This window comes from Paramormyrops kingsleyae, chromosome 4 (genome assembly GCF_048594095.1).
Source record: "Paramormyrops kingsleyae isolate MSU_618 chromosome 4, PKINGS_0.4, whole genome shotgun sequence".
In the NCBI taxonomy this organism is placed as follows: domain Eukaryota; kingdom Metazoa; phylum Chordata; class Actinopteri; order Osteoglossiformes; family Mormyridae; genus Paramormyrops; species Paramormyrops kingsleyae.
Genome location: NC_132800.1, coordinates 48964101 through 49540816, shown reverse-complemented (window position 1 = coordinate 49540816; position 576716 = coordinate 48964101). Strand labels below are relative to the sequence as shown.

Here is a 576716-nt window from a genome sequence, read left to right as displayed (position 1 = left end):
ATCAGAATTCCCTAAGACCCGTGCTTTGTATCGGCCCCTCCCATTTTGACAACAACAAACTACATGTCACTGCAGGGCTTTAGAGACTAACTACTCCAATAATTGCGTAGTGATATTGAAGATAGTCATCGACTACGCCCACTAATCATGGCAGCCTTAATACATATATCAACAAAAGTTTTAATACGTATTGTCTCTGTTTACGTGATAACGAAGACCTAAATATATATTTGCTTTAAATATGTGACTCATGTTACAGAAAATATAAGTAAACCATGAGGACAGAAAAGTCACGGAATAACAGGAATGACCGACATATAGTGCCAAACAGACAAGGTGCAAAGACTGTACTCATAGTACAAACAAAGTAAACGTAGTGCACTATGTAGGGTAAGTTGTACATTTGTTTGCACTTTGCAGCTTACCTTGCGTTGACTCTTTGTAGTACGGTCCCCACGACGGTGGTGGAAATATAAGGGGCTGGTTATCAGAGGGCATGGATTTTGTGGCAGTTTCTATATTGGCGTTGCTGGTGGAGGGAGCTGCATTTGAGGGTTTGTATTCAGCAATGGCTTGAATGCCCTGTGTATTAAGGCGAACTCGCGGACGATTACATCTCTCACACAGCATAGAATTAATAAGACTTGTTCACTGTCCTCCAGTTACTGTAATATTCTGGGAAGTTGTGATTGTTCAACTCCACTGCGCACAGTTAGGAGCAACTCCAACTCCACCTAGCAAACATACGTACGAGGTGATTGAGGTATGGAATGATTCTGACCCTGTATGGACGAATCATCCCCAAATTCTATTGCGTCCATGATTCACCCATATCATTGTGCCAAGGTTGAGCAGCACAACATGTTTTTCTAAGCCTCAGATCACAAGACCAGAGGATAGTGAGGATAGCTGAGAAGATCATTAGAGTCTCTCTTCCCTCCGTCATGGACATTCACATCACACGCTCCATCCGCAAAGCCACCAACATTGTGGATGACCCCACCCACCCCTCACATTATCTTTTCACCCTCCTAGCGTCTGGAAAAGCATTCAGGCCTTCACACCCAGACTCAGAAACATGGAGTCAGACTACTGAACTCTCAGGGACTGATCTGATACCACACACACACACACACAAACAGGTCTGTAATTATATCTTCGTGGGGACTCACCATTCATTTCTATGGGGAAAACTGTAATCCCAACATGACAACCTTAACCTCTACCCAGCCCTAACCTTAACCATAAGTAACCAAACCAAATACAAGACTTCTGGCATCTTTAGTTTTTTATTGTATTGACAGATCTTTGTGGGGACCTGAAAAATACCCCCAAAGCATCAAAATAACAGGTTTTTATCACATTGCGGGGGACATTTGGTCCCCACCATGTAATATAAACCTAATCCACACACACAAACAGACACACACACACACATGTGCGTGCACACACACACACACAGATTAGGTATCTGAGTCTTTGTGGGGATTCTCCATTCATTTTTATGGGCATAACCCCAATCCTAACTATGGCAATCTTAATCCTTAATCCCTACAGTAGTAAGCAAGAAGTAACAGTAAGTAACCAAACAAAATACAAGACTTTTGGAATTATTATTCCTTTGATTGCATTCACAGAATTTTATAAAACTGAGTCAGTTTTTTCTTTTGGGGACCAAAAACATGTCCCTACAAAGTCAAATTAACGTGTTTTTATAACACTGTGGGGACATTTGGTCCCCACAACATAATATATACATGACCACCCACCCAAACACACATAGACACACACACACACACACACACACACACACAGACTGGCTTACCTATATAATCTATAGATTCTTGAATGAAATATCTGCAAAGCAGCTATTATGGCATGGCCTTAGGTTTGAACATGCAGTTTTTAAGGACACTGCACTAACTATAAACGAAACACTGCACTAATTCTAAAATGGTTTTATGTGAACTTTATTTAACATAGAATAAAAAAGAAATCAAACCAAAATTTAGTCTCTCGAAAAACTTGTATATGACATATCTTCGAAATTTAAAATACCAGGATACAGAATTTGAATAACAAGAACTATAGTCTTCCTTCTCAAAAGCGTGAACAACTATCTGAAGACCTACTAGTTCCTGAATTGTTGATGTTGCCTATGAAATTCGCTGAGAGTTGACGTCGCCCTACCAAAGTCGCAAAAATGCTAATTGCGTCAACCAGCTATGGAAATACAGCGGCGGTACACCCCCAATACAGTGGTATTACGCATTACCGTAATGCTGCCTAGCAAAAACATAATGTCATAAAAAAAATTACAGACAGACATTATAGACAGAGCTGCGTGGTTTCCTATTGACAAGTAGATATATGATTTGGGGACTGAAAGGCGGCTAGATATCCAATCACGCCCAGCTACAGTAAGCACAAACTGAAGATACTACTCCTGATTGGACTAGCTTCAAATTCGTCCCGCCCTGACAAAAAATTCTTTGTTTTCATTCGTTGAACATAATGTCAATACATATCTTCATACTATTCGACCAATTAAAACTCTCGGTGGTTTCCATAGAAACAAAATAATTGCAGTTTAAAGACAAACTTTCTGACAGAGAGATGGCGCAGAGGTGAGCAGCATCTCTTCTTATGTTTCTTGCTATTTCTTCAGATTATGTTTTGTTAGCATATTTAATTCTATATTTATTTTTATGTCCTGATATAGTACATGCAAATTTTGCGGCACAATATCGTTGAAATATATATATAATTAGTTGTTTAAACTGTAGATGCTGTGGCCATTATTCTAAATATGGTTGTTTACATTTAAATGGTAAGAGAATATATTTGTGTTAAACTTAAAAACAATAAGTCTTATGGTTGATATGATTGGTTATACTCATCCGGCCTGTGATAATGCATTTCATCTGAAGATGTTATTCTGAAAAGATCGCCTATACGTTTACTTTTTAAATGTCCCATGTTCTTGAAGTAAGATTAACTTTTTGCTAGGTTCGGTATCATGGTGATGTTATAGCGTATCGAAGCAGCGTCATAATTTCGCAAGCTTTACTGTATTGTGAAGCAGTTTTAGCAATTCGGTCGTTACTGCCGGAGTAGCCTCGACGCCACGAGCAGCTAATGAAGGCTCCATCTCTTTCCATAGGCATTCTTGATGAATAGCATTTAGGAAAGAAGTTGAAAAAATACCGTGCCTAGTTTGGCTTTGCGAGTATCACATATGGCTAGTTAATTATTAGTTCTTATTTATTCACCAGAATGAGAATTGCGAGAGCTGTTTCCTGGACCAACGACCAGTACTGGGGAGCCTGGGACCTGTGGGACGAGGTGATCGACTGGGGAGATAAGGAAGGTTTGGAGGAGTACTCACCAGCGACACCCCCCACTGTCCAGACTGGGGAGGTTATGGGGGGACTGGGAGGTGTGACTGACTGGTGTAAGGGAGGGGAGGGTATGAGCATGAAAGGCTCTGAGACTCTTCAGAGCAATTACGGCCTGACATCTGAAGAGTGGGAAATTTATAAGACGTACTACCTTCAGAAAAAGAAGAAGGTCAGGAAGAATAGGAGCACTCAGGGGATAGATGAGGTAAAGGGTGCGATTAGTGGGGAAAAGGTGGAGCTGGCAGAGAGGGAAAAACATGTGGGGGTGACCTCCAGTGTACAGGTGGAGGCCGCAGACCTGAATGTAGGCATTAATAAAATGCAAAATGGAAGCAAGGGGAAGCAAAGTGAGGTGGGGGTGAATGTGAAGGTGGTTAAGGTGGAGGGGGGGATAATTTCCCTGAAGGCAGAGGATACGAAAGGAAATGTGAAGGTGGAGGCTGTGCAAGTCCAAGTGTGTGAGTTTGGGCTTGCAGAAGTAAATTCTGGGGATGTAAATGTTGAGATTGTGGGGGTAGAAGTAGGGGAGGTAATTATTGAGGGTGCGGACATGGTGAGTGATGTAACCATATTGGAAATTATAGTAAATGATGTACTAGTTGAGATTATAAATAGAGAAGGAGGTCAGGAGGAAACTGGCGGTGTAGAGATAGATGTGGGTCAGGTAGAGATAGAAGAGGTAGAAGTGGTGGGGAATTAATATAAAAGTTGAGCGTGTAGAGCTCATTACATAGAGAAGAGCCAAAATACGAAAAAGATGAAGTTGTGGTTCTGCTGCTGCTGTTTAGGAAACATTAAATAATTGAAACAGTATCTAAGATAATAAATCAAGTATGATAAATTTTGAGATATGTGGAATGTTTCATAATAATGTTTAACGTTTATTAAGAAAAAAATGTATATTTCTAAGTAGATTTGTAAACTGCTCTTTAAAGTATTAATTTTCAGAATTCCAGAATTTCCAAAATCTCCAGGTAATTTAATTTGATTTCATTTTGTTTAAACTGCACACACATAAAAATGATTAGCCCTGTTATGTATTTGTGTTTTATTTATTGTTTATTTATTAAGCACCCTATCCCTCATGGATGGCATGTTGTACAGGTCACCTGTGTTCCCATAAACTTTAACTTGTCTTGCAGTCTTGTTCCCCCCACACCCTCTGCTTTTTCCCTTCCTCTGTTTCTATCTTCACTCCAGGTCCAAGACGTTTCCAGCCCACTGTCCTTGGGAAAAGCCACCATCCGTGGCCACCGCTCCGGTTTCTCTGGTTCCTGTTCCTGCCCCCGTCCATGTCCTTGCCCTGCAGGTTCCCCTTCACCCTCAGGTCCCAGGCTTGTGGTACCGACGGTGTCCCTCCCCGCCCTATGGTCCCGACAGCGCCCCACTGCCTTACCATCCTGGCGATGCCCACAGTGCCTCTCGGCCCCAACCCTGCCTTCCCCTTGGCTCGATCTGGCCCTACTGGCCTCCCGAGACCCAGCAGGGGCTCGTGTCCCAGGGTCAACGCCCTGCTTTCTGGGGACCAGCAGACCCCCTAGCTCAGTCCTGTCCCCTCCTGCCTCAGATAAGTTTTTGCCCCAAGGTCCTGTCCCACCTTTGTTCTCCCAAAGCCCATTTCCAGCTCACCCTGTAGCGCCCCCATGTTTGTTCGCTTACCCTGCCTCAGTTCCTGCCCCAGTGCCCTGTCCCACCTTGACTCCTCCTGGGCCCATGGTTCTCCCTTGTCTGTCTGTTCTTCAGCTGTCCACCCTGTGTTAGTCTGTGTGTCAGTTGTGCCCTGCGTTCCCTGTCTTTTCTGGTTTCTTGCCCGTGTTTGGTTCCTGTTAGTGCGGTGCCCCTGTCTGAGCATCATGTTTGCCCTGCTGTGTACCCAGTGTGTCTCTATGGTGTTCTGTTGTGTTTTCGTCCTGGTCCTAGTTCTCTCTTACCCGATCGTGATCCATTTCTTTACTCCTGCGTGGTCTTGTCCTGTCGGGTCAGCAGTCCATATGGCCCTTTGCCCCGCTTGTGTCCTCTATCTGGCCCCGTTAACGGCCGTTCTCGTCTTCCCCGGCTCCTGTAATCCACACGAAATGTTTCTTGTCCCGTGTTATCACTCGTCTGTGGACCTGTCCTGCTGTGTGATGTACGTTCTATCATCCTGGTTGTCCCTAGTCTGTCCCCAGTTCTCCTAGTGGTGTCCCATCTTGCCCCCAGAGTGCCCTGTGCTGGTGTTGCCCCTGCCTATCCTGGTCTGTCTCGTCCCCTAATGGTGTTCGGTCTCTGCGCCCTTGTCCCGCAGCAGTGCCCATCTGGTGTCTTGTCCTGCCCTCTTCCACTGTGTCTCCCATCTTAGTGTACGTATAGCCTGCTGTCTTCCCCGCTGTCCCATCTGCTCCCTCACATGTCCTGTAAAAAGTGTCCTTCAGTCCTGCGATCCTCAGTCCAGTCATTGATGTTGCTGCCTGCATGTGCTCCCCAGTGTGTCCTGTGTCTAGTGTTCTTGCCTGATCCTCCCTACCCTGTTTGGACCCCTTGTGGTCTGTTTCCTTTGCCCTTCCTGTAGTGTAGTTTTCTTTAATAAAGCCCCTTTTGCTTTTCCTCCATGCCTGTCTTAGCCTCTGTCCTTGCCCTCGACGTGACACCATTACAGTGTGACCAGGTAAATGCTGCTAGCTGGACACCATACTATTGTAAATGCTGCTGAAGGCTTACCTCAGTTTATCATTATTGTCATCGTCTTGAGAACAGCAGCAAAAAGTGGGAAAATGATTAAAAAGTAAAGAACACTGTTCTTCTTAAGGTAAAGTCATTATTGGAACTGAAATTAGAATAATGAAATACATTCAACAGAATGGTTGTCCATCCATCCATCTTCTGAAACTACTTTATCCCAACCAAGGTCACAGGGAGTCTATCCCAGGAACAATGGGCACAGACAGGGACCAACCCTGGGCAGTTGCCAACACACCTCAGGGCACACGCACACACAACTACAGGGCCAGTTTAGACTAATCAATCAACCTATCCTGCACACTTTTGGACTGTGGGAGGAAACTGGAGCCCCCAGTGAAAACTCACACGAACAGCGTGCAAACTCTACACAGATAGGACCCAGGACCAAACCCAGGACCTTCTCGCTGTGAGGCAGCAGCACTAACCACCGCGCCACCCTGTTGAAATGGTCGTTTGTAAAATAATACATTCAGGTTATGTTATTGTAGATCTGGAACGTGGTGTTAAAATGTAGTGGTGAACTTAAGACTGCCCATTCAGTATCGCTGTTCTCCTAATGATAGACACAACAATTAATATTAAATATTTTATATAAGACATCCGGAGGCTGCAGGGCATCGTCCAAGCAGCAGAGAAGCTCATTGGCTGCAGCCTCAACCTCAGTGATTCACTATCTGCCCCAAGAACAAAAAGGCGACCTGGCGAGATCATGCCGACCCCTCCCACCTCAGCCATAATCTCTTCCAAATTTTCTTTTATTCCCCTCAAAACTGCATTGTGGAAAAAAGGGATGAGTACAGATTGGGCAGCAACAAATATTTAACAGACATGGTGACAATGAGTGACTTTGCTATACAGCAGAGGGACAGTGTTTGCTGGAAATTTGGGCTGACAAGAGTATCCAGGAAAAACTTGATGCAACTCACAAAAACTCAAAAAAAAAAAAATATTTGGTAAAATATGGGTCTATCTTCTTATATGTGTAGCACGAATAAATAAAAATGCCTGTGTGGCATACTAGCATGGCTCTATATGATGGCCATGTGTCTGCGTGCCCAAAATGACTCCAAATCAGCCATAAAATTAGGACAGTAATCATGAGCTCCATTGTGCTGTGCAATAGCACTTTTCTTCCTTCATTTTTTTCAAAACAAAACATTGCACAGTGATGATGAAAGCATGCTCAGACCTGGAACGTTAAGCGCAATGTGGGCACAGGCGAGTTGGGGAGTGTGGAGGGGGGAACAATCATGCTCAGGCATGATATAAGGCAACCGGGCCAAATGTGAGTACACCCTAACACTGACCATTTGTCAGGCTGAGCTCTACCTGGGAGGGTCCTGGAGCAGCTACTGGAAGAGGTGGTGCAACTCTACTCACCTCATCCACCTGACAGACAACCTCAGTGCCTCAATACCTACACTGGAAGAGCAGCGTGCAAGGGAACAGCAGGCCATGAGATACAGACACCATCACGAACGGCTACATAGCCAAAGACTCCACTCGCTCACAGAGAGCGTCGCTTGTGATGAAACCCAGGGCTTCATGACGAAGCATTTGTGTTATTTGTGATTATAGCATTATGTGATGTTTCCTCTGTTTATGTTAAAGTTCAGTGGTCAGTTTAACAGATAAACCACACACAGTTCCTTAATAACTATATTTTATTCTTCAAAACAAATATAAAAATGATTATGAAAAAATATATATTCTGTGAGCTTGCTGGAAAACAGTTTGTCCAGCATGAGCCAGCCTCATCCAGAGGGCTACTCTCCTGCTGTCAGTCATCCATTGCCATGTCAGAGCCAGCCTCGTCCTGAGGGCTGCTCTCCTGCTGTCCGTCATCCATTGCCATGTCTGAGGCAGCCTCATCCAGAGGGCTGCTCTCCTGCTGTCTGTCACCTTTTTCCAGCATGAGCCAGCCTCATCTAGAGGGCTGCTCTCCTGCTGTCCGTCATCCATTGCCATGTCTGAGCCTGCCTCGTCCAGAGGGCTGCTCTCCTGCTGTCCATCATCTAGTTCCAGGTCTGAGCCAGCCTCGTCCAGAGGGCTGCTCTCCTGCTGTCCGTCATCTAGTTCCAGGTCTGAGCCAGCCTCGTCCAGAGGGCTGCTCTCCTGCTGTCCGTCGTCTAGTTCCAGGTCTGAGCCAGCCTCGTCCAGAGGGCTGCTCTCCTGCTGTCCGTCGTCTAGTTCCAGGTCTGAGCCAGCCTCGTCCAGAGGGCTGCTCTCCTGCTGTCCGTCGTCTAGTTCCAGGTCTGAGCCAGCCTCGTCCAGAGGGCTGCTCTCCTGCTGTCCGTCGTCTAGTTCCAGGTCTGAGCCAGCCTCGTCCAGAGGGCTGCTCTCCTGCTGTCTGTCATCCATTGCCATGTCTGAGCCTGCCTCGTCCAGAGGGCTGCTCTCCTGCTTTCTGTCATCCATTGCCATGTCTGAGCCAGCCTTGTCAAGTGGGCTGCTCTCCTGCTGTACGTTACCATCTTGTTTGGCAGCAGGGCAATCACTAGCCATCTCAATGCCGCCTTCAGCCATGGTAGCAGTGTCTGTATCTCTTGGCGTAGTCCTCCTCAGCTTCTTCCAGAACCTGAGAAGAGTGCCTTTCTTTTTTGGGCCCTGAACATTTTTTTGTTTAGGGCCCTGCACCTTTGTGCAACTTAAACCCATAATGAAATTATGCAAACGATATAGCTCAGATTCTCTTTCACCAGTGCTTCCTTTGAGAGAGTCTCTAAGAATGAAATGTGAAGGTGCAATTGCTTCTTATATAGAAAAATCTTCCTTCGATGACATCACTGACCAGTTCCGGAATTCTGTTCTGTTGACATCACAGAGGGCCCTCCATATAAGGCATTTGTCATTTCATTGTTTATACCAGTATAGGGTATGCTGATTGATTAAAAAAATAATATAAAATTATTATTTAAAAAAAAAATACCTGTGTGTTTAGAAAAATAATACCTGTGTGCGTGTGTGTGTTTTCCCTTATCCTACCAATACTATCCACATTATTACTTAAAAGCTTGTTTGACATCCTTTAATGCTGGTAGTTTTCAGTAACTTCAATTAAACATGAATTGTGTTAATATGATGAAACTAATATGGGGTCATTTTGACCCCAATATAATATAATTGAAATTATCACATGGTCATTTAAACTTCAACACTTTTAAGTATGTATTGACTTGAAAGTAGGGTGTCATGGAGGCTTAGCTGGTGGCCCTGTTGTCTGTCACCGATGGGTTTGGGGCTTTGAATCTCATCACTCCTTGGCAGGGGTGCCGTAATGGCAGGGGAAAGTTACAATGATTCCAAGGGCCCCTGAATGACAGGCGGCCTAAAAAATTGGGAGAATAGCTGGATTGGTCTGGACTGGGGGGCCCAATATGATATGCCTTCATGGGGCCCACAATCTCTAGCAATGCCCCTGCTGCTCGGTGTATGCATGAATGTTTTCCTGCAGACATTGTTTAGGCTAATTGGTGCATCTACAATTTCCCATAGTGTATGAGTGTGTGTGTATATGACCTGTGATGGACTAGCATCCTGCCCAGGATGTACCCCAGCCTTGTGCCCTGTGCTGCTTGGCACGAGCCCCAGGTGACTCTGCCCAGTACAAACAAACTGATGGTTGGGTGATTTTTCGGGTCTGGACGGCACAGAGGCTCAGGACACATAAGTTACATCACACCTTTGGGGGCTGGGAGTCAAAGATCACTTTTGCTCTGTGTGTGAGGTTTGCATGTTCTCCTAGTGTTATATGAATTTTCTCTGGATCCTCTGTTTTACTCCCAAGATTGAAAGAGGTGTACTTAGGTAAATTAGTGTCTCTAAATTGGCTTGTGTGTGTGGGCGTGTGTGCGCCCGGTAATGATCTTTGCGGTAATGATGCCGGTCCTTGTTTTTGCTGCTCCAAGCTCCCTCGCAGACAGAACATCATCTTACCGTAGGAACAGCAGTATCTCAAGTTGTTGACGGAGCACATGTGGAAATCTGTGGCTGCTGCATCTGTGTCTTCAAATTTAGTCCTTGATTCTGTGTGATACTTTAAATTAGGACCCTAGAAAACATTAATTGAACAAATAGTTCCATTTATTACAGTAGCATAAGTGGAAATTTGTGTTTTTAAAAGCACTAATCAAACCAGAAATAGCAAACAATGATGCGACATTATGAGGAATAAATTGACATACTCATAAAAAATTGGAATGATAAAAAAAAAAAACACCAGATAGAGTGACAAAAATCCTCTCATTCAAGGCAGTAGGATGAGGGATTTACACACACACACACACACACACACATACATATTGTACTGCCATTGTTATGAGATAATCAATTTATTTATTTATTTATTTACTTTATTTTTTACATATTTTGCATATTCACTTGCCAGTGCTTTTAATGTTGATCAGTGTGTGTGTGTCGGTGTCTGTTTGGCTTTGCACAGATCACATTTGTTGATCAAAATGTCCCCAAAGTTTGGTAAAACTCGAAACTTACTTTTGGTTAAGGTTAGAGCTGGGTGGGGGTTATGTGTCCCGTCAATAGGATTAGAGTCTTTTTTCACCCATAGAAATGAATGGAAGGTCCCCATTTAGATAGGTACACCAATATGTGTGTGTGTGTGTCTGCGTGTTTGTGTGTGTGAGCAGGTATACCTTACCTTATCGGGACACAATGTCCCCACAACATGATGATTACCTGTTTTTTTCCCTTATGGGGACCAATTTCCTGGTCCCCATCAGGAAAAACTCAATTTAATAAAAATCTATGACTCCAATGAGAAAAAAAAAATTCAACAACTGTAGTATTTTGCTTGGTTACTTATTTAGCATTTTTCCCATAAAAATGAATGAGCAGTGCCCAAAAACATATGATTACATGACTGTGTGTGTGTGTGTGTGTGTGTGGGACTGCATAGCCTTGGAAAGCCAACCTACTCTCAGGAGAGTCTAAGCCCAACTTTTTCACAGAGTTACTGGTTTAAAATATTCAGAAAAATTGAGGAAGCAAAAACTTCCAAATGGTGAACAATGTGGGAAGCTGTGGGCAGCTAAAACTGTCTGCAGGGGTCCATATATCACAGGAATCATCGGCACGACTCTGGAGCTGTGACATTTTAAAATGAGACCGTTATAGTCCCCCTTTTCTTAAAAAGCATTACGGAAAATCAGATCAGTGAGATTTTAAACAAGAACCCAGTGTCAAAGCTGCGGGAAATCAAAAGCCAGGCCTATGGCCACCGCTGATTGTGAATAGGACTTGGCTTCAGTAGACTTTCAAATATTTCTGCGTTTTTGAAGTTTTTCAAAATTAGTGAAATAGTATTTTATAATATTCTTTTCACTATCAAGTGTGAAGAATACTTCAGTTTGATCCGAAACGGTGAGTACAGTCCAGCTTGAGAAGTAATTCTTTTAGAGAAGCAGATTAATATGGTCAATAATTTTTTGAATATTACTTAAATATACTACGCTTCACTAACTGTATATATTGTGCGTAATTAATATGCAAAATATGAATGGCATATGAAAGGTGTATTGGCTCACTGGATGGCTTCATACCTCCACTCTGCATGTTTGCAGTTTGCACACTCATTTGTGAGGGAGCCTAATTGGGAGAGTCTTCGGTTTAAGACAGGTCATAAACGGCTGCTTGTCTTGTACCCTCAGATTCATAATGGATGTGAAAACGTGCATTGATTTCTTGGAGGAAAGACGAGAGGAGAAACTGAGGGAGATGGTGGATTTTATATTGCATGAATTAGAAGATTTAGAAAATTCAGCTTCTGAGCTGGAAATGGAAATCAAGGGGTTTTTGAGTAAGTGTACAGAAGAGATTGTTGCCATGAGAGAGAAAGAGAAGAAAGACAAGGCAGAGGAAGGAAGTGTGAAAGAAAACGAGAACATGAATGGAAGGATGAGGAGCATGGAGCCTAGGCAAAGGAGAGAGGAGAAGAAGAGGTGTAAAATAGGAGAACAGACAGAGATGGAGAGTGAGGAGGTCCACTCAAAAAAGAGGAAGGGATCAATGGAATTCCCATTGATAGTGACTAGAGGAGGAAAAAATGATGAGGAAGGGGATCAGCATATTGAAGGATGTCGTATTTCTTTATGTGTCACACTAACAAGGACATTTTTATTTCTGCTTTTCAGAGCTCTTCACCCTGGAAGCCATATAAACATGGTGCCTGTGGTTTCTGACCCACCTCCTCAAAGCGACGGCCTCTCTCCTGAGCCCTTAAATGATTTTTGTTTTTTACTTGTATTTAAATATATACATAATAAAACTTGCACCTCTGTGTTCTATGCTTCCTTGCTCACAGCATTAACACGCTCTAAATAATCCTAAACTATATTTCAATGTTTAATTGGATTCAGCATGAACAGCCTCTACCATCCAGGCGCAAACAAATATGTAAAACATAGTATAGTGTGAACTTCTCCAACTTTCTTGATAAGAAACATGGTTCTTGTGGGAGTAACGCAAGTTTGCTGGGAGTGGTTGACCTAGTGAATAAATATAATGCAACAGCAAATAAATCGATGTGTAATTTACCTACAAAACATTCACTTATGTGCAATCAAACCAAATTAGTCGTAATAATGAAAACAGGCACAGCACTGTAATGTTAACATTACAACACAGAATAAATGGCTTAACGTAACAGGACAATATTAAGATAGCAAAAATGTATACAATAATATATGATGAATAATAAGCCAGCGATTTACTGTATGCTTTTACTTACCCGAGAATACACCAAGATACTTTGCCCACACTTTCCCCTCTACAGTTCATACCACAATGTTTATTATATTTTAGAGTAAAAATAAACAAAATATTAACACAAGCCAGATGCCATCCAAATTTCATCAAATTTTATCAACAAAGTTTAAAAAAACATAACAAAAATGTTAAGTACCCAGACAGAGTGATGGAATGAAATGAATCTGCACGTGGTGAAAGGTCATGTGACTGTATCGCAATAATTATAATATCAGATTAAACAGACAATTATGCAATTATTATTAATCTGAATAACTTTTAGTTTTGCTGATTTCACCATGATATGTTGCTATTTAGTACGGTTAAATGGAGTTTTAAACCCCTCTAAGGTACGAAATGACCCCAAAGAGTGTTTTAGGGTACTGCTTACTACAAAGTGTGCAAGAGTGTGTTCCAAGAGTGAGCAGAGCACTGCATCATGAGTCAAAGATCTGTTCACACCACTGCCTTGTTCTGTTCACATGCAGCTTTTGTTGTAGCTGCCAAATATCTGCACTAGCCCACATTGAAGGATTTGGTAACAGGTGTGGCTTCCCAAGTTATTCTTACCTTGCACCCAATCCCTCACTGTACACTAAGTGGGTATATAAAAATAAACAGATGAGTCTGAAACTCTTGCAGAAAATAGCTGTTAAAGCATTCATCGGTTTGTGTTTGTATAGTAATGTAAAACCTGTTATTTTGACAATGTGCGGACCACTTTATCAGTCCCCACAAGGGGAAACTAAGTTTTATAAAAATCCATGACTGCAATCAAAAAACTTTTCCTGTAGAAATGACATGAAAGTCCACACAAAGATATGAATACAAATGTGTGTGTGTGTGTTTTTTATTTCAAATTTCATAAAATGGTGCCTTCCTTTGGCAGTATGTTTAAATAATCTGTCCCTTTTCAATAACTGAAGTTCATGCAAAATCCACTGAGAACCACACAGCCCTGTTTGAGCACCTGCCCTTTAGACCGTGTGTGTACCTCACTAGCAGAAGGACATGTAGAGAATGGCAACAAGTAGAAGCTTATGGCATAAAAAGCAAGAGTATATTGGTCGTCCAAGATTAAAGCCATCAGTGCTGCTCCTCAAGCAGTAATAACACTTTACATTAAAGGAGCCCCCCTCTCAACATTTCATTTGGACTATAGACAAATATATTTTAAGAGGTGCTTCTCATTGAATGAAGGTAAAGCTCAGTTTTCAGGGATTTTATTCACAGGCCACACTGAAGGAAGGTGACCCAGCTATATACACCCAGTATGCACTGGGCCACCTGCCTACTGTAGAGCCCTGTCCTTTTGTGCTCTTCCTTCCCGTGCTCAGATGACCTCCTGCCAGAGCAGAGCCCATCACAACCACAACACTTCACTCAGGTGTCCTACTCTGTGTCTGAACTCCAAGAAGCATGGGGACACTTGAGACGGAATGGAAGTCCATCTCACATACTGTAGGCTATTTACAGACACGGGTTCTCCTACCTGCTTGCTGAACCAAGCCAAAGCTAATGTTACCATCTTTTAATCAGCAGGAGTTTTCACCACAAGGGGCGCTAAAAGAACATAGAATGCTTGTGTGGTGCATTTGCTAGTGATTAACACTGCGAGCCATTCACTATTAGTAGAAGTCATAAAATTACGATTTTGCCATCATTTCTGTAATGCAATTCCCAGTAGGCACTTCTCCATAATCTGGACCCAGGATTCATTTTAAAAATGGAATTTAGAAAGCAGCACTTCACTTTGATGTAAATATAGCACTACGTGAATGCTGATTTAATAAACAAGGATGTTGATCAGAAGAGGAACAGAAGGGATAAATAAACTCACCTAGTACTTCAGTATCCCTGTCACTCACATGCAGTCCATTCAGCCAGGGATAATTCTCCTCTTCTATGTTCATTGTTGTCATAAGATCTCTTTCATTCTATCATCTGTATGATCGTGGAGGTCCTCTGTACATGTTTGTGTGCTTTGTTGAATTCCTATTTTTATACATAGTATTCTGTGAAGTGTTTCTCCTTTAATATTATGTACTTCATGTTTGGCATTGGACCACAAACAATTCTGGTATGTTGGTACATAATGGCAGTAAAGTTCTGATTCTGATTATCCTATGAACAGATGAAATATACACTGCTGGTTGTGGGATTACCCCAGGAACAATCAGAATACACATCACAGATCCTGGGATTAGAGATTATCCCATGTAGAGGTAGAATACATATAATGCTTACTGGGATTAGAGATTATCCCATGTAGAGGTAGAATACACATTAGATTAGATTAGATTAGATTAGAGATTACCCCATGAACAGGCAGAATATACATCACAGTACCTAGGTTTACAGATTATGAAAAGGCAGATATAGTGCTGATATATGGGAATCACCGCCAGTAGTGGGTAAAATTAGGACACGCAACAAGTGTACAGAAACAAGTCCTGATTTTCAGAAGCAAAGCGGGGCTCGTGAAGATGCATGACAGTCTGTCTCCTCCCTGTCTTTAATCACTTGAACACCCCTCCCCCACAAACCTGTTTGATGTATGGCTCATTAGAACATGTGACCAGGAGCAGATGGCCAAAGGGTGTCATAATGGGGGAAACGTGACCAAACAAACTGTTCCATATGGATGGTGTGACACGGAGCCATCACTAACATTTCAGCAAAGGCACCTGCTGACCTGTAACTGTTGACCTGTGAGGTTAGTTGACAATCGTCTCATTCAAAGTGGAAGTACATCTCTGCCAGGGTGATCAGGGGTATGGGAAGCCAGGGGACAGAAAGCAACCTGCCTGGGGGGGTGGAGTGGGATGCAGGTAGCATGGGCAGACACACAGAAATCTCACAGCGGCAAACATACAGCTTTCCTGCCCCATTGGAGCATGATGGATTTATTCATTAAAGTTATGCTGTCCGGATCAGTGACAGGAAATTAACAGAGGACAGCCCAGTGATACAGGCTTCTGAACACATAAACTAAATAAACAGTAGTAGAGTGAACCAAGACAGCATATGTGACATGTTTGTATTCACATCTTTGTGGGGACCCTCCATTCAACAGGAGGATTATGAACCAAGGCGGTGTCTTGGACTGTGACAGCACAGTAACAACTCAATGACACAGAATTCTGAACAGACAAACTTTATAAAAAGTAGGATATTCAACTAAGAGAATGAATCACTGTCTGAGACACTAACATCACAATGACATCACAGGCTTCAGATCACACATTAAATAAACATGGATATTCAAGAGAATGAATCACTGTCGGTGACAGCGACAGCACAGTAACATTAGAGGCTTCTGAACACAAGAACCAAATACAGCCTGGAACCTGCACAGTGGGGTGATTTGGGTTTCACTCCAGAAGGCAGATGCGTGCAGGGATGCTAATTCAAATGTTAGCCTGCTTGTCCTCAGCTCAGTGTCGTGCAGCAGGGCTCTGTGAAGGGACCTTATTCTCCAGAGTGGTTTTAAAGGGGACCGTGCTTCAGAAACTGTTCCCACCTGTCATTAAGGGACTGCAATCCTTACAGTCTCAAGCCAGATGCCTGGCAGTTTGTTGGAATTTTTATATTATTTTAATATCAGTTTGTACCTGGGAAGTAATTTGTAAGAAATTTAAAACCAAATAATCAGAATGTCAAACAAATAAAGAAAAGTAGCTAACAAGCTGTTGCTGCTGTTAAACACTCTAGAGATAGACTTATAGATACAGGCTGGGAGATACACTTAGACCGACAGACACAGGTTGAGAGATGCACTTGATTGATGGATTCTGGCTGGGAGATACACTTAGACCGACAGACACAGGTTGAGAGATGCACTTGATTGATGGATTCTGGCTGGGAGATACACTTAGACTGACAGACACAGGTTGAGAGATGCACTTGATTGATGGATTCTGGCTGGGAGATACACTTAGACTGACAGACACAGGTTGAGAGATGCACTTGATTGATGGATTCTGGCTGGGAGATACACTTAGACTGACAGACACAGGTTGAGAGATGCACTTGATTGATGGATTCTGGCTGGGAGATACACTTAGACTGACAGACACAGGTTGAGAGATGCACTTGATTGATGGACTCTGGCTGGGAGATACACTTAGACTGACAGAAAACAGGTTGAGAGATGCACTTGATTGAAGGATTCTGGCTGGGAGATACACTTAGAGTGACAGACACAGGTTGAGAGATGCACTTGATTGATGGATTCTGGCTGGGAGATACACTTAGAGTGACAGACACAGGTTGAGAGATGCACTTAAATTAACAGTGACACAGAGATATTGAGGGGATCCACTCTTCAAACAGGATCTCTGTGCTCCAGTTGGGATCTATGGCCTCCAAGCACTCCGCTCTTACTGCAGCTCAGCCAGGCTGGGCTGGGCCCGGCGAGGGTGGCGGGGGCCACTCGCACTCGGCCTTCTGTATGAGGGAGATCTGAGTGATGTGGGGCCTCTGACAGCCGTTCTCTGTGTCCTGCTGTCCTGCCCGCCGGCAGCGTGTGTGACGGTAAAAGACCTGTTACAGCTAGTATGCATGGAGTGGGTCCTTGCTGAACCACAGGCAGGCCAGGCCTCGTTCCACATCAGTGTTGTGTGCAGACCTCCCTGTGAGCAAAAACAAATGGCTAATTTAACATGCGCTCTGACAGGCTCCTGAGGGCCAGTGGGCCCAGGGTTTGCTTGTCCTCCTCACAAGCTGGAACAGCCGGGAGCCCGATCTGGATGGGCCCACTGCCAGGCCTACAAGAGCCGGCACGCTCAGCCACAGGTGTGCGCCGTGGCACTAGCTACCTAACGGACCCAAACCTTCATCTATCAGCACCAAACTGAGGGCATCGGTGACCCAAAACACATCAGAACCATATATTCTGGGGAAGTCGGTATGCGAGGAAACGTACTGGACCAGTGAACACTCATCATCTCATCAGAGATCGATCAACCATGCTCTTCATGTGACACTATCATCAGTACATGTGGCAAAAAAATCCCAGGTGCCATTGTGGGTGTGGGCACTGCCCCCTGGTGTTCAGTGAGTGTGGGCTCGACATACCGACAGGCATGTTTGAGAGTCTGCCTAAATGAATTAATTTCCTCCTTTTTCAACAAAATCAACTCAATTAATTTGCTTAAGGAGCAAAACAGTTTTGAAAGGGTTCGATAATTTTACCTGGATAATGAAATATTTACCTGGATAATGAGAGAACAGCCAGGGAGGAACTCTGGTTGTCTACGATACATCTGTCCACATGGACGTAGATCCTAGCCAGATCACAGACTCCCTCTACAGCACTCAGCCAGGGGGCCGCTCTTCCAGGGAATGCTGAGAACATGAGACCCAAGAGGCGTGTTTTGGACAGAACAGGAGCAGTCAGTCACTGGGTATAATCAGTGAGATTGATGTGCACACCCACCAGGGATATGCACACAGCACTGTGTGTTCCTGTGGAGGGCTGTCATTTCGGGCTCTGCTATTGTGAGTTCCTGTGTGGAAGAAGAGAAGCCTTCCAAAGCAACACAGCACGGCTCTGTGAGTCACTGAAGGCAGTGTTACCCAAGCACACTGCAGCTCAGCGGCTCCACACGTGTCTCCAGCCCAGAGCATGCTGGGACTGCATGCAGACGACTCATGCATAGAATCAGCCCTCAATTTCTGGCACAGGGGCTCCATTACCATCACGCCTTAGGGTGTTCTGGGAGAGTGAAACACAGGGTCGACAGGGTCAAACAATGCATCGCCAGTGCTGGACCCAACACCATATTCAGTGTTGCTGGCGTGCCACAGGTTTCTGCTGGACCAGCAGTCTCCGCATGAGCAGCTCTCCATCCCAGCAGCATGGTGGGAAAACCGGCTGTGAGTGGCACCTTCACTCTGTACACAAACAAAGGCACAGACACTCACAGTCTATGGCTCACAGCAGATTTTTGGAGCCCTCAGGCATCCATTCCTGGGAAAGACAACATTCCATTTGCTGGGCTGCTTGGCCCGTCAGTGTTTTGATGAGCTCTCAGAGACTCGGCACTGAGGCTCGAAGTCCTGGTGCCTTTGTCTGAAGTTGCAATAGCGGCACCTTCACCAGCATTCACCAATGCTTCCCCGCACTTCCCCATGCATCCTGCTTTGGGACAGGTGGGGGGAGTCAGGGCGTGAGCGGTGTTTAGCACTGCTCTTAGTCCATCATCCAACGAGGTCAAGCTTCTTTCATTCACTTGGCAAAGGTGATTTACTGTCTGGCACTTTCTATAAATGTTAAGCTGACAGGCTGGAAGATTGAAACTACACCCCTTTAGCACCATCCTCCCATTTTTATTTATTATTTTTCAGATTAAAAATGTATTTATTTGTTCTGACAGAAGTTTTATAAAGTTTCAGCTGGCTATTATGTATATGAATTTCCTGATCTAAATGACTGGTTTGAAAAACCTTCAGGGTAGATCTTAAATGTCTCCTATTCCTATTTTAATCCCTGCTAATCAGTATTGTTTGTATCCAAGCCATGCAACAACAGATAGCAAAACTAAGATCTTTCCTCTTCTATAGCAACACAATAACTTATGTACGTCCCTCCTCAGCGTTCGTCCTACCAGCTGGGATTCCACCAATCAGGCCTCAAGTTTAGTGAGACATCATGGAGATCAGTTCTCAACTGAGGGCAACTCTGGTGGTGAAAATGTAGGACCACATAGTACTCCCTGGGGGGCATCTGGGGTCAAACGGTCAGGAGAAACACGCACAACGGATTCTGCCTGCGGCTGTCAACTTCAGCCTGAGCAGTGCCTATGGGTGTCAACTGGACCAGAGATGGATTAGGTCTGTCCAGAGATGCAGGGGCTCCGTAGCTCAGGCAAAATTGGTTTAGATCTGTCATTGACCTGCTGACAGAGGTGCATACTGGGAAGGCCACATATGAATCCATTCTGAGGGTGTGCTTGTCTTTTATACTTCCTGTTAGTGGTCAGACAGCAGATGAAATTGCAGAATGTGGTCTGCAGTCTGTTGAACAGTTCAGGTTAACGGAATATTGATCCAGAGCATGGATCCCAATGGAATCTGACTCCCAGCACAGCAGAGGCATTAAATATAAGGAAAGGAATGAATATTGCTGAATGACAGTTATGAAGAAAAGTGGGCCTAGTGGAGTATAACATATACCTAGCCAGCTCTCACCAACGCATAATGACTCGGTTCATTCACATTGAAAGGTATGACATGAAGCACTTCAGCGATTTCTACAGACACCGGGAAAACATTAAAAGAATTCACAGACATCTGAAAGCACCAAATATACCTATAGCCACTGGTATTAATGTCAGTTTTTCTATGATATATGGGTTAAACGGAGGGTTTTAAAAAGTGGCGTACTGCAGAGTAGACTTTGGTACAATCCAGAGGGATGGTCTCCTTTGTACTGAAGCCATTTAAAACTAATGTCTACTTAGGAGACATTACTCTATAAAGAGCAAGTTGAGGGAGGCGTAAAGACAATTTCTCCACAGGTATTAATAAAGTATCAGTTATTCTAATTATTTAAAATGACTTTACCTTAAGAAGCTTACTAACAGAACAGTGTTCTTTATTTTTTAAATCATTTTCCCACTTTTTGCTGCTGTTCTCTTTCAAGACGAAGGGAATAATGATAAACTGAGGTAAGCCTTCAGTAGCATTTACAGTAGTGTGGTGTCCAGCTAGCAGCATTTACCTGGTCACACTGTAATGGTGTCACGTCGAGGGCAAGGACAGAGGCGAAGACAGGGATGGAGGAAAACCAAAAGGGGCTTTATTAAAGAAAACTACACTACAGGAAGGGCGAAGGAAACAGACCACAAGGGGTCCAAACAGGGTAGGGAGGATCAGGCAAGAACACTAGACACAGGACACACTGGGGAGCACATGCAGGCAGCAACATCAATGACTGGACTGAGGATCGCAGGACTGAAGGACACTTTTTACAGGGCATGTGAGGGAGCAGATGGGACAGCGGGGAAGACAGCAGGCTATACGTACACTAAGATGGGAGACACAGTGGAAGAGGGCAGGGCAAGACACCAGATGGGCACTGCTGCGGGACAAGGGCGCAGAGACCGAACACCATTAGGGGACGAGACAGACCAGGGTAGGCAGGGGCAACACCAGCACAGGGCACTCTGGGGGCAAGACGGGACACCACTAGGAGAACTTATATATTGTCTTATTGTTATTGTCTTATTGTTTTTAAGTTTAACACAAATATTTTCTCTTACCATTTAAATATAAACAACCATATTTAGAATAATGGCCACAGCATCTACAGTTTAAACAACTAATTATAAATATATTTCAATTGTGCCGCAAAATTTGCATGTACTATATCAGTGTCACGATCCGCTCCGTCCGATCCCGATGTGTGCCACGCCCCCTCATTACCTTGTGTTCATTCCTGTTTGTGATCATCTGTGTCCTGTTTCATTTGATTAGTCCTGTGTATATTAGACCGCGTCTCCCCATGTATGCCAGATTCGGCATTGTATTGTCCGTGGATGTCTCTGCGTGCTTGTCATTTGCCAATTAAACCCCGTTACCTGACTTCCTGGCTGCTGTCGCCTGCTTCCCGGCTCGCCTCCGTTGCCGAACGTGACAATCAGAACATAAAAATAAATATAGAATTAAGTATGCTAACAAAACATAATCTGAAGAAATAGCAAGAAACATACGAAGAAATGCTGCTCACCTCTGCGCCATCTCTCTGTCAGAAAGTTTTTGTTCAACCTGCAATTATTTTGTTAGAACTATTGAAACCACCGAGATTTTTAATTGGTCGAAAAGTATGAAGATATGTATTGTCATTATTTTCAACGAATGAAAACAAAGAATTTATTGTCAGGGAGGGACGAATTTGTAGCTGGTCCAATCAGGAGTAGTATCTTTAGTTTGTGCTTACTGTAGCTGGGCGTGATTGGATATCTAGCCGCCTTTCAAGCCCCCGAATCATGTATCTACTTGTCAATAGGAAACCACGCAGCTCTGTCTATAATGTCTGTCTGTAATTTTTTTTATGACATTATGTTTTTGCTAGGCAGCATTACGGTAATGCGTAATACCGCTGTATTGGGGGTGTACCACCGCTGTATTTCCATAGCTTGTTGACGCAATTAGCATTTTAGCGACGTTGGTAGGGCGACGTCAACTCTCAGCGAATTTCATAGGCAACATCTACAATTCAGGAACTAGTAGGTCTTCAGATAGCTGTTCACGCTTTTGAGAAAGAAGACTATAGTTCTTGTTATTCAAATTCTGTATCCTGGTATTTTTAATTTCGAAGATATGTAATATACAAGTTTTTTGATAGACTAAATTTTGGTTTGATTTCTATTTTATTTTATGTTAAATAACGTTCATATAAAATCATTTTAGAATTAGTGCAGTGTTTCGTTTAAAATTAGTGCAGTGTCCTTAAAAACTGCATGTTCAAACCTAACGCCATGCCATAACTGCTTTGCAGATATTTCATTCAGGAATCTATAGAGGATATACGTACTGTAAGCCAGTCTGTGTGTGTTTGTGTCTATGTGTGTTTGGGTGGGTGGTCATGTATATATTATGTTGTGGGGACCAAATGTCCCCACAGTGTTATAAAAACATGTTATTTTGACTTTGTAGGGACATGTTTTTGGTCCCCAAAAGAAAAAACTGACTCAGTTTTATAAAATTCTGTTAATGCAATCAAAGGAATAATAATTCCAAAAGTCTTGTATTTTGTTTGGTTACTTACTGTTACTTCTTGCTTACTACTGCAGGGATTTTGGATTAAGGTTGCCATAATTAGGATTGGGGTTATGCCCATACAAATGAATGGAGAATCCCCACAAAGACTCAGATACCTAATCTGTGTGTGTGTGTGCGCGCACACGTGTGTGTGTGTCTGTTTGTGTGTGTGGATTAGGTTTATATTACATGGTGGGGACCAAATGTCCCCCGCAATGTGATAAAAACCTGTTATTTTGATGCTTTGGGGGTGTTTTTCAGGTCCCCACAAAGATCTGTCAATACTAATAAAAAACTAAAGATGCCAGAAGTCTTGTATTTGGTTTGGTTACTTATGGTTAACGTTAGGGCTGGGTAGGGGTTAAGGTTGTCATGTTGGATTACAGTTTTCCTCATAGAAATGAATGGAGAGTCCCCACGAAGATATAATTATAACCCTATGTGTGTGTGTGTGTGTGTGTGTGTGTGTGTGTGTGTGTGTGTGTTGTGTGTGTGGTATCAGATCAGTTCCTGAGAGTTCAGTAGTCTGACGCCATGTTTCTGAGTCTGGGTGTGAAGGCCTGAATGCTTTTCCAGATGCTAGGAGGGTGAAAAGATAATGTGAGGGGTGGGTGGGGTCATCCACAATGTTGGTGGCTTTGCGGATGGAATGTGTGATGTGAATGTGCATGATGGATGGGAGAGAGACTCTAATGATCTTCTCAGCTATCCTCACTATCTGCTGGTCTTGTGATCTGAGGCTTGGAAAAACATGTTGTGCTGCTCAACCTTAGCACAATGATATGGGTGAATCATGGACGCAATAGAATTTGGGGATGATTAGTCCATACAGGGACAGAATCATTCCATACCTCAATCACCTCGTACGTATGTCTGCTAGGTGGAGTTGGAGTTGCTCCTAACTGTGCACAGTGGAGTTGAACAATCACAACTTCCCAGAATTTTACAGTAACAGGAGGACAGTGAACAACTCTTATTAATTCTATGCTGTGTGGACGATGTAATCGCCCACGAGTTTGCCTTAATACACAGGACATTCAAGCCATTGCAGAAAACAAACCACAAATGCAGCTCCCTCCACCAGCAACGCCAATGTAGAAACTGCCACAAAATCCATGCCCCCTGATAACCAGCCCCTTATATTTTCACTACCGTCGTGGGGACCGTACTACAAAGAGTCAACGCAAGGTAAGCTGCAAAGTGCAAACAAATTTACAACTCACCATACATAGTGCACTACGTTTACTTTGTTTGTACTATGTGTACAGTCTTTGCACCTTGTCTGTTTGGCACTATATGTCGGTCATTCCTGTTATTCAGTGACTTTTCTGTCCTCATGGTTTACTTATATTTTCTCTAACATGAGTCACATATTTAAAACAAATATATATTTAGGTCTTCGTTATCACGTAAACAGAGACAATACGTATTAAAACTTTTATTGATATATGTATTAAGGCTGCCGTGATTAGTGGGCGTAGTCGATGACATGTTCTTCATGAATATCACTACGCAATTATTGGAGTAGTTATTCTCTAAAGCCCTGCAGTGACATGTAGTTTGTTGTTGTCAAAATGGGAGGGGCCAATACAAAGCACGGGTCTTAGGGAATTCTGATTAAATATACAGGCTTATTAATCCTGTTAATATAATTAGCATATGACCACTATTACTGTAAATAAATTCACAAACCGCAAAACTAACACCAATTGTCTGTCTACCTGCAAGGATCTGTCTGCAGACTGAAAAACTGGGGAATGAAGTGTAAACCGACCAATCAAACCACAATGGACTCGTTGGGGGAGGGATTAGACAGAGGGTGAATAGAGATGTGCATCATGAGAAAACAATATGTTCTTTTCGAACACTGAAGCATGCATACTCTATTCTAGTAGATCATAAATATAATATTATAAACTGAAAGTGAGCAAAATAATGCCCTTTAAGCAACAGTAGGCTGCTGTCCATGGTGCTGAAAACCTGGATTGTCAAATTTTACATTCAATTTTTTCACCTACTTTAACTGTAACCCTCTTATTTTGTTGGCAGTGATGCTCTGTGAAGTCTACAGAGGTGGGTATAGAAAGGATTAAAGTGGGTAATATGTGATTTAGATTAACTATTTTAAACCTGCATTGTAAAATAAAATGTGAACAGATGAAACACCAATACATTCAATCAATTAGTCCTTGTCTGAAATGGTCAAATTTTCCTTTTAAACAAGAGATCTTTTTTTTTTCAGAACAGTCTGGGTGCATCTTCTGTCCTACCAGACCGGGGTCGTGGTAAGAGCACTTCTTCTTAAGAAGTGGTTCTCAGTGGTTGGCTCACCATCTCCTTCGACAAGGAGAGAATTCAAATCATGTGGTTCTTCTGGATCTTCAAAAAAACCCAATCAAGACTCCAACTTAGCAACACCTGCAGTTTGTTGTTGCAAATAATAAAGTATTTGAGTGACTAGAGGGGATACCTGACTACCTAAGAGAGAAGCGGATTTATCCAGGACTGGGTCATGGACAACTTTGGCATCTGTTCCTGTAATGAGCTCATAATCATGGAGTTTAAGGATATGGCTAGATAGGTCCAGGAAGAATGAGCTTTGTGGGGGTGGGGGCATAAGCAGCAGCCAAACAGATCTTACTTCCCCCAACTCAGACAGGATACAGCAGAACCTGTGGTGAGCATCAGCCCCAGAATCGAGAGTGAAAATTTGAGGGGCAGGTTGGACATTTAATTAAACAACAGCAACAATGTAACAGTCATGCAATTTTGTGATTAATAACTGGGGTGGAGACAGCAACTCCTGGATGGGCAAACAAAGCAATCAAAGCTGCTACAGGGAAGCACATTGCACAGCAGCCATAGCGATCATGGTGACCTGCAGGAATTGGCCGGCGAACTCGGTGCAGTTCAATGGCGTTAAATAGGGAGAGTTCCAAGATACTGGAAGTCATCCATGGTAATATTCACATCCTCAGGAGTATCATATAAAACTTGTGTAAGCCTCAACTCCTTCAATGCCCTGATCGGGGCATTCATCGCTTTCCTATCTGCAGCTGTTTTAGCACTAAAATATTGGTAAAAAAAGAGATTCTCCTACAAAAAGTCAGAAAAGTCAAAGTGCATGATAATAGGAGGGGGACGTGAAGAGTTTTCTGACGGCCGTACAGCCTATGAGCACAGCGAATGGCTGACTGAAAGGCAGAGAGCTGAGGGAAAGTAGGGGCCTGAGTTACTGTATCACACCCAGCCAGGGCGTTGAGGGTGTCCGGCTTGGTGACCTCAGGATTAGGTCTCTGCCTTTTGCAGATGATGAGGTCCTGTTGGCCTCATCGGACCGTGACCTTCAGCTCTCGCTGCGACAGTTCGCAGCCAAGTGTGAAGCGGTTGGGATGAGAATCAGCACCTCCAAATCCGAGACCATGGTCCTCAGCCGGAAAAGGGTAGAATGCTCTCTCTGGGTCGGGGATGGGGTCCTTCCCCAAGTGGAGGAGTTTAAGTATCTCGGGGTCTTGTTCACGAGTGGGGGGACGATGGAGCGGGAGATCTACAGGCGGATCGGTGCGGTGTCCACAGTGATGCGGGCGCTGCATCGGTCTGTCAAGGTAAAGAAGGAGCTGAGCCAAAAGGCGAAGCTCTCGATTTACCAGTCGATCTACGTTCCTACCCTCACCTATGGTCACGAGCTGTGGGTAGTGACCGAAAGAACGAGATCGCGAGTGCAAGCGGCCAAAATGAGTTTCCTCCGCAGGGTGGCTGAGCTCTCCCTTAGAGATAGGGTGAGGAGCTCGGTCATTCGGGAGAGACTCAGAGTAGAGTCGCTACTCCTCCGCATCGAGAGGAGCCATCTGGTCAGGATGCCTCCTGGACGCCTCCCTGGAGGTGTTCCGGGCATGTCCCACTGGGAGGAGGCCCCGGGGAAGACCCAGGACATGCTGGAGGGACTATGTCTCTCGGCTGGCCTGGGAACGCCTCGGGATTCCCCCAGAGGATCTGGATGAAGTGGCCGGGGAGAGGGAAGTCTGGGTTTCCCTGCTGAGACTGCTGCCCCCGCGACCCGACCTCGGATAAGCGGATGGATATTCTTGTACTGTCCACTTTCTCCCGTGACAATGCAAATTTCCCACTTGTGGGACTAATAAAGGAGTATCTTATCTTATCTTATCTTATCTTATCATCTTAATTAGGGAATCTCCAGTGTGTGACTGCCCTCTAGTGGATAAACAAAATTCAACTACATAAGTCAATATTATAGTGTTTTCCAATCATTTTCACACTTGTCTCAATACCATGTCCACTTTTTCAAAACACTTCACACTGTGAACTTTACAAACATGCACCTGAGCATATCAGTTAACTTTCGGTGCAATATGCACTAAAACCACCAGAACACTTCACACTTCACCCAAAAGTGACACACGCTGCCAAACCTATAGCACACGCACTCTCTCACAAGATGACTTTGTCACACAAAGAACAATGCATGAAAAAACACAAACAACTTGAAGCGCTGCAAAATGCATATATATGATGTGTTGTTGTATCCTATATTTTCACACGTTTATTGCAAAGTAAAAGAAAAACGTATGCCATTTCTTACAGTAAACATTGTAATACAAACAAATAATACAGTAAATAAATTCAGCTGCGCAATACACTGGAAAAGAAAAATACATTACAGCCACCTACTGAAAGTACATTACATTCAATACAGAAAAAAACAAAACAAACATAGCCAAATAGCAAAGTTTGACTGTATACAGTTAAGTATACTGTTGTCCTGGACTAATCCATTTGGTCCCTTGCATTTGGCCATAAATTTTCATCGACATCACACTGAATATTTTCTCTTGCAATACACCAAGGAAAAAATCTCTTTGAGTGTCTTATCCAGCTCTGGATGTCCTCCACATGGATGTCCACACACCCAGCAGCCATTGCATCTAAAAGCGACATCTGATCATGTGGGCGATGGTCATATACCTTCCATCCCCATGCAGAAAAAAATCCTTCAGTCGGGTTGAGGAATGGAGAGTATGGTGGCAAGAATAATGACATCATCCAGGGATGGGCTATAAACCACTCTGTGACTTGGCGGGAATGATGAAAGGCCACATTGTCCCACACAATCACAGATACCAGTAAATTCTTCCTCTCCCTCCTGTGGGAGGTAAATGCTAAATCCTACAGTAGTGGGTTACAGTAAAGACAAACGTGCATCGATGCATCAGTTTTTTCCTGGAGACTTCCCTCAAATCACACCACTACAGTAATATATACACCAATCAAATGCCTTCAGTCAGAATGCTCTACATAGTGTATAGTACCTGTTGCTTTGCCTGAAAATCCTGACAATTGATGCCTCTGTGGATCTAGGCAGGTGGAGTGGAACTCTTAGACCCACTTTCCTCAGGGACAGACCATGATTTCCAACATGGTCAAATACTGTGGCTCTGATTTCATCAGTAGCCAAGATTCTTCCTCTTCCTCTCCGTTTGTGTCTTCTTGCTCTTCCTCTGCCTCTTACTGCATCCATTTTTCACTAGCTAAAGAAAAATGGCAATGGAAAATGCCAATCCAAAGATTTGCACATATGGCAAATTGGCACTAACCTCACAAATTACTAGATAGGTGCTTAGCTGAAATTATAGGCAGGTATGTGTTTTCATTCAGCTTTCCAGCTTCAAGCATTGTAAAGTGCTGTAGTTGTACAAAGTTTTGCTGGTGGCAAACACTGACTGAGAGAAGTATTCATGAAATTTGGGGGAAGTGGTGATTGAATGCATATTGTGTCAAAGCAATGCAAAAGCATACATAGTTTAGCTCACATAGTCCAATTTTATGGTGCATGTGTTAAGTGGACAAGGTAAAAAGTGGACATGGTATTGAGACACGCGTCAAAATGATTGGGAAAAAAGTGTAATACATTTAACCCCCATATGTTTTATGGCTTCACTGTGAGGCTTGACTTATTTCCCTCCTCAATGATCAGTTTAATATAACTGGTGAAGCTGTAAATTAGTTTAGTCATGACTTCAGAAGTTACCCTGACAAGGGATTCTGTACAATCAGAGATGGAGCTGCTGGTTGGGCTGGTCATCGCCTGCTTTTTCTGACTGATGTAGGTCTGAATGTAAAGTTTCAAACTGCTTAATATGTATTAATCTGTTTTATAATGTTCACACAAAAACAGCTTTTAATGTGTGTTGCACCTTACATCTCCTACTGTACAATGTGCTTCTGCATTTGATTCCTCCTTGACTGGGGGGTAAAGAGAAATAACTAGCAAGAAAGACAGAGAGAAACTTTTCGGAGGTGCTATTGTACAAAGTTGAACTGATTGTCCAAAGACTTCTTGCTGTCAAATTTAAATGTGATTTTTGTGTCTCTTTCAGTAAATTATCTTGAAATACATTGATATCTGAAGTTAACTGAGGCCCTTGCTATTCATTGTGTCCGACTCTCCAATCCTTACCTCTCCCTACAAACCTAGACACTGGTCCACTGTAATCTACCTGCATGATCGGGTCGCTCCTGTTGGTAGCAGGTTACATGTCAGACCACTGTAGATGCAGCAGTATGCATTGCAGCCTCTTATGTGCACGCAATGAAGGTACACTGGTGAAGCTTCTCCATGCCATACAGAATAGGGAAGCACTGGAGGCAGTGTGTGGCTCAGTGGGTTAAGCCTCTGTGGCTGTGATTGGAAAGTCACTGGTTCAAGCCCAACCTCAGCATGTCTGTGGCTGCTTTAAATGAGGCCCTTAACCCCCAGCTTCCTGGGCACTGCCATGGGTGGCTGCCCTTCACAGCCAGGTTCCCCTTTGCCTAAGGAGAGCAGTTTGGGGGAAGGATAAAGAGAATCTTTCCACAGGCATCAATGAAGTATCTATTGTTAGAGGCTCCTTTTCTATCTGAGCATATCCTTGCTCAGTTTGCATGAGTGCTCTGCTCCCAAAAGCCACTGGTTTCCTGCATTGTATCACAGCTGCACCCAAACTGGTGTCTGAAGCATCACACTGGAGAATCAAGTCTTCCTTGGGATCATAATATTTCAGTACCGGTGCATTCACAATGGACTCTCTGATTTTGGAGAATGCAGCATCCTGAATGTCTGTCCACTCCCACAAACTGCCTTCATGGGTCAATTGTCGCAGAGGCTCACACTGGTCTGAACGGTGGCTGCAAAACTTGGCTAAGAAATTTACCATTTTTAGGAGTCTTTGCCCCCCTGCTTTGGGCATCTGCTGGATTGCTTTGCCTTTTTCTGGATCAATTTGAAGTCCATCCACTGTCAGTAAATATCCTATGAATGGAACAGCGTCTGTCTCAGTCTTAGTTTACATTTAGCTTGATGTTTTCCTCAGTACATCTGTCTATAAATTACGTCAGTGTTCTGTCACGATCTTTCTCTGCCAGTTCCATTGTGTCTCCCTCACCTGTGATTGAAATGCCATCTGTAATCACATGAACTCCCTCCAAGCCGTTCCAGGGCTCAGTCATCTTTGGAAAATCTCTGGAGCAGTGCTGATGCCCATAGGTATGCACAGCCACCTGTACCTGCCACAAGGGGGCGAGAAAGTGGTCGGGTAGCTGAAGTTTTCCTCCAGCTTGACATGCCAACAGCCATTTCTGATGTCACACACTGAAAAGCTTCTTTAGATCTAGCAAGATGTCATCAATGGTAGGGAGAGGAAAATGGTTCCTCTTCAGTGCTTTATTCAGTGGTTTAGGGTCTGTACACACGCTGAGCTCACCGTTTCGCTTCTTTGTGAATTCTGCTCTAAAATAGCTGTTAATTACTACAGGAATTTTGGTGGTAATGTCTATTAAAGAATGTTTACAAATATCATAAATTGGATTAAAGAAGTAACTGGAGCAGTTGAATAGTTCTGCAGTCTCTGTCATTCAATTCAATTCAATTTTATTTATATAGCGCATTATCACAACATTACATTGTCTCAATGATCTTTACATTTCTGCCTCGTAAGGACCCCCCATTGAGTAAGCCAAAGGCAATGGTGGCAAGGAAAAACTCCCTAAGAGGAAGAAACCTTGGGAGGAACCAGACCCAAAGGGGGAGCCCATCCTCCAGGGGCCAGCAGATGAGTCAAACAAACAAGATGAAATGACTAAGCTAATACAGACAAGATGAAATGACTAAGCTAATACAGGGGTTGAAATATATGTCTCAATGCAGCGGCCGACCGGTGCAGGCACGTGGTGCTTGATGCACGATGGCAGGATTAATAGACACACAGCCGCAGGGTGGATGGCGAGGCATCGTGTTGAGCCAAGGGCAGGCAGGTTGGAGGGTAGGTGCCGGAGGTGGAGGTAGTTGTCTTGCAGGCCGCAGAGGCATAAACTCTTCAACGACATTGTGCTCCAGGGAGCACACCCCAGAAGGGGTGAGGGAGGAAGTAAGAATAATTGTGTATTAGCCAGAGTTGAGGAAACCAGAGGCAGTGCAAGCAAAACGATCGAGTGCAATATTCGTCTAGGCTCCGGCAGATCTGGGTATAGCAGCATGAGAAATAGGGAGAGACAGGCGGGAACACAGGCATGGGGACTCCCTGAACATCAGCACTCTAGTGTAGAGCCAGAGTGACAGCACTGACGCCTCAGTTTATCCAAAGCCAATGACACCGATCCCCACCCAGCTCTTCACCTCATACTGTTAGTCTGACTGGGAGTGAGCGACTAGCTGGAACCAGAACTAGGTTTCCTATACGCTAAGCTATACAAGTGCGTTTTTAATCTAGACTTGAAAAGCGAGAGTGTGCCTGAATCCCGCACATCCGCCGGGAGACCATTCCACAGCTGCGGAGCTCTGTAAGAGAATGCTCTGCAGCCTGCCGTAGCCCTGTCTACTTCAGGAACTAATAGATATCCTGCTCCTTGTGAACGAAGCAGGCGAGGAGGGTTGTAAGGGACCAGAAGATCATTGAGATATTGTGGTGCAAGGCCATTCAGAGTTTTGTAAGTCAATAGTAATAATTTGTAGTCAATCCTAAACTTGACCGGTAGCCAGTGCAGGGAAGTATGTAACTGGGGGGAAACGGAAAGCCCCAAAAAATCATATTATAAGTAGGCACTGTAATAGGCCTACCCTTTGTTGTCTGTATTTAAACGCCAGGAGTATTAGGAATAAAATTCATGATTTAGAGGCTCTTATCTCATCAGACTCTTATGATATTATAGCAATAACTGAAACGTGGTTGAGTGATAAGGATGGACAAGAATATAATATGGATGGTTACACATTGTTCCGTAAAGACCGTATAGGTAAGAAGGGAGGTGGTGTTGCAGTATATGTAAAGGAAAACTTGCAGGCAAGGGAGCTTACTGATATAAGTAAAAGTACGGAAGCTATATGGGTAAAATTAGATGCTACAAACTCAAATAGCCTAATTGTCGGTGTTTGTTACAGAGCACCCAATGTAGCTGTTGAGGAAAGCAGATTGTTATACAGTGATATTAGGATTATGAGCAATAAAAATGATGTGGTAGTTATGGGTGATTTTAATCTACCGGGGATGCAGTGGGACATTGTTGCTGGCTCTTCTGAAAATGAACTTGACATGGTGGGATTAGTACAGGATTGTTTTTTTACTCAGTTTGTTAACACCCCTACCAGGGGAGATGCCATTCTTGATCTTGTTTTGTCTAATAACCAGGACAGGATTGGTAAATTAGATGTTTTAGAACCACTTGACAGTAGCGATCATAACATGGTTAAATTTGAGGTTAAGTTTAGTGCCCGAAGAGCAAAGTCCAAATCAAAAATATATAATGTTAGGAAGGCTAACTTCAATTGTATGAGATTAAAACTAGAAACTGTGAACTGGATGGAGTTAATTAACAAAACTGTTGAAGAGGCATGGGGATTTTTTAAAAGCACATTATTGCAAGTACAAGAGGACTTCATACCTGTTTCTAACAAGAATAAATCAAGGAAATTGCAACCTAGGTGGTTTAATAGGGACATAAAGTATAAAGTAAGGAGGAAAAGGGCTTTGTTCCAGAGATGGAAAATAACTGATGATGACATAATAAAGCAAGAGTATCTAAATCTACAGGCTGAGTTAAAAAATGACATTAGACGAGCTAAAAGGAATGTCGAAAGGAAGATCGCATTGGAGGCTAAGGATGACGTTAAAAGTTTCTTCCAGTATTTTAACTCTAAAAGAGCTCTAAAAGCTGAAATCACTAATCTGCAGGATAGTAAGGGTCTTATAATTGAAAACGACATTGACATAGTAAATGAGTTCAATGATAGTTTTGCACGGGTATTCACTGTTGAGGACACTAGTAACTTACCAGTTCTTATTACTAATCCAACATCGTCTATAACTAATATATATATAACTGAAGCTGATGTTTTGCAAAGCCTAGCTAAGCTCAAAATAAATAAATCACAGGGCCCTGATGGCATCTTACCTATAGTGTTAAAAGAGATGAGGGATATTATTTGCCAACCCTTAACATTACTGTTTCAAAAATCCTTATCTGAAGGTGTGGTACCTTCTGATTGGAAGCATGCCAACATAACGCCCATTTTCAAAAAAGGGGATAGAAGTAATTTGTCAAACTATAGGCCAATCAGTCTAACTTGTATAACTGGTAAAGTTATGGAGGCTATAATCAAAGAGAAAATGGTAGATTACCTGGACTCAAATAACATTTTGAGGGATAGCCAGCATGGATTTAGGAGAGGTAGATCCTGTTTAACAAATCTGTTGGAGTTTTTTGAGGAAGCTACTCAGGAAGTTGATGATAAGAAGGCCTATGATGTCATCTATTTAGATTTCCAAAAGGCTTTTGATGTTGTTCCCCACAAGAGGCTCTCACTTAAACTCAAAGCGACAGGTATTTTAGGAACTGTAGCGACTTGGATTGATAACTGGTTAACGGATAGGAAGCAGCGAGTAGTTATAAGAGGCTCGATGTCACAGTGGGCCTGCGTTCATAGTGGGGTACCGCAGGGTTCAATTTTAGGACCACTTTTGTTCCTTATTTACATAAATGATATAGACACCAATATATACAGTAAACTGGTGAAATTTGCAGATGACACCAAGGTGGGTGGTGTAGCAGATACTGAACTAGCGGCTCAGCAGCTACAGCGGGATCTTAATTTAATTAGTGACTGGGCTGACACCTGGCAGATGAAATTTAACATAGACAAATGTAAGGTACTCCATGTAGGGAGCAGAAATATAAAGTACAGGTATTTTATGGGACCTACTGAAATAAAGGTAGCTGATTATGAGAAAGACCTTGGTGTGTATGTAGATGCTTCCATGTCTCATTCTCGCCAGTGCGGGGAAGCAATAAAAAAGGCCAATAGGATGTTGGGGTATATCTCCAGGTGTGTGGAGTTTAAGTCAAGGGAGGTAATGCTAAGATTATACAATTCCTTGGTGAGACCTCACCTAGAATATTGTGTACAGGTTTGGTCACCATATCTTAAAAAGGACATAGCGGCCTTAGAAAAGGTGCAGCGTAGGGCCACAAGAATGATTCCTGGTCTTAGAGGAATGTCATACGAGGAAAGGTTATTTGAGCTAAATCTGTTCAGCCTCAAGCAAAGGAGACTGAGGGGGGACATGATTCAGGTCTATAAGATTCTAACAGGTTTGGATGCTGTTCAACCGAATAGTTACTTCAGCATTAGTTCAAATACAAGAACTCGTGGCCATAGGTGGAAATTAGCGGGAGAACATTTCAAACTGGATTTAAGGAAACACTTCTTTACACAGCGTGTAGTCAGAGTATGGAATAGTCTTCCTGATAACGTAGTGCAAGCTGAATCCTTGGGTTCCTTTAAATCAGAGCTAGATAAGATTTTAACAACTCTGAGCTATTAGTTAAGTTCTCCCCAAGCGAGCTCGATGGGCCGAATGGCCTCCTCTCGTTTGTATATTTCTTATGTTCTTATGTTCTTATGTTCTTAAGACAGGATAGGGCTAATGTGATCAATTTTTTTAGTTTTTGTTAGAACTCTGGCAGCTGCATTTTGTACTAACTGAAGTTTATGTAGGGATCCAGATGGACAACCCGAAAGGAGGGCATTGCAGTAGTCCAATCTAGAAGTTATAAAGGCATGTATTAGTTTTTCTGCATCTTGAAAGGACAGCAACTTCCGAAGCTTGGCTATGTTCCGTAGATGATAAAATGCCGTACTGGTAATGCTATTTATGTGAGCACTGAAGCAGAGGTCGGAGTCTACCAGGACACCAAGATTTCTGACCACTGTTTTAAATTGAGTAGGGAGGCCGCTAGGGTTGGGGTTTACAAACTTATTGCGGGCCTCCTTAGGACCGATTAAAAGAACCTCAGTTTTTTCAGTATTTAACATGAGGAAATTCCTTGCCATCCAACAACGGATGTCTAGCAGACAGTCGGCTAAAGAAGAGAGCTGGGATGCGTCACTAGGTTTAACAGATATATACAATTGTGTATCATCAGCATAACAATGAAAATTAACACTGTAATTTCTAATTATGTTACCAAGCGGTAGCATATATAGATTGAACAGTAGGGGGCCCAGCACTGATCCCTGCGGGACACCATATCTTACTTTAGTGGCTATGAATGACTCATTTTTTACATGGACAAACTGGTAACGATCAGTGAAATACGAACGAAACCACAGTAGTGCTGTCCCTTTAATGTCAATCAATGTTTCCAACCGGTCCAAAAGAATATTATGGTCTACAGTATCGAATGCTGCAGTTAGATCCAGTAAGAATAATAGCGATATACAGCCACGGTCGGAAGCCATAAGCAAGTCGTTTATCACTTTGACTAAGGCCGTTTCTGTGCTATGATTGGGTCTGAAACCAGACTGATATAGCTCGTTAGCATTATTATCTTGAAGAAAGGAGGACAGCTGGTGAGCAACAACTTTCTCAAGAATTTTAGAAATGAAGGGAAGATTTGAGATGGGTCTATAGTTTCCTAAGTCACTAGGTTCAAGATTTGGTTTCTTTAGGATAGGTCTAATAACAGCCATTTTAAAAGATTTAGGAACATATCCAAGACTAAGAGATGAGTTTAACAAGTTTAACAATGTAGTGCTAATCAGTGGTGCAATTTCCTTAAGTCGATTGGTGGGTATTGGGTCATCAAGGCTAGTAGTGGGTTTGCAAGAGGAAATTAACTGAAGGAGTTCTGTCTGCACTACAGGAGTGAAACATTCAAAGATGTTATCATTAGTACTAATAACACTAGCACTAGCAGAGGATTGGTGGTTGTGTGCAACCGTGGGCGTGCTCGTGATGGTATGTCTAATCGTGGTTATTTTATTATTAAAAAACGCAATAAAGGCATCACTACCAAGAGCTTCTGGGACATGTGAGTTTAACATTGAACGATTCTTTGTTAACCTAGATACAGTTTCAAATAGGAATTTAGGATTGGTTTTGTTATTTTCTATTAGTTTAGAGAGATACATAGACCTAGCAGTCATTAGTGCATGTCTATACTTAGACAGGCTCTCTTTCCAGGCAAATCTAAAAACTTCTAATTTTGTTGACCGCCATTTGCGTTCTAGCTTTCGTGAAGCTTGTTTAAGTTCACGTGTACGGTTAGAGTACCAGGGGGCAGGTTTCTTATCCCTATGTTTTATTTTCTTGAGTGGTGCTACATGATCAAGAGTGGTACGAAATGATTCTACCATGTTCACGGTTACCTGTTCAAGTTCATTTACACATGACACTTCAGAGGTTAGGTTAAAGGACTGTGGGAGCTGTTCCAGAAAAGTTGCAGCGGATAATGAGGCTATGGAACGTCTAGTATCGTACCTCTGGTCTGGGGCCTTAGGGGAGTTATGTTGTATTTGAAATGTTAAAAGGTAATGATCTGAAAGTAGAGGATTCTGAGGGATAATTGATATGTGTTCTACCAGGACACCATGACTAAGAATCAGGTCTAGGGTGTGGTTACAGGCATGAGTTGGCCCAGTTACATTCTGATGTACACCGACAGAGTCAAGAATGGCAGTAAATGCTTTTGTTACTGGATCACTTTCATTTTCCATATGAATATTAAAATCACCAACAATCAAGGCCTTGTCGGTAGTAACCACCAAGCTTGTTAGCTTGTCATTGCCACGCCATGACAGAATGACTCCCTAAGCAGGATGATCCCCAGACTCTGTGACACCCCGTCTGTTGGGATTCGTGTCCTTTGCTCCTGCAGGTGACCCAGTGGTGATGGGGTCAGAGCCCCAGTCCTTGGTATCTGTTTTGGTCCCAGCACCCAGCCTCCTGCCTTGGCCCAAGCCACTGGCCTACGTACCTCAGTGGATCGTCAACAGTCCACTAATTGATCCATGGAGCGATAGTGACTGGAGGAGCCCAAGGAAGAGGAAGACCTTACTGGGCTTCTTGTAGTGACGCAGACAACCTGCCCTTACTGCTCCCTCTTGTTGCCCAGAAGGTCCGGCTCCCTGGAACTCAGCCATGGAAGGCCACTCAACACATCACTTCTCTGCGACATGGTGCCTCAAAACTCTCCACAAATTCTTCCATTGACTCCCCAAAGTGCACAGCTGCTTTGCTTGCTTTCTCTGGACATTGAAATAGGAGATGGCGGAAGGCAGCTGACCTGATATCACTAAACCCAGTTCAGGTAGTGTCCAGTCCCAGTGAAATCACTGCAGCTTCGCCCTGTGGAAGAATAATTAGTTAAAATTTGTCTATTACTATTACTAATAAACTGGTCTTTGTTCATTACTGAAAATGTAATCGAAGTTCCCTTCAAATGACTCAATATTTCTTGTAGGTGATTGTGTAATCACCTGGGTTACCCCCTTAGATACTACATCCCATAATTATCGTCATCCTGACCTTCTGTAGGCATTAATCCCATGTCAGAGTGTGTCTGCACAGCTATTTCCTTCCATTCTCTCACACAAAGTGCATCACAAAGCCTCTTTTGTTCAAACCATGGCTCCCTTGTTTAATACTACAAATTCTATTGTCATCATAAGCAAATATACATGCCTTGTGCATAGTAAATCTTTTAGTGTCCAAGCAGCATAAAGAAAAATTATGATGCATTTTATTATGAGTTTTATGCTGCATATAGTAATAATAATAGAATGACTTGCTGAAGTATTTGGTGCTAAACATTCAACCGTGTGGTTTTGTCACTTCCTGTTTAAAGTGTCCACTCCCCTTTCACTCTGCCTGCTGTGTGTGAGAATAGAAACGACAGAGATAGTGAAAGTACAGAGGATGAGGAAGTGAGGGTCAGTCTCCACAGATCTGGGCTCAGTGACACACACACACATATGGATCCTCTGATGCTCCTGTTTCTTCTCATTGCTGGGCTCACAGGTGAGTGTCTCTCATTACAGTGGTACTGAGTAGAGATCTCTCTCCTGCTGCTCACACACTGTCAGCTGCAGTTTGGAGATCATGATGTCAGTTGTGAATTATGGCAGTCTTAATAAAAACATCTTTGTCTTGGAAATTGGAAATACATATTATATTCTTAGAAATGTACCCTGAATCAGGTAATTGAAACTATATACATAATATCTAAATATACTGCATGATATATATAAAGACTGTCAGTGCAGATAAACTGCTCCTGCCTCTTGTACCCTTTGGTTTTCTATGAGGCCTGTGATTGATCTTACTGGTGTCATTTCAGCAGCACAGGTGGTTATGTGAGCAGACAGCCGGGATGCCATCAGTCATTTCTGTGTGTACAGACAGAGGGGTCTAAACACCCAGCTTCATGTATTACTGCAGAAGGTCTCAGTGCTTATCAGGGGGCAAGATCAGTGTTAGGGGTCAAGGCTAAACCTGGTTGTCTTTCACTCTGCAGCAGATTTGGAGAGCTAGTTACCCTCTAGCTGGTAGAGACTGGGGGCAGCGTGGGGGCCTCACACCTCCAGGCTTGTGGTTTTGGTATCTGGCCCAGCTTTCTGTGGGCAGTTTGCATGGTCTTCCTGTATCTATGCTGGTTTCCTCTCAGTTCTCCGGTTTCCTCCCACAGGTCAATGTCTTTCCATGTAAAGGGCAGCCAATAGCGACATTTTTGCCTCTCTAGACAGCACTTCAGTGCATTCAGTCGTGCTACATGACACCTTTCTTGATGGTGAACTGTGTGCAGGTAGGTAGGTTGGTCTATCTCTCTAATCATGTCTAATCATGCAATATCAAAGAAAAGGACAGCCCCAGACAATTGATTTAATTATTGTGATAACTCAAAAAGTATTTGACAGATCTTTGGATAATAGAGGATCCGTGACTGATTTAATTTTGTGACGAAGCGCTCCAGAATTGAAGCGGTGTCACGTAGTGATGGCACATGAAAGGACAGCCATAGGTGTAGATTCAGTGAACCTGGTTACATTGAGACAAGTCGCCCAGTGTTGGGCTTTTAATAACAATGATTGTTGCATAGGTGGGAGGAGTGTGTGGGGGATACAGGTTGTTAAGGGTAGGGGTGTGTGAGTAGAGTGGGGACATTGAGTTGGATTTTCATGCCTTATAGTCAGAAGCCCATGTCTTCTGTTGCCCTTGCCGTGGTTCCCCAAAATCTCTCTGTCTCTTTAGTTTATACAGATATTAGATATCTGACTCATACCCCTGCCATCTCAGCACTGCTGACTGTTGGCTTTGAATGTGACCATGACTGCGTCTGTGTGCAGTTTGCAGGCTTCCTCTGTTCACATTGCATTTCTCCAGCTTCCAGTGCCCTGCAATGGATTGACATGCTGTTGAAGGTTTACCTCACTTTACACTGTGTGCTTCCTGCATTAGGACCTAAATAATTATACTAATGATTAAACAGCTATGGTGAAACATACGACTCTTTCAGGCGACAGTGATACCCAACTAATGTATAGCGTTTGTTTTTAAAATGAAATGAGAACAGATTAAAAGAGAGCTGAGCATCTCGATTGACTAACATTCCCACAGTGCCTCTTCAGGAGTCCTTTTAGACACCAAGTTCTGTGGTTCCAATTAGCACCATGAAGGTGCACAATGATATTCATGGGTATCATGGTCTGCAGCCAAATCACAATTATTTAACACTTTTTCTAGATTTTACATGTCTGCAGTGTTGGAACACACAATACACACAATATATATGCGGTGGGGCAACTTTTGCCCCCACTGTCTAAAAATGGGGGCATTTGCAATATTTGGGGTCACACTTTAAAAATTGTACTTAGAGCACAAAGTTTATGTTTTATGAGAGAAGAGCCCAGATTAAAATGCATACAGTAATCAGCTCCTTGTGCCAACATGAGTAAATAAGAATAATATTCCTATCAGGGGTTTTGCGAGGATGAGACTGAAGCTTTACCCTTTGTTTCTGCTGAGAGACATGCGGCGTGACTCATTTCTCTGCGCGTACAAGTTATCTTTGATCAGCGTTCATGGTTTGAGATTCAGATCGAGCTTTAGGTAATTATTTTCGAACTGGTTGGTTGGACTTCTAAGAAATTCGAGTTCTAATGAGTTCGAGAACTGAGGTACCACTGTACTAACAAATAGAAAACACAAAATACTGTACATGTATGACGTAATTGCCAGTTTATTGGTAAAATATTTTTGTTAAAGCTTTTTAAAAATTACATAATAATATAAGTGATATAAAAACCAGTGAGAATCCAAATACTATCTACAACTTCATAGAGTATTATACTCAATGCAGCCTCTGCAAATGTTTCCGGAATGTAGCCATAGCAATTTCTTCTGATGTAGCAGCAGATCTCCATCATGATCTCCAAACTGCAGCTGACAGTCTGTGAGGAGCAGGAGAGAGATCTCTACTCAGTACCACTGTAATGAGAGACACTCACCTGTGAGCCCAGCAATGAGAAGAAACAGGAGCATCAGAGGATCCATACATGTGTGTGTCACTGAGCCCAGATCTGAGGAGACTGACAATCACTTCCTCATCCTCTGTACCTTCACTGTCATGGTCGTTTCTATTCTCACACACAGCAGGCAGAGTGATGGGGGAGTGGACACTTTAAACAGGAAGTGACAAAACCACAAGGCTGAATGTTTAGCACTTCAGCAAGACATAACATCCAACCATCCATCCATCCATCTTCTATAGCTGCTTATTCTGTGCAGGATCCTGATGGCCCACAGTCTGGGCAGCAACCACTCGCAGGGAAAACACACCATTCACACACACATGCACACCTATGGTAACTCCAATAAACCTCAGCATGTTTTTGGGCTGTGGGGGGAAACAGGAGAACCCAGAGGAAACCCCACACTGACACGGGGAGAACATGCAAGTGCAGGGGGGACAATAAAACAAAATTAAAGTCTTCAGCTTGCTTGGTTTCTTGTGTCATTCATGTGACTCACAGCTGTTTTCTACAGATACACATATAAAGTGTGAAATGAAGAGCTGAGAGGGAGAGACACTGCAGAAAGCAGTGAAAGCCAGTACATACTGTCAGAGGTTACAATCTTTACGGTGTGTGTTTCTGCGTATTTCTTATCAATTGCAGGAAAACATTTTTCATGTTGCCTTTGTCCTGCAGTTTGCAGGAATAAATATTGTAATAATATTAGGAATTTTACAAATTTGGCAATATCAAATACAGTGATACCTCGGTATACGTCCTTAATCTGTTCCAGATCCTTGGACTTATACCAAACAGGATGTATACCAAACAAATTTTTCCCATAAGAAATATAAGGAAAATGATTAATCCGTTCCCATGAAAAAAAAATCCTATTGTTATTGGCATATTATATATTGATGGGGTTGTATAAAATAACTTAAACATTGCTTAATACTAAAATACATAAATATAAAAGCAATTAGATGAAACAAATGAAAAGAGAGTTATAGCGCGGGTTGTTCACTGAATGGTAGCAACTGGCGTACTGACGCTGGTGGGCAGTCGTGGCTTTGTCTTGAGAGGTAAACAAGGGAAGCGCGTGGTGTCCTGACTCATTATGACCCATACAAGTTCTAGCACATGAGTCGTATTCCAAACAAAGGCCATATACCAAACAAAATTTTCCGTGTCCAAGCAGGACGTATATCAAGTTGGACTTATTCCAAAGTGGACGTATACTGAGGTACCACTGTAATGGATAGTTGAACTTTACAAAGAATCATTGTAGCTCACTGGGTATAGAAATACATGTAAATGAAGCATGTAAGTTGATGTTATTAATGAGCTGTGTAACTTCCTTCTTTCTCACACATGAACATAAGCAGCTAAGATATTTTCAGACAGACACTTATTCTGAAAAGCAGAAATGTCGTCATACAGGATGTGAGGGTGAGACTCTGCAGAAACACTGTGTGCTGCATACAGAGGGTCTGACCTCAGGCCTTTGTTTCAGTCTTTGTTATGTTTTATACAGTTTGTTAAGTTCCACTGCAGTAGGTCCTTTTAATCTCAGTGGATCAGTAGGAAACAAGAGGCCCATTAGGATCGTGTTTCTGTGTGTGTACTCACACTTGGCCCAGTAGCCTCGCACCATGCCTGAGCAGGATTATCCCTCCTCCCACTCCCCGCTGGTCTGCGGTCACATTGCACTTAACATTTCGGGCCCCACCGCACTTGCGTCATCTTTGTATAACTTTTTGTGTTGAAGTGAAAATAGGAAACGCGCAATCGTACAGCACAGTGGAGTTTATGACTAATGTCCTTATATTGTGGCTTATTTGGGGTTGTTTTGGGCATGATGACAAACAGCCCTCATATAGATTTATCGAGTATGTAATGCAGCTATTTTTACTTATACGTGCTGCATGTATAAGAAAACAGTCCCACGTTTTACTAAATATCTAAGATTTTTGTGTTTTGCATCCAGCTGTTCCTAGACACTCTCATCAGCAGAAATTTCCAGCAAACACTGCACCTCTGCTGCAGACTAAATTGCCAGTTGCATCCTTGATGTGTCTCTAACACTGTGATGTGTATGAGTATGTGTATGAGTATGAGCATTGGTGCCTGTAATGCTGTGATGTGTAAAGGTACAGTATGTGTATGAGTATGCCTATTGGTGTCTGTAACGCTGTGATCTGTATAGGTACAGTATGTGTATGAGTATGCCTATTGGTGCCTGTAATGCTGTGATGTGTATAGGTACAGTATGTATATGAGTATGCCTATTGGTGCCTGTATCGCTGTGATGTGTATAGGTACAGTATGTATATGAGTATGCCTATTGGTGCCTGTAACACTGTGATGTGTATGGGTACAGTATGTATATGAGTATGCCTATTGGTGCCTGTAACGCTGTGATGTGTATAGGTACAGTATGTGTATGAGTATGCCTATTGGTGCCTGTAACGCTGTGATGTGTATAGGTACAGTATGTGTATGATTATGCCTATTGGTGCCTGTAACGCTGTGATGTGTATAGGTACAGTATGTATATGAGTATGCCTATTGGTGCCTGTAACGCTGTGATGTGTATAGGTACAGTATGTGTATGAGTATGCCTATTGGTGCCTGTAATGCTGTGATGTGTATAGGTACAGTATGTGTATGATTATGCCTATTGGTGCCTGTAACGCTGTGATGTGTATAGGTACAGTATGTGTATGATTATGCCTATTGGTGCCTGTAACGCTGTGATGTGTATAGGTACAGTATGTATATGAGTTTGCCTATTGGTGCCTGTAACGCTGTGATGTGTTTAGGTACAGTATGTATATGAGTATGCCTATTGGTGCCTGTAACGCTGTGATGTGTATAGGTACAGTATGTGTATGATTATGCCTATTGGTGCCTGTAACGCTGTGATGTGAATGGGTACAGTATGTGTATGAGTATGCCTATTGGTGCCTGTAACGCTGTGATGTGTATAGGTACAGTATGTGTATGAGTATGCCTATTGGTGCCTGTAACGCTGTGATGTGTATGGGTACAGTATGTGTATGAGTATGTCTATTGGTGTCTGTAACACTGTGATGTGTATAGGTACAGTATGTATATGAGTATGCCTATTGGTGCCTGTAACGCTGTGATGTGTATAGGTACAGTGTGTATATGAGTATGCCTATTGGTGCCTGTAACGCTGTGATGTGTATAGGTACAGTATGTGTATGAGTATGCCTATTGGTGCCTGTAATGCTGTGATGTGTATGGGTACAGTATGTATATGAGTATGCCTATTGGTGCCTGTAACGCTGTGATGTGTATAGGTACAGTATGTATATGAGTATGCCTATTGGTGCCTGTAACGCTGTGATGTGTATAGGTACAGTATGTATATGAGTATGCCTATTGGTGCCTGTAACGCTGTGATGTGTATAGGTACAGTATGTATATGAGTATGCCTATTGGTGCCTGTAATGCTGTGATGTGTATAGGTACAGTATGTATATGAGTATGCCTATTGGTGCCTGTATCGCTGTGATGTGTTTAGGTACAGTATGTATATGAGTATGCCTATTGCTGTCTCTAATCCAGACCCTAATGGTGTCTAGGGGGGCAGCGTGTGGCTCAGTGGCACTGAGTGTGCAGCTCAGAGGCAGACATCCCTCCTTCATCAGCTTGAGGCCTGAGGTCAGTCTCACCTTCTGTGTCATATTTTGGTTTTATTTTATCTGTATCCATTCCTCATTGGAATACCAGGGTCTCTCTCTGCTGTGCTTTCCTTACAACTTTGCTATTTGTTTTTGTAGCACTCAATATATTAGCCCCACAATACAGTTCAGATCTGCTATTCCCAAATTAATTTAATTTTAACATAACTTTTTAAATGTGTTGCTTATTGTACATTTCAATTATTTTTTATTATCTTATTTCTTGTATGCATGTTTCCATGTAATTTTATTTATATACTTTACTGTGAATGGAGAACTTGCTAATCAGTTCTCTCTAGCCTGGAAAGCACTTTGGGTCAATTCCTGTTGATTTTAAATACGCTCTACAAATAAATGACTTGCATATGGCTGCCCTCTAATGGATAAACAAAATTCAGCTACTCAAGTCAATATTAATACATTTAACCTTAGTATGTTTTATGGCATTACTGTGAGGCTTGACTGTATTTCCCTCCTCAATGATCAGTTTAATCTAGCTGGTGAAGCTGAAGGCAGAGATGGAAATTAGTTTAGTCATGACTTCAGAAGTTACCCTGACAAGGGATTCTGTAAAATCAGAGATAGAGCTGATGGTTGGGCTGGTCATCGCCTGCTCCTTCTGACTGATGTAGGTCTGAATGTAAAGTTTCAAACTGATTAATAGGCATTAATCTGTTTTCTAATGTTCACACAAAAAGAGCTTTTACAATGTGATTCTGCATTTGATTCCTCCTTGACTGGGGGGTAAAGAGAAATAACTAGCAAGAGAGACAGAGAGAAACTTTTCAAAGTTGAACTGATTGTCCAAAGCCTTTTTGTTGTCAAATTTTAAATCATCTATTACTCACTGTAATCCTTTCTATACCCACCTCTGTATGACTTCACAGAGCATCACTGCCAAAGAGTATTCTTAAATAAACTTCAGCTGGTACAAAATGCGGCAGCCAGAGTTCTCACAAACACTAAAAAATTTGATCACATCACCCTAGTCTTGTGGGGAAGATGGTGGCGCAGGAGGTAGTGCTATCGTTCGGCAACTGAAAGGTTGCAGGTTCGAGCCCTGGTTCCTCCTGACCCCATCAAAGTGTCCTTGAGCAAGACACTGAACCCCAAATTGCTCCCGGTGTGCAGGTTGGCACCTTGCATGGCAGCCTCTGCCACCGGTGTATGAATGTGTGTATGGATGGGTGAATGTGAGGCATAAATTGTAAAGTGCTTTGAGTACTCGTAAGAGTAGAAAAGCGCTATATAAATGCATTCCATTTACCAACAAAATAAGAGGGTTGCAGGTGAAAAAATTGAATGTAAAATTTGACAATTCAGGTTTTCAGCACCATGGACAGCAGCCTACTGTTGCTTAAAAGGCATTATTATGCTCACTTTCAGTTTATAATTTTATATTTATGATCTACTAGAATAGAGTATGCATGCTTCAGTGTTCAAAAAGCACATATTGTTTTCTCATAATGCACATCTCTATTCACCCTCTGTCTAATCCCTCCCCCAATGAGTCCAGTGTGGTTTGATTGGTCGGTTTACCCTTCATTCCCCTGTCTTTCAGTCTGCAGACAGATCCTTGCAGGTAGGCAGACAATAAGGATTGTGTTATGAGGTGACCTCATCATGTCATGGAAGTAAGGGCTGGAATTACAATGAGGTGTTTTAGGCAGATGAGAGATGAGTGGTTTCTGTGCTGAGAGTTACTCCCTTTGCTATGTACTTTGCATCTAAAGACTTTGCAGACCGTTTACATGCAGCTGAAGCCATGTAACACACTAATAGAAAGGGAAAAGCATAATAGGTCCCATTTACTGAGTGTTACAGCAATATGCAATATATTATTTTATATATAAATTTCTTTTGATGTTGACCAGAAGTTATGTGATACCTCCCCCCCCCCCCCCCCCCCCCCCCTTATCAGATAAGTAAGAGCTGCTGTCAGCTGAGACAAGCTGGTGTGATTCGTTTCAATTCAATATTATTCGTGTCGCGCATTTTCACAACATTACATTGTCTCAAAGCACTTTACCTTATCCCTGCCCAAAGCCCACAGAGAGCAAGCCAGTGGCAAGGAAAAACTCCCTAGAAGGAAGAAACCTTGGGAGGAACCAGATTCAAAGGGGAAGTCCATCCTGCAAGTGCTGGCAGAGGAAGTGATATGAGCAAAATGGCAAAGTCCCAGTTCACACTGTCCATATTTTAAGATTAAAATGAGTAAAAAGTGGGCGGTCCTGATTTCGTGTCTTACATCACACTGCAAGATGGTCACTGATTGGTGGGCTCTGAGAGGAAGCTGTGATCTGAAAACCACAAACCATTTACATTTCATTTTGAAATATTTTAAAAATATTAATTCAATCAGAATATTTATTAAATAAAAATAATTACGAAAATACATTAAATATATATTTAAGAATTAATAAGCAACGCAATAAGACTTTTACTTTCACTAATTAATAAACCAATATTAAACTTTGACCAGCAGGTGGCAGCAAAGCACGTGTGAAGAAGAGGCCATCAGCGGTACAAAGCACTGGCTGTACAGGTTCCAACACTGCAGACAAACCTCCCTGTTTAACTGACTCCTATGGTATGACTAGACAGATTGAGCAGGGCCGCATGAGAGAGGTCTCACTGCAGTTAGTGTAACCATTTATTTTACAACTCATCTGTCTCATTCTGCTTCATAAAGGTCACACCCCACTTCCAGCTTCCTCTGACGCAAGGAGATTCGTGCACAAATGGCTACAGCTTAAACTGAAACAATAATGATATATAAAAAGACATTTCATACAAACACAGCATAACCTTGCTGATAAAGCCTTGCGGTTTGTGCATTTATTTACACTAATAGTGGGTGTATGCTAATTATATTAACAGGATTAATAAGCGTGTATACTTAATCAGAATTCCCTAAGACCCGTGCTTTGTATCGGCCCCTCCCATTTTGACAACAACAAACTACATGTCACTGCAGGGCTTTAGAGACTAACTACTCCAATAATTGCATAGTGATATTGAAGATAGTCATCGACTACGCCCACTAATCATGGCAGCCTTAATACATATATCAACAAAAGTTTTAATACGTATTGTCTCTGTTTACGTGATAACGAAGACCTAAATATATATTTGCTTTAAATATGTGACTCATGTTACAGAAAATATAAGTAAACCATGAGGACAGAAAAGTCACGGAATAACAGGAATGACCGACATATAGTGCCAAACAGACAAGGTGCAAAGACTGTACTCATAGTACAAACAAAGTAAACGTAGTGCACTATGTAGGGTAAGTTGTACATTTGTTTGCACTTTGCAGCTTACCTTGCGTTGACTCTTTGTAGTACGGTCCCCACGACGGTGGTGGAAATATAAGGGGCTGGTTATCAGAGGGCATGGATTTTGTGGCAGTTTCTATATTGGCATTGCTGGTGGAGGGAGCTGCATTTGAGGGTTTGTATTCAGCAATGGCTTGAATGCCCTGTGTATTAAGGCGAACTCGCGGACGATTACATCTCTCACACAGCATAGAATTAATAAGACTTGTTCACTGTCCTCCAGTTACTGTAATATTCTGGGAAGTTGTGATTGTTCAACTCCACTGCGCACAGTTAGGAGCAACTCCAACTCCACCTAGCAAACATACGTACGAGGTGATTGAGGTATGGAATGATTCTGACCCTGTATGGACGAATCATCCCCAAATTCTATTGCGTCCATGATTCACCCATATCATTGTGCCAAGGTTGAGCAGCACAACATGTTTTTCTAAGCCTCAGATCACAAGACCAGAGGATAGTGAGGATAGCTGAGAAGATCATTAGAGTCTCTCTTCCCTCCGTCATGGACATTCACATCACACGCTCCATCCGCAAAGCCACCAACATTGTGGATGACCCCACCCACCCCTCACATTATCTTTTCACCCTCCTAGCGTCTGGAAAAGCATTCAGGCCTTCACACCCAGACTCAGAAACATGGAGTCAGACTACTGAACTCTCAGGGACTGATCTGATACCACACACACACACACACAAACAGGTCTGTAATTATATCTTCGTGGGGACTCACCATTCATTTCTATGGGGAAAACTGTAATCCCAACATGACAACCTTAACCTCTACCCAGCCCTAACCTTAACCATAAGTAACCAAACCAAATACAAGACTTCTGGCATCTTTAGTTTTTTATTGTATTGACAGATCTTTGTGGGGACCTGAAAAATACCCCCAAAGCATCAAAATAACAGGTTTTTATCACATTGCGGGGGACATTTGGTCCCCACCATGTAATATAAACCTAATCCACACACACAAACAGACACACACACACACATGTGCGTGCACACACACACACACAGATTAGGTATCTGAGTCTTTGTGGGGATTCTCCATTCATTTTTATGGGCATAACCCCAATCCTAACTATGGCAATCTTAATCCTTAATCCCTACAGTAGTAAGCAAGAAGTAACAGTAAGTAACCAAACAAAATACAAGACTTTTGGAATTATTATTCCTTTGATTGCATTCACAGAATTTTATAAAACTGAGTCAGTTTTTTCTTTTGGGGACCAAAAACATGTCCCTACAAAGTCAAATTAACGTGTTTTTATAACACTGTGGGGACATTTGGTCCCCACAACATAATATATACATGACCACCCACCCAAACACACATAGACACACACACACACACACACACACACACACACAGACTGGCTTACCTATATAATCTATAGATTCTTGAATGAAATATCTGCAAAGCAGCTATTATGGCATGGCCTTAGGTTTGAACATGCAGTTTTTAAGGACACTGCACTAACTATAAACGAAACACTGCACTAATTCTAAAATGGTTTTATGTGAACTTTATTTAACATAGAATAAAAAAGAAATCAAACCAAAATTTAGTCTCTCGAAAAACTTGTATATGACATATCTTCGAAATTTAAAATACCAGGATACAGAATTTGAATAACAAGAACTATAGTCTTCCTTCTCAAAAGCGTGAACAACTATCTGAAGACCTACTAGTTCCTGAATTGTTGATGTTGCCTATGAAATTCGCTGAGAGTTGACGTCGCCCTACCAAAGTCGCAAAAATGCTAATTGCGTCAACCAGCTATGGAAATACAGCGGCGGTACACCCCCAATACAGTGGTATTACGCATTACCGTAATGCTGCCTAGCAAAAACATAATGTCATAAAAAAAATTACAGACAGACATTATAGACAGAGCTGCGTGGTTTCCTATTGACAAGTAGATATATGATTTGGGGACTGAAAGGCGGCTAGATATCCAATCACGCCCAGCTACAGTAAGCACAAACTGAAGATACTACTCCTGATTGGACTAGCTTCAAATTCGTCCCGCCCTGACAAAAAATTCTTTGTTTTCATTCGTTGAACATAATGTCAATACATATCTTCATACTATTCGACCAATTAAAACTCTCGGTGGTTTCCATAGAAACAAAATAATTGCAGTTTAAAGACAAACTTTCTGACAGAGAGATGGCGCAGAGGTGAGCAGCATCTCTTCTTATGTTTCTTGCTATTTCTTCAGATTATGTTTTGTTAGCATATTTAATTCTATATTTATTTTTATGTCCTGATATAGTACATGCAAATTTTGCGGCACAATATCGTTGAAATATATATATAATTAGTTGTTTAAACTGTAGATGCTGTGGCCATTATTCTAAATATGGTTGTTTACATTTAAATGGTAAGAGAATATATTTGTGTTAAACTTAAAAACAATAAGTCTTATGGTTGATATGATTGGTTATACTCATCCGGCCTGTGATAATGCATTTCATCTGAAGATGTTATTCTGAAAAGATCGCCTATACGTTTACTTTTTAAATGTCCCATGTTCTTGAAGTAAGATTAACCTTTTGCTAGGTTCGGTATCATGGTGATGTTATAGCGTATCGAAGCAGCGTCATAATTTCGCAAGCTTTATTGTATTGTGAAGCAGTTTTAGCAATTCGGCCGTTACTGCCGGAGTAGCCTCGACGGCACGAGCAGCTAATGAAGGCTCTATCCCGTTCCATAGGTATTCTTGATGAATAGCATTTAGGAAAGAAGTTGAAAAAATACAGTGCCTTGTTTGGCTTTGCGAGTGTCACAGATGGCTAGTTAATTTTACGTCTTGTTTATTCACCAGAATGAGAATTGCGAGAGCTGTTTCCTGGACCAACGACCAGCACTGGGGAGCCTGGGACCTGTGGGACGAGGTGATCGACTGGGGAGATAAGGAAGGTTTGGAGGAGTACTCACCAGCGACACCCCCCACTGTCCAGACTGGGGAGGTTATGGGGGGACTGGGAGGTGTGACTGACTGGTGTAAGGGAGGGGAGGGTATGAGCATGAAAGGCTCTGAGACTCTTCAGAGCAATTACGGCCTGACATCTGAAGAGTGGGAAATTTATAAGACGTACTACCTTCAGAAAAAGAAGAAGGTCAGGAAGAATAGGAGCACTCAGGGGATAGATGAGGTAAAGGGTGCGATTAGTGGGGAAAAGGTGGAGGTGGGAGAGAGGGAAAAACATGTGGGGGTGACCTCCAGTGTACAGGTGGAGGCCGCAGACCTGAATGTAGGCATTAATAAAATGCAAAATGGAAGCAAGGGGAAGCAAGGTGAGGTGGGGGTGAATGTGAAGGTGGTTAAGGTGGTTAATTTCCCTGAAGGCAGAGGATACGAAAGGAAATGTGAAGGTGGAGGCTGTGCAAGTCCAAGTGTGTGAGTTTGGGCTTGCAGAAGTAAATTCTGGGGATGTAAATGTTGAGATTGTGGGGGTAGAAGTAGGGGAGGTAATTATTGAGGGTGCGGACATGGTGAGTGATGTAACCATATTGGAAATTATAGTAAATGATGTACTAGTTGAGATTATAAATAGAGAAGGAGGTCAGGAGGAAACTGGCGGTGTAGAGATAGATGTGGGTCAGGTAGAGATAGAAGAGGTAGAAGTGGTGGGGAATTAATATAAAAGTTGAGCGTGTAGAGCTCATTACATAGAGAAGAGCCAAAATACGAAAAAGATGAAGTTGTGGTTCTGCTGCTGCTGTTTAGGAAACATTAAATAATTGAAACAGTATCTAAGATAATAAATCAAGTATGATAAATTTTGAGATATGTGGAATGTTTCATAATAATGTTTAACGTTTATTAAGAAAAAAATGTATATTTCTAAGTAGATTTGTAAACTGCTCTTTAAAGTATTAATTTTCAGAATTCCAGAATTTCCAAAATCTCCAGGTAATTTAATTTGATTTCATTTTGTTTAAACTGCACACACATAAAAATGATTAGCCCTGTTATGTATTTGTGTTTTATTTATTGTTTATTTATTAAGCACCCTATCCCTCATGGATGGCATGTTGTACAGGTCACCTGTGTTCCCATAAACTTTAACTTGTCTTGCAGTCTTGTTCCCCCCACACCCTCTGCTTTTTCCCTTCCTCTGTTTCTATCTTCACTCCAGGTCCAAGACGTTTCCAGCCCACTGTCCTTGGGAAAAGCCACCATCCGTGGCCACCGCTCCGGTTTCTCTGGGCCCTCCTGCCCTGCAGGCCCCTCGGGCCCCTCTGGTTCCTGTTCCTGCCCCCGTCCATGTCCTTGCCTTGCAGGTTCCCCTTCACCCTCAGGTCCCAGGCTTGTGGTACCGACGGTGTCCCTCCCCGCCCTATGGTCCCGACAGCGCCCCACTGCCTTACTGTACCATCCTTTCGTCCTGGTCCTAGTTCTCTCTTACCCGATCGTGATCCGTTTCCTTACTCCTGCGTGGTCTTCTCCTGTCGGGTCAGCAGTCCATATGGCTCTTTGCCCCGCTTGTGTCCTCTATCTGGCCCCGTTAACGGCCGTTCTCGTCTTCCCCGGCTCCTGTAACCCACACGAAATGTTTCTTGTCCCGTGTTATCACTCGTCTGTGGACCTGTCCTGGTGTGTGATGTACGTTCTATCATCCTGGTTGTCCCTAGTCTGACCCCAGTTCTCCTAGTGGTGTCCCGTCTTGCCCCCAGAGTGCCCTGTGCTGGTGTTGCCCCTGCCTACCCTGGTCTGCCTCGTCCCCTAATGGTGTTCGGTCTCTGCGCCCTTGTCCCGCAGCAGTGCCCATCTGTTGTCTTGTCCTTGCCTCTTCCACTGTGTCTCCCATCTTAGTGTACGTATAGCCTGCTGTCTTCCCCGCTGTCCCATCTGCTCCCTCACATGCCCTGTAAAAAGTGTCCTTCAGTCCTGCGATCCTCAGTCCAGTCATTGATGTTGCTGCCTGCATGTGCTCCCCAGTGTGTCCTGTGTCTAGTGTTCTTGCCTGATCCTCCCTACCCTGTTTGGACCCCTTGTGGTCTGTTTCCTTTGCCCTTCCTGTAGTGTAGTTTTCTTTAATAAAGCCCCTTTTGGTTTTCCTCCATGCCTGTCTTAGCCTCTGTCCTTGCCCTCGACGTGACACCATTACAGTGTGACCAGGTAAATGCTTCTAGCTGGACACCACACTACTGTAAATGCTGCTGAAGGCTTACCTCAGTTTATCATTATTCCCTTCATCTTGAAAGAGAACAGCAGCAACAAGTGGGAAAATGATTAAAAAGTAAAGAACACTGTTCTGTTAGTAAGCTTCTTAAGGTAAAGTCATTTTAAATAATAGTAGTTACTGATACTTTATTAATCCCTGTGGGGAAGTTGTCTTTACGCCTCCCTCAACTTGCTCTTCATAGAGTAAGCTCTCCATAAAGGGCAGCCACCCATAGTGGCGCCCAGGGAGCTGGGGGTTAAGGGCCCTGCTCAAGGACCCGCAGACATGCTGAGGATGGGTTTGAACCGGTGACCTTGTGCTTACAGGCACACAGGCTCAGCCCACTGAGCCATGAATACAGGTATGAGATTCGCTGCTGAAAGTTGCAACACTGGCACAAAGCTTCAGCAGCAGAGATGTATGCGTGTGCCATGTTGTAGCCGATCAGTGTAAACACTACCCAGACGTGCTCTTGTTTATTTCAATCACAATGGGCGTATTCACATATTTCTTTACCCAGTACCAACTGTCGGATTATCATGTTATTATCATGGGAATAGCACGATTTGCAAGTGGGCAGGCGATCAGAGCTGCTTCGAGACGCCAAGTCAGTCACTCTTGTTCTTCCTATTTGTATTAGGAAGCTGTAAAAATATATTTAGTTTCTACCTATACATATTTGAAACATAGACCGTCCAAGGTTTCTGAGGGTGTTTTTTATATGACAAAAACTCGCAGAGTTATTTAAACGGTTTGGCGAAATTTCTATCAGATCTTGCCGGCGGGACGGCCGACTCCAGAGGGTTAATATAGCCCCTTTTGGTTTTCCTTCATGCCTGTCTTCGCCTCTGTCCTTGCCCTCGACGTGACACCATTACAGTGTGACCAGGTAAATGCTGCTAGCTGGACACCACACTACTGTAAATGCTACTGAAGGCTTACCTCAGTTTATCATTATTCCCTTCGTCTTGAAAGAGAACAGCAGCAAAAAGTGGGAAAATGATTAAAAAGTAAAGAACACTGTTCTTCTTAAGGTAAAGTCATTATTGGAACTGAAATTAGAATTATGAAATATATTCAACAGAATGGTTGTCCATCCATCCATCTTCTGAAACCACTTAATCCCAACAAGGGTCACAGGGTGTCTATCCCAGGAACAATGGGCACAGACGGACCAACCCTGGGCAGTCGGCAACACACCACAGGGCACACGCACACACAACTACAGGGCCAATTTAGACTAATCAATCAACCTATCCTGCACATTTTTGGACCGTGGGAGGAAACTGGAGCCCCCAGTGAAAACTCACACGAACAGCGTGCAAACTCTACACAGATAGGACCCAGGACCAAACCCAGGACCTTCTCGCTGTGAGGCAGCAGCACTAACCACCGCGCCACCCTGTTGAAATGGTCGTTTGTAAAATAATACATTCAGGTTATGTTATTGTAGATCTGGAACGTGGTGTTAAAATGTAGTGGTGAACTTAAGACTGCCCATTCAGTATCGCTGTTCTCCTAATGATAGACACAACAATTAATATTAAATATTTTATATAAGACATCCGGAGGCTGCAGGGCATCGTCCAAGCAGCAGAGAAGCTCATTGGCTGCAGCCTCAACCTCAGTGATTCACTATCTGCCCCAAGAACAAAAAGGCGACCTGGCGAGATCATGCCGACCCCTCCCACCTCAGCCATAATCTCTTCCAAATTCTCTTTTATTCCCCTCAAAACTGCATTGTGGAAAAAAGGGATGAGTACAGATTGGGCAGCAACAAATATTTAACAGACATGGTGACAATGAATGACTTTGCTATACAGCAGAGGGACAGTGTTTGCTGGAAATTTGGGCTGACAAGAGTATCCAGGAAAAACTTGATGCAACTCACAAAAACTCAAAAAAAAAAAAATATTTGGTAAAATATGGGTCTATCTACTTATATGTGTAGCACGAATAAATAAAAATGACTGTGTGGCATATTAGCATGGCTCTATATGAGGGCCATGTGTCTGCGTGCCCAAAATGACTCCAAATCAGCCATAAAATTAGGACAGTAATCATGAGCTCCATTGTGCTGTGCAATAGCACTTTTCTTCCTTCATTTTTTTCAAAACAAAACATTGCACAGTGATGATGAAAGCATGCTCAGACCTGGAACGTTAAGCGCAATGTGGGCACAGGCGAGTTGGGGAGTGTGGAGGGGGGAACAATCATGCTCAGGCATGATATAAGGCAACCGGGCCAAATGTGAGTACACCCTAACACTGACCATTTGTCAGGCTGAGCTCTACCTGGGAGGGTCCTGGAGCAGCTACTGGAAGAGGTGGTGCAACTCTACTCACCTCATCCACCTGACAGACAACCTCAGTGCCTCAATACCTACACTGGAAGAGCAGCGTGCAAGGGAACAGCAGGCCATGAGATACAGACACCATCACGAACGGCTACAGAGCCAAAGACTCCACTCGCTCACAGAGAGCGTCGCTTGTGATGAAACCCAGGGCTTCATGACGAAGCATTTGTGTTATTTGTGATTATAGCATTATGTGATGTTTCCTCTGTTTATGTTAAAGTTCAGTGGTCAGTTTAACAGATAAACCACACACAGTTCCTTAATAACTATATTTTATTCTTCAAAACAAATATAAAAATAATTATGAAAAAATATATATTCTGTGAGCTTGCTGGAAAACAGTTTGTCCAGCATGAGCCAGCCTCGTCCTGAGGGCTGCTCTCATGCTGTCCGTCATCCATTGCCATGTCTGAGGCAGCCTCATCTAGAGGGCTACTCTCATGTTGTCCGTCATCCATTGCAATGTCAGAGCCAGCCTCGTCCTGAGGGCTGCTCTCCTGCTGTCCGTCATCCATTGCCATGTCTGAGCCAGCCTCATCCAGAGGGCTGCTCTCATGCTGTCCGTCATCCATTGCCATGTCTGAGCCAACCTCGTCCAGAGGGCTGCTCTCCTGCTGTCTGTCACCTTTTTCCAGCATGAGCCAGCCTCATCTAGAGGGCTGCTCTCCTGCTGTCCGTCATCCATTGCCATGTCTGAGCCAGCCTCGTCCAGAGGGCTGCTCTCCTGCTGTCCGTCGTCTAGTTCCAGGTCTGAGCCAGCCTCGTCCAGAGGGCTGCTCTCCTGCTGTCCGTCGTCTATTTCCAGGTCTGAGCCAGCCTCGTCCAGAGGGCTGCTCTCCTGCTGTCCGTCGTCTAGTTCCAGGTCTGAGCCAGCCTCGTCCAGAGGGCTGCTCTCCTGCTGTCCGTCGTCTATTTCCAGGTCTGAGCCAGCCTCGTCCAGAGGGCTGCTCTCCTGCTGTCCGTCGTCTATTTCCAGGTCTGAGCCAGCCTCGTCCAGAGGGCTGCTCTCCTGCTGTCCGTCGTCTATTTCCAGGTCTGAGCCAGCCTCGTCCAGAGGGCTGCTCTCCTGCTGTCCGTCGTCTATTTCCAGGTCTGAGCCAGCCTCGTCCAGAGGGCTGCTCTCCTGCTGTCTGTCATCCATTGCCATGTCTGAGCCAGCCTTGTCAAGTGGGCTGCTCTCCTGCTGTACGTTACCATCTTGTTTGGCAGCAGGGCAATCACTGGCCATCTCAATGCCGCCTTCAGCCATGGTAGCAGTGTCTGTATCTCTTGGCGTAGTCCTCCTCAGCTTCTTCCAGAACCTGAGAAGAGTGCCTTTCTTTTTTGGGCCCTGAACATTTTTTTGTTTAGGGCCCTGCACCTTTGTGCAACTTAAACCCATAATGAAATTATGCAAACGATATAGCTTAGATTCTCTTTCACCAGTGCTTCCTTTGAGAGAGTCTCTAAGAATGAAATGTGAAGGTGCAATTGCTTCTTATATAGAAAAATCTTCCTTCGATGACATCACTGACCAGTTCCGGAATTCTGTTCTGTTGACATCACAGAGGGCCCTCCATATAAGGCATCTGTCATTTCATTGTTTATACCAGTATAGGGTATGCTGATTGATGAAAAAAATAATATAAAATTATTATTTAAAAAAAAATACCTGTGTGTTTAGAAAAATAATACCTGTGTGCGTGTGTGTGTTTTCCCTTATCCTACCAATACTATCCACATTATTACTTAAAAGCTTGTTTGACATCCTTTAATGCTGGTAGTTTTCAGTAACTTCAATTAAACATGAATTGTGTTAATATGATGAAACTAATATGGGGTCATTTTGACCCCAATATAATATAATTGAAATTATCACATGGTCATTTAAACTTCAACACTTTTAAGTATGTATTGACTTGAATGTAGGGTGTCCGGGAGGCTTAGCTGGTGGCCCTGTTGTCTGTCACCGATGGGTTTGGGGCTTTGAATCTCATCACTCCTTGGCAGGGGTGCCGTAATGGCGGGGGAAAGTTACAATGATTCCAAGGGCCCCTGAATGACAGGCGGCCTAAAAAATTTGGAGAATAGCTGGATTGGTCTGGACTGGGGGGCCCAATATGATATGCCTTCATGGGGCCCACAATCTCTAGCAATGCCCCTGCTGCTCGGTGTATGCATGAATGTTTTCCTGCAGACATTGTTTAGGCTAATTGGTGCATCTACAATTTCCCATAGTGTATGAGTGTGTGTGTATATGACCTGTGATGGACTATCATCCTGCCCAGGATGTACCCCAGCCTTGTGCCCTGTGCTGCTTGGCACGAGCCCCAGGTGACTCTGCCCAGTACAAACAAACTGATGGTTGGGTGATTTTTCGGGTCTGGACGGCACAGAGGCTCAGGACACATAAGTTACATCACACCTTTGGGGGCTGGGAGTCAAAGATCACTTTTGCTCTGTGTGTGAGGTTTGCATGTTCTCCTAGTGTTATATGAATTTTCTCTGGATCCTCTGTTTTACTCCCAAGATTGAAAGAGGTGTACTTAGGTAAATTAGTGTCTCTAAATTGGCTTGTGTGTGTCGGCGTGTGTGCGCCCGGTAATGATCTTTGCGGTAATGATGCCGGTCCTTGTTTTTGCTGCTCCAAGCTCCCTCGCAGACAGAACATCATCTTACCGTAGGAACAGCAGTATCTCAAGTTGTTGACGGAGCACATGTGGAAATCTGTAGCTGCTGCATCTGTGTCTTCAAATTTAGTCCTTGATTCTGTGTGATACTTTAAATTAGGACCCTAGAAAACATTAATTGAACAAATAGTTCCATTTATTACAGTAGCATAAGTGGAAATTTGTGTTTTTAAAAGCACTAATCAAACCAGAAATAGCAAACAATGATGTGACATTATGAGGAATAAATTGACATACTCATAAAAAATTGGAATGATAAAAAAAAAAAACACCAGATAGAGTGACAAAAATCCTCTCATTCAAGGCAGTAGGATGAGGGATTTAAACACACACACACACACACACACATATTTGTACTGCCATTGTAATGAGATAATTTATTTATTTACTTTATTTTTTACATATTTTGCATATTCACTTGCCAGTGCTTTTAATGTTGATCAGTGTATGTGTGTCGGTGTCTGTTTGGCTTTGCACAGATCACATTTGGTGATCAAAATGTCCCCAAAGTTTGGTAAAACTCGAAACTTACTTTTGGTTAAGGTTAGAGCTGGGTGGGGGTTATGTGTCCCGTCAATAGGATTAGAGTCTTTTTTCACCCATAGAAATGAATGGAAGGTCCCCATTTAGATAGGTACACCAATATGTGTGTGTGTGTGTCTGCGTGTTTGTGTGTGTGAGCAGGTATACCTTACCTTATCGGGACACAATGTCCCCACAACATGATGATTACCTGTTTTTTTCCCTTATGGGGACCAATTTCCTGGTCCCCATCAGGAAAAACTCAATTTAATAAAAATCTGTGAATTTGCTTGGTTACTTATTTAGCATTTTATTTACGGCATTTTTTTTTTGAGGAAGCAAAAACTTCCAAATGGTGAACAATGTGGGAAGCTGTGGGCAGCTAAAACTGTCTGCAGGGGTTCATATATCACAGGAATCATCGGCACGATTCTGGAGCTGTGACATTTTAAAATGAGACCGTTATAGTCCCCCTTTTCTTAAAAAGCATTACGGAAAATCAGATCAGTGAGATTTTAAACAAGAACCCAGTGTCAAAGCTGCGGGAAATCAAAAGCCAGGCCTATGGCCACCGCTGATTGTGAATAGGACTTGGCTTCAGTAGACTTTCAAATATTTCTGCGTTTTTGAAGTTTTTCAAAATTAGTGAAATAGTACTTAATAATATTCTTTTCACTATCAAGTGTGAGGAATACTTCAGTTTGATCCGAAACGGTGAGTACAGTCCAGCTTGAGAAGTAATTCTTTTAGAGAAGCAGATTAATATGGTCAATAATTTTTTGAATATTACTTAAATATACTACGTTTCACTAACTGTATATATTGTGCGTAATTAATATGCAAAATATGAATGGCAAATGAAAGGTGTATTGGCTCACTGGATGGCTTCATACCTCCACTCTGCATGTTTGCAGTTTGCACACTCATTTGTGAGGGAGCCTAATTAGGAGAGTCTTCAGTTTAAGACAGGTCATAAATGGCTGCTTGTCTTGTACCCTCAGATTCATAATGGATGTGAAAACGTGCATTGATTTCTTGGAGGAAAGACGAGAGGAGAAACTGAGGGAGATGGTGGATTTTATATTGCATGAATTAGAAGATTTAGAAAATTCAGCTTCTGAGCTGGAAATGGAAATCAAGGGGTTTTTGAGTAAGTGTACAGAAGAGATTGTTACCATGAGAGAGAAAGAGAAGAAAGACAAGGCAGAGGAAGGAAGTGTGAAAGAAAACGAGAACATGAATGGACGGATGAGGAGCATGGAGCCTAGGCAAAGGAGAGAGGAGAAGAAGAGGTGTGAAATAGGAGAACAGACAGAGATGGAGAGTGAGGAGGTCCACTCAAAAAAGAGGAAGGGATCAATGGAATTCCCATTGATAGTGACTAGAGGAGGAAAAAATGATGAGGAAGGGGATCAGCATATTGAAGGATGTCGTATTTCTTTATGTGTCACACTAACAAGGACATTTTTATTTCTGCTTTTCAGAGCTCTCCACCCTGGAAGCCATATAAACATGGTGCCTGTGGTTTGTGACCCACCTCCTCAAAGCGACGGCCTCTCTCCTGAGCCCTTAAATGATTTTTGTTTTTTACTTGTATTTAAATATATACATAATAAAACTTGCACCTCTGTGTTCTATGCTTCCTTGCTCACAGCCTTAACACGCTCTAAATAATCCTAAACTATATTTCAATGTTTAATTGGATTCAGCATGAACAGCCTCTACCATCCAGGCGCAAACAAATATGTAAAACATAGTATAGTGTGAACTTCTCCAACTTTCATGATAAGAAACATGGTTCTTGTGGGAGTAACGCAAGTTTGCTGGGAGTGGTTGACCTAGTGAATAACTATAATGCAACAGCAAATAAATCGATGTGTAATTTACCTACAAAACATTCACTTATGTGCAATCAAACCAAATTAGTCGTAATAATGAAAACAGGCACAGCACTGTAATGTTAACATTACAACACAGAATAAATGGCTTAACGTAACAGGACAATATTAAGATAGCAAAATGTATACAATAATATATGATGAATAATAAGCAAGCGATTTACTGTATGCTTTTACTTACCCGAGAATACACCAAGATACTTTGCCCACACTTTTCCCTCTACAGTTCATACCACAATGTTTATTATATTTTAGAGTAAAAATAAACAAAATATTAACACAAGCCAGATGCCATCCAAATTTCATCAAATTTTATCAACAAAGTTTAAAAAAACATAACAAAAAAGTTAAGTACCCAGATAGAGTGATGAAATGAAATGAATCTGCACGTGCTGAAAGGTCATGTGACTGTATCGCAATAATTATAATATCAGATTAAACAGACAATTATACAATTATTATTAATGTGAATAACTTTTAGTTTTGGTGATTTCACCATGATATGTTGCTATTTAGTACGGTTAAATGGAGTTTTAAACCCCTCTAGGGTACGAAATGACCCCAAAGAGTGTTTTAGGGTACTGCTTACTACAAAGTGTGACTTCTGGTAAGAGACATTGCTGCAGAATTTTTCAAATATTTACTCCTCTGGGGTACATTTGCAGCTAATAATTTAATTTGGGATCCAGTCTGTGTGTTTTTTGCGTGTTTTGGTAGTTTTTGGATTAAATGTTGTATTATTCATTTTTAAAAAGTGTTTCTGGCAATGATTTGACTTGTATTTCGCCATATATGTGGAATCAATTTTACTGTTATTGTCAGTCTGTGCTTTTGTCACACAGAAGCTGGAGAAGAGCCAGCAAAGTACTATTTAGTTTGTTCATTAATTCTGGAATAACAAAGGCTTTTCGCAAATACTCCTGGACCTTACTTGCGTCTTTACTTCCCTTATTCATTATCTTGTTAGCTATTTGCTAAGATCAGTTGCTTTTGGGAAATCCAAACTTGGTCATTTTACGACGATCTGATTGGTTGAAATGCATGGAGACTAGAGAACAGTTATCTGTGTTGATATGCATAGATTAGTAGTATTGAATTGATGCATTTCCAATAACTCAGAACTTGAAAATTTCCAACCTCCTACTTGGAAAATGTATTATAGAATGATTGAATGGAATAGATTTATGCAAATTTATGCAAGTTAATGCTAATTCCACTAGTGTTTGATGCTCATGGACATACTAGCAGAAATTAGCTCTTAGTAAATCATGATGTACACTGTGTGAACAACCATCTGCAGTGGAAAATTGAAGCGAGCTGGAATCATGCTGCAACTGTAGTCTTTTTGTGGAGTGGGCCGGGTACAGTCTGCTTCTTGTACGCCAGTGGAAAAGCGCTGTGAATCAATGGATCTCTAGAGAGGAGAGTGAGCAGAGCACTGCATCATGAGTCAATGATCTGTTCACACCACTGCCTTGTTCTGTTCACATGCAGCTTTTGTTGTAGCTGGCAAATATCTGCACTTGCCCACATTGAAGGATTTGGCAACAGGTGTGGCTTCCCAAGTTATTCTTACCTTGCACCCAATCCCTCACTGTACACTAAGTGGGTATATAAAAATAAACAGATATGAGTCTGAAACTCTTGCAGAAAATAGCTGTTAAAGCATTCATCGGTGTGTGTTTGTATAGTAATGTAAAACCTGTTATTTTGACATTGTGCGGACCACTTTATCAGTCCCCACAAGGGGAAACTAAGTTTTATAAAAATCCATGACTGCAATCAAAAAACTTTTCCTGTAGAAATGACATGAAAGTCCCCACAAAGATATGAATACAAATGTGTGACTGTGTTCAAGCTATTTGCTGAAGGTAGTTGTAGATTTTGGGATGGATGGAACTTATTCAGGAATCCTGTCTCCCTTTCTGCTTATGCTCTACAATTTGGACAGCTAGTGCAACACCAGTTCTTGCAATCTACAGAAGTTCTTCGACTCCTCCATTGTAGGACGCATCAGCAATGGATATAAGTCTGTAGGACACTGGTGGAGAACTTTTTGTTGTGGTGCAGGGAGAACAAGCAGGACATCAGCAAGACAAAGGAGTTGGTGATGGACCTCTGGTGTAAAAATGTGTGTAGTGAACTGCCACGGATGTTTTACCAATCCATTGAGGCCGGTGTACTTTTACACTGTGGACTGCCAGGAAGCATTATTAGTTGAGGCGACACCAAATGCCTGACCACACTCACCAGGAAAGCCCAGCTCCCTTACAGGACTGACCCTGGACCCCTTGGAGACAATTCTGAACATCCTCCCCATGGGGTGCCCTCTTGGAGCACCTTTTTCCAATGGCTCACAATGGTGCTAAGAAGGACTACTGAGGATCCTTCCACTTTGCACACTTCAGATACTACAACGCCCCCTTCAGATGTGTCCCTAGCATTGCATCTTTAAAGCAGTTGCCACCAACTGCAGCACCCAGATGGAACTAAGGCCCAGCCATTCAGAGTTCACATCAAGTGACACAGTACAATGAAACGATTGCGTCTGACAGGTAAGTGTATGCCTCAGAAAATTAAAAGGCTGAAAGAAGTATTTTTAGAGGGATTATAAAATGGTGCCTTCCTTTGGCAGTATGTTTAAATAATCTGTCCCTTTTCAATAACTGAAGGTCATGCAAAATCCACTGAGAACCACATAGCCCTGTTTCAGCACCTGCCCTTTAGACCGTGTGTACACCTCAGTAGCAGAAGGACATGTAGAGAATGGCAACAGTTAGAAGCTCATGGCATAAAAAGCAACAGTATATTGGTCGTCCAAGATTAAAGCCATCAGTGCTGCTCCTCAAGCAGTAATAACACTTTACATTAAAGGATCCCCCCTCTCAACATTTCATTTGGACTATAGACAAAGGTGCTTCTCATTGAATGAAGGTAAAGCTCAGTTTTCAGGGATTTTATTCACAGGCCACACTGAAGGAAGGTGACCCAGCTATATACACCCAGTATGCACTGGGCCACCTGCCTACTGTAGAGCCCTGTCCTTTTGTGCTCTTCCTTCCCGTGCTCAGATGACCTCCTGCCAGAGCAGAGCCCATCACAACCACGACACTTCACTCAGGTGTCCTACTCTGTGTCTGAACTCCAAGAAGCATGGGGACACTGGAGACGGAATGGAAGTCCATCTCACACACTGTAGGCTATTTACAGACACCGGTTCTCCTACCTGCTTGCTGAACCAAGCCAAAGCTAATGTTACCATCTTTTAATCAGCGAGACTTTTCACCACAAGGGGGCGCTAAAAGAACATAGAATGCTTGTGTGGTGCATTTGCTAGTGATTAACACTGTGAGCCATTCACTGTTAGTAGAAGTCATAAAATTACGATTTTGCCATCATTTCTGTAAGGCAATTCCCAATAGGCACTTCTCCATAATCTGGACCCAGGATTCATTTTAAAAATGGAATTTAGAAAGCAGCACTTCACTTTGATGTAAATATAGCACTACATGAATGCTGATTTAATAAACAAGGATGTTGATCAGAAGAGGAACAGAAGGGATAAATAAACTCATCTAGTACTTCAGTATCCCTGTCACTCACATGCAGTCCATTCAGCCAGGGATAATTCTCCTCTTCTATGTTCATTGTTGTCATAAGATCTCTTTCATTCTATCATCTGTATGATCGTACAGGTCTTCCGTACATGTTTGTGTGCTTTGTTGAATTTCTATTTTTATACATAGTATTCTGTGAAGTGTTTCTCCTTTAATATTATGTACTTCATGTTTGGCATTGGACCACAAACAATTCTGGTATGTTGGTACATACTGGCAGTAAAGTAAATTCTGATTCTGATTTTCCTCAGATGGAATATACACCGCTGGTTGTGGGATTACCCCAGGAACAGTCAGAATACACATAATGCTTCCTGGGATTAGAGATTATCCCATGAACAAGCAGAATACACATCACAGAACCTAGGTTTACAGATTATGAAAAGGCAGATATAGTGCTGATATATGGGAACCAAATACAGCCTGGAACCTGCACAGTGGGGTGATTTGGGTTTCACTCCAGAAGGCAGATGCGTGCAGGGATGCTAATTCAAATGTTAGCCTGCTTGTCCTCAGCTCAGTGTCGTGCAGCAGGGCTCTGTGAAGGGACCTTATTCTCCAGAGTGGTTTTAAAGGGGACCGTGCTTCAGAAACTGTTCCCACCTGTCATTAAGGGACTGCAATCCTTACAGTCTCAAGCCAGATGCCTGGCAGTTTGTTGGAATTTTTATATTATTTTAATATCAGTTTGTACCTGGGAAGTAATTTGTAAGAAATTTAAAACCAAATAATCAGAATGTCAAACATACTGTATAAAGAAAAGTAGCTAACAAGCTGTTGCTGCTGTTAAACACTCTAGAGATAGACTGATAGATACAGGCTGGGAGATACACTTAGACTGACAGACACAGGTTGAGAGATGCACTTGATTGATGGATTCTGGCTGGGAGATACACTTAGACTGACAGACACAGGTTGAGAGATGCACTTGATTGATGGATTCTGGCTGGGAGATACACTTAGAGTGACAGACACAGGTTGAGAGATGCACTTAAATTAACAGTGACACAGAGATATGAAGGGTTCCACTCTTCAAACTGGATCTCTGTGCTCCAGTTGGGATCTATGGCCTCCAAGCACTCCGCTCTTACTGCAGCTCAGCCAGGCTGGGCTGGGCCCGGCGAGGGTGGCGGGGGCCACTCGCACTCGGCCTTCTGTATGAGGGAGATCTGAGTGATGTGGGGCCTCTGACAGCCGTTCTCTGTGTCCTGCTGTCCTGCCCGCCGGCCGCGTGTGTGACGGTAAGAGACCTGTTACAGCTAGTATGCATGGAGTGGGTCCTTGCTGAACCACAGGCAGGCCAGGCCTCGTTCCACATCAGTGTTGTGTGCAGACCTCCCTGTGAGCAAAAACAAATGGCTAATTTAACATGCGCTCTGACAGGCTCCTGAGGGCCAGTGGGCCCAGGGTTTGCTTGTCCTCCTCACAAGCTGGAACAGCCGGGAGCCCGATCTGGATGGGCCCACTGCCAGGCCTACAAGAGCCGGCACGCTCAGCCACAGGTGTGCGCCGTGGCACTAGCTACCTAACGGACCCAAACCTTCATCTATCAGCACCAAACTGAGGGCATCGGTGACCCAAAACACATCAGAACCATATATTCTGGGGAAGTCAGTATGCGAGGAAAGGTACTGGACCAGTGAACACTCATCATCTCATCAGAGATCGATCAACCATGCTCATCATGTGACACTATCCTCAGTACATGTGGCAAAAAAATCCGAGGTGCCATTGTGGGTGTGAACACTGCCCCCTGGTGTTCAGTGAGTGTGGGCTCGACATACCGACAGGCATGTTTGAGAGTCTGCCTAAATTAATTAATTTCCTCCTTTTTCAACAAAATCAACTCAATTAATTTGTTTAAGGAGCAAAACAGTTTTGAAAGGGTCCGATAATTTTACCTGGATAATGAAAGCCAGAGAACAGCCAGGCAGGAACTCTGGTTGTCTACGATACATCTGTCCACATGGACGTAGATCCTAGCCAGATCACAGACTCCCTCTACAGCACTCAGCCAGGGGACCGCTCTTCCAGGGAATGCTGAGAACGCGAGACCCAAGAGGCGTGTTTTGGACAGAACAGGAGCAGTCAGTCACCGGGTATAATCAGTGAGATTGATGTGCACACCCACCAGGGATATGCACACAGCGCTGTGTGTTCCTGTGGAGGGCTGTCATTTCGGGCTCTGCTATTGTGAGTTCCTGTGTGGAAGAAGAGAAGCCTTCCAAAGCAACAGAGCACGGCTCTGTGAGTCACTGAAGGCAGTGTTACCCAAGCACACTGCAGCTCAGCGGCTCCACACGTGTCTCCAGCCCAGAGCATGCTGGGACTGCATGCAGACGGCTCATGCATAGAATCAGCCCTCAATTTCTGGCACAGGGGTTCCATTACCATCACGCCTTAGGGTGTTCTGGGAGAGTGAAACACAGGGTCGACAGGGTCAAACAATGCATCGCCAGTGCTGGACCCAACACCATATTCAGTGTTGCTGGCGTGCCACAGGTTTCTGCTGGACCAGCAGTCTCCGCATGAGCAGCTCTCCATCCCAGCAGCATGGTGGGAAAACCGGCTGTGAGTGGCACCTTCACTCTGTACACAAACAAAGGCACAGACACTCACAGTCTATGGCTCACAGCAGATTTTTGGAGAACTCTGGCATCCATTCCTGGGAAAGACAACATTCCATTTGCTGGGCTGCTTGGCCCGTCAGTGTTTTGATGAGCTCTCAGAGACTCGGCACTGAGGCTCGAAGTCCTGGTGCCTTTGTCTGAAGTTGCAATAGCGGCACCTTCACCAGCATTCACCAATGCTTCCCCGCACTTCCCCATGCATCCTGCTTTGGGACAGGTGGGGGGAGTCAGGGCGTGAGCGGTGTTTAGCACTGCTCTTAGTCCATCATCCAACGAGGTCAAGCTTCTTTCATTCACTTGGCAAAGGTGTTTTACTATCTGGCACTTTCTATAAATGTTAAGCTGACAGGCTGGAAGATTGAAACTAGACCCCTTTAGCACCATCCTCCCATTTTTATTTATTATTTTTCAGATTAAAAATGTATTTATTTGTTCTGACAGAAGTTTTATAAAGTTTCAGCTGGCTATTATGTATATGAATTTCCTGATCTAAATGACTGGTTTAAAAAACCTTCAGGGTAGATCTTAAATGTCTCCTATTCCTATTTTAATCCCTGCTAATCAGTATTGTTTGTATCCAAGCCATGCAACAACAGATAGCAAAACTAAGATCTTTCCTCTTCTACAGCAACACAATAACTTATGTACGTCCCTCCTCAGCGTTCGTCCTACCAGCTGGGATTCCACCAATCAGGCCTCAAGTTGAGTGAGACATCATGGAGATCAGTTCTCAACTGAGGGCAACTCTGGTGGTGAAAAGGTAGGACCACATAGTACTCCCTGGGGGGCATCTGGGGTCAAACGGTCAGGAGAAACACGCACAACGGATTCTGCCTGCAGCTGTCATCTTCAGCCTGAGCAGTGCCTATGGGTGTCAACTGGACCAGAGATGGATTAGGTCTGTCCAGAGATGCAGGGGCTCCGTAGCTCAGGCAAAATTGGTTTAGATCTGTCATTGACCTGCTGACAGAGGTGCATACTGGGAAGGCCACATATGAATCCATTCTGAGGGTGTGGTTGTCTTTTATACTTCCTGTTAGTGGTCAGACAGCAGATGAAATTGCAGAATGTGGTCTGCAGTCTGTTGAACAGTTCAGGTTAATATTGATCCAGAGCATGGATCCCAATGGAAGCTGACTCCCAGCACAGCAGAGGCATTAAATATAAGGAAAGAGATGAATATTGCTGAATGACAGTTATGAAGAAAAGTGGGCCTAGTGGAGTATAACATATACCTAGCCAGCTCTCACCAACGCATAATGACTCGGTTCATTCACATTGAAAGGTATGACATGAAGCACTTCAGCGATTTCTACACACACCGGGAAAACATTAAAAGAATTCACAGACATCTGAAAGCACCAAATATACCTATAGCCACTGGTATTAATGTCAGTTTTTCTATGATATATGGGTTAAACGGAGGGTTTTAAAAAGTGGCGTAATGCAGAGTAGACTTTGGTAGAATCCAGAGGGATGGTCTCCATTGTACTGAAACCAAAACAGCCATTTAAAACGAATGTCTACTTAGGAGACATTACTCTGTAAAGAACAAGTTGAGGGAGGCGTAAAGACAATTTCTCCACAGGTATTAATAAAGTATCAGTTATTCTAATTATTTAAAATGACTTTACCTTAAGAAGCTTACTAACAGAACAGTGTTCTTTATTTTTTAATCATTTTCCCACTTTTTGCTGCTGTTCTCTTTCAAGACGAAGGGAATAATGATAAATTGAGGTAAGCCTTCAGCAGCATTTACAGTAATGTGGTGTCCAGCTAGCAGCATTTACCTGGTCACACTGTAATGGTGTCACGTCGAGGGCAAGGACAGAGGCTAAGACAGACATGGAGGAAAACCAAAAGGGGCTTTATTAAAGAAAACTACACTACAGGAAGGGCAAAGGAAACAGACCACAAGGGGTCCAAACAGGGTAGGGAGGATCAGGCAAGAACACTAGACACAGGACACACTGGGGAGCACATGCAGGCAGCAACATCAATGACTGGACTGAGGATCGCAGGACTGAAGGACACTTTTTACAGGGCATTTGAGGGAGCAGATGGGACAGCGGGGAAGACAGCAGGCTATACGTACACTAAGATGGGAGACACAGTGGAAGAGGGCAGGACAAGACACCAGATGGGCACTGCTGCGGGACAAGGGCGCAGAGACCGAACACCATTAGGGGAACGAGACAGACCAGGGTAGGCAGGGGAAACACCAGCACAGGGCACTCTGGGGGCAAGATGGGACACCACTAGGAGAACTGGGGCCAGACTAGGGACAACCAGGATGATAGCAGGTACATCACACACCAGGACAGGTCCACAGACGAGTGATAACACGGGACAAGAAACATTTTGTGTGGGTTACAGGAGCCGGGGAAGACGAGACAGGCTGTTAACGGGGCCATACAGAGGACACAAGCGGGGCAAGGAACTATATGGACTGCTGACCCGACAGGACAAGACCACGCAGGAGTAAGGAAATGGATCACGATCGGGTAAGAGAGAACTAGGACCAGGACGAAAACACAACAGAACACCATAGAGACACACTGGGTACACAGCAGGACAAACATGATGCTCAGACAGGGGCACCGCACTAACAGGAACCAAACACGGGCAAGAAACCAGAAAAGACAGGGAACGCAGGGCACAACTGACACACAGACCAACACAGGGTGGACAGCTGAAGGACAGACAGATAAGGGAGAACCATGGGCACAGGAGGAGTCAAGATAGGATAGGGCACTGGGGCAGGAACTGAGGCAGGGCAAGCAAACAAACATGGGGGCGCTACAAGGTGAACTGGAAATGGGCTTTGGGAGAACAAAGGTGGGACAGGACCTTGGGGCAAAAACTTAACTGAGGCAGGAGGGGACAGGACTGAGCTAGGGGGTCTGCTGGTCCCCAGAAAGAAGGGCATTGACCCTGGGACACGAGCCCCTGCTGGGTCTCAGGAGGCCAGTAGGGCCACATCGAGCCAAGGGGAAGGCTGGGTTGGGGCCGAGAGGCACTGTGGGCATCGCCAGGACCGTAATGCTGGGGGGCGCTGTCAGGACCACAGGGCGGGGAGGGGGCCGTCGTTGGGACCACAGGGTGGGGGGGCACCGTCAATACCGCAAGCCTGGGACTGGAGGGTGAAGGGGAACCTGCAGGGCAAGGACATGGACGGGGGCAGGAACAGGAACCAGAGGGGCCCGAGGGGCCTGCAGGGCAGGAGAGCCCAGAGAAGCCGGAGCGGTGGCCACGGATGGTGGCTTTTCCCAAGGACAGTCGGCTGGAGACGTCTTGGACCTGGAGTGAAGATAGAAACAGAGGAAGGGAACAAGCAGAGGGTGTGGGGGGAACAAGACTGCAAGACAAGTTAAAGTTTATGGGAACACAGGTGACCTGTACAACATGCCCTTGATGAGGGATACGGTGCTTAATAAATAAACAATAAATAAAACACAAATACATAACAGGGATAATTATTTTTTATGTGTGTGCAGTTTAAACAAAATGAAATCAAATTAACTTACCTGGGGATTTTGGTAATTCTGGAATTCTGAAAAATAATACTTTAAAGAGCAATTTAAAAATCTACTTAGAAATATACATTTTTCTCTTAATAAACATTAAACATTATTATGAAACATTCCACATATACATCTCAAAATTTATCACACTTAATTCATTATCTTTGATACTGTTTCAATTATTTAATGTTTCTCAAACAGCAGCAGCAGAACCACAACTTCATCTTCTTCGTATTTTGGCTCTTCTCTATGTAAAGAGCTCTACAAGCTCAACTTTAATATTAATTTCCCACCACTTCTACCTCTTCTATCTCTACATGACCCACATCTATCTCTACATCGCCAGTTTCCTCCTGACCTCCTTCTCTATTTATAATCTCAACTAGTACATCACTTACTATAATTTCCAATATGGTTACATCACTCACCATGTCCGCACCCTCAATAATTACCTCCCCTACTTCTACCCCCACAACCTCAACATTTACATCCCCAGAATTTACTTCTGCAAGCCCAAACTCACACACTTGGACTTGCACAGCCTCCACCTTCACATTTCCTTTCGTATCCTCTGCCTTCAGGTAAATTATCCCCCCCTCCACCTTAACCACCTTCACATTCACCCCCACCTCACCTTGCTTCCATTTTGCATTTTATTAATGCCTACATTCAGGTCTGCGGCCTCCACCTGTACACTGGAGGTCACCCCCACATGTTTTTCCCTCTCTCCCACCTCCACCTTTTCCCCACTAATCGCACCCTTTACCTCATCTATCCCCTGAGTCCTCATATTCTTCCTGACTTTCTTCTTTTTCTGAAGGTAGTACAGTATGTCTTATAAATTGCCCACTCTTCAGATGTCAGGCCGTAATTGTTCTGAAGAGTCTCAGAGACAATGCCAGCATTGCCTTTCATGCTCACACCCTCCCCTCCCTTATACCAGTCAGTCACACCTCCCAGTCCCCCCATAACCTCCCCAGCCTGGACAGTGGGGGGTGTCGCTGGTGAGCACTCCTCCAAACCTTCCTTATCTCCCCAGTCGATCACCTCGTCCCACAGGTCCCAGGCTCCCCAGTACTGGTCGTTGGTCCAGGAAACAGCTCTCGCAATTCTCATTCTGGTGAATAAACAAGACATATAATTAAGTAGCCATATCTCATACTCGCAAAGCCAAACTAGGCACTGTATTTTTTCAACTTCTTGAAACTCCGGCAGTAACGGCCGAATTGCTAAAACTGCTTCACAATACAGTAAAGCTTGCGAAATTATGACGCTGCTTCGATACGCTATAACATCACCATGATACCGAACCTAGCAAAAGGTTAATCTTACTTCAAGAACATGGGACATTTAAAAAGTAAACGTATAGGCGATCTTTTCAGAATAACATCTTCAGATGAAATGCATTATCACAGGCCGGATGAGTATAACCAATCATATCAACCATAAGTCTTATTGTTTTTAAGTTTAACACAAATATTTTCTCTTACCATTTAAATATAAACAATCATATTAAGAATAATGGCCACAGCATCTACAGTTTAAACTACTAATTATAAATATATTTCAACGATATTTTGCCGCAATATTTGCATGTACTATATCAGGACATAAAATTAAATATAAGATTAAATATGCTAACAAAAAATAATCTGAAGAAATAGCAAGAAACACACGAAGAGATGCTGCTCACCTCTGCGCCATCTCTCTGTCAGAAAGTTTGTGTTTAACCTGCAATGATTTTGTTTCTATGGAAACCACCGTGATATTTGTAATTGGTCGAATAAAATGAAGTTATGTACGGACACTATGTTCAACGAATGAAATCAAAGAATTTATTGTCAGGGCGGGACAAATTTGAAGCTGGTCCAATCACGAGTAGTATCTTTAGTTTGTGCTTAATGCAACTCGGCGTGATTGGATATTTAACCGCCTTACAAGCCCCCAAATCAGGTATCTACTTGTCAATAGGTAACCACGCAGCTCTGTCTATGAAGCCTGTCTGTAATTTTTTATGACATTATGTTTTTGCTAGGCAACATTACAGTAATGCGTAATACCGCTGTATTGGGGGTGTACCGCCGCTGTATTTCCATAGCTGGTTGACGCAATTAGCATTTTAGCAATATTGGTAGCGCGACGTCAACTCAGCGAATTTCATAGGCAACATCTACAATTCAGGAACTAGTAGGTCTTCAGATAGTTGTTTAGGCTTTTGAGAAAGAAGACTATAGTTCTTGTTATTCAAATTCTGTATCCTGGTGTTTTTAATTTCTAATAATATGAACGATGATATGTCACATATAAGTTTTTTGAGAGACTAAATTTTGGTTTGATTTCTATTTTATTTTATGTTAAATAAAGTTCATATAAAATCATTTTAGAATTAGTGCAGTGTTTCGTTCAGAATTCGTGCAGTGTCCTTAAAAACTGCATGTTGAAACCTAACGCCATGCCATAACTGCTTTGCAGATATTTCATTAAGGAATCTATAGAGGATATAGGTAAGCCAGTCTGTGTATATGTGTGTCTGTGTGTGTTTGGGTGGGTGGTCATGTATATATTATGTTGTGGGGACCAAATGTCCCCACAGTGTTACAGGGCTGTCAAATTTTGAAGACAGGCAAGAGTGACATTCCACAGGATGACTTTTCATTGGTTGTTGTGTTGTATTTTACCCAGATACAATCGTACTATTTTCTGATTGGCTATTGTGTTGGCCCTTTCTTTTTTTTTGATTGGCTGGTAAGTGACAGGCTCTTGGGGCAAATCTTGTCCGACTTCATAAAAGAGGCGTATTTCCGACGGGAAGCGACGTTTTTCTTGACGTTTCGTGACGTTTTTATCCGAGTTCCGACTTGGAGAGAATTAATCGAACGCACCATAATGTCACTCAACTCAGAATTTCCGAGTTCCGAGAGAAAAACGAACGCACCATTAGACTCCAGCGGAGACACGCTTGTTTTATAGTGAGGCGCTACTGTGCCCTGGTCTGGGGAAAAATTGGGCTCTGCGGCATATTAGCCTACAAATTATTTTTCCGCGTGAGAAATACAATGTGTGGCGGGAGTGCGTGACAAAAGACTGAAAAGAGTGACTATCACTCTCAATGCGTGACACTTGAGAGCCCTGGTGTTATTAAAACATGTTAATTTGACTTTGTAGGGACATGTTTTTGGTCTCCAAAAGAAAAAACTCACTCAGTTTTATAAAATTCTGTGAATGCAATAAAAGGAATAATAATTCCAAAAGTCTTGTATTTTGTTTGGTTACTTACTGTTACTTCTTGGTTAGTACTGTAGGGATTAAGGATTAAGGTTGCCATAGTTAGGATTGGGGATATGCCCATACAAATGAATTGAGAATCCCCACAAAGACTCAGATACCTAATCTGTGTGTGTGTGGATTAGGTTTATATTACATTGTGGGGACCAAATGTCCCCCACAATGTGACAAAAGCCTGTTATTTTGATCCTTTGGGGGGCATTTTTCAGGTCCCCACAAAGATCTGTCAATACAATCAAAAAACTGAAAATGCCAGAAGTCTTGTATTTGGTTTGATTACTTATGGTTAAAGTTAGGGCTGGGAAGGAGTTAAGGTTGTCATGTTGGGATTACAGTTTTCCCCATAGAAATGAATGGTGAGTCCCCACGAAGATATAATTACAGACCTGTGTGTGTGTGTGTCATGCCTGTCAAGTTTTGGATTGGAAAATAAGGGAAATTTTCCGGCACCCACCGCGAGCCATCCCACCAGCCCAACCAAGCTACAGTATCCCTTACATTTTAAGACAGATGTACAAGAAATCTAAAATAACCACTTGTCATTTACATTTTATTTTCATTACACATTTTCTCTTAATTTCTCATGTTCACTCATGTGGCTCTCTGGCATTCACAAATGACTTATACAGATTTGTTGCAGAATTTGTATCCTTGTTGAAGACGTCACAGAAGGTGAAAGTAACGTTGTTTTTAGCACACAGCATTGCCATTTAAAATTCCGCATTTATGACCTGGTTAATGTTGTGAATGACCTGAAGACTACTGCAGGTGGCAGTTCTCGCGAAGCTACTGACAGTTCAGTTTGGAGAGGCAGATGAATTTTTTTTTAAATGATCTTATAATACGGGAGATTTATGGGAAAATACTAATACGGGAGGACGGCAGGAAAGAGAGGTAAAATACGGTAGTTTCCCGGCCAAAACGGGAGACTTGACAGCTATGGTGTGTGTGTGTGTGTGTGTGTGTGTGGTATCAGATCAGTCCCTGAGAGTTCAGTAGTCTGACGCCATGTTTCTGAGTCTGGGTGTGACGGCCTGAATGCTTTTCCAGACGCTAGGAGGGTGAAAAGATAATGTGAGGGGTGGGTGGGGTCATCCACAATGTTGGTGGCTTTGCAGATGGAGCGTGTGATATGAATGTCCATGACGGAGGGGAGAGAGACTCTAGTGATCTTCTCAGCTATCCTCACTATCGTCTGGTCTTGAGATCTGAGAAAAACATGTTGTGCTGCTCAACCTTAGCACAATGATATAGGTGAATCATGGACGCAATAGAATTTGGGGATGATTAGTCCATACAGGGACAGAATCATTCCATACCGCAATCTCCTCGTACGTATGTCTGCTAGGTGGAGTTGGAGTTGCTCCTAACTGTGCGCAGAGGAGTTGAACAATCACAACTTCCCAGAATATTACAGTAACAGGGGGACAGTGAACAAGTCTTATTAATTCTATGCTGTGTGGACGATGTAATCGTCCACAAGTTCGCCTTAATACACAGGGCATTCAAGCCATTGCTGAATACAAACCCACAAATGCAGCTCCCTCCACCAGCAACGCCAATATAGAAACTGCCGCAAAATCCATGCCCCCTGATAACCAGCCCCTTATATTTCCACCACCGTCGTGGGGACCGTACTACAAAGAGTCAACGCAAGGTAAGCTGCAAAGTGCAAACAAATTTACAACTTACCTTACATAGTGCACTACGTTTACTTTGTTCGTACTATGAGTACAGTCTTTGCACCTTGTCTGTTTGGCAGTATATGTCGTTCATTCCTGTTATTCAGTGACTTTTCTGTCCTCATGCTTTACTTATATTTTCTCTAACATGAGTCACATATTTAAAGCAAATATATATTTAGGTCTTCGTTATCACATAACCGCAGACAATACGTATTAAAAATGTAAAAACTTTTATTGATATATGTATTAAGGCTGCCATGATTAGTGGGCGTAGTCGATGACATGTTCTTCTTCAATATCACTACGCAATTATTGGAGTAGTTAGTCTCTAAAGCCCTGCAGTGACATGTAGTTTGTTGTTGTCAAAATGGGAGGGGCCAATACAAAGCACAGGTCTTAGGGAATTCTGATTAAATATACTGGCTTATTAATCATGTTAATATAATTAGCATACACCCACTATTAGTGTAAATAAATGCACAAACTGCAAGGCTTTATCAGCAAGGTTATGCTGTGTTTGTATGAAATGCCTTTTTATATATCATTATTGTTTCAGTTTATGCTGTAGCCATTTGTGCACGAATCTCCTTGCGTCAGAGGAAGTTGGAAGTGGGGTGTGACCTTTATGAAGCAGAATGAGACAGAAAAGTTGTAAAATAAATAGTTACACTAACTGCAGTGAGACCTCTCTCATGCGGCCCTGCTCAATCTGTCTAGTCATACCATGTGAGTCAGTTAAACAGGGAGGTTTGTCTGCAGTGTTGGAACCTGTACAGCCAGTGCTTTGTACCGCTGATGGCCTCTTCTTCACACATGCTTTGCTGCCACCTGCTGGTCAAAGTTTAATATTGGTTTATTAATTAGTGAAAGTAAAAGTCTTATTGCATTGCTTAAGTCTTAAATATATATTTAATGTATTTTCATCATTATTTTAATTTAATAAATATTCTGAATGAATTAATATTTTTTTAATATTTCAAAATTAAATGTAAATGGTTTGTGGTTTTCAGATCACAGGTCCATCTCAGAGCCCACCAATCAGTGACCATCTTGGAGTGTGATGTAAGACACGAAATCAGGACCGGCCACTTTTTACTCATTTTAATCTTAAAACATGGACAGTGTGAATTGGGACTTTGCCATTTTGCTCATATCACTTCCTCTGCCAGCTCTTGCAGGATGGGCTTCCCCTTTGAATCTGGTTCCTCCCAAGGTTTCTTCCTTCCTTTTCACCTACTTTAACTGTAACCCTCTTATTTTGATGGCAGTGATGCTCTGTGAAGTCATACAGAGGTGGGTATAGAAAGGATTACAGTGGGTAATAGGTGATTTAGATTAACTTTTTAAAATTTGACAACAAAAAGGCTTTGGACAATCAGTTCAACTTTGGACAATAGCACCTCCGAATAGTTTCTCTCTGTCTCTCTTGCTAGTTATTTCTCTTCACCCCCCATTCAAGGAGGAATCAAATGCAGAATAACATTGTACAGTAGAAGATGTAAGGTGCAACACACATTAAAAGCTCTTTTTGTGTGAACATTATAAAACAGATTAATACATATTAAGCAGTTTGAAACTTTACATTCAGACCTACATCAGTTAGAAAAAGCAGGCGATGACCAGCCCAACCAGCAGCTCCATCTCTGATTGTACAGAATCCCTTGTCAGGGTAATTTCTGAAGTCATGACTAAACTAATTTCCCGCTTTGCCTTCAGCTTCACCAGCTAGATTAAACTGATCATTGAGGAGGGAGATACAGTCAAGCCTCACAGTGAAGCCATAAAACACACTGGGGTTAAATGCATTGCACTTTTTTCCAGTCATTTTAACACGTGTCTCAATACCATGTCCACTTTTTCCAAACACTTAACACATGCACCATACCATTGGACTATGTGAGCTAAACTATGTATACTTTTGCATTGCTTTGACTCAATTTGCATTCAATCACCACTTCCCCCAAATTTCATGAATACTTCTCTCAGTCAGTGTTTCCCACCAGCAAAACTTTGTACAACTACAGCCGATTTTTCAAACGTTTAGATAATCTGTTCAAAACAGTTAACTTTCAGTGAATTTCAATGAAATTTTACTGCACTGTAAATTGAAATATGCTGCATTTTGACAAAGGACACTATGCACTTGCACTAACACAAATAATTATGCTTTTAGCAGAAACTTCGTAATTTTGCTTGCTGCTTTGTTACCATTTATACAAATGAGGTCATAGAGTAAGTAAGTAAGTAGTCTTTATTTATATAGCACCTTTCACAGGCAAAAGCCACAAGGTGCTTCACAACATAGTAAACAAAGAAAAACATAACAAAAAAAGCCAAGACCACACAAAAATCATAACTGCCCATAAATAACTATTTGAACGCCTGGACAAATAAATGAGTCTTTAGTTCTCTCTTAAAACTGACGACAGATTCCATTAAACGCAAAGAGGAGGGAAGATCATTCCAAAGCCTAGGAGCTACAGCCTGGAAAGAACGGTCACCTCTAGTGCGAAAATAAGTGCGAGGAACTTTCAACAACTTTCCATACACCTCAAAGCACGCGCAGAGGTGCAGGGGTGGATCAAGTCGCTAATATAAAACGGAGCCTGTCCATGTAAGGCTCTGAAAACCAGAACCAGAATCTTAAACTTATATCTAAAAGACACAGGCAGCCAATTAAGTTGTTTTAAAATAGGGGATATGTGAGTGCTCCTATTTAGTGCGAGTCAAGATTCTCGCTGCAGAGTTTTGTACTAATTGCAGACAAAGGAGCTCCTTTTTATTCAGGCATGAAAAAAACTATTACAATAGTCTAAACGTGAAGACACAAAAGCATGAATGAGAAGCTCCAAATCATCTCGTGAGACCATTGATCTAAGTTTGGAGATGTTCCTAAGCTGAAAAAAACAGTTTCTCGTTAGCTGCTTACAATGCTGCATAAATGAAATTTCACTGTCCAATATAACTCCCAGATTTCTAAGGCTGGACTTCACAGACAGGCCTAGATTACCCAGGAACTGTTTAATCCCCGGGATTGAATCAACAGGGGCAATAACCAGAGTTTCAGTTTTGTCTGCGTTTAGCTGAAGGGAGTTTATGCTTAGCCATTTTTTTAATTCCACTAAACAATGAAACAAAGAATCTAACTTATGCATCTCAGATGGTTTAAAAGAGCAATACAGCTGAATATCATCGGCAAATAGGTGGAAAGAAACGTCACTGAACTGTTGGATGATCTTACCCAAAGGGGTCAAATACAGCAAAAAAAGAACAGGACCCAGGACAGAGCCTTGGGGCACTCCACACAATAAATCCGCAGACTCAGACCTTATTTGGTTTGCTGTAACACTAAAACTACGCCCTGATAGATAAGAAGAAAACCACTGTGAAACTGTCCCTGATAAACCTATTTGATCCTTCAGTCTCATCAGCAGGACCTGATGATCAATTGTATCAAAAGCTGAAGACAGGTCCAAGAGAACCAGAACAGTGTGTTCTCCAGAATCAGCAGCCATCATAATGTCGCTGGACACTTTCAGTAAAGCCGTTTCCGTAGAATGGTATTTACGAAAATCGGACTGAAACGGTTCAAAGATGTTATTTTGATTCAGGAAAGAAGACAACTGTTCATAGACCACCTTCTCAAGGAGCTTAGAAAGAAACGGAAGCTTAGAAATAGGCCTAAAGCTGTTGGGGTCCGTTAGATCTAAGCCTACTTTTTTCAATAATGGCTCCACTATGGCATGTTTAAAATTATTGGGAAACACACCGGTTGACAGGGAGAGGTTAACCATTTTGGTAACACACGGGCCTATGGACTAAAACACTTTTCCGAAGAGCCTACAAGGGAGGACGTCGGATAAACTATGGCTATGGCTCATCAAAACACTGACGGGCCAAGCAGCCCAGCAAATGGAATGTTGTCTTTCCCAGGAATGGACGCCAGAGGGCTCCAAATATATGCTGTGAGCCATAGACTGTGCCTTTGTTTGTGTACAGAGTGAAGGTGCCACTCACAGCTGGTTTTCCCACCATGCTGCTGGGATGGAGAGCTGCTCATGCAGAGACTGCTGGTCCAGCAGAAACCTGTGGCATGCCAGCAACACTGAATATGGTGTTGGGTCCAGCACTGGCGATGCATTGTTTGACCCTGTCGACCCTGTGTTTCACTCTCCCAGAACACCCTAAGGTGTGATGGTAATGGAGCTCCTGTGCCAGAAATTGAGGGCTGATTCTATGCATGAGCCGTCTGCATGCTGTCCCAGCATGCTCTGGGCTGGAGACACGTGTGGAGCCGCTGAGCTGCAGTGTGCTTGGGTAACACTGCATTCAGTGACTCACACAGCCATACTCTGTTGCTTTGGAAGGCTTCTCTTCTTCCACACAGGAACTCACAATAGCAGAGCCCGAAATGACAGCCCTCCACAGGAACACACAGCGCTGTGTGCATATCCCTGGTGGGTGTGCACATCAATCTCACTGATTATACTGATTTAGCACCACAACAGATCACTGTCTCAAAGTGTAATCAAACAAAGACAGAAAAAGTCCACTTCCCGCTTGATCTCGGTTATCAACCGAATCGATGGATCCCCTCAATGGCAATTCGTTTGAGACAAGGAATCCAATAATGTCTACAATGGCAGAGACATACAGGCGGTTTCGAGAGAGCTGATCGGAATTAACCACAGTTGAAATCTCACTGCCTGTAGAACATCGCAACTGTCTCTCTTTCCAAAAAGCCACACACGTTTGATGTTCTTTACTATTGGCATGTCTGTTAAACCCTTTTGCAGTGTCCGTAGCATATTTCCAGTTACTAAAACCCAAAGTTGTGAATGAGTTAGTTTGCTCTGCTCACCCAATTGACCAATCAAGTGCCTGGATTTGAAAATCTAGTCTAGAACGTACTGACACGTATGTAAAACGTAGACTTTATTTTTTAACTATAGTGGTCTAACTTATATATTAGTCTTCAAAAATGAATATTACTTTTTTTTTTTATTTTTTAAAAGTTCAATTAGGGCTTATTTTAACAGAGGGGGCGGCATTTTCCCTCTGATGGGGCGACGCCACCTTACCCCCCGTGGTGCCGGGCCTGATTACAACTCACTGCTGAAATTTTATTATAATTGAACCTGCTGGGGCTCTTAAACTGATTGACAGGTCTGTAAACTGGAGGGCGAACTTTTACATCAATTAAATATATTATGTATCAGTGATAGCCAAATTAAGCTTAAAGGGGCAAGTCCCCCGAAAAACAAAAAAAGGATGTATTTTAGGGGGGCCTTTATTTATATTAGCTTTATTTATGTTAGCTTTCAAAGTTTAGTTTTCTAGTTCAGCACTAGTTTCCATTTGATTCATCCAATGGATGAACATTTTTCTTCTTTGCAAAGTCTATTTGTGGGAGTTTTGAGACTTGAGTTTAAAGCTGCAGCAGAGTGTTTGATGTTTGGAGTTTTGTGTCTGGAATCTAGACAATGTGAAACATAATATTTTAATAATATCCCACAGTCCAGTTTAGGGTATCATTTTGCCTCAAGTCCATTGTGCATGTGTATGCGTATACAGGAACATGGTATATGGGAACGCAAGTAAGGGCCTTATGTGTGTGTATATTAAGGTGTAATCTAGAATGTGTTCTATGAAGCCCATGTGGATTGTAGGGACCTGCTTGTCCACTCTCACCTTTCAGAAAAGCCTCTTGGTACGGAAGGTCCTTACTAACAGGTGTAACCATGTTACTGTAAACACAGACACACACTAGATGTGGTGTTGAGTATGGTGTGAACCAGGATGTTATATGAGGCCCTGATGATTCATAGGGACCTACTTCTCCTGTGTGGTTCAACATCTATACCTTCTAAAGAGGTACATCTGAAATGTCAGCTTTGGGATTACTGTAACTACAATAATATGAAATAAATTAATGGTATTCAAGTACTTGATGAATTTATAAATAGTCATTAAATAGTGTAAAAGAAACTTTATAGAAATTTGTAGTACATTTACAAGACGACCAAACCATCACCCTTCCCCCATGTCATGATCCAATTGTTTCACTGTAGACATTGTCATATGCGAAGAAGTTACACATCACCCAACCCTATTCTGTACAATCAGGGACGGATTACGGACCGGGCCAGCGGGACCGCTGCCCAGGGGCCCTTGGGGTGCAGGGGGCCCGTGGGGCCCCTAGCCCAAAACAATTTGCAACGCTTATCAACAATGTATTTTCGTTTGTCTATTTTAGAGGGCCTACATTCTTTGATCCTCTGCCTACAAGGGCCCCTGACCCTATAGGGCCTCTGATGGAAACATGGATGGAGGGTGTAGGATCACACATGCACATATCACAGGGCCTAAATTCCAGGTGGCCTGAGACAAGGCCGAGCCTGGTACGAGAGGCACCAAAGGGGGGGTTACACACACAAACACACACACACACAGATAACCAGGGAGGCCAGCACTCCAACTTTTATTGCCCAAAGATTTAGGGACCTACAGACAAGCAGAGTGGACTTCACGGACAGGGGTCCCTCGACTTGGCACACAACCCCCTCCCCATACACTCTGCCTTACATCTCACTCACCCAACAGACGAACACCCTAAAGGAAATTTCATTTAAGTTTGCTTTTGTATACCCTGTATATTGATTTACTCACGACTACTAGTCTCAATATACAGATACGTTATGTTTGTATGTGTCCTTAGACAATCTTAGTGTTTTGTGTGCCACCCTTATAACCATGTTCACGGAGTATCACCTATTTCACCCCTTTGCACTTGAACACATATAAATTTAAATAAATAGATAGGTATAGCTACCATTGTATGTATGTTCTCATGGTATACCAGAAGAATCTGGAAAGTGAGTGTAACCAATGTGTCCTAACTTTTAGAGAGTCTGCTTTGTTAAACCCCCCCCCCCCCCCTTCTCTTCCAACATTCCTTTGTGGTCCTTATCTGATCTTGGTGGACGGTTACCAAGTTTCTTTGTTTCTACCATGCTATGTTAAAAGAACTGAATTTAGGTGTATCTTATCCATTCTGGAGAAGATGAATTGGCATAAGCCACACCAAACAAAATATGTTGTTTCCAGATGTGCAACTTATATTGTTATTACCACAAACTAACGGCCACGCCTATCTATGGATAAGATGTGCTGTTTGTAATATGAATATTTGATGTAATATCTGCACAAAGTGTAACATCTGTTGAGGTGCAACCCAAAACACCTGTATCCCATACTGATGTGAATGAGTCACATAGATAAAATAATTAATTGTTTAATCAATTAATGCAGATGGTATGAGGTATGTACCTGTGAAGCTGGTATGGCATGTTTGGTATCAATCTGATTGTTAATCACCCCTGATTCCAAATCTGGTCAGTGATTACCATAAAAGTGGATGTATCAAAAGTTATAACAGCTTAATGAAAATCATCAGTAAAGGTAGAATCAGGCGGGCCATAAATCACAAGATAGATAAATATAAATCACATAGATAAAATAATTAATTGTTTAATCAATTAATGCAGATGGTATGAGGTATGTACCTGTGAAGCTGGTATGGCATATTTGGTGTCAAACTGATGGAAAATCACTCCTGATTCTAAATCTGGTCAGTGATTACCATAAAAGTGGATGTATCAAAAGTTATAACAGCTTAATGAAAATCATCAGTAAAGGGAGATTCAGTTGGGCCATAAATCCCAAAAGGACTGATACAGACCCCCTTCTGAAAGCCCGCCAAATGGATGGCCAGCCATTGGGCCAGGATTCGAATTCCTGGTCATCCCTATTCATGAACTTTAGACCATAAAAACCTGGACCTCAGAACAAAGCAGCGCAGAGAACACCCAGCAGCCGTACGGAAAAGACCATCAGCCCGGGAGACAAGAAGCCCACCAGAAACCCTCCGGTGAAGGCCCAGCTGAACAGAGAACAGCACCCAAGACAAAGCTTCACCAGGAGAGAGAATCCAAAGGGGCTCCACTCCACTGCTCCAAACGCCGCGCCTTCCTGAGTGCCATCAGCTCAGCAGCTCTGCCATCAACTGCCAAGACCCCCCCCCCCCCCCACTCTTCAACCAAGTAAACCAACTTCCTTTCATTCTAACAACTTAAGCTGTTCTGTTAACCTGCTATAAGACTTTAGGGTCGTGTTTCCACAAACTGTGCTTGCTTTGCAGAACAGTATTTCCCATTTAAGGTTACTCATTTAAATCCGGTCATTGCATTTTCATAATTACATTGTTTGTTTTATTCCGTTATTTCGTGTTTGTTGTTTGTGTTAGGTGTAATGTCTGTCTTATTTTAGTTGTAGTGTTAGCTAGGAATAAATGCATGTCTTTTACACAACTTTAGCCTCCGTCATTGTGTGTCTCATAATAAGTTCCTGCCTCTGTGCGATCTTGCTACACGCTCTGAACCTCAAACTCGCCTGAAACATCGCGAGACTCTCTCTCATCGGCCATGAGGGGGGGGGGCTCTGCTACCAATCGTTTACATTATCTGGTGACGCAGCTCGGTGGACGAGCCTTCTAACCCAGGTTACTAAGTGATATTGGTAATTAGTGAATCCCATTTAAGTCTCACATTAACAGACTCACAGGGGTACCGCAATCGAGTTTGGAGGAGCCGACCATTTGGCATAACGATTGATTAATAATCAGCATTAAATAATAATTAATTAAACTTTAATTAATTCAAACATATTGGTGGAGATATTAAAATTTACCTGAGCTAATAATTCCTACAAGGGCGTTTGGCTGCCAAGGGCCCAGGGGCCCACACAACCCATAATCCGTCCCTGTGTACAATGAATTATGAATGCAACAATACCACCGTTTTTTCCCCATTATGTTTTCTATTTGTTGATTTGCTTACGGTATTCAGGTTAACCATTGAGCCTGCTGATGCTGTATTTGTTCTTTGTTGCAGATGACCATTGAGAAGACTCCAACACCGTGTCCAGAAAAGGTAAACTGGTGATGCAAAAGCTTATGCAAAGATTTTATTTGCCCGTGTAACTTTTTTATACCCTAACCTGACTAATGCAAGTCTAACCCTCGAGAAATGTGAAAATGGAAACACTTATGAATTAACCCATGTACTTACATTATTTTTTTTTAATCAATTTACGATTAAGTACGACACAGTATGATTATTTAAAAGAGACTTTTGATACTGGCCATATTAAGATCTAACAGCTTGTAAAAGTTTTGAAATACAAATATACATCAACGACCTTTTATCATTGTGTAGTAAAAGTCGGATCATAGATAAATATAAATATCACTTCACAGATATTTATAGTAGTCTGTGTCATTTGATATCGTTCACAGTACAATTAATTGGTTTAATATTAAAAATTTTAAAAAATTTTTTACAGTGCTTTCATATGACACAGCTATGCTGAACTTGCAAAGGTTACCCTTGCACAAATCATGGTTTTCAATAGAAGACGTGCTGAAGAAAATGCCACTCCAGAGTTTTCACGAGAGAGACCAAACAGACCTCCATGAAGACATCGCTATGGGATTGTAACAGACTGAACAGAAGCTCTGCAACTATTTCAGACGGATTGAGATTGTGGGGAAAAGGGGCAGGAAAGTTGCTATTCTACTTACACCAATCATGGTGGATGCCTTGTCACTATTGGTCAGTAAGAGAACTGAATGCAGTGTCTGTGATACAAATATATTCTTGTTTGCAAGACCTAAATCATTGAGCTACTACAGAGGGCAGGACTGTTTATGCATCCATGCAAGTTGGTGTGGAGCAAAAAATCCTGAGCACCTCAGGTCGACCCAACTGCGAAAACATGTGGCTACACTGTCACAAGTGCTCAATTTAAAAAACAATGAACTGGACCAACTCGCAGATTTCCTTGGTCATGACCTCCATGTTCATCGCGAGTTCTACAGGTTACCCATTCCCACCATGCAACTGGCTAAAATTTCCAAGCTACTTTTGGCAATGGAAAAAGGGCAGCTTTCCAGTGTGCAAGGGAAATCGCTTGATGACATCGAAATTGATGGTTAGTATTAAAACTGGTACAATTTAAAGAGAAAAAAACCTTGCACACGCATTCATATCTCTTTAATAATCTTTTCCAGGTGAAATTGAAGTAAGTGACTCTGAAGTTGTTGACAATGATGAAAGTGAATCTGAGGACAATGTGTCTGCAGTAACACAGTCTGTCACCAGTGAACCTATGGTTGATGCAGAATGTGAATTACCCCTCCATAATTGGGGGGTACTGCCTTCATAACACTTCTATGACCATTATGGTCTGCTACCGCGTCAATACAAATAGTCGCCAACCAAGATCAATGTTAAGAGTGCAAGATGCGCCAGGGGTGTTTACTAACATGTATGCAACAAACGGTCATGGTCTGGACATGCGACAAAATCAGAATCAATGCAGAAGATCTCATTATCCTTATCCCTATCCAAAAGAACTTGGTTTTGATAACTCCCAGGAATTATCCTAGGAGTAGTATACTAGTAAAAGTAATAAGCCTATACATTTACAAACAGCCTGGTCTGGTCCAGCAGTCTGGTGTTATTCCTGCCCTCTCAGTCCCCCCAGCTCCAGCAGCCTTCAGAAATAAATATTTACCTGTTGGGCTAATATCTGTCTTGATGATGCAGTAGATCTTAAAGTACAGCCTCATTTCTAACTCACCTCTTGGTCCTGCGTGCTGTCCTCATCCTGCCATCTTCCTGCTCCCTGCTCACTGTCCTCATCCTGCCATCTCCCTGCTTCCTGCTCCTGTGCCTCTCCTGCCTTCTGCTGATCACCACTTTCCTTCATACACATTAACAGTTTGTAAAACTGCACCTATACTTCTGGTGTTCTGTAGCTCTTAACACTAATATTTCCTACTTACTCTTCTTTTACCACCGAAAAAGTGTCTGATGTCTCCATCTTTCCTTTTCCTCGTAGTGTGTCTGTGAATAAAATCTAATCTATACTTAACAAAGCAGTATCTGGGCTATCAGATGAAGCTTCTAAAAATGTCTAGAAATATGAAATAGTGGAATGCAGAATCAATACCACTAAAATTCAAATAATAGGGCTTATTATTTGCTAGATAATCTTTTTACGTTGGCCCTATAGGTTTCACTTATAGTAATGTGTTTTCAGATCATAACGTTAGATGTTAATAACAAACCACACAGGCTAAATGGCAAATTAATTTCAGAAAGGCACAATTTATTCATGATAAAATGAGAATGAAAACATAGGGAGTTCATCTCCTTGGAAAATGACCATGATCGATTTTACCTCACCAAATAAGCCTGTTTTAAATAGAGATCTTTGCTTATCTTGCTAGTTAAATTGACTAACGTTGACTGTACCGGCCTCAGAAGTACAATGGTAAGTAATTCAACTTATAAAGACGTCAGCTTGCATTAGTAGAGGAAACACTTAAACGAAGAAATGAAGGTTGTAAAATAACAGATTTTCAACAGGCTAGACTTCTGCTGGCTATTTACACTTACCAATGCACGACAAACAGCACCATGACAGACAAACACAATGAACAGGTCAGTAAATGAGAATGAATGATGCAACCGACTGGCTAAGCTGCTTCTAGCGCCGAGGTGGTTAAAATAGTACGGTGTCTGAAATAGTTTTACATAGAAATTTTCCTGCAAGGTGAGTTTAGCTTTTTTTTTTTTCTTTACAACAAAAGAAAACCCCCCCAAACTGCTATTTTTGTCTCTTTGGCGGGGTCTAGGTCTTGATCGGGGGGTACTGTACCCCCCAGTTCCCCCCGTAATTCGAACCATGTGTCTATGCTGCTGAAATGAGCCTTGCATATTGCGAGTTGGACCGAAATCATCTTAGTGAATTTCAGTTTGGTATTTGTAAAGCTGGCCTATCCAGCCATGCAAAAGGTTAAACTTCTTAATTAACTGTATGCAGTGGTGTAAAATTCAGCTTTCTTTCTTTTGACATGAATTAACCTACATTAATTAATTACCCCCAGCAACTGCCACCCTCTGCCAGCTGTGCCCCCACCCCAGGCACTATGGTAATGGTCACCCAGCTCACTGCACTCTGCACCTTACATGCAGTTGCACCTGCTTTTTATACTGGACTGATAAGCACCAGTCACTTCATGCTGCAGTTTCTTCTTCCCTACGGTCCTCATATGCATGTATATTGTCATGTATAGGTTAAGGAAAACGCTTAACGTAAAATAAAGTCCATATTCCTTGTATTTCGGTTTTGATATTTCGTCAGGTGAAAGTGTTTATGACCAGATATATGTGTGAGAAGTTTGGTGATTTTTGGTGGCTGTCTTGGTAGTTTAAATTACATAAAGCCTTTTCCTTATGGGCGTCAATGGAGGGGAAAACGCTTAACGTACTGTAGTATAAAGTCCATATTCCTTGTATTTCGGTTTTGATATTTCGTCAGGTGAAAGTGTTTATGACCAGATATATGTGTGAGAAGTTTGGTGATTTTTGGTGGCTGTCTTGGTAGTTTAAATTACATTAAGCCTTTTCCTTATAACGGGCGCCAATTAATGGAGGGGAAAACGCTTAACGTAAAATAAAGTCCATATTCCTTGTATTTCGGTTTTGATATTTCGTCAGGTGAAAGTGTTTATGACCAGATATATGTGTGAGAAGTTTGGTGACTTTTGGTGGCTGTCTTGGTAGTTTATAAATTACATTAAGCCTTTTCCTTATAATGGGCGCCAATGGAGGGGAAAACGCTTAACGTAATATAAAGTCCATATTCCTTGTATTTCGGTTTTGATATTTCGTCAGGTGAAAGTGTTTATGACCAGATATATGTGTGAGAAGTTTGGTGATTTTTGGTGGCTGTCTTGGTAGTTTATAAATTACATTAAGCCTTTTCCTTATAATGGGCGCCAATGGAGGGGAAAACGCTTAACGTAATATAAAGTCCATATTCCTTGTATTTCGGTTTTGATATTTCGTCAGGTGAAAGTGTTTATGACCAGATATATGTGTGAGAAGTTTGGTGATTTTTGGTGGCTGTCTTGGTAGTTTAAATTACATAAAGCCTTTTCCTTATGGGTGTCAATGGAGGGGAAAACGCTTAACGTAGTATAAAGTCCATATTCCTTGTATTTCGGTTTTGATATTTCGTCAGGTGAAAGTGTTTATGACCAGATATATGTGTGAGAAGTTTGGTGATTTTTGGTGGCTGTCTTGGTAGTTTAAATTACATTAAGCCTTTTCCTTATAATGGGCGTCAATGGAGGGGAAAACGCTTAACGTAGTATAAAGTCCATATTCCTTGTATTTCGGTTTTGATATTTCGTCAGGTGAAAGTGTTTATGACCAGATATATGTGTGAGAAGTTTGGTGATTTTTGGTGGCTGTCTTGGTAGTTTAAATTACATTAAGCCTTTTCCTTATAACGGGCGCCAATGGAGGGGAAAACGCTTAACGTAAAATAAAGTCCATATTCCTTGTATTTCGGTTTTGATATTTCGTCAGGTGAAAGTGTTTATGACCAGATATATGTGTGAGAAGTTTGGTGATTTTTGGTGGCTGTCTTGGTAGTTTAAATTACATTAAGCCTTTTCCTTATAATGGGCGCCAATGGAGGGGAAAACGCTTAACGTAAAATAAAGTCCATATAACTTGTATTTCGGTTTAGATATTTCGTCAGGTGAAAGTGTTTATGACCAGATATATGTGTGAGAAGTTTGGTGATTTTTGGTGGCTGTCTTGGTAGTTTAAATTACATTAAGCCTTTTCCTTATAACGGGCGTCAATGGAGGGGAAAACGCTTAACGTAATATAAAGTCCATATTCCTTGTATTTCGGTTTTGATATTTCGTCAGGTGAAAGTGTTTATGACCAGATATATGTGTGAGAGGTTTGGTGATTTTTGGTGGCTGTCTTGGTAGTTTAAATTACATTAAGCCTTTTCCTTATAACGGGCGCCAATTGATGGAGGGGAAAACGCTTAACGTAAAATAAAGTCCATATTCCTTTTATTTCGGTTTTGATATTTCGTCAGGTGAAAGTGTTTATGACCAGATATATGTGTGAGAAGTTTGGTGATTTTTGGTGGCTGTCTTGGTAGTTTAAATTACATTAAGCCTTTTCCTTATAATGGGCGTCAATGTAGGGGAAAACGCTTAACGTAGTATAAAGTCCATATTCTTAGCATTTAGGTTTAGATTCTTTGTCAGGTGAAAGTGTTTATGACCAGATGTGTGTGTGCGAAATTTGGTATTGCTTATAATACTATAATAAATGCTCTGGGCCTCGGTACTAATAACAATACAGTATTCACATGTAATAATATACCTGAGTGATTTTCAGACATTTCACATACCTCTTTGCTTTAATATTAGGGGAAACATTATTTCCTGATAGACAGGGGAAACTGAATTGCCCAGAACACCTGTACCTCTGAGGAGGGGGCAGTGTAGCACGGGCGGGGCGCATGTCCCAGCATGCCCCACGTGCAGTTGTAAATAGCCCTTCTTGTATTGTTGTTATTAATGTTAAGTCAAGGGAGGTAATGCTAAGATTATACAATTCCTTCGTGAGACCTCACCTAGAATATTGTGTGCAGGTTTGGTCACCATATCTTATAAAGGACATTGCGGCCTTAGAAAAGGTGCAGTGTAGGGCCACAAGAATGATTCCTGGTCTTAGAGGAATGTCATACGAGGAAAGGTTAGTTGAGCTAATTCTGTTCAGCCTCAAGCAAAGGAGACTGAGGGGGGAAATGAAGCCTCAGACCCCAGGGGGTTAATGGTTCCATTTCCTTATTGTTGCTCGTGTGTTTACCCGAGTCTTGTGTGTACCCGGTCCGATCCTCGTGTGCAATTAGCTTACGTAAATCTCCCACCGTGTGTGCATCCTACAGTTCGGCATCTGACAACCTTGTATTTCCTATATGTAATAGATTCGGTGCTCGTTGGGTGTCTGATGTATTCCTTTCCATGACCGATAATAAAGAGCGCGCTCTCCCCGGCAAGCGAGTGTCTGTGTCTCTCTGCTCCCGCGATGCCTTGGTCTGCCCGAGGCCACAGAAGTATTGTCTCATTTTATCAGTGTGTAACTTGGTGGGAATCTTACCTTCAGACAAAATAGATGCAAAGGCCTGTATGACCTCAGCACCCATCTCTGCGCATTTGGAGTGGAAACCTCTGTATCACCATCCGTAATAAAATTTGAATCCCCTAATCAGAATATCTCTAGCAAACTGAGTTTTGTGTTACAGTATATGTACAATACAATAATTTTAGTGATTCTGTTTTTTTTTTTTTTTAAAGGTTGCATATCTGAAAGTCTGACCTGTATGTTTTGGCTAAAGTAAATGATAATAGGAGGAATAAAACTCACCAACCACTCAGCATGTAAGTCAGCAGTACACTTTATTTTTGTTTTCATGGCACTTATAAACATACATGAGGCTGCTGTATTGGCTGACCTGTCCTCCACGTCCCTCTCCAGGTCCAGTTTACAATTCTTTCATGGCTGGACTGTGGTCGGTCTATCCAGTTCTGTGTCTGACTTTGTGCCGTTTGGGAAAGGTCGTCTTTTGTTAAATTGCCTTATACGCCTTTTCTGCTTCTCAGGAGCCTTCCCCAAATCACTTTCTGATTTTGTTTGTCTCCGGTCCATTTTAGACCTCAGCCTGGGTGGCCCTGCCCAGTCTGACTGGGTGCCCCTGCCCAGTCGGCTTCTGATGATTCTGCGTCGAAGCTGCTGTCTGTCTATCTTTTCCATGTCTGAGCCAGTCTCATCCGGAGGGCTGCTCTCCTGCTGTCCGTCATCTTTTTCCAGGTCTGAGCCAGCCTCCTCAAGTGGGCTGCTCTCCTGCTGTCCGTCATCTTTTTCCATGTCTGAGCCAGTCTCATCCGGAGGGCTGCTCTCCTGCTGTCCGTCATCTTTTTCCAGGTCTAAGCCAGCCTCGTCAAGTGGGCTGCTCTCCTGCTCTCCATCATCTTTTTCCGCATCTGAGCTATACTGTAAAAGAAAAAATCCGTAAAAAAACGGATAATGTACTGGCAGAAAATTACCAGAATTCTGTAGATTTACAGTATGTCTTCTGTACCATTCAGACACTTCTGTAAATCCTAAAGCGGAAAATTCTGTAGATTAACAGTGTATCTTCTGTACCATTCAGACACTTCTGTAAATCCTAAAGCGGAAAATTCTGTAGATTAACAGTATGTCTTCTGTACCATTCACAGACACTTCCATTAATCCTAAAACGGAAAATTCTGTAGATTTACAGTATATCATCTGTACCATTCACAGACACTTCCATTAATCTTAAAGCAGAAAATTCTCTAGATTTACAGTATATCATCTGTACCATTCTCAGACGTCAATCTTTAAGCCAAAGTTTTTAATGATGAAATAAGTCATCATTGGCAAGTTGAAATGCAAAGCTATTAACCTATATTTGCTGGTGAATACATATTCTCTTCCACTCTTAAAACAATGTTAAAACACAATAAATTAACAATATATGAATCACATTTGAATGTATAAACACATAATACAACCACATTATCAAATAAATCCAACACAATATATACAAAGTAACAAGTTCATTTCTTCAGGGAAACTTTTTTCAAGTAAACATCTGTAACTCATGTAAACATATTGCACATTAAAAATGCTACAGTAACGCCACATAACATGTTCACAATGCAAAGCACCACTAGAAGTATTAAAACAACAAACTAAACCAGTCGATTTAACTAGCTTTGTACTCAAATTTTCCACTGACTTTCAAAATTATTCAGTTCGTAGAGGAATTTCAGCAGTCTAGGTGGAATGTGCTGCTGCTTTGTTCCCTTTTTTTCTGACTTTGTTCCTCGTTCGGGATTTATTCCAATGAGAACTCTGCAAAAAATAGAAAAAAAATTAGCTATACACAATTAAATTAATGATCTTGAACTATGTAGTAGCATACAGACTAATATGAGATGTAAAAGTACTCATCTACTTCATGACAATTGGAATTAGGGCTGCAATAATTAGTCAACACAATTAACCATATTAATTCTAAAAATTGTTGTATTATAAAAACAAATTATCCATTTTCAGGGCCACAGCACCATAAGTCACCACAGTAACGCAGTGCAGGAACTGCTGGGGCCATATAACTTCCAGTGTCTCATGACTGCATTCTGATTCTAGCGTAGAACAACACTTTAAGGCAGACTTTTTAAATCAGAGTTTCATACCACTACTGTGCAACATGAGCGTCTGAAACACAAACCCAGTAGTAGTGTTAGATCTCCGTCCATCTCTGCCCCATTCCTGTGTACCTTAAGACATGGCTACTTTAATATTAGTTTAAATACTAGAACTCGTGGCCATAGGTGGAAATTAGCAGGAGATCACTTTAAACTGAATTTGAGAAAACACTTCTTTACACAGCATCTAGTTAGAGTATGGAATAGTCTTCCTGCTAGTGTAATGCAAGCTAAAACTCTGGGTTCCTTTAAATCAGAGCTAGATAAGATTTTAACAACTCTGAGCTACTAGAAAGAACATGGTTTGATTACAGTTCTGCTCAATTTGTTGATCAATTTGTTCACATGGGGAGTGTTTTAATTTCTTTACTGTTCCTACAGAGAACAGCTGATTTCAGTGGAATTACCACTGTCACCATTCTCGTGCATCTCTCTGCCATTCTGAATATCAGTCAGGGTTATTGTTTAGCATCTTATCAAGACTAAACGACTCATACAGTAGATGTGATTCACCAACGAAACACCTGCCGAAAAGACCAAGTGGACGTCAGTCATCAGGTTTATTAGTTTAGCAAATCATTCTGAACTGCAACACTTGTAGGTGGGGGTCTGAGATGTGGTCGCTATGGTTCAACTCAGCATGGCATCGCTATAGTCACTGAGCTGAGATCAGTGGGAGGTCCTTTAAGACCTTTAGCGTGTCAGCTATTGGCTAGTACTCACAACCGTGTTTTTCATGCTGTTCAGTGATATGCAGCTTCCAGACTAAACTGAAGAAAGAATCAGCAGCTAATCACCTCCTCCTTGTGATTGGACTCATTTCAACCAGCTAATCAATTTAATTAAACACAAATACTGTATGTTGTTGCATATACAGATTTTGGGTGCAAATGTGCCTAAATTGGTCACACTCTGGAGCCCTGTTTTATCAATGCATTTCAACACAATACATTTAATCTCGAGGAAAGCAGAATTCCACAATGTCATATATGCAATAAACAGCTACAAAAATATGCTCAATTAACCACATTTCAAAATGTGTTGTGCTTACCTTTGTATGAATTCCAGGGTAAGTGACATTTGTTTGGGATATTTTATGTTACAGACATAAAACAAAGAAAAGGCATAGCTCAAGGCGACAATGGGGGAGCTGATGTGATCGTTAACAACTTCATTATCCACTACAATCTTGAAGCGCCCATCACCTTAATATAAAGACAGACATTGTCCACTTAAGAAAATCACTCCAAACATAGTTTAAATTATGTATACTCAATTCACTTTGCCAAAATGCACTGTTTGCATATATTCTTGACATATGAACAGCAAAGGAGTTAAATGAGAAAAATCTTTTTCCACAATCTTTATACCCACATTTAAAATGAACATTGTTAACATGTCTGTGTGATCGGCGGTGCTTCAGGTATTCAATCAATGAGATGCATTTAAAGTCACAATCATTACAAGTGAACATAACTGACCGTCTTATCTAATCTTTCCCCAAGAAAAGTTAAATAAAAAGGGGAAAAAGACTCAGAATCTTCAGGACAAAGAGAAGAATAAATGATTTGCAAATAGAAAAAAAAATGCCATGCCTTAAGTATAAAGCTCTCAGGTGACGCAGAACAGATACTGAATGTAATATATTTATATATATAATATATATCTCAAGAATATCACTATAACAATATGCCATCCCTTACGAAACAAAAATATATTGTAATGTATGAAAAATATACTGCAATATATTAAACAGTATATTGTAATACATTAAGTGACGTGAAATATATGATGTATTTTCAAATGTATGACTTAATATATTGTTTTTTATATTACATTTATATTAAGTACAAATAAGTGGGTAATACTCATATCTAATTCAATTACTGCTCTATTAATGCATGACAGATAATGTGGGCCATGAATTTGCAATTTGAAAATAAAAAAATTATTACACAGAAATACAACAAAAATAATTCATAATAAACAGACCAAAACTAAAGTCATCCTATTTCAATTGTGCAAATGCATTTAAACAGGTTAAAATGACCTAATACAATTTTATAATTTTTGTCTTTCCACCATGACAATAAAGAGCAATGGTTGAGCAACACACAAAAAGCTCTAGATTGCTATTGAAGCAATACACTATCATTGTTAGGACATTAACTCATATATGAATATGAATACATGAGCAGTTTAATCTTCAAAGAAATATCTTGGTGGAATGCACACATAAAGACTTGCATGCTGCGGTATGTTAATAAGCACGCATTTGCTTTTGAAAAATTTCACATTGAAAGCCAACTTTCCTCCCCTTATTTCTCTTTTGAGACACATAACATGTGGCAAATCACACAGAGTGCTGTGCGCTCTGTCATATACGCTACCAATAGCAAAACATTCCTTGCTTCCTTGTTCTTCAATAAACAGGTATTTTTCAACATTTGCAATGTCTCCACTTTGTAACAGAACAGTGAAACTGTTTCTTTTCAAGACTTTTTTGAAGTCCTCTGAATAGTACAGTTGCCCATTCACAATAATTCTATTAAATATCTGAACAACTGTGTCTGGTGTAACTGATGCATGTTCTCTAAGAGCAAGCTCCTCCTGCCTTGTAGGTTTTCTTGAATAATGCATCCCAACAGCGGCAACCTTAGCTGTTACTTCTTTAAATCTCTTCAATTTCTTTTGAGTAGTTAATCTGTCAAACAACTCTCTGCATTCTTTTGTTGCACTTCTCAAAGTATCTTTACTCAGAAGTGGCAATGCCTGTCTTAGACTGAATTCTTTCATTATCTGAAAAGGGACACACTGGGTTCCATGGAACATTTTTAGTATTTCACCATTAAATGACTCAAATATGTATCCCGAATGAGCCCAAAGAGGTCCCCAATTGTGCACTGAATCTGGTAGGTGAAGACATAAATGGACATTAAATGTAACATTTTCGATACCATATAAACTTTCAAATGTTTTGACAAAGTCCACCACAAGTTTTTCACATCTTTTAACTTCTTCTTCAGTGATAATGTCTTTGCATAACAAAAACATGAATGTGACCAGGATTAACCAATGCTGATAAAATGCTTGTGGTAAAACACCTTTCAGCACAAAAACACTGTAAAACAAAAGCCAATTTTGCCATTCACTGGCCTTCCAAAACCGTCTGTGCTGCAGAGACCTTGGTACCCTAGTTACATTACATGGAGGCTTGATTGCCAGAAGCTGCTGATCAATTTCAGCCATTCTGCTTCCAATATAGAATGGTTTGTCATGGTTTTGACTATCAAACCATAGACCTGCCATCTGTCTCACAACACCAAGATGCACACTATGCATGTGGTCAGGAGGCATGCTGGATATCACATCAAAATGTGGAATATTAACGAGACACGTTGGTCCTTTAACACCAAAAACAGGCTTTGAAGTTTTTAGAGCTTCTCTTGCAACACCAGGGTGTAGACAGAAGCTACACCCATACTGACCGTTAAATTGGGTCATATTTTGCAATATGGGCCTTGCCACTGAGTCGCACATTATCACAGCTGCAATCACCCTGCAGTGTTCAGGAGAGCCCATATTTCTGATTGTAAATCCATGTCTTGACAGCCTCTGACACTCCAAAGTAAAAGGTCTCAAATATGTATTCACATTTGGTTTTCTGTTTCCAAACCACAAACTGAATAATAGAACATTTTTTTTACGAACTGGATATGGAAGCTCATTAATCATTCCCTGTAAAGGCCAAATACTATATGCAGATGACTTAAACACTGGTACACCATCACAGTTAAGAGCAGGGCTAGACATAAGGATTTAGGAGGGCACAGCCACTTTGGCCTTGGCTATTCATATTTTTTCTAGGGCACAAGGCCATTAAGCCTGGGCACAAGGCCAAAATCTGGAGTAAAAATGTTTTTTCATTTATTTAAATTTCATAGGACACCTCGGGCCTTGTGGAGGAATTTTATTTCCATAAAGGATGCATTTTTTTATTTTCAAAAAAGCAGAAACTTTCCAAAAAGGCATTGGGCCAATACTGAGTCACTAATTACCAATTACTGTAATTACCAAGTTTAGACAACCTACGCAATACGACCTTCGATTTGAGACAGAATATATATATATATATATATATATATATATATATATATATATATATATATATAGCTTTATTTCAAAAAACAAAATCCAACAATAAAGGAGCCGTCAATATTTTTGTATTTGTTTGCTCAGAACACCCGTATTCTTTTAGTGTACATGGCAATTGACTTGACGTTCGTTTTTTGCACACTGCACGCTACCAGTCCTATATCCTCCCAGCAGAGCTTGGTACTTCTCTGAGTCAAATCTGCTCTGCCTCGGCAAATGTTTTTTTACAACACCATCTGACACTTACCTGAACAAAGTAGATAATTTTCAACATTTTGCGGCAGTAGCCGCGAGTTCAGCTTGCTTTCTTTTACGTTCTCGATCTTTGCGAGGCATGGTGACAGCATAAGCAGCAGACGACAACTACACGATGATTACCGAAGAGGACACCTATCTGTTATTCGGAAACCGTCGGATGGCTTTTCCAATCAAAAACGTAACCCCCGATGATGCACCATTGTCATTGCTGTGGCTCCATAGTAGGCTGGACGATACATACCGTACCAGCCAATCATGCGACGAACACATGATCGTATTAGTCCAGAATTCATTGCGGTTCATTCAGTAGTTGGGAATTACGAGATGTGCGGGTCGACCTCGTTTCTCGTATCGAAGGTTGGGTTCGGGTTCAGTACAGATGCATCGATTGTTGACGAGGTAAAGTGAACCTTGTCGTGCGCAAGTCTTTTGTGTAATGAACGTTACTTTCGGTAAAAAGGGGGCATACGGCCAGACAAACATTAAAGGCAGGCCAATCTTGGCCGTAAGGTACTTCAATTTTGAGGAGGTGTGCGGCCAATTTTGAAAGGCACGACGGCCATTGGCCGCGGTGCCGCGGCTTATGTCTAGCCCTGTAAGAGTCAATGAATATCCTTGGAAATTCTTGGGGGGTTCATGTTTTCTGAACTTGTGGTACATTTTTCCACTAATCATGTCTTTGTAACAGTTGGGATTATCAATGCCACTTTGATTTTCTGACAGACATTCTACAATATCTTCTCGTTGTAGAAGGTTTCGTAGCTGGGATTCAATTGGTAAGTATATAAAGAAGTTGCCATTTTTTAAAGAATTATTTCTATTCCAAGAAGTGCTACACACCTCGCATTGCCCCTCACCACCCTCCTCACCTATGTAGTGCTCACACAGAGAGCAGTATAGATGAAACTGTATGCTATCTTTCACTGGCTTTAATGCTTTAAGAAAAAGATGCTTAGAAGTTGACAGGATGTGCTCTGGACAGTGAATACTTATCAAATCCAACAGGTCAGACAGTGCTGCACCAGTTAACTTGTGTCGTAGTGCAAATGACAATATGAGCAAGATGCTTTCATCCTTTGTAATCTGTGATGATGGATAATGGAGAGATTTGCTCACAGGGGGACACTCTTCACTGTTGTCCTGTGAAACACTTAGCTTACTGGCAAATACCACACTGTCTGCTTCTGAGTACATAGAAGATGTTTCACTCCCTTCCAGAAAAAAATCTGATTCCTGGCTGTTATCAAGATTGTTAAAATCTTCGAAAATGTCTCCCACTACATCAGATGCACTGGTAATTTGTGATGACTCCGTCATCAAATTAATGTTCTCTGATCCATGATCGTGGCTACACTGAGTATTCATATTATTTAAATCAGTCAACTCTGTGCTATATTCTAAATCATTCACTGGATTCAAGAGCCCTTTTGGTAAAACATCCATGTCACCTTCTTCTGAAAAGGCATCTTCAAACAAAAGTGGAGAACTTGGAAAATCAGTTGTACAAACAAATTCTCTTGATTTCTCTACTGAACTTAAAGAAATAGTGTCTTGAGAAACTTCTGAAACTTTCCTACTATTATGGTGACAAAGGTCCTTTTCATCGTTATCCAAACCAGGGTGTTCAGGGTCATCTTCAGTGAAGCATCTGCTCGAGTTCTGCCAATATGTTTTTCAGAAAGAGTAAAGCAACATGAATATTAATAATTTATACTGAGAGAATAAGACATACTGATAAAGAATCATGATTGATTAGTGTCGGCTGTAAAATACAAGAAATGTGACATTATATTAGATATCTTAAGTAAATTCAAAGGTTCCCAAACAAAGTGAGTATATATTTGTAGTTTCTAATTATTTAATGTGTCCCTGGTAATATGAACATCTTAAGAATGTCTAACATGCTTTTAGTGGATGCAAAGGAAGAATTACAAATAGGAAGGAAATTGACATCAGAGCTTCAAATAAACAATATGCGCTTCACGAAATGATTTACAGAAATAATGTACTCTTTTCACTTACAGTTGTTATTTTAGATGATTCAGATCCAGAGGCAGGTACCAAGACAGTCCACTCAGAGGTTCCCAGTCATCCTCGGAGATGCTGTTTAAAAACTTAAGAAACAAAAGAAAAATTAGATATATAATATGCTTTAATAAATTAAAAAATTAAAAATTACCAGTGGTTATTGCTAAATAGTTTCCAATGCTGATTTGCTGGTTATCTTAGCTAAAAGAAATATGTAATTTTATATTTACTGACAGCTTAACTCATTAATTGGATACAGTATATATGGGTGTAATAAAGTTAGTAATACTGCATGAAGAATTATGTTTAAACAATTTAATAGAAACTTACCGTTGTTTCAGATAATTCATTTCCAGAGCCATCTACAAAGGACAATCCACTCAGAGGTGTCCAGTCACTCTCAGCAATCTCATCATTGAAGAACTGCTGAGAAGTAATAGTTGTTCAACATTTCTTAATGTTTATGTGTACATGTAGTGTTGGCCTAGTGGTTAGGACACTCGCCTATATCATACACACTATGTGATCTGTAATCCTTTTTATTTCCTTCGTTGAATGAACTTACAAGATTCTGACATGATGAAGTTGATGGCTGAGGCTCGCTACCAATATCTGAGTTTTTTTGGGTTTTTCTGCGAAAATAAATACAATTTAATAATTTTATATGAGCGTACTTTTTCAACCCTGTTAAACCACATCAGAGTGATATTTTATAATTTATTTGTAATTTATCAGTAGCAGAAATGCATCTTGTGCAACACAAAAGAACACAATTATTACATAACAAACCTCTTTTTCCATCTAAGCGTTCGCGACGGAATTTCTGCACTGCAGTTAGGTAAAATGTACTTCCTTTTCAAGTTTTCCATACTAATCCTATAAAAAGGCAATGTTAATAAAAGACAAATATGAAACAGAACAATTATCTATTACACACCTCTCCACGTACTGAGAGGCTCGACGCAGGACGCGGTTTCCTACACGCGCATGCGCAGACAAATAGTACTACGTTAGTACTTGGCGCGCAGAAAATGCAGCGACAAACGGAGATGCAGAAATTCGCGTTGGTTTCCTGGAACGCTGGCCCAGATAAAGACGCGGTTAGTGTGATCGAAACCAAATGGATAGTAGACTTTGATTCAACTGACATTTCAAAAATATATCTTGTGGAATGCCGACGACCAAACTCAAAGCGACCCGTTAACGGATGGCCTGTAGAGGAAGCGAAGGTGCTGCAATTGTCAGGTAAGTTCAAGGTTGTTTGGTAGCTCATTATTATATTCCAAATTGTTAGCTAAAGTGATAATTTGGATGATATTTTAGACACTAACTTTATAGCAGCTTAGTGATACGGAGCTTCAAAGCATCTTTTGTCAATTACTTGCAATGCAACACGAATGCTAGCTAGCACGTTGCTAAGTCAGGGTTAGGCAAATTTAGCTACGCCAAAATCTGCTTTTCCTCTGCTTTCCCTGTCGTTGTATTGTGGTTTTTAGACATTTAGTACGATGATAAATATAATATAACTCATTTATATGAGTGTATATATGTAACTCATTTATATGTTTCAGATAAAGAAAGTGCTCTCAGATCGACTGAGCGGGAAATGACTAAGGAACCCTCTCCAGTAGGGCTGGGTATCGTTCCAAAATTTTCGATACCGATACCGATACCTTGAATTCGATACCGGTTCCGAACGATACTTTTTTCGATACTTTTATTTTAAGAAATATATTTTAACAAGATTACATAACACATAATCTCAGAGAAACTTTGGTTTTATTTTGGTTTGGAACAACATTAGGGTGAGTAATTAAAAACAGAATTTTCATTTTTTGGTGAACTAACCCTTTAAACTCAACAGTTCTTCTTCAGAAAAATTAGCATGTCTGCTTTTTCAGGAGACAGACAAGCCCGCTCCTGGCTGATAATGTCCCCAGCAGTGGAAAATGTACGCTCTGAGGGTGTGGATGAGGCTTGCACGCAAAGATACCTTGATGCCAATTCTGAAAGCATTGGCAGAGTGTCCTTCATGTCCCACCACCAGGTTACTGGATTTACTGAGGACAGTGTAGACGGAAGCAGTCTGTACTTATTTATCTCTGCCTGAATCCTCTCTGTAGTGCTGCTGACAGTGGTCTGCATTCTTGCTTCAACAGCCATGTCCTCCACAGCAAACAGCTCCTCAAGGGCAGAAAGCTTTGGCCTCTTCTATTTACAAATAAGTAAAGAAATAAAGAAATATAAAACTCTATAAAGATAAATGCAAACAAGTTAATTTTCTTCTAAATTAAAAAAATTAAATAGGAAAAAATAGGATTTCTTTATATTTTCTTACCAGTGCTGTTGTTGCAGATGCACCGTCTTCATCAGAGCTGTCATCTTGGTTACCTGCTCTCTCTTCAAGTGAGGTCAGAGTCTATTTTCAATAACAAAAATGGGTCACACATATTGATCTACAATTCAAGAGGAGTAGAAGATTACCAATATGAATTAACACCTGTTCTGAGGTCCTTTTCATTAGCTCCTCCTCCAGTCTGGTCCACACTTCATTTGTCACTTTTGACTTGAATCTGGGATCTAAGGCTGTACCCTCCTCCAAAAACTGTCTGATACTGCCATCCTTCAAGACAAAATCACTATGAATCACTGAATAATTCTAATGAAAACAAGTGCAAATTCAACAGGATTACAATGCACACCTGGTATCTTTTTGAGAGGTCATTCCAGATAGTGTCCTTGATGGTCTTTGTGAAGGAGGAGTCCTCTTTATTCACTGTGAAGTGGTGCTGGAGTTTATTTAAGATAGGCAGAATCTGACCCAAAGTTGGGCTCCTTTCAGCAGAGACGCAGAGGGTTGAAGTGTAAAGTATCTTTGTAACTTTGACAAACTCTTCTGCTTTTCTAAAATCCTCATCAGAAACTCTCTGCAGTCTGTAAAATATAATCACATTCATTAGCTGGACTATAGATTCATGAGCCAAATCGTTCACACTGAAAATGGAATAAGCATTTAGAATAAGAACTGTTTTTGCCTGTCCTTGTCCATTAATTTCTTAAGACGATGGTCCATGGAGGTGGCCTGGATGGCAGGGAACTGCTCCAGGAATCGCTCCACCATGAGGAATAAGCTATTCCACCTTGTTTTCACATCAAGGATGACCGCATGTTCTGGAAGACCTAAAGTGAGAAAGAGAAATTCATGTTTGTGTGTGTGTGTGTGTGTGTGGTTATCAAAGTGGCTGTTTAGTTGCAGAAATGTTTTACTGCATGATTTAGCAAAGGATTTTTATTAACTATTTGGCCAAAGAGTTTTGCACTAATGCACTATTCTGATTTCTACCTACCGAGAAGACGCTGCTTCTCTTTAAGGATAGGTTTAGCCAGGCTGGATCTTTTTAGCCACACCACCATTGCTCTGATCCTTCCTGCCCACTGTGAGACTGAGGTAATTGTGTAAAGCTTCTGAGCAGCAATATTGAGAGTGTGAGCAAAGCAGCAAATTTTTTTAATACTCATCTTTTTTACTGCTACATCCATGTTAGCTGCATTGTCCACTGTCACAGCAACTACTCTGTCCTTTATATTGAATTCATCAAGAATATCTCCTATCTCTTCTGCTACAATGTCCCCTGTCTGGGATGTGTATACCGCCCTTGTATGTAGGACCTTCTCTTTCATGGAACCCTCTCTCACATAGTGAACTGACACTGTCAGGTAGTGGTCCTGTGCAATGCTGGTCCAGCCATCAGCAGTCACAGCCACATCCCTCACATCTTGCAACTCTTTCTTGACATTTTCTTTTTCAACTGCATACCATGCAGGTATGAGGGTATTTGAGAGCATGTCTCGGCTGGGGGACTGATATCTGGGGTTTAAGGTGCTTATCATCTCCCTATAGTTGACATCAAACACAAAAAAGTAAAATTAGCATTATTTTATCATTGTTGCTTACTATAAAAAGTTTAAAAAATTATCTAGGTTAAGACTACCTACAAACCTGGCCAACAGCCTTAATGGTACAATTACAACATAATTTACAGCTTACTGTACTTACCTCCACCATGATGCCTCCACAGTAGAAAAAGGCAGCAAACCTTTAACAATAAAATTTGTAACGGCCCTGTGGCATTCATCTTTCCTTTCTTTGTTCATTTTTACTTTTTCTGCCAGTGTAAATGGATTATCACTTGATGGTCTCCGATTTCCATGGTCAGCACGAGCAGAGACTATAACATTAATGTGAAGAAAACATGAAAGCTAAACTGTTAATGCAGCCAAGGATAAGGACATTTAAATAAGAAGTTTAATGTGAGGTAAACTTCATCATTTACTGTTAACCTTAAAGCATTTTAGTATCAACTTAGCTAGGTATTTAAAGTCATCGAAACAGTACATAACGTTACACAGCGTACGTTAGGTCCGAAAAAGGATTAATACATTGACCCCGCACAAACTTAAACTTAACTTTAACGGTGCACAAGCATGAAGTGCTAAAAGTTAACTGATTTTGTATGTCTGTTTACCTGTCAGAGCCCAAGCCATCGCGCCGTTATCCTCATCAGTCACGGAGGACGACGCTTGTGGTGGGCATGTTGTTGGAGGCCCTGAGTCAGGAAAATACTGAGAGGATGATGATGACTGCACCGGCGTGATCTTCTTGCAGTCAAACACGGAGCAACTTTCTGCTCGTAAATTAATTCCGTGTACTGTCAGGTGTTTTATCATATTTGACGTGTTGCCAGTCTTGGACGCGATAACCTTTTTACAAATATTGCATCGCACGCTGTTGCCGTCAATCTTGACATAATGTAGCCATACTTTTGATCGCTTAAACATTGTTTGCGTTAAATTTATGCTACTGTATGCTTTAAAGTGTAGTGTACATTACAGCGTCACAGTAGACAAGCTCTGGGCGAGTGGGCGTAACCGCCATAAACTATTAGGTGCGTTCGAGATGCACTACACTAGCCTGCCACCGGCTGACGAGAGCTGCCCCTTGCAGTCGGGGGAGGAGTAAAGAAACGGCCGTCAGGTCGGACACTTATAGGTTTCCGTAGTGTGCTGAATCAATGTCATTATGGCAGACCACGCGATTTTTGCCTTGATCGTAGCGGAAGAAGTGGATGCGATTGAAATTCCCATGTTTTTGCATGAAAATCTTTATGGACAGCAAAGGTGTTATTTAAATATTATTAAGTTGTATTTCAGTGTTACTTTTACGGCTGCAGCACCGATCAAAGTCGGACAAATGATCTTACCAGAATGCATTGTTTTGTAAGGCGGCGCTGCATGAAGTCAAACGCACCTATTGATTTTCAAGGCAGCCTTGCCGCAGCCAATCACCAGCATTTGATCCGGGCACATTAAGGATGCCGCACGTTTTGTAGCTCACTGACGTTGACAAGATTATACCCTTAGGTATCGAAATTTGGTACCGAACGAAAATGATTTTTTCGATACTCGATAGTATCGAGACGATTCGGTCGGTGCTTAAAAAGTATCGAACTCGATACCCAGCCCTACTCTCCAGTTATGAACATAAGACGAATTAGGAAGCCAAAACGGCTGGATTTTGAAGAGGACACAGAAGAAGGAGCCCGTTCATTGTCTCACAACATTAAAAAGGTAATTTATCGGCTGTGCTGCTTTCAACTCAGCCCCGTGTAAAGTTTGTGTGAACAACTGACTGAAAAATTGATGTTTCAGTATCTTCTGACAGTCATGTGTTTGGTACCAGTCAGAAGGTTTGGAAATTAAATTTTCATATTTAATTAGATTCTGTTTAATTAAATATTCAAGAATTACTGGTTGGTGGAAAAGCCAGCTTTTTGTGCTCTGCTGAGATGGACTTGAACTTAAAAAGATGTTAAATATTTTTGTTCTGGTTGTACGTCATAATGTCAGTTCCTCTCTTGACTTTGATAGGGAGATACACAATTTAGGTTTAGCGAATGAGAATCTTTCATAAGAAAATTTTATGAACATGTAAATGTAACTGAAGCACATGTAAGTGTATTTAACAATACATTGTCAGTCATGCACATATGTAATGTATTGTACATTTAATTAAAGTCAAATATTTCTTCATACAGAAGAAGGTCACACATGCAGCTCAGGTAAGAGCAGCAGAAGAGATTCTTTCCAACCTGCACACTGACACACAATCAGCTACGTCTGAAGAAGAAGCAACTCGTTTATTTTCTGTCAACATTAAAAAGGTAAATTGTGTATATAATGCATAATGATGGACTGATGATACTTTGTGTTTGGTGCCTGTCAAAAGTTTGGAAAGTTGTAATCTTAGTTTTTCTTGTAATTTTTTAATCTAAAACAAAGGGAATTATGCTGGGAATTAAGACCAGAAGGTTTACACTGCATGAAAACTATCATATTTTAGATTCTTCTTAACTGTTATATACTGCTCAAATAAATTTACATAAATTCAAATTGGCAGAAATTGAATTGAATTCTTCTGCCTTGCTGAAATGGATTTGAACCTGTGTAGATGCAAAATGCTGACAAGATTTGTTTGTATGTCATGGGCTGATATTTGTGCCACGAGAAACTGAATATGAATTTTGTATATTTGAATCTGCAGTTAAAAACTGAATCTGAATTTAATAGTTTGAATGTGAATTCCAATAACTTGAAACAGCATTTATCCTACCTTGAAAGTTTTCAGTTCGCAAATTCAATTTCAGTCCATTGTAATGTTTCATGTAATCAGTAATAGGCAATTTTCATTACCAAAACACACTAGCAATGTAGGTGTTTAAGAAAGGAAAAGAGTCAAGAACACCACAAAAATGTCATTGCATGGACATAACTGTATTGGTCATATTTACATTCTCTATGCATTATGAAGTGCTAAATAATATTACATACTCACATAAAATTAATACTGATTTCCGCCTCATATCGGCGAGATGAATATTAAAAAAAATATTTAGCATAAACACGGCTAGAAAGCCACATGAGATGAACAGACGAGCCATAACTTAAACTAAACTAGAAGTACAATTCATATCCCTAGCTAGTTTTGCATTAGCCTACCATATTAACATAAACTAGCTGTGCCAGAAATAGTTCATTTAACCACATATACTAACCAAACGTACAGTATGGTTAATGAACTAAAAACACCAGCATTTGTTTTTCTGACATCCCGGCACACGCCTCCTCTTTACCCCGACCTGCAGAACTGTCATAAACATAGAAATGAGTTGCGTTGTGAATCTGCGGTCGATTACTTTTCTTCAAGGACCCGTATGTGTGTCACAATAGATTGAAATTGAATTTGCGAACTGAAAACTAATAATATGAAACTGATAAATGATGTTTCAAGTTATTGGAATTCAGATTCAAACTATTAAATTCAGATTCAGTTTTTAACTGCAGATTCAAATATACAAAATTCATATTCAGTTTCTAGTGGCACAAATATCAGCCCATAGTATGTCACCATGGGTAATGGAGAAAGGAATAGATTTCCATCCACTTTATTAGGGAGACACGCAATTTAGATATAGAGCATGATTGTTGCTTGTGTTGATCCTTTTGCACATTTTGTCAACATGTAAATGTTCTTTATTGAAACATTTATGAATCATAAATCTTTAAGGTGTTTTGTAAGTTAATGTAAATAATACATTGAATCAGCACCATACATTTGTGTTGTACTGTACATGTAATTATAGTTAAGTACTTGTTAATACAGAGGAAAGCCACAAATGAACCTCCTGTAAGAGGTGCAGAAGAGATTCTCTCCAACGTGTGCGCTGACATGCCATTAGCTGCCTGTAGTGAGAGCTCAGACGATGGCAGGATTAAGGAGCTGCAATCACAAATTAAGTCCTTACAAAAGGAAAATGCCAAACTCCGTAACCTGGTAACTCGAGGCAAGTAGTTTTTTGTTTTTATTTTTGTTTAAGTCAAGTTGTGCTGTCTTTGTTTATTAATTAATTTGTATTAATTTTCCAGGTCAAGTGTATTGCAATAAAGTTGCGTTAAAGTCATTTGTGTTTGATACCACATTGGACAAAATCGAGACCACAGTTTAGTACAAGAATAGTAATCTTATTTTGAGTCAGTAATACAACATTACCATGGTTTACAAGAGAAAAAAAAAAGCTACTTTTTGCATTTTGACATCAACAACTACAAAATAATTAGTGAATTTCTACATTTTCTCAGTAGCTTACAACCGCTGCCTATTTTTTAAATACAGAAATACCCGGACTGCTGACTGACATGAAAAAAGTGCTGAGCATTCATCTTCCAAGGGCTGAAGATAGTGATAGAGTTACACCACCAATGGCACCTAAACAGGTGGGTAAAGAATAACAAAATGATGAAAATTGAGTAAACATAGGGCAGGATATTATTCAGGATATTTGTGCCAGTGTAGCTTCAGAAAAATGTCCAATTGTGATTCCATTCCAATATTTAGGGTTAACGTGAATTAGAACCCAGTGAATTTGCACATACATAAAGTATTATAAAATAATGATTGTTTTTAAAACAGTTTGTAATAGTTCCGATAAAAATGTTCCTTGCTTTTAGTTTCAGATGTCAAATTCAAATTGTATCTGTTGTGTTTTTGAAGGTAAAACTTGGAAGCGATGACAGCACTTGTGTTTCACCCCATTGCTGGGAGACTGCTAAGGCCCAGAGGACTGCCAGTGGTATGGCTCGGGTGTTGCTGTTAGGCCTCTTCAGTGTAGATGTACTGTTACGGTCCAATCTCACTGGAGGCAAGAATAAGATTGACCCAACTGCAGAACGTCGAGAGCCCCTGGATAAAATAAAGCTGGATGCACTAATTGGTATGTACTTCCTTTAGTATTCACATTCAATGCTGCGAAACCCATATAGCTGAAGTGCATGCTTTGTCATGGTGAACCCCAGTATCATTTATAGCCCATACTTTATCCAGGCCCACATTGTGAAATGGTAGGTACTGGGAGACAAAGCACACCTGCTGCATGAGTCCAGCCAACATTTGATTATATAGGGAAACACATTTGGAGAATGCCGCTCAGTGATGTTTTCTCCCCAAAGAGCCTCATGGTTAATATGTGCTCATTTGAACTCAAAAATAGAGATCTGCTATTTTTATGCACTTCTTGATTAAAACAATAAAATTTTCCTGGGTATGAATATTGCATGAACAGGGCTAGACATAAGGATTTAGGAGGGCACAGCCACTTTGGCCTTGGCTATTCATATTTTTTCTAGGGCACAAGGCCATTAAGCCTGGGCACAAGGCCAAAATCTGGAGTAAAAATGTTTTTTCATTTATTTAAATTTCATAGGACACCTCGGGCCTTGTGGAGGAATTTTATTTCCATAAAGGATGCATTTTTTTATTTTCAAAAAAGCAGAAACTTTCCAAAAAGGCATTGGGCCAATACTGAGTCACTAATTACCAATTACTGTAATTACCAAGTTTAGACAACCTACGCAATACGACCTTCGATTTGAGACAGAATATATATATATATATATATATATATATATATATATATATATATATATATATATATATATAGATATATATAGCTTTATTTCAAAAAACAAAATCCAACAATAAAGGAGCCGTCAATATTTTTGTATTTGTTTGCTCAGAACACCCGTATTCTTTTAGTGTACATGGCAATTGACTTGACGTTCGTTTTTTGCACACTGCACGCTACCAGTCCTATATCCTCCCAGCAGAGCTTGGTACTTCTCTGAGTCAAATCTGCTCTGCCTCGGCAAATGTTTTTTTACAACACCATCTGACACTTACCTGAACAAAGTAGATAATTTTCAACATTTTGCGGCAGTAGCCGCGAGTTCAGCCTGCTTTCTTTTACGTTCTCGATCTTTGCGAGGCATGGTGACAGCATAAGCAGCAGACGACAACTACACGATGATTACCGAAGAGGACACCTATCTGTTATTCGGAAACCGTCGGATGGCTTTTCCAATCAAAAACGTAACCCCCGATGATGCACCATTGTCATTGCTGTGGCTCCATAGTAGGCTGGACGATACATACCGTACCAGCCAATCATGCGACGAACACATGATCGTATTAGTCCAGAATTCATTGCGGTTCATTCAGTAGTTGGGAATTACGAGATGTGCGGGTCGACCTCGTTTCTCGTATCGAAGGTTGGGTTCGGGTTCAGTACAGATGCATCGATTGTTGACGAGGTAAAGTGAACCTTGTCGTGCGCAAGTCTTTTGTGTAATGAACGTTACTTTCGGTAAAAAGGGGGCATACGGCCAGACAAACATTAAAGGCAGGCCAATCTTGGCCGTAAGGTACTTCAATTTTGAGGAGGCGTGCGGCCAATTTTGAAAGGCACGACGGCCATTGGCCGCGGTGCCGCGGCTTATGTCTAGCCCTGCATGAATGTCAATGATTGAAATATCATAAATTTTGTATTCTCTGTCATAGACACTGTTCTAAAGCACCACCCAGATGCTAAATCTGGTGAAGAGCGGAAGACCATCAACACAAGAATTTGTGAACTGAGACACCAAATGAAGAGCAAGACAATGGAGTCTACATCTACTGCAAACATTAGTATTGTGTAGTTGATTTTTCCAATTAATCAGAAGGACTCTGTTTAAAAAAAATGTTACTTAGGATATAAATTTGATAATTTCAGGCAAATAATTTGTATAACTTTAATTACAGCATATTTCTGTAAAAAATCATTTTTATATTATTTGATGTTTTAGCAATTGCTCTCAAAGTCTTGCTGAATGTTTTTCCAAAGATTTGTAAAGGTCTAAATAAATGTTTTTTAGAAACAGACTTGTGGCAGAAGGATTCTTATTTATAAACTTTTTGTTTTTTTCTTTGTTATATTTTAAATTTAAATATATTTAGAATTTGATAATACACAACTTGAGACTTGTGACGACTTTTAAATATGTTCAAACGTAATGTATGAGGTTTAGTGTGGAACTTGTCACATTGTTTCTAGGTTGAATTTCAGGAAAACATTGTTATACAATAAATAACTGCAAATATATCATTAGATGTATGATGTGAAGTAGTTTATCATATTAATATATTTATATGATTCCTAATATATTTTGAAATATATTTGAGTAAATGTATTTTTCAAACTGCACATCATACATCTAACAATATACTGACATATTAGTTATAGTGTAGCTGCAAATATATTATTAAATGTATAATATGAAATAATTAAAAAATATATTAACTCAAAATATATTCTAGAATATATGAGGGATCATATAAAGCAATATATTGCATTAAAATATATTGTTCATGTAAATCTCAATATATGAAAAGCGGCAATTGTTTATGTATTTTCCAATACATTATAATATATGAAAACATATATGTATTCAATACATTTTCTCATATATTATAGTAGTATGCATATTTTTCTTATTGAAATATTTGAATTTGTGGCATGAATACTACAATTTCTGAATACAATTCCATAACTTTAGTTGCATAGAAATATTCAAATTGTTACTAAATGTCCAATGTTGTTAAGCAAAATATATTGAAATTTTCATATATTTAAATATATTTTTGTTTCGTAAGGGATAAACGACCCACTTTGCAAAATAGTGAGGACAGTTACATAGATGCACGCAGCGTTCCTCCGTGAAAAATATTAAGGCAAAACCTGGCTAACGCGGTCATTAAGCGAATATGAATAATATACGCCAACGTTAAATACTACCTTTCTGGTAACGTTAATGGCAGACACGAGTTAATGCAACCTGCAGAACTCTTTACAACTAAAAAAGTATTGCTCGTGGCAGAAACAATTTAAATAAAAACTTAATCTTAAATAAAAATCTTAATTTTACCAGAGAAACGTGAAAGGTTTCCTCAGTCCCCGAACCAGGACAGAGGTGAAGACAGGCATGGTGGAAAACCAAAAGAGGCTTTATTAAAGAAAACTACACTACAGGAAGGGCAAAGGAAACAGACCACAAGGGGTCCAAACAGGGTAGGGAGGATCAGGCAAGAACACTAGACACAGGACACACTGGGGAGCACATGCAGGCAGCAACATCAATGACTGGACTGAGGATCGCAGGACTGAAGGACACTTTTTACAGGGCATGTGAGGGAGCAGATGGGACAGCGGGGAAGACAGCAGGCTATACGTACACTAAGATGGGAGACACAGTGGAAGAGGGCAGGACAAGACACCAGATGGGCACTGCTGCGGGACAAGGGCGTAGAGACCGAACACCACTAGGGGACGAGACAGACCAGGGTAGGCAGGGGCAACACCAGCACAGGGCACTCTGGGGGCAAGATGGGACACCACTAGGAGAACTGGGGCCAGACTAGGGACAACCAGGATGATAGAACGTACATCACACACCAGGACAGGTCCACAGACGAGTGATAACACGGGACAAGAAACATTTCATGTGGGTTACAGGAGCTGGGGAAGACGAGAAAGGCCGTTAACGGGGCCAGATAGAGGACACAAGCGGGGCAAAGAACTATATGGACTGCTGACCCGACAGGACAAGACCACGCAGGAGTAAGGAAACGGATCACGATCGGGTAAGAGAGAACTAGGACCAAGACGAAAACACAACAGAACACCATAGAGACACACTGGGTACACAGCAGGGCAAACATGATGCTCAGACAGGGGCACCGCACTAACAGGAACCAAACACGGGCAAGAAACCAGAAAAGATGCAGGGCACAACTGACACACAGACCAACACAGGATGGACAGCTGAAGGACAGACAGACAAGGGAGAACCATGGGCCCAGGAGGAGTCAAGGTAGGATAGGGCACTGGGGCAGGAACTGAGGCAGGGCAAGCAAACAAACATTTGGGCGCTACAGGGTGAACTGGAAATGGGCGTTGGGAGAACAAAGATGGGACAGGACCTTGGGGCAAAAACTTATCTGAGGCAGGAGGGGACAGGACTGAGCTAGGGGGTCTGCTGGTCCCCAGAAAGCAGGGCATTGACCCTGGGACACAAGCCCCTGCTGGGTCTCGGGAGGCCAGTAGGGCCAGATTGAGCCAAGGGGAAGGCAGGGTTGGGGCCGAGAGGCACTGTGGGCATCGCCAGGACTGTAATGCTGGGGGGCGCCGTCGGGACCACAGGGCGGGGGGGGACACCATCGGTACCGCAAGCCTGGGACCTGAGGCTGAAGGGGAACCTGCAGGGCAAGGATATGAATGGGGGCAGGAACAGGAACCAGAGGGGCCCGAGGGGCCTGCAGGGCAGGAGGGCCCAGAGAAGCCGGAGCGGTGGCCACGGATGGTGGCTTTTCCCAAGGACAGTGGGCTGGAGACGTCTTGGACCTGGAGTGAAGATAGAAAGAGAGGAAGGGAACAAGCAGAGGGTGTGGGGGGAACAAGACTGCAAGACAAGTTAAAGTTTATGGGAACACAGGTGACCTGTACAACATGCCCTTGATGAGGGATACGGTGCTTAATAAATAAACAATAAATAAAACACAAATACATAACAGGGCTAATCATTTTTATGTGTGTGCAGTTTAAACAAAAATAAATCAAATTAACTTACCTGGTGATTTTGGTAATTCTGTAATTCTGAAAAATAATACTTTAAAGAGCAGTTTACAAATCTACAGTACTTAGAAATATACATTTTTCTCTTAATAAACGTTAAACATTATTATGAAACATTCCACATATACATCTCAAAATTTATTACACTTAATTCATTATCTTTAATACTGTTTCAATTTAATGTTCCCCAAACAGCAGCAGCAGAACCACAACTGCATCTTCTTCGTATTTTGGCTCTTCTCTATGTAAAGAGCTCTACACGCTCAACTTTAATATTAATTTCCCACCACTTCTACCTCTTCTATCTCTACCTGACCCACATCTATCTCTACACCGCCAGTTTCCTCCTGACCTCCTTCTCTATTTATAATCTCAACTAGTACATCACTTACTATTATTTCCAATATGGTTACATCACTCACCATGTCCGCACCCTCAATAATTACCTCCCCTACTTCTACCCCCACAATCTCAACATTTACATCCCCAGATTTTACTTCTGCAGGCTCAAACTCACACACTTGGACTTGCACAGCCTCCACCTTCACATTTCCTTTCGTATCCTCTGCCTTCAGGGAAATTTTCCCCCCCTTCACCTTAACCACCTTCACATTCACCCCCACCTCACCTTGCTTCCCCTTGCTTCCATTTTGCATTTTATTAATGCCTACATTCAGGTCTGCGGCCTCCACCTGTACACTGGAGGTCACCCCCACATGTTTTTCCCTCTCTGCCACCTCCACCTTTTCCCCACTAATCACACCCTTTACCTCATCTATCCCCTGAGTGCTCCTATTCTTCCTGACCTTCTTCTTTTTCTGGAGGTAGTACGTCTTATAAATTTCCCACTCTTCAGATGTCAGGCCGTAATTGCTCTGAAGAGCCTTTTATGCTCACACCCTCCCCTCCCTTACACCAGTCAGTCACACCTCCCAGTCCTCCCATAACCTCCCCAGCCTGGACAGTGGGGGGTGTCGCTGGTGAGTACACATATACATATGCTTGGATTGTGATGTAAGACACGAAAAACCTCACGCTTTTGAGAAAGAAGACTATAGTTCTTGTTATTCAAATTCTGTATCCTGGTATTTTTAATTTCGAAGATATGTCATATACAAGTTTTTTGAGAGACTAAATTTTGGTTTGATTTCTTTTTTATTCTATGTTAAATAAAGTTCATATAAAACCATTTTAGAATTAGTGCAGTGTTTCGTTTAGAATTAGTGCAGTGTCCTTAAAAACTGCATGTTCAAACCTAAGGCCATGCCATAATAGCTGCTTTGCAGATATTTCATTCAGGAATCTATAGAGGATATAGGTTAGCCAGTCTGTGTGTGTGTGTGTCTATGTGTGTTTGGGTGGGTGGTCATTTATATATTATGTTGTGGGGACCAAATGTCCCCACAGTGTTATAAAAACATGTTAATTTGACTTTGTAGGGACATGTTTTTGGTCCCCAAAAGAAAAAACTCACTCAGTTTTATAAAATTCTGTGAATTCAATCAAAGGAATAATAATTCCAAAAGTCTTGTATTTTGTTTGGTTACTTACTGTTGTTCTTGCTTACTACTGTAGGGATTTTGGATTAAGGTTGCCATAGTTAGGATTGGGGTTTTGCCCATACAAATGAATGGAGAATCCCCACAAAGACTCAGATACCTAATTTGTGTGTGTGTCTTTGGGGTTTTTTTTCAGGTCCCCACAAAGATCTGTCAATACAATAAAAAACTAAAGATGCCAGAAGTCTTGTATTTGGTTTGGTTACTTATGGTTAAGGTTAGGGCTGGGTAGGGGTTAAGGTTGTCATGTTGGGATTACAGTTTTTCCCATAGAAATGAATGGTGAGTCCCCATGAAGATATAATTACAGACCTGTGTGTGTGTGTGTGTTGTGTGTGGTATCAGATCAGTCCCTGAGAGTTCAGTAGTCTGACTCCATGTTTCTGAGTCTGGGTGTGAAGGCCTGAATGCTTTTCCAGACGCTAGGAGGGTGAAAAGATAATGTGAGGGGTGGGTGGGGTCATCCACAATGTTGGTGGCTTTGCGGATGGAGCGTGTGATGTGAATGTCCATGACGGAGGGGAGAGAGACTCTAATGATCTTCTCAGCTACAGTATCCTCACTATCCTCTGGTCTTGTGATCTGAGGCTTAGAAAAACATGTTGTGCTGCTCAACCTTAGCACAATGATACTGTATGGGTGAATCATGGACACAAATAGAATTTGGGGATGATTAGTTCATACAGGGACAGAATCATTCCATACCTCAATCACCTTGCACGTATGTCTGCTAGGTGGAGTTGGAGTTGCTCCTAACTGTGCGCAGTGGAGTTGAACAATCACAACTTCCCAGAATATTACAGTAACAGGAGGACAGTGAACAAGTCTTACTAATTCTATGCTGTGTGGACGATGTAATCGCCCACGAGTTCGCCTTAATACACAGGACATTCAAGCCATTTCAGAATACAAACCACAAATGCAGCTCCCTCCACCAGCAACGCCAATACAGAAACTGCCACAAAATTCATGCCCCCTGATAACCAGCCCCTTATATTTCCACCACCGTCGTGGGGACCGTACTACAAAGAGTCAACGCAAGGTAAGCTGCAAAGTGCAAACAAATTTACAAGCTACCCTACATAGTGCACTACGTTTACTTTGTTTTTACTATGAGTACAGTCTTTGCACCTGGTCTGTTTGGCAGTATATGTCGGTCATTCCTGTTATTCAGTGACTTTTCTGTCCTCATGGTTTACTTATATTTTCTCTAACATGAGTCACATATTTAAAGCAAATATATATTTAGGTCTTCGTTATCACGTAAACAGAGACAATACATATTAAAAATGTAAAAACTTTTATTGATATATGTATTAAGGCTGCCATGATTAGTGGGCGTAGTCGATGACATGTTCTTCTTCAATATCACTACGCAATTATTGGAGTAGTTAGTCTCTAAAGCCCTGCAGTGACATGTAGTTTGTTGTTGTCAAATGGGAGGGGCCAATACAAAGCACGGGTCTTAGGGAATTCTGATTAAATATACAGGCTTATTAATCCTGTTAATATAATTAGCATATGCCCACTATTAGTGTAAATAAATGCACGAACCGCAAGGCTTTATCAGCAAGGTTATGCTGTGTTTGTATGAAATGTCTTTTTATATATCATTATTGTTTCAGTTTAAGCTGTAGCCATTTGCGTCAGAGGAAGTTGGAAGTGGGGTGTGACCTTTATGAAGCAGAATGAGACAGAAGAGTTGTAAAATAAATGGTTACACTAACTGCAGTGAGACCTCTCTCATTCGGCCCTGCTCAATCTGTCTAGTCATACCATGGGAGTCAGTTAAACAGGGAGGTTTATCTGCAGTGTTCGATTGTCTCCTGGGAACCTGTACAGCCAGTGCTTGGATTGTGATGTAAGACACGAAATCAGGACCGCCCACTTTTTACTCATTTTAATCTTAAAATATGGACAGTGTGAACTGGGACTTTGCCATTTTGCTCATATCACTTCCTCTGCCAGCACTTGCAGGATGGGCTTCCCCTTTGAATCTGGTTCCTCCCAAGGTTTCTTCCTTCTAGGGAGTTTTTCCTTGCCACTGGCTTGCTCTCTGTGGGCTTTGGGCAGGGATAAGGTAAAGTGCTTTGAGACAATGTAATGTTGTGAAAATGCGCGACACGAATAATATTGAATTGAAACGAATCACACCAGCTTGTCTCAGCTGACAGCAGCTCTTACTTATCTGATAAGGGGGAGGGGGAGGTATCACATACCTTCTGGTCAACATCAAAAGAAATGTATATATAAAATAATATATTGCATATTGCTGTAACACTCAGTAAATGGGACCTATTATGCTTTTCCCTTTCTATTAGTGTGTTACATGGCTTCAGCTGCATGTAAACAGTCTGCAAAGTCTTTAGACGCAAAGTACATAGCAAAGGGAGTAACTCTCAGCACAGAAACCACTCATCTCTCATCTGCCTAAAACACCTCATTGTATTTCCAGCCCTTACTTCCATGACATGATGAGGTCACCTCATAACACAATCCTTATTGTCTGCCTACCTGCAAGGAACTGTCTGCAGACTGAAAGACAGGGGAATGAAGGGTAAACCGACCAATCAAACCACACTGGACTCATTGGGGGTGGGATTAGACAGAGGGTGAATAGAGATGTGCATTATGAGAAAACAATATGTGCTTTTCGAACACTGAAGCATGCATAGTCTATTCTAGTAGATCATAGATATAAAATTATAAACTGAACGTGAACATAATAATGCCCTTTAAGCAACAGTAGGCTGCTGTCCATGGTGCTGAAAACCTGGATTGTCAAATTTTAATTTATTAATTTAATTTGCACTTTATTAATCCCCGTGGGGAAATTCTTTTTACGCCTCCCTCAACTTGCTCTTTGTAGAGTAAGTTGTCCACGAAGAGCAGCCACCCATAGCAGCGCCCAGGGAGCTGGGGGTTGAGGGTCTTGCTCAAGGAGCCGCAGACGTGCTGAGGCTGGGCTTGAACCGGTGACCTTGTGATTACAGGCACACGGCTTAGCCCACTGAGCCACACGCTGCACCCAATTTGCAAACAATAAGGATTACATTCAATTTTTTCACCTGCTTTAACTGTAACCCTCTTATTTTGTTGGCAGTGATGCTCTGTGAAGCCTAGAGGTGGGTATAGAAAGGATTACAGTGGGTAATAGGTGATTTAGATGAACTTTTTTAAATTTGACAACAAAAAGGCTTTGGACAATCAGTTCAACTTTGAAAAGTTTCTCTCTCTCTCTCTTGTTAGTTATTTCTCTTTACCCCCCAGTCAAGGGGGAATCAAATGCAGTATCACATTGTAAAAGCTCTTTTTCTGTGAACATTATAAAACAGATTAATACATATTAATCAGTTTGAAACTTTACATTCAGACCTACATCAGTTAGAAAATGCAGGCCATGACCAGCCCAACCATCAGCTCTATCTCTGATTGTACAGAATCCCTTGTCAGGGCAACTTCTGAAGTCACGACTAAACTAATTTCCAGCTCTGCCTTCAGCTTCACCAGCTATATTAAACTGATCATTGAGGAGGGAAATACAGTCAAGCCTCACAGTAATGCCATAAAACATACTAAGGTTAAATGTATTAATATTGATTTGAGTAGCTGAATTTTGTTTATCCATTAGAGGGCAGCCACATGCAAGTCATTTATTTGTAGAGCGTATTTAAAATCAACAGGAATTGACCCAAAGTGCTTTCCAGGCTAGAGAGAACTGATTAGCAAATTCGACATTCACAGTAAAGTATATAAATAAAATTACATGGAAACATGCATACAAGAAATAAGATAATAAAAAATAATTGAAATGTACAATAAGCAACACATTTAAAAAGTTATGTTAATTAAAATTAAATTAATTTGGGAATAGCAGATCTGAACTGCATTGTGGGGCTAATATATTGAGTGCTACAAAAACAAATAGCAAAGTTGTAAGGAAAGCACAGCAGAGAGAGACCCTGGTATTCCAGTGAGGAATGGATACAGATAAAATAAAACCAAAATATGGCACAGAAGGTGAGACTGACCTCAGGCCTCAAGCTGATGAAGGAGGGATGTCTGCCTCTGAGCTGCACACTCAGTGCCACTGAGCCACACGCTGCCCCCCTAGACACCATTAGGGTCTGGATTAGAGACACCAATAGGCATACTCATATACATACTGTACCTAAACACATCACAGCATTAGAGGCACCAATAGGCATACTCATATACATACTGTACCTATACACATCACAGCGTTACAGGCACCAATAGGCATACTCATATACATACTGTACCTATACACATCACAGTGTTACAGGCACCAATAGGCATACTCATATACATACTGTACCTATACACATCACAGTGTTACAGGCACCAATAGGCATACTCATACACATACTGTACCTATACACATCACAGCGATACAGGCACCAATAGGCATACTCATATACATACTGTACCTATACACATCACAGTGTTACAGGCACCAATAGGCATACTCATACACATACTGTACCTATACACATCACAGTGTTACAGGCACCAATAGGCATACTCATACACATACTGTACCCATACACATCACAGTGTTACAGGCACCAATAGGCATACTCATACACATACTGTACCCATACACATCACAGTGTTACAGGCACCAATAGGCATACTCATATACATACTGTACCCATACACATCACAGCGTTACAGGCACCAATAGGCATACTCATACACATACTGTACCTATACACATCACAGCGTTACAGGCACCAATAGGCATACTCATACACATACTGTACCTATACACATCACAGCGTTACAGGCACCAATAGGCATACTCATATACATACTGTACCTATACACATCACAGCGTTACAGGCACCAATAGGCATAATCATACACATACTGTACCTATACACATCACAGCGTTACAGGCACCAATAGGCATACCCATATACATACTGTACCTATACACATCACAGCGTTACAGGCACCAATAGGCATAATCATACACATACTGTACCTATACACATCACAGCGTTACAGGCACCAATAGGCATACCCATATACATACTGTACCTATACACATCACAGCGTTACAGGCACCAATTGGCATAATCATACACATACTGTACCTATACACATCACAGTGTTACAGGCACCAATTGGCATACTCATACACATACTTTACCTATAAACATCACAGCATTAGAGGCACCAATAGGCATACTCATACACATTCACATCACAGCATTAGAGACACCAATACTCATACACATCACAGTGTTAGAGACACATCAAGGATGCAACTGGCAATTTAGTCTGCAGCAGAGGTGCAGTGTTTGCTGGAAATTTCTGCTGATGAGAGTATCTAGGAACAGCTGGATGCAAAACACAAAAATCTTAGATATTTAGTAAAACGTGGGACTGTTTTCTTATACATGCAGCACGTATAAGTAAAAATAGCTGCATTACATACTCGATAAATCTATATCAGGGCTGTTTGTCATCATGCCCAAAACTACCCCAAATAAGCCACAAAATAAGGACATTAGTCATAAACTCCACTGTGCTGTACGATTGCGCTTTTCCTATTTTCACTTCAACACAAAAAGTTATACAATGATGACGCAAGTGTGGTGGGGCCCGAAATGTTAAGTGCAATGTGACCGCAAACCAGCGGGGAGTGGGAGGGGGGATAATCCTGCTCAGGCATGGTGCGAGGCTACTGGGCCAAGTGTGAGTACACACACAGAAACACGATCCTAATGGGCCTCTTGTTTCCTACTGATCCACTGAGATTAAAAGGACCTACTGCAGTGGAACTTAACAAACTGTATAAAACATAACAAAGACTGAAACAAAGGCCTGAGGTCAGACCCTCTGTATGCAGCACACAGTGTTTCTGCAGAGTCTCACCCTCACATCCTGTATGACGACATTTCTGCTTTTCAGAATAAGTGTCTGTCTGAAAATATCTTAGCTGCTTATGTTCATGTGTGAGAAAGAAGGAAGTTACACAGCTCATTAATAACATCAACTTACATGCTTCATTTACATGTATTTCTATACCCAGTGAGCTACAATGATTCTTTGTAAAGTTCAACTATCCATTACAGTGGTACCTCAGTATACGTCCACTTTGAAATAAGTCCAACTTGGTATACGTCCTGCTTGGACACGGAAAATTTTGTTTGGTATATGACCTTTGTTTGGAATACGACTCATGTGCTAGAACTTGTATGGGTCATAATGAGTCAGGACACCACGCGCTTCCCTTGTTTACCTCTCAAGACAAAGCCACGACTGCCCACCAGCGTCAGTACGCCAGTTACCATTCAGTGAACAACCCGCACTATAACTCTCTTTTCATTTGTTTCATCTAATTGCTTTTGTATTTATGTGTTTTAGTATTAAGCAATGTTTAATTTATTTTATACAACCCCATCAATATATAATATGCCAATAACAATAGGATTGTCTTTTCATGGGAACGGATTAATCATTTTCCTTATATTTCTTATGGGAAAAATTTGTTTGGTATACATCCTGTTTGGTATAAGTCCAAGGATCTGGAACAGATTAAGGACGTATACTGAGGTATCACTGTATTTGATATTGCCAAATTTGTAAAATTCCTAATATTATTACAATATTTATTCCTGCAAACTGCAGGACAAAGGCAACATGAAAAATGTTTTCCAGCAATTGATAAGAAATACGCAGAAACACACACCGTAAAGATTATAACCTCTGACAGTATGTACTGGCCTTCACTGCTTTCTGCAGTGTCTCTCCTTCTCAGCTCTTCATTTCACACTTTATATGTGTATCTGTAGAAAATAGCTGTGAGTCACATGAATGACACAAGAAACCAAGCAAGCTGAAGACTTTCATTTTTTTTAATTCTCCGCCCTGCACTTGCATGTTCTCCCCGTGTCAGTGTGGGGTTTCCTCTGGGTTCTCCTGTTTCCCCCCACAGCCCAAAAACATGCTGAGGTTTATTGGAGTTACCATACTGCCTGTAGGTGTGCATGTGTGTGTGAATGGTGTGTTTGCCCTGCGAGGGGTTGCTGCCCCATGCTGGGTTATTCCCGGCCTTATGCCATAGCTTCCAGGATAGACTGTGGGCCATCAGGATCCTGCACAGAATAAGCAGGTATCGAAGATGGATGGATGGATGTTATGTCTTGCTGAAGTGCTAAACATTGAGCCTTGTGGTTTTGTCACTTCCTGTTTAAAGTGTCCACTCCCCCTTCACTCTGCCTGCTGTGTGTGAGAATAGAAACAACCATGACAATGAAGGTACAGAGGATGAGGAAGTGAGGGTCAGTCTCCACAGATCTGGGCTCAGTGACACACACGTATGGATCCTCTGATGCTCCTGTTTCTTCTCATTGCTGGGCTCACAGGTGAGTGTCTTTCATTACAGTGGTACTGAGTAGAGATCTCTCTCCTGCTCCTCACACACTGTCAGCTGCAGGTTGGAGATCATGATGGAGATCTGCTGCTACATCAGAAGAAATTGCTATGGCTACATTCTGGAAACATTTGCAGAGGCTGCATTGAGTATCATACTCTATGAAGTTATAGATAGTATTTGGATTCTCACTGGTTTTTATATCACTTATATTATTATGTAATTTTTAAAAAGCTTTAACAAAAATATTTTACCAATAATCTGGCAATTACTTCATACATGTACAGTATTTTGTGTTTTGTATTTGTTAGTACAGTGGTACCTCAGTTCTCGAACTCATTAGAACTCGAATTTCTTAAGAGTCGAACCAACCAGTTTGAAAAAAATTACCTAAAGCTCAATCTGAATCTCAAACCGTGAATGCTGATCTAAGATAACTTGTACGCGCAGGGAAATGAGTCACGCCACATGTCTCTCAGCGGAAACAAAGGGTAAAGCTTCAGTCTCAGCCTCGCAAAACCCCTGATAGGAATATTATTCTTATTTACTCATGTTGGCACAAGGTGCTGATTACTGTATGCATTTTAATCTGGGCTCTTCTCTCATAAAACATAAACTTTGTGCTCTAAGTACAATTTTTAAAGAGTGACTCCAAATACTGCAAATGCCCCCATTTTTAGACAGTGGGGGCAAAAGTTGCCCCACCGCATATATATTGTGTGTATTGTGTGTTCCAACACTGCAGACATATAAAATCTAGAAAAAATCTTAAATAATTGTGACTTGGCTGCAGACCATGGTACCCATGAATATCATTGTGCACCTTCATGGTGCTAATTGGAACCACAGAATTTGGTGTCTAAAAGGACTCCTGAAGAGGCACTGTGGGAATGTTAGTCAATCGAGATGCTCAGCTCTCTTTTAATCTGTTCTCATTTCATTTTAAAAACAAACGCTATACATTAGTTGGGTATCACTGTTGCCTGAAAGAGTCGTATGTTTCACCATAGCTGTTTAATCATTAGTATAATAATCTTGATCCTAATGCAGGAAGCACACAGTGTAAAGTGAGGTAAACCTTCAACAGCATGTCAGTCCATTGCAGGGCACTGGAAGCTGGAGAAAAGCCATGTGAACAGAGGAAGCCTGCAAACTGCACACAGACGCAGTCATGGTCACATTCAAAGCCAACAGTCAGCAGTGCTGAGATGGCAGGGGTATGAGGCAGATATCTAATATCTGTATAAACTAAAGAGACAGAGAGATTTTGGGGAACCACGGCAAGGGCAACAGAAGACATGGGCTTCTGACTATAAGGCATGAAAATCCAACTCAATGTCCCCACTCTACTCACACACCCCTACCCTTAACAACCTGTATCCCCCACACACTCCTCCCACCTATGCAACAATCATTGTTATTAAAAGTCCAACACTGGGCGACTTGCCTCAATGTAATCAGGTTCACTGAATCTACACCTATGGCTGTCCTTTCATGTGCCATCACTACGTGACACCGCTTCAATTCTGGAGCGCTTCGTCACAAAATTAAATCAGTCACGGATCTTCTATTATCCAAAGATCTGTCAAATACTTTTTGAGTTATCACAATAATTAAATCAATTGTCTGGGGCTGTCCTTCTCTTTGATATTGCATGATTAGACATGATTAGACTACCTGCTTACCTACCTACGACCAACTCTGCCTTGCACCCCTCCCCCCAAGAAAAAAAAATCGCCCTCATCTCACTGTGGAGGGACAGTGCTGTTTATAGTCCTGATTTTGCTGCTATGTGCTCCAGCTCTCTCTCCATCACACACAGACGCACCTCTTACCCAACGCACAAATGCAGCTACCAAACAGTCAGTTAAGAATAAAGAGAAACTAATTCTGAGAACAGTGGGAGGAAATGATCTGAAGATCATGTGGTTTTGAGGCTGGCGTTTCGCCAGCAGCTAGGAGACTCCTCTACGCAGGAACTGACTGCTGAGGGCACCGCGAAGGGTGCAAGGAGTGTGCAGACAGGGCACGTTCACCATCAAGAAAGGTGTCATGTAGCACGACTGAATGCACTGAAGTGCCGTCTAGAGAGGCAAAAATGTCGCTATTGGCTGCCCTTTACATGGAAAGACATTGACCTGTGGGAGGAAACCGGAGAACTGAGAGGAAACCAGCATAGATACAGGAAGACCATGCAAACTGCCCACAGAAAGCTGGGCCAGATACCGAAACCACAAGCCTGGAGGTGTGAGGCCCCCACGCTGCCCCCAGTCTCTACCAGCTAGAGGGTAACTAGCTCTCCAAATCTGCTGCAGAGTGAAAGACAACCAGGTTTAGCCTTGACCCCTAACACTGATCTTGCCCCCTGATAAGCACTGAGACCTTCTGCAGTAATACATGAAGCTGGGTGTTTAGACCCCTCTGTCTGTACACACAGAAATGACTGATGGCATCCCGGCTGTCTGCTCACATAACCACCTGTGCTGCTGAAATGACACCAGTAAGATCAATCACAGGTCTCATAGAAAACCAAAGGGTACAAGAGGCAGGAGCAGTTTATCTGCACTGACAGTCTTTATATATATCATGCAGTATATTTAGATATTATGTATATAGTTTCAATTACCTGATTCAGGGTACATTTCTAAGAATATAATATGTATTTCCAATTTCCAAGACAAAGATGTTATTACTTAAGACTGCCATAATTCACAACTGACATCATGATCTCCAACCTGCAGCTGACAGTGTGTGAGGACTAGGAGAGAGATCTCTACTCAGTACCACTGTAATGAGAGACACTCATCTGTGAGCCCAGCAATGAGAAGAAACAGGAGCATCAGAGGATCGATACGTGTGTGTGTCACTGAGCCCAGATCTGAGGAAACTGACCCTCACTTCCTCATACTCTGTACTTTCACTATCTCTGTCGTTTCTATTCTCACATACAGCAGGCAGAGTGAAAGAGGAGTGGACACTTTAAACAGGAAGTGACAAAACCACAAGGTTGAATGTTTAACACCAAATACTTCAGCAAGTCATTCTATTATTATTACTATATGCAGCATAAAACTCATAATAAAATGCATCATAATTTTTGTTTATGCTGCTTGGACACTAAAAGATTTACTATGCACAAGGCATATATATTTGCTTATGATGACAATAGAATTTGTAGTATTAAACAAGGGAGCCATGGTTTGAACAAAAGAGGCTTTGTGATGCACTTTGTGTGAGAGAATGGAAGGGAATAGCTGTGCAGACACACTCGGACATGGGATTAATGCCTACAGAAGGCCAGGATGACGATAATTATGGGATGGAGTATCTAAGGGGGTAACCCAGGTGATTACACAATCACCTACAAGAAATATTGAGTCATTTGAAGGGAACTTCGATTACATTTTCAGTAATGAACAAAGACCAGTTTATTAGTAATAGTAATAGACAAATTTTAACTAATTATTCTTCCACAGGGCGAAGCTGCAGCGATTTCACTGGGACTGGGCACTACCTGAACTGGGTTTAGTGATATCAGGTCAGCTGCCTTCCGCCATCTCCTCTTTCAATGTCCAGAGAAAGCGAGCAAAGCAGCTGTGCGCTTTGGGGAATCAATGGAAGAATTTGTGGAGAGTTTTGAGGCACCATGTCGCAGAGAAGTGATGTGTTGAGTGGCCTTCCATGGCTGAGTTCCAGGGAGCCGGACCTTCTGGGCAACAAGAGGGAGCAGTAAGGGCAGGTTGTCTGCGTCACTACAAGAAGCCCAGTCACCCCATCACCACTGGGTCACCTGCAGGAGCAAAGGACACGAATCCCAGCACAAGGGGTGTCACAGAGTCTGCGGATCATCCTGCTTAGGGAGTCATTCTGTCATGGCGTGGCATGACAGAACTATTCAACTGCTCCAGTTACTTCTTTAATCCAATTTATGATATTTGTAAACATTCTTTAATAGACATTGCCACCAAAATTCCTGTAGTAATTAACAGCTATTTTAGAGCAGAATTCACAAAGAAGCCAAACGGTGAGCTCAGCCTGTGTACAGACCCTAAACCACTGAATAAAGCACTGAAGAGGAACCATTTTCCTCTCCCTACCATTGATGACATCTTGCTAGATCTAAAGAAGCTTTTCAGTGTGTGACATCAGAAATGGCTGTTGGCATGTCAAGCTGGAGGAAAACTTCAGCTACCCGACCACTTTCTCGCCCCCTTGTGGCAGGTACAGGTGGCTGTGCATACCTATGGGCATCAGTACTGCTCCAGAGATTTTCCAAAGATGACTGAGCCCTGGAACGGCTTGGAGGGAGTTCATGTGATTACAGATGGCATTTCAATCACAGGTGAGGGAGACACAATGGAACTGGCAGAGAAAGATCGTGACAGAAGACTGACGTAATTTATGGACAGATGTACTCAGGAAAACATCAAGCTAAATGCAGAGTGAGACAGACGCTGTTCCATTCATAGGATATTTACTGACAGTGGATGGACTTCAAATTGATCCAGAAAAAGGCAAAGCAATCCAGCAGATGCCCAACACATGTTAAGGGGGGCAAAGACTCCTAAAAATGGTAAATTTCTTAGCCAAGTTTTGCAGCCACCGTTCAGACCAGTGTGAGCCTCTGCGACAACTGACCCATGAAGGCAGTTTGTGGGAGTGGACAGACATTCAGGATGCTGCACTCTCCAAAATCAGAGAGTCCATTGTGAATGCACCGGTACTGAAATATTATGATCCCAAGGAAGACTTGATTCTCCAGTGTGATGCTTCAGACACCAGTTTGGGTGCAGCAGAGCACTCATGCAAACTGAGCAAGGATATGCTCAGATAGAAAAGGAGCCTCTAACAATAGATACTTCATTGATGCCTGTGGAAAGATTCTCTTTGTCCTTCCCCCAAACAGCTCTCCTTAGGCAAAGGGGAACCTGGCTGTGAAGGGCAGCCACCCATGGCAGTGCCCAGGAAGCTGGGGGTTAAGGACCTCATTTAAAGCAGCCACAGACATGCTGAGGTTGGGCTTGAACCAGTGACTTTCCAATCACAGCCACAGAGGCTTAACCCACTGAGCCACACACTGCCTCCAGTGCTTCCCTATTCTGTATGGCATGGAGAAGCTTCACCAGTGTACCTTCATTGCGTGCACATAAGAGGCTGCAATGCATGCTGCTGCATCTACAGTGGTCTGACATGTAACCTGCTACCAACAGGAGCGACCCGATCATGCAGGTAGATTACAGTGGACCAGTGTCTAGGTTTGTAGGGAGAGGTAAGGATTGGAGAGTCGGACACAATGAATAGCAAGGGCCTCAGTTAACTTCAGATATCAATGTATTTCAAGATAATTTACTGAAAGAGACACAAAAATCACATTTAAGCCTGCACTGTAAAATAAAACGTGAATAGATGAAACACCAATACATTCAATCAACTAGTCCTTGTCTGAAATGGTCAAATTTTCCTTTTAAAACAAGAGATCTTTTTTTTTTTCAGAACAGTCTGGGTGGATCTTCTGTCCTACCAGACCGGGGTCGTGGTAAGGGCACTTCTTCTTAAGAAGTGGTTCTCAGTGGTTGGCTCACCATCTCCTTCGATAAGGAGAGAATCCAAATCATGTGGTTCTTCTGGATCTTCAAAAAAACCCAATCAAGACTCCAACTTAGCAACACCTGCAGTTTGTTGTTGCAAATAATAAAGTATTTGAGTGACTACAGGGGATACCTGACTACCTAAGAGAGAAGCAGATTTATCCAGGACTGGGTCATGGACAACTTTGGCATCTGTTCCTGTAATGAGCTCATAATCATGGAGTTTAAGGATATGGCTAGATAGGTCCAGGAAGAATGAGCTTTGTGGGGGTGGGGGCATAAGCAGCAGCCAAACAGATCTTACTTCCCCCAACTCAGACAGGATACAGCAGAACCTGTGGTGAGCATCAGCCCCAGAATCGAGAGTGAAAATTTGAGGGGCAGGTTGGACATTTAATTAAACAACAGCAACAATGTAACAATCATGCAGTTTTGTGATTAATAGCTGGGGTGGAGACAGCAACTCCTGGATGGGCAAACAAAGCAATCAGAGCAGCTACAGGGAAGCACATTGCACAGCAGCCCATAGCGATCATGGTGACCTGCAGGAATTGGCCGGCGAACTCGGTGCAGTTCAATGGCGTTAAATAGGGAGAGTTCCAAGATACTGGAAGTCATCCATGGCAATATTCACATTCTCAGGAGTATCATATAAAACATGCTGACTTCCTAAGGAAAGCTTCTGGTGTGCAGGTACGATCGGAAAAGGTGTAAGCCTCAACTCCTTCACTGTCCTGATCGGGGCGTTCATCGCTTTCCTATCTGCAGCTGTTTTAGCACTAAAATATTGGTAAAAAAAGAGATTCTCCTACAAAAAGTCAGAAAAGTCAAAGTGCATGATAATAGGAGGGGGGCGTGAAGAGTTTTCTGACGGCCGTACAGCCTATGAGCACAGCCAATGGCTGACTGAAAGGTAGAGAGCTGAGGGAAAGTAGGGGCCTGAGTTACTGTATCACAGTAACTCAGCTGTTCTGTACCAGACCAGAAGGCCCTGCAGCAGATGATGAAAACTGGCCAGTACATCATCGGTGCAGAGCTCCCCCCCCCCACACATGTATAATATTGTACAGCTTTCTGGCAGTTTTGCACTATTTTTTATTTTTAGATGTCAAGATGAATTCTGTTGTTTGAGTTATTGTACTTTCTGCAATAACAATGAAGTTGAATCTCATCTATTCTGATCTAATCCCACAGTTGTAATGATTTACAGAATTAGAACATTTCTGTGCACTGCTGCCACACGGTGGACACAGAAAAGACTGCAATCAATTCTAAAATCAGTCAGTCAGCCCAGACGTCTTTACTCTGAGTATAACCTCTTACCTGACATTAATCCATAGGAGATGCCCGTCCATCTGAGGGCTCATACACAGTTACGGGCAGAACTACATGCTGTCAAATTATAGTGAATTTGTACATTTTCCTAGGATGTCTGCTGTTAGTTATTATAAACAGGAAGTGAAAAAACAACCAAACTAAAGTAAGTGATTCACACCTGGTGGCCCATCAGAGGATGAAGAGGAGCATCAGAGGAGCCTTTTTATGTGTCTCACTGACCTCAGATCTGTGGAGACTGACGCTCACGTCCTAATTTTCCGTAACTTCACTGTTTCTCTGTCTTCTCTATGCTCACATACAGCAGTCACAGTAAAGAGGGAAGGGTCACTTTACACGTCACACAGGAAGTGATGCAACAACAATGATGTTTCATACACAATGGGGTCCCTGGTCCTCCTCAGTTATATCCAGGTTTTCATGGTTCATCATCATGAGTTTGACACTGTAATATTACTTGTCAGGGTCGGTGCCCGTCTGGCCCTGTACTCTGTGCCTTTTCCCTGTCTGATGTTGCCTTAGTCAGGCCACCGCGTGGCTCAGTGGGCTGAGTGTGCAGATATCAATGTATTTCAATCCCTCCTTCATCAGCTTGAGGCCTGAGTTCAGTCTCACCTTCTGTGCCATATTTTGGTTTTATTTTATCTGTATCTATTCCTCACTGGAATACCAGGGTCTCTCTCTGCTGTGCTTTCCTTACAACTTTGCTATTTGTTTTTGTAGCACTCAATATATTAGCCCCACAACACAGTTCAGATCTGCTATTCCCAGATTAATTTAATTTTAATTAACATAACTTTTTAAATCTGTTGCTTATTGTACATTTCCATAATTTTTTTATTATCTTATTTCTTGTATGCATGTTTCCATGTAATTTTATTTATATACTTTACTGTGAATGTAGGATTTGCTAATCAGTTCTCTCTAGTCTGGAAAGCACTTTGGGTCCACTCCTGTTGATTTTAAATACGCTCTACAAATAAATGACTTGACTTCCTGAAGCATCAGATCCCTTTATTAGGGAATCTCCTGCATGTGGCTGCCCACTAATGGATAAACAAAATTCAGCTACTTAAGTCAATATTAATACATTTAACCTTAGTATGTTTTATGGCATTACTGTGAGGCTAGACTGTATTTCCCTCCTCAATGATCAGTTTAATATAGCTGGTGAAGCTGAAGGCAGAGCTGGAAATTAGTTTAGTTGTGACTTCAGAAGTTACCCTGACAAGGGATTCTGTACAATCAGAGATAGAGCTGATGGTTGGGCTGGTCATCGCCTGCTTTTTCTAACTGATGTAGATCTGAATGTAAAGTTTCAAACTGATTAATATGTATTAATCTGTTTTATAATGTTCACACAAAAATAGCTTTTACAATGTGATACTGCATTTGATTCCCCCTTGACTGGGGGGTAAAGAGAAATAACTAACAAGAGAGACAGAGAGAAATTTTTCAAAGTTGAACTGATTGTCCAAAGCCTTTTTGTTGTCAAATTTAAAAAAGTTCATCTAAATCACCTATTACCCACTGTAATCCTTTCTATACCCACCTCTGTAGGCATCACAGAGCATCACTGCCAACAAAATAAGAGGGTTACAGTTAAAGTAGGTGAAAAAATTTTATGTAAAATTTGACAATCCAGGTTTTCAGCACCATGGACAGCAGCCTACTGTTGCTTAAAGGGCATTATTATGCTCACTTTCAGTTTATAATTTTATATCTATGATCTACTAGAATAGAGTATGCATGCTTCAGTGTTCGAAAAGCACATATTGGTTTCTCATGATGCACATCTCTATTCACCCTCTGTCTAATCCCACCCCCAATGAGTCCAGTGTGGTTTGATTGGTCGGTTTACCCTTCATTCCCCTGTCTTTCAGTCTGCAGACAGATCCTTGCAGGTAGGCAGACAATAAGGATTGTGTTATGAGGTGACCTGATCATGTCATGGAAGTAAGGGCTGGAATTCCGATTGAGGTGTTTTAGGCAGATGAGAGATGAGTGGTTTCTGTGCTGAGAGTTACTCCCTTTGCTATGTACTTTGCATCTAAAGACTTTGCAGACCGTTTACATGCAGCTGAAGCCATGTAACACACTAATAGAAAGGGAAAAGCATAATAGGTCCCATTTACTGAGTGTTACAGCAATATGCAATATATTATTTTATATATAAATTTCTTTTGATGTTGACCAGAAGGTATGTGATACCTCCCCCTCCCCCTTATCAGATAAGTAAGAGCTGCTGTCAGCTGAGACAAGCTGGTGTGATTCGTTTCAATTCAATATTATTCGTGTCGCGCATTTTCACAACATTACATTGTCTCAAAGCACTTTACCTTATCCCTGCCCAAAGCCCACAGAGAGCAAGCCAGTGGCAAGGAAAAACTCCCTAGAAGGAAGAAACCTTGGGAGGAACCAGATTCAAAGGGGAAGCCCATCCTGCAAGTGCTGGCAGAGGAAGTGATATGAGCAAAATGGCAAAGTCCCAATTTACACTGTCCATATTTTAAGATTAAAATGATTAAAAAGTGGGCGGTCCTGATTTCGTGTCTTACATCACACTCCAAGATGGTCACTGATTGGTGGGCTCTGAGAGGGAGCTGTGATCTGAAAACCACAAACCATTTACATTTCATTTTGAAATATTTAAAAAATATTAATTCAATCAGAATATTTATTAAATAAAAATAATGACGAAAATACATTAAATATATAATTAAGAATTACAATAAAACCGGTCTAAGTCGACATGCACTCGCGGGACCAGCTTAAAAGTGACGACTTAGAGAATTGACGAGATACTTTGGCGACTTATGTCTATCAAAATACCGCAGGTAAACATATAAGTAGTTTTATTTTTACCGCTTCTTCCCGCTACTCTGTTATTTGTTTAATTTGCTTCCCTTTTCAGTATATATAAAAAAGAAACGGAAAATAAACAAATATGTTTCGTTTTATTTTAGTTTAATTAAATGTAATGATGAACATGGACACGAACGGGGAGCTTTTCAGAACATGACATCCCGTCCAAGCACCAGGCTGATTACTTCTTGGGGTGTCCGGTTACGTCCCCCGGCACTCAGAGCGCGGCAATTGTAGTTTCTGTAGACGATTCGCCTGTAAATTGTTATTATTTTAATACCTTAATACCTTGAATACCTTACCGCCCGCACCCGCATTCACCCATCGAATCTTGTCCCACGCCGCACTCGGCGGCGGGAATGCAGCGATTGGGGTGTCGACTTACAGGTAGGAAAATCCATTCATTTGTGTTGTTCGGGACCGGGATTTAGGTGACGACTAAGGGAATTTGACGACTTACAAGCGGCGACTTACACAAGGAATTTTAAAGGGAACATCATTAGGAAAATGAGCGTCGACTTGTGCACATTGACGAGTTAAGGTGCTTTCAGACCGAACGCGGCATGCGCTGCGCTTTGCTCTGAAACCCATTATTTTCTATGGCTTGCGCGGCGCTGCGCCGAGCAAAGCGCAAGCACCTTGTGCGCGCACCGCGGTCAAAGTTGAAATTTGTTGAACTTTGACCGCTGCCCGCCGTGACGCATTTTCGCGCGACCAATAGAATCAAAGCATAAACGCGGGCTAGTGTTCGGTCTGCCCCTTCGAAGCACACACACACACACACATACACACACGATGGAGGAAAAACTGATTTTAGCAGTGTCTGAGTGTCCAGAAATATACAATACCACACTCTCGTCTTACCGGGATGTGGGGAGGAAGATAATATGTTGGAGAAAGATTTCTCTAGATATAGGCATGCCAGGTGTGTTTAGTTGCTTATTGTTAGCAGTATATATGACTGAAATAGCATGTGATGTCTACAGGCTAATTTAGGTTTATTAATTGAAATAATGAGGTATGGTTTTCATAGGTATAGGGCTTCAGGATACCTCCTTGAAATGACCCTTTGCTGTTTGAGATGTCTTAAAACATATTTTATCTTTAAACTTGACATATTTAGAGGACGAATGTAAAAAGACCTGGAAGAATCTCAGGGACAGGTATATAAAGGAGAGGAAGAAAGTCAGGGAGAAGAAGAGTGGTGCAGGGGCAGAACATAAAACAACCTGGAAGTTCTTCCTGATCATGAGCTTCCTGGAGCCTTATGTTAGGGAGAGGGCCACCTCCTCCAATATGTCCCCACCCTCAGAAAGTAGACCCTCCAGTCCCCAGGCCACCTCAGCTCCTTTGCCAGCATCATCAGATGGTACCCCTTCTGATGAACCTTTCAGTCTTTATTTGACTGAAGTGCTCCCCACCACCCAGACTACCTCTTCACCTCTGGCTGAGTTGGCACCTGAGCCTTTATTTCTGGCCCCTGCTGCATCCCAGGAGCCTGGCCCATCCCCCTGCATCCCAAGGGCTTCCACAGCACCCTCTATTTTGGGGTCAAGGCAAAGAATGAGAAGGAAGAGGGATGAGTTTGAGGACAAACTTTTGAAAGTTATTGAACAGCCCACAGATGAGGACGAGCTATTTCTTTTAAGCCTAGCCCCTCGTTTGAGAAACCTGCCACCAGAAAGGAGAAGTGAAGTAAAAATAGAGTTCCTTACAATTTTACACAGGGCAGAGTTTTCAAAGTGAGTTCCTAAAGTAAATTTGTTCTTGAGTGTTTATCATTGTTATTGTTATTTATTCATGTTCATTGTTGAAAGAAATGAGTTCATTATTTTTTTTTATATATTTTGATTATTTATTTAGATGTAATTGTCACGATCCGCTCCGTTCGATCCCGATGTGTGCCACGCCCCCTCATTATCCACGTGTGCTTCCCCGATCATGCCCAGCTGTTCCTTGTTATTTCGGCTTGTCTTCTGTATTTAGTCCGTGTCTGAGTCAGTCTTCCCCAGATCCGTCATTAATGTTCGTTAATGTTTATTGGTGTCTTGGTCCCGTCCACCCGAAATAAACCCTTTGCCTGCATTCTCGGCTTGCCTCGCTTGCTTCCCGGCTCGCTCGCTCACCCAGCGTAACAGAATGACGGATCTCCACAACAATTCACCGCAGCAAGCCGAAAACCAACGGATCGGCTTGCTGCAAGAGGTGATATACTGGCTGTCCCAACCCGAGGTCCAGGAAGACCCCGTTGCCCGGGACCTAGCCAGCCGGAGCGGAGACCTCCTGAGGGAGGCACCCCCACCCGGAAACGCGTACCCCCTGCAAGAGGTACGCGAGAATCTTCGGCTGCTACTACAGCGCGTTACAGACCGGAGAGCCCAGTTGGTCGCGTTGTGCTGCGCTGGGGCTGCTGTACCGCCTTCTGTCCCCACAGAAACGGCGCAGCCGCTTCCTTCCACCGCCACAAGCCGGAGGCGGAAGAAGAAAAGGAGAGAGCAAAGACAGGAAGAGAGACCGGCGATCTTTCTGAGGGCTTGCTCTCTCTCCGCTACCATCACCCCGGGCGTCATCTCCGCTTCTAGTTTGCCGGTGCCTGCGACACCTCCTGCTGGCCGCACGCCCAAGCCTGTCTCGCCTGACCTGCCCGTCTCGCCTGTCCTGTCCGGCCAGCCCTGCACGCCCGCAGCGCCCCTTGCTGACCACTCGCCTGCCCTGTCCGGCCAGCCCTGCTCGCCGGCCCAGCCCTGCTCGCCGGTCCAGCCGGCCCAGCCCTGCTCGCCGGCCCAGCCCTGCTCGCCGGCCCAGCCCTGCTCGCCGGTCCAGCCGGCCGCGCCCGCGGCTCCGGCTGCCCCGCCTGTTGCCTCTTTAGAGGCCTTGACTTCTGTCCGCCCAGCACCGACCTCCCTCTTGACTCCCTCACCCTTGCCTCAGCAAGGCCGACACACCCCAGGACCGCGCCTGTCCGTTTCCCGTAAGGGACGGGGACACAGGCGTTGGGTCCTGGTCCCGCCTGCCCTAACCCCTGGCTCGCCCGTGCGCCCCCTGGCCGTGGCTCGGTGGCTGCCTGCGGATCCTGCGGCTCCGGCTCGGCTGCCGCCTCCGGGTCCCCCCGCTTCGGCTGGGCGTCGGACGGCGCCTTCCCTGGCTCCGGCTGCGCCTCCGCCTGCGCCTCCGCCTGCTGCGGCTTCCCCCTCCTGCCTGCCTGTGCCAGTGTTCCCTCCTGCTCCCTCCTTCTTTCCTTTGTCGGTCCCTACGTCTGTCTCCTTGTCCCCTGTGTGGTCCCCTCCTGCTCCGGCCTCCCTTCTGCCTGTGGCCCCTGTGGCTGCCTTCCCTCGCCCGCCTGGGTTCCCTTGAGCTCGCCCTGTTCTTCCTCCTCCCTTTGTTCCATCTCCTCGTCCCTTTGTTCCTCCTGTCTCGGTTCCTTGTCCCTCTGTGTCTCCTCCGTCCCCTCCTGGTCCCTTTGTCCCTCCGGTTTTTGCTGCTCGTCCCTCTGTGCCTCCCGTGTTCACTCCCGTCCCTTTTGTTCCTCCATTTTCTGTCCCCTCTCTGTCTCCTTTCTTTGTCTGCCTGTCCGCGTTCCCTGTCCTCTGTCAGGTCTTGTCGTTTTTCTGGTCCTTGTTCCTGTTCTGTGTCTCTGTCCTGTTTCCGGTGTCTCGTTGATGTTTTGCTTTTGTCTTCCAGGTCCTGTTCCCCGGTCTCGTCCGTCGCCTCCTCTCGGGCGCGCCCGGTGTGCGCGCCTTTGGGGGGGGTTCTGTCACGATCCGCTCCGTTCGATCCCGATGTGTGCCACGCCCCCTCATTATCCACGTGTGCTTCCCCGATCGTGCCCAGCTGTTCCTTGTTATTTCGGCTTGTCTTCTGTATTTAGTCCGTGTCTGAGTCAGTCTTCCCCAGATCCGTCATTAATGTTCGTTAATGTTTATTGGTGTCTTGGTCCCGTCCACCCGAAATAAACCCTTTGCCTGCATTCTCGGCTTGCCTCGCTTGCTTCCCGGCTCGCTCGCTCACCCAGCGTAACAGTAATGTGCATCAGCAACATTATTATTATGGTTATTATTAAAAGGTGGTGTAGCAGACAATCCATGTTGCATTCTTCTGGTGAAGTGATTTTTACTAACTTAGTTGAGATCAAAATGAGATTACATACAGTAGGGATGAACTTCCTTTAACTATGAATGCAAAAGATAGTCTTCTTGACCAGCCCTTTATACGAGTAAGTAAGTGGCTCTTAAAAGAGCCTTTGTTTTATTGTGAAGAGGATGAGCAGCAGCAGCAAGTGGGGGTTGCATATCAGGCTGTAGTGTTTTGCCAGGGCACCCCTCCAGCGGCTGAGGAGAAGTAGCCCTTGAAGGCCTCCCGTACAGCTATGGCCTCTTGGGTGGAGTTTTTGGCGCCCACTCTTCTCACAGGTTGAAGTGAAGGGATCTTCTCTTCTTCTTGTGAGATGCGAGCTTCTGTTACACAATTCCACCTCTGGAAGTTGTGAAGGGCCACAGTTGCTTTCACAATGGCATCCACATTTACAGGGCCCACTCCAATTACCCGGTGGTAGATCCTCCACTGTGCAGCAAGAATGCCAAAGGCATTTTCAACAACTCTCCTGGCACGTGAGAGGCGGTAGTTGAAAATCCTCTTTGGCTCGGGGAGGTTTCTTCCGGGATAGGGCCTCAAAACATTCCTCCTTGTAATAAAATGAGAATAAGAAGGACAGATTAAAATTTAACAATATACACCATCAAGAAAGTGCATGAGTACAGGTCATGACCAACAATTACCTGAGGGGAAAAGCCTCATCTCCCACAAAAACATGAGGCATGGGTCCTAGGTGGTCAGCACCTGGGAGAGGAGAATCCTCAGGCAAATCCAGCCTCCCTTCACGCAGGGCTTCTCCAAAGGTGGAGGCAGCAAGGGTCCCTCCATCACTGCTCCGACCAAAAGCTCCAACATCCACCACCCTAAAAAGATACCTTGCATCCACAACCGCCAGAAGTACAATGGAGTATGTTCCCTTGTAATTAAAATACTGGGAACCAGAATTATGTGGTGCTTGTACTACCACATGCTTCCCATCCATTGCCCCCACACAATTGGGGAAGTTCCACCTCTCCTTGAAGCCATGAGCAATCTCCTGCCAATCAGAAGCAGATGGTACTGGCAGATATTCATGTTCCAGGCTGTCCCAAATGGCTTTGGACACATCTGGCACAATCTCTGCCACAGTGGAGATGCCCACCCGGTAACTGGAGGCAATGGTGGTGTAGGAGTCACCGGTTGCAAGGTATCTGAAATGAATGACGTCAGATAATTTAGCTATGCATCCAAACGATTTTTTAAATTGCATGGAGCATTTTTTCATCTTTACATATTTATTATTACATGTCATTTAGCTGAGGCTTTTATCCAAAGTGACTTACAGCAGAGGTTTACTATTTTTCCATTTTAATGTGTGCTTCCTGGGATTTAAACCCACGACCTTTGTTGCAAGCTATAGGCATGTCTGTAGTGAAAACCATTACTACATTTAGATCACTTTATGCTAACATATATAGCATACCCATGAACAAAAGTGGACAGTATTTCGGCGGGAAATCTGAATGCCGGCAATTTAATTCAAAGCATTATTAATGCAATTCAATTAGATACTGTACTGATATAATTTTTTTTTCAACTAAAATACCAACCTCAAGCAAATTGCCAGAAGCTCCGTTGGAGGAATTGGCTCTCGGTAATTTGTCTGCATCTTCGTGATGCTAGGTCCCACTCTGCTTAGCAGGCTGTCGAACTGCTCCACGCTGAGCCGAAAGTAGACCTGGAACCGGTCGCTGTGAAAACGGAGCTCCTTTACCAGCCTGAATTCCCCAAGCTGCTCTCTGGATAGGAGGGTCTCATGGACCCACATCCTATTCTTCCTACGTGCTAATAGAGCTAGTGCTAGTGCTTTTCTTCTATACATTGTCGTGACTGACAACATGGCCGGGACAACAAAACAGGAGAGTTTAGAAAACCATGCCTACTTTTTGCGCTGAGCTCCGCGGCAAGCGCGGCGCGTTGAGCGCAACTCGCTGTTTTTTGAGAGGAGGCGCAAACCTCGCGGCGAGCGCAGCGCATGCCGCGTTCGGTCTGAAAGCACCTTTACGAGCCGGCGACTTAGACCAGTTTTACTGTAATAAGTAATGCAATAAGATTTTTACTTTCACTAATTAATAAACCAATATTAAACTTTGACCAGCAGGTGGCAGCAAAGCACGTGTGAAGAAGAGGCCATCAGCGGTACAAAGCACTGGCTGTACAGGTTACAACACTGCAGACAAACCTCCCTGTTTAACTGTCTCCCATGGTATGACTAGACAGATTGAGCAGGGCCGCATGAGAGTGGTCTCACTGCAGTTAGTGTAACCATTTATTTTACAACTCTTCTGTCTCATTCTATTTCATAAAGGTCACACCCCCCTTCCAGCTTCCTCTGACGCAAGGAGATTCGTGCACAAATGGCTACAGCTTAAACTGAAACAATAATGATATATAAAAAGGCATTTCATACAAACACAGCATAACCTTGCTGATAAAGCCTTGCGGTTTGTGCATATATTTACAGTGGGTGTATGCTAATTATATTAACAGGATTAATAAGCCTGTATATTTAATCAGAATTCCCTAAGACCTGTGCTTTGTGTTACGTGCTGCTGTTTTTACCCCGCCTCCACGTTCGAACTCCGCCCACGACCATGCCCGCTCGACCTGTCCTGGCCCGCCTCCACCTCCGGACCCCGCCTTCGGTTCCTGTTTGGCCTTCGTCATTTCCGTCCGGAGAAGGATAAGAGCCGGTCCAGGACACCCTTCGAGAGCTTAGCTCATTACTTGATTATTGTTGGATTGCTTTATTGGTTTGGATATTTGTGTATGACTTTTGATTTCCTTGACTTACGATTCTTTGCCTTACCCCTTTTTGTACTTTCGCCCGGTTTTGCTTGCTTTTCTGGTTATCGATCTTTTGCTTGTTTTTTTGGTTTACGTCTTCGCGCGCCCCTCAAACATTGACGCTTTGCTGTGTGTATGTCTTGTGTGATTGTTTGGTGCTTAGGGAGTGATTGCCGGTTTTGTTTGGAAGTTTTTGTGACTGTTTTTGGATAGGGAGTAAGGAGTATCACTTGTTGTTTGGTTTTACACTTAGTTAAGTTAGAATTGGGTTGTGTTGGATAAGTGGGTTTTTGTTTATTATTTTGGCGATAATCACTCTTGAGTCTTTCTGCACTAGACCATTTGTTCTGTGTCTGTCTTGCGTGAATAAAATATAAAAACTATAAAAATATCCCCTTTGTCCACGTGTGTTCCCTTGTACACCACACCCTGTGTTCCCCTCGTTCCCCTTTCCCCATTCCCTTCCTCTGTTACACCCTAACCCTAGACTAGGGTCGTAACAGAAATTGGGGGCTCGTCCGGGATATTTTCCAGTCCAGGATCCTCCTATCCAGGATTTTCCTGTCTGGGATATTCCCGTTTGGGTTTGTTTTGTCCGGGAATTGTGTCGTCTGGGATTGTCCTGTCTGGGATTTCGTCATTCCTTTGTGTTGTCTTTCCGTTACTTTCGGTTTTGCGTGGCGGATTGACTTTAGTGGGAATAGTTGGTGTACTTGGGGTTGTAGGATGGCTGCCTTTGATTTACTTGAGTTTACCCTGAACCCCACGCAGGAACACTTTGATACATGCAGGAAGGCTGACCTAGTAGCCATTGCGGGTTTTTTCAACGTAAGAATCCCGATTTGTGCGTCGAAGCAGGAAATTAACTCTTTCATTGTCGCCGCCTAGTGGTTCGGACGCATACGTCCAAATTTTCAATAACAAAAAAAAATGACGTTCAATAAAAGAAACAAATGTATCAAATCAACCAAAAACGGCTTGTTACACTACAAAAAACCTTTCAGATAATATCTGTAGAAAGTTGCGCAATTTTTGTGCCATGGTTTTTTTGTAACAAGTAAAAATAAAATGACCATGGTAGCCATCTTGAAACGGGTCGAGTGTCGGGAAGTAAAATATAAGTGTTAATAAAATGAAAACTAAGCACTTCAAACTATTTCTTTCACGGCCAATACTTCATAAACCGTCACAGTATTAAGACAAAACACGCATTTTTCCATAAATATGACTGTAATGCTCTCAAATAGCTTGCTCACTCATCGCGGAAAAATGTCAGTCGGCATTCTGTACATTCGTGCAATGTTTTTTATCTTCGGAGTTTTAGAAGAAAACCAATGAATAAAATGACAAAGTTACCCTCGTTTGAAAGCTTGATCTCTTATGTACATAAATCAATCACTGTAATCCTTCATTGTCAAGTATTTTTTCAGATATATGCTCTGCTTCCCTGCTAGCACATTATTTTTTACGCACTGAACCTTTGCCCATGGTTATGTTTCACCATAATAAACTTTTTACATGAACATCAAATTACAGTGTCATTTGCTTCATCCAATAGAGGTGTGTCTAAGGTTTGCAAAATGGTATGGGATGTGCTGATTGGGCATTGTTTTTCGCGCTGGGGACATGAATGCGCAACTTATTATCTGCAGGTGCAGTATTTGTGGGAGTGTCTCGATTACGCATTGCGCACGTAGTCTCCGTGAGTTTACCCAGTTATTTTCGGACAACAACTTTTTTGACTGAAGAAAAATGGCTCGGATGACTTTCACTGTTGAGAAAGCACAGAAGATGATTTTGAAGAGTGGTTCGGGGGAAGAAAGTGTCGCTTTTATCCATTGATTCGATGGAGGAGGACGCTTTTTTGCGCGGAGAGGATGCAACGCTCGACAGAAGCACATTTATTTACAGTTTACTCTTTTATTCTATAGATTTTTATAATTCCGTGATTCAGTAAATTACAATTAACATTTGCTTTGGTAACACTTGTATTGTGGTACATTGGGAAAAGTTCCGCATCGCCTTTGTCAAGCTTTGAAGTGTGCAAAGTAATGCAGCGCTTTTGGCTTTCACTTGGGCAAAGTTACGCCGGGGCTTTGTTTGGGCAAAGTTATGCGGGGCACTTGTCGGCCTTGTTTGAGCAAAGTTATGTACAGTACTTGTCGGCTTTGTTTGGGCAACATTATGTACGGTACTTGTCGGCTTTGTTTGGGCAAAGTTATGCGGGGCACTTGTCGGCTTTGTTTGGGCAAAGTTATGCGGGGCACTTGTCGGGCTTTGTTTGGGCAAAGTTATGCGGGGCACTTGTCGGGCTTTGTTTGGGCACAGTTATGCAGGGCACTTGTCGGGCTTTGTTTGGGCACAGTTATGCAGGGTTAGGGTTAGAAACAAAATGTTTCTTATGACCCATAAGTGGTAATGCATTTAGAAAGAAAGACGCTATCCCAAAACACTGCTAGTTACACTGCGGCCATTTTGGATAGGTTTTGGATAGGTTTGGCACAAGTCGTGTGAATAAAATATAGATTTTCCTACAAATGTGTGGTGATTTTGTGTGACAAAATGTTACTTATGACCCATAAGTGGTAATGCATTTAGAAAGAAAGACGCTACCCCAAAAAACACTGCTAGTTACACTGTGGCCAGTTTGGATAGGTTTTGGATAGGTTTTGGATAAGTTTGGCACAAGTCGTGTGAATAAAATATAGATTTTCCTACAAATGTGTGGTGATGATGTGTGACAAATTGTTACTTATGACCTATAAGTGGTAATGCATTTAGAAAGAAAGTTGCTACCCCAAAAAACACTGCTAGTTACACTATTGCCATTTTGGATAAGTTTCAGATTAGTTTAGGTTAGGTTTTGGATAGGAAAGGCTCCCAGTTGCACCATTTGCTCTTTCCTCTGTAAAACCTGTTGGGCTGCATCAAATGATATGAAATTGGGCACACATGTAGAAAACAAGTTTGGGAACCAGATTTTTAAAATTGGACCTATTCCATCATGTAGTTTTTGAAATATTTACAAAAATCCAAGACACAAAGACAGGTTTTTGTATTTTTCCAGCTGTTATTCATTTCGTTATTGAACTTCCTACAATCAATTGTAAAGGGGTCAACTTTGATTTTAGGTATCAGGCATGTGTCTGTGACTTTTATATCTGAAGTTATAAGGTAATTATTCCAAAGAGGGAAGAAATGCCCCCCCATGCAAGGGGCCCCTGGTGCCCTCCATAGAGTTAAGCGGGTCCTGCACGACGAATTAGTCATGCAAGGTATTCTGCCCGAGCCAGGTGAACTTTCGGGTGTTGCACCTTGCCCACACCGGTCTCCTGCGTCGGCGGAAGCAGAAGGCCCGGTGCCAGGGGTTCGCATGGATCCCAGAAGTCCCGGCTCGTCTAAGGAGGAGATTCTCCTCACAATTCGACTCCGAGAAACCGAACTGGAGATTAAGAAACAGGACTGCCAAGCCCAGCTCTTACGAATTAGGGCTTTGGAATTGGAGGCAGAACGCGATGCTAACGTGCGTAGGGCAGGGGCCGGTCCAACACCGCCTGTGCCTCGCCCACGTAAGGTAAGCTCGCCTCTTGATGCCGACCACTCCACTGCTCGTGCCGGTGTAGGTTCACTGGACGAGAGAGTGCGTCCTAATGCTCCATCTCCCCCGGTTTCTACTCGATCTCCTGAGAAGGAACCTATTGGCTTTGATGTAAGCCGACACATTGGACTTGTGCCCATTTTCAGGGAGAATGAGGTAGACGCTTACTTCCCCATCTTCGAACGCATTGCGACCACCTTGAATTGGCCCAGGCATCTTTGGTCATTGCTACTGCAGTGCAAGCTTGTGGGGAAGGCTCAAGAGGTCTGTTCAGCCCTTGGTCTGGAGCAAAGTCTTGACTATGACACTGTAAAGGCTACCGTTTTGAGAGCTTATGAACTAGTGCCTGAGGCATATCGGCAGAACTTCAGAAAACTTGGCAAATCCGCTACGCAAACCCACGGGGAATTCGCTCGGGAAAAGTCAGTATTGTTAGAGAAATGGTGTGCTGCTAGCAACGTGACTGACTTTAATCAGTTAAAAGAACTGATCTTGTTAGAAGAATTTAAGAATTGTGTACCCGACCGTGTAGTCATTTACTTGAACGAACAGAAAGTTACGACTCTTGTTGAAGCCGCTACTTTGGCTGATGAATTTGTATTGACGCACCGCACTGTGTTTACTCCTACCCCTTTGCCTTGCAAACTTAGTCCTCGACCCATACCGGAAAAGCCTACTCCGGTAACCTCGTCTACGGAAACCCGTAGTTGTTATTACTGCCATGAGATTGGTCATCTCATTTCGGTTTGCCCTGCGTTACAACGCAAGAACGCTCGGCTAAATGTGAGAAAGGTTCTTGCAACTGATTGTGTTCCCGTCTCTGATGCTCCGATCTCACCTAACTCTGTGGAACCCTCCTTCCAGCCGTTTGTATTCCCTGGTTTTATTTCTCTGATGAACTCTGATGTTAAGTGTCCTATTATGATCCTACGGGACACTGGTGCTGCTCAGTCCTTCATTTTGGAATCTGTGTTGCCCTTTGATAACTCGTCTTATGCTGGTTCTGATGTGTTAGTTCAAGGTATTGAACTAGGAACCATGAGAGTGCCTCTCCACCAGGTTTGCTTAGAGACTAATGATTTTTCGGGTGTTGTAAAGGTTGCTGTTCGTCCTCGTCTTCCTGTTTCTTTTCATCTTTTATTTTGGGGAATGACATTGCGGGAGGTAAGGTAGTTCCTCTACCTGAGGTAGCGTCAGAACCAGAGAGTGGCTCTGACAACTTAGAAAATGATTTCCCTGATGCATTTCCCGCTTGTGTCCTTACTCGTGCCCAAGCTCGGCAATTCGCAGACATCGACCTGGCTGATTCCTTCATGGCTGAACGAAAGGTATCTATTCCGTCCCCATGTGCTAGTCCCCCACTTGTAAAAGACCCAGAATTACCTCAAGCTATAGATGATGTGTGTACGCGAAAGGATTTGATCGCAGCTCAGGGAGCTGACCCGACTCTTAAGGAGTGTTTTGGTTCGGCCGTAGAGAAAGCGACCTTAGCAGACCATTCAGTGGCTTACTTTATTGATCGTGGTCTGTTGATGCGGAAGTGGACACCCCCTCAGACTCCTTTGGATTGGGCTATTCTATTTCAGATAGTGGTTCCGTGTTCCCATAGAAACCAGGTACTAACTTTGGCCCATGACCACCCATGTTCTGGACATTTAGGTATTAGAAAGACGCTCGCTCGTGTAGTAAGATATTTCTATTGGCCTGGTATAAATTCAGAGGTTAAGAAATACTGTCGATCTTGTCATATTTGTCAGCTGGTAGGAAAACCAAATCAGGTAATTCCCCCTGCGCCCTTGCGTCCTATCCCCGCTATCGGAGAACCCTTCGAACATGTTGTTATTGATTGTGTGGGTCCTTTGCCTAGAACTCGTTCTGGATATGAATACATTTTTACCCTTATGTGTGCCGCTACTCGTTACCCGGAAGCAATACCAATTCGAAGTTTACGTACCAGAGGTGTGGTAAAAGCTCTAATTAAATTCTGTACCACCTTCGGGTTACCTAAATACGTCCAGTCTGACCAAGGTTCAAATTTTACGTCCCTGTTATTTTCCCAGGTGTTGCAGGAATTGAATATCACCCGGAGTCCCAAGGTGCTCTTGAGCGGTTTCACCAGACATTTAAAACAATGTTGCGGACTTTTTGTTTAGAGGCAGGAAAGGATTGGGATGAGGGAATCCCCCTACTCCTGTTTGCCATTCGGGATACCATACAGGAATCCACCGGATTCAGCCCAGCTGAGCTCGTGTTTGGACACACCGTGCGCGGACCGTTAAAGGTCCTCCAGGAATAGTGGTTGTCCCCCGATTCGCCCCATCCAAGTAAGAACGTATCGACGTTTGCTAAATCGTTGCGTGAACGCCTTAGTGCGGCCCGGGAACTGGCCAAGCGTTCACTATGGTCATCGCAGACAGAGATGAAGGCTCGATTCGATATAAACGCTAGAGAGCGTACTTTCCGGGAGGGAGATCGAGTGTTAGTTCTTTTACCCCTGCCTGGTTCGTCGTTGCAAGCGCGATTTTCAGGTCCCTATAGAGTAAAGGAAAAGCTTAGTCCTCTGAACTATGTGGTTGAAACCCCAGATCGTAAACGAAAAACCCGATTGTGTCATATTAACATGTTGAAATCGTATGTCGATCGTCCAGATTTTGTTCCTTCGTCCATCCCCGTTGTGCTCCCCTCTGCCCTCGTTCATGTGCCGGTGCGAGACTACTCGCCGGAGATCGATGATCTCCACCTTGGCCGGAATTGTTTGCCCTGCGCCCGTTTGCCGAATTCAGAGGCCCTCGAACATCTTATGGAGAGACTTGATCATTTGCCCCGCGCCGCTAGTTCCGATGTACAAACCTTGGTCCGTAGATTCCCCTCCTTGTTCTCCGACACCCCTTCGCAAACCCCTGTGCTGGTGCATGATATTGACGTGGGAGATCATGTCCCTATTAAACAACACCCTTATCGTGTTAGTCCTAGGAAGCGGGAGCAGTTACAGAAAGAGACAGATTACTTGTTAGAAACGGGTTTCGCGATCCCTAGTTCTAGCCCGTGGAGTTCCCCTTGCCTACTCGTTCCAAAACCTGATGGTACATTCCGTTTCTGTACGGATTATCGAAAAGTAAATGCTGTGACTAAGCCAGACGCTTTTCCCCTTCCCCGAATGGAAGACTGTGTAGATTGTATTGGTTCCGCTAAGTTTGTCACAAAACTCGACCTTCTGAAAGGTTACTGGCAGGTTCCCCTAACCCCTCGTGCTTCGGAAATTTCTGCATTCGTTACCCCAGATACCTTCCTGCAGTACACCGTGATGTCATTCGGTTTACGAAATGCCCCGGCTACGTTCCAACGGCTTATGACTAAGGTTCTAGGAGATGTACCAAATTGTGAGGCATACTTAGACGACGTAGTCGTATACTCGGATTCGTGGGAGCATCATTTGACAACGTTAGAGCAGGTGCTTATGAGACTCAGGGATGCTTCCTTGGTATTAAACTTAGAGAAATGTGAATTCCCTATTCCTAAAACTAGAAAGGACCTTCGTCGCTTCCTCGGCATGGCAGGTTACTATCGATGCTTTTGTCGAAACTTCTCCGATGTTGTGTTGCCCCTCACAAACTTGCTTCGTAAAGACGCCCACATGACTTGGTCTGCTGAGTGTCAGTCAGCTTTTGACGCGGTAAAATCATTGCTCTCCAGTTCTCCTGTGTTAGCTACTCCTAACTTCAGTAAACCGTTCAAGCTTGAAGTTGATGCCAGTGGTACCGGTGCCGGCGCCGTCCTCCTCCAGGAGGATGATGCAGGTCTAGACCATCCTATTTGCTATTGGTCAAAAAAATTTGTTAAACACCAATTGGCATATAGCACCATCGAAAAGGAAGCCCTTGCGCTATTGCTTGCCCTACAACAGTTTGAAGTCTACGTAGGTGACAGTGTTCAGCCGGTGGTCGTATTTACGGACCACAATCCTCTGCTGTTCCTGAATCGGATGCGAAACAATAACCAACGTCTCATGCGCTGGTCTCTGATTGTGCAGGCTTTTAATCTGCAAATACTCCATAAAAAAGGAGCTAGCAACCTGGTGGCGGATGCCCTCTCACGTTCTTGGTGACTTTGTATTGGAATTTGTGATGTATATTATGTTTGTGTTTGTGAACCCTACGAGGTTCACACTTTTGGGGGGGGGTGTTACGTGCTGCTGTTTTTACCCCGCCTCCACGTTCGAACTCCGCCCACGACCATGCCCGCTCGACCTGTCCTGGCCCGCCTCCACCTCCGGACCCCGCCTTCGGTTCCTGTTTGGCCTTCGTCATTTCCGTCCGGAGAAGGATAAGAGCCGGTCCAGGACACCCTTCGAGAGCTTAGCTCATTACTTGATTATTGTTGGATTGCTTTATTGGTTTGGATATTTGTGTATGACTTTTGATTTCCTTGACTTACGATTCTTTGCCTTACCCCTTTTTGTACTTTCGCCCGGTTTTGCTTGCTTTTCTGGTTATCGATCTTTTGCTTGTTTTTTTGGTTTACGTCTTCGCGCGCCCCTCAAACATTGACGCTTTGCTGTGTGTATGTCTTGTGTGATTGTTTGGTGCTTAGGGAGTGATTGCCGGTTTTGTTTGGAAATTTTTGTGACTGTTTTTGGATAGGGAGTAAGGAGTATCACTTGTTGTTTGGTTTTACACTTAGTTAAGTTAGAATTGGGTTGTGTTGGATAAGTGGGTTTTTGTTTATTATTTTGGCGATAATCACTCTTGAGTCTTTCTGCACTAGACCATTTGTTCTGTGTCTGTCTTGCGTGAATAAAATATAAAAACTATAAAAATATCCACAAAAAAAAGTAGACCACACCCTGTGTTCCCCTCGTTCCCCTTTCCCCATTCCCTTCCTCTGTTACACCCTAAACCCTAAACTAGGGTCGTAACATTTGTATTGGCCCCTCCCATTTTGACAACAACAAACTACATGTCACTGCAGGGCTTTAGAGACTAACTACTGTACTCCAATAATTGCGTAGTGATATTGAAGATAGTCATCGACTATGCCCACTAATCATGGCAGCCTTAATACATATATCAACAAAAGTTTTTAAATTTTTAATACGTATTGTCTCTGTTTATGTGATAACGAAGACCTAAATATATATTTGCTTTAAATATGTGACTCATGTTAGAGAAAATATAAGTAAACCATGAGGACAGAAAAGTCACTGAATAACAGGAATGACCGACATATAGTGCCAAACAGATAAGGTGCAAAGACTGTACACAAACAAAGTAAACGTAGTGCACTATGTAGGGTAGGTTGTAAATTTGTTTGCACTTTGCAGCTTACATTGCGTTGACTCTTGTAGTACGGTTACCATAACGGTGGTGGAAATAATAATAATTTAACCTTTATTGTCCCTCATGGGGAAATTCTTTTTATGCCTCCATCAACTTGCTCTTTGTAGAACAAGCTGTCTATGAAGGGCAGGAGCCAGGGGTTAAGGGCCTTGCTCAAGGACCCGCAAACATGCTGAGGCTGGGTTTGAACTGGTGACTTTGTGATTACAAGCACACAGGCTTAGCCCACTGAGCCACACGCTGCCCCCACATATACAGTGAGGTCAATAAGTATTTGATCACCCTGTGATTTTGCAAGTTCTCTTACTTAGAAATCATGGAGGGGTCTACAATTTTCAGCATAGGTGCATTTCCACTGTGAGAGACAGAATCTAAAAAGAAAAATCTGGAAATCACATTGTATGATTTTTTAACAATTTATTTGTGAATTACTGTGTCAAATAAGTATTTGATCACTTGAGTCAAAAAAAAAAAATATTTAGTACAGAAGCCTTTGTTAACAATTACAGAGGTCAAACGGTTCCTGTAGTTCTTCACCAGGTTTGCACACACTGCAGGAGGGATTTTGTCCCACTCCTCCATACAGATCTTCTCTAGATCTGTCAGGTTTCGGGGCTGTCGCTGAGCAACACAGAGTTTCAGTTCCCTCCAAAGATTTTGTATTGGATTTAGGTCTGGAGACTGGCTAGGCCACTCCAGAACCTTGATATGCTTCTTACGGAGCCACTCCTTGGTTTTCCTGGCTGTGTGCTTTGGGTCATTGTCATGTTGGAAGACCCAGCCACGACCCATCTTTAATGCTCTGACTAAGGGAAGGAGGTTTTTGCCCAATATGTCACAATACATGGCCCCGTTCATCCTCTCCTTAATACAGTGCAGTCGTCCTGTCCCCTGTGCAGAAAAACACCCCCAGAGCATGATGCTTCCAGCCCCATTCTTCACTGTAAGTATGGTATTATTGGGATGATACTCATCATTCTTCTTCCTCCAAACACGGCGAATGGAGTTAAGAGCAAAAAGTTCTACTTTGGTCTCATCTGACCACAAGACTTTCTCCCATGACTCCTCTGAATCATCCAGATGGTCCCTGGCAAACTTCAGACGGGCCTGGACATGGGCTGACTTAAGCAGGGGAACCTTCCGTGCGATGCAAGATTTTAAACCATGACGTCTTAGTGTATTACTGATAGTAGCCTTGGAAATGATGGTCCCAGCTCTCTTCACGGCATTGATCTGATCAGCTCCTCCCATGTAGCTCTGGGCTGATTCTTCACCATTCTTAGCATCATTGAAACCCCACGAGGAGAGATCTTCCGTGGGGCCCCAGTATGAGGGACAATGACAGTCATCATTAGCCTCTTCCATTTTCTGACAATTGCTCCAACAGTTGTTCTTTTTTCACCAAGCTGCTTGACAATTGCCCCGTAGCCCTTTCCAGCTTTGTGAAGGTCTACAATTTCTCTTGTCTCTTGTGTCTTTTGACAGCTCTTTGGTTTTGCCCATGTTGCTACTTAGACTTTGGCTGATTGTGGGGTGCACAGGTGTCTTTATGACAGCTAATGACCTCAAACAGGTGCTACTAATTTAGAATCATGAGCAGAGTGTAGCTGGACTATTTAAAAGCAAAATAACAGGTCTTTGAGGGTCAGAAATCTGGCTGATAAGCAAGTGATCAAATACTTATTTGACACAGTAATTCACAAATAAATTGTTAAAAAATCATACAATGTGATTTCTGGATTTTTCTTTTTAGATTCTGTCTCTCACAGTGGAAATGCACCTATGCTGAAAATTGTAGACCCCTCCATGATTTATAAGTAAGAGAACTTGCAAAATCACAGGGTGATCAAATACTTATTGACCTCACTGTATAAGGGGTTGGTTATCAGGGGGCATGGATTTTGTGGCAGTTTCTATATTGGCGTTGCTGGTGGAGGGAGCTGCATTTGTGGGTTTATATTCTGCAATGGCTTGAATGTCCTGTGTATTAAGGCAACTCGCGGATGATTACATCGTCCACACAGCATAGAATTAATACGACTTGTTTACTGTCCTCCTGTTACTGTAATATTCTGGGAAGTTGTGATTGTTCAACTCCACTGCGCACAGTTAGGAACAACTCCAACTCCACCTAGCAGACATACGTACGAGGTGACTGAGGTATGGAATGATTCTGTCCCTGTATGGACTAATCATCTCCAAATTCTATTGCGTCCATGATTCACCCATATCATTGTGCCAAGGTTGAGCAGCACAACATGTTTTTCTAAGCCTCAGATCACAAGACCAGAGGATAGTGAGGATAGCTGAGAAGATCATTAGAGTCTCTCTCCCCTCCATCATGGACATTCACATCACACACTCCATCCGCAAAGCCACCAACATTGTGGATGACCCCACCCACCCCTCACATTATCTTTTCACCCTCCTAGTGTCTGGAAAAGCATTCAGGCCTTCACACCCAGACTCAGAAATATGGCATCAGACTACTGAACTCTCAGGGACTGATCTGATACCACACACAACACAACACCCACACACACAGGTTTGTAATTATATCTTCGTGGGGACTCTCCATTCATTTCTATGGGGAAAACTGTAATTCGAACATGACAACCTTAACCCCTACCCAGCCCTAACCTTAACCATCAGTAACCAAACCAAATACAAGACTTCTGGCATCTTTTGTTTTTTATTGTATTGACAGATCTTTGTGGGGACCTGAAAAAAAAAACCCAAGCATCAAAATAACAGGTTTTTTATCACATTGCGGGGGACATTTGGTCCCCACCATGTAATATAAACCTAATAGACACACACACACAAACACACACACACACAGATTAGGTATCTGAATCATTGAGGGGATTCTCCATTCATTTGTATGGGCATAACCCCAATCCTAACTATGGCAACCTTAATCCTTAATCCCTACAGTAGTAAGCAAAAAGTAACAGTAAGTAACCAAACAAAATACAAGACTTTTGGAATTATTATTCCTTTGATTGCATTCACAGAATTTTATAAAACTGAGTGAGTTTTTTCTTTTGGGGACCAAAAACATGTCCCTACAAAGTCAAATCAACATGTTTTTATAACACTGTGGGGACATTTGCTCCCCACAACATAATATATACATGACCAGTGACACCCACCCAAACACACACAGACACACACATACTGTACACACACACACACTGGCTTACCTACACTCACCTAAAGGATTATTAGGAACACCATACTAATATGGTGTTTGACCCCCTTTCGCCTTCAGAACTGCCTTAATTTTACGTGGCTTTGATTCAACAAGGTGCTGAAAGCATTCTTTAGAAATGTTGGCCCATATTGATAGGATAGCATCCTGCAGTTGATGGAGATTTGTGGGATGCACATCCAGGGCACGAAGCTCCCGTTCCACCACATCCCAAAGATGCTCTATTGGGTTGAGATCTGGTGACTGTTGGGGCCAGTGTAGTACAGTGAACTCATTGTCATGTTCAAGAAACCAATCTGAAATGATTCGAGCTTTGTGACATGGTGCATTATCCTGCTGGAAGTAGCCATCAGAGGATGGGTACATGGTGGTCATAAAGGGATGGACATGGTCAGAAACAATGCTCAGGTAGGCCGTGGCATTTAAACGATGCCCAATTGGCACTAAGGGGCCTAAAGTGTGCCAAGAAAACATCCCCCGCACCATTACACCACCAGCAGCAGCCTGCACAGTGGTAACAAGGCATGATGGATCCATGTTCTCATTCTGTTTACGCCAAATTCTGACTCTACCATTTGAATGTCTCAACAGAAATCGAGACTCATCAGACCAGGCAACATTTTTCCAGTCTTCAACTGTCCAATTTTGGTGAGCTCGTGCAAATTGTAGCCTCTTTTTCCTATTTGTAGTGGAGATGAGTGGTACCCGGTGGGGTCTTCTGCTGTTGTAGCCCATCCGCCTCAAGGTTGTGCGTGTTGTGGCTTCACAAATGCTTTGCTGCATACCTCGGTTGTAACGAGTGGTTATTTCAGCCAAAGTTGCTCTTCTATCAGTTTGAATCAGTCGGACCATTCTCCTCTGACCTCTAGCATCAACAAGGCATTTTCGCCCACAGGACTGCCGCATACTGAATGTTTTTCCCTTTGCACACCATTCTTTGTAAACCCTAGAAATGGTTGTGCGTGAAAATCCCAGTAACTGAGCAGATTGTGAAATACTCAGACCGGCCCGTCTGGCACCAACAACCATGCCACGCTCAAAATTGCTTAAATCACCTTTCTTTCCCATTCTGACATTCAGTTTGGAGTTCAGGAGATTGTCTTGACCAGGACCACACCCCTAAATGCATTGAAGCAACTGCCATGTGATTGGTTGATTAGATAATTGCATTAATGAGAAATTTAACAGGTGTTCCTAATAATCCTTTAGGTGAGTGTATATCCTCTATAGATTCCTGAATGAAATATCTGCAAAGCAGAAATTATGGGTTTGAACATGCAGTTTTTAAGGACACTGTACTAATTCTAAAGGAAACACTGCACTAATTCTAAAATGGTTTCATATGAACTTTATATAACATAAAATAAAATAGAAATCTAACCAAAATTTAGTCTCTCAAAAAACTTGTATATGTCATATCTTCGAAATTAAAAATACCAGGATACAGAATTTGAATAACAAGAACTATAGTCTTCTTTCTCAAAAGCGTAAACAACTATCTAAAGACCTACTAGTTCCTGAATTGTAGGTGTTGCCTATGAAATTCGCTGAGAGTTGACGTCGCCCTACCAATGTTGCTAAAATGCTAATTGCATCAACCAGCTATGGAAATACAGCGGCGGTACACCCCCAATACAGAGGTATTACGCATTACTGTAATGCTGCCTAGCAAATGTCATAAAAAAAAATTACAGACAGACTTTATAGACAGAGCTGCGTGGTTGCCTATTGACAAGTAGATACATGATTTGGGGGCATGAAAGGCGGCTAGATATCCAATCAAGCCCAGCTACAGTAAGCACAAACTAAAGACACTACTTCTGATTGGACCAGCTTCAAATTTGTCCCCCCCTGACAATTAATTCTTTATTTTCATTCGTTGAGCATAGTGTCCGTACATATCTTCATATTTTTCGACCAATTAAATATCTCGGTGGTTTCCATAGAAACAAAATCATTGCAGGTTAAACACAAACTTTCTGACAGAGAGATGGCGCAGAGGTGAGCAGCATCTCTTCTTGTGTTTCTTGCTATTTCTTCAGATTATTTTGTTAGCATATTTAATCTTATATTTAATTTTATGTCCTGATATAGTACATGCAAATATTGCGGCAAAATATCGTTGAAATATATTTATAATTAGTAGTTTAAAATGTAGATGCTGTGGCCATTATTCTTAATATGATTGTTTATATTTAAATGGTAAGAGAAAATATTTGTGTTAAACTTAAAAACAATAAGACTTATGGTTGATATGATTGGTTATGCTCATCCGGTCTGTGATAATGCATTTCATCTGAAGATGTTATTCTGAAAAGATCGCCTATACAGATCTGGCCATTAAAAATGCGTCTATTTTCACGCGGCATCCTGCAATTCGGCACGCGTGATCACGCGTCTCCCTGCAAGGGCTTTTTCAGATTTTTTTAAAACGTTGTTGCGCTTCATATAATATCCACCAGGTGGCGCAAGGAACAACATTCTGTAGCCAAACACCATGGCCAGCTCTAGGGGGCGCCAGCGCGGGATCTGACAGATTTCTCGCGAGACCATTTAAATAACTCCGCAAGTTTTTGTCATATACACATTTAAAAAACACCCCCAGAAACCTTCTACTTTCCAAATATATATAGGTAGAAACTAAATATATTTTTACAGCTTCGTGATACGAATAGAAAGAACAAGAGTAACTGACTTAAGCGCCTGTGTCTCGAAGCAGCGTCATAATTTCGCAAGCTTTACTGTATTGTGAAGCAGTTTTAGCAATTCGGCCGTTACCGCCGGAGTTTCAAGAGGTTGAAAAAATACAGTGCCTAGTTGGCTTTGCGAGTATCACATATGGCTAGTTAATTATATGTCTTGTTTATTCACCAGAATGAGAATTGCGAGAGCTGTTTCCTGGACCAACGACCAGTACTTGGGAGCCTGGGACCTGTGGGACGAGGTGATCGACTGGGGAGATAAGGAAGGTTTGGAGGAGTACTCACCAGCGACACCCCCCACTGTCCAGGCTGGGGAGGTTATGGGGGGACTGGGAGGTGTGACTGACTGGTGTAAGGGAGGGGAGGGTGTGAGCATGAAAGGCAATGCTGGTATTGTCTCTGAGACTCTTCAGAACAATTACGGCCTGACTTCTGAAGAGTGGGAAATTTATAAGACGTACTACCTTCATAAAAAGAAGGTCAGGAAGAATAGGAGCACTCAGGGGATAGATGAGGTAAAGGGTGCGATTAGTGGGGAAAAGGTGGAGGTGGCAGAGAGGGAAAAACATGTGGGGGTGACCTCCAGTGTACAGATGGAGGCCGCAGACCTGAATGTAGGCATTAATAAAATGCAAAATGGAAGCAAGGGAAAGCAAGGTGAGGTGGGGGTGAATGTGAAGGTGGTTAAGGTGAAGGGGGGGATAATTTACCTGAAGGCAGAGGATACAAAAGGAAATGTGAAGGTGGAGGCTGTGCAAGTCCAAGTGTGTGAGGTTGGGCCTGCAGAAGTTAATTCTGGGGATGTAAATGTTGAGATTGTGGGGGTAGAAGTAGGGGAGGTAATTATTGAGGGTGCGGACATGGTGAGTGATATAACCATATTGGAAATAATAGTAAGTGATGTACTAGTTGAGATTATAAATAGAGAAGGAGGTCAGGAGGAAACTGGCGGTGTAGAGATAGATGTGGGTCAGGTAGAGATAGAAGAGGTAGAAGTGGTGGGAAATTAATATTAAAGTTGAGCTTGTAGAGCTCTTTACATAGAGAAGAGCTAAAATACGAAGAAGATGAAGTTGTGGTTCTGCTGCTGCTGTTTGGGGAACATTAAATAATTGAAACAGTATCAAAGATAATGCATTAAGTGTGATAAATTTTGAGATGTATACAGTATGTGGAATGTTTCATAATAATATTTAACGTTTATTAAGAGAAAAATGTATATTTCTAAGTACTGTAGATTTTTAAACTGCTTTTTAAAGTATTATTTTTCAGAATTCCAGAATTACCAAAATCCCCAGGTAAGTTAATTTGATTTCATTTTGTTTAAACTGCACACACATAAAAATGATTAGCCCTGTTATGTATTTGTGTTTTATTTATTGTTTATTTATTAAGCACCGTATCCCTCATCGAGGGCATGTTGTGCAGGTCACCTGTGTTCCCATAAACTTTAACTTGTCTTGCAGTCTTGTTCCCCCCACACCCCCTGCTTGTTCCCTTCCTCTGTTTCTATCTTCACTCCAGGTCCAAGACGTCTCCAGCCCACTGTCCTTGGGAAAAGCCACCATCCGTGGCCACCGCTCCGGTTTCTCTGGGCCCTCCTGCCCTGCAGGCCCCTCGGGCCTCTCTGGTTCCTGTTCCTGCCCCCGTCCATGTCCTTGCCCTGCAGGTTCCCCTTCACCCTCAGTTCCCAGGCTTGTGGTACCGACGGTGCCCCCCCCACCCTGTGGTCCCAACGACAGCCCCCTCCCCGCCCTGTGGTCCCGACGGCGCCCCCCTACCTTACGGTTCTGGCGATGCCCACAGTGCCTCTCGGCCCCAACCCTGCCTTCCCCTTGGCTCGATCTGGCCCTACTGGCCTCCTCGTGTCCCAGGGTCAATGCCCTACTTTCTGGGGACCAGCAGACCCCCTAGCTGAGTCCTGTCCCCTCCTGCCTCAGATAAGTTTTTGCCCCAAGGTTCTGTCCCACCTTTGTTCTTCCAATGCCCATTTCCAGTTCACCCTGTAGCACCCCCATGTTTGTTCGCTTGCCCTGCCTCAGTTCCTGCCCCAGTGCCCTATCCCACCTTCACTCCTCCTGGACCCATGGTTCTCCCTTGTCTATCTGTCCTTCAGCTGTCCACCCTGTGTTGGTCTGTGTGTCAGTTGTGCCCTGCGTTCCCTGTCTTTTCTGGTTTCTTGCCCATGTTTGGTTCCTGTTAGTGCGGTGCCCCTGTCTGAGCATCATGTTTGCCCTGCTGTGTACCCAGTGTGTCTCTATGGTGTTCTGTTGTGTTTTCGTCTTGGTCCTAGTTCTCTCTTACCCGATCGTGATCCGTTTCCTTACTCCTGCGTGGTCTTGTCCTGTCGGGTCTGCAGTCCATATAGTTCCTTGCCCCACTTGTGTCCTCTGTATGGCCCCGTTAACAGCCTGTCTCGTCTTCCCCGGCTCCTGTAACCCACACGAAATGTTTCTTGTCTCGTGTTATCACTCGTCTGTGGACCTGTACTGGTGTGTGATGTACGTTCTATCATCCTGATTGTCCCTAGTCTGGCCCCAGTTCTCCTAGTGGTGTCCCGTCTTGCCCCCAGAGTGCCCTGTGCTGGTGTTGCCCCTGCCTACCCTGGTCTGTCTCATCCCCTAGTGGTGTTCGGTCACTGCGCCCTTGTCCCGCAGCTGTGCCCATCTGGTGTCTTGTCCTGCCCTCTTCCACTGTGTCTCCCATCTTAGTGTACGTATAGCCTGCTGTCTTCCCCGCTGTCCCATCTGCTCCCTCACATGCCCTGTAAAAAGTGTCCTTCAGTCCTGCGATCCTGTAGTGGAAAATTACCACCAAGCATGATGTCTGATGGTTACTAAGGAAGTTAGGCTGCAAAATAAGGTTGCTATGCTCGAAGAAACAGATGCAAAAGACTGGGGAGGGGGTTTTAGACTTTACCCATGTTAAGCTAGACAAGAGATGAATTTTTATTCCATATATGGTAAATATAAGATGCTTGTGCTAGACGAAAAGCTTGTCCTGAGCATAGAATGTGCAAAAGCAGACATGGGTCTTCCGGTTGTGGTTGCAGAGAAAGGTCATTTGTCTGTCAATATAAAATGAAAGCAGCTGCGTCTGCTTTTTGGAGAACTTCTCAGAACTGTCTGTGGAGAGTCTCCCCGAGCTCGCATAGAAAGATATCTCAATAAATGAAACCAAGCTAAACCATTGGACTCATCTGTTCCTTCCTACCTCCAAATTTCCATAACAGACTTGGGGGCTTGTCCGGGATTCGGTTGCACGGGGACCGCCAGGACCTTCAGAAGGACGCGAGTCCTAGAAGGACGACGAGGTACCCGTCTGGAGTCGAGGACAGAGAATTTTAGCCTGACCCATCGCAGTTCCTGAGGCCTGCGGTCCCCCGTCACTCCGACCGGACTAAAAGGTAGGACAAATTTTGTGGAATAGAAAATTGTTGCGGTATCTTTCTAAAGATTCGACTGGGAGAGTCGCAAAATAACCAGTTTCGACTGGGAGAGTCGTAAAATATCCAGGTTCGACTGGGAGAGTCGTAAAATAACCAGTTTCGACTGGGAGAGTCGTAAAATAACCAGTTTCGACTGGGAGAGTCATAAAATATCCAGGTTCGACTGGGAGAGTCGTAAAATAACCAGTTTCGACTGGGAGAGTCGTAAAATATCCAGGTTCGACTGGGAGAGTCGTAAAATATCCAGGTTCGACTGAGAGAGTCGTAAAATATCTGTATCACGTGCGGTGAGATGTGAAATGTGTTTTGTCTGCAGACTAGATAAAATAAGATTGTATGAATGTAACGTGCACGGTATGAATGTGTAAGGCTTGTGGTTTGGATGAGTGTGCCGAGAGTGAAATTATAAACCTGACAAGTCAAGAATGTCAAATAAAAGAGCTCATAAATATTAAACAAAATTAAGCAGAAATTAAGGTGTAAAAGGTTCCGCAAACATATAGTTTAACGGAGAGGCTGAGACAAAGACCTCCGTGTACTGTAGATTATCCCCACGACTGCTTTGTCCCTATTATCAGAACTGCACCCCGAATTGAGATTTATGTTACTGGGATGTGAATTTGGCATACATAAATTATACAAAAATAACTGTTTTGTGATGTCTTTTGTAAAAGTCTGCATTGTTGCAATGAAGAACTTGCTTTGCAAAATAACACAGGCATAGAAGTTTTCTACTGTGTGACGATTTTAATATATATATATTCTTTCCCTGCAAAGATAACAAGTTTACCTTCTTTTCTTTTTTTTTTCTTTATGTAAAGAAGACTGGCTTGTCTAACATATTCTGTGCATGTTTGTTAAGTAACCTATCTTTAAAAAAAAAAAAAAAAAACTACTGAAAGTCTGGTGCGACAAAATGGGAAATAACAGTAGCAAGTCAAATTGGGCTCCTGATCCGGCTTATGATCCGGAAGGTGAAACAGCATTTGAAAGGGACATGCGTAAACATGATAAGGGAAATAAGGGTTTACTACGGGGTAAAACATGTAGGGAAGCAGTAGAGGAAAGAACTGGAAAGGACTTTTCGGAGATGTGTGAAATGTGGGCGAACTGGACAGGTGGCAAGTGGCCAAGAGATGGGTCTTTCGACCCTGCGAAAATAAGGATGGTAAGAAGAAAGATAAAGAAGCGAGAAGGCTGTTGTGGATGTTGTAGAAGTAGTGAAGGTGAAGAGGAATGTTTGGAAATGTGGGAAAATGTGGCAAGACAGATCGAAATAGAGGCTGAGAGACGCAAGAATGAGGGAATCATGAAAAAAATAGGTGAGGAAAAAGCAAAGGCAGTCCAAGCACAACAAAGTTTGAATATGTTGTTAAAAGAGAAAGAAGATAGAGGCAAAAAAAAGAAAGCGGAAGACAGCTGCATCTACCCACCCCTCCCTTCAGCGCCGCCAGCTCCCCCTGCTCAGGAAATCCTGCCACCTCCAGCGAGACAGGATCCGCCCCCTGCATACTCACCAGCGCAAGCCGCAAGAGCTGCAGATTCGGCAGAAGATGAAGAAGACACTCCTCCCCGAAGGAGTGAGCGTATTCAACAACGCATGCAACAGCCTCTGAATGAAGAGCAAAGGGCACCTGTTGGAGTGCCAAGACAGTTCCCCTTGGTGGAAATGCCAAACCCCAGAGATGACGGGATGGTACAGATGCAGAGGAACTGGGATCTAAGTGAACTGAAGGAGGTGGTCAACAGTCTGCCAGACCCAAACCAAGTGGGAGGGGCCCGTTTCTGGGATGAAGTCCTTGCATTGGATGGAATTTACCAACCCAGTGGAAGGGAATGGGAACAAGTTCTCCGGAGGAAGCTGAAAGGTGACTGGGCCGCAGTGAACGCTGATTTTGGAGGAAATGCCATGAACACTCGGGCTAATCCATTCACTGCAGACATGGCAGCACTGGGAACCAGAATTAAGGAAAAATATAAGAAGACTCCAGACTGGAACAAAATCCAAAAGGAAAAACAAGGATCTGGAGAAACCGTCTCCCAGTGGGAAGCACGCTTGGATGGGCTAATGAAAGACCACTCTGGGATCGACAATGACGAAGCAAGTAGGAACGCCATGAAGACGCTCTTTGTGGCGGGCCTCCGACCCAAGGTCCAGCAGATGGTGAAAACCACATGCCTGGGATGGAGTCAGGTAGAGTGGCAAGAACTAAGACGTCACGCTATACATGCAGAAGAGGTAACCCAGGACCAGAAAGAGAGGCAGGCCTCGACTCTGCAACTGGCCCAGCTCCAGTTAGCCCAAGCCCAGCTCCAATACCACCGGGGTGGACCTAACAACAGAAGGGGCCGAACCCCGAGAGAAAGAGGCGGCTTTTGCAGTCGAGACCGGAGACAGTTCCACCGCACCCAACCCCGGGGTGATGACCAAGAGGGATGTTTCCTCTGTGGAAAACAAGATCATTGGAGAAAGGATTGTCCCCAGAATAATGGTCAACAGTGGCCGCCTCCATAGAGGGGAGGAAGAGGAGGAAGCCGTCAGGGGCCCCCACCCCAGTGGGGTACAGATGGCCCGCAATGAAGAGGCGAGGGGACTGAGGGACCAGGAAACGGCCAGTTCCTGTCCCTTACAGAGACATCAAGGGAGGACCCCACGATAACCCTCGAGATTGACGATCATGCTGTTGTCTTCTTAGTGGACACAGGAGCTACCAAGTCCACAGTGAAAGACACAGACCTCCCTGGAGTCCCTAAGTCTGGAAATCATGTGACAGTTGTGGGGTCCTCTGGCCTACCCCACACCTTCTTAGAGACTGTTCCGTTATCCATTGCCACATGGTCCGGTCCTGTCCATCACGCCTTCCTGTTGAATAACCACTGTCCAGTTAACCTTTTGGGCAGAGACCTACTGTGTAAACTGCAATGCAAAATTGATTTGGACGAGAGGGGAGTCCACCTGACCTCTCCCCCACTTGGATTGTATGTCTCCCAAGAAAGTAAGCCATGCTACGCCGCATGGGTCCTCACTGATCACACCATTGGTCGAGAAAAGGTGCCACACTCACTTGAACAACCCCCTATCCTCCATTGCACGGCTCTCTATAGTTCACACTGCGACCATGAGATAAGGGAATGGATGATGTTTTTCCTGGAAGAACAGAAACCCCCTGAGACCGTGTTAATGAAGTTTCTGTATGTAAGCGCGTCCATGGCCGGCATGTCTGTCCAGCTCAACCAAGATCAAAGTACATGGATCTTCGATCATCATATGCCCCATGTGTCACTGGGAAAAACTGACGCCCACCAATGGAAAGACCTAGGCCCATGGATCAAAGACTGCGAAGACAGACAAGACTGGATTCCAGTCGAGGATGGCCGAAGTATTACTACTGATGGAACCATTGAAAGACATACCATCTCCCTCACAGTAGATGTCAGGAGAGAAGCGTTCCTCTCTGAAGAACATCGCCAGACCACGAACCTACCAGCCCCACCAACTGAACCTGAGTGGCTGTCTGAGATACCAGAAACCCTATGGGCAAGTGGCAAGAATGACTTTGGGAGAATCTGCACCACGGCACCACTGCAAGTCCAGCCAAAGTCCAACCACAGACCAGTAAAAGCTCAGTACCCACTCTCACCTGAGGCAGAGAAGGGTATCACCATGGTGCACCAAGAACTGGTACAAAAGGGGGCTCTGAAGGAAATTCCCTACTCCCCCATTAATTCTCCGATCCTGCCTGTGAGGAAGGCAGATGGATCCTGGCGGTTTGTACAGGACCTGAGGGGGGTGAATGACGCCATACATCCCCGTGCACCTATTGTTCCTAACCCAGTAACTATCCTATCATCCATACCACCTCAGGCTCAGTGGTTTTCTGTTATTGATCTAGCAAATGCATTTTTCTCTGTCCCTGTTCACCCAGACTCGCAGTACTGGTTCGCGCACACCTTTAGAGGCAAGCGTTATACGTGGACAGTGATGCCCCAGGGGTACACTGAGTCACCTAGCGTTTATGTTCAAGAATTAGGAAAGAACTTAGAGGGGTTCAAGCCCCCGGGCGGGAGCACCCTAATTCAATATGTAGATGACCTGCTGTTGTGTTCCACCACTAGGCAGAGTTGTGAGCAAGATACCAAAGCGCTGTTGCTGTTTCTAGCCCAAAATGGCCATAAAGCCTCAAAGGCAAAACTGCAGTTAGTCAAACAGGAGGTTCAATATCTCGGACATGTCCTCAATCACCTAGGCAGACGCCTAGGTCTAAAACGGGTAGAAGGGATTCGCAAGGCCCCCATCCCAGATACTAAAAGGCAATTGATGAAATGGATGGGAATGGTCGGCTACTGCCATCCCTGGATACAGGATTTTGCTGAAAGATCCCAACCTTTACTAGACCTTATGCATGGGGGACAAGGACTTAGACCTAATGACAGACTGGACTGGACGACTAAGGCTGAGACGGCGTTCTCTGACCTTAAACAAGCGCTATGCGATGCGCCCGCTTTAGGAGTACCAAATTTTTCCAAGCCATGTCAATTGTATGTGGATGAACGGCATGGTTTCATGACCGCCGTCCTTGGCCAGATTCATGGTGACAGGTTGCGCCCCATTGCGTATTATTCTAAACGTCTGGACACGGTGGCCAGCTCTCTGCCAGCCTGCCTCAGAGCTGTGGCAGCCACTGCGGAGGCAGTCCTCATGTCTGCAGATTTAGTCCAAATGCATCCCCTTGTGGTGCACACCTCGCATGCTGTGCATGCCCTAATAACGCAGGCTAAAACATCTCACCTTACCACTTCGCGTCTGATTCACTACCAAAACATCCTGCTTACTCTCTCCAATGTGACCCTCCAAAGGTGTTCCACAATAAACCCGGCCACACTTCTTCCCACTGAAATGGAAGGTTCCCCTCATGACTGTGTTGAGGTTGCTCAATCCCTCGCTAAGCCTAGATCAGACCTGGGTGAAGACCCATTGCCCAATTCTGAGTTCATTTTTGTGGATGGGTGCTCCCTTAGGCTCCCTGATGGGAGCCCTTCTACCTCTTACGCTGTGGTTGCGTCAGAGGGCCAATTGCTGTCTGGAGGTAAGTTACGGTCCACCTGGTCAGCACAGGCTGCAGAGCTGTTCGCCCTAGCCCAGGCCTGCCGCCAGTTCGCAGGTGAGGATGTCACGATATTCACAGATTCCAGGTATGCATTCGGGGTATGCCATGACCATGGAGCCCTCTGGAAACAGAGGGGCTTCCTCACCAGCACAGGTAAACCAATACAGCACCATGAGTTAGTCCGAGACCTCCTTTCTGCCATCCAACTGCCTCATTCCATTGCTGTGGTTAAGTGTAAGGCTCACACGGGGTGCTCTGACCCGGTCAGCATTGGTAACTCCTGGGCCGATTGGTGGGCTAAGAGTGCAGCCCTACACACTGATGCCCCAGTGGCGCTCATGCCTTCACGGGTATTACATGACACTCACACCCTCCTTGATGTCCAGTCGGGTGTGACAGAGGGGGAACTGGGTAAGTGGAAGAAAGATGGTGTGAAAGGGCCAGATGGGCTACGGAGACAGAGGGAGACGCAGTTACCATTCATTCCAAAATCGGCATATCCGGGCCTGGCTCGAATGACACATGGATTAGACCATGCTTCAAAAACGGCTATGGTACAAATGCTGGCCAAAAGGTGGGCTGCACCAGGTTTTTCTGCCTATGCCCAAGAATTCGTAAAGAGATGCTACCTGTGTGCCCAACACAATGTTGGAAGGCCAGTATCTGTTACACAATCAGTAACGAAACCTTCAGAAGGTCCGTTTCGGCATTTACAAATGGACTTCATTGAGCTCACCCCATGTAGGGGATACAAGTACTGTCTAGTGATCATAGATCTATTCTCCAGGTGGCCGGAAGTTTTTCCATGTCGCAGAGCAGATGCCCTGTCAGTTGCAAAGAACCTCCTTCGGGAGATACTACCTAGGTGGGGAGTACCAGGAAAATTAACTACGGATAATGGCTCCCATTTTGCAAATCAAGTCATTCGTCACCTAGGTCAGTGGCTGGGGATTGATCTAAAGCACTACTGTGCTTACCAGTGCAGAGTGGTGGAATAATGGAAAGAGCAAACCAGACGATTAAAGTAAAATTGGCAAAACTGTGTGCTGAAACTGTACTTGACTGGGTGACCGCTTTACCTCTTGTTCTCACGGCCATGAGGGGACGAACACATAGTGGAACGGGGTTAGCCCCATTTGAGGTGCTCACCGGGAGACCAATGCCGCTCCCATACCCGGGAGGCACGCTCACGTTAGAAACTGTTGATGGCGATTTACTACCCTATGTGTCTAGTTTACAGATTTCCTTGAAGAGGATCCATAGCCAGATCAGGGCTGCTCAGGTCGGACCAGAGCCAAATTAGCCAGAGACCATAGGACCAGGAGAGTGGATCCTGATCAAGGACCTGCGCCGGAAGCATTGGCATCAACCGAGGTGGCGGGGACCATACCAAGTCCTTCTCTCTACACCTAACGCCGTGAAGGTTGACGGTATCTCCTCCTGGGTCCATCAGTCGCACTGCAAGAGATCTTTAGTCCTCCTGAAAGACTATGATTTGGAGACGTAGATTGGGGTATTGGGCCTCAGCTATAAGCATTATTATTGGTTGTGTAATTTTGTGTTCTATCATTGCTTATGTAGGGTATATGTATGATCATGTGAATCTAAAGGAAAGCAGAGATGATAAAAAGGGTGTAGGGACAAAAACGTATCATATGCCTCAACTGAATTCGTATTGGCAATTTGCAAATTTCTCGGTGATGCAACAAAACATTTCTGGCCATTGTTTGGTATGCACTTTGATTCCTCACTCAGTGGAACAGCCGTTTCCCCTACGGACGGCTCCGGGTACTGTGTCAGGCGTGGTGGCACTGATATTTGCGCCTACCCAGAACATCACGCGCCCAGGAAAATCAGGAAAACTAGACATGACAGTATCGCCTGGGGTTACTCGGTTTGTCCTGTGCGCCAATTTCACGAGAGGATGGACAAAGTCCTCTGTGCCACTACCCTCAGTGCTCGCCTCACAGTGTAAAAATATAATTTCACGTCATGTCCCCAATAGCGGGATGCCGTTTGATAGTTTCCAGGGGGAAGATTCCCGAATTAACATGTCACTTTTCTATAATCAGGATATAACTAACCACTCCGCATTGAATGTTACCCAATTCCGGCTGGATATCACTCTTCACCAGCGCGTAAACCCTTGGATATATGCCACACTCCCAGAAGGTAGGGTGTGGCCAAATTGGCTGACCACAAAGGGTCAAGATTGGTATTGGGAGTGTGGGAGCTCCATCTACCTATGGTTACCATCTAATTGGGTAGGTGTTTGTGGTCTTGTGCAATTACAAGCCGCAGTCCATATGGTGTTCACAGGAAACACTGGCCCCCTCCATGTCCGGACGAAGCGTTTTCTTAAGGCCATAGATAATAATGACTTTCCCCCACCTGAGCATCAGCTCTATACAAAGCTTCAAAAGTTTGGAATGAGCCTGTTTCCCCAGTACGGCATGACACAGGTTTGGAACCAATTAGAGACCACTCATTACCAATTGGCCAAGTTCGTTAATGCCTCCATTGTTGCATTCACTGCAGTGAAAGAGGAACTCACGGCTGTCCGTTTAATGACCACCCAAAATAGATTAGCCCTAGAAATACTGCTAGCCAAGGAAGGAGGAGTTTGCGCTATGGTGGGAGACCATTGCTGCACGTACATTCCCCCAAATGACGAGGACAACGGCAATTTGTCACAGGCCATCGCCAAAATGCATGAGGTCGCCCATGCGCTGTACAGTCAGGAGTCTCATGATAATGGCATATGGCCATGGCCCCTGAATGTGTTTCAGGCATGGTTTGGGAAGTGGACCTTGATTATCCTCTCTGCTCTCCCTATTGTTTTATTGCTTGTCTGTGTGTGCTTATTTGTTCCATGCTGTATACCATGTTGTTCTACTATGGCTCAATTTCATCAACGGGCGTCACATCATCAGATGGTACAGCTTATGCAGGACGTTCCACCGCAGAGGAAGAAGCAACAGACAGCACGTTCTGCTGCCTCCCATGCCCAGCTGGAATGGACTGCTCCTGGGAACCCTTACTCCTTGGACGAGGACGACGTCAGTGTGTGATACAAGAATGATTTTGTATCAAAGGGGGGAATGTAGTGGAAAATTACCACCAAGCATGATGTCCGATGGTTACTAAGGAGGTTAGGCTGCAAAATAAGGTTGCTATGCTCGAAGAAACAGATGCAAGAGACTGGGGAGGGGGTTTTAGACTTTACCCATGTTAAGCTAGACAAGAGATGAATTTTTATTCCATATATGGTAAATATAAGATGCTTGTGCTAGACGAAAAGCTTGTCCTGAGCATAGAATGTGCAAAAGCAGACATGGGTCTTCCGGTTGTGGTTGCAGAGAAAGGTCATTTGTCTGTCAATATAAAATGAAAGCAGCTGCGTCTGCTTTTTGGAGAACTTCTCAGAACTGTCTGTGGAGAGTCTCCCCGAGCTCGCATAGAAAGATATCTCAATAAATGAAACCAAGCTAAACCATTGGACTCATCTGTTCCTTCCTACCTCCAAATTTCCATAACAATCCTCAGTCCAGTCATTGATGTTGCTGCCTGCATGTGCTCCCCAGTGTGTCCTGTGTCTAGTGTTCTTGCCTGATCCTCCCTACCCTGTTTGGACCCCTTGTGGTCTGTTTCCTTTGCCCTTCCTGTAGTGTAGTTTTCTTTAATAAAGCCCCTTTTGGTTTTCCTCCATGCCTGTCTTCGCCTCTGTCCTTGCCCTCGACGTGACACCATTACAGTGTGACCAGGTAAATGCTGCTAGCTGGACACCACACTACTGTAAATGCTGCTGATGGCTTACCTCAGTTTATCATTATTCCCTTCATCTTGAAAGAGAACAGCAGCAAAATGTGGGAAAATGATTAAAAAGTAAAGAACTAAATAAATTATATGTATGAAAGCTAACTGGCGGACACTGTCCTGGGTGATGGAGACAGACCAACTACAGTTCCATCATTCTCAGGTTTTATTGTCACACATGTTTAGAGGAACAGTGTGAAATCTACAGTTCAGGGCAGGAGACATGCGTGGGGTGGACAAGAGGACAAGCAAGACAAACTGGTGCAATAAAAGATAATAGTGGAACATAAGAACAATTTAACAATAAATAAGTAATAATTAGGATGTAATTGGGTTAAAGATGTGTAACAGATCACAGTATAGTGAGTAATATTGATAAAGTTCAGAACTGGAGACTGCAGTAAAGTGCAATGGGGACAGATACAGGTATAGTGACGTGGTGACCTGGGGGAGGAAACTGTCTCTGAATGGGTGGGGATGTATTGCTTTCCAGCGGGCAGGAGTGTGAAGAGGGTGTGAGCAGGATGGCTGGTATCCCAGAGGATGGGTTTGGCCCTCTTCTGGCACTGAGAGAGGTAGATGGCAATGATCAATGGCGATGATCTTCGAAGCTTTTTGGACTTTGTAGTTTGAGGTTCTGAGCAGTTAGGATACCCAACTACACTGTAGTCCTGATGCTCTCCGTGGTACAGTGGTAGAAGCCCAGCAAGGTTTTGGATCCCAATCCAAAGCTCTTTAGCTTCCAGAGGACGAACAGCCTCTGCTGTACTTTTCTGTGGATGCAGCAATTGTTAAGAGACCAGAAGAAGGAGTCGATGATCTGGTTTCATATGGAACTTAGGTTTTCCCAAGCAGTAAAGGAGAGTTAAGGCCTCTGTTGATGTTCAGGAAGACGTTATGGTCATGGCATCACGCCTTCAGGTCCCTCCTGTAGGCAGCTCCTGTCTGGCACTGGGACCTACTTGGCTCATGTCTCCTAAGTAGACATTGTTTTAAATGGCTGTTTTGGTTTCAGTACAAAGGAGACCATCCCTCTGGATTGTACCAAAGTCTACTCTGCAGTACGTCACTTTTTAAAACCCTCCCTTTAACCCATATATCATAGAAAAACTGACATTAATACCAGTGGCTATAGGTATATTTGGTGCTTTCAGATGTCTGTGAATTCTTTTAATGTTTTCCCGGTGTCTGTAGAAATCGCTGAAGTGCTTCATGTCATACCTTTCAATGTGAATGAACCGAGTCATTATGCGTTGGTGAGAGCTGGCTAGGTATATGTTATACTCCGCTAGGCCCACTTTTCTTCATAACTGTCATTCAGCAATATTCATCTCTTTCCTTATATTTAATGCCTCTGCTGTGCTGGGAGTCAGCTTCCATTGGGATCCATGCTCTGGATCAATATTCCATTAACCTGAACTGTTCAACAGACTGCAGACCACATTCTGCAATTTCATCTGCTGTCTGACCACTCACAGGAAGTATAAAAGACAACCACACCCTCAGAATGGATTCATATGTGGCCTTCCCAGTATGCACCTCTGTCAGCAGGTCAATGACAGATCTAAACCAAATTTGCCTGAGCTAAGGAGCCCCTGCATCTCTGGACAGACCTAATCCATCTCTGGTCCAGTTGACACCCATAGGCACTGCTCAGGCTGAAGTTCACAGCCGCAGGCAGAATCCATTGTGCGTGTGTAACCACTTAAAGTTAATTCAGGGTCGCGATAGCAGTTTACTACCAATTCCAGATTTATTAGAAGAAACAAATAGATTCTGGACTGAAATACATCTTCTTTCACACTATAAAAGGTAACAACAAAACCAAAAAAATAATAATAATAAAATAACACTCGAAATAGCACTTATTTTACCTGTAAAGCAATATGCTTGGATACAATTACAGACAAATGCAAAGGTTTAAATTGCAATTTGGAATTTGCACATATGTAAAATAAACATTGGTAGACATGAAAACAAATGAGTCATTCACCTCAGTTAAGCTTGTAAAGAGCAGTTAGTGACCTGCCCGGAGAATAGAGAATGTAAAAAAAAATATATAATTCCGCTCAAGAATTGTCCTTCAACAAAAAAAAAAATTGTGCAGGAAGCTGGCCAGCAAAAAAAAAAATTATAACTGTGAGTTGCAGATTACCTCATATGAAATGGGAAGAAGCGGGAGGGAAATGTATGTTTTGCCTTGGAATGGTCCAAGAACCCCACTGACAATGGCCAAGAGAATCCTCTTCTTTTGCTAGCAGGAAAATATAGTGTCACTGAAAATGCGACAGGCGAGGAGCAGAGCACGCAGACAGAGCGCACACACACTGCCTCTGGTGCAGGTATATATATATACGAAAAGCCCACGAATTCCCCACTCACATATTAAGAAAACGACACAGAAACACACACATACAGACTAAAGGATCTGACATTAAGTCTTGAAGTCATGTTACAGTTTTTTCCAATTGCTAAAGCACAATTTTGACAACAAGGCTCATTTTTGCAAATCATTTAGCACAATTCACAAAACACCTCACCCAAAGAGCAAAACACCTCACATATTCTGCAAAATGAAGCTCTTCAGTCAAAACTATATAAACACTTATGAAAACCAAACTTTTGCCCCAAATAGTAAACATTTCTTTCCCATGCCTAAATTTTTCCTCCAACCAACCAAACACCAATATGTAAAATCCAAAACACTTTTATCTCTTTAGGGACTGTCTGAACTGCAAATGCTGAGAATTGGACACAGAGACATATGTGCAGAAATAAATTAGGTTCAAACAAATAATTTATTTAGCTACAATTTGCAACAGAAAAACCAACAAAATCCATATTACTGTACAATTCAACAAATTCTAAACCTTTGAAAACAGAATGAGAAACGTGCAAGTGAAAAAACAAATGAACAACGAAACAAGATTTATGCAGCGTCATGTCTTCTCAGTGGATCTGGCCACAGCACCTCATCCACTTCACATGCGACATCTTCCCTTGCTAGACAGCGAGGAAAGAAGCGTCGGGAGTGTCTTATCCATCCCTGGATGGCTCCTATGTCAACTTCCTCACATGCCTCCTCCATTGCTTGTAGAAGCCCCTCACGCACATGGGGTTGATGATCATAGACCTTCCAACGCCATGCTGAAAAGAACTCTTCTATTGGGTTCAGAAATGGAGAATAAGGGGGAAGGTAAAGCACTATAAAATGTGGGTTGTTGGCAAACCAATTTTGCACCATGGCTGCACGATGAAAAGCCACATTGTCCCACACTACAACATATCTGTGCTGTTGCCCTTCATCATCTGTGTGGTTTGCCTGTTCTACGATGTCTCTCAATCTGTCCAGAAATGTCAGGATCAACCCTGTGTTGTATGGACCAAGAATGGCATGGTGGTGTAGAACTCCATGTCCTGTGATAGCAGCACACATTGTGATGTTTCCCCCACGTACACCAGGAACATTCACAATAGCTCTGTGACCTATTAGGTTTCTTCCCCTTCTTCTGGTTCTGGGAAGGTTGAAGCCAGCCTCATCAATAAAAATGAACTCATGTGGGATCACATTTGAATCCATTTCCAGCACTGTCTGAAAACAAAAAAAAGATTACATAAGCAGTGGTTTAGGTTTATGTTTAGTACTGGAGAAATGCAGCATTATATGTAGTGTCCTGTAGTCTAATAGTTACCTGCACATAATTGTGCCTCAGTTCTTTGACTCTTTCGGAGTTCCTCTCAAAAGGCACCCGGTATATCTGTTTCATTCGTACCTGGTGTCGCTGGAGAACACGAGCGAGGGTAGACAAGGCAACTTGCCTAATGTTGCCAAAAACTGTGTCGTCCCTCACGATGTGGCTTTGAATTTCCCTAAGTCTTATGGCATTATTGGGCAAAACCATGTTTATGATCTCTACCTCCTGTGCCTCTGTGAACATCCGACCTCTTCCACCACGTCCTACTTGTCTCTCAGTCCTTAGAGAAGACAACAATGTATATATTGGTATGCAGCTTCTCTTGCTTATAATGAAGATTATGCAGTAGTATTGTACAAGTAAAGAACACATACACATATACTGTAAATATAGAATGCAGTATTAGCCTACTCTATATACAATATACATAGATACTTTGAATTGCTGTATATATACAGAGTGGGTGTTACAGATCATACCTGTTCTCAAGTCAAAATGTACGGATGACAGAAGCAACAGTAAATCGACTCAGGTTGGGTTGGACTCTCTGTCCAGCCTCTCTCATTGTCAATCCATGATTTATAACATGGTTGACTAATGTTGCCCGAATTTCATTGGAGAGTGCTTGTCTTCTTTGTCTTTATCCTCTTTCACCTCTCTGTGCACCCCTACCCCTACCCCTACCCCTACCCCTACCTCTACCTCTACCTCTTCCTCCACCTCTTACGTGTCCTCTACCTCTAACGTCTCTTCCTCTCCCTCCGGCTTCCATTGTTCTTTAGTGTTGGTAAATCTGTGGAGTTTTATAGTTCTCACATTCTGATTGCTGAGTTAACTAATAAGCAGTCAGGTGTTTGACCAGGTGACATTTGTTTTAGCCTAATGGGCACATGAGTGTGGCTTTCTGATTGGGTGTGTTTGGAAATGGCTAAAAGTGTCTTGGTGTGAGATTCCTGTGTTTTCTGTAGGAAAATGTGTGCACTCTAATGCAAAAGAAGTCAAGTTAATTGCTTATTGTGTTCAAAGGTGTGATTTGTGTTTTGAATATAGCAAATGTGAGGAGAGATTTTGCTCTCTGAGTGTCAGTTTCTGCAGTTGAGCTTTACATTAGATTTTAGTGTGTTAGCAATTGGAAAAAACTGTAAATGACCACACTGCTAGTATGCAGGGAATTCACTTAGACTCTCCGAATGCTTGTTGGGACGTCCAGCCACCTCTGCTGTTTAGGTCCCTGTATGAGAAAATCCCCAGGTGATGCTTTAACCCTGACAAGGTTATTCAATATCTTTGTTCACATTGACATGTTACTGGTTCATGTGGCATCACTGAGATTGTATGAAATGTACTAGACATAGCTGAACACTGTCAGCTAACAGAGCTGACTTTCACAGCACCTGTGTCTGTCACGCCCGCATTGGACCAACCACACCTGTGCCAAGCCGCACCGGCACGGTCCCGCCTACACCGATCATCATCCCCGGGGTTCTAACCCACTGCAGTTCATTTCACATGACTGGCACTTAGTGTTTATACAGCGCAGTTACTCCACTAGCCCACTGTGAAGTACTGAGGTACTGAGTATCTGCACTGTACCCAGAGTTCCTTATCATATCCATTACTGTGTTGTGTGTGACCCATGTTTTCTGTTCCTTGGACCTACGATTCTTGCCTGTTTGTTTCTCAGGATTTGGTCGCCTCACTGATCACGTTCCCATTAACGACCTTTTGTACCTGCGTTTTGTCTCCTGGATCCTGTTCTGGCTTGTGTCTGTTTCATTAAAGCAGCCATCTCTGCACTTGGATCCTCTCCCTGTAATCATTACAGTGTCATTTTCATTTTCAGAAATTTTAATATCTTATGATGTCTTGGTCCAAGGTCCACAGTCCACTGATCCAGAGGGAGATACACTTGGATATAAACCAGAGACGCCGTAGAAGGACAGAGTTCCTGCCCTGTGATTCAGGTACACGCTATAGTGACCACAGTCCCGCTCCTATCAACCTCCCAGTAGCAGTGCCCAGTCAGACCCTCTGTACACAACATTTGGGGGAGTCAAACCTCTCCTGGTGATCAGGATATGACTGTGTCTTTCTCTTCCATGTCACCACTCTGTTCCCCTCAGACAGATGGAGGTTTCTGTTTGCTGTGTTGGGGTCCAGTGTGAGCCGACAGGAATCTGATGGAGGAGAAGATCAGAAGGTGATGGTTTGGTCTCATTCACTCCTCATATTAAACAAGAGTGTTTACTTTTTGGTATGTATTAAAGCTTTGCATTTACACAAGAATATATAAATAAATGTATGTTTAGCCGTTCATGTGTAGAAGGTCATATTCACACAAGGATGCCTCAGAGAACAACATGATAAGCAAAATAATATTAAACATCAGCAGGCACATTGCAAACAGATTCAAAAGCTCCTGACATAAATAGGTCATGTTAATGTGAAAGGCCAGGAGGCAGAGGGAGAGAGAAAGAGAAGCTCCCCTAGCAGAAGAAAACGAAACACAATAAAACACACTCCACCTCATACAGGGAGAGAGAAGTGTGTGTGTGAACAGACTCACAGTGTAAGAATTCTGCTCTGGTCCTGGGCACTAATACTGGTAGGATGGTGTCTTGGGTAACTGGAAGGAGACAGAGAGAAACAGGGATGTGAGTAAAAGGAATTTACTTGTGGGAGATGGACTTCACTCACTGTGGAGACAACATCAGCAGGGTATTATGATTATGAGGGACAATAACAGGAATTTTAACACTCCGCTAATCATTCTGAGTAAAACCATACAAAGTTCAAGGTTTCTGGATTGCATAATTTCTAAGAAACATGATTCCTGTGATCTGTGTTTTTCAGCCTGTAGAATGTGAAGCTCTTTCAAAGGTCTTCAAAAAGAATTATCGTTATTGGAATGAGAAACTGTCTTGGTCACACCAACGTGAGGCTGACTGTACTGCATACTCTCTCTGCATGGTCTATATTAACATGAACAGACTGGATAGAGGTTCAGCAACTGACAGACTGGTGTAAGTCCAACAATCTGTCTCTAAATGTGGATAAAAAGAATGAGACAGTTGTTGACTTCAGACAGGCCCATGCTGTCCACCCCCTGCTGCACATTATTGCACTGTTTACTATATTTATCTTTAATATTATATTTTACTCCTACACAACACTCTGCTGCTCCATAATTGGCCATTTGAAACATTCCATCTGTCTTTACATCTACATTGTGTGTCAGTGATGTTAATGTGTCCCTCACTCCTGCACTTGTCCTGTCTATGCACTTTATGTATATATGTACCTCGCACTGCAATCCAAGAAACGTTATTTCACATCACTGTATGCAGTGTGCTGTATATGGTTAGAGTGACAATAAAATCCCACTTGACGGCAAACATTAACTTAATTTTTATGAGTACAACAGATACTGACATAGTTTTCCCCCAAACATACATTTCCCTCCCGCTTCTTCCCATATAATCCTACAATTTTATGATGTAGATAGAAACTGGGTAGAATGCAGAAAAGTAGGAGTTACACTGAGAATTAATCTCTTTGTCCATTTAGACTTTTGTTAGTCTTTTGTTTGCTTTTTCTGCAGATGAAGCAGATCTACAGCAAAAAGCTGATGGGATTTGCAGCTATAAGGTGGTATCAGTTGTAACATGCAGGCATGTGCAGCTACAGACAGACTGTGTCAGGTTTAGACAGAACATAATTGCAGATTTGATTGTGTCAGGAAGGACAGTCAGGAGACCAGGTTCACAGTGATTATTAATTTGCCACCAGAAAGTTAAAATATCGAATCTAGGCTGAAAGCAAAGGGGCAGCTTCAGCCAAGCCCAGGAACAGAGAGATAAAACACTGGAAAGGTGCCCAGCAGTTGGTGTCTGGCTGCTCTGCTCTGGACGTGCTGCTGGGGGACAGAGGAGGAGGTGTCTGTGAGCCGCCCTGCCAGCCTGTGCTGTATGAGGCCCGGGACAGCGGGAGTCTCTGTGGGTAAATGAAAGTGAAAGTATTTTAGAGCTGGAGTTTCCATTTTGTCAAGAAACACGGATAAGATTCTGGAATAATATAAAGACATTTCATATTTCAAGGTAAGATTATATTTAACAGATACAATCAATAATAAAATAAGCATGTATTACACACTTATATCCAATGACGGCGCCGGTGATTTAATGTTGCAGGTGCTATGGGATTTCTCCATCTTTCTGTGCACAGTGGGCTTGTTTTTCGGCTTGATTTCTTCATCTTACTTTGACTGTGGACTTATTTTGGGCTTGTCTTCAGGGTTGAGGTTGCTTGTTTGTCTCATCAGACTTGACAACAAATTTCTCAAACAAATTTCTCGGCAGGTACGGGCGTTCAAGCCTATATTTTGACTACATAGCTACGTGCCCAACTATAAAATGTATACCTATCAGCTATGTAGGATAATTAAATAAATTCTAACTTGTAGCCCCCTGTGTATTTTGGACAAAAAAGTACAATTTGGGTAGGCCTATAAAAACAGCGAACTTCAACCCTAAAGCCCAAAATATTCTGTTTTTTCTCCCAGCAAACAACATATTAAAATATTATACATATTATGTTAAAACATAGATTTGTTCAGCAGAGCATCAGTGACCTAAAACCAAAATGACACTTGTTTGCTGTTCACACAGTGTACATCATGATTTACTTTGTGCTAATTTCCCCTTGTCTGTCTGTGGGTGCTTTCATACTGAAGTTCTGCAACATGGTTCCTGGTTCAGGTTCCCAGACTGTCTCTACCAGGGACTTTTGTAGCTCGTGGCCACTTTCATGTGCCACTTTCACACCACACAATAGGAACTGGGACCTTCGTGCTAAATAAGCATGGGAGATGCAAAAAAAGCTAAGCTAAGCTTTATAATTTCATACAAAACTACACCAACACCACAAAACATTGGAGAATGAATAATATTCATGGCAACTGTACAGGCCATATGAGATGTTCAGCTTCATTTTCACGTTCATCAAACCACTCTGTCACCAGTCTTTCCTGATACATGGCACCAACTTCAGGGTACAATGTTTGACCCATGGGGTGAACATGGTCCTCCAGAATGGTTTAGTTGTCCTTGGCAGTGACACACACACATCTAGAACAAGTCCTGGGCTTATGGAATGCCATGGTATTTCAGTTCAGACCATCACTGATCCTGGACGTCCCTTTCAGACAGCATCCTCTAGCGTCCACAATTACTCCTGTTGGATATGGTCCGTCCTTCGTGGTGGCATGCCAACATTGCCCTGGATACCGTGGTTCTTAGTACAGTGAGACGCACACTAACAATTTGCCCTCTTTTGAATTTAATATGTCTAATAGTATAAAATGTCTGAAGTTATGTTGTGTGGAGTGAAGCATTTCATGTAGAGCTTTGCTACTGCTCTGCTAATTCAACCTTCACACTCTGCTCTTACTGATAGAATGTGCAATCAGTGAAGTTTGGCCAACAGGCTGTGCATATATTGGCATGAAAATTCAAACACTACATTGGGCAATGTTTCAGTTTCATTGTCCAACCCCTGTATGTATCTGTTTATGCTTGGTATTCACAAAGGCCCCATCAGGAGTCATCTGGCCCAAGCCATAATGGACCCATGTACAGAAATATTGTGTATATCTGCATTTTAGGTACTTTCTGACCGCATGAATTGTTTCCAAGAACCAGGATTTTTTCAGGAACCAGGAACTGTCATGTTCCCATCACAGGATCTCTGTCCAATTGTAGTTCCTCAGTGGTAATTCTGGAACCTTTTTTTAGTCTCTACTCCAGACTAGATGCTTCTCATTTGAACATGAACAACTGGGGTGAGCCTTATACCTATAAATTTGCTGATTGGTTGTCCACAAGCACCAATGAAAACATGGGAGTGTGGGGAAAGGAGAAAGTAGTGAAGCAAAAATTGAGCAGATGGAATAGTTCCTGTATCTCGATTACATCGAATGCAGTAATGAATACCTTATTGTTTGCATCTCCGTATTTTTGCATTGGAAAGTTTGATCAGTAACAGGTTTTACTTTTATGTAATATCACCGGTGCTGGCTCCGAAACTCGCCAGCCCTTCGTAGCGGAATAGTGTAAAATTGTTTTTTTATTCTGTGGAAATTGAAGGATTGATCTGCTTTCTAGATTTAATAATGAATTATAAATATATCAAGGGTCATAAAAATAAAATATAAATAAAAGTCTGTGTCCCACAGACATTTTTTTTATTGTGTGGTCGATACCCCAGAAAACTAACAAATAATAAAAAACAAATAAACTAATTGTTCATCCTGCATTGTGTCAGACTCAACAGAACACCAGAGGCGGAACCCAGAATGCGGGAGATAATGGTTTTATTAATAAACCGAAAGCTGGCAAGTCCGAAGGGCAAGACGAGAGGCATAGTCAGGGACGTAGCGAATAGGTCGAAAGCCGAGGGGGTCAATCCTACACAGGCACACCGGACAGGGGGACAGGGGGACAGGCAGGACAGGAGGCAGGATGACAAGAGGTCCGGGACAGGCAGGCGACAAAGACAGGGCAGGCAGGGCATGCGGGGCAGGAGAGAGAGACAGGAGACAATAGACCGCTCAGCAAGGCACATTAAGACAGTGGCAACAATACTTCGTAAGGAATGCTGGTCAGGACCGCCCTTTTAAAACTGAGGGGCTGTCCCTCTCCGTGTTGCTTCCGCTGTGGAGCGTGGTCCCAGGCCCCGATGTGACACATTGTGTTGGGCTGGCGATGTAGTTAGGTGTCAAAGCAACATTAGCTGCAGGACCCCTATTGTTTTTCACTCATTATTTTATATGAAATTATGTGAGAAGTTAAACCAATTTAGTTAAACCTATTTAGCATAAAGGTCACAGTTCTTGTTGTGTGGTGACAAAGTGACACATGGAAGTGACCAGGAACTACAAAAGTACTCAGTCAAGACAGTCCATGAAATTGGAACTAGGAATTAGATTTCTGACCTTCAATGGTAAAACACCTAATGTTTGTTCCATTTTTATAAGGACAAAATATTCTGTAATTCAAAATAATAATAAAGGGAAAAATATATTGCTCAAGAATCATGAGAGAAAACTGCAATCTCGATTCTAAGTGAAGCCAAAAAAAGCATGTAACATTAGCTAAATAACAACAAATCTAAATGCCGAAAAGGTACGTACAGTGCATACAGGCATACAGCTGCAGACACCCATGGTTGCGGTAATTCCATCCATCCATTTCCTATAACCACTGGTCCTATGCAGGGTTGCGGGAGTCCAGAATATATCCTGGAAGCTATGGGAGCAAAAGGGAAAATAACCCAGGATGGGGCACCAACTCATCACGGAATTCTCGTAATTATTCAAATATAAGATAATGACCTATGTCACAAAATCCCTGGAATTCAGCCCTCAATTACTTTAGTAAGTGTAATACTACATACAGTATGAAACGTGTCAGAGTGACAGAATGGAGACCTCATGTGTAAATTCAGTGTAAAGTGTTGAGTACTAGCAAGCCCGTCTCTGGGGGGGCAGGATAACCCAACTTATTCAGGGCCCCAGCTGAGGCCAACATAAACCAAGTATTACAGACCATAGTGCTGAAACTGCTTGGTCATTGTGATGTAGATGTAACTATAATGAAGAATAATAACTAACCAATTGCTGTCAATCTACAGTGTGACTTTTCTAGACTAGCCAGTGCAAAACAGTAGCGTGGCCATGCAGGTTACATTAGCCTGAGCTATGTGATCATATGTCCAAGACAGGATTTACATTAAGTGTATTTCCAGTGTATTTTTAACAAAACTCATGTATCAGCACAAACCTCAGTTTTGGGTTCACAGTTTGGTGCAATTTCGGTGGAGCAATTTCATTTTCACAGAAGCCCCAGCAGGAGTCATCTGGTCTGGATTGACACAAAAATGGGGGGAGCTGCTTCTGAAATTAGCCGCCCTGTGGAGTGTAAAACAAAGAGAACTGAGAGGTAAGACAGAAACTGTGTCTGACTGAACTGCTTTTCAAACCGACATAAAAAAATCTTCCCAGCATTTTTGAAAGAGATTAATCAGTTTTAACTTAATAAATTTCCTTGAGAGTTCAGTGATTCGGGTATGTAGGGTAGATGATTCATGCTTATCATTCATTAAATGTAGTTTCCTTTAAAAATCTGCATTTAAATGTATTCCCTGGACATTATCCTCTGCTGCCACCTAGAGCTGCTGCATCAATTTTTCAAGACATCTTTGGGGCACAAGATGATTTTCTGAAAATTCTAAGATTATAATTTATATTTTTATAAAAAGATTTCCAGTACAGTAGGAGTCTGATAGGTGCTCAGTAAAACTTATTATGGGGAACTCTGGGAAATTTATTGTGGGGAATCTCATTTGAGGTTAATTTTATGGTGTTCCCACTTATGGAATACAGTGTTGTCATTCCTACAGCATCTAGGTTTGCATTTCCCAGCAGAAGTGACAATATTTTCCAAAAATACATATTCTCAAAAATATGGCATTGAGTATTTTTTTTTTATTTAATGAATTGTAAATAGCAGTGATCATAGGAGTAATACCTGAATAAGACAGGAACACTGTCAGGGTCGTGTTGTGAAGAACATTGTGATTTATGGTAAATGATTGTTACAGTCCACTAGCTGCATGTCTCTTTGGGTCTATAGTCAAGCCATAATATAAAAGCAGAAAGGGTTCCTAGCTAGGGCTGGCTCAGTGTGGAACATGTTAATGTGTGTAGATGAATAAAATGACCTCGGCATCTTCTTTCTCCTCCTTTTTCTTCCACAGTCAGACAGTTCTTTTATACTAGAGGCAACAAACAGATCATCCATCCTATCAAAAATGGTCATAAATAATTAAGTAGAGCATAAACAAACAAATACATAAGCAAATAGTTCAACAAACAGGAATTAAAAGCAACAACAGCCCAGTCTAGCAACTGAGGTTGTAATAATGATACTAAACCTTTCATACTGAAATCTTATTTTTAGGTGAGACTATTTCATATTAAAGTTAACTGTAAGCAAGCCTGATTGCATCATGAGCATCATCATATTAACAGATAGTTAAACAACTGAAGATTTAATGTGACCTTGTCCACATTGTATGGATTATATTTATATAATGAGGATCTTTCCTCTCACTGTCCACAGTGTCCTGATGGAGAGAGCAGGCTCACCTGTACCCAGCTGTGTTTCCATGAAGAGTGACATGTCAATGAGCCACCCAATCAAGTTTGGAGAGGGACCTTTTCCTACAAATCAAAGGTAAATGTGCATTTATGATGTAGATATAGATGTAGATTCTTTATTTGTCACATTTAGTTATAGCTGCTACAACATACAGTGAAATGCTTTTTCTGGCAAAAAGTACCCTGGCTGTGCTATACATACAAAGGAAAGTACTAACATCACAGAAAGATAAAGTGCATATAGTATATATAATACACATAGGTATACATAACATAACATTGCACTGTGAAAGTATAAATATAAAGTATAAATTGCACCGTGAAGATATAAATCTTGCTATAAAGTGCAGATATGCAAATATTTTATAAGTTATGGAACTGGATAGTAGTAGAATGTGTGTATCGTCCGTTATGTGCTGTGGTTGAGGAGTCTCATTGCTTGTGGGTAAAAACTCCTCCTAAACCATTCAGTTCTTGACTTCAGGCTGCAGAGGCGTTTCCCTGACCTCAGTGGCCTGAACAGTTTGTGGGCGGGATGGCTGGAGTCCCTAGTGATCCTGGTGGCCCAGGATCTGCACCTTTCGGCATAGATGTCCTGCAGGGCTGGTAGAGAGGTTCTCATGGTGTGTTCCGCTGTGCACATTACCCTCTGCAGAGCTGGTAGAGAGGTTCTCATGGTGTGTTCCGCTGTGCACATTACCCTCTGCAGAGCTGGTAGAGAGGTTCTCATGGTGCGTTCCGCTGTGCACACTACCCTCTGCAGGGCTGGTAGAGAGGTTCTCATGGTGCGTTCCGCTGTGCACACTACCCTCTGCAGGGCTGGTAGAGAGGTTCTCATGGTGCGTTCCGCTGTGCACACTACCCTCTGCAGGGCTGGTAGAGAGGTTCTCATGGTGCGTTCCGCTGTGCACACTACCCTCTGCAGGGCTGGTAGAGAGGTTCTCATGGTGCGTTCCGCTGTGCACACTACCCTCTGCAGGGCTGGTAGAGAGGTTCTCATGGTGCGTTCCGCTGTGCACACTACCCTCTGCAGGGCTGGTAGAGAGGTTCTCATGGTGCGTTCCGCTGTGCACACTACCCTCTGCAGGGCTGGTAGAGAGGTTCTCATGGTGCGTTCCGCTGTGCACACTACCCTCTGCAGGGCTGGTAGAGAGGTTCTCATGGTGCGTTCCGCTGTGCACACTACCCTCAGCAGGGCTTTCTGCTGCTGTACAGTGCAGTTCCAATACCACATTATTAAAATACCTCTGTAGCTTCTTTCTTCTCCTTTTTCTGCCATAAACAGCCAGTTCTTCCATAATAGAGGAAAGCAATAAATCATCTCTCCTATCGAAAATGGTCATAAATAGTGAAGAAGTAGAGTGCAAGCAAACAAATTAATAAATAAACAAATTAATCAATAAACAAGAAAAAACAAGAATAGCCAAGTCTAGTGAAGGAGGCTGTAACAATGATACTAAACTTTTAATATCTGTATCTTAACTTTAAGTGAGACAATTTATTTCACATTAAAACTAACTGTTAACAAGCCTGTTTGCATCAAGACCTTCATGGGATATAAAAGTACATGAAGACAGAGCAGAAGGCTAAACAGCTGAAGATTTAATTGTGACCATGTCCACAGTATATAGATTATATTTATATAATGAGGATTTTTCCTCTCACTGTCCAGTGTCCTGATGGAGAGAGCAGGCTCACCTGTACCCAGCTGTGTTTCCATGAAGAGTGACAGGTCAATGGACCGACCAATCTACTTCAGAGAGGGACCTTTTCCTACAGATCAAAGGTATGTATACATTTAAACAAACACAAGACACCCCCTGCAGATACCCTTCTGTCACACATCACTCCTGCCACTCTTCCCCACCCACTCCACCCTGCCTGTATCCTCTTCTTCATTTTTTTATTTCACTCCCCATTACTTTGGACAGTTGACCCCAAGTATCTAATCTCATCCACCTTCACTGCTCCTACTCCTGGCCACCACACCATTCCTCCACCTTCCCTCTGATTTACACACATGTGCTCCATCTTGCTCCTACTGACTTTCATTCCCCTTCCCTCCACCTCTCCAGGCTCGTCTCAATCTGTTCCCTCCTCTCACTACAGATCACAATGTCATCTGTGAACATCATAGTCCATGGGGTCTCCTGTCTGATTGCATTCCTCAGCCTGTCTATCACCATTACAAACAAGACAGGACTAAGAGCCAATCCTTGATGCAATCCCACCTCCACCTTGAACCAGTCCATCATTCCTACTACACACCTCTCTGTTGTCACCCTGTCCTCATACAAATCCTGCACCAGCCTCACATTAACGGTGCATGTAAATAATTAATTACTATATCCTGTTAAGTCATCAGACAAAGGACCTTTGTCTTTCCATAAAATGCCTATTTTAGTGGCGGCACAGAGGGAAGTGCTGTCCATTGTTTAATATTATTATTACTCTGTATTCGTTCATTTATTCGTGAATATAGCAAACTTTTACGTTGTAATTTTTGTACAACTATTACGTAACTTTTTGGTGAGCAATGGCTAACAAAATGATATAAAGTACAGTGTATTACCTGATACAGTATTTTCTATAAAATAGCATTATCACCAACAAGCGCTGCTACACAGCAAATGCGAGGCTGACACTGAAGCGTTACCTTCTGTTTCCGCTCAGAGAAGTGCCGTGTAACTAATTTCCTGGTGTGTACAATTTATATTAGGTCAGCATTCACGGTTCGACTTCTGATATTCAGATCGAGTTCTAGGTCAAACTGGTTTGTTCGACTTTCAAGAAATTCAAATTCTAGTGAGTTCGAGAACCAAGGTACCACTGTACTGAACAATGGTGCTCTTACACGGAACGTTTTGAGTATTTTATCGAAGCGAATGGTATTGAGGACACTAAAATCGTGCCGACATTCCTAAGCATAATCATTCAATCTGCTATGCTGTCTGATTCACCCAGATAAGCCCGGGACCAAGCGTTACTGGGATATTGTAGCCACCCTGACAGTGCACTTTTCTCCTAAGTCCCTTGTAATTGCAGAGCACTTCCGTTTCCATAAGAGGAATCAGGAGGAAGGGGAAACCGTGACCATGTTTGTGGCAGCTCTAAAAAGGCTGACGGAGCACTGCGAATTCAACGAGGTGCTAAACGACATGATCAGAGACAGGCTTGTCTGCGGGCTGAGGAGTGAAGCCATCCAAAAACGCCTGCTAACTGAGGGGGCGTTGTCCTTGGAAAAAGCCATTGATATTAGCGTGTCCATGGAGTTAGCTGCTAAGGAGGCTCATCAGCTAAGCACAACTGGGACATTACACAAAATCTCCACTGAAGCAAAGAGTTCACAGAACAAATGCTACAGATGTGACAAAACAGGGCATAATGCAGCAGAGTGCTGGAGTAAGGACGTTGAGTGCAGAAGGTATAAAAAAAAGGTCACCTGGAACGAGCTTGTAAAAGCAAAAGAGTGGACAATAAATTAAAACACTACAACAAAACAAAATACCACAAAAAAAGGGACAATCAGTCTATAATGTGCAAACAGACGAGACCCAAACAGGACATAGCAGCTCATCGGATGAGACAACCGTGTATGTACTGTCCATTACGGGAGGCGCTGTGGGGTACTGGGTCACCCCGTTATTAGACGGGAAAGTGGTGCATATGGAAATTGACACAGGTGCAGCAGTTTCCATAGTTCCTGAGACTGTTTATAAACAAACGCTACGTCATCTGCCATTGCAGCAGTCCAAGCTCATCCTGAAAACCTATACTGGCGAACCGGTACCGACCAAAGGAGTCCTGGAGGTCACTGTACAGATAAATGGGCAGACTGCGAAGCTGCCATTATGTGGTGGAAGGGAATTTTCCATCGCTGCTGGGGCGGTCATGGCTGGAGAAAATTGCCCTGGACTGGCCATGAATCCATAGGCTGGGCAAAAAGGACTCGCATGTCTCAAGGGTACTGTGCAAACATGAGGAGCTGTTTAAAGAGGAACTAGGTAATATAAGGACATTAACCCCTGGGAGTCTGAAGGTGTTTTGGAGCCCTGAAGAGATTCTGACATGTCCTGACATTTGTGTATTTTTCAGTTACTTATAAACATATAAATGTCTAAAGTCTGATAACACTGTATTCAGCAGAAACTGGGCTACAATAATATATGAGCAGCATGTATGTAAAAGTCTTTATATTGGAGAAAAAAACAGCTATGCGTGATTATTGAAAACAACAAAAAAATAAGTCACTGAAATTAGACCACAAAACACATTCATGACATTTGTGTACCAGACTTTTGTGACCTGGATCTTGTAGTGTACAGGTTTTACTTCAAAATGATGTGACAATCATCTCACTCACTCATTTACAGAAAACAATACATTCATTTAAATTTTCTAAGACACTTTTTGTTTAGAAAGGCCATATGCGAGGAGGTGGGAATGATCATGAATAATGCTATAGTTCACACCAGAGAAGACAAAGACCTGCATAATGAGCTGTATAATTACCCCTTTCAGTCAGGTATGGGACAGAGGAAAGTGCTACAAGAAAATAATTTGAGGACAGAAACATATTTCTTTGTTTGTGGTTTATTTAGCATGCGTGTCCCGATGTGAGGTGCTGGTGAAGGCAAGGGTGATGCAGACACATTCCTAAAAACAAACAAATAAAAAAATGTTAGCCTAAAAAAACACCCGAAATGTTTGTGCTAAATAACATTACCGATAGCAGTGTTATAGGCTAACCAAAACGGAGCCAAATATATATTAGCAACCATAATCTAAAGCTCTCCAAAACAAGTTGAAATACATTAGAACATTTACAAACATCTGTAAACTCCATAAGGAAATAAGCCACCAGGAAATAACATGTTTGCTACATGAGGCAGCATGTTAGCAGAGTTATCTACATGCTACACTAAACTATGTAAATGGCATTGAAAGCTAGCTGAAGTGAGGAAAATATTTACTAATATTAGTTTAATATTATCAGAATAAGAGTTATATAAGACTTAATAACTTACCCATTGTCATTGCAGCTTTCTGTCTGTGTGTTTTTAAGCCGGTGTCCGGGGGCGTGGCCTTGTACGTATAGTGCCCAGACTGTTTTCCATGTGAATGGCGTGTGGGGGTGCCCTGCCTCGGGTCATTAGCAGATAATGAAGTGCGACAGAAATTCTGTGCCTCTCCTTGGTTTCACATGGATTACATAAACTGAAAATATTTATTTTTCATTTAAATTGCTTTATTTAAAAGTAGACACTTTAAGCTTTCTATAGATATATTTCTCATGTCTGTCTGTGCAGTATTCGCGGAGTTTCAGTTCATTTTAGTCAAAAAGATTGTCACGGAGACTGATACGGCTGAAAGCGCACCCTGTTTATTTTCTTTATTTTACAAATGTTACAATGTTTCGTGGATATTGTGAGTATACATGAATAAAAGTAGACCATTTACAGATTAAAATGATGTACTACACTTACGTGCATGATCAAACATGACGACGCATTTTAAGTTCTTTTCACGGTTACCAGAAAAAAATGCAAGTGTCCCCGCCGGCGGGTCTGCCGACTCCCAGGGGTTAAGGTTAACCTGAAGGTTAAAGTGGATAGCACACCCAAGTTTATGACAGCCAGACCAGTCCCTTACACAATAAGGCCGAAGGTAGAGGCAGAGCTAGAATCCTTGGTAAAAGAGGGAATGTTAGAGCCTGTCAGTCAGAGCAACTGGGCGACACCAATTGTACCGGTTCTTAAAAAAGATGGCTCCGTAAGGATTTGCGGCGATTTCAAGGTCACCATAAATGTTAAAACCATATCTTCCAAAAAGGAATGAACTCTCAGTACAAGCAGGATGCCTCCTATGGGGAAATCAAGTGATCATACCACCAGCCTTGAGGAAAATACTCCTGCAGCAACTACACATAGGCCACTGTGGAATGGTGCGTATGAAGGAGCTTGCCAGAAGCTACTTCTGGTGGCCCGGACTAGATAGACAAATTGAAGAGACCGCAAGAACATGCCCATCATGCCAAACTAACCGCTGCATGCCACCACCAGCCCCTCTACACCCATGGGACTGGCTAGAGGAGCCGTGGCAGCGTGTCCACATTGACTTTGCGGGGCCATTCGAAGATCGAATGTTTCTGGTGGCAGTAGATGCACATAGTAAATGGCCAGAGGTGTTCATCATGAGGTCTACTACTACGGAGAAAACCATTGAAAGACTCGGCGAAATGTTCAGCCGATTCGGCTTCCCCGAGCAGCTTGTGAGAGATAATGGCCCTCAGTTTGTGTCACAGGAGTTTGGAAGGTTCCTCGAGCTAAACAGGGTTCAACACATTCGCACTGCTCCATACCACCCATCCACCAATGGATTAGCTGAGAGATTTGTTCAGAGCTTGAAAAATGCTTTAAGGTCTTCACGAGGACAGGGCTCTCTGCATCAGCGATTAAACAACTTCTTGTTATCCTACAGAAATGTTGCACATTCAACTATCAAAGTGGCTCCTGCCACACTTCTCTTGAATAGACAACTCCGGACAAACCTTGACCTGCTGAAACCACCAAAGACTAAGCAAACTGTGCTCCAGAAGCAAAGAGGACGAACCGCATAGGAGCGGGGTTTCCACCCAGGTGAACATGTTCTAGCACGTAACTATAATCATGAACCAAAATGGGTGCCGGCCACAGTTACGGCACAAACAGGTCCCATGTCCTATACAGTCAAAACAGCAGAGGACATTGTCTGGAAAAGGCATAATGACCAGCTGCTTGCTGAACCTGGCCTTCCACAGGAAGCTTCACGGGGGCATGGTGGTGGGGCCTTTGACCGGCTTCACCCGACCACACACACATCCACCTGCGACACACCACCTGCAGTGGATCCTATGTCGGATGGACCCATCCCTTCGGCTAAGTGAAACACAGAACAATCAACGGGCCCCTTACTTAAATCGACGGCTTCTGTTGGTAGCAGTCTGGCCTCACCAGACTGCAACGCGGTCCACCGCTACCCCAAGAGAGAACGCCGGCCTCCAGAACGATTTGTAATGTAGAGACATACCCAGAGGAACGGGGCAGAATAATCCCCAGGGAAATGTCAGGGTTGGGGGCAGTCTACCCCCTCCTCCCTTAGTACATATATATAAACAAATAACAAAAAAAAAAAGAAGTAAATTAGGAGTTGAGAGGTTTATGTTATTTATATCTTACCGTTTCTGTGCTGTTCTGACATAAGGTGATGCACTGTTGTTAGCATGGAACTTATGGTATGAGTTGGAGGGCCAACAGGATGTTGGGTGTTTGCGGTGGTTCTTGCTAATTAAGTGGGAAGGAGTATGTTGTATATCGTCATTTGTTGTTGTGTGCAGCCGATCTTGTGTGTGTGTGACTCCCAGAACCGGAAGTTGAGAGATTAATAAGAAGGATCAGTCACCTCCATTAATTCGGGCTAGACTCCTTATTATAGGGGCACCAGGGAAATTATACAGTAAAACTGGTCTAAGTCGCCGTCTTGTAACTCGTCAATGTGCACAAGTCGACGCTCAAGCAAAAGTCCCGATTTTTCCTGATGATGTTTCCTTTAAAATTCCTTGTGTATCTCGCCGCTTGTAAGTCGTCAAATGCCCTTAGTCGTCACCTAAATCCCGAAGAACACAAATGAATGGATTTTCCTACCTGTAAGTCGACACCCCGATTGCTGCATTCCCGCCGCCTGCTTCTCACCGCCTGCTTGTCACCATGGCGATGTAGAAACGGGGAATCCCCACCTATAGCACTAGTCGCTCCCTGGTCTTACTGTAAGTCTCGCGTGTATAGTGCGGTGTAGTAGAGGTATGGTGTTATATTTACTAGTCGGCAAAACGGCGAGATAGACATAAGTCGTCAAAGTGTCGACTTACAGTAGGTGTATCTCGTCAATTCTCTAAGTCGTCACTTTTAAGCTGGTCCCGCGAGTGTCGACTTAGACCTGTTTTACTGTATACCCATATTTCCACCATACTCAGGAATATAACACCCATGACATATGACAGCCTCTGTGTGTCTGTGCCCTGTGATGGACTAGAATCCCCCCCAGGATGAACCCGTATCCTAGGCCTTCTGCTCTCTGAAATAGACCCCCCCAACTCTGCCTGCCCCGGAACTGGGATAATTGGCTAGAGGATGGATGGATTAATGGATGGATATTTGTGTTTTATTCACAGGGACCGAGTGAAAAGATGTAATTCACACCCATATAAAGGAGACTTATCATCCATCTTCAAGGTCTGCATTTATTACTGAAGTATATTTTCTTATTTTATCTAAATTGGCAAATGACCCCGATCAAAAGTTTACATACCCTAGTTCTTAATACCTTGTATTGCCTCCTTTAGCATCAATGACAGCCTGAAGTCTTTTGTGATAGTTGTGGATGAGACACTTTATCTTCTCAGATGGTAAAGCTGCCCATTCTTCTTGGCAAAATGTCTCCAGTTCCTGTACATTCTTGGGCTGTCTTGCATGAACTGCACGTTTGAGATCTCCCCAAAGTGGCTCAATGATATTGAGGTCAGGAGACTGAGATGGCCATTCCAGAACCTTCACTTTTTTCTGCTGTAGCCATTGACAAGTTGACTTGGCCTTGTGCTTTGGATCGTTGTCATGTTGGAATGTCCAAGAGCGTCCCATGCGCAGCTTCCGAGCTGATGAGTGCAAATGTTCCTCCAGTATTTTCTGATAATGTGCTGCATTCATCTTGCCATCAATTCTGGCCAAGTTCCCTGTGCCTGTGTAGCTCACACACCCCCAAAACATCAGCGATCCACCTCCGTGTTTCACAGTAGGGATGGTGTACTTTTCATCATGGGCATTGTTGAGTCCTCTCCAAATGTAACGTTTATGGTTGTGGCCAAAAAGTTCAATTTTAGTCTCATCACTCCAAATAACTTTGTTCCAGAAGTTTTGAGGCTTGTCTCGGTGCTGTTTGGCATATTGTAAGCGAGCTATTTTGTGGCATTTGCGCAGTAATGGCTTTCTTCTGGCCACTCGACCATGCAGCCCATTTTTCTTCAAGTGCCTCCTTATTGTGCATCTTGATACATCCACACCACTTTTTTTCAGAGACTCCTGTATGTCAGCTGAAGTTATTTGTGGGTTTTTCTTTGCATCCCGAACAATTTTCCTGGCAGTTGTGGCTGAAAGTTTTGTTGGTCTACCTGATCGTGGTTTGGTTTCAACAGAATCCCTCATTTTCCACTTCTTAATTAGGGTCTGAACACTGCTGACTGGCATTCTTAATTGCTTGGAAATCTTTTTATATCCTTTTCCTGTTTTATGAAGTTCAACAACCTTCTCCCGCAGATCCTTTGATAATTCTTTTGCTTTCCCCATGGCTCGGAATCCAACAAAAATCAGTGCAACACTGGATGACTCATGTCAGGAGCCTAGAAACTCACTGACTTTTTATACACACCCACTAATTACAAGCAAACAGATCACAGGTGAGGATGGTTACCTTTAGTAGTCATTTACACCTGTGTGTGTCAACCTGTGTCTATGTTATCATGCCAAAATTTCCAGGGTATGTAAACTTTTGATCGGGGTCATTTGGGTATTTTCTGTTGTCATTATGATGTAAAAAAGGCAAACACAATTGTTTGATAATAAATGGCTTCACCCAACCACTAACCACGAGTGACAGAGAGGTTATTGTGTTATCATTCATATTCTCTGAAAAATGGCCAAAACATCACAAATTCTGCCAGGGTATGTAAACTTTTGAGCACAACTGTACATCTTCTACAGATGTATAATAAGTAGGGCTGTCAAAATTAACGGGTTAACGCGGATTAATCCATCACCATGATTAATCTGATAAAAATTTTTAATGCAATTAACCCATCTGCAGCGCAGAATGATTCAAAATCACTGAAATGTCTCTGTCAACCCATTTCGGGTAGTTTTAGTGTGTTCCATTTCCCCTCGGAACTTGTATTCCGAGTCGGATTCCGGAGTTTTGAAGCCGGAAGTGACTACATGCGCTCCCGTTTCTCGGACATCCGAGAAATATCTCGGAGCAGCACAGAGGATCCCGAGTTCAGAATCCAAGATGGCTGCGCCCTTTATCAACAGAAGGGAAAGTTGTAGTCTTATACTGTTTAAGCACTACTTCTCATTTGTGGCTCATTAAATCGGTCGCACACGCTATACCGTCCAACTTATCTGTGGATGTGTTGCTATGGAGTTTTATATGTAAAGCACCGCGCGTAATGTGTTATCAACTGATATTGCTAACAATTGCAATTAACCGGGCTAGAATTGGACTTCATGATTAGTTGGATTATTTGTCGGATTTATGGTAGTTCGTGCTAATTGTAAGCGAACGAAGATAAAGACCATTTAAACTGAGGTACCTTAAATCCGACAAGTTGTTCCGGCTAAGCAAAAAATCTTGCTTTTTGATATGGGTCCATGGTATTGCATTTCTGTGGCAGATGGAATGCATCCGACTCATGTTCAAGATGTTCAATAAACATGTTAAGTGCATATATATTCCCTTTTTTCTTGAGTCTGTTTGCTCATGCAAAATTAATGTGATTAATATAGATTAAAAATGAATGATATTTAATCATGATTAATCAAAATTAATCCACAGGAACCCTGTGATTAATCTGATTAAAAATTTTAATCATTTGACAGCACTAATAATAAGTAGTTCATCCTGTAAGAGATGATATTTACAACTAACGCTGCGTTCCATTTACCTCGGAGGTCGGAAGTCGGAGCTGGGAATGACGTCACACCTGAGTTAACCTCATTCCAGTACAGCAAGTCAGAAAGCCATTTAGCAAACCAGGGACCTGTTTCAAAAAGCAAGATTTCTTTGCTTAGCCAGATAACTTGTCAGATTTAATGTGCCCCAATATAAAAGGCCTTTATATTTGTTCACTTACATTTAGCCTGACTACCTTACATCTGACAAGTTACCTTGCTATGCAAGGAATCTTGCTTTTTGAAACAGGTCCCTAGCCAGGCTAATTATTAGTTATTGTTAGCAATAGGAGTTGATAACAACACAATATGTGGTATTTTGCGCATAAAAACACCCTAGCAACACATCTACAGATTAGACAGTAGTTGGACAGTACTGTGAGTACAACTGATTTTATGAGTCACAAATAAGAAGTAACTGCTAATAAACACTATAAAACTACAGCTTTAACTTCTGTTGATAAAGGGTGCAGCCATATTGAATTCTGAGGTCAGGGTTGTCTAGATTCCTTGGACTCTTCTGACTTCAGGGAGCATTCCAGTTGAAATTTCCAACTAGCAGCTGCTGAAGACCTTCATCTGATCTAATAAATTTCTTCAGATCAAACCCATCCAGCTCCTTATCTGACACTAAGTTATGAATTCAAATGCAATGCAGCATAATTCACAAATTAAATTATAAAAAGATATGCTGCCAGGAGTGATAATGATTAAATTGGAACTGTTTATTTCAGTTACTGGAGAAAAAGGCTCAAGCGTTTCTGAAAGATGAGCTGATGAAATTGAAAAGGTACCTGGATCAGAATGACCCAGAATGCTCTGAGCCTCAGCTGGAGGAAGACAATGACCTGGACAGTGATGGTCAGATGCAGAAGACCTGTGGTAGAGAGGGAGCTCTGAAGATCACACTGTACATCCTGAGGACCATGGAGCAAAATGATCTCGCTGACATGCTGGAGAAGAGTAAGAGCTCATTCAGTGTGTGTTTGATTTGCCACAGAAATATAATTTATGAAAAAATGTGTCTTACATTTCAGTTTACCATTTAATTTAATTTGATTTGGCTTATGAATAAAAACACGTTTTTCAAAAACCTTGTGCATTTTATTTTCATTTTATTTCAGGGCATCTTCTGTTGCAGCGTCAGCGCAAAATCAAATGTAACCTGAAGCAGATATTTGAGTGTGTATTTGAAGGGAAAGCTAAGGAAGGACAGCCAACACTTCTCAAAGAGATTTACACAGAACTCTACATAACTGAAGGGGGAGCTGGAGCAGTCAATGATGAACATGAAGTGAGACAGATTGAAACAGCATCCAAGAAAAGGGCAACAGAAGATACTGCAGTCAAGTGCCATGATATATTTAAACCCTTAAATGGGCGTGTGACACCTATCAGAACTGTACTCACTAAAGGGGTGGCAGGTATCGGGAAAACAGTCTCTGTGCATAAATTTATTCTTGACTGGGCAGAAGGAAAAGCAAACCAGGACATTCACTTCATATTTGCTCTTCCTTTCCGGGATCTGAATTTGATTAAGGATGAATACAGTCTGATTGATCTGCTTCACCACTTTCTCCCAGAACTGAAATCGCTTGAATCCACTGAGCTGTTTAGGTACAAAGTTTTGTTGATCTTTGATGGTCTGGATGAATGTCGCCTTCCTCTAGATTTTCAGAACAATGAAAGCTGGTTTGATTTAACAAAGAAAACGTCACTGGATGTGCTGTTGACTAACCTCATTAAGGGGAATCTGCTTCCATCCGCTCTCCTCTGGATAACCTCCCGGCCAGCAGCAGCCAATCAGATATCTCCTGAATGTGTCCACCGGGTGACAGAGATACGAGGTTTCAATGATGCTCAGAAGGAGGAATATTTCAGAAAGAGATTTATTGATCAGAGCTTGGCTAGCAGGATTATCACACATGTGAAATCATCAAGGAGCCTCTTCATCATGTGCCACATACCTGTATTCTGCTGGATTTCAGCCACTGTTTTTGAAAGGATTTTTAGTGAGATTGACAGTGGAGAAATTCCAAGGACCCTGACTGAAATGTACACACACTTTCTGATCTTTCAGGCGAGTTTAAAAAATGAGAAGTATATGGAAAATGGTGGAACCAAGCTTAATAATTGCTCTAAATCTAGCAAGGAATTACTTTTAAAACTTGGTAAATTGGCTTTTCATAACCTTGAGAAAGGTAATCTCATATTTTATGAGCAAGATCTGGCAGAGAATGGCATTGATGTCACAGAGGCTTCAGTTTACTCTGGAGTGTGCACAGCAGTCTTTAAAGAGGACTATGGGTTGTACCAGGAGAAGGTGTACTGCTTTGTGCATCTGAGCATCCAGGAGTATCTCGCTGCTTTATATGTGTTTCTGTCAAACTCATCAGCTGACCTGCTGAAGACTGCAGTGGATGAAGCATTAAGGAGCAAGAATGGACACTTGGACCTCTACCTCCGCTTCCTCCTTGGCCTCTCAACAGACTCCAGTGAGATTCTGATACAAAGGCTACCGGCACAGACAAGAACCAGCTCACATAACATTAAGCAAACGGCCCAGTATATCAAGAAAAAAATACAGGAGAATTTATCTCCAGAAAGGACCATCAACCTGTTCCACTGTCTGAATGAACTGGGTGACAATTCTCTAACAGAGGAAGTACAAAGATACCTGAGTTCAGGAAGTCTTTCAGCAGCAGACCTCTCACCTGCACAGTGGTCAGCTCTGGCCTTTGTGTTACTGATGTCAGATAAGGAGCTGGATGTGTTTGATCTGAAGAAATACATCAGATCAGATGAAGGTCTTCAGAGGCTGCTGCCTGTGATCAAGAAATCTAGGACAGCTCTGTAAGTGATCTTACATCTGTCTGTTACTAAAGAAGTACAGATGTTATTCATTATACTGCTTTTATATCTTATCAAAACAATTAGATTGTATTTATATAGACCACTCAGGAATTCTTTTTGATTCTGGATACTGCAGGATATGTATATTTTTTTACATTCTTGGTGTGGTGTGTGGTTCAGTAGGTTTGGACTCTCTGCCTGCGGTCAGCAGGTCACCTGGTTTAAATACCTGGCTGGCAGAGTGATGCTGGTTTTGGGCCCTTGAGCAAGGCCCTTACCCCCCAGCTTCAGGGGTGCTGGATGCTGGCCAACCCTGTGCTCTGACCTTACAATGTATTCTTACCTGTATGTATGTGTCATAAAGAGCAAGATCAGAGAGATGACAACACTATTTTACCAGGGGGATGACTAAGGAGGATCTGAACCCGAGGCAGGGTCTTAATCCAAAACCCTAGAACCCCGATCGGCTGTAGTGCTGATCATTGAGCCCCAGCGCTGCCCAGAGCTTTATAAAAAATACTTATGCATATATTACATTCTCAGGGTAATTCATCCTGTAAGGTCATTAAACAGCAGTTTGGTCTCAGCTCAGAGTCTCAAGCAAAAACTATTTGTGTTTCTGACTAGGACAGGGAGACAACAAAATAATATATATTTAAATTTCCCAGTTAATGAATGGATTTTAGAGCATGTTCACTCTCATGACCTTATTCAAACTGGCTCTGTAAGAAAATACACAACAGTATTTGGGAATGTATGACTTATGAAAATGTACAGCAAATTGCGAAAATACACAGTAAACTCAAAGGAGAAGATGTATTGTACCTAAATCTGCTCATCTACGTACATTGATCCAGTCCTGATTGACTAAATTTTTCATGGTATTTGTGCTTTGAACTGAAAATATTCATTGTATTCTTCATACCGGGAAACATGAGGAACATCAGAGGATTGTCTAGTTCCTTTTGAAGTATATGCTGCATCACTTATTGCATTTTAAAATAAAAATGTTTATTTTGATATTTTATTTGATATATCTGTGTGTGGTGTATGTATTTTTATCTTAAGATGTTTCGTTTTCCAGCCTGAACAGCTGTAGACTCACAGAGACATGCTGTGAAATGTTGGCTTCAGCTCTCAGATCATACTCCTCTCAGCTGAGAGAGCTGGACCTGAGTGACAATGACCTGCAGGATTCAGGGGTGAAGCTGCTCTCTGCTGGATTGGGGGATTCACACTGTAAACTGGAGATACTGAGGTCAGTAGTGATTTCACACTGTAATCTGTAATTATTGAAATCGTTATTGAACTCACATTTGCTAAAAAAATTAATGCTTCTAGTGGTGAGGTGTTTTTATTTATTGGAGAGTTTTGTCTGTCTCTCTGCAGGGTGTCAGGCTGTAGAGTCACAGAAGAAGGCTGTTCTTCCCTGGCTTCAGCTCTGAGGTCAAACCCCTCACACCTGAGAGAGCTGGACCTGAGTGACAATGACCTGCAGGATTCAGGGGTGAAGCTGCTCTCTGCTGGACTGGGCGATTCACACTGTAAACTGGAGATACTGAGGTCAGTATTACTGGGTATTCCATACTGTCATCAGTAATTACTGAAATCTTTATTGGAGTCTCACATTTACTTAAAAGTAATAGTCATAGAGGTGAGGTGTTTTAATTTATTGGAGAGATATTGTCTGTCTCTCTGCAGGCTGTCAGGCTGTAGAGTCACAGAAGAAGGCTGTTCTTCCCTGGCTTCAGCTCTGAGGTCAAACCCCTCATACCTGAGAGAGCTGGACCTGAGCTACAATCACCCAGGAGACTCAGGAGTGAAGCTGCTCTCCGCCCTACTGAAGGATCACAGCTGTAAACTAGAGAGACTAAAGTGAGTACAGAATGTGTGTCTGCTCCTGCTATATCCTCCTGAGACCCAAGGAAAAAAGTGTCCTTCAATTTAAGTTATTTGTCTTTGGAGGAAATAAGACATCTTGCAATTTAGATTTTTTTTAATGTATTTTTATTTTTAATTTCACAGCATGTCCTCTTTAGTACACAACAGGAATAACATTTTCTAACATCAGTGAAAAGATAGATGCAAAAATAAAATGTCCACTACAATGGACATAAATGAGTGGGTGGGGTCTCAGGAGGATACACTCATTTATGTGGAGAAAATACAACAATTAAATAAATGGATACAGCAGTACTATGTCATTCTGCTTCTGATATAGTGTGGATCACAGTGCAGAGTGTAGGACCAGACCAGGGATCCAGAAATGTAAGTTTGTTTATATGTTTTTATTCTTAATACCATTATTACTACTACATGATACCATTCGCACAATTATTGTGATGTGTGTGTGTGTGTGTGTGTGTGTGTATGCGTGTGTGTGTGCGTGTGTATTTAAAAAGGGGCTGGTTTGGGTTTAAAGATGACTACATTCTTCAATAAAAATTATACTCTGGGAACTTCTGTAGAAATATATTAAATCTTTTTTTGAGATTTGTTAGTATTGTCCTAAGACAGTACCCGTAATCTCCCCAAACTGGCTGTGACACCGAACATCTCCTCAGTCTGCGCTAGTGAGGGGAATTTCGCCTCTTTTTAGAGCCGGATCATTTGGCTCAGCTCACCAAGAACAGCTGGCTCTTCCGGCTCCCAAACGGCTCTTTGTTTTATTCCTTCTGCCTCAGCCATATTCAGCGCTGCTTTGACCCATGATTGATATGTGTACCTTATAATTTCCTTAACACCATAATTTTACATTAAATGTAAAAAACAAACACTACTATACATGTATTGAACATTTAATAAGTTGGAAAATTTGTTTTTGTGTTCGACCTATCAATAACAGTCTGTCAGGGCCAGCACCGGTTTGTCCCAGTCTTACGTGTCTTCTCCCCGTTTGGCCAGCAGGTGTCGCTGGCCATCCTGTCCTCCCCGTAGTCAGTCTTTAGTGACCTCAGAACTCAATGAGCTGAGCACGCGGCTACCTGTAAACCCCTCTGTCATGCATTCTAATCTTGCCTTCTCTGTTTTTTGTATTTTGTTCCGTAGTGTTTCATTTGCATCGTTTCTTGTGTTTTTGGTGACTTATACTCTGTTTTGGTTTTTTGCTTTGTGCCTTGGTTTTGTTTTACCTGCCTTCATTATTTTCCCTGTGTAAGATTATGTTTCTTTATTTCTCTGTCAGTTTCTTATTTTCCCTGTTGATCTCAGTTCCTTGATTTAATTATTAGTTTTACCTGTTTCCTGTTTTCTTGTACCAGTGCTTGTGCATTCAGCCCTGACTGCTCGTTGTATTGCACCCTCCCCGATTGGTTAATTGTTCTCACCTGTCCTGCATTATTCTCATTATCCCTCTACTTAAGTTCCTGCCTTAGTTCAGTTCCCTAGTGGGTCATTGTTTGTTAGCGTTGTAGAGATGGCAATTCCGAATCATCAAAACAATTTCGAAACTGTTTGAAAAGTTTTGAAACACTAGTTGTGCACAGCCTGCTGGCAAAAACCGGAACTGCAGCTGTAGCAAATATGGCAGAATAAAAACCTATTGCTGCAAGTTTTGAATGTCACGAAGCTTGAACAGTCAAAAATGTGCATAATACAATAAAATCTCTTTTTGATTATTTTTATATTCTGTCATGGGTAGCTTATATCTGCAATTAGTGTGTGATAACTTTTTGCCAACCGTATTTCAACTAGTACGAATCATAAACACGTTAGATTATTAATGTCTCTTGTGTATGGTCGTGAAACCTCTGTTGCACTAATATCAGAAGCAGAGAAGAGGATGTTAGCAATATTTTGGACAAGTCTGCACATCCACATCAGTGGCCTCTATAATGGAGCATATTTAGCCACTGGCTCATTCCACCATGCTGTGCTAAAAATGCTACTGGGGATTATCACTGCCCGAAGCCGTCAGACAACTGGTGACTGACATCACAATTTCTCCAGACATTACATTCCCCATCCATAGCCATAATTCGTCAGGAAGCATCCACTCTTGTTATAATACAATCCGGTGCCTTGTGTGCTAACTGCACATAATTTATTTGCAGATGATTATTATTCTTATGTTTAAATATTCACGTTTAGTCTCACATTCTGCTCAAGATTTTACATCCATTTGTGTACTATGTACTGTTTAAATCTGCTGCAATATGTTTACTTTGCTCACACCATTTGTACAGTCTTTGTACCTTGTCTGTTTGGCATTATCTGCATTATTTGCATGTTTGTATGCACCAGAATTTCCCCCAATCAATACAGTCAATAAAAACCTAAATTGGGTCTTATATCATTTATAGAGATTATTTGTTCCCATGGTTGTGTATTGTTAAAACACAATTTCTGTATTTACATACCATCCGAGTATTTAATGTGCATAGTAATTAATTAGGTACTGAGGTTAGAATACTCATCCTATCTAGGTTTTGTAGCAATAGGAATTGCATATAGCTAGTTATGTGTTTTGCCCGGAGGTTTTAGAGTGTAACACCAGTGTGATGGGGAAAGTGACATCTGAGCATGTGATGAGAAAACATGTAACTGCTGCAGCTGAGAGTAAAAGTTAAATAAAGATTCCCGGTGATGGGGATAAAGTTCAACGGACCATCTTGTGTAGTTTGTAAGAAGAACAAGATGAAACATGGTGGCAGCGGGGTCTCAAACGAACTCCCCAACGATTTAGCTAAGAGGAGCGGAGGAGAAAGTACCGTAGCAGCTAGGCTAACTAGTCTCGGATGAGCTAACGGCTCGACATGCCAGGTGAGACGCAGAAGAGGAATGCCCTGCAGTAGATAGAATGCAGGGATTAAAGCCGCCCGCACCGTGGAATATGGATTCAAATAACCTGTCTAAAGTGTGGAAGACATGGAAAGAAGAGTTTTCACTCCACACGGAACTAGCTCTGCCAGACACATAGGAAAAGGCAAGATTAAAGCTGTTTTACTATCTTATCGGGGAAAACGGAGGAGAGCTCTGCGCAATACTGATCGGATCTGAAGCAAGAGTAACAGTAAGCGCCCTGATGAGAAAAATTGATGAACACTGTAATCCTAAAGTTAATAAAACTGTCGAGCAATACAGATTTTTTGCACGTAATCAGGCTCCTGGAGAAACTGTTGATAAGTATGTTATGGACTTGAAGATGCTGGCGAGCACCTGCAACTTTGAACAGCTAAAAGACTCCCTGATCAGAGACAGAGTAGTCTGTGGCACATGCAACTCCAGTTGGAGAGAATGGTTACTCAGAGAAGAGAACCTCACCTTAGACAAATGTCTGGATATTTGCAGAGCAATGGAGGTTTCTAAAGAATCCAACAGAACCATTGAAGGACATGATTTAGAAGAGTTGTATGTAATTAAACAGAAAGAAAGAAAAGGACAAGATATGGGGAAATCCTGCAAATATTGTGGAAGAACACATGAAAGATGCAAATCAAAATGCCCAGCCTATGGAATGAGCTGCAAAAAATGTGGAAAAGGAAACCATTTTGCCATAATGTGCAGAAGTAAAACTAGACAGAGTGAACACAGACAGAACGTTCACACAGTGGCAGAGCAGGACTCGGATTCTGGAGAGGACATAATGACTGTCACGGCTGTAACACAGAGCACGGAAAAAGTGAACCAGATTAAAGAAGCAGACAGGAAAAAACAAGAACAACTGTTTGCAGGCATGATGATTGGCAACAATCTGGTTAAGTTTCAGATTGACTGTGGAGCAACTTGCAATGTTATTCCTATCAACCTGTTGAACCCGGATGTAAAAATGTAACACACAGACAAGGTTCTCGTGATGTACAATAAGTCAAGACTGTCCATTAGTGACATGCAAGGTCAAGCTGATAAATCCAAGAAACAACAAAAAGTAGAGTTCCAAGTAGTAGGAGAGGACTGTAAAACACTTTTACTGGGCAGAACTGCGAGTGAAGCGATGAAGCTGATTCAAGTCGAATATGACAACATATACACTTTGGACATCTCAGTTACAACCGCGACTTCTGAGAAAAGTACTTGGTTGTTGGAGGAGATAAAAGCTAAGTTTCAAGATGTGTTTACGGGAGATGGTTGCTTAGAAGGAGAATATAAGCTGGAAATTGACCCAACAGTGCAGCCTGTCAAACTCCCTAAACGCAAGGTCCCAGTGGCAATGATGAAACCACTGAAAGAGGAACTGATGAGTCTCGCAGACAGAAAAATAATAGCACTTGTGGAATGCAGTACTGAATGGATCAGTGGCATGGTGACTGTGAAAAAACCAAATGGCAAACCCAGGATATGTATTGATCCAAGACCACTGACCAAAGCTTTGAAGCGCAGTCATTTTCCATTACCAACTATTGATGATGTCTTATCTGATGTTTCGAAAGCCAAAGTCTTCACAGTGTGTGATGTGAAACATGGCTTTTGGCATGTGAAGCTCATTGAAGAGTCGAGTCATTTCACCACATTCGCAACACCATTTGGTCGTTTTCGTTGGCTGAGAATGCTGATGGGGATCAGCCCAGTGCCAGAGGTGTTTCAGCGCAAACTGATGCAAGCGTTGGAAAACGTACCTTGCACTTACATCATTGCCGATGATATACTGATCACTGGAGAAGGTTTGACTGTTGAGGAAGCTGTGACAGATCATGACAGTAAACTGAGACTCTTTCTGGGAAGATGCAGAGAGAGGAACATCAAATTGAATGTGGACAAACTCAGGCTCAGGAGACAGGAAGTACTATACCAATTGGATTTCAAGTAAAAAATAATTGCCAAACTACTCGCTAAAACTAACAACGCCACAAACACACAACACGCATTGATTTGTCACGTGACTGATATTTCGAAACATTTCGTAAACTCCGTATCGAGACCGGGGGGGTATTCCATGAAAGTAGCTAAAGAAAGGCAGACTTTACCGAAAAAGTCTGACTCAACCTAGCTCCATCTCTAAACTTAGCCTCATGTTGTTCCATGAACACAGTTCAGTTTTAACTAATCAAGGCTCATTCAAGACAGACTTGCATAGTCTCACTTAGTGCGCACACCCGCGATATTTAAAAAGCCCAAATAAATAGATGAACGATAGATCGACCAGATGAGTTGGAAAGCCTGTAAAATGAGAGCGGTGTTTCTTTCCGCCGCAGAACAAATGCTGCTGATGGAGCTGTATGAAAACAAAGATGTAGTCGTTAAAAAAAGCCAATACTGTGGCCATTTCAACCAAGGAGTCCTCAACAGATAGTTGACATGAGTGTTTATTTGGTTAAACAATTTAGATGAGTATGACAAGAGTGATTTGGCAAAGCGCGTCTCTTGGTCGTCGGTTCCATCGACTCTGAAGCCGACAGATCTGGCTGGGCGACCAGGCAGGAGGCGAAGGAACCAACCCCAAAAGTCAACCCTCTGGGGTCGAGTATGTCGTCGGCGACATCGCATACTTTTCGCGTCTATTGCAGTTTATATCTCGCTGAAATCTTAATGTAGAATCATGAAAAAAAACGCTGGCTAAATCCGTAATCTGTCTTCTTTTCAAAACGTTCATTGTCGGAAGTGTTAATTTTTTTTTAATTAGGTTAAATCGGCAAAAATGTAAACCATGTTATCTTACTTTGTTTTACCTGCATCAGGGGTGTGTAGTACCGCTCTCACCCGAAGATCGCTATTCACATTCTAAATAGCCGCATTAGCGCATATTCAAATCGCATTCGCATGGTAATTTGATTAACAGCGCAACGGTGAAACGCGATCCAGATACGTCCCCATCAACGGCATAAATGCTTGGATATGCTTAGCGCTTTGCCAGTGGTATGGAGCCGCTATGTTACTATAGGGGTGTTATGGAGACGCCAAGCGCTTCTATACGGGAGGTCGTTGTTAATACGACGAAGCATTATGGATACGTTTAGCGTTTTGCCAGCGGTATGGAGCCGCTATGAATGCGGGGGCGAGTGTCGAGGAGACAACAGTGTTCAATGGCATTATAGATGATAAGTAATGGCAAAACATTTCCAAAAGGGTATAGCTTAAACCACCACCAACGGCTATCTGAGTGATACTTACGTCCGATGAAGCGATGACTCGCTGTGCCTCGAGGATCATGGAGGTATCTGCACGAATGTATGATACAAAGGCGGAGGAGGACCATCGTCCTAGGTCGTTTCAATATCTATGGCGGAACTCCCTGATGAGATGCAGCGGAAGCAGCTCCAATCCAAAAGGAGTGCCCAGAATAATGAGTGTGAGGGATCCCACAAATAAATAAGAGAGTCTTTAGATGAGAGGTGAACCAGGGGTAAGACATGGGTGTGCCGTTAGGAGTTAGGAAGAGTGAGTCTGAAGGAGTTAAACGAAGTCTTAGACAAAAATATTTTATTGTGGAGTCAAAAGGACAATACGAAGTATTACTGCGTGCAATGTAGAGCGTAGACCCAGCACCACCTGAATTTGATTTGGTACTGCTTAGAAAGACAGAAAAGAATGAGGTTGAAAAAGAAATAGCGGAGATCAAAGGGTCCGATTAGGGAGATATTTGGTGTAGGTGAATTCCCCAGGCTGCATAAGACCGTAAAAAGCAAGAAGAAAAGCAGCTTCTAGCAGCAGAGTGTCAGTGAAGAGAGAAAAACATTCTCGACTGAGAACAGTGATCATTGATTTTGATCATTGATGGGAAGTCTTTTATCGATGGAAGTCGGAGAAGATTTCTTAAAGCCTCTGAGTAAGAGACGAACAGAGGGATTAGAAAACAGACTGGTTAAGGAAGGGTTAGTGCATCTGGCATGGAATTGAATACCTGCCACCAAACCGTGAACTGACACTGGACTAAGGCGTTTGGGCTCAAAAGAGTAAGAAAAGTGCAAACAACAGATGAGGAAAGAGGGAGTACAGGCAGGTCAAAGGTGCGGCAGAAAGAAGTGAAAGCCCTCCAGGCAGAGTCGTAGGATTTTAAGGTAGAAGTAGAGAGATAATATCCACCGAAACCGACAGATGGTGCCGCGTCTGTGTATAAACATAGAGAGTGGGACGTATCTGTAAATTTATTGTAAAAAAACGAAATGCCATTCCAATGATCGAGAAACGCGATCCAGAATTTAAGGTCAGAAAAACAGCCGTCATCTAAAATAAGCATGTCATGCAACTCGGAAACCGATTTAGACAGATCGAGTGGGCACGATATAGAAGCAACCCTACAGGATAATACGCATGGTGAAGTTTAAGTGCCCCAAAAGAGAAAGCAATTTGCATTTGGAGACCGAGGACGAGTGCAGGAACGAGTGGCAGATTTCAGGAATGTGATTAAATTTGTCCATCGGTAGATAAGCTTTCATTTCATTGCTGTCTAACACGATACCCAAAAATTCCAGGGAAGTGAGCGGACCAATGCAAAATAAAACCGTTGTTGCCATTTAACACCAAACAAGGGCCATTGGGAAGGATGGATTGGAATTATTTTTAGGCCATCCGAAATATCAGCTTTAGCGAGCAAAGAGACTTTACCCGCCAACATAATCAAATTTATTGCGTCATCAACCAAAGCATAATAAAGCGAAAAGGGGAAAAGAGGAATGAGGCTATTAACAGTTGCGAATGAACCGGAGCGAGGGCTAGACATGTCAAAAATCAAGAGCTTTTTTCCCGAGTATTTCCGAGTGGCTACACCGATAGGGCTGGTATGAAAAATAGAAAAAGGGGGAGAAAAGAAGGGGCCGATCAAGTAACCTTTATTAGCTTCTCTATCGAAAAGAGAAGAAACTGTTTCAGGGTCTTGCACGGCAGACTGCAGATTTCGAGCAACGAAGATTTTGGACAGATCAGCAATAACGCCCACTTTTTAAAGCCTTGAGTCAAACCAGTGAGTAAATAATCCACAAAAACAGAATCAGGGTGAGCGGAAAGAGCAGAGGAAAGAGCCTGGACATGGACAAGAGTAGAAGGATGAAGTTTTAGAAGGTCTTTGAATTTGAATTGCTCTTCCCTCCCTGCGAAGGACAGAAACTCTATGGGTGGAGAGGGCAGACCATTTTTGGATGAGGGTCCTGGCACAAACTCACACACAAACATGCAAAAAATGACAGTTACCCCATGAACACACTACTTCATTAAAATTATTACATATAGGCATGTCGTTGAAATAAATTACCTCACGCCCTTTCTTGTCGGTAGCAAAAGTTCCAGGTGAGGTGGATGAAGGGATTGTCACGGGTCGGAGAAGGTCAGAACTCGTGGCGACAGTCGCAGAGGTGAGGACCGATTTTGGGCAAAATTCCGGCAAATGACCCTGACTATGGCAAAGCGAACACAGGAGGGCTTTATGTCCACCAAAATGATGGACAAGAAGGTCGGAGTCCAGGCACGACCTGTCAATACGGGTGTTCGACAGTTGAATAAACAAAGACGCTTTAGCTGAAAACGATTTGTGATATTCATAAAATACAGAGCCCCCATATCACAAATTCAAGTCACAAATCAAAGATAGATAAGTGTCCAGTTCCTTAAGCCGATCCGGGAACACGGAGCAAATAATGTCTCTATAGATGCCAAATGTGACAACAAATTCGGAGATGGACAGGTTACGGTGTAATCAAGGATCTGAAGCTTTAAGCAACACAGAAACGTCGCCACAATCGACAACACGCCTGTTGCACTCAGGTGAAGGTACAAGCAAAGAAACCAAGTTAATGTCTTTACCTTGGAGGATGCGAGATTGCATACGGGAAGGGACCGCGGTGGAGGGAGATATGAACGGTCTACCAGAGGGTGCAGCCGGGACAGCGGTGGCCAGGGAGAAGCTCACAGATGCCGGAGGGGCGTCTGGCATGACGGAGCTGGCAGGTGGAATGGGCACCGGATGGGCTGGCATACGCGATGAGGATTCCAAGGTGTGCAGGCAATCACGGAAGGACTCCATGGTGCGGGTCAGGGACGAGATTGCCAAATGAAATTGAGAAGCCAATGTGTCGGAGTCAGCAGGACGGGGGCGCTTCGGGCAGGAGGAGCGAATCCGGGTGGCAGACCTCTTGCGTCCACGGGACTGTCGAGCAGGGGGGTCCGGAGAAGCGGGCAGCCTAGCGGGCGAAGAGGGCGCAGTCGGCGAAGGAACAGCGGGCGCTTGCGGAGAGGAGGTGGCCGATGCAAATATGGGCGATGAGGATCCTGGCACCCCGGGGAGGTGAAGGGCGATCTGCATGATTTCTGAGCGGGAGAGATCGGGAGCGACAGATCATTGACGGATGTCCCGGCTCGGAGACAGCTGAGATAGTCGCGCGCTTCTCTGCAGGGAACGGGAGGCGCCAAAACCTTCACTGAGAGCGGGTGAAGGATAAACGAAATCCCCAAAAGGAGGCGGAACGTCGGAGTCAGACATGACCCAGACAGGGAGGAGCCTAGACAGCGAAACACGGATCAAGGCAGCGAACCGAATAGCTGTAACGGCAAAGAAGTGGGTTAGACTTACTCTTTATATATAACCTGGATTGATGTGATTGGCACACTTGCATGCATTAGGTCTCATTGTTTGAACTTTCATATTCACTTTCATAAACACAGTCAGGGAGTTGGCTTGGCAATGAATTGCACAGACTAAATGCACAAGTTACGTAAATGTTACAAGTGCTTAGTACAGTGGCATGGTGGTACAGTGGTCTACTGTATGCTGTCGCCTTATAATGCGAAAGTTGCTGGTTCGATTCCCATAGTCAACAGGGAACCTTCTGGGTTGATTTTACCTGTCATTATTACTGTATAATTATGGGCCTATTCATGTAATGAAAGGCCCATATTGTTCTTCACCTAGTAAATTACATTTTGCCAATTTGCGCTGAGCCTGTGAAAGGCATGGAGCTCACGTTGGGGCCAAATCGTAGGGCTTACCTTGCCGGACGGATTGACATATCGTTTGTCTCCGTACTGCTTACGGATTGCGTGCAATTCCCTCTCAAAGTGGAAAAAAAACTTTATTATTTATTATTATGGGCCTATTCATGTAATGAAAGGCCCATATTGTTCTTCACCTAGTAAACTACATTTTGCCAATTTGCGCTGAGCCCGTGAAAGGCACGGAGCTCACTTTCATGCCAAATCGTAGGGCTTACTTAGCTGCACGGATTGACATATCGATTGTCTCCGTACTTCTTACGGATTGCGTGCAATTGCCTCTCAAAGTCGAAAAATAAAAACTTTATTTATTATGGGCCTATTCATGTAATGAAAGGCCCATATTGTTCTTCACCTAGTAAACTACATTTTGCCAATTTGCGCTGAGCCCGTGAAAGGCACGGAGCTCACTTTGGTGCCAAATCGTAGGGCTTACTTAGCTGCACGGATTGACATATCGATTGTCTCCGTACTTCTTACGGATTGCGTGCAATTGCCTCTCAAAGTCGAAAAATAAAAACTTTATTTATTATGGGCCTATTCATGTAATGAAAGGCCCATATTGTTCTTCACCTAGTAAACTACATTTTGCCAATTTGCGCTGAGCCCGTGAAAGGCACGGAGCTCACTTTGGTGCCAAATCGTAGGGCTTACTTAGCTGCACGGATTGACATATCGATTGTCTCCGTCCTTCTTACGGATTGCGTGCAATTGCCTCTCAAAGTCGAAAAAAAAACTTTATTATTATGGGCCTATTCATGTAATGAAAGGCCCATATTGTTCTTCACCTAGTAAACTACATTTTGCCAATTTGCGCTGAGCCCGTGAAAGGCACGGAGCTCACTTTGGTGCCAAATCGTAGGGCTTACTTAGCTGCACGGATTGACATATCGATTGTCTCCGTCCTTCTTACGGATTGCGTGCAATTGCCTCTCAAAGTCGAAAAAAAAACTTTATTATTATGGGCCTATTCATGTAATGAAAGGCCCATATTGTTCTTCACCTAGTAAACTACATTTTGCCAATTTGCGCTGAGCCCGTGAAAGGCACGGAGCTCACTTTGGTGCCAAATCGTAGGGCTTACTTAGCTGCACGGATTGACATATCGATTGTCTCCGTCCTTCTTACGGATTGCGTGCAATTGCCTCTCAAAGTCGAAAAAAAAACTTTATTATTATGGGCCTATTCATGTAATGAAAGGCCCATATTGTTCTTCACCTAGTAAACTACATTTTGCCAATTTGCGCTGAGCCCGTGAAAGGCACGGAGCTCACTTTGGTGCCAAATCGTAGGGCTTACTTAGCTGCACGGATTGACATATCGATTGTCTCCGTCCTTCTTACGGATTGCGTGCAATTGCCTCTCAAAGTCGAAAAAAAAACTTTATTATTATGGGCCTATTCATGTAATGAAAGGCCCATATTGTTCTTCACCTAGTAAACTACATTTTGCCAATTTGCGCTGAGCCCGTGAAAGGCACGGAGCTCACTTTGGTGCCAAATCGTAGGGCTTACTTAGCTGCACGGATTGACATATCGATTGTCTCCGTACTTCTTACGGATTGCGTGCAATTGCCTCTCAAAGTCGAAAAATAAAAACTTTATTTATTATGGGCCTATTCATGTAATGAAAGGCCCATATTGTTCTTCACCTAGTAAATTACATTTTGCCAATTTGCGCTGAGCCTGTGAAAGGCATGGAGCTCACGTTGGGGCCAAATCGTAGGGCTTACCTTGCCGGACGGATTGACATATCGTTTGTCTCCGTACTGCTTACGGATTGCGTGCAATTCCCTCTCAAAGTGGAAAAAAAACTTTATTATTTATTATTATGGGCCTATTCATGTAATGAAAGGCCCATATTGTTCTTCACCTAGTAAACTACATTTTGCCAATTTGTGCTGAGCCCGTGAAAGGCACGGAGCTCACTTTGGTGCCAAATCGTAGGGCTTACTTAGCTGCACGGATTGACATATCGATTGTCTCCGTACTTCTTACGGATTGCGTGCAATTGCCTCTCAAAGTCGAAAAAAAAACTTTATTATTATTATGGGCCTATTCATGTAATGAAAGGCCCATATTGTTCTTCACCTAGTAAACTACATTTTGCCAATTTGCGCTGAGCCCGTGAAAGGCACGGAGCTCACTTTCGTGCCAAATCGTAGGGCTTACTTAGCTGCACGGATTGACATATCGATTGTCTCCGTACTTCTTACGGATTGCGTGCAATTGCCTCTCAAAGTCGAAAAATAAAAACTTTATTTATTATGGGCCTATTCATGTAATGAAAGGCCCATATTGTTCTTCACCTAGTAAACTACATTTTGCCAATTTGCGCTGAGCCCGTGAAAGGCACGGAGCTCACTTTGGTGCCAAATCGTAGGGCTTGCTTAGCCGGACGGATTGACATATAGTTTGTCTCCGTACTGCTTATGGATTGCGTGCAATTGCCTCTCAAAGTCGAAAAAAAAACTTTATTATTATTATGGGCCTATTCATGTAATGAAAGGCCCATATTGTTCTTCACCTAGTAAACTACATTTTGCCAATTTGCGCTGAGCCCGTGAAAGGCACGGAGCTCACTTTGGTGCCAAATCGTAGGGCTTACTTAGCTGCACGGATTGACATATCGATTGTCTCCGTACTTCTTACGGATTGCGTGCAATTGCCTCTCAAAGTCGAAAAATAAAAACTTTATTTATTATGGGCCTATTCATGTAATGAAAGGCCCATATTGTTCTTCACCTAGTAAACTACATTTTGCCAATTTGCGCTGAGCCCGTGAAAGGCACGGAGCTCACTTTGGTGCCAAATCGTAGGGCTTACTTAGCTGCACGGATTGACATATCGTTTGTCTCCGTACTGCTTACGGATTGCGTGCAATTGCCTCTCAAAGTCGAAAAAAAAACTTTATTATTATTATTATTCTTCCGTGATTTTCGGCAATTAATGCGGGTCGTACCGTAGCGTGCAGCCAGGCAAGCTATATATCAAAAGTGAGTCCTTCATGGTGTGAGGTGTGCTATTACTTTTCTGCGCAGAATATGTTACCATGGCGACGTTATTCACGTTAAGACACACTTAAAATCCCATAGGAATGCATTGAATGCTAACTTTTACCTAGCATTAGCCTGACTAACCATGTGAATAGTAGTAAGGCGCATCTTTTTTCATGGGAGTGAATGGCCCATTGGCTTCAATGCATTTCAGTCAAAGTTGTCCCACTCGGCCAGCCTTCATACCACAGCAACAAGACTCGGTATTCAACCTCAGGCCTCATCACCCAACACCCCAAGTCCAACATCTTGACCCGCACTCGTCTTTCATCCCTCGTTCTCTCCCATTGACTTCAATGCATTTCAGTCAAAGTTGTCCCACTCGGCCAGCGTTCATACCACAGCAACAAGACTCGGTATTCAACCTCAGGCCTCATCACCCAACACCCCAAGTCCAACATCTTGACCCGCACTCGTCTTTCATCCCTCGTTCTCTCCCATTGACTTCAATGCATTTCAGGCAAAGTTTTCCCATTCGTCCAGCGTTCAAACCACAGCAACAAGACTCGGTATTCAACCTTAGGCCTCATCACCCAACGCCCCAATTCCACCATCTTGACCCGCACTCGTCTTTCATCCCTCGTTCTCTCCCATTGACTTCAATGCATTTCAGTCAAAGTTTTCCCACTGGGCCAGTGTTCATACCACAGCAACAAGACTCGGTATTATACCGTAGGCCTCATCACTCAGCACCGCAAGTCCAACATCTTGACCCGCACTCGTCTTTCATCCCTCGTTCTCTCCCATTGACTTCAATGCATTTCAATCAAAGTTTTGCCAATTAGCCAGTGTTAATGCCACAGCAACAAGACTTGGTATTCAACCTCAGGCCTCGTCACCAAACACCTAGCAACTGCCTAGCAACCACCTAGCAACACCTTAGCAACCACCTAGAATTGCATAGCAACACCATAGCAACCATCTAGCTATGCCTAGCAACCAGCTACTGAGACCATAGCAACGCCTTCTGACATCATAGCAACCCACTTGCAGCACCTAGCAACCACCTAGCAACACCATAGCAACCACCTAGAATTGCATAGCAACCATCTAGCTATGCCTAGCAACCAGCTACTGAGACCATAGCAACGCCTTCTGACATCATAGCAACCCACTTGCAGCACCTAGCAACCACCTAGCAACACCTTAGCAACCACCTAGAATTGCATAGCAACACCATAGCAACCATCTAGCTATGCCTAGCAACCAGCTACTGAGACCATAGCAACGCCTTCTGACATCATAGCAACCCACTTGCAGCACCTGGCAACCACCATGCAACACCATAGCAACCACCTATAATTGCATAGCAACACCATAGCAACCATCTAGCTATGCCTAGCAACCAGCTACTGAGACCATAGCAACGCCTTCTGACATCATAGCAACCCACTTGCAGCACCTAGCAACCACCTAGCAACACCTTAGCAACCACCTAGAATTGCATAGCAACACCATAGCAACCATCTAGCTATGCCTAGCAACCAGCTACTGAGACCATAGCAACGCCTTCTGACATCATAGCAACCCACTTGCAGCACCTAGCAACCACCATGCAACACCATAGCAACCACCTATAATTGCATAGCAACACCATAGCAACCATCTAGCTATGCCTAGCAACCAGCTACTGAGACCATAGCAACGCCTTCTGACATCATAGCAACCCACTTGCAGCACCTAGCAACCACCTAGCAACACCTTAGCAACCACCTAGAATTGCATAGCAACACCATAGCAACCATCTAGCTATGCCTAGCAACTAGCTACTGAGACCATAGCAACGCCTTCTGACATCATAGCAACCCACTTGCAGCACCTAGCAACCACCTAGCAACACCTTAGCAACCACCTAGAATTGCATAGCAACACCATAGCAACCATCTAGCTATGCCTAGCAACCAGCTACTGAGACCATAGCAATGCCTTATGACACCATAGCAACCACCTTGCAACAGCTAGCAACCACCTAGGAACACCATAGCAACCACCAAAAAATGCATAGCAACACCATAGCAACCATTTAGTTATGCCTAGCGACCAGCTACTGAGACCTTAGCAACGCCTTCTGATGCCATAGCAAACACCTTGCAGCACCTAGCAACCACCATGCAACACCATAGCAACCACCTATAATTGCATAGCAACAACATAGCAACCACGTAGCAATGCCTAGCAAACAGCTACCAACACACTTGCAATGCCTAATAACAACATTGCAACCACCTAGCAATGCCTAGCGGCACTTCGGAAACCACCTAGCAGCACCGTAGCAACTAACTTGCAAATCTTAGCAATCACCTAGCAGTACACAGACCACCCATTTTATTAGTAGCACAGGCTCTTCCACGGTCAGCGGAATAGGCCCATCTCAAAATTTCTTCAGGAATTTTCGTTTCTAGTTATTATTATTATTCTTCCGTAGATTTTCGGCAATTAATGCGGGTCGTACCGTAACGTGCAGCCAGGCAATCTATATATCAAAAGTGAGTCCTTGGTTGTGTGAGGTGTGCTATTACTTTTCTGCGCAGAATATGTTACCATGGCGACGTTATTCACGTTAAAACACACTAAAAATCCCATAGGAATGCATTAAATGCTAACTTTTACCTAGCATTAGCCATGTGAATAGTAGTAAGGCGCATCTTTTTTCATGGGAGTGAATGGCCCATTGGCTTCAATGCATTTCAGTCAAAGTTGTCCCACTCGGCCAGCGTTCATACCACAGCAACAAGACTCGGCATTCAACCTTAGGCCTCATCACCCAACACCCCAAGTCGACCATCTTGACCCGCACTCGTCTTTCATCCCTCGTTCTCTCCCATTGACTTCAATACATTTTAGTCAAAGATTTCCTACTCGGCCAGTGTTCATACCACAGCAACAAGACTAGGAATTCAACCTTAGTCCTCATCACCAAACACCTCAAGACCACCATCTTCACCCGCACTCGTCTTTCATCCCTCGTTCTCTCCCATTGACTTCAATGCATTTTGGTCAAAGTTTCATTATTTGGCCACTGCTCCTGCCACAGCTACAAGACTGAATAATTAAATTAATAAGTAAAAGCACCAGCTCTTCCCGGGTCAGCAGAATAGGCCCATCTCAAAATTTCTTCAGGAATTTTCGTTTCTAGTTATTTATTATTATTATTCTTCCGTGATTTTCGGCAATTAATGCGGGTCGTACCGTAGCGTGCAGCCAGGCAATCTATATATCAAAAGTGAGTCCTTCATGGTGTGAGGTGTGCTATTACTTTTCTGCGCAGAATATGCTACCATGGCAACGTTATTCACATTAAAACACACTTAAAATCCCATAGGAATGCATTGAATGCTAACTTTTACCTAGCATTAGCCTGACTAACCATGTGAATAGTAGTAAGGCGCATCTTTTTTCATGGGAGTTAATGGCCCATTCACTTCCATGCATTTCAGTCAAAGTGGTCCCACTCGACCAGCGTTCATACCACAGCAACAAGACTCGGAATTCAACCTTAGGCCTCATTACCCAACACCCCAAGTCCACCATCTTGACCCACACTCGTCTTTCATCCCTCGTTCTCTCCCATTGACTTCAATGCATTTCAGTCAAAGTTGTCCCACTCCGCCAGTGTTCATACCACAGCAACAGGACTCGGTATTCAACCTTAGGCCTCATCACCCAACACCCCAAGTCCACCATCTTGACCCGCACTCGTCTTTCATCCCTCGTTCTCTCACATTGACTTCAATGCATTTCAATCAAAGTTTTGCCAACTAGCCAGTGTTAATGCCACAGCAACAAGACTTGGTATTCAACCTTAGGCCTCATCACTCAACACCTTAAGACCACCATCTTCACCCGCACTCGTCTTTCATCCCTCGTTCTCTCCCATTGACTTCAATGCATTTCAGTCAAAGTTTTCCCACTGGGCCAGCGTTCATGCCACAGCAACAAGACTCGGTAATCAACCTTAGGCCTCATCACCCAACACCCCAAGTCCAACATCTTGACCCGCACTCGTCTGTCATCCCTCGTTCTCTCCCATTGACTTCAATGCATTTCAATCAAAGTTTTGCCAATTAGCCAGTGTTAATGCCACAGCAACAAGACTTGGTATTCAACCTCAGGCCTCATCACCAAACACCTAGCAACTGCCTAGCAACCACCTAGCAACACCTTAGCAACTACCTACAATTTCATAGCAACACCTTAGCAACCATCTAGCTATGCCTAGCAACCAGCTACTGAGCCCATAGCAACACCTTCTGACAACATAGCAACCACCTAGAATTGCATAGCAACACCATAGCAACCATCTAGCTATGCCTAGCAACCAGCTACTGAGACCATAGCAACGCCTTCTGACATCATAGCAACCCATTTCCAGCACCTAGCAACCACCTAGCAACACCTTAGCAACCACCTAAAATTGCATAGCAACACCATAGCAACCATCTAGCTATGCCTAGCAACCAGCTACTGAGACCTTAGCAACGCCTTCTGACATCATAGCAATCCACTTGCAGCACCTACCAACCACCTAGCAACACCTTAGCAACCGCCTAGAATTGCATAGCAACACCATAGCAACCATCTAGCTATGCCTAGCAACCAGCTACTGAGACCTTAGCAACGCCTTCTGACGCCATAGCAAACACCTTGCAGCACCTAGCAACCACCTAGCAACACCATAGCAACCACCTAGCTATGCCTAGCAACCAGCTACTGAGACCTTAGCAACGCCTTCTGACATCTTAGCAACCCACTTGCAGCACCTAGCAACCACCTAGCAACACTATAGCAACCACCTATAATTGCATAGCAACACCATAGCAACCATCTAGCTATGCCTAGCAACCAGCTACTGAGACCATAGCAATGCCTTCAGACGCCATAGCAAACACCTTGCAGCACCTAGCAACCACCATACAACACCATAGCAACCACCTAGCAACACCATAACAACCATGTTGCACCACCTAGCAACCAGCTACCAACACCCTTGCAATGCCTAATAACAACATTGCAACCACCTAGCAATGCCTAGCGGCACTACAGCAACCGCCTAGCAGCGCCATAGCACCAAACTAGCAACATCATAGCAATCACCTAGCAGTGCACAGACCAGCCACTTTATTAGTAGCACAGGCTCTTCCTCGGTCAGCAGAATAGGCCCATCTCAAAATTTCTTCAGGAATTTTCGTTTCTAGTTATTATTATTCTTCCGTGATTTTCGGCAATTAATGCGGGTCGTACCGTAGTGTGCAGCCAGGCAAGCTATATATCAAAAGTGAGTCCTTCATGGTGTGAGGTGTGCTATTACTTTTCTGCGCAGAATATGTTACCATGGCGACGTTATTCACGTTAAAACACACTAAAAATCCCATAGGAATGCATTAAATGCTAACTTTTACCTAGCATTAGCCATGTGAATAGTAGTAAGGCGCATCTTTTTCCATGGGAGTGAATGGCCCATTGGCTTCAATGCATTTCAGTCAAAGTTGTCCCACTCGGCCAGCGTTCATACCACAGCAACAAGACTCGGCATTCAACCTTAGGCCTCATCACCCAACACCCCAAGTCCACCATCTTGACCCGCACTCGTCTTTCATCCCTCGTTCTCTCCCATTGACTTCAATACATTTTAGTCAAAGATTTCCTACTCGGCCAGTGTTCATACCACAGCAACAAGACTAGGAATTCAACCTTAGTCCTCATCACCAAACACCTCAAGACCACCATCTTCACCCGCACTCGTCTTTCATCCCTCGTTCTCTCCCATTGACTTCAATGCATTTTGGTCAAAGTTTCATTATTTGGCCACTGCTCCTGCCACAGCTACAAGACTGAATAATTAAATTAATAAGTAAAAGCACCAGCTCTTCCCGGGTCAGCAGAATAGGCCCATCTCAAAATTTCTTCAGGAATTTTCGTTTCTAGTTATGGGCCTATTCATGTAATGAAAGGCCCATATTACTCTTCACCTAGTAAATTACATTTTGCCAATTTGCGCTGAGCCTGTGAAAGGCACGGAGCTCACTTTGGTGGCAAATCGTAGAGCTTGGTTAGCCGGACGGATTGACATATCGCTTGTCTCCGTCCTCCTTACGGATTGCGTGCAATTGCCTCTCAAAGTCGAAAAAAAACTTTATTTATTATTATTCTTCCGTGATTTTCGGCAATTAATGCGGGTCGTACCGTAGCGTGCAGCCAGGCAATCTATATATCAAAAGTGAGTCCTTGGTTGTGTGAGGTGTGCTATTACTTTTCTGCGCAGAATATGTTACCATGGCGATGTTATTCACGTTCAAACACACTTAAAATCCCATAGGAATGCATTGAATGCTAACTTTTACCTAGCATTAGCCTGACTAACCATGTGAATAGTAGTAAGGCGCATCTTTTTTCATGGGAGTGAATGGCCCATTGACTTCAATGCATTTCAGTCAAAGTTGTCCCACTCGGCCAGCGTTCATACCACAGCAATAAGACTCGGTAATCAACCTTAGGCCTCATCATCCAACACCACAAGTCCAACATCTTGACCTGCACTCGTCTTTCATCCCTCGTTCTCTCCCATTGACTTCAATGCATTTCAGTCAAAGTTTTCCCACTGGGCCAGCGTTCATGCCACAGCAACAAGACTCGGTAATCAACCTTAGGCCTCATCATCCAACACCACAAGTCCAACATCTTGACCCGCACTCGTCTTTCATCCCTCGTTCTTTCCCATTGACTTCAATGCATTTCAGTCAAAGTTTTCCCACTGGGCCAGCGTTCATACCACAGCAACAAGACTCGGTATTCAACCTTAGGCCTCATCACCCAACACCCCAAGTCCACCATCTTGACCCGCACTCGTCTTTCATCCCTCGTTCTCTCCCATTGACTTCAATGCATTTCAATCAAAGTTTTGCCACTTGGCCAGTGTTAATGCCACAGCAACAAGACTTGGTATTACACCTCAGGCATCATCACCAAACACATAGCAACTGCCTAGCAACCACCTAGCAACACCTTAGCAACTACCTACAATTTCATAGCAACACCTTAGCAACCATCTAGCTATGCCTAGCAACCAGCTACTGAGAACATAGCAACGCCTTCTGACATCATAGCAACCCACTTGCAGCACCTAGCAACCACCTAGCAACACCTTAGCAACCACCTAGAATTGCATAGCAACACCATAGCAACCATCTAGCTATGCCTAGCATCCAGCTACTGAGACCTTAGCAACGCCTTCTGACATCATAGCAACCCACTTGCAACACCTAGCAACCACCTAGCAACACCTTAGCAACCACCTAGAATTGCATAGCAACACCATAGCAACCATCTAGCTATGCCTAGCAACCAGCTACTGAGACCTTAGCAACGCCTTCTGACATCATTGCAACCCACTTGCAGCACCTAGCAACCACCTAGCAACACCTTAGCAACCACCTAGAATTGCATAGCAACACCATAGCAACCATCTAGCTATACCTAGCAACCAGCTACTGAGACCTTAGCAACGCCTTCTGACATCATTGCAACCCACTTGCAGCACCTAGCAACCACCTAGCAACACCTTAGCAACCACCTAGAATTGCATAGCAACACCATAGCAACCATCTAGCTATGCCTAGCAACCAGCTACTGAGACCATAGCAACGCCTTCTGACATCATAGCAACCAGCTTACAGCACCTAGCAACCACCTAGCAACACCTTAGCAACCACCTAGAATTGCATAGCAACACCATAGCAACCATCTAGCTATGCCTAGCAACCAGCTACTGAGACCATAGCAACGCCTTCTGACATCATAGCAACCCACTTGCAGCACCTAGCAACCACCTAGCAACACCTTAGCAAACACCTAGAATTGCATAGCAACACCATAGCAACCATCTAGCTATGCCTAGCAACCAGCTACTGAGACCATAGCAACGCCATCTGACATCATAGCAACCCACTTACAGCACCTAGCAACCACCTAGCAGCACCATAGCAACCACCAAAACATGCATAGCAACACCATAGCAACCATCTAGCTATGCCTAGCAACCAGCTACTGAGACCATAGCAACGCCTTCTGACATCATAGCAACCCACTTGCAGCACCTAGCAACCACCTAGCAACACCTTAGCAACCACCTATAATTGCATAGCAACACCATAGCAACCATCTAGCTATGCCTAGCAACCAGCTACTGAGACCATAGAAATGCCTTCTGACGCCATAGCAACCACCTTGCAGCACCTAGCAACCACCTAGCAACACCATAGCAACCACCTAGAATTGCATAGCATCACCATAGCAACCATCTAGCTATGCCTAGCAACCAGCTACTGAGACCATAGCAACGCCTTCTCACATCATAGCAACCCACTTGCAGCACCTAGTAACCACCTAGCAACTCCTTAGCAACCACCTAGAATTGCATAGCAACACCATAGCAACCATCTAGCTATGCCTAGCAACCAGCTACTGAGACCATAGCAACGCCTTCTGACAACACAGCAACCACCTAGCAACACCTTAGCAACCACCTAGAATTGCATAGCAACACCATAGCAACCACCTAGCTATGCCTAGCAACCAGCTACTGAGACCTTAGCAACGCCTTCTGACATCTTAGCAACCCACTTGCAGCACCTAGCAACCACCTAGCAACACCATAGCAACCACCTATAATTGCATAGCAACACCATAGCAACCATCTAGCTATGCCTAGCAACCAGCTACTGAGACCATAGCAATGCCTTCAGACGCCATAGCAAACACCTTGCAGCACCTAGCAACCACCTAGCAACACCTTAGCAACCACCTATAATTGCATAGCAACACCATAGCAACCATCTAGCTATGCATAGCAACCAGCTACTGAGACCATAGCAACACCATTTGACAACATAGCAACCACCTAGCAACACCTTAGCAACCATCTATAATTGCATAGCAACACCATAGCAACCATCTAGATATGCCTAGCAACCAGCTACTGAGACCATAGCAATGCATTCTGACATCATAGCAACCCACTTGCAGCACCTAGCAACCACCTAGCAACACCTTAGCAACCACCTAGATATGCCTAGCAACCAGCTACTGAGACCATAGCAACGCGTTCTGACATCATAGCAACCCAATTGCAGCACCTAGCAACCACCTAGGAACACCTTAGCAACCACCTACAATTGCATAGCAACACCATAGCAACCATCTAGCTATGCCTAGCAACCAGCTACTGAGACCATAGCAACGCCTTCTGACATCATAGCAACCAACTTGCAGCACCTAGCAACCACCTAGCAACACCTTAGCAACCACCTAGAATTGCATAGCAACACCATAGCAACCATCTAGCTATGCCTAGCAACCAGCTACTCAGACCATAGCAACGCCTTCTGACATCATAGCAACCAGCTTACAGCACCTAGCAACCACCTAGCAACACCTTAGCAACCACCTAGAATTGCATAGCAACACCATAGCAACCATCTAGCTATGCCTAGCAACCAGCTACTGAGACCATAGCAACGCCATCTGACATCATAGCAACCAACTTGCAGCACCTAGCAACCACCTAGCAACACCTTAGCAACCACCTAGAATTGCATAGCAACACCATAGCAACCATCTAGCTATGCCTAGCAACCAGCTACTGAGACCATAGCAACGCCATCTGACATCATAGCAACCCACTTGCAGCACCTAGCAACCACCTATAATTCCATAGCAACACCATAGCAACCATCAAGCTATGCCTAGCAACCAGCTACTGAGACCTTAGCAACGCCTTCTGACATCATAGCAACCCACTTGCAGCACCTAGCAACACCTTAGCAACCACCTATAATTGCATAGCAACACCATAGCAACCATCTAGCTATGCCTAGCAACCAGCTACTGAGACCTTAGCAATGCCTTCTGACATCATAGCAACCGACATGCAGCACCAAGCAACCACCTAGCAACACCATAGCAACCACCAAAAAATGCATAGCAACACCATAGCAACCATTTAGCTATGCCTAGCAACCAGCTACTGAGACCATAGCAACACCTTCTGAGGCCATAGCAACCACCTTTCAGCAGCTAGTAACCACCTAGCAACACCATAGCAACCACCAAAAAATGCATAGCAACACCATAGCAACCATTTAGCTATGCCTAGCAACCAGCTGCTGAGACCATAGCAAGGCCTTCTGATGCCATTGCAAACACCTTGCAGCACCTAGCAACCACCATGCAACACCATAACAACCATGTAGCAATGCCTAGCAACCAGCTACCAACACCATTGCAATGCCTAATAACAACATTGCAACCACCTAGCAATGCCTAGCGGCACTACAGCAACCGCCTAGCAGCACCATAGCACCAAACTAGCAACATCATAGCAATCACCTAGCAGTGCACAGACCAGCCACTTTATTAGTAGCACAGGCTCTTCCTCGGTCAGCAGAATAGGCCCATCTCAAAATTTCTTCAGGAATTTTCGTTTCTAGTTATTATGGGCCTATTCATGTAATGAAAGGCCCATATTGTTCTTCACCTAGTAAACTACATTTTGCCAATTTGCGCTGAGCCCGTGAAAGGCACAGAGCTCACTTTGGTGCCAAATCGTAGGGCTTACTTAGCTGCACGGATTGACATATCGTTTGTCTCCGTACTGCTTACGGATTGCGTGCAATTGCCTCTCAAAGTCGAAAAAAAAACTTTATTATTATTATTATTCTTCCGTGATTTTCGGCAATTAATGCGGGTCGTACCGTAGCGTGCAGCCAGGCAAGCTATATATCAAAAGTGAGTCCTTCATGGTGTGAGGTGTGCTATTACTTTTCTGCGCAGAATATGTTACCATGGCGACGTTATTCACGTTTAAACACACTAAAAATCCCATAGGAATGCATTAAATGCTAACTTTTAACTAGCATTAGCCATGTGAATAGTAGTAAGGCGCATCTTTTTTCATGGGAGTGAATGGCCCATTGGCTTCAATGCATTTCAGTCAAAGTTGTCCCACTCGGCCAGCGTTCATACCACAGCAACAAGACTCGGTATTCAACCTCAGGCCTCATCACCCAACACCCCAAGTCCAACATCTTGACCAGCACTCGTCTTTCATCCCTCGTTCTCTCCCATTGACTTCAATGCATTTCAGTCAAAGTTGTCCCACTTGGCCAGCGTTCATACCACAGCAACAAGACTCGGTATTCAACCTCAGGCCTCATCACCCAACACCCCAAGTCCAACATCTTGACCCGCACTCGTCTTTCATCCCTCGTTCTCTCCCATTGACTTCAATGCATTTCAGTCAAAGTTTTCCCATTCGTCCAGCGTTCATACCACAGCTACAAGACTAGGTATTCAACCTCAGGCCTCATCACCCAACACCCCAAGACCACCATCTTGACCCGCACTCGTCTTTCATCCCTCGTTCTCTCCCATTGACTTCAATGCATTTCAGTCAAAGTTGTCCCACTCCGCCAGTGTTCATACCACAGCAACAACACTCGGTATTCAACCTTAGGCCTCATCACCCAACACCGCAAGTCCAACATCTTGACCCGCACTCGTCTTTCATCCCTCGTTCTCTCCCATTGACTTCAATGCATTTCAGTCAAAGTTTTCCTATTCGGCCAGTGTTCATACCACAGCAACAAGACTAGGTATTCAACCTCAGGCCTCATCACCCAACACCCCAAGACCACCATCTTGACCCGCACTCGTCTTTCATCCCTCGTTCTCTCCCATTGACTTCAATGCATTTCAGTCAAAGTTGTCCCACTCCGCCAGTGTTCATACCACAGCAACAACACTCGGTATTCAACCTTAGGCCTCATCACCCAACACCGCAAGTCCAACATCTTGACCCGCACTCGTCTTTCATCCCTCGTTCTCTCCCATTGACTTCAATGCATTTCAGTCAAAGTTTTCCCACTGGGCCAGCGTTCATACCACAGCAATAAGACTCGGTATTCAACCTCAGGCCTCATCACCCAACACCCCAAGTCCAACATCTTCCCCCGCACTCGTCTTTCATCCCTCGTTCTCTCCCATTGACTTCAATGCATTTCAATCAAAGTTTTGCCAATTAGCCAGTGTTAATGCCACAGCAACAAGACTTGGTATTCAACCTCAGGCCTCATCACCAAACACCTAGCAACTGCATAGCAACCACCTAGCAACACCTTAGCAACTACCTACAATTTCATAGCAACACCTTAGCAACCATCTAGCTATGCCTAGCAACCAGCTACTGAGCCCATAGCAACACCTTCTGACAACATAGCAACCACCTAGCAACACCTTAGCAACCACCTAAAATTGCATAGCAACACCATAGCAACCATCTAGCTATGCCTAGCAACCAGCTACTGAGACCATAGCAACGCCTTCTGACATCATAGCAACCCACTTGCAGCACCTAGCAACCACCTAGCAACACCTTAGCAACCACCTAGAATTGCATAGCAACACCATAGCAACCATCTAGCTATGCCTAGCAACCAGCTACTGAGACCATAGCAACGCCTTCTGACATCATAGCAACCAGCTTGCAGCACCTAGCAACCACCTAGCAACACCTTACCAACCACCTAGAATTGCATAGCAACACCATAGCAACCATCTAGCTATGCCTAGCAACCAGCTACTGAGACCATAGCAACGCCTTCTGACATCATAGCAACCAGCTTGCAGCACCTAGCAACCACCTAGCAACACCTTAGCAACCACCTATAATTGCATAGCAACACCATAGCAACCATCTTGCTATGCCTAGCAACCAGCAACTGAGACCATAGCAACGCCATCTGACATCATAGCAACCCACTTGCAGCACCTAGCAACCACCTAGCAACACCTTACCAACCACCTATAATTGCATAGCAACACCATAGCAACCATCTAGCTATGCCTAGCAACCAGCTACTGAGACCATAGCAAGACCTCCTGATGCCATAGCAAACACCTTGCAGCACCTAGCAACCACCATGCAACACCATAGCAACCACGTAGCAACACCTAGCAACCAGCTACCAACACCGTTGCAATGCCTAATAACAACATTGCAACCACCTAGCAATGCCTAGCGCCACTTCAGCAACCGCCTGGAAGCACCATAGCACCGAACTAGCAACATCATAGCAATCACCTAGCAGTGCACAGACCACCCATTTTATTAGTAGCACAGGCTCTTCCACGGTCAGCGGAATAGGCCCATCTCAAAATTTCTTCAGGAATTTTCGTTTCTAGTTATTATGGGCCTATTCATGTAATGAAAGGCCCATATTGTTCTTCACCTAGTAAACTACATTTTGCCAATTTGCGCTGAGCCCGTGAAAGACACAGAGCTCACTTTGGTGCCAAATCGTAGGGCTTACTTAGCTGCACGGATTGACATATCGTTTGTCTCCGTACTGCTTACGGATTGCGTGCAATTGCCTCTCAAAGTCGAAAAAAAAACTTTATTATTATTATTTATTATTATTATTCTTCCGTGATTTTCGGCAATTAATGCGGGTCGTACCGTAGCGTGCAGCCAGGCAATCTATATGTCAAAAGTGAGTCCTTGGTTGTGTGAGGTGTGCTATTACTTTTCTGCGCAGAATATGTTACCATGGCGACGTTATTCACGTTAAAACACACTAAAAATCCCATAGGAATGCATTAAATGCTAACTTTTACCTAGCATTAGCCATGTGAATAGTAGTAAGGCGCATCTTTTTTCATGGGAGTGAATGGCCCATTGACTTCAATGCATTTCAGTCAAAGTTGTCCCACTCGGCCAGCGTTCATACCAGAGCAACAAGACTTGGTATTCAACCTTAGGCCTCATCACCCAACACCCCAAGTCCAACATCCTGACCCGCACTCGTCTTTCATCCCTCGTTCTCTCCCATTGGCTTCAATGCATTTCAGTCAAAGTTGTCCCACTCGGCCAGCGTTCATACCACAGCAACAAGACTCGGTAATCAACCTTAGGCCTCATCACCCAACGCCCCAAGTCCTCCATCTTGACCCGCACTCGTCTTTCATCCCTCGTTCTCTCCCATTGACTTCAATGCATTTCAGTCAAAGTTTTCCTATTCGGCCAGTGTTCATACCACAGCAACAAGACTAGGTAATCAACCTTAGGCCTCATCACCCAACGCCCCAAGTCCTCCATCTTGACCCGCACTCATCTTTCATCCCTCGTTCTCTCCCATTGACTTCAATGCATTTCAGTCAAAGTTTTCCTATTCGGCCAGTGTTCATACCACAGCAACAAGACTAGGTATTTAACCTTAGGCCTCATCACCCCACACCCCAAGTCCAACATCTTGACCCGCACTCGTCTTTCATCCCTCGTTCTCTCCCATTGACTTCAATGCATTTCAGTCAAAGTTTTGCTATTCGGCCACCGTTCATGCCTCAGCAACAAGACTTAATATTCAACCTCAAGACTCATCACCCATCAACTAGCAACACCTTAGCAACCACCTAGCGATGCCTAGCAACACCATAGCAACCACCGAAAATTGCATAGCAACACCATAGCAACCACATAGCTATGCCTAGCAACCACCTAGCAACCAGCTACTGAGACCATAGCAACGCCTTCCGACACCATAGCAACCACCTAGCAACACCATAGCAACCACAGAAAATTGCATAGCAACACCATAGCAACCACCTAGCTATGCCTAGCAACCATCTAGCAACCAGCTACTGAGACCATAGCAACGCCTTCCGACACCATAGCAACCACCTAGCAACACCTTAGCAACCATCTACAATTACATAGCAACACCATAGCAACCACCTAGCTATGCCTAGCAACCACCTAGCAACCAGCTACTGAGACCATAGCAACGCCTTCTAACACCATAGCAACCACCTAGCAACACCATAGCAACCACCGATAACTGCATAGCAACACCATAGCAACCATCTAGCTATGCCTAGCAACTAGCTACTAAGACCATAGCGACGCCTTCTGACATCATAGCAACCACCTTGCAGCAGCTAGCAACCACCTAGCAACACCATAGCAACCACCAATAAATGCATAGCAACACCATAGCAACCATCTAGCTATGCCTAGCAACCAGCTACTGAGACCATAGCAACGCCTTCTGACATCATCACAACCACCTTGCAGCAGCTAGCAACCACCTAGCAACACCATAGCAACCACCAAAAAATGCATAGCAACACCATAGCAACCATTTTGCTATGCCTAGCAACCAGCTACTCAGACCATAGCAACGCCTTCTGGCACCACAGCAAACACCTTGCAACAGCTAGCAACCACCTAGCAACACCATAGCAACCACCAAAAAATGCATAGCAACACCATAGCAACCATTTAGCTATGCCTAGCTCCCAGCTACTGAGACCATAGCAAGGCCTTCTGATGTCATAGCAAACACATTGCAGCACCTAGCAACCACCATGCAACACCATAGCAACCACGTAGCAACGCCTAGCAACCAGCTACCAACACCGTTGCAATGACTAATAACAACATTGCAACCACCTAGCAATGCCTAGCGGCACTACAGCAACCGCCTAGCAGCACCATAGCACCAAACTAGCAACATCATAGCAATCACCTAGCAGTGCAGAGACCAGCCACTTTATTAGTAGCACAGGCTCTTACACGGTCAGCAGAATAGGCCCATCTCAAAATTTCTTCAGGAATTTTCGTTTCTAGTTATGGGCCTATTCATGTAATGAAAGGCCCATATTGTTCTTCACCTAGTAAACTACATTTTGCCAATTTGCGCTGAGCCCGTGAAAGACACAGAGCTCACTTTGGTGCCAAATCGTAGGGCTTACTTAGCTGCACGGATTGACATATCGTTTGTCTCCGTACTGCTTACGGATTGCGTGCAATTGCCTCTCAAAGTCGAAAAAAAAACTTTATTATTATTATTATGGGCCTATTCATGTAATGAAAGGCCCATATTGTTCTTCACCTAGTAAACTACATTTTGCCAATTTGCGCTGAGCCCGTGAAAAGCACGGAGCTCACTTTGGTGCCAAATCGTAGGGCTTACTTAGCTGCACGGATTGACATATCGTTTGTCTCCGTACTGCTTACGGATTGCGTGCAATTGCCTCTCAAAGTCGAAAAAAAAACTTTATTATTATTATTATTCTTCCGTGATTTTCGGCAATTAATGCGGGTCGTACCGTAGCGTGCAGCCAGGCAAGCTATATATCAAAAGTGAGTCCTTCATGGTGTGAGGTGTGCTATTACTTTTCTGCGCAGAATATGTTACCATGGCGACGTTATTCACGTTTAAACACACTAAAAATCCCATAGGAATGCATTGAATGCTAACTTTTACCTAGCATTAGCCTGACTAACCATGTGAATAGTAGTAAGGCGCATCTTTTTTCATGGGAGTGAATGGCCCATTGACTTCAATGCATTCCAGTCAAAGTTGTCCCACTCGGCCAGCGTTCATACCACAGCAACAAGACTTGGTATTCAACCTTAGGCCTCATCACCCAACACCCCAAGTCCAACATCTTGACCCGCACTCGTCTTTCATCCCTCGTTCTCTCCCATTGACTTCAATGCATTTCAGTCAAAGTTTTCCTATTCGGCCAGTGTTCATACCACTGCAACAAGACTAGGTATTCAACCTCAGGCCTCATCACCCAACACCCCAAGACCACCATCTTGACCCGCACTCGTCTTTCATCCCTCGTTCTCTCCCATTGACTTCAATGCATTTTGGTCAAAGTATTCCCACTGGGCCAGCGTTCATACCACGGCAACAAGACTCGGTATTTAACCTTAGGCCTCATCACCCCACACCCCAAGTCCAACATCTTGACCCGCACTCGTCTTTCATCCCTCGTTCTCTCCCATTGACTTCAATGCATTTCGATCAAAGTTTTGCCACTTGGCCAGTGTTAATGCCACAGCAACAAGACTTGGTATTACACCTCAGGCATCATCACCAAACACATAGCAACTGCCTAGCAACCACCTAGCAACACCTTAGCAACTACCTACAATTTCATAGCAACACCTTAGCAACCATCTAGTTATGGGCCTATTCATGTAATGAAAGGCCCATATTGTTCTTCACCTAGTAAACTACATTTTGCCAATTTGCGCTGAGCCCGTGAAAGGCACGGAGCTCACTTTGGTGCCAAATCGTAGGGCTTACTTAGCTGCACGGATTGACATATCGATTGTCGCCGTACTTCTTACGGATTGCGTGCAATTGCCTCTCAAAGTCGAAAAAAAAACTTTATTATTATGGGCCTATTCATGTAATGAAAGGCCCATATTGTTCTTCACCTAGTAAACTACATTTTGCCAATTTGCGCTGAGCCCGTGAAAGGCACGGAAATCACTTTGGTGCCAAATCGTAGGGCTTACTTAGCTGCACGGATTGACATATCGTTTGTCTCCGTACTGCTTACGGATTGCGTGCAGTTGCCTCTCAAAGTCGAAAAAAAAACTTTATTATTATTATTTATTATTATTATTCTTCCGTGATTTTCGGCAATTAATGCGGGTCGTGCCGTAGCGTGCAGCCAGGCAAGCTATATATCAAAAGTGAGTCCTTCATGGTGTGAGGTGTGCTATTACTTTTCTGCGCAGAATATGTTACCATGGCGACGTTATTCACGTTAAAACACACTAAAAATCCCATAGGAATGCATTAAATGCTAACTTTTACCTAGCATTAGCCATGTGAATAGTAGTAAGGCGCATCTTTTTTCATGGGAGTGAATGGCCCATTGGCTTCAATGCATTTCAGTCAAAGTTGTCCCACTCGGCCAGCATTCATACCACAGCAACAAGACTCGGTATTCAACCTTAGGCCTCATCACCCAACACCCCAAGTCCACCATCTTGACCCGCACTCGTCTTTCATCCCTCGTTCTCTCCCATTGACTTCAATGCATTTCAGTCAAAGTTTTCCCACTGGGCCAACGTTTATGCCACAGCAACAAGATTCGGTATTCAACCTTAGGCCTCATCACCCAACACCACAAGTCCAACATCTTGACCCACACTCGTCTTTCATCCCTCGTTCTTTCCCATTGACTTCAATGCATTTCAGTCAAAGTTGTCCCTCTCGGCCAGCGTTCATACCACAGCAACAAGACTCGGTATTCAACCTTAGGCCTCATCACCCAACACCCCAAGTCCATCATCTTGACCCGCACTCGTCTTTCATCCCTCGTTCTCTCCCATTGACTTCAATGCATTTCAATCAAAGTTTTGCCACTTGGCCAGTGTTAATGCCACAGCAACAAGACTTGGTATTAAACCTCAGGCCTCATCACCAAACACATAGCAACTGCCTAGCAACCACCTAGCAACAGCTTAGCAACTACCTACAATTTCATAGCAACACCTTAGCAACCATCTAGCTATGCCTAGCAACCAGCTACTGAGACCATAGCAACACCTTCTGACAACATAGCAACCACCTAGCAACACCTTAGCAACCACCTAGAATTGCATAGCAACACCATAGCAACCATCTAGCTATGCCTAGCAACCAGCTACTGAAACCTTAGCAACGCCTTCTGACATCATAGCAACCCACTAGCAGCACCTAGCAACCACCTAGCAACACCTTAGCAACCACCTAGAATTGCATAGCAACACCATAGCAACCATCTAGCTATGCCTAGCAACCAGCTACTGAGACCATAGCAACGCCATCTGACAACATAGCAACCACCTAGCAACACCTTAGCAACCACCTAGAATTGCATAGCAACACCATAGCAACCATCTAGCTATGCCTAGCAACCAGCTACTGAGACCATAGCAACGCCTTCTGACATCATAGCAACCAGCTTGCAGCACCTAGCAACCACCTACCAACACCTTAGCAACCACCTAAAATTGCATAGCAACACCATAGCAACCATCTAGCTATGCCTAGCAACCAGCTACTGAGACCATAGCAACGCCTTCTGACATCATAGCAACCAGCTTGCAGCACCTAGCAACCACCTACCCATACCTTAGCAACCACCTACAATTGCATAGCAACACCATAGCAACCATCTAGCTATGCCTAGCAACCAGCAACTGAGACCATAGCAACGCCATCTGACATCATAGCAACCGACTTGCAGCACCTAGCAACCACCTACCAACACCTTAGCAACCACCTATAATTGCATAGCAACACCATAGCAACCATCTAGCTATGCCTAGCAACCAGCTACTGAGACCTTAGCAACGCCTTCTGACATCATAGCAACCCACTTGCAGCACCTAGCAACCACCTAGCAACACCATAGCAACCACCAAAAAATGCATAGCAACACCATAGCAACCATTTAGCTATGCCTAGCAACCAGCTGCTGAGACCATAGCAAGGCCTTCTGATGCCATTGCAAACACCTTGCAGCACCTAGCAACCACCATGCAACACCATAGCAACCATGTAGCAACGCCTAGCAACCAGCTACCAACACCCTTGCAATGCCTAATAACAACATTGCAACCACCTAGCAATGCCTAGCGGCACTACAGCAACCGCCTAGCAGCACCATAGCACCAAACTAGCAACATCATAGCAATCACCTAGCAGTGCACAGACCAGCCACTTTATTAGTAGCACAGGCTCTTCCTCGGTCAGCATAATAGGCCCATCTCAAAATTTCTTCAGGAATTTTCGTTTCTAGTTTATTATTATTATTCTTCCGTGATTTTCGGCAATTAATGCGGGTCGTACCGTAGCGTGCAGCCAGGCAATCTATATGTCAAAAGTGAGTCCTTGGTTGTGTGAGGTGTGCTATTACTTTTCTGCGCAGAATATGTTACCATGGCGACGTTATTCACGTTAAAACACACTAAAAATCCCATAGGAATGCATTAAATGCTAACTTTTACCTAGCATTAGCCATGTGAATAGTAGTAAGGCGCATCTTTTTTCATGGGAGTGAATGGCCCATTGACTTCAATGCATTTCAGTCAAAGTTGTCCCACTCGGCCAGCGTTCATACCAGAGCAACAAGACTTGGTATTCAACCTTAGGCCTCATCACCCAACACCCCAAGTCCAACATCCTGACCCGCACTCGTCTTTCATCCCTCGTTCTCTCCCATTGGCTTCAATGCATTTCAGTCAAAGTTGTCCCACTCGGCCAGCGTTCATACCACAGCAACAAGACTCGGTAATCAACCTTAGGCCTCATCACCCAACGCCCCAAGTCCTCCATCTTGACCCGCACTCGTCTTTCATCCCTCGTTCTCTCCCATTGACTTCAATGCATTTCAGTCAAAGTTTTCCTATTCGGCCAGTGTTCATACCACAGCAACAAGACTAGGTAATCAACCTTAGGCCTCATCACCCAACGCCCCAAGTCCTCCATCTTGACCCGCACTCATCTTTCATCCCTCGTTCTCTCCCATTGACTTCAATGCATTTCAGTCAAAGTTTTCCTATTCGGCCAGTGTTCATACCACAGCAACAAGACTAGGTATTTAACCTTAGGCCTCATCACCCCACACCCCAAGTCCAACATCTTGACCCGCACTCGTCTTTCATCCCTCGTTCTCTCCCATTGACTTCAATGCATTTCAGTCAAAGTTTTGCTATTCGGCCACCGTTCATGCCTCAGCAACAAGACTTAATATTCAACCTCAAGACTCATCACCCATCAACTAGCAACACCTTAGCAACCACCTAGCGATGCCTAGCAACACCATAGCAACCACCGAAAATTGCATAGCAACACCATAGCAACCACATAGCTATGCCTAGCAACCACCTAGCAACCAGCTACTGAGACCATAGCAACGCCTTCCGACACCATAGCAACCACCTAGCAACACCATAGCAACCACAGAAAATTGCATAGCAACACCATAGCAACCACCTAGCTATGCCTAGCAACCATCTAGCAACCAGCTACTGAGACCATAGCAACGCCTTCCGACACCATAGCAACCACCTAGCAACACCTTAGCAACCATCTACAATTACATAGCAACACCATAGCAACCACCTAGCTATGCCTAGCAACCACCTAGCAACCAGCTACTGAGACCATAGCAACGCCTTCTAACACCATAGCAACCACCTAGCAACACCATAGCAACCACCGATAACTGCATAGCAACACCATAGCAACCATCTAGCTATGCCTAGCAACTAGCTACTAAGACCATAGCGACGCCTTCTGACATCATAGCAACCACCTTGCAGCAGCTAGCAACCACCTAGCAACACCATAGCAACCACCAATAAATGCATAGCAACACCATAGCAACCATCTAGCTATGCCTAGCAACCAGCTACTGAGACCATAGCAACGCCTTCTGACATCATCACAACCACCTTGCAGCAGCTAGCAACCACCTAGCAACACCATAGCAACCACCAAAAAATGCATAGCAACACCATAGCAACCATTTTGCTATGCCTAGCAACCAGCTACTCAGACCATAGCAACGCCTTCTGGCACCACAGCAAACACCTTGCAACAGCTAGCAACCACCTAGCAACACCATAGCAACCACCAAAAAATGCATAGCAACACCATAGCAACCATTTAGCTATGCCTAGCTCCCAGCTACTGAGACCATAGCAAGGCCTTCTGATGTCATAGCAAACACATTGCAGCACCTAGCAACCACCATGCAACACCATAGCAACCACGTAGCAACGCCTAGCAACCAGCTACCAACACCGTTGCAATGACTAATAACAACATTGCAACCACCTAGCAATGCCTAGCGGCACTACAGCAACCGCCTAGCAGCACCATAGCACCAAACTAGCAACATCATAGCAATCACCTAGCAGTGCAGAGACCAGCCACTTTATTAGTAGCACAGGCTCTTACACGGTCAGCAGAATAGGCCCATCTCAAAATTTCTTCAGGAATTTTCGTTTCTAGTTATTATTATTCTTCCGTGATTTTCGGCAATTAATGCGGGTCGTACCGTAGCGTGCAGCCAGGCAATCTATATATCAAAAGTGAGTCCTTGGTTGTGTGAGGTGTGCTATTACTTTTCTGCGCAGAATATGTTACCATGGCGACGTTATTCACGTTAAAACACACTAAAAATCCCATAGGAATGCATTAAATGCTAACTTTTACCTAGCATTAGCCATGTGAATAGTAGTAAGGCGAATCTTTCTTCATGGGAGTGAATGGCCCATTGACTTCAATGCATTTCAGTCAAAGTTGTCCCACTCGGCCAGCTTTCATACCACAGCAACAAGACTCGGTATTCAACCTTAGGCCTCATCACCCATCACCCCAAGTCCAACATCTTGACCCGCACTCGTCTTTCATCCCTCGTTATTATTTATTATTCTTCCGTGATTTTCGGCAATTAATGCGGGTCGTACCGTACCGTGCAGCCAGGCAATCTATATATCAAAAGTGAGTCCTTGGTTGTGTGAGGTGTGCTATTACTTTTCTGCGCAGAATATGTTACCATGGCGACGTTATTCACGTTAAAACACACTTAAAATCCCATAGGAATGCATTGAATGCTAACTTTTACCTAGCATTAGCCTGACTAACCATGTGAATAGTAGTAAGGCGCATCTTTTTACATGGGAGTGAATGGCCCATTGGCTTCAATGCATTCCAGTCAAAGTTGTCCCACTCGGCCAGCGTTCATACCACAGCAACAAGACTCGGTATTCAACCTTAGGCCTCATCACCCAACACCCCAAGTCCAACATCTTGACCCGCACTCGTCTTTCATCCCTCGTTCTCTCCCATTGACTTCAATGCATTTCAGTCAAAGTTGTCCCACTCGGCCAGCGTTCATACCACAGCAACAAGACTCGGTATTCAACCTCAGGCCTCATCACCCAACACCCCAAGTCCAACATCTTGACCCGCACTCGTCTTTCATCCCTCGTTCTCTCCCATTGACTTCAATGCATTTCAGTCAAAGTTGTCCCACTCGGCCAGCATTCATACCACAGCAACAAGACTCGGTATTCAACCTCAGGCCTCATCACCCAACACCCCAAGTCCAACATCTTGACCCGCACTCGTCTTTCATCCCTCGTTCTCTCCCATTGACTTCAATGCATTTCAGTCAAAGTTGTCCCACTCGGCCAGCATTCATACCACAGCAACAAGACTCGGTATTCAACCTCAGGCCTCATCACCCAACACCCCAAGTCCAACATCTTGACCCGCACTCGTCTTTCATCCCTCGTTCTCTCCCATTGACTTCAATGCATTTCAGTCAAAGTTGTCCCACTCGGCCAGCGTTCATACCACAGCAACAAGACTTGGTATTCAACCTCAGTCCTCATCACCAAACACCTAGCAACTGCCTAGCAACCACCTAGCAACACCTTAGCAACTACCTAGAATTGCATAGCAACACCATAGCAACCATCTAGCTATGCATAGCAACCAGCTACTGAGACCATAGCAACGCCTTCTGACATCATAGCAACCCACTTGCAGCACCTAGCAACCACCTAGCAACTCCTTAGCAACCACCTACAATTGCATAGCAACACCATAGCAACCATCTAGCTATGCCTAGCAACCAGCTACTGAGACCATAGCAACGCCTTCTGACATCATAGCAACCCACTTGCAGCACCTAGCAACCACCTAGCAACACCTTAGCAACCACCTAGAATTGCATAGCAACACCATAGCAACCATCTAGCTATGCCTAGCAACCAGCTACTGAGACCATAGCAACGCCTTCTGACATCATAGCAACCCACTTGCAGCACCTAGCAACCACCTAGCAACACCTTAGCAACCACCTAGAATTGCATAGCAACACCATAGCAACCATCTAGCTATGCCTAGCAACCAGCTACTGAGACCATAGCAACGCCTTCTGACATCATAGCAACCCACTTGCAGCACCTGGCAACCACCATGCAACACCATAGCAACCACCTATAATTGCATAGCAACACCATAGCAACCATCTAGCTATGCCTAGCAACCAGCTACTGAGACCATAGCAACGCCTTCTGACATCATAGCAACCCACTTGCAGCACCTAGCAACCACCTAGCAACACCTTAGCAACCACCTAGAATTGCATAGCAACACCATAGCAACCATCTAGCTATGCCTAGCAACCAGCTACTGAGACCATAGCAACGCCTTCTGACATCATAGCAACCCACTTGCAGCACCTAGCAACCACCATGCAACACCATAGCAACCACCTATAATTGCATAGCAACACCATAGCAACCATCTAGCTATGCCTAGCAACCAGCTACTGAGACCATAGCAACGCCTTCTGACATCATAGCAACCCACTTGCAGCACCTAGCAACCACCTAGCAACACCTTAGCAACCACCTAGAATTGCATAGCAACACCATAGCAACCATCTAGCTATGCCTAGCAACTAGCTACTGAGACCATAGCAACGCCTTCTGACATCATAGCAACCCACTTGCAGCACCTAGCAACCACCTAGCAACACCTTAGCAACCACCTAGAATTGCATAGCAACACCATAGCAACCATCTAGCTATGCCTAGCAACCAGCTACTGAGACCATAGCAATGCCTTATGACACCATAGCAACCACCTTGCAACAGCTAGCAACCACCTAGGAACACCATAGCAACCACCAAAAAATGCATAGCAACACCATAGCAACCATTTAGTTATGCCTAGCGACCAGCTACTGAGACCTTAGCAACGCCTTCTGATGCCATAGCAAACACCTTGCAGCACCTAGCAACCACCATGCAACACCATAGCAACCACCTATAATTGCATAGCAACAACATAGCAACCACGTAGCAATGCCTAGCAAACAGCTACCAACACACTTGCAATGCCTAATAACAACATTGCAACCACCTAGCAATGCCTAGCGGCACTTCGGAAACCACCTAGCAGCACCGTAGCAACTAACTTGCAAATCTTAGCAATCACCTAGCAGTACACAGACCACCCATTTTATTAGTAGCACAGGCTCTTCCACGGTCAGCGGAATAGGCCCATCTCAAAATTTCTTCAGGAATTTTCGTTTCTAGTTATTATTATTATTCTTCCGTAGATTTTCGGCAATTAATGCGGGTCGTACCGTAACATGCAGCCAGGCAATCTATATATCAAAAGTGAGTCCTTGGTTGTGTGAGGTGTGCTATTACTTTTCTGCGCAGAATATGTTACCATGGCGACGTTATTCACGTTAAAACACACTAAAAATCCCATAGGAATGCATTAAATGCTAACTTTTACCTAGCATTAGCCATGTGAATAGTAGTAAGGCGCATCTTTTTTCATGGGAGTGAATGGCCCATTGGCTTCAATGCATTTCAGTCAAAGTTGTCCCACTCGGCCAGCGTTCATACCACAGCAACAAGACTCGGTATTCAACCTTAGGCCTCATCACCCAACACCCCAAGTCCACCATCTTGACCCGCACTCGTCTTTCATCCCTCGTTCTCTCCCATTGACTTCAATGCATTTTGGTCAAAGTTTTCCCACTGGGCCAGCGTTCATACCACAGCAACAAGACTTGGTATTCAACCTTAGGCCTCATCACCCAACACCCCAAGTCCACCATCTTGACCCGCACTCGTCTTTCATCCCTCGTTCTCTCCCATTGACTTCAATGCATTTCAGTCAAAGTTGTCCCACTCGGCCAGCATTCATACCACAGCAACAAGACTCGGTATTCAACCTTAGGCCTCATCACCCAACACCCCAAGTCCACCATCTTGACCCGCACTCGTCTTTCATCCCTCGTTCTCTCCCATTAACTTCAATGCATTTCAGTCAAAGTTTTCCCACTGGGCCAGTGTTCATACCACAGCAACAAGACTCGGTATTATACCGTAGGCCTCATCACTCAACACCCCAAGTCCACCATCTTGACCCGCACTCGTCTTTCATCCCTCGTTCTCTCCCATTGACTTCAATGCATTTTGGTCAAAGTTTTCCCACTGGGCCAGCGTTCATACCACAGCAACAAGACTTGGTATTCAACCTCAGGCCTCATCACCCAACGCCCCAAGTCCACCATCTTGACCCGCACTCGTCTTTCATCCCTCGTTCTCTCCCATTGACTTCAATGCATTTCAGTCAAAGTTTTCCCACTGGGCCAACGTTTATGCCACAGCAACAAGACTTGGTATTCAACCTCAGGCCTCACCACCAAACACCTAGCAACTGCCTAGCAACCGCCTAGCAACACCTTAGCAACTACCTACAATTTCATAGCAACGCCTTAGCAACCATCTAGCTATGCCTAGCAACCAGCTACTGAGCCCATAGCAACACCTTCTGACAACATAGCAACTACCTAGCAACCCCTTAGCAACCACCTAGAATTGCATAGCAACACCATAGCAACCATCTAGCTATGCCTAGCAACCAGCTACTGAGACCATTGCAACGTCTTCTGACATCATAGCAACCCACTTGCAGCACCTAGCAACCACCTAGCAACACCTTAGCAACCACCTATAATTGCATAGCAACACCATAGCAACCATCTAGCCATGCCTAGCAACCAGCTACTGAGACCATAGCAATGCCTTCTGACATCATAACAACCCACTTGCAGCACCTAGCAACCACCTAGCAACACCTTAGCAACCACCCAGAATTGCATAGCAACACCATAGCAACCATCTAGCTATGCCTAGCAACCAGCTACTGAGACCATAGCAATGCCTTATGACACCATACCAACCACCTTGCAACAGCTAGCAACCACCTAGGAACACCATAGCAACCACCAAAAAATGCATAGCAACACCATAGCAACCATTTAGTTATGCCTAGCAACCAGCTACTGAGACCATAGCAACGCCTTCTGACAACACAGCAACCACCTAGCAACACCTTAGCAACCACCTAGAATTGCATAGCAACACCATAGCAACCACCTAGCTATGCCTAGCAACCAGCGACTGAGACCTTAGCAACGCCTTCTGACATCTTAGCAACCCACTTGCAGCACCTAGCAACCACCTAGCAACACCATAGCAACCACCTAGAATTGCATAGCAACACCATAGCAACCATCTAGCTATGCCTAGCAACCAGCTACTGAGACCATAGCAATGCCTTCTGACGCCATAGCAAACACCTTGCAGCACCTAGCAACCACCATGCAACACCATAGCAACCACCTAGCAACACCATAGCAACCATGTAGCAACGCCTAGCAACCAGCTACCAACACCCTTGCAATGCCTAATAACAACATTGCAACCACCTAGCAATGCCTAGCGGCACTACAGCAACCGCCTAGCAGCACCATAGCACCAAACTAGCAACATCATAGCAATCACCTAGCAGTGCACAGACCAGCCACTTTATTAGTAGCACAGGCTCTTCCTCGGTCAGCAGAATAGGCCCATCTCAAAATTTCTTCAGGAATTTTCGTTTCTAGTTATTTATTATTATTATTCTTCCGTGATTTTCGGCAATTAATGCGGGTCGTACCGTAGCGTGCAGCCAGGCAATCTATATGTCAAAAGTGAGTCCTTGTTTGTGTGAGGTGTGCTATTACTTTTCTGCGCAGAATATGTTACCATGGCGACGTTATTCACGTTAAAACACACTAAAAATCCCATAGGAATGCATTAAATGCTAACTTTTACCTAGCATTAGCCATGTGAATAGTAGTAAGGCGCATCTTTTTTCATGGGAGTGAATGGCCCATTGACTTCAATGCATTTCAGTCAAAGTTGTCCCACTCGGCAAGCGTTCATACCAGAGCAACAAGACTTGGTATTCAACCTTAGGCCTCATCACCCAACACCCCAAGTCCAACATCTTGACCCGCACTCGTCTTTCATCCCTCGTTCTCTCCCATTGACTTCAATGCATTTCAGTCATAGTTTTACCACTCGGGCAGCATTCATACCATAACAACAAGACTCGGTATTCAAGCTTAGGCCTCATCCCCCAACACATTAAGACCACCATCTTGACCCGCACTCGTCTTTCATCCCTCGTTCTCTCCCATTGACTTCAATGCATTTCATTCAAAGTTGCCCAACTCCGCCAGTGTTCATACCACAGCAACAAGGCTCGGTATTCAACCTTAGGCCTCATCACCCAACACCCCAAGTCCAACATCTTGACCCGCACTCGTCTTTCATCCCTCGTTCTCTCCCATTGACTTCAATGCATTTCAGTCAAAGTTGTCCCACTCGGCCAGCGTTCATACCACAGCAACAAGACTCGGTATTCAACCTCAGGCCTCATCAGCCAACGCCCCAAGTCCACCATCTTGACCCGCACTCGTCTTTCATCCCTCGTTCTCTCCCATTGACTTCAATACATTTCAGTCAAAGTTTTCCCACTCGGCCAGCGTTCATACCACAGCAACAAGACTCGGTATTCAACCTCAGGCCTCATCAGCCAACGCCCCAAGTCCACCATCTTGACCCGCACTCGTCTTTCATCCCTCGTTCTCTCCCATTGACTTCAATACATTTCAGTCAAAGTTTTCCCACTCGGCCAGCGTTCATACCACAGCAACAAGACTCGGTATTCAACCTCAGGCCTCATCACCCAACGCCCCAAGTCCAACATCTTGACCCGCACTCGTCTTTCATCCCTCGTTCTCTCCCATTGACTTCAATGCATTTCAGTCAAAGTTTTGCCACTTGGCCAGTGTTAATGCCACAGCAACAACACTTGGTATTAAACCTCAGGCCTCATCACCAAACACATAGCAACTGCCTAGCAACCACCTAGCAACACCTTAGCAACTACCTACAATTTCATAGCAACACCTTAGCAACCATCTAGCTATGCCTAGCAACCAGCTACTGAGCCCATAGCAACACCTTCTGACATCATACCAACCACCTAGCAACACCTTAGCAACCACCTACAATTGCATAGCAACACCATAGCAACCATCTAGCTATGCCTAGCAACCAGCTACTGAGACCATAGCAACGCCTTCTGACATCATAGCAACCCATTTGCAGCACCTAGCAACCACCTAGCAACACCTTAGCAACCACCTAGAATTGCATAGCAACACCATAGCAACCATCTAGCTATGCCTAGCAACCAGCTACTGAGACCATAGCAACGCCTTCTGACATCATAGCAACCCATTTGCAGCACCTAGCAACCACCTAGCAACACCTTAGCAACCACCTAGAATTGCATAGCAACACCATAGCAACCATCTAGCTATGCCTAGCAACCAGCTACTGAGACCTTAGCAACGCGTTCTGACATCATAGCAACCACCTTGCAGCACCTAGCAACCACCTAGCAACACCATAGCAACCACCTATAATTGCATAGCAACACCATAGCAACCATCTAGCTATGCCTAGCAACCAGCTACTGAGAGCATAGCAACACCTTCTGAGGCCATAGCAACCACCTTTCAGCAGCTAGTAACCACCTAGCAACACCATAGCAACCACCAAAAAATGCATAGCAACACCATAGCAACCATTTAGCTATGCCTAGCAACCAGCTGCTGAGACCATAGCAAGGCCTTCTGATGCCATTGCAAACACCTTGCAGCACCTAGCAACCACCATGCAACACCATAGCAACAATGTAGCAACGCCTAGCAACCAGCTACCAACACCCTTGCAATGCCTAATAACAACATTGCAACCACCTAGCAATGCCTAGCGGCACTACAGCAACCGCCTAGCAGCACCATAGCACCAAACTAGCAACATCATAGCAATCACCTAGCAGTGCACAGACCAGCCACTTTATTAGTAGCACAGGCTCTTCCTCGGTCAGCAGAATAGGCCCATCTCAAAATTTCTTCAGGAATTTTCGTTTCTAGTTATTATTATTATTCTTCCGTAGATTTTCGGCAATTAATGCGGGTCGTACCGTAGCGTGCAGCCAGGCAATCTATATATCAAAAGTGAGTCCTTGGTTGTGTGAGGTGTGCTATTACTTTTCTGCGCAGAATATGTTACCATGGCGACGTTATTTACGTTAAAACACACTAAAAATCCCATAGGAATGCATTAAATGCTAACTTTTACCTAGCATTAGCCAAGTGAATAGTAGTAAGGCGCATCTTTTTTCATGGGAGTGAATGGCCCATTGGCTTCAATGCATTTCAGTCAAAGTTGTCCCACTCGGCCAGCGTTCATACCAGAGCAACAAGACTTGGTATTCAACCTTAGGCCTCATCAGCCAACACCCCAAGTCCAACATCTTGACCCGCACTCGTCTTTCATCCCTCGTTCTCTCCCATTGACTTCAATGCATTTCAGTCAAAGTTTTCCCACTGGGCCAGCGTACATACTACAGCAACAAGACTCAGTATTCAACCTCAGGCCTCATCACCCAACGCCCCAAGTCCACCATCTTGACCCGCACTCGTCTTTCATCCCTCGTTCTCTCCCATTGACTTCAATAGATTTTAGTCAAAGTTTTCCTACTCGGCCAGGGTTTATACCACAGCAACAAGACTCGGTATTCAACCTTAGGCCTCATCACCCAACACCCCAAGTCCAACATCTTGACCCGCACTCGTCTTTCATCCCTCGTTCTCTCCCATTGACTTCAATGCATTTCAGTCAAAGTTTTCCTATTCGGCCAGTGTTCATACCACAGCAACAAGACTCGGTATTCAACCTTAGGCCTCATCACTCAACACCCCAAGTCCAACATCTTGACCCGCACTCGTCTTTCATCCCTCGTTCTCTCCCATTGACTTCAATGCATTTTGGTCAAAGTTTTCCCACTGGGCCAGCGTTCATACCACAGCAACAAGACTTGGTATTCAACCTCAGGCCTCATCACCCAACGCCCCAAGTCCACCATCTTGACCCGCACTCGTCTTTCATCCCTCGTTTATTATTATTATTCTTCCGTGATTTTCGGCAATTAATGCGGGTCGTGCCGTAGCGTGCAGCCAGGCAAGCTATATATCAAAAGTGAGTCCTTCATGGTGTGAGGTGTGCTATTACTTTTCTGCGCAGAATATGTTACCATGGCGACGTTATTCACGTTAAAACACACTTAAAATCCCATAGGAATGCATTGAATGCTAACTTTTACCTAGCATTAGCCTGACTAACCATGTGAATAGTAGTAAGGCGCATCTTTTTTCATGGGAGTGAATGGCCCATACACTTCAATGCATTTCAGTCAAAGTTTTCCCACTCGGCCAGCGTTCATAATACAGCAACAAGACTCGGTATTCAACCTTAGGCCTCATCACCCAACACCCCAAGTCCACCATCTTGACCCGCACTCGTCTTTCATCCCTCGTTCTCTCCCATTGACTTCAATACATTTTAGTCAAAGTTTTCCTACTCGGCCAGTGCTCATACCACAGCAACAAGACTAGGAATTCAACCTTAGGCCTCATCACCAAACACCTTAAGACCACCATCTTCACCCACACTCGTCTTTCATCCCTCGTTCTCTCCCATTGACTTCGATGCATTTCAGTCAAAGTTCTCCCACTCGGCCAGCGTTCATAACACAGCAACAAGGCTCGGTATTTAACCTTAGGCCTCATCACCCAACACCCCAAGTCCACCATCTTGACCCGCACTCGTCTTTCATCCCTCGTTCTCTCCCATTGACTTCAATACATTTTAGTCAAAGTTTTCCTACTCGGCCAGTGTTCATACCACAGCAACAAGACTAGGAATTCAACCTTAGGCCTCATCACCCAGCACCCCAAGTCCACCATCTTGACCCGCACTCGTCTTTCATCTCTCGTTCTCTCCCATTGACTTCAATGCATTTCAATCAAAGTTTTGCCACTTGGCCAGTGTTAATGCCACAGCTACAAGACTTGGTATTAAACCTCAGGCCTCATCACCAAACACATAGCTACTGCCTAGCAACCACCTAGCAACACCTTAGCAACCACCTATAATTGCATAGCAACACCATAGCAACCATTTAGCTATGCCTAGCAACCAGCTACTGAGACCATAGCAACGCCATCTGACAACATAGCAACCACCTAGCAACACCTTTGCAACCACCTAGAATTGCATAGCAACACCATAGCAACCATCTAGCTATGCCTAGCTACCAGCTACTGAGACCATAGCAAGGCCTTCTGATGCCATAGCAAACACATTGCAGCACCTATCAACCACCTAGCAATGCCTAGCGGCACTACAGCAACCGCCTAGCAGCACCATAGCACCAAAGTAGCAACATCATAGCAATCACCTAGCAGTGCACAGACCAGCCACTTTATTAGTAGAACAGGCTCTTCCACGGTCAGCAGAATAGGCCCATCTCAAAATTTCTTCAGGAATTTTCGTTTCTAGTTATTATGGGCCTATTCATGTAATGAAAGGCCCATATTACTCTTCACCTAGTAAATTACATTTTGCCAATTTGCGCTGAGCCCGTGAAAGGCACGGAGCTCACTTTGGTGCCAAATCGTAGGGCTTGATTAGCTGGACGAATTGACATATCGTTTGTCTCCAGGCTCCTTACGGATTGCGTGCAATTCCCTCTCAAAGTGGAAAAAAAAACTTTATTATGGGCCTATTCATGTAATGAAAGGCCCATATTGTTCTTCACCTAGTAAACTACATTTTGCCAATTTGCGCTGAGCCCGTGAAAGGCACGGAGCTCACTTTGGTGCCAAATCGTAGGGCTTACTTAGCTGCACGGATTGACATATCGATTGTCTCCGTACTTCTTACGGATTGCGTGCAATTGCCTCTCAAAGTCGAAAAATAAAAACTTTATTTATTATGGGCCTATTCATGTAATGAAAGGCCCATATTGTTCTTCACCTAGTAAACTACATTTTGCCAATTTGCGCTGAGCCCGTGAAAGGCACGGAGCTCACTTTGGTGCCAAATCGTAGGGCTTACTTAGCTGCACGGATTGACATATCGATTGTCTCCGTCCTTCTTACGGATTGCGTGCAATTGCCTCTCAAAGTCGAAAAAAAAACTTTATTATTATGGGCCTATTCATGTAATGAAAGGCCCATATTGTTCTTCACCTAGTAAACTACATTTTGCCAATTTGCGCTGAGCCCGTGAAAGGCACGGAGCTCACTTTGGTGCCAAATCGTAGGGCTTACTTAGCTGCACGGATTGACATATCGTTTGTCTCCGTACTGCTTACGGATTGCGTGCAATTGCCTCTCAAAGTCGAAAAAAAAACTTTATTATTATTATTATTCTTCCGTGATTTTCGGCAATTAATGCGGGTCGTACCGTAGCGTGCAGCCAGGCAAGCTATATATCAAAAGTGAGTCCTTCATGGTGTGAGGTGTGCTATTACTTTTCTGCGCAGAATATGTTACCATGGCGACGTTATTCACGTTAAGACACACTTAAAATCCCATAGGAATGCATTGAATGCTAACTTTTACCTAGCATTAGCCTGACTAACCATGTGAATAGTAGTAAGGCGCATCTTTTTTCATGGGAGTGAATGGCCCATTGGCTTCAATGCATTTCAGTCAAAGTTGTCCCACTCGGCCAGCCTTCATACCACAGCAACAAGACTCGGTATTCAACCTCAGGCCTCATCACCCAACACCCCAAGTCCAACATCTTGACCCGCACTCGTCTTTCATCCCTCGTTCTCTCCCATTGACTTCAATGCATTTCAGTCAAAGTTGTCCCACTCGGCCAGCGTTCATACCACAGCAACAAGACTCGGTATTCAACCTCAGGCCTCATCACCCAACACCCCAAGTCCAACATCTTGACCCGCACTCGTCTTTCATCCCTCGTTCTCTCCCATTGACTTCAATGCATTTCAGGCAAAGTTTTCCCATTCGTCCAGCGTTCAAACCACAGCAACAAGACTCGGTATTCAACCTTAGGCCTCATCACCCAACGCCCCAATTCCACCATCTTGACCCGCACTCGTCTTTCATCCCTCGTTCTCTCCCATTGACTTCAATGCATTTCAGTCAAAGTTTTCCCACTGGGCCAGTGTTCATACCACAGCAACAAGACTCGGTATTATACCGTAGGCCTCATCACTCAGCACCGCAAGTCCAACATCTTGACCCGCACTCGTCTTTCATCCCTCGTTCTCTCCCATTGACTTCAATGCATTTCAATCAAAGTTTTGCCAATTAGCCAGTGTTAATGCCACAGCAACAAGACTTGGTATTCAACCTCAGGCCTCGTCACCAAACACCTAGCAACTGCCTAGCAACCACCTAGCAACACCTTAGCAACCACCTAGAATTGCATAGCAACACCATAGCAACCATCTAGCTATGCCTAGCAACCAGCTACTGAGACCATAGCAACGCCTTCTGACATCATAGCAACCCACTTGCAGCACCTAGCAACCACCTAGCAACACCATAGCAACCACCTAGAATTGCATAGCAACCATCTAGCTATGCCTAGCAACCAGCTACTGAGACCATAGCAACGCCTTCTGACATCATAGCAACCCACTTGCAGCACCTAGCAACCACCTAGCAACACCTTAGCAACCACCTAGAATTGCATAGCAACACCATAGCAACCATCTAGCTATGCCTAGCAACCAGCTACTGAGACCATAGCAACGCCTTCTGACATCATAGCAACCCACTTGCAGCACCTGGCAACCACCATGCAACACCATAGCAACCACCTATAATTGCATAGCAACACCATAGCAACCATCTAGCTATGCCTAGCAACCAGCTACTGAGACCATAGCAACGCCTTCTGACATCATAGCAACCCACTTGCAGCACCTAGCAACCACCTAGCAACACCTTAGCAACCACCTAGAATTGCATAGCAACACCATAGCAACCATCTAGCTATGCCTAGCAACCAGCTACTGAGACCATAGCAACGCCTTCTGACATCATAGCAACCCACTTGCAGCACCTAGCAACCACCATGCAACACCATAGCAACCACCTATAATTGCATAGCAACACCATAGCAACCATCTAGCTATGCCTAGCAACCAGCTACTGAGACCATAGCAACGCCTTCTGACATCATAGCAACCCACTTGCAGCACCTAGCAACCACCTAGCAACACCTTAGCAACCACCTAGAATTGCATAGCAACACCATAGCAACCATCTAGCTATGCCTAGCAACTAGCTACTGAGACCATAGCAACGCCTTCTGACATCATAGCAACCCACTTGCAGCACCTAGCAACCACCTAGCAACACCTTAGCAACCACCTAGAATTGCATAGCAACACCATAGCAACCATCTAGCTATGCCTAGCAACCAGCTACTGAGACCATAGCAATGCCTTATGACACCATAGCAACCACCTTGCAACAGCTAGCAACCACCTAGGAACACCATAGCAACCACCAAAAAATGCATAGCAACACCATAGCAACCATTTAGTTATGCCTAGCGACCAGCTACTGAGACCTTAGCAACGCCTTCTGATGCCATAGCAAACACCTTGCAGCACCTAGCAACCACCATGCAACACCATAGCAACCACCTATAATTGCATAGCAACAACATAGCAACCACGTAGCAATGCCTAGCAAACAGCTACCAACACACTTGCAATGCCTAATAACAACATTGCAACCACCTAGCAATGCCTAGCGGCACTTCGGAAACCACCTAGCAGCACCGTAGCAACTAACTTGCAAATCTTAGCAATCACCTAGCAGTACACAGACCACCCATTTTATTAGTAGCACAGGCTCTTCCACGGTCAGCGGAATAGGCCCATCTCAAAATTTCTTCAGGAATTTTCGTTTCTAGTTATTATTTATTATTCTTCCGTAGATTTTCGGCAATTAATGCGGGTCGTACCGTATCGAGCAGCCAGGCAAGCTATATGTCAAAAGTGAGTCCTTCATGGTGTGAGGTGTGCTATTACTTTTCTGCGCAGAATATGTTACCATGGCGACGTTATTCACGTTAAAACACACTAAAAATCCCATAGGAATGCATTAAATGCTAACTTTTACCTAGCATTAGCCATGTGAATAGTAGTAAGGCGCATCTTTTTTCATGGGAGTGAATGGCCCATTGGCTTCAATGCATTTCAGTCAAAGTTGTCCCACTCGGCCAGCCTTCATACCACAGCAACAACACTCGGTATTCAACCTCAGGCCTCATCACCCAACACCCCAAGTCCAACATCTTGACCCGCACTCGTCTTTCATCCCTCGTTTATTATTATTATTCTTCCGTGATTTTCGGCAATTAATGCGGGTCGTACCGTAGCGTGCAGCCAGGCAAGCTATATATCAAAAGTGAGTCCTTCATGGTGTGAGGTGTGCTATTACTTTTCTGCGCAGAATATGTTACCATGGCGACATTATTCACGTTAAAACACACTTAAAATCCCATAGGAATGCATTAAATGCTAACTTTTACCTAGCATTAGCCATGTGAATAGTAGTAAGGCGCATCTTTTTTCATGGGAGTGAATGGCCCATTGACTTCAATGCATTTCAGTCAAAGTTGTCCCACTCGGCCAGCGTTCATACCACAGCAACAAGACTCGGTATTGAACCTTAGGCCTCATCACCCAACACCTCAAGTCCAACATCTTGACCCACACTCGTCTTTCATCCCTCGTTCTCTCCCATTGACTTCAATGCATTTCAGTCAAAGTTGTCCCACTCGGCCAGCGTTCATGCCACAGCAACAAGACTCGGTATTCAACCTTAGGCCTCATCACCCAACACCCCAAGTCCAACATCTTGACCCGCACTCGTCTTTCATCCCTCGTTCTCTCCCATTGACTTCAATGCATTTCAGTCAAAGTTGTCCCACTCGGCCAGCGTTCATGCCACAGCAACAAGACTCGTTATTCAACCTTAGGCCTCATCACCCAACACCCCAAGTCCAACATCTTGCCCCGCACTAGTCTTTCATCCCTCGTTCTCTCCCATTGACTTCAATGCATTTCAGTCAAAGTTTTCCCACTGGGCCAGCGTTCACACCACAGCAACAAGACTCGGTATTCAACCTTAGGCCTCATCACCCAACACCCCAAGTCCACCATCTTGACCCGCACTCGTCTTTCATCCCTCGTTCTCTCCCATTGACTTCAATGCATTTCAATCAAAGTTTTGCCAATTAGCCAGTGTTAATGCCACAGCAACAAGACTTGGTATTCAACCTCAGGCCTCATCACCAAACACCTAGCAACTGCCTAGCAACCACCTAGCAACACCTTTGCAACTACCTACAATTTAATAGCAACACCTTAGCAACCATCTAGTTATGGGCCTATTCATGTAATGAAAGGCCCATATTGTTCTTCACCTAGTAAACTACATTTTGCCAATTTGCGCTGAGCCCGTGAAAGGCACGGAGCTCACTTTGGTGCCAAATCGTAGGGCTTACTTAGCTGCACGGATTGACATATCGATTGTCTCCGTACTTCTTACGGATTGCGTGCAATTGCCTCTCAAAGTCGAAAAAAAAACTTTATTATTATTATGGGCCTATTCATGTAATGAAAGGCCCATATTGTTCTTCACCTAGTAAACTACATTTTGCCAATTTGCGCTGAGCCCGTGAAAGGCACGGAGCTCACTTTGGTGCCAAATCGTAGGGCTTGCTTAGCCGGACGGATTGACATATAGTTTGTCTCCGTACTGCTTATGGATTGCGTGCAATTGCCTCTCAAAGTCGAAAAAAAAACTTTATTATTATTATTTATTATTATTATTCTTCCGTGATTTTCGGCAATTAATGCGGGTCGTACCGTAGCGTGCAGCCAGGCAATCTATATATCAAAAGTGAGTCCTTCATGGTGTGAGGTGTGCTATTACTTTTCTGCGCAGAATATGCTACCATGGCAACGTTATTCACATTAAAACACACTTAAAATCCCATAGGAATGCATTGAATGCTAACTTTTACCTAGCATTAGCCTGACTAACCATGTGAATAGTAGTAAGGCGCATCTTTTTTCATGGGAGTTAATGGCCCATTCACTTCCATGCATTTCAGTCAAAGTGGTCCCACTCGACCAGCGTTCATACCACAGCAACAAGACTCGGTATTCAACCTTAGGCCTCATTACCCAACACCCCAAGTCCACCATCTTGACCCACACTCGTCTTTCATCCCTCGTTCTCTCCCATTGACTTCAATGCATTTCAGTCAAAGTTGTCCCACTCCGCCAGTGTTCATACCACAGCAACAGGACTCGGTATTCAACCTTAGGCCTCATCACCCAACACCCCAAGTCCACCATCTTGACCCGCACTCGTCTTTCATCCCTCGTTCTCTCACATTGACTTCAATGCATTTCAATCAAAGTTTTGCCAACTAGCCAGTGTTAATGCCACAGCAACAAGACTTGGTATTCAACCTTAGGCCTCATCACTCAACACCTTAAGACCACCATCTTCACCCGCACTCGTCTTTCATCCCTCGTTCTCTCCCATTGACTTCAATGCATTTCAGTCAAAGTTTTCCCACTGGGCCAGCGTTCATGCCACAGCAACAAGACTCGGTAATCAACCTTAGGCCTCATCACCCAACACCCCAAGTCCAACATCTTGACCCGCACTCGTCTGTCATCCCTCGTTCTCTCCCATTGACTTCAATGCATTTCAATCAAAGTTTTGCCAATTAGCCAGTGTTAATGCCACAGCAACAAGACTTGGTATTCAACCTCAGGCCTCATCACCAAACACCTAGCAACTGCCTAGCAACCACCTAGCAACACCTTAGCAACTACCTACAATTTCATAGCAACACCTTAGCAACCATCTAGCTATGCCTAGCAACCAGCTACTGAGCCCATAGCAACACCTTCTGACAACATAGCAACCACCTAGAATTGCATAGCAACACCATAGCAACCATCTAGCTATGCCTAGCAACCAGCTACTGAGACCATAGCAACGCCTTCTGACATCATAGCAACCCATTTCCAGCACCTAGCAACCACCTAGCAACACCTTAGCAACCACCTAAAATTGCATAGCAACACCATAGCAACCATCTAGCTATGCCTAGCAACCAGCTACTGAGACCTTAGCAACGCCTTCTGACATCATAGCAATCCACTTGCAGCACCTACCAACCACCTAGCAACACCTTAGCAACCGCCTAGAATTGCATAGCAACACCATAGCAACCATCTAGCTATGCCTAGCAACCAGCTACTGAGACCTTAGCAACGCCTTCTGACGCCATAGCAAACACCTTGCAGCACCTAGCAACCACCTAGCAACACCATAGCAACCACCTAGCTATGCCTAGCAACCAGCTACTGAGACCTTAGCAACGCCTTCTGACATCTTAGCAACCCACTTGCAGCACCTAGCAACCACCTAGCAACACTATAGCAACCACCTATAATTGCATAGCAACACCATAGCAACCATCTAGCTATGCCTAGCAACCAGCTACTGAGACCATAGCAATGCCTTCAGACGCCATAGCAAACACCTTGCAGCACCTAGCAACCACCATACAACACCATAGCAACCACCTAGCAACACCATAACAACCATGTTGCACCACCTAGCAACCAGCTACCAACACCCTTGCAATGCCTAATAACAACATTGCAACCACCTAGCAATGCCTAGCGGCACTACAGCAACCGCCTAGCAGCGCCATAGCACCAAACTAGCAACATCATAGCAATCACCTAGCAGTGCACAGACCAGCCACTTTATTAGTAGCACAGGCTCTTCCTCGGTCAGCAGAATAGGCCCATCTCAAAATTTCTTCAGGAATTTTCGTTTCTAGTTATGGGCCTATTCATGTAATGAAAGGCCCATATTGTTCTTCACCTAGTAAACTACATTTTGCCAATTTGCGCTGAGCCCGTGAAAGGCATGGAGCTCACGTTGGGGCCAAATCGTAGGGCTTACCTTGCTGGACGGATTGACATATCGTTTGTCTCCGTACTGCTTACGGATTGCGTGCAATTCCCTCTCAAAGTGGAAAAAAAACTTTATTATTTATTATGGGCCTATTCATGTAATGAAAGGCCCATATTGTTCTTCACCTAGTAAACTACATTTTGCCAATTTGCGCTGAGCCCGTGAAAGGCACGGAGCTCACTTTGGTGCCAAATCGTAGGGCTTACTTAGCTGCACGGATTGACATATCGATTGTCTCCGTCCTTCTTACGGATTGCGTGCAATTGCCTCTCAAAGTCGAAAAAAAAACTTTATTATTATTATTTATTATTCTTCCGTAGATTTTCGGCAATTAATGCGGGTCGTACCGTATCGAGCAGCCAGGCAAGCTATATGTCAAAAGTGAGTCCTTCATGGTGTGAGGTGTGCTATTACTTTTCTGCGCAGAATATGTTACCATGGCGACGTTATTCACGTTAAAACACACTAAAAATCCCATAGGAATGCATTAAATGCTAACTTTTACCTAGCATTAGCCATGTGAATAGTAGTAAGGCGCATCTTTTTTCATGGGAGTGAATGGCCCATTGGCTTCAATGCATTTCAGTCAAAGTTGTCCCACTCGGCCAGCCTTCATACCACAGCAACAACACTCGGTATTCAACCTCAGGCCTCATCACCCAACACCCCAAGTCCAACATCTTGACCCGCACTCGTCTTTCATCCCTCGTTCTCTCCCATTGACTTCAATGCATTTCAGTCAAAGTTGTCCCACTCGGCCAGCGTTCATACCACAGCAACAAGACTCGGTATTCAACCTTAGGCCTCTTCACCCAACACCCCAAGTCCACCATCTTGACCCGCACTCATCTTTCATCCCTCGTTCTCTGCCATTGACTTCAATGTATTTCAGTCAAAGTTGTCCCACTCGGCCAGCGTTCATACCACAGCAACAAGACTCGGTATTCAACCTTAGGCCTATTCACCCAACACCCCAAGTCAACCAACTTGACCCGCACTCGTCTTTCATCCCTCGTTCTCTCCCATTGACTTCAATGCATTTCAGTCAAAGTTTTCCTACTGGCCCAGCGTTCATACCACAGCAACAAGACTCGGTATTCAACCTTAGGCCTCATCACCCAACACCCCAAGTCCACCATCTTGACCCGCACTCGTCTTTCATCCCTCGTTCTCTCCCATTGACTTCAATGCATTTCAGTCAAAGTTGTCCCACTGGGCCAGCGTTCATACCACAGCAACAAGACTCGGTATTCAACCTTAGGCCTCATCACACAACACCTTAAGACCACCAACCTGACCCGTACTCGTCTTTCATCCCTCGTTCTCTCCTATTGACATCAATGCATTTCTGTCAAAGTTTCCCTATTTGTCCACTACTCCTCTCACTGCTACAAGACTAAATAATTAAATCAATAAGTAAAGGCACCTGCTCTTCCTCGGTCAGCAGAATAGGCCCATCTCAAAATTTCTTCAGGAATTTTCGTTTCTAGTTATTTATTATTATTATTCTTCCGTGATTTTCGGCAATTAATGCGGGTCGTACCGTAGCGTGCAGCCAGGCAAGCTATATATCAAAAGTGAGTCCTTCATGGTGTGAGGTGTGCTATTACTTTTCTGCGCAGAATATGTTACCATGGCGACGTTATTCACGTTAAAACACACTTAAAATCCCATAGGAATGCATTAAATGCTAACTTTTACCTAGCATTAGCCATGTGAATAGTAGTAAGGCGCATCTTTTTTCATGGGAGTGAATGGCCCATTGACTTCAATGCATTTCAGTCAAAGTTGTCCCACTCGGCCAGCGTTCATACCACAGCAACAAGACTCGGTATTCAACCTCAGGCCTCATCACCCAACACCCCAAGTCCACCATCTTGACCCGCACTCGTCTTTCATCCCTCGTTCCCTCCCATTGACTTCAATGCATTTCAGTCAAAGTTTTCCCATTCGTCCAGCGTTCATACCACTGCAACAAGACTTCATATTCACCCTTAGGCCTCATCACCCAACGCCCCAAGTCCACCATCTTGACCCGCACTCGTCTTTCATCCCTCGTTCCCTCCCATTGACTTCAATGCATTTCAGTCAAAGTTTTCCCATTCGTCCAGCGTTCATACCACAGCAACAAGACTTCATATTCACCCTTAGGCCTCATCACCCAACGCCCCAAGTCCACCATCTTGACCCGCACTCGTCGTTCATCCCTCGTTCTCTCCCATTGACTTCAATGCATTTCTGTCAAAGTTTCATTATTTGGCCAATACTTCTGCCACAGCAACAAGACTAAATAATTAAATCAATAAGTAAAAGAACCAGCTCTTCCTCGGTCAGCAGAATAGGCCCATCTCAAAATTTCTTCAGGAATTTTCGTTTCTAGTTATTATTATTATTCTTCCGTCATTTTCGGCAATTAATGCGGGTCGTACCGTAGCGTGCAGCCAGGCAATCTATATATCAAAAGTGAGTCCTTGGTTGTGTGAGGTGTGCTATTACTTTTCTGCGCAGAATATGTTACCATGGCGACGTTATTCACGTTAAAACACACTAAAAATCCCATAGGAATGCATTAAATGCTAACTTTTACCTAGCATTAGCCATGTGAATAGTAGTATGGCGAATCTTTTTTCATGGGAGTGAATGGCCCATTGACTTCAATGCATTTCAGTCAAAGTTGTCCCACTCGGCCAGCGTTCATACCACAGCAACAAGACTCGGTATTCAACCTTAGGCCTCATCACCCATCACCCCAAGTCCAACATCTTGACCCGCACTCGTCTTTCATCCCTCGTTCTCTCCCATTGACTTCAATGCATTTCATTCAAAGTTGCCCAACTCCGCCAGTGTTCATACCACAGCAACAAGGCTCGGTATTCAACCTTAGGCCTCATCACCCAACACCCCAAGTCCAACATCTTGACCCGCACTCGTCTTTCATCCCTCGTTCTCTCCCATTGACTTCAATGCATTTCAGTCAAAGTTTTCCCACTGGGCCAACGTTTATGCCACAGCAACAAGACTAGGTATTAAACCTTAGGCCTCATCATCCAACACCACAAGTCCAACATGTTGACCCGCACTCGTCTTTCATCCCTCGTTCTTTCCCATTGACTTCAATGCATTTCTGTCAAAGTTTTCCCACTGGGCCAGCGTTCATACCACAGCAACAAGACTCGGTATTCAACCTTAGGCCTCATCACCCAACACCCCAAGTCCACCATCTTGACCCGCACTCGTCTTTCATCCCTCGTTCTCTCCCATTGACTTCAATACATTTCAGTCAAAGTACTCCCACTCGGCCAGCGTTCATACCACAGCAATAAGACTCGGTATTAAACCACAGGCATCATCACACAACACCTTAAGACCACCATCCTGACCCGCACTCGTCTTTCATCCCTCGTTCTCTCCCATTGACTTCAATGCATTTCAATCAAAGTTTTGCCAATTAGCCAGTGTTAATGCCACAGCAACAAGACTTGGTATTCAACCTCAGGCCTCGTCACCAAACACCTAGCAACTGCCTAGCAACCACCTAGCAACACCTTAGCAACAACCTACAATTTCATAGCAACACCTTAGCAACCATCTAGCTATGCCTAGCAACCAGCGACTGAGCCCATAGCAACACCTTCTGACAACATAGCAACCACCTAGCAACACCTTAGCAACCACCTAGAATTGCATAGCAACACCATAGCAACCATCCAGCTATGCCTAGCAACCAGCTACTGAGACCATAGCAACGCCTTCTGACATCATAGCAACCAGCTTACAGCACCTAGCAACCACCTAGCAACACCTTAGCAACCACCTAGAATTGCATAGCAACACCATAGCAACCATCTAGCTATGCCTAGCAACCAGCTACTGAGACCATAGCAACGCCATCTGACATCATAGCAACCCACTTGCAGCACCTAGCAACCACCTAGCAACACCTTAGCAACCACCTATAATTCCATAGCAACACCATAGCAACCATCTAGCTATGCCTAGCAACCAGCTACTGAGCCCATAGCAACACCTTCTGACAACATAGCAACCACCTAGCAGCACCTTAGCAACCACCTAAAATTGCATAGCAACACCATAGCAACCATCTAGCTATGCCTAGCAAACAGCTACTGAGAGCATAGCAACGCCTTCTGACATCATAGCAACCCGCTTGCAGCACCTAGCAACACCTTAGCAACCACCTAGAATTGCATAGCAACACCATAGCAACCATCTAGCTATGCCTAGCAACCAGCTACTGAGACCTTAGCAACGCCTTCTGACATCATAGCAAACCACTTGCAGCACCTAGCAACCACCTAGCAACACCTTAGCAACCACCTAGAATTTCATAGCAACACCATAGCAACCATCTAGCTATGCCTAGCAACCAGCTACTGAGACCTTAGCAACGCCTTCTGACATCATAGCAACCAACTTGCAGCACCTAGCAACCACCTAGAATTGCATAGCGACACCATAGCAACGCCTAGCAACCAGCTACTGAGACCTTAGCAACGCCTTCTAACATCATAGCAACCCACTTGCAGCACCTAGCAACAACCTAGCAACACCATAGCAACCACCAAAAAATGCATAGCAACAACATAGCAACCATTTCGCTATGCCTAGCAACCAGCTGCTGAGACCATAGCAAGGCCTTCTGATGCCATTGCAAACACCTTGCAGCACCTAGCAACCACCATGCAACACCATAGCAACCATGTAGCAACGCCTAGCAACCAGCTACCAACACCCTTGCAATGCCTAATAACAACATTGCAACCAGCTAGCAATGCCTAGCGGCACTTCGGTAACCACCTAGCAGCACCGTAGCAACTAACTTGCAAATCTTAGCAATCACCTTGCAGTACAGACCACCCATTTTATTAGTAGCACAGGCTCTGCCACGGTCAGCGGAATAGGCCCATCTCAAAATTTCTTCAGGAATTTTCGTTTCTAGTTATTTATTATTATTATTCTTCCGTGATTTTCGGCAATTAATGCGGGTCGTACCGTAGCGTGCAGCCAGGCAATCTATATATCAAAAGTGAGTCCTTCATGGTGTGAGGTGTGCTATTACTTTTCTGCGCAGAATATGCTACCATGGCAACGTTATTCACATTAAAACACACTTAAAATCCCATAGGAATGCATTGAATGCTAACTTTTACCTAGCATTAGCCTGACTAACCATGTGAATAGTAGTAAGGCGCATCTTTTTTCATGGGAGTTAATGGCCCATTCACTTCCATGCATTTCAGTCAAAGTGGTCCCACTCGACCAGCGTTCATACCACAGCAACAAGACTCGGTATTCAACCTTAGGCCTCATTACCCAACACCCCAAGTCCACCATCTTGACCCACACTCGTCTTTCATCCCTCGTTCTCTCCCATTGACTTCAATGCATTTCAGTCAAAGTTGTCCCACTCCGCCAGTGTTCATACCACAGCAACAGGACTCGGTATTCAACCTTAGGCCTCATCACCCAACACCCCAAGTCCACCATCTTGACCCGCACTCGTCTTTCATCCCTCGTTCTCTCACATTGACTTCAATGCATTTCAATCAAAGTTTTGCCAACTAGCCAGTGTTAATGCCACAGCAACAAGACTTGGTATTCAACCTTAGGCCTCATCACTCAACACCTTAAGACCACCATCTTCACCCGCACTCGTCTTTCATCCCTCGTTCTCTCCCATTGACTTCAATGCATTTCAGTCAAAGTTTTCCCACTGGGCCAGCGTTCATGCCACAGCAACAAGACTCGGTAATCAACCTTAGGCCTCATCACCCCACACCCCAAGTCCAACATCTTGACCCGCACTCGTCTTTCATCCCTCGTTCTCTCCCATTGACTTCAATGCATTTCAATCAAAGTTTTGCCACTTGGCCAGTGTTAATGCCACAGCAACAAGACTTGGTATTACACCTCAGGCATCATCACCAAACACATAGCAACTGCCTAGCAACCACCTAGCAACACCTTAGCAACTACCTAAAATTGCATAGCAACACCATAGCAACCATCTAGCTATGCCTAGCAACCAGCTACTGAGACCATAGCAACGCCTTCTGACATCATAGCAACCCACTTGCAGCACCTAGCAACCACCTAGCAACTCCTTAGCAACCACCTATAATTGCATAGCAACACCATAGCAACCATCTAGCTATGCCTAGCAACCAGCTACTGAGACCATAGCAACGCCTTCTGACATCATAGCAACCCACTTGCAGCACCTAGCAACCACCTAGCAACACCTTAGCAACCACCTAGAATTGCATAGCAACACCATAGCAACCATCTAGCTATGCCTAGCAACCAGCTACTGAGACCATAGCAACGCCTTCTGACATCATAGCAACCCGCTTGCAGCACCTAGCAACCACCTAGCAACACCTTAGCAACCACCTAGAATTGCATAGCAACACCATAGCAACCATCTAGCTATGCCTAGCAACCAGCTACTGAGACCATAGCAACGCCTTCTGACATCATAGCAACCAGCTTGCAGCACCTAGCAACCACCTAGCAACACCTTAGCAACCACCTAGAATTGCATAGCAACAGCATAGCAACCATCTAGCTATGCCTAGCAACCAGCAACTGAGACCATAGCAACACCATCTGACATCATAGCAACCCACTTGCAGCACCTAGCAACCACCTAGCAACACCTTAGCAACCACCTAGAATTGCATAGCAACACCATAGCAACCATCTAGCTATGCCTAGCAACCAGCTACTGAGACCTTAGCAACGCCTTCTGACATCATAGCAACCCACTTGCAGCACCTAGCAACCACCTAGCAACACCATAGCAACCACCAAAAAATGCATAGCAACACCATAGCAACCATTTAGCTATGCCTAGCAACCAGATACTGAGACCATAGCAACACCTTCTGAGGCCATAGCAACCACCTTTCAGCAGCTAGTAACCACCTAGCAACACCATAGCAACCACCAAAAAATGCATAGCAACACCATAGCAACCACATAGCAATGCCTAGCAACCAGCTACCAACACACTTGCAATGCCTAATAACAACATTGCAACCACCTAGCAATGCCTAGCGGCACTTCGGTAACCACGTAGCAGCACCGTAGCAACTAACTTGCAAATCTTAGCAATCACCTAGCAGTACACAGATCAGCCATTTTATTAGTAGCACAGGCTCTTCCACGGTCAGCGGAATAGGCCCATCTCAAAATTTCTTCAGGAATTTTCGTTTCTAGTTTATTATTATTATTCTTCCGTGATTTTCGGCAATTAATGCGGGTCGTACCGTAGCGTGCAGCCAGGCAAGCTATATATCAAAAGTGAGGTGTGCTATTACTTTTCTGCGCAGAATATGTTACCATGGCGACGTTATTAACGTTTAAACACACTTAAAATCTCATAGGAATGCATTGAATGCTAACTTTTACCTAGCATTAGCCATGTGAATAGTAGTAAGGCGCATCTTTTTTCATGGGAGTGAATGGCCCATTGGCTTCAATGCATTTCAGTCAAAGTTGTCCCACTCGGCCAGCGTTCATACCAGAGCAACAAGACTTGGTATTCCACCTTAGGCCTCATCACCCAACACCCCAAGTCCAACATCTTGCCCCGCACTCGTCTTTCATCCCTCGTTCTCTCCCATTGGCTTCAATGCATTCCAGTCAAAGTTTTCCCACTGGGCCAGTGTTCATGCCACAGCAACAAGACTCGATATTCAACCTTAGGCCTCATCACCCAACACCCCAAGTCCACCATCTTGACCCGCACTCCTCTTTCATCCCTCGTTCTCTCCCATTGACTTCAATGCATTTTAGTCAAAGTTTTCCCACTGGGCCAGTGTTAATGCCAGAGCAACAAGACTAGGTATTCCACCTCAGTCCTCATCACCCAACACCCCAGGACCACCATGATGACCCGCACTCGTCTTTCATCCCTCGTTCTCTCCCATTGACTTCAATGCATTTCAGTAAAAGTTTTGCTATTCGGCCAGCGTTCATGCCTCAGCAACAAGACTTAATATTCAATCCCAGGACTCATCACCAAACACCTAGCAACTGCCTAGCAACCATCTAGCAACACCTTAGCAACTACCTACAATTTCATACCAACACCTTAGCAACCATCTAGCTATGCCTAGCAACCAGCGACTGAGCCCATAGCAACACCTTCTGACAACATAGCAACCACCTAGCAACACCTTAGCAACCACCTAGAATTGCATAGCAACACCATAGCAACCATCCAGCTATGCCTAGCAACCAGCTACTGAGACCATAGCAACGCCTTCTGACATCATAGCAACCAGCTTACAGCACCTAGCAACCACCTAGCAACACCTTAGCAACTACCTACAATTTCATAGCAACACCTTAGCAACCATCTAGCTATGCCTAGCAACCAGCTACTGAGACCTTAGCAACGCCTTCTGACATCATAGCAACCAACTTGCAGCACCTAGCAACCACCTAGCAACACCTTAGCAACCACCTACAATTGCATAGCAACACCATAGCAACCATCTAGCCATGCCTAGCAACCAGCTACTGAGACCATAGCAATGCCTTCTGACATCATAACAACCCACTTGCAACCACCTAGCAACACCTTAGCAACCACCTAGAATTGCATAGCAACACCATAGCAACCATCTAGCTATGCCTAGCAACCAGCTATTGAGACCATAGCAATGCCTTATGACACCATAGCAACCACCTTGCAACAGCTAGCAACCACCTAGGAACACCATAGCAACCACCAAAAAATGCATAGCAACACCATAGCAACCATTTAGTTATGCCTAGCAACCAGCTACTGAGGCCATAGCAACGCCTTCTGATGCCATAGCAAACACCTTGCAGCACCTAGCAACCACCATGCAACACCATAGCAACCACCTATAATTGCATAGCAACAACATAGCAACCACGTAGCAATGCCTAGCAACCAGCTACCAACACACTTGCAATGCCTAATAACAACATTGCAACCACCTAGCAATGCCTAGCGGCACTTCGGTAACCACCTAGCAGCACCGTAGCAACTAACTTGCAAATCTTAGCAACCGCCTAGCAGTACACAGACCACCCATTTTATAAGTAGCACAGGCTCTTCCACGGTCAGCGGATTAGGCCCATCTCAAAATTTCTTCAGGAATTTTCGTTTCTAGTTATGGGCCTATTCATGTAATGAAAGGCCCATATTGTTCTTCACCTAGTAAACTACATTTTGCCAATTTGCGCTGAGCCCGTGAAAGGCACGGAGCTCACTTTGGTGCCAAATCGTAGGGCTTACTTAGCTGCACGGATTGACATATCGATTGTCTCCGTCCTTCTTACGGATTGCGTGCAATTGCCTCTCAAAGTCGAAAAAAAAACTTTATTATTATTATTTATTATTCTTCCGTAGATTTTCGGCAATTAATGCGGGTCGTACCGTATCGAGCAGCCAGGCAAGCTATATGTCAAAAGTGAGTCCTTCATGGTGTGAGGTGTGCTATTACTTTTCTGCGCAGAATATGTTACCATGGCGACGTTATTCACGTTAAAACACACTAAAAATCCCATAGGAATGCATTAAATGCTAACTTTTACCTAGCATTAGCCATGTGAATAGTAGTAAGGCGCATCTTTTTTCATGGGAGTGAATGGCCCATTGGCTTCAATGCATTTCAGTCAAAGTTGTCCCACTCGGCCAGCCTTCATACCACAGCAACAACACTCGGTATTCAACCTCAGGCCTCATCACCCAACACCCCAAGTCCAACATCTTGACCCGCACTCGTCTTTCATCCCTCGTTCTCTCCCATTGACTTCAATGCATTTCAGTCAAAGTTGTCCCACTCGGCCAGCGTTCATACCACAGCAACAAGACTCGGTATTCAACCTTAGGCCTCTTCACCCAACACCCCAAGTCCACCATCTTGACCCGCACTCATCTTTCATCCCTCGTTCTCTGCCATTGACTTCAATGTATTTCAGTCAAAGTTGTCCCACTCGGCCAGCGTTCATACCACAGCAACAAGACTCGGTATTCAACCTTAGGCCTATTCACCCAACACCCCAAGTCAACCAACTTGACCCGCACTCGTCTTTCATCCCTCGTTCTCTCCCATTGACTTCAATGCATTTCAGTCAAAGTTTTCCTACTGGCCCAGCGTTCATACCACAGCAACAAGACTCGGTATTCAACCTTAGGCCTCATCACCCAACACCCCAAGTCCACCATCTTGACCCGCACTCGTCTTTCATCCCTCGTTCTCTCCCATTGACTTCAATGCATTTCAGTCAAAGTTGTCCCACTGGGCCAGCGTTCATACCACAGCAACAAGACTCGGTATTCAACCTTAGGCCTCATCACACAACACCTTAAGACCACCAACCTGACCCGTACTCGTCTTTCATCCCTCGTTCTCTCCTATTGACATCAATGCATTTCTGTCAAAGTTTCCCTATTTGTCCACTACTCCTCTCACTGCTACAAGACTAAATAATTAAATCAATAAGTAAAGGCACCTGCTCTTCCTCGGTCAGCAGAATAGGCCCATCTCAAAATTTCTTCAGGAATTTTCGTTTCTAGTTTATTATTATTATTCTTCCGTGATTTTCGGCAATTAATGCGGGTCGTGCCGTAGCGTGCAGCCAGGCAAGCTATATATCAAAAGTGAGTCCTTCATGGTGTGAGGTGTGCTATTACTTTTCTGCGCAGAATATGTTACCATGGCGACGTTATTCACGTTAAAACACACTTAAAATCCCATAGGAATGCATTGAATGCTAACTTTTACCTAGCATTAGCCTGACTAACCATGTGAATAGTAGTAAGGCGCATCTTTTTTCATGGGAGTGAATGGCCCATTGGCTTCAATGCATTTCAGTCAAAGTTGTCCCACTCGGCCAGCGTTCATACCAGAGCGACAAGACTTGGTATTAAACCTTAGGCCTCATCACCCAACACCCCAAGTCCAACATCTTGACCCGCACTCGTCTTTCATCCCTCGTTCTCTCCCATTGACTTCAATGCATTTTGGTCAAAGTTTCATTATTTGGCCACTGCTCCTGCCACAGCTACAAGACTGAATAATTAAATCAATAAGAAAAAGCACCAGCTCTTCCCCAGTCAGCAGAATAGGCCCATCTCAAAATTTCTTCAGGAATTTTCGTTTCTAGTTATTATGGGCCTATTCATGTAATGAAAGGCCCATATTGTTCTTCACCTAGTAAACTACATTTTGCCAATTTGCGCTGAGCCCGTGAAAGGCACGGAGCTCACTTTGGTGCCAAATCGTAGGGCTTACTTAGCTGCACGGATTGACATATCGTTTGTCTCCGTACTGCTTACGGATTGCGTGCAATTGCCTCTCAAAGTCGAAAAAAAAACTTTATTATTATTATTATGGGCCTATTCATGTAATGAAAGGCCCATATTGTTCTTCACCTAGTAAATTACATTTTGCCAATTTGCGCTGAGCCCGTGAAAGGCACGGAGCTCACTTTGGTGCCAAATCGTAGGGCTTACTTAGCTGCACGGATTGACATATCGTTTGTCTCCGTACTGCTTACGGATTGCGTGCAATTGCCTCTCAAAGTCGAAAAAAAAACTTTATTATGGGCCTATTCATGTAATGAAAGGCCCATATTGTTCTTCACCTAGTAAACTACATTTTGCCAATTTGCGCTGAGCCCGTGAAAGGCACGGAAATCACTTTGGTGCCAAATCGTAGGGCTTACTTAGCTGCACGGATTGACATATCGTTTGTCTCCGTACTGCTTACGGATTGCGTGCAGTTGCCTCTCAAAGTCGAAAAAAAAACTTTATTATTATTATTTATTATTATTATTCTTCCGTGATTTTCGGCAATTAATGCGGGTCGTGCCGTAGCGTGCAGCCAGGCAAGCTATATATCAAAAGTGAGTCCTTCATGGTGTGAGGTGTGCTATTACTTTTCTGCGCAGAATATGTTACCATGGCGACGTTATTCACGTTAAAACACACTAAAAATCCCATAGGAATGCATTAAATGCTAACTTTTACCTAGCATTAGCCATGTGAATAGTAGTAAGGCGCATCTTTTTTCATGGGAGTGAATGGCCCATTGGCTTCAATGCATTTCAGTCAAAGTTGTCCCACTCGGCCAGCATTCATACCACAGCAACAAGACTCGGTATTCAACCTTAGGCCTCATCACCCAACACCCCAAGTCCACCATCTTGACCCGCACTCGTCTTTCATCCCTCGTTCTCTCCCATTGACTTCAATACATTTTAGTCAAAGATTTCCTACTCGGCCAGTGTTCATACCACAGCAACAAGACTAGGAATTCAACCTTAGTCCTCATCACCAAACACCTCAAGACCACCATCTTCACCCGCACTCGTCTTTCATCCCTCGTTCTCTCCCATTGACTTCAATGCATTTCAGTCAAAGTTTTCCCACTGGGCCAACGTTTATGCCACAGCAACAAGATTCGGTATTCAACCTTAGGCCTCATCGCCCAACACCACAAGTCCAACATCTTGACCCACACTCGTCTTTCATCCCTCGTTCTTTCCCATTGACTTCAATGCATTTCAGTCAAAGTTGTCCCTCTCGGCCAGCGTTCATACCACAGCAACAAGACTCGGTATTCAACCTTAGGCCTCATCACCCAACACCCCAAGTCCATCATCTTGACCCGCACTCGTCTTTCATCCCTCGTTCTCTCCCATTGACTTCAATGCATTTCAATCAAAGTTTTGCCACTTGGCCAGTGTTAATGCCACAGCAACAAGACTTGGTATTAAACCTCAGGCCTCATCACCAAACACATAGCAACTGCCTAGCAACCACCTAGCAACAGCTTAGCAACTACCTACAATTTCATAGCAACACCTTAGCAACCATCTAGCTATGCCTAGCAACCAGCTACTGAGACCATAGCAACACCTTCTGACAACATAGCAACCACCTAGCAACACCTTAGCAACCACCTAGAATTGCATAGCAACACCATAGCAACCATCTAGCTATGCCTAGCAACCAGCTACTGAAACCTTAGCAACGCCTTCTGACATCATAGCAACCCACTAGCAGCACCTAGCAACCACCTAGCAACACCTTAGCAACCACCTAGAATTGCATAGCAACACCATAGCAACCATCTAGCTATGCCTAGCAACCAGCTACTGAGACCATAGCAACGCCATCTGACAACATAGCAACCACCTAGCAACACCTTAGCAACCACCTAGAATTGCATAGCAACACCATAGCAACCATCTAGCTATGCCTAGCAACCAGCTACTGAGACCATAGCAACGCCTTCTGACATCATAGCAACCAGCTTGCAGCACCTAGCAACCACCTACCAACACCTTAGCAACCACCTAAAATTGCATAGCAACACCATAGCAACCATCTAGCTATGCCTAGCAACCAGCTACTGAGACCATAGCAACGCCTTCTGACATCATAGCAACCAGCTTGCAGCACCTAGCAACCACCTACCCATACCTTAGCAACCACCTACAATTGCATAGCAACACCATAGCAACCATCTAGCTATGCCTAGCAACCAGCAACTGAGACCATAGCAACGCCATCTGACATCATAGCAACCGACTTGCAGCACCTAGCAACCACCTACCAACACCTTAGCAACCACCTATAATTGCATAGCAACACCATAGCAACCATCTAGCTATGCCTAGCAACCAGCTACTGAGACCTTAGCAACGCCTTCTGACATCATAGCAACCCACTTGCAGCACCTAGCAACCACCTAGCAACACCATAGCAACCACCAAAAAATGCATAGCAACACCATAGCAACCATTTAGCTATGCCTAGCAACCAGCTGCTGAGACCATAGCAAGGCCTTCTGATGCCATTGCAAACACCTTGCAGCACCTAGCAACCACCATGCAACACCATAGCAACCATGTAGCAACGCCTAGCAACCAGCTACCAACACCCTTGCAATGCCTAATAACAACATTGCAACCACCTAGCAATGCCTAGCGGCACTACAGCAACCGCCTAGCAGCACCATAGCACCAAACTAGCAACATCATAGCAATCACCTAGCAGTGCACAGACCAGCCACTTTATTAGTAGCACAGGCTCTTCCTCGGTCAGCATAATAGGCCCATCTCAAAATTTCTTCAGGAATTTTCGTTTCTAGTTATTATGGGCCTATTCATGTAATGAAAGGCCCATATTGTTCTTCACCTAGTAAACTACATTTTGCCAATTTGCGCTGAGCCCGTGAAAGGCACGGAGCTCACTTTCGTGCCAAATCGTAGGGCTTACTTAGCTGCACGGATTGACATATCGATTGTCTCCGTACTTCTTACGGATTGCGTGCAATTGCCTCTCAAAGTCGAAAAATAAAAACTTTATTTATTATTATTATTATTCTTCCGTAGATTTTCGGCAATTAATGCGGGTCGTACCGTAACATGCAGCCAGGCAATCTATATATCAAAAGTGAGTCCTTGGTTGTGTGAGGTGTGCTATTACTTTTCTGCGCAGAATATGTTACCATGGCGACGTTATTCACGTTAAAACACACTAAAAATCCCATAGGAATGCATTAAATGCTAACTTTTACCTAGCATTAGCCATGTGAATAGTAGTAAGGCGCATCTTTTTTCATGGGAGTGAATGGCCCATTGGCTTCAATGCATTTCAGTCAAAGTTGTCCCACTCGGCCAGCGTTCATACCACAGCAACAAGACTTGGTATTCAACCTTAGGCCTCATCACCCAACACCCCAAGTCCACCATCTTGACCCGCACTCGTCTTTCATCCCTCGTTCTCTCCCATTGACTTCAATGCATTTCAGTCAAAGTTGTCCCACTCGGCCAGCATTCATACCACAGCAACAAGACTCGGTATTCAACCTTAGGCCTCATCACCCAACACCCCAAGTCCACCATCTTGACCCGCACTCGTCTTTCATCCCTCGTTCTCTCCCATTAACTTCAATGCATTTCAGTCAAAGTTTTCCCACTGGGCCAGTGTTCATACCACAGCAACAAGACTCGGTATTATACCGTAGGCCTCATCACTCAACACCCCAAGTCCACCATCTTGACCCGCACTCGTCTTTCATCCCTCGTTCTCTCCCATTGACTTCAATGCATTTTGGTCAAAGTTTTCCCACTGGGCCAGCGTTCATACCACAGCAACAAGACTTGGTATTCAACCTCAGGCCTCATCACCCAACGCCCCAAGTCCACCATCTTGACCCGCACTCGTCTTTCATCCCTCGTTCTCTCCCATTGACTTCAATGCATTTCAGTCAAAGTTTTCCCACTGGGCCAACGTTTATGCCACAGCAACAAGACTTGGTATTCAACCTCAGGCCTCACCACCAAACACCTAGCAACTGCCTAGCAACCGCCTAGCAACACCTTAGCAACTACCTACAATTTCATAGCAACGCCTTAGCAACCATCTAGCTATGCCTAGCAACCAGCTACTGAGCCCATAGCAACACCTTCTGACAACATAGCAACTACCTAGCAACCCCTTAGCAACCACCTAGAATTGCATAGCAACACCATAGCAACCATCTAGTTTATTATTATTATTCTTCCGTGATTTTCGGCAATTAATGCGGGTCGTACCGTAGCGTGCAGCCAGGCAAGCTATATATCAAAAGTGAGTCCTTCATGGTGTGAGGTGTGCTATTACTTTTCTGCGCAGAATATGTTACCATGGCGACGTTATTAACGTTTAAACACACTTAAAATCTCATAGGAATGCATTGAATGCTAACTTTTACCTAGCATTAGCCATGTGAATAGTAGTAAGGCGCATCTTTTTTCATGGGAGTGAATGGCCCATTGGCTTCAATGCATTTCAGTCAAAGTTGTCCCACTCGGCCAGCGTTCATACCAGAGCAACAAGACTTCGTATTCCACCTTAGGCCTCATCACCCAACACCCCAAGTCCAACATCTTGACCCGCACTCGTCTTTCATCCCTCGTTCTCTCCCATTGACTTCAATGCATTTCAGTCAAAGTTGTCCCACTCGGCCAGCGTTCATACCACAGCAACAAGACTTGGTATTCAACCTCAGGCCTCATCACCAAACACCTAGCAACTGCCTAGCAACCACCTAGAATTGCATAGCAACACCATAGCAACCATCTAGCTATGCCTAGCAACCAGCTACTGAGACCATAGCAACGCCTTCTGACATCATAGCAACCCACTTACAGCACCTAGCAACCACCTAGCAGCACCATAGCAACCACCAAAACATGCATAGCAACACCATAGCAACCATCTAGCTATGCCTAGCAACCAGCTACTGAGACCATAGCAACGCCTTCTGACATCATAGCAACCCACTTGCAGCACCTAGGAACCACCTAGCAACACCTTAGCAACCACCTATAATTTCATAGCAACACCATAGCAACCATCTAGCTATGCCTAGCAACCAGCTACTGAGACCATAGCAACGCCTTCTCACATCATAGCAACCCACTTGCAGCACCTAGTAACCACCTAGCAACTCCTTAGCAACCACCTAGAATTGCATAGCAACACCATAGCAACCATCTAGCTATGCCTAGCAACCAGCTACTGAGACCATAGCAACGCCTTCTGACAACACAGCAACCACCTAGCAACACCTTAGCAACCACCTAGAATTGCATAGCAACACCATAGCAACCACCTAGCTATGCCTAGCAACCAGCTACTGAGACCTTAGCAACGCCTTCTGACATCTTAGCAACCCACTTGCAGCACCTAGCAACCACCTAGCAACACCATAGCAACCACCTATAATTGCATAGCAACACCATAGCAACCATCTAGCTATGCCTAGCAACCAGCTACTGAGACCATAGCAATGCCTTCAGACGCCATAGCAAACACCTTGCAGCACCTAGCAACCACCATACAACACCATAGCAACCACCTAGCAACACCATAACAACCATGTTGCACCACCTAGCAACCAGCTACCAACAACCTTGCAATGCCTAATAACAACATTGCAACCACCTAGCAATGCCTAGCGGCACTACAGCAACCGCCTAGCAGCGCCATAGCACCAAACTAGCAACATCATAGCAATCACCTAGCAGTGCACAGACCAGCCACTTTATTAGTAGCACAGGCTCTTCCTCGGTCAGCAGAATAGGCCCATCTCAAAATTTCTTCAGGAATTTTCGTTTCTAGTTATGGGCCTATTCATGTAATGAAAGGCCCATATTGTTCTTCACCTAGTAAACTACATTTTGCCAATTTGCGCTGAGCCCGTGAAAGGCACGGAGCTCACTTTGGTGCCAAATCGTAGGGCTTACTTAGCTGCACGGATTGACATATCGATTGTCTCCGTACTTCTTACGGATTGCGTGCAATTGCCTCTCAAAGTCGAAAAATAAAAACTTTATTTATTATGGGCCTATTCATGTAATGAAAGGCCCATATTGTTCTTCACCTAGTAAACTACATTTTGCCAATTTGCGCTGAGCCCGTGAAAGGCACGGAGCTCACTTTGGTGCCAAATCGTAGGGCTTACTTAGCTGCACGGATTGACATATCGATTGTCTCCGTACTTCTTACGGATTGCGTGCAATTGCCTCTCAAAGTCGAAAAATAAAAACTTTATTTATTATTATTATTATTCTTCCGTAGATTTTCGGCAATTAATGCGGGTCGTACCGTAACGTGCAGCCAGGCAATCTATATATCAAAAGTGAGTCCTTGGTTGTGTGAGGTGTGCTATTACTTTTCTGCGCAGAATATGTTACCATGGCGACGTTATTCACGTTAAAACACACTAAAAATCCCATAGGAATGCATTAAATGCTAACTTTTACCTAGCATTAGCCATGTGAATAGTAGTAAGGCGCATCTTTTTTCATGGGAGTGAATGGCCCATTGGCTTCAATGCATTTCAGTCAAAGTTGTCCCACTCGGCCAGCGTTCATACCACAGCAACAAGACTCGGTATTCAACCTTAGGCCTCATCACCCAAAACCCCAAGTCCACCATCTTGACCCGCACTCGTCTTTCATCCCTCGTTCTCTCCCATTGACTTCAATACATTTTAGTCAAAGATTTCCTACTCGGCCAGTGTTCATACCACAGCAACAAGACTAGGAATTCAACCTTAGTCCTCATCACCAAACACCTTAAGACCACCATCTTCACCCGCACTCGTCTTTCATCCCTCGTTCTCTCCCATTGACTTCAATGCATTTCAGTCAAAGTTTTCCCACTGGGCCAGTGTTCATACCACAGCAACAAGACTCGGTATTATACCGTAGGCCTCATCACTCAACACCGCAAGTCCAACATCTTGACCCGCACTCGTCTTTCATCCCTCGTTCTCTCCCATTGACTTCAATACATTTCAGTCAAAGTACTCCCACTCGGCCAGCGTTCATACCACAGCAATAAGACTCGGTATTAAACCACAGGCATCATCACACAACACCTTAAGACCACCATCCTGACCCGCACTCGTCTTTCATCCCTCGTTCTCTCCCATTGACTTCAATGCATTTCAATCAAAGTTTTGCCAATTAGCCAGTGTTAATGCCACAGCAACAAGACTTGGTATTCAACCTCAGGCCTCGTCACCAAACACCTAGCAACTGCCTAGCAACCACCTAGCAACACCTTAGCAACAACCTACAATTTCATAGCAACACCTTAGCAACCATCTAGCTATGCCTAGCAACCAGCGACTGAGCCCATAGCAACACCTTCTGACAACATAGCAACCACCTAGCAACACCTTAGCAACCACCTAGAATTGCATAGCAACACCATAGCAACCATCCAGCTATGCCTAGCAACCAGCTACTGAGACCATAGCAACGCCTTCTGACATCATAGCAACCAGCTTACAGCACCTAGCAACCACCTAGCAACACCTTAGCAACCACCTAGAATTGCATAGCAACACCATAGCAACCATCTAGCTATGCCTAGCAACCAGCTACTGAGACCATAGCAACGCCATCTGACATCATAGCAACCCACTTGCAGCACCTAGCAACCACCTAGCAACACCTTAGCAACCACCTATAATTCCATAGCAACACCATAGCAACCATCTAGCTATGCCTAGCAACCAGCTACTGAGCCCATAGCAACACCTTCTGACAACATAGCAACCACCTAGCAGCACCTTAGCAACCACCTAAAATTGCATAGCAACACCATAGCAACCATCTAGCTATGCCTAGCAACCAGCTACTGAGAGCATAGCAACGCCTTCTGACATCATAGCAACCCGCTTGCAGCACCTAGCAACACCTTAGCAACCACCTAGAATTGCATAGCAACACCATAGCAACCATCTAGCTATGCCTAGCAACCAGCTACTGAGACCTTAGCAACGCCTTCTGACATCATAGCAAACCACTTGCAGCACCTAGCAACCACCTAGCAACACCTTAGCAACCACCTAGAATTTCATAGCAACACCATAGCAACCATCTAGCTATGCCTAGCAACCAGCTACTGAGACCTTAGCAACGCCTTCTGACATCATAGCAACCAACTTGCAGCACCTAGCAACCACCTAGAATTGCATAGCGACACCATAGCAACGCCTAGCAACCAGCTACTGAGACCTTAGCAACGCCTTCTAACATCATAGCAACCCACTTGCAGCACCTAGCAACAACCTAGCAACACCATAGCAACCACCAAAAAATGCATAGCAACAACATAGCAACCATTTCGCTATGCCTAGCAACCAGCTGCTGAGACCATAGCAAGGCCTTCTGATGCCATTGCAAACACCTTGCAGCACCTAGCAACCACCATGCAACACCATAGCAACCATGTAGCAACGCCTAGCAACCAGCTACCAACACCCTTGCAATGCCTAATAACAACATTGCAACCAGCTAGCAATGCCTAGCGGCACTTCGGTAACCACCTAGCAGCACCGTAGCAACTAACTTGCAAATCTTAGCAATCACCTTGCAGTACAGACCACCCATTTTATTAGTAGCACAGGCTCTGCCACGGTCAGCGGAATAGGCCCATCTCAAAATTTCTTCAGGAATTTTCGTTTCTAGTTATTATTATTATTCTTCCGTAGATTTTCGGCAATTAATGCGGGTCGTACCGTAACGTGCAGCCAGGCAATCTATATATCAAAAGTGAGTCCTTGGTTGTTTGAGGTGTGCTATTACTTTTCTGCGCAGAATATGTTACCATGGCGACGTTATTCACGTTAAAACACACTAAAAATCCCATAGGAATGCATTAAATGCTAACTTTTACCTAGCATTAGCCATGTGAATAGTAGTAAGGCGCATCTTTTTTCATGGGAGTGAATGGCCCATTGGCTTCAATGCATTTCAGTCAAAGTTGTCCCACTCGGCCAGCGTTCATACCACAGCAACAAGACTCGGCATTCAACCTTAGGCCTCATCACCCAACACCCCAAGTCCACCATCTTGACCCGCACTCGTCTTTCATCCCTCGTTCTCTCCCATTGACTTCAATACATTTTAGTCAAAGATTTCCTACTCGGCCAGTGTTCATACCACAGCAACAAGACTAGGAATTCAACCTTAGTCCTCATCACCAAACACCTCAAGACCACCATCTTCACCCGCACTCGTCTTTCATCCCTCGTTCTCTCCCATTGACTTCAATGCATTTTGGTCAAAGTTTCATTATTTGGCCACTGCTCCTGCCACAGCTACAAGACTGAATAATTAAATTAATAAGTAAAAGCACCAGCTCTTCCCGGGTCAGCAGAATAGGCCCATCTCAAAATTTCTTCAGGAATTTTCGTTTCTAGTTATTATTATTATTTATTATTATTATTCTTCCGTGATTTTCGGCAATTAATGCGGGTCGTACCGTAGCGTGCAGCCAGGCAAGCTATATATCAAAAGTGAGTCCTTCATGGTGTGAGGTGTGCTATTACTTTTCTGCGCAGAATATGTTACCATGGCGACGTTATTAACGTTTAAACACACTTAAAATCTCATAGGAATGCATTGAATGCTAACTTTTACCTAGCATTAGCCATGTGAATAGTAGTAAGGCGCATCTTTTTTCATGGGAGTGAATGGCCCATTGGCTTCAATGCATTTCAGTCAAAGTTGTCCCACTCGGCCAGCGTTCATACCAGAGCAACAAGACTTGGTATTCCACCTTAGGCCTCATCACCCAACACCCCAAGTCCAACATCTTGCCCCGCACTCGTCTTTCATCCCTCGTTCTCTCCCATTGGCTTCAATGCATTCCAGTCAAAGTTTTCCCACTGGGCCAGTGTTCATGCCACAGCAACAAGACTCGATATTCAACCTTAGGCCTCATCACCCAACACCCCAAGTCCACCATCTTGACCCGCACTCCTCTTTCATCCCTCGTTCTCTCCCATTGACTTCAATGCATTTTAGTCAAAGTTTTCCCACTGGGCCAGTGTTAATGCCAGAGCAACAAGACTAGGTATTCCACCTCAGTCCTCATCACCCAACACCCCAGGACCACCATGATGACCCGCACTCGTCTTTCATCCCTCGTTCTCTCCCATTGACTTCAATGCATTTCAGTAAAAGTTTTGCTATTCGGCCAGCGTTCATGCCTCAGCAACAAGACTTAATATTCAATCCCAGGACTCATCACCAAACACCTAGCAACTGCCTAGCAACCATCTAGCAACACCTTAGCAACTACCTACAATTTCATACCAACACCTTAGCAACCATCTAGCTATGCCTAGCAACCAGCGACTGAGCCCATAGCAACACCTTCTGACAACATAGCAACCACCTAGCAACACCTTAGCAACCACCTAGAATTGCATAGCAACACCATAGCAACCATCCAGCTATGCCTAGCAACCAGCTACTGAGACCATAGCAACGCCTTCTGACATCATAGCAACCAGCTTACAGCACCTAGCAACCACCTAGCAACACCTTAGCAACTACCTACAATTTCATAGCAACACCTTAGCAACCATCTAGCTATGCCTAGCAACCAGCTACTGAGACCTTAGCAACGCCTTCTGACATCATAGCAACCAACTTGCAGCACCTAGCAACCACCTAGCAACACCTTAGCAACCACCTACAATTGCATAGCAACACCATAGCAACCATCTAGCCATGCCTAGCAACCAGCTACTGAGACCATAGCAATGCCTTCTGACATCATAACAACCCACTTGCAACCACCTAGCAACACCTTAGCAACCACCTAGAATTGCATAGCAACACCATAGCAACCATCTAGCTATGCCTAGCAACCAGCTATTGAGACCATAGCAATGCCTTATGACACCATAGCAACCACCTTGCAACAGCTAGCAACCACCTAGGAACACCATAGCAACCACCAAAAAATGCATAGCAACACCATAGCAACCATTTAGTTATGCCTAGCAACCAGCTACTGAGGCCATAGCAACGCCTTCTGATGCCATAGCAAACACCTTGCAGCACCTAGCAACCACCATGCAACACCATAGCAACCACCTATAATTGCATAGCAACAACATAGCAACCACGTAGCAATGCCTAGCAACCAGCTACCAACACACTTGCAATGCCTAATAACAACATTGCAACCACCTAGCAATGCCTAGCGGCACTTCGGTAACCACCTAGCAGCACCGTAGCAACTAACTTGCAAATCTTAGCAACCGCCTAGCAGTACACAGACCACCCATTTTATAAGTAGCACAGGCTCTTCCACGGTCAGCGGATTAGGCCCATCTCAAAATTTCTTCAGGAATTTTCGTTTCTAGTTATTATTATTATTCTTCCGTAGATTTTCGGCAATTAATGCGGGTCGTACCGTAACGTGCAGCCAGGCAATCTATATATCAAAAGTGAGTCCTTGGTTGTGTGAGGTGTGCTATTACTTTTCTGCGCAGAATATGTTACCATGGCGACGTTATTCACGTTAAAACACACTAAAAATCCCATAGGAATGCATTAAATGCTAACTTTTACCTAGCATTAGCCATGTGAATAGTAGTAAGGCGCATCTTTTTTCATGGGAGTGAATGGCCCATTGGCTTCAATGCATTTCAGTCAAAGTTGTCCCACTCGGCCAGCATTCATACCACAGCAACAAGACTCGGTATTCAACCTTAGGCCTTATCACCCAACACCCCAAGTCCACCATCTTGACCCGCACTCGTCTTTCATCCCTCGTTCTCTCCCATTGACTTCAATGCATTTCAGTCAAAGTTTTCCCACTGGGCCAACGTTTATGCCACAGCAACAAGATTCGGTATTCAACCTTAGGCCTCATCACCCAACACCACAAGTCCAACATCTTGACCCACACTCGTCTTTCATCCCTCGTTCTTTCCCATTGACTTCAATGCATTTCAGTCAAAGTTGTCCCTCTCGGCCAGCGTTCATACCACAGCAACAAGACTCGGTATTCAACCTTAGGCCTCATCACCCAACACCCCAAGTCCATCATCTTGACCCGCACTCGTCTTTCATCCCTCGTTCTCTCCCATTGACTTCAATGCATTTCAATCAAAGTTTTGCCACTTGGCCAGTGTTAATGCCACAGCAACAAGACTTGGTATTAAACCTCAGGCCTCATCACCAAACACATAGCAACTGCCTAGCAACCACCTAGCAACAGCTTAGCAACTACCTACAATTTCATAGCAACACCTTAGCAACCATCTAGCTATGCCTAGCAACCAGCTACTGAGACCATAGCAACACCTTCTGACAACATAGCAACCACCTAGCAACACCTTAGCAACCACCTAGAATTGCATAGCAACACCATAGCAACCATCTAGCTATGCCTAGCAACCAGCTACTGAAACCTTAGCAACGCCTTCTGACATCATAGCAACCCACTAGCAGCACCTAGCAACCACCTAGCAACACCTTAGCAACCACCTAGAATTGCATAGCAACACCATAGCAACCATCTAGCTATGCCTAGCAACCAGCTACTGAGACCATAGCAACGCCATCTGACAACATAGCAACCACCTAGCAACACCTTAGCAACTACCTAGAATTGCATAGCAACACCATAGCAACCATCTAGCTATGCCTAGCAACCAGCTACTGAGACCATAGCAACGCCTTCTGACATCATAGCAACCAGCTTGCAGCACCTAGCAACCACCTACCAACACCTTAGCAACCACCTAAAATTGCATAGCAACACCATAGCAACCATCTAGCTATGCCTAGCAACCAGCTACTGAGACCATAGCAACGCCTTCTGACATCATAGCAACCAGCTTGCAGCACCTAGCAACCACCTACCCATACCTTAGCAACCACCTAGAATTGCATAGCAACACCATAGCAACCATCTAGCTATGCCTAGCAACCAGCAACTGAGACCATAGCAACGCCATCTGACATCATAGCAACCGACTTGCAGCACCTAGCAACCACCTACCAACACCTTAGCAACCACCTATAATTGCATAGCAACACCATAGCAACCATCTAGCTATGCCTAGCAACCAGCTACTGAGACCTTAGCAACGCCTTCTGACATCATAGCAACCCACTTGCAGCACCTAGCAACCACCTAGCAACACCATAGCAACCACCAAAAAATGAATAGCAACACCATAGCAACCATTTAGCTATGCCTAGCAACCAGCTGCTGAGACCATAGCAAGGCCTTCTGATGCCATTGCAAACACCTTGCAGCACCTAGCAACCACCATGCAACACCATAGCAACCATGTAGCAACGCCTAGCAACCAGCTACCAACACCCTTGCAATGCCTAATAACAACATTGCAACCACCTAGCAATGCCTAGCGGCACTACAGCAACCGCCTAGCAGCACCATAGCACCAAACTAGCAACATCATAGCAATCACCTAGCAGTGCACAGACCAGCCACTTTATTAGTAGCACAGGCTCTTCCTCGGTCAGCATAATAGGCCCATCTCAAAATTTCTTCAGGAATTTTCGTTTCTAGTTTATTATTATTATTCTTCCGTGATTTTCGGCAATTAATGCGGGTCGTACCGTAGCGTGCAGCCAGGCAAGCTATATATCAAAAGTGAGTCCTTCATGGTGTGAGGTGTGCTATTACTTTTCTGCGCAGAATATGTTACCATGGCGACGTTATTAACGTTTAAACACACTTAAAATCTCATAGGAATGCATTGAATGCTAACTTTTACCTAGCATTAGCCATGTGAATAGTAGTAAGGCGCATCTTTTTTCATGGGAGTGAATGGCCCATTGGCTTCAATGCATTTCAGTCAAAGTTGTCCCACTCGGCCAGCGTTCATACCAGAGCAACAAGACTTGGTATTCCACCTTAGGCCTCATCACCCAACACCCCAAGTCCAACATCTTGCCCCGCACTCGTCTTTCATCCCTCGTTCTCTCCCATTGGCTTCAATGCATTCCAGTCAAAGTTTTCCCACTGGGCCAGTGTTCATGCCACAGCAACAAGACTCGATATTCAACCTTAGGCCTCATCACCCAACACCCCAAGTCCACCATCTTGACCCGCACTCCTCTTTCATCCCTCGTTCTCTCCCATTGACTTCAATGCATTTTAGTCAAAGTTTTCCCACTGGGCCAGTGTTAATGCCAGAGCAACAAGACTAGGTATTCCACCTCAGTCCTCATCACCCAACACCCCAGGACCACCATGATGACCCGCACTCGTCTTTCATCCCTCGTTCTCTCCCATTGACTTCAATGCATTTCAGTAAAAGTTTTGCTATTCGGCCAGCGTTCATGCCTCAGCAACAAGACTTAATATTCAATCCCAGGACTCATCACCAAACACCTAGCAACTGCCTAGCAACCATCTAGCAACACCTTAGCAACTACCTACAATTTCATAGCAACACCTTAGCAACCATCTAGCTATGCCTAGCAACCAGCGACTGAGCCCATAGCAACACCTTCTGACAACATAGCAACCACCTAGCAACACCTTAGCAACCACCTAGAATTGCATAGCAACACCATAGCAACCATCCAGCTATGCCTAGCAACCAGCTACTGAGACCATAGCAACGCCTTCTGACATCATAGCAACCAGCTTACAGCACCTAGCAACCACCTAGCAACACCTTAGCAACTACCTACAATTTCATAGCAACACCTTAGCAACCATCTAGCTATGCCTAGCAACCAGCTACTGAGACCTTAGCAACGCCTTCTGACATCATAGCAACCAACTTGCAGCACCTAGCAACCACCTAGCAACACCTTAGCAACCACCTACAATTGCATAGCAACACCATAGCAACCATCTAGCCATGCCTAGCAACCAGCTACTGAGACCATAGCAATGCCTTCTGACATCATAACAACCCACTTGCAACCACCTAGCAACACCTTAGCAACCACCTAGAATTGCATAGCAACACCATAGCAACCATCTAGCTATGCCTAGCAACCAGCTATTGAGACCATAGCAATGCCTTATGACACCATAGCAACCACCTTGCAACAGCTAGCAACCACCTAGGAACACCATAGCAACCACCAAAAAATGCATAGCAACACCATAGCAACCATTTAGTTATGCCTAGCAACCAGCTACTGAGGCCATAGCAACGCCTTCTGATGCCATAGCAAACACCTTGCAGCACCTAGCAACCACCATGCAACACCATAGCAACCACCTATAATTGCATAGCAACAACATAGCAACCACGTAGCAATGCCTAGCAACCAGCTACCAACACACTTGCAATGCCTAATAACAACATTGCAACCACCTAGCAATGCCTAGCGGCACTTCGGTAACCACCTAGCAGCACCGTAGCAACTAACTTGCAAATCTTAGCAACCGCCTAGCAGTACACAGACCACCCATTTTATAAGTAGCACAGGCTCTTCCACGGTCAGCGGATTAGGCCCATCTCAAAATTTCTTCAGGAATTTTCGTTTCTAGTTTATTATTATTATTCTTCCGTGATTTTCGGCAATTAATGCGGGTCGTACCGTAGCGTGCAGCCAGGCAAGCTATATATCAAAAGTGAGTCCTTCATGGTGTGAGGTGTGCTATTACTTTTCTGCGCAGAATATGTTACCATGGCGACGTTATTAACGTTTAAACACACTTAAAATGTCATAGGAATGCATTGAATGCTAACTTTTACCTAGCATTAGCCATGTGAATAGTAGTAAGGCGCATCTTTTTTCATGGGAGTGAATGGCCCATTGGCTTCAATGCATTTCAGTCAAAGTTGTCCCACTCGGCCAGCGTTCATACCAGAGCAACAAGACTTGGTATTCAACCTTAGGCCTCATCAGCCAACACCCCAAGTCCAACATCTTGACCCGCACTCGTCTTTCATCCCTCGTTCTCTCCCATTGACTTCAATGCATTTCAGTCAAAGTTTTCCCACTGGGCCAGCGTACATACTACAGCAACAAGACTCAGTATTCAACCTCAGGCCTCATCACCCAACGCCCCAAGTCCACCATCTTGACCCGCACTCGTCTTTCATCCCTCGTTCTCTCCCATTGACTTCAATAGATTTTAGTCAAAGTTTTCCTACTCGGCCAGGGTTTATACCACAGCAACAAGACTCGGTATTCAACCTTAGGCCTCATCACCCAACACCCCAAGTCCAACATCTTGACCCGCACTCGTCTTTCATCCCTCGTTCTCTCCCATTGACTTCAATGCATTTCAGTCAAAGTTTTCCTATTCGGCCAGTGTTCATACCACAGCAACAAGACTCGGTATTCAACCTTAGGCCTCATCACCCAACACCCCAAGTCCAACATCTTGACCCGCACTCGTCTTTCATCCCTCGTTCTCTCCCATTGACTTCAATGCATTTTGGTCAAAGTTTTCCCACTGGGCCAGCGTTCATACCACAGCAACAAGACTTGGTATTCAACCTCAGGCCTCATCACCCAACGCCCCAAGTCCACCATCTTGACCCGCACTCGTCTTTCATCCCTCGTTCTCTCCCATTGACTTCAATGCATTTCAGTCAAAGTTTTCCCACTGGGCCAACGTTTATGCCACAGCAATAAGACTCGGTATTAAACCACAGGCATCATCACACAACACCTTAAGACCACCATCCTGACCCGCACTCGTCTTTCATCCCTCGTTCTTTCCCATTGACTTCAATGCATTTCTGTCAAAGTTTCATTATTTGGCCAATACTTCTGCCACAGCAACAACACTAAATAATTAAATCAATAAGTAAAAGCACCAGCTCTGCCACGGTCAGCGGAATAGGCCCATCTCAAAATTTCTTCAGGAATTTTCGTTTCTAGTTATGGGCCTATTCATGTAATGAAAGGCCCATATTGTTCTTCACCTAGTAACCTACATTTTGCCAATTTGCGCTGAGCCCGTGAAAGGCACGGAGCTCACTTTGGTGCCAAATCGTAGGGCTTGCTTCGCTGCACGGATTGACATATCGTTTGTCTCCGTACTGCTTACGGATTGCGTGCAATTGCCTCTCAAAGTCGAAAAAAAAACTTTATTATTATTATTATGGGCCTATTCATGTAATGAAAGGCCCATATTGTTCTTCACCTAGTAAACTACATTTTGCCAATTTGCGCTGAGCCCGTGAAAGGCACGGAAATCACTTTGGTGCCAAATCGTAGGGCTTACTTAGCTGCACGGATTGACATATCGTTTGTCTCCGTACTGCTTACGGATTGCGTGCAGTTGCCTCTCAAAGTCGAAAAAAAAAACTTTATTATTATTATGGGCCTATTCATGTAATGAAAGGCCCATATTGTTCTTCACCTAGTAAACTACATTTTGCCAATTTGCGCTGAGCCCGTGAAAGGCACGGAGCTCACTTTGGTGCCAAATCGTAGGGCTTACTTAGCTGCACGGATTGACATATCGATTGTCTCCGTCCTTCTTACGGATTGCGTGCAATTGCCTCTCAAAGTCGAAAAAAAAACTTTATTATTATGGGCCTATTCATGTAATGAAAGGCCCATATTGTTCTTCACCTAGTAAACTACATTTTGCCAATTTGCGCTGAGCCCGTGAAAGGCACGGAGCTCACTTTGGTGCCAAATCGTAGGGCTTACTTAGCTGCACGGATTGACATATCGTTTGTCTCCGTACTGCTTACGGATTGCGTGCAATTGCCTCTCAAAGTCGAAAAAAAAACTTTATTATTATTATTATTCTTCCGTGATTTTCGGCAATTAATGCGGGTCGTACCGTAGCGTGCAGCCAGGCAAGCTATATATCAAAAGTGAGTCCTTCATGGTGTGAGGTGTGCTATTACTTTTCTGCGCAGAATATGTTACCATGGCAACGTTATTCACGTTAAAACACACTTAAAATCCCATAGGAATGCATTGAATGCTAACTTTTACCTAGCATTAGCCTGACTAACCATGTGAATAGTAGTAAGGCGCATCTTTTTTCATGGGAGTGAATGGCCCATTGACTTCAATGCATTTCAGTCAAAGTTTTCCCACTCGGCCAGGGTTGATGCCACAGCAATAAGACTCGGTATTCAACCTCAGGCATCATCAACCAAAACCATCAGACCCCCATACTGCCCCGCACTCGTCTTTCATCCCTCGTTCTCTCCCATTGACTTCAATGCATTTCAGTCAAAGTTTTCCCACTGGCCCAGCGTTCATACCACAGCAATAAGACTCGGTATTCAACCTCAGGCCTCATCACCCAACACCCCAAGTCCAACATCTTCCCCCGTACTCATCTTTCATCCCTCGTTCTCTCCCATTGACTTCAATGCATTTCAATCAAAGTTTTGCCAATTAGCCAGTGTTAATGCCACAGCAACAAGACTTGGTATTCAACCCCAGGCCTCATCACCAAACACCTAGCAACTGCCTAGCAACCACCTAGCAACACCTTAGCAACTACCTACAATTTCATAGCAACACCTTAGCAACCATCTAGTTATTATTTATTATTCTTCCGTAGATTTTCGGCAATTAATGCGGGTCGTACCGTATCGAGCAGCCAGGCAAGCTATATGTCAAAAGTGAGTCCTTCATGGTGTGAGGTGTGCTATTACTTTTCTGCGCAGAATATGTTACCATGGCGACGTTATTCACGTTAAAACACACTAAAAATCCCATAGGAATGCATTAAATGCTAACTTTTACCTAGCATTAGCCATGTGAATAGTAGTAAGGCGCATCTTTTTTCATGGGAGTGAATGGCCCATTGGCTTCAATGCATTTCAGTCAAAGTTGTCCCACTCGGCCAGCCTTCATACCACAGCAACAACACTCGGTATTCAACCTCAGGCCTCATCACCCAACACCCCAAGTCCAACATCTTGACCCGCACTCGTCTTTCATCCCTCGTTCTCTCCCATTGACTTCAATGCATTTCATTCAAAGTTGCCCAACTCCGCCAGTGTTCATACCACAGCAACAAGGCTCGGTATTCAACCTTAGGCCTCATCACCCAACACCCCAAGTCCAACATCTTGACCCGCACTCGTCTTTCATCCCTCGTTCTCTCCCATTGACTTCAATGCATTTCAGTCAAAGTTGTCCCACTCGGCCAGCGTTCATACCACAGCAACAAGACTCGGTATTCAACCTTAGGCCTATTCACCCAACACCCCAAGTCCACCATCTTGACCCGCACTCATCTTTCATCCCTCGTTCTCTGCCATTGACTTCAATGTATTTCAGTCAAATATTTCCTACTCGGCCAGTTTTCATGCCACAGCAACAACACTCGATATTCAACCTCAGGCCTATTCACCCAACACCCCAAGTCAACCAACTTGACCCGCACTCGTCTTTCATCCCTCGTTCTCTCCCATTGACTTCAATGCATTTCAGTCAAAGTTTTCCTACTGGCCCAGCGTTCATACCACAGCAACAAGACTCGGTATTCAACCTTAGGCCTCATCACCCAACACCCCAAGTCCACCATCTTGACCCGCACTCGTCTTTCATCCCTCGTTCTCTCCCATTGACTTCAATGCATTTCAGTCAAAGTTGTCCCACTGGGCCAGCGTTCATACCACAGCAACAAGACTCGGTATTCAACCTTAGGCCTCATCACACAACACCTTAAGACCACCAACCTGACCCGTACTCATCTTTCATCCCTCGTTCTCTCCTATTGACATCAATGCATTTCTGTCAAAGTTTCCCTATTTGTCCACTACTCCTCTCACTGCTACAAGACTAAATAATTAAATCAATAAGTAAAGGCACCTGCTCTTCCTCGGTCAGCAGAATAGGCCCATCTCAAAATTTCTTCAGGAATTTTCGTTTCTAGTTATTATTTATTATTCTTCCGTAGATTTTCGGCAATTAATGCGGGTCGTACCGTATCGAGCAGCCAGGCAAGCTATATGTCAAAAGTGAGTCCTTCATGGTGTGAGGTGTGCTATTACTTTTCTGCGCAGAATATGTTACCATGGCGACGTTATTCACGTTAAAACACACTAAAAATCCCATAGGAATGCATTAAATGCTAACTTTTACCTAGCATTAGCCATGTGAATAGTAGTAAGGCGCATCTTTTTTCATGGGAGTGAATGGCCCATTGGCTTCAATGCATTTCAGTCAAAGTTGTCCCACTCGGCCAGCCTTCATACCACAGCAACAACACTCGGTATTCAACCTCAGGCCTCATCACCCAACACCCCAAGTCCAACATCTTGACCCGCACTCGTCTTTCATCCCTCGTTCTCTCCCATTGACTTCAATGCATTTCATTCAAAGTTGCCCAACTCCGCCAGTGTTCATACCACAGCAACAAGGCTCGGTATTCAACCTTAGGCCTCATCACCCAACACCCCAAGTCCAACATCTTGACCCGCACTCGTCTTTCATCCCTCGTTCTCTCCCATTGACTTCAATGCATTTCAGTCAAAGTTGTCCCACTCGGCCAGCGTTCATACCACAGCAACAAGACTCGGTATTCAACCTTAGGCCTATTCACCCAACACCCCAAGTCCACCATCTTGACCCGCACTCATCTTTCATCCCTCGTTCTCTGCCATTGACTTCAATGTATTTCAGTCAAATATTTCCTACTCGGCCAGTTTTCATGCCACAGCAACAACACTCGATATTCAACCTCAGGCCTATTCACCCAACACCCCAAGTCAACCAACTTGACCCGCACTCGTCTTTCATCCCTCGTTCTCTCCCATTGACTTCAATGCATTTCAGTCAAAGTTTTCCTACTGGCCCAGCGTTCATACCACAGCAACAAGACTCGGTATTCAACCTTAGGCCTCATCACCCAACACCCCAAGTCCACCATCTTGACCCGCACTCGTCTTTCATCCCTCGTTCTCTCCCATTGACTTCAATGCATTTCAGTCAAAGTTGTCCCACTGGGCCAGCGTTCATACCACAGCAACAAGACTCGGTATTCAACCTTAGGCCTCATCACACAACACCTTAAGACCACCAACCTGACCCGTACTCATCTTTCATCCCTCGTTCTCTCCTATTGACATCAATGCATTTCTGTCAAAGTTTCCCTATTTGTCCACTACTCCTCTCACTGCTACAAGACTAAATAATTAAATCAATAAGTAAAGGCACCTGCTCTTCCTCGGTCAGCAGAATAGGCCCATCTCAAAATTTCTTCAGGAATTTTCGTTTCTAGTTATTATGGGCCTATTCATGTAATGAAAGGCCCATATTGTTCTTCACCTAGTAAACTACATTTTGCCAATTTGCGCTGAGCCCGTGAAAGGCACGGAGCTCACTTTGGTGCCAAATCGTAGGGCTTACTTAGCTGCACGGATTGACATATCGTTTGTCTCCGTACTGCTTACGGATTGCGTGCAATTGCCTCTCAAAGTCGAAAAAAAAACTTTATTATTATTATTATTCTTCCGTGATTTTCGGCAATTAATGCGGGTCGTACCGTAGCGTGCAGCCAGGCAAGCTATATATCAAAAGTGAGTCCTTCATGGTGTGAGGTGTGCTATTACTTTTCTGCGCAGAATATGTTACCATGGCGACGTTATTCACGTTAAAACACACTTAAAATCCCATAGGAATGCATTGAATGCTAACTTTTACCTAGCATTAGCCTGACTAACCATGTGAATAGTAGTAAGGCGCATCTTTTTTCATGGGAGTGAATGGCCCATTGACTTCAATGCATTTCAGTCAAAGTTGTCCCACTTGGCCAGCGTTCATACCACAGCAACAAGACTCGGTATTCAACCTCAGGCCTCATCACCCAACACCCCAAGTCCAACATCTTGACCAGCACTCGTCTTTCATCCCTCGTTCTCTCCCATTGACTTCAATGCATTTCAGTCAAAGTTGTCCCACTTGGCCAGCGTTCATACCACAGCAACAAGACTCGGTATTCAACCTCAGGCCTCATCACCCAACACCCCAAGTCCAACATCTTGACCCGCACTCGTCTTTCATCCCTCGTTCTCTCCCATTGACTTTAATGCATTTCGGTCAAAGTTTTCCTACTAGGCCAGAGTTTATGCCACAACAATAAGACTCGGTATTAAACCTCAGGCACCATCACCCAACACCTTAAGACCGCCATCCTGACCCGCACTCGTCCTTCATCCCTCGTTCTCTCACATTGACTTCAATGCATTTCTGTCAAAGTTTCATTATTTGGCCAATACTTGTGCCACAACAACAATACTAAATAATTAAATCAATAAGTAAAAGCACCAGCTCTTCCTTGGTCAGCAAAATAGGCCCATCTCAAAATTTCTTCAGGAATTTTCGTTTCTAGTTTATTATTATTATTCTTCCGTGATTTTCGGCAATTAATGCGGGTCGTGCCGTAGCGTGCAGCCAGGCAAGCTATATATCAAAAGTGAGTCCTTCATGGTGTGAGGTGTGCTATTACTTTTCTGCGCAGAATATGTTACCATGGCGACGTTATTCACGTTAAAACACACTAAAAATCCCATAGGAATGCATTAAATGCTAACTTTTACCTAGCATTAGCCATGTGAATAGTAGTAAGGCGCATCTTTTTTCATGGGAGTGAATGGCCCATTGGCTTCAATGCATTTCAGTCAAAGTTGTCCCACTCGGCCAGCATTCATACCACAGCAACAAGACTCGGTATTCAACCTTAGGCCTCATCACCCAACACCCCAAGTCCACCATCTTGACCCGCACTCGTCTTTCATCCCTCGTTCTCTCCCATTGACTTCAATACATTTTAGTCAAAGATTTCCTACTCGGCCAGTGTTCATACCACAGCAACAAGACTAGGAATTCAACCTTAGTCCTCATCACCAAACACCTCAAGACCACCATCTTCACCCGCACTCGTCTTTCATCCCTCGTTCTCTCCCATTGACTTCAATGCATTTCAGTCAAAGTTTTCCCACTGGGCCAACGTTTATGCCACAGCAACAAGATTCGGTATTCAACCTTAGGCCTCATCACCCAACACCACAAGTCCAACATCTTGACCCACACTCGTCTTTCATCCCTCGTTCTTTCCCATTGACTTCAATGCATTTCAGTCAAAGTTGTCCCTCTCGGCCAGCGTTCATACCACAGCAACAAGACTCGGTATTCAACCTTAGGCCTCATCACCCAACACCCCAAGTCCATCATCTTGACCCGCACTCGTCTTTCATCCCTCGTTCTCTCCCATTGACTTCAATGCATTTCAATCAAAGTTTTGCCACTTGGCCAGTGTTAATGCCACAGCAACAAGACTTGGTATTAAACCTCAGGCCTCATCACCAAACACATAGCAACTGCCTAGCAACCACCTAGCAACAGCTTAGCAACTACCTACAATTTCATAGCAACACCTTAGCAACCATCTAGCTATGCCTAGCAACCAGCTACTGAGACCATAGCAACACCTTCTGACAACATAGCAACCACCTAGCAACACCTTAGCAACCACCTAGAATTGCATAGCAACACCATAGCAACCATCTAGCTATGCCTAGCAACCAGCTACTGAGACCATAGCAACGCCTTCTGACATCATAGCAACCAGCTTGCAGCACCTAGCAACCACCTACCAACACCTTAGCAACCACCTAAAATTGCATAGCAACACCATAGCAACCATCTAGCTATGCCTAGCAACCAGCTACTGAGACCATAGCAACGCCTTCTGACATCATAGCAACCAGCTTGCAGCACCTAGCAACCACCTACCCATACCTTAGCAACCACCTACAATTGCATAGCAACACCATAGCAACCATCTAGCTATGCCTAGCAACCAGCAACTGAGACCATAGCAACGCCATCTGACATCATAGCAACCGACTTGCAGCACCTAGCAACCACCTACCCATACCTTAGCAACCACCTACAATTGCATAGCAACACCATAGCAACCATCTAGCTATGCCTAGCAACCAGCAACTGAGACCATAGCAACGCCATCTGACATCATAGCAACCGACTTGCAGCACCTAGCAACCACCTACCAACACCTTAGCAACCACCTATAATTGCATAGCAACACCATAGCAACCATCTAGCTATGCCTAGCAACCAGCTACTGAGACCTTAGCAACGCCTTCTGACATCATAGCAACCCACTTGCAGCACCTAGCAACCACCTAGCAACACCATAGCAACCACCAAAAAATGCATAGCAACACCATAGCAACCATTTAGCTATGCCTAGCAACCAGCTGCTGAGACCATAGCAAGGCCTTCTGATGCCATTGCAAACACCTTGCAGCACCTAGCAACCACCATGCAACACCATAGCAACCATGTAGCAACGCCTAGCAACCAGCTACCAACACCCTTGCAATGCCTAATAACAACATTGCAACCACCTAGCAATGCCTAGCGGCACTACAGCAACCGCCTAGCAGCACCATAGCACCAAACTAGCAACATCATAGCAATCACCTAGCAGTGCACAGACCAGCCACTTTATTAGTAGCACAGGCTCTTCCTCGGTCAGCATAATAGGCCCATCTCAAAATTTCTTCAGGAATTTTCGTTTCTAGTTTATTATTATTATTCTTCCGTGATTTTCGGCAATTAATGCGGGTCGTACCGTAGCGTGCAGCCAGGCAAGCTATATATCAAAAGTGAGTCCTTCATGGTGTGAGGTGTGCTATTACTTTTCTGCGCAGAATATGTTACCATGGCGACGTTATTAACGTTTAAACACACTTAAAATCTCATAGGAATGCATTGAATGCTAACTTTTACCTAGCATTAGCCATGTGAATAGTAGTAAGGCGCATCTTTTTTCATCGGAGTGAATGGCCCATTGGCTTCAATGCATTTCAGTCAAAGTTGTCCCACTCGGCCAGCGTTCATACCAGAGCAACAAGACTTCGTATTCCACCTTAGGCCTCATCACCCAACACCCCAAGTCCAACATCTTGACCCGCACTCGTCTTTCATCCCTCGTTCTCTCCCATTGACTTCAATGCATTTCAGTCAAAGTTGTCCCACTCGGCCAGCGTTCATACCACAGCAACAAGACTTGGTATTCAACCTCAGGCCTCATCACCAAACACCTAGCAACTGCCTAGCAACCACCTAGCAACACCTTAGCAACTACCTAGAATTGCATAGCAACACCATAGCAACCATCTAGCTATGCCTAGCAACCAGCTACTGAGACCATAGCAACGCCTTCTGACATCATAGCAACCCACTTACAGCACCTAGCAACCACCTAGCAGCACCATAGCAACCACCAAAACATGCATAGCAACACCATAGCAACCATCTAGCTATGCCTAGCAACCAGCTACTGAGACCATAGCAACGCCTTCTGACATCATAGCAACCCACTTGCAGCACCTAGGAACCACCTAGCAACACCTTAGCAACCACCTATAATTTCATAGCAACACCATAGCAACCATCTAGCTATGCCTAGCAACCAGCTACTGAGACCATAGCAACGCCTTCTCACATCATAGCAACCCACTTGCAGCACCTAGTAACCACCTAGCAACTCCTTAGCAACCACCTAGAATTGCATAGCAACACCATAGCAACCATCTAGCTATGCCTAGCAACCAGCTACTGAGACCATAGCAACGCCTTCTGACAACACAGCAACCACCTAGCAACACCTTAGCAACCACCTAGAATTGCATAGCAACACCATAGCAACCACCTAGCTATGCCTAGCAACCAGCTACTGAGACCTTAGCAACGCCTTCTGACATCTTAGCAACCCACTTGCAGCACCTAGCAACCACCTAGCAACACCATAGCAACCACCTATAATTGCATAGCAACACCATAGCAACCATCTAGCTATGCCTAGCAACCAGCTACTGAGACCATAGCAACGCCATCTGACAACATAGCAACCACCTAGCAACACCTTAGCAACCACCTAGAATTGCATAGCAACACCATAGCAACCATCTAGCTATGCCTAGCAACCAGCTACTGAGACCATAGCAACGCCTTCTGACATCATAGCAACCAGCTTGCAGCACCTAGCAACCACCTACCAACACCTTAGCAACCACCTAAAATTGCATAGCAACACCATAGCAACCATCTAGCTATGCCTAGCAACCAGCTACTGAGACCATAGCAACGCCTTCTGACATCATAGCAACCAGCTTGCAGCACCTAGCAACCACCTACCCATACCTTAGCAACCACCTACAATTGCATAGCAACACCATAGCAACCATCTAGCTATGCCTAGCAACCAGCAACTGAGACCATAGCAACGCCATCTGACATCATAGCAACCGACTTGCAGCACCTAGCAACCACCTACCAACACCTTAGCAACCACCTATAATTGCATAGCAACACCATAGCAACCATCTAGCTATGCCTAGCAACCAGCTACTGAGACCTTAGCAACGCCTTCTGACATCATAGCAACCCACTTGCAGCACCTAGCAACCACCTAGCAACACCATAGCAACCACCAAAAAATGCATAGCAACACCATAGCAACCATTTAGCTATGCCTAGCAACCAGCTGCTGAGACCATAGCAAGGCCTTCTGATGCCATTGCAAACACCTTGCAGCACCTAGCAACCACCATGCAACACCATAGCAACCATGTAGCAACGCCTAGCAACCAGCTACCAACACCCTTGCAATGCCTAATAACAACATTGCAACCACCTAGCAATGCCTAGCGGCACTACAGCAACCGCCTAGCAGCACCATAGCACCAAACTAGCAACATCATAGCAATCACCTAGCAGTGCACAGACCAGCCACTTTATTAGTAGCACAGGCTCTTCCTCGGTCAGCATAATAGGCCCATCTCAAAATTTCTTCAGGAATTTTCGTTTCTAGTTATGGGCCTATTCATGTAATGAAAGGCCCATATTGTTCTTCACCTAGTAAACTACATTTTGCCAATTTGTGCTGAGCCCGTGAAAGGCACGGAGCTCACTTTGGTGCCAAATCGTAGGGCTTACTTAGCTGCACGGATTGACATATCGATTGTCTCCGTACTTCTTACGGATTGCGTGCAATTGCCTCTCAAAGTCGAAAAAAAAACTTTATTATTATTATGGGCCTATTCATGTAATGAAAGGCCCATATTGTTCTTCACCTAGTAAACTACATTTTGCCAATTTGCGCTGAGCCCGTGAAAGGCACGGAGCTCACTTTCGTGCCAAATCGTAGGGCTTACTTAGCTGCACGGATTGACATATCGATTGTCTCCGTACTTCTTACGGATTGCGTGCAATTGCCTCTCAAAGTCGAAAAAAAAACTTTATTATTATTATGGGCCTATTCATGTAATGAAAGGCCCATATTGTTCTTCACCTAGTAAACTACATTTTGCCAATTTGTGCTGAGCCCGTGAAAGGCACGGAGCTCACTTTGGTGCCAAATCGTAGGGCTTACTTAGCTGCACGGATTGACATATCGATTGTCTCCGTACTTCTTACGGATTGCGTGCAATTGCCTCTCAAAGTCGAAAAAAAAACTTTATTATTATTATGGGCCTATTCATGTAATGAAAGGCCCATATTGTTCTTCACCTAGTAAACTACATTTTGCCAATTTGCGCTGAGCCCGTGAAAGGCACGGAGCTCACTTTCGTGCCAAATCGTAGGGCTTACTTAGCTGCACGGATTGACATATCGATTGTCTCCGTACTTCTTACGGATTGCGTGCAATTGCCTCTCAAAGTCGAAAAATAAAAACTTTATTTATTATGGGCCTATTCATGTAATGAAAGGCCCATATTGTTCTTCACCTAGTAAACTACATTTTGCCAATTTGCGCTGAGCCCGTGAAAGGCACGGAGCTCACTTTGGTGCCAAATCGTAGGGCTTACTTAGCTGCACGGATTGACATATCGTTTGTCTCCGTACTGCTTACGGATTGCGTGCAATTGCCTCTCAAAGTCGAAAAAAAAACTTTATTATTATTATTATTCTTCCGTGATTTTCGGCAATTAATGCGGGTCGTACCGTAGCGTGCAGCCAGGCAAGCTATATATCAAAAGTGAGTCCTTCATGGTGTGAGGTGTGCTATTACTTTTCTGCGCAGAATATGTTACCATGGCGACGTTATTCACGTTAAGACACACTTAAAATCCCATAGGAATGCATTGAATGCTAACTTTTACCTAGCATTAGCCTGACTAACCATGTGAATAGTAGTAAGGCGCATCTTTTTTCATGGGAGTGAATGGCCCATTGGCTTCAATGCATTTCAGTCAAAGTTGTCCCACTCGGCCAGCCTTCATACCACAGCAACAAGACTCGGTATTCAACCTCAGGCCTCATCACCCAACACCCCAAGTCCAACATCTTGACCCGCACTCGTCTTTCATCCCTCGTTCTCTCCCATTGACTTCAATGCATTTCAGTCAAAGTTGTCCCACTCGGCCAGCGTTCATACCACAGCAACAAGACTCGGTATTCAACCTCAGGCCTCATCACCCAACACCCCAAGTCCAACATCTTGACCCGCACTCGTCTTTCATCCCTCGTTCTCTCCCATTGACTTCAATGCATTTCAGGCAAAGTTTTCCCATTCGTCCAGCGTTCAAACCACAGCAACAAGACTCGGTATTCAACCTTAGGCCTCATCACCCAACGCCCCAATTCCACCATCTTGACCCGCACTCGTCTTTCATCCCTCGTTCTCTCCCATTGACTTCAATGCATTTCAGTCAAAGTTTTCCCACTGGGCCAGTGTTCATACCACAGCAACAAGACTCGGTATTATACCGTAGGCCTCATCACTCAGCACCGCAAGTCCAACATCTTGACCCGCACTCGTCTTTCATCCCTCGTTCTCTCCCATTGACTTCAATGCATTTCAATCAAAGTTTTGCCAATTAGCCAGTGTTAATGCCACAGCAACAAGACTTGGTATTCAACCTCAGGCCTCGTCACCAAACACCTAGCAACTGCCTAGCAACCACCTAGCAACACCTTAGCAACCACCTAGAATTGCATAGCAACACCATAGCAACCATCTAGCTATGCCTAGCAACCAGCTACTGAGACCATAGCAACGCCTTCTGACATCATAGCAACCCACTTGCAGCACCTAGCAACCACCTAGCAACACCATAGCAACCACCTAGAATTGCATAGCAACCATCTAGCTATGCCTAGCAACCAGCTACTGAGACCATAGCAACGCCTTCTGACATCATAGCAACCCACTTGCAGCACCTAGCAACCACCTAGCAACACCTTAGCAACCACCTAGAATTGCATAGCAACACCATAGCAACCATCTAGCTATGCCTAGCAACCAGCTACTGAGACCATAGCAACGCCTTCTGACATCATAGCAACCCACTTGCAGCACCTGGCAACCACCATGCAACACCATAGCAACCACCTATAATTGCATAGCAACACCATAGCAACCATCTAGCTATGCCTAGCAACCAGCTACTGAGACCATAGCAACGCCTTCTGACATCATAGCAACCCACTTGCAGCACCTAGCAACCACCTAGCAACACCTTAGCAACCACCTAGAATTGCATAGCAACACCATAGCAACCATCTAGCTATGCCTAGCAACCAGCTACTGAGACCATAGCAACGCCTTCTGACATCATAGCAACCCACTTGCAGCACCTAGCAACCACCATGCAACACCATAGCAACCACCTATAATTGCATAGCAACACCATAGCAACCATCTAGCTATGCCTAGCAACCAGCTACTGAGACCATAGCAACGCCTTCTGACATCATAGCAACCCACTTGCAGCACCTAGCAACCACCTAGCAACACCTTAGCAACCACCTAGAATTGCATAGCAACACCATAGCAACCATCTAGCTATGCCTAGCAACTAGCTACTGAGACCATAGCAACGCCTTCTGACATCATAGCAACCCACTTGCAGCACCTAGCAACCACCTAGCAACACCTTAGCAACCACCTAGAATTGCATAGCAACACCATAGCAACCATCTAGCTATGCCTAGCAACCAGCTACTGAGACCATAGCAATGCCTTATGACACCATAGCAACCACCTTGCAACAGCTAGCAACCACCTAGGAACACCATAGCAACCACCAAAAAATGCATAGCAACACCATAGCAACCATTTAGTTATGCCTAGCGACCAGCTACTGAGACCTTAGCAACGCCTTCTGATGCCATAGCAAACACCTTGCAGCACCTAGCAACCACCATGCAACACCATAGCAACCACCTATAATTGCATAGCAACAACATAGCAACCACGTAGCAATGCCTAGCAAACAGCTACCAACACACTTGCAATGCCTAATAACAACATTGCAACCACCTAGCAATGCCTAGCGGCACTTCGGAAACCACCTAGCAGCACCGTAGCAACTAACTTGCAAATCTTAGCAATCACCTAGCAGTACACAGACCACCCATTTTATTAGTAGCACAGGCTCTTCCACGGTCAGCGGAATAGGCCCATCTCAAAATTTCTTCAGGAATTTTCGTTTCTAGTTATGGGCCTATTCATGTAATGAAAGGCCCATATTGTTCTTCACCTAGTAAACTACATTTTGCCAATTTGCGCTGAGCCCGTGAAAGGCACGGAGCTCACTTTGGTGCCAAATCGTAGGGCTTACTTAGCTGCACGGATTGACATATCGATTGTCTCCGTACTTCTTACGGATTGCGTGCAATTGCCTCTCAAAGTCGAAAAAAAAACTTTATTATGGGCCTATTCATGTAATGAAAGGCCCATATTACTCTTCACCTAGTAAATTACATTTTGCCAATTTGCGCTGAGCCTGTGAAAGGCACGGAGCTCACTTTGGTGGCAAATCGTAGAGCTTGGTTAGCCGGACGGATTGACATATCGCTTGTCTCCGTCCTCCTTACGGATTGCGTGCAATTGCCTCTCAAAGTCGAAAAAAAACTTTATTTATTATTATTCTTCCGTGATTTTCGGCAATTAATGCGGGTCGTACCGTAGCGTGCAGCCAGGCAATCTATATATCAAAAGTGAGTCCTTGGTTGTGTGAGGTGTGCTATTACTTTTCTGCGCAGAATATGTTACCATGGCGATGTTATTCACGTTCAAACACACTTAAAATCCCATAGGAATGCATTGAATGCTAACTTTTACCTAGCATTAGCCTGACTAACCATGTGAATAGTAGTAAGGCGCATCTTTTTTCATGGGAGTGAATGGCCCATTGACTTCAATGCATTTCAGTCAAAGTTGTCCCACTCGGCCAGCGTTCATACCACAGCAATAAGACTCGGTAATCAACCTTAGGCCTCATCATCCAACACCACAAGTCCAACATCTTGACCTGCACTCGTCTTTCATCCCTCGTTCTCTCCCATTGACTTCAATGCATTTCAGTCAAAGTTTTCCCACTGGGCCAGCGTTCATGCCACAGCAACAAGACTCGGTAATCAACCTTAGGCCTCATCATCCAACACCACAAGTCCAACATCTTGACCTGCACTCGTCTTTCATCCCTCGTTCTTTCCCATTGACTTCAATGCATTTCAGTCAAAGTTTTCCCACTGGGCCAGCGTTCATACCACAGCAACAAGACTCGGTATTCAACCTTAGGCCTCATCACCCAACACCCCAAGTCCACCATCTTGACCCGCACTCGTCTTTCATCCCTCGTTCTCTCCCATTGACTTCAATGCATTTCAATCAAAGTTTTGCCACTTGGCCAGTGTTAATGCCACAGCAACAAGACTTGGTATTACACCTCAGGCATCATCACCAAACACATAGCAACTGCCTAGCAACCACCTAGCAACACCTTAGCAACTACCTACAATTTCATAGCAACACCTTAGCAACCATCTAGCTATGCCTAGCAACCAGCTACTGAGAACATAGCAACGCCTTCTGACATCATAGCAACCCACTTGCAGCACCTAGCAACCACCTAGCAACACCTTAGCAACCACCTAGAATTGCATAGCAACACCATAGCAACCATCTAGCTATGCCTAGCATCCAGCTACTGAGACCTTAGCAACGCCTTCTGACATCATAGCAACCCACTTGCAACACCTAGCAACCACCTAGCAACACCTTAGCAACCACCTAGAATTGCATAGCAACACCATAGCAACCATCTAGCTATGCCTAGCAACCAGCTACTGAGACCTTAGCAACGCCTTCTGACATCATTGCAACCCACTTGCAGCACCTAGCAACCACCTAGCAACACCTTAGCAACCACCTAGAATTGCATAGCAACACCATAGCAACCATCTAGCTATACCTAGCAACCAGCTACTGAGACCTTAGCAACGCCTTCTGACATCATTGCAACCCACTTGCAGCACCTAGCAACCACCTAGCAACACCTTAGCAACCACCTAGAATTGCATAGCAACACCATAGCAACCATCTAGCTATGCCTAGCAACCAGCTACTGAGACCATAGCAACGCCTTCTGACATCATAGCAACCAGCTTACAGCACCTAGCAACCACCTAGCAACACCTTAGCAACCACCTAGAATTGCATAGCAACACCATAGCAACCATCTAGCTATGCCTAGCAACCAGCTACTGAGACCATAGCAACGCCTTCTGACATCATAGCAACCCACTTGCAGCACCTAGCAACCACCTAGCAACACCTTAGCAAACACCTAGAATTGCATAGCAACACCATAGCAACCATCTAGCTATGCCTAGCAACCAGCTACTGAGACCATAGCAACGCCATCTGACATCATAGCAACCCACTTACAGCACCTAGCAACCACCTAGCAGCACCATAGCAACCACCAAAACATGCATAGCAACACCATAGCAACCATCTAGCTATGCCTAGCAACCAGCTACTGAGACCATAGCAACGCCTTCTGACATCATAGCAACCCACTTGCAGCACCTAGCAACCACCTAGCAACACCTTAGCAACCACCTATAATTGCATAGCAACACCATAGCAACCATCTAGCTATGCCTAGCAACCAGCTACTGAGACCATAGAAATGCCTTCTGACGCCATAGCAACCACCTTGCAGCACCTAGCAACCACCTAGCAACACCATAGCAACCACCTAGAATTGCATAGCATCACCATAGCAACCATCTAGCTATGCCTAGCAACCAGCTACTGAGACCATAGCAACGCCTTCTCACATCATAGCAACCCACTTGCAGCACCTAGTAACCACCTAGCAACTCCTTAGCAACCACCTAGAATTGCATAGCAACACCATAGCAACCATCTAGCTATGCCTAGCAACCAGCTACTGAGACCATAGCAACGCCTTCTGACAACACAGCAACCACCTAGCAACACCTTAGCAACCACCTAGAATTGCATAGCAACACCATAGCAACCACCTAGCTATGCCTAGCAACCAGCTACTGAGACCTTAGCAACGCCTTCTGACATCTTAGCAACCCACTTGCAGCACCTAGCAACCACCTAGCAACACCATAGCAACCACCTATAATTGCATAGCAACACCATAGCAACCATCTAGCTATGCCTAGCAACCAGCTATTGAGACCATAGCAATGCCTTCAGACGCCATAGCAAACACCTTGCAGCACCTAGCAACCACCTAGCAACACCTTAGCAACCACCTATAATTGCATAGCAACACCATAGCAACCATCTAGCTATGCATAGCAACCAGCTACTGAGACCATAGCAACACCATTTGACAACATAGCAACCACCTAGCAACACCTTAGCAACCATCTATAATTGCATAGCAACACCATAGCAACCATCTAGATATGCCTAGCAACCAGCTACTGAGACCATAGCAATGCATTCTGACATCATAGCAACCCACTTGCAGCACCTAGCAACCACCTAGCAACACCTTAGCAACCACCTAGATATGCCTAGCAACCAGCTACTGAGACCATAGCAACGCGTTCTGACATCATAGCAACCCAATTGCAGCACCTAGCAACCACCTAGGAACACCTTAGCAACCACCTACAATTGCATAGCAACACCATAGCAACCATCTAGCTATGCCTAGCAACCAGCTACTGAGACCATAGCAACGCCTTCTGACATCATAGCAACCAACTTGCAGCACCTAGCAACCACCTAGCAACACCTTAGCAACCACCTAGAATTGCATAGCAACACCATAGCAACCATCTAGCTATGCCTAGCAACCAGCTACTCAGACCATAGCAACGCCTTCTGACATCATAGCAACCAGCTTACAGCACCTAGCAACCACCTAGCAACACCTTAGCAACCACCTAGAATTGCATAGCAACACCATAGCAACCATCTAGCTATGCCTAGCAACCAGCTACTGAGACCATAGCAACGCCATCTGACATCATAGCAACCAACTTGCAGCACCTAGCAACCACCTAGCAACACCTTAGCAACCACCTAGAATTGCATAGCAACACCATAGCAACCATCTAGCTATGCCTAGCAACCAGCTACTGAGACCATAGCAACGCCATCTGACATCATAGCAACCCACTTGCAGCACCTAGCAACCACCTATAATTCCATAGCAACACCATAGCAACCATCAAGCTATGCCTAGCAACCAGCTACTGAGACCTTAGAAACGCCTTCTGACATCATAGCAACCCACTTGCAGCACCTAGCAACACCTTAGCAACCACCTATAATTGCATAGCAACACCATAGCAACCATCTAGCTATGCCTAGCAACCAGCTACTGAGACCTTAGCAATGCCTTCTGACATCATAGCAACCGACATGCAGCACCAAGCAACCACCTAGCAACACCATAGCAACCACCAAAAAATGCATAGCAACACCATAGCAACCATTTAGCTATGCCTAGCAACCAGCTACTGAGACCATAGCAACACCTTCTGAGGCCATAGCAACCACCTTTCAGCAGCTAGTAACCACCTAGCAACACCATAGCAACCACCAAAAAATGCATAGCAACACCATAGCAACCATTTAGCTATGCCTAGCAACCAGCTGCTAAGACCATAGCAAGGCCTTCTGATGCCATTGCAAACACCTTGCAGCACCTAGCAACCACCATGCAACACCATAACAACCATGTAGCAATGCCTAGCAACCAGCTACCAACACCATTGCAATGCCTAATAACAACATTGCAACCACCTAGCAATGCCTAGCGGCACTACAGCAACCGCCTAGCAGCACCATAGCACCAAACTAGCAACATCATAGCAATCACCTAGCAGTGCACAGACCAGCCACTTTATTAGTAGCACAGGCTCTTCCTCGGTCAGCAGAATAGGCCCATCTCAAAATTTCTTCAGGAATTTTCGTTTCTAGTTATTATTATTATTCTTCCGTGATTTTCGGCAATTAATGCGGGTCGTACCGTAGCGTGCAGCCAGGCAATCTATATATCAAAAGTGAGTCCTTGGTTGTGTGAGGTGTGCTATTACTTTTCTGCGCAGAATATGTTACCATGGCGACGTTATTCACGTTAAAACACACTAAAAATCCCATAGGAATGCATTAAATGCTAACTTTTACCTAGCATTAGCCATGTGAATAGTAGTAAGGCGAATCTTTCTTCATGGGAGTGAATGGCCCATTGACTTCAATGCATTTCAGTCAAAGTTGTCCCACTCGGCCAGCTTTCATACCACAGCAACAAGACTCGGTATTCAACCTTAGGCCTCATCACCCATCACCCCAAGTCCAACATCTTGACCCGCACTCGTCTTTCATCCCTCGTTATTATTTATTATTATTCCGTGATTTTCGGCAATTAATGCGGGTCGTACCGTACCGTGCAGCCAGGCAATCTATATATCAAAAGTGAGTCCTTGGTTGTGTGAGGTGTGCTATTACTTTTCTGCGCAGAATATGTTACCATGGCGACGTTATTCACGTTAAAACACACTTAAAATCCCATAGGAATGCATTGAATGCTAACTTTTACCTAGCATTAGCCTGACTAACCATGTGAATAGTAGTAAGGCGCATCTTTTTACATGGGAGTGAATGGCCCATTGGCTTCAATGCATTCCAGTCAAAGTTGTCCCACTCGGCCAGCGTTCATACCACAGCAACAAGACTCGGTATTCAACCTTAGGCCTCATCACCCAACACCCCAAGTCCAACATCTTGACCCGCACTCGTCTTTCATCCCTCGTTCTCTCCCATTGACTTCAATGCATTTCAGTCAAAGTTGTCCCACTCGGCCAGCGTTCATACCACAGCAACAAGACTCGGTATTCAACCTCAGGCCTCATCACCCAACACCCCAAGTCCAACATCTTGACCCGCACTCGTCTTTCATCCCTCGTTCTCTCCCATTGACTTCAATGCATTTCAGTCAAAGTTGTCCCACTCGGCCAGCGTTCATACCACAGCAACAAGACTCGGTATTCAACCTCAGGCCTCATCACCCAACACCCCAAGTCCAACATCTTGACCCGCACTCGTCTTTCATCCCTCGTTCTCTCCCATTGACTTCAATGCATTTCAGTCAAAGTTGTCCCACTCGGCCAGCATTCATACCACAGCAACAAGACTCGGTATTCAACCTCAGGCCTCATCACCCAACACCCCAAGTCCAACATCTTGACCCGCACTCGTCTTTCATCCCTCGTTCTCTCCCATTGACTTCAATGCATTTCAGTCAAAGTTGTCCCACTCGGCCAGCGTTCATACCACAGCAACAAGACTTGGTATTCAACCTCAGTCCTCATCACCAAACACCTAGCAACTGCCTAGCAACCACCTAGCAACACCTTAGCAACTACCTAGAATTGCATAGCAACACCATAGCAACCATCTAGCTATGCATAGCAACCAGCTACTGAGACCATAGCAACGCCTTCTGACATCATAGCAACCCACTTGCAGCACCTAGCAACCACCTAGCAACTCCTTAGCAACCACCTACAATTGCATAGCAACACCATAGCAACCATCTAGCTATGCCTAGCAACCAGCTACTGAGACCATAGCAACGCCTTCTGACATCATAGCAACCCACTTGCAGCACCTAGCAACCACCTAGCAACACCTTAGCAACCACCTAGAATTGCATAGCAACACCATAGCAACCATCTAGCTATGCCTAGCAACCAGCTACTGAGACCATAGCAACGCCTTCTGACATCATAGCAACCCACTTGCAGCACCTAGCAACCACCTAGCAACACCTTAGCAACCACCTAGAATTGCATAGCAACACCATAGCAACCATCTAGCTATGCCTAGCAACCAGCTACTGAGACCATAGCAACGCCTTCTGACATCATAGCAACCCACTTGCAGCACCTGGCAACCACCATGCAACACCATAGCAACCACCTATAATTGCATAGCAACACCATAGCAACCATCTAGCTATGCCTAGCAACCAGCTACTGAGACCATAGCAACGCCTTCTGACATCATAGCAACCCACTTGCAGCACCTAGCAACCACCTAGCAACACCTTAGCAACCACCTAGAATTGCATAGCAACACCATAGCAACCATCTAGCTATGCCTAGCAACCAGCTACTGAGACCATAGCAACGCCTTCTGACATCATAGCAACCCACTTGCAGCACCTAGCAACCACCATGCAACACCATAGCAACCACCTATAATTGCATAGCAACACCATAGCAACCATCTAGCTATGCCTAGCAACCAGCTACTGAGACCATAGCAACGCCTTCTGACATCATAGCAACCCACTTGCAGCACCTAGCAACCACCTAGCAACACCTTAGCAACCACCTAGAATTGCATAGCAACACCATAGCAACCATCTAGCTATGCCTAGCAACTAGCTACTGAGACCATAGCAACGCCTTCTGACATCATAGCAACCCACTTGCAGCACCTAGCAACCACCTAGCAACACCTTAGCAACCACCTAGAATTGCATAGCAACACCATAGCAACCATCTAGCTATGCCTAGCAACCAGCTACTGAGACCATAGCAATGCCTTATGACACCATAGCAACCACCTTGCAACAGCTAGCAACCACCTAGGAACACCATAGCAACCACCAAAAAATGCATAGCAACACCATAGCAACCATTTAGTTATGCCTAGCGACCAGCTACTGAGACCTTAGCAACGCCTTCTGATGCCATAGCAAACACCTTGCAGCACCTAGCAACCACCATGCAACACCATAGCAACCACCTATAATTGCATAGCAACAACATAGCAACCACGTAGCAATGCCTAGCAAACAGCTACCAACACACTTGCAATGCCTAATAACAACATTGCAACCACCTAGCAATGCCTAGCGGCACTTCGGAAACCACCTAGCAGCACCGTAGCAACTAACTTGCAAATCTTAGCAATCACCTAGCAGTACACAGACCACCCATTTTATTAGTAGCACAGGCTCTTCCACGGTCAGCGGAATAGGCCCATCTCAAAATTTCTTCAGGAATTTTCGTTTCTAGTTATGGGCCTATTCATGTAATGAAAGGCCCATATTGTTCTTCACCTAGTAAACTACATTTTGCCAATTTGCGCTGAGCCCGTGAAAGGCACGGAGCTCACTTTGGTGCCAAATCGTAGGGCTTACTTAGCTGCACGGATTGACATATCGATTGTCTCCGTACTTCTTACGGATTGCGTGCAATTGCCTCTCAAAGTCGAAAAAAAAACTTTATTATTATTATTATTCTTCCGTGATTTTCGGCAATTAATGCGGGTCGTACCGTAGCGTGCAGCCAGGCAATCTATATATCAAAAGTGAGTCCTTGGTTGTGTGAGGTGTGCTATTACTTTTCTGCGCAGAATATGTTACCATGGCGACGTTATTCACGTTAAAACACACTAAAAATCCCATAGGAATGCATTAAATGCTAACTTTTACCTAGCATTAGCCATGTGAATAGTAGTAAGGCGAATCTTTCTTCATGGGAGTGAATGGCCCATTGACTTCAATGCATTTCAGTCAAAGTTGTCCCACTCGGCCAGCTTTCATACCACAGCAACAAGACTCGGTATTCAACCTTAGGCCTCATCACCCATCACCCCAAGTCCAACATCTTGACCCGCACTCGTCTTTCATCCCTCGTTATTATTTATTATTCTTCCGTGATTTTCGGCAATTAATGCGGGTCGTACCGTACCGTGCAGCCAGGCAATCTATATATCAAAAGTGAGTCCTTGGTTGTGTGAGGTGTGCTATTACTTTTCTGCGCAGAATATGTTACCATGGCGACGTTATTCACGTTAAAACACACTTAAAATCCCATAGGAATGCATTGAATGCTAACTTTTACCTAGCATTAGCCTGACTAACCATGTGAATAGTAGTAAGGCGCATCTTTTTACATGGGAGTGAATGGCCCATTGGCTTCAATGCATTCCAGTCAAAGTTGTCCCACTCGGCCAGCGTTCATACCACAGCAACAAGACTCGGTATTCAACCTTAGGCCTCATCACCCAACACCCCAAGTCCAACATCTTGACCCGCACTCGTCTTTCATCCCTCGTTCTCTCCCATTGACTTCAATGCATTTCAGTCAAAGTTGTCCCACTCGGCCAGCGTTCATACCACAGCAACAAGACTCGGTATTCAACCTCAGGCCTCATCACCCAACACCCCAAGTCCAACATCTTGACCCGCACTCGTCTTTCATCCCTCGTTCTCTCCCATTGACTTCAATGCATTTCAGTCAAAGTTGTCCCACTCGGCCAGCATTCATACCACAGCAACAAGACTCGGTATTCAACCTCAGGCCTCATCACCCAACACCCCAAGTCCAACATCTTGACCCGCACTCGTCTTTCATCCCTCGTTCTCTCCCATTGACTTCAATGCATTTCAGTCAAAGTTGTCCCACTCGGCCAGCATTCATACCACAGCAACAAGACTCGGTATTCAACCTCAGGCCTCATCACCCAACACCCCAAGTCCAACATCTTGACCCGCACTCGTCTTTCATCCCTCGTTCTCTCCCATTGACTTCAATGCATTTCAGTCAAAGTTGTCCCACTCGGCCAGCGTTCATACCACAGCAACAAGACTTGGTATTCAACCTCAGTCCTCATCACCAAACACCTAGCAACTGCCTAGCAACCACCTAGCAACACCTTAGCAACTACCTAGAATTGCATAGCAACACCATAGCAACCATCTAGCTATGCATAGCAACCAGCTACTGAGACCATAGCAACGCCTTCTGACATCATAGCAACCCACTTGCAGCACCTAGCAACCACCTAGCAACTCCTTAGCAACCACCTACAATTGCATAGCAACACCATAGCAACCATCTAGCTATGCCTAGCAACCAGCTACTGAGACCATAGCAACGCCTTCTGACATCATAGCAACCCACTTGCAGCACCTAGCAACCACCTAGCAACACCTTAGCAACCACCTAGAATTGCATAGCAACACCATAGCAACCATATAGCTATGCCTAGCAACCAGCTACTGAGACCATAGCAACGCCATCTGACATCATAGCAACCCACTTGCAGCACCTAGCAACCACCTAGCAGCACCATAGCAACCACCAAAACATGCATAGCAACACCATAGCAACCATCGAGCTATGCCTAGCAACCAGCTACTGAGACCATAGCAACGCCTTCTGACATCATAGCAACCCACTTGCAGCACCTACCAACCACCTAGCAACACCTTAGCAACCATCTATAATTGCATAGCAACACCATAGCAACCATCTAGATATGCCTAGCAACCAGCTACTGAGACCATAGCAACGCGTTCTGACATCATAGCAACCAACTTGCAGCACCTAGCAACCACCTAGCAACACCTTAGCAACCACCTAGAATTGCATAGCAACACCATAGCAACCACCTAGCTATGCCTAGCAACCAGCTACTGAGACCTTAGCAACGCCTTCTGACATCTTAGCAACCCACTTGCAGCACCTAGCAACCACCTAGCAACACCATAGCAACCACCTAGAATTGCATAGCAACACCATAGCAACCATCTAGCTATGCCTAGCAACCAGCTACTGAGACCATAGCAATGCCTTCTGACGCCATAGCAATCACCTTGCAGCACCTAGCAACCACCATGCAACACCAAAGCAACCACCTAGCAAGACCATAGCAACCATGTAGCAACGCCTAGCAACCAGCTACCAACACCCTTGCAATGCCTATTAACAACATTGCAACCACCTAGCAATGCCTAGCGGCACTACAGCAACCGCCTAGCAGCACCATAGCACCAAACTAGCAACATCATAGCAATCACCTAGCAGTGCACAGACCAGCCACTTTATTAGTAGCACAGGCTCTTCCTCGGTCAGCAGAATAGGCCCATCTCAAAATTTCTTCAGGAATTTTCGTTTCTAGTTATTATTATTATTCTTCCGTAGATTTTCGGCAATTAATGCGGGTCGTACCGTAACATGCAGCCAGGCAATCTATATATCAAAAGTGAGTCCTTGGTTGTGTGAGGTGTGCTATTACTTTTCTGCGCAGAATATGTTACCATGGCGACGTTATTCACGTTAAAACACACTAAAAATCCCATAGGAATGCATTAAATGCTAACTTTTACCTAGCATTAGCCATGTGAATAGTAGTAAGGCGCATCTTTTTTCATGGGAGTGAATGGCCCATTGGCTTCAATGCATTTCAGTCAAAGTTGTCCCACTCGGCCAGCGTTCATACCACAGCAACAAGACTTGGTATTCAACCTTAGGCCTCATCACCCAACACCCCAAGTCCACCATCTTGACCCGCACTCGTCTTTCATCCCTCGTTCTCTCCCATTGACTTCAATGCATTTCAGTCAAAGTTGTCCCACTCGGCCAGCATTCATACCACAGCAACAAGACTCGGTATTCAACCTTAGGCCTCATCACCCAACACCCCAAGTCCACCATCTTGACCCGCACTCGTCTTTCATCCCTCGTTCTCTCCCATTAACTTCAATGCATTTCAGTCAAAGTTTTCCCACTGGGCCAGTGTTCATACCACAGCAACAAGACTCGGTATTATACCGTAGGCCTCATCACTCAACACCCCAAGTCCACCATCTTGACCCGCACTCGTCTTTCATCCCTCGTTCTCTCCCATTGACTTCAATGCATTTTGGTCAAAGTTTTCCCACTGGGCCAGCGTTCATACCACAGCAACAAGACTTGGTATTCAACCTCAGGCCTCATCACCCAACGCCCCAAGTCCACCATCTTGACCCGCACTCGTCTTTCATCCCTCGTTCTCTCCCATTGACTTCAATGCATTTCAGTCAAAGTTTTCCCACTGGGCCAACGTTTATGCCACAGCAACAAGACTTGGTATTCAACCTCAGGCCTCACCACCAAACACCTAGCAACTGCCTAGCAACCGCCTAGCAACACCTTAGCAACTACCTACAATTTCATAGCAACGCCTTAGCAACCATCTAGCTATGCCTAGCAACCAGCTACTGAGCCCATAGCAACACCTTCTGACAACATAGCAACTACCTAGCAACCCCTTAGCAACCACCTAGAATTGCATAGCAACACCATAGCAACCATCTAGCTATGCCTAGCAACCAGCTACTGAGACCATTGCAACGTCTTCTGACATCATAGCAACCCACTTGCAGCACCTAGCAACCACCTAGCAACACCTTAGCAACCACCTATAATTGCATAGCAACACCATAGCAACCATCTAGCCATGCCTAGCAACCAGCTACTGAGACCATAGCAATGCCTTCTGACATCATAACAACCCACTTGCAGCACCTAGCAACCACCTAGCAACACCTTAGCAACCACCCAGAATTGCATAGCAACACCATAGCAACCATCTAGCTATGCCTAGCAACCAGCTACTGAGACCATAGCAATGCCTTATGACACCATACCAACCACCTTGCAACAGCTAGCAACCACCTAGGAACACCATAGCAACCACCAAAAAATGCATAGCAACACCATAGCAACCATTTAGTTATGCCTAGCAACCAGCTACTGAGACCATAGCAACGCCTTCTGACAACACAGCAACCACCTAGCAACACCTTAGCAACCACCTAGAATTGCATAGCAACACCATAGCAACCACCTAGCTATGCCTAGCAACCAGCGACTGAGACCTTAGCAACGCCTTCTGACATCTTAGCAACCCACTTGCAGCACCTAGCAACCACCTAGCAACACCATAGCAACCACCTAGAATTGCATAGCAACACCATAGCAACCATCTAGCTATGCCTAGCAACCAGCTACTGAGACCATAGCAATGCCTTCTGACGCCATAGCAAACACCTTGCAGCACCTAGCAACCACCATGCAACACCATAGCAACCACCTAGCAACACCATAGCAACCATGTAGCAACGCCTAGCAACCAGCTACCAACACCCTTGCAATGCCTAATAACAACATTGCAACCACCTAGCAATGCCTAGCGGCACTACAGCAACCGCCTAGCAGCACCATAGCACCAAACTAGCAACATCATAGCAATCACCTAGCAGTGCACAGACCAGCCACTTTATTAGTAGCACAGGCTCTTCCTCGGTCAGCAGAATAGGCCCATCTCAAAATTTCTTCAGGAATTTTCGTTTCTAGTTATGGGCCTATTCATGTAATGAAAGGCCCATATTGTTCTTCACCTAGTAAACTACATTTTGCCAATTTGCGCTGAGCCCGTGAAAGGCACGGAGCTCACTTTCGTGCCAAATCGTAGGGCTTACTTAGCTGCACGGATTGACATATCGATTGTCTCCGTACTTCTTACGGATTGCGTGCAATTGCCTCTCAAAGTCGAAAAATAAAAACTTTATTTATTATTATTATTATTCTTCCGTAGATTTTCGGCAATTAATGCGGGTCGTACCGTAACATGCAGCCAGGCAATCTATATATCAAAAGTGAGTCCTTGGTTGTGTGAGGTGTGCTATTACTTTTCTGCGCAGAATATGTTACCATGGCGACGTTATTCACGTTAAAACACACTAAAAATCCCATAGGAATGCATTAAATGCTAACTTTTACCTAGCATTAGCCATGTGAATAGTAGTAAGGCGCATCTTTTTTCATGGGAGTGAATGGCCCATTGGCTTCAATGCATTTCAGTCAAAGTTGTCCCACTCGGCCAGCGTTCATACCACAGCAACAAGACTCGGTATTCAACCTTAGGCCTCATCACCCAACACCCCAAGTCCACCATCTTGACCCGCACTCGTCTTTCATCCCTCGTTCTCTCCCATTGACTTCAATACATTTTAGTCAAAGATTTCCTACTCGGCCAGTGTTCATACCACAGCAACAAGACTAGGAATTCAACCTTAGTCCTCATCACCAAACACCTTTAGACCACCATCTTCACCCGCACTCGTCTTTCATCCCTCGTTCTCTCCCATTGACTTCAATGCATTTCAGTCAAAGTTTTCCCACTGGGCCAACGTTTATGCCACAGCAACAAGATTCGGTATTCAACCTTAGGCCTCATCACCCAACACCACAAGTCCAACATCTTGACCCACACTCGTCTTTCATCCCTCGTTCTTTCCCATTGACTTCAATGCATTTCAGTCAAAGTTGTCCCTCTCGGCCAGCGTTCATACCACAGCAACAAGACTCGGTATTCAACCTTAGGCCTCATCACCCAACACCCCAAGTCCATCATCTTGACCCGCACTCGTCTTTCATCCCTCGTTCTCTCCCATTGACTTCAATGCATTTCAATCAAACTTGTGCTATTCAGCCACTGTTCATGCCACATCATCAACACTTAATATTCAACCTTAGGCCTCATAACCAAACGCCTAGCAGCACTGTAGCAACCACCTAGCGATGCCTAGCAACACCATAGCAACCACCTATAATTACATAGCAACTGCATAGCAACCACATAGCAACGCCTAGCTACCAGCTACTGACACCATAGGAACGCCATCCCACAACCTAGCAACCACCTTGCAGCACCTAGCAACCACCTAGCAACACCATAGCAACCACCTAGAATTGCATAGCAACACCATAGCAACCATCTAGCTATGCCTAGCAACCAGCTACTGAGAACATAGCAACGGCTTCTGACATCATAGCAACCCACTTGCAGCACCTAGCAACCACCTAGCAACACCTTAGCAACCACCTAGAATTGCATAGCAACACCATAGCAACCATCTAGCTATGCCTAGCATCCAGCTACTGAGACCTTAGCAACGCCTTCTGACATCATAGCAACCCACTTGCAGCACCTAGCAACCACCTAGCAACACCTTAGCAACCACCTACAATTGCATAGCAACACCATAGCAACCATCTAGCTATGCCTAGCAACCAGCTACTGAGACCTTAGCAACGCCTTCTGACATCATAGCAACCACCTAGCAACACCTTAGCAACCACCTAGAATTGCATAGCAACACCATAGCAACCATCTAGCTATGCCTAGCAACCAGCTACTGAGACCATAGCAACGCCTTCTGACATCATAGCAACCCACTTGCAGCACCTAGCAACCACCTAGCAACACCTTAGCAACCACCTAGAATTGCATAGCAACACCATAGCAACCATCTAGCTAAGCCTAGCAACCAGCTACTGAGACATTAGCAACGCCTTCTGACATCATAGCAACCCACTTGCAGCACCTAGCAACCACCTAGCAACACCTTAGCAACCACCTAGAATTGCATAGCAACACCATAGCAACCACCTAGCTATGCCTAGCAACCAGCTACTGAGACCTTAGCAACGCCTTCTGACATCTTAGCAACCCACTTGCAGCACCTAGCAACCACCTAGCAACACCATAGCAACCACCTAGAATTGCATAGCAACACCATAGCAACCATCTAGCTATGCCTAGCAACCAGCTACTGAGACCATAGCAATGCCTTCTGACGCCATAGCAAACACCTTACAGCACCTAGCAACCACCATGCAACACCAAAGCAACCACCTAGCAACACCATAGCAACCATGTAGCAACGCCTAGCAACCAGCTACCAACACCCTTGCAATGCCTAATAACAACATTGCAACCACCTAGCAATGCCTAGCGGCACTACAGCAACCGCCTAGCAGCACCATAGCACCAAACTAGCAACATCATAGCAATCACCTAGCAGTGCACAGACCAGCCACTTTATTAGTAGCACAGGCTCTTCCTCGGTCAGCAGAATAGGCCCATCTCAAAATTTCTTCAGGAATTTTCGTTTCTAGTTATTTATTATTATTATTCTTCCGTGATTTTCGGCAATTAATGCGGGTCGTACCGTAGCGTGCAGCCAGGCAATCTATATGTCAAAAGTGAGTCCTTGTTTGTGTGAGGTGTGCTATTACTTTTCTGCGCAGAATATGTTACCATGGCGACGTTATTCACGTTAAAACACACTAAAAATCCCATAGGAATGCATTAAATGCTAACTTTTACCTAGCATTAGCCATGTGAATAGTAGTAAGGCGCATCTTTTTTCATGGGAGTGAATGGCCCATTGACTTCAATGCATTTCAGTCAAAGTTGTCCCACTCGGCAAGCGTTCATACCAGAGCAACAAGACTTGGTATTCAACCTTAGGCCTCATCACCCAACACCCCAAGTCCAACATCTTGACCCGCACTCGTCTTTCATCCCTCGTTCTCTCCCATTGACTTCAATGCATTTCAGTCATAGTTTTACCACTCGGGCAGCATTCATACCATAACAACAAGACTCGGTATTCAAGCTTAGGCCTCATCCCCCAACACATTAAGACCACCATCTTGACCCGCACTCGTCTTTCATCCCTCGTTCTCTCCCATTGACTTCAATGCATTTCATTCAAAGTTGCCCAACTCCGCCAGTGTTCATACCACAGCAACAAGGCTCGGTATTCAACCTTAGGCCTCATCACCCAACACCCCAAGTCCAACATCTTGACCCGCACTCGTCTTTCATCCCTCGTTCTCTCCCATTGACTTCAATGCATTTCAGTCAAAGTTGTCCCACTCGGCCAGCGTTCATACCACAGCAACAAGACTCGGTATTCAACCTCAGGCCTCATCAGCCAACGCCCCAAGTCCACCATCTTGACCCGCACTCGTCTTTCATCCCTCGTTCTCTCCCATTGACTTCAATACATTTCAGTCAAAGTTTTCCCACTCGGCCAGCGTTCATACCACAGCAACAAGACTCGGTATTCAACCTCAGGCCTCATCAGCCAACGCCCCAAGTCCACCATCTTGACCCGCACTCGTCTTTCATCCCTCGTTCTCTCCCATTGACTTCAATACATTTCAGTCAAAGTTTTCCCACTCGGCCAGCGTTCATACCACAGCAACAAGACTCGGTATTCAACCTCAGGCCTCATCACCCAACGCCCCAAGTCCAACATCTTGACCCGCACTCGTCTTTCATCCCTCGTTCTCTCCCATTGACTTCAATGCATTTCAGTCAAAGTTTTGCCACTTGGCCAGTGTTAATGCCACAGCAACAACACTTGGTATTAAACCTCAGGCCTCATCACCAAACACATAGCAACTGCCTAGCAACCACCTAGCAACACCTTAGCAACTACCTACAATTTCATAGCAACACCTTAGCAACCATCTAGCTATGCCTAGCAACCAGCTACTGAGCCCATAGCAACACCTTCTGACATCATACCAACCACCTAGCAACACCTTAGCAACCACCTACAATTGCATAGCAACACCATAGCAACCATCTAGCTATGCCTAGCAACCAGCTACTGAGACCATAGCAACGCCTTCTGACATCATAGCAACCCATTTGCAGCACCTAGCAACCACCTAGCAACACCTTAGCAACCACCTAGAATTGCATAGCAACACCATAGCAACCATCTAGCTATGCCTAGCAACCAGCTACTGAGACCATAGCAACGCCTTCTGACATCATAGCAACCCATTTGCAGCACCTAGCAACCACCTAGCAACACCTTAGCAACCACCTAGAATTGCATAGCAACACCATAGCAACCATCTAGCTATGCCTAGCAACCAGCTACTGAGACCTTAGCAACGCGTTCTGACATCATAGCAACCACCTTGCAGCACCTAGCAACCACCTAGCAACACCATAGCAACCACCTATAATTGCATAGCAACACCATAGCAACCATCTAGCTATGCCTAGCAACCAGCTACTGAGAGCATAGCAACACCTTCTGAGGCCATAGCAACCACCTTTCAGCAGCTAGTAACCACCTAGCAACACCATAGCAACCACCAAAAAATGCATAGCAACACCATAGCAACCATTTAGCTATGCCTAGCAACCAGCTGCTGAGACCATAGCAAGGCCTTCTGATGCCATTGCAAACACCTTGCAGCACCTAGCAACCACCATGCAACACCATAGCAACAATGTAGCAACGCCTAGCAACCAGCTACCAACACCCTTGCAATGCCTAATAACAACATTGCAACCACCTAGCAATGCCTAGCGGCACTACAGCAACCGCCTAGCAGCACCATAGCACCAAACTAGCAACATCATAGCAATCACCTAGCAGTGCACAGACCAGCCACTTTATTAGTAGCACAGGCTCTTCCTCGGTCAGCAGAATAGGCCCATCTCAAAATTTCTTCAGGAATTTTCGTTTCTAGTTATGGGCCTATTCATGTAATGAAAGGCCCATATTGTTCTTCACCTAGTAAACTACATTTTGCCAATTTGCGCTGAGCCCGTGAAAGGCACGGAGCTCACTTTGGTGCCAAATCGTAGGGCTTACTTAGCTGCACGGATTGAAATATCGATTGTCTCCGTACTTCTTACGGATTGCGTGCAATTGCCTCTCAAAGTCAAAAAATAAAAACTTTATTTATTATTATTATTATTCTTCCGTAGATTTTCGGCAATTAATGCGGGTCGTACCGTAACGTGCAGCCAGGCAATCTATATATCAAAAGTGAGTCCTTGGTTGTGTGAGGTGTGCTATTACTTTTCTGCGCAGAATATGTTACCATGGCGACGTTATTCACGTTAAAACACACTAAAAATCCCATAGGAATGCATTAAATGCTAACTTTTACCTAGCATTAGCAATGTGAATAGTAGTAAGGCGCATCTTTTTTCATGGGAGTGAATGGCCCATTGGCTTCAATGCATTTCAGTCAAAGTTGTCCCACTCGGCCAGCATTCATACCACAGCAACAAGACTCGGTATTCAACCTTAGGCCTCATCACCCAACACCCCAAGTCCACCATCTTGACCCGCACTCGTCTTTCATCCCTCGTTCTCTCCCATTGACTTCAATACATTTTAGTCAAAGATTTCCTACTCGGCCAGTGTTCATACCACAGCAACAAGACTAGGAATTCAACCTTAGTCCTCATCACCAAACACCTCAAGACCACCATCTTCACCCGCACTCGTCTTTCATCCCTCGTTCTCTCCCATTGACTTCAATGCATTTCAGTCAAAGTTTTCCCACTGGGCCAACGTTTATGCCACAGCAACAAGATTCGGTATTCAACCTTAGGCCTCATCACCCAACACCACAAGTCCAACATCTTGACCCACACTCGTCTTTCATCCCTCGTTCTTTCCCATTGACTTCAATGCATTTCAGTCAAAGTTGTCCCTCTCGGCCAGCGTTCATACCACAGCAACAAGACTCGGTATTCAACCTTAGGCCTCATCACCCAACACCCCAAGTCCATCATCTTGACCCGCACTCGTCTTTCATCCCTCGTTCTCTCCCATTGACTTCAATGCATTTCAATCAAAGTTTTGCCACTTGGCCAGTGATAATGCCACAGCAACAAGACTTGGTATTAAACCTCAGGCCTCATCACCAAACACATAGCAACTGCCTAGCAACCACCTAGCAACAGCTTAGCAACTACCTACAATTTCATAGCAACACCTTAGCAACCATCTAGCTATGCCTAGCAACCAGCTACTGAGACCATAGCAACACCTTCTGACAACATAGCAACCACCTAGCAACACCTTAGCAACCACCTAGAATTGCATAGCAACACCATAGCAACCATCTAGCTATGCCTAGCAACCAGCTACTGAAACCTTAGCAACGCCTTCTGACATCATAGCAACCCACTAGCAGCACCTAGCAACCACCTAGCAACACCTTAGCAACCACCTAGAATTGCATAGCAACACCATAGCAACCATCTAGCTATGCCTAGCAACCAGCTACTGAGACCATAGCAACGCCATCTGACAACATAGCAACCACCTAGCAACACCTTAGCAACCACCTAGAATTGCATAGCAACACCATAGCAACCATCTAGCTATGCCTAGCAACCAGCTACTGAGACCATAGCAACGCCTTCTGACATCATAGCAACCAGCTTGCAGCACCTAGCAACCACCTACCAACACCTTAGCAACCACCTAAAATTGCATAGCAACACCATAGCAACCATCTAGCTATGCCTAGCAACCAGCTACTGAGACCATAGCAACGCCTTCTGACATCATAGCAACCAGCTTGCAGCACCTAGCAACCACCTACCCATACCTTAGCAACCACCTACAATTGCATAGCAACACCATAGCAACCATCTAGCTATGCCTAGCAACCAGCAACTGAGACCATAGCAACGCCATCTGACATCATAGCAACCGACTTGCAGCACCTAGCAACCACCTACCAACACCTTAGCAACCACCTATAATTGCATAGCAACACCATAGCAACCATCTAGCTATGCCTAGCAACCAGCTACTGAGACCTTAGCAACGCCTTCTGACATCATAGCAACCCACTTGCAGCACCTAGCAACCACCTAGCAACACCATAGCAACCACCAAAAAATGCATAGCAACACCATAGCAACCATTTAGCTATGCCTAGCAACCAGCTGCTGAGACCATAGCAAGGCCTTCTGATGCCATTGCAAACACCTTGCAGCACCTAGCAACCACCATGCAACACCATAGCAACCATGTAGCAACGCCTAGCAACCAGCTACCAACACCCTTGCAATGCCTAATAACAACATTGCAACCACCTAGCAATGCCTAGCGGCACTACAGCAACCGCCTAGCAGCACCATAGCACCAAACTAGTTATGGGCCTATTCATGTAATGAAAGGCCCATATTGTTCTTCACCTAGTAAATTACATTTTGCCAATTTGCGCTGAGCCCGTGAAAGGCACGGAGCTCACTTTGGTGCCAAATCGTAGGGCTTACTTAGCTGCACGGATTGACATATCGTTTGTCTCCGTACTGCTTACGGATTGCGTGCAATTGCCTCTCAAAGTCGAAAAAAAAACTTTATTATTATTATGGGCCTATTCATGTAATGAAAGGCCCATATTGTTCTTCACCTAGTAAACTACATTTTGCCAATTTGCGCTGAGCCCGTGAAAGGCACGGAGCTCACTTTGGTGCCAAATCGTAGGGCTTACTTAGCTGCACGGATTGACATATCGATTGTCTCCGTACTTCTTACGGATTGCGTGCAATTGCCTCTCAAAGTCGAAAAATAAAAACTTTATTTATTATTATTATTATTCTTCCGTAGATTTTCGGCAATTAATGCGGGTCGTACCGTAACGTGCAGCCAGGCAATCTATATATCAAAAGTGAGTCCTTGGTTGTGTGAGGTGTGCTATTACTTTTCTGCGCAGAATATGTTACCATGGCGACGTTATTCACGTTAAAACACACTAAAAATCCCATAGGAATGCATTAAATGCTAACTTTTACCTAGCATTAGCCATGTGAATAGTAGTAAGGCGCATCTTTTTTCATGGGAGTGAATGGCCCATTGGCTTCAATGCATTTCAGTCAAAGTTGTCCCACTCGGCCAGCGTTCATACCACAGCAACAAGACTCGGCATTCAACCTTAGGCCTCATCACCCAACACCCCAAGTCCACCATCTTGACCCGCACTCGTCTTTCATCCCTCGTTCTCTCCCATTGACTTCAATACATTTTAGTCAAAGATTTCCTACTCGGCCAGTGTTCATACCACAGCAACAAGACTAGGAATTCAACCTTAGTCCTCATCACCAAACACCTCAAGACCACCATCTTCACCCGCACTCGTCTTTCATCCCTCGTTCTCTCCCATTGACTTCAATGCATTTTGGTCAAAGTTTCATTATTTGGCCACTGCTCCTGCCACAGCTACAAGACTGAATAATTAAATTAATAAGTAAAAGCACCAGCTCTTCCCGGGTCAGCAGAATAGGCCCATCTCAAAATTTCTTCAGGAATTTTCGTTTCTAGTTATTATTATTATTCTTCCGTAGATTTTCGGCAATTAATGCGGGTCGCACCGTAGCGTGCAGCCAGGCAATCTATATATCAAAAGTGAGTCCTTGGTTGTGTGAGGTGTGCTATTACTTTTCTGCGCAGAATATGTTACCATGGCGACGTTATTTACGTTAAAACACACTAAAAATCCCATAGGAATGCATTAAATGCTAACTTTTACCTAGCATTAGCCAAGTGAATAGTAGTAAGGCGCATCTTTTTTCATGGGAGTGAATGGCCCATTGGCTTCAATGCATTTCAGTCAAAGTTGTCCCACTCGGCCAGCGTTCATACCAGAGCAACAAGACTTGGTATTCAACCTTAGGCCTCATCAGCCAACACCCCAAGTCCAACATCTTGACCCGCACTCGTCTTTCATCCCTCGTTCTCTCCCATTGACTTCAATGCATTTCAGTCAAAGTTTTCCCACTGGGCCAGCGTACATACTACAGCAACAAGACTCAGTATTCAACCTCAGGCCTCATCACCCAACGCCCCAAGTCCACCATCTTGACCCGCACTCGTCTTTCATCCCTCGTTCTCTCCCATTGACTTCAATAGATTTTAGTCAAAGTTTTCCTACTCGGCCAGGGTTTATACCACAGCAACAAGACTCGGTATTCAACCTTAGGCCTCATCACCCAACACCCCAAGTCCAACATCTTGACCCGCACTCGTCTTTCATCCCTCGTTCTCTCCCATTGACTTCAATGCATTTCAGTCAAAGTTTTCCTATTCGGCCAGTGTTCATACCACAGCAACAAGACTCGGTATTCAACCTTAGGCCTCATCACCCAACACCCCAAGTCCAACATCTTGACCCGCACTCGTCTTTCATCCCTCGTTCTCTCCCATTGACTTCAATGCATTTTGGTCAAAGTTTTCCCACTGGGCCAGCGTTCATACCACAGCAACAAGACTTGGTATTCAACCTCAGGCCTCATCACCCAACGCCCCAAGTCCACCATCTTGACCCGCACTCGTCTTTCATCCCTCGTTTATTATTATTATTCTTCCGTGATTTTCGGCAATTAATGCGGGTCGTGCCGTAGCGTGCAGCCAGGCAAGCTATATATCAAAAGTGAGTCCTTCATGGTGTGAGGTGTGCTATTACTTTTCTGCGCAGAATATGTTACCATGGCGACGTTATTCACGTTAAAACACACTTAAAATCCCATAGGAATGCATTGAATGCTAACTTTTACCTAGCATTAGCCTGACTAACCATGTGAATAGTAGTAAGGCGCATCTTTTTTCATGGGAGTGAATGGCCCATACACTTCAATGCATTTCAGTCAAAGTTTTCCCACTCGGCCAGCGTTCATAATACAGCAACAAGACTCGGTATTCAACCTTAGGCCTCATCACCCAACACCCCAAGTCCACCATCTTGACCCGCACTCGTCTTTCATCCCTCGTTCTCTCCCATTGACTTCAATACATTTTAGTCAAAGTTTTCCTACTCGGCCAGTGCTCATACCACAGCAACAAGACTAGGAATTCAACCTTAGGCCTCATCACCAAACACCTTAAGACCACCATCTTCACCCACACTCGTCTTTCATCCCTCGTTCTCTCCCATTGACTTCGATGCATTTCAGTCAAAGTTCTCCCACTCGGCCAGCGTTCATAACACAGCAACAAGGCTCGGTATTTAACCTTAGGCCTCATCACCCAACACCCCAAGTCCACCATCTTGACCCGCACTCGTCTTTCATCCCTCGTTCTCTCCCATTGACTTCAATACATTTTAGTCAAAGTTTTCCTACTCGGCCAGTGTTCATACCACAGCAACAAGACTAGGAATTCAACCTTAGGCCTCATCACCCAGCACCCCAAGTCCACCATCTTGACCCGCACTCGTCTTTCATCTCTCGTTCTCTCCCATTGACTTCAATGCATTTCAATCAAAGTTTTGCCACTTGGCCAGTGTTAATGCCACAGCTACAAGACTTGGTATTAAACCTCAGGCCTCATCACCAAACACATAGCTACTGCCTAGCAACCACCTAGCAACACCTTAGCAACCACCTATAATTGCATAGCAACACCATAGCAACCATTTAGCTATGCCTAGCAACCAGCTACTGAGACCATAGCAACGCCATCTGACAACATAGCAACCACCTAGCAACACCTTTGCAACCACCTAGAATTGCATAGCAACACCATAGCAACCATCTAGCTATGCCTAGCTACCAGCTACTGAGACCATAGCAAGGCCTTCTGATGCCATAGCAAACACATTGCAGCACCTATCAACCACCTAGCAATGCCTAGCGGCACTACAGCAACCGCCTAGCAGCACCATAGCACCAAAGTAGCAACATCATAGCAATCACCTAGCAGTGCACAGACCAGCCACTTTATTAGTAGAACAGGCTCTTCCACGGTCAGCAGAATAGGCCCATCTCAAAATTTCTTCAGGAATTTTCGTTTCTAGTTATTATTTATTATTCTTCCGTAGATTTTCGGCAATTAATGCGGGTCGTACCGTATCGAGCAGCCAGGCAAGCTATATGTCAAAAGTGAGTCCTTCATGGTGTGAGGTGTGCTATTACTTTTCTGCGCAGAATATGTTACCATGTCGACGTTATTCACGTTAAAACACACTAAAAATCCCATAGGAATGCATTAAATGCTAACTTTTACCTAGCATTAGCCATGTGAATAGTAGTAAGGCGCATCTTTTTTCATGGGAGTGAATGGCCCATTGGCTTCAATGCATTTCAGTCAAAGTTGTCCCACTCGGCCAGCCTTCATACCACAGCAACAAGACTCGGTATTCAACCTCAGGCCTCATCACCCAACACCCCAAGTCCAACATCTTGACCCGCACTCGTCTTTCATCCCTCGTTCTCTCCCATTGACTTCAATGCATTTCAGTCAAAGTCGTCCCACTCGGCCAGCGTTCATACCACAGCAACAAGACTCGGTATTCAACCTTAGGCCTCTTCACCCAACACCCCAAGTCCACCATCTTGACCCGCACTCATCTTTCATCCCTCGTTCTCTGCCATTGACTTCAATGTATTTCAGTCAAATATTTCCTACTCGGCCAGTTTTCATGCCACAGCAACAACACTCGGTATTCAACCTCAGGCCTATTCACCCAACACCCCAAGTCAATCAACTTGACCCGCACTCGTCTTTCATCCCTCGTTCTCTCCCATTGACTTCAATGCATTTCAGTCAAAGTTTTCCTACTGGCCCAGCGTTCATACCACAGCAACAAGACTCGGTATTCAACCTTAGGCCTCATCACCCAACGCCCCAAGTCCACCATCTTGACCCGCACTCGTCATTCATCCCTCGTTCTCTCCCATTGACTTCAATGCATTTCAGTCAAAATTTTCCTATTCGGCCAATGTTCATACCACTGCAACAAGACTCGGTATTTGACCTCAGGCCTCATCACCCAACACCCCAAGTCCACCATCTTGACCCGCACTCGTCTTTCATCCCTCTTTCTCTCCCATTGACTTCAATGCATTTCAGTCAAAGTTGTCCCACTCGGCCAGCGTTCATACCACAGCAACAAGACTTGGTATTCAACCTCAGGCCTCATCACCAAACACCTAGCAACTGCCTAGCAACCACCTAGCAACACCTTAGCAACTACCTAGAATTGCATAGCAACACCATAGCAACCATCTAGCTATGCCTAGCAACCAGCTACTGAGACCATAGCAACGCCTTCTGACATCATAGCAACCCACTTGCAGCACCTAGCAACCACCTAGCAACTCCTTAGCAACCACCTATAATTGCATAGCAACACCATAGCAACCATCTAGCTATGCCTAGCAACCAGCTACTGAGACCATAGCAACGCCTTCTGACATCATAGCAACCCACTTGCAGCACCTAGCAACCACCTAGCAACACCTTAGCAACCACCTAGAATTGCATAGCAACAGCATAGCAACCATCTAGCTATGCCTAGCAACCAGCTACTGAGACCATAGCAACGCCTTCTGACATCATAGCAACCCGCTTGCAGCACCTAGCAACCACCTAGCAACACCTTAGCAACCACCTAGAATTGCATAGCAACACCATATCAACCATCTAGCTATGCCTAGCAACCAGCTACTGAGACCATAGCAACGCCTTCTGACATCATAGCAACCCATTTGCAGCACCTAGCAACACCTTAGCAACCACCTAGAATTGCATAGCAACACCATAGCAACCATCTAGCTATGCCTAGCAACCAGCTACTGAGACCATAGCAACGCCTTCTGACATCATAGCAACCCGCTTGCAGCACCTAGCAACCACCTAGCAACACCTTAGCAACCACCTATAATTGCATAGCAGCAGCATAGCAACCATCTAGCTATGCCTAGCAACCAGCTACTGAGACCATAGTAACGCCATCTGCCATCATAGCAACCCACTTGCAGGACCTTGCAACCACCTAGCATCACCATAGCAACCACCAAAAAATGCATAGCAACACCATAGCAACCATTTAGCTATGCCTAGCAACCAGCTACTGAGACCATAGCAACACCTTTTGAGGCCATAGCAACCACCTTTCAGCAGCTAGTAACCACCTAGCAACACCATAGCAACCACCAAAAAATGCATAGCAACACCATAGCAACCATTTAGCTATGCCTAGCAACCAGCTGCTGAGACCATAGCAAGGCCTTCTGATGCCATTGCAAACACCTTGCAGCACCTAGCAACCACCATGCAACACCATAGCAACCATGTAGCAACGCCTAGCAACCAGCTACCAACACCGTTGCAATGCCTAATAACAACATTTCAACCACCTAGCAATGCCTAGCGGCACTACAGCAACCGCCTAGCAGCACCATAGCACCAAACTAGCAACATCATAGCAATCACCTAGCAGTGCACAGACCAGCCACTTTATTAGTAGCACAGGCTCTTCCTCGGTCAGCATAATAGGCCCATCTCAAAATTTCTTCAGGAATTTTCGTTTCTAGTTATTATTTATTATTCTTCCGTAGATTTTCGGCAATTAATGCGGGTCGTACCGTATCGAGCAGCCAGGCAAGCTATATGTCAAAAGTGAGTCCTTCATGGTGTGAGGTGTGCTATTACTTTTCTGCGCAGAATATGTTACCTTGGCGACGTTATTCACGTTAAAACACACTAAAAATCCCATAGGAATGCATTAAATGCTAACTTTTACCTAGCATTAGCCATGTGAATAGTAGTAAGGCGCATCTTTTTTCATGGGAGTGAATGGCCCATTGGCTTCAATGCATTTCAGTCAAAGTTGTCCCACTCGGCCAGCCTTCATACCACAGCAACAACACTCGGTATTCAACCTCAGGCCTCATCACCCAACACCCCAAGTCCAACATCTTGACCCGCACTCGTCTTTCATCCCTCGTTCTCTCCCATTGACTTCAATGCATTTCATTCAAAGTTGCCCAACTCCGCCAGTGTTCATACCACAGCAACAAGGCTCGGTATTCAACCTTAGGCCTCATCACCCAACACCCCAAGTCCAACATCTTGACCCGCACTCGTCTTTCATCCCTCGTTCTCTCCCATTGACTTCAATGCATTTCAGTCAAAGTTGTCCCACTCGGCCAGCGTTCATACCACAGCAACAAGACTCGGTATTCAACCTTAGGCCTATTCACCCAACACCCCAAGTCCACCATCTTGACCCGCACTCATCTTTCATCCCTCGTTCTCTGCCATTGACTTCAATGTATTTCAGTCAAATATTTCCTACTCGGCCAGTTTTCATGCCACAGCAACAACACTCGATATTCAACCTCAGGCCTATTCACCCAACACCCCAAGTCAACCAACTTGACCCGCACTCGTCTTTCATCCCTCGTTCTCTCCCATTGACTTCAATGCATTTCAGTCAAAGTTTTCCTACTGGCCCAGCGTTCATACCACAGCAACAAGACTCGGTATTCAACCTTAGGCCTCATCACCCAACACCCCAAGTCCACCATCTTGACCCGCACTCGTTTATTATTATTATTCTTCCGTGATTTTCGGCAATTAATGCGGGTCGTACCGTAGCGTGCAGCCAGGCAAGCTATATATCAAAAGTGAGTCCTTCATGGTGTGAGGTGTGCTATTACTTTTCTGCGCAGAATATGTTACCATGGCGACGTTATTCACGTTAAAACACACTTAAAATCCCATAGGAATGCATTAAATGCTAACTTTTACCTAGCATTAGCCATGTGAATAGTAGTAAGGCGCATCTTTTTTCATGGGAGTGAATGGCCCATTGACTTCAATGCATTTCAGTCAAAGTTGTCCCACTCGGCCAGCGTTCATACCACAGCAACAAGACTCGGTATTCAACCTCAGGCCTCATCACCCAACACCCCAAGTCCACCATCTTGACCCGCACTCGTCTTTCATCCCTCGTTCCCTCCCATTGACTTCAATGCATTTCAGTCAAAGTTTTCCCATTCGTCCAGCGTTCATACCACAGCAACAAGACTCGGTATTCAACCTCAGGCCTCATCACCCAACACCCCAAGTCCATCATCTTCACCCGCACTCGTCTATCATCCCTCGTTCTCTCCCATTGACTTCAATGCATTTCAGTCAAAGTTTTCCCACTTGGCCAGTGTTAATGCCACAGCAACAAGACTTGGTATTAAACCTCAGCCCTCATCACCAAACAAATAGCAACTGCCTAGCAACACCTTAGCAACTACCTACAATTTCATAGCAACACCTTAGCAACCATCTAGCTATGCCTAGCAACCAGCTACTGAGACCTTAGCAACGCCATCTGACATCATAGCAACCCACTTGCAGCACCTAGCAACCACCTAGCAACACCTTAGCAACCACCTACAATTGCATAGCAACACCATAGCAACCATCTAGCTATGCCTAGCAACCAGCTACTGAGACCTTAGCAACGCCTTCTGACATCATAGCAACCCACTTGCAGCACCTAGCATCCACCTAGCAACACCTTAGCAACCACCTAGAATTGCATAGCAACACCATAGCAACCATCTAGCTATGCCTAGCAACCAGCTACTGAGACCATAGCAACGACAGCTGACATCATAGCAACCCACTTGCAGCACCTAGCATCCACCTAGCAACACCTTAGCAACCACCTAGAATTGCATAGCAACACCATAGCAACCATCTAGCTATGCCTAGCAACCAGCTACTGAGACCATAGCAACGACAGCTGACATCATAGCAACCCACTTGCAGCACCTAGCATCCACCTAGCAACACCTTAGCAACCACCTAGAATTGCATAGCAACACCATAGCAACCATCTAGCTATGCCTAGCAACCAGCTACTGAGACCATAGCAACGCCTTCTGACATCATAGCAACCCACTTGCAGCACCTAGCAACCACCTAGCAACACCTTAGCAACCACCTAGAATTGCATAGCAACACCATAGCAACCATCTAGCTATGCCTAGCAACCAGCTACTGAGACCATAGCAATGCCTTATGACACCATTGCAACCACCTTGCAACAGCTAGCAAGCACCTAGCAACACCATAGCAACCACCAAAAAATGCATAGCAACACCATAGCAACCATTTAGTTATGCCTAGCGACCAGCTACTGAGACCATAGCAACGCCTTCTGATGCCATAGCAAACACCTTGCAGCACCTAGCAACCACCATGCAACACCATAGCAACCACCTATAATTGCATAGCAACAACATAGCAACCACGTAGCAATGCCTAGCAAACAGCTACCAACACACTTGCAATGCCTAATAACAACATTGCAACCACCTAGCAATGCCTAGCGGCACTTCAGCAACCGCCTAGAAGCACCATAGCACCGAACTAGCAACATCAGAGCAATCACCTAGCAGTGCACAGACCAGCCACTTTATTCGTAGCACAGGCTCTTCCTCGGTCAGCAGAATAGGCCCATCTCAAAATTTCTTCAGGAATTTTCGTTTCTAGTTATGGGCCTATTCATGTAATGAAAGGCCCATATTACTCTTCACCTAGTAAATTACATTTTGCCAATTTGCGCTGAGCCTGTGAAAGGCACGGAGCTCACTTTGGTGGCAAATCGTAGAGCTTGGTTAGCCGGACGGATTGACATATCGCTTGTCTCCGTCCTCCTTACGGATTGCGTGCAATTGCCTCTCAAAGTCGAAAAAAAACTTTATTTATTATTATTCTTCCGTGATTTTCGGCAATTAATGCGGGTCGTACCGTAGCGTGCAGCCAGGCAATCTATATATCAAAAGTGAGTCCTTGGTTGTGTGAGGTGTGCTATTACTTTTCTGCGCAGAATATGTTACCATGGCGATGTTATTCACGTTCAAACACACTTAAAATCCCATAGGAATGCATTGAATGCTAACTTTTACCTAGCATTAGCCTGACTAACCATGTGAATAGTAGTAAGGCGCATCTTTTTTCATGGGAGTGAATGGCCCATTGACTTCAATGCATTTCAGTCAAAGTTGTCCCACTCGGCCAGCGTTCATACCACAGCAATAAGACTCGGTAATCAACCTTAGGCCTCATCATCCAACACCACAAGTCCAACATCTTGACCTGCACTCGTCTTTCATCCCTCGTTCTCTCCCATTGACTTCAATGCATTTCAGTCAAAGTTTTCCCACTGGGCCAGCGTTCATGCCACAGCAACAAGACTCGGTAATCAACCTTAGGCCTCATCATCCAACACCACAAGTCCAACATCTTGACCTGCACTCGTCTTTCATCCCTCGTTCTTTCCCATTGACTTCAATGCATTTCAGTCAAAGTTTTCCCACTGGGCCAGCGTTCATACCACAGCAACAAGACTCGGTATTCAACCTTAGGCCTCATCACCCAACACCCCAAGTCCACCATCTTGACCCGCACTCGTCTTTCATCCCTCGTTCTCTCCCATTGACTTCAATGCATTTCAATCAAAGTTTTGCCACTTGGCCAGTGTTAATGCCACAGCAACAAGACTTGGTATTACACCTCAGGCATCATCACCAAACACATAGCAACTGCCTAGCAACCACCTAGCAACACCTTAGCAACTACCTACAATTTCATAGCAACACCTTAGCAACCATCTAGCTATGCCTAGCAACCAGCTACTGAGAACATAGCAACGCCTTCTGACATCATAGCAACCCACTTGCAGCACCTAGCAACCACCTAGCAACACCTTAGCAACCACCTAGAATTGCATAGCAACACCATAGCAACCATCTAGCTATGCCTAGCATCCAGCTACTGAGACCTTAGCAACGCCTTCTGACATCATAGCAACCCACTTGCAACACCTAGCAACCACCTAGCAACACCTTAGCAACCACCTAGAATTGCATAGCAACACCATAGCAACCATCTAGCTATGCCTAGCAACCAGCTACTGAGACCTTAGCAACGCCTTCTGACATCATTGCAACCCACTTGCAGCACCTAGCAACCACCTAGCAACACCTTAGCAACCACCTAGAATTGCATAGCAACACCATAGCAACCATCTAGCTATACCTAGCAACCAGCTACTGAGACCTTAGCAACGCCTTCTGACATCATTGCAACCCACTTGCAGCACCTAGCAACCACCTAGCAACACCTTAGCAACCACCTAGAATTGCATAGCAACACCATAGCAACCATCTAGCTATGCCTAGCAACCAGCTACTGAGACCATAGCAACGCCTTCTGACATCATAGCAACCAGCTTACAGCACCTAGCAACCACCTAGCAACACCTTAGCAACCACCTAGAATTGCATAGCAACACCATAGCAACCATCTAGCTATGCCTAGCAACCAGCTACTGAGACCATAGCAACGCCTTCTGACATCATAGCAACCCACTTGCAGCACCTAGCAACCACCTAGCAACACCTTAGCAAACACCTAGAATTGCATAGCAACACCATAGCAACCATCTAGCTATGCCTAGCAACCAGCTACTGAGACCATAGCAACGCCATCTGACATCATAGCAACCCACTTACAGCACCTAGCAACCACCTAGCAGCACCATAGCAACCACCAAAACATGCATAGCAACACCATAGCAACCATCTAGCTATGCCTAGCAACCAGCTACTGAGACCATAGCAACGCCTTCTGACATCATAGCAACCCACTTGCAGCACCTAGCAACCACCTAGCAACACCTTAGCAACCACCTATAATTGCATAGCAACACCATAGCAACCATCTAGCTATGCCTAGCAACCAGCTACTGAGACCATAGAAATGCCTTCTGACGCCATAGCAACCACCTTGCAGCACCTAGCAACCACCTAGCAACACCATAGCAACCACCTAGAATTGCATAGCATCACCATAGCAACCATCTAGCTATGCCTAGCAACCAGCTACTGAGACCATAGCAACGCCTTCTCACATCATAGCAACCCACTTGCAGCACCTAGTAACCACCTAGCAACTCCTTAGCAACCACCTAGAATTGCATAGCAACACCATAGCAACCATCTAGCTATGCCTAGCAACCAGCTACTGAGACCATAGCAACGCCTTCTGACAACACAGCAACCACCTAGCAACACCTTAGCAACCACCTAGAATTGCATAGCAACACCATAGCAACCACCTAGCTATGCCTAGCAACCAGCTACTGAGACCTTAGCAACGCCTTCTGACATCTTAGCAACCCACTTGCAGCACCTAGCAACCACCTAGCAACACCATAGCAACCACCTATAATTGCATAGCAACACCATAGCAACCATCTAGCTATGCCTAGCAACCAGCTACTGAGACCATAGCAATGCCTTCAGACGCCATAGCAAACACCTTGCAGCACCTAGCAACCACCTAGCAACACCTTAGCAACCACCTATAATTGCATAGCAACACCATAGCAACCATCTAGCTATGCATAGCAACCAGCTACTGAGACCATAGCAACACCATTTGACAACATAGCAACCACCTAGCAACACCTTAGCAACCATCTATAATTGCATAGCAACACCATAGCAACCATCTAGATATGCCTAGCAACCAGCTACTGAGACCATAGCAATGCATTCTGACATCATAGCAACCCACTTGCAGCACCTAGCAACCACCTAGCAACACCTTAGCAACCACCTAGATATGCCTAGCAACCAGCTACTGAGACCATAGCAACGCGTTCTGACATCATAGCAACCCAATTGCAGCACCTAGCAACCACCTAGGAACACCTTAGCAACCACCTACAATTGCATAGCAACACCATAGCAACCATCTAGCTATGCCTAGCAACCAGCTACTGAGACCATAGCAACGCCTTCTGACATCATAGCAACCAACTTGCAGCACCTAGCAACCACCTAGCAACACCTTAGCAACCACCTAGAATTGCATAGCAACACCATAGCAACCATCTAGCTATGCCTAGCAACCAGCTACTCAGACCATAGCAACGCCTTCTGACATCATAGCAACCAGCTTACAGCACCTAGCAACCACCTAGCAACACCTTAGCAACCACCTAGAATTGCATAGCAACACCATAGCAACCATCTAGCTATGCCTAGCAACCAGCTACTGAGACCATAGCAACGCCATCTGACATCATAGCAACCAACTTGCAGCACCTAGCAACCACCTAGCAACACCTTAGCAACCACCTAGAATTGCATAGCAACACCATAGCAACCATCTAGCTATGCCTAGCAACCAGCTACTGAGACCATAGCAACGCCATCTGACATCATAGCAACCCACTTGCAGCACCTAGCAACCACCTATAATTCCATAGCAACACCATAGCAACCATCAAGCTATGCCTAGCAACCAGCTACTGAGACCTTAGCAACGCCTTCTGACATCATAGCAACCCACTTGCAGCACCTAGCAACACCTTAGCAACCACCTATAATTGCATAGCAACACCATAGCAACCATCTAGCTATGCCTAGCAACCAGCTACTGAGACCTTAGCAATGCCTTCTGACATCATAGCAACCGACATGCAGCACCAAGCAACCACCTAGCAACACCATAGCAACCACCAAAAAATGCATAGCAACACCATAGCAACCATTTAGCTATGCCTAGCAACCAGCTACTGAGACCATAGCAACACCTTCTGAGGCCATAGCAACCACCTTTCAGCAGCTAGTAACCACCTAGCAACACCATAGCAACCACCAAAAAATGCATAGCAACACCATAGCAACCATTTAGCTATGCCTAGCAACCAGCTGCTAAGACCATAGCAAGGCCTTCTGATGCCATTGCAAACACCTTGCAGCACCTAGCAACCACCATGCAACACCATAACAACCATGTAGCAATGCCTAGCAACCAGCTACCAACACCATTGCAATGCCTAATAACAACATTGCAACCACCTAGCAATGCCTAGCGGCACTACAGCAACCGCCTAGCAGCACCATAGCACCAAACTAGCAACATCATAGCAATCACCTAGCAGTGCACAGACCAGCCACTTTATTAGTAGCACAGGCTCTTCCTCGGTCATTTATTATTATTATTCTTCCGTGATTTTCGGCAATTAATGCGGGTCGTACCGTAGCGTGCAGCCAGGCAAGCTATATATCAAAAGTGAGTCCTTCATGGTGTGAGGTGTGCTATTACTTTTCTGCGCAGAATATGTTACCATGGCGACGTTATTAACGTTTAAACACACTTAAAATCTCATAGGAATGCATTGAATGCTAACTTTTACCTAGCATTAGCCATGTGAATAGTAGTAAGGCGCATCTTTTTTCATGGGAGTGAATGGCCCATTGGCTTCAATGCATTTCAGTCAAAGTTGTCCCACTCGGCCAGCGTTCATACCAGAGCAACAAGACTTGGTATTCCACCTTAGGCCTCATCACCCAACACCCCAAGTCCAACATCTTGCCCCGCACTCGTCTTTCATCCCTCGTTCTCTCCCATTGGCTTCAATGCATTCCAGTCAAAGTTTTCCCACTGGGCCAGTGTTCATGCCACAGCAACAAGACTCGATATTCAACCTTAGGCCTCATCACCCAACACCCCAAGTCCACCATCTTGACCCGCACTCCTCTTTCATCCCTCGTTCTCTCCCATTGACTTCAATGCATTTTAGTCAAAGTTTTCCCACTGGGCCAGTGTTAATGCCAGAGCAACAAGACTAGGTATTCCACCTCAGTCCTCATCACCCAACACCCCAGGACCACCATGATGACCCGCACTCGTCTTTCATCCCTCGTTCTCTCCCATTGACTTCAATGCATTTCAGTAAAAGTTTTGCTATTCGGCCAGCGTTCATGCCTCAGCAACAAGACTTAATATTCAATCCCAGGACTCATCACCAAACACCTAGCAACTGCCTAGCAACCATCTAGCAACACCTTAGCAACTACCTACAATTTCATACCAACACCTTAGCAACCATCTAGCTATGCCTAGCAACCAGCGACTGAGCCCATAGCAACACCTTCTGACAACATAGCAACCACCTAGCAACACCTTAGCAACCACCTAGAATTGCATAGCAACACCATAGCAACCATCCAGCTATGCCTAGCAACCAGCTACTGAGACCATAGCAACGCCTTCTGACATCATAGCAACCAGCTTACAGCACCTAGCAACCACCTAGCAACACCTTAGCAACTACCTACAATTTCATAGCAACACCTTAGCAACCATCTAGCTATGCCTAGCAACCAGCTACTGAGACCTTAGCAACGCCTTCTGACATCATAGCAACCAACTTGCAGCACCTAGCAACCACCTAGCAACACCTTAGCAACCACCTACAATTGCATAGCAACACCATAGCAACCATCTAGCCATGCCTAGCAACCAGCTACTGAGACCATAGCAATGCCTTCTGACATCATAACAACCCACTTGCAACCACCTAGCAACACCTTAGCAACCACCTAGAATTGCATAGCAACACCATAGCAACCATCTAGCTATGCCTAGCAACCAGCTATTGAGACCATAGCAATGCCTTATGACACCATAGCAACCACCTTGCAACAGCTAGCAACCACCTAGGAACACCATAGCAACCACCAAAAAATGCATAGCAACACCATAGCAACCATTTAGTTATGCCTAGCAACCAGCTACTGAGGCCATAGCAACGCCTTCTGATGCCATAGCAAACACCTTGCAGCACCTAGCAACCACCATGCAACACCATAGCAACCACCTATAATTGCATAGCAACAACATAGCAACCACGTAGCAATGCCTAGCAACCAGCTACCAACACACTTGCAATGCCTAATAACAACATTGCAACCACCTAGCAATGCCTAGCGGCACTTCGGTAACCACCTAGCAGCACCGTAGCAACTAACTTGCAAATCTTAGCAACCGCCTAGCAGTACACAGACCACCCATTTTATAAGTAGCACAGGCTCTTCCACGGTCAGCGGATTAGGCCCATCTCAAAATTTCTTCAGGAATTTTCGTTTCTAGTTATGGGCCTATTCATGTAATGAAAGGCCCATATTACTCTTCACCTAGTAAATTACATTTTGCCAATTTGCGCTGAGCCTGTGAAAGGCACGGAGCTCACTTTGGTGGCAAATCGTAGAGCTTGGTTAGCCGGACGGATTGACATATCGCTTGTCTCCGTCCTCCTTACGGATTGCGTGCAATTGCCTCTCAAAGTCGAAAAAAAACTTTATTTATTATTATTCTTCCGTGATTTTCGGCAATTAATGCGGGTCGTACCGTAGCGTGCAGCCAGGCAATCTATATATCAAAAGTGAGTCCTTGGTTGTGTGAGGTGTGCTATTACTTTTCTGCGCAGAATATGTTACCATGGCGATGTTATTCACGTTCAAACACACTTAAAATCCCATAGGAATGCATTGAATGCTAACTTTTACCTAGCATTAGCCTGACTAACCATGTGAATAGTAGTAAGGCGCATCTTTTTTCATGGGAGTGAATGGCCCATTGACTTCAATGCATTTCAGTCAAAGTTGTCCCACTCGGCCAGCGTTCATACCACAGCAATAAGACTCGGTAATCAACCTTAGGCCTCATCATCCAACACCACAAGTCCAACATCTTGACCTGCACTCGTCTTTCATCCCTCGTTCTCTCCCATTGACTTCAATGCATTTCAGTCAAAGTTTTCCCACTGGGCCAGCGTTCATGCCACAGCAACAAGACTCGGTAATCAACCTTAGGCCTCATCATCCAACACCACAAGTCCAACATCTTGACCTGCACTCGTCTTTCATCCCTCGTTCTTTCCCATTGACTTCAATGCATTTCAGTCAAAGTTTTCCCACTGGGCCAGCGTTCATACCACAGCAACAAGACTCGGTATTCAACCTTAGGCCTCATCACCCAACACCCCAAGTCCACCATCTTGACCCGCACTCGTCTTTCATCCCTCGTTCTCTCCCATTGACTTCAATGCATTTCAATCAAAGTTTTGCCACTTGGCCAGTGTTAATGCCACAGCAACAAGACTTGGTATTACACCTCAGGCATCATCACCAAACACATAGCAACTGCCTAGCAACCACCTAGCAACACCTTAGCAACTACCTACAATTTCATAGCAACACCTTAGCAACCATCTAGCTATGCCTAGCAACCAGCTACTGAGAACATAGCAACGCCTTCTGACATCATAGCAACCCACTTGCAGCACCTAGCAACCACCTAGCAACACCTTAGCAACCACCTAGAATTGCATAGCAACACCATAGCAACCATCTAGCTATGCCTAGCATCCAGCTACTGAGACCTTAGCAACGCCTTCTGACATCATAGCAACCCACTTGCAACACCTAGCAACCACCTAGCAACACCTTAGCAACCACCTAGAATTGCATAGCAACACCATAGCAACCATCTAGCTATGCCTAGCAACCAGCTACTGAGACCTTAGCAACGCCTTCTGACATCATTGCAACCCACTTGCAGCACCTAGCAACCACCTAGCAACACCTTAGCAACCACCTAGAATTGCATAGCAACACCATAGCAACCATCTAGCTATACCTAGCAACCAGCTACTGAGACCTTAGCAACGCCTTCTGACATCATTGCAACCCACTTGCAGCACCTAGCAACCACCTAGCAACACCTTAGCAACCACCTAGAATTGCATAGCAACACCATAGCAACCATCTAGCTATGCCTAGCAACCAGCTACTGAGACCATAGCAACGCCTTCTGACATCATAGCAACCAGCTTACAGCACCTAGCAACCACCTAGCAACACCTTAGCAACCACCTAGAATTGCATAGCAACACCATAGCAACCATCTAGCTATGCCTAGCAACCAGCTACTGAGACCATAGCAACGCCTTCTGACATCATAGCAACCCACTTGCAGCACCTAGCAACCACCTAGCAACACCTTAGCAAACACCTAGAATTGCATAGCAACACCATAGCAACCATCTAGCTATGCCTAGCAACCAGCTACTGAGACCATAGCAACGCCATCTGACATCATAGCAACCCACTTACAGCACCTAGCAACCACCTAGCAGCACCATAGCAACCACCAAAACATGCATAGCAACACCATAGCAACCATCTAGCTATGCCTAGCAACCAGCTACTGAGACCATAGCAACGCCTTCTGACATCATAGCAACCCACTTGCAGCACCTAGCAACCACCTAGCAACACCTTAGCAACCACCTATAATTGCATAGCAACACCATAGCAACCATCTAGCTATGCCTAGCAACCAGCTACTGAGACCATAGAAATGCCTTCTGACGCCATAGCAACCACCTTGCAGCACCTAGCAACCACCTAGCAACACCATAGCAACCACCTAGAATTGCATAGCATCACCATAGCAACCATCTAGCTATGCCTAGCAACCAGCTACTGAGACCATAGCAACGCCTTCTCACATCATAGCAACCCACTTGCAGCACCTAGTAACCACCTAGCAACTCCTTAGCAACCACCTAGAATTGCATAGCAACACCATAGCAACCATCTAGCTATGCCTAGCAACCAGCTACTGAGACCATAGCAACGCCTTCTGACAACACAGCAACCACCTAGCAACACCTTAGCAACCACCTAGAATTGCATAGCAACACCATAGCAACCACCTAGCTATGCCTAGCAACCAGCTACTGAGACCTTAGCAACGCCTTCTGACATCTTAGCAACCCACTTGCAGCACCTAGCAACCACCTAGCAACACCATAGCAACCACCTATAATTGCATAGCAACACCATAGCAACCATCTAGCTATGCCTAGCAACCAGCTACTGAGACCATAGCAATGCCTTCAGACGCCATAGCAAACACCTTGCAGCACCTAGCAACCACCTAGCAACACCTTAGCAACCACCTATAATTGCATAGCAACACCATAGCAACCATCTAGCTATGCATAGCAACCAGCTACTGAGACCATAGCAACACCATTTGACAACATAGCAACCACCTAGCAACACCTTAGCAACCATCTATAATTGCATAGCAACACCATAGCAACCATCTAGATATGCCTAGCAACCAGCTACTGAGACCATAGCAATGCATTCTGACATCATAGCAACCCACTTGCAGCACCTAGCAACCACCTAGCAACACCTTAGCAACCACCTAGATATGCCTAGCAACCAGCTACTGAGACCATAGCAACGCGTTCTGACATCATAGCAACCCAATTGCAGCACCTAGCAACCACCTAGGAACACCTTAGCAACCACCTACAATTGCATAGCAACACCATAGCAACCATCTAGCTATGCCTAGCAACCAGCTACTGAGACCATAGCAACGCCTTCTGACATCATAGCAACCAACTTGCAGCACCTAGCAACCACCTAGCAACACCTTAGCAACCACCTAGAATTGCATAGCAACACCATAGCAACCATCTAGCTATGCCTAGCAACCAGCTACTCAGACCATAGCAACGCCTTCTGACATCATAGCAACCAGCTTACAGCACCTAGCAACCACCTAGCAACACCTTAGCAACCACCTAGAATTGCATAGCAACACCATAGCAACCATCTAGCTATGCCTAGCAACCAGCTACTGAGACCATAGCAACGCCATCTGACATCATAGCAACCAACTTGCAGCACCTAGCAACCACCTAGCAACACCTTAGCAACCACCTAGAATTGCATAGCAACACCATAGCAACCATCTAGCTATGCCTAGCAACCAGCTACTGAGACCATAGCAACGCCATCTGACATCATAGCAACCCACTTGCAGCACCTAGCAACCACCTATAATTCCATAGCAACACCATAGCAACCATCAAGCTATGCCTAGCAACCAGCTACTGAGACCTTAGCAACGCCTTCTGACATCATAGCAACCCACTTGCAGCACCTAGCAACACCTTAGCAACCACCTATAATTGCATAGCAACACCATAGCAACCATCTAGCTATGCCTAGCAACCAGCTACTGAGACCTTAGCAATGCCTTCTGACATCATAGCAACCGACATGCAGCACCAAGCAACCACCTAGCAACACCATAGCAACCACCAAAAAATGCATAGCAACACCATAGCAACCATTTAGCTATGCCTAGCAACCAGCTACTGAGACCATAGCAACACCTTCTGAGGCCATAGCAACCACCTTTCAGCAGCTAGTAACCACCTAGCAACACCATAGCAACCACCAAAAAATGCATAGCAACACCATAGCAACCATTTAGCTATGCCTAGCAACCAGCTGCTAAGACCATAGCAAGGCCTTCTGATGCCATTGCAAACACCTTGCAGCACCTAGCAACCACCATGCAACACCATAACAACCATGTAGCAATGCCTAGCAACCAGCTACCAACACCATTGCAATGCCTAATAACAACATTGCAACCACCTAGCAATGCCTAGCGGCACTACAGCAACCGCCTAGCAGCACCATAGCACCAAACTAGCAACATCATAGCAATCACCTAGCAGTGCACAGACCAGCCACTTTATTAGTAGCACAGGCTCTTCCTCGGTCAGCAGAATAGGCCCATCTCAAAATTTCTTCAGGAATTTTCGTTTCTAGTTATGGGCCTATTCATGTAATGAAAGGCCCATATTGTTCTTCACCTAGTAAACTACATTTTGCCAATTTGCGCTGAGCCCGTGAAAGGCACGGAGCTCACTTTGGTGCCAAATCGTAGGGCTTACTTAGCTGCACGGATTGACATATCGATTGTCTCCGTACTTCTTACGGATTGCGTGCAATTGCCTCTCAAAGTCGAAAAAAAAACTTTATTATTATTATTATTCTTCCGTGATTTTCGGCAATTAATGCGGGTCGTACCGTAGCGTGCAGCCAGGCAATCTATATATCAAAAGTGAGTCCTTGGTTGTGTGAGGTGTGCTATTACTTTTCTGCGCAGAATATGTTACCATGGCGACGTTATTCACGTTAAAACACACTAAAAATCCCATAGGAATGCATTAAATGCTAACTTTTACCTAGCATTAGCCATGTGAATAGTAGTAAGGCGAATCTTTCTTCATGGGAGTGAATGGCCCATTGACTTCAATGCATTTCAGTCAAAGTTGTCCCACTCGGCCAGCTTTCATACCACAGCAACAAGACTCGGTATTCAACCTTAGGCCTCATCACCCATCACCCCAAGTCCAACATCTTGACCCGCACTCGTCTTTCATCCCTCGTTATTATTTATTATTCTTCCGTGATTTTCGGCAATTAATGCGGGTCGTACCGTACCGTGCAGCCAGGCAATCTATATATCAAAAGTGAGTCCTTGGTTGTGTGAGGTGTGCTATTACTTTTCTGCGCAGAATATGTTACCATGGCGACGTTATTCACGTTAAAACACACTTAAAATCCCATAGGAATGCATTGAATGCTAACTTTTACCTAGCATTAGCCTGACTAACCATGTGAATAGTAGTAAGGCGCATCTTTTTACATGGGAGTGAATGGCCCATTGGCTTCAATGCATTCCAGTCAAAGTTGTCCCACTCGGCCAGCGTTCATACCACAGCAACAAGACTCGGTATTCAACCTTAGGCCTCATCACCCAACACCCCAAGTCCAACATCTTGACCCGCACTCGTCTTTCATCCCTCGTTCTCTCCCATTGACTTCAATGCATTTCAGTCAAAGTTGTCCCACTCGGCCAGCGTTCATACCACAGCAACAAGACTCGGTATTCAACCTCAGGCCTCATCACCCAACACCCCAAGTCCAACATCTTGACCCGCACTCGTCTTTCATCCCTCGTTCTCTCCCATTGACTTCAATGCATTTCAGTCAAAGTTGTCCCACTCGGCCAGCATTCATACCACAGCAACAAGACTCGGTATTCAACCTCAGGCCTCATCACCCAACACCCCAAGTCCAACATCTTGACCCGCACTCGTCTTTCATCCCTCGTTCTCTCCCATTGACTTCAATGCATTTCAGTCAAAGTTGTCCCACTCGGCCAGCATTCATACCACAGCAACAAGACTCGGTATTCAACCTCAGGCCTCATCACCCAACACCCCAAGTCCAACATCTTGACCCGCACTCGTCTTTCATCCCTCGTTCTCTCCCATTGACTTCAATGCATTTCAGTCAAAGTTGTCCCACTCGGCCAGCGTTCATACCACAGCAACAAGACTTGGTATTCAACCTCAGTCCTCATCACCAAACACCTAGCAACTGCCTAGCAACCACCTAGCAACACCTTAGCAACTACCTAGAATTGCATAGCAACACCATAGCAACCATCTAGCTATGCATAGCAACCAGCTACTGAGACCATAGCAACGCCTTCTGACATCATAGCAACCCACTTGCAGCACCTAGCAACCACCTAGCAACTCCTTAGCAACCACCTACAATTGCATAGCAACACCATAGCAACCATCTAGCTATGCCTAGCAACCAGCTACTGAGACCATAGCAACGCCTTCTGACATCATAGCAACCCACTTGCAGCACCTAGCAACCACCTAGCAACACCTTAGCAACCACCTAGAATTGCATAGCAACACCATAGCAACCATCTAGCTATGCCTAGCAACCAGCTACTGAGACCATAGCAACGCCTTCTGACATCATAGCAACCCACTTGCAGCACCTAGCAACCACCTAGCAACACCTTAGCAACCACCTAGAATTGCATAGCAACACCATAGCAACCATCTAGCTATGCCTAGCAACCAGCTACTGAGACCATAGCAACGCCTTCTGACATCATAGCAACCCACTTGCAGCACCTAGCAACCACCAAGCAACACCTTAGCAACCACCTAGAATTGCATAGCAACACCATAGCAACCATCTAGCTATACCTAGCAACCAGCTACTGAGACCATAGCAACGCCTTCTAACATCATAGCAACCCACTTGCAGCACCTAGCAACCACCTAGCAACACCTTAGCAAACACCTATAATTGCATAGCAACACCATAGCAACCATATAGCTATGCCTAGCAACCAGCTACTGAGACCATAGCAACGCCATCTGACATCATAGCAACCCACTTGCAGCACCTAGCAACCACCTAGCAGCACCATAGCAACCACCAAAACATGCATAGCAACACCATAGCAACCATCGAGCTATGCCTAGCAACCAGCTACTGAGACCATAGCAACGCCTTCTGACATCATAGCAACCCACTTGCAGCACCTACCAACCACCTAGCAACACCTTAGCAACCATCTATAATTGCATAGCAACACCATAGCAACCATCTAGATATGCCTAGCAACCAGCTACTGAGACCATAGCAACGCGTTCTGACATCATAGCAACCAACTTGCAGCACCTAGCAACCACCTAGCAACACCTTAGCAACCACCTAGAATTGCATAGCAACACCATAGCAACCACCTAGCTATGCCTAGCAACCAGCTACTGAGACCTTAGCAACGCCTTCTGACATCTTAGCAACCCACTTGCAGCACCTAGCAACCACCTAGCAACACCATAGCAACCACCTAGAATTGCATAGCAACACCATAGCAACCATCTAGTTTATTATTATTATTCTTCCGTGATTTTCGGCAATTAATGCGGGTCGTACCGTAGCGTGCAGCCAGGCAAGCTATATATCAAAAGTGAGTCCTTCATGGTGTGAGGTGTGCTATTACTTTTCTGCGCAGAATATGTTACCATGGCGACGTTATTAACGTTTAAACACACTTAAAATCTCATAGGAATGCATTGAATGCTAACTTTTACCTAGCATTAGCCATGTGAATAGTAGTAAGGCGCATCTTTTTTCATGGGAGTGAATGGCCCATTGGCTTCAATGCATTTCAGTCAAAGTTGTCCCACTCGGCCAGCGTTCATACCAGAGCAACAAGACTTGGTATTCCACCTTAGGCCTCATCACCCAACACCCCAAGTCCAACATCTTGCCCCGCACTCGTCTTTCATCCCTCGTTCTCTCCCATTGGCTTCAATGCATTCCAGTCAAAGTTTTCCCACTGGGCCAGTGTTCATGCCACAGCAACAAGACTCGATATTCAACCTTAGGCCTCATCACCCAACACCCCAAGTCCACCATCTTGACCCGCACTCCTCTTTCATCCCTCGTTCTCTCCCATTGACTTCAATGCATTTTAGTCAAAGTTTTCCCACTGGGCCAGTGTTAATGCCAGAGCAACAAGACTAGGTATTCCACCTCAGTCCTCATCACCCAACACCCCAGGACCACCATGATGACCCGCACTCGTCTTTCATCCCTCGTTCTCTCCCATTGACTTCAATGCATTTCAGTAAAAGTTTTGCTATTCGGCCAGCGTTCATGCCTCAGCAACAAGACTTAATATTCAATCCCAGGACTCATCACCAAACACCTAGCAACTGCCTAGCAACCATCTAGCAACACCTTAGCAACTACCTACAATTTCATAGCAACACCTTAGCAACCATCTAGCTATGCCTAGCAACCAGCGACTGAGCCCATAGCAACACCTTCTGACAACATAGCAACCACCTAGCAACACCTTAGCAACCACCTAGAATTGCATAGCAACACCATAGCAACCATCCAGCTATGCCTAGCAACCAGCTACTGAGACCATAGCAACGCCTTCTGACATCATAGCAACCAGCTTACAGCACCTAGCAACCACCTAGCAACACCTTAGCAACTACCTACAATTTCATAGCAACACCTTAGCAACCATCTAGCTATGCCTAGCAACCAGCTACTGAGACCTTAGCAACGCCTTCTGACATCATAGCAACCAACTTGCAGCACCTAGCAACCACCTAGCAACACCTTAGCAACCACCTACAATTGCATAGCAACACCATAGCAACCATCTAGCCATGCCTAGCAACCAGCTACTGAGACCATAGCAATGCCTTCTGACATCATAACAACCCACTTGCAACCACCTAGCAACACCTTAGCAACCACCTAGAATTGCATAGCAACACCATAGCAACCATCTAGCTATGCCTAGCAACCAGCTATTGAGACCATAGCAATGCCTTATGACACCATAGCAACCACCTTGCAACAGCTAGCAACCACCTAGGAACACCATAGCAACCACCAAAAAATGCATAGCAACACCATAGCAACCATTTAGTTATGCCTAGCAACCAGCTACTGAGGCCATAGCAACGCCTTCTGATGCCATAGCAAACACCTTGCAGCACCTAGCAACCACCATGCAACACCATAGCAACCACCTATAATTGCATAGCAACAACATAGCAACCACGTAGCAATGCCTAGCAACCAGCTACCAACACACTTGCAATGCCTAATAACAACATTGCAACCACCTAGCAATGCCTAGCGGCACTTCGGTAACCACCTAGCAGCACCGTAGCAACTAACTTGCAAATCTTAGCAACCGCCTAGCAGTACACAGACCACCCATTTTATAAGTAGCACAGGCTCTTCCACGGTCAGCGGATTAGGCCCATCTCAAAATTTCTTCAGGAATTTTCGTTTCTAGTTATGGGCCTATTCATGTAATGAAAGGCCCATATTACTCTTCACCTAGTAAATTACATTTTGCCAATTTGCGCTGAGCCTGTGAAAGGCACGGAGCTCACTTTGGTGGCAAATCGTAGAGCTTGGTTAGCCGGACGGATTGACATATCGCTTGTCTCCGTCCTCCTTACGGATTGCGTGCAATTGCCTCTCAAAGTCGAAAAAAAACTTTATTTATTATTATTCTTCCGTGATTTTCGGCAATTAATGCGGGTCGTACCGTAGCGTGCAGCCAGGCAATCTATATATCAAAAGTGAGTCCTTGGTTGTGTGAGGTGTGCTATTACTTTTCTGCGCAGAATATGTTACCATGGCGATGTTATTCACGTTCAAACACACTTAAAATCCCATAGGAATGCATTGAATGCTAACTTTTACCTAGCATTAGCCTGACTAACCATGTGAATAGTAGTAAGGCGCATCTTTTTTCATGGGAGTGAATGGCCCATTGACTTCAATGCATTTCAGTCAAAGTTGTCCCACTCGGCCAGCGTTCATACCACAGCAATAAGACTCGGTAATCAACCTTAGGCCTCATCATCCAACACCACAAGTCCAACATCTTGACCTGCACTCGTCTTTCATCCCTCGTTCTCTCCCATTGACTTCAATGCATTTCAGTCAAAGTTTTCCCACTGGGCCAGCGTTCATGCCACAGCAACAAGACTCGGTAATCAACCTTAGGCCTCATCATCCAACACCACAAGTCCAACATCTTGACCTGCACTCGTCTTTCATCCCTCGTTCTTTCCCATTGACTTCAATGCATTTCAGTCAAAGTTTTCCCACTGGGCCAGCGTTCATACCACAGCAACAAGACTCGGTATTCAACCTTAGGCCTCATCACCCAACACCCCAAGTCCACCATCTTGACCCGCACTCGTCTTTCATCCCTCGTTCTCTCCCATTGACTTCAATGCATTTCAATCAAAGTTTTGCCACTTGGCCAGTGTTAATGCCACAGCAACAAGACTTGGTATTACACCTCAGGCATCATCACCAAACACATAGCAACTGCCTAGCAACCACCTAGCAACACCTTAGCAACTACCTACAATTTCATAGCAACACCTTAGCAACCATCTAGCTATGCCTAGCAACCAGCTACTGAGAACATAGCAACGCCTTCTGACATCATAGCAACCCACTTGCAGCACCTAGCAACCACCTAGCAACACCTTAGCAACCACCTAGAATTGCATAGCAACACCATAGCAACCATCTAGCTATGCCTAGCATCCAGCTACTGAGACCTTAGCAACGCCTTCTGACATCATAGCAACCCACTTGCAACACCTAGCAACCACCTAGCAACACCTTAGCAACCACCTAGAATTGCATAGCAACACCATAGCAACCATCTAGCTATGCCTAGCAACCAGCTACTGAGACCTTAGCAACGCCTTCTGACATCATTGCAACCCACTTGCAGCACCTAGCAACCACCTAGCAACACCTTAGCAACCACCTAGAATTGCATAGCAACACCATAGCAACCATCTAGCTATACCTAGCAACCAGCTACTGAGACCTTAGCAACGCCTTCTGACATCATTGCAACCCACTTGCAGCACCTAGCAACCACCTAGCAACACCTTAGCAACCACCTAGAATTGCATAGCAACACCATAGCAACCATCTAGCTATGCCTAGCAACCAGCTACTGAGACCATAGCAACGCCTTCTGACATCATAGCAACCAGCTTACAGCACCTAGCAACCACCTAGCAACACCTTAGCAACCACCTAGAATTGCATAGCAACACCATAGCAACCATCTAGCTATGCCTAGCAACCAGCTACTGAGACCATAGCAACGCCTTCTGACATCATAGCAACCCACTTGCAGCACCTAGCAACCACCTAGCAACACCTTAGCAAACACCTAGAATTGCATAGCAACACCATAGCAACCATCTAGCTATGCCTAGCAACCAGCTACTGAGACCATAGCAACGCCATCTGACATCATAGCAACCCACTTACAGCACCTAGCAACCACCTAGCAGCACCATAGCAACCACCAAAACATGCATAGCAACACCATAGCAACCATCTAGCTATGCCTAGCAACCAGCTACTGAGACCATAGCAACGCCTTCTGACATCATAGCAACCCACTTGCAGCACCTAGCAACCACCTAGCAACACCTTAGCAACCACCTATAATTGCATAGCAACACCATAGCAACCATCTAGCTATGCCTAGCAACCAGCTACTGAGACCATAGAAATGCCTTCTGACGCCATAGCAACCACCTTGCAGCACCTAGCAACCACCTAGCAACACCATAGCAACCACCTAGAATTGCATAGCATCACCATAGCAACCATCTAGCTATGCCTAGCAACCAGCTACTGAGACCATAGCAACGCCTTCTCACATCATAGCAACCCACTTGCAGCACCTAGTAACCACCTAGCAACTCCTTAGCAACCACCTAGAATTGCATAGCAACACCATAGCAACCATCTAGCTATGCCTAGCAACCAGCTACTGAGACCATAGCAACGCCTTCTGACAACACAGCAACCACCTAGCAACACCTTAGCAACCACCTAGAATTGCATAGCAACACCATAGCAACCACCTAGCTATGCCTAGCAACCAGCTACTGAGACCTTAGCAACGCCTTCTGACATCTTAGCAACCCACTTGCAGCACCTAGCAACCACCTAGCAACACCATAGCAACCACCTATAATTGCATAGCAACACCATAGCAACCATCTAGCTATGCCTAGCAACCAGCTACTGAGACCATAGCAATGCCTTCAGACGCCATAGCAAACACCTTGCAGCACCTAGCAACCACCTAGCAACACCTTAGCAACCACCTATAATTGCATAGCAACACCATAGCAACCATCTAGCTATGCATAGCAACCAGCTACTGAGACCATAGCAACACCATTTGACAACATAGCAACCACCTAGCAACACCTTAGCAACCATCTATAATTGCATAGCAACACCATAGCAACCATCTAGATATGCCTAGCAACCAGCTACTGAGACCATAGCAATGCATTCTGACATCATAGCAACCCACTTGCAGCACCTAGCAACCACCTAGCAACACCTTAGCAACCACCTAGATATGCCTAGCAACCAGCTACTGAGACCATAGCAACGCGTTCTGACATCATAGCAACCCAATTGCAGCACCTAGCAACCACCTAGGAACACCTTAGCAACCACCTACAATTGCATAGCAACACCATAGCAACCATCTAGCTATGCCTAGCAACCAGCTACTGAGACCATAGCAACGCCTTCTGACATCATAGCAACCAACTTGCAGCACCTAGCAACCACCTAGCAACACCTTAGCAACCACCTAGAATTGCATAGCAACACCATAGCAACCATCTAGCTATGCCTAGCAACCAGCTACTCAGACCATAGCAACGCCTTCTGACATCATAGCAACCAGCTTACAGCACCTAGCAACCACCTAGCAACACCTTAGCAACCACCTAGAATTGCATAGCAACACCATAGCAACCATCTAGCTATGCCTAGCAACCAGCTACTGAGACCATAGCAACGCCATCTGACATCATAGCAACCAACTTGCAGCACCTAGCAACCACCTAGCAACACCTTAGCAACCACCTAGAATTGCATAGCAACACCATAGCAACCATCTAGCTATGCCTAGCAACCAGCTACTGAGACCATAGCAACGCCATCTGACATCATAGCAACCCACTTGCAGCACCTAGCAACCACCTATAATTCCATAGCAACACCATAGCAACCATCAAGCTATGCCTAGCAACCAGCTACTGAGACCTTAGCAACGCCTTCTGACATCATAGCAACCCACTTGCAGCACCTAGCAACACCTTAGCAACCACCTATAATTGCATAGCAACACCATAGCAACCATCTAGCTATGCCTAGCAACCAGCTACTGAGACCTTAGCAATGCCTTCTGACATCATAGCAACCGACATGCAGCACCAAGCAACCACCTAGCAACACCATAGCAACCACCAAAAAATGCATAGCAACACCATAGCAACCATTTAGCTATGCCTAGCAACCAGCTACTGAGACCATAGCAACACCTTCTGAGGCCATAGCAACCACCTTTCAGCAGCTAGTAACCACCTAGCAACACCATAGCAACCACCAAAAAATGCATAGCAACACCATAGCAACCATTTAGCTATGCCTAGCAACCAGCTGCTAAGACCATAGCAAGGCCTTCTGATGCCATTGCAAACACCTTGCAGCACCTAGCAACCACCATGCAACACCATAACAACCATGTAGCAATGCCTAGCAACCAGCTACCAACACCATTGCAATGCCTAATAACAACATTGCAACCACCTAGCAATGCCTAGCGGCACTACAGCAACCGCCTAGCAGCACCATAGCACCAAACTAGCAACATCATAGCAATCACCTAGCAGTGCACAGACCAGCCACTTTATTAGTAGCACAGGCTCTTCCTCGGTCAGCAGAATAGGCCCATCTCAAAATTTCTTCAGGAATTTTCGTTTCTAGTTTATTATTATTATTCTTCCGTGATTTTCGGCAATTAATGCGGGTCGTACCGTAGCGTGCAGCCAGGCAAGCTATATATCAAAAGTGAGTCCTTCATGGTGTGAGGTGTGCTATTACTTTTCTGCGCAGAATATGTTACCATGGCGACGTTATTAACGTTTAAACACACTTAAAATGTCATAGGAATGCATTGAATGCTAACTTTTACCTAGCATTAGCCATGTGAATAGTAGTAAGGCGCATCTTTTTTCATGGGAGTGAATGGCCCATTGGCTTCAATGCATTTCAGTCAAAGTTGTCCCACTCGGCCAGCGTTCATACCAGAGCAACAAGACTTGGTATTCAACCTTAGGCCTCATCAGCCAACACCCCAAGTCCAACATCTTGACCCGCACTCGTCTTTCATCCCTCGTTCTCTCCCATTGACTTCAATGCATTTCAGTCAAAGTTTTCCCACTGGGCCAGCGTACATACTACAGCAACAAGACTCAGTATTCAACCTCAGGCCTCATCACCCAACGCCCCAAGTCCACCATCTTGACCCGCACTCGTCTTTCATCCCTCGTTCTCTCCCATTGACTTCAATAGATTTTAGTCAAAGTTTTCCTACTCGGCCAGGGTTTATACCACAGCAACAAGACTCGGTATTCAACCTTAGGCCTCATCACCCAACACCCCAAGTCCAACATCTTGACCCGCACTCGTCTTTCATCCCTCGTTCTCTCCCATTGACTTCAATGCATTTCAGTCAAAGTTTTCCTATTCGGCCAGTGTTCATACCACAGCAACAAGACTCGGTATTCAACCTTAGGCCTCATCACCCAACACCCCAAGTCCAACATCTTGACCCGCACTCGTCTTTCATCCCTCGTTCTCTCCCATTGACTTCAATGCATTTTGGTCAAAGTTTTCCCACTGGGCCAGCGTTCATACCACAGCAACAAGACTTGGTATTCAACCTCAGGCCTCATCACCCAACGCCCCAAGTCCACCATCTTGACCCGCACTCGTCTTTCATCCCTCGTTCTCTCCCATTGACTTCAATGCATTTCAGTCAAAGTTTTCCCACTGGGCCAACGTTTATGCCACAGCAATAAGACTCGGTATTAAACCACAGGCATCATCACACAACACCTTAAGACCACCATCCTGACCCGCACTCGTCTTTCATCCCTCGTTCTTTCCCATTGACTTCAATGCATTTCTGTCAAAGTTTCATTATTTGGCCAATACTTCTGCCACAGCAACAACACTAAATAATTAAATCAATAAGTAAAAGCACCAGCTCTGCCACGGTCAGCGGAATAGGCCCATCTCAAAATTTCTTCAGGAATTTTCGTTTCTAGTTATGGGCCTATTCATGTAATGAAAGGCCCATATTGTTCTTCACCTAGTAAACTACATTTTGCCAATTTGCGCTGAGCCCGTGAAAGGCACGGAGCTCACTTTGGTGCCAAATCGTAGGGCTTACTTAGCTGCACGGATTGACATATCGTTTGTCTCCGTACTGCTTACGGATTGCGTGCAATTGCCTCTCAAAGTCGAAAAAAAAACTTTATTATTATTATTATTCTTCCGTGATTTTCGGCAATTAATGCGGGTCGTACCGTAGCGTGCAGCCAGGCAAGCTATATATCAAAAGTGAGTCCTTCATGGTGTGAGGTGTGCTATTACTTTTCTGCGCAGAATATGTTACCATGGCGACGTTATTCACGTTAAAACACACTTAAAATCCCATAGGAATGCATTGAATGCTAACTTTTACCTAGCATTAGCCTGACTAACCATGTGAATAGTAGTAAGGCGCATCTTTTTTCATGGGAGTGAATGGCCCATTGACTTCAATGCATTTCAGTCAAAGTTGTCCCACTCGGCCAGCGTTCATACCACAGCAACAAGACTCGGTATACAACCTTAGGCCTTATCACTCAACACCGCAAGTCCAACATCTTGACCCGCACTCGTCTTTCATCCCTCTTTCTCTCCCATTGGCTTCAATGCATTCCAGTCAAAGTTGTCCCACTCGGCCAGCGTTCATACCACAGCAACAACACTCGGTATTCAACCTTAGGCCTCATCACCCAACACCCCAAGTCCAACATCTTGACCAGCACTCGTCTTTCATCCCTCGTTCTCTCCCATTGGCTTCAATGCATTTCAGTCAATGTTTTCCCACTCGGCCAGTATTGATACCACAGCAACAAGACTCGGTACTCAAACTCAGGCCTCATCACTCAACTCCTTAAGACCACCATCTTCACCCGCACTCGTCTTTCATCCCTCGTTCTCTCCCATTGACTTCAATGCATTTCAGTCATAGTTTTACCACTCGGCCAGCATTCATACCATAACAACAAGACTCGGTATTCAAGCTTAGGCCTCATCACCCAACACATTAAGACCACCATCTTGACCCGCACTCGTTTTTCATCCCTCGTTCTCTCCCATTGACTTCAATGCATTTCAGTCAAAGTTTTCCCACTGGGCCAGCGTTCATACCACAGCAATAAGACTCGGTATTCAACCACAGTCATCATCACACAAGACCTTAAGACCACCATCCTGACCCGCACTCGTCTTTCATCCCTTGTTCTCTCCCATTGACTTCAATGCATTTCAGTCAAAGTTTTCCCACTGGGCCAGTGTTCATACCACAGCAACAAGACTCGGTATTATACCGTAGGCCTCATCACTCAACACCGCAAGTCCAACATCTTGACCCGCACTCGTCTTTCATCCCTCGTTCTCTCCCATTGACTTCAATACATTTCAGTCAAAGTATTCCCACTCGGCCAGCGTTCATACCACAGCAATAAGACTCGGTATTAAACCACAGGCATCATCACACAACACCTTAAGACCACCATCCTGACCCTCACTCGTCTTTCATCCCTCGTTCTCTCCCATTGACTTCAATGCATTTCAATCAAAGTTTTGCCAATTAGCCAGTGTTAATGCCACAGCAACAAGACTTGGTATTCAACCTCAGGCCTCGTCACCAAACACCTAGCAACTGCCTAGCAACCACCTAGCAACACCTTAGCAACTACCTACAATTTCATAGCAACACCTTAGCAACCATCTAGCTATGCCTAGCAACCAGCTACTGAGCCCATAGCAACACCTTCTGACAACATAGCAACCACCTAGCAACACCTTAGCAACCACCTAGAATTGCATAGCAACACCATAGCAACCATCCAGCTATGCCTAGCAACCAGCTACTGAGACCATAGCAACACCTTCTGACATCATAGCAACCAACTTAGAGCACCTAGCAACCACCTAGCAACACCTTAGCAACCACCTAGAATTGCATAGCAACACCATAGCAACCATCTAGATATGCCTAGCAACCAGCTACTGAGACCATAGCAACGACATCTGACATCATAGCAACCCACTTGCAGCACCTAGCAACCACCTAGCAACAGCTTAGCAACCACCTATAATTCCACAGTAACACCATAGCAACCACCTAGCAACACCTTAGCAACCACCCAGAATAGCATAGCAACACCATAGCAACCATCAAGCTATGCCTAGCAACCAGCTACTGAGACCATAGCAACGCCTTCTGACATCATAGCAACCCACTTCCAGCACCTAGCAACCACCTAGCAACACCTTAGCAACCACCCAGAATAGCATAGCAACACCATAGCAACCATTTAGCTGTGCCTAGCTACCAGCTACTGAGACCATAGCAAGACCTCCTTATGCCATAGCAAACACCTTGCAGCACCTAGCAACCACCATGCAACACCATAGCAACCACGTAGCAACACCTAGCAACCAGCTACCAACACCCTTGCAATGCCTAATAAAAACATTGCAACCACCTAGCAATGCCTAGCGCCACTTCAGCAACCGCCTAGAAGCACCATAGCACCGAACTAGCAATATCATAGCAATCACCTAGTTATGGGCCTATTCATGTAATGAAAGGCCCATATTACTCTTCACCTAGTAAATTACATTTTGCCAATTTGCGCTGAGCCCGTGAAAGGCACGGAGCTCACTTTGGTGCCAAATCGTAGGGCTTGATTAGCTGGACGAATTGACATATCGTTTGTCTCCAGGCTCCTTACGGATTGCGTGCAATTCCCTCTCAAAGTGGAAAAAAAAACTTTATTATTATTTATTATTCTTCCGTGATTTTCGGCAATTAATGCGGGTCGTACCGTAGCGTGCAGCCAGGCAAGCTATATATCAAAAGTGAGTCCTTCATGGTGTGAGGTGTGCTATTACTTTTCTGCGCAGAATATGTTACCATGGCGACGTTATTCACGTTAAAACACCATAGCAACCACCTATAATTGCATAGCAACAACATAGCAACCACGTAGCAATGCCTAGCAACCAGCTACCAACACACTTGCAATGCCTAATAACAACATTGCAACCACCTAGCAATGCCTAGCGGCACTTCGGTAACCACCTAGCAGCACCGTAGCAACTAATTTGCAAATCTTAGCAATCACCTAGCAGTACACAGACGAGCCATTTTAATAGTAGCACAGGCTCTTCCACAGTCAGCGGAATAGGCCCATCTCAAAATTTCTTCAGGAATTTTCGTTTCTAGTTATTATTATTATTCTTCCGTGATTTTCGGCAATTAATGCGGGTCGTACCGTAGCGTGCAGCCAGGCAATCTATATATCAAAAGTGAGTCCTTGGTTGTGTGAGGTGTGCTATTACTTTTCTGCGCAGAATATGTTACCATGGCGACGTTATTCACGTTAAAACACACTAAAAATCCCATAGGAATGCATTAAATGCTAACTTTTACCTAGCATTAGCCATGTGAATAGTAGTAAGGCGAATCTTTCTTCATGGGAGTGAATGGCCCATTGACTTCAATGCATTTCAGTCAAAGTTGTCCCACTCGGCCAGCTTTCATACCACAGCAACAAGACTCGGTATTCAACCTTAGGCCTCATCACCCATCACCCCAAGTCCAACATCTTGACCCGCACTCGTCTTTCATCCCTCGTTATTATTTATTATTCTTCCGTGATTTTCGGCAATTAATGCGGGTCGTACCGTACCGTGCAGCCAGGCAATCTATATATCAAAAGTGAGTCCTTGGTTGTGTGAGGTGTGCTATTACTTTTCTGCGCAGAATATGTTACCATGGCGACGTTATTCACGTTAAAACACACTTAAAATCCCATAGGAATGCATTGAATGCTAACTTTTACCTAGCATTAGCCTGACTAACCATGTGAATAGTAGTAAGGCGCATCTTTTTACATGGGAGTGAATGGCCCATTGGCTTCAATGCATTCCAGTCAAAGTTGTCCCACTCGGCCAGCGTTCATACCACAGCAACAAGACTCGGTATTCAACCTTAGGCCTCATCACCCAACACCCCAAGTCCAACATCTTGACCCGCACTCGTCTTTCATCCCTCGTTCTCTCCCATTGACTTCAATGCATTTCAGTCAAAGTTGTCCCACTCGGCCAGCGTTCATACCACAGCAACAAGACTCGGTATTCAACCTCAGGCCTCATCACCCAACACCCCAAGTCCAACATCTTGACCCGCACTCGTCTTTCATCCCTCGTTCTCTCCCATTGACTTCAATGCATTTCAGTCAAAGTTGTCCCACTCGGCCAGCATTCATACCACAGCAACAAGACTCGGTATTCAACCTCAGGCCTCATCACCCAACACCCCAAGTCCAACATCTTGACCCGCACTCGTCTTTCATCCCTCGTTCTCTCCCATTGACTTCAATGCATTTCAGTCAAAGTTGTCCCACTCGGCCAGCATTCATACCACAGCAACAAGACTCGGTATTCAACCTCAGGCCTCATCACCCAACACCCCAAGTCCAACATCTTGACCCGCACTCGTCTTTCATCCCTCGTTCTCTCCCATTGACTTCAATGCATTTCAGTCAAAGTTGTCCCACTCGGCCAGCGTTCATACCACAGCAACAAGACTTGGTATTCAACCTCAGTCCTCATCACCAAACACCTAGCAACTGCCTAGCAACCACCTAGCAACACCTTAGCAACTACCTAGAATTGCATAGCAACACCATAGCAACCATCTAGCTATGCATAGCAACCAGCTACTGAGACCATAGCAACGCCTTCTGACATCATAGCAACCCACTTGCAGCACCTAGCAACCACCTAGCAACTCCTTAGCAACCACCTACAATTGCATAGCAACACCATAGCAACCATCTAGCTATGCCTAGCAACCAGCTACTGAGACCATAGCAACGCCTTCTGACATCATAGCAACCCACTTGCAGCACCTAGCAACCACCTAGCAACACCTTAGCAACCACCTAGAATTGCATAGCAACACCATAGCAACCATCTAGCTATGCCTAGCAACCAGCTACTGAGACCATAGCAACGCCTTCTGACATCATAGCAACCCACTTGCAGCACCTAGCAACCACCTAGCAACACCTTAGCAACCACCTAGAATTGCATAGCAACACCATAGCAACCATCTAGCTATGCCTAGCAACCAGCTACTGAGACCATAGCAACGCCTTCTGACATCATAGCAACCCACTTGCAGCACCTGGCAACCACCATGCAACACCATAGCAACCACCTATAATTGCATAGCAACACCATAGCAACCATCTAGCTATGCCTAGCAACCAGCTACTGAGACCATAGCAACGCCTTCTGACATCATAGCAACCCACTTGCAGCACCTAGCAACCACCTAGCAACACCTTAGCAACCACCTAGAATTGCATAGCAACACCATAGCAACCATCTAGCTATGCCTAGCAACCAGCTACTGAGACCATAGCAACGCCTTCTGACATCATAGCAACCCACTTGCAGCACCTAGCAACCACCATGCAACACCATAGCAACCACCTATAATTGCATAGCAACACCATAGCAACCATCTAGCTATGCCTAGCAACCAGCTACTGAGACCATAGCAACGCCTTCTGACATCATAGCAACCCACTTGCAGCACCTAGCAACCACCTAGCAACACCTTAGCAACCACCTAGAATTGCATAGCAACACCATAGCAACCATCTAGCTATGCCTAGCAACTAGCTACTGAGACCATAGCAACGCCTTCTGACATCATAGCAACCCACTTGCAGCACCTAGCAACCACCTAGCAACACCTTAGCAACCACCTAGAATTGCATAGCAACACCATAGCAACCATCTAGCTATGCCTAGCAACCAGCTACTGAGACCATAGCAATGCCTTATGACACCATAGCAACCACCTTGCAACAGCTAGCAACCACCTAGGAACACCATAGCAACCACCAAAAAATGCATAGCAACACCATAGCAACCATTTAGTTATGCCTAGCGACCAGCTACTGAGACCTTAGCAACGCCTTCTGATGCCATAGCAAACACCTTGCAGCACCTAGCAACCACCATGCAACACCATAGCAACCACCTATAATTTATTATTATTATTCTTCCGTGATTTTCGGCAATTAATGCGGGTCGTGCCGTAGCGTGCAGCCAGGCAAGCTATATATCAAAAGTGAGTCCTTCATGGTGTGAGGTGTGCTATTACTTTTCTGCGCAGAATATGTTACCATGGCGACGTTATTCACGTTAAAACACACTTAAAATCCCATAGGAATGCATTGAATGCTAACTTTTACCTAGCATTAGCCTGACTAACCATGTGAATAGTAGTAAGGCGCATCTTTTTTCATGGGAGTGAATGGCCCATTGGCTTCAATGCATTTCAGTCAAAGTTGTCCCACTCGGCCAGCGTTCATACCAGAGCGACAAGACTTGGTATTAAACCTTAGGCCTCATCACCCAACACCCCAAGTCCAACATCTTGACCCGCACTCGTCTTTCATCCCTCGTTCTCTCCCATTGACTTCAATGCATTTTGGTCAAAGTTTCATTATTTGGCCACTGCTCCTGCCACAGCTACAAGACTGAATAATTAAATCAATAAGAAAAAGCACCAGCTCTTCCCCAGTCAGCAGAATAGGCCCATCTCAAAATTTCTTCAGGAATTTTCGTTTCTAGTTATTATGGGCCTATTCATGTAATGAAAGGCCCATATTGTTCTTCACCTAGTAAACTACATTTTGCCAATTTGCGCTGAGCCCGTGAAAGGCACGGAGCTCACTTTGGTGCCAAATCGTAGGGCTTACTTAGCTGCACGGATTGACATATCGTTTGTCTCCGTACTGCTTACGGATTGCGTGCAATTGCCTCTCAAAGTCGAAAAAAAAACTTTATTATTATTATTATGGGCCTATTCATGTAATGAAAGGCCCATATTGTTCTTCACCTAGTAAATTACATTTTGCCAATTTGCGCTGAGCCCGTGAAAGGCACGGAGCTCACTTTGGTGCCAAATCGTAGGGCTTACTTAGCTGCACGGATTGACATATCGTTTGTCTCCGTACTGCTTACGGATTGCGTGCAATTGCCTCTCAAAGTCGAAAAAAAAACTTTATTATTATTATGGGCCTATTCATGTAATGAAAGGCCCATATTGTTCTTCACCTAGTAAACTACATTTTGCCAATTTGCGCTGAGCCCGTGAAAGGCACGGAGCTCACTTTCGTGCCAAATCGTAGGGCTTACTTAGCTGCACGGATTGACATATCGATTGTCTCCGTACTTCTTACGGATTGCGTGCAATTGCCTCTCAAAGTCGAAAAATAAAAACTTTATTTATTATGGGCCTATTCATGTAATGAAAGGCCCATATTGTTCTTCACCTAGTAAACTACATTTTGCCAATTTGTGCTGAGCCCGTGAAAGGCACGGAGCTCACTTTGGTGCCAAATCATAGAGCTTGGTTAGCTGGACGGATTGACATATTGATTGTCTCCGTAATCCTTACGGATTGCGTGCAATTCCCTCTCAAAGTCGAAAAAAAACTTTATTATTTATTATTATTCTTCCGTGATTTTCGGCAATTAATGCGGGTCGTACCGTAGCGTGCAGCCAGGTAATCTATATATCAAAAGTGAGTCCTTCATGGTGTGAGGTGTGCTATTACTTTTCTGCGCAGAATATGTTACCATGGCGACGTTATTCACGTTAAAACACACTTAAAATCCCATAGGAATGCATTGAATGCTAACTTTTACCTAGCATTAGCCTGACTAACCATGTGAATAGTAGTAAGGCGCATCTTTTTACATGGGAGTGAATGGCCCATTGGCTTCAATGCATTTTAGTCAAAGTTGTCCCACTCGGCCAGCGTTCATACCAGAGCAACAAGACTTGGTATTCAACCTTAGGCCTCATCACCCAACACCCCAAGTCCAACACCTTGACCCGCACTCGTCTTTCATCCCTCGTTCTCTCCCATTGACTTCAATGCATTTCAGTCATAGTTTTACCACTCGGCCAGCATTCATACCATAACAACAAGACTCGGTATTCAAGCTTAGGCCTCATCACCCAACACATTAAGACCACCATCTTGACCCGCACTCGTTTTTCATCCCTCGTTCTCTCCCATTGACTTCAATGCATTTCAGTCAAAGTTTTCCCACTGGGCCAGTGTTCATACCACAGCAACAAGGCTCGGAATTCAACCTTAGGCCTCATCACCCAACACCCCAAGTCCAACATCTTGCCCCGCACTCGTCTTTCATCCCTCGTTCTCTCCCATTGGCTTCAATGCATTCCAGTCAAAGTTGTCCCACTCGGCCAGCATTCATACCACAGCAACAAGACTCGGTATTCAACCTTAGGCCTCATCACCCAACACCCCAAGTCCAACATCCTGACCCGCACTCGTCTTTCATCCCTCGTTCTCTCCCATTGACTTCAATGCATTTCAGTCAAAGTTTTCCCACTCGGCCAGCGTTCATGCCACAGCAACAAGACTCGGTATTCAACCTTGGGCCTCATCACCCAACACCCCAAGTCCACCATCCTGACCCGCACTCGTCTTTCATCCCTCGTTCTCTCCCATTGACTTCAATGCATTTCTGTCAAAGTTTCCCTATTTGTCCACTGCTCCTGTCACTGCTACAAGACTAAATAATTAAATCAATAAGTAAAGGCACCTGCTCTTCCTCGGTCAGCAGAATAGGCCCATCTCAAAATTTCATCAGGAATTTTCGTTTCTAGTTATTATTATTATTCTTCCGTAGATTTTCGGCAATTAATGCGGGTCGTACCGTAACATGCAGCCAGGCAATCTATATATCAAAAGTGAGTCCTTGGTTGTGTGAGGTGTGCTATTACTTTTCTGCGCAGAATATGTTACCATGGCGACGTTATTCACGTTAAAACACACTAAAAATCCCATAGGAATGCATTAAATGCTAACTTTTACCTAGCATTAGCCATGTGAATAGTAGTAAGGCGCATCTTTTTTCATGGGAGTGAATGGCCCATTGGCTTCAATGCATTTCAGTCAAAGTTGTCCCACTCGGCCAGCGTTCATACCACAGCAACAAGACTTGGTATTCAACCTTAGGCCTCATCACCCAACACCCCAAGTCCACCATCTTGACCCGCACTCGTCTTTCATCCCTCGTTCTCTCCCATTGACTTCAATGCATTTCAGTCAAAGTTGTCCCACTCGGCCAGCATTCATACCACAGCAACAAGACTCGGTATTCAACCTTAGGCCTCATCACCCAACACCCCAAGTCCACCATCTTGACCCGCACTCGTCTTTCATCCCTCGTTCTCTCCCATTAACTTCAATGCATTTCAGTCAAAGTTTTCCCACTGGGCCAGTGTTCATACCACAGCAACAAGACTCGGTATTATACCGTAGGCCTCATCACTCAACACCCCAAGTCCACCATCTTGACCCGCACTCGTCTTTCATCCCTCGTTCTCTCCCATTGACTTCAATGCATTTTGGTCAAAGTTTTCCCACTGGGCCAGCGTTCATACCACAGCAACAAGACTTGGTATTCAACCTCAGGCCTCATCACCCAACGCCCCAAGTCCACCATCTTGACCCGCACTCGTCTTTCATCCCTCGTTCTCTCCCATTGACTTCAATGCATTTCAGTCAAAGTTTTCCCACTGGGCCAACGTTTATGCCACAGCAACAAGACTTGGTATTCAACCTCAGGCCTCACCACCAAACACCTAGCAACTGCCTAGCAACCGCCTAGCAACACCTTAGCAACTACCTACAATTTCATAGCAACGCCTTAGCAACCATCTAGCTATGCCTAGCAACCAGCTACTGAGCCCATAGCAACACCTTCTGACAACATAGCAACTACCTAGCAACCCCTTAGCAACCACCTAGAATTGCATAGCAACACCATAGCAACCATCTAGCTATGCCTAGCAACCAGCTACTGAGACCATTGCAACGTCTTCTGACATCATAGCAACCCACTTGCAGCACCTAGCAACCACCTAGCAACACCTTAGCAACCACCTATAATTGCATAGCAACACCATAGCAACCAGCTACTGAGACCATAGCAATGCCTTCTGACATCATAACAACCCACTTGCAGCACCTAGCAACCACCTAGCAACACCTTAGCAACCACCCAGAATTGCATAGCAACACCATAGCAACCATCTAGCTATGCCTAGCAACCAGCTACTGAGACCATAGCAATGCCTTATGACACCATACCAACCACCTTGCAACAGCTAGCAACCACCTAGGAACACCATAGCAACCACCAAAAAATGCATAGCAACACCATAGCAACCATTTAGTTATGCCTAGCAACCAGCTACTGAGACCATAGCAACGCCTTCTGACAACACAGCAACCACCTAGCAACACCTTAGCAACCACCTAGAATTGCATAGCAACACCATAGCAACCACCTAGCTATGCCTAGCAACCAGCGACTGAGACCTTAGCAACGCCTTCTGACATCTTAGCAACCCACTTGCAGCACCTAGCAACCACCTAGCAACACCATAGCAACCACCTAGAATTGCATAGCAACACCATAGCAACCATCTAGCTATGCCTAGCAACCAGCTACTGAGACCATAGCAATGCCTTCTGACGCCATAGCAAACACCTTGCAGCACCTAGCAACCACCATGCAACACCATAGCAACCACCTAGCAACACCATAGCAACCATGTAGCAACGCCTAGCAACCAGCTACCAACACCCTTGCAATGCCTAATAACAACATTGCAACCACCTAGCAATGCCTAGCGGCACTACAGCAACCGCCTAGCAGCACCATAGCACCAAACTAGCAACATCATAGCAATCACCTAGCAGTGCACAGACCAGCCACTTTATTAGTAGCACAGGCTCTTCCTCGGTCAGCAGAATAGGCCCATCTCAAAATTTCTTCAGGAATTTTCGTTTCTAGTTATTTATTATTATTATTCTTCCGTGATTTTCGGCAATTAATGCGGGTCGTACCGTAGCGTGCAGCCAGGCAATCTATATGTCAAAAGTGAGTCCTTGTTTGTGTGAGGTGTGCTATTACTTTTCTGCGCAGAATATGTTACCATGGCGACGTTATTCACGTTAAAACACACTAAAAATCCCATAGGAATGCATTAAATGCTAACTTTTACCTAGCATTAGCCATGTGAATAGTAGTAAGGCGCATCTTTTTTCATGGGAGTGAATGGCCCATTGACTTCAATGCATTTCAGTCAAAGTTGTCCCACTCGGCAAGCGTTCATACCAGAGCAACAAGACTTGGTATTCAACCTTAGGCCTCATCACCCAACACCCCAAGTCCAACATCTTGACCCGCACTCGTCTTTCATCCCTCGTTCTCTCCCATTGACTTCAATGCATTTCAGTCATAGTTTTACCACTCGGGCAGCATTCATACCATAACAACAAGACTCGGTATTCAAGCTTAGGCCTCATCCCCCAACACATTAAGACCACCATCTTGACCCGCACTCGTCTTTCATCCCTCGTTCTCTCCCATTGACTTCAATGCATTTCATTCAAAGTTGCCCAACTCCGCCAGTGTTCATACCACAGCAACAAGGCTCGGTATTCAACCTTAGGCCTCATCACCCAACACCCCAAGTCCAACATCTTGACCCGCACTCGTCTTTCATCCCTCGTTCTCTCCCATTGACTTCAATGCATTTCAGTCAAAGTTGTCCCACTCGGCCAGCGTTCATACCACAGCAACAAGACTCGGTATTCAACCTCAGGCCTCATCAGCCAACGCCCCAAGTCCACCATCTTGACCCGCACTCGTCTTTCATCCCTCGTTCTCTCCCATTGACTTCAATACATTTCAGTCAAAGTTTTCCCACTCGGCCAGCGTTCATACCACAGCAACAAGACTCGGTATTCAACCTCAGGCCTCATCAGCCAACGCCCCAAGTCCACCATCTTGACCCGCACTCGTCTTTCATCCCTCGTTCTCTCCCATTGACTTCAATACATTTCAGTCAAAGTTTTCCCACTCGGCCAGCGTTCATACCACAGCAACAAGACTCGGTATTCAACCTCAGGCCTCATCACCCAACGCCCCAAGTCCAACATCTTGACCCGCACTCGTCTTTCATCCCTCGTTCTCTCCCATTGACTTCAATGCATTTCAGTCAAAGTTTTGCCACTTGGCCAGTGTTAATGCCACAGCAACAACACTTGGTATTAAACCTCAGGCCTCATCACCAAACACATAGCAACTGCCTAGCAACCACCTAGCAACACCTTAGCAACTACCTACAATTTCATAGCAACACCTTAGCAACCATCTAGCTATGCCTAGCAACCAGCTACTGAGCCCATAGCAACACCTTCTGACATCATACCAACCACCTAGCAACACCTTAGCAACCACCTACAATTGCATAGCAACACCATAGCAACCATCTAGCTATGCCTAGCAACCAGCTACTGAGACCATAGCAACGCCTTCTGACATCATAGCAACCCATTTGCAGCACCTAGCAACCACCTAGCAACACCTTAGCAACCACCTAGAATTGCATAGCAACACCATAGCAACCATCTAGCTATGCCTAGCAACCAGCTACTGAGACCATAGCAACGCCTTCTGACATCATAGCAACCCATTTGCAGCACCTAGCAACCACCTAGCAACACCTTAGCAACCACCTAGAATTGCATAGCAACACCATAGCAACCATCTAGCTATGCCTAGCAACCAGCTACTGAGACCTTAGCAACGCGTTCTGACATCATAGCAACCACCTTGCAGCACCTAGCAACCACCTAGCAACACCATAGCAACCACCTATAATTGCATAGCAACACCATAGCAACCATCTAGCTATGCCTAGCAACCAGCTACTGAGAGCATAGCAACACCTTCTGAGGCCATAGCAACCACCTTTCAGCAGCTAGTAACCACCTAGCAACACCATAGCAACCACCAAAAAATGCATAGCAACACCATAGCAACCATTTAGCTATGCCTAGCAACCAGCTGCTGAGACCATAGCAAGGCCTTCTGATGCCATTGCAAACACCTTGCAGCACCTAGCAACCACCATGCAACACCATAGCAACAATGTAGCAACGCCTAGCAACCAGCTACCAACACCCTTGCAATGCCTAATAACAACATTGCAACCACCTAGCAATGCCTAGCGGCACTACAGCAACCGCCTAGCAGCACCATAGCACCAAACTAGCAACATCATAGCAATCACCTAGCAGTGCACAGACCAGCCACTTTATTAGTAGCACAGGCTCTTCCTCGGTCAGCAGAATAGGCCCATCTCAAAATTTCTTCAGGAATTTTCGTTTCTAGTTATTATGGGCCTATTCATGTAATGAAAGGCCCATATTGTTCTTCACCTAGTAAACTACATTTTGCCAATTTGCGCTGAGCCCGTGAAAGGCACGGAGCTCACTTTGGTGCCAAATCGTAGGGCTTACTTAGCTGCACGGATTGACATATCGATTGTCTCCGTACTTCTTACGGATTGCGTGCAATTGCCTCTCAAAGTCGAAAAAAAAACTTTATTATTATTATTATTCTTCCGTGATTTTCGGCAATTAATGCGGGTCGTACCGTAGCGTGCAGCCAGGCAATCTATATATCAAAAGTGAGTCCTTGGTTGTGTGAGGTGTGCTATTACTTTTCTGCGCAGAATATGTTACCATGGCGACGTTATTCACGTTAAAACACACTAAAAATCCCATAGGAATGCATTAAATGCTAACTTTTACCTAGCATTAGCCATGTGAATAGTAGTAAGGCGAATCTTTCTTCATGGGAGTGAATGGCCCATTGACTTCAATGCATTTCAGTCAAAGTTGTCCCACTCGGCCAGCTTTCATACCACAGCAACAAGACTCGGTATTCAACCTTAGGCCTCATCACCCATCACCCCAAGTCCAACATCTTGACCCGCACTCGTCTTTCATCCCTCGTTATTATTTATTATTCTTCCGTGATTTTCGGCAATTAATGCGGGTCGTACCGTACCGTGCAGCCAGGCAATCTATATATCAAAAGTGAGTCCTTGGTTGTGTGAGGTGTGCTATTACTTTTCTGCGCAGAATATGTTACCATGGCGACGTTATTCACGTTAAAACACACTTAAAATCCCATAGGAATGCATTGAATGCTAACTTTTACCTAGCATTAGCCTGACTAACCATGTGAATAGTAGTAAGGCGCATCTTTTTACATGGGAGTGAATGGCCCATTGGCTTCAATGCATTCCAGTCAAAGTTGTCCCACTCGGCCAGCGTTCATACCACAGCAACAAGACTCGGTATTCAACCTTAGGCCTCATCACCCAACACCCCAAGTCCAACATCTTGACCCGCACTCGTCTTTCATCCCTCGTTCTCTCCCATTGACTTCAATGCATTTCAGTCAAAGTTGTCCCACTCGGCCAGCGTTCATACCACAGCAACAAGACTCGGTATTCAACCTCAGGCCTCATCACCCAACACCCCAAGTCCAACATCTTGACCCGCACTCGTCTTTCATCCCTCGTTCTCTCCCATTGACTTCAATGCATTTCAGTCAAAGTTGTCCCACTCGGCCAGCATTCATACCACAGCAACAAGACTCGGTATTCAACCTCAGGCCTCATCACCCAACACCCCAAGTCCAACATCTTGACCCGCACTCGTCTTTCATCCCTCGTTCTCTCCCATTGACTTCAATGCATTTCAGTCAAAGTTGTCCCACTCGGCCAGCATTCATACCACAGCAACAAGACTCGGTATTCAACCTCAGGCCTCATCACCCAACACCCCAAGTCCAACATCTTGACCCGCACTCGTCTTTCATCCCTCGTTCTCTCCCATTGACTTCAATGCATTTCAGTCAAAGTTGTCCCACTCGGCCAGCGTTCATACCACAGCAACAAGACTTGGTATTCAACCTCAGTCCTCATCACCAAACACCTAGCAACTGCCTAGCAACCACCTAGCAACACCTTAGCAACTACCTAGAATTGCATAGCAACACCATAGCAACCATCTAGCTATGCATAGCAACCAGCTACTGAGACCATAGCAACGCCTTCTGACATCATAGCAACCCACTTGCAGCACCTAGCAACCACCTAGCAACTCCTTAGCAACCACCTACAATTGCATAGCAACACCATAGCAACCATCTAGCTATGCCTAGCAACCAGCTACTGAGACCATAGCAACGCCTTCTGACATCATAGCAACCCACTTGCAGCACCTAGCAACCACCTAGCAACACCTTAGCAACCACCTAGAATTGCATAGCAACACCATAGCAACCATCTAGCTATGCCTAGCAACCAGCTACTGAGACCATAGCAACGCCTTCTGACATCATAGCAACCCACTTGCAGCACCTAGCAACCACCTAGCAACACCTTAGCAACCACCTAGAATTGCATAGCAACACCATAGCAACCATCTAGCTATGCCTAGCAACCAGCTACTGAGACCATAGCAACGCCTTCTGACATCATAGCAACCCACTTGCAGCACCTAGCAACCACCAAGCAACACCTTAGCAACCACCTAGAATTGCATAGCAACACCATAGCAACCATCTAGCTATACCTAGCAACCAGCTACTGAGACCATAGCAACGCCTTCTAACATCATAGCAACCCACTTGCAGCACCTAGCAACCACCTAGCAACACCTTAGCAAACACCTATAATTGCATAGCAACACCATAGCAACCATATAGCTATGCCTAGCAACCAGCTACTGAGACCATAGCAACGCCATCTGACATCATAGCAACCCACTTGCAGCACCTAGCAACCACCTAGCAGCACCATAGCAACCACCAAAACATGCATAGCAACACCATAGCAACCATCGAGCTATGCCTAGCAACCAGCTACTGAGACCATAGCAACGCCTTCTGACATCATAGCAACCCACTTGCAGCACCTACCAACCACCTAGCAACACCTTAGCAACCATCTATAATTGCATAGCAACACCATAGCAACCATCTAGATATGCCTAGCAACCAGCTACTGAGACCATAGCAACGCGTTCTGACATCATAGCAACCAACTTGCAGCACCTAGCAACCACCTAGCAACACCTTAGCAACCACCTAGAATTGCATAGCAACACCATAGCAACCACCTAGCTATGCCTAGCAACCAGCTACTGAGACCTTAGCAACGCCTTCTGACATCTTAGCAACCCACTTGCAGCACCTAGCAACCACCTAGCAACACCATAGCAACCACCTAGAATTGCATAGCAACACCATAGCAACCATCTAGTTTATTATTATTATTCTTCCGTGATTTTCGGCAATTAATGCGGGTCGTACCGTAGCGTGCAGCCAGGCAAGCTATATATCAAAAGTGAGTCCTTCATGGTGTGAGGTGTGCTATTACTTTTCTGCGCAGAATATGTTACCATGGCGACGTTATTAACGTTTAAACACACTTAAAATCTCATAGGAATGCATTGAATGCTAACTTTTACCTAGCATTAGCCATGTGAATAGTAGTAAGGCGCATCTTTTTTCATGGGAGTGAATGGCCCATTGGCTTCAATGCATTTCAGTCAAAGTTGTCCCACTCGGCCAGCGTTCATACCAGAGCAACAAGACTTGGTATTCCACCTTAGGCCTCATCACCCAACACCCCAAGTCCAACATCTTGCCCCGCACTCGTCTTTCATCCCTCGTTCTCTCCCATTGGCTTCAATGCATTCCAGTCAAAGTTTTCCCACTGGGCCAGTGTTCATGCCACAGCAACAAGACTCGATATTCAACCTTAGGCCTCATCACCCAACACCCCAAGTCCACCATCTTGACCCGCACTCCTCTTTCATCCCTCGTTCTCTCCCATTGACTTCAATGCATTTTAGTCAAAGTTTTCCCACTGGGCCAGTGTTAATGCCAGAGCAACAAGACTAGGTATTCCACCTCAGTCCTCATCACCCAACACCCCAGGACCACCATGATGACCCGCACTCGTCTTTCATCCCTCGTTCTCTCCCATTGACTTCAATGCATTTCAGTAAAAGTTTTGCTATTCGGCCAGCGTTCATGCCTCAGCAACAAGACTTAATATTCAATCCCAGGACTCATCACCAAACACCTAGCAACTGCCTAGCAACCATCTAGCAACACCTTAGCAACTACCTACAATTTCATAGCAACACCTTAGCAACCATCTAGCTATGCCTAGCAACCAGCGACTGAGCCCATAGCAACACCTTCTGACAACATAGCAACCACCTAGCAACACCTTAGCAACCACCTAGAATTGCATAGCAACACCATAGCAACCATCCAGCTATGCCTAGCAACCAGCTACTGAGACCATAGCAACGCCTTCTGACATCATAGCAACCAGCTTACAGCACCTAGCAACCACCTAGCAACACCTTAGCAACTACCTACAATTTCATAGCAACACCTTAGCAACCATCTAGCTATGCCTAGCAACCAGCTACTGAGACCTTAGCAACGCCTTCTGACATCATAGCAACCAACTTGCAGCACCTAGCAACCACCTAGCAACACCTTAGCAACCACCTACAATTGCATAGCAACACCATAGCAACCATCTAGCCATGCCTAGCAACCAGCTACTGAGACCATAGCAATGCCTTCTGACATCATAACAACCCACTTGCAACCACCTAGCAACACCTTAGCAACCACCTAGAATTGCATAGCAACACCATAGCAACCATCTAGCTATGCCTAGCAACCAGCTATTGAGACCATAGCAATGCCTTATGACACCATAGCAACCACCTTGCAACAGCTAGCAACCACCTAGGAACACCATAGCAACCACCAAAAAATGCATAGCAACACCATAGCAACCATTTAGTTATGCCTAGCAACCAGCTACTGAGGCCATAGCAACGCCTTCTGATGCCATAGCAAACACCTTGCAGCACCTAGCAACCACCATGCAACACCATAGCAACCACCTATAATTGCATAGCAACAACATAGCAACCACGTAGCAATGCCTAGCAACCAGCTACCAACACACTTGCAATGCCTAATAACAACATTGCAACCACCTAGCAATGCCTAGCGGCACTTCGGTAACCACCTAGCAGCACCGTAGCAACTAACTTGCAAATCTTAGCAACCGCCTAGCAGTACACAGACCACCCATTTTATAAGTAGCACAGGCTCTTCCACGGTCAGCGGATTAGGCCCATCTCAAAATTTCTTCAGGAATTTTCGTTTCTAGTTATGGGCCTATTCATGTAATGAAAGGCCCATATTACTCTTCACCTAGTAAATTACATTTTGCCAATTTGCGCTGAGCCTGTGAAAGGCACGGAGCTCACTTTGGTGGCAAATCGTAGAGCTTGGTTAGCCGGACGGATTGACATATCGCTTGTCTCCGTCCTCCTTACGGATTGCGTGCAATTGCCTCTCAAAGTCGAAAAAAAACTTTATTTATTATTATTCTTCCGTGATTTTCGGCAATTAATGCGGGTCGTACCGTAGCGTGCAGCCAGGCAATCTATATATCAAAAGTGAGTCCTTGGTTGTGTGAGGTGTGCTATTACTTTTCTGCGCAGAATATGTTACCATGGCGATGTTATTCACGTTCAAACACACTTAAAATCCCATAGGAATGCATTGAATGCTAACTTTTACCTAGCATTAGCCTGACTAACCATGTGAATAGTAGTAAGGCGCATCTTTTTTCATGGGAGTGAATGGCCCATTGACTTCAATGCATTTCAGTCAAAGTTGTCCCACTCGGCCAGCGTTCATACCACAGCAATAAGACTCGGTAATCAACCTTAGGCCTCATCATCCAACACCACAAGTCCAACATCTTGACCTGCACTCGTCTTTCATCCCTCGTTCTCTCCCATTGACTTCAATGCATTTCAGTCAAAGTTTTCCCACTGGGCCAGCGTTCATGCCACAGCAACAAGACTCGGTAATCAACCTTAGGCCTCATCATCCAACACCACAAGTCCAACATCTTGACCTGCACTCGTCTTTCATCCCTCGTTCTTTCCCATTGACTTCAATGCATTTCAGTCAAAGTTTTCCCACTGGGCCAGCGTTCATACCACAGCAACAAGACTCGGTATTCAACCTTAGGCCTCATCACCCAACACCCCAAGTCCACCATCTTGACCCGCACTCGTCTTTCATCCCTCGTTCTCTCCCATTGACTTCAATGCATTTCAATCAAAGTTTTGCCACTTGGCCAGTGTTAATGCCACAGCAACAAGACTTGGTATTACACCTCAGGCATCATCACCAAACACATAGCAACTGCCTAGCAACCACCTAGCAACACCTTAGCAACTACCTACAATTTCATAGCAACACCTTAGCAACCATCTAGCTATGCCTAGCAACCAGCTACTGAGAACATAGCAACGCCTTCTGACATCATAGCAACCCACTTGCAGCACCTAGCAACCACCTAGCAACACCTTAGCAACCACCTAGAATTGCATAGCAACACCATAGCAACCATCTAGCTATGCCTAGCATCCAGCTACTGAGACCTTAGCAACGCCTTCTGACATCATAGCAACCCACTTGCAACACCTAGCAACCACCTAGCAACACCTTAGCAACCACCTAGAATTGCATAGCAACACCATAGCAACCATCTAGCTATGCCTAGCAACCAGCTACTGAGACCTTAGCAACGCCTTCTGACATCATTGCAACCCACTTGCAGCACCTAGCAACCACCTAGCAACACCTTAGCAACCACCTAGAATTGCATAGCAACACCATAGCAACCATCTAGCTATACCTAGCAACCAGCTACTGAGACCTTAGCAACGCCTTCTGACATCATTGCAACCCACTTGCAGCACCTAGCAACCACCTAGCAACACCTTAGCAACCACCTAGAATTGCATAGCAACACCATAGCAACCATCTAGCTATGCCTAGCAACCAGCTACTGAGACCATAGCAACGCCTTCTGACATCATAGCAACCAGCTTACAGCACCTAGCAACCACCTAGCAACACCTTAGCAACCACCTAGAATTGCATAGCAACACCATAGCAACCATCTAGCTATGCCTAGCAACCAGCTACTGAGACCATAGCAACGCCATCTGACATCATAGCAACCCACTTACAGCACCTAGCAACCACCTAGCAGCACCATAGCAACCACCAAAACATGCATAGCAACACCATAGCAACCATCTAGCTATGCCTAGCAACCAGCTACTGAGACCATAGCAACGCCTTCTGACATCATAGCAACCCACTTGCAGCACCTAGCAACCACCTAGCAACACCTTAGCAACCACCTATAATTGCATAGCAACACCATAGCAACCATCTAGCTATGCCTAGCAACCAGCTACTGAGACCATAGAAATGCCTTCTGACGCCATAGCAACCACCTTGCAGCACCTAGCAACCACCTAGCAACACCATAGCAACCACCTAGAATTGCATAGCATCACCATAGCAACCATCTAGCTATGCCTAGCAACCAGCTACTGAGACCATAGCAACGCCTTCTCACATCATAGCAACCCACTTGCAGCACCTAGTAACCACCTAGCAACTCCTTAGCAACCACCTAGAATTGCATAGCAACACCATAGCAACCATCTAGCTATGCCTAGCAACCAGCTACTGAGACCATAGCAACGCCTTCTGACAACACAGCAACCACCTAGCAACACCTTAGCAACCACCTAGAATTGCATAGCAACACCATAGCAACCACCTAGCTATGCCTAGCAACCAGCTACTGAGACCTTAGCAACGCCTTCTGACATCTTAGCAACCCACTTGCAGCACCTAGCAACCACCTAGCAACACCATAGCAACCACCTATAATTGCATAGCAACACCATAGCAACCATCTAGCTATGCCTAGCAACCAGCTACTGAGACCATAGCAATGCCTTCAGACGCCATAGCAAACACCTTGCAGCACCTAGCAACCACCTAGCAACACCTTAGCAACCACCTATAATTGCATAGCAACACCATAGCAACCATCTAGCTATGCATAGCAACCAGCTACTGAGACCATAGCAACACCATTTGACAACATAGCAACCACCTAGCAACACCTTAGCAACCATCTATAATTGCATAGCAACACCATAGCAACCATCTAGATATGCCTAGCAACCAGCTACTGAGACCATAGCAATGCATTCTGACATCATAGCAACCCACTTGCAGCACCTAGCAACCACCTAGCAACACCTTAGCAACCACCTAGATATGCCTAGCAACCAGCTACTGAGACCATAGCAACGCGTTCTGACATCATAGCAACCCAATTGCAGCACCTAGCAACCACCTAGGAACACCTTAGCAACCACCTACAATTGCATAGCAACACCATAGCAACCATCTAGCTATGCCTAGCAACCAGCAACTGAGACCATAGCAACGCCATCTGACATCATAGCAACCGACTTGCAGCACCTAGCAACCACCTACCAACACCTTAGCAACCACCTATAATTGCATAGCAACACCATAGCAACCATCTAGCTATGCCTAGCAACCAGCTACTGAGACCTTAGCAACGCCTTCTGACATCATAGCAACCCACTTGCAGCACCTAGCAACCACCTAGCAACACCATAGCAACCACCAAAAAATGCATAGCAACACCATAGCAACCATTTAGCTATGCCTAGCAACCAGCTGCTGAGACCATAGCAAGGCCTTCTGATGCCATTGCAAACACCTTGCAGCACCTAGCAACCACCATGCAACACCATAGCAACCATGTAGCAACGCCTAGCAACCAGCTACCAACACCCTTGCAATGCCTAATAACAACATTGCAACCACCTAGCAATGCCTAGCGGCACTACAGCAACCGCCTAGCAGCACCATAGCACCAAACTAGCAACATCATAGCAATCACCTAGCAGTGCACAGACCAGCCACTTTATTAGTAGCACAGGCTCTTCCTCGGTCAGCATAATAGGCCCATCTCAAAATTTCTTCAGGAATTTTCGTTTCTAGTTATTTATTATTATTATTCTTCCGTGATTTTCGGCAATTAATGCGGGTCGTACCGTAGCGTGCAGCCAGGCAAGCTATATATCAAAAGTGAGTCCTTCATGGTGTGAGGTGTGCTATTACTTTTCTGCGCAGAATATGTTACCATGGCGACGTTATTAACGTTTAAACACACTTAAAATCTCATAGGAATGCATTGAATGCTAACTTTTACCTAGCATTAGCCATGTGAATAGTAGTAAGGCGCATCTTTTTTCATGGGAGTGAATGGCCCATTGGCTTCAATGCATTTCAGTCAAAGTTGTCCCACTCGGCCAGCGTTCATACCAGAGCAACAAGACTTCGTATTCCACCTTAGGCCTCATCACCCAACACCCCAAGTCCAACATCTTGACCCGCACTCGTCTTTCATCCCTCGTTCTCTCCCATTGACTTCAATGCATTTCAGTCAAAGTTGTCCCACTCGGCCAGCGTTCATACCACAGCAACAAGACTTGGTATTCAACCTCAGGCCTCATCACCAAACACCTAGCAACTGCCTAGCAACCACCTAGCAACACCTTAGCAACTACCTAGAATTGCATAGCAACACCATAGCAACCATCTAGCTATGCCTAGCAACCAGCTACTGAGACCATAGCAACGCCTTCTGACATCATAGCAACCCACTTACAGCACCTAGCAACCACCTAGCAGCACCATAGCAACCACCAAAACATGCATAGCAACACCATAGCAACCATCTAGCTATGCCTAGCAACCAGCTACTGAGACCATAGCAACGCCTTCTGACATCATAGCAACCCACTTGCAGCACCTAGGAACCACCTAGCAACACCTTAGCAACCACCTATAATTTCATAGCAACACCATAGCAACCATCTAGCTATGCCTAGCAACCAGCTACTGAGACCATAGCAACGCCTTCTCACATCATAGCAACCCACTTGCAGCACCTAGTAACCACCTAGCAACTCCTTAGCAACCACCTAGAATTGCATAGCAACACCATAGCAACCATCTAGCTATGCCTAGCAACCAGCTACTGAGACCATAGCAACGCCTTCTGACAACACAGCAACCACCTAGCAACACCTTAGCAACCACCTAGAATTGCATAGCAACACCATAGCAACCACCTAGCTATGCCTAGCAACCAGCTACTGAGACCTTAGCAACGCCTTCTGACATCTTAGCAACCCACTTGCAGCACCTAGCAACCACCTAGCAACACCATAGCAACCACCTATAATTGCATAGCAACACCATAGCAACCATCTAGCTATGCCTAGCAACCAGCTACTGAGACCATAGCAATGCCTTCAGACGCCATAGCAAACACCTTGCAGCACCTAGCAACCACCATACAACACCATAGCAACCACCTAGCAACACCATAACAACCATGTTGCACCACCTAGCAACCAGCTACCAACAACCTTGCAATGCCTAATAACAACATTGCAACCACCTAGCAATGCCTAGCGGCACTACAGCAACCGCCTAGCAGCGCCATAGCACCAAACTAGCAACATCATAGCAATCACCTAGCAGTGCACAGACCAGCCACTTTATTAGTAGCACAGGCTCTTCCTCGGTCAGCAGAATAGGCCCATCTCAAAATTTCTTCAGGAATTTTCGTTTCTAGTTATTATTTATTATTCTTCCGTGATTTTCGGCAATTAATGCGGGTCGTACCGTAGCGTGCAGCCAGGCAAGCTATATATCAAAAGTGAGTCCTTCATGGTGTGAGGTGTGCTATTACTTTTCTGCGCAGAATATGTTACCATGGCGACGTTATTCACGTTAAAACACACTTAAAATCCCATAGGAATGCATTGAATGCTAACTTTTACCTAGCATTAGCCATGTGAATAGTAGTAAGGCGCATCTTTTTTCATGGGAGTGAATGGCCCATTGACTTCAATGCATTCCAGTCAAAGTTGTCCCACTCGGCCAGCGTTCATACCACAGCAACAAGACTTGGTATTCAACCTTAGGCCTCATCACCCAACACCCCAAGTCCAACATCTTGACCCGCACTCATCTTTCATCCCTCGTTCTCTCCCATTGACTTCAATGCATTTCAGTCAAAGTTTTCCTATTCGGCCAGTGTTCATACCACTGCAACAAGACTAGGTATTCAACCTCAGGCGTCATCACCCCACACCCCAAGTCCAACATCTTGACCCGCACTCGTCTTTCATCCCTCGTTCTCTCCCATTGACTTCAATGCATTTCAGTCAAAGTTTTCCCACTGGGCCAGCGTACATACTACAGCAACAAGACTCGGTATTCAACCTCAGGCCTCATCACCCAACACCCCAAGTCCACCATCTTGACCCGCACTCATCTTTCATCCCTCGTTCTCTGCCATTGACTTCAATGTATTTCAGTCAAAGTTGTCCCACTCGGCCAGCGTTCATACCACAGCAACAAGACTCGGTATTCAACCTCAGGCCTCATCACCCAACACCCCAAGTCCACCATCTTGACCCGCACTCATCTTTCATCCCTCGTTCTCTGCCATTGACTTCAATGTATTTCAGTCAAATATTTCCTACTCGGCCAGTTTTCATGCCACAGCAACAACACTCGGTATTCAACCTCAGGCCTCATCACCCAACACCCCAAGTCCAACATCTTGACCCGCACTCGTCTTTCATCCCTCGTTCTCTCCCATTGACTTCAATGCATTTCAGTCAAAGTTGTCCCACTCGGCCAGCGTTCATACCACAGCAACAAGACTCGGTATTCAACCTCAGGCCTCATCACCCAACACCCCAAGTCCAACATCTTGACCCGCACTCGTCTTTCATCCCTCGTTCTCTCCCATTGACTTCAATGCATTTCAGTCAAAGTTGTCCCACTCGGCCAGCGTTCATACCACAGCAACAAGACTCGGTATTCAACCTCAGGCCTCATCACCCAACACCCCAAGTCCAACATCTTGACCCGCACTCGTCTTTCATCCCTCGTTCTCTCCCATTGACTTCAATGCATTTCAGTCAAAGTTGTCCCACTCGGCCAGCGTTCATACCACAGCAACAAGACTCGGTATTCAACCTCAGGCCTCATCACCCAACACCCCAAGTCCAACATCTTGACCCGCACTCGTCTTTCATCCCTCGTTCTCTCCCATTGACTTCAATGCATTTCAGTCAAAGTTGTCCCACTCGGCCAGCGTTCATACTACAGCAACAAGACTTGGTATTCAACCTCAGGCCTCATCACCAAACACCTAGCAACTGCATAGCAACCACCTAGCAACACCTTAGCAACTACCTAGAATTGCATAGCAACACCATAGCAACCATCTAGCTATGCCTAGCAACCAGCTACTGAGACCATAGCAACGCCTTCTGACATCATAGCAACCCACTTGCAGCACCTAGCAACCACCTAGCAACTCCTTAGCAACCACCTAGAATTGCATAGCAACACCATAGCAACCATCTAGCTATGCCTAGCAACCAGCTACTGAGACCATAGCAACGACTTCTGACATCATAGCAACCCACTTGCAGCACCTAGCATCCACCTAGCAACACCTTAGCAACCACCTAGAATTGCATAGCAACACCATAGCAACCATCTAGCTATGCCTAGCAACCAGCTACTGAGACCATAGCAACGCCTTCTGACATCATAGCAACCCGCTTGCAGCACCTTAGCAACCACCTATAATTGCATAGCAACACCATAGCAACCATCTAGCTATGCCTAGCAACCTCCAACTGAGACCATAGCAACGCCATCTGACATCATAGCAACCAACTTGCAGCACCAAGCAACCACCTAGCAACACCTTAGCAACCACCTATAATTGCATAGCAACACCATAGCAACCGTCTAGCTATGCCTAGCAACCAGCTACTGAGACCATAGCAACGCCTTCTGACATCATAGCAACCCACTTGCAGCACCTAGTAACCACCTAGCAACTCCTTAGCAACCACCTATAATTGCATAGCAACACCATAGCAACCATCTAGTTATGGGCCTATTCATGTAATGAAAGGCCCATATTGTTCTTCACCTAGTAAATTACATTTTGCCAATTTGCGCTGAGCCCGTGAAAGGCACGGAGCTCACTTTGGTGCCAAATCGTAGGGCTTACTTAGCTGCACGGATTGACATATAGTTTGTCTCCGTACTGCTTACGGATTGCGTGCAATTGCCTCTCAAAGTCGAAAAAAAAACTTTATTATTATTATTATGGGCCTATTCATGTAATGAAAGGCCCATATTGTTCTTCACCTAGTAAACTACATTTTGCCAATTTGCGCTGAGCCCGTGAAAGGCACGGAGCTCACTTTGGTGCCAAATCGTAGGGCTTACTTAGCTGCACGGATTGACATATCGTTTGTCTCCGTACTGCTTACGGATTGCGTGCAATTGCCTCTCAAAGTCGAAAAAAAAACTTTATTATGGGCCTATTCATGTAATGAAAGGCCCATATTGTTCTTCACCTAGTAAACTACATTTTGCCAATTTGCGCTGAGCCCGTGAAAGGCACGGAGCTCACTTTGGTGCCAAATCGTAGGGCTTACTTAGCTGCACGGATTGACATATCGATTGTCTCCGTACTTCTTACGGATTGCGTGCAATTGCCTCTCAAAGTCGAAAAAAAAACTTTATTATTATTATTATTCTTCCGTGATTTTCGGCAATTAATGCGGGTCGTACCGTAGCGTGCAGCCAGGCAATCTATATATCAAAAGTGAGTCCTTGGTTGTGTGAGGTGTGCTATTACTTTTCTGCGCAGAATATGTTACCATGGCGACGTTATTCACGTTAAAACACACTTAAAATCCCATAGGAATGCATTGAATGCTAACTTTTACCTAGCATTAGCCATGTGAATAGTAGTAAGGCGCATCTTTTTTAATGGGAGTGAATGGCCCATTGACTTCAATGCATTTCAGTCAAAGTTTTCCCACTGGGCCAGCGTTCATACCACAGCAACAAGACTCGGTATTCAACCTTAGGCCTCATCACCGAACACCCCAAGTCCAACATCTTGACCCGCACTCGTCTTTCATCCCTCGTTCCCTCCCATTGACTTCAATGCATTTCAGTCAAAGTTTTCCCACTCGGCCAGCGTTCATACCACAGCAACAAGACTCGATATTCAACCTTAGGCCTCATCACCCAACACCCCAAGTCCACCATCTTGACCCGCACTCGTCTTTCATCCCTCGTTCTCTCTCATTGACTTCAATACATTTCAGTCAAAGTTTTCCCACTCGGCCAGCGTTCATACCACAGCAACAAGACTTGGTATTCAACCTCAGGCCTCATCACCAAACACCTAGCAACTGCCTAGCAACCACCTAGCAACACCTTAGCAACTACCTAGCATTGCATAGCAACACCATAGCAACCATCTAGCTATGCCTAGCAACCAGCTACTGAGACCATAGCAACGCCTTCTGACATCATAGCAACCCACTTGCAGCACCTAGCAACCACCTAGCAACTCCTTAGCAACCACCTAGAATTGCATAGCAACACCATAGCAACCATCTACCTATGCCTAGCAACCAGCTACTGAGACCATAGCAACGCCTTCTGACATCATAGCAACCCACTTGCGGCACCTAGCAACCACCTAGCAACACCTTAGCAACCACCTAGAATTGCATAGCAACACCATAGCAACCATCTAGCTATGCCTAGCAACCAGCTACTGAGACCATAGCAACGCCTTCTGACATCATAGCAACCCACTTGCAGCACCTAGCAACCACCTAGCAGCACCGTAGCAACTAACTTGCAAATCTTAGCAATCACCTAGCAGTACACAGACCACCCATTTTATAAGTAGCACAGGCCCTGCCACGGTCAGCGGAATAGGCCCATCTCAAAATTTCTTCAGGAATTTTCGTTTCTAGTTATTATTATTATTCTTCCGTGATTTTCGGCAATTAATGCGGGTCGTACCGTAGCGTGCAGCCAGGCAAGCTATATATCAAAAGTGAGTCCTTCATGGTGTGAGGTGTGCTATTACTTTTCTGCGCAGAATATGTTACCATGGCGACGTTATTCACGTTAAGACACACTTAAAATCCCATAGGAATGCATTGAATGCTAACTTTTACCTAGCATTAGCCTGACTAACCATGTGAATAGTAGTAAGGCGCATCTTTTTTCATGGGAGTGAATGGCCCATTGGCTTCAATGCATTTCAGTCAAAGTTGTCCCACTCGGCCAGCCTTCATACCACAGCAACAAGACTCGGTATTCAACCTCAGGCCTCATCACCCAACACCCCAAGTCCAACATCTTGACCCGCACTCGTCTTTCATCCCTCGTTCTCTCCCATTGACTTCAATGCATTTCAGTCAAAGTTGTCCCACTCGGCCAGCGTTCATACCACAGCAACAAGACTCGGTATTCAACCTCAGGCCTCATCACCCAACACCCCAAGTCCAACATCTTGACCCGCACTCGTCTTTCATCCCTCGTTCTCTCCCATTGACTTCAATGCATTTCAGGCAAAGTTTTCACATTCGTCCAGCGTTCAAACCACAGCAACAAGACTCGGTATTCAACCTTAGGCCTCATCACCCAACGCCCCAATTCCACCATCTTGACCCGCACTCGTCTTTCATCCCTCGTTCTCTCCCATTGACTTCAATGCATTTCAGTCAAAGTTTTCCCACTGGGCCAGTGTTCATACCACAGCAACAAGACTCGGTATTATACCGTAGGCCTCATCACTCAGCACCGCAAGTCCAACATCTTGACCCGCACTCGTCTTTCATCCCTCGTTCTCTCCCATTGACTTCAATGCATTTCAATCAAAGTTTTGCCAATTAGCCAGTGTTAATGCCACAGCAACAAGACTTGGTATTCAACCTCAGGCCTCGTCACCAAACACCTAGCAACTGCCTAGCAACCACCTAGCAACACCTTAGCAACCACCTAGAATTGCATAGCAACACCATAGCAACCATCTAGCTATGCCTAGCAACCAGCTACTGAGACCATAGCAACGCCTTCTGACATCATAGCAACCCACTTGCAGCACCTAGCAACCACCTAGCAACACCATAGCAACCACCTAGAATTGCATAGCAACCATCTAGCTATGCCTAGCAACCAGCTACTGAGACCATAGCAACGCCTTCTGACATCATAGCAACCCACTTGCAGCACCTAGCAACCACCTAGCAACACCTTAGCAACCACCTAGAATTGCATAGCAACACCATAGCAACCATCTAGCTATGCCTAGCAACCAGCTACTGAGACCATAGCAACGCCTTCTGACATCATAGCAACCCACTTGCAGCACCTGGCAACCACCATGCAACACCATAGCAACCACCTATAATTGCATAGCAACACCATAGCAACCATCTAGCTATGCCTAGCAACCAGCTACTGAGACCATAGCAACGCCTTCTGACATCATAGCAACCCACTTGCAGCACCTAGCAACCACCTAGCAACACCTTAGCAACCACCTAGAATTGCATAGCAACACCATAGCAACCATCTAGCTATGCCTAGCAACCAGCTACTGAGACCATAGCAACGCCTTCTGACATCATAGCAACCCACTTGCAGCACCTAGCAACCACCATGCAACACCATAGCAACCACCTATAATTGCATAGCAACACCATAGCAACCATCTAGCTATGCCTAGCAACCAGCTACTGAGACCATAGCAACGCCTTCTGACATCATAGCAACCCACTTGCAGCACCTAGCAACCACCTAGCAACACCTTAGCAACCACCTAGAATTGCATAGCAACACCATAGCAACCATCTAGCTATGCCTAGCAACTAGCTACTGAGACCATAGCAACGCCTTCTGACATCATAGCAACCCACTTGCAGCACCTAGCAACCACCTAGCAACACCTTAGCAACCACCTAGAATTGCATAGCAACACCATAGCAACCATCTAGTTATTATTATTATTCTTCCGTAGATTTTCGGCAATTAATGCGGGTCGTACCGTAACATGCAGCCAGGCAATCTATATATCAAAAGTGAGTCCTTGGTTGTGTGAGGTGTGCTATTACTTTTCTGCGCAGAATATGTTATGTTCCAGAAATCGTTATCTGCGGGTGTGGTACCATCAGATTGGAAGCATGCTAATATAACACCCATATTCAAAAAAGGGGATAGAAGTAATCCGGCAAACTATAGGCCAATCAGTTTAACTAGCATTACTGGAAAAATAATGGAAGCTATAATTCAAGTGAAAATGGTAGATTACCTAGATGCAAATAACATTATAAAGGATAGCCAACATGGATTTAGGAGAGGTAGATCCTGCTTAACGAATCTGCTTGAGTTCTTTGAGGAAGCTACAAGTGAAATTGATCACAAAAAGGCCTATGATGTGATTTACTTAGATTTCCAGAAAGCCTTTGATGTTGTCCCCCACAAACGGCTCTTGTTAAAGCTTAAAGCTGCAGGAATTTTAGGAACTGTGGCAGCTTGGATCAAAAACTGGCTAACTGATAGGAAGCAGCGAGTAGTTATTAGAGGCACTATGTCACAGTGGGCCTCCGTTTATAGTGGGGTACCGCAGGGTTCAATTTTAGGACCACTATTGTTCCTAATTTACATTAATGATATTGACACGAATACATACAGTAAACTGGTTAAATTTGCAGACGACACTAAGGTGGGCGGGGTAGCAGATACTAATCTAGCAGCAGAGAGGCTCCAACGGGATCTGGATTTAATTAGCGAATGGGCTGATACTTGGCAGATGAAATTTAACACAGATAAATGTAAGGTAATCCATGCAGGGAGCAGAAATATACAGTACAGATATTTTATGGGTTCCACTGAAATAAAGGTAGCTGATTACGAGAAAGATCTCGGTATGTATGTTGATGCTTCCATGTCCCACTCTCGCCAATGTGGGGAAGCAATAAAAAAGGCGAACAGAATGTTGGGTTATATCTCTAGATGTGTGGAGTTTAAGTCAAGGGAGGTGATGTTACACTTATATAATTCCTTGGTAAGACCCCACCTAGAATACTGTGTGCAGGTTTGGTCACCATACCTCAAGAAGGACATTGCTGCCTTAGAAAAGGTGCAACGAAGAGCTACGAGAATGATTCCTGGTCTTAGAGGAATGTCTTACGAGGAGAGGTTAGCGGAACTGAATCTGTTCAGCCTTGAGCAAAGGAGGCTAAGGGGGGATATGATTCAGGTCTATAAGATTCTAACGGGTCTGGATGCCGTTCAGCCAAATGACTATTTCAATATTAGTCTAAATACTAGAACTCGTGGCCATAAGTGGAAATTAGCGGGAGAACATTTTAAAACAAATTTGAGGAAGCACTTCTTTACACAGCGTGTAGTCAGAGTATGGAATAGTCTTCCTGCTATTGTAGTGGAAGCTAAAACCATGGGTTCCTTTAAATCAGAGCTAGATAAGATTTTAACAACTCTGAGCTATTAGCTAAGTTCTCCCCAAACGAGCTTGATGGGCCGAATGGCCTCCTCTCGTTTGTAAATTTCTTATGTTCTTATGTTCTTATGTTCTTATGTTACCATGGCGACGTTATTCACGTTAAAACACACTAAAAATCCCATAGGAATGCATTAAATGCTAACTTTTACCTAGCATTAGCCATGTGAATAGTAGTAAGGCGCATCTTTTTTCATGGGAGTGAATGGCCCATTGGCTTCAATGCATTTCAGTCAAAGTTGTCCCACTCGGCCAGCGTTCATACCACAGCAACAAGACTCGGTATTCAACCTTAGGCCTCATCACCCAACACCCCAAGTCCACCATCTTGACCCGCACTCGTCTTTCATCCCTCGTTCTCTCCCATTGACTTCAATACATTTTAGTCAAAGATTTCCTACTCGGCCAGTGTTCATACCACAGCAACAAGACTAGGAATTCAACCTTAGTCCTCATCACCAAACACCTTTAGACCACCATCTTCACCCGCACTCGTCTTTCATCCCTCGTTCTCTCCCATTGACTTCAATGCATTTCAGTCAAAGTTTTCCCACTGGGCCAACGTTTATGCCACAGCAACAAGATTCGGTATTCAACCTTAGGCCTCATCACCCAACACCACAAGTCCAACATCTTGACCCACACTCGTCTTTCATCCCTCGTTCTTTCCCATTGACTTCAATGCATTTCAGTCAAAGTTGTCCCTCTCGGCCAGCGTTCATACCACAGCAACAAGACTCGGTATTCAACCTTAGGCCTCATCACCCAACACCCCAAGTCCATCATCTTGACCCGCACTCGTCTTTCATCCCTCGTTCTCTCCCATTGACTTCAATGCATTTCAATCAAACTTGTGCTATTCAGCCACTGTTCATGCCACATCATCAACACTTAATATTCAACCTTAGGCCTCATAACCAAACGCCTAGCAGCACTGTAGCAACCACCTAGCGATGCCTAGCAACACCATAGCAACCACCTATAATTACATAGCAACTGCATAGCAACCACATAGCAACGCCTAGCTACCAGCTACTGACACCATAGGAACGCCATCCCACAACCTAGCAACCACCTTGCAGCACCTAGCAACCACCTAGCAACACCATAGCAACCACCTAGAATTGCATAGCAACACCATAGCAACCATCTAGCTATGCCTAGCAACCAGCTACTGAGAACATAGCAACGGCTTCTGACATCATAGCAACCCACTTGCAGCACCTAGCAACCACCTAGCAACACCTTAGCAACCACCTAGAATTGCATAGCAACACCATAGCAACCATCTAGCTATGCCTAGCATCCAGCTACTGAGACCTTAGCAACGCCTTCTGACATCATAGCAACCCACTTGCAGCACCTAGCAACCACCTAGCAACACCTTAGCAACCACCTACAATTGCATAGCAACACCATAGCAACCATCTAGCTATGCCTAGCAACCAGCTACTGAGACCTTAGCAACGCCTTCTGACATCATAGCAACCACCTAGCAACACCTTAGCAACCACCTAGAATTGCATAGCAACACCATAGCAACCATCTAGCTATGCCTAGCAACCAGCTACTGAGACCATAGCAACGCCTTCTGACATCATAGCAACCCACTTGCAGCACCTAGCAACCACCTAGCAACACCTTAGCAACCACCTAGAATTGCATAGCAACACCATAGCAACCATCTAGCTAAGCCTAGCAACCAGCTACTGAGACATTAGCAACGCCTTCTGACATCATAGCAACCCACTTGCAGCACCTAGCAACCACCTAGCAACACCTTAGCAACCACCTAGAATTGCATAGCAACACCATAGCAACCACCTAGCTATGCCTAGCAACCAGCTACTGAGACCTTAGCAACGCCTTCTGACATCTTAGCAACCCACTTGCAGCACCTAGCAACCACCTAGCAACACCATAGCAACCACCTAGAATTGCATAGCAACACCATAGCAACCATCTAGCTATGCCTAGCAACCAGCTACTGAGACCATAGCAATGCCTTCTGACGCCATAGCAAACACCTTGCAGCACCTAGCAACCACCATGCAACACCAAAGCAACCACCTAGCAACACCATAGCAACCATGTAGCAACGCCTAGCAACCAGCTACCAACACCCTTGCAATGCCTAATAACAACATTGCAACCACCTAGCAATGCCTAGCGGCACTACAGCAACCACCTAGCAGCACCATAGCACCAAACTAGCAACATCATAGCAATCACCTAGCAGTGCACAGACCAGCCACTTTATTAGTAGCACAGGCTCTTCCTCGGTCAGCAGAATAGGCCCATCTCAAAATTTCTTCAGGAATTTTCGTTTCTAGTTATGGGCCTATTCATGTAATGAAAGGCCCATATTGTTCTTCACCTAGTAAACTACATTTTGCCAATTTGCGCTGAGCCCGTGAAAGGCACGGAGCTCACTTTGGTGCCAAATCGTAGGGCTTACTTAGCTGCACGGATTGACATATCGTTTGTCTCCGTACTGCTTACGGATTGCGTGCAATTGCCTCTCAAAGTCGAAAAAAAAACTTTATTATTATTATTATTCTTCCGTGATTTTCGGCAATTAATGCGGGTCGTACCGTAGCGTGCAGCCAGGCAAGCTATATATCAAAAGTGAGTCCTTCATGGTGTGAGGTGTGCTATTACTTTTCTGCGCAGAATATGTTACCATGGCGACGTTATTCACGTTAAAACACACTTAAAATCCCATAGGAATGCATTGAATGCTAACTTTTACCTAGCATTAGCCTGACTAACCATGTGAATAGTAGTAAGGCGCATCTTTTTTCATGGGAGTGAATGGCCCATTGACTTCAATGCATTTCAGTCAAAGTTGTCCCACTTGGCCAGCGTTCATACCACAGCAACAAGACTCGGTATTCAACCTCAGGCCTCATCACCCAACACCCCAAGTCCAACATCTTGACCAGCACTCGTCTTTCATCCCTCGTTCTCTCCCATTGACTTCAATGCATTTCAGTCAAAGTTGTCCCACTTGGCCAGCGTTCATACCACAGCAACAAGACTCGGTATTCAACCTCAGGCCTCATCACCCAACACCCCAAGTCCAACATCTTGACCCGCACTCGTCTTTCATCCCTCGTTCTCTCCCATTGACTTTAATGCATTTCGGTCAAAGTTTTCCTACTAGGCCAGAGTTTATGCCACAACAATAAGACTCGGTATTAAACCTCAGGCACCATCACCCAACACCTTAAGACCGCCATCCTGACCCGCACTCGTTTATTATTATTATTCTTCCGTGATTTTCGGCAATTAATGCGGGTCGTGCCGTAGCGTGCAGCCAGGCAAGCTATATATCAAAAGTGAGTCCTTCATGGTGTGAGGTGTGCTATTACTTTTCTGCGCAGAATATGTTAGCATGGCGACGTTATTCACGTTAAAACACACTTAAAATCCCATAGGAATGCATTGAATGCTAACTTTTACCTAGCATTAGCCTGACTAACCATGTGAATAGTAGTAAGGCGCATCTTTTTTCATGGGAGTGAATGGCCCATTGACTTCAATGCATTTCAGTCAAAGTTTTCCCACTCGGCCAGCGTTCATACCACAGCAACAAGACTCGGTATTATACCGTAGGCCTCATCACTCAACACCTCAAGTCCAACATCTTGACCCGCACTCGTCTTTCATCCCTCGTTCTCTCCCATTGACTTTAATGCATTTCGGTCAAAGTTTTCCTACTCGGCCAGGGTTGATGCCACAGCAATAAGACTCGGTATTCAACCTCAGGCATCATCAACCAAAACCATCAGACCCCCATACTGCCCCGCACTCGTCTTTCATCCCTCGTTCTCTCCCATTGACTTCAATGCATTTCAGTCAAAGTTTTCCCACTGGCCCAGCGTTCATACCACAGCAATAAGACTCGGTATTCAACCTCAGGCCTCATCACCCAACACCCCAAGTCCAACATCTTCCCCCGCACTCGTCTTTCATCCCTCGTTCTCTCCCATTGACTTCAATGCATTTCAATCAAAGTTTTGCCAATTAGCCAGTGTTAATGCCACAGCAACAAGACTTGGTATTCAACCTCAGGCCTCATCACCAAACACCTAGCAACTGCCTAGCAACCACCTACCAACACCTTAGCAACTACCTACAATTTCATAGCAACACCTTAGCAACCATCTAGCTATGCCTAGCAACCAGCTACTGAGCCCATAGCAACACCTTCTGACAACATAGCAACCACCTAGCAACACCTTAGCAACCATCTAGATATGCCTAGCAACCAGCTACTGAGACCATAGCAACGCGTTCTGACATCATAGCAACCCACTTGCAGCACCTAGCAACCACCTAGCAACACCTTAGCAACCACCTAAAATTGCATAGCAACACCATAGCAACCATCTAGCTATGCCTAGCAATCAGCTACTGAGACCATAGCAACGCCTTCTGACATCATAGCAACCCGCTTGCAGCACCTAGCAACCACCTATAATTGCATAGCAACACCATAGCAACCATCTAGCTATGCCTAGCAACCAGCTACTGAGACCATAGCAACACCTTCTGACAACATAGCAACCACCTAGCAACACCTTAGCAACCATCTATAATTACATAGCAACACCATAGCAACCATCTAGATATGCCTAGGAACCAGCTACTGAGACCATAGCAACGCGTTCTGACATCATAGCAACCCACTTGCAGCACCTAGAAACCACCTAGCAACACCTTAGCAACCACCTAGAATTGCATAGCAACACCATAGCAACCATCTAGCTATGCCTAGCAACCAGCTACTGAGACCATAGCAACGCGTTCTGACATCATAGCAACCCACTTGCAGCACCTAGCAACCACCTAGCAACACCTTAGCAACCACCTAAAATTGCATAGCAACACCATAGCAACCATCTAGCTATGCCTAGCAACCAGCTACTGAGACCATAGCAACACCTTCTGACAACATAGCAACCACCTAGCAACACCTTAGCAACCATTTATAATTGCATAGCAACACCATAGCAACCATCTAGATATGCCTAGCAACCAGCTACTGAGACCATAGCAACGCGTTCTGACATCATAGCAACCCACTTGCAGCACCTAGCAACCACCTAGCAACACCTTAGCAACCATCTAGCTATGCCTAGCAACCAGCTACTGAGACCATAGCAACGCGTTCTGACATCATAGCAACCCACTTGCAGCACCTAGCAACCACCTAGCAACACCTTAGCAACCACCTAAAATTGCATAGCAACACCATAGCAACCATCTAGCTATGCCTAGCAACCAGCTACTGAGACCATAGCAACGCCTTCTGACATCATAGCAACCCGCTTGCAGCACCTAGCAACCACCTATAATTGCATAGCAACACCATAGCAACCATCTAGCTATGCCTAGCAACCAGCTACTGAGACCATAGCAACACCTTCTGACAACATAGCAACCACCTAGCAACACCTTAGCAACCATCTATAATTGCATAGCAACACCATAGCAACCATCTAGATATGCCTAGCAACCAGCTACTGAGACCATAGCAACGCGTTCTGACATCATAGCAACCAACTTGCAGCACCTAGCAACCACCTAGCAACACCTTAGCAACCACCTAGAATTGCATAGCAACACTATAGCAACCATCTAGCTATGCCTAGCAACCAGCTACTGACACCATAGCAACGCCTTCTGACATCATAGCAACCCGCTTGCAGCACCTAGCAACCACCTAGCAACACCTTAGCAACCAGCTATAATTGCATAGCAACACCTTAGCAACCATCAAGCTATGCCTAGCAACCAGCTACTGAGACCATAGCAACACCTTCTGACAACATAGCAACCACCTAGCAACACCTTAGCAACCATCTATAATTGCAAAGCAACACCATAGCAACCATCTAGATATGCCTAGCAACCAGCTACTGAGACCATAGCAACGCGTTCTGACATCATAGCAACCCCCGTGCAGCACCTAGCAACCACCTAGCAACACCTTAGCAACCATCTAGCTATGCCTAGCAACCAGCTACTGAGACCATTGCAACGCCTTCTGACATCATAGCAACCCGCTTGCAGCACCTAGCAACCACCTAGAATTGCATAGCAACACCATAGCAACCATCTAGGTATGCCTAGCAACCCGCTACTGAGACCATAGCAACGCCTTCTGACATCATAGCAACCAGCTTGCAGCACCTAGCAACCACCTAGCAACACCATAGCAACCATCTAGCTATGCCTAGCAACCAGCTACTGAGACCATAGCAATGCCTTATGACACCATAGCAACCACCTAGCAACAGCTAGCAACCACCTAGCAACACCATAGCAACCACCAAAAAATGCATAGCAACACCATAGCAACCATTTAGATATGCCTAGCGACCAGCTACTGAGACCATTGCAACACCTTCTGATGCCATAGCAAACACCTTGCAGCACCTAGCAACCACCATGCAACACCATAGCAACCATGTAGCAACGCCTAGCAACCAGCTACCAACACCCTTGCAATGCCTAATAACAACATTGCAACCAGCTAGCAATGCCTAGCGGCACTTCGGTAACCACCTAGCAGCACCGTAGCAATTAACTTGCAAATCTTAGCAATCACCTTGCAGTACACAGACCACCCATTTTATTAGTAGCACAGGCTCTGCCACGGTCAGCGGAATAGGCCCATCTCAAAATTTCTTCAGGAATTTTCGTTTCTAGTTTATTATTATTATTCTTCCGTGATTTTCGGCAATTAATGCGGGTCGTACCGTAGCGTGCAGCCAGGCAAGCTATATATCAAAAGTGAGTCCTTCATGGTGTGAGGTGTGCTATTACTTTTCTGCGCAGAATATGTTACCATGGCGACGTTATTAACGTTTAAACACACTTAAAATCTCATAGGAATGCATTGAATGCTAACTTTTACCTAGCATTAGCCATGTGAATAGTAGTAAGGCGCATCTTTTTTCATGGGAGTGAATGGCCCATTGGCTTCAATGCATTTCAGTCAAAGTTGTCCCACTCGGCCAGCGTTCATACCAGAGCAACAAGACTTGGTATTCCACCTTAGGCCTCATCACCCAACACCCCAAGTCCAACATCTTGCCCCGCACTCGTCTTTCATCCCTCGTTCTCTCCCATTGGCTTCAATGCATTCCAGTCAAAGTTTTCCCACTGGGCCAGTGTTCATGCCACAGCAACAAGACTCGATATTCAACCTTAGGCCTCATCACCCAACACCCCAAGTCCACCATCTTGACCCGCACTCCTCTTTCATCCCTCGTTCTCTCCCATTGACTTCAATGCATTTTAGTCAAAGTTTTCCCACTGGGCCAGTGTTAATGCCAGAGCAACAAGACTAGGTATTCCACCTCAGTCCTCATCACCCAACACCCCAGGACCACCATGATGACCCGCACTCGTCTTTCATCCCTCGTTCTCTCCCATTGACTTCAATGCATTTCAGTAAAAGTTTTGCTATTCGGCCAGCGTTCATGCCTCAGCAACAAGACTTAATATTCAATCCCAGGACTCATCACCAAACACCTAGCAACTGCCTAGCAACCACCTAGCAACACCTTAGCAACTACCTACAATTTCATAGCAACACCTTAGCAACCATCTAGCTATGCCTAGCAACCAGCGACTGAGCCCATAGCAACACCTTCTGACAACATAGCAACCACCTAGCAACACCTTAGCAACCACCTAGAATTGCATAGCAACACCATAGCAACCATCCAGCTATGCCTAGCAACCAGCTACTGAGACCATAGCAACGCCTTCTGACATCATAGCAACCAGCTTACAGCACCTAGCAACCACCTAGCAACACCTTAGCAACCACCTAGAATTGCATAGCAACACCATAGCAACCATCTAGCTATGCCTAGCAACCAGCTACTGAGACCATAGCAACGCCATCTGACATCATAGCAACCCACTTGCAGCACCTAGCAACCACCTAGCAACACCTTAGCAACCACCTATAATTCCATAGCAACACCATAGCAACCATCTAGCTATGCCTAGCAACCAGCTACTGAGCCCATAGCAACACCTTCTGACAACATAGCAACCACCTAGCAGCACCTTAGCAACCACCTAAAATTGCATAGCAACACCATAGCAACCATCTACTGAGAGCATAGCAACGCCTTCTGACATCATAGCAACCCGCTTGCAGCACCTAGCAACCACCTAGCAACACCTTAGCAACCACCTAGAATTGCATAGCAACACCATAGCAACCATCTAGCTATGCCTAGCAACCAGCTACTGAGACCTTAGCAACGCCTTCTGACATCATAGCAAACCACTTGCAGCACCTAGCAAACACCTAGCAACACCTTAGCAACCATCTAGCTATGCCTAGCAACCAGCTACTGAGACCTTAGCAACGCCTTCTGACATCATAGCAAACCACTTGCAGCACCTAGCAACCACCTAGCAACACCTTAGCAACCACCTAGAATTTCATAGCAACACCATAGCAACCATCTAGTTATGGGCCTATTCATGTAATGAAAGGCCCATATTACTCTTCACCTAGTAAATTACATTTTGCCAATTTGCGCTGAGCCCGTGAAAGGCACGGAGCTCACTTTGGTGCCAAATCGTAGAGCTTACTTAGCTGCACGGATTGACATATCGTTTGTCTCCAGGCTCCTTACGGATTGCGTGCAATTCCCTCTCAAAGTGGAAAAAAAAACTTTATTATTATGGGCCTATTCATGTAATGAAAGGCCCATATTGTTCTTCACCTAGTAAACTACATTTTGCCAATTTGCGCTGAGCCCGTGAAAGGCACGGAGCTCACTTTGGTGCCAAATCGTAGGGCTTACTTAGCTGCACGGATTAACATATCGATTGTCTCCGTACTTCTTACGCATTGCGTGCAATTGCCTCTCAAAGTCGAAAAATAAAAACTTTATTTATTATTATTATTATTCTTCCGTAGATTTTCGGCAATTAATGCGGGTCGTACCGTAACGTGCAGCCAGGCAATCTATATATCAAAAGTGAGTCCTTGGTTGTGTGAGGTGTGCTATTACTTTTCTGCGCAGAATATGTTACCATGGCGACGTTATTCACGTTAAAACACACTAAAAATCCCATAGGAATGCATTAAATGCTAACTTTTACCTAGCATTAGCCATGTGAATAGTAGTAAGGCGCATCTTTTTTCATGGGAGTGAATGGCCCATTGGCTTCAATGCATTTCAGTCAAAGTTGTCCCACTCGGCCAGCGTTCATACCACAGCAACAAGACTCGGCATTCAACCTTAGGCCTCATTTATTATTATTATTCTTCCGTGATTTTCGGCAATTAATGCGGGTCGTACCGTAGCGTGCAGCCAGGCAATCTATATGTCAAAAGTGAGTCCTTGGTTGTGTGAGGTGTGCTATTACTTTTCTGCGCAGAATATGTTACCATGGCGACGTTATTCACGTTAAAACACACTAAAAATCCCATAGGAATGCATTAAATGCTAACTTTTACCTAGCATTAGCCATGTGAATAGTAGTAAGGCGCATCTTTTTTCATGGGAGTGAATGGCCCATTGACTTCAATGCATTTCAGTCAAAGTTGTCCCACTCGGCCAGCGTTCATACCAGAGCAACAAGACTTGGTATTCAACCTTAGGCCTCATCACCCAACACCCCAAGTCCAACATCCTGACCCGCACTCGTCTTTCATCCCTCGTTCTCTCCCATTGGCTTCAATGCATTTCAGTCAAAGTTGTCCCACTCGGCCAGCGTTCATACCACAGCAACAAGACTCGGTAATCAACCTTAGGCCTCATCACCCAACGCCCCAAGTCCTCCATCTTGACCCGCACTCGTCTTTCATCCCTCGTTCTCTCCCATTGACTTCAATGCATTTCAGTCAAAGTTTTCCTATTCGGCCAGTGTTCATACCACAGCAACAAGACTAGGTAATCAACCTTAGGCCTCATCACCCAACGCCCCAAGTCCTCCATCTTGACCCGCACTCATCTTTCATCCCTCGTTCTCTCCCATTGACTTCAATGCATTTCAGTCAAAGTTTTCCTATTCGGCCAGTGTTCATACCACAGCAACAAGACTAGGTATTTAACCTTAGGCCTCATCACCCCACACCCCAAGTCCAACATCTTGACCCGCACTCGTCTTTCATCCCTCGTTCTCTCCCATTGACTTCAATGCATTTCAGTCAAAGTTTTGCTATTCGGCCACCGTTCATGCCTCAGCAACAAGACTTAATATTCAACCTCAAGACTCATCACCCATCAACTAGCAACACCTTAGCAACCACCTAGCGATGCCTAGCAACACCATAGCAACCACCGAAAATTGCATAGCAACACCATAGCAACCACATAGCTATGCCTAGCAACCACCTAGCAACCAGCTACTGAGACCATAGCAACGCCTTCCGACACCATAGCAACCACCTAGCAACACCATAGCAACCACAGAAAATTGCATAGCAACACCATAGCAACCACCTAGCTATGCCTAGCAACCATCTAGCAACCAGCTACTGAGACCATAGCAACGCCTTCCGACACCATAGCAACCACCTAGCAACACCTTAGCAACCATCTACAATTACATAGCAACACCATAGCAACCACCTAGCTATGCCTAGCAACCACCTAGCAACCAGCTACTGAGACCATAGCAACGCCTTCTAACACCATAGCAACCACCTAGCAACACCATAGCAACCACCGATAACTGCATAGCAACACCATAGCAACCATCTAGCTATGCCTAGCAACTAGCTACTAAGACCATAGCGACGCCTTCTGACATCATAGCAACCACCTTGCAGCAGCTAGCAACCACCTAGCAACACCATAGCAACCACCAATAAATGCATAGCAACACCATAGCAACCATCTAGCTATGCCTAGCAACCAGCTACTGAGACCATAGCAACGCCTTCTGACATCATCACAACCACCTTGCAGCAGCTAGCAACCACCTAGCAACACCATAGCAACCACCAAAAAATGCATAGCAACACCATAGCAACCATTTTGCTATGCCTAGCAACCAGCTACTCAGACCATAGCAACGCCTTCTGGCACCACAGCAAACACCTTGCAACAGCTAGCAACCACCTAGCAACACCATAGCAACCACCAAAAAATGCATAGCAACACCATAGCAACCATTTAGCTATGCCTAGCTCCCAGCTACTGAGACCATAGCAAGGCCTTCTGATGTCATAGCAAACACATTGCAGCACCTAGCAACCACCATGCAACACCATAGCAACCACGTAGCAACGCCTAGCAACCAGCTACCAACACCGTTGCAATGACTAATAACAACATTGCAACCACCTAGCAATGCCTAGCGGCACTACAGCAACCGCCTAGCAGCACCATAGCACCAAACTAGCAACATCATAGCAATCACCTAGCAGTGCAGAGACCAGCCACTTTATTAGTAGCACAGGCTCTTACACGGTCAGCAGAATAGGCCCATCTCAAAATTTCTTCAGGAATTTTCGTTTCTAGTTATTTATTATTCTTCCGTGATTTTCGGCAATTAATGCGGGTCGTACCGTAGCGTGCAGCCAGGCAAGCTATATATCAAAAGTGAGTCCTTCATGGTGTGAGGTGTGCTATTACTTTTCTGCGCAGAATATGTTACCATGGCGACGTTATTCACGTTAAAACACACTTAAAATCCCATAGTAATGCATTGAATGCTAACTTTTACCTAGCATTAGCCTGACTAACCATGTGAATAGTAGTAAGGCGCATCTTTTTTCATGGGAGTGAATGGCCCATTGACTTCAATGCATTCCAGTCAAAGTTGTCCCACTCGGCCAGCGTTCATACCACAGCAACAAGACTTGGTATTCAACCTTAGGCCTCATCACCCAACACCCCAAGTCCAACATCTTGACCCGCACTCGTCTTTCATCCCTCGTTCTCTCCCATTGACTTCAATGCATTTCAGTCAAAGTTTTCCTATTCGGCCAGTGTTCATACCACTGCAACAAGACTAGGTATTCAACCTCAGGCCTCATCACCCCACACCCCAAGTCCAACATCTTGACCCGCACTCGTCTTTCATCCCTCGTTCTCTCTCATTGACTTCAATACATTTCAGTCAAAGTTTTCCCACTCGGCCAGCGTTCATACCACAGCAATAAGACTCGGTATTGAACCACAGGCATCATCACACAACACCTTAAGACCACCATTCTGACCCACACTCGTCTTTCATCCCTCGTTCTCTCCCATTGACTTCAATGCATTTCAATCAAAGTTTTGCCAACTAGCCAGTGTTAATGCCACAGCAACAAGACTTGGTATTCAACCTTAGGCCTCATCACTCAACACCTTAAGACCACCATCTTCACCCGCACTCATCTTTCATCCCTCGTTCTCTCCCATTGACTTCAATGCATTTCAGTCAAAGTTTTCCCACTGGGCCAGCGTTCATGCCACAGCAACAAGACTCGGTAATCAACCTTAGGCCTCATCATCCAACACCACAAGTCCAACATCTTGACCCGCACTCGTCTTTCATCCCTCGTTCTTTCCCATTGACTTCAATGCATTTCAGTCAAAGTTTTCCCACTGGGCCAGCGTTCATACCACAGCAACAAGACTCGGTATTCAACCTTAGGCCTCATCACCCAACACCCCAAGTCCACCATCTTGACCCGCACTCGTCTTTCATCCCTCGTTCTCTCCCATTGACTTCAATGCATTTCAATCAAAGTTTTGCCACTTGGCCAGTGTTAATGCTGCAGCAACAACACTTGGTATTACACCTCAGGCCTCATCACCAAACACATAGGAACTGCATAGCAACCACCTAGCAACACCTTAGCAACTACCTACAATTTCATAGCAACACCATAGCAACCATCTAGCTATGCCTAGCAACCAGCTACTGAGAACATAGCTACGCCTTCTGACATCATTGCAACCCACTTGCAGCACCTAGCAACCACCTAGCAACACCTTAGCAACCATCTAGAATTGCATAGCAACACCATAGCAACCATCTAGATATGCCTAGCAACCAGCTACTGAGACCATAGCAACGCCTTCTGACATCATAGCAACCCACCTGCAGCACCTAGCAACCACCTAGCAACACCTTAGCAACCACCTATAATTGCATAGCAACACCATAGCAACCATCTAGCTATACCTAGCAACCAGCTACTGAGACCATAGCAACGCCTTCTGACATCATAGCAACCCGCTTGCAGCACCTAGCAACCACCTAGCAACACCTTAGCAACCACCTAGAATTGCATAGCAACACCATAGCAACCATCTAGCTATGCCTAGCAACCAGCTACTGAGACCATAGCAACGCCTTCTGACATCATAGCAACCCGCTTGCAGCACCTAGCAACCACCTAGCAACACCTTAGCAAACACCTATAATTGCATAGCAACACCATAGCAACCATCTAGCTATGCCTAGCAACCAGCTACTGAGACCATAGCAACACCTTCTGACAACATAGCAACCACCTAGCAACACCTTAGCAACCATCTATAATTGCATAGCAACACCACAGCAACCATCTAGATATGCCTAGCAACCAGCTACTGAGACCATAGCAACGCCTTCTGACATCATAGCAACCCACTTGCAGCACCTAGCAACCACCTAGCAACACCTTAGCAACCACCTAGAATTGCATAGCAACACCATAGCAACCATCTAGCTATGCCTAGCAACCAGCTACTGAGACCATAGCAACGACATCTGACATCATAGCAACCCACTTGCATCACCTAGCAACCACCTATAATTCCACAGCAACACCATAGCAACCATCTAGCTATGCCTAGCAACCAGCTACTGAGCCCATAGCAACACCTTCTGACAACATAGCAACAACCTAGCAACACCTAGCAACCACCTAGCAACACCATAGCAACCATCTAGCTATGCCTAGCAACCAGCTACTGAGACCATAGCAATGCCTTATGACACCATAGCAACCACCTAGCAACAGCTAGCAACCACCTAGCAACACCATAGCAACCACCAAAAAATGCATAGCAACACCATAGCAACCATTTACATATGCCTAGCCACCAGCTACTGAGACCATTGCAACACCTTCTGATGCCATAGCAAACACCTTGCAGCACCTAGCAACCACCATGCAACACCATAGCAACCACCTATAATTGCATAGCAACAACATAGCAACCACGTAGCAATGCCTAGCAACCAGCTACCAACACACTTGCAATGCCTAATAACAACATTGCAACCACCTAGCAATGCCTAGCGGCACTTCGGTAACCACCTAGCAGCACCGTAGCAACTAATTTGCAAATCTTAGCAATCACCTAGCAGTACACAGACGAGCCATTTTAATAGTACCACAGGCTCTTCCACAGTCAGCGGAATAGGCCCATCTCAAAATTTCTTCAGGAATTTTCGTTTCTAGTTATGGGCCTATTCATGTAATGAAAGGCCCATATTGTTCTTCACCTAGTAAACTACATTTTGCCAATTTGCGCTGAGCCCGTGAAAGGCACGGAGCTCACTTTGGTGCCAAATCGTAGGGCTTACTTAGCTGCACGGATTGACATATCGTTTGTCTCCGTACTGCTTACGGATTGCGTGCAATTGCCTCTCAAAGTCGAAAAAAAAACTTTATTATTATTATTATTCTTCCGTGATTTTCGGCAATTAATGCGGGTCGTACCGTAGCGTGCAGCCAGGCAAGCTATATATCAAAAGTGAGTCCTTCATGGTGTGAGGTGTGCTATTACTTTTCTGCGCAGAATATGTTACCATGGCGACGTTATTCACGTTAAGACACACTTAAAATCCCATAGGAATGCATTGAATGCTAACTTTTACCTAGCATTAGCCTGACTAACCATGTGAATAGTAGTAAGGCGCATCTTTTTTCATGGGAGTGAATGGCCCATTGGCTTCAATGCATTTCAGTCAAAGTTGTCCCACTCGGCCAGCCTTCATACCACAGCAACAAGACTCGGTATTCAACCTCAGGCCTCATCACCCAACACCCCAAGTCCAACATCTTGACCCGCACTCGTCTTTCATCCCTCGTTCTCTCCCATTGACTTCAATGCATTTCAGTCAAAGTTGTCCCACTCGGCCAGCGTTCATACCACAGCAACAAGACTCGGTATTCAACCTCAGGCCTCATCACCCAACACCCCAAGTCCAACATCTTGACCCGCACTCGTCTTTCATCCCTCGTTCTCTCCCATTGACTTCAATGCATTTCAGGCAAAGTTTTCCCATTCGTCCAGCGTTCAAACCACAGCAACAAGACTCGGTATTCAACCTTAGGCCTCATCACCCAACGCCCCAATTCCACCATCTTGACCCGCACTCGTCTTTCATCCCTCGTTCTCTCCCATTGACTTCAATGCATTTCAGTCAAAGTTTTCCCACTGGGCCAGTGTTCATACCACAGCAACAAGACTCGGTATTATACCGTAGGCCTCATCACTCAGCACCGCAAGTCCAACATCTTGACCCGCACTCGTCTTTCATCCCTCGTTCTCTCCCATTGACTTCAATGCATTTCAATCAAAGTTTTGCCAATTAGCCAGTGTTAATGCCACAGCAACAAGACTTGGTATTCAACCTCAGGCCTCGTCACCAAACACCTAGCAACTGCCTAGCAACCACCTAGCAACACCTTAGCAACCACCTAGAATTGCATAGCAACACCATAGCAACCATCTAGCTATGCCTAGCAACCAGCTACTGAGACCATAGCAACGCCTTCTGACATCATAGCAACCCACTTGCAGCACCTAGCAACCACCTAGCAACACCATAGCAACCACCTAGAATTGCATAGCAACCATCTAGCTATGCCTAGCAACCAGCTACTGAGACCATAGCAACGCCTTCTGACATCATAGCAACCCACTTGCAGCACCTAGCAACCACCTAGCAACACCTTAGCAACCACCTAGAATTGCATAGCAACACCATAGCAACCATCTAGCTATGCCTAGCAACCAGCTACTGAGACCATAGCAACGCCTTCTGACATCATAGCAACCCACTTGCAGCACCTGGCAACCACCATGCAACACCATAGCAACCACCTATAATTGCATAGCAACACCATAGCAACCATCTAGCTATGCCTAGCAACCAGCTACTGAGACCATAGCAACGCCTTCTGACATCATAGCAACCCACTTGCAGCACCTAGCAACCACCTAGCAACACCTTAGCAACCACCTAGAATTGCATAGCAACACCATAGCAACCATCTAGCTATGCCTAGCAACCAGCTACTGAGACCATAGCAACGCCTTCTGACATCATAGCAACCCACTTGCAGCACCTAGCAACCACCATGCAACACCATAGCAACCACCTATAATTGCATAGCAACACCATAGCAACCAGCTACTGAGACCATAGCAACGCCTTCTGACATCATAGCAACCCACTTGCAGCACCTAGCAACCACCTAGCAACACCTTAGCAACCACCTAGAATTGCATAGCAACACCATAGCAACCATCTAGCTATGCCTAGCAACTAGCTACTGAGACCATAGCAACGCCTTCTGACATCATAGCAACCCACTTGCAGCACCTAGCAACCACCTAGCAACACCTTAGCAACCACCTAGAATTGCATAGCAACACCATAGCAACCATCTAGCTATGCCTAGCAACCAGCTACTGAGACCATAGCAATGCCTTATGACACCATAGCAACCACCTTGCAACAGCTAGCAACCACCTAGGAACACCATAGCAACCACCAAAAAATGCATAGCAACACCATAGCAACCATTTAGTTATGCCTAGCGACCAGCTACTGAGACCTTAGCAACGCCTTCTGATGCCATAGCAAACACCTTGCAGCACCTAGCAACCACCATGCAACACCATAGCAACCACCTATAATTGCATAGCAACAACATAGCAACCACGTAGCAATGCCTAGCAAACAGCTACCAACACACTTGCAATGCCTAATAACAACATTGCAACCACCTAGCAATGCCTAGCGGCACTTCGGAAACCACCTAGCAGCACCGTAGCAACTAACTTGCAAATCTTAGCAATCACCTAGCAGTACACAGACCACCCATTTTATTAGTAGCACAGGCTCTTCCACGGTCAGCGGAATAGGCCCATCTCAAAATTTCTTCAGGAATTTTCGTTTCTAGTTATGGGCCTATTCATGTAATGAAAGGCCCATATTGTTCTTCACCTAGTAAACTACATTTTGCCAATTTGCGCTGAGCCCGTGAAAGGCACGGAGCTCACTTTGGTGCCAAATCGTAGGGCTTACTTAGCTGCACGGATTGACATATCGGTTGTCTCCGTACTGCTTACGGATTGCGTGCAATTGCCTCTCAAAGTCGAAAAAAAAACTTTATTATTATTATTATTATTATTCTTCCGTAGATTTTCGGCAATTAATGCGGGTCGTACCGTAGCGTGCAGCCAGGCAATCTATATATCAAAAGTGAGTCCTTGGTTGTGTGAGGTGTGCTATTACTTTTCTGCGCAGAATATGTTACCATGGCGACGTTATTTACGTTAAAACACACTAAAAATCCCATAGGAATGCATTAAATGCTAACTTTTACCTAGCATTAGCCAAGTGAATAGTAGTAAGGCGCATCTTTTTTCATGGGAGTGAATGGCCCATTGGCTTCAATGCATTTCAGTCAAAGTTGTCCCACTCGGCCAGCGTTCATACAAGAGCAACAAGACTTGGTATTCAACCTTAGGCCTCATCAGCCAACACCCCAAGTCCAACATCTTGACCCGCACTCGTCTTTCATCCCTCGTTCTCTCCCATTGACTTCAATGCATTTCAGTCAAAGTTTTCCCACTGGGCCAGCGTACATACTACAGCAACAACACTCAGTATTCAACCTCAGGCCTCATCACCCAACGCCCCAAGTCCACCATCTTGACCCGCACTCGTCTTTCATCCCTCGTTCTCTCCCATTGACTTCAATAGATTTTAGTCAAAGTTTTCCTACTCGGCCAGGGTTTATGCCACAACAATAAGACTCGGTATTAAACCTCAGGCACCATCACCCAACACCTTAAGACCCCCATCCTGACCCGCACTCGTCCTTCATCCCTCGTTCTCTCACATTGACTTCAATGCATTTCTGTCAAAGTTTCATTATTTGGCCAATACTACTGCCACAGCAACAAGACTAAATAATTAAATCAATAAGTAAAAGCACCAGCTCTTCCAAGGTCAGCGGAATAGGCCCATCTCAAAATTTCTTCAGGAATTTTCGTTTCTAGTTATGGGCCTATTCATGTAATGAAAGGCCCATATTGTTCTTCACCTAGTAAACTACATTTTGCCAATTTGCGCTGAGCCCGTGAAAGGCACGGAGCTCACTTTGGTGCCAAATCGTAGGGCTTACTTAGCTGCACGGATTGACATATCGATTGTCTCCGTACTTCTTACGGATTGCGTGCAATTGCCTCTCAAAGTCGAAAAATAAAAACTTTATTTATTATTATTATTATTCTTCCGTAGATTTTCGGCAATTAATGCGGGTCGTACCGTAACGTGCAGCCAGGCAATCTATATATCAAAAGTGAGTCCTTGGTTGTGTGAGGTGTGCTATTACTTTTCTGCGCAGAATATGTTACCATGGCGACGTTATTCACGTTAAAACACACTAAAAATCCCATAGGAATGCATTAAATGCTAACTTTTACCTAGCATTAGCCATGTGAATAGTAGTAAGGCGCATCTTTTTTCATGGGAGTGAATGGCCCATTGGCTTCAATGCATTTCAGTCAAAGTTGTCCCACTCGGCCAGCGTTCATACCACAGCAACAAGACTCGGCATTCAACCTTAGGCCTCATCACCCAACACCCCAAGTCCACCATCTTGACCCGCACTCGTCTTTCATCCCTCGTTCTCTCCCATTGACTTCAATACATTTTAGTCAAAGATTTCCTACTCGGCCAGTGTTCATACCACAGCAACAAGACTAGGAATTCAACCTTAGTCCTCATCACCAAACACCTCAAGACCACCATCTTCACCCGCACTCGTCTTTCATCCCTCGTTCTCTCCCATTGACTTCAATGCATTTTGGTCAAAGTTTCATTATTTGGCCACTGCTCCTGCCACAGCTACAAGACTGAATAATTAAATTAATAAGTAAAAGCACCAGCTCTTCCCGGGTCAGCAGAATAGGCCCATCTCAAAATTTCTTCAGGAATTTTTTTATTATTATTATTCTTCCGTGATTTTCGGCAATTAATGCGGGTCGTACCGTAGCGTGCAGCCAGGCAATCTATATGTCAAAAGTGAGTCCTTGGTTGTGTGAGGTGTGCTATTACTTTTCTGCGCAGAATATGTTACCATGGCGACGTTATTCACGTTAAAACACACTAAAAATCCCATAGGAATGCATTAAATGCTAACTTTTACCTAGCATTAGCCATGTGAATAGTAGTAAGGCGCATCTTTTTTCATGGGAGTGAATGGCCCATTGACTTCAATGCATTTCAGTCAAAGTTGTCCCACTCGGCCAGCGTTCATACCAGAGCAACAAGACTTGGTATTCAACCTTAGGCCTCATCACCCAACACCCCAAGTCCAACATCCTGACCCGCACTCGTCTTTCATCCCTCGTTCTCTCCCATTGGCTTCAATGCATTTCAGTCAAAGTTGTCCCACTCGGCCAGCGTTCATACCACAGCAACAAGACTCGGTAATCAACCTTAGGCCTCATCACCCAACGCCCCAAGTCCTCCATCTTGACCCGCACTCGTCTTTCATCCCTCGTTCTCTCCCATTGACTTCAATGCATTTCAGTCAAAGTTTTCCTATTCGGCCAGTGTTCATACCACAGCAACAAGACTAGGTAATCAACCTTAGGCCTCATCACCCAACGCCCCAAGTCCTCCATCTTGACCCGCACTCATCTTTCATCCCTCGTTCTCTCCCATTGACTTCAATGCATTTCAGTCAAAGTTTTCCTATTCGGCCAGTGTTCATACCACAGCAACAAGACTAGGTATTTAACCTTAGGCCTCATCACCCCACACCCCAAGTCCAACATCTTGACCCGCACTCGTCTTTCATCCCTCGTTCTCTCCCATTGACTTCAATGCATTTCAGTCAAAGTTTTGCTATTCGGCCACCGTTCATGCCTCAGCAACAAGACTTAATATTCAACCTCAAGACTCATCACCCATCAACTAGCAACACCTTAGCAACCACCTAGCGATGCCTAGCAACACCATAGCAACCACCGAAAATTGCATAGCAACACCATAGCAACCACATAGCTATGCCTAGCAACCACCTAGCAACCAGCTACTGAGACCATAGCAACGCCTTCCGACACCATAGCAACCACCTAGCAACACCATAGCAACCACAGAAAATTGCATAGCAACACCATAGCAACCACCTAGCTATGCCTAGCAACCATCTAGCAACCAGCTACTGAGACCATAGCAACGCCTTCCGACACCATAGCAACCACCTAGCAACACCTTAGCAACCATCTACAATTACATAGCAACACCATAGCAACCACCTAGCTATGCCTAGCAACCACCTAGCAACCAGCTACTGAGACCATAGCAACGCCTTCTAACACCATAGCAACCACCTAGCAACACCATAGCAACCACCGATAACTGCATAGCAACACCATAGCAACCATCTAGCTATGCCTAGCAACTAGCTACTAAGACCATAGCGACGCCTTCTGACATCATAGCAACCACCTTGCAGCAGCTAGCAACCACCTAGCAACACCATAGCAACCACCAATAAATGCATAGCAACACCATAGCAACCATCTAGCTATGCCTAGCAACCAGCTACTGAGACCATAGCAACGCCTTCTGACATCATAGCAACCCACTTGCAGCACATAGCAACCACCTAGCAACACCTTAGCAACCACCTAGAATTGCATAGCAACACCATAGCAACCATCTAGCTATGCCTAGCAACCAGCTACTGAGACCATAGCAACGCCTTCTGACATCATAGCAACCCGCTTGCAGCACCTAGCAACCACCTAGCAACACCTTAGCAACCACCTAGAATTGCATAGCAACACCATAGCAACCATCTAGCTATGCCTAGCAACCAGCTACTGAGACCATAGCAACGCCTTCTGACATCATAGCAACCAGCTTGCAGCACCTAGCAACCACCTAGCAACACCTTAGCAACCACCTAGAATTGCATAGCAACAGCATAGCAACCATCTAGCTATGCCTAGCAACCAGCAACTGAGACCATAGCAACACCATCTGACATCATAGCAACCCACTTGCAGCACCTAGCAACCACCTAGCAACACCTTAGCAACCACCTAGAATTGCATAGCAACACCATAGCAACCACCTAGCTATGCCTAGCAACCAGCTACTGAGACCTTAGCAACGCCTTCTGACATCTTAGCAACCCACTTGCAGCACCTAGCAACCACCTAGCAACACCATAGCAACCACCTATAATTGCATAGCAACACCATAGCAACCATCTAGCTATGCCTAGCAACCAGCTACTGAGACCATAGCAATGCCTTCAGACGCCATAGCAAACACCTTGCAGTACCTAGCAACCACCATACAACACCATAGCAACCACCTAGCAACACCATAACAACCATGTTGCACCACCTAGCAACCAGCTACCAACACCCTTGCAATGCCTAATAACAACATTGCAACCACCTAGCAATGCCTAGCGGCACTACAGCAACCGCCTAGCAGCGCCATAGCACCAAACTAGCAACATCATAGCAATCACCTAGCAGTGCACAGACCAGCCACTTTATTAGTAGCACAGGCTCTTCCTCGGTCAGCAGAATAGGCCCATCTCAAAATTTCTTCAGGAATTTTCGTTTCTAGTTATTATTTATTATTCTTCCGTGATTTTCGGCAATTAATGCGGGTCGTACCGTAGCGTGCAGCCAGGCAAGCTATATATCAAAAGTGAGTCCTTCATGGTGTGAGGTGTGCTATTACTTTTCTGCGCAGAATATGTTACCATGGCGACGTTATTCACGTTAAAACACACTTAAAATCCCATAGGAATGCATTGAATGCTAACTTTTACCTAGCATTAGCCTGACTAACCATGTGAATAGTAGTAAGGCGCATCTTTTTTCATGGGAGTGAATGGCCCATTGACTTCAATGCATTCCAGTCAAAGTTGTCCCACTCGGCCAGCGTTCATACCACAGCAACAAGACTTGGTATTCAACCTTAGGCCTCATCACCCAACACCCCAAGTCCAACATCTTGACCCGCACTCGTCTTTCATCCCTCGTTCTCTCCCATTGACTTCAATGCATTTCAGTCAAAGTTTTCCTATTCGGCCAGTGTTCATACCACTGCAACAAGACTAGGTATTCAACCTCAGGCCTCATCACCCCACACCCCAAGTCCAACATCTTGACCCGCACTCGTCTTTCATCCCTCGTTCTCTCTCATTGACTTCAATACATTTCAGTCAAAGTTTTCCCACTCGGCCAGCGTTCATACCACAGCAATAAGACTCGGTATTGAACCACAGGCATCATCACACAACACCTTAAGACCACCATCCTGACCCGCACTCGTCTTTCATCCCTCGTTCTCTCCCATTGACTTCAATGCATTTCAATCAAAGTTTTGCCAATTAGCCAGTGTTCATGCCACAGCAACAAGACTTCGTATTCAACCTCAGGCCTCATCACCAAACACCTAGCAACTGCCTAGCAACCACCTAGCAACACCTTAGCAACTACCTACAATTTCATAGCAACACCTTAGCAACCATCTAGCTATGCCTAGCAACCAGCTACTGAGAACATAGCAACGCCTTCTGACATCATAGCAACCCACTTGCAGCACCTAGCAACCACCTAGCAACACCTTAGCAACCACCTAGAATTGCATAGCAACACCATAGCAACCATCTAGCTATGCCTAGCATCCAGCTACTGAGACCTTAGCAACGCCTTCTGAAATCATAGCAACCCACTTGCAACACCTAGCAACCACCTAGCAACACCTTAGCAACCACCTAGAATTGCATAGCAACACCATAGCAACCATCTAGCTATGCCTAGCAACCAGCTACTGAGAACGTAGCAACGCCTTCTGACATCATAGCAACCCACTTGCAGCACCTAGCAACCACCTAGCAACACCTTAGCAACCACCTAGAATTGCATAGCAACACCATAGCAACCATCTAGCTATGCCTAGCATCCAGCTACTGAGACCGTAGCAACGCCTTCTGACATCATAGCAACCAACTTGCAGCACCTAGCAACCACCTAGCATCACCATAGCAACCACCAAAAAATGCATAGCAACACCATAGCAACCATTTAGCTATGCCTAGCAACCAGCTACTCAGACCATAGCAACGCCTTCTGACGCCATAGCAAACACCTTGCAACAGATATCAACCACCTAGCAACACCATAGCAACCGCCAAAAAATGCATAGCAACACCATAACAACCATTTAGCTATGCCTAGCTACCAGCTACTGAGACCATAGCAAGGCATTCTGATGCCATAGCAAACACATTGCAGCACCTAGCAACCACCATGCAACACCATTGCAACCACCTAGCAATGCCTAGCGGCACTACAGCAACCGCCTAGCAGCACCATAGCACCAAACTAGCAACATCATAGCAATCACCTAGCAGTACACAGACCAGCCATTTTATTAGTAGCACAGGCTCTTCCACGGTCAGCAGAATAGGCCCATCTCAAAATTTCTTCAGGAATTTTCGTTTCTAGTTTATTATTATTATTCTTCCGTGATTTTCGGCAATTAATGCGGGTCGTACCGTAGCGTGCAGCCAGGCAAGCTATATATCAAAAGTGAGTCCTTCATGGTGTGAGGTGTGCTATTACTTTTCTGCGCAGAATATGTTACCATGGCGACGTTATTCACGTTAAAACACACTTAAAATCCCATAGGAATGCATTAAATGCTAACTTTTACCTAGCATTAGCCATGTGAATAGTAGTAAGGCGCATCTTTTTTCATGGGAGTGAATGGCCCATTGACTTCAATGCATTTCAGTCAAAGTTGTCCCACTCGGCCAGCGTTCATACCACAGCAACAAGACTCGGTATTGAACCTTAGGCCTCATCACCCAACACCTCAAGTCCAACATCTTGACCCACACTCGTCTTTCATCCCTCGTTCTCTCCCATTGACTTTAATGCATTTCAGTCAAAGTTTTCCCACTGGGCCAGCGTTCATACCACAGCAACAAGACTCGGTATTCAAGCTTAGGCCTCATCACCCAACACATTAAGACCACCATCTTGACCCGCACTCCTTTTTCATCCCTCGTTCTCTCCCATTGACTTCAATGCATTTCAGTCAAAGTTTTCCCACTGGGCCAGTGTTCATCCCACAGCAACAAGACTCGGTATTATACCGTAGGCCTCATCACTCAACACCGCAAGTCCAACATCTTGACCCGCACTCGTCTTTCATCCCTCGTTCTCTCCCATTGACTTCAATGCATTTCTGTCAAAGTTTCATTATTTGGCCACTACTTTTGCCACAGCTACAAGACTGAATAATTAAATCAATAAGTAAAAGCAACAGCTCTTCCTCGGTCAGCATAATAGGCCCATCTCAAAATTTCTTCAGGAATTTTCGTTTCTAGTTATGGGCCTATTCATGTAATGAAAGGCCCATATTGTTCTTCACCTAGTAAACTACATTTTGCCAATTTGCGCTGAGCCCGTGAAAGGCACGGAGCTCACTTTGGTGCCAAATCGTAGGGCTTACTTAGCTGCACGGATTGACATATCGATTGTCTCCGTACTTCTTACGGATTGCGTGCAATTGCCTCTCAAAGTCAAAAAATAAAAACTTTATTTATTATTATTATTATTCTTCCGTAGATTTTCGGCAATTAATGCGGGTCGTACCGTAACGTGCAGCCAGGCAATCTATATATCAAAAGTGAGTCCTTGGTTGTGTGAGGTGTGCTATTACTTTTCTGCGCAGAATATGTTACCATGGCGACGTTATTCACGTTAAAACACACTAAAAATCCCATAGGAATGCATTAAATGCTAACTTTTACCTAGCATTAGCCATGTGAATAGTAGTAAGGCGCATCTTTTTTCATGGGAGTGAATGGCCCATTGGCTTCAATGCATTTCAGTCAAAGTTGTCCCACTCGGCCAGCATTCATACCACAGCAACAAGACTCGGTATTCAACCTTAGGCCTCATCACCCAACACCCCAAGTCCACCATCTTGACCCGCACTCGTCTTTCATCCCTCGTTCTCTCCCATTGACTTCAATACATTTTAGTCAAAGATTTCCTACTCGGCCAGTGTTCATACCACAGCAACAAGACTAGGAATTCAACCTTAGTCCTCATCACCAAACACCTCAAGACCACCATCTTCACCCGCACTCGTCTTTCATCCCTCGTTCTCTCCCATTGACTTCAATGCATTTCAGTCAAAGTTTTCCCACTGGGCCAACGTTTATGCCACAGCAACAAGATTCGGTATTCAACCTTAGGCCTCATCACCCAACACCACAAGTCCAACATCTTGACCCACACTCGTCTTTCATCCCTCGTTCTTTCCCATTGACTTCAATGCATTTCAGTCAAAGTTGTCCCTCTCGGCCAGCGTTCATACCACAGCAACAAGACTCGGTATTCAACCTTAGGCCTCATCACCCAACACCCCAAGTCCATCATCTTGACCCGCACTCGTCTTTCATCCCTCGTTCTCTCCCATTGACTTCAATGCATTTCAATCAAAGTTTTGCCACTTGGCCAGTGATAATGCCACAGCAACAAGACTTGGTATTAAACCTCAGGCCTCATCACCAAACACATAGCAACTGCCTAGCAACCACCTAGCAACAGCTTAGCAACTACCTACAATTTCATAGCAACACCTTAGCAACCATCTAGCTATGCCTAGCAACCAGCTACTGAGACCTTAGCAACGCCTTCTGACATCATAGCAACCCACTTGCAGCACCTAGCAACCACCTAGCAACACTATAGCAACCACCAAAAAATGCATAGCAACACCATAGCAACCATTTAGCTATGCCTAGCAACCAGCTGCTGAGACCATAGCAAGGCCTTCTGATGCCATTGCAAACACCTTGCAGCACCTAGCAACCACCATGCAACACCATAGCAACCATGTAGCAACGCCTAGCAACCAGCTACCAACACCCTTGCAATGCCTAATAACAACATTGCAACCACCTAGCAATGCCTAGCGGCACTACAGCAACCGCCTAGCAGCAACATCATAGCAATCACCTAGCAGTGCACAGACCAGCCACTTTATTAGTAGCACAGGCTCTTCCTCGGTCAGCATAATAGGCCCATCTCAAAATTTCTTCAGGAATTTTCGTTTCTAGTTTATTATTATTATTCTTCCGTGATTTTCGGCAATTAATGCGGGTCGTACCGTAGCGTGCAGCCAGGCAAGCTATATATCAAAAGTGAGTCCTTCATGGTGTGAGGTGTGCTATTACTTTTCTGCGCAGAATATGTTACCATGGCGACGTTATTAACGTTTAAACACACTTAAAATCTCATAGGAATGCATTGAATGCTAACTTTTACCTAGCATTAGCCATGTGAATAGTAGTAAGGCGCATCTTTTTTCATGGGAGTGAATGGCCCATTGGCTTCAATGCATTTCAGTCAAAGTTGTCCCACTCGGCCAGCGTTCATACCAGAGCAACAAGACTTGGTATTCCACCTTAGGCCTCATCACCCAACACCCCAAGTCCAACATCTTGCCCCGCACTCGTCTTTCATCCCTCGTTCTCTCCCATTGGCTTCAATGCATTCCAGTCAAAGTTTTCCCACTGGGCCAGTGTTCATGCCACAGCAACAAGACTCGATATTCAACCTTAGGCCTCATCACCCAACACCCCAAGTCCACCATCTTGACCCGCACTCCTCTTTCATCCCTCGTTCTCTCCCATTGACTTCAATGCATTTTAGTCAAAGTTTTCCCACTGGGCCAGTGTTAATGCCAGAGCAACAAGACTAGGTATTCCACCTCAGTCCTCATCACCCAACACCCCAGGACCACCATGATGACCCGCACTCGTCTTTCATCCCTCGTTCTCTCCCATTGACTTCAATGCATTTCAGTAAAAGTTTTGCTATTCGGCCAGCGTTCATGCCTCAGCAACAAGACTTAATATTCAATCCCAGGACTCATCACCAAACACCTAGCAACTGCCTAGCAACCATCTAGCAACACCTTAGCAACTACCTACAATTTCATAGCAACACCTTAGCAACCATCTAGCTATGCCTAGCAACCAGCGACTGAGCCCATAGCAACACCTTCTGACAACATAGCAACCACCTAGCAACACCTTAGCAACCACCTAGAATTGCATAGCAACACCATAGCAACCATCCAGCTATGCCTAGCAACCAGCTACTGAGACCATAGCAACGCCTTCTGACATCATAGCAACCAGCTTACAGCACCTAGCAACCACCTAGCAACACCTTAGCAACTACCTACAATTTCATAGCAACACCTTAGCAACCATCTAGCTATGCCTAGCAACCAGCTACTGAGACCTTAGCAACGCCTTCTGACATCATAGCAACCAACTTGCAGCACCTAGCAACCACCTAGCAACACCTTAGCAACCACCTAGAATTTCATAGCAACACCATAGCAACCATCTAGCTATGCCTAGCAACCAGCTACTGAGACCTTAGCAACGCCTTCTGACATCATAGCAACCAACTTGCAGCACCTAGCAACCACCTATAATTGCATAGCGACACCATAGCAACGCCTAGCAACCAGCTACTGAGACCTTAGCAACGCCTTCTAACATCATAGCAACCCACTTGCAGCACCTAGCAACAACCTAGCAACACCATAGCAACCACCAAAAAATGCATAGCAACAACATAGCAACCATTTCGCTATGCCTAGCAACCAGCTGCTGAGACCATAGCAAGGCCTTCTGATGCCATTGCAAACACCTTGCAGCACCTAGCAACCACCATGCAACACCATAGCAACCATGTAGCAACGCCTAGCAACCAGCTACCAACACCCTTGCAATGCCTAATAACAACATTGCAACCAGCTAGCAATGCCTAGCGGCACTTCGGTAACCACCTAGCAGCACCGTAGCAACTAACTTGCAAATCTTAGCAATCACCTTGCAGTACAGACCACCCATTTTATTAGTAGCACAGGCTCTGCCACGGTCAGCGGAATAGGCCCATCTCAAAATTTCTTCAGGAATTTTCGTTTCTAGTTATTATTATTATTCTTCCGTAGATTTTCGGCAATTAATGCGGGTCGTACCGTAACGTGCAGCCAGGCAATCTATATATCAAAAGTGAGTCCTTGGTTGTGTGAGGTGTGCTATTACTTTTCTGCGCAGAATATGTTACCATGGCGACGTTATTCACGTTAAAACACACTAAAAATCCCATAGGAATGCATTAAATGCTAACTTTTACCTAGCATTAGCCATGTGAATAGTAGTAAGGCGCATCTTTTTTCATGGGAGTGAATGGCCCATTGGCTTCAATGCATTTCAGTCAAAGTTGTCCCACTCGGCCAGCGTTCATACCACAGCAACAAGACTCGGTATTCAACCTTAGGCCTCATCACCCAAAACCCCAAGTCCACCATCTTGACCCGCACTCGTCTTTCATCCCTCGTTCTCTCCCATTGACTTCAATACATTTTAGTCAAAGATTTCCTACTCGGCCAGTGTTCATACCACAGCAACAAGACTAGGAATTCAACCTTAGTCCTCATCACCAAACACCTTAAGACCACCATCTTCACCCGCACTCGTCTTTCATCCCTCGTTCTCTCCCATTGACTTCAATGCATTTCAGTCAAAGTTTTCCCACTGGGCCAGTGTTCATACCACAGCAACAAGACTCGGTATTATACCGTAGGCCTCATCACTCAACACCGCAAGTCCAACATCTTGACCCGCACTCGTCTTTCATCCCTCGTTCTCTCCCATTGACTTCAATACATTTCAGTCAAAGTACTCCCACTCGGCCAGCGTTCATACCACAGCAATAAGACTCGGTATTAAACCACAGGCATCATCACACAACACCTTAAGACCACCATCCTGACCCGCACTCGTCTTTCATCCCTCGTTCTCTCCCATTGACTTCAATGCATTTCAATCAAAGTTTTGCCAATTAGCCAGTGTTAATGCCACAGCAACAAGACTTGGTATTCAACCTCAGGCCTCGTCACCAAACACCTAGCAACTGCCTAGCAACCACCTAGCAACACCTTAGCAACAACCTACAATTTCATAGCAACACCTTAGCAACCATCTAGCTATGCCTAGCAACCAGCGACTGAGCCCATAGCAACACCTTCTGACAACATAGCAACCACCTAGCAACACCTTAGCAACCACCTAGAATTGCATAGCAACACCATAGCAACCATCCAGCTATGCCTAGCAACCAGCTACTGAGACCATAGCAACGCCTTCTGACATCATAGCAACCAGCTTACAGCACCTAGCAACCACCTAGCAACACCTTAGCAACCACCTAGAATTGCATAGCAACACCATAGCAACCATCTAGCTATGCCTAGCAACCAGCTACTGAGACCATAGCAACGCCATCTGACATCATAGCAACCCACTTGCAGCACCTAGCAACCACCTAGCAACACCTTAGCAACCACCTATAATTCCATAGCAACACCATAGCAACCATCTAGCTATGCCTAGCAACCAGCTACTGAGCCCATAGCAACACCTTCTGACAACATAGCAACCACCTAGCAGCACCTTAGCAACCACCTAAAATTGCATAGCAACACCATAGCAACCATCTAGCTATGCCTAGCAACCAGCTACTGAGAGCATAGCAACGCCTTCTGACATCATAGCAACCCGCTTGCAGCACCTAGCAACACCTTAGCAACCACCTAGAATTGCATAGCAACACCATAGCAACCATCTAGCTATGCCTAGCAACCAGCTACTGAGACCTTAGCAACGCCTTCTGACATCATAGCAAACCACTTGCAGCACCTAGCAACCACCTAGCAACACCTTAGCAACCACCTAGAATTTCATAGCAACACCATAGCAACCATCTAGCTATGCCTAGCAACCAGCTACTGAGACCTTAGCAACGCCTTCTGACATCATAGCAACCAACTTGCAGCACCTAGCAACCACCTAGAATTGCATAGCGACACCATAGCAACGCCTAGCAACCAGCTACTGAGACCTTAGCAACGCCTTCTAACATCATAGCAACCCACTTGCAGCACCTAGCAACAACCTAGCAACACCATAGCAACCACCAAAAAATGCATAGCAACAACATAGCAACCATTTCGCTATGCCTAGCAACCAGCTGCTGAGACCATAGCAAGGCCTTCTGATGCCATTGCAAACACCTTGCAGCACCTAGCAACCACCATGCAACACCATAGCAACCATGTAGCAACGCCTAGCAACCAGCTACCAACACCCTTGCAATGCCTAATAACAACATTGCAACCAGCTAGCAATGCCTAGCGGCACTTCGGTAACCACCTAGCAGCACCGTAGCAACTAACTTGCAAATCTTAGCAATCACCTTGCAGTACAGACCACCCATTTTATTAGTAGCACAGGCTCTGCCACGGTCAGCGGAATAGGCCCATCTCAAAATTTCTTCAGGAATTTTCGTTTCTAGTTATGGGCCTATTCATGTAATGAAAGGCCCATATTGTTCTTCACCTAGTAAACTACATTTTGCCAATTTGCGCTGAGCCCGTGAAAGGCACGGAGCTCACTTTGGTGCCAAATCGTAGGGCTTACTTAGCTGCACGGATTGACATATCGATTGTCTCCGTACTTCTTACGGATTGCGTGCAATTGCCTCTCAAAGTCGAAAAAAAAACTTTATTATTATGGGCCTATTCATGTAATGAAAGGCCCATATTGTTCTTCACCTAGTAAACTACATTTTGCCAATTTGCGCTGAGCCCGTGAAAGCCACGGAGCTCACTTTGGTGCCAAATCGTAGGGCTTACTTAGCAGCACGGATTGACATATCGTTTGTCTCCGTACTGCTTACGGATTGCGTGTAATTCCCTCTCAAAGTCGGAAAAAAAACTTTATTATTATGGGCCTATTCATGTAATGAAAGGCCCATATTGTTCTTCACCTAGTAAATTACATTTTGCCAATTTGCGCTGAGCCCGTGAAAGGCACGGAGCTCACTTTGGTGCCAAATCGTAGGGCTTACTTAGCTGCACGGATTGACATATCGTTTGTCTCCGTACTGCTTACGGATTGCGTGCAATTGCCTCTCAAAGTCGAAAAAAAAACTTTATTATTATTATTATTATGGGCCTATTCATGTAATGAAAGGCCCATATTGTTCTTCACCTAGTAAACTACATTTTGCCAATTTGCGCTGAGCCCGTGAAAGGCACGGAGCTCACTTTGGTGCCAAATCGTAGGGCTTACTTAGCTGCACGGATTGACATATCGTTTGTCTCCGTACTGCTTACGGATTGCGTGCAATTGCCTCTCAAAGTCGAAAAAAAAACTTTATTATTATTATTATTCTTCCGTGATTTTCGGCAATTAATGCGGGTCGTACCGTAGCGTGCAGCCAGGCAAGCTATATATCAAAAGTGAGTCCTTCATGGTGTGAGGTGTGCTATTACTTTTCTGCGCAGAATATGTTACCATGGCGACGTTATTCACGTTAAAACACACTTAAAATCCCATAGGAATGCATTGAATGCTAACTTTTACCTAGCATTAGCCTGACTAACCATGTGAATAGTAGTAAGGCGCATCTTTTTTCATGGGAGTGAATGGCCCATTGACTTCAATGCATTTCAGTCAAAGTTGTCCCACTTGGCCAGCGTTCATACCACAGCAACAAGACTCGGTATTCAACCTCAGGCCTCATCACCCAACACCCCAAGTCCAACATCTTGACCAGCACTCGTCTTTCATCCCTCGTTCTCTCCCATTGACTTCAATGCATTTCAGTCAAAGTTGTCCCACTTGGCCAGCGTTCATACCACAGCAACAAGACTCGGTATTCAACCTCAGGCCTCATCACCCAACACCCCAAGTCCAACATCTTGACCCGCACTCGTCTTTCATCCCTCGTTCTCTCCCATTGACTTTAATGCATTTCGGTCAAAGTTTTCCTACTAGGCCAGAGTTTATGCCACAACAATAAGACTCGGTATTAAACCTCAGGCACCATCACCCAACACCTTAAGACCGCCATCCTGACCCGCACTCGTCCTTCATCCCTCGTTCTCTCACATTGACTTCAATGCATTTCTGTCAAAGTTTCATTATTTGGCCAATACTTGTGCCACAACAACAATACTAAATAATTAAATCAATAAGTAAAAGCACCAGCTCTTCCTTGGTCAGCAAAATAGGCCCATCTCAAAATTTCTTCAGGAATTTTCGTTTCTAGTTTATTATTATTATTCTTCCGTGATTTTCGGCAATTAATGCGGGTCGTACCGTAGCGTGCAGCCAGGCAATCTATATGTCAAAAGTGAGTCCTTGGTTGTGTGAGGTGTGCTATTACTTTTCTGCGCAGAATATGTTACCATGGCGACGTTATTCACGTTAAAACACACTAAAAATCCCATAGGAATGCATTAAATGCTAACTTTTACCTAGCATTAGCCATGTGAATAGTAGTAAGGCGCATCTTTTTTCATGGGAGTGAATGGCCCATTGACTTCAATGCATTTCAGTCAAAGTTGTCCCACTCGGCCAGCGTTCATACCAGAGCAACAAGACTTGGTATTCAACCTTAGGCCTCATCACCCAACACCCCAAGTCCAACATCCTGACCCGCACTCGTCTTTCATCCCTCGTTCTCTCCCATTGGCTTCAATGCATTTCAGTCAAAGTTGTCCCACTCGGCCAGCGTTCATACCACAGCAACAAGACTCGGTAATCAACCTTAGGCCTCATCACCCAACGCCCCAAGTCCTCCATCTTGACCCGCACTCGTCTTTCATCCCTCGTTCTCTCCCATTGACTTCAATGCATTTCAGTCAAAGTTTTCCTATTCGGCCAGTGTTCATACCACAGCAACAAGACTAGGTAATCAACCTTAGGCCTCATCACCCAACGCCCCAAGTCCTCCATCTTGACCCGCACTCATCTTTCATCCCTCGTTCTCTCCCATTGACTTCAATGCATTTCAGTCAAAGTTTTCCTATTCGGCCAGTGTTCATACCACAGCAACAAGACTAGGTATTTAACCTTAGGCCTCATCACCCCACACCCCAAGTCCAACATCTTGACCCGCACTCGTCTTTCATCCCTCGTTCTCTCCCATTGACTTCAATGCATTTCAGTCAAAGTTTTGCTATTCGGCCACCGTTCATGCCTCAGCAACAAGACTTAATATTCAACCTCAAGACTCATCACCCATCAACTAGCAACACCTTAGCAACCACCTAGCGATGCCTAGCAACACCATAGCAACCACCGAAAATTGCATAGCAACACCATAGCAACCACATAGCTATGCCTAGCAACCACCTAGCAACCAGCTACTGAGACCATAGCAACGCCTTCCGACACCATAGCAACCACCTAGCAACACCATAGCAACCACAGAAAATTGCATAGCAACACCATAGCAACCACCTAGCTATGCCTAGCAACCATCTAGCAACCAGCTACTGAGACCATAGCAACGCCTTCCGACACCATAGCAACCACCTAGCAACACCTTAGCAACCATCTACAATTACATAGCAACACCATAGCAACCACCTAGCTATGCCTAGCAACCACCTAGCAACCAGCTACTGAGACCATAGCAACGCCTTCTAAAACCATAGCAACCACCTAGCAACACCATAGCAACCACCGATAACTGCATAGCAACACCATAGCAACCATCTAGCTATGCCTAGCAACTAGCTACTAAGACCATAGCGACGCCTTCTGACATCATAGCAACCACCTTGCAGCAGCTAGCAACCACCTAGCAACACCATAGCAACCACCAATAAATGCATAGCAACACCATAGCAACCATCTAGCTATGCCTAGCAACCAGCTACTGAGACCATAGCAACGCCTTCTGACATCATAGCAACCCACTTGCAGCACATAGCAACCACCTAGCAACACCTTAGCAACCACCTAGAATTGCATAGCAACACCATAGCAACCATCTAGCTATGCCTAGCAACCAGCTACTGAGACCATAGCAACGCCTTCTGACATCATAGCAACCCGCTTGCAGCACCTAGCAACCACCTAGCAACACCTTAGCAACCACCTAGAATTGCATAGCAACACCATAGCAACCATCTAGCTATGCCTAGCAACCAGCTACTGAGACCATAGCAACGCCTTCTGACATCATAGCAACCAGCTTGCAGCACCTAGCAACCACCTAGCAACACCTTAGCAACCACCTAGAATTGCATAGCAACAGCATAGCAACCATCTAGTTTATTATTATTATTCTTCCGTGATTTTCGGCAATTAATGCGGGTCGTACCGTAGCGTGCAGCCAGGCAAGCTATATATCAAAAGTGAGTCCTTCATGGTGTGAGGTGTGCTATTACTTTTCTGCGCAGAATATGTTACCATGGCGACGTTATTAACGTTTAAACACACTTAAAATCTCATAGGAATGCATTGAATGCTAACTTTTACCTAGCATTAGCCATGTGAATAGTAGTAAGGCGCATCTTTTTTCATGGGAGTGAATGGCCCATTGGCTTCAATGCATTTCAGTCAAAGTTGTCCCACTCGGCCAGCGTTCATACCAGAGCAACAAGACTTGGTATTCCACCTTAGGCCTCATCACCCAACACCCCAAGTCCAACATCTTGCCCCGCACTCGTCTTTCATCCCTCGTTCTCTCCCATTGGCTTCAATGCATTCCAGTCAAAGTTTTCCCACTGGGCCAGTGTTCATGCCACAGCAACAAGACTCGATATTCAACCTTAGGCCTCATCACCCAACACCCCAAGTCCACCATCTTGACCCGCACTCCTCTTTCATCCCTCGTTCTCTCCCATTGACTTCAATGCATTTTAGTCAAAGTTTTCCCACTGGGCCAGTGTTAATGCCAGAGCAACAAGACTAGGTATTCCACCTCAGTCCTCATCACCCAACACCCCAGGACCACCATGATGACCCGCACTCGTCTTTCATCCCTCGTTCTCTCCCATTGACTTCAATGCATTTCAGTAAAAGTTTTGCTATTCGGCCAGCGTTCATGCCTCAGCAACAAGACTTAATATTCAATCCCAGGACTCATCACCAAACACCTAGCAACTGCCTAGCAACCATCTAGCAACACCTTAGCAACTACCTACAATTTCATAGCAACACCTTAGCAACCATCTAGCTATGCCTAGCATCCAGCTACTGAGACCTTAGCAACGCCTTCTGACATCATAGCAACCCACTTGCAGCACCTAGCAACCACCTACCAACACCTTAGCAACCACCTAGAATTGCATAGCAACACCATAGCAACCATCTAGTTATTATTTATTATTCTTCCGTAGATTTTCGGCAATTAATGCGGGTCGTACCGTATCGAGTAGCCAGGCAAGCTATATGTCAAAAGTGAGTCCTTCATGGTGTGAGGTGTGCTATTACTTTTCTGCGCAGAATATGTTACCATGGCGACGTTATTCACTTTAAAACACACGAAAAATCCCATAGGAATGCATTAAATGCTAACTTTTACCTAGCATTAGCCATGTGAATAGTAGTAAGGCGCATCTTTTTTCATGGGAGTGAATGGCCCATTGGCTTCAATGCATTTCAGTCAAAGTTGTCCCACTCGGCCAGCGTTCATACCACAGCAACAAGACTCGGTATTCAACCTCAGGCCTCATCACCCAACACCCCATGTCCAACATCTTGACCAGCACTCATCTTTCATCCCTCGTTCTCTGCCATTGACTTCAATGTATTTCAGTCAAATATTTCCTACTCGGCCAGTGTTCATGCCACAGCAACAACACTCGGTATTCAACCTCAGGCCTATTCACCCAACACCCCAAGTCAACCAACTTGACCCGCACTCGTCTTTCATCCCTCGTTCTCTCCCATTGACTTCAATGCATTTCAGTCAAAGTTTTCCTACTGGCCCAGCGTTCATACCACAGCAACAAGACTCGGTATTCAACCTTAGGCCTCATCACCCAACACCCCAAGTCCACCATCTTGACCCGCACTCGTCTTTCATCCCTCGTTCTCTCCCATTGACTTCAATAGATTTTAGTCAAAGTTTTCCTACTCGGCCAGGGTTTATACCACAGCAACAAGACTCGGTATTCAACCTTAGGCCTCATCACCCAACACCCCAAGTCCAACATCTTGACCCGCACTCGTCTTTCATCCCTCGTTCTCTCCCATTGACTTCAATGCATTTCAGTCAAAGTTTTCCTATTCGGCCAGTGTTCATACCACAGCAACAAGACTCGGTATTCAACCTTAGGCCTCATCACCCAACACCCCAAGTCCAACATCTTGACCCGCACTCGTCTTTCATCCCTCGTTCTCTCCCATTGACTTCAATGCATTTCAGTCAAAGTTTTCCCACTGGGCCAGCGTACATACTACAGCAACAAGACTCGGTATTCAACCTCAGGCCTCATCACCCAACGCCCCAAGTCCACCATCTTGACCCGCACTCGTCTTTCATCCCTCGTTCTCTCCCATTGACTTCAATAGATTTTAGTCAAAGTTTTCCTACTCGGCCAGGGTTTATGCCACAACAATAAGACTCGGTATTAAACCTCAGGCACCATCACCCAACACCTTAAGACCCCCATCCTGACCCGCACTCGTCCTTCATCCCTCGTTCTCTCACATTGACTTCAATGCATTTCTGTCAAAGTTTCATTATTTGGCCAATACTACTGCCACAGCAACAAGACTGAATAATTAAATCAATAAGTAAAAGCACCAGCTCTTCCAAGGTCAGCGGAATAGGCCCATCTCAAAATTTCTTCAGGAATTTTCGTTTCTAGTTATTATTATTATTCTTCCGTAGATTTTCGGCAATTAATGCGGGTCGTACCGTAACGTGCAGCCAGGCAATCTATATATCAAAAGTGAGTCCTTGGTTGTGTGAGGTGTGCTATTACTTTTCTGCGCAGAATATGTTACCATGGCGACGTTATTCACGTTAAAACACACTAAAAATCCCATAGGAATGCATTAAATGCTAACTTTTACCTAGCATTAGCCATGTGAATAGTAGTAAGGCGCATCTTTTTTCATGGGAGTGAATGGCCCATTGGCTTCAATGCATTTCAGTCAAAGTTGTCCCACTCGGCCAGCGTTCATACCACAGCAACAAGACTCGGTATTCAACCTTAGGCCTCATCACCCAAAACCCCAAGTCCACCATCTTGACCCGCACTCGTCTTTCATCCCTCGTTCTCTCCCATTGACTTCAATACATTTTAGTCAAAGATTTCCTACTCGGCCAGTGTTCATACCACAGCAACAAGACTAGGAATTCAACCTTAGTCCTCATCACCAAACACCTTAAGACCACCATCTTCACCCGCACTCGTCTTTCATCCCTCGTTCTCTCCCATTGACTTCAATGCATTTCAGTCAAAGTTTTCCTATTCGGCCAGTGTTCATACCACTGCAACAAGACTAGGTATTCAACCTCAGGCCTCATCACCCCACACCCCAAGTCCAACATCTTGACCCGCACTCGTCTTTCATCCCTCGTTCTCTCCCATTGACTTCAATGCATTTCAGTCAAAGTTGTCCCACTCGGCCAGCGTTCATACCACAGCAACAAGACTCGGTATTCAACCTCAGGCCTCATCACCCAACACCCCAAGTCCAACATCTTGACCCGCACTCGTCTTTCATCCCTCGTTCTCTCCCATTGACTTCAATGCATTTCAGTCAAAGTTGTCCCACTCGGCCAGCGTTCATACCACAGCAACAAGACTCGGTATTCAACCTCAGGCCTCATCACCCAACACCCCAAGTCCAACATCTTGACCCGCACTCGTCTTTCATCCCTCGTTCTCTCCCATTGACTTCAATGCATTTCAGTCAAAGTTGTCCCACTCGGCCAGCGTTCATACCACAGCAACAAGACTCGGTATTCAACCTCAGGCCTCATCACCCAACACCCCAAGTCCAACATCTTGACCCGCACTCGTCTTTCATCCCTCGTTCTCTCCCATTGACTTCAATGCATTTCAGTCAAAGTTGTCCCACTCGGCCAGCGTTCATACCACAGCAACAAGACTCGGTATTCAACCTCAGGCCTCATCACCCAACACCCCAAGTCCAACATCTTGACCCGCACTCGTCTTTCATCCCTCGTTCTCTCCCATTGACTTCAATGCATTTCAGTCAAAGTTGTCCCACTCGGCCAGCGTTCATCCCACAGCAACAAGACTCGGTATTCAACCTCAGGCCTCATCACCCAACACCCCAAGTCCAACATCTTGACCCGCACTCGTCTTTCATCCCTCGTTCTCTCCCATTGACTTCAATGCATTTCAGTCAAAGTTGTCCCACTCGGCCAGCGTTCATCCCACAGCAACAAGACTCGGTATTCAACCTCAGGCCTCATCACCCAACACCCCAAGTCCACCATCTTGACCCGCACTCGTCTTTCATCCCTCGTTCTCTCCCATTGACTTCAATGCATTTCAGTCAAAGTTGTCCCACTCAGCCAGCGTTCATACCAGAGCAACAAGACTTGGTATTCAACCTTAGGCCTCATCACCCAACACCCCAAGTCCAACATCTTGACCCGCACTCATCTTTCATCCCTCGTTATTATTTATTATTCTTCCGTGATTTTCGGCAATTAATGCGGGTCGTACCGTAGCGTGCAGCCAGGCAAGCTATATATCAAAAGTGAGTCCTTCATGGTGTGAGGTGTGCTATTACTTTTCTGCGCAGAATATGTTACCATGGCGACGTTATTCACTTTAAAACACACGAAAAATCCCATAGGAATGCATTAAATGCTAACTTTTACCTAGCATTAGCCATGTGAATAGTAGTAAGGCGCATCTTTTTTCATGGGAGTGAATGGCCCATTGGCTTCAATGCATTTCAGTCAAAGTTGTCCCACTCGGCCAGCGTTCATACCACAGCAACAAGACTCGGTATTCAACCTCAGGCCTCATCACCCAACACCCCAAGTCCAACATCTTGACCCGCACTCGTCTTTCATCCCTCGTTCTCTCCCATTGACTTCAATGCATTTCAGTCAAAGTTGTCCCACTCGGCCAGCGTTCATACCACAGCAACAAGACTTGGAATTCAACCTCAGGCCTCATCATCCAACACCCCAAGTCCAACATCTTGACCCGCACTCGTCTTTCATCCCTCGTTCTCTCCCATTGACTTCAATGCATTTCAGTCAAAGTTTTCCCACTTGGCCAGCATTCATAACACAGCAACAAGACTCGTTATTCTACCTTTGGCCTCATCACGCAACACCTTAAGTCCGCCATCTTGAGCCGCACTCGTCTTTCATCCCTCGTTCTCTCCCATTGACTTCAATGCATTTCAATCAACGTTTTGCCACTTAGCCAGTGTTAATGGCACAGCAACAAGACTTGGTATTAAACCTCAGGCCTCATCACCAAACACATAGCAACTGCCTAGCAACCACCTAGCAACACCTTAGCAACTACCTACAATTTCATAGCAACACCTTAGCAACCATCTAGCTATGCCAAGCAACCAGCTACTGAGACCTTAGCAACGCCTTCTGACATCATAGCAACCAACTTGCAGCACCTAGCAACCACCTAACAACACCTTAGCAACCACCCAGAATTGCATAGCAACACCATGAAAACCATTTAGCTATGCCTAGCAACCAGCTACTGAGACCATAGCAACGCCTTCTGACATCATAGCAACCCGCTTGCAGCACCTAGCAACCACCTAGCAACACCTTAGCAACCACCTATAATTGCATAGCAACAACATAGCAACCATCTAGCTATGCCTAGCAACCAGCTACTGAGACCATAGCAACACCTTCTGACAACATAGCAACCACCTAGCAACACCTTAGCAACCATCTATAATTGCATAGCAACACCATAGCATCCATCTAGATATGCCTAGCAACCAGCTACTGAGACCATAGCAACGCGTTCTGACATCATAGCAACCCACTTGCAGCACCTAGCAACCACCTAGCAACACCTTAGCAACCACCTAAAATTGCATAGCAACACCATAGCAACCATCTAGCTATGCCTAGCAACCAGCTACTGAGACCATAGCAACGCCTTCTGACATCATAGCAACCCGCTTGCAGCACCTAGCAACCACCTATAATTGCATAGCAACACCATAGCAACCATCTAGCTATGCCTAGCAACCAGCTACTGAGACCATAGCAACACCTTCTGACAACATAGCAACCACCTAGCAACACCTTAGCAACCATCTATAATTGCATAGCAACACCATAGCAACCATCTAGATATGCCTAGCAACCAGCTACTGAGACCATAGCAACGCGTTCTGACATCATAGCAACCCACTTGCAGCACCTTAGCAACCACCTAGAATTGCATAGCAACACCATAGCAACCAGCTACTGAGACCATAGCAACGCGTTCTGACATCATAGCAACCCACTTCCAGCACCTAGCAACCACCTAGCAACACCTTAGCAACCACCTAAAATTGCATAGCAACACCATAGCAACCATCTAGCTATGCCTAGCAACCAGCTACTGAGACCATAGCAACACCTTCTGACAACATAGCAACCACCTAGCAACACCTTAGCAACCATCTATAATTGCATAGCAACACCATAGCAACCATCTAGATATGCCTAGCAACCAGCTACTGAGACCATAGCAACGCGTTCTGACATCATAGCAACCCACTTGCAGCACCTAGCAACCACCTAGCAACACCTTAGCAACCACCTAGAATTGCATAGCAACACCATAGCAACCATCTAGCTATGCCTAGCAACCAGCTACTGAGACCATAGCAACGCGTTCTGACATCATAGCAACCCACTTGCAGCACCTAGCAACCACCTAAAATTGCATAGCAACACCATAGCAACCATCTAGCTATGCCTAGCAACCAGCTACTGAGACCATAGCAACGCCTTCTGACATCATAGCAACCCGCTTGCAGCACCTAGCAACCACCTATAATTGCATAGCAACACCATAGAAACCATCTAGCTATGCCTAGCAACCAGCTACTGAGACCATAGCAACCCCTTCTGACAACATAGCAACCACCTAGCAACACCATAGCAACCATCTAGATATGCCTAGCAACCAGCTACTGAGACCATAGCAACGCGTTCTGACATCATAGCAACCAACTTGCAGCACCTAGCAACCACCTAGCAACACCTTAGCAACCACCTAGAATTGCATAGCAACACCATAGCAACCATCTAGCTATGCCTAGCAACCAGCTACTGAGACCATAGCAACGCGTTCTGACATCATAGCAACCCACTTGCAGCACCTAGCAACCACCTAGCAACACCTTAGCAACCACCTAGAATTGCATAGCAACACCATAGCAACCATCTAGCTATGCCTAGCAACCAGCTACTGAGACCATAGCAACGCCTTCTGACATCATAGCAACCCGCTTGCAGCACCTAGCAACCACCTATAATTGCATAGCAACACCATAGCAACCATCTAGCTATGCCTAGCAACCAGCTACTGAGACCATAGCAACCCCTTCTGACAACATAGCAACCACCTAGCAACACCTTAGCAACCACCTAGAATTGCATAGCAACACCATAGCAACCATCTAGCTATGCCTAGCAACCAGCTACTGAAACCTTAGCAACGCCTTCTGACATCATAGCAACCCACTAGCAGCACCTAGCAACCACCTAGCAACACCTTAGCAACCACCTAGAATTGCATAGCAACACCATAGCAACCATCTAGCTATGCCTAGCAACCAGCTACTGAGACCATAGCAACGCCATCTGACAACATAGCAACCACCTAGCAACACCTTAGCAACCACCTAGAATTGCATAGCAACACCATAGCAACCATCTAGCTATGCCTAGCAACCAGCTACTGAGACCATAGCAACGCCTTCTGACATCATAGCAACCAGCTTGCAGCACCTAGCAACCACCTACCAACACCTTAGCAACCACCTAAAATTGCATAGCAACACCATAGCAACCATCTAGCTATGCCTAGCAACCAGCTACTGAGACCATAGCAACGCCTTCTGACATCATAGCAACCAGCTTGCAGCACCTAGCAACCACCTACCCATACCTTAGCAACCACCTACAATTGCATAGCAACACCATAGCAACCATCTAGTTATTATTATTATTCTTCCGTAGATTTTCGGCAATTAATGCGGGTCGTACCGTAACGTGCAGCCAGGCAATCTATATATCAAAAGTGAGTCCTTGGTTGTGTGAGGTGTGCTATTACTTTTCTGCGCAGAATATGTTACCATGGCGACGTTATTCACGTTAAAACACACTAAAAATCCCATAGGAATGCATTAAATGCTAACTTTTACCTAGCATTAGCCATGTGAATAGTAGTAAGGCGCATCTTTTTTCATGGGAGTGAATGGCCCATTGGCTTCAATGCATTTCAGTCAAAGTTGTCCCACTCGGCCAGCGTTCATACCACAGCAACAAGACTCGGCATTCAACCTTAGGCCTCATCACCCAACACCCCAAGTCCACCATCTTGACCCGCACTCGTCTTTCATCCCTCGTTCTCTCCCATTGACTTCAATACATTTTAGTCAAAGATTTCCTACTCGGCCAGTGTTCATACCACAGCAACAAGACTAGGAATTCAACCTTAGTCCTCATCACCAAACACCTCAAGACCACCATCTTCACCCGCACTCGTCTTTCATCCCTCGTTCTCTCCCATTGACTTCAATGCATTTTGGTCAAAGTTTCATTATTTGGCCACTGCTCCTGCCACAGCTACAAGACTGAATAATTAAATTAATAAGTAAAAGCACCAGCTCTTCCCGGGTCAGCAGAATAGGCCCATCTCAAAATTTCTTCAGGAATTTTCGTTTCTAGTTATGGGCCTATTCATGTAATGAAAGGCCCATATTGTTCTTCACCTAGTAAACTACATTTTGCCAATTTGCGCTGAGCCCGTGAAAGGCACGGAGCTCACTTTGGTGCCAAATCGTAGGGCTTACTTAGCTGCACGGATTGACATATCGATTGTCTCCGTACTTCTTACGGATTGCGTGCAATTGCCTCTCAAAGTCAAAAAATAAAAACTTTATTTATTATGGGCCTATTCATGTAATGAAAGGCCCATATTGTTCTTCACCTAGTAAACTACATTTTGCCAATTTGCGCTGAGCCCGTGAAAGGCACGGAGCTCACTTTGGTGCCAAATCGTAGGGCTTACTTAGCTGCACGGATTGACATATCGATTGTCTCCGTACTTCTTACGGATTGCGTGCAATTGCCTCTCAAAGTCGAAAAATAAAAACTTTATTTATTATGGGCCTATTCATGTAATGAAAGGCCCATATTGTTCTTCACCTAGTTATTATTATTATTCTTCCGTAGATTTTCGGCAATTAATGCGGGTCGTACCGTAACGTGCAGCCAGGCAATCTATATATCAAAAGTGAGTCCTTGGTTGTGTGAGGTGTGCTATTACTTTTCTGCGCAGAATATGTTACCATGGCGACGTTATTCACGTTAAAACACACTAAAAATCCCATAGGAATGCATTAAATGCTAACTTTTACCTAGCATTAGCCATGTGAATAGTAGTAAGGCGCATCTTTTTTCATGGGAGTGAATGGCCCATTGGCTTCAATGCATTTCAGTCAAAGTTGTCCCACTCGGCCAGCATTCATACCACAGCAACAAGACTCGGTATTCAACCTTAGGCCTCATCACCCAACACCCCAAGTCCACCATCTTGACCCGCACTCGTCTTTCATCCCTCGTTCTCTCCCATTGACTTCAATACATTTTAGTCAAAGATTTCCTACTCGGCCAGTGTTCATACCACAGCAACAAGACTAGGAATTCAACCTTAGTCCTCATCACCAAACACCTCAAGACCACCATCTTCACCCGCACTCGTCTTTCATCCCTCGTTCTCTCCCATTGACTTCAATGCATTTCAGTCAAAGTTTTCCCACTGGGCCAACGTTTATGCCACAGCAACAAGATTCGGTATTCAACCTTAGGCCTCATCACCCAACACCACAAGTCCAACATCTTGACCCACACTCGTCTTTCATCCCTCGTTCTTTCCCATTGACTTCAATGCATTTCAGTCAAAGTTGTCCCTCTCGGCCAGCGTTCATACCACAGCAACAAGACTCGGTATTCAACCTTAGGCCTCATCACCCAACACCCCAAGTCCATCATCTTGACCCGCACTCGTCTTTCATCCCTCGTTCTCTCCCATTGACTTCAATGCATTTCAATCAAAGTTTTGCCACTTGGCCAGTGTTAATGCCACAGCAACAAGACTTGGTATTAAACCTCAGGCCTCATCACCAAACACATAGCAACTGCCTAGCAACCACCTAGCAACAGCTTAGCAACTACCTACAATTTCATAGCAACACCTTAGCAACCATCTAGCTATGCCTAGCAACCAGCTACTGAGACCATAGCAACACCTTCTGACAACATAGCAACCACCTAGAATTGCATAGCAACACCATAGCAACCATCTAGCTATGCCTAGCAACCAGCTACTGAAACCTTAGCAACGCCTTCTGACATCATAGCAACCCACTAGCAGCACCTAGCAACCACCTAGCAACACCTTAGCAACCACCTAGAATTGCATAGCAACACCATAGCAACCATCTAGCTATGCCTAGCAACCAGCTACTGAGACCATAGCAACGCCTTCTGACATCATAGCAACCCACTTGCAGCACCTAGCAACCACCTAGCAGCACCGTAGCAACTAACTTGCAAATCTTAGCAATCACCTAGCAGTACACACACCACCCATTTTATTAGTAGCACGGGCTCTGCCACGGTCAGCGGAATAGGCCCATCTCAAAATTTCTTCAGGAATTTTCGTTTCTAGTTATGGGCCTATTCATGTAATGAAAGGCCCATATTGTTCTTCACCTAGTTATTATTATTATTCTTCCGTAGATTTTCGGCAATTAATGCGGGTCGTACCGTAACGTGCAGCCAGGCAATCTATATATCAAAAGTGAGTCCTTGGTTGTGTGAGGTGTGCTATTACTTTTCTGCGCAGAATATGTTACCATGGCGACGTTATTCACGTTAAAACACACTAAAAATCCCATAGGAATGCATTAAATGCTAACTTTTACCTAGCATTAGCCATGTGAATAGTAGTAAGGCGCATCTTTTTTCATGGGAGTGAATGGCCCATTGGCTTCAATGCATTTCAGTCAAAGTTGTCCCACTCGGCCAGCGTTCATACCACAGCAACAAGACTCGGCATTCAACCTTAGGCCTCATCACCCAACACCCCAAGTCGACCATCTTGACCCGCACTCGTCTTTCATCCCTCGTTCTCTCCCATTGACTTCAATACATTTTAGTCAAAGATTTCCTACTCGGCCAGTGTTCATACCACAGCAACAAGACTAGGAATTCAACCTTAGTCCTCATCACCAAACACCTCAAGACCACCATCTTCACCCGCACTCGTCTTTCATCCCTCGTTCTCTCCCATTGACTTCAATGCATTTTGGTCAAAGTTTCATTATTTGGCCACTGCTCCTGCCACAGCTACAAGACTGAATAATTAAATTAATAAGTAAAAGCACCAGCTCTTCCCGGGTCAGCAGAATAGGCCCATCTCAAAATTTCTTCAGGAATTTTCGTTTCTAGTTATTATTTATTATTCTTCCGTAGATTTTCGGCAATTAATGCGGGTCGTACCGTATCGAGCAGCCAGGCAAGCTATATGTCAAAAGTGAGTCCTTCATGGTGTGAGGTGTGCTATTACTTTTCTGCGCAGAATATGTTACCATGGCGACGTTATTCACGTTAAAACACACTAAAAATCCCATAGGAATGCATTAAATGCTAACTTTTACCTAGCATTAGCCATGTGAATAGTAGTAAGGCGCATCTTTTTTCATGGGAGTGAATGGCCCATTGGCTTCAATGCATTTCAGTCAAAGTTGTCCCACTCGGCCAGCCTTCATACCACAGCAACAACACTCGGTATTCAACCTCAGGCCTCATCACCCAACACCCCAAGTCCAACATCTTGACCCGCACTCGTCTTTCATCCCTCGTTCTCTCCCATTGACTTCAATGCATTTCATTCAAAGTTGCCCAACTCCGCCAGTGTTCATACCACAGCAACAAGGCTCGGTATTCAACCTTAGGCCTCATCACCCAACACCCCAAGTCCAACATCTTGACCCGCACTCGTCTTTCATCCCTCGTTCTCTCCCATTGACTTCAATGCATTTCAGTCAAAGTTGTCCCACTCGGCCAGCGTTCATACCACAGCAACAAGACTCGGTATTCAACCTTAGGCCTATTCACCCAACACCCCAAGTCCACCATCTTGACCCGCACTCATCTTTCATCCCTCGTTATTATTTATTATTCTTCCGTAGATTTTCGGCAATTAATGCGGGTCGTACCGTATCGAGCAGCCAGGCAAGCTATATGTCAAAAGTGAGTCCTTCATGGTGTGAGGTGTGCTATTACTTTTCTGCGCAGAATATGTTACCATGGCGACGTTATTCACGTTAAAACACACTAAAAATCCCATAGGAATGCATTAAATGCTAACTTTTACCTAGCATTAGCCATGTGAATAGTAGTAAGGCGCATCTTTTTTCATGGGAGTGAATGGCCCATTGGCTTCAATGCATTTCAGTCAAAGTTGTCCCACTCGGCCAGCGTTCATACCACAGCAACAAGACTAGGTATTCAACCTTAGGCCTCGTCACACAACACCTTAAGACCACCATCCTGACCCGTACTCGTCTTTCATCCCTCGTTCTCTCCTATTGACATCAATGCATTTCTGTCGAAGTTTCCCTATTTGTCCACTGCTCCTCTCACTGCTACAAGACTAAATAATTAAATCAATAAGTAAAGGCACCTGCTCTTCCTCGGTCAGCAGAATAGGCCCATCTCAAAATTTCTTCAGGAATTTTCGTTTCTAGTTATTATTTATTATTCTTCCGTGATTTTCGGCAATTAATGCGGGTCGTACCGTAGCGTGTAGCCAGGCAAGCTATATATCAAAAGTGAGTCCTTCATGGTGTGAGGTGTGCTATTACTTTTCTGCGCAGAATATGTTACCATGGCGACGTTATTCACGTTAAAACACACTTAAAATCCCATAGGAATGCATTGAATGCTAACTTTTACCTAGCATTAGCCTGACTAACCATGTGAATAGTAGTAAGGTGCATCTTTTTTCATGGGAGTGAATGGCCCATTGACTTCAATGCATTCCAGTCAAAGTTGTCCCACTCGGCCAGCGTTCATACCACAGCAACAAGACTTGGAATTCAACCTTAGGCCTCATCACCCAACACCCCAAGTCCAACATCTTGACCCGCACTCGTCTTTCATCCCTCGTTCTCTCCCATTGACTTCAATGCATTTCAGTCAAAGTTTTCCTATTCGGCCAGTGTTCATACCACTGCAACAAGACTAGGTATTCAACCTCAGGCCTCATCACCCCACACCCCAAGTCCAACATCTTGACCCGCACTCGTCTTTCATCCCTCGTTCTCTCTCATTGACTTCAATACATTTCAGTCAAAGTTTTCCCACTCGGCCAGCGTTCATACCACAGCAATAAGACTCGGTATTGAACCACAGGCATCATCACACACCTTAAGACCACCATCCTGACCCGCACTCGTCTTTCATCCCTCGTTCTCTCCCATTGACTTCAATGCATTTCAATCAAAGTTTTGCCAATTAGCCAGTGTTAATGCCACAGCAACAAGACTTGGTATTCAACCTCAGGCCTCATCACCAAACACCTAGCAACTGCCTAGCAACCACCTAGCAACACCTTAGCAACTACCTACAATTTCATAGCAACACCTTAGCAACCATCTAGCTATGCCTAGCAACCAGCTACTGAGAACATAGCAACGCCTTCTGACATCATAGCAACCCACTTGCAGCACCTAGCAACCACCTTGCAACACCTTAGCAACCACCTAGAATTGCATAGCAACACCATAGCAACCATCTAGCTATGCCTAGCATCCAGCTACTGAGACCTTAGCAACGCCTTCTGAAATCATAGCAACCCACTTGCAACACCTAGCAACCACCTAGCAACACCTTAGCAACCACCTAGAATTGCATAGCAACACCATAGCAACCATCTAGCTATGCCTAGCAACCAGCTACTGAGAACATAGCAACGCCTTCTGACATCATAGCAACCCACTTGCAGCACCTAGCAACCACCTAGCAACACCTTAGCAACCACCTAGAATTGCATAGCAACACCATAGCAACCATCTAGCTATGCCTAGCATCCAGCTACTGAGACCGTAGCAACGCCTTCTGACATCATAGCAACCAACTTGCAGCACCTAGCAACCACCTAGCATCACCATAGCAACCACCAAAAAATGCATAGCAACACCATAGCAACCATTTAGCTATGCCTAGCAACCAGCTACTCAGACCATAGCAACGCCTTCTGACGCCATAGCAAACACCTTGCAACAGATATCAACCACCTAGCAACACCATAGCAACCGCCAAAAAATGCATAGCAACACCATAACAACCATTTAGCTATGCCTAGCTACCAGCTACTGAGACCATAGCAAGGCATTCTGATGCCATAGCAAACACATTGCAGCACCTAGCAACCACCATGCAACACCATTGCAACCACCTAGCAATGCCTAGCGGCACTACAGCAACCGCCTAGCAGCACCATAGCACCAAACTAGCAACATCATAGCAATCACCTAGCAGTGCACAGACCAGCCACTTTATTAGTAGCACAGGCTCTTCCTCGGTCAGCAGAATAGGCCCATCTCAAAATTTCTTCAGGAATTTTCGTTTCTAGTTATGGGCCTATTCATGTAATGAAAGGCCCATATTGTTCTTCACCTAGTAAACTACATTTTGCCAATTTGCGCTGAGCCCGTGAAAGGCACGGAGCTCACTTTGGTGCCAAATCGTAGGGCTTGCTTAGCCGGACGGATTGACATATAGTTTGTCTCCGTACTGCTTATGGATTGCGTGCAATTGCCTCTCAAAGTCGAAAAAAAAACTTTATTATTATTATTATGGGCCTATTCATGTAATGAAAGGCCCATATTGTTCTTCACCTAGTAAACTACATTTTGCCAATTTGCGCTGAGCCCGTGAAAGGCACGGAGCTCACTTTGGTGCCAAATCGTAGGGCTTACTTAGCTGCACGGATTGACATATCGTTTGTCTCCGTACTGCTTACGGATTGCGTGCAATTGCCTCTCAAAGTCGAAAAAAAAACTTTATTATTATTATTATTCTTCCGTGATTTTCGGCAATTAATGCGGGTCGTACCGTAGCGTGCAGCCAGGCAAGCTATATATCAAAAGTGAGTCCTTCATGGTGTGAGGTGTGCTATTACTTTTCTGCGCAGAATATGTTACCATGGCGACGTTATTCACGTTAAAACACACTTAAAATCCCATAGGAATGCATTGAATGCTAACTTTTACCTAGCATTAGCCTGACTAACCATGTGAATAGTAGTAAGGCGCATCTTTTTTCATGGGAGTGAATGGCCCATTGACTTCAATGCATTTCAGTCAAAGTTGTCCCACTTGGCCAGCGTTCATACCACAGCAACAAGACTCGGTATTCAACCTCAGGCCTCATCACCCAACACCCCAAGTCCAACATCTTGACCAGCACTCGTCTTTCATCCCTCGTTCTCTCCCATTGACTTCAATGCATTTCAGTCAAAGTTGTCCCACTTGGCCAGCGTTCATACCACAGCAACAAGACTCGGTATTCAACCTCAGGCCTCATCACCCAACACCCCAAGTCCAACATCTTGACCCGCACTCGTCTTTCATCCCTCGTTCTCTCCCATTGACTTTAATGCATTTCGGTCAAAGTTTTCCTACTAGGCCAGAGTTTATGCCACAACAATAAGACTCGGTATTAAACCTCAGGCACCATCACCCAACACCTTAAGACCGCCATCCTGACCCGCACTCGTCCTTCATCCCTCGTTCTCTCACATTGACTTCAATGCATTTCTGTCAAAGTTTCATTATTTGGCCAATACTTGTGCCACAACAACAATACTAAATAATTAAATCAATAAGTAAAAGCACCAGCTCTTCCTTGGTCAGCAAAATAGGCCCATCTCAAAATTTCTTCAGGAATTTTCGTTTCTAGTTTATTATTATTATTCTTCCGTGATTTTCGGCAATTAATGCGGGTCGTACCGTAGCGTGCAGCCAGGCAATCTATATATCAAAAGTGAGTCCTTCATGGTGTGAGGTGTGCTATTACTTTTCTGCGCAGAATATGCTACCATGGCAACGTTATTCACATTAAAACACACTTAAAATCCCATAGGAATGCATTGAATGCTAACTTTTACCTAGCATTAGCCTGACTAACCATGTGAATAGTAGTAAGGCGCATCTTTTTTCATGGGAGTTAATGGCCCATTCACTTCCATGCATTTCAGTCAAAGTGGTCCCACTCGACCAGCGTTCATACCACAGCAACAAGACTCGGTATTCAACCTTAGGCCTCATTACCCAACACCCCAAGTCCACCATCTTGACCCACACTCGTCTTTCATCCCTCGTTCTCTCCCATTGACTTCAATGCATTTCAGTCAAAGTTGTCCCACTCCGCCAGTGTTCATACCACAGCAACAGGACTCGGTATTCAACCTTAGGCCTCATCACCCAACACCCCAAGTCCACCATCTTGACCCGCACTCGTCTTTCATCCCTCGTTCTCTCACATTGACTTCAATGCATTTCAATCAAAGTTTTGCCAACTAGCCAGTGTTAATGCCACAGCAACAAGACTTGGTATTCAACCTTAGGCCTCATCACTCAACACCTTAAGACCACCATCTTCACCCGCACTCGTCTTTCATCCCTCGTTCTCTCCCATTGACTTCAATGCATTTCAGTCAAAGTTTTCCCACTGGGCCAGCGTTCATGCCACAGCAACAAGACTCTGTAATCAACCTTAGGCCTCATCACCCAACACCCCAAGTCCAACATCTTGACCCGCACTCGTCTGTCATCCCTCGTTCTCTCCCATTGACTTCAATGCATTTCAATCAAAGTTTTGCCAATTAGCCAGTGTTAATGCCACAGCAACAAGACTTGGTATTCAACCTCAGGCCTCATCACCAAACACCTAGCAACTGCCTAGCAACCACCTAGCAACACCTTAGCAACTACCTACAATTTCATAGCAACACCTTAGCAACCATCTAGCTATGCCTAGCAACCAGCTACTGAGCCCATAGCAACACCTTCTGACAACATAGCAACCACCTAGAATTGCATAGCAACACCATAGCAACCATCTAGCTATGCCTAGCAACCAGCTACTGAGACCATAGCAACGCCTTCTGACATCATAGCAACCCATTTCCAGCACCTAGCAACCACCTAGCAACACCTTAGCAACCACCTAAAATTGCATAGCAACACCATAGCAACCATCTAGCTATGCCTAGCAACCAGCTACTGAGACCTTAGCAACGCCTTCTGACATCATAGCAATCCACTTGCAGCACCTACCAACCACCTAGCAACACCTTAGCAACCGCCTAGAATTGCATAGCAACACCATAGCAACCATCTAGCTATGCCTAGCAACCAGCTACTGAGACCTTAGCAACGCCTTCTGACGCCATAGCAAACACCTTGCAGCACCTAGCAACCACCTAGCAACACCATAGCAACCACCTAGCTATGCCTAGCAACCAGCTACTGAGACCTTAGCAACGCCTTCTGACATCTTAGCAACCCACTTGCAGCACCTAGCAACCACCTAGCAACACCATAGCAACCACCTATAATTGCATAGCAACACCATAGCAACCATCTAGCTATGCCTAGCAACCAGCTACTGAGACCATAGCAATGCCTTCAGACGCCATAGCAAACACCTTGCAGCACCTAGCAACCACCATACAACACCATAGCAACCCCATAACAACCATGTTGCACCACCTAGCAACCAGCTACCAACACCCTTGCAATGCCTAATAACAACATTGCAACCACCTAGCAATGCCTAGCGGCACTACAGCAACCGCCTAGCAGCGCCATAGCACCAAACTAGCAACATCATAGCAATCACCTAGCAGTGCACAGACCAGCCACTTTATTAGTAGCACAGGCTCTTCCTCGGTCAGCAGAATAGGCCCATCTCAAAATTTCTTCAGGAATTTTCGTTTCTAGTTATGGGCCTATTCATGTAATGAAAGGCCCATATTGTTCTTCACCTAGTAAACTACATTTTGCCAATTTGCGCTGAGCCCGTGAAAGACACAGAGCTCACTTTGGTGCCAAATCGTAGGGCTTACTTAGCTGCACGGATTGACATATCGTTTGTCTCCGTACTGCTTACGGATTGCGTGCAATTGCCTCTCAAAGTCGAAAAAAAAACTTTATTATTATTATTATGGGCCTATTCATGTAATGAAAGGCCCATATTGTTCTTCACCTAGTAAACTACATTTTGCCAATTTGCGCTGAGCCCGTGAAAGGCACGGAGCTCACTTTGGTGCCAAATCGTAGGGCTTACTTAGCTGCACGGATTGACATATCGTTTGTCTCCGTACTGCTTACGGATTGCGTGCAATTGCCTCTCAAAGTCGAAAAAAAAACTTTATTATGGGCCTATTCATGTAATGAAAGGCCCATATTGTTCTTCACCTAGTAAACTACATTTTGCCAATTTGCGCTGAGCCCGTGAAAGGCACGGAGCTCACTTTGGTGCCAAATCGTAGGGCTTACTTAGCTGCACGGATTGACATATCGTTTGTCTCCGTACTGCTTACGGATTGCGTGCAATTGCCTCTCAAAGTCGAAAAAAAAACTTTATTATTATTATTTATTATTATTATTCTTCCGTGATTTTCGGCAATTAATGCGGGTCGTACCGTAGCGTGCAGCCAGGCAAGCTATATATCAAAAGTGAGTCCTTCATGGTGTGAGGTGTGCTATTACTTTTCTGCGCAGAATATGTTACCATGGCGACGTTATTAACGTTTAAACACACTTAAAATGTCATAGGAATGCATTGAATGCTAACTTTTACCTAGCATTAGCCATGTGAATAGTAGTAAGGCGCATCTTTTTTCATGGGAGTGAATGGCCCATTGGCTTCAATGCATTTCAGTCAAAGTTGTCCCACTCGGCCAGCGTTCATACCAGAGCAACAAGACTTCGTATTCCACCTTAGGCCTCATCACCCAACACCCCAAGTCCAACATCTTGACCCGCACTCGTCTTTCATCCCTCGTTCTCTCCCATTGACTTCAATGCATTTCAGTCAAAGTTTTCCTACTGGCCCAGCGTTCATACCACAGCAACAAGACTCGGTATTCAACCTTAGGCCTCATCACCCAACACCCCAAGTCCACCATCTTGACCCGCACTCGTCTTTCATCCCTCGTTCTCTCCCATTGACTTCAATGCATTTCAGTCAAAGTTGTCCCACTGGGCCAGCGTTCATACCACAGCAACAAGACTTGGTATTCAACCTTAGGCCTCATCACACAACACCTTAAGACCACCATCCTGACCCGTACTCGTCTTTCATCCCTCGTTCTCTCCTATTGACATCAATGCATTTCTGTCAAAGTTTCCCTATTTGTCCACTGCTCCTCTCACTGCTACAAGACTAAATAATTATGGGCCTATTCATGTAATGAAAGGCCCATATTGTTCTTCACCTAGTAAACTACATTTTGCCAATTTGCGCTGAGCCCGTGAAAGGCACGGAGCTCACTTTGGTGCCAAATCGTAGGACTTACTTAGCTGCACGGATTGACATATCGATTGTCTCCGTACTTCTTACGGATTGCGTGCAATTGCCTCTCAAAGTCGAAAAATAAAAACTTTATTTATTATGGGCCTATTCATGTAATGAAAGGCCCATATTGTTCTTCACCTAGTAAACTACATTTTGCCAATTTGCGCTGAGCCCGTGAAAGGCACGGAGCTCACTTTGGTGCCAAATCGTAGGGCTTACTTAGCTGCACGGATTGACATATCGATTGTCTCCGTACTTCTTACGGATTGCGTGCAATTGCCTCTCAAAGTCGAAAAATAAAAACTTTATTTATTATTATTATTATTCTTCCGTAGATTTTCGGCAATTAATGCGGGTCGTACCGTAACGTGCAGCCAGGCAATCTATATATCAAAAGTGAGTCCTTGGTTGTGTGAGGTGTGCTATTACTTTTCTGCGCAGAATATGTTACCATGGCGACGTTATTCACGTTAAAACACACTAAAAATCCCATAGGAATGCATTAAATGCTAACTTTTACCTAGCATTAGCCATGTGAATAGTAGTAAGGCGCATCTTTTTTCATGGGAGTGAATGGCCCATTGGCTTCAATGCATTTCAGTCAAAGTTGTCCCACTCGGCCAGCGTTCATACCACAGCAACAAGACTCGGTATTCAACCTTAGGCCTCATCACCCAAAACCCCAAGTCCACCATCTTGACCCGCACTCGTCTTTCATCCCTCGTTCTCTCCCATTGACTTCAATACATTTTAGTCAAAGATTTCCTACTCGGCCAGTGTTCATACCACAGCAACAAGACTAGGAATTCAACCTTAGTCCTCATCACCAAACACCTTAAGACCACCATCTTCACCCGCACTCGTCTTTCATCCCTCGTTCTCTCCCATTGACTTCAATGCATTTCAGTCAAAGTTTTCCCACTGGGCCAGTGTTCATACCACAGCAACAAGACTCGGTATTATACCGTAGGCCTCATCACTCAACACCGCAAGTCCAACATCTTGACCCGCACTCGTCTTTCATCCCTCGTTCTCTCCCATTGACTTCAATACATTTCAGTCAAAGTACTCCCACTCGGCCAGCGTTCATACCACAGCAATAAGACTCGGTATTAAACCACAGGCATCATCACACAACACCTTAAGACCACCATCCTGACCCGCACTCGTCTTTCATCCCTCGTTCTCTCCCATTGACTTCAATGCATTTCAATCAAAGTTTTGCCAATTAGCCAGTGTTAATGCCACAGCAACAAGACTTGGTATTCAACCTCAGGCCTCGTCACCAAACACCTAGCAACTGCCTAGCAACCACCTAGCAACACCTTAGCAACTACCTACAATTTCATAGCAACACCTTAGCAACCATCTAGCTATGCCTAGCAACCAGCTACGGAGCCCATAGCAACACCTTCTGACAACATAGCAACCACCTAGCAACACCTTAGCAACCACCTAGAATTGCATAGCAACACCATAGCAACCATCTAGCTATACCTAGCAACCAGCTACTGAGACCTTAGCAACGCCTTCTGACATCATTGCAACCCACTTGCAGCACCTAGCAACCACCTAGCAACACCTTAGCAACCACCTAGAATTGCATAGCAACACCATAGCAACCATCTAGCTATGCCTAGCAACCAGCTACTGAGACCATAGCAACGCCTTCTGACATCATAGCAACCAGCTTACAGCACCTAGCAACCACCTAGCAACACCTTAGCAACCACCTAGAATTGCATAGCAACACCATAGCAACCATCTAGCTATGCCTAGCAACCAGCTACTGAGACCATAGCAACGCCTTCTGACATCATAGCAACCCACTTGCAGCACCTAGCAACCACCTAGCAACACCTTAGCAAACACCTAGAATTGCATAGCAACACCATAGCAACCATCTAGCTATGCCTAGCAACCAGCTACTGAGACCATAGCAACGCCATCTGACATCATAGCAACCCACTTACAGCACCTAGCAACCACCTAGCAGCACCATAGCAACCACCAAAACATGCATAGCAACACCATAGCAACCATCTAGCTATGCCTAGCAACCAGCTACTGAGACCATAGCAACGCCTTCTGACATCATAGCAACCCACTTGCAGCACCTAGCAACCACCTAGCAACACCTTAGCAACCACCTATAATTGCATAGCAACACCATAGCAACCATCTAGCTATGCCTAGCAACCAGCTACTGAGACCATAGAAATGCCTTCTGACGCCATAGCAACCACCTTGCAGCACCTAGCAACCACCTAGCAACACCATAGCAACCACCTAGAATTGCATAGCATCACCATAGCAACCATCTAGCTATGCCTAGCAACCAGCTACTGAGACCATAGCAACGCCTTCTCACATCATAGCAACCACCTTGCAGCACCTAGCAACCACCTAGCAACACCATAGCAACCACCTAGAATTGCATAGCAACACCATAGCAACCACCTAGAATTGCATAGCAACACCATAGCAACCATCTAGCTATGCCTAGCAACCAGCTACTGAGACCATAGCAACGCCTTCTGACAACACAGCAACCACCTAGCAACACCTTAGCAACCACCTAGAATTGCATAGCAACACCATAGCAACCACCTAGCTATGCCTAGCAACCAGCTACTGAGACCTTAGCAACGCCTTCTGACATCTTAGCAACCCACTTGCAGCACCTAGCAACCACCTAGCAACACCATAGCAACCACCTATAATTGCATAGCAACACCATAGCAACCATCTAGCTATGCCTAGCAACCAGCTACTGAGACCATAGCAATGCCTTCAGACGCCATAGCAAACACCTTGCAGCACCTAGCAACCACCATACAACACCATAGCAACCACCTAGCAACACCATAACAACCATGTTGCACCACCTAGCAACCAGCTACCAACACCCTTGCAATGCCTAATAACAACATTGCAACCACCTAGCAATGCCTAGCGGCACTACAGCAACCGCCTAGCAGCGCCATAGCACCAAACTAGCAACATCATAGCAATCACCTAGCAGTGCACAGACCAGCCACTTTATTAGTAGCACAGGCTCTTCCTCGGTCAGCAGAATAGGCCCATCTCAAAATTTCTTCAGGAATTTTCGTTTCTAGTTATTATTATTATTCTTCCGTGATTTTCGGCAATTAATGCGGGTCGTACCGTAGCGTGCAGCCAGGCAAGCTATATATCAAAAGTGAGTCCTTCATGGTGTGAGGTGTGCTATTACTTTTCTGCGCAGAATATGTTACCATGGCGACGTTATTCACGTTAAAACACACTTAAAATCCCATAGGAATGCATTGAATGCTAACTTTTACCTAGCATTAGCCTGACTAACCATGTGAATAGTAGTAAGGCGCATCTTTTTTCATGGGAGTGAATGGCCCATTGACTTCAATGCATTTCAGTCAAAGTTGTCCCACTTGGCCAGCGTTCATACCACAGCAACAAGACTCGGTATTCAACCTCAGGCCTCATCACCCAACACCCCAAGTCCAACATCTTGACCAGCACTCGTCTTTCATCCCTCGTTCTCTCCCATTGACTTCAATGCATTTCAGTCAAAGTTGTCCCACTTGGCCAGCGTTCATACCACAGCAACAAGACTCGGTATTCAACCTCAGGCCTCATCACCCAACACCCCAAGTCCAACATCTTGACCCGCACTCGTCTTTCATCCCTCGTTCTCTCCCATTGACTTTAATGCATTTCGGTCAAAGTTTTCCTACTAGGCCAGAGTTTATGCCACAACAATAAGACTCGGTATTAAACCTCAGGCACCATCACCCAACACCTTAAGACCGCCATCCTGACCCGCACTCGTCCTTCATCCCTCGTTCTCTCACATTGACTTCAATGCATTTCTGTCAAAGTTTCATTATTTGGCCAATACTTGTGCCACAACAACAATACTAAATAATTAAATCAATAAGTAAAAGCACCAGCTCTTCCTTGGTCAGCAAAATAGGCCCATCTCAAAATTTCTTCAGGAATTTTCGTTTCTAGTTTATTATTATTATTCTTCCGTGATTTTCGGCAATTAATGCGGGTCGTACCGTAGCGTGCAGCCAGGCAATCTATATGTCAAAAGTGAGTCCTTGGTTGTGTGAGGTGTGCTATTACTTTTCTGCGCAGAATATGTTACCATGGCGACGTTATTCACGTTAAAACACACTAAAAATCCCATAGGAATGCATTAAATGCTAACTTTTACCTAGCATTAGCCATGTGAATAGTAGTAAGGCGCATCTTTTTTCATGGGAGTGAATGGCCCATTGACTTCAATGCATTTCAGTCAAAGTTGTCCCACTCGGCCAGCGTTCATACCAGAGCAACAAGACTTGGTATTCAACCTTAGGCCTCATCACCCAACACCCCAAGTCCAACATCCTGACCCGCACTCGTCTTTCATCCCTCGTTCTCTCCCATTGGCTTCAATGCATTTCAGTCAAAGTTGTCCCACTCGGCCAGCGTTCATACCACAGCAACAAGACTCGGTAATCAACCTTAGGCCTCATCACCCAACGCCCCAAGTCCTCCATCTTGACCCGCACTCGTCTTTCATCCCTCGTTCTCTCCCATTGACTTCAATGCATTTCAGTCAAAGTTTTCCTATTCGGCCAGTGTTCATACCACAGCAACAAGACTAGGTAATCAACCTTAGGCCTCATCACCCAACGCCCCAAGTCCTCCATCTTGACCCGCACTCATCTTTCATCCCTCGTTCTCTCCCATTGACTTCAATGCATTTCAGTCAAAGTTTTCCTATTCGGCCAGTGTTCATACCACAGCAACAAGACTAGGTATTTAACCTTAGGCCTCATCACCCCACACCCCAAGTCCAACATCTTGACCCGCACTCGTCTTTCATCCCTCGTTCTCTCCCATTGACTTCAATGCATTTCAGTCAAAGTTTTGCTATTCGGCCACCGTTCATGCCTCAGCAACAAGACTTAATATTCAACCTCAAGACTCATCACCCATCAACTAGCAACACCTTAGCAACCACCTAGCGATGCCTAGCAACACCATAGCAACCACCGAAAATTGCATAGCAACACCATAGCAACCACATAGCTATGCCTAGCAACCACCTAGCAACCAGCTACTGAGACCATAGCAACGCCTTCCGACACCATAGCAACCACCTAGCAACACCATAGCAACCACAGAAAATTGCATAGCAACACCATAGCAACCACCTAGCTATGCCTAGCAACCATCTAGCAACCAGCTACTGAGACCATAGCAACGCCTTCCGACACCATAGCAACCACCTAGCAACACCTTAGCAACCATCTACAATTACATAGCAACACCATAGCAACCACCTAGCTATGCCTAGCAACCACCTAGCAACCAGCTACTGAGACCATAGCAACGCCTTCTAAAACCATAGCAACCACCTAGCAACACCATAGCAACCACCGATAACTGCATAGCAACACCATAGCAACCATCTAGCTATGCCTAGCAACTAGCTACTAAGACCATAGCGATGCCTTCTGACATCATAGCAACCACCTTGCAGCAGCTAGCAACCACCTAGCAACACCATAGCAACCACCAATAAATGCATAGCAACACCATAGCAACCATCTAGCTATGCCTAGCAACCAGCTACTGAGACCATAGCAACGCCTTCTGACATCATAGCAACCCACTTGCAGCACATAGCAACCACCTAGCAACACCTTAGCAACCACCTAGAATTGCATAGCAACACCATAGCAACCATCTAGCTATGCCTAGCAACCAGCTACTGAGACCATAGCAACGCCTTCTGACATCATAGCAACCCGCTTGCAGCACCTAGCAACCACCTAGCAACACCTTAGCAACCACCTAGAATTGCATAGCAACACCATAGCAACCATCTAGCTATGCCTAGCAACCAGCTACTGAGACCATAGCAACGCCTTCTGACATCATAGCAACCAGCTTGCAGCACCTAGCAACCACCTAGCAACACCTTAGCAACCACCTAGAATTGCATAGCAACAGCATAGCAACCATCTAGCTATGCCTAGCAACCAGCAACTGAGACCATAGCAACACCATCTGACATCATAGCAACCCACTTGCAGCACCTAGCAACCACCTAGCAACACCTTAGCAACCACCTAGAATTGCATAGCAACACCATAGCAACCACCTAGCTATGCCTAGCAACCAGCTACTGAGACCTTAGCAACGCCTTCTGACATCTTAGCAACCCACTTGCAGCACCTAGCAACCACCTAGCAACACCATAGCAACCACCTATAATTGCATAGCAACACCATAGCAACCATCTAGCTATGCCTAGCAACCAGCTACTGAGACCATAGCAATGCCTTCAGACGCCATAGCAAACACCTTGCAGTACCTAGCAACCACCATACAACACCATAGCAACCACCTAGCAACACCATAACAACCATGTTGCACCACCTAGCAACCAGCTACCAACACCCTTGCAATGCCTAATAACAACATTGCAACCACCTAGCAATGCCTAGCGGCACTACAGCAACCGCCTAGCAGCGCCATAGCACCAAACTAGCAACATCATAGCAATCACCTAGCAGTGCACAGACCAGCCACTTTATTAGTAGCACAGGCTCTTCCTCGGTCAGCAGAATAGGCCCATCTCAAAATTTCTTCAGGAATTTTCGTTTCTAGTTATTATTTATTATTCTTCCGTGATTTTCGGCAATTAATGCGGGTCGTACCGTAGCGTGCAGCCAGGCAAGCTATATATCAAAAGTGAGTCCTTCATGGTGTGAGGTGTGCTATTACTTTTCTGCGCAGAATATGTTACCATGGCGACGTTATTCACGTTAAAACACACTTAAAATCCCATAGGAATGCATTGAATGCTAACTTTTACCTAGCATTAGCCTGACTAACCATGTGAATAGTAGTAAGGCGCATCTTTTTTCATGGGAGTGAATGGCCCATTGACTTCAATGCATTCCAGTCAAAGTTGTCCCACTCGGCCAGCGTTCATACCACAGCAACAAGACTTGGTATTCAACCTTAGGCCTCATCACCCAACACCCCAAGTCCAACATCTTGACCCGCACTCGTCTTTCATCCCTCGTTCTCTCCCATTGACTTCAATGCATTTCAGTCAAAGTTTTCCTATTCGGCCAGTGTTCATACCACTGCAACAAGACTAGGTATTCAACCTCAGGCCTCATCACCCCACACCCCAAGTCCAACATCTTGACCCGCACTCGTCTTTCATCCCTCGTTCTCTCTCATTGACTTCAATACATTTCAGTCAAAGTTTTCCCACTCGGCCAGCGTTCATACCACAGCAATAAGACTCGGTATTGAACCACAGGCATCATCACACAACACCTTAAGACCACCATTCTGACCCACACTCGTCTTTCATCCCTCGTTCTCTCCCATTGACTTCAATGCATTTCAATCAAAGTTTTGCCAACTAGCCAGTGTTAATGCCACAGCAACAAGACTTGGTATTCAACCTTAGGCCTCATCACTCAACACCTTAAGACCACCATCTTCACCCGCACTCGTCTTTCATCCCTCGTTCTCTCCCATTGACTTCAATGCATTTCAGTCAAAGTTTTCCCACTGGGCCAGCGTTCATGCCACAGCAACAAGACTCGGTAATCAACCTTAGGCCTCATCATCCAACACCACAAGTCCAACATCTTGACCCGCACTCGTCTTTCATCCCTCGTTCTTTCCCATTGACTTCAATGCATTTCAGTCAAAGTTTTCCCACTGGGCCAGCGTTCATACCACAGCAACAAGACTCGGTATTCAACCTTAGGCCTCATCACCCAACACCCCAAGTCCACCATCTTGACCCGCACTCGTCTTTCATCCCTCGTTCTCTCCCATTGACTTCAATGCATTTCAATCAAAGTTTTGCCACTTGGCCAGTGTTAATGCTGCAGCAACAAGACTTGGTATTACACCTCAGGCCTCATCACCAAACACATAGGAACTGCATAGCAACCACCTAGCAACACCTTAGCAACTACCTACAATTTCATAGCAACACCATAGCAACCATCTAGCTATGCCTAGCAACCAGCTACTGAGAACATAGCAACGCCTTCTGACATCATTGCAACCCACTTGCAGCACCTAGCAACCACCTAGCAACACCTTAGCAACCATCTAGAATTGCATAGCAACACCATAGCAACCATCTAGATATGCCTAGCAACCAGCTACTGAGACCATAGCAACGCCTTCTGACATCATAGCAACCCACCTGCAGCACCTAGCAACCACCTAGCAACACCTTAGCAACCACCTATAATTGCATAGCAACACCATAGCAACCATCTAGCTATGCCTAGCAACCACCTACTGAGACCATAGCAAAGCCTTCTGACATCATAGCAACCCGCTTGCAGCACCTAGCAACCACCTAGCAACACCTTAGCAACCACCTAGAATTGCATAGCAACACCATAGCAACCATCTAGCTATGCCTAGCAACCAGCTACTGAGACCATAGCAACGCCTTCTGACATCATAGCAACCCGCTTGCAGCACCTAGCAACCACCTAGCAACACCTTAGCAAACACCTATAATTGCATAGCAACACCATAGCAACCATCTAGCTATGCCTAGCAACCAGCTACTGAGACCATAGCAACACCTTCTGACAACATAGCAACCACCTAGCAACACCTTAGCAACCATCTATAATTGCATAGCAACACCATAGCAACCATCTAGATATGCCTAGCAACCAGCTACTGAGACCATAGCAACGCCTTCTGACATCATAGCAACCCACTTGCAGCACCTAGCAACCACCTAGCAACACCTTAGCAACCACCTAGAATTGCATAGCAACACCATAGCAACCATCTAGCTATGCCTAGCAACCAGCTACTGAGACCATAGCAACGACATCTGACATCATAGCAACCCACTTGCAGCACCTAGCAACCACCTATAATTCCACAGCAACACCATAGCAACCATCTAGCTATGCCTAGCAACCAGCTACTGAGCCCATAGCAACACCTTCTGACAACATAGCAACAACCTAGCAACACCTAGCAACCACCTAGCAACACCATAGCAACCATCTAGCTATGTCTAGCAACCAGCTACTGAGACCATAGCAATGCCTTATGACACCATAGCAACCACCTAGCAACAGCTAGCAACCACCTAGCAACACCATAGCAACCACCAAAAAATGCATAGCAACACCATAGCAACCATTTACATATGCCTAGCGACCAGCTACTGAGACCATTGCAACACCTTCTGATGCCATAGCAAACACCTTGCAGCACCTAGCAACCACCATGCAACACCATAGCAACCACCTATAATTGCATAGCAACAACATAGCAACCACGTAGCAATGCCTAGCAACCAGCTACCAACACACTTGCAATGCCTAATAACAACATTGCAACCACCTAGCAATGCCTAGCGGCACTTCGGTAACCACCTAGCAGCACCGTAGCAACTAATTTGCAAATCTTAGCAATCACCTAGCAGTACACAGACGAGCCATTTTAATAGTAGCACAGGCTCTTCCACAGTCAGCGGAATAGGCCCATCTCAAAATTTCTTCAGGAATTTTCGTTTCTAGTTATGGGCCTATTCATGTAATGAAAGGCCCATATTGTTCTTCACCTAGTAAACTACATTTTGCCAATTTGCGCTGAGCCCGTGAAAGCCACGGAGCTCACTTTGGTGCCAAATCGTAGGGCTTACTTAGCTGCACGGATTGACATATCGTTTGTCTCCGTACTGCTTACGGATTGCGTGCAATTGCCTCTCAAAGTCGAAAAAAAAACTTTATTATTATTATTATTATTATTCTTCCGTAGATTTTCGGCAATTAATGCGGGTCGTACCGTAGCGTGCAGCCAGGCAATCTATATATCAAAAGTGAGTCCTTGGTTGTGTGAGGTGTGCTATTACTTTTCTGCGCAGAATATGTTACCATGGCGACGTTATTTACGTTAAAACACACTAAAAATCCCATAGGAATGCATTAAATGCTAACTTTTACCTAGCATTAGCCAAGTGAATAGTAGTAAGGCGCATCTTTTTTCATGGGAGTGAATGGCCCATTGGCTTCAATGCATTTCAGTCAAAGTTGTCCCACTCGGCCAGCGTTCATACCAGAGCAACAAGACTTGGTATTCAACCTTAGGCCTCATCAGCCAACACCCCAAGTCCAACATCTTGACCCGCACTCGTCTTTCATCCCTCGTTCTCTCCCATTGACTTCAATGCATTTCAGTCAAAGTTTTCCCACTGGGCCAGCGTACATACTACAGCAACAAGACTCAGTATTCAACCTCAGGCCTCATCACCCAACGCCCCAAGTCCACCATCTTGACCCGCACTCGTCTTTCATCCCTCGTTCTCTCCCATTGACTTCAATAGATTTTAGTCAAAGTTTTCCTACTCGGCCAGGGTTTATACCACAGCAACAAGACTCGGTATTCAACCTTAGGCCTCATCACCCAACACCCCAAGTCCAACATCTTGACCCGCACTCGTCTTTCATCCCTCGTTCTCTCCCATTGACTTCAATGCATTTCAGTCAAAGTTTTCCTATTCGGCCAGTGTTCATACCACAGCAACAAGACTCGGTATTCAACCTTAGGCCTCATCACCCAACACCCCAAGTCCAACATCTTGACCCGCACTCGTCTTTCATCCCTCGTTCTCTCCCATTGACTTCAATGCATTTCAATCAAAGTTTTGCCACTTGGCCAGTGTTAATGCCACAGCAACAAGACTTGGTATTACACCTCAGGCATCATCACCAAACACATAGCAACTGCCTAGCAACCACCTAGCAACACCTTAGCAACTACCTACAATTTCATAGCAACACCATAGCAACCATTTAGCTATGCCTAGCAACCAGCTACTGAGACCATAACAACGCCATCTGACAACATAGCAACCACCTAGCAACACCTTAGCAACCACCTAGAATTTCATAGCAACACCATAGCAACCATCTAGCTATGCCTAGCAACCAGCTACTGAGACCTTAGCAACGCCTTCTGACATCATAGCAACCAACTTGCAGCACCTAGCAACCACCTAGAATTGCATAGCGACACCATAGCAACGCCTAGCAACCAGCTACTGAGACCTTAGCAACGCCTTCTAACATCATAGCAACCCACTTGCAGCACCTAGCAACAACCTAGCAACACCATAGCAACCACCAAAAAATGCATAGCAACAACATAGCAACCATTTCGCTATGCCTAGCAACCAGCTGCTGAGACCATAGCAAGGCCTTCTGATGCCATTGCAAACACCTTGCAGCACCTAGCAACCACCATGCAACACCATAGCAACCATGTAGCAACGCCTAGCAACCAGCTACCAACACCCTTGCAATGCCTAATAACAACATTGCAACCAGCTAGCAATGCCTAGCGGCACTTCGGTAACCACCTAGCAGCACCGTAGCAACTAACTTGCAAATCTTAGCAATCACCTTGCAGTACAGACCACCCATTTTATTAGTAGCACAGGCTCTGCCACGGTCAGCGGAATAGGCCCATCTCAAAATTTCTTCAGGAATTTTCGTTTCTAGTTATGGGCCTATTCATGTAATGAAAGGCCCATATTGTTCTTCACCTAGTAAACTACATTTTGCCAATTTGCGCTGAGCCCGTGAAAGGCACGGAGCTCACTTTGGTGCCAAATCGTAGGGCTTACTTAGCTGCACGGATTGACATATCGATTGTCTCCGTACTTCTTACGGATTGCGTGCAATTGCCTCTCAAAGTCGAAAAATAAAAACTTTATTTATTATGGGCCTATTCATGTAATGAAAGGCCCATATTACTCTTCACCTAGTAAATTACATTTTGCCAATTTGCGCTGAGCCTGTGAAAGGCACGGAGCTCACTTTGGTGGCAAATCGTAGAGCTTGGTTAGCCGGACGGATTGACATATCGCTTGTCTCCGTCCTCCTTACGGATTGCGTGCAATTGCCTCTCAAAGTCGAAAAAAAACTTTATTTATTATTATTCTTCCGTGATTTTCGGCAATTAATGCGGGTCGTACCGTAGCGTGCAGCCAGGCAATCTATATATCAAAAGTGAGTCCTTGGTTGTGTGAGGTGTGCTATTACTTTTCTGCGCAGAATATGTTACCATGGCGATGTTATTCACGTTCAAACACACTTAAAATCCCATAGGAATGCATTGAATGCTAACTTTTACCTAGCATTAGCCTGACTAACCATGTGAATAGTAGTAAGGCGCATCTTTTTTCATGGGAGTGAATGGCCCATTGACTTCAATGCATTTCAGTCAAAGTTGTCCCACTCGGCCAGCGTTCATACCACAGCAATAAGACTCGGTAATCAACCTTAGGCCTCATCATCCAACACCACAAGTCCAACATCTTGACCTGCACTCGTCTTTCATCCCTCGTTCTCTCCCATTGACTTCAATGCATTTCAGTCAAAGTTTTCCCACTGGGCCAGCGTTCATGCCACAGCAACAAGACTCGGTAATCAACCTTAGGCCTCATCATCCAACACCACAAGTCCAACATCTTGACCTGCACTCGTCTTTCATCCCTCGTTCTTTCCCATTGACTTCAATGCATTTCAGTCAAAGTTTTCCCACTGGGCCAGCGTTCATACCACAGCAACAAGACTCGGTATTCAACCTTAGGCCTCATCACCCAACACCCCAAGTCCACCATCTTGACCCGCACTCGTCTTTCATCCCTCGTTCTCTCCCATTGACTTCAATGCATTTCAATCAAAGTTTTGCCACTTGGCCAGTGTTAATGCCACAGCAACAAGACTTGGTATTACACCTCAGGCATCATCACCAAACACATAGCAACTGCCTAGCAACCACCTAGCAACACCTTAGCAACTACCTACAATTTCATAGCAACACCTTAGCAACCATCTAGCTATGCCTAGCAACCAGCTACTGAGAACATAGCAACGCCTTCTGACATCATAGCAACCCACTTGCAGCACCTAGCAACCACCTAGCAACACCTTAGCAACCACCTAGAATTGCATAGCAACACCATAGCAACCATCTAGCTATGCCTAGCATCCAGCTACTGAGACCTTAGCAACGCCTTCTGACATCATAGCAACCCACTTGCAACACCTAGCAACCACCTAGCAACACCTTAGCAACCACCTAGAATTGCATAGCAACACCATAGCAACCATCTAGCTATGCCTAGCAACCAGCTACTGAGACCTTAGCAACGCCTTCTGACATCATTGCAACCCACTTGCAGCACCTAGCAACCACCTAGCAACACCTTAGCAACCACCTAGAATTGCATAGCAACACCATAGCAACCATCTAGCTATACCTAGCAACCAGCTACTGAGACCTTAGCAACGCCTTCTGACATCATTGCAACCCACTTGCAGCACCTAGCAACCACCTAGCAACACCTTAGCAACCACCTAGAATTGCATAGCAACACCATAGCAACCATCTAGCTATGCCTAGCAACCAGCTACTGAGACCATAGCAACGCCTTCTGACATCATAGCAACCAGCTTACAGCACCTAGCAACCACCTAGCAACACCTTAGCAACCACCTAGAATTGCATAGCAACACCATAGCAACCATCTAGCTATGCCTAGCAACCAGCTACTGAGACCATAGCAACGCCTTCTGACATCATAGCAACCCACTTGCAGCACCTAGCAACCACCTAGCAACACCTTAGCAAACACCTAGAATTGCATAGCAACACCATAGCAACCATCTAGCTATGCCTAGCAACCAGCTACTGAGACCATAGCAACGCCATCTGACATCATAGCAACCCACTTACAGCACCTAGCAACCACCTAGCAGCACCATAGCAACCACCAAAACATGCATAGCAACACCATAGCAACCATCTAGCTATGCCTAGCAACCAGCTACTGAGACCATAGCAACGCCTTCTGACATCATAGCAACCCACTTGCAGCACCTAGCAACCACCTAGCAACACCTTAGCAACCACCTATAATTGCATAGCAACACCATAGCAACCATCTAGCTATGCCTAGCAACCAGCTACTGAGACCATAGAAATGCCTTCTGACGCCATAGCAACCACCTTGCAGCACCTAGCAACCACCTAGCAACACCATAGCAACCACCTAGAATTGCATAGCATCACCATAGCAACCATCTAGCTATGCCTAGCAACCAGCTACTGAGACCATAGCAACGCCTTCTCACATCATAGCAACCCACTTGCAGCACCTAGTAACCACCTAGCAACTCCTTAGCAACCACCTAGAATTGCATAGCAACACCATAGCAACCATCTAGCTATGCCTAGCAACCAGCTACTGAGACCATAGCAACGCCTTCTGACAACACAGCAACCACCTAGCAACACCTTAGCAACCACCTAGAATTGCATAGCAACACCATAGCAACCACCTAGCTATGCCTAGCAACCAGCTACTGAGACCTTAGCAACGCCTTCTGACATCTTAGCAACCCACTTGCAGCACCTAGCAACCACCTAGCAACACCATAGCAACCACCTATAATTGCATAGCAACACCATAGCAACCATCTAGCTATGCCTAGCAACCAGCTACTGAGACCATAGCAATGCCTTCAGACGCCATAGCAAACACCTTGCAGCACCTAGCAACCACCTAGCAACACCTTAGCAACCACCTATAATTGCATAGCAACACCATAGCAACCATCTAGCTATGCATAGCAACCAGCTACTGAGACCATAGCAACACCATTTGACAACATAGCAACCACCTAGCAACACCTTAGCAACCATCTATAATTGCATAGCAACACCATAGCAACCATCTAGATATGCCTAGCAACCAGCTACTGAGACCATAGCAATGCATTCTGACATCATAGCAACCCACTTGCAGCACCTAGCAACCACCTAGCAACACCTTAGCAACCACCTAGATATGCCTAGCAACCAGCTACTGAGACCATAGCAACGCGTTCTGACATCATAGCAACCCAATTGCAGCACCTAGCAACCACCTAGGAACACCTTAGCAACCACCTACAATTGCATAGCAACACCATAGCAACCATCTAGCTATGCCTAGCAACCAGCTACTGAGACCATAGCAACGCCTTCTGACATCATAGCAACCAACTTGCAGCACCTAGCAACCACCTAGCAACACCTTAGCAACCACCTAGAATTGCATAGCAACACCATAGCAACCATCTAGCTATGCCTAGCAACCAGCTACTCAGACCATAGCAACGCCTTCTGACATCATAGCAACCAGCTTACAGCACCTAGCAACCACCTAGCAACACCTTAGCAACCACCTAGAATTGCATAGCAACACCATAGCAACCATCTAGCTATGCCTAGCAACCAGCTACTGAGACCATAGCAACGCCATCTGACATCATAGCAACCAACTTGCAGCACCTAGCAACCACCTAGCAACACCTTAGCAACCACCTAGAATTGCATAGCAACACCATAGCAACCATCTAGCTATGCCTAGCAACCAGCTACTGAGACCATAGCAACGCCATCTGACATCATAGCAACCCACTTGCAGCACCTAGCAACCACCTATAATTCCATAGCAACACCATAGCAACCATCAAGCTATGCCTAGCAACCAGCTACTGAGACCTTAGCAACGCCTTCTGACATCATAGCAACCCACTTGCAGCACCTAGCAACACCTTAGCAACCACCTATAATTGCATAGCAACACCATAGCAACCATCTAGCTATGCCTAGCAACCAGCTACTGAGACCTTAGCAATGCCTTCTGACATCATAGCAACCGACATGCAGCACCAAGCAACCACCTAGCAACACCATAGCAACCACCAAAAAATGCATAGCAACACCATAGCAACCATTTAGCTATGCCTAGCAACCAGCTACTGAGACCATAGCAACACCTTCTGAGGCCATAGCAACCACCTTTCAGCAGCTAGTAACCACCTAGCAACACCATAGCAACCACCAAAAAATGCATAGCAACACCATAGCAACCATTTAGCTATGCCTAGCAACCAGCTGCTAAGACCATAGCAAGGCCTTCTGATGCCATTGCAAACACCTTGCAGCACCTAGCAACCACCATGCAACACCATAACAACCATGTAGCAATGCCTAGCAACCAGCTACCAACACCATTGCAATGCCTAATAACAACATTGCAACCACCTAGCAATGCCTAGCGGCACTACAGCAACCGCCTAGCAGCACCATAGCACCAAACTAGCAACATCATAGCAATCACCTAGCAGTGCACAGACCAGCCACTTTATTAGTAGCACAGGCTCTTCCTCGGTCAGCAGAATAGGCCCATCTCAAAATTTCTTCAGGAATTTTCGTTTCTAGTTATTATTATTATTCTTCCGTAGATTTTCGGCAATTAATGCGGGTCGTACCGTAACGTGCAGCCAGGCAATCTATATATCAAAAGTGAGTCCTTGGTTGTGTGAGGTGTGCTATTACTTTTCTGCGCAGAATATGTTACCATGGCGACGTTATTCACGTTAAAACACACTAAAAATCCCATAGGAATGCATTAAATGCTAACTTTTACCTAGCATTAGCCATGTGAATAGTAGTAAGGCGCATCTTTTTTCATGGGAGTGAATGGCCCATTGGCTTCAATGCATTTCAGTCAAAGTTGTCCCACTCGGCCAGCGTTCATACCACAGCAACAAGACTCGGTATTCAACCTTAGGCCTCATCACCCAAAACCCCAAGTCCACCATCTTGACCCGCACTCGTCTTTCATCCCTCGTTCTCTCCCATTGACTTCAATACATTTTAGTCAAAGATTTCCTACTCGGCCAGTGTTCATACCACAGCAACAAGACTAGGAATTCAACCTTAGTCCTCATCACCAAACACCTTAAGACCACCATCTTCACCCGCACTCGTCTTTCATCCCTCGTTCTCTCCCATTGACTTCAATGCATTTCAGTCAAAGTTTTCCCACTGGGCCAGTGTTCATACCACAGCAACAAGACTCGGTATTATACCGTAGGCCTCATCACTCAACACCGCAAGTCCAACATCTTGACCCGCACTCGTCTTTCATCCCTCGTTCTCTCCCATTGACTTCAATACATTTCAGTCAAAGTACTCCCACTCGGCCAGCGTTCATACCACAGCAATAAGACTCGGTATTAAACCACAGGCATCATCACACAACACCTTAAGACCACCATCCTGACCCGCACTCGTCTTTCATCCCTCGTTCTCTCCCATTGACTTCAATGCATTTCAATCAAAGTTTTGCCAATTAGCCAGTGTTAATGCCACAGCAACAAGACTTGGTATTCAACCTCAGGCCTCGTCACCAAACACCTAGCAACTGCCTAGCAACCACCTAGCAACACCTTAGCAACAACCTACAATTTCATAGCAACACCTTAGCAACCATCTAGCTATGCCTAGCAACCAGCGACTGAGCCCATAGCAACACCTTCTGACAACATAGCAACCACCTAGCAACACCTTAGCAACCACCTAGAATTGCATAGCAACACCATAGCAACCATCCAGCTATGCCTAGCAACCAGCTACTGAGACCATAGCAACGCCTTCTGACATCATAGCAACCAGCTTACAGCACCTAGCAACCACCTAGCAACACCTTAGCAACCACCTAGAATTGCATAGCAACACCATAGCAACCATCTAGCTATGCCTAGCAACCAGCTACTGAGACCATAGCAACGCCATCTGACATCATAGCAACCCACTTGCAGCACCTAGCAACCACCTAGCAACACCTTAGCAACCACCTATAATTCCATAGCAACACCATAGCAACCATCTAGCTATGCCTAGCAACCAGCTACTGAGCCCATAGCAACACCTTCTGACAACATAGCAACCACCTAGCAGCACCTTAGCAACCACCTAAAATTGCATAGCAACACCATAGCAACCATCTAGCTATGCCTAGCAACCAGCTACTGAGAGCATAGCAACGCCTTCTGACATCATAGCAACCCGCTTGCAGCACCTAGCAACACCTTAGCAACCACCTAGAATTGCATAGCAACACCATAGCAACCATCTAGCTATGCCTAGCAACCAGCTACTGAGACCTTAGCAACGCCTTCTGACATCATAGCAAACCACTTGCAGCACCTAGCAACCACCTAGCAACACCTTAGCAACCACCTAGAATTTCATAGCAACACCATAGCAACCATCTAGCTATGCCTAGCAACCAGCTACTGAGACCTTAGCAACGCCTTCTGACATCATAGCAACCAACTTGCAGCACCTAGCAACCACCTAGAATTGCATAGCGACACCATAGCAACGCCTAGCAACCAGCTACTGAGACCTTAGCAACGCCTTCTAACATCATAGCAACCCACTTGCAGCACCTAGCAACAACCTAGCAACACCATAGCAACCACCAAAAAATGCATAGCAACAACATAGCAACCATTTCGCTATGCCTAGCAACCAGCTGCTGAGACCATAGCAAGGCCTTCTGATGCCATTGCAAACACCTTGCAGCACCTAGCAACCACCATGCAACACCATAGCAACCATGTAGCAACGCCTAGCAACCAGCTACCAACACCCTTGCAATGCCTAATAACAACATTGCAACCAGCTAGCAATGCCTAGCGGCACTTCGGTAACCACCTAGCAGCACCGTAGCAACTACCTTGCAAATCTTAGCAATCACCTTGCAGTACAGACCACCCATTTTATTAGTAGCACAGGCTCTGCCACGGTCAGCGGAATAGGCCCATCTCAAAATTTCTTCAGGAATTTTCGTTTCTAGTTATGGGCCTATTCATGTAATGAAAGGCCCATATTGTTCTTCACCTAGTAAACTACATTTTGCCAATTTGCGCTGAGCCCGTGAAAGACACAGAGCTCACTTTGGTGCCAAATCGTAGGGCTTACTTAGCTGCACGGATTGACATATCGTTTGTCTCCGTACTGCTTACGGATTGCGTGCAATTGCCTCTCAAAGTCGAAAAAAAAACTTTATTATTATTATTTATTATTATTATTCTTCCGTGATTTTCGGCAATTAATGCGGGTCGTACCGTAGCGTGCAGCCAGGCAATCTATATGTCAAAAGTGAGTCCTTGGTTGTGTGAGGTGTGCTATTACTTTTCTGCGCAGAATATGTTACCATGGCGACGTTATTCACGTTAAAACACACTAAAAATCCCATAGGAATGCATTAAATGCTAACTTTTACCTAGCATTAGCCATGTGAATAGTAGTAAGGCGCATCTTTTTTCATGGGAGTGAATGGCCCATTGACTTCAATGCATTTCAGTCAAAGTTGTCCCACTCGGCCAGCGTTCATACCAGAGCAACAAGACTTGGTATTCAACCTTAGGCCTCATCACCCAACACCCCAAGTCCAACATCCTGACCCGCACTCGTCTTTCATCCCTCGTTCTCTCCCATTGGCTTCAATGCATTTCAGTCAAAGTTGTCCCACTCGGCCAGCGTTCATACCACAGCAACAAGACTCGGTAATCAACCTTAGGCCTCATCACCCAACGCCCCAAGTCCTCCATCTTGACCCGCACTCGTCTTTCATCCCTCGTTCTCTCCCATTGACTTCAATGCATTTCAGTCAAAGTTTTCCTATTCGGCCAGTGTTCATACCACAGCAACAAGACTAGGTAATCAACCTTAGGCCTCATCACCCAACGCCCCAAGTCCTCCATCTTGACCCGCACTCATCTTTCATCCCTCGTTCTCTCCCATTGACTTCAATGCATTTCAGTCAAAGTTTTCCTATTCGGCCAGTGTTCATACCACAGCAACAAGACTAGGTATTTAACCTTAGGCCTCATCACCCCACACCCCAAGTCCAACATCTTGACCCGCACTCGTCTTTCATCCCTCGTTCTCTCCCATTGACTTCAATGCATTTCAGTCAAAGTTTTGCTATTCGGCCACCGTTCATGCCTCAGCAACAAGACTTAATATTCAACCTCAAGACTCATCACCCATCAACTAGCAACACCTTAGCAACCACCTAGCGATGCCTAGCAACACCATAGCAACCACCGAAAATTGCATAGCAACACCATAGCAACCACATAGCTATGCCTAGCAACCACCTAGCAACCAGCTACTGAGACCATAGCAACGCCTTCCGACACCATAGCAACCACCTAGCAACACCATAGCAACCACAGAAAATTGCATAGCAACACCATAGCAACCACCTAGCTATGCCTAGCAACCATCTAGCAACCAGCTACTGAGACCATAGCAACGCCTTCCGACACCATAGCAACCACCTAGCAACACCTTAGCAACCATCTACAATTACATAGCAACACCATAGCAACCACCTAGCTATGCCTAGCAACCACCTAGCAACCAGCTACTGAGACCATAGCAACGCCTTCTAACACCATAGCAACCACCTAGCAACACCATAGCAACCACCGATAACTGCATAGCAACACCATAGCAACCATCTAGCTATGCCTAGCAACTAGCTACTAAGACCATAGCGACGCCTTCTGACATCATAGCAACCACCTTGCAGCAGCTAGCAACCACCTAGCAACACCATAGCAACCACCAATAAATGCATAGCAACACCATAGCAACCATCTAGCTATGCCTAGCAACCAGCTACTGAGACCATAGCAACGCCTTCTGACATCATCACAACCACCTTGCAGCAGCTAGCAACCACCTAGCAACACCATAGCAACCACCAAAAAATGCATAGCAACACCATAGCAACCATTTTGCTATGCCTAGCAACCAGCTACTCAGACCATAGCAACGCCTTCTGGCACCACAGCAAACACCTTGCAACAGCTAGCAACCACCTAGCAACACCATAGCAACCACCAAAAAATGCATAGCAACACCATAGCAACCATTTAGCTATGCCTAGCTCCCAGCTACTGAGACCATAGCAAGGCCTTCTGATGCCATAGCAAACACATTGCAGCACCTAGCAACCACCATGCAACACCATAGCAACCACGTAGCAACGCCTAGCAACCAGCTACCAACACCGTTGCAATGACTAATAACAACATTGCAACCACCTAGCAATGCCTAGCGGCACTACAGCAACCGCCTAGCAGCACCATAGCACCAAACTAGCAACATCATAGCAATCACCTAGCAGTGCAGAGACCAGCCACTTTATTAGTAGCACAGGCTCTTACACGGTCAGCAGAATAGGCCCATCTCAAAATTTCTTCAGGAATTTTCGTTTCTAGTTATTATTATTATTCTTCCGTAGATTTTCGGCAATTAATGCGGGTCGTACCGTAACGTGCAGCCAGGCAATCTACATATCAAAAGTGAGTCCTTGGTTGTGTGAGGTGTGCTATTACTTTTCTGCGCAGAATATGTTACCATGGCGACGTTATTCACGTTAAAACACACTAAAAATCCCATAGGAATGCATTAAATGCTAACTTTTACCTAGCATTAGCCATGTGAATAGTAGTAAGGCGCATCTTTTTTCATGGGAGTGAATGGCCCATTGACTTCAATGCATTTCAGTCAAAGTTGTCCCACTCGGCAAGCGTTCATACCAGAGCAACAAGACTTGGTATTCAACCTTAGGCCTCATCACCCAACACCCCAAGTCCAACATCTTGACCCGCACTCGTCTTTCATCCCTCGTTCTCTCCCATTGACTTCAATGCATTTCAGTCATAGTTTTACCACTCGGGCAGCATTCATACCATAACAACAAGACTCGGTATTCAAGCTTAGGCCTCATCCCCCAACACATTAAGACCACCATCTTGACCCGCACTCGTCTTTCATCCCTCGTTCTCTCCCATTGACTTCAATGCATTTCATTCAAAGTTGCCCAACTCCGCCAGTGTTCATACCACAGCAACAAGGCTCGGTATTCAACCTTAGGCCTCATCACCCAACACCCCAAGTCCAACATCTTGACCCGCACTCGTCTTTCATCCCTCGTTCTCTCCCATTGACTTCAATGCATTTCAGTCAAAGTTGTCCCACTCGGCCAGCGTTCATACCACAGCAACAAGACTCGGTATTCAACCTCAGGCCTCATCAGCCAACGCCCCAAGTCCACCATCTTGACCCGCACTCGTCTTTCATCCCTCGTTCTCTCCCATTGACTTCAATACATTTCAGTCAAAGTTTTCCCACTCGGCCAGCGTTCATACCACAGCAACAAGACTCGGTATTCAACCTCAGGCCTCATCAGCCAACGCCCCAAGTCCACCATCTTGACCCGCACTCGTCTTTCATCCCTCGTTCTCTCCCATTGACTTCAATACATTTCAGTCAAAGTTTTCCCACTCGGCCAGCGTTCATACCACAGCAACAAGACTCGGTATTCAACCTCAGGCCTCATCACCCAACGCCCCAAGTCCAACATCTTGACCCGCACTCGTCTTTCATCCCTCGTTCTCTCCCATTGACTTCAATGCATTTCAGTCAAAGTTTTGCCACTTGGCCAGTGTTAATGCCACAGCAACAACACTTGGTATTAAACCTCAGGCCTCATCACCAAACACATAGCAACTGCCTAGCAACCACCTAGCAACACCTTAGCAACTACCTACAATTTCATAGCAACACCTTAGCAACCATCTAGCTATGCCTAGCAACCAGCTACTGAGCCCATAGCAACACCTTCTGACATCATACCAACCACCTAGCAACACCTTAGCAACCACCTACAATTGCATAGCAACACCATAGCAACCATCTAGCTATGCCTAGCAACCAGCTACTGAGACCATAGCAACGCCTTCTGACATCATAGCAACCCATTTGCAGCACCTAGCAACCACCTAGCAACACCTTAGCAACCACCTAGAATTGCATAGCAACACCATAGCAACCATCTAGCTATGCCTAGCAACCAGCTACTGAGACCATAGCAACGCCTTCTGACATCATAGCAACCCATTTGCAGCACCTAGCAACCACCTAGCAACACCTTAGCAACCACCTAGAATTGCATAGCAACACCATAGCAACCATCTAGCTATGCCTAGCAACCAGCTACTGAGACCTTAGCAACGCGTTCTGACATCATAGCAACCACCTTGCAGCACCTAGCAACCACCTAGCAACACCATAGCAACCACCTATAATTGCATAGCAACACCATAGCAACCATCTAGCTATGCCTAGCAACCAGCTACTGAGAGCATAGCAACACCTTCTGAGGCCATAGCAACCACCTTTCAGCAGCTAGTAACCACCTAGCAACACCATAGCAACCACCAAAAAATGCATAGCAACACCATAGCAACCATTTAGCTATGCCTAGCAACCAGCTGCTGAGACCATAGCAAGGCCTTCTGATGCCATTGCAAACACCTTGCAGCACCTAGCAACCACCATGCAACACCATAGCAACAATGTAGCAACGCCTAGCAACCAGCTACCAACACCCTTGCAATGCCTAATAACAACATTGCAACCACCTAGCAATGCCTAGCGGCACTACAGCAACCGCCTAGCAGCACCATAGCACCAAACTAGCAACATCATAGCAATCACCTAGCAGTGCACAGACCAGCCACTTTATTAGTAGCACAGGCTCTTCCTCGGTCAGCAGAATAGGCCCATCTCAAAATTTCTTCAGGAATTTTCGTTTCTAGTTATTATTATTATTCTTCCGTAGATTTTCGGCAATTAATGCGGGTCGTACCGTAACGTGCAGCCAGGCAATCTATATATCAAAAGTGAGTCCTTGGTTGTGTGAGGTGTGCTATTACTTTTCTGCGCAGAATATGTTACCATGGCGACGTTATTCACGTTAAAACACACTAAAAATCCCATAGGAATGCATTAAATGCTAACTTTTACCTAGCATTAGCCATGTGAATAGTAGTAAGGCGCATCTTTTTTCATGGGAGTGAATGGCCCATTGGCTTCAATGCATTTCAGTCAAAGTTGTCCCACTCGGCCAGCGTTCATACCACAGCAACAAGACTCGGCATTCAACCTTAGGCCTCATCACCCAACACCCCAAGTCCACCATCTTGACCCGCACTCGTCTTTCATCCCTCGTTCTCTCCCATTGACTTCAATACATTTTAGTCAAAGTTGTCCCACTCGGCCAGCGTTCATACCAGAGCGACAAGACTTGGTATTCAACCTTAGGCCTCATCACCCAACACCCCAAGTCCAACATCTTGACCCGCACTCGTCTTTCATCCCTCGTTCTCTCCCATTGACTTCAATGCATTTCAGTCATAGTTTTACCACTCGGCCAGCATTCATACCATAACAACAAGACTCGGTATTCAAGCTTAGGCCTCATCACCCAACACATTAAGACCACCATCTTGACCCGCACTCGTTTTTCATCCCTCGTTCTCTCCCATTGACTTTAATGTATTTCAGTCAAAGTTTTCCCACTGGGCCAGCGTTCATACCACAAAAACAAGACTCGGTATTCAACCTTAGCCCTCATCACGCAACACCTTAAGACCACCATTTTGACCCGCACTCGTCTTTCATCCCTCGTTCTCTCCCATTGACTTCAATGCATTTCAGTCATAGTTTTACCACTCGGCCAGCATTCATACCATAACAACAAGACTCGGTATTCAAGCTTAGGCCTCATCACCCAACACATTAAGACCACCATCTTGACCCGCACTCGTTTTTCATCCCTCGTTCTCTCCCATTGACTTTAATGTATTTCAGTCAAAGTTTTCCCACTGGGCCAGCGTTCATACCACAAAAACAAGACTCGGTATTCAACCTTAGCCCTCATCACGCAACACCTTAAGACCACCATTTTGACCCGCACTCGTCTTTCATCCCTCGTTCTCTCCCATTGACTTCAATGCATTTCGGTCAAAGTTTTCCCACTCGACCAGCGTTCATACCACAGCAACAAGACTCGGTATTCAACCTTAGGCCTCATCACCCAACACCCCAAGTCCAACATCTTGACCCGCACTTGTCTTCCATCCCTCGTTCTCTCCCATTGACTTCAATGCATTTCTGTCAAAGTTTCATTATTTGGCCACTACTTCTGCCACAGCTACAAGACTGAATAATTAAATCAATAAGTAAAAGCACCAGCTCTTCCTCGGTCAGCAGAATAGGCCCATCTCAAAATTTCTTCAGGAATTTTCGTTTCTAGTTATTATTATTCTTCCGTAGATTTTCGGCAATTAATGCGGGTCGTACCGTAACATGCAGCCAGGCAATCTATATATCAAAAGTGAGTCCTTGGTTGTGTGAGGTGTGCTATTACTTTTCTGCGCAGAATATGTTACCATGGCGACGTTATTCACGTTAAAACACACTAAAAATCCCATAGGAATGCATTAAATGCTAACTTTTACCTAGCATTAGCCATGTGAATAGTAGTAAGGCGCATCTTTTTTCATGGGAGTGAATGGCCCATTGGCTTCAATGCATTTCAGTCAAAGTTGTCCCACTCGGCCAGCGTTCATACCACAGCAACAAGACTCGGTATTCAACCTTAGGCCTCATCACCCAACACCCCAAGTCCACCATCTTGACCCGCACTCGTCTTTCATCCCTCGTTCTCTCCCATTGACTTCAATACATTTTAGTCAAAGATTTCCTACTCGGCCAGTGTTCATACCACAGCAACAAGACTAGGAATTCAACCTTAGTCCTCATCACCAAACACCTTTAGACCACCATCTTCACCCGCACTCGTCTTTCATCCCTCGTTCTCTCCCATTGACTTCAATGCATTTCAGTCAAAGTTTTCCCACTGGGCCAACGTTTATGCCACAGCAACAAGATTCGGTATTCAACCTTAGGCCTCATCACCCAACACCACAAGTCCAACATCTTGACCCACACTCGTCTTTCATCCCTCGTTCTTTCCCATTGACTTCAATGCATTTCAGTCAAAGTTGTCCCTCTCGGCCAGCGTTCATACCACAGCAACAAGACTCGGTATTCAACCTTAGGCCTCATCACCCAACACCCCAAGTCCATCATCTTGACCCGCACTCGTCTTTCATCCCTCGTTCTCTCCCATTGACTTCAATGCATTTCAATCAAACTTGTGCTATTCAGCCACTGTTCATGCCACATCATCAACACTTAATATTCAACCTTAGGCCTCATAACCAAACGCCTAGCAGCACTGTAGCAACCACCTAGCGATGCCTAGCAACACCATAGCAACCACCTATAATTACATAGCAACTGCATAGCAACCACATAGCAACGCCTAGCTACCAGCTACTGACACCATAGGAACGCCATCCCACAACCTAGCAACCACCTTGCAGCACCTAGCAACCACCTAGCAACACCATAGCAACCACCTAGAATTGCATAGCAACACCATAGCAACCATCTAGCTATGCCTAGCAACCAGCTACTGAGAACATAGCAACGGCTTCTGACATCATAGCAACCCACTTGCAGCACCTAGCAACCACCTAGCAACACCTTAGCAACCACCTAGAATTGCATAGCAACACCATAGCAACCATCTAGCTATGCCTAGCATCCAGCTACTGAGACCTTAGCAACGCCTTCTGACATCATAGCAACCCACTTGCAGCACCTAGCAACCACCTAGCAACACCTTAGCAACCACCTACAATTGCATAGCAACACCATAGCAACCATCTAGCTATGCCTAGCAACCAGCTACTGAGACCTTAGCAACGCCTTCTGACATCATAGCAACCACCTAGCAACACCTTAGCAACCACCTAGAATTGCATAGCAACACCATAGCAACCATCTAGCTATGCCTAGCAACCAGCTACTGAGACCATAGCAACGCCTTCTGACATCATAGCAACCCACTTGCAGCACCTAGCAACCACCTAGCAACACCTTAGCAACCACCTAGAATTGCATAGCAACACCATAGCAACCATCTAGCTAAGCCTAGCAACCAGCTACTGAGACATTAGCAACGCCTTCTGACATCATAGCAACCCACTTGCAGCACCTAGCAACCACCTAGCAACACCTTAGCAACCACCTAGAATTGCATAGCAACACCATAGCAACCACCTAGCTATGCCTAGCAACCAGCTACTGAGACCTTAGCAACGCCTTCTGACATCTTAGCAACCCACTTGCAGCACCTAGCAACCACCTAGCAACACCATAGCAACCACCTAGAATTGCATAGCAACACCATAGCAACCATCTAGCTATGCCTAGCAACCAGCTACTGAGACCATAGCAATGCCTTCTGACGCCATAGCAAACACCTTGCAGCACCTAGCAACCACCATGCAACACCAAAGCAACCACCTAGCAACACCATAGCAACCATGTAGCAACGCCTAGCAACCAGCTACCAACACCCTTGCAATGCCTAATAACAACATTGCAACCACCTAGCAATGCCTAGCGGCACTACAGCAACCACCTAGCAGCACCATAGCACCAAACTAGCAACATCATAGCAATCACCTAGCAGTGCACAGACCAGCCACTTTATTAGTAGCACAGGCTCTTCCTCGGTCAGCAGAATAGGCCCATCTCAAAATTTCTTCAGGAATTTTCGTTTCTAGTTTATTATTATTATTCTTCCGTGATTTTCGGCAATTAATGCGGGTCGTGCCGTAGCGTGCAGCCAGGCAAGCTATATATCAAAAGTGAGTCCTTCATGGTGTGAGGTGTGCTATTACTTTTCTGCGCAGAATATGTTACCATGGCGACGTTATTCACGTTAAAACACACTTAAAATCCCATAGGAATGCATTGAATGCTAACTTTTACCTAGCATTAGCCTGACTAACCATGTGAATAGTAGTAAGGCGCATCTTTTTTCATGGGAGTGAATGGCCCATTGACTTCAATGCATTTCAGTCAAAGTTTTCCCACTCGGCCAGCGTTCATACCACAGCAACAAGACTCGGTATTATACCGTAGGCCTCATCACTCAACACCTCAAGTCCAACATCTTGACCCGCACTCGTCTTTCATCCCTCGTTCTCTCCCATTGACTTTAATGCATTTCGGTCAAAGTTTTCCTACTCGGCCAGGGTTGATGCCACAGCAATAAGACTCGGTATTCAACCTCAGGCATCATCAACCAAAACCATCAGACCCCCATACTGCCCCGCACTCGTCTTTCATCCCTCGTTCTCTCCCATTGACTTCAATGCATTTCAGTCAAAGTTTTCCCACTGGCCCAGCGTTCATACCACAGCAATAAGACTCGGTATTCAACCTCAGGCCTCATCACCCAACACCCCAAGTCCAACATCTTCCCCCGCACTCGTCTTTCATCCCTCGTTCTCTCCCATTGACTTCAATGCATTTCAATCAAAGTTTTGCCAATTAGCCAGTGTTAATGCCACAGCAACAAGACTTGGTATTCAACCTCAGGCCTCATCACCAAACACCTAGCAACTGCCTAGCAACCACCTAGCAACACCTTAGCAACTACCTACAATTTCATAGCAACACCTTAGCAACCATCTAGCTATGCCTAGCAACCAGCTACTGAGCCCATAGCAACACCTTCTGACAACATAGCAACCACCTAGCAACACCTTAGCAACCACCTACAATTGCATAGCAACACCATAGCAACCATCTAGCTATGCCTAGCAACCAGCTACTGAGACCATAGCAACGCCTTCTGACATCATAGCAACCCACTTGCAGCACCTAGCAACCACCTAGCAACACCTTAGCAACCACCTAGAATTGCATAGCAACACCATAGCAACCATCTAGCTATGCCTAGCAACCAGCTACTGAGACCATAGCAATGCCTTCTGACGCCATAGCAACCACCTTGCAGCACCTAGCAACCACCTAGCAACACCATAGCAACCACCAAAAAATGCATAGCAACACCATAGCAACCATTTAACTATGTCTAGCAACCACCTACTTAGACCATAGCAAGGCCTTCTGATGCCATAGCAAACACATTGCAGCACCTAGCAACCACCATGCAACACCATAGCAACCATGTAGCAACGCCTAGCAACCAGTTTCCAACACCATTGCAATGCATAATAACAACATTGCAACCACCTAGCAATGCCTAGCGGCACTACAGCAACCGCCTAGCAGCACCATAGCACCAAACTAGCAACATCATAGCAATCACCTAGCACTGCACAGACCAGCCACTTTATTAGTAGCACAAGCTCTTACACGGTCAGCAGAATAGGCCCATCTCAAAATTTCTTCAGGAATTTTCGTTTCTAGTATTATTTGATCTCCGTAAAATACTTTAAATCATATCCGTGTGAAATGTTCTGCACAAATAACCGTATGTTGTCTTTGCTATTTTATTAATAAACTTTCAAAGTAGACAGTGACTAAACAAAATATAAAAATATCTTCCTGTTCATATTATTTTAACGGATTTTTTTCTACTTACAGTCATTGAATTTTATGTTTCACCTTTGTAATATGCGTACACTTTTCTTTTAGAGTAAAATACCGTTATAACAGACTTAACACAACTACAGGACACCATTTACTGGTAATGGGCGGCAATAAGTCAGATTTGTTTCCGGTGAGGGTTTGACTCCATCAGGGCTGCCCTTTGTCACCGATTCTTTTCATAGTTTTATGGACAGAATTTCTAGGCGCAGCCAGGGCGTTGAGGGTGTCCGGTTTGGTGACCTCAGGATCAGGTCTCTGCTTTTTGCAGATGATGTGGTTCTGCTGGCTTCATCGGACCGTGACCTTCGGCTCTCACTGGGACAGTTCGCAGCCGAGTGTGAAGCGGCTGGGATGAGAATCAGCACCTCCAAATTCGAGACCATGGTCCTCAGCCGGAAAAGGGTGTAATGCTCTCTCCGGGTCGGGGATGGGGTCCTCCCCCAAGTGGAGGAGTTTAAGTATCTCGGGGTCTTGTTCACGAGTGGGGGGACGATGGAGCGGGAGATCGACAGGCAGATCGGTGCGGCGTCCACAGTGATGCGGGCGCTGCATCGGTCTGTCGTGGTGAAGAAGGAGCTGAGCCAAAAGGCAAAGCTCTTGATTTACCAGTCGAACTACGTTCCTACCCTCACCTATGGTCACGAGCTGTGGGTAGTGACCGAAAGAACGAGATCGCGAGTGCAGCGGCTGAAATGAGTTTCCTCCGCAGGGTGGCTGGGCTCTCCCTTAGAGATAGGGTGAGGAGCTCGGTCATTCGGGAGGGACTCAGAGTAGAGCCGCTGCTCCTCCGCATCGAGAGAAGTCAGATGAGGTGGCTCGGGCATCTGATTAGGATGCCTCCTGGACGCCTCCCTGGTGAGGTGTTCCGGGCATGTCCCACTGGGAGGAGGCCCCGGGGAAGACCCAGGACACGCTGGAGGAACTATGTCTCTCGGCTGGCCTAGGAACGCCTCGGGATTCCCCCAGAGGAGCTGGATGACGTGGCCGGGGAGAGGGAAGTCTGGGTTTCCCTGCTGAGACTGCTGCCCCCGCGACCCGACCTCGGATAAGCGGCAGAAAATGGATGGATGGATGGATATTTTGGAATTAATTGGAATGCTATGACGTGATTTTTATATGCTTTATTACATTGATTATGTGGAAATCTCAGCTCTGTTCTCCATATTATGGAAGTATCACGCAGAGGATTACTTCCGAAAAGTTTTTTTTTATTCTCTGCTTTCTCGTCTTGCTTTTACTCACAGTACTGACTACAGGGGTTCAATTTTTTATATACACGTATATACAAGACTCACTCTCCCGCTAACTCAAACAAAATCATGTCATTTTGGTACACCTTACAGATTAACAAAATAATTCTATCAGATAATGTCAAATATTGTGTCAGATGAGGACACATAATTCAACAGATTATATGACATGAGTAAGTAGTAACAATCCTTTGGAAATCTGTTCCCACATGTCGGATGTTCTTTGAGACAACGCTTAACTAAGCGAGTCTGGCCCAATCCCAAACCGGTCCCTACACACTCCGCTTCACCACTCCGCCTTTGTTTGCGTGTTCCCGAGACCTGTCGCCATGTTGAAGTGTGTCTCAAAGCAGCAAGGGCTAAGGGGGAGTGGTCGATTATGCCCTCCTTTAGCGAGTCAGCAACGATGGTGGCTTGCATGATTCCACTACCACTTCCATATCACACAATTCCGAGCGCACAGGAAACAGAACAGCGTGATCATTTAATAATTGGATCCTAACAGCACTGTGAAATACACATAGAAAGTCTATGTTACATGTTATAATTCATCGCTGCAGAAAAAAAAATTAGGAAAGCAGTTATTTGTAGCTGGTCGGTATAGATAGATTTTATCGTGATCCGGTTACGAGAGATTATGTGTACTTTTCAAACTAGAAACCACGCGAAGAAACATTCGTACGCAAACTCGATCAACATCACACCAGCAATAACAATTTATGTTTGATATTTGCCTGTTTTTTTCCTCTACAGATCTGATCTAGTATTTGGTACAGAAGTAATGCGTAATGTTTTATGCGTGTAAACTAAGTTAGCTATGGTAGAAATTCTACAATCATCAATATGACACATGTACATACTTAAAATTGCTCAGTGCAATAAGACGACGTAGCCGTCGTCTTCTCGCATTAGATAAACTTTGTGCTTTTTTAAAATAACTGATATGTCATTAAAGAAAATACAATACAGCTTCTTGATGGATCCATTTGGTCAAATCACTACGTAATGCATTTCCTCTTTCCGGTAAAGAAGACTGTAAAAAGGTGCTGCGAGGGCAAGTCTGTCTCAAATCTTTCTTGTGACAATTTCCTTCAGTTTAAGTGCATAGGGCATGTTGTGAGGGTGACTTGGCAGGAGTGTGACTCGAATTGAAGGTGGAAGGTCGAAGGTATAGTTTGGGATTGGGCCACAGTTAACCTGGGGCCTCATGTATAAACGGTGCATACGCACAAAAATGTTGCGTACGTCCATTTCCACGCTCATGTCAAGATGTATAAAAACGAAACTTGGCATACAGCTACGCACATTCTCATGGCGTACGCCTGTTTCTACTTGGTTTTGTAAACGGACGGCAATCAGTGGCAAGTCATTGCTACTGTGGTTTCCCTTTTTAAATTAACAATCATGACGCTGACTTTATCCAATACACCGACATTAATTGTATATCGTTTACAAATGTACGGCACCTGATTTTTAATCAATTTGTAACAATAAAACGGTGTAGAAAATGACCAAACTATTACAACTACCATGGCAGCTCTTGTGTTATTGGAAGACATAGCTTATGGAAGAATTAGAAGAGAGCGCGTATTCAGGGATCATAGTGATTTCTTGGCCCATGATGATGACTGGCTTCTACAGTAAGTCGATTCAGATCTCCAAGAGCAATCCTTTTGGAGCTGTGTGCTGATCGAACTGGGGCCAGCATTACAAAGGCAGACAATGAAGAATTGCGCTATATCTGTTCCTTTACAAGTTATGTCCACTCGCGGGTTCTTAGCCGCAGGTGCTTTTCAGCGAGAACTTGCGGACTGAGTATTTCTCATTCAACACTGAGTCGCGCCATGCCAGCTGTATGGGACGACATAATCCGCTTGTCACCCAGATATATAAAATTTCCTTACACTGTGGTTGAACAGGCAAACATTAAAGTGCAATTTGCAGCAATGTCCAGTTTTCCCAATGTAATCAGAGCCATCGATTGAGCGCACATTGCTATAAAGGCACCTTCAGAGAACGAATTTGCTTATGTAAATAGAAAGTAATTTCACTATGTTAATGTACAAAATTATGTGCGATTCAAACATGCATCTCATTAATCCATGGGGACGTGTCCCTCTCACATTTCATAATTATTCGTTTGGATCCCCCCACATTTAACATAAAACATTAGTTTTATGCCAGTGTATCCCCCCCACATTCAAAATGCTTCTGACACCCCTTCATTAATGTTGTGGCTAGATGTCCTGGCTCAAGACATGATTCATTCATTTTCAGAAACAGTAGTGTTGGAAACAAACTTGAAAATGGGGTGGTACGTGATGACTATCTGCTTGGTAAGAAGATTTTTCCCATTTTATAATTTGGCCCAATACTGCAAGCTTTGTTTGATTTAACCATTTGACAACTCCTTAGGGGACAGTAGGTACCCATTGAAGTCGTGGCTTCTCACGCCGCTCGCAAACCCACAAAATGAAGAGGAGTGGCGTTATAATGCTGCCCCCCATTCTTGGGCTCGGGCGGTGGTGGAGCACACTGTAGGGCTGTTGGTGCTGCCTGGACAAGACCGGTGGGGTGCTGCTATACATGCAGTCTGCAAAAATTGTGTCGCATTGTACACGCATGTAGCGTGTTGCATAATCTGGCACAAAATTGTGGCTTGCCAGTATCTGAAGAGCTTAGGCAAGATGAACCTGCCCCTGAGCTACCAAATTTTCTGGCAAATGGAACAGCGTTACAACTTCAGTATCACGCAGCCTATCATTTAGATGTTTTAATTCATTGGCAATATCTTATAGCATTCACAATTTCTTTTTGTGACTGCAGCACAGCTTCAGTCAGCACACGGCCGGATGGTCGCCCCCCGGTTTCTGAGGCACGGGAATGTGTGCAGCCAGCGCCCAAAGATGTGCTCGGCACAGCAGCACCATCACCGGCTGTGTCGTCCTCGGCACTGGGGGCACCCCTTGTACTATTGTCTGTAAGAATAAATAGAATAAACGAAAGTAACACTGCATCTGCGCCCTACTTGTTATTCATAAACATGCAAATAATTTAAACAAGTATGGTACGAGAAAAACTCACCCGCGCTGACATCGGCCTCCCCCTCCTCTGATAAAAGTGTCCCCGATCATTGCAGCAACTCATTGCTCAAAGGGTGTGAGACCGGGAATTCCGCGACCTTTGCCTATGCTGTTAAAACTCTTAAGGTGAGGGGCCGCTCGTTTTTTCATGTCAATTTTAATGTCCAACCACTTCTTTTTAATTTTCGGCCACCATGCGAATTTAGGAACCAACACTTTTAACTGACTTCGCCACGTTGTGCCACCCCTTCAACTTTCATTTATTGTTGATGCCACTACTTTAACCACCAAATAATATCACTTTTCTAGATTTCTGTTAACATGACCTCCACTTCGCACTCGCTGAAATACTTCTTTTTCCCACGTGGTTTATCCATTGTTGTTTAAGAAAAACATAGAACAAACCGGGTATTTATACAGATTTACATATGCAAATATACACTCACCTAAAGGATTATTAGGAACACCATACTAATACGGTGCTTGACCCCCTTTCGCCTTCAGAACTGCCTTAATTCTACGTGGCATTGATTCAACAAGGTGCTGAAAGCATTCTTTAGAAATGTTGGTCCATATTGATAGGATAGCATCTTGCAGTTGATGGAGATTTGTGGGACGCACATCCAGGGCACGAAGCTCCCGTTCCACCACATCCCAAAGATGCTCTATTGGGTTGAGATCTAGTGACTGTGGGGCGATTTTAGTACAGTGAACTCATTGTCATGTTCAAGAAACCAATTTGAAATGATTCGAGCTTTGTGACATGGTGCATTATCCTGCTGGAAGTAGCCATCAGAGGATGGGTACATGGTGGTCATAAAGGGATGGACATGGTCAGAAACAATGCTCAGGTAGGCCGTGGCATTTAAACGATGCCCAATTGGCACTAAGGGGCCTAAAGTGTGCCAAGAAAACATCCCCCACACCATTACACCACCACCACCAGCCTGCACAGTGGTAACAAGGCATGATGGATCCATGTTCTCATTCTGTTTACGCCAAATTCTGACTCTACCATTTGAATGTCTCAACAGAAATCGAGACTCATCAGACCAGGCAACCATTTTCCAGTCTTCAACTGTCCAATTTTGGTGAGCTCGTGCAAATTGTAGCCTCTTTTTCCTATTTGTAGTGGAGATGAGTGGTACCCGGTGGGGTCTTCTGCTGTTGTAGCCCATCAAGGTTGTGTGTGTTGTGGCTTCACAAATGCTTTGCTGCATACCTCGGTTGTAACGAGGGGTTATTTCAGTCAAAGTTGCTCTTCTATCAGCTTGAATCAGTCGGCCCATTCTCCTCTGACCTCTAGCGTCAACAAGGCATTTTCACCCACAGGACTGCCGCATACTGGATGTTTTTCCCTTTGCACACCATTCTTTGTAAACCCTAGAAATGGTTGTGCGTGAAAATCCCAGTAACTGAGCAGATTGTGAAATACTCAGACCGGCCCGTCTGGCACCAACAACCATGCCATGCTCAAAATTGCCTAAATCACCTTTCTTTCCCATTCTGACATTCAGTTTGGAGTTCAGGAGATTGTCTTGACCAGGACCACACCCCTAAATGCATTGAAGCAACTGCCATGTGATTGGTTGATTAGATAATTGCATTAATGAGAAATTGAACAGGTGTTCCTAATAATCCTTTAGGTGAGTGTATGTATAACTGAGGCTGATGTGGTACAAAGCCTAGCTAAGCTCAAAATAAATCGCAGGGCTCTGATGGCATCTTTTAAAAGAGATGACGGATATTATTAGCCAACCTTGAACTTTACTATTTCAGAAATCCTTATCTACTGATGTGATACCTTCTGATTGGAAGAATGCTAATATAACACCCATATCTGCATACCTGGATTCAAATAACATTCTGAGGGATAGCCAGCATGGATTTAGGAGAGGTAGATATTGTTTAGCTAATCTACTTGAGTTCTTTTAGAAAGCTACAAGAGAAATTAATCACAAAAAGGCCTACAATGTGATCTACCGTACTTAGATTTCCAGAAGGCCTTTGATGTTGTCCACCACAGACGGCTCTTGCCTAAGATCAAAGCTGCAGGGGTTTTAGGAACTGTAGCAACTTGGATCGAAAACTGGTTAACAGACAGGAAGCAACGGGTAGTTATTAGTGTCAGGGTCAGCCCCCCACTGTGGTCCTTCCGTGCCCCTTCCCCGTTTGACCAGCAGGTGGTGCTGGTCATTCCGTCCTTCACGTCAGTCCTTGTTCTCCCCTGTCTCCTGTCTGGTCTCGTGGCTCAATGTATTAAGCATGTGCTGTCTGTTTGCCCCTCTGTCCTGAGTTCCCTCTTGTCTTGTGTTCGAATCCCACCTCCTCTGTTTTTGTATTTAGCTCCCTGGTTTTTCCCTTTGTGCTTGTTAAACCCTGGTGTCTGATTTAGTATCGGTTTTGGTTTTGTTTCTTGTTCCCCTGCCTGTTATTCCTTTGTACTTCCCTAGTGTTGCTATATGCATTCTTGGTTAGTTCTTAGTTTCCCTGATTGTTAGTTTCTTTGAGTTAATTGGTTTCACCTGTGTCTTGTTTCCCTAGTCCTTGTTAACACTAGAAGCGCCGAGCGCCGGTCATTTGACCGCTACGACCAAAAAAAAAAAAAAAACTTTGCACTCGATCAAACTCCAGGGCCCTCCTTTCATGACTTTTCCTAGAATTGTGTGTTGTATCACCCAACACCCTTAAATTTTCAAAATCGCAACGGTACAAGCTAGATCAAAGCTATTTTGCTCATACTTGTGCGAAATTGCGGGTAGCGGCGCGTTCGGTCATGCTGTTTCCTGCTTCCAAAGCTGCCATTCTCTTCTCTTTCAGCAGATGGCGCAAGGATCATCTATACACGTGTTTTGTGTGTGTGTGCGAATGATTACTACGATCACGTCATGACATGCCAATATTATACAGAAGCAATGGTAAATGCTAACGTTTTGAAAAGTGGATAATTAATATACACATTTATGTACATAACTAATATTATTCTGATAGTTTGTGTGTAGACTATGGTAAGCTCAGTATCCGATCATTCGTTTTCCTGTATGCACCAAACATTGAAAACAGGGCTCATTTCAGCATGCATTTTTGAGGATACCCTGACATACTCTTACTTTTCTGTATATTTCAGCAACACATTTTGTAAAAACTTATTTTTAAAACATGCTAGAATAATGTAAAAAATCACAAATTGGTCAATAGCCAGTATACTTTGAAACAAAGACACAAGTGGCACAAGTGTTGGCTATATAAATGTATTAAAGTCATTCACAAATTCCTTTCAGTTTAATAAATAGAGAGCTATTAATTATTTCTTATTGGCACATCAATTGCGAGTCGCGCTTGAGGGCGTGTCGATCGGTAGAACGCGATCAAGAAACGTATAAGCTGATTATTTTAATTATTTCATATAAAAGCGGACGTTTGTGTTTGTTGAGAGCGGGTATATTTAAAAAAGACACAATAAGGTTTGTAATGATATTTTCCTTAAGTGTGTCTGACTTATTTTTATAACTGAGTTATTTATGTTGTCGCGCACTTCAGAAAATCTGCCTTCGGAGAGAAAAAATAAAGTAGCATGTTGTGACTTATTGTGTTATTTATGAGATGTTATTTTTAAATTAGTTTATTTATTTTACGCATTTTTAAGTGGACAGATAAAAAAATCCGACTATGATTTTCGAGCATGTGCAACAAGCACTGACAGAAATATTGATGTTAGTTTCACGCATTCAAAAACATTTTCTAAGTCATTTCTAATATCTAACTAACATCTTCTAACATCATTTGAGGGCAATTGGCAAGTGATAATGGGCAGGTGATAATGACAGCATGGGCGGAGCTGTTGAATAACAGACGAGGAATGCTCCCATGTACACAGGCACAGTCTGAAAGATTTTCCACCAAGGTGCTGAAGGCTGGAAAACTCACACTAACAATATACTAGGCAAAACCAAAGAAAAATGTATGCTTTTCCTGAAACTCCTTCCCCGTCTGCGAGAAGGAGACAGTGTCAAATTGGCAGATGTTCAGGGAACAAAACTTGTTACATCTGCCAGAAATGTAAGAGATTTGTCTGTGGCAAATGCTCCAAGAATGCACCTCCCTGAGCAAAATTTACTATTTTGAAGGGAACTTGACTGGAGTTAGTCAGCAAATCAAGCTGCAAGAAAGTACTTCTCCACTGTATCAAGTCGGCAGATAGTCAGGGAACAAAACTTATGACATCTGCCAGAAATGTAAGCCAAATAAAAAATAAGCCTTTGAAAGACGATAAAGCCACTTGTAAAACATCAGCCTACGTTGAAGGGAACTTCTGCATTCCTGAGTCATTCAAATTAACAATAGACTGTGTCACTCTGTTGAGTGGGGGTTGGGAGGTGTCACACGTCGGCTATTCGGCAGACTAGGTGTTGAGCCTTGATTGTACTTTCCCCGTCCATGAGTGCCACAAGGGCACCAACTGCGCATGCACGGGGAAGCCAAAATGTTACCTTATGTACTGTTTTAAAATTCGAATTAAGGAAAATATTAAGGAAGTATAAACTAAAAAAAAATACTGTGTTTTACACAGTCTTCACTTTCTTCAGTAGGAAACAATCGGACGTTCACAAACAGCTCACAAACAGCTGTTTATTAGTAAATTCACCACGCAAATGTCACAAGCAATGTAGCCTACTGAAATTTTTGGTCCCGTTTTCCTTGAGCAGCCACACACACCACTTTCCTGCTTTCCACACCAAACTTATGCTTGGAATGCTGCCTCGTTAGGAGGGGGTTGGGATCACACCTAGGCTGCTGTTCTGGGCTGTCGGTCGAATGTCTCTCCAGACGAAATGGAAACACAAAACAGCGAGGCGGAGGCACAACACTCCCTGCTTGGGCAGGCCGTGTAAAGGTGTAACTGCATCTAGACACACAGGATATTTATTTTCTGACGAATTTACTGTAAATACACACTCCATACAGCTGTTGATTTACCAAAAAGAGGTTTTGTGGTTTTCGTGCTGTGATTCACTTGGTAAAAATACAGATCCTGCGCTGTTCACTGTAAAAGAGTACACTTCCACACGGCTTTTGACAAAAATCCATCGCAGCATACATCGTTTTTATAAAATGCAATGCATATTAATTCATTAACAATGTGCGCCTACATTTTTTGTTTACATTGTGGAATTAGTTTCAGCTAAGACTCATAATATAGATGGTGGAAGGCTACTCGTTATGTGAATTGGTTTCGGCTAAATCATTCAAACTATAACAATAGACTGCGTCACTCTGTTGAGAGGGGGTTGGGAGGTGTTAGATGTTGGATATTTCGCAGGCTAGGTGTTGAGCCTTGATTGTACTTTCCGCGTCCGTGATTATGACGCTATGCTGCGAGGGCACCAACAACCCATGCACTGGGAAACCTGTTAGCTTATGTACTGTTTTTAAAAATCGAAAACCGTATGAATGTATAAACCAAAAAAAGAATTACTATGTTTTACATATTCTCTGAGGTCTTCAATGGAAAACAATCAGTTATCAATCACAAGCAACTGTTAGGAAATTCATTACGCAAATGTCTCAAGCAACGCAGTTACTGAATATTTTTGAATGCGTGAACTAACGTCAATATCTCAGTCAGTACTTGTTGCAAAAATACATAAATAAAATCTCACAACACAATAAATCACAACACGCTGAAATTTTTGATCCTGTTCTTATCGAGCGGCCGCACGCACCACTTTCTTGCTTTCCGCGCTTTTAATGTTTTAATGTTTAATGTTAATGCTTTAACGTTGTCAGTATGAACGAACGAACCGATGTAGTTTTCTCATACCGTCAAATAGAGTGCAAAGCCTTCATATATTATAGATCATATAGATTATTCAGTATAATGCCTAAATAAATTTCTTCATCCAATTTCCTCAAAGTTCTCTGAAGTGGGTGAATCTGAATACAAAAGAAAGTTCTGACAAACCTTCACATTATCAAAGACATAAAATAAAGACTAAAAACAAATACTATGAAACTAGACTTTTTCAGATTATTTTCTCATTCGACTCGGAGACTATCAACATAGAAATGAATGACTCACTGGCCGAACGCACCCTGATCTTATAACCAAATTATTTTCTTAGTGCAAGAGGCGCCATCTAGCGATCATTATGTGTCAGTAACAGTGTCCCTGTCTGAAGACTTAGCGGTCATTTGACCGCCCAACCGCGCTTTAAGTAGGTCAAACCAGGGCGGCGCTTCTAGTGTTAATCAGTCTCACCTGCCCTGTGTTAGTCATTACCCCCGTAGTATATTAGTTCCTGCCTTTGTTCTGTTCCCCGCTGGTTCATTGCGTCGTGTCTCTGATGTCAACGTTTGTCTATGGTATACCCTTGTCTCTGGTTTTCCCCATGTTTGGTTTTTACTTTAGTGTCTTGCTTTTCTAGTTAGTTTTTCCATGTGTGTTATTTAGTCTAGTTTATTCCTCCCTGTTTAGTTTTGACCCCTCGTAGTCCTTTTGGTTTCTTTGTGTTTGTAGTTTTTTCTGTCATTAGTAATAAACCCTTTTGTTGTTCTTGGAGCTGCAAGTGGGTCGTCCGCCCTTTCTTGTGCACCATGCCTCGTTCCCGTGCCCGAACCGTCCGGAACCTTGACAATTAGAGGCACAATGTCACAGTGGGCCTGCATTCATAGTGGGGTACCGCAGGGTTCAATTTTAGGACCACTACTGTTCCTAATTTACTATTAATGATATTGACACCAATACATACAGTAAACTGGTTAAATTTGCAGATGACACCAAGGTGGGTGGTGTAGCAGATACTAAACTAGCAGTACAGAGGCTACAATGGGATCTTGATTTGATTAGCAACTGGGCTCATACCTGGCAGATGAAATTTAACGTAGATAAATATATGGTAATCCATGCCGGGAGCAGAAATATAAAGTACAGGTATTTTATGGGACCTACTGAAATAAAGGTAGCTGATTATGAGAAAGACCTCGGAGTGTATGTTGATGCTTCCATGTCCCACTGTTGCCAGTGTGGGGAAGCAATTAAAAAGGCCAATAGGATGTTAGGTTACATCTCTAGGTGTGTGGAGTTTAAGTCTAGAGAGGTGATGTTACGATTATACAATTCCTTGGTAAGACCCCACCTAGAATATTGTGTGCAAGTTTGGTCACCATACCTTAAAAAGGACATTGCTGCCTTAGAAAAGGTGCAACGTAGGGCTACAAGAATGATTCCTGGTCTTAGAGGAATGTCTTATGAGGAGAGGTTAGTTGAGCTGAATCTGTTCAGCCTCGAGCAAAGGAGACTAATGGGGGACATGATCCAGGTATATAAGATTCTAACAGGTCTGGATGCTGTTCAGCCAAATGGCTACTTCAATATTAGTTTAAATACTAGAACTCGTGGCCATAGGTGGCAATTTTCGGGAGAACATTTTAACCTGAATTTCAGAAAACACTTCTTTACACAGCATGTACTGTAGTTAGAGTATGGAATAGTCTTCCTGTTCAAGTACTGCAGGCTAAAAGCCTGGGTTCCTTTAAATCAGAGCAAGATAAGATTTTAACAACTCTAAGCTATTAGTTAAGTTCTCCCCAAACAAGCTTGATGGGCCGAATGGCCTCCTCTTGTTTGTAAATTTCTTATTTTCTTATGTAACCCCTCGGGTTCGTGGCACAGTCAAATAAATAAAAAATAAAAAAATATAAATTACAACATGCAAAACAGCAGCATCCAACAGTTTTTCGTTTTATCTATCCACTATAACAACTATCTATCAATTTTATAACAGTGTAACATTTTAACATTTCCTTTGAGGCTGTTACTGTGTGTCCGTCTATTCCTTAAAAAAACGGCCACTTAAGTTATGGAGTGCTTCGATAAACTCCGTAAGCTATGTTTGTCACGCCCCGCTCCGTCCGCTCCCGATGTGTGCCACGCCCACCTCATTACCTCCTGTTTCGCCCTAATTGTTCCCACCTGTAGCTCGTTCTCTGTTACCTAGTCTTGTGTATTTAGTCCGAGTCTCAGTCTGTATTCCCCAGATCTGTCATCGTTGTATAGTCCGTCGATGTCTGCACCTGTCCTTCTACCTCAAAATAAACCCGTTATTGGACTTCCTGGCTTCGTTCGCCTGCTTCCGTGCTCGCGTTCCCCTCCGAAGCTGACAGAATGACAGATCTCCAGGAAAATACGAAGCAGCAGTCCGAGCACCACCGGCTCGGACTGCTGCAGGACTTCGTATACTGGCATGCCCAGCCCGAGGTACAGCAGGACCCGGTAGCCCTGGAGCTGGCTAGCCGGGGCCGGGACCTGCTCCGGGAGGAGCGCCCGTCGGGGCAGGACTACCCCCTGGCCAAAGCCCGGAAGTACCTCCGTCGGCTACAACGCCGGCTCGCCAAGCGAAGGGAGAAGCTCCAGGAGGAGACTCCGTCGCTCTTCCTGGGAGCCTGCTATCTCCTCCCCGCCTTTGAGGAAACCGTCGCTACGAGCCTGGCCAGCTCGCATCCGGAGCGTCTGGGGCAAGGCGGAATTCGCGCCGTACTGGACGGCATTCCCCGGGTTCCCAAAGCCCTGAAAGGGAGGGCGCCCACGCGCTTAGCACCCTTCCTGCCGGCTCCGGACCAGCGTGTTCCGGATCTGCCCGCGGCTGCGCTGCCTGCTGCCGCCGCCGATCTGCCTGCGGCTGCGCTGCCTGCTGCCGCCGCCGATCTGCCCGCGGCTGCGCTGCCTGCTGCCGCCGCCGATCTGCCCGCGGCTGCGCTGCCTGCTGCCGCCGCCGATCTGCCCGCGGCTGTGCTGCCTACAGCCCCGCCTGCTGCAGCCGCCGCGATGCCAGCAGCACCGCTCGACCTGCCAGTCCTGCCTGTCTTCCCTGCTGCAGCTGCCGCCGCTCTGCCTGCGGCACCGCCTGCTGCAGCTTCCGCCGCTTCGGCAGCGGCACCGCTCGACCTGCCCGTCCTGCCTGTCTTCCCTGCTGCAGCTGCTGCCGCTCTGCCTGCGGCACCGCCTGCTGCAGCTTCCGTCGCCTTGTCAGCAGCACCTCCTTTCCTGCTTGACCCGCCTGCCCTACCTGGCTTGCCTACAGTCCCGGTGGCTGGCCGCGTGCTGGTGGCGCCCGCCGAGGCGCCCCCTGCTGGCCGCGTGGAGGCTGCGCCCGCCGAGGCGCCCCCTGCTGGCCGCGTGCTGGTGGCGCCCGCCGAGGCGCCCCCTGCTGGCCGCGTGGAGGCTGCGCCCGCTGAGGCGCCCCCTGCTGGCCGCGTGCTGGTGGCGCCCGCCGAGGCGCCCCCTGCTGGCCGCGTGGAGGTTGCGCCCGCCGAGGCGCCCCCTGCTGGCCGCGTGCTGGTGGCGCCCGCCGAGGCGCCCCCTGCTGGCCGCGTGGAGGCTGCGCCCGCCGAGACGGCCCCTGCTGGCCGCGTGCTGGTGGCGCCCGCCGGGGTGTCCCTCTCTGGCGCGCCCGGAGTGCGCGCCTTTGGGGGGGGGTTCTGCCCCGCGATGGCGCCCCCTGCTGGCCGCGGGAGGGCAACGCCTATCCTGCCGGCACCTGAACTGCCTGTTCTGCCAGCATCGGAACTGCCTGCCCTGCCGGCACCTGAACTGCCTGTCCTGCCGGCACCTGAACTGCCTGCTGCAGCATCCCACAGGGCCCCGGAACCACGGCCCTGTCTGGAGGATGGCAGCAGGTTTCACCGGCTGCAGGAACAGTACTGGTGGGTGGTGGGTGAACCCGCCATAAAAGACTCCCCGGAGGCAGCTCCGCTCCTGGAGCAACTCCGCAGGGAGTTTGCCATGGCAGCCCCTGACTCCCCATTCCCACAGCTAGCCGGGGTGGAAGAAACCCTGAGGCAGCTGCTCCGTATGCGGCCTGCTGCCACCGCTCCTCCTGCGGCGCCTGTCCAGCTGGCCGCCGTTCCCGTCCTGCCCGCGGCCCCGCCTGAGGCCGCCGTTCCAGTCCTGCCCGCGGCCCCGCCTGAGGCCGCCGTTCCTGTCTTGCCCGTGACCTCACCTGAGGCCCTGCCTCGACTTCCCCCAGCCCTGCTCACTGTCCCCGAGGAGGTCCCAAACTGTTTGGCTGCCGCTCCTTCCTCCGGGGAGGAGGATGGCCTGGAATGGGATCCCTCTGGGATTACCCTATTGACCTCCCTCCTAACTCCCTCTCCCTTACCCCGGCAAGACCGACACCATCCAGGACCCCGCCTGTCAGTGTCCCATAAGGGACGGGGACACAGGCGTCGGGCCTGGGTCCCGCCCGCCCTGCCCCCTGGCTCGCCCGTTCGGCCCCTAGCTGTGGCTCGGTGGCTGCCTGCGGGTCCTGCGCCTCGGGGTCGGCGGTCGCCGCCGGGTCCCCCCCTGGTTCCTGGGTGCCGGTCCTCGGTCCCGCCTCCGGCTCCCGGTCGGCCGCCTCCGGGCCCCCCTGCTCCGGCTTGGCGTCGGACGGCGCCTTCGCCGGCTCCGGCTGCGCCTCCGCCTGCCGCGGCTTCCCCCTCCTGCCTGCCTTCCCTGGTGTTCCCTCCTGCTCCCTCCGTGTCTCCTCCGTCACTCCCTCGTCCCGTTCCCTTGGTCCCTGGGTGGTCCCCTCCTGCTCCCTTCTCCCTCTCCCCTGCGGCCCCTCCGGCCGCTGCCCGTCGCCCGCCTGGGCCTTTTCGTGCTCCCCTTGCTCCTCCTCCCTTTTCGTTCGTCCCGCCTGTCTCTCCTTCTGGTCCCTTTGTCCCTCCTTTTGGCACTCCTGCCCCTTTCGTGTCGCCTGTGGGTGTTCCCCCTGTGTCTCCCTTCTGGGTCTGTCTCTCCGCCTTCCCTGTTCTCTGTCAGGTCCTGTCCTTCTTTTCGTCCCTGTTCGTGTTTTGCGTCTCCGTCCTGTTCCCTGGGTTTGGTTGACGTTCTGTTTTGTCTTTCAGGTCCTGTTCCCTCGTCCCGTCCGTCGCCTCCTCCCTGGCGCGCCCGGTGTGCGCGCCTTTGGGGGGGGGTTATGTCACGCCCCGCTCCGTCCGCTCCCGATGTGTGCCACGCCCACCTCATTACCTCCTGTTTCGCCCTAATTGTTCCCACCTGTAGCTCGTTCTCTGTTACCTAGTCTTGTGTATTTAGTCCGAGTCTCAGTCTGTATTCCCCAGATCTGTCATCGTTGTATAGTCCGTCGATGTCTGCACCTGTCCTTCTACCTCAAAATAAACCCGTTATTGGACTTCCTGGCTTCGTTCGCCTGCTTCCGTGCTCGCGTTCCCCTCCGAAGCTGACAATGTTCTTTGGTTTTAATATTTTATTGAGACTTTCTTCAAGTACTAAGGGAAAATAATACAAACTAATTCAACTATTTTACGTGGCAATTGCAGTCAAGCATGAGCACAGTCAAAGACTAATGTGATTTCTAAGCACCAAAGGCTCCGACTCAATTAACCAAAAAAAGTTCAAGCAGCCAAAATAAAATTTTCAACCAATCAAATGACATAGCTGGCTGCAATAATTATTAGTCCTAAATAAACATGTAAAAAAAAAGTGTAGTCAGGTATTCTTAGCAAATGAGATATAATACAATAAAACACAAACCATAAATAGGAATGTGTCTATACTAGAAATGGCCCCAACAGAGGCAGAAAGGCTAAGTGCCTCAGCTTAGACGGGCTGATCCGGCTTCTGGCAGTAGCAGGCACACTAGCCTGTCTTTTTTCTTCCATCTGAACTGTTGGATGCACAGTTCTTAAGTGTCTGTGAAGGTTGCTTGTGGACCCTGCTCGAAATGACAGCTTCATGTTATAAATTGTGCATTCTGCCTTTGAGTTATCATAACTATTACAATGCATCCAAATGCCACTTTGTTTCTGACACTCACTCATCTTGTCTTCTGTTCGCGCACCACACTCCCTCTCTTTCTCTCACTCCCTCCTGCTCTGTACCTGTACACCATCAGCACGCTCACCCCCGCCCCTCCCTATGTTTAACCTGATGGTATGAACCTTGTCTGACTCATCATGTGATTGGTCACGTGGCTCGCACACCATTAACACAAACTTCGAGAAGGGTCCAGCTGCAGACACCTGTAGAGTGGATCTCCACCGGAAATACGTCACCTCCAAAGGAAACATGTGAACTCAACTCTGTGTTACAGGGAATAAACCTTAACCCTAACCCTCCACTTTACGTCCTTAAAGATCACGTGCTTCCTATGGAAGTAACGTATTTCGGGTGGAGCTCCACTCTACAGGCGTCTATGGCAAGCCGTTTTAACATTTAATCGCTAGACTGGATATGTATTGCAGCTATCCGTAATTCAATTCTTCCTAGTCAAAAAGAGCATTTCAGATATCCACAATCACATTCTTCCTATCCACAATTGTCATTTCAGATATCCACATCATCATTCTTCCTAGGAGAAATTACATCACTTTTGCCATTCATGTCTATTGGGCTTAGAATTTCAGATATCCACAATTACATTTCAGATATGTAGAATTCACATTCTGGATATCCGAAATTGAATTCTTACTAGGAAAAACTCCTATTTCAGATATCTACAATGCAATTTATACTTTTTAAAGATTTAAAGATATCTTAAATAGAATTGTGACTAGGAGAAATGAAGTTTTAGATATCTGTTGGATACATTTTCTAGTAAGAATGCAATTGTGGATATCTGTAATTGCCATTCTGACTAGTAAGAATATAATTTTGACTAGGAGAAATGATATATTATGTATATCTAAAATGTAATTATGGATAGGAGTGACACTTGATTAAATGTTAAAATGGCTTACCATAGGCGTCAGCAGCTAGACCCTCTTACAAACTTCAGTCACAGTCAGAGCAGCATGGAGTGCTGTGCCGCAGAGTCATAAAAATGTCTCTCGGTCAGGAGCCGGATCTTTTGAACCGGCACATCATTAGTCAGCGCTGAACGCTGCTGGAGGGAGGTACAGTATGTGTCCGAAGTGGTTTCAAGGAAGTTCTTATTTTGAAGTAAATACAAATTAACTTTTAGTGATTCTCTTCGGGGTACAATTTCATGTTTAACATGTTTGATGAGTGCTGCTTAGAATTTTATTTACCTGAAATTAAGCCCGTTAGTTTTACACGGGCAGCATTTTGACGTGTGTTTCCGCCGTCGTCGCTATTTCACATACTTGAATTCCTGCTTCGTTAGGGGACATTGTGCTGTTTTTATATTTCATGTACCGTACAGAATAATAGAGTGCAGGCTAAAGTGCAGTTCGGTCCCCAGCGAGTCTCTCAGCGCGGCGTGTCTCACAGCGCAGGGGGTAGCCTGAGCGCCGCAGACTCGGGCGGCTACATGAGTATATTGGGAATAAAATGTGTGTATTGGAGTGAGTTCTGTGTTAGTGAGTGTGTGAGGTGTGACAGTGATAATGATGGAGATACTGGGCTACATGATGGGATTAATCGCTCTTCCTCTTGCCTACAGACTCCTGCCAGCTGACACTGGACCCCAACACAGCAAACAGAGACCTGTCTCTGTCAGAGGGGAACAGGAAGGTGACATGGGGGGCAAAGCAGCCATATCCTGATCATCCAGAGAGATTTGACTGCTGGTATCAGGTTCTGTGCAGAGAGAGTCTGACTGGTCGCTCTTACTGGGAGGCTAAGTGGAGTGGAGCTGGAGCCTGGATAGGAGTGACTTATAAAGGAATCAGGAGGAAAGGTGGGAGTGCTGACTGTTGGCTTGGAGCCAATGACAAGTCATGGATGCTGTTCTGTTCTCCTCACCATTACTCTGTCCGGCACAATAATAAACAAACTGTCATACCCATAGAGCCCTCAGGCTCCCGCAGAGTAGGAGTGTATTTGGACTGGGCGGCTGGTACTCTGTCCTTCTACAGAGTCTCCTCTGATGGACTGACCCTCCTGTACAGCTTCACCTCCTCATTCACTGAACCCCTCTGTCCAGGGATTTATGTTTATTACACAAATTCCTCAGTGTCCCTGTGCATGCTGGGATAGCTCACTGTGTGCTGGAGGAATCATTTTACCTTATCGGAGTGTCACATGTCACTGCTTCTCCAGAAATTTATTTCAAAGTATTTGATAATATAGGCTTGATTTACTTTGTTGAATTATGAATATGGGGGGGGGGGGGAGGGGGCAGATTTCAGTTTGGGTGGATAAATGTCGGAAGGGGTGAGTGTGGTCAGACAATTTTTAGGCCCCTTTATTTCAATTTGCATGACTGTATATATACTGTATATATATATATATATATATATATATATTAGGGCTGTCAAAGTTAACGGGTTAACGCGGATTAATCCATCACCATGATTAATCTGATTAAAATTTTTAATGCAATTAACCCATCTGCAGCGCAGAATGATTCAAAATCACTGAAATGTCTCTGTCAACCCATTTCGGGTAGTTTTAGTGTGTTCCATTTCCCCTCGGAACTTGTATTCCGAGTCGGATTCCGGAGTTTTGAAGCCGGAAGTGACTACATGCGCTCCCGTTTCTCGGACATCCGAGAAATATCTCGGAGCAGCACAGAGGATCCCGAGTTCAGAATCCAAGATGGCTGCGCCCTTTATCAACAGAAGGGAAAGTTGTAGTCTTATACTGTTTAAGCACTACTTCTCATTTGTGGCTCATTAAATCGGTCGCACACGCTATACCGTCCAACTTATCTGTGGATGTGTTGCTATGGAGTTTTATATGTAAAGCACCGCGCGTAATGTGTTATCAACTGATATTGCTAACAATGGCAATTAACCGGGCTAGAATTGGACTTCATGATTAGTTGGATTATTTGTCGGATTTATGGTAGTTCGTGCTAATTGTAAGCGAACGAAGGTAAAGACCATTTAAACTGAGGTACCTTAAATCCGACAAGTTGTTCCGGCTAAGCAAAAAATCTTGCTTTTTGATATGGGTCCATGGTATTGCATTTCTGTGGCAGATGGAATGCATCCGACTCATGTTCAAGATGTTCAATAAACATGTTAAGTGCATATATATTCCCTTTTTTCTTGAGTCTGTTTGCTCATGCAAAATTAATGTGATTAATATAGATTAAAAATGAATGATATTTAATCATGATTAATCAAAATTAATCCACAGGAACCCTGTGATTAATCTGCTAAAAAATTTTAATCATTTGACAGCAGAAGACCCCACCGGGTACCACTCATCTCCACTACAAATAGGAAAAAGAGGCTACAATTTGCACTAGCTCACCAAAATTGCACAGTTGAAGACTGGAAAAATGTTGCCTGGTCTGATGAGTCTCGATTTCTGTTGAGACATTCAAATGGTAGAGTCAGAATTGGCGTAAACAGAATGAGAACATGGATCCATCATGCCTTGTTACCACTGTGCAGGCTGGTGGTGGTGGTGTAATGGTGTGGGGGATGTTTTCTTGGCACACTTTAGGCCCCTTAGTGCCAATTGGGCATTGTTTAAATGCCACGGCCTACCTGAGCATTGTTTCTGACCATGTCCATCCCTTTATGACCACCATGTACCCATCCTCTGATGGCTACTTCCAGCAGGATAATGCACCATGTCACAAAGCTCGAATCATTTCAAATTGGTTTCTTGAACATGACAATGAGTTCACTGTACTACAATGGCCCCCACAGTCATCAATAGAGCATCTTTGGGATGTGGTGGAACGGGAGCTTCGTGCCCTGGATGTGCATCCCACAAATCTCCATCAACTGCAAGATGCTATCCTATCAATATGGGCCAACATTTCTAAAGAATGCTTTCAGCACCTTGTTGAATCAATGCCACGTAGAATTAAGGCAGTTCTGAAGGCGAAAGGGGGTCAAACACCGTATTAGTATGGTGTTCCTAATAATCCTTTAGGTGAGTGTGTGTGTATATATATATACTGTATATATATATATATATATATATATATATATATATATATATATATATATATATATATATATATATATATATAGGAATGTTTTATTTTATTTCAAGGTCAATTGAATTTGCATAGTTGTTTCATTCATTAACTTTGCTTAGAAAAATAAAACACAGTAGTTCAGTACGAATCTGGTTTTGTGGAAGAATCTAAACGGAGCTGTTCAGACCTTATCCACAGGCCATGAAGAGCACATGCCAGGTACAGCAATGGAGGGATGCAGGAAGAGGGGGCTGGAGCTCCTCATGGTGAAGCGTTTTAACCATGTTGTGAGACTCGAGGTGAAAGAGAATCGGACACAGCAAAAAGCGAACAGGACCTACAGGGGAAAACGAGGGGCCAGAAAGAGCCCCTAAGTTACACATACAGAGGAGAGCGGATTGGATAATGAATGTGTATTTACAGGGTGGGGGGTCAGACCACCACATGCTCGCCGATGGAGGGAAGTGGGGGAGGGGGTAAGAGTGAGGGAATCAATAGCTGTTTTCACACATGAACTCTGGACATTGTCAGTAGAATCAGGTCCAAACATTTTGCCCTTTCAGACGTGTAACACACAACCGGATGTTGTGAAATTACACCGACTTTGTACTAGGAAGCTGGCTGAGTAAACTCCATTTAATGTCCAGTACGACTGATTTGGACATTTACGTTGACACGTACAGCCCTTCCAGGGAATGTCAAGAAAACTTCTGGGTGGCAGTGTATGTCTCAAAGGGGCTAAAGTGACAGCTGTTCATACTGACTTACTCTACAGCAGGCTGCAGAGGGCGCATTTATTCCTGTTATATATGATGGCTTGTCATAACTTGTCCAAAAAAAACTTGGTTGATTAATTTTTGTTTTGTTCAAATTTCTTTTTTGTGAGAGTGGGAGGAGCTTCCTGCTTCTCAGGCTGCAGTAGGTGTGGCTTTGGACTGAGGTCAGACTGAGAAGAGCATTAAATTTGCAGTTTATCAACAAAATAGTACTTTATATGAATTGTACCCACAGGGAACATTTACTGATTGATTGATGAAACCCTTTATTGCTGTTGCAATACACCATGTCACTAGTCACAAGTACCAGCGAAAAAACTGGCCATCAACCTGATCATACATATACAAACATCACATTATAGGGGGTAGACAGGTCAGGAAGACATGGGATATAGGAAGAACAGAGAAAACAGAATTACATGAGGAGAGAGGAGGAGAATAAAAAAACAGCCCCCAGACTGTACTCCAGTAGGGAGTAACAATGTAGGAACAGAAAAAACACCTCAACAACATAAGCACATAGTCACTACACCTTACCACATAAAAAGTCGTGACTTGCAACTAGGCATGGAACGGTATAAGATTCTGACGGTATGATAACCTTGGATAAAAATATCACGGTTTCACGGTATCACGGTATTGTAATTACTGCTCTACAATGTTATATTTAAATGTCTGGGTAAAAAAACAACTTTTTTTTCCAGCTGAACATAGTATATTTTATTTTAGGAAACATATAGAACATTTTGTAACATTGAACATCAGGCAAAATAATTAAAATAAATAATTGAATCTTCTTAATTAAATTAAATTGCAGTCACTTGTGTGAGCCTAAACCTGCAGCTCAACAATAATCAACATAAATAAACATAAAATTTTCAAAAACAAATCCTTCTAAATGGAAAAAATGCAATCACTAATCAAAACAAAAACATGACCATTTGTCACAGTTCCAAAAATAAATAAATAAATAAATGTAGTCATTTTAGCAGCTCAACAATTTTTGTAGACATGCTCACTTTTTACACATTCTTTATTCAGTCCAAGTTAAGATGCAGGAATGTGAGCATGTTCACCTTTCCTGGATTAAGTTTGGACCAGTGAGGTACGAGGATATGTCCGCTACAACTGAACACCCTTTCTGAGGGCACACTGGTGGCTGGGATGCAGAGAAATTTTCTTGCTACCTTGCCAAGCAGAGGTAACTCTTGAGCATGAATTTTCCACCATGCCAGTGGGTCAGTATCAGAGGATATGGGAGGTGTCACGCCCACGGGGGCGGACCCGACATGGGCGGACAGCGCCAGGTCACTTACCGCCCCTACATAAGGGCAAAGTGGAGCTCGTCCAAGTCGCAAAGTATTGAGCTCATGATTAGCCTTACCAAGCGTATTTCTGTCTTCCGTCTCCCACTACTCCCATTCCTTGCCTGTCCTCCTTGTGTGCGCCCCTTAACTCCCGCCTCTTACCTCCTCAGCCCAGCTCCCGTCCTTGATCCGTCCGTCCCGCTGAGCCCGGCTTTCCTCGTCGACCAGCCCTCCTGTCTCCCCGTCCCGCGTGAGTGTATCGGACTGACACTTCGGATTTCGACCTCAGCTTACGGACTTCGACCATTCTTTCTGCTCGCCGCCTCCGGATTGATCTGCCTACTCGCCATCTCCCGAGCTCCCCGGAGATCGGGCTTCGCCCCGTTTCCCCTTACGGAGCTTACGGCTCCATCTGAACAACCCCTGTTCAATCGAATTAAACGCTTGCTTCCCCGCATTCCTGGATCCTGGTCTCCTTCCCTCTCCCTGCGTGACAGGAGGCTGAGACATATACAATTTAACCTCCGCTATCACTCTTTCTTTTAACGGGACATCTCCTTCTTTGACCGTTTCTTGTTTTGCTGATGTAATTTTTTTGAGCAAGCAAGACAGAGATTTGTCTTTCTTCTTTGTAGCAGCAGAAGGGACAGTGGTTGTGGAAGTGCTGTTTCCTTGCTCTTGAGCAGTAGTGAAGGCAGGTAATTCTTGAGGTGGCCGTGATGTAATTTCTTCCAGTTTCACAGCTTCCTCTACAGTGAACATGACAGTCTCATCCTTGTTCTGCGAAAAGTTGCCCTTGAAACGGGGATCAATAAAGCAAGCAATGTCAATCAGCTTACTGACATCCTCAGAGGAGTAACGTTGTTGCAGATCATTCGTCATTACTTTTTTCATTTGTTTTGTTAGGGCATCATCTTCCTCTTTTTCTTCCAGTATGCCAGTGATGTGCTCCATAACAGGCTTCAATGATGACAGGGTGGTCTTTGTTTCAGAAGCCAGTAGATCTGTGAAGTCATTTAGAGGCCCCAGAAGTTGGCAGACCATCTCCAAAGTGCGCACATCACTGTCTTTTGGCATTAAATGCCATGAGCTTCTGTCTGCTGCAAGCACTGCACAACAAGCCTGCTGCTGTTCCAGAAATCTTTCAATCATTTTGAAGGTGGACCCCCATCTTGTCACTACATCATGAATGAGTGATTTTTCAGGAATATTCAGGAGTCCCTGATTCTTCTTTAGTTCCCTCTTTCTTCTCCAGCTGCGAGAGAATCCTTGAACAAGATGCCTGCATGCTCGAACAGCGGATTCAACTCTTTGAAGTTTTAGCACTTTGACTATAGCCAAATTTAGGTTATGGCCAAAACAGCTGAGCCAAACACAGGGTAAGCCTTGGAATGCTTTTTTCATGTTTGACGCATTGTCTGTTGTGATGCTGGACAAATGGTCCCTTGTGATGCTCCACTCCTGCAGCATGTTTTCAAAAAATTCCAAGATGTTTTCAGCTGTGTGGTCCTCTGGGAAAAAAACAGCTTCGAGGCAGAAGGACTTCAATTCCCAATCTGGAGAGAGGAAATGAACTGTGAAGCTTATGTATGGTTCTCCACTACCACCACTGCTGGTCCAAACATCTGTAGTAACAGAAAACCACACCCCTTCTGCCACTTGTTTTTGCACATGACCCCTGACTTCTGTGTACATCTTGGGGATTACATTCTTTGAAAAGAATTTTCTTGATGGCACTTTGTATAAAGGTGTTGCTGTTTTCATTAGTTTTAAAAAACCAGGTTTCTCCACAATTTGAAAAGGCATCATGTCTTTTGCAATAAAGTATGCCACCGCACTGTTCAGGTCTTTTACAGCCTTGGATGTGGGTGCATAAGCAAGCTGTTTCTCAAAAGTTTCTTGGATTGTTGGCTGACCTGCAGCTTTTGAGGAGGATGGTCCTTTGTTGCTGAAGCCACAGCTGCTCTACAAAGAAGAAAAACAAAGACTGACATGTTAAATTTAAGCTAATTCTGTAACTAGTCTTTTTTTTCACTTCATCTTTTAATCAGTGTACTTTTAAAAATAGATGTGATGTGGTCATTTAGTTATATACTAGATTTAACAAAAACAACTAATTACATTATTTGATTTTTTGTGTGTAAAAACAAATAGTACTGCTAAAAATATCAAAATAATGCTCTAAAATAAATTTTTATTTCAGTGTTGATGCATATTAACGCAGAGAGTGCGAGTGTACTGCGCACACACACAGTCTCATCAGTTGACGAACACTCAAAGACACGTGAGAGCCAGCGAGTAGTTGTTGTTGTTTTTTTTAATGGCGTGATTTTGAAAAGATGTTAACGTGGCAGAAGGCTTAAAAGCAAAGACGTGATTTCACCTTAACTTAATTGTTGTACTAATGTTCTACGGTGGCCCCTAGAGACAAAACACACACAAAAGAAAAAGCAGAAACAAAATGAAAATGCGCAGCAAATTAAAAGAACACACAAAAGAAAAAGCAGAAACAAAATGAAAATGCGCAGCAAATTAAAAAAACACACGCAAAAGAAAAGGCAGAAACAAAATGAAAATGCGCAGCAAGTTAAAAAAACACACGCAAAAGAAAAAGCAGAAACAAAATGAAAATGCGCAGCAAGTAGACAATCCCAAACCGGAAGTGCTCCACCACGCTAGGGGGCGGGGTGAGCTCATGTGGCACAGTCGCTACACAGTAGTGATGGGAAGTTCGACTGAATTAACTGATTCGATTCTTTCGAGCTGTCCGTTGTAATGAATCGATTCTAAAATCGATTCTGTGATTCACTTTTTTTTCCGTCTTTTTTGCGCCTGACCGTATGAGTCAACGAATCATGGGATCGGATAATAAATCAAACGGTGTCTCAAGGTTACGTTATTTGACTGAAAGATGGGGCTGGTGTTCAACAAAAATGTTTAGCTTGACTATTCACAATAAAAAAAACAATATATAAAAAGCAGAAAGGGTGTCGATGCTGAATAAACACGCGTGTATATATAGTTCTTATTTTCTTGACTTTAGCCAAATTCATGTGCATGAGTATCAAGGACTACATCACAGTTAACAACTGCAATATTACCAATACAATCACACACACATACAATGAGCATGAGTAAACTTGCATACGTTGTTGTGTAAACGTCAAAGTTAATAAATATCTTTGGTTTTTGATGAAAGACATATGGTTTTATTATGCAGAAATGCAATAATTTACTGTTGTGAACGCCGCAATGGCTCTTGGGATCGGTTCGCAAACCATCCGTTTGAGTCGCCGACGGAGTGTCCGAGAGTCCGTTCGATGAACAAATCGAACTTACGGTTTTCGGACACTTGGTCGGTGACTAAAACGAATGGTTTGCGAACCGATCCCAAGAGCCCTCGCCGCCTCGCGGCATTTGCTGCGGAAATGCAGTTACGCTGTTGAAAGGAATAAAATTAACGCAGCTGTTCACAGGGCTGTCAACTTTGGTCAGCCGGTTGGCCAGAGATTTTCCATTTCAGACAAGTCCGCACACGCATTTACACCTTTGTGACAGTTTTATTCCCTTGTAAATGGTCTGTAGGGTTTGCAAACTACCCCAACGCTTTTGCTGCAGCTAATTTTAGGTTTATAATGTAATAATATAAATTTGCAGTAAGATTTCTTGCACGAGCGTGAGAATCCGAAAGCGTGAGTGTCACGCCAGATGCGTGAGAGTTGGCAGCCCTGTGTTCATTTATCATAACAGTAAATTATTGCATTTCTGCATAATAAAACCATATGTCTTTCATCAAAAACCAAAGATATTTATTAACCTTGACGTTTACACAACAACGTATGCAAGTTTACTCATGCTCATTGTATGTGTGTGTGATTGTATTGGTAATATTGCAGTTGTTAACTGTGATGTAGTCCTTGATACTCATGCACATGAATTTGGCTAAAGTCAAGAAAATAAGAACTATATATACACGCGTGTTTATTCAGCACCGACACCCTTTCTGCTTTTTATATATTGTTTTTTTTATTGTGAATAGTCAAGCTAAACATTTTTGTTGAACACCAGCCCCATCTTTCAGTCAAATAACGTAACCTTGAGACACCGTTTGATTTATTATCCGATCCCATGATTCGTTGACTCATACGGTCAGGCGCAAAAAAGACGGAAAAAAAAGTGAATCACAGAATCGATTCATTACAACGGACAGCTCGAAAGAATCAAATCAGTTAATTCAGTCGAACTTCCCATCACTACTGTGTAGCGACTGTGCCACATGAGCTCACCGCGCCCCCTAGCGTGGTGGAGCACTTCCGGTTTGGGATTGTCTACTTGCTGCGCATTTTCATTTTGTTTCTGCTTTTTCTTTTGCGTGTGTTTTTTTAACTTGCTGCGCATTTTCATTTTGTTTCTGCTTTTTCTTTTGCGTGTGTTTTTTTAACTTGCTGCGCATTTTCATTTTGTTTCTGCTTTTTCTTTTGCGTGTGTTTTTTTTAATTTGCTGCGCATTTTCATTTTGTTTCTGCTTTTTCTTTTGCGTGTGTTTTTTTTAACTTGCTGCGCATTTTCATTTTGTTTCTGCTTTTTCTTTTGCGTGTGTTTTTTTAATTTGCTGCGCATTTTCATTTTGTTTCTGCTTTTTCTTTTGTGTGTGTTTTTTAATTTGCAGCGCATTTTCATTTTGTTTCTGCTTTTTCTTTTGCGTGTGTTTTTTTAACTTGCTGCGCATTTTCATTTTGTTTCTGCTTTTTCTTTTGCGTGTGTTTTTTTAATTTGCTGCGCATTTTCATTTTGTTTCTGCTTTTTCTTTTGTGTGTGTTTTTTTAATTTGCTGCGCATTTTCATTTTGTTTCTGCTTTTTCTTTTGCGTGTGTTTTTTTAATTTGCTGCGCATTTTCATTTTGTTTCTGCTTTTTCTTTTGTGTGTTTTTTTAATTTGCTGCGCATTTTCATTTTGTTTCTGCTTTTTCTTTTGTGTGTGTTTTGTCTCTAGGGGCCACCGTAAATGTTCAATCACAGAAACGTAACGTTAGTACATATAGTCTGCTATTCCCCTGCACTCTGTAAAGTAAACTGCGGTGAATCTAGCCGCTCTTCGGAAAGAAGCGGTGAAGCCAGCCGCGCTTAAGGAAGTGGTGCACATATTTTAGAAGGTTTACAGTATCGATTAGAATTGATTCAGGACCGAGCCTGAAAAACAACACTGAGCACAAGTTTTCCCTTTAAGAGCTAATGTCTTCTAATCGATACCGTAAACTTTCTAAAATATGTGCACCACTTCTTTAAGCGCGACTGGCTTCACCGCTTCTTTCCGAAGAGCGGCTAGATTCACCGCAGTGTAAAGTAACGTGCAAGAGGAAATTAGTTGATGTTAGCTAATGTTTATTAATTAGCCGTGTTATCTGACTCGGTAACTTAGATGTTTGCAAAAGTTCATTTCAAGACAGCTTTAAGTTAACAACTCACCTTGAATTTAGCGAAGAGTGCTAGATGGTGCTCCCGTAGATGAGAAATCATATTTGATGTATTGCCTCCTTTAGCAGCGACTCTTTTTAAACATGACTTGCGTGTCGGTTGACCTTCCTCTTTCAAGCCGTGGCCGTCAGAATTTTTGCGGTACCCCAAAAATTCCCACACCGCTGACTTGGTCTTTTTTGACGGGGGGAAAAGTTGTGGTGGTTCACCTCCTTCGGCCATCCTGAACTTAAATTACTGCTGAGTCTCACTGACTGCGGACCACGTGCACAATCACATACACGCGCCTGCCAGCAGTAACCGGTGGGAGAGGGGCTGCATTGTTTTCGCTGCAGGTACGCACACACACAACCTAGTAGGGAGTCCTGCGCTTTCACTTTGACGACACAAAAAATGCACATATCGTAGGAACGGTATAACTTTTTTTGTTTGCGGTTTTGAAACCGTGACTTTTTCAAACCTTGAAACCGGTTATCATCCCATGCCTACTTGCAACAGGGGAGGGAAATGGGGAGGTGGAGGTAGTCCAGCATAGACAAACAGCCATCCGGTCCTGCAGCCATAGAGGCGCTGGTCACAGACCCGCCTGTTCACGCTGGGGGTATGAAGCGGCGAAGGCGTGGGATGGGGGGAGGGTGCGGTGAGTGCATATATCTGTACGTATGTATATGTGTGTGTGTATCCAGGTGTCCTTGGGATTGAGGGAGAGGGATGCAAGAGAGTCTCACTGCCTTGTTCTTCCGGGGGAGTTGTAGAATTCATCAGCAGCCTTGGCAAAGACCAGTGCTGATTAGGGTGGAGCCAAAAGCAGATAGAATAGGGTTGTTTGGATTTCCGGGCGAGAAGCTGTAATTTCACAGCTCTTCTAATGTCCACGCTGGTCTCCGCCATCCAGAATCCTTTGCAAAGCCGTGAGCTTCTCCATGTCTTTTTATAAATAGTGATAGCTGTGCTTATATTTTATGAATGCATTTTAATGCATTATGAAAGTATCTATAATGCAGTATAATGACTGCTTTAAGTAAAGTGTTACCAAGTCTTCTTTACATTCTCTGTATATCCAACCCCAAAGATAAAATAGATCCCCTGTAGGGCATCAGGCTTCACAATGGTAACTCCATCCATATGAAGAGAAATTTCACATTCAGCACTGAAGGGGTCCCACACACCATCAGCACAGGTGTAGGAGCCTTCATCACCTTTGAGAATCTCACAACAAATACAGTATCTGGCATGAATATACACTGCACGGCCAAAAAAAAGTCGGCATTTGAATTTTTCGTTGGACTGCCTTTAGCTTTGATTATGGCGCACATTTGTCAAGGCATTGTTTCCACAGGCTTATGCAACATCTCACCCTTTATTTTCATCCAGATTTGCATTCATTTCTCACCGAGATCCTGTATTGACAAGTGAGTTGAACCACTCCATAAAGCCCCCTTCAGCACATACCAAAGACCTTCAATGGGGTTAAGGTCACAACTCTGTGGTGACCAAGTCACGTGTGAAAATGATTCCTTATGCTTCCTGAACCACTCTTTGACAATTTGAACCCAATGAATCTTGGCATTCTTGTCCTGGAATATGCCCATGCTGACAGAATATATTGAAAAAAATGTATTGATGATGGATGGAGGTGTAACCTGGCCATTCAGTAGATTCAGGTACTCAGCTGACTTTACTTTATTGCTGCATAACGTTGCTGAGCTGTAATAATAATCCAGTCATTGGCTCTTGAGTATTTGCTGATAAAAATTCAAATGGAGAGTTTTTTTTTGGCCGGGCAGTGTATGACATTTACAATGTGGTGTCCAAGCACTCTACAGTATATTTACTGTCTGCAATGGCAGAATAATGTTGATTCTATTGCACCTAAACAATGATATTATTTTGAAATTGTTTTGCACTTAAAGCTTCAGTCGGTAACTTTTCTAAAAGTAACTGTCATATTTGCTGAAACTGTCACTATATCCTGAAAGAAGGACAGGAAAAGGTTCCTCTGGCTCCTCTTAATGCTCCTAATGCTATTTATAAGAATCCATTGCATCAGAATGAAAACAATCAGTCAGAGCCAGGAGGGGGCTGTGATGCAATGTCAAGCACTACTGTTCATGAAGTGTTCAAGCACCAATTTTGTGATGCATGACTGATTTTTAAGTTACCTGTTCATAAGTTATATTATTCACCCTATTATATGCAACAAAAGAAAATGAGGAATAATTTCTTTGCAAGACTTTTATAAGCAAAGGAAGATCCCAGTTTCTACTGTGCATGTTGAGATTGGGATTAATGTATTTCTGTACTCACTTATCAAAGAAGTAATCCACTCCGGAGTTATGTATGATTAGTCTTATTTGTAGATGCATTAAATTTCTGTGGAATGAAATTGAAATTTCTGGGTGCTGGTACTGTTATGGTGGGGCATGCTGGAAAGCCAGACGATCCACAGTGCAGCCAGAACAGGGGTTTGATTAGTTAGACTGAAGCAAACAAGAAAAAAAAGAGACCACAAGGGGTCAAAACATGGACAGGTGGAAAACAAGAACTAAAGCAAGACGGGAACAAACGCAGCAGCACAGGAACTAACACAGTGCATACATCTAAACAGGAGCAAACACACTAGGATGCTAAGGACACGGGATGGGTAGTGACACCTGCTAACCAAACATGCAGGGCTCCAGACAGAACAAAAAAATTTGGGAGCCATTGGCTCCTAAACCCAAAATATTTAGGAGCCAAATGCTTTTTTTGGGAGCCATAATCTCTACCGCATGCCAAATGTGAAATAAACAACTAATATTTACTTGTATTGTTTATTTATTTCTTTGGTCTACCTCACACTGCCTTTCCTTTCTCCTATCTGGGCTATTTCACTTGCCGACTAGTGTCCTCTGCAAGGTCTTATAAAAAATAATAACAGAAGAATAAATGACACATAAATTTGAACAGTGCAAATGTTTACTAATAAGCAATACTCTGACATTGTTGTGTTTCTTACTCTCACCATGCTTTTTCATAGTTTCCTTTTTAAAATGGCTCGTACCACAAATTAATTCTGTTTAACCAGCAATTTCTTGTCCGGCTTGCGCACAAAAGCTGCAATACATCTTTCCCTTGTCATACCGTAACCAAACGAACTCCTGTAACCAAGCCGCTTTAAACTGTGTTCCAGGCGTCGGAGCTGCGGGCGCGGAAGACTTTGCTAACGGGACGGAGTTGTCATCCTTTAATAACTGTACATTTCCGGACGCCGGTGGCTGTACCTCAGATAACCCACTGACTGAATTATCTTCGGTTCGTTCAGAAGTAGACAAGGCAGGATTTGGACTAGTGGGCATTGAGAAAAAGTCAGAAATTTTTCGTTTGGCCATTTCGCGTGTTACATGGAAACTTAGAACATTTGGCGTGTTACGTGGAAAGTTAGGACGGAATTAGAGGAGTAGTCGTGGCCCGATTCTCTTCTATTTCGGATCCCTTATCGCAGCAGTTAGCGAGATGACATTTGAAGCAGAGTGGGCATGTCAGATGGTGCCTCCCTTAGGTTTGCTTTTAATCACGTGATAGTGTTATAGGAAAGGTAGACGCGGGCTGAGAGTGTCTGCACAAAATTAAAAGCCGTTTCTGCTGCTTTAATTTTAAAACTTTTCTTAGATTGAGAGAGAGAGAGTTGCCACCGGCGACTAGAATGAAAAAACTAGTCGCAAAATAGAAAATCAAGTCGCATTGGCGACCATTTTAGTCGCCATCTGGAGCCCTGACATGGAATTGACATAGGACCAATGTAAGGCTACTGTACACCTTGCAAACACTCATGTGAAATATCTACACAATTACAGAAACGTCACATTGGTTGACACTGTACAAGTCATTATATCAGAATTAATACAAGGAAGAAAAATAAAATTGCAAAGCAGATCTGTTACATTTAAACATGGAAGTAGCATGTAGAAATAAGTCCCTCAGGCTTGGCATATAGTAGTGGAAAAGGCTAAATTTGTATTTCACGAAAACATTTAAAAGAGTTTGGGGCAGCATTTGTAATTATCCATTTTGTCCTATACACTGTAACAATAGGGAAGCTGCCCTGCATAATCTATAAGTCCACAGAAGTGGCATGTAGAAATGAGGCCCCAGAACATGTGATATATTGCCAGGAAGGTCGGAATTTGTACTTTACAAAAATTTTAGATTGAAGATTCAAAAGGTTTATTCGTCGTACACAGTTGTACACACACAACATGTAGTGGAATGTAACCCTGGTCACTCTGAGCATCTGTGCATGATAAGAGAGTAACAAAATATAGAAAAAATAAGAAAAATAATAAGATAAAAAATATATGAAATGTTCAGCTGTACATAATCTATACATAAGTTATAGGTAAGAGGTATATAAGTGCAATGTACAAGAGGCCTGAGGTATGTGCCAATGATTTGGACAGTGTGAAGCAGTACCTAGAGGCATTGAGTATTGTCCTGATTTAGGAGCATTATGACATGGGGGAAAAAGCTCCTCTTTAACCTTTCCGTTCTAGGATGCATTTCCCAAGACCATAGTGGAGCAACACTGTTGCAAAATTGCGTAGTTCGAACTACAGTTCTTGAGCTGTAGTTAGAAGCTTAGTCCCGGGTAAATACGTCAGCGATGGTGGAAAATGCAGTCTAATAAGGGTATAGTCACCGTGTAAGTAAGAAATTTAATAATCTTTCATAACTAATAAGGAATAATTTAGTTCTATGATCACATATAATGTGATGTTGTCTAAAAATGTAGTTTGAAATGTAATTGTTGTGTGGGTCTCTGGTCATAAGTACGGTAACTGTCGGTAGTGAGCAATAGGGACACCTTGCTGGGTGATGCGGGAAGAATCCTCTGTGTGACCCGTCTGTACGTTGACGTCGAAATTCAACTCACCAGTGGCACTTGCACTCTCATCTAGCACATATTGTATGTTCTAGTCACTCTTTGGCTTCTTCTCATGTTTAGAAACATGTGTGAACAGTTTTGAGTCATTGTGTTCAAATGATGACTACTGTATGGTGGCTGTGCTGAACTTCTGCAGCCTGTGTTTTCTATTTTGCATCAAAGTTCACCACAGTGCAAAATGTGTTTTGATGAATGGGAATGTGTTTAGAGTTTTGCTCAAATCTGCAAATTGTGTTTAAAGTTTCACCAAAAGAGTGATTGATTCAATAAATGAGTTTTGGCAATTGGAAGTTTTGTTCCAAGAATGAGGTTTAGTCTTTTAGCAATTCAGAAAAACTGTAACAGAAACATAAGGCAAGGTAAACTTTAACTTACCAAAGCTCTTTGGGGCGGTCACACCAGATGTGTCCAGTTTATACAGATACTGCACAGTTAGGGGTAAATGGCTGTTATGGGCAGGGTTAATCAATTGTACAGTTGTGCTTAAAATGGGGTATAAAATCCTTCAAATACTACAAAAGTTATGCAAGAGAACTTTTGTTTTTTGTTTTGTAAACAAGTACACCTACTCTTACAGTTTTAGACTTAACAGTTTTTAAAGAATTTTGTATTATATTATATTACATTATACTATATTATATTATATTATATTATATTAACATGACTATAGTGAATGTCTGTCAGCCCCTTTTGACAGAAGGGCCTTTTAGCTATGTTTTCACAGAATCTGAGCCGGAAAAGTCAGGGGTAGAACTAATTTGCGATAATGCAAAAAACAGTGTGAGAGGAATGGATGTGTGGTTGCAATGACATATAACATCACACGGTATGTGTAAAAGTCATTTGAAGACTGAATTGTGTTACAGTGAAAAAAAACCCACAACAGCACAATAAAGGGCAAGTGACTCAGGCAAAGTCAGTCAGAAGGGTGTGTGAACATGCTTGGCAAACTGGGTGATAAGTATAATGATGAATGCCTGCTCACCAATAAGTTCATGCTTATTTCCTTACAGTATCTCTTGAGGAGGCCTGCCAATGGTGTGGACAGTTTCAAAATAAAGATGGTGACTGGGTGAGGGAAATTACTGTAGTCATTTGATAGATGGGAAAATATGGCTACTTGTCCTATACTGTATGTTGTTAATCCCACTGTAGATACTCTGTACTGGATGCCAGAGGTGGCAACACCGTGTCTGTACTGGCATGACCAAGAGCCAATTCAAACACATAACAAATGTTAAATGGTATTGCACAGCTTGTGAAGAGGAGTCTTCTTTATAAAAACGCAGCCACACTACAGTGGTATGCAAAAGTCTGCAACCACTTGTTAATTTAGCATTTTTTCCAACTTTTGACCTTTTACTTTTAACTCCTTCATTGAGCCAATATATTTATTTGAAAACAGTGTTACAGGGGACACAGTAATGAAAATCAAGTTTTTATTCTAGCTTGGATTTACTAAACTGAGTTTGTTTGTTAAAGCTCCCATATCAGTTGTCTTATTGAGTAATATGCGTAATGTACTTCTCTGGCCAAAGGTGCAAAATAAATGACTATACTTCATATATAGTAGAACAGACATGCGTCAAGCTTTCTTCATGTTCGTGTAGGTGGCCTTGAAAAAGGACTTTTTGTGTCTCAGTGAAGGCTCAGTATCTGGTGGGCCACACTTTGTTCTTCATCACCTGCCTGCACCATGTTGGCATTGAGTGAACCAGTTTGATGAGGTGATCATGGCTGATAACATGATTCCAGGCTGCAATGAGTGACTCAGTCAACTCATGTTCTGATTTTGGATGTCTCTTGGATATCTCCAAAGCCACCTTGTGCCACAAGTTCTCAATTGGATTCAGATCGGGAGATTGGGCAAGCCAGTCAATTGATCGATGTTGTTCTGATGCTTCCAGTTGATCACCTGTTTGGTGCAATGGCACGGTGCATTGTCAGCTTGGAACAGGAACCGGCCTTTAAACAGCTGCTGCACTGATGGCACCATACACTTTTGCAGTACTGTGATGTACCATTCCGTCAAAGATGTGCAGACGTCCGACGCCACTGGCAGCCATGCAGCCCCAGACCATGACCTTCAAAGGATGCTTCACAATGAGATTGAGTCACTCAGGCTTGAACTCCTCTCCAGGAAACCTCCTCACCTAGGTGTCTGCCTGGCTACCAAACAGGCAGAAAGTGCTTTCATCGCTGAAAAGCACCTTTTCCCACCGTTTCACATGTCTAGCGTGAGTTCTTCCGTGTCCAGTCAATCCGGTTGCACCTTTGGACATCAGTCATCAGTGGCTTGTTGCGTGCCTTGCAACTCTGCAGACCAAACTGCGGGAACCGGCAACAAACTGTTGATGAGGTGACACTGACATGACAGCTGTTTGACCACTCACGCAGTAGCTGAGGTGAGGCGATTGCTCAATGGAATGCGTCAAAGTGCGTGATCCTAGCATGATTTTGATGCATGTGGATGACCAGACCGAGGCATGTCTGCCACCAAACTCGCTTTCTTCTCATGTACAATCTGTGACTGCAGCCGACTTTGCTAGTAATCTGGCAGCATGAAAATCCATGAAAATTTGTTGTTCCAAGGAATATTTCTTAAATAATAGTTTATTTTCATTTTTAATTCTTCATTCTGCAAATGCAGATTTGTTTGTTTAATAAATGGTGTTGTTCACAAATCTACTAAAAGTCATTTGAGAACATGGCAATTCACTACTTTTCATGGTTCAAGGGCCTATAAACATGCACTTATCTAGTTGAAGCTGGATTTGAACCAGCAACCTCTGGATTACAAACCCACATACTTAGACTACTGAGCTATACACTTACACTGAACTAGTCTAAGTTGTAACTTTTCAAGTGGAATGAATTGCAATGTACCTGACTATTATACTCATTAAGGTCAGTTCATTTACAGTTCCTACTTTCAAGAGCCAGCCACCAATCTAATTAATTTTTAAGTACACCTCCTGTAATATGTAATACACGTTTAAGTTCATTTCCAGGTAAGCATTTCAGGCAAGACAGTGCTCATTGAAACAGATTATAAAGTTTGTTTCACTCTGCAGCTCCTGGACCTGCCCACTCTCCTGAAGACCAATAGCTCTGATGTATATTTGCATAGCATGACAGGGTACTGCCTTTGTTTTAACCTTTCACCATGATGGTGTTGAATAGGGCAACAGTATAAATACCCAAGAAACTTTAAGTAGTGACTGCATTTCCAACTGTGGATCCTAGTAGGATCTATTGGTTTATGTTTTATTGTGGGTACTTGGGTGGTATCTTGAAAGATGTATGTCCATGAAAAATGAAAAAAAAAGTGTTTGCTCAATGCTTGTTTTCCTGCTGCATCCTCATAACAAGCCATCTCAGGCACAAGAACTATGCACAGTTTATTTCTAGCAGCTAGAGTGATAATTTAGCCACTAACCACCCAATTTCCCTGTATATTAAACCTCCTTACCAGGCTAGATGAAAATTAACATCACACCCAAAATAAAGCAACTGCTCAAGTACCTAATAGAGTAGGACTTGTCATGGCATTCACATAATTTAAACCAGCAATAATTCCAATTACTGACACAGATCCCTAGCTGAAAAGCTATTACTCTGGGCCAACAAATAAGTACTTCTACATGGAAGAGAGTTATATCTGTGGCATTCCATTTTCAGTTGCGGTGGGTTTCTAAATTTGGGCTTCCAAAAATCAAGCCTAATAAAAAAAATTTAATATTAAATGAGCAAATTGATTTGATTTGTCCTTCTATCCCACCTTGTGATCTAAAAAGCAATGAGGCTGCCACACATAATATCAGCTCTATGGAAATACACTCCCATAGCCACTAGGGGAGCTCTCACCTTCTTTCACAATTGTGTTGTGCAGTCTAACAAATGGCCCTTAAGCCATGAACAGTAGTGAATGTAGTGAATTACTATGTTCTCACATTACTTTTTGTAGTTTTGTGAACAACACCATTTATTAAACAAATAAATATGCATTGGCAGAATGAAGAATTACAAATGAAAATAAACTATTATTTAAGAAATATTCCTTGGAACAACAAATTTTCATGGATTTTCATGCTGCCAGATTACTAACAAAGTCGGCTGCAGTCACAGAGCAGTTGTAAAGATTCTACAAAAGAAGAAAGCGAGTTTGGTGGCAGACACGCCTCGGTCTGGTCATCCACATGCATCAACATCATGCTAGGATCATGCACTTTGACGCATTCCATTGAGCAATCGCAAGTTGACCTCACCTCAGCTACTGCGTGAGTGGTCAGACAGCTGCCATGTCAGTGTCACCTCATCAACAGTTTTGTCTGCGGGGTTGCAAGGCACGCAACAAGCCACTGATGACTGATGTCCAAAGGTGCAACCGGATTGACTGGACACGGAAGAAGTCACGCTGGACATGTGAAACGTGGGAAAAGGTGCTTTTCGGCAATGAAAGCACTTTCTGCCTGTTTGGTAGCCAGGCAGACACCTATGTGAGGAGGTTTCCTGGAGAGGAGTTCAAGCCTGAGTGCCTCAACCTCACTGTGAAGCATCCTTTGAAGGTCATGGTCTGGGGCTGCATGGCTGCCAGTGGCGTCGGACGTCTGCACATCTTTGACGGAATGGTACATCACAGTACTGCAAAAGTGTATGGTGCCATCAGTGCAGCAGCTGTTTAAAGGCCGGTTCCTGTTCCAAGCTGACAATGCACCGTGCCATTGCACCAAACAGGTGATCAACTGGAAGCATCAGAACAGCATCGATCAATTGACTGGCTTGCCCAATCTCCTGATCTGAATCCGATTGAGAACTTGTGGCACAAGGTGGCTTTGGAGATATCCAAGAGACATCCAAAATCAGAACATGAGTTGATTGAGTCACTCATTGCAGCCTGGAATCATGTTATCAGCCATGATCACCTCATCAAACTGGTTCACTCAATGCCAACATGGTGCAGGCAGGTGATGAAGAACAAAGTGTGGCCCACCAGATACTGAGCCATCACTGAGACACAAAAAGTCCTTTTTCAAGGCCACCTACACGAACATGAAGAAAACTTGACGCATGTCTGTTCTACTATATATGAAGTATAGTCATTTATTTTGCACCTTTGGCCAGAGAAGTACATTACGCATATTACTCAATAAGACAATTGACATGGGAGCTTTAACAAACAAACTCAGAAAAGTAAATCCAAGCTAGAATAAAAACTTGATTTTTATTACTGTGTCCCCTGTAACACTGTTTTCAAATAAATATATTGGCTCAACTAAGGAGTTAAAAGTAAAAGGTCAAAAGTTGGAAAAAATGCTAAATTAACAAGCGGTTGCAGACTTTTGCATACCACTGTAGTGTGGCTGCGTTTTTATAGCGAAGGCTTCTCTTCACAAGCTGTGCAATACCATTTAACATTTGTTATGTGTTTGAATTGGCTCTTGGTCATGCCAGTACAGACACGGTGTTGCCACCTCTGGCATCCATCACAAAGTATCTACAGTGGGATTAACAACATACAGTATAGGACAAGTAGCCATATTTTCCCATCTATCAAATGACTACAGTAATTTTCCTCACCCAGTCACCATCTTTATTTTGAAACTGTCCACACCATTGGCAGGCCTCCTCAAGAGATACTGTAAGGAAATAAGCATGAACTTACTGGTGAGCAGGCATTCATCATTATACTTATCACCCAGTTTGCCAATCATGTTCACACACCCTTCTGACTGACTTTGCCTGAGTCACTTGCCCTTTATTGTGCTGTTGTGTTTTTTTTCCACTGTAATACAATTCAGTCTTCAAATGACTTCACTAACACTGTTTTCAAATTAGTTGTACTCTTGGCATAGCAATCTGACTTTTCCGGCTCAGATTCTATGAAAACATAGCTATAAGGCCATTCTGTCAAAAGGGGCTGACAGACATTCGCTATAGTCATGTTAATTTAATATAATATAATATAATATAATACAAAATTCTTTAAAACCTGTTAAGTCTAAAACTGTAAGAGTAGGTGTACTTGTTTACAAAACAAAAAACAAAAGTTCTCTTACATAACTTTTGTAGTATTTGAAGGATTTTATACCCCCATTTTAAGCACAACTGTACAATTGATTAACCCTGCCCATAACAGCATTTTACCCCTAACTAGCACCGGATCCCCACAGGGCTGTGTGCTGAGCCCCCTCCTATACTGCCTCTACACCCACGACTGTAGTCCGACCCACAACAACAATCTCATCGTCAAGTTTGCCGACGACACTACGGTGGTCGGACTCATCTCTAAGGGAGACGAGGCAGCCTATAGGGATGAGGTCCTGAAGCTGGAGGCCTGGTGTTCAGAGAACAATCTGACTTTGAACACCAAGAAAACTAAAGAGATCGTTGTTGACCTCAGGAGGCACGGCACTGACCTAACCCCCCTATACATCAACGGTGAACGCGTGGAGAGGGTCCATACTTTCCGGTACCTAGGGGTCCTCATCTCGGACAATATCTCATGGACCGAGAACATCACAGAGGTCATCAAGAAGGCACAGCAGCGGCTTACTTCCTGAGAGTCCTCAGGAAGCTGAATCTCAACCAGGATCTGCTTCTGACCTTCTATCGCTCGTCCATTGAGAGCCTCCTGACGTACTGCATCACAGTGTGGTACGGCAGCTGCACCATGGCAGATAAGGAGAGGCTTCATAAAGTTGTCAAAGCTGCCCAGAAGATCATCGGCTGCCCTCTCCCCTCTCTTATGGACATATACACCTCCCGCTGCCTCAGCAGAGCAAGGAACATTATCAAGGACACATCCCACCCTGGCTCTGATCTGTTCAACCTGTTGCCCTCAGGAAGACGCTACAGGTGCATCAGGACTAGGACAGACAGACTCCGGAACAGTTTTTTCCCTAGAGCCATACTCACACTGAACACACACTGAACACACACTGTACACACACTGAATACACACAGAAAACAATCACTCCCCCTCCCCTTTCTCCCTTTCACACACACACTAAAAAAATCTTACCACATCTATTTATTATATATTATCACTGTGTAATAGTCCGGTCAATGTGAAATTGTGCATTCGTTCACTTTATATACATATGCTAGTGCAATAAGATATATTACACTGTCACTTTAATACTTTCTATTTGTTTACATTGCTTATTTTTATACATATTTTATACATACTTTTATACTACTTCTCTTTTTATATTTTATATGTATATGTTTGAGCACTGACCCAAGGAGATGCTTTTCATCTCATTGTATATGTAAAAAATGTATAATGACAATAAAAGGCATTCTATTCTATTCTATTCTATTCTAACTGTGCAGTATCTGTACAAGCTGGACACATCTGGTTTGACGGCCCCAAAGAGCTTTGGTAAGTTAAAGTTTACCTTGCCTTATGTTTCTATTACAGTTTTTCTGAATTGCTAAAAGACTAAACCTCATTCTTGGAACAAAACTTCCAATTGCCAAAACTCATTTATTGAATCAATCACTCTTTTGGTGAAACTTTAAACACAATTTGCAGATTTGAGCAAAACTCTAAACACATTCTCATTCATCAAAACACATTTTGCACTGTGGTGAACTTTGATGCAAAATAGAAAACACAGGCTGCAGAAGTTCAGCACAGCCACCAGTCATCATTTAAACACAATGACTCAAAACTGTTCACACATGTTTCTAAACATGAGAAGAAGGCAAAGAGTGACTAGAACATACAATATGTGCTAGATGAGAGTGCAAGTGCCACTGGTGAGTTGAAGTTTGACGTCAACGTACAGATGGGTCACACAGAGGATTCTTCCCGCATCACCCAGCAAGGTGTCCCTATTGCTCACTACCGACAGTTACCGTACTTATGACCAGAGACAATTACGTTTCAAACATTTTCAGACAACTTCACATTATATGTGATCGTAGAGCTAAATTATTCCCTATTAGTTATGAAAGATTATACAATTTATTACTTACACGGTGACTATACCCTTCTTAGAATGCATTTTCCACCATCGCTGACGTATTTACCCGGGACTAAGCTTCTAACTACAGCTCGTGAGTTGTTTGAAATACGCAACTTAAGGACAGTGTTTATGAACGTTCCTTCGAACTATGGTCTTGGGAAACGCATCACAGAACGGAAAGGTTAAGGAACAGCTTTTTCCCCCAGGTCATAATGCTCCTAAATCAGGACAATACTCAATGCCTCTAGGTGCTGCTTCACCCTGTCCAAATCATTGGCACATACCTCAGGCCTCTTGCACATTGCACTTATATACCTCTTACCTATCGCTTATGTATAGATTATGTACAGCTGAACATTTCATATATTTTTTATTTTATTATTTTTCTTATTTTTTCTATATTTTGTTACTCTCTTATCATGCACAGCTGCTCAGAGTGACCAGGATTACATTCCACTACATGTTGTATGTGTACAACTGTGTACGTGACGAATAAACCTTTTGAATCTTGACTCTTCAATCTTGAATTTTCATAAAGTACAAATTCCGACCTTCCTGGCAATATATCACATGTGCTGGGGCCTCACTTCTACGTGCCACTTCCGTGGACTTTTAGTTTAAGATTATAGATAGCAGCTTTCACATGGTTACAGTGTACAGGGCGAAATGCACATTTAGAATTCCTGCCCCGGGCATTTTCATGCATTTTCGTATAGTACAAATTGCCAGCTTTCCGGCAGTATATCACATATCCCAGGGCAGGATTTCTACGTGCCACTTCCGTGGACTTTTAGTTGAAGATTATTTATGCCAGCTTCCCCATGGTTACAGTGTACAGGGCGAAGTGCACATTTAGAAATCCTGCCCTGGGAACTTCCATGCATTTCCGTATAGTACAAATTGCCAGCTTTCCGGCAGTATATCACATGTCCCAGGGCAGGATTTCTACGTGCCACTTCCGTGGACTTTTAGTGGAAGATTATTTATGCAAGCTTCCCCATGGTTACAGTGTACAGGGCGAAGTGCACATTTAGAAATCCTGCCCCGGGCACTTTCATGCATTTTCGTATAGTACAAATTGCCAGCTTTCCGGCAATATATCACATGTCCCAGGGCAGGATTTCTACGTGCCACTTCCGTGGGCTATTAGTTGAAGATTATTTATGCAAGCTTCCCCATGGTTACAGTGTACAGGGCGAAGTGCACATTTAGAAATCCTGCCCTGGGAACTTCCATGCATTTCCGTATAGTACAAATTGCCAGCTTTCCGGCAATATATCACATGTCCCAGGGCAGGATTTCTATGTGCCACTTCCGTGGACTTTTAGTTGAAGATTATTTATGCAAGCTTCCCCATGGTTACAGTGTACAGGGCGAAGTGCACATTTAGAAATCCTGCCCCGGGCACTTTCATGCATTTTCGTATAGTACAAATTGCCAGCTTTCCGGCAGTATATCACATGTCCCAGGGCAGGATTTCTACGTGCCACTTCCGTGGACTTTTAGTTGAAGAATATTTATGGCAGCTTCCCCATGGTTACAGTGTACAGGGCGAAGTGCACATTTAGAAATCCTGCCCTGGGAAGTTCCATGCATTTCCGTATAGTACAAATTGCCAGCTTTCCGGCAGTATATCACATGTCCCAGGGCAGGATTTCTACGTGCCACTTCCGTGGACTTTTAGTTGAAGAATATTTATGGCAGCTTCCCCATGGTTACAGTGTACAGGGCGAAGTGCACATTTAGAAATCCTGCCCTGGGAACTTCCATGCATTTCCGTATAGTACAAATTGCCAGCTTTCCGGCAATATATCACATGTCCCAGGGCAGGATTTCTACGTGCCACTTCCGTGGGCTTTTAGTTGAAGATTATTTATGCAAGCTTCCCCATGGTTACAGTGTACAGGGCGAAGTGCACATTTAGAAATCCTGCCCTGGGAACTTCCATGCATTTCCGTATAGTACAAATTGCCAGCTTTCCGGCAATATATCACATGTCCCAGGGCAGGATTTCTACGTGCCACTTCCGTGGACTTTTAGTTTAAGATTATGGATGGCAGCTTCCCCATGGTTACAGTGTACAGGGCGAAGTGCACATTTAGAAATCCTGCCCTGGGAACTTCCATGCATTTTCATATACTGTAGTACAAATTGCCAGCTTTCTGGCAATATATCACATGTCTCAGGGCAGGATTTCTACGTGCCACTTCCGTGGACTTTTAGTTGAAGATTATTTATGGCAGCTTCCACATGGTTACAGTGTACAGGGCGAAGTGCACATTTAGAAATCCTGCCCTGGGAACTTCCATGCATTTTCGTATAGTACAAATTGCCAGCTTTCCGGCAATATATCACATGTCCCAGGGCAGGATTTCTACGTGCCACTTCCATGTTTCAATATAACAGATGCTTTAATTGCAATATCCTTTTTATTCTATTTATTTCGTGTATTAATTCTGATAAAATGGCTTGTAGAGTGGCAACCACGTTTCTACGTAGATATTTCACAGGAGTGCTTTCAAGCTGTACAGTATAGCTGTACTTATATGAGAAAATTTAATCAGATAACACCAAAACAGTTCAATAGTGCTTGGATGTGAGATCTACAGAAATACAGAATTACAATAAAATACTGACATGTTTGGTGAAAGACATATTTATTTATTTATTATGATTTATTTTATTCGTCAGGAACAGCTAGGCATCCATGAACAGTGACGTTGGTAGCCATGGACATCCACATCTGTCTGACGGGACAAGAGAGGGGAAAAATGCAGATTATCCTCGACCAGAGAACGCTCAACAGATAATATATAGAACATTTTCACATGTTTAACAAATTAACAATGAAATTAATGTTAACATTAAGAACAATACGATTTCGGACATCCGTATTGTACTGACTGCGCAGTTGCACCGCAATGCTGAGCTCCTCCTTTTGTTTACGTTCGGCGGAATCCGCATTTTACCCTCACCCGAAATTAAATGGTATCAACTCATCAGACAAAGTTTGATTACTGTACTGTTCCAATGGTTACCTTACCACATGACGTCACTTCCATGACTCCAGACAGTTTTGTCGGCCTTTCACATGAGCCGCAGGGCAGGAAAGAAGGGTCTGGCTGCAGACATCCACTGAGGGCCCGAGTACAATTGTCCCCTCTCCCTACTCCCCCTCTGGCCTGCACTCACATAGAGGGTGTGTCCGAAATCGCGCACTTTCGTCAGTGCACTGAGATGTAGTGCGCACTTCCTTCTGTAGTGCACACTACCATGGGAAAGTGCTGTCCTAAATGGAACACTAACGTTTTGCACTTACTGGACTAGCATTTGATCGCGATTCTCCAGCGCGCCAAAATATCTGCCGTGTTTTGTTTACAATGAATTTCCTTGTGGTTTTAGTTGCGTGTATATAACCTATCTACGAGCGGCTAAAAAACTGCTAACATTTACGTGTGCGAACTCTTCTAAGTCGATATAATCGCAAACTCAAATTATCTATAACTGCTGTCAGAGAGTGACAGGCTACACATCGCAGTGTACATCAGTAAAATAATTTTATTAACGTTACTTAAATTTATATGAAGCATGTTGCCTCCGCTTGGGCTTACGTGTCGGTGTTGTTGTCCGCCTTAAAAGTCCCTCCCCTTCCGCAACGTAGTCAAAATGGCGTCCGTTTAGTGCGAGTAGTGTCCATCATTCTGCACTGCGTTTTCTGGCCGTTTTCAGTGCACCATCCGGGTACTTTCAGTGCACTTAATTTTGGCTTAGTTGTCAGTGTGAACGCACTACGCCCTAAAATCGCGCACTAAAAGTGCTCAAGTGCGCGATTTCCGACACACCCATGGTTTCCGGGCTTGAATGGCTGTTAGGTATCCAATCACGCCCAGCTACAGTAAGCACAAACTAAAGACACTACTCCTGATTGGACCAGCTTCAAATTTGTCCCTCCCTGACACTTAATTCTTGTTTTCATTCGTTGAACATAATGTCAGTACATATCTTCATACATTTCGACCAATTAAAAGTCTCGGTGGTTTCCACAGAAACAAAATCATTGCAGATTTCTGACAGAGATGGCGCAGAGGTGAGCAGCATCTCTTATGTTTCTTGCTATTTCTTCAGATTATGTTTTGTTAGCATATTTAATTCTATATTTAATTTTATGTCCTGATACAGTACAATCAAATATTGCGGCACAATATCGTTGAAATATATTTATAATTAGTAGTTTAAACTGTAGATTTTTTTTATTTTATTTTATTTAACCTTTATTTAACCAGGTTTGTCCCATTCAGATCACAGATCTCTTTTGCAAGGGAGACCTGGCCAAGGTACTGTAGCAGCAACACAATGTCAGTGCAAAGTCTTACATAATATTACAAAAACATAATCAGAATATACATTTACATACAGACAACCTAGTCTTCAGAGTCTTTAAAAGAGTTTTAAATTCCTTCAGGGGTATTAAGTTGTGCAGACGGAGTTCAGCTTGAAGTCTGTTCCATGTGTAAGGTGCTGAAAACCTGAAGGCTTTCTTTCCCAGTTCAGTTCTTACTTTAGGAACAACCAGATTTAGAAAGTCCATCGAGCGAAAATTATGATGTCCTTGCTTCCAGGTCAGGAGTGAGGATAAGTAGGAAGGAAATTTACCCAGAATGGCTTTATAAATGAACATATGCCAGTGAGTGAGGCGATGAGCTTGTAATGAAGACCAATTTACTTTGGCATAAAGCACACAGTGATGAGTTAGAGAACCGCTGTTTGAAATAAACCTCAGTTCTGTCACGCCCAGCTCTGTCCGATCCTTGTGTGTGCCACGCCCCCTCATTACCTCGTGTCAATTACTGCTTGTGATCACCTGTGTCCTGTTATTTCTGGCTTTTCTTGTGTATTTAGTCCGCGTCTGTGTCAGTATCCCTAGATCCGTCATTAGCGTTAGTCTCCGTGTTGTCCTGTCCACCCTGAATAAACCCGTTTCTTGGACTTACGGCTACCTGCCTTGTCATTCCCCGCGTCCTGCCTGCTTGCTGGACAGCGCGGAGTAACAGAATGACAGATCTCCCCAACGCACCTCAGGAGATTGCAGACCAGCGTCTCAATCTCCTTCAGGAGGTCATATACTGGCTAAACCTGCCAGAGGTCCGTGAGGACCCTGGATTACGGGACCTAGCCAGCAAAAGCGGGACCCTTCTCGAGGAGATAACCCCGCTCACGGCAGCGCACGTACTGGCAGAGGTGCGTGAAAATCTCCGGCAGCTCGTCGACGGGGTGACGGAGAAGTGGCTCCAGCCGCTCGCCCTCTGCGAGGCAACCCCACCTCATCCGATCTGCCCCAGCCGGAGAAAGAAGAGGAAAAGCCGGAGACGTACGGAGACGCCCGCAATTCGCCTGGGAGCTGCCTCCCTATCTCCCGCTTACTTCATTGCTGCTCCAGAGGAGTACCTCTCGACCCAGTGCCTAGAGGTATGTCCCACAGAGGCTGCTGCTGTCACCCCGGACATAACTGCCGCTGCAAAGGTACCTTTGTGGGCAGCTTCCCCCTTCCGGGGAACGCGGCTAGCCCATAAAGGGGCCAGGGCCGTCTGGGATGTGATTCCCCGGATCCCCAAGGCCCTTAAAGGGGCAGCGCCTGCACGCCCGGCGCCGATTCTGGCGCCTATCTCGGACCTGCCTGTGGCAACGCCTGCTGCTGCTGCCGCCGCATGCCCAGCCTGACCCGCTCGTCTTGCCTGCGATCCTTGCAGCTGCCGCTCTGCCCGCGGCACCACCTGCTACAGCTGCTGCGGCACCCCCTGCTGGCCATATGAATGCGGCGCCCGCCGTGGCGCCCCCTGCTGGCCATGTGATGGCGGCGCCCGCCGTGGCGCCCCCTGCTGGGCGCATGTTGGCAGCGCCCACCGTGGCGCCCCCTGCTGGCCGCACGCCCGAGGAGCCCGCCTAGGCGCCCCCTCCTGATCTGCCTGTCTCGCCTGTCCTGCCGGCGCCTGATCTGCCTGAGGCCCTCCTGCCTGATGCTGCCGCTCTGCCTGCAGCCATCCTGCCTGAAGCTACCGCGCCTCCTGCTGCTGCACACGAGGCTTCTGCTGGAGCAGTGGCTCCTGCGGCGCCTCCTGCTGGCCACGCCCCCGAGGTGCCTGCTGCGCCGCCCCCTGCTGGCCGCGCGCCCGAGGCGCCTGCTGCGCCGCCCCCTGCTGGCCGTGCACCTGAGGTGCCTGCTGAGGCGCCCCCTGCTGGCCGCACGTCCGCTCTGCCCGCGGCTCTGCCTGAGGCCGCCGCTGTGCCCGCGGCCCTGCCTGTTCTGCCCGTCCAGTCCTGCTCATTGGTCTAGCCTGCTCCGGACCCGCCTGCTCCTGACCCGCCTGTTCCCGTCCTGCCCGCAGCTCTGGCTGCACCGCCTGCTGCAGCTGCCGCCGCTCTTCACGAGGCACCCGCTGAGGCACCCCCTGCTGGCCACGTGTTGGCGGCGCTTGCTGAGGCGCCCCCTGCTGGCCGCATGTCCGCGGCACCTCCTGAGGCTACCGCTCTTCCCGCGGCACCTCCTGAGGCCGCCGCTCTTCCCGCGGCAGCACCCGTCCAGCCCGGCTCTCCTGTCCTGCCTGTCCAGCCCAGCTCGCCCGTCCTGACTGCGGCTCTGGCTGCACCGCCCGCGGCCCCGGCTGCACCGCCCGCGGCCCCGGCTGCACCGCCTGCAGCCACGCCTGCTGCCTCACTGGAGGCCCTGACTCCAGTTCCCCAAGCCCTGGTCCCAGTCCCCGAGGAGGTCCCAGACAGACCAACCACCGCTCCTTCCTCCTTTGAGGAGGAGGAGCTCGAGTGGGACCCCTCTGGGACTTCCCTAATGATTCCTCTTCCCTCGCCCCGGCGTGGTCAAGCCCGACCGGATCCCCGCCTGTTGGTGTCCTGGAAAGGGAGAGGACATAGGCGCAGGGGTCGGGTCCCGCCCGCCCTGCCCCCCGGCTCGTCTGCGGTCCCCCGGGCTCCTGCTCGACGGTCGCCTGCGGGTCCCCCGTCGTCGCTTCGTCGCCCACCGGTGGTCCCACCTCCGACGCCTCAGCGGCCGCCTGCGGGTTCCCCCGCTCCGACTCGTCGCTCACCTGCGGGTCTCCCCGCTCTGGCTCGTCGGTGGACGCCGCCTCCGCCTGCTTTGGCTGTGCCGTCGCCTGCTACGGCTTCCCCTCCCTCCTGTTCCCTTCCCTGTTCCCCTTCTGCTCCCTCCTTGCCTTCGCTGGTGCCCCCTCCAGCTTCCTTCTCTGCTCCTCCGTTGGTTCCTCCGGCTTCCTCCTCTGCCCCGTCGTTGTCCCCTCCGGCTCCTGCCTCGCGGTCGCCCGGGGGCCCTCCGGCTTCAGCCGCTCGGTCGCCCGCGGCTCCTCCTGCTGCCGCCTTTTGCCCCCTGGGGTTCCCTTGGGCTCCCCTGGTTCCTCCTCCCTTTCCCTTTCTGCCTCCTGTCTCTGCTCCTCCTCCCTCTGTGTCTCCTCCGTTCCCTCCTCGTCCCTTGGTCCCTCCTGTCTCTACTTCTCGTCCCCCTCTGGTTCCTTCGTTCTCTCCTGGCCCTTTTGTTCCGCCTGTCGATGTTCCCCCGGTGTCTCCCTTCCTGGTCTGTCTGTCCGCGTTCCCCGTCCTTTGTCAGGTTTTGTCTTGGTTTTTGCCCCTTTGCTTGTTTTGTGTTTCTGTTCTGTTCCCGGTCCCTCGTTGATGTTTTTGCTCTTGTTTTCCAGGTCCTGTTTCCCCGGTCTTGTCTCGTCCGTCGCCTCCCCTGAGGCGCGCCTGGAGTGCGCGCCTTTGGGGGGGGGTTCTGTCACGCCCAGCTCCGTCTGATCCTTGTGTGTGCCATGCCCCCTCATTACCTTGTGTCAATTCCTGCTTGTGATCACCTGTGTCCTGTTATTTCTGGCTTTTCTTGTGTATTTAGTCCGCGTCTTTGTCAGTATCCCTAGATCCGTCATTAGCGTTAGTCTCCGTGTTGTCCTGTCCACCCTGAATAAACCCGTTTCTTGGACTTACGGCTACCTGCCTTGTCATTCCCTGCGTCCTGCCTGCTTGCTGGACAGCGCGGCGTAACAAGTTCTCCATGATATACACTATCTAACATGCGTAGATAGTGAGCAGATGCATGCATGTACAGTACATCACCATAGTCGATGATAGGTAAAAATGTTGATTCAACTAATTTTAATTTTACATAGAAAGAAAAGCACGATTTGTTTCTATAATATAATCCTAAAAGGGATTTGAGCTTTTTTGTTATATATTTAATATGTTCCTTACAAGACAGATGGTCGTCAATTAAAAGTCCTAGGTATTTGAAATTTGACACCAATTGTATTTGGTGACAATCTCTTGTTAAAATTTTTCCGGCTAATGTTAATCTATCTATTTTTGAGGTGGTGAAGAACATAAGTTTTGTTTTGTCAGCATTTAAACTGAGTTGAAAATGACAAAGTTGTTCTTGTACTTGGTCAAAAGCATCTTGAAGATATTAAAAAGCCTTTGTGGGGGTAGGTGCAGAGCAGTGGATTGCGGTATCAGCATAAAGGTGAAAAGTTCAGCTTGGAATGTTCCGTCCCAGGTTATTTATATATATGCTGAAGAATAATGGGGCAAGAATCGAACCTTGTGGGACCCCCTTATGAATATGCAGTAAATCTGAGGTAGGGCCTTCTGCCTGAATTGCCTGGGTTCTTCCTGTGAGAGTTTGCAAACCACCCAACTGTTTGTTTGGCTAAACCAATATCTATAAGACGATTAATCAAAATTTTATGATCAACAGTGTCAAAGGCTTTAGATAAGTCTAAAAACAAAGAAAGGCAACATTGCTTGTCATCAAGGGCTTTTACGATGTCGTTTATGACCTTCATCACAGCAGTGGTAGTGCTATGATTTTTACGAAAACCTGATTGATATGGTGAAAGGACAGAATTTTTATATAAATAATCTTTTAATTGCACATTGATCAGAGATTCAAGCACTTTTGCGATAACAGAGAGTTTTGAGATAGGCCTGTAATTATTTAGAATAGTTGGGTCGCCCCCTTTCAGGAGGGGGATAACAAAGGCTGATTTCCAGTCGTTGGGAAATTCGATAGTTGACAATGATATATTAAAAATATTACACAATGGTTCGGCTATGATTTCAGATGCCAATTTTAAAAAGACAGGCTCTAAGTTATCTGGTCCTGATGATTTTCTGGGATTGAATTCTTTTAGAGCCCTTTCTACATCTGCTGAGGTAAATGGACTAAGATTAAAGACCTGCATATTTTCATTTATACAGTTTGAGATTGGTGATTCTGTGGTTAAGTTATTAGACTTAACCAAATTACCAGATGAAATAAAATGTCTGTTAAAGTAATTTTATATTGCTGTCCTATCAGTTATTCTGGCGTCATTGTTAGCGGACAAAGATTTGACAGTTTTCCAAAATTTCTTTGGGTTATTGAGACTTCCCAGGGTGGTGGACAGGTAAAAGTCAGCTTTAGCTTTTCTGAGCAAAAGGGTAAATTTATTTCTGAGTTGTCTAAATTTAAGCCAATCGGTCTCTAAATTTGACTTACGAGCCTTGGCCCAAGTGGTGTTACGTTTATACAGTAGATCTGCCAGGTCAGTTGAAAACCATGGGTTCTCCCGCCCTTTAATTCTAAATTTACAAAGAGGGGCATGTTTGTTTACAAAGTAACTGAAGTTTTGATGAAAGTAGTTCCAAGCCAGATTAACGTCATGAAAATGAAAAATTCTTTTCCAGTTGAAATTATATAAATCATGCAAAAAGGCTTGCTCGTTAAATAACTTCATATTGTCACGTAGGCTAGGGAACAGAGACCAGGATCCAGGAATGCAGGGAGGACCAAGGTTTAATAGGCGGTTCAAAGACAGAGTGCCACACCAGTAGACAGAGCAGGAGGGGAAGTCCACTGACTCTTCCCTAGGTGAACCTGGGTAGGGAGCGAGGCTCGGGGCCAAGCCCCTAGACAGGTAAGGATGCTGGGATGTCCGTCCGACGAAGAAAGACAAGACAAGACCACAAAGGTGAGGGGAGACACAAGGAGCCGGGCTCGGTGGGAAAGGCGGGTCAGGTTCGGGATCTGGGCTGTGGGAGGAAGGAGAAGAGGTAAGGAATCGACAGGAGGCAAACAGGTCAGGTCAGGTAAGGGAGAACGGGTAGACAGGAGACAGGAGAATTGCTTGGTAAGGCTACGTACAGTAACATGACCGCAATACTTCGCACTGTCCTGTAGCGCTGAATCTCCTTATATCTGGAGGTTAATTGCCTCCTGATTGGCTGCACCTGTCTGGCTCCGCCCTCACTGACGTGACACATATGACGTTTCACAACAAAACGTGGCTTACTTTTAGTGATCCTTGTGTCTCTCACTGTTGCTATCACACAGTGATCACTCACGTCGTTGGGGAAAACACCTGAAGTCACATATTTAAAAGGCATATTTCTTAAAATTAAGTCTATGAGTGTAGATTTTTGTGGATATTTGACATTGGGTCTTGTGGGTGATTTAATTAGTTGAGTGAGATTTAGAAGATTGCACTGCTCTTTCAATGCATCTGATACAGGTGTAAGCCAATCCAAATTCAAATCACCTACCAGGATTAATTCTTTATATTTCAGTTGTGATAGGAAGTTTACAATCGTTGATAATGTTTTAGTAGGAGCAGAAGTTATATATATGTTATATAACATCCCACTAATGTAATTGCAAGGTTTGTGGATAATTCAATTTCAAGAGCCAGTAATTCGAATTCCTCAGAGAGCACTAATTTTGCATAAAATTTTTACTTTATATATATAGCTACTCCACCACCTTTTTTTTGTCGATCGGTACGATAAACATTGTAACCGCTGATGGTAATATCCTTGTTAGGCACGGAATTATTAAGCCAAGTTTCCGATAGTACCATGATATCGGCATTTGTTGAGTTTATCCAGATCTTTATCAGATCTAGTTTTGGAAGTAAACTCCTGACGTTGATGTGAATAATCCCAAAACCAGATCGGGATTTAAAATCTCCCGGTGTAAAACATAATAATGGAGTGTCAGGGCCTGGATTGGTCTCTACGTTTCCCGATAATAATAGTAATAACAGAATTAGAAATTTATACTTAATTTTACAACCTTTTAAATTAATCGTTACCCTGTTAGAGATTATGCTCGTAGAGGGGGAGGTTTCAACCATGGTAAAGTACACTGTAAAAAAAAAATGTTCAGCCAACTCAAAAATTCAAGGCAACATGCTGCAATACATTTTTGAGTTAAGTCAACTCAGTTGCAAAAGTTCAACAAATTACCTATAGACAGAGGTTCAGCTAACTTTGACTTAAGAGTTAAGGCAACACTAATACAAGTTGGATTAACCTACACTGTAAAAAAAAATGTTCAGCCAACTCAAAAATTCAAGGCAACATGCTGCAATACATTTTTGAGTTAAGTCAACTCAGTTACAAAAGTTCAACAAACCTATAGACAGAGGTTCAGCTAACTTTGACTTAAGAGTTAAGGCAACACTAATACAAGTTAGATTAACCTAGGTACAAAGTTTCAATAAACTTAGATTGTTAAATTGTCAACACTATTTTGCAAGTTCTGTTAACATAGGTACAGAGGTTTAGTCAACTTTGTTTGAGGAGTCAAATTACATTTAAATAAACCTGCCTTGTTTAGGTGACATTTTAAGAGTTAATGTTTTCATTAACTTTTTTAAATAGCAAGATTGAACTGTAATATTTCAAGTTGTCTTGTTTAGAGTACTAAAAACATATTACCATTAGAACCTACAGGCTAAAAAGGAAACATTGGATCAACTTAAAATATTACTTCATTTTTTCAAACTTTTTTCAAGTTTGGTTAATATTTTTTCAAGTCAGTTCAACTTAAAGTAGTCAATCTAATACATTAGATTTTTGCACTTAAAACCAATAAAACTGCTCATGCTCAACTAATGAATATAATTTGAAACAACTAAATAACCCAAAAGCCAGTTTACTGCAACAGTCCACTTTATTACAACACATTGTTGCATCCTTGCATAAATAGCTATAAACAAGATACAGTGGCCAGAAACAGTACCTTTTGTCTTTAGACCACAACTTGGATTGGAAAACCAATGAAATCATTTTGCTCATTTAATATTCAGATTTTCATTAAGCTTAATTTTTAGAAACCCACCACGATTGAGGATGGTATGGCACTGATATTAGTCTTTGCCACATTTAATAGATACTTTCTTTGGATTGATGTATGCTAATTGCTCTAAGTAGTGTAGTTTATATATTAGAGCAGTGCATATATATATATATATATATATATATATATATATATATATATATATATATATATATATATATATATATATATATATCCCCCCCAAGAACTTTTATGCATTGTAGCACATTCTGTCAAAGTACATCAATTATAGAGGTACATATGGTCTGGATGCATTTCCTAGGGAGTCTTGGCTGAGAATAGAAGCAAAGTAGTTCAATTTCCATATCATTTTCTCTAAATCAGAGAAGCCACTCCATCTTAACTAATCACTGGCAAGCGGACAAAAGCCATTTATGTGGTTTTTGTTTTCTTGCCCTATTCATCACAATCATGGTGGATTAAAAAAAATCTTAAGTCAAAGACAGTACTGTATCATGCTATGCAAATATACATCCAGCACCATTGGTCTAAAGTGGAGTGGGTGGTACCAGGAGCTACACAGAAAAGGGTATCACAACTGTCCCGAAACCTTTCCGCATATGTTAATCATCCAAAGGCGGGACCTGCAATCAAACACACCACTACAACATTAAAATACATATCACTCTGGAGACACACCCAGTACATTTCCTAGAGTTTTTCGTTTGTCTTGATATCAACATGCTATAAAACCACCAGGACCACAGCTCTCTAATGTCCAAGATCAGTCAGAAGTGAGTCAACAAAACTTCAATATAAAAAAATTAAAAGCTGTAAGGTACTTTTCTTTCTCATGATGGTGGGTAAATCTGGGATGGCTCTTCTGATCCTCATGACTTCTTGTGCGCATATTAAAACGGGGCGGCTAAAAAACTGAAGTTGAACACATTACAGAAAATTATACATCAATCCTACTTGAAACTTGTGACACTTTTTTCAGTGGGTTCTAATTGGTAATATAAGTTTTTTATTACTCTAAACAAGGCAACTTGAAATATTACAGTTGAATCTTGCTATTTAAAAAAGTTAATGAAAACATTAATTCTTAAAATGTCACCTAAACAAGGCAGGTTGACAATTTAACAATCCAAGTTTATTGAAACTTTGTACCTAAGTTAATCTAACTTGTATTACAGTGTTGCCTTAACTCTGAAGTCAAAATTAGCTGAACCTCTGTCTATAGGTTTGTTAAACTTTTGTAATTGAGTTGACTAGCTTAACTCAAAAATGTATCGCAGCATGTTGCCTTGAATTTTTGAGTTGGCTGAACATTTTTTTTTTACAATGTATATTCTCAGGGTCAGTAAACAGTGAAGATGAAAAGACTCCTTAGTCGGGAGCAGCCATTTTGATGTGTTCGTAGGCACTGTAACTGTTAATTTAAACGGATATGATAGGGTCTGTTTACAGCAAACACAGTGAAAAAAAGTTAAATTGACAAAGCTATCATACCAAGTATCTTCGAGCGGAGTAAGATCTTTAGACGGATTAGACGGAAAAAGAAAGGAAGTAGTACTAGATCTATGTGGGCTTCTAGCAAAGCCCCAAGATAATTTAAACACAGTATAACAAATGGAGACATGATAAATGGAAATGGAATTAATCCGTTTTACCACGTATGATGTAGTTAGGAAGCAAGTTTAGCGAAGGAGGTTAGCAGACTGGATGAAGATCCGAAGGACCAGAGGTTTGGGGATAGCAGGCACGGCCGTTCGCTAGAAGTAAGCAGGCAGGGCCGGTAGATGGAGGGAAGCAGGCAGGACCGATTTCTGGACGAGAGCAAGCCGGGCTGTTAGTTGGAGTTTAGCGGGCAGGGCCGAAGACAGAGATCCGGAAATTGGAGGCTAGCAGGCAGGATTGTTCGCTGATGGTTAACGTGCAGGGCCTTTTGCTGGTGGTTAGCAGTGTCCGAGTTGTTAATCCCGCTTAAATAAGTTAAGACTCAATCCAAAAATGAAAGTAGGTCAAATCCTGCATGGAATTTGTCGGTGATGTACAGTACATAATCGCTCATTAGGGCTTAAAAAATAAACACTAAGTTACTCAGAAAACATAAAACACAAATTTCAAATGTACACGTGGTACCCTGAGCCTAAAACTTTACAGTCCAAAAGAGACGTCACCACATCATACGATAAGCCATGGCCTGTGGGAAAGTTGTTCTTTCCTGTGTACACAGAAAAGTCCATAGTGTACCCATTTGAAGAATCAGCAAGAACAAACAACTTGAATCCCCACTTAGTCGGCTTGGCTTTCATGTACTTTGTCATTCCTGTGTGTGCTTTGCATGCCACCATTCTCTCATCCACAGCCAAATTTCTTCTAGGATGATAGATAGATAGACTTGCAAGCATGACGGATAGTGTCCATAAGAGGTCTAACCCTGAACAGACGATCGTGTTTGGATGTACCCCTCTTCCTGTCATTCTCCTTGTCTGCATCTGGGTGACTCGTGCACATTCCAAGATATCATCCGGTAAATAAACTAATGTACATTATCATCATATAGATATATACACATATATGTGCACTTACTCAGTATGATTCTCAATTGCGCTCAAAACTGAATGGCGCTTGTGTGTCCTGATGTGAGGTGCTGGTGAAGGCAAGGGTGATGCAGACACATTCCTAAAAACAAATAAATAAAAAAATGTTAGCCTAAAAAAATGTTAGCATCTCAAACATTTACACCCGATACATTAGCAAACACTATCCACTGGACACGCTTTACATACATATTTAACACATTCTAAACATTTACACCTAAGCAGGCATTCGTAAATACAAGCTAAACAAAAGGCATTATGTTTGTGCTAAATAACATTACCGATAGCAGTGTTATAAGCTAACCAAAACGGAGCCAAATACACTGAACAAAAATATAAACGCAACACTCTTGTTTTTGCTCCCATTTTTCATGAGCTGAACTCAAACATCTGAAAATGTATCTACATACACAAAAGACCAATTTCTCTCAAATATTGTTCACAAATCTGTCTAAATCTGTGTTAGTGAGCACTTCTCCTTTGCCAAGATAATCCATCCCACCTCACAGGTGTGGCATATCAAGGTGCTGATTAGACAGCATCAATATTGCACAGGTGTGCCTTAGACTGCCCACAATAAAAGGCCACTCTGAAATGTGCACAGTTTTGCTTTATGGGGGGGGCAGAAAACCAGTCAGTATCTGGTGTGGCCACCATTTGCCTCACGCAGGGCAACACATCTCCGTCGCATAGAGTTGATCAGGTTGTTGATTGTGGCCTGTGGAATGTTGGTCCACTCCTCTTCAATAGCTGTGCGAAGTTGTGCGCAAGTCTCCTCTCCATGTAGGATGTCCAGTGCAACTGTGAAAGGCTTCATTATGGCACAGTATTCCTTAAGAAACTGGTATTCCCTGTCGTTCATACATTTAATCTGAAACTGTGTGCAGAAATTATTAATGTCAGTGAAAGGCATTTCTGTGATTCTTGCATAGACATCAAAAAATGAGTTCCACCGTGTCACTGTGGGGACAATCAACTTTTTATCACTAACCTCTTCTATGCACTCAGCTGCGACTGTGGAGCGGCTGGACTTTGTCCACATCGCAGAACATTTGGCTGTAGCACTACGGTAGACCGCTCTTGATTCTGGATTGGTTGCAAGCCATTTATCAACCTCGTTGTTTGCAGTTTCTTCCCCCAGGCAGTCCATGTCATGAACACTTAATGTCATGCACACTTAACAATACACGTGGTACACACAACGCTAAAATAAATTATTTAACACACACACACACACACACTTATTTATTTTTCATATTTGCACATATCAACATACTGTACCTATACAAACACATCATACCTGGTCATACTGGAATGTCTTCTTGCTATTTTGCACGCTATTTTGTATATCTGTATATATCTCTTTATTACCTGTGTCTTGTCTTGTCACTGTCATTCTGTTGCACTCTAGAGTTCTGTCACTATAACAAATTCCTCGTATGTGTTAACATACCTGGCAATAAAGCTTATTCTGATTCTGATTAAAAACACAGCAAGAATGATAGGATTTCTCGCTAAACCAAATACAGAAAAGCTTGTTCTTGTGTTTGTTTTCTGAAGGATAGACTATTGTAATGGTGTTTTTGCAGGTCTTGGTAATTAATCAGTCAGACAGCTACAGCTCACCCAGAATGCTGCCACCAGAGTCCTCACTAACACCAAAGAAGTAGAGCATATTACACCGGTCCTTAAATCACTGCACTGGCTTCCTCTGCATCACAGGATTGATTTAAAAATATTATTACTTGTTTATAAGGCACTAAATGGCACTAATTTCCTTGAACGTTGTGAAGCATCCAGACCCCTGAGGGCATCTGGCAAAGGTTTACTCAGTGTCCCAGAATGAAGACCAAGCAGGCTGAAGCAGCTTTTAGTCTTTATGCTCCCTGTCTGTGGAACAAGCTTCCTGAAGACCTGAGGTCTGCTAACACTGTCAGCTCATTATAATCAGGGCTTAAAACGTTACTGTTTGCTACGGCTTTTCAATTTTCAGTTAAATTAAGCAGTTTAGTCATGAACTTCATTTTAGTTAACTACAAAGTTCCGAGGTACCAAAAAAGAAAGGGCTCATGTTCAGGGACAGCTTGGAAGGCCACAGCACAAGCTGCTCCAGGAGGTAGTGTAATGTCAGTACTTATTTAATGTTTCAGCGTCTCTATGACCAAAGAGAGCCTGTTGGAGCTGCTCTGACAAATCTGAGGACAGACATTACTCCTCTGTCCAGTGACAAACTTGAGGTAGTCAGTCAGTCTCTCCAAGTGCTGTCTTTTTTTGAGGTCACACAAGAACTATCAACAGAGACAACTGTAACCTGCTCTAAGGTGTGTTTGTACACGTCTGTACATATAACTTTGTGAAATGTATAGTACAAAGTGTAACGGCTAAATACATTCAGCATTTGATGATGATGATGATGATGATGATGATGATGTGTTTTTTTTAAAGGTCATACCACTCTTCTGGAACCTGCAACATGCAGTGATGTTGCAGTTGGCTGACAGTTCACATCCATTAGCAGTGACTCTGGGACAGAAACTGCTGGACAATTTAAGAGCCAGGCCATCGCCTGAAAATGTCCACTGCCTACAGACAGCAACATTTCTGGTGCATTTCTATAAAAATAATCAAAAATTGTATTATGCACTTTTTTGACAATTTGAGCTTCGTGACATTCGAAACTTGCAACAATAGGTTTTTATTCTGATGTATTTGCTATAAGCTGCAGTTCCGGTTTTTGCCAATGGGCTGTGCACAACTAGTGTTTCAAACCTTTTTGAACGGCTTCGAAACATTGTTTGTTTCGAATGTTTCAAAATTGTTTTGATGATTTGAAATTGCCATCTCTGTTGTTTTGCCATCACTATGGGCAACTAAGGGAAGATGACCAGGAAAACAGGCTGTAACTAAAGACAATGACCTAACATTCCACCACCAACATACATACAATGAATCAGCAAGAAACAGGAGGAGGACAAGCACTTAAATACAACAGACGCCTGAACTAACGAAGAGGCAGATGTGACACATAAGACAATTAACCAATAACAACGGCGTGGGGAAAACAGGCAACAGGTGCAGTAACTTATACTAATGAACACAAGACCAGGGAAACTCCAACAAACACTGAAAGTAAGAAACACTAATCACACACTAGGAATTTAACATTTAGAAAATACAGAAACGTGGAACATAATAAAATAAGGCACAAGCAGAACACAACTAATAAACACTAGGAAGAATATAAAAACAATAATGAAATGAAAGAAGTGAGGTGGGTCTCTGGCCAGCCTCAAACCCATGACCAGCTGCTCCCAGCCTCTGTGCTACACACTCAACCCACTGAGCCAAATGCAGACACGTGGAAAAAAGGAGGAACTGACTAGGGCCAAAGGCAATGAGACGACAAAGGGGATGGAGAGCGATGGCTGCCGGCCACACGGGGAAGAGACACAAGGACAGCGATGGCTGCCGGCCACACGGGGAAGAGACACAAGGACAGCGATGGCTGCCGGCCACACGGGGAAGAGACACAAGGACAGCGATGGCTGCCGGCCACACGGGGAAGAGACACAAGGACAGCGATGGCTGCTGGCCACACGGGGGAGAGACACAAGGACAGCGATGGCTGCTGGCCACACGGGGGAGAGACACAAGGACAGCGATGGCTGCTGGCCACACGGGGGAGAGACACAAGGACAGCGATGGCTTCCGGCCACACGGGGGAGAGACACAAGGACAGCGATGGCTGCTGGCCACACGGGGGAGGGACATAAGGACAGCGCACTGTGATGAAGCTTCATTATTTATGTCAAAGCTGCTCCACGCTTTATTAATATTAGTGAAATGTGCTGGTAAAAATTACATGAATGTAAAATTAAAGCATGTAGGTAAGAATGTGCGTTCAGTAGCCTAGAAAATGGATGTGTGAATAGAAACATATAACAACAGAGTAATTGTTTGTATAGTTTTATATTGGGCTGTCAGGGGGCTTGAATTCCTGGTCAGAGATTCAGTCCCACTCCAGCCCTGACTACCTTACTCCTTTTACTTCACTTGTTCCAAATCAGACATATAATTCAGCGTATCAGACAAAACGATGATACTCTTTAACACTGGTTATGATTAAAAGCCAAAATACTATCCTATGGCAACCAACACAATGCATTACAGGCTGAACCCTTTCACCTTGAATAGAAAAATATTAATCTAGATATATCTTCGTGCCGAAAGACCTTTTTTTAACATGTACATTTGTACTGTGTTGAGGTAGGTAAGGTAAGGAGGTACGGAGCACACGCTGATTACAGCGCGTTACTGTACCCACCACGTGACAAACCACCTCAGGAATGAGAGCCTGAGTGCGGCCATGCAGTGATACCTCAGCACCACACCAGTCTGAATGGACCAGTGTGAGTTTTTTTCTCAGTGGCTGGAGTGCCAATCCTGCAAAAACTGTGTTGATGCAGTATAAAAATGCATGTGTATAAATTTATTGTGAAATATAGTTCGAATTATTTAAGTAATCACATTTGCATTTTGTCAAATACAGTAATATATTATAATAATGACTGTCTAATGAAAATCGCAACATTATTACAAAATACAATTTAAAAATTATACATAGAAGACAAGTGTTATGAAATATAATAACTTTTATGAAATGATTTAAAAATATGTAGGAATTATTAGCTCAAATAAATTTTAATATTCTCCACCAATATGTTTGAATTAATTAAAGTTTAATTAATTATTATTTAATGCTGATTATTAATCAATTGTTATGCCGAATGGTCGGCTCCTCCAAACTCAATTGCGGTATCCCTGTGAGTCTGTTAATGTGAGACTTAAATGGGATTCACTAATTACCAGTATCGCTTAGTAACCTGGGTTAGAAGGCTCGTCCAGCGAGCTGCATCACCAGGTAATGTACACGATTGGTAGCGAAGCTCCCCTCACGGCCAATGAGAGAGAGTCTCGCGATGTTTCAGGTGAGTTTGAGGTTCAGAGCGTGTAGCAAGATCACACAGAGGCAGGAACTTAGTGTGAGTACTCAATGACGGAGGCTGAAGTTGTGTAAAAGACATGCATTTATTCCTAACTAACACTACAACTAACATAAGACAGACATTACACCTAACACAAACAACAAACACGAAATAACGGAATAAAACAAACAATGTAATTATGAAAATGCAATGACCGGATTTAAATGAGTAACCTTAAATGGGAAATACTGTTCTGCAAAGCAAGCTTAGTTTGTGGAAACACGACCCTAAAGTCTATAGCAGGTTAACAGAACAGCTTAAGTTGTTAGAATGAAAGGAAGTTGGTTTACTTGGTTGAAGAGTGGGGGGGGGGGTCTTGGCAGTTGATGGCAGAGCTGCTGAGCTGATGGCACTCAGGAAGGCACGGCGTTTGGAGCAGTGGAGTGGAGTCCCTTTAGATTCTCTCTCCTGGTGAAGCCTTGTCTTGGGTGCTGTTCTCTGTTCAGCTGGGCCTTCACCGGAGGGTTTTTGGTGGGCTTCTCTGCTCCCGGGCTGATGGTCTTTTCTGTACGGCTGCTGGGTGTTCTCTGCGCTGCTGCTGGTTGTTCTCTGCGCAGCTGGGCCTTCACCGGAGGGTTTCTGGTGGGCTTCTCTGCTCCCGGGCTGATGGTCTTTTCTGTATGGCTGCTGGGTGTTCTCTGCGCACCTTTGTTCTGAGGTGCTAGATTTTTATGGTCTAAAGTTCATGAATAGGGATGACCAGGAATTCGACTCCTGGCCCAATGGCTGGCCATCCATTTGGCGGGCTTTCGGAAGGGGGTCTGTATCAGTCCTTTTGGGATTTATGGCCCGCCTGATTCTACCTTTACTGATGATTTTCATTAAGCTGTTATAACTTTTGATACATCCACTTTTATGGTAATCACTGACCAGATTCGGAATCAGGGGTGATTAACAATCAGTTTGATACCAAACATGCCATACCAGCTTCACAGGTACATACCTCATACCATCTGCATTAATTGATTAAACAATTAATTATTTTATCTATGTGACTCATTCACATGAGTATAGGATACAGGTGTTTTGGATTGCACCTCAACAGATGTTACACTTTGTGCAGATATTACATCAAATATTCATATTACAAACAGCACATCTTATCCATAGATAGGCGTGGCCGTTAGTTTGTGGTAATATCAATATAAGTTGCACATCTGGAAACAACATATTTTGTTTGGTGTGGCTTATGCCAATTCATCTTCTCCAGAATGGATAAAATACACCTTAATTCAGTTCTTTTAACATAGCATGGTAGAAACAAAGAAACTTGGTAACCGTCCACCAAGATCAGATAAGGACCACAAAGGAATGTTGGAAGAGAAGGGGGGGTTTTAACAAAGAAGACTCTAGTTAGGACACATTGGTTACATTCACTTTCCAGATTCTTCTGGTATACCATGAGAACATATATACAATGGTAGCTATACCAATCTATTTATTTAAATTTATATGTGTTCAAGTGCAAAGGGGTGAAATAGGTGATACTCCGTGAACATGGTTATAAGGGTGGCACACAAAACACTAAGATTGTCTAAGGACACATACAAACATAACATATCTGTATATTGAGACTAGTAGTCGTGAGTAAATCAATATACAGGGTATACAAAAGCCAAACTTAACTGAAATGTCCTTTAGGGTGTTCGTCTGTTGGGTGAGTGAGATGTAAGGCAGAGTGTATGTGGAGGGGGTTGTGTGCCAAGTCGAGGGACCCCTGTCCGTGAAATCCACTCTGCTTGTCTGTAGGTCCCTAAATCTTTGGGCAATAAATGTTGGAGTGCTAGCCTCCCTGGTTATCTGTGTGTGTGTGTTTGTGTGTGTAACCCCCCCTTTGGTGCCTCTCGTACCAGGCTCGGCCTTGTCTCAGGCCACCTGGAATTTAGGCCCTGTGATATGTGCATGTGTGATCCTACATATCCCCCCTTTCGGCTGATGATGACATTGCCAGCATTCAGGCGACGGAAGTTGAAACAGGATCACCACCATGCAACGAGGCATTGTTGACATCCCATTGTTTGGCACTCTGGGTGGCACAGTGACAGGATGGACAGGGAGGAGGCGCAGGGGCTGGCGCCTGGCTTCTGGGGCCGCGAGGAGTGGTGAATCTTATGTCGAACAGGGTGCCAACGGCTGCTGCAGCTCCCAGCAGGGTGCTCAGGAGCCTCTTGGGCCGTCGATTGGACTCAGCTTGGGTCTGCTCCAACCTGTGGGTAGTGTCCGCGGCAGCATGATGCAGGGCATCCTGGGTCCATCGGACACCTGTCCCACTAGTTTGGGGGTCTCTTGTGCAGGTAATGGTTCAGTTGACATTGTCCGATGAATACTCTCTGTGTGGGTACAACAGTTGGTAATCACGAGACCGGGCTGTCCCCGGAAGACGGTGCCAGGCGGAGGCCCAGGGAACGCTGTGTCCGACTGGAGCCTCAGCCTCCTAGGCAGAGTAATGCTAATAGCGGGGGCAGCATCATCCTAGTAATAGGGGGTAGAAAATAAAAGACCAGATTAGGAGTGAGGTGGTGAGTCGAGACTCTGAATGTTGTGCACACCGGTGCAAAAGAGAACAGGAGAAAGAAATAGTGGGCAACAATTCTCGGCCAGAGAACAATTGCAAAGAAACAAACAGGACAAAGAAAATTGCAAAACCGGATCCTCTTCAGTAATTTCCCGGGCACGCGTGAGCCACCCCAGGTCCTTACCAAAAACAACAACCAAAATAAAATGAAAAGCTATCAAAAGAAAGAAACAGATGAGTACAGCAAAAACTGAAAAGGTCACCCAGATATCAGTAGTCAGGGCCACCACCTTAGTCTACCGTATCTGTGACCTTATTTCTTCCCCTTACTCTTTCGTCTTTCTCCTTGGGAGTTTGGGGAGATTACAGACTGAAAAGATGTCTTTCTTTTGGTTGGAATGTGGTTTAATCCAAGCTGCTGGCTTCCTCTTGAGAAGACTGGTTGGTGGGTGTTTCAGGCTTTCTCTGGGCTTGGTGTTTCTTGATTTCATTCTGATGAACCCACTTGAGGCATGTTTCGTGGGTGCCTTTGTTGGTTCGGATTCGGTAAGCCACAGGTGACAGTTTGTCCACGATCTCATGTGGTCCCGACCAGCGTGGTAGAAGCTTCCTGGAAAGTCTTTGTGCTGAGTTTGGTTGCACAAACCTATAGTACCAGATTTTGTCTCCCACTTGGAGTTCATCTTGTGAGGTTTTCTGGTCATAGTAGGCTTTCCTGCCCTCTGCGGTTCTTTGCAGGTTTTGTTGGGTGAATGCAAAGGGAGCTCTCAAATGCTGGTGCAGGCTGTCCAGATATTGTTGTGTGGTGTAGGCTGTGATGAAATTGTTGTCACCAGGTTGGTAGAGCAGGTGGAGAGGGAGTGTCATTTGTCGTCCCGTCATCAGTTCGAAGGGGGACACTCCTGTGGACTTGTGGGGTGTGGCTCTGATTGCCATGAGCACCAGAGGCAATTTCACATCCCAATCTTTCTGATTGGATGCTACATATTTCTTGAGCATACCGACGACGGTTCGGTTGGTCCGTTCTACTTGGCCGGATGCCATAAGATGGTGGCTGATGTGGAACTGGGCTTTGATCCCCAACAGTTTCCAGATGTCCTGCATCACTTCGGCTGTGAAGTGGGTGCCTCGGTCTGAGTTGACTTTCAGTGGGAGGCCAAAACTGGAGAACACATGGTTCGTGAGCAGATATGACGTTGTCTGGGCTGTGTCGTTGGGTGCCGGGAGGCATTCTACCCACTTAGTGAACTGACAGGTGACTGTGAGGAAGTATTTGTTTCCGCGAGCTGATCTCGTCAGGGGTCCTACCCAGTCAATCTGTAGATCTGACCATGGGAAATTGATACCCCGTCGCTGCAGAGGGGCCCTGTGGTTTGGGTTTGCTGGTTGAAATTGGCAGCAGACCAGACATCCTTTCACATATTCTGTTACATCCTGTCGCATGTTAGGCCAGTAGGCTACTTGACTAAGTGCCTCGTAGGTTGTTTTGGCATTGTGGTGTCCTGCACAGGGTGCGTCGTGGGCGTACAGGAGCATGACCCCCCTTTGTGCCTGAGGGACCACGAGCTGTGGTGAAGTGTGGGCATCAGGGACAGCAAGAGGTACGCCCTTGGCAAAATGAAGAAAAGGCAAAGCCATGATCAGGTGATGGATGTCAGGAAGGGATGCCTGATCAGTTGTGGAGATCGAGTTAGCAGAGAGGTCGCGGAGGTGATTGCAGACCTTGTTGAGCACAGCATCAGTGGGCTGGAGGGAGATGATGTCAGAGTTGGAGACCTGAGGGGAAAGTTCCAGCAGTGAGGTCTCTGGCATCGAGGTAGGTGCTCGGCTGGACAGCATGGGTGGGTGGGAGGGAACAAAACTCCCACGAGTCACCGTGCAGTGGTCCTGCTTTGGCGAGTGCATCCGTGTGGTCATTGTATGTCTTGTCCAGTCCGAGTCTGGAATGACCACAAACCTTCTTCCAATAGATCTGCTTGTTTCGTGTGGTAATCAGAGCATCGCACGTGTGCAGGAGGTCTTGGTGTTTGACTGGCTTGTTCCCTGATGTCTGGAAGCCATTCCGTGTCCAGTGAGGGAGATGGCACATGAAGCTGAGACGTGCATAGCTGAAGTCTTTGCAGATCAGCAGGTCCTTTACTTCACGTTCGGAGGCCATCTCCAGGGTGATTAAGATTGCTGCCAGCTCTGCGTACTGCGATGTGTGAGGACCAAGCTTGAGCTGTTGTGGTGGAACAGGGTCGTCATTGAGCCACAGAATGCCAGCTCCCGCTTTCAGGGTCCCCTGATGTTTGAATACGCACCCATCTACATAAATGGTGATCATGTCTTGACAGACATTTTCCTCAAAGTAGTGGTGTCGCGACAGTTCCATTGGTGTGGGCATGTCCACAATGTTGGGTGCTGCTGGTCCCTCCTGAGAATAGCTGTGGCAGCTGGGTGACTGTACTGCGTCAGGCTGGGCAGTTATGGCATGGATTGTCAGGTGTTGGTCGTCAGCAAGCTCCACGTGACATACAGTCTCTTTTGTCACTGGTGACTCTTCTACCTCCATGGTCATGACCACATCTGTGACTTCCATGCCTTGGGGCCACATGCCTTTCCCGATCTTGGGGCAGAAGGATCCCAGGGTAGGGTCCTGCCTGCACAGTAAGGATTCATGATGCTGGTATGGGTCTCTTGCGTCAAGACACTGATCTCCAGCTGCGTTCTCTCCATGGTGTGGAGTGAGGTCTGAGGAGACAGCCAGGGTTTGACATTCCCATGTGGCTGTGTCAGGTGTCCACAGTGGCAGCGGTTCTCTAACTTGAGCCCAAATTTTCAGACGTTGGAAGTAGGGCTGGGTATCGAGTTCGATACTTTTTAAGCACCGACCGAATCGTCTCGATACTATCGAGTATCGAAAAAATCATTTTCGTTCGGTACCAAATTTCGATACCTAAGGGTATAATCTTGTCAACGTCAGTGAGCTACAAAACGTGCGGCATCCTTAATGTGCCCGGATCAAATGCTGGTGATTGGCTGCGGCAAGGCTGCCTTGAAAATCAATAGGTGCGTTTGACTTCATGCAGCGCCGCCTTACAAAACAATGCATTCTGGTAAGATCATTTGTCCGACTTTGATCGGTGCTGCAGCCGTAAAAGTAACACTGAAATACAACTTAATAATATTTAAATAACACCTTTGCTGTCCATAAAGATTTTCATGCAAAAACATGGGAATTTCAATCGCATCCACTTCTTCCGCTACGATCAAGGCAAAAATCGCGTGGTCTGCCATAATGACATTGATTCAGCACACTACGGAAACCTATAAGTGTCCGACCTGACGGCCGTTTCTTTACTCCTCCCCCGACTGCAAGGGGCAGCTCTCGTCAGCCGGTGGCAGGCTAGTGTAGTGCATCTCGAACGCACCTAATAGTTTACGGCGGTTACGCCCACTCGCCCAGAGCTTGTCTACTGTGACGCTGTAATGTACACTACACTTTAAAGCATACAGTAGCATAAATTTAACGCAAACAATGTTTAAGCGATCAAAAGTATGGCTACATTATGTCAAGATTGACGGCAACAGCGTGCGATGCAATATTTGTAAAAAGGTTATCGCGTCCAAGACTGGCAACACGTCAAATATGATAAAACACCTGACAGTACACGGAATTAATTTACGAGCAGAAAGTTGCTCCGTGTTTGACTGCAAGAAGATCACGCCGGTGCAGTCATCATCATCCTCTCAGTATTTTCCTGACTCAGGGCCTCCAACAACATGCCCACCACAAGCGTCGTCCTCCGTGACTGATGAGGATAACGGCGCGATGGCTGGGGCTCCGACAGGTAAACAGACATACAAAATCAGCTAACTTTTAGCGCTTCATGCTTGTGCACCGTTAAAGTTAAGTTTAAGTTTGTGCGGGGTCAATGTATTAATCCTTTTTCGGACCTAACGTACGCTGTGTAACGTTATGTACTGTTTCGATGACTTTAAATACCTAGCTAAGTTGATACTAAAATGCTTTAAGGTTAACAGTAAATGATGAAGTTTACCTCACATTAAACTTCTTATTTAAATGTCCTTATCCTTGGCTGCATTAACAGTTTAGCTTTCATGTTTTCTTCACATTAATGTTATAGTCTCTGCTCGTGCTGACCATGGAAATCGGAGACCATCAAGTGATAATCCATTTACACTGGCAGAAAAAGTAAAAATGAACAAAGAAAGGAAAGATGAATGCCACAGGGCCGTTACAAATTTTATTGTTAAAGGTTTGCTGCCTTTTTCTACTGTGGAGGCATCATGGTGGAGGTAAGTACAGTAAGCTGTAAATTATGTTGTAATTGTACCATTAAGGCTGTTGGCCAGGTTTGTAGGTAGTCTTAACCTAGATAATTTTTTTAACTTTTTATAGTAAGCAACAATGATAAAATAATGCTAATTTTACTTTTTTGTGTTTGATGTCAACTATAGGGAGATGATAAGCACCTTAAACCCCAGATATCAGTCCCCCAGCCGAGACATGCTCTCAAATACCCTCATACCTGCATGGTATGCAGTTGAAAAAGAAAATGTCAAGAAAGAGTTGCAAGATGTGAGGGATGTGGCTGTGACTGCTGATGGCTGGACCAGCATTGCACAGGACCACTACCTGACAGTGTCAGTTCACTATGTGAGAGAGGGTTCCATGAAAGAGAAGGTCCTACATACAAGGGCGGTATACACATCCCAGACAGGGGACATTGTAGCAGAAGAGATAGGAGATATTCTTGATGAATTCAATATAAAGGACAGAGTAGTTGCTGTGACAGTGGACAATGCAGCTAACATGGATGTAGCAGTAAAAAAGATGAGTATTAAAAAAATTTGCTGCTTTGCTCACACTCTCAATATTGCTGCTCAGAAGCTTTACACAATTACCTCAGTCTCACAGTGGGCAGGAAGGATCAGAGCAATGGTGGTGTGGCTAAAAAGATCCAGCCTGGCTAAACCTATCCTTAAAGAGAAGCAGCGTCTTCTCGGTAGGTAGAAATCAGAATAGTGCATTAGTGCAAAACTCTTTGGCCAAATAGTTAATAAAAATCCTTTGCTAAATCATGCAGTAAAACATTTCTGCAACTAAACAGCCACTTTGATAACCACACACACACACAAACATGAATTTCTCTTTCTCACTTTAGGTCTTCCAGAACATGCGGTCATCCTTGATGTGAAAACAAGGTGGAATAGCTTATTCCTCATGGTGGAGCGATTCCTGGAGCAGTTCCCTGCCATCCAGGCCACCTCCATGGACCATCGTCTTAAGAAATTAATGGACAAGGACAGGCAAAAACAGTTCTTATTCTAAATGCTTATTCCATTTTCAGTGTGAACGATTTTGCTCATGAATCTATAGTCCAGCTAATGAATGTGATTATATTTTACAGACTGCAGAGAGTTTCTGATGAGGATTTTAGAAAAGCAGAAGAGTTTGTCAAAGTTACAAAGATACTTTACACTTCAACCCTCTGCGTCTCTGCTGAAAGGAGCCCAACTTTGGGTCAGATTCTGCCTATCTTAAATAAACTCCAGCACCACTTCACAGTGAATAAAGAGGACTCCTCCTTCACAAAGACCATCAAGGACACTATCTGGAATGACCTCTCAAAAAGATACCAGGTGTGCATTGTAATCCTGTTGAATTTGCACTTGTTTTCATTAGAATTATTCAGTGATTCATAGTGATTTTGTCTTGAAGGATGGCAGTATCAGACAGTTTTTGGAGGAGGGTACAGCCTTAGATCCCAGATTCAAGTCAAAAGTGACAAATGAAGTGTGGACCAGACTGGAGGAGGAGCTAATGAAAAGGACCTCAGAACAGGTGTTAATTCATATTGGTAATCTTCTACAGTACTCTTCTTGAATTGTAGATCAATATGTGTGACCCATTTTTGTTATTGAAAATAGACTCTGACCTCACTTGAAGAGAGAGCAGGTAACCAAGATGACAGCTCTGATGAAGACGGTGCATCTGCAACAACAGCACTGGTAAGAAAATATAAAGAAATCCTATTTTTTCCTATTTAATTTTTTTAATTTAGAAGAAAATTAACTTGTTTGCATTTATCTTTATAGAGTTTTATATTTCTTTATTTCTTTACTTATTTGTAAATAGAAGAGGCCAAAGCTTTCTGCCCTTGAGGAGCTGTTTGCTGTGGAGGACATGGCTGTTGAAGCAAGAATGCAGACCACTGTCAGCAGCACTACAGAGAGGATTCAGGCAGAGATAAATAAGTACAGACTGCTTCCGTCTACACTGTCCTCAGTAAATCCAGTAACCTGGTGGTGGGACATGAAGGACACTCTGCCAATGCTTTCAGAATTGGCATCAAGGTATCTTTGCGTGCAAGCCTCATCCACACCCTCAGAGCGTACATTTTCCACTGCTGGGGACATTATCAGCCAGGAGCGGGCTTGTCTGTCTCCTGAAAAAGCAGACATGCTAATTTTTCTGAAGAAGAACTGTTGAGTTTAAAGGGTTAGTTCACCAAAAAATGAAAATTCTGTTTTTAATTACTCACCCTAATGTTGTTCCAAACCAAAATAAAACCAAAGTTTCTCTGAGATTATGTGTTATGTAATCTTGTTAAAATATATTTCTTAAAATAAAAGTATCGAAAAAAGTATCGTTCGGAACCGGTATCGAATTCAAGGTATCGGTAACGGTATCGGTATCGAAATTTTTGGAACGATACCCAGCCCTAGTAGTCGTGAGTAAATCAATATACAGGGTATACAAAAGCCAAACTTAAATGAAATTTCCTTTACGGTGTTCGTCTGTTGGGTGAGTGAGATGTAAGGCAGAGTGTATGTGGAGGGGGTTGACCCCTGTCCGTGAAGTCCACTCTGCTTGTCTGTAGGTCCCTAAATCTTTGGCCAATAAAAGTTGGAGCCTCCCTGGTTATCTGTGTGTGTGTGTTTGTGTGTGTAACCCCCCTTTGGTGCCTCTCGTACCAGGCTCGGCCTTGTCTCAGGCCACCTGGAATTTAGGCCCTGTGATATGTGCATGTGTGATCCTACAACATTATGCAAATTAGGCGATGGCGTCATTTAGTGACTTCTAGCGACTTTTGGGACAACCAATAGCGACATTCCTTGCTGAGGAGTTGGCAACAGTGGTGCTGAGGTATCACCCACCGCACAGCTGCGCTCAGGTTCTCATTCCTGAGGTGGTTTGCTGGGTGGTGGGTGCAGCAACGTGTTGTAATCAGCGCGCGCTCCTTACCTCCTCCTCCTGCTCTCTAACAGCTCACTTCATTAATCTCACAGAAGAGCAGCTGTAATCAGCGCGCCCACCTTACCTCCTCCTCCTGCTCTCTGACAGCTCACTTCATTAATCTCACAGAAGAGCAGCTGTAATCAGCGCGTGCTCCTTACCTCCACCTCCTGCTCTCTGATAGCTCACTTCATTAATCTCACAGAAGAGCAGCTGTAATCAGCGCGCGCTCCTTACCTCCTCCTCCTGCTCTCTAACAGCTCACTTCATTAATCTCACAGAAGAGCAGCTGTAATCAGCGCGCCCACCTTACCTCCTGCTCTCTGATAGCTCACTTCATTAATCTCACAGAAGAGCAGCTGTAATCAGCGCGCGCTCCTTACCTCCACCTCCTGCTCTCTGACAAAACTTCATTAATCTCACAGAAGAGCAGCTGTAATCAGCGCGCCCACCTTACCTCCTCCTCCTGCTCTCTGACAGCTCACTTCATTAATCTCACAGAAGAGCAGCTGTAATCAGCGCGCGCTCCTTACCTCCACCTCCTGCTCTCTGACAGCTCACTTCATTAATCTCACAGAAGAGCAGCTGTAATCAGCGCGCGCTCCTTACCATCCCCTCCTGCTCTCTGACAGCTCACTTCATTAATCTCACAGAAGAGCAGCTGTAATCAGCGCGCACTCCTTACCTCCACCTCCTGCTCTCTGACAAAACTTCATTAATCTCACAGAAGAGCAGCTGTAATCAGCGCGCCCACCTTACCTCCTCCTCCTGCTCTCTGACAGCTCACTTCATTAATCTCACAGAAGAGCAACTGTAATCAGCGCGTGCTCCTTACCTCCACCTCCTGCTCTCTGACAAAACTTCATTAATCTCACAGAAGAGCAGCTGTAATCAGCGCGCCCACCTTACCTGCTCCTCCTGCTCTCTGACAGCTCACTTCATTAATCTCACAGAAGACCAGCTGTAATCAGTGCACGCTCCTTACCTCCTCCTCCTGCTCTCTGACAGCTCACTTCATTAATCTCACAGAAGAGCAGCTGTAATCAGCGCGCACTCCTTACCTCCACCTCCTGCTCTCTGACAAAACTTCATTAATCTCACAGAAGAGCAGCTGTAATCAGCGCGCCCACCTTACCTCCTCCTCCTGCTCTCTGACAGCTCACTTCATTAATCTCACAGAAGAGCAACTGTAATCAGCGCGTGCTCCTTACCTCCACCTCCTGCTCTCTGACAAAACTTCATTAATCTCACAGAAGAGCAGCTGTAATCAGCGCGCCCACCTTACCTGCTCCTCCTGCTCTCTGACAGCTCACTTCATTAATCTCACAGAAGAGCAGCTGTAATCAGTGCACGCTCCTTACCTCCTCCTCCTGCTCTCTCACAGCTCACTTCATTAATCTCACAGAAGAGCAGCTGTAATCAGTGCACGCTCCTTACCTCCTCCTCCTGCTCTCTCACAGCTCACTTCATTAATCTCACAGAAGAGCAGCTGTAATCAGTGTGTGCTCCTTACCTCCTCCTCCTGCTCTCTGACAGCTCACTTCATTAATCTCACAGAAGACCAGCTGTAATCAGCACGCGCTCCTTTACCTCCTCCTCCTGCTTTCTGACAGCTCACTTTATTAATCTCACAGAAGAGCAGCTGTGCAGTGATAATGCTGCAGGATTCCTCTGTCGTTAATGATGCCAAAGAAAATGTTCAGGCTGACTTGTAGGCTGCTGTATGATACCAGCACGGAAATCTCTCATTTCTCTTACGGTTCCATTTACTGCAATAGGAGACAGCGTATGGCTCAGTGGGTTAAGCCTGTGTGCTTGTAATCACAAGGTCACTGCTTCAAACCCAGCCTCAGCACATCTGCAGGTTCTTGAGCAAGGCCTTTAACCCCCAGCTCCCTGGGCGCTGCCATGGGTGGCTGCCCTTCACAGACAGCTTACTCTACAAAGAGCAAATTGATGTAAGCATAAATGACAATTTCCCCATGGGGATTAATAAAGGTATTATTATTATATTTTCTAGTAATTTTTCCACTATTCTATACTATTAACATGGAAGGATTTAAAGAAATGTCCTGCACTTTCATCCCTCTGCCCCAGGGCTGTGCTGCTCCTTACTGGCCGTGTGCCGCTGTCCCGCACTCTCGTCCCGCTGCCATGGGGCTGTGCTGCTCCTTACTGGCCGTGTGCCGCTGTCCCGCACTCTCGTCCCGCTGCCCCGGGGCTGTGCTGCTCCTTACTGGCCGTTTGCCGCTGTCCCGCACTCTCGTCCCGCTGCCATGGGGCTGTGCTGCTCCTTACTGACTGTGAGCCGCTATCTGGAAATTACAAACCGGCTCTGCATTATATCAATGACACAGTATAATTATTTGCTCTTGTGTCTGATCTTAGCTATGCTTAACGCTGAAGTCATCTCTACACATCTTGTCACTTAACGTAAATGGCCTTAACTCATCTATTAAATGGATGTGCGTCCTCGAATATCTCCATTGTAAAAAAGCAGACGTGGCACTTATTGAAGAATCACACTTAAGACAGTGCAACATAGCCCGATTTAAAAAAAAAACATTATAAATTGGCTGCTTCATCATCTGTCTTAAATAAAACCATTTCCTATTTCTATTAAATAGGAAACTTCACTTTAAAATCACCCAAATTGGAAGTGACCAGAACAGAAGATTCACCTTTATCAGTGGCAATATTGCAAATCATGCATTGACATTTGTTTCTATTTGTTGTCCAAATGAACCGGACAAGAATTTGTTTTCGGACACTGGTAACAAATTACTTGAACGACATCGTCACTCTTTAGAGATAGGAGGCGATTTCAATGCGGTTCTTAACCTCACTAAATCAAATTCGGAGGTGACCACCAACCTCTCATCTAACCTGTTGAATGCTTGGATCAATGACCTCAATCTTGTCGATCTCTGGTGTATACAAAATTCCACCATCAGGGATTACACTTTCTATTCCAATAGACATAAATCATTTTCTCGGATGCATTATATCTTTATTAGTCCACATTTAATAGCAGGAAACACATCCATTAGCCTGTTACTGATCCCGCTATCGAGTTGCTGCCAAAGCAAAACATCTGTGTGCAACCACTGTCCACTATTGAATTAAGTAAATCCAACATGTTCTTTTTTTCAGTGTATATGGAGCCCATCAAGGGCTCATCATTAGCCCATGTGGGCTAACCCATGTGGGGCCACCATGGAAACTGCGGACAAAATAAACTACTTAATCACCCAAAAGTATTCACCTCATCCTGGTACCTGATGCTGCTATGCTAGACCGATCCTTACATTTGTTAGACTTTTCATTCAGTTGTCCTTGTGCTCTGACCATCAGCTCCCTCTCTACTCTCAAGTTGGCCTTTTTATGTATTTATTTTTTATCATTATTCTGTGTATTATTGTGTTAAATACTCATTTGTCTAAATTAAATATTAATTCAACTTTGTACAAAAGTTACTGTTTAATATGGGGTTAATAATCCTCATCGCACTGGAGCTTGAAATTAGAAAACTGAGAATGGGAAGACTAAGGTTAAATGTTCTGAAGAGCTTGTTGCTATGTTCTTCAGCATCTGTCTGGGTTCAGGGCAATGAGAGAGGGAGGGTCTATTTCAGCTAGCATTCAATAAGTCGCTGCAATCTGGTTTTTCCTTTGCTTCTCATTTTCTTTTTTTTACTTTAATTCTTTATTATTTTATGCTCCTAATTACCTCATAATCATAACAGATGCCTAGAAATATGCAAATGCACTTTTACTTTGACCACCGCTGCACAGCAAATTATGGGCAAGTTGGAATGTCCAGGGCTTAAATCACCCAGTTAAGAGGAAAGGGGTACTTCTACACCTCAAACAGCTTAATTCTGGAATCATTTTTCTGCAAGAAACACCTACACGGCATAGATTGACAACATCTCCAGACAGGCTGGGTGGGGCAGCTTTTTCATTCATCCTTCCAAGGTAGAGCAAGGGGGTGGCATTTTAATCCATCCATCCATTATCCTCCGCTTATCCGAGGTCGGGTCGCGGGGGCAGCAGTCTCAGCAGGGAAACCCAGACTTCCCTCTCCCCGGCCACTTCATCCAGCTTCTCTGGTGGAATCCTGAGACGTTCCCAGGCCAGCCGAGAGACATACAGGTAGTCCCTCCAGCGTGTCCTGGGTCTTCCCCGGGGCCTCCTCCCAGTGTGATTTAATCCATAAGTACATTACTTTCATTACTACCCAGGTGCTTGCTGATAAAAATAAACGATATATCTATGCATTGTGTAGACTACTCAAAATGAAGGTAGGTCTGGATAGTATATATGCTCCAAATGATGATGATGTAGCTATCTGCTGGACCTTTTCATTCATCCCTGACTTTAACTCACACCATCTTCTGCTTGGGGCAATTTAAACTGCTTCTTTGACCCACTAATGGATCTAACCCTGGTGTAGTGAGTGAATCTGCAGCATACATACGGTCCTTACTCACAGAATATGTGGCAGTGTTACATTTTTTCTCCATTTACAACACACTGGGGTCAGGGGTGGATCGAGAAAAATATTCATGGGGTGCCAAGAGGGGAGCAGGAGATTTTGAGGGGTGGCCCCTTATGGCAGAAGTATATTTGTTGATATAAGCACAGTACTATCAATCAATATTCACTCGGAAAGCCCCCACATTAAGAAAATTTAACTCAGTAACTTTTTAACTCAGGTGAGGTAAAAAAAAAAGTCTTGGGGGCATCATGCAGGTAGAGAAAAATGTCTACAGGCAAAAGAATAAACTGCATCTTGGCACTGCGAGGACTCCAGCCATGGATGAGCTTTGTACCAGTCAGTCCGGAAGCTTCAAAAGTTAGCGAAATGCGTCACGGATTAATGTCTTAATCAGAGCTATCAAAACAACTGTCAAGCATGACTTTTATGTCGGAATAATAAATCTATTTTATTAATTTCTCCAGTACCGAAAGCAGCGGCAATAACGTCAGTGTTTATTTAGCCCAGGGGAATACCACCTCACTGATTCATACGTACTCCCTTACGAAAATTAACCATGGTTTTACTATGATTAAATAACCATGGTTTACAATGGTTTGCCGTTTTTCATGGTTTTTTGGGCAACTATAGAAACCATGGCTATGGTTTAATCATGGTTTCACTACAGTTAAACCCTAGTATAATCTTGGTCATAAACCATGGTTTTTGTTTTACCATGATCTTTCCAAACCATGCTTTTTACAAACCATAGTAGTACCATAGTTACTATGAAGTGCTATATGTAAACCATGGTACTACTATGGTTGGTACCAAAGTACCATGAGGTACCATAGTAAAACTATGGTTACTGCATAAAAACCATAGGAAACCATAGTGAATTTTCATAAGGGCTGGATTTGTCCCAGCATGGAGAAACTCTGGAGGGAAGTATTTCAAACACTCTCTCAAATCCTGCACTGTGTGATTAACGCCGACCCTTTGGTCCTTCTCTTTGTGATCTCTGAGGAGGATGATTTTCAAAAATAAATTTGATAGAGTATGGGGACCCTTTCTAACATACTTGACATTCAACATTAAATAATCTTACAGTATTGTGTGTATGAGGCAGCCCTTAATACCCAGCCTTGGGACGTCTGCTGGTCCTTGAGCAAGGCCCTTAACCTCCAGCTCCCTGGGTGCCGCTACGGGTGGCTGCCATTCGTGGCCAGCTTACTCTACAAAGAGCAAGTAGGGGGAGGCGTAAAGAGAATTTCCCTGCAGGGATCAATAAATTATCAGTTATTATTATTATAATTAGCTTTTACCTATTACTATTCTAACTCATTTTCTATTTAGTTTTGTATTTGTTTACCTATTTTACATTTATTTTCTTGTTCAATGTATCTGTTAGCATAAACTAAGACTGAGCTAGTTGAAAGGGGGTAGGGTGGGGTTGAGTGTTGTGTTCTTGGGTAATTGTTTTAGGGAATCAAGCAGAAATTTTTGTTTACAGGTTAAAGAGATGTCTGTAAACACACACATAGCCGCTGGATAGAGCACATACACCCGATTAGAGCAGAGACAGACAGACATACAGCACCCAGTTAGAGCACACACACATGTTTGTATTTTTACCTTTCTGGGGACAGTCTGTTCATTTCTAGGGTAAAAAAGCCTAATTCCAATAATGACAACCTGAACCCCTGCCTAGCCCTAACATTAAGCTTAAGTAACCAAACAAAGTACAAGACTTTTGGCAACATAAAAATAACAGACTTTTATCACATTGTCAAAATGTGTACTTCAGCAAACTTAATTCAAACTATTACAACTTCCTTTACTGAGTAGGGACGCTTTTTCTTTTCTCAGACTAAAAACGTGCAGTGCCCATAAAAAGTATAAACCCCTCTGTTCAAATACAGTGGTGCCTGCAGCCAGGGACGGATTATGGGTTGTGTGGGCCCCTGGGCAAAACGTTCGCGAGGCCCCCCCACCACCACCACCACCACCACCACCAGCACCACCACCACAACCACCACAATTCAAGGGCCCTTGGCAGCCAAACGCCCTCCCTCCATGTTTCCATCAGAGGCCCTATAGGGTCAGGGGCCCTTGTAGGCAGAGGATCAAAGAATGTAGGCCCTCTAAAATAGACAAACGAAAATACATTGTTGATAAGCGTTGCAAATTGTTTTGGGCTAGGGGCCCCACGGGCCCCCTGCACCCCAAGGGCCCCTGGGCAGCGGCCCTGCTGGCTCGGTCCGTAATCCGTCCCTGCTTGCAGCTCACGAACTCTGTGGCCTACGAACAATTTGTGGTACCTGCAGCTCACGAACTCTGTGGCCTATGAACAATTTTGCTTGCGAGCAAAAATTTTGTGAAAAAAATGCTGCATAGAAAATTTGACCACACTCCTTTGTTTTATACTAGTGTAGCACGGGCGGGGGCATGTCCCAGCATGCCCTGCCTGCAATTGTAGATGGAAGGACCACAGCAGGCACCCAACAAGCACCGAACCCAAATACACAGATACAAAACACAAGGTTATAGGAACCGTCCACTGGCCCAATGGCGGAATCAAATTGGACAGCCCAAGGCTTGGAATGCGTGTATGCTTGGGGTCATTGTCGGCCTGAAAAGTGAAATTCCTCTTCATCTTCAGCTTTCTAGCAGACACCTGACACCTGAAGGCTTTGGGCCAAAATTGACTGGTATTTGGGACTGTTTATAATTTCCTCCACCTTGACTAAAGCCCCAGTTCCAGCTGAAGAAAACCAACCCCATAGCAGATGCTGCCCCCACCGTGCTTCAAGGTGGGTATGGTGCTCTTCTGTTGATGTGCAGAGTTTTTGTGCCAAACATGCTATTTGGAACGGAGACCAAAAACTTCAACCAAAATCCAATCCCAGCTAAATTTAGCAAAAAAATACATCGTCTTCCAAAAGCAAGTGGGAAAATGTGTTACAGTCTGATGAAACCAAGGTTGAAGCTTTTTTTTGTCATAATATATATTTATATATATATATATAACAAAACCCAGAAACACTCGCGAAGTATTGCGCTTACAGTATGTCACAAACATTTTTCTTGTCTCCCGTTTGCCTGCCTGCCCTCGCCTTACCTGTCTGCCCCGTGTTCGCTCCTTACCCTTATACCTTCCTTCCTCAGTCCGGATCCCGTCCCTGATCCGCCTGTCCCGCCAAGCTCCTCCCCCGTTCATCCCGTCCTGTCTGTTCCTGTCTTGTGCTTATTCGTCGGACGGCTCTTCATGGTAACGACCTCTGCTTCTGGATTACGACCTCAATTACTTAGCATCCCCTACCAGCTTACCTGTCATCCCCGTGGGACGGGGCATTCGCTCCAGCCACTCACCCGGGATTCGGGCTCCCGGACAGAGGACACAGCGAACCCAGCGGTTGCCTTTCCAATCCTGTCCTGTGCCAGTGTATTAAACTCCTGTTCTTACCGCATTTCTGGATCCTTGTCTCTCTTCCTGGTTTACCGTGACAATATGACTCACAGGAACCTTGTTGCTGAGGACCCGAGTGGCTGGACCAGGCCGAGGGGATGCCCACGTAACACCTGACTGCGGCAGATAGATGGCCATTTCCGGAGGGTGGGACTGGACCGTGTGTCTGCCTGGGGGGTCGCCGGCCAGGATCCCGAGGAGTTTCGCCGTGTGGTGGGGGCGGCAATGAGCTGCATCAGCGCATGCTCCCCAACCTGACCTGACCTTTTACTTATTATTCTTACTACCTAATTCTTATTTTTTGTATAAAAGTCTTCATATTATTTTTATTTATATGTCATGCCCTGGGAGCTCCTCTCCCCGCTGCTTCACCTGCGCCTGAAGATCGTCTCCCAGAGGTGCATCTCCCCGTGCTCTCAAACCCCGCTCCAGTGTCTGTCCCGGCTCCAGTCCCTGCTCCAGTTCCTGTGCACCCAGCTCCCAATCCCAAGGAGGTCCCTGATCATTGGACCATCGCTCCTCCCGCCTTGGTGGAGATGGCGGAGGAGCTCGAGTGGGAACCCTCGAGAATTTCCTTGGCTCCTGCCCCAGTGGACCCCTCCGGTGTGTTGCCCCGATTGCCACTCTGTCATGGCAGATCCCAGCCAGGATCCCATCTCTCGCTGTCCCACAGAGAGTGAGGACACCTGCGCCGGGGTCGGGTCCCGCCTGCCCTGCACCCAGGTTCGCCTTTGGTCCCCCTTGGTTCGGCCTGGCGGTCGCATTCGGTTCCCCCAGCTCCTGGTCGGTGGTCTCCTGTGGTCCCCCCGGCTCCAGCTCGACTATCGCCTGCGGTTCCCCCTCCTTAACTCCTGTTTCCCCATTCCGTGCCCATTCGGTCATGACATTTATATACGTTATTATGTATGAAGTACTTGTTTCTATCGTTCAGGAACCTGCAGACAGTGGTTAATCCATACCAGAGCAAATACCTCAGGAACAGGTGTGGTGTAAGTGTTTGATATCTGAGTCACAGCCCATCACCTTCTCTGTCCATGGGAGCAAAAATAATGCACAACAATTAGGACATTCCAGAGATTCTACAGGCCAGAGCCTTCACATGCTTTATTATTCAGCTTATAGGAGGTGCTACTGTGAAAAGCTGGAAAACAGGTTTTCACCTAACAACCCTGTGTCAGTGTGGAGATGCCTGCAGGACATCACTAACTACAGAAATCCATCCCCCCACACTGCAGAGAACCATCAACTCGCTGACGACCTGAACGTGTATTACTGCAGGTTTCACAAACCCATTTTCACATCCCTGACCCTCCCTGTCCACATCGCACAACCAGCACCACCTGCCATCTCCCCTCCCCCCAGCACTGTCACATGAGAGCATCTTAAATTTTTGGCCCTGGATTTGGCAGCTTTTACAAAACACACATAAACACAAATGTCTGTGTAACACTCTCATCCTGAAAGTAAGACAAGAAATTATTCTTTTTGAATAAGGCAGACAGGAACTATCTCGGTTTCATGTACCCCAACTTGCTCCCTGTGCAACACACAGCCTTTGGAGTCAGAGCCCAGGATCAGCCAGCATGCAGCACCCCTGGGGCAGCTGGAATGAATCCTGCATTTGATTATCTCTCTCCGAGTTGTAAGTTGGAGAAAATCATCATGAAATCTTGTTGAAAACATCACTTCCTGTCTGGAACATGCCCCTTTGGAACAAGTTGAGGAGAGTTTTGTTGTATGAGATTCCCCTGTGTCATCCTTTCAACATGGCGGCTTACACAGTCAATAGTGTAACAGTTAGAAATGTAATTGCATGTGATCTATTTAGAGAATACTGTATCATGAGCATAAACAGTATCCTAGTATGCAGTATCAGTATCTTTACCAGACTTGTGTCTTCTGTTTGTGATTTGTTTCCCTGTCGACAAAAGAATGTTGCTACTGTATAAATCTCCTAAACATTATAAAGCTTTTAATTTGGTTTGACTGATTAGTGTTTCTGATTTGTTTCCCTCTTGAAAAAAAAAACAGGATTTTGCTTCAAAACTAATTTATAAACCTTTTAATTGTCTTTCCATGAGCTTTTTGTGCTCATACAACAACAAAGCGTGTCCATGGAGGCTGCCATGTTTGTTCCAATATGTGTAACTTGAAAGGGAGACTAGTTGGTTGTGATGTCACGCACCTCGGAATTTTTGACTTCGCCGAGATAATTGAATGCAGCATAATCTTGCATTCGATTATCTCTCTCTGAGTCGTAAGTCATAAAGAAAATCATGAAATTGTGTCGAAAACGTCACTTCCTTTCTAATGGGAGATTGGTTGGATGTGACACCATGCACCTCTGTAGTAAGAGTAAGTTGTGAGGGATCCGGAGCCTATGGGCACCAAGCTGGGCACAACCCAGGATGGGGCACCAACTCATCGCAGGGCACACTCACACCTATGGGTAATTTGATAACTCTGATTAGCCTCAGCATGTTTTTGGGCTGGGGGGGGGGGCAGGGGCTGGTGTACCCAGAGGAAACCCTGTGGTGACACAAGGAGAACATGCAAAATCCACACACATGGAGCCAGTGCAGAGAGTCGAACCCATGTCCCAGAGCTGTGAGGCAACAGTGCTAATCACTGCATCACCATGCTGCTCTAGTAAAGCATTTTATTTCCTTAAAATGTATCAAGAGAGATTCTGTAATTGGTAGCTGATATTCATAAAAATTAAACTTCTGCTGGTTAGAAGATGAATAACAAGAAGGATAGATAGTAAGTTTAACTTTGCATTTTCTATTTTAATGCAGCATTCTTGCAGCACTGTTACAGTTAGTTCATTCACAATCATCTTTTATAAACGTAGCATTTTTTTTTCTAAAACAATAGTTTTATAATATAAATAGACTCTGGGGAGCATTGTTGTACCATTGGATAGTTTTTTTGTACCATTGGGGAGCAAAACTGTACCAAGACTGTATCCTCTTTTCTGACTAACTCCATCCATCCATCATCCATCCATCCATACATCCATCCACTGTTCCACCCTCCATTCATATTTTGATGTGCTTTGTCACACCCTGTAATTACAAACAAGGAAGTTGCTACATCTTTATAACCAGTGATTTCTCTCTCCAAAGATAGTATCACTTAATTTTGTCCACCTTCCCATACGGTTCTCATTAAAGGTAAGACAGAGGATATTTTAGTTACTACTGTAGTAGTTTATGATTTGTAATTCTGGGACTAGACATGCTGTGTCATGCTGTGTGACATGCTGAAGATCAAAGCAAAAATATTGTTAAAAAAGACTCTCGTGAATTAATTATTTTAAATCACTATACTTAGCTACATAACATTGATATTATTAGTCATAACTCTCTTTGAGTGTGTCTCCGTGTTCCTCTGTAAGCTGTTTTGTACAGAAATTGTTACTTACACAGTACTTTGTTATATTACTGAATAGACCAATATGATAACAGTAGTAAATACAGGGCTTCTTTTCTTCGTGCTTTATGTGTTACACATACTTTAAATTCCTATAGACCAATGTGATAATAGTAATAAACACCGGGCTTGTTTTCCTCGTGCTGAACCTGTTACACATACCTGCTGTTCCTACAGAACGTGCTGGACCTGTCTGATCAGCCTCAGCACATAGTATAAAATGGAAACTTATCCATTCATTTTCTTATTTTAAGAGTAACTGACCTCTATAATAAAATTAAAAAAAATAAATTTTGCAATATATGTTTTGAATTTTCCTAACACAACAGACAAAAAGCCTCAAAACTTTCACTTATACACTGTAAAAAAATCTGCAGGTTGAATTTACAAAAATGAGTCACCTGGCTGCCTCAAAAATATGAGCTGTTTCAAATAGATTGTCACGCCTGGCTCGTCCGATCCTCGTTTGTGCCACGCCCCCCTCGTTACCTCGTGTTAATTCCCGATCGTAATCACCTGTTACCTGTTATGTTCAGCCTGTCCTGTGTATTTAGTCCGCGTCTGAGTTAGTTTCCCCAGATCCGTCATTGATGTACGTCGCTGTGTTGTTCGTTTCCCGACCAATAAACCCTGTATTTACGGACTCGACTTGCCTGCTTCCCCGCTCGCCCGCACGCGTTCTGACATATATGTTTTTAGTATAAAAAAATTCAGATAAAAACAAAAATCCAAGCCCAGATACTCAATTCAGATATTCCACTCAGATCCGATTTTTTCTTTGCCTTTTCGCATTATCTTTAAAATGTAGCCAGTATCAGATTCCAGTGTGAACTGGCTACAGTCCTGCAGTGACCCACATGTGTAGAAGTAGGCAGTAGTGGCTTAATGGTTAGGGGAAGTGCACTTGTAATTGAAAGATTGCAGGTTTGAATCCATAGCCAGTAAGGCACCACTGAGGTACCCTGACCAAGGTACCGGTGCTGAATTAGCTGCTCCCTGCTATGTTATGATGTCACATAAGGGTTAAATGCAGAGGATACATTTTTTTGTGGTGTGTCAACAATGAGCACTGATCACTAAATAAATAAAAAGAACTTGCAGCTGGCTTTTAGTGGAGCAGCAGCCGCTAGCTCTGTACGGGGGTGTGTGTGTGAATGCGGAATCGGAGCCAGGAGTACAGTGTAAAAAATCATTTTGACTTACAGTTCTTTCAGTGTGCTATTTTGAGTTTATTTAATTTGAGTGCATTGAAGTTGTTATGCATTGTACAAAACAAAAAATGTTATTCCAACTTAAAAATTGTTACTGCGCTGCCTCAAAATTACGGTAACTTACATTTGACCACCTCACAATCCCCTGATACATAATAGTGAATAAAATGTATGCTTCCGGTCTTGGGGAAAATCATGAAACAGTGAAAATTTAACAGCTGTATGCAATTAGTCATGGCCAATTAACCACAAGGTCAAGACTGGTAATCGAAATGGCATCTCAGCAGGGGTGTCTGTGTAAAGTCAGTGCTCACTGACACAAATTATAAAGCTTGTTAGGCTGCATAAGATAATTATTCAGCAGGGCTGAGAGAAGGTGAGAGCTCCCCTAGTGGCCATAGAAGTACATTTCCCTAGAGATATAATAGGTGGCAGCTTCATTGCTTTTAGACCTCAACTCGGAATAGAAGAACAAATCAAATCATTTTGTATATTTAATATCCAAATTTTTATCGGGCTTAATTTTTTGGAACCCAGGCTTAATATTTAGAAACCCACCATGAACAAGAATGGTATGTCAAGGATATTAGTACCTGCCGCATTTGTTTGCTTTTGTTGTCTGTGGTGTTTTTTTTTTTGGTTTATGGTGACTAATGCTATAGTGATGCTTGCAGGTGTGCAATTCTAAAGGAAATCAGAACGATAATCAGTGGTGCATCATGAGTCACACTAAATGTTCTTGAGAGTGAAGCAGGAAACAATTGTATAGGAATTCTTTCCTTTACATCAGGGGTGTCCAAACTTTTTGCAAAGAGGGCCAGATTTGGTGAGGTGAAAATGTGTGGGGGCTGACCATTCAGCCTGACATTCTTTGAATCATTAATATTGAATGCAAAGGAACTATTTAATGAATTTTTTATTGCAAATGGCTTTCACTTTTCAAAAACGAAAGAACGGATGATACACAGATTGAAAAGACTATTCAAAAATTTTGATCATCACAAAAAAAATCTATTCACTGAGATTTTAGAATTTATTCACCTCAGATGACAAATAACTTGCCTGCACTAATGTGAAGGGTGATACTGAGATCTCGACTGCAGTAAATAGGCCAGCTCTGGCTCAAAGACAGTTGCTTTGATGTGCAAGATGTCACGCAGTTGAGTCACTTAGTCCTGTCCTCACGAGGTTCTTGTTAAAGTTCATAACCATGAACGTCTTCTCGCACAAGTATGTCGAGCCAAACAAGCTCAGCATTTTCTTAGCAAATGTTCGAATCTGTTGGAAGCTGCCTTTATCCAGCTGGCAGTAAAATTTGACAAGAGGGAGCTGTTGCTGCCGAAGGCTTTGATGTGTGAATACAGTTGGCTTACCACTGCATTTTGCCCCTGATGGCTTGTTTTCAGCACGTTCAGATGTCGTGTTACATCAACTAAAAATCCAAAATCAGCCAAACAGGATCAGATAGTCCTGGCACCGCTTGTCCCTTTTTTGCCAAGAATTGTCCGATTTCCTCCCTAAGATAGTAGAAGCACTGCCGTGCAGACCCCCAACTGAGCCATCTTACGTCGTTGTGATACACAACATCTCCATATTCAGCCTGGATGTCTAGTAGAAACTGTTGAAACTGGGGGTGGCACAGGGCTTTGGAGTGAATATGATTAATAGCCTTTATCACCAGTTTCATAACATGATCATATTTCAGATGTTTGGCACAGAGAACTTGTTGGTGAATAATACAGTGAAGTTTTATAGCTTTACCTCCTTCTTCGCTGACTTTGTTACAGAAATAAATATGTTCCTCTTATTTGGTCCTTTAGACTTCGGAGGTCAAGTAGCTCTTCATTCACATTCATTTCATTGTCCACTCCTCTCAAAAAAATCTGTAACTCATGGGCGCTGTCAGATGCGTCCGTGCTTTGGTCGCAGGCCAATGAAAAAGAGTCAAACTCCACTCCTTTTGCCTCTAACTGTCTCTTAATATCAGGTGAAACGTCTTCAATTCTTTGTACCACAGTGTTACGAGCCAGACAAACATTGCCAAACTCTTGCTTCTTCTCTGGACACATTTTCTCCACCATTTTCATCACGCAGTCTTTAATAAATTCACCCTCAGTAAAAGGTTTGCAGTGCTTGGCAATCAGCGTTGCCACCTCATAGCTCGCCTCTGTGGCATTTTCATTTGACTCATCGGCTCTTCTGTAAAAGCGCTGCTGTGCCGTTAAAACAGCTTCCAGTTGTTTACATTTTTCGCGGGTTTAGTTTACAGGCAAGTCCTGTGTGGTGGTAAATGAGCCACAAACTTTTTTGAAGTCTAGGGTTTGGTGCTGTAGGGTAATAAGATCCATGGATATGTATTCTTTGAGCAGGTTTGACCATTGTGTGATATTTACTGTGTGTCTGGTTTTCCAGTTTAACAGGATAGTTTTCTTGGCAATAGCTAAGGCAACCAGCATGGGTTCTGCAACTTCGATTGGTGGGGACATGCTCAAGAGGTCTCCAAGTAGACAAATAGATGGAGGTGATGGGATGCAGCAGTTCAGTATAGAGGATTTGATTAATGATGGGTTTACTGTTTCAAGTTGGGTGGCGAGTGCTTTACTAATAATTTTGAGATCTGTGTTGAGTGATAGAGGGCGGTAACTGGAGAATATATGGTCTGTCCTGACGAGTTCGTTAATGCTGGTAAAAACTGATTTTTCTTTATTTTGTTTGAGTTGGTTGGCCAAATATTTTCCTGATTTGTTACTGTGTTCAAAATGTTCATGTTTCAATCTGAAATTGTGTTTTTTTATTTATAGTATTGTGAAGCTGTAATTTGGTGTCTGTCAGTTCCTTTTCAACTAGCTCTGTGGGATTATTAGCATAAATGTCATTCAATTCTTCGAATCTTTGTTGAAGATTTTTTTCAAGTTCCTGTTACTGAGTCATTTATTTCCATCAAGAATGTCCATGTCACGTTCAGCTCCGAACGCTCCTCATGTGTGCCACGCCCCCTCATTACCTCCTGTCGGAATCCTGATTATCGTCACCTGTTCCCTATTCCGTTTACCTTGTCTCTTGTATTTAGTCCTAGTCTCAGTCAGTCTTGTCAGATTAGTCATTGAATGGCATGTGGTTGTTACCTGTCGTACTTCCCCGGTCCTGTCTAAGCTCAATAAATCCCCTTCGTACCCAACTTCCTGGCTCCTCTCCCCTGCTTGTCCGTTCGCCTGCAACCCGCACCCTGACAGTCCACTCTTTTATGAAGAATGTGTTGAAATCTGGGTCATTAAGCAGAGATATATTAAATCTCCTTTGACTTATGGGTTGTTTGGGTTGGTTGATGTTTAGATTTATTGAAATTGGGGCATGATCATTGATTATAATGGGATGAATTATGGGTTCTAAAATATCAGAAATAATTGAGTTACTAGTAAGGAAAAAATTAGTACGGGAGTATGATTTATGGAGCGGAGAGAAGTGTGAGTATTGTCTGATATTAGGATTTTTTAGTCGCCAGCTATCACCAAGACCAAACTCATCCATATACTGTTTTAATATTTCCGTGGAGTGCCAGTTTCTAGGATTAACAGTAATGGATCTATCTAAAGTGGGGTTGGTAACTGTATTAAGGTCAGCCCTGATTGCTATTGTAGAGTTTGCTAAATTGGATAATGACTCAAAAAACGTATGGAAGAAAGAGGGGTCATCAGAATTGGGTCTGTATATGTTTGCAATAGTGAGGTTTTTGTTGTTGATTGTGGTGTTAATAATGACATAATCCCATTGGGGTCCGTGATTGTTGTGTTATGGATTAATGTAATTCTTTTGTTTATCAGAATGGATACACTACTTGTTGCTGATAATGGGCCCCTGTACACCTGTGTAGATATCTATTAAAAACATTTCAAGCTATAATAGTCAATTACAACATTAACAATGTCTACACAGATTTTCTGATCAATCTGTTGTGATTTTCAAAAACAAGGAAATTTCTAAGTGACCCCAAACAGTAGTATGTGTGTGTGTGTGTGTGTGTTTATGTTTATTTTAATCCACAGCGATGGTGTTCAAAAGGGTAAGAATATAAAACCCAGTTACAGCAAACTGCATTGGCTGCTGGCTGTAGCCACAGGAATGGATTTTGGTGGGATCTACTTTTGCCTCCATGTCAGTAGCTGATTCAGAGGCTTTTCTCTCCCCAGGGGGCCTTTCTGTGTGGGGTCCCCTGGTAGTCTCTGGGGGGCCCCGCTCGGGGTTTTTTTCCCTATAGGAAGATGGAATAAATGGTATGGAATGAACAACAGGATTCTATTAGCTTTCCTTGACAATGGATATTCTGTTTCTCAGCCCAGGTTAGCCCCTCCCACAAGAGTAATACATCAAGTTCTGTTCATACTAACCCTGATGGACCCCACTCACTGAGGAAAGCCCTTCAGGACTGCTACCTATAAGTATTACTGTGGTACTAAAAGCAATGAGCCAATCAGCATATACCAATTAATTAAGACAATCCAAATGACCCTGAAAAATAACTAGTAATGAAATGTAGTGGAGACTAATATCCGTGACATGCCATCCTTGATCACGGTGAGATTATCAATAGTGAAATAGTTGTCTTTCACCAGAATGCTTTGTTTTTTTGGAAAATAAGAGTACTGATTATGTTAATATTTTTAAAATAAAAAAAAAATACAGCCACCACTTCCCCTCTACGGAGGACAACTTTATTTTTTATTCCCATTGCAAATTCATTAGATGAAGCCACTCTGCACTCGCCCACCCCCCTACTCTATCATCATACTCGTACCCAGACCAAAATACAAAGAGACATTACAACAATACAGATTGTCAGACAGACAAACAGACATGATAGGACTTGGATAAACAGCAGGAGCAGCACTTAACTCTCCCAGTTGACCTGAAGTGTCGCCCCCCATCCCCCCCCCCACCCACCACACACATAAACACACACACACACACATCTTTACATGACTATATTATTGTTTGCCCAAAATAAACCAGCTAATTGACTAAATAAGAAGCTTATCATTTGCTCAATTCAATTGTGCAAAAATTGATTCTCAATTCAATTCAATTAATAGTACATCCATTAACTGTTGTTGGCTGTATTAATTGATTTTAGTTTTTGATTTTATTTGTCAGTCCAGGAGTACAACATATCCTTCGAGTTTAGATCTGATTAGCACAGTTAGTCATTAAAATGTTGGGCAAATTCAAAAGTCCTGTTGTAATCAGTTAGTTAAGAATTTTTAATCAGAAGGAGGAAATGTTTTTTTACAGTGCAGTGATCTCTTGGGTTGTTTATGGTACAGGTTCGTATTTTACATTGTGTGCACCACGGCATGTGTGGTTTCTGCTGGTTCTCACCCAATCCCTGTATTTTTCTCCAAACCACAGCTCTGTGTCTGTGTATTAAAGGCTGGTTAACATCCACAGTGTAGCTGTAAGTTATTACAACCTTTGGCGCAGTCAAATGCAAATGCTTGAAGTGGGGAAAACCAGGTATCATCCCTCCCCTTGTTATTCAGTACCAGGTACCAGTACTCCCCTTATTTTTCAGAACCACGTGCTGGTACTCCATTGTTATTCAGTACTACGTGCTGGTACTGCCCATATTATTTAATACTAAATGCAGGTACTCCCCTTGTTATTCACCAGGGGCTTGTACTACGAAGCGGGGTTACTGGCTTGTCGGGGGAATTTGTCGGATTTAAGGTAGTCTGGGCAAAATGTATGAATATGAAATCCATTTAAACTGTGGTACGTTAAATCCGACAAGTTACCCCGATAAGCCAGTAAGCCTACGTCGTAGTACAGGCTACAGGTGCCGGTACTCCCCTTGTTATTCAGAACTACATGCTGGTATGCCCCTTCTTATTCAGTACCACATGCAGGTACTCTCTTGTTATTTAGCACCAAGTGCTGGTACTCCCCTTGTTATTCAGTCTCAGGTGCCAGTGCTCCCCTTCTTATTCAGTGCCAGGTGCCAGTGCTCTCAGCAGATATTGTGAGGTGCTGCTACTCTGAAGAGACAAACAAAGAGGTGCTGGTACTGCATACCTGTCAGTACTGACCCACTTCAAGCACTGAATACATTGATAGAAAAATGTATAGTTTCATTTCCAAAGTGCCTATTCAATGATGAAGGAACATACAAGTACAAATAAGGTGAGTGATGAAACAGGTGCAGACAATTCAAAGAGCAAGGTAATTTCAAACTCAGGCAAAGAGTTTGAAAGCAAGGCATCCTGGGCAAGGTAGTCTGTTAATCCTGGTCTGACAAATACAGCCCACCAGAGCATATAGTTGGAAAGGTGCTTAAAAGTGCTCATGTCAATGGCTACACACTTTTTTTAACTTAAGCACATGGTAGAATATGGCCCATAGTTATTAGTCCAAATGATCAGTGAACATCTCTGTCTGTTATTATAAACTGCCTGTGTGCGAGTAAAAACTGATCAGTTTGCTTTGTTTGAAAGATATTACAGCTGGTAAACTGACTTTTGAATATAAAGCTAACATTACCTTTGGTTTTTGTTACAGAGTCAGACTGTGATACACAGGAACTGGTTTCTTTACAGCCATAATCATCTAAGCAATGGCTCATCATTCCTATGGAGAGGTTTGGCTATAATGTTTTGGTATAAGATGCATGTTATCTGTAAATAGCAGACACTAAAAGGCACGATTAATTATTTTCAGCTGAAGTTTGCTGAAAATATCAGACAAAATCTCACTCTCTGCCATCCTCTTCTTCAGGCTACTTCCTTACCATACCGCACCGCACCGCATCAAATGTTACAGACGTACTCTAACCGAATAACTTAATCTAAAATATGTATAATTATATTGGATGGTGTCATAACATGATGTTTTTAGTCTATTTTGTTTTTGACCTTAGTTTTTAAATGTGCTTTATTTGGTCTTGAACTATTTTTATTGCTATTTAAATTGGACGGGTCTCTCTTTTAAAAGAGATTTTAAATGTCAGTGGACTAACCTGGTTAAATAAATGTATTATAATAATGCAGAAAATAAACACACACATGTGCTTGTTATAGTAAAAGAATCACAGAAGGTGTTTCCTGCAGACATATAAGACTGTGAGCAGGAAACCTGCCTTCTGTTAACGGAAAGGTCAGTGCATGTGTGTGAGTGACCATGTACGGGTTTTTGAGTCTCATGGACTCATCTCCGACATTCTGCAGACCCAGACCTCGCTCCCCGACCTCTTGCTGGATTATCTGAAGGAGCTCAGCGAAGAAGAGCTGAAGGAGTTTAAATGGAAACTAAGTCACACAAAGTATAAAGAGTTAAAGCCCCTTCCTAGGGGTCAGGTGAAGGACTTGGATAGAACAGACCTCGCCGACAAGATGATAAGTTCCTACAGTGAAGTTGATGCTCTCAATGTCATGTTTGAAATCCTGAAGAATATGAACCTGAATGACCTTGCTCAGAGACTGAATGAAGACCTGCAGAAGCGTAATCAGGAAAGACAAAGAGAGGATGGCCCAGAAATACATGGTGCTGAGATCTTGAAACAGACACCAAAAGAACGAGGTACACCTGGAGCCAGCTGGAGTGGAGAACCCAGGACGGAGATGGCTGGAGATCCCTCGCTGGTGGCCTGTGCCCCCAGTGGGGTAGTAGGTGAAGAGAGAGAGAAGCGTAATCATATTTTTATCATTTCTTGTTTTTCATCTAAAATGTACCTTTTAAAGCTCTTGAAAAATATTGTGTGTAGCATTATATGGGGTATGATGAACAGTTTGTTACATATTGACGTTGAAGATAGAAATAAATTTGAATTTTTTTCTTACTTTTTCAGAATCAGAATCTTTTATTTGCCAAGTAAGGAGGAGAATGAGTAATTTCTTTATGATGTTTCGTTCTGGTTCCCAAGCAGGAAGTGAGCTGGATGACACACCGGAGCAGAGTAAGAGCTTTATGCTGTTCTGTACATGTATGTGGTGTTTCAGTAAAAATATGTATGATATTCAAGCTTCATTCATCATAATGAAAGCGTCAAAAATGTGTGCAAGTGTGTGTGTGTGTGAAGATGGGTCATGTCCCCAGAATGTGATAAAGATCTGTGATTGTGACCATGTTTTCAGTCCCCACAAGGGAAACTCATTTTTATAAAAATCTGTGACTGCAGTCAAAATACTTAACATGTCAGAAGTTTTGCATTTGGTTTGGTTACTTATGCTTAAGGTTTGGGCTGGGTGGGGTTTAGGGTTGTCATTGTTGGGATTATGGTTTGTCCCATTGAAATAAATGGAGAGTCCATGCAAAGATATGAATACAAATGTGTATGTATTGTTCCTCCCATTCTGGTCAGGATCACGATGATAATTTGCATTTTCCTCTCATTTTCTTCAGGGGAATTTATGCAGTGTCAGGACGGAATAAAAAGTAACATGAAGAAGAAATTTGAGTGTGTATTTGAAGGGAAAGCTAAGGAAGGACAGCCAACACTTCTCAAGGAGATTTACACAGAACTCTACATAACTGAAGGTGGAACTGGAGGAGTCAATGATGAACATGAAGTGAGACAGATTGAAACAGCAGCCAAAAAAAGGCGAACAGAAGATAATACAGTCAAGTGCAATGATATATTTAAACCCTTATATGGGCATGAGACACCTATCAGAACTGTACTCACTAAAGGGGTGGCAGGTATCGGGAAAACAGTCTCTGTGCAGAAATTTTTTCTCGACTGGGCAGAAAGAAAAGCAAATCAGGATATTTACTTCATATTTGCTCTTCCTTTCCGGGATCTGAATTTGATTAAGGATGAATACAGTCTGATTGAACTGCTTCACCGCTTTGTCCCAGAACTGCAATCATTTCAATCCACTGAGCTGTTTAGGTACAAAGTCTTGTTCATCTTTGACGGTCTGGACGAGTGTCGCCTTCCTCTCGATTTTCAGAACAATGAGAGCTGGTTTGATGTAACAAAGAAAATGTCACTAGATGTGCTGTTGACTAACCTCATTAAGGGGAATCTGCTTCCATCCGCTCTCCTCTGGATAACCTCCCGGCCAGCAGCAGCCAATCAGATACCTCCTAAGTGTGTCCACCGGGTGACAGAGATACGAGGGTTCAATGATGCCCAGAAGGAGGAGTATTTCAGAAGGAGATTTAGTAATAAGAGCCTTGCCAGCAAGATTATCACACATGTGAAATCATCAAGGAGCCTCTTCATCATGTGCCACATACCTGTGTTCTGCTGGATTTCAGCCACTGTTCTTGAGAGTCTTTTTAGTGAGACTGACAGTGGAGAAATTCCAAGGACTCTGACTGAAATGTACACACACTTCCTGATCTTTCAGACAGGATTTAAAAATGACAAGTATATGAAAAACTATGAAATCAAGCTTAATAAACACAGCAAAGAATTCCTTTTAAAACTTGGGAAACTGGCTTTTGACAACCTTGAGAAAGGCAATCTCATATTTTATGAGCAAGATCTGACAGAGAATGACATTGATGTCAGTGAAGCTTCAGTTTACTCTGGAGTGTGCACAGAAGTCTTTAAGGAGGAATATGGGTTGTACCAGGAGAAGGTGTACTGCTTTGTGCATCTGAGCATCCAGGAGTATCTTGCTGCTTTATATGTGTTTCTGTCAAACTCATCAGCTGATCTGCTGACGACTGCAGTGGATGAGGCATTGGAGAGCAAGAATGGACACTTGGACCTCTACCTCCGCTTCCTCCTTGGCCTCTCAACAGACTCCAGTAAGACTCTGTTAAAAAGGCTACTGGGACAGACAAGAACCAGCTCACATAACATTGAGGAAACAGCCCAATACATCAAGGAGAAAATACAGGATTATTTATCCCCAGAAAGGACCATCAACCTATTCCACTGTTTGAATGAAATGGGTGACAATTCTCTAGTAGAGGAAGTCCAGAGACACCTGAATTCAGGACGTCTTTCAGCAGAAGATCTCTCACCTGCTCAGTACTCAGCTCTGGCCTTTGTGATGCTGATGTCAAATGAGGAGCTGGATGTTTTTGATCTGAAGAAATTCATCAGATCAGATAAAGAGCATTGGAGGCTGCTGCCTGTGGTGAAGACATCCAAGACAGCTCTGTAAGTGATGTGAGGATGGGGAAAACATGTGCATTATTTGCCTTTTATAATACACAATGTATTTCTCCTTCTGGATTAGTAACTAGGTTGGATTTTGTTTTTAGAATGACTGAGGGTAATGATGTCCCACCAATAACAACACCTCCAATCTGGCAGATAACCCTTTAGTGCATTGCCCTTATGGCATGTAATATGCACACAGTGTATTAATTAATAGCTGTTTTAGAGAACGTGATCTTGAAAATCCAAGGGGTGTCCATTGTCCCCCAGGTTCCCCTGATCCATGCACACTGCATAGGACATGGCTGTCTCGTTTTGTTTCAAAGCTATTAACCCTTTAGTGCATGTAATATGGATACAATATATAATTAATAACTGATAGAGAGAACGTTATTCTGAAAATCCAAGGGGTGTGCATTGTTCCCTGTAGTTCACTGATCAAAGCACACTTCACTAGAAGTGCCTGTCTTGTCTAGTTTTAAAGTTATTAACCCATTCATGTATTGTCCCATTGCACATTATACGGATACATTCAAACATTCAGAAATTAATTAAAATTTGTACGTAAAGCAATCTGGGAAACAAAGGGGTGTGCATCAGTCGCCATGAGCCCAAAATGCTAAACCACCATGTCATTACAGCTGATAGCACCTATAATATTAGCTATTAACACGATTTTGCACAAATCACGAAATGGTTTGAAGCGCAAAAATAATCGGTGTGCATCGTTGTCTGTGTACTGGACAACACGATTCTGTCATTAAAAACGCCCCACCTTCCGTGAAAAGTTATTAAAGCTAGAAACTTGTTTCGAGATACTAAGTCGCAATTGCGAGATATAAAGACGCAATTGCGAGATATAAAGTCAGAATTCTGATTGTTGCTGTATCAGCCAATACTGATAGTTGGATGATATCATCGGTGCATCTCTAATTTGAGTGATGTCCAGATGAGCTTATGTTTTTTAAATGACACTTGAATTCTTGAACCCATGAGTGAATCCTTTTTTTCTGTTTTGCTATGCCAGGGAACTTGTAAAATCACCAATACCCGATTCACAGGACTATCAGTCCTTTCAGATACGCTTTTAGAAGAAATATGACTTCATTTATCCCAATCGGGAACTTGTCTTTTCACCCATCCCATTCTGCTCCATGAGACACACAGACACACACAGGTGAGAGGAAGTTTGGGGTCATAGCGCAGGGTCGGCCAGCATCCAGCGCCCCTGCACTGATTGGCATTAAGGGATTTGCTCAAGGACCCAGCAATGACATCACTCTGCCGGCCAGGAGATCTGAACCAGCTTCCACTCATAAGCACAGAGTCAGAACATTCTATGAAATTCTAGTTTTTGGCTGTCAGTCACACAGAGGACGGTAATGAAAAACCTCATTTTCTTACTAAATCACTAACTTCAGTCAATATAAAATCTGGCTTCCAGAAATGCAACCTCGTTATTAATCCAAAATGGGAAATAAATTATATTTTTTCATTGTATATTTTAAACAAATTTATTTGCTCTGAAACAAAATGAGACAGCGATGTCCTATTGTCACGGTCGGGCAGAAGGCGATCCGGGAAGCAGGGATACGGAGGCAGGAAGTAGGGCAAACGGGGTTTATTGGAGAAAGACGGGACCGGGGAAGCACAACAGGTAACATTAATGACGAGTCTGGGGAAGACTGACTCAGACGAGGACTAAATACAAAAGACAAACTACGGGTAACGAGCCACAGGTGAGAACAATCGGGGAGAAACAGGAGGTAATGAGGTGGGCGTGGCACACATTAGGAGCGGACGGAGCGGGGCGTGACACCTATGAAGTGTGCCTTGATCAGTGGAGTCAGGGGGCAATGCACACCCCTTGGATTTTCAAGATCACTTTCTGTCTAATAGTTTAATTATTACATCATATCCATATTATATGCCATTGCTCCATGTCATACATATTGACAGTTAATTGATAACACAAATTAATCCATAAGTAAGTTGTAAAGTGTGATTTAGGCAGTGCACCGTGGGACAAAGTAAATGTATCACAGCTGAATTGCTTGATTACGTGTTTCGTAATCGGTGTGCATCGTTGTCTGTGTACTGGACAACACGATTCTGTCATTAAAAACGCCCCACCTTACTTCCGTGAAAAGTTATTAAAGCTAGAAACTTGTTTTGAGATACTGGATAAAGTCGCAATCGCGAGATATAAAGTCAGAATTCTGACTTGCGAAGTTGCAATTGCGAGATATAAAGTCGGAATTGTGACTTACTAAGTCGCAATTGCGAGATTCCATGGCTTATATTTTTTTGCTACCTGGCGGAAACGGGCTTCCATAGACTCCTGTGCTTGAAAACAGACATTCTATATTTATTTTGCTTATTGGTAATGTAAGTGTTGCTGCTCATGCTTTTCTCTGTAGACTCTGTTTTCTACACTACAACCTAGTTCTGCTCAACTGGGAGTATTAAGTTGCATTAAAACAGCAATGTTATTTTTTTTTCAGGTGGCTAAGAATGTTACCTATTTTTTTTTTGTTTTTTTTTTTTACCTCATTGAAGATTTTATTTTTGAACAAAAATACTTTAGTAACAGTGCACTTCTTTTATTTTTTGCACTTTCAGACCCCTCTATTTATTGGTGTATAAATAAGAGTTTTGATTTGTATGCAAGGAGGGAGTGATTGTTATAAAGTAAGTAAGTAAGTAATTTATTTATAGAGCGCTTTTCACAGACAAATAGTCACAAAGCGCTGTACAATAATGAAGCAAAGTAAAACAGAAAAAAAAAAGAAATACAAAACTTAAAATGCAGTAAAAAAAATAAATAACATTACATAAACAACAAACAAATACATAAAACCAGAACTTTATACTGAACTCTGAACTGCACTGGAAGCCAATGCAGTGAGTACAGGATTGGAGTAATGTGGTCTTTTCTATTACAACGGGTTAAAAGCCTAGCAGCTGCATTTAGAACCAACTGAAGGCGTGAGAGGGCGGACTTACTCAGGGTCGTGTAAAGGGCATTACAGTAGTCGAGTCGTGATGAAATAAATGAATGAACCAGCATCTCCAATTCTGGTTTTGATACAACAGACCTTATTTTAGTCGAGACATAAAGACTGATCCAATGTAACCCCAAGATTACGAACACTTGACTTAGAGGCAGGAATGACAGATGATAGTTGCAGTCTAATCTCAGAGTGGAGGCTAGGGGGAGATACAATTAACATCTCAGTTTTTCCAGAGTTTAATTGTAAATAATTATTACTACACCAGTCCCTCACCTGAGACAAGCAGTCAACCAGAGTAGATAATTTGTTCAACTGATTGGGTTTAAATGAAAAATAAAGCTGTATATCATCTGCATAAAAGTGATATGTGATATCCTGAAATGATTTAAGGATTAATGATAAAGGGAAAATATAAATTGAGAAGAGTAACGGACCAAGAACCGACCCCTGAGGCACCCCACTTAACATAGTCGCAACATCGGATGTAAAATCAGCCACACTGACTGAGAAACTGCGATTGGTAAAATAGGATGCAAACCATTCTAAAGCAGAATCGGAGATGCCCACTAACTGCCCTATCCTATTTATTAAGACTGTATGATCCACCGTGTCAAACGCCGCACTTAGATCCAGCAAAACAAGCACAGAGCACAGGCCCCCATCAGCAGCAATTAAAAGATCATTTAAAACTTTAAGGAGGGCAGTTTCTGTAGAGTGCAGCCTCCTAAAACCAGACTGTAGGGGATCAAGGAGCTGGTGCTCATCTAGAAGGCACCAAGTTGCTGTTCGGCAACCTTTTCTAATACCTTAGCAATAAAAGGCAGTTTTGAGATGGGCCTGTAGCTGCTCAGAAGAGTTGGATCTAAATTGTTTTTCTTTAACAGTGGTTGAATAACGGCATGCTTAAAATAGGAAGGAACAACGCCCGATGACAAGGAACAGTTTATAATGTTTAAAAGGTGAGGGCCTAAACAATCAAAATTCTTCAACAATAATGTTGTCGGCAGCACATCAGAAATACAGGAAGAAGGTTTCATCTTCCTGACTAACTTTGAAAGATCAGAGAGTGAGACTGGAGAGAATGTAAAAGTTTCTGAGACAGAAGGAAAAGGAACAAGAGATGGAGCTGCCACAGACACGATGTTTGCCCTAACATCATTAATCTTGTCAACAAAATAATTCAAGAAATTGTTACAATCGTTATCAGCGAACACCGGAATATTAGAATGTGTAGGAGCAACAATGTTATTAATTATGTTAAATAAAACTTTAGGGTTTCGCTTATTAACCCGAATAATGTTTGAAAAGTAAGCTGATCTGGCATCCCTTACCGTAGAATTAAATGACATAAGCAAATCCTTTAAATATGAATGGTGAACCTCCAGATTAGTGGACTTCCACAGGCGTTCAGCTTTGCGACAAGATCTCCTGAGATTTCGGATGGCATCGTTCATCCATGGGACTGAAGAGGGGTGAGAACCCTGCCTGGTTTTATATGGAGCTATCTTATCCAAAATTACAGTACATGAATCATTAAAATTTTGGACTGCTGACTCCACATTTCCAACATTGTTATCCACATCACATTTAGAAAACAAATATGCAAACTGGTTAGTCACTAACTCATTAATATAACGAGTGCGTCTAATATGAACAGGTAATACCGACTCTGCATTAATCAATAATTCAAAGAATACACACTTATGGTCACTAAAAGTAACATCACGATGTGGCAAGCAGCTCAATTTGATCCCGTGTGAAAAAACCAAGTCCAGTGTATGCCCACCGCTATGGGTGGGACCGGTGACATGGTGAGTGAAATTAAAAGAGTCAGTAAGATTCATGAATTCAGACGACACATTGCATGAGGCGTCGTCTACATGAATATTAAAATCACCGATCATTAAGACTCTGTCCAGTTTGATTATTGAGGACAAAAAGTCTTGAAATTCTGCCAGAAATTGGCCTGCTGCACCAGGTGGTCGATAAATTACAATACAGTATAATGGTTTATCCCGACCAACTTTAACCATTTGAAGCTCAAAAGAAGAATAAAAAGTAGTGCTGACCAAATAGCATGAATACAACTTTTTAAAAACAACAGCAATCCCACCTCCACGACCTGAGTGCCGCGGTGTAGAGATGAATGAGCAGTCCTCGGGACACAGTTCTCTCAGGTGGGTGAACTCCGAATCACGCTGCCAAGTCTCCGTTAAAAACATTAAATCCAACCCATGACTAGTAAAAAAGTCATTTAAAATAAAAGATTTATTTGCGATGGAGCGAGCATTAATCAGAGCCGATTTTACCGGTACAGGAGCAGCAGCCGGTAGAGCGCCACACCCGGTGTGGCAGGGAATAGCGCGGAGTAGCCCAGGAGGTCTCTCTCGGCAGACTCGGGGTCTTGGCCGAGGCGTGTTGCGCGAGACAGCAGGAGTTCCAGGAAGTACCGGTCTCAGGACAGTCGGCCTTAGCTGAAGGTCGTCGAATCGAGAGAAAATCGAGGGAGCAAAGATCCATAAGCACCGGGTTCTCACATGCACACCTGCCCTTTTTCCTCGTCTCTTCTTCCTCCGCCGAGCCCGCAGCTTGTCCCGGGCACTGTTTGCTAGCAGCAGGGGGAATCCGCATAACAACGCGGCATCCTCCATCAAGGGAGGAGAAAAGGTAAAATTGTACTGGCAAGAAAACTTTCCCATCGCTAGCCGTATGTTAATGAGCGATGAGCGATCGTAAGTAAACGTAGCTCGTAAGCCACATACAAACAATAACGAAACACAACAAAAAACCATCAATGCAGTACGGAAAGACGGAGGTGAGCAGAGCAAGGTAGAGGCATAGCCTAACAGAGGCGCCATCTTGCAATAAATAAAACAGTTTGTTCAGTTCAGTGGTGTTGTAATCATTTTGTCAAAAACAGAAGTATAATAGTAAATAAATATCGGTTCTGAATATAAACATGCAAATAATTGTATCGGTATCGGTAATAAAAAAATCAATATCGGTCGATCACTAATCATGACACCTCTAAATTTCAAGAAAACAAATTTGAGTTCTCACTTTAAGGCAAAACAGTGAAGAGTATGAAGAGTCTCTGAAAAACAAATCCAATAAAAGAGGCTGCAGTACTGCCGAATCACGCTATTCTCTCTGTAACACTAGCATTTCATAGCAAAAGAAAATTCAGTGCAGACAGTGCAAAATCAAAATATTTTACTTGAAACAGAGTTGATCACACTTGATGATCAGCCCTTCACTGTTATAGATGTTATAAATATATAAGATGTATACAGTTATAAAATATAGTCCTGTGCTGTATCCCAGAATTGGTATTTTCTTATTAAAAAATAAATACTTTTAAAATGTATTTGGGTGGAGTGTCCCTGTAAAGATATTTAAGCAGAACCTCCCAAACAATTGGTATCGGTTTCAAAACAATCAGCCAATAATGTTTGTTACCTTTATTGGTGCATCACTAGTTCAAATCCCACAAAAACACGCACACACACATATTCTAGGTAGGAACTAAACCCAAAACCCTAAATGGTCAGCTGTAGTGCTGATCACTGAGTCACAGCGCTGCTCAGAGCTCTATGAAAATATTTATGCAGTCTCAAGGTATCTCATCCTCAAGTCCATTAAAAACCACTTTGGAGTTGGCTACAGCTTCAAGGACATCAAAACAACAAAATAACTGATATATTTTAATTAACATGTCACTGAATGGATTTTAGAGCATATTCACACTCTTACCCTAATTCAAACTGGCTCTGGAATATGCAATATAACACATACTGAACATTATTGGGAAAATGGTCTGTATGACTTATGAAAATGTACAGTTTGAGTAAAACTATAGGCTTTTAACCCATGATATTCTTGCCCACTGTCGATGATCATATGACTGCAGAAAATACACAGTAAATACCAACAAATACAGTAAACTCACAGGAGAACCTGTATTGTGCTAACAGCTGCTCATTTGAGTAGATCGATCCTGTTCCTCAATGTTCTGCACACAAAAACGTTCAGGATATTTGTGCTCTGAAATGAAAATGTTCACTGTATTCTTCATGACAGGGAACACGATGACCATCAGAGGATTGACAAAAATAAAAAATTTACCATATTTAATCACTTTTCTAACTGTAGTAGTTTAAGGTACTGCTGTGTTTAGCCTCTGTTTCCCTTTGAATTGTATTCTGTCTCTTATTATGCTGAAAAAAAGTTTGTTTGGATATTTTGTACCACTGTGATCAATGATGTGTACGATATACACTCACCTAAAGGATTATTAGGAACACCTGTTCAATTTCTCATTAATGCAATTATCTAATCAACCAATCACATGGCAGTTGCTTCAATGCATTTAGGGGTGTGGTCCTGGTCAAGACAATCTCCTGAACTCCAAACTGAATGTCAGAATGGGAAAGAAAGGTGATTTAAGCAATTTTGAGCGTGGCATGGTTGTTGGTGCCAGACGGGCCGGTCTGAGTATTTCACAATCTGCTCAGTTACTGGGATTTTCACGCACAACCATTTCTAGGGTTTACAAAGAATGGTGTGCAAAGGGAAAAACATCCAGTATGCAGCAGTCCTGTGGGCGAAAATGCCTTGTTGATGCTAGAGGTCAGAGGAGAATGGGCCGACTGATTCAAGCTGATAGAAGAGCAACTTTGACTGAAATAACCACTCATTACAACCGAGGTATGCAGCAAAGCATTTGTGAAGCCACAACACGCACAACCTTGAGGCGGATGGGCTACAACAGCAGAAGACCCCACCGGGTACCACTCATCTCCACTACAAATAGGAAAAAGAGGCTACAATTTGCACAAGCTCACCAAAATTGGACAGTTGAAGACTGGAAAAATGTTGCCTGGTCTGATGAGTCTCGATTTCTGTTGAGACATTCAAATGGTAGAGTCAGAATTTGGCGTAAACAGAATGAGAACATGGATCCATCATGCCTTGTTACCACTGTGCAGGCTGGTGGTGGTGGTGTAATGGTGTGAGGGATGTTTTCTTGGCACACTTTAGGCCCCTTAGTGCCAATTGGGCATCGTCTAAATGCCACGGCCTACCTGAGCATTGTTTCTGACCATGTCCATCCCTTTATGACCACCATGTACCCATCCTCTGATGGCTACTTCCAGCAGGATAATGCACCATGTCACAAAGCTCGAATCATTTCAAATTGGTTTCTTGAACATGACAATGAGTTCACTGTACTAAAATGGCCCCCACAGTCACCAGATCTCAACCCAATAGAGCATCTTTGGGATGTGGTGGAACGGGAGCTTCGTGCCCTGGATGTGCATCCCACTAATCTCCATCAACTGCAAGATGCTATCCTATCAATATGGGCCAACATTTCTAAAGAATGCTTTCAGCACCTTGTTGAATCAATGCCACGTAGAATTAAGGCAGTTCTGAAGGCGAAAGGGGGTCAAACACTGTATTAGTATGGTGTTCCTAATAATCCTTTAGGTGAGTGTATACTGGTCTATGTGTGTATAATAACACAGCTCCTTTTGCAGGCTGAACAGCTGTGAACTCACAGAGAAATGCTGTGAGGCGCTGGTTTCAGCTCTCAGATCAAACTCCTCACCCCTGAGAGAGCTGGACCTGAGTGACAATGACCTGCAGGATTCCGGAGTGAAGCTGCTCTCTGCTGGACTGTGGGATTCACAATGTAAACTGAGAATACTGAGGTCAGTATTACTGGGTATTCCACACTGTAAATTGGGGATACTGAGGTCAGTATTACTGGGTAATTCACACTGTAAAGTAGTGATACTGAAATTAGTGTTACTGGGTATTCCACACAGTTAACTGGAGATACTGAGGACAGTGTTACTGGTTATTCCACACTGTTAACTGCAGATATGAGGAGAGTGTTACTTGGTATACCACACTGTAAACTGGGGATACTGATGTCAGTGACACTGGGTATTCTAGACTGTAAACTGTGGATACTGAGGTTAGTGACACTGGGTATTGTACACTGTAAACTTTGGATACTGAGGTCAGTATTACTGGGTATTCCAAACTGTAAACTGGGGGTACTGAGGTCAGTCATATTTCTCCGATCAAATAGTAAACTGGTATTTCACACTGACACTGCAACTGGGACACAGATTAAACCACAGGCCTCGGGTATTTGACGGTATATTTGAGACACCCTCCACCCTGCAGCCACAGAAAGGAGTGTTCTGGGAAGGGCTGAGGGATCAGCCACATGGCCAGTTCATTTACTCTGACTTAAGCTCCTGTTTAGGCCTCTAGATGCAGCAGAAGGACTAATATTATCTCAGGTCTGAAGAGCCTCAGCCAGTAATGTGGCTGATCCTGAATCCAAGCTGCTTAAGCATGAACTATGTCAGTACTTTATATTATAAAGTTTTTCTGTGACGTTTGCAAGGCAAGTCACACGAGCGAACCTCTGCACTCACACCGTTTCCTTCCCACTAAGCAGGTATAGATTTCAGCTTTTTATTTCTCAGAAAAGTGGATATGATGCAGATGTTTTGTTATAATATTGTTATACTGACTTAATATTGTTACTCTATGTACTAGAGTAAATACCTGGGCTTTTCACAGTTTCCCAGCAGAGGAACCTAAATCACATTTCCGCAGGTGGAATTACACCAAATAAAATACTCTTGGCTGGTAATTTATTTGAGAGCTTTTTGTCTGTGTCTCTGTAGGCTGTCAGGCTGTAGAGTCACAGAAGAAGGCTGTTCTTCCCTGGCTTCAGCTCTGAGGTCAAACCCCTCACACCTGAGAGAGCTGGATCTGAGCTACAATCACCCAGGAGACTTAGGATTGAAGCTGCTCTCTGCCGCACTGGAGAATCCCAGGTGTAAGATGGAGAAGTTGAAGTAAGTACAGAATGAACATTTTATGTCAGTGTTGCAGCAAGTGCAACACTGTACCTCGTCTCTGGTTCTGTGTGTGCAGAGCTTACATGTTCTTCCTGTGTAAAGCACTGTGTAATGACAAAATGAAGTAATGCCTTGCTGCATTCTGTCCATAAAAACAAAAAGACTTCACTTTCTTTCGTGCACGTATATTTTGTGGACAGAAGAAAGTCATTTTGTCCTCAATGCATTTTGTGAATTAAAGAAAGTCATTTTGTCGTCGAAATGCATTTTGTGAATTAAATTGGGTTTGTATCTCGTCTCTGGTTCTGGTTCTCGTCTGCCAGCTCTGCCCCATGCCTGGCTCCAGGGCGGGGCCCCAGTCACTCCAATCTGGGCAGAATCAAATTATCCTTAGTGTTTTTTTTTTTCCATAGGGGTCATTCTGAATTGCACTTTGTTAAGCTGTTCACCTAGAATCAATTTGCCTTGGGAGACCCTAACAGGGGCAGTTCCCCCGACAACAAAATCACAGAGGGACAAAAACCCCTCCAACACAATAAGGTGGTGATTCATGGAAGGGCCCAAGCGTTATCTACCAAGATACCGTCCTGCCTGACCTCCATAAAATGTTATGCACTGATCTAATGCCATACTGTCATGGCTAATCTCCTTCAATCATTACACACTGATCTAACACCATACTGTCATGGCTAATCTCCCTCAGGCATTACACACTGACCTAACGCCATACTGTCATGGCTAACCTCCCTCAAGCATTACACACTGATCTAACACCATGCTGTCATGGCTGAGAGCCGACCATTGCTGGTCAAGGTATTTTTAATGGTAAAGATAAACACACCATTATATCAGTTAAATAGTATAAAGTAGTAATGGAAAGGAGTTTGTTATTTTTAGATATCGGTTAGTTTTGGATGCAGTAGTTATTTTTTTTGTTCTGTTGTAGTTTTTTTTTATTTTATTGTCATATCATCACTTTATGAAAATATTTTCTTATACTTTTGATTTAACTTTTTATTATCAGTAATAACGCTGATACAGAATATGTGTTTTACAAAAAAGAAACTGGACAGGACGGCCCATAATGCATTTCAGCAGTAACATAATAAACACAACTCCTAATTCCATATATCCCACAAACCTGTCAGCAGTCAAACCATGTTAGGAATAATTAAGCAATAAAGCAGGAAACCAATTGTAATGATCGCCCGGCGGGCAGGAAGGCAGCGAAGCCGTGGAGTCAGACATCGGGGTTTTATTCCACAAAACGACTGGGCAGGGTACAGCACGATAAACCACATCAATGACAGACCTAGGGAAACTGACTTGAACGCGGACTAATATACACAAGACAAGCAGAGAATAACAGGCAACAGGTGATCACAATCAGGAATTAACACGAGGTAACGAGGGGGCGTGGCACACAGGAGGATCGAACGAGCAGGTCATGACACCAATCATTTTTAGCACATGATTTGTGTTGGTTAGCTAAAAGACAAAGAAAAGTTATGTTATGGTGCAATTTAGAACTTAAATATTCAGAGTTTAACAAAGTTACCAATGAAAGTATAATGGACACCAATCAAAACTGGGGTGATTGTTAATATGCTTTTTATATGCTGTGCAATACATTAATTCTTTTAAGAAACCTCTTCTATGATGACTGTGTTCACTTTAATGTAAGATACTGTGCACCAATGCAAAAAGTGATTTTATAAGTGTTTCATTTTCCTAAGGGTGAACTGGTGTGAACTCACAGAGAAATGCTGTGAGGCGCTGGCTACAGCTCTCAGATCAAACTCCTCACCTCTAAGAGAGCTGGACCTGAGTGACAATGACCTGCAGGATTCAGGAGTGAAGCTGCTCTCTGCTGGGCTGGGGGATTCACAGTGTAAACTGGAGGTACTGAGGTCAGTATTACTGGATATTCCACACCGTAAACTGGGGGTACTGGGGTCAATATTACTGGGTGTTCCACACTGTGAAATGGATCGAAAAGTTTGGGACAGAATCATTCCTAAAATACTGTTTAAATAATTTGCTTATAATAATAATTTTGAAATTGATTAAATCAAGTAAACAGCGACCCTGTCTGTTTTATTACCTTATATTCAGGGATGGACATAACTGGTATGCAAGTACGCCTTCACCTTTAAAAACTATATGTGCGGTAATCGATTCATGTAAAGTATGAATTAGTATATAAAGGTTAAAATACACAATAATTTCTTGTCATATTGGCGCAAATGCACATAAAATACGTACACATTCACACTGTTACAACAATCGATTGCCGCACGTATCGCTTTTAAAGGTGAATGCGTAGTTGTGTACCAGTTATGTCCATCCCTGAATATAAGGTAATAAAACAGACAGGGTCGCTGTTTACTTGATTTAATCAATTTCAAAATTATTATTATAAGCAAATTATTTAAACAGTTATGTCAATCCCTGCTTATATTCCTGCTTAATAAATATGTCATTTAGTAAGACAAGATAAAAATCAGTTATAATGATCATCCGCTTATAGCAATGAATTTTATCCAGACGTGATGTGATCACAATGAGCGGTTTTCACTGTACTTGTAATGGTGAGGTGATCTTATTTATTGGAGAGTTTTATCTGTCTCTATGCAGGCTGTCAGGCTGTAGAGTCACAGAAGAAGGCTGTTCTTCCCTGGCTTCAGCTCTGAGGTCAAATCCCTCATACCTGAGAGAGCTGGATCTCAGCTACAATCACCCAGGAGACACAGTAGTGAGGCTGCTGTCTGCTGTGTTGGAGAATCCTAGCTTTAAGTTGGAGAAGCTGAAGTGAGACACACTACAGATACTTATGCATGTATGTGAAGAAAAGGCACCAATAAATAAATGGATACAGCTGTACTATGTCATTCTGCTTCTCCTATAGTTTGGACCACGGTGGAGAGTGCAGGACCAGACCAGGCTTACAGAAATGTAAGTCTGTTTGCATGTTTTTATTAATAATACCATTAATTCCATTTTATGGTTGTATTAATTCACACAATTGTTGTGATGATTGTGGCTTTTTGCATTGTGTGTAGATGGATTTCCATGTTTGTGTTTAGGTGAGTTTCCCCTTTTGTATCATTTTAGACAACATCCAAAGGAAAGAAAAACAAACACACCAACAAAACAGACATCACCAAAAACAATTTAATTCGTTTTTTTCTGGATATCATTTATTTATTTGATCATTATTTTTGATAAACAAGTTCTTTATAGCTGCTCATATTGTGTTTGTGTGGTAGTGTCACAGGGACAAAGTATATTCCGATATAGTTAGTTCTATATCTCTAATTTCACCAAAATAACAAAAAAAATGCTTCCTGTTTCTTCTTTTTACGCATGCGGTGAGTGTATGTGCTGTCATTTTGAGATTAATTAGTATTGGCCTAAGACAGCGCCCGTAGTCTTCCCCAAATCAGCGGGGAGTGTATGCATTTCTTTTTGAGATTCATTAGTATCGTCCTAAGACGGCACTTGTAGTATTTCTCAGTAGTGATGGGAAGTTTGGTTCAATTTACAGAACCAATTCTATCGAACTGTTCATTTTAAATGAATCGAGTGTTCAATTCAAAGAGTTGGGGTTCAGTTCAAAGAGTGCTGCTGCACTATGTTGAGTCACTTTCATTGAAACCTCCCGTTTATTAAAATCTTATTTTTATTAAAATAGTGGTAATCTCCTAGTCTTGTGAATATATATAAATCAGTTCTGGACTAATTAAAAAGGAAAACAATTACATAAACAGAATTTAGCATTTTACATATAAACAGTTAAGTCACTTAAAGACAGTTAAGACAGACTAGTCACTGTGAGTTTTGGGTCTCACAAGATTTGCTGAGAAACTGCTTGAAACAATCTTGTCAAAATGCAGAACTACTCAGAGGGTTATAAAAAATGGAATGAAACTAAAAGCATGAGGCATGAAACCTAACCGAATTAAAACAACAAACTCAAAAATAGAAGTTAAAACTCACTAACTTGGATTGTCGAAGTCAGGAGTAGGCCAGGCATGAACACATTACAAAAGCAAAGGATTAGGGTACGCAGAGGGGCACTGAAGGCAACATGGCTACAGAGAGTGTACGAAAAGCAAATACAAGTGAATTTACAAAGGTTGCTGTGTGTTTTTATATGTGAATTATATGTTACATATTTATTGTCTTTTTTATACTTTTATAATCTAAAACGTGTACCTGTACACAGGGTTCCCGCGGGATCTTAAAAAGTCTTAAATTCAGAAAGTTAAATTTAAGGCCTTAAAATGTCTTAAAAATATCCAGATTTTCATCCTATGTCTTAAATTTAATTTACCCAAGTCTTAAAATTCTTACCTCCGTTCATTCCCAAAAAGCGTTGTTCACAGAAAATAAAATAGTAAAACGCTGTAAAACTAATCCGTTGGTTGTGTTTTCTGGTCTACACCGGTGTCTGCGTGGTAATAAAACTACAAATCCCATTGCGTGATTACTGCAGCTAGGCAAACAAACAGTTTGAGATGGGTCTGGCTGCAGAACGTGCACTTTCAGCCACTGACGTCAGGTGCATGCCCAGCTGCAACAGAAAGTGCAGGGGAATCAAGCGCTAACTTAGTTCTTGAGGTCAATGTGAATGGTATGTTGTTTTATTATTTGTATTACTGAATGATATAGTTACAAGTTTATTTCATGCCATACATTATTGCAATGTAAATGTTTTGATGTAGTGCATTAGAACTTTTTTCTCTGATGACTGGAGTGAATTTTTTCAGTTAAAAGGCAACTACTAGCCTTACCTTGTGAATGTCTTAGTTTCCAGCATATAGTTTTTAGTTGTTTGTGTGGTCTTGAGGAGAATGTTTCTCGGTCTCCTTATGGTAAGGCAAGGCAAGTTTTTATTATCATACACAGGGGTTATTTAATGTGCTTTATAAAAACAAGATTTTAAAAAGTTAAACCAAGACAAAAAAAGCAAAATAGAGATGAAAAAAAAACTTATTTGAATAAAAATTGCTTAGAAAATATTAAAAATCTGATTAAAAGTGCAGTATGTCTTGCCCCGCTCGTCCGCTCCTCCCGTGTGCCACGCCCCCTCGTTAACCCCGTGTGGATTCCCTGTGTTTATCAGCTATTTCCAGTTGTTTTCATTATCGCTGATGGGTCTGGAATGTAACTTCCGTGATAGGCAGGGGATCACTATATATTTTAAGGCTTAAACTATAAAAAAAGTTTATGTATATGGTCTTTCTATATCGCGCATTTTCACCTATCGCTGATGGGTCTGGATCCCCCACCTATCGCGGAAGTTACGTTCCAGACCCATCAGCGATAGGTGAAAATCCGCGATATATGTCATGATCCGCTCCGTCCGCTCCTGATGTGTGCCACGCCCACCTCGTTACCTCGTGTTCAGCCCTGATTGTGATCACCTGAGTCCTGTTATGTCTAGCTTGTCTTCTGTATTTAGTCCGCGTCTGAGTACGTTACCCCAGATCCGTCATTGTATTGTCCGTGGATGTCCGTGCCTGTTCGTCGTTCGTGCAATAAAACCCCTTTACCGGACTTCCTGGCTGCTCTCGTCTGCTTCCCTGCTCACCTGCCTGCCGAGACGTGACAATATAGAAATAACATATACATAAACTTTTTTATAGTTTAAGCCTTAAAATACCACTCCCACATGCTCTAAACACATATGATATGTGGATGTTGGGCTAAGGATATGAGTGACATAATGGTCTTAAAAGGTCTTACAAAGGTCTTAAATTTAACTTACTGAAACCTGCAAGAACCCTGTGTACAATGCGTGGACATACAAAAACACTTGATTCTTTTACATTTGAAAACCGGTTCAACTGATTTACTGAACAGAACCGGTTCAAAACAGCGATTCATTCAGTATTCCTCAGTCTACAGTTAATGCTGTTGTGAGGAGGTTCATGTCCAATGTGATTTGAAGGAAGTTCATATTTCAAAGTAAAGACACTCACTTTTAGTATTAATGTTTGGTGTCGTATGTTTGTGGTAAATATGCTTGCGGCAAATATGTTTGATGAATGTTGTTGCTTTGTAATTTTATTTACTGGAAAAAAAACCTGTTAGTTTAGCCCATGCTGCATTTTGGCAGCCCCAAGTGAGTCTGTCAGCACAGTGTCTATCACACACAGCGCAGAGGCTGCAGGAGTATATTGGGAGTAAAATGTGCATATTGGAGCGAGTTCTGTGTTAGTGAGTGAGCAACGTGTGATAAAATGGCGGAGATGCCCATCTGTCTGATGGTACTAGCAGCTCTTCCTTTTGCCTACAGACTCCTGCCAACTGACACTGGACCCCAACACAGCAAACAGAGACCTGTCTCTGTCAGAAGGGAACAGGAAGGTGACATGGGAGGAAGAGGAGCAACCATATCCTGATCATCCAGAGAGATTTGACTGCCGCCTCCAAGTTCTGTGCAGAGAGAGTCTGACTGGCCGCTGTTACTGGGAGGCTGAGTGGGATGGAGGTGGAGCCGGGATAGGAGTGACTTATAAAGGAATCAAGAGGAAAGGAAACAGTGCTGACTGTCGGCTTGGAGACAATGACAAGTCATGGAGTCTGAGCTGCAGTAACAGTTACTCTGTCTGGCACAATAAGAAGCAGACTGTCTTACCCATAGAGGCCTCAGGTTCCCGCACAGTAGGAGTGTATCTGGACTGGGGGGCTGGTGCTCTGTCCTTCTACAGAGTCTCCTCTGATGGACTGACCCCCCTGTACAGATTCACCTCCTCATTCACTGAGCCCCTCTGTCCAGGGTTTTGGGTTTATTATAAAAACTCCCCTGTGTCACTGTGCATGCTAGGATAGCTCATTGTGTGCTCGAGGAATCATTTTCACTGTATCACAGTGTGACGTTTGCTGGTTCTCCCTGGCAAAATCCTATTTACTCTGTCTGAAGTGTGATGTATGTTAGACAAAAATAAATGCCTCAGTTCAGCAGGCTGAATGAACATGCAAAGTAACTGTTTTTCTCTCTGCATAAATGTAACTAAATGTAATCCTGATGAGTGGGGGTGCTTTCCCCCTCCACTGTATATGTACATTTTATATATTTATGCCTATTTACTATATATCCTCTGTACAATGACAATAAAGGCTTTCTGTTCTGTCCTAATGGAATGTCACCTCTCTGGTGGGGAAGGAGCCTGAGCTTGTGGGTAAGGTTGAGAGATTTCGACTAGATATAGTCGGGCTCACCTTAAAACATAGCGTGGGTATTATTTAGATCTGTATACTTCAGAATTCCCACAGAATAACTCTTTCATGACGACATTTTTGGCTAAAATTTACCTACCCACAGTTAATGAAGACCAAAAGAATAATCTGGATAAACCTTTACAACTTCAAGAGATAGAAAACTCAATCAGAGCTATGCAGAGCGGTAAAGCCCCGGGACCGGACGGATTTCCCGTCGAATTTTATAAGAAATTCTCCCTACAATTGTCACCTTTGCTTTTAAATATGTTCAATCACTCTCTTGATCAATCAAAACTACCGCAAACTCTTACACAGGCCCATATCACAGTTCTCTTGAAACCAGATAAAGATGCCCTTGATTGTAGTTCTTATAGACCTATTTCCTTACTAAATGTAGATGTTAAAATTTTATCTAAAATACTGGCTTCTAGAATAGATTATATAATACCAGATATTATATCACAAGACCAGACAGGCTTTATCAAGGGGCGCCACTCTTTCGTTAATATTCACAAACTTCTTAATGTTGTGCATTCCTCTGTGTCAAAGAGTAATCCTGAAGTGATTATTTCTCTAGACGCAGAGAAGGCGTTTGATAGAGTTGAATGGAACTATTTATTTGCAGTATTAGATAAATTCGGATTCGGATCAAAGTTTATTTCATGGATTCACTTGCTTTATCATCAGCCAAAGGCAGCAGTAGTCACAAATAAGATAATATCAGAATATTTTTCCTTGTCTAGAGGTACACGACAGGGATGCCCTCTTAGCTCCTTACTATTTATTTTGGCTATGGAACCATTATCATCAGTACTTAGGTCATCACAGTCTATTAGTGGTATTAAAAGAATGGATGTCGAATATAAAGTCTCACTTTATGCAGACGATTTATTATTGTATATAACTGACCCACTATCATGTGTCTCTGAAGTTGTGAAAATATTAAAAGAGTACGGGAACTTTTCAGGTTACAAATTAAACTTCTCTAAAAGTATATGCTTCCCTATAAATCATGAGGCAGATCAGATAACAGATGGAGACTTGCCTTTTTGCATATCAAAATCAGGATTTAAATACTTGGGAATAAATATTACTTGTACATACACTGGTCTGTTTAAAGCAAATTATAGTCCCATAATTAAAAAACTTGAATCAGATCTTCAACGGTGGAGTGTTATATATTTGTCCTTAGCTGGTAAAATTAATTGTGTTAAAATGAATGTGTTACCGAGATTATTATATTTGTTTCAGAGTCTTCCAATTTTCTTGCCAAAATCCTTCTTTCAGTCAACCAATAGGCTGCTGTCTTCTTTTTTATGGGGGGGCAAAAAGCCAAGGATACGTAGAGAGTTTCTTGAGAGACCAAAAAAGGATGGTGGACTGGCTCTCCCAAATTTGTTAAACTATTACTGGGCAGCAAATTTGCAAAAAGTTATTTATTGGTTTCAGTCTCCTCATACAGAATGGTGTGAAGTGGAGGCAAAATCTTGCAAATCAACATCACTGGCAGTGTTGATTACAATGAAGTCACCATTCTCACCCTCGCAGTTTTCCTCAAATCCAGTTGTAATTTCAACTCTCAAAATATATAATCAATTTAGACAAGCATTTCAACTCACAGACTTTTCCCTGGAAACCCCCATATGTAATAATCATCTTTTCCCAGCTGCCAAGCTAGATGCTACTTATAAGCAATGGGAGCACCGTGGTTTAGCTAAATGTAGTGACTTTTTCATTGACAATATTTTTGCTAATTACAACGATCTGATACAAAAATTTAATCTCCAAAAGTCTGACTTTTTTCGATTTCTTCAGGTTCGTCACTTTATTCAGGCCCATTGCTCTTAATTCCCTCAAATGCCCTCTGAATCGGGACTGGACCTGGTTCTTAAGGCCCCTATACACCTCAAGGGCCTAATTTCCAGAATATATAACCTTATTATGACACTTAAAAATATATCAATTGATAAGATCAAAACAGAATGGATAGGAGAGTTAGGAATTGACATATCCAGGGACACTTGGGATAAAGCTGTTGACAGAATAAATAGGACCTCTTCTTGTGCACGACTTAGTTTGATTCAGATGAAAGTTTTCTATCGTATTCACTATAGTAAAACCAAACTGGCTAAAATATACTCAAATATAGATGAAACATGTGATCGTTGCAATGCAAGCAAGGCTGATCTAACCCATATGTTCTGGTCATGTTCTAAACTAAGGCAATTTTGGCTTTCGATATTTGACATTTTAAACTCTGCATTTAATTTAAGAATTCACCCTAACCCAATAATGGCTCTGTTTGGGGTCACAGGTGACGATATTCATATAACTAAAGAAAAAGAAAATGCCCTGGCATTTGCAACATTATTAGCTAGAAGAAGAATTCTTTTAGAATGGAAATCACCAAGGACACCTAAACTGACACTATGGCTTAATGACATAATGTCATTTCTAAAAACTGAAAAAATAAAATATTTTCTCAAAGGATCAACTAGAACATTTTACAAAATATGGGATCCTTTAATAACTTATATCGAGAAGAATGTACTCCTCCAACTTTGAGCCCTCATCTTTGTCCCCAAAACAGTTTTGCAAATTTTTTATTTTTTTTTGTATTGTTTTGTTCAGTCTTATGTTGGTTTTGTTCTTGTGGGTAAAAAACAAAAAATTAATGCCTTTGACAGTGTTTCTGATACTGAATGCTTTCAATGTACCTTGTTCTGATAAAGATATAATAAAAAATAAAAAAAAAATAAAAAAAACATAGCGTGGGTTCTGGAACCAATCTCCTGGAGAGGAGCTGGACGCTCTTTTCTTCTGGAGTTGCGGCGGGTGAGCGACGCTTGGCTGGGGTGGGGCTACTGGTGGCCCCACAGCTCGGTGCATTAACATCGGAGTTTACCCCGGTGAACGAGAGGGCTGTCTCCCTGCGCCTTCGGGTCGGGGATAGGTCTCTGACTGTCATCTGCGCTTATGCGCCGAATGATGGTTCAGAGTACCCGGCCTTCTTGTACTCCTTTAGTGGTGTGCTGGTTAGCGCGCCATGAGGAGATTCCATCGTTTTGCTGGGGGACTTCAACGCTCACGTGGGCAATGACAGTGTGACCTGGAGAGGGGTGATTGGGAGGAACGGCCTCCCTGACCTGAACCCGAGTGGTGTTCTGTTATTGGACTATTTGTCCATAACGAACACCATGTTCGAGCATAAGGGTGTCCATAAGTGGACATGGTACGAACATGCCCGGGGCTACAGGTCGATGATCGATTTCTTAATCGTATCATCTGATCTGCTGCCTTCTGTCTTGGACACTCGGGTAAAGAGAGGGGCAGAGCTGTCAACTGATCACTACTTGGTGGTGAGTTAGCTCAGGTGGCGGGGGAGGAAGCCGGTCAGACCTGGTAGGCCCAAGCGCATAGTGAGGGTCTGCTGGGAACGTCTGGCAGAGGCTCCTGTTCGCCGGAGCTTTAACTCACACCTCCAGCAGAATTCCAACTGCATACCGGGAGAGGTTGGGGGCATTGAGTCTGAATGGACACTGTTCCGGACCTCCATTGTGGAAGCTGCCGTACGGAGCTGTGGCTGCAGGGTGGTCGGTGCCAGTCGTGGTGGTAACCCCTGTACTCGATGGTGGACATGAGAGGTGAGGGGGGCTTTCAAGCTGAAGAAGGAGGCTTACTGGGTATTATTAGCCTGGGGGTCTCCGGAGGCAGCTGACAGGTACCAGCAGGCCAGGCGGAACGTGGCTTGAGCGGTTGCAGAAGCAAAAACCCGGGCGTGGGAGGAGTTCGGTGAGGCCATGGAAAGTGACTTTCGGTCGGCCTCAAAAAGGTTCTGGCAAACCATCCGGAATATCAGGAGGGGGAAGCAGCTCCTGGTTCCTACTATTTATAGTGGGGAGAGGATGCTGTTGACCTCACCTGGGAATATCACCTGGAGGTGGAATGAATACTTTGAGGACCTCCTCAACCCTGCTTCAGATACATCTACGCACACCGCCTTTGAGACATCTGAGGGCACAGAGCCCGAGGGTGCTGGGGGGGGCTTGCCCATTACTGGGGCTGAGGTGCCCAGGGTGGTTGGGGAGCTACGTGGTGGGTGGGCCCTGGGGGTGGACGAGACCCGCCCGGAGTACCTGAAGGCTCTGGATGTTGTGGGGCTGTCGTGGCTGACACGCCTTTTCAACAGCGCGTGGAGGTCAGGGACAGTGCCTCTGGATTGGAAGACCGGGGTGGTGGTCCCCTTATTTAAGAAAGGGGACCGGAGGGTGTGTTCCAACTACAGGGGGATCACACTTCTCAGCTTTCTTGGGAAAGTCTATTCCAGGGTACTGGAGAGGAGGGTGAGATCGATAGTCGAATCTCGGAGGAACAATGCGGTTTTCGTCCAGGCCGTGGAACACTGGACCAGCTTTATACCCTTGCAAGGGTACTGGAGGGAGCCTGGGAGTTTGCCTATCCAGTCTACATGCGTTTTGTGGACTTGGAGAAGGCTTACGACTGGGTACCCCGAGGTGCTCTGTGGGGGGTGCTTCAGGAGTATGGGGTCCGCGGTCCACTGTTGTGGGCGATTTGGTCCCTGTATGAACGGGGCAGAAGCTTGGTCTGCAATGCCGGTAATAAGTCGGACGTGTTCCCAGTGTGGGTTGGGCTCCACCAGGGCTGCCCTCCACATAATTTAGCGCTGTCTAGGGTGCCCCCTTCATGAGAGGTGATGTGCCTATAGAGCACGAGAACATGAAGTGTGTTCATGAGAGCCCTTCTAGGAGAGAAAATGTGATGTAGTGTCTTAAGAAGTGCCCATCTAGTGAAGAAAATGTAATGTAATGCCCTATTAGGTGCCCTTACAATGGAAAGGGGGCATTAGTGCCCTTCTAGTGGAAGAACTCTGGCTCTCTGGGGTGTCCTTGTAATGGAGAGAAGAATTTCTCTGATGGATACTTGTCTGTCTGTCTATCTCTCCGTCCCTCTGTCCATCCGCTGCACTGTTCCACCCTCCTTTCACACTTTCATGTGCTCTATCATACCCCATAACTACAAAAAAGGAAGTTGCTACATCTTTATAAATAGTGATTTCTATCTCCAAAGCCAGTATCACCTTGTCTTGTCTGCCTTTCCATACGGTTCTGACTCAAGGTAAGATCTAATAATCTAATAATAATTCTAATAATTTTATAATATTTATTAATGTTAAAAAACTCTTGTGCATTAATTATTTTAAATCACTTTCATTAGCCACATAAGAATGATACTATAAGCCATAACTCTCTTGGCATGCGTGTCTCAGTGTTCTCCCGTAAGCTGTTTTGTACAGGAACTCTTGCTTACACATGCAGTACTTTGTACTGATGTGATAATAGTAATAAACACAGGGCTTATTTTCCTTGATGTACGTGTTACACATACTTCCTGTTCCTGTTTAACTCTGACTGGGGAAATAAACCCAATCTACCAGAAACATACTGAGGTTAGTGTAACAGGGTTGTGTGTGTTTCCCTGAATTTTCCCACGCGTTGGATTTGTCGGCCACCGTATTTAAGGTTCCTGTGATTTGCATACATATAATATATACATATTTTTCTCTTTCTATGGGGTACGGTCATACAGGGGCGTGGTTTCCCCACACTGGGTCCCTTAATTTGGCTGCTGTCCATTGTTCTGCCTCTTTTTCGACTGTCCTGAGGCAGAGGTAGGTGGTGTCATGTCAGGCATGGTCCTTGTTTTGGGGATTCTATTTGCAAATCGGGTTCTTGGGTATCTGAAATAATAATGGCCATCGTAGTGTATTGTGCACCATACGTATAGGTTTGTTGTTTTATTTATACATACTGTATATATTTAACAGTACATCGGTTTTCCACGCTGCAGCCAAGTTAGTCCAGCTGCAGGTACTTAGCTGGTGAAGTTTTTTTTCTTTCTATGTGCTAGCAGAGCTTACGGTGTACTTTATATGTGTGTTTTACCTGTGTTTGGCAGGAGCTGTGTGCGTCTGGCTCGCTCCGGTGCTTGACTATGTTTATTGTCTTTTATTTCAGGTATGTCATAATTTATGTATTTAATTAATATTATTTGTACACTGTATGATGTTCAGCTAGCGCTTACGCGCGCTCTTTTTCGACTGTCCTGAGGCAGAGGAGCTGTGTGCGTCTGGCTCGCTCCGGTGCTTGACTATGTTTATTGTCTTTTATTTCAGTAAAATCAGATTTTTCTTTGAAGATTGGTTGTAGCGTCCGTTCTTCACACGACACAACGCAGAGTACATAAAAGAGAGAGAGAGGGACTAACCCCCGTTACACTGGTGCCGTTTGACCCGTTCGTCTGTTCAGCTGTTGCCGAACGCTGGGGTTGCTGCATCGATGGGACGTTCCACCGGGACCTGTTGCTGAGTGCTGCTGCCGTCTTCAGTGCCTCTAGTCTGCACGATCTGTTGTTATATGCATGTGTTTTTTTTTTTTCTTCTTTTTTTTGCAGGGACTCCGAAGTTGTATTGTTGTAATTCTACGTGCGTGCATTTGGGGGTGTGGCGACAGAGCATTCTATATACGTGTATATAACCTTGTATTTTAATTTTTTTTTTCTTTCTCTTATCTTTTCTTTTTCTCTTGGTGTACTTTATCTAGTCTGGAATTTGGTTGGCTAGATTGCCATGGACACTAAGGGTAGTTATCCTGGACACTCTAGTTTTGGGAGGGGCCATCTGGCGTTCACCTTGGATAGTTCTGGTATGGCTGGTGTTGGCAGGGCCATGGATAGTGGGTACTTTAGTGCTGGGAGGGGGAGGGGCCTTATTGCATGTAGTACTCCGGGCAGCCTTGACTTAGTTGGGCGCGACAATGTTACACCAGTGACTCCCAGGCATCAGGGTGCACTATCATTTAATTTCACTGAGTCTGACACTCCAGTTAGACTGAGTAGTGAACAGGTGGGCGAGATCAGTGCTGACATTAGTCGATCTGTTACTGCAAGTCTTTTGGATAACGTTCAGATAAGTTCTTCAGCGACGCCTTCTGTTGGCCATTCCTTGGGGGGTGGTACTCTTATTGATGCTTCTAAATTGAACCTCATCCTTAAGTCTGAGAGGAAAGAGCCACCGTTCTTTAGAGGTGATAGTACGGATAAGTACTCTCTATGTGAATGGGAGGGATTAATGAGGGGGTATCTGGGTAAGTGTGGCTACATTGGAAAGGAACTTGTGGACGAGCTCCTTAACAGACTGCTGGGCCGCGCCAGGGATGTAGCTCGGATTTGGCTCCGTAATAATGTCCAGGTGTCTATTTCTGGTGATGTAGATGCTGTCTTTTGCATCCTTAGGCAGCATTTTGACAGTGTTGCACATTCTGGTATGCCTCTTGCGGATTTTTATGCTACCACACCTTATGCCAATGAACAACCACTTGATTATTGGATTAGGTTGAATAAAGCAGCTGAGGTGGCGGAACAGGCCCTGGGGAGTGTGGATAAGTTGGTGTGGCTGCAGACTGTAGAAGTCGCTGCCATGTTTATTAGGCATTGTCCTGACCGAGACCTTTCTGTGATGTTTCTAAGCAAGCCTCGGAGTGAGTGGACGGCCTGTGAAGTTCAGGCACGTCTTGATGAGTATTTACGAAATCGCAAGGGTCAGAGGGGTCATGTGTCGCAGCACACTGTTTCTGCTGCCACGCCAGTAACTGAGGCTGTGAGTGGCGTTATGCTGTCCGGTGAGTCTACAGTGGGGGTGGGCGTGCCAGACAGCGCAGCTGTGGAGGGCGCCATGTTGGACCGGTTATTGGGCATGCTAGAGAAGGCATTAGTGTGCAATGTCCAGACTGCTCAGCATGGTTACGCTAAGCAGAGTGTGAAACGCACTTTCAAATGCGATGTGTGTCAGAGTGCTGACCATTCTACTCAGTCTCACTGTAGGTTACATAGGTTGTGCTTTTCGTGTTTCAGTCCGGAGCACACACGTGCACAGTGTCAGGGCAGGTTTCAGGGTGCGAGGGGTGCTGTTGGTTCTGCCACAGTGGGGACTGTGCAGGGGCAGCGGCCGTCGCAGGGAAACTAGACAGCCTCCATTCGGAGGAGGACAGTGGCAGGCATCTGAGTTTTTCCTCCATTGTAGATACTGATCTTGAGTCTGTGTATTCATATTTGTGTGAGACAGTGCCGAAATCAAGTACGATTGTCATGCAAAACACCATGAGAGCTGCACAGAGTGACAGTCTATTTTATACGTCTGTGCTAGTGCAGGGCAAAGTTGATTTGAAGGGGATGCTGGATACTGGGTCTATGGCGACCACGCTTAGTGCAGATGTTGTGTCGCGTCTGAGGGATGCAGGTGTGTTGCCACGTGAGTCTCCAGCCCCTGTTGATATTGTCCTGGTTGGCTGTGGGGGTAAGCAGACTAGTCCTCTGGGTGTTTGTGACTTGGCTATTGAGTTGTATGGATTCGGTTTTAGGGTCCCAGTGTTAATTGTTGAGGGACAGGTGGACCCATTGATTATTGGCACGAATGTTTTGAAGCCTTTGATCCGGCAGTTTAAGTCCAGTGATGCTTTCTGGAGGGTTGTGAGCCAACCTGATGTGGCGGGTCAAGGTGATAGTAGTCAGTTTTTGCGCCTGTTATCCAGTCTGGAGAGATGGAGAGGTGGGTTCATTCCAGATAAAGTGGGCACACTGAGGCTGAGGAGTGCAGTCACATTACAGCCCATGGCTGAACACCTGGTGTGGGGTAGGTTACCGCCTAGGACTAGCATCTCTGTTGGTAGCACGGTGATTGTGGAGCCCAGCTCTTCACGCTGTATTAATAGACAGGTGCTGGTAGGGCGTGTTGTCTCCCCCATGTGGGGAGATGGGTGGCTTCCAGTCAAGGTTGTTAACCCCACGTCGGCTGCAATAACTTTGCGCCGAAATGCAAAAGTGGCTGATGTATTTCCATGCATTGCGCTGGAGGATTTTGATCAGGACTTTGTTTCACAGCAGGTGGCTAAAGTGAGTGCGAGCAATTCTCATGGCAGTCTATCTGTTAAGAGTGATTCTGGCAATGATGTAGGCAACGGTGACTGTTCACTGCAGAACCTTGGATTAGGCGCTATTCCCATTGACAGTTGTCAGGTCTCATCATATTGGAAGGGTAAGTTAGTTGACCTGATAAAAGAGTATGAATCTATCTTTTCTCGTCACCATCTTGACTGTGGTGAGGCGCGTGGGTTTTGTCACAGGATTAGGTTGACGGATGATCGTCCCTTCAGGTTGCCATATCGCAGGTTATCCCCAGCACACTATCAGAAGCTGAAAGAGACTTTGGATGAGATGGAGGAGAAGGAAATTATCAGGAAGTCTATTAGTGAGTACGCTTCTCCATTGGTGCTGGTGTGGAAGAAAAACGGAGACCTGCGGATCTGTACTGATTATAGGTGGCTTAACGCCCGCACTGTGAAAGATGCACACCCACTTCCGCATCAGGCTGATGTCCTTGCAGCCCTAGGCGGAAATGTATTTTTCTCCACCATGGATCTCACGTCTGGCTATTACAATGTGCCATTACACGAGGATGACAAGAAATATACAGCCTTTTCATCACCATTAGGGTTGCATGAATATAATAGGCTTCCTCAGGGCTTGTGTAACAGTCCAGCTACGTTCATGAGGATGATGCTCTCGGTCTTTGGTGATCAAAATTTCTTAAGTCTTTTGTGTTATTTGGATGATGTCCTTGTATTTGGCAGGTCAGAGGAAGAGAGTTTGCAGCGCTTACGCATGGTGTTCGAACGCTTACAAGAGCACAACTTGAAGCTGTCGCCTGCTAAGTGTAATTTTCTCAGGAGATCTGTGAAAATTATTTCTTCGGATGGCGTTGCTAGTGATCCTGATAAGGTGGAGGCTATTGTGAATGTTTCACAGTCGGATTTGATGGAGCCTGATGGGGTCACACCCTCTGCAAGTAAAATCCGCTCCTTTTTAGGCATGGTGGTTTACTACCAGCATTTCATTGAGAATTGTTCTGTGATTGCGAGGCCACTTTTTGCGCTTACAGGTGGGTCTAAACGACCGCGCAGGGGTAAAGGTGTAAGTAGATCTGTGCAGAAGAGAAAGCTCTGCCCTCAGGACTGGTCCTCTGAGTGTGCAGAGGCGTTCCAGAACCTTAAATCTGCACTGGTGAGTAGAGTGCTTTTGGCGCACCCAGACTTCACAAAGCCCTTTCTCTTGTCTGTTGATGCTTCCACTAGTGGTCTTGGGGCTGTTCTGTCTCAGGTACAGCCTGGTGAGGACAAAGCTCGGCCTATTGCTTTTGCGAGCAAATCATTGAATCATGCCCAGTCTAAATACCCGGCACATCGACTTGAGTTTTTCGCCATGAAGTGGGCTATTTGTGACAAATTTAGTCATTGGTTGCGGGGTCATAGGTTCACGGTGTGGACCGATAACAACCCCCTTAAGTATGTTTTGACGAAGCCGAAATTAGACGCTTGTGAGCAACGCTGGGTGGCTAGGCTGGCAGCCTTTGATTTTGACATTTTGTATATCCCAGGTCCGAAGAATGTGGTTGCGGACGCACTGAGCAGGGAGCCATTTGTGAGTCATAGAGTTATGCATCGCCTGACCAGGACTTCCTATGTTGAACTGCTTAAAGAAGCTCAGAACTTGCAGGTGGATTCAGTTCAGGACATGTTTCGTCTATCCTCTGAGCTTGCTGAATTGAGGGATCAGCGAGCTACCTCAGTGGCTGGTGCTGTGTGTGTTGGGGCCACACATACTGGTCAAAGTGAGACTCCTGTATCTGTTGGCATGTGTGTTGGGGCCACATGTGCCACTCAGAATATGGCGGGAGGCAGGGTCTCGCACGAAGAGGTCTCTGCTGTGCTGCAGTCCTCTCATAACTGGGAGGATGGTGCTAAGCTTAGGGCTATCTCTCATACTCAGCAGTTGAGGGTCATGTCCATGACTGGTCAGGACACGTTACCTGTTTTTAGCCATGAAGAACTGTATGACAGACAGTGTCAGGATCTCAATATCAGCAGGGTCAGGTTCTTTGTTGATAGGGGGCGACGTCCATCTAGGCGTGAGCGGGTACATGAATCCCGGGAGACGCTTAGGACTTTGAGGCAGTGGGGTAAACTGACAACACGGTTAGGTGTGCTGTACAGGGTGGCGAAGAATCCTGTGTCTAAAAAGAATGCCTTCCAGTATGTGGTGCCCGAGGCACTGAGGTCCACTGTGCTGAAAGGGGTTCACGATGAGGCCGGTCATCAGGGTCAGCAACGTACTCTGTGGCTGGCTAGACAAAGGTTTTATTGGGACACGCTCGAAAGAGATGTCAGGGATTATGTACACAGGTGCAAGAGGTGTGTAGTTAGCAAGGCTCCGGAACCGGAGGCTAGGGCTCCTCTCGTTTCCATTGCTACCTCAGCTCCTTTGGAATTAGTATGCATTGATTTTTGGTCTGCAGAAGATTCTAATAACAAATCTATTGACGTCTTGGTGGTTACTGACCATTTTACTAAGCTGGCTTGTGCATATCCTTGCCCCAATCAGTCTGCTAAGTCGGTTGCTCGGGTCCTCTGGAACAAATTTTTTTGTGTGTATGGGTTTCCGGCCTGCATTCATTCAGATCAGGGGGCTAATTTTGAGGGTTCTTTAATTGCAGAGTTGCTTTTGTTGGCTGGAGTGGAAAAGTCACACACCACTCCGTATCACCCTATGGGGAATGGTCAAGCAGAGAGGATGAACCGTACATTGGGGAACATGATTAGGGCTCTTCCACCGAGGTCAAAGGTCAAGTGGCCGCAAATGCTTAACACTCTTACCTTTGCATACAACTGTACTGTGCATGAAACCACGGGTTTCCCCCCTTTCTTTCTGATGTATGGTCGTACTCCTAGACTGCCCGTGGACTTGATGTTTCGTAATGTCCTGCTGGATGGGGATACAGTGGACATGGATACTTATGTCGAGTCGCTGGGGAGGGATTTAAGGGAAGCCATGGCTCTGGCTCAGTCTAATGCTAAGAGGCAGCAGTGTCGGCAGTCAGAGCTTTATAACAGGAAATCAAGGGGTCTACCTGTTGATGTTGGAGACAGGGTTCTGCTCGCTAATAAGGGGGAACGAGGAAAGAAGAAGTTGGCAGATAAATGGGATAGCACACTGTACACTGTGGTTTCCAAAAACGACACCATTCATACTTATAAACTCAGGAGTCCATCTGGGGGTATGAAGATAGTGCACAGGAACCTGATCATGCCAGTTAACTTCTTACCAATTCCTGAGACTGATGGGGAGGATGAGCATATGTCACTGTCTGGGGGCAGCATGAGCGTGGCTGGCAGCTCTCAGTTCAGTGTAGACGGTGACACTGATGCTAGGACCGTGAGGTGGGTTGCCAGTCTTGCTGATGGCTCGGGTACTAGTCGCAGTGTCCCAGGGGATTTTGGGCCGGCACCTGTTGATGGAGGCTCGATGGGGGTGGAATTGGGTAATACCTCTATGTCCTCTGTATGTGATAGTCCTGTGTGTGCTGTCTCTGATATGGGTACTGTTGAGGCTCTGTCTATTAGCCCCTTGCCATCTGTAAGTCCC

The 576716-nt window shown here is 44.5% G+C and overlaps 2 protein-coding genes and 3 long non-coding RNA genes across 7 annotated transcripts; 4 read left to right on the top strand and 1 right to left on the bottom strand.

Moving 5' to 3' along the window:
- Positions 1–2553: 2553 nt before the first annotated feature.
- On the top strand, positions 2554–5987 carry LOC140589086 (uncharacterized). 2 transcript variants are annotated; one of them, XM_072711696.1, is made up of 3 exons: positions 2554–2627; positions 3276–3859; positions 4602–5987. In XM_072711696.1, the coding sequence occupies exons 1-3, from the start codon at positions 2617–2619 to the stop codon at positions 4940–4942; spliced, it is 936 nt and encodes a 311-aa protein (XP_072567797.1). In that variant the 5' UTR covers positions 2554–2616; the 3' UTR covers positions 4943–5987. The 2 variants fall into 2 exon arrangements, with proteins under 2 accessions (XP_072567797.1, XP_072567796.1); XM_072711695.1 differs by having other exon boundaries at positions 4544–5987.
- A 10128-nt stretch (positions 5988–16115) lies between these two features.
- LOC140589085 (uncharacterized) lies at positions 16116–18859 on the bottom strand. Its single transcript, XR_011990278.1, has 3 exons — positions 18322–18859; positions 18098–18230; positions 16116–17515 (listed from the first exon to the last, which is right to left on the bottom strand). It is a non-coding gene; the product is annotated as an uncharacterized lncRNA (long non-coding RNA).
- Positions 18860–101613: 82754 nt separating this feature from the next.
- LOC140589084 (uncharacterized) lies at positions 101614–107585 on the top strand. The gene is made up of 7 exons (XR_011990277.1): positions 101614–102416; positions 102766–102908; positions 103126–104220; positions 104688–104813; positions 106313–106493; positions 106823–106923; positions 107201–107585. It is a non-coding gene; the product is annotated as an uncharacterized lncRNA (long non-coding RNA).
- A 47994-nt stretch (positions 107586–155579) lies between these two features.
- On the top strand, positions 155580–164726 carry LOC140588899 (uncharacterized). Its single transcript, XR_011990146.1, has 2 exons — positions 155580–156083; positions 162467–164726. It is a non-coding gene; the product is annotated as an uncharacterized lncRNA (long non-coding RNA).
- A 7945-nt stretch (positions 164727–172671) lies between these two features.
- On the top strand, positions 172672–563975 carry LOC111842472 (protein NLRC3-like). 2 transcript variants are annotated; one of them, XM_072711521.1, is made up of 14 exons: positions 172672–172841; positions 176640–176741; positions 177924–178037; positions 179634–179747; positions 186171–186231; positions 189453–189681; positions 189843–191571; positions 192656–192829; positions 192961–193134; positions 555588–555761; positions 558671–558844; positions 559572–559745; positions 559843–559889; positions 563239–563975. In XM_072711521.1, exons 2-14 carry the CDS (start codon positions 176680–176682, stop codon positions 563772–563774), a joined length of 3762 nt encoding a protein of 1253 aa, XP_072567622.1. In that variant the 5' UTR covers positions 172672–172841; positions 176640–176679; the 3' UTR covers positions 563775–563975. The 2 variants fall into 2 exon arrangements, with proteins under 2 accessions (XP_072567622.1, XP_023664870.2); XM_023809102.2 differs by lacking the exons at positions 172672–172841; positions 176640–176741; positions 177924–178037; ... (4 more) ...; positions 192656–192829; positions 192961–193134 and adding exons at positions 544373–544602; positions 544763–544870; positions 545317–547033; positions 556758–556931.
- The last annotated feature ends 12741 nt before the right edge of the window (positions 563976–576716 follow it).

What these genes read in the sequence shown, in the direction of transcription:
- LOC111842472 (XM_072711521.1), top strand. Translation starts at nt 176,680, where the DNA reads ATGGGGGGAGCTGCTTCTGAAATTAGCCGCCCTGTGGAGTGTAAAACA. An exon ending in CCTTTTCCTACAAATCAAAG is followed by an intron (nt 178,038 to 179,633) that starts GTAAATGTGCAT and finishes CTCACTGTCCAG; the next exon opens with TGTCCTGATGGAGAGAGCAG. An exon ending in CCTTTTCCTACAGATCAAAG is followed by an intron (nt 179,748 to 186,170) that starts GTATGTATACAT and finishes TTTTATTCACAG; the next exon opens with GGACCGAGTGAAAAGATGTA.
- LOC140589086 (XM_072711695.1), top strand. An exon ending in GGCTGTGCAAGTCCAAGTGT is followed by an intron (nt 3,860 to 4,543) that starts GTGAGTTTGGGC and finishes CTTGTCTTGCAG; the next exon opens with TCTTGTTCCCCCCACACCCT.